This window comes from Mustela lutreola, chromosome 10, assembly GCF_030435805.1.
Source record: "Mustela lutreola isolate mMusLut2 chromosome 10, mMusLut2.pri, whole genome shotgun sequence".
Lineage (NCBI taxonomy): Eukaryota > Metazoa > Chordata > Mammalia > Carnivora > Mustelidae > Mustela > Mustela lutreola.
Genome location: NC_081299.1, coordinates 61,619,520 through 62,196,235, shown reverse-complemented (window position 1 = coordinate 62,196,235; position 576,716 = coordinate 61,619,520). Strand labels below are relative to the sequence as shown.

General features: G+C 37.7%; 6 protein-coding genes across 10 annotated transcripts; 4 read left to right on the top strand and 2 right to left on the bottom strand.

The window, feature by feature from the left end:
• Positions 1-44,584: 44,584 nt before the first annotated feature.
• TYW3 (tRNA-yW synthesizing protein 3 homolog) lies at positions 44,585-62,404 on the bottom strand. Its single transcript, XM_059135979.1, has 6 exons — positions 62,118-62,404; positions 59,322-59,402; positions 57,287-57,385; positions 56,775-56,846; positions 54,358-54,491; positions 44,585-45,631 (listed from the first exon to the last, which is right to left on the bottom strand). Exons 1-6 carry the CDS (start codon positions 62,289-62,291, stop codon positions 45,412-45,414), a joined length of 780 nt encoding a protein of 259 aa, XP_058991962.1. The 5' UTR covers positions 62,292-62,404; the 3' UTR covers positions 44,585-45,411.
• Positions 62,405-62,438: 34 nt separating this feature from the next.
• CRYZ (crystallin zeta) lies at positions 62,439-91,024 on the top strand. 2 transcript variants are annotated; one of them, XM_059135977.1, is made up of 9 exons: positions 62,440-62,553; positions 70,991-71,107; positions 72,660-72,812; positions 76,432-76,595; positions 81,121-81,172; positions 84,897-85,046; positions 89,299-89,400; positions 89,498-89,593; positions 90,019-91,024. In XM_059135977.1, the coding sequence occupies exons 2-9, from the start codon at positions 70,997-70,999 to the stop codon at positions 90,181-90,183; spliced, it is 993 nt and encodes a 330-aa protein (XP_058991960.1). In that variant the 5' UTR covers positions 62,440-62,553; positions 70,991-70,996; the 3' UTR covers positions 90,184-91,024. The 2 variants fall into 2 exon arrangements, with proteins under 2 accessions (XP_058991961.1, XP_058991960.1); XM_059135978.1 differs by lacking the exon at positions 72,660-72,812 and having other exon boundaries at positions 62,439-62,553.
• On the top strand, positions 66,057-68,790 carry LOC131809204 (protein FAM98A-like). Its single transcript, XM_059135976.1, is given in 1 exon segment — positions 66,057-68,790. A coding segment is annotated over 1 exon segment (1,554 nt). The 5' UTR covers positions 66,057-66,066; the 3' UTR covers positions 67,621-68,790.
• Positions 91,025-102,117: 11,093 nt separating the features above from the next.
• On the top strand, positions 102,118-215,263 carry ERICH3 (glutamate rich 3). The gene is made up of 18 exons (XM_059138523.1): positions 102,118-102,344; positions 106,150-106,360; positions 113,053-113,110; positions 120,561-120,927; positions 142,701-142,794; positions 145,241-145,366; positions 148,950-149,021; positions 150,860-150,988; positions 155,673-155,831; positions 160,141-160,359; positions 170,218-170,398; positions 177,609-177,795; positions 181,610-181,908; positions 186,975-187,211; positions 196,896-197,342; positions 206,290-206,412; positions 209,889-212,211; positions 212,891-215,263. The coding sequence occupies exons 1-17, from the start codon at positions 102,118-102,120 to the stop codon at positions 212,174-212,176; spliced, it is 5,424 nt and encodes a 1,807-aa protein (XP_058994506.1). The 3' UTR covers positions 212,177-212,211; positions 212,891-215,263.
• A 17,650-nt stretch (positions 215,264-232,913) lies between these two features.
• TNNI3K (TNNI3 interacting kinase) lies at positions 232,914-552,695 on the bottom strand. Of its 4 annotated transcripts, XM_059135896.1 has the most exons (25): positions 552,522-552,691; positions 551,824-551,932; positions 536,016-536,101; positions 534,564-534,661; positions 514,126-514,236; positions 434,741-434,839; positions 428,837-428,975; positions 422,770-422,914; positions 422,579-422,683; positions 419,012-419,106; positions 418,273-418,422; positions 399,064-399,150; positions 398,425-398,481; positions 397,356-397,448; positions 397,216-397,273; positions 396,899-397,093; positions 396,045-396,149; positions 327,640-327,692; positions 327,258-327,310; positions 322,951-323,083; positions 310,837-310,946; positions 284,820-284,879; positions 281,791-281,960; positions 236,717-236,796; positions 232,914-233,456 (listed from the first exon to the last, which is right to left on the bottom strand). In XM_059135896.1, exons 1-25 carry the CDS (start codon positions 552,559-552,561, stop codon positions 233,380-233,382), a joined length of 2,508 nt encoding a protein of 835 aa, XP_058991879.1. In that variant the 5' UTR covers positions 552,562-552,691; the 3' UTR covers positions 232,914-233,379. The 4 variants fall into 4 exon arrangements, with proteins under 4 accessions (XP_058991879.1, XP_058991880.1, XP_058991882.1 ...); XM_059135897.1 differs by lacking the exon at positions 284,820-284,879 and having other exon boundaries at positions 552,522-552,692; XM_059135898.1 differs by lacking the exons at positions 232,914-233,456; positions 236,717-236,796 and adding an exon at positions 249,101-249,245 and having other exon boundaries at positions 552,522-552,695.
• Positions 292,180-306,256, top strand: LRRC53 (leucine rich repeat containing 53). Its single transcript, XM_059135902.1, is given in 4 exon segments — positions 292,180-292,282; positions 294,620-295,435; positions 300,278-300,793; positions 303,463-306,256. Coding segments are annotated over 4 exon segments (3,771 nt in total). The 3' UTR covers positions 305,799-306,256.
• Positions 552,696-576,716: the final 24,021 nt, after the last annotated feature.

The window sequence follows — 576,716 nt, the reverse complement described above, 5'->3', positions numbered from 1 at the left end:
CCATTCTTTTTGGTGCTAAAATTTCCTATAAACTGTATTTATGTGATGATGTTCAGTGGAGTTGGATGAGATTCAGAGAGGCAACTGTTGGAAGAGAAAGAGGAATTTCTTTTAGTAGGAGCTAAAGAAGGCTGGTGGCCTCTGTTTACTTCAAAGTCATCCCGACAATCTTACCTCTACCATGTCTGGACCAAAAAGACATTCTCCTCTTCTTCCAAATTTTCAGTGTGTTCTCTCATGACTTTTCTTCCCTGACATTTTTATTATCATTTGATTTAATAAATATAGAGATGCTTCCAATAGAATGGAGAAGGTAGTATAGTTCTTTTTTTTTCCCCCAGAGATGACCTACTTATTAGCCCAAGCAATATTCTCCCTTAAAAGTTTGCTTCTAGATAGAAGAAATACTAGACTGTTGCTGTAACTTCATAGAAGATAGCAGTCTCGGATAGAGCTAGATTAATTTTTTAAATGAATCCTAATTATGTATTGTTAAAAAGTGCCTTAGGCCAAATTGAAATTGTATCCATATCCCCATATTTTATAGTATGCAAAAATAAAGCATAAAAATAATATGAGAATATAAAACATGCATATGCTTTGGCCCACCAATTCTCATTCCAAACAGAAACAAGACTGGGATACCACCAACAACTGCTCTTTATCTTTCTTCCAGGGCCCACAGCTCATATCTCTGTCTCCTTTGTAGTTAGGTAGATTCAGGTGACTGAACTCTGCATAATGCAATGTGGAAATAAGTGATGTTCACCACCTTAAGATCTGAGTTATAAAGAAACTTTCCATACAACCCTATAAACACTCTCTTTCTTGTATATGGCCACTGAAATGTTACATTTACTATACCATTTAGTCTATTTTCACAAATACACACTACCAACACCTTATAACATTGAGAAGGAGCACATAGGGATTAGAAAGCAGAAACAAAATAGCTAATTTTTGCTGATGTGGTAGTCTGTATGGAACATTCAAGAAAACTGACAAAATGTTTCAAACCATAGCAGAGCTCAGTTATATTGCTGAAAATGAGATCAATTTTCAAAATCCATTTATGTAATATCCATGCTCAAGCATCAAACTATAAAATGAAATAAAAAAGCTACTGATTATGATATCAAGAACCTATATTGCAGTCAAGATTAAATCTAATCAAAGATGTAAAAGAAGGATTTATAGGGAGAAGCATTAGACAAGATGATCCAAATAATTACAGAAATATGGTATATGTGTTAGGGTGCTCCAAAGAAGTGGTACAAATAAGATATCTATAGATACAGACAGATATAAAATATGTGTTATATATTATATATTATATATTATGTGTATGTATTTTCTTACGTTTCTGTGGATTAGAATTAACAGGCCTCACTAGGCTAAAATCAAATTGTCAGCAGGGCTGTATTCATGTCTAGAGGCTCTAAAGGAGTAATTTCCTTGCCTGTTCCAGCTCTTGGAGACTGCCGGCATTCCTGGCTCGTGGCCTCCTTCCTTCATCTTCAAAGTCAGTTATGTTCCACGTGCCTTCTCAACCTCCCATACTCGTATCTTTCTCTTACTCTCGTTGCAGCTGGGAAAGGTTCTCCCCTTTTAAGGACTAGGCATTAGACTGGGCCCATCTAGATAATCCTGTATAATCCCTCCATATCAAGGGCTTTAATTTCATCGTATCTGCCAAGTTCCTTTACCATATTAAGTAACATATTCACAGGTTCCAGGGATTAAGATGTGAACATCTTTGGGGAGGTATTTTTCTGCCTACCACACTGTGATTCAAATTTTATATCAGACAGTGTGATATTGGTATAGGTTTATAAGGATATCTAGGGGGGAAATCATGTGTATTTAGAAGCTTAGGCCTTTAGCTTTTCATAGAAACGTTAGCCCTTCTGTTAGAAGACTTGCAAATAATAGGGTGAAGGATAAATTTTTGATACTTGGCACAGGGACAAAGCATAAACAGATTCCCACAGTAGATTTTATCCACAAGTGAGTTTTTAAAATAATATGAAAGGAGAAGCTAAATCTTTTAGAAGAAAATAGTAGAGAATAATTAGAAAATACTTTTTGGCATTTTAAAACATTTCTTTAACAGGATACTAAAAGCAAAACATAAAGAAAAAATTGATAAGTTTGAGCACTGTAAATATGAAAGAAAATTTCATGAAAAAGACATCACAAATAAAGCAGAAAGATTGACAAGGACATATTTTGCAAACTTTATCTTAAAAACCAGGAAGAAGAAAAGGACATACAAGCCAAAAGGAAATGGGTAAAGGATATAAACAGACAACTCACAGAAGGAGTATAAAGAGTAGATTAAAAAATATTCTCAATATCATTAGTAATCAGGGAAATTAAAATTACAACCTCAATGAGATAAAGTTTCACAACCATTGAATTGATAAAAATTAATTAATGGGGGGCGCCTGGGTGGCTCAGTGGGTTAAGCCTTTGCCTTCAGCTCGGGTCATGACCTCAAGGTCCTGGGATCGAGCCCCAGGTTGGGCTCTCTGCTCAGTGGAGAGCCTGCTTCCTCCTCTCTCTCTGCTTGCCTCTCTGCCTACTTGTGATCTCTCTCTCTGTCAAATAAATAAATAAAATATTTTTTAAAAAATTAATTAATGGGATGACACCAAGGGTTAGTGATGATGTAAAGAAACAGTAATTCTTATTTATTGCTAATGGCAGTGTAAACTGTTGACATTTTAGAGTACAATTTGAGGGGCACCTGGGTGGCTCAGAGGGCTAAGCCTCTGCCTTCAGCTCAGGTTATGGTCTCAGGGTCCTGGGATTGAGTCCTGCATGGGGCTACCTGCTCAGCGGGGAACCTGCTTTCCGCCCCCTCTTCCCCCCCCCCACTCTTTGCCTGCCTCTCTGTCTGCCTCTCTGCATACTTGTGATCTCTGTTTGTCAAATAAATAAATAAAATCTTTTTTTTTTTTTAGAGTACAATTTGACAATACCAGATAAGGACAAAGATGGTCATTCTATAGAATCTAGCAATTTGACTTCAAGATTTCCCCTCAAGGCTACAAGTACAAAAAAGTTCATTTCAGTGTTGTCTGTAATAGCAAAAAATAAACAAGCAAAACTCGCCATCAGGAGTCACATTTTTCTGTGAACTCTCATACATATATGTATTTTAATAAAAATACTCAATTAGAAAAAAAGCAACATTCCATCCTATTAAATGGGACCAACCAACAGTTACTGAGGACTTGAACTGGTCCCTTAGAAGTGGAATGGGTTAGGTACACATGAAGGAATGCTATTTTACTGTTACATGAATGAACCAAATTTACATGTATCAATATGAATAAATCTTAAAAACGTGTTAATTGGAAAGTTGCAAAAGGATAAATACAGCATGATGAAAATCACATGTATTAAAACAGTTAAATGAAACAATAGTGTGTACTTTTCGGGAACACATGCTTATGTAGTAAAAGTACCAACATATGCGCAAAAGCGATGCAAGGCAATTTCAGGTAAGTTTTTACTTCTGAGGAAGGGTGCAGATGAAGAGGTGAAGATATATCCATATAATGTTGTATGTCTATAAAAGAGAGAGAGATCAAACACACTGAAAAATGTTAACGTCTGCTTAATCTTGGTGGCAGAAAACAGGTCTGTTATATTGCGTTCTATCCTTTCCTGCATATTTTGTATTTCATAGGAAATGTTTGATAGTTTTTTTATGAAGGAAAAAAAAAATGCAGAGGTGGCCAAGAGTTAAAAGAAAGGCCAAGCAGTGATGAAAGCAATTCCTCGAACTGAAAAATCATTCCCCATTTTTTTCAACAGGCATTTATTATAGATTTGCTATGTGACTTATTTTTGTGCTAGGAATTTGAATGACATATCTTACTTTTTAAAGCCATGCCAGTGGTAATTATACCAATGTTACTTAATAGTGGAACACTGTGCCTATGACTTTAACCAGCTGAAGTCAAACCCAGTAGGGATGCTTCGTTTTGCATAATACAGACCAGTCCAAGTCTTTAGTAACTGCTAGATTGTTCCGGGGTAATTGGAAGGCTGCTGAATCTTTTAAGGACATACTGCTGTTCATTCACTCAGCTTCTTCCTCATCATTCAGTGAAAACTAAACCATCTGTTGTAACGAATATAAGGCTTCCTGCTCTCAGTTCTATCTTCTGATTCCCCCACTAAATGGTGGCTGTCACTTTCAATTTAGAAAAACATCATTATACTTTCCAATTCCTCCCTTAGAATTTTCCCATGAGGATCTCAAAGCACTCCATGCATTCGAGGGAAGAACTGCAATTTGTACAGGGAATCCAGTAGTGGCATTAGCTCCATTTTATAGACTGGACAAATGGAGATTCCAGAGAGTGTCAGAAATCTGTACCCATCTTTTTGAAAGTTAGTGCCAGTCAAGAAGCAAAGTATGAGCTGCTGTTCTTAGACCTGAAATGTCTGACACCAAGCAGTACTCTGGAAAAATTGCAGAAAACTTTTCACAGTATTAGAATCTAACCTGACGGACTGTGTCAGCTGTAGTCGACAGGTTTTTAGCACTTCCCCACTTGCAGGCTGTGGGTGGTCTCCAAGCTTCAGACCCTGGTGGAGCTGGCTGGTGAATTGGACGTGACTGAAGAAGGAGAGAGGTACTCGGGGAAGAGAGGGCTGTGGAGGGTGAGCTGGAGGTAGGGAGCATTTCCCCTGTTGAGACTTAATGTCAGAGTGGAAAATCTGGACCTTAGAGGAGAAGGCATAAAACAAACTATTAATTAAGGTGCTGGTACTTACTGTTGTAATAGCAAAGTCAGAAGATCTCTTTTGGGCATTGGAAATGGAAAATTTCTCCTTAATAACCACAAAGCAAGGAGTTTCGAAGTGAGTTAACCAATTCTCCTGATATTTTTGTTTCCCTTTCTTTCCCCGGGTTCTTCTCTTCCTTTCTTTCCTCTTTTTCTTTACAAAAGCTTCTCTACTCTCCATTAAAGATGGTCCATGAGCTATTGTCAAGATACAGCGCAGTAGTCCCGCCTTCTCAGTTTCTAAACCATGAGATGCTGTCACCCATTGTTCTCTCAGACCAAGTAACACCATTCATTCCCCTCAATTAAGAAATTTAGCTTTCCCTTTTGCACTCTCTGTGAAAACAGCAAATCAACCTCTTTGCCATTTGGGGCATGGATCTTGAGCCCTGTGTCCAATACACTCTCTTTAAGAAAATGTAACCTTCGTATGCTTGGATATTAGCTTAACAAACAGATGAACGAGACTGTATTAAAGAACAAGACAATCAGAGGCTTGACTGTGCAAGCACAAACTTCTGATTTGTTAACGAAACAAAATTTTCCTTCTAAACCACCAAATGCCACTCTAATTCTTATTTGAAGAATATATTCATGTGGCTTGTACTCTAAATATGGCCACTCACAAGAAACCGTCTGAGGTTGTGGCTTGCCCTTTTTATTGACAGATTCAGATCTCCACTCTATCAGGCCTATATCTTAAGTCTCTTTGTTAGGGACCAGCAATAAATTACCTGAGGTCAAGTTCTGTTTATACAGTGGACTGTTCTGAGAGAATTACCTTCTTGACTTAATAGCTTCCTTTCGGGTGACATTTCTCCCTGAAAGAAGACAAATTGTCTAAGGTCAGCCTGCAGATCAGCTCCGAGTGTAGGAGGAAATTGTAGTGGATCAGCCAAATTGCACCAGCTCTACCCACCAGCATCAGGCCGCACGCCGCAAGTCAGAGGCCCGTCCTGAGGGACCACAGTCCCTGCAGCCGGGGCTGCGCTCTCAAGGGCAGATTTCCAAACTGTTCTCTCCAGGCTGCTGGTGGATTTTATCTCTCCCCCAACCCCACCCCAGTCAGCAATAAAATGGTTCAGAGCTTAGTTGCTTTGAAAGCACTTTATTTCCCTCCAACTAGGGAGTCTGAATGGGAAATGAGGGTGAGTCCCAGACTCAACTTGAGCTTGAATCTGTTCAGTTTCATCTACTGGAGTAGCGGAATAAACTCCAAATCGTCCTTTTCACTAAAGGGGAAACTTTAGAAGTTAGAAGTGGACGCAAAGCAATTAATAGGTTTCAGGGCACTAAAACCAGTAATTCATTCTCAAAGGTGGTTGCCTTCTACCTGAAACAGTTCAAAAAGACAATTTCTTTCTTATTTACCTACAAAAGACCTGGTGGCATTTCAAGTAAGTGGGTACTTTACTCCTCCTTTAAAAGAAAAACAGAGAAAGGGAGAAAAATAGAAATACAAGTCTCTTTTTAATTAAGCATTTTGTCCTTTGAAGTTATTCTGATTTTTTTCACATTGATGATGTAATTTATGTAAATAATCATCTATCTATGAAAGGAGTGTGTCTGTCAAAAGCTGAAATAAAAAACATCCGTCATTTTGAAGTGATTAACATTCTCCAGATGTTTAAATCATCAGATTTCAGGAGTTTCTCTTTGTTGTGATAATGATATAGTATCCAGAACAAGAATGTTTACTTTTTTGTATGGGTCAAACGCAGATTTTTCACAATCCTATTAAGGCATGCAGTTCATTGTAATTGTATGTGCAGATGAAAGCATATTCAGTTATTATTATTCCCCTTAATTGTAAACTGCTGCTGGTAATTTTACTGTAAAGCTCAAACAAAAGGAGTGTACTTGAAAGGACCACCACTGCCCACTTATGTAATCAATTTATATATGTCAAGTTTGTACTGGGATGGTTATCCCCTTCTGTTAGCAGACATGTGACATGCTACCACCCTGCAGCTCGGGCAGGCACGCATGCTGCTGGCTCCCTTTGCAGGCTGCTTGGAAACACAGTGTATGTCGGTGATAATGTTAGATGACAGTTCCAAACTATTTCCCTTAGGCCTGTTTGACCCTTGAGTTCAGGGTAAAACGGGAATGGTTCCGCTTACCTTCAAGGCCTGAGCATCCTCACTATTGGCAGATTGAACTTGGAGGCTTGGAGAAGCTCCCTGGAGGGCCAATTACCCCTGTTAGGGGACCTATTGAAACATTAATGACATGTAGGCACTCCATTCATAAAGTTGGGCTCAACTCATGTCTAGCCTTACCCCCCACACACACACACCCTTGCCGGCTTCAGATCTGAAATGCTTGTAACGATTTATTAAAACCTCTTGACTAGAGCACAAACTGACTACATGCTTATTATGTGCTACCTAAATGCATTCAAGGCTGACGGCGGGCGGGGTGTGGGGGTTGGTTAGATCCCCATGTGCCCAGCTCAGTCTCGTAGAATTGCATTAATTAGGAATAATAAATACCAAATAATCTCTCAAGAACTATGCATTCGTAATAATGTCTCTGACCTTTTTTGTCGATCAAGCCCTCGAAACATATGTTCAGGAATTTAATGTGATATTATTCTACCAATGACCACACAATTCCAATCTTTCGAACATCAGAGAAATCTCTTGGTATCAACAGAGGGATGAAATGTCTTCCTTTACTATTCTTACAAGAAATCAAAGCATTACAAGGGGTAGATGATGATGAGTCAGACATAGAATACCGTTTTTCTTACTGGACTGAAGTCTTCATAATTGGCTAATAATTAATAGTTACCATCTGCTATTCCTTGTGCCCACCTTCAGATCATTCTTCATTTGTATTTGAACACACATTCCTTTTAATCATTCCGTGGCCATTTAAGTACTTTGATAAGCCTCGGGTCCCTAAACTGTTTCCAAATCATCCCCATCTGACATAGACACTTGAATTAGAACTTTATTAAAGAGGAAGTATGTATAATAAGCGACAAGGAGTTGTAGCATAGGTCTGGGAAATCGGGTAACTTGGGCTCTCTTCCTTGTTATATTTACGCATCAAAGCAAATGCCTGAGCCAGTCCATTAACTTTTCTTGCCCTTACCTTTTCGGGAAAATTTTAATGGCCTCTTTTGTCACATAAAACTGAATGTTTCAGCCCTTCTCCTTTTGTGTCCTTCATCTTTCCTCCATCCAGAAGAATGTTGGGTCTGGGATTATCTTGGGACCTGAACATCATTCTTTCTCTAAATTAGAGCTAAAGATTTGCTTCCAGAATTTTATACATTTTGATTCAGTTTCCCTTTTTGATTTCCATTTTTGATTCAGATAGTCAAGGGTCCATATTTTTCTGAGTAAAAGAAGAAATGTGCAGAGAAATCTCAGGATACCAGTATCATTTTCTATTCATCACATTAAGTCAATGTCACTCTTGACTTAATATTGATAAAGCACATTTTATCTCTTCGTATCAAATTAAAATGAGAGGGAGATGACTACCTAGGTCATTTATGACTTTGCTCCCCCTCACAAGAAGAACAGCTAACAACTGTTCAAAAACAAGACACCCATTCTGTCAGTTGTCTTTTAATTTTGTTAACTGTTTCCTTTGCTGTGCAAAAGCTTTTGATCTTGATGAAATCCCAATAGTTCATTTTTGCCCTTGCTTCCCTTGCCTTTGGCGTTGTTCCTAGGAAGATGTTGCTGCGGCTGAGGTCGAAGAGGTTGCTGCCTGTGTTCTCCTCAAGGATTTTGATGGATTCCTTTATCACATTGAGGTCCTTCATCCATTTTGAGTCTATTTTTGTGTGTGGTGTAAGGAAATGGTCCAATTTCATTTTTCTGCATGTGGCTGTCCAATTTTCCCAGCACCACTTATTGAAGAGGCTGTCTTTTTTCCATTGGACATTCTTTCCTGCTTTGTCGAAGATTAGTTGACTGTAGAGTTGAGGGTCTATTTCTGGGCTCTCTATTCTGTTCCATTGATCTATGTGTCTGTTTTTGTGCCAGTACCATACTGTCTTGATGATGACAGCTTTGTAATAGAGGTTGAAGTCCGGAATTGACAGAATGGGAGAAGATATTTGCAAACGACATATCAGATAAAGGACTAGCATCCAGAATCTATAAAGAACTTAGCAAACTCAACACCCAAAGAACAAATAATCCAATCAAGAAATGGGCAGAGGACATGAACAGACATTTCTGCAAAGAAGACATCCAGATGGCCAACAGACACATGAAAAAGTGCTCCACATCACTCGGCATCAGGGAAATACAAATCAAAACCACAATGAGATATCACCTCACACCAGTCAGAATGGCTAAAATCAACAAGTCAGGAAATGACAGATGCTGGCGAGGATGCGGAGAAAGGGGAACCCTCCTACACTGTTGGTGGGAATGCAAGCTGGTGCAGCCACTCTGGAAAACAGCATGGAGGTTCCTCAAAATGTTGAAAATAGAACTGCCCTATGACCCAGCAATTGCACTATTGGGTATTTACCCTAAAGATACAAACGTAGTGATCCAAAGGGGCACGTGCACCCGAATGTTTATAGCAGAAATGTCCACAATAGCCAAACTATGGAAAGAACCTAGATGTCCATCAACAGATGAATGGATAAAGAAGATGTGGTATATATACACAATGGAATACTATGCAGCCATCAAAAGAAATGAAATCTTGCCATGTGCAACAACATGAATGGAACTAGAGCGTGTCATGCTTAGCAAAATAAGTCAAACAGAGAAAGACAACTATCATATGATCTCCCTGATAAGAGGAAGTGGTGATGCAACATGGGGGCTTAAGTGGGTAGGAGAAGAATAAATGAAACAAGATGGGATTGGGAGGGAGACAAACCATAAGTGACTCTTAATCTCACAAAACAAACTGAGGGTTGCCGGGGGGAGGGGGTTTGGGAGAAGGGGGTGGGATTATGGACATTGGGGAGGGTATGTGCTTTGGTGAGTGCTGTGAAGTGTGTAAACCTGGTGATTCACAGACCTGTACCCCTGGGGATAAAAATATATGTTTATAAAAAATAAAAAATTAAAAAAAAAAGATTAAAAAAAAAACAAAAAAACAAGACACCGCCGAGAGAATTCTAGAACATAGGGATGAGGCTGAAGAGCTCCCTTGCTTCAGAGACCAAGAGTGCATTAAAAGGGTAAGTAGAAGCAGCTAATGTTGACCACATTACCCTTCCTTAAGGCTAGTGCAGCAACATATGGACAGGTCTCCCCTGAGCCTCTCATTCCTTCAGTGGGAAAGAAGAATGCAGAGAGGACAACCAGGACCATGGCCCCCACCCCAGCATTATGGGTCACTTTCTAAGAGCCCCTGCTCTGATCTCCAACCATGGGGATTACAAGGGAAACTTCCTTGTCAACCACTGGGAATCTGACTGTCACAGAGAAGAGAGGAAGAGCTTACAATAACCAGCACACAGAGCTTGACAGATTGAGTTCATACCTGCAAAGCCCAAGTAGTAATCCCAACCAGTATACTGTTCAGTTCATCTGCAGAACAAATTTGGGGATGCATTCTGACCAGGAAATCCAGTAGGATGCAGATATGCCTGATTTGGGTCCTCAAATAAGGAGTTCTGCCAACTTAAGAGGCCAATTTGCCCACACCAAGGCAAGAAGCAGAATCATAGCCCCACCCTTTGTGGAAAGTGTCTTCCAGCTCTTACTGACCGGAAGGGCTGGCAACAACTCCCAGAAGCAGTGTGGCTCAGTGACACTTGAGCCATGAGGTGTGTGGGCAGAACTGATGGTTTGCAGAGCAGTTAGTGGCCTTGTTCAGTTAGGGAACTTGAGGTGTAGATTAACTTGAATGAAGACAACAAAGAGCTTACTGGCTTTAGAGCTGCTTCTTCCATTGCATTCAGATAGGAAATCTAAATCATAGACATGCTTATTGTTGAATACGGCCTTCAGCCTGTCCAGGGAACCTAACCAGAGCACATGAAAAGCTGCATAGACCAGTTAACAGCTCTTTGTATAGTAGCACTTAAACAGAAAGCATAGCCTGTGGCTTCCCCCAACTGTGGAGCAAAATTGGTCTCACCTGACCAGGGAATTCAGTACACACTGTGGCCAGATTTGGGTCCCCAAACAATGAGCTGTGCAGGTTCTGAGTCCCATCCTGCTGTCCTAGTTGGCATGGAAGCTAATTCATAGCTACATCAGCTACTGAATATAATATCCAGTCCTAACAACAGAGTAAAACTGACCACAGAATCCAGGCAACTGCAGAACCCATCCTACAGCCTCACTTTGGTAGGGAAGAAAGTCAGCAGTCCTATCCAACTATTCTCAGCCAGTGACACCACCATATGTGTCCCTGTCCTCAGAGCTTGACCAGTTACCACACTCCAAAGAAATAATATCAGGCTCCACTTGCCCAGCAGATATATCTAGAAATCCAAACTGAGCTGACTGAAGACCTGTGTCTGCCATAGCAAATCTGTAATTCTAAAAGAGGAACCCAATTACTCAATTGTGCAGGTACCAATGTAAGGAATCAAGGATCATGAAAAATCAGGTAAATGTGATACCACCAAAGGAAAATAATAAAGTTCCAATAACTGTCCCTAAATAAATGGAGATCTATGAACTGTCTGACAAAGAATTCAGAATAACCATTTTAAGGAAGTTTAGTGAACTACAAGAAAACAGTTATACAACTAAAAAAATTAGGAAAATCATGTGTGAACAAAGTGAGAAGTTTGACAAGGGAATTATAAACATCAGAAAAAAAAAAAACAAAAAACTAGAAACCAAAATCTGAGAGTTGAAAATAAAATAAGTGAACTGAAGAATTCAATAAATAGTTTCAAGAGTAGACTTAACAATGCAGAAGAAATTATCAGTGACCTGAAGATTAGATATTGGATATTACCCAGTCAGAGGAACAAAAAGAAAAAAATAATGACAGAGTGGAGAGAGCCTATGGGAAGCATGACACACAATGAAAAGAAACAATATTCACATTATGAAGATTCCAGAAGCAAAAGAAAAATAGAAAGTGACAGAAAGTATATTTTAATAGATAATGGCTGAAAACTTCTTGAACCTAGGAGAAAAATGGACATCCAGGTCCATGAGTTTCAGAGGATCCCAAATAGGTTGAATCCAAATAAGGCTATAGTAAGACACATTATAATTAAACTGTCAAAGTCAAAAACAAAGAATTTAAGAGTAGCAAGAAAAAAGAGAAGTTATGTACAAGGGAACCACTACAAGGTAAGTGCGGATTTCTGAACAGAAACTTTTCAGGTCAGGAGAACATGGAATGGTACTTTCAAAATTTTGAAAGAAAATAACCAAGAATTCTATATCCAATGAAGATGTCCTTTAGAAAAGAAGGAGAGATAAAGACTTTCTCCCCAAAAAACAAAAGCTGAATGAGCTCATTACTGCCAGACCTGCCTTACAAGAAATGTTAGAGTTTTTTGAGAAGTTAAAGAGCACTAATATGATAAAAGCATAAAAAGCATAAATCTAACTGATAATGATAAGTATATATTAGATTCTGTAATATGGTAATGTGGTACATAATTCACTTACAGCTCTAGTTTGAAAAATTTTTTAAAAAGCTAGTGAAAATAACTATAACTACAATAATCTGTTATTAATTATACAATATTAAAACATATAAATTGAAATAGAAAAACTTAAAATGTGAGGAGGAAGAGAGGTAAAAGTGTAAAGTTTACAAATTTTATTGAAGTTAAATTGTTACCAGTTTAAAACAAGGTATTATAAGTTTAAGATATTTTACATAAGTGGGGTGCCTGGGTGGCTCAGTTGGTTGGACGACTGCCTTCGGCTCAGGTCATGATCCTGGAGTCCCGGGATCGAGTCCCACATTGGACTCCCAGCTCCATGGGGAGTCTGCTTCTCCCTCTGACCTTCTCCTCGCTCATGTTCTCTCTCACTGTCTCTCTCTCAAAATAAATAAATAAAATCTTTAAAAAAAAAAAGATATTTTACATAAGCTTCAATGTTAACCATAAGAGACAATCCTGTAGAGACAATCCTGTAGTAATTACGCAAGAGAATGTAATAAAGAAATGAAAGCATACTGATACCAAAAGACATCAAAATCCAAAAATGACAGCAGGATAACAAACAAGAAGCAATAGATTGACAAAACAACCAGAAAACAGTTAAAAAATGGTTAATAGTAAATCTTTCCCTATCAAACAATAATTCCTAATCAATAATTACTTTAAACATAAACATTAAATTCTCCATAGAGAAGAATGGTTGAATAGATAAAAAAAATACAATCCAACAATATGCTGCCTATAATAGACTCTTAGCCTTAAAATCACACATAGATTCTGAGTGAAGGGATGGAAATGTATCCCCTCCCACAAAAAGGAGAAGTAGCTATACTTAATTGTCCAACAATGGAAGAATACACATTCTTCTCAAATGCACATAGAACATTTTCTAGGATAGAACAGATTAGGTCACAAAACCAGTTTTAGCATTCAAAAAGATTGAAATCACACCAAATATTTTCTCTGAACACAATGGGATTAAACTCGATAACAATAACAAAAGAGTAAAACTGGAAAGTTCACAAATACATGGAGATTAAACAACACTCTTCTGAGCTGATCTAATGGATCAAAAAATAAATTAGAGGGGAAACAAAAAAGGTTCTTGAGTTGAATGACAAAATAGACTTTAAGCTAAAAATAGTAAAAAGAGAAAAAGAAGATCATTATATAATGAAAAGAGATATATACATCAAGGAGTTATAATAATTGTAAATATTTTTGCACCCAACATTGGAGTACCTAAATATAAAGAGCAGAAAATAACAGAAGTAAAAGGAGGAATAAATAGTAATACAATAATATTAAGGACTACAATACCCCACTCTCAACGATGGATAGATCATCCAGACAGAGAATCAGAAGAAAATAGTGGATTTGAATAATGCTATAGACCAGATGTATTTAACAGAAGACTCCGTCCAACAATGGCAGAATACACGTTCTTCTCAAATGCACACAGAACATTTTCTAGGATAGAACAGATTAGGTCACAAAACCAGTCTTAGCATTCAAAAAGATTGAAATCACACCAAATATTTTCTTGAACACAATGGGATTAAACTAAATATCAATAACAAAAGAGCAAAACTGGAAAGTTCACAAATACATGGAGATTAAACAACACTCTTCTGGACTGATCTAATGGATCAAAAAATAAATTAGAGGGGAAACAAAAAAGGTTCTTGAGTTGAATGAAAATGGAAACATAGTATACTAGAACCTGTGGGAAAACGGCAAAAGAGGAAGTTCGTAGCAATAAACACCTACCTTAAAAGGCAAAAAAGGATTCCAAATAAACAATCTAACTCTATACCTAAAGGAACTAGGAAGAGAAGAGCAAATTGAGCCCAAGGTTTGTGAAGAAAAAGAAATAATAAGATTAGAACAGATGTAAATGAAATAAAGAACAAAAAATGTAGAAGTATTAACCAAAGTAAGAGTTGGTTCCTTGAAAAGATAAACAAAATTGACAAACTTTTAGCTAGACTAATCAGGAAAAAAAAGAAAGGACCAACAAAATTATAAATGAAAAAAGAGACGTTACAACTGATAATACAGAAATTCATAAGATCATAAGCTGCTATGAACAAGGATATGCTAACAAAGTGGACAACACAGAAGAAATGGACAAGTTCTTAGAAACATACAACTTATCAATACTGAATAAGGAAGAAATAGGAAATATGAACAGTAATAACTTTACTAGTAAAGATGTTAAACCAGTAATCAAAAATCTCTCAATGAAGAAAAGCTCAGAACCAGATGGCTTCACTGGTGAATTTTACCAAGCATTTAAAAAAGAATTAATACCAATCCTTCTCAAACCCCTCCAAAAAATTAAAAAGGAGGGAACACTCCCAAATTCATTTTACAAGGCCAGCAAATTAAAGTAAGAATGTTGCTTAGAAACTTGAGATTAAATCCAGGTAAGGCAAATGACTTACCTGACAGCTTGTATTTGTTCATTAATTTGTTTAGCAGCTACAATTGCTGGGTATTGTGTTCTTTGACTGTAGTAGAGTAAGAATAAGAAAAGATGCCCTGTCCAAAAGAAAGGAGTGGAGCCAATACTAGAAACTTGGGAGCAGGAAAAAAATTTCTGCTTCTACTTTTGACACTTTCTGTCTCACACCTAGGCTTACTGTTTTGAAGTATAAAAAAGATTTTCTGTCATGGCATGGTTCTATTTTGACAATTAATGCCATGGCACAGATTCCATGGTATCGTCATACTCCCCCAGGTGTGACAGAGGATAGCCACAGAGAAGAAAGAACGCACAATTTATTTTTTCAAAGTATTATGTTACCACATTATGATATTATTTTTGCTTGGGATCCACAACTACTATTTTGCTGACATTAAAAACCATACCATGCCATTGTTATAACAGATTTATTTTAATAAACCAAATATTCTTCCCCCCAGTTTTAGACTCATTGAGAATTTTGTAACAGTTTTCAGAGTAGCTCTGAAAAGGTAAATGACAACAAGCTTTTTATCTTGAGCAGTTTCTCACCAACAAGCTAGAATCATGGACAGGTGATGCCAAGGAGCTTCAAAGTTCACAAACATAAGAAGTTAGAAAAACAATGGGGAAAGTATCAAGATGTTCTCAGGACTGGTTAATACTCCTAGATCCCTAGGAAATACCATAGCAAGAGACAGAGACCAGCTTGTTCATTATTATATTGATATCATGTTAATCTCTACAAACACCAGGTTTACAAAAATCAAGTCAAAAACCCAAATACTCAGGCAATGCTAAAATTTGCTCTTGGGGAATGATTACCATTTTATTGTGTTGAAACACACTTTCTTCTGCTGGGTAGTTTCCTTTGAGGGGAAAATATTTTTTTTCTTAGGTTTCAACCTGTCAGACTTCTCTATTTCAGACAGCCTGGCTCTTGACTAAAAGAAAGACTGAAGGACTGAAGACCACCAATGGACCACCGCTCGACAAACCAGTCTCCACACCCTGAAGGAGGATAGCCTTCCACGCAGAACCTTCTGGGTTGTTTTCAACTCACTACTGGTTATTTCCATGTGGAAATTTATAGACTTACAATGGCCAAGGGGAAGAATATGCATAGTTTTAGAGTATTTGATGCATATTGAAAATTATTTTCCAGAAAAGTTGAACCAAATTACCTTACTCTTACCAAACGTTAGTGCCCATTTTCCACAAGCTCACAGATGATTATTATAAATCACTTTATCATTTAGCAAAGAGTCAAAACAAAATATTGTTTCAATTTTCATTTCAATTTTAAGTAGGTTATATATTTTATAATATATATTATATATATAAATATAATATATTATATATATATATAAATATATATAATATATATTATATATATAAATATTATATTTTATAAGTCATTTGTGTTTCTTCGTTTGGAACTTTTCCTTTCTTTGCCTATTTTCTGTGATAATATCCTTTTCTACTATTTTCATTATTCTTAGGAAACAAAACCTTCTCAGTTGTGATATGTCTTTCAGTATTTTTACGTTGCCAAATGTATTTATTTTATTTAGAGTCAAGTTTAGAAAAGCACTTACCACCTGATGATCATCTATTTATATACATTCATCTATTTATATATATTTTAAAAGTTATTTAGTCTGGAATTATTTAAGTATACAGTGTAAAGTAGGGCTATAGCTTTTTCTCAGAAAATCACACTGTGAAGATCCAATGTTAGTCATAGAAGACAACAAAACTGCAATGAACTCTGCTTACTTTGGACTCTGAGGCTTTCCCTCAAACCAGTATATGCCTTGTTTATAGGCCTTGTTTTTTGGAGCAGGGGGAGGAGGAGCAATTGTCAAGCTCCAGAAATAGAGTTTTGGGGGGCTCCATCAGGTACAGTGAAGCTTTCCACATGATGGCCCTTGCAGTTTTCCTGTTTGTCATCTCCATCTTGAAGAAATAAAAATCTGTGCTTTGTATAGTGCAGAAGAACAAGTAGAATTGCAATAGTTTAAATTTTTAAAGAATACATCTATTCAATAAAAAGTCTGTAGTCTTAAGAGGCAAAGTCATCTTGTGTATCTGAAGTATGTTGAAAATCAGTGATTTGTTTTCCAATAATTTCCCTCCAAATGAGGCTTAGAGGAGTCCTATTTCTGAAACATCTTTGAACAACAATAATTAATATTAACCCGTTTCGAGCCTAGAAGGCACATTATTTTCTTTCTTAAGTTTAGTTTTTATATTTATCAAATATTATTTATAGAATATAAGTTTATTCATAGAATAAAGGGTCAAACACTGACAATAACAAAAGTGGTAGTCTTTTTGCCAAACATTTCTGGTTCTCTCCACTTCTGAATGCATGATAGGATTGCATGTTTTGGTTCGCTTATAAGTTGGGTGGAGCCAATGAGTTGTAAGCAGAAATAGGGCATGTCACTTCCAGAATGGAGCATTTAATTATGGAAGTGAGATTCTCCAGAGCTTTATTCACTGTGATACAGTGCTTGGCAACATTTAACACAGTAGCTGCTCCATTAGCCTGGGTCTATGAGAATACAACAGAGTCTGCTGCTGTCAGCAGTGGACATTTAATGTAAGCAGGAAATAAACATTTGTGTTTATATTCACTGAGATTTTGAGATTTTTGTTTTTGCAACATAATGTCATCTATCCTAATTGATAAAATTATATTAATGCATTATTTTTTATTTTGTGTTATTTATCTGAACTATTCAACCGTGTTTATTTACTTTCATTTTATTATTTTATGTTGATTTATATTACTTATTTATTAGTTTATCTTTACAATTATTATGATAGCAAGCACCTAGTTCTTTTTTTTTTTAAGATTTTATTTATTTATTTGACAGAGAGAAATCACAAGTAGATGGAGAGGCAGGCAGAGAGAGAGAGAGGGAAGCAGGCTCCCCGCTGAGCAGAGAGCCCAATGCGGGACTCGATCCCAGGACTCTGAGATCATGACCTGAGCCGAAGGCAGCGGCTTAACCCACTGAGCCACCCAGGCGCCCCAACAAGCACCTAGTTCTTATTATGTGCCAGGAACTATTCTAGTGCTTTACATATATTTCTTCACTTTGTCTTTTAAGTTATTCATGGAGATAAGTATTATTATTAGCCCCATTTTATACATGATGAAGCTGAGGAACAAGGAGGTTGAGTAACTTGTTCAAGTAAGTGGTAGGACTGAATTGTGAACCCAAGCAGTTGTTCACAGAGACCAGCATCTTAACCACTGAGGCAGGTCTGTAAACCTTCCTTAGTTTTCTATCGGTACAGTAAATTGAAAGTAACTTGAAAGTTACCTAAACTTAGTGGCTTGAAACCACACCTGTCTATTACCTCACAGCTTCTGTGGATCAGGTATCATGCTGATTCTCTGCTGCATTCTCTGCCTTAAGATCTCAGGAGGCTACAACAAGGGTGTTGGGTGGAGGCTTGACTAGGAAAGAATTCACTTCTAGGCTTTCCAGTTTGTTGGCCAAATTTCTTTGTGACTATATGACAGGAGAATCTGGCTTTTTGCTGACTTGGGCTGGTGTAAGCCTCTCTGGTCCAAGAGGCTACCTGCAATTCTTAGTCATGTCAACCTTTCCATAGGCAATTCACAACATGGAAGTTGATTTTTGCAAAGTCAGCAGGAGAGTCTCTCTAGCGCATGCTAGCAAGATGAAAATACATATATGTATATGTATATCTAATGTGACATTGAATTATCAAGTTAGCATAGGACTGCCATCTCATTACCTTTACCATATTACTTAACTTACTTATGGAAGTGTCAGCCCATCATCCTTGCCATATGGTGTATTCTAATCCTGGGAGTAACATCCCATTGCCTTTGCTGTATTTTCTTTGTTAGAAGTAGGCCAACATCCCACTCAAAACTGGGGATTATATGGTGTGAAACACTGGATGGTGGTCAACCTAGGATCTGCCCACTATAACTGGCAAGACAATGTAGAAGTGGAAGGACAAATAGAAAATATCCATGGTATTTTCCAAATAATATACTATATGTACTCTATAAAAAGGGAAAAGACATTTGAAAAATAAAAACAGGCCTTGGATATTAAGCATATGATTTAAGTTTTTAAAAATTAAATCACATTAATTTCTAATTAAATTTTAAATTTAATTTTTTTATATTTTTTAAATTAAAATGATTACAGAAAATTTTTTTTAAAGCCTCCATCAGGGAACCTGGGTGTCTCAGTGGGTTAAGCCTCTGCCTTCAGTTCAGGTCATGATCTCAGGGTCCTGGAATCGAGCCCCACGTCAGGCTCTCTGAGAGCTCAGCAGAGATCCTGCTTCCCCCACCTCTCTGGACCTCTCTGGCTGCTTTCTCTGCCTACTTGTGATCTCTGTCAAATAAATAAATAAATAAATCTTAAAAAATAATAATAATAAAGCCTCCATCATATTTTCTAATATGCAAGGGCCTTTTTTAAAAGAAATATTCCTTCTCCTTTTTATAGAATTCTATTCATCTATTATGGATGTATTATCTCCTTTTATCTCAAAGAATTTAGTAATTATTATATTTTTTAATATTTCTCCTTCCTTTATAGCTTTGGTTTTTCTAAGTTTCTTTCATTTGTTTTTTGGGGTCTCGACTTACCATATTAGGTACTTGCCTCCAAGATCTAGTGATAGTTAACTACTGACTTGTATTTAAGAGTGTGGAATTAAACAGTTGAGTGGCAGCTCTGTGATTGTGGGTAGGGTTTGCCTACTGGATTCTTCTCTGTAAGATGATCTCACTGGTGCTTTTATGCTCCTTCCACTGTTAGCATTTTGGGATTCATTTTCTTGCACTGGTCAGTTCCAGAAAAGATTCTTTCAATCTTTCAATCCCTCCCTTGTGTGGAGGGCATATGTTTAGCTATACACATTTGGGGCACTGAGAGTTGGGGGAAGCCTAGGGACCTCAGATTAAGTGAGTAAATGTACACTATATCCCAAAACTGTCCCTGGTATCTCCCTTTTCAGAGAATAAACCTCTAGTCTCTTCAGCTGAATGGAATGCAGGAGGGAATCTGACAAACTATCCGCCTTCACTGAAATCCCCCAACCCTAGTCCCGCCTTCATCTCCACTTCCAGAGGTAGGGGTCCTACGAGTCCCTGAGAATCTTCAGGTTTCCTGGGCACAAATCGTGTTGCCTCTCAGCTTTTCCCACAGACAGCTTAAGGGGCTGTTTTCTCAAATCCGCAAGGTCGGTTACCACTCGTCTGCATGTTTTCTAGCTTCTGAAGTTGGGGCTGCTGCCTTCTTTCCCACTCTCTGTCTTTGTACTTTGTCTATTTAAAAACAAACAGCTCAGTAGGTTACAGGGAAGAATTGAATGCAAATGTGCATATTCAAGTCACCATTTTTAACCTGAAGTGATGGCTTTCAACTTACATTATTAATTTCATACAGTATCAAATTTTATATTCTACCATATTTCTGACAGTTTCATTTTTTTCCCTAGGAATAACAAGATGTTACACTGGGATATCATCATTTCCTCCACCCATTTCCTCCCCATCTCACCCTCTGTCTGAACCAAACTTCTAACATGCTCAAAGAATCATCTTTCTCCGACCCACCCCCATACTAAGGAACATACTCTCCCCTTTCTGACCAACAAAGGATTATTGGGATCTATAGCTTGTGTATCAGGTATCTTGCTACATTGAAGACAGCTGGTCCTTTAAAGGAAGGTTTAGATATGCATGCAGTGTGGAGAAATGGCAAAAGCAAAAAACCCTCTTGTTTAGGACCAGAAGAGCTAACTGAGTACTGGGTCTTCTCTGAGCCTAATTTTCATTCATGAAAGAGAATAATCTTTTTTATTTCACAAGGTTCCTCTGAAGTTTCGAAGGATAACACGTGCAAAGTGTGTAGCAAAGGTAGATTACCAGTTCAGGATGGTAGAATAAAACTGTACCACAGAAATGTGTCCCTTATGGGGGAAAAAAAAATCCACCACAACAACCAAATAACAAAATGGTCAGTAAACTTCAAAATCTGGAGACTGTGGATAAAAACTCATTCTGAAAAACCTTGGCTCTCAAACAACCACTCTCCCAACCTGTCTGAAGACCGGGTCAGTAACTGAACTGCAATGAGCCAAAGCCTGAGCGTGTTTCTCACACAAGAATGGCAAATCCTCCCTCGACCCACCCTGCCAAGTAAGCTTTAGGAAAGGCATTTGACCTGGCCTCAGAGAAGAGCTAATGGTCAAATATAACTAGAGAGACAGAGGATAGATAAGTCAGGGCCAAGATGGTGGATGGTAGCAGTGGTAGCCTGAGAGATGACTCAAGTTTGGATGTAATTTGAAGGTAGAGCCTACAAGATAGGATGTATGAGTGAAACAGTACAGTCAAGGATAAGCCCAAGTTCTTCTGGTGTGAAGAACTGAAAATAAGGAGTTTCAAATAGCAGAGTTAGGGAGGAATAAGGGAGAGTTGTTAGACATTCAAGTAAGCAATTGGATATGGAAGTGGCCTGGACTAGAGATATAAATTTGAGGAGCATCAGAATATATATGTGTGGATTTGTGTATATGTGAATGTGTGTGTGTGTGTGTGTCATGAGAATAAATGAACCTGTCATGAACTCAAAGAATTAGGGCAAAAAGAGAGGTACTCAGTACCTAAAGAAAGAAAGTGATAATTGAAACATTATCATGAAATCAATAGATAATTATAAAGGACAGAATAATAATTGCTGGAAATTAAATTGCTAACATAACAATTATTTAAGATGATAATAATATAGATAAAAAAGAGATTAAAGCAATTAATAGGGGCTAATTAATAGGTATGCAAGACAGAGAAAGACAATCCAACATATGAATAATCAAACTTCCTAACAGTAAAGAGACAAATAGAACAACTGAGCAATATAGAAAGTATAAACATGTTTTCAGAATAAACTAACATTTGAGTTGAACTAGTAAAGATTTTATGTTTTGTTTGCTAGTTTGAGTAGTATACATAATTAGCATTCCTAGTGGAGAGTTTTCATTTATTTAAAATGTTTTCATTTATTTAAAACTTTTATGTCATTTATTTATTGATTTTTATGTTAATATTCTACAGGGTCAAATTTGTTATAGGTAATACAGAAAAATCTTGTATATTTTCTGTTTTGTTTTGTTTTGTTTTGGCTGTTTGAGAGTTCTCTGTATCCCAATCTAAAATCTATTTGCAGATGTTTGTGTCATAAGTATGTGAAGCTAATGGGCTCTTGCATTTCTCTTTCTACCAGTTAACTATTGCGTTTACTCAGATTTAGTTTTGTCTTCAGACTGATCAGGATTACTGCACAGTTACAGCAATCACCTCACTTAAGTGAGGTGCCCTGAAAGCCAAGGTAGGGAGATCTCTGGTTTGGATATAAAAGGTTGTAAGAAACCATTGCTCTCTACCTAATTACCTAATTACCAAAAGTAAGTTGGGTAACATTTAGAAACCTCTGTAGAGATGAGAACACAAAGAAACCTCGATTAGCCATATTCCAGAAAATGATATGCCTTCATAGAAGAGAAGAGACACATGGCTGTTCTCATGCCTTTTGCAAAGCAGGGGGAGGAAGAATTTACCAGAGATAAGGATAAGGAGAAAACTATCAAGCTTTTAAGGAACTTTTAGTGGCTACAAATAGGCAGATAGCACAGGTTGGAATTACATGGAATCACAGCTGCAGACAAATTGGCATCCAGCCACCTCCTCTTCTCTGAGGTATTCAGGCAGTGCTTGGGGTAGAATACCCAAGTCTGAGGGTAGAGCAAGAGAGCTGGGAGAGTGAAAGGCAGACAGCCAGCAGAGAACAAGGAATGCGACAGGAGCACTGAAGAGACCCACTCAAGGCATTCTGAAATTTCAGTTACTGATACTGATGAATGAGGCAGGAGAGCTAAGAGAAGGATTTTCAAGGTATTCTGGACCTTCACAAGGTATAAGCAGCTACCCTTTACGTTGGCAGTAAGGCAGGAGGGAGGAGAGAGATTGTAGGTGCATCTATCCTGAAGCAGCACCAGAGAGCAAAGAGAACTTCCAAACAATTCCAAAATCTGACATTCTTACTGTAAACAGAGAGAGAGATCCCGTAGTTCAGAAAGCTGAAGACGTTGTCATAAGGCATAAAGAGATCTCAGGAGTCCTATCAATGCTCAGAGCCTGTCTCTGGAAAAATCTCAATCCCATCCTTAAAACATTTAAGGCCAGTTGTGAATTGAATCAAACTGATGCTGCATAAGAGACCAGATCCACCTCAAACACAACTCAGAATCACTGAGCACCCCATCCCCACTCAAGCATTTTGGCAGAAAAAGCAGTGTGTGTGCTCTTTTCTAGAGGCAAATATTGTTTACTTTATTCTCTATTATTCTTTTAGTAAAAAACTTATGGAATAAAATAGAATTTTACAAGATACAGGAGCAAGAAAACATGCTTAAGAGAGGAAGCAGTCAGTAGAAGCAGACTCAGAGATAAGCCAACCATTGGAATTATCACACCAGAACTTGGCATAACAATTACACGAATACTAAAGGATCTCATGGAAAATGTAAAAAAACATGCATGAAGAGATGAGAAATGTAAGCACAGACATACAAATTATAAAATGGAGCCATAACTAGGATAGAGGAGCAAATCTAGTGGTGGTTGGCACTTGTTTATGCCCAAACAATCCCCATGCAGAGAGGGCTGTAAGTTAGAAAGAAGGAGAAAAGAGAGGGAGAAGGAAGAATAGTGATGTTTGGTGTGCTATGATGCCCAACAGAAGCAGCAGTGAGGGTCAGTGAATGCGCTAACAGTAGAACAGTAGAACATAAGAACAGTAGAACAGCAATCATCCCAAGATCACCACTCAGTTTATGCTTAAAAATACAGCATATTTTGGGGACTCCCAAGAGCATGTACTGGGGACTTTGCAGGGCTCTGAGGTCTTGCAGAACACATGGAGACAAAAATCAATGATACCCAGAAGGCTACTGTTAATATTATGCCAGCTATAAAATAGGTTGATGAGGCCTGTTTGAACTCAGGTTTTGATAAATTATAACAAATCAATTTCTTTTCTTCCAGAACGTTCGTGACAGGGAAGGAGGCTTATTTCCTTCCGTGTGTAAAGTTGCTTAGTTGATATAACATATTTACTTAAGGGTTCAAAGAATATTCCTCTTGTTTTAGTATAAGTCCTACTGCTCTAAACCACAGGGGTTCTACTAACATTTCCATTTGTTCTTGGGAGAAATCAACACTTTCTCTCCTTTTGTTTGGCATTCTTTTTTTTTTTTTTTTTTTTTTTTTTCCCAGAACACAGCTTTTTGTTTGAGGCTATGTCTTTTCTATTTTCATTTTATAAAAGTTACTAGGAAGTATTTTAGTTACCTGACATTTATCTAGACAATGTCTTATTCTCAGCTCACCTGTTTTTATTTCTGATGAAACTTGCTTCTACTACATAGACCTTTTCTACCTTAACTAATTACTTATTAGCATTGCATTTCAACTCCACTAGGTTGATTACCATCAATAGTTTTAACTTTACCAGCCTTCAGTTCAGGTTTTGGTGTTTTGATTGAACAAGTAAGCAACCCTGTCAAAAATGGATTAATAATGGATAATTGGTTAATCCAAAAATGGATTAACTATATCCTTAAGACTCAGCTACATTCTTAGCAGAAGCTCAGTTGAAAGCCACTTTTTAAAAAGGTAATACAGGTGACAGTACTAAATTGAGTCTAAAAATAATACAGATAATGAGTTCCTTCTACTTATGTGCAACAGAATCTCCTGGAAATATTTAAGCTATGTACCACTTGTGATTTTTTTTTTTAAGATTTTACTTATTTATTTATTTATTTATTTACTTACTTACTTACTTATTTATTTTAGAGAGAGTGTGTACAGGAGCAGGGAATGGTAGAGAAAAAAATCTCAAGCAGACTCCACATTGAGTGCAGAGCCTGGTGTGGGGCCTGATCCCATTGAAGTCATGAACTGAGCCAAAATCAAGAGTCAAGACACTCACCAGACTGAGCCAACCAGATGTCTAACCTCTTGTGATTTTTAACCCTATATTTGCAACAACATTTGCATCTATTAGATAAAATGTAACCATGGTAGTTACTGAATTCTTAGTTGCCTGTATCCAGAGTTTTGGTTTAAAAAAAAATCGAAAGTTTATATAAAGTCAGATAAGGGTACTACTCAATATTTGTGAAAGTGTATGTGCTTTTTGAGTACTGATGGCTAAAAGTGAGAAAAAAAAAAAGTGAGAAGCATCTAGGGCAACCAAACTGTATTAGTCTTGTTTATCATACATAGCAAATGCCAGATAAAAATCTGAACTCGCAAATTAAACCTATTAACAGTTGCTTAATATTTAATTTTCTAAAGCATTTGCTGCTAGGTACTTTCAAATTGTAGACCCTGAAAAGTATTAAAATACTTGCCACTTTTAATGCTAAAAGCAACGTACATGTACTTTTGCCACCCTAAAGTGAGCCATGGGTATTACAAACATGTTCTGTGTATACCTCACAGGCAAGTGTCTTTTACTTCCTTTTTTATCTCTCTCCCACAAGAACTTCTAAACAGATACATTTGTTGCTAACAATTTTATCTACATCTCTACCAAATTTGTCTGGAAAACTTGCGTTCAGCAGTTGTTGTAAAGCTGCTGCCTCCACTAATCACCACTATGAGTGTACCTGAGAAGACAGTTCACAAAAAAGGAATGCAATGGGCCTGAGAGGACAGAGTTCAGGGTCTCCTGCCCCAGTGTTCTCGCATCCTGATTTTCCTTGCATCCTGAGTTTTCTTCTTCCATTTCCTCAGAGGTGGAAGCATGAAGAGTAAGAGTTTGCGGCTTCAAGTTCACTTATATATGTGCATTGTTCCAACCCACCCATTTGTGACCTGGGCAGGGCTGAATTTCTAATTTCTGTGACCCTAGGTAAGAAAAGGTTCAAATGACCCACATAAAGTGAACAAATGAAGGGTTTAAAAAACAACAATCACACACACACACACAAAAACTTGTTCTTCTAAAGAGAAAAGTTTCAGATTTTTAAAAATAAAATGGATTAACAAACACATATCTTCTTTTCCTTACACTGACCCAAGTATAATTATGGATTTTGTTTTTGACATTTTACTTTTTCCCTTTTATTTCCCTTTTTCTCTGACTCTTTAAGTGATTATATTCAGAATTGATCATTTTAAGAGTTCAAAAGAGGGAGCACCTGGGCAGCTCAGTTGGTTGAGGCTCTGCCTTCAGCTCAGGTCATCGACCCAGGGTCCTGGGATAGAGCCCCGCATGGAGCCCCACATTGGGCTCCTTGCTCAGTGGGGAGCCTGCTTCTCCCCTGAGTGCCCTTCCCCCTGCTTGTGCTTTTTCTCTGTCTCTCTCTCTTGCTTGCTCTCTCTGTGTCAAATAGATAAATAAAAATCTTTAAAAAAAAGGAGTTCAAAAGTGATTTGTTGAAAATTAAAAACTTTTGGGCTTCAAAGACACTATCAAGAAAATGAAAAGTCAACCCCACAGACTAGAAGAAAATATTTGCAAATCATATATCCAATAAGAGATTTGTATCCAGAATACATACACAACTCTGATGGGTCAATAAATATAAAACAGCCTAATTAAAAAATGGGCAAAGAATTTGAATAGACATTTTCCTGAAAATGATACGCAAAACACTAATAAGCACATGAAAAGACTACAGGTATCATCATTTGTTTTTAGAGAAATACAAATGAAAACCAAAGTGAGACCAGTAGAAAACCACAGTAAGACCCACTAGAATGGCTATAATGAAAAAGACAGACAGTAACAAGTGTTGGCAGGAATGTGGGGAAATTGGAACTCATACATTGCTGGTGGGCATGTAAACTGATATAGCCATTTTGCAAAACAGTTTGGCAGTTTCTTAAGTTAATCATAATTTACCATATGATTCAGTAATTCTACCCCTACTTACAAAAATTGAAAACCTATATCCATACACAAACTGGTACACAAATGTTTGTAGCAGCATCAATAACAACATCTAAAATGTCAAAACAACTCAACTATCATTCATGAGATGAATGGATAGACAAAATGTAGTGTATCTATATAATAGAATAGTAGTTATCAAAGAAGAGATAACATGCTACAACATGGATGAACCCCTAAATCTCAAACATCTCAGTGAAAAAGCCTGACACAAAAGAGCATGTGTTCTATCTATATGAAATGCCCCCGGAAGTCAAACATTTAGAGACAAGAAGTCGCTTATTGGTTGTGTAGGGCCCAGAATGAAATTGAGGGTGATCTTAAAGAGGCACAACATTTTCTTTTAGGATGGTGACATCATTCTAAAGTCAGATTCTATAAATTCACAAAAATCCATTGACTTGTACATTAAAACGAACGAGTTTTGTGGTTAATAAATTACATCTCGGTAAAGCTGATGAGAAAAAATCATGAACTCCAACCCAGATCTGGAGGGAAATTACCACTTACTAGATGGTATTCTTAATTTTGGTGGGCTTCACTTCATTGTGAAGTGGGCTTCCCTTCATTGTTTATTGACCCAGACTTGGTCAGTGTATTTAGAAAAATGCAAGTTTGGTATTTATTTTACAGAAGTTAGCTGGGCATTTGGTTTGGGGAACCAGGAGCAGAACTGGGGTGATAGGACACATGCTCTTACATAGACCCATTATTTGGGGATGATTGACAGGATCCAGGAAGGTGCCCAAGATGATCAGCTAATTCCAACTTAGAAACTCCAGTTTCTTCCAGGGATTCTCTAATGAGTTCCAAGGAGAAAGGCACTGAACTCAACTCCTGACAAAAATATTTCCTGACTGTCGACAACAAGATGAGATTGTCTTAAATTAGAAGATGTTTTAAGTAATTTTAAACCTGACAAAATAGGCCTCCGATTTCAAGAGGTTTTCATAGCATCTTCCTATAGACCTTAAATTAGGTGAAAAACTTGTGAAGTGCCTTCCAGAACAAAGGCAAAGAAGAAAGATCTTGTTTCTGTGTCATTCCCCAGAGAACAAAGACTACACTTGTGCTAAATAAAGCTAAATGCCTTCGTGTCAGCTTGTATCCCTACACCTGTTTTTTTTTTTCTGGTAGGATAAATAAAGAATGGAAAGTTTGCTCTCACAACCTTCGAGTCTCCATCCAAACTTATTTACCAAGTGTATAGGTCCAAGTTCCAACATGTTTGTTACCTTGAGTGAAAAAGTTTTCCTGAAAATGTAAAGTAGGCACATTAAGAAGTCGAATGTACGTTAGTTACCTGCTCTCATCCTCCATGCCCCCCCTCTTTTTTTAAAAGGATATATTCTGCATGATGGAGGCTAAAAGGTGGCAGCTGTGCCAAAGTAGTGGACCCTAAATCGCTGAGCAAAAATGAGAGAGGAGAGGCTCTGATTGCTCACAGTACAGGAGTGAATATGTGCTCTCAACCACAAATCAAGCAAACTGAAAAAAAAAAAAAAAAAAAAAGGCCCAATCAAGGCAGTAATGGCCTCCACTTCACAATCAGACAAGTGCTTCTTACTTGAAAAATCCTACCATTTATAGCTGATTGCTAACCCTGGCCTCATTTCTAATCTAAAGGGCGAGTAATAATTTGGAAAAGGAATTATAACAACTTCCCAACAATTTAGCAAATTGTTATTATTTCAGGGGGAGGGGAGGCGGGCAGAAAGGAGTTGCTTTTTGTAACTTGTTTCTCTTATGGGCTACCATTTCCATGACATCAAATCCCATTGCTTCCATACTAGAATAGCAACTAATATATATTGGAGATAGGTTTTTTTTTTTAAATGGTGATATTTTATGCCATATTACATATTTTAATATGGTCAAAGTTATGGCTTTCCAAAAAAAAAAAAAAAAGAAGTGGAGGTGTCACTTCTGTACACATTTACCTACAATATTCCCAAATATCTTTCAGTGAATGTCCTTGAGTATTACTGTTTTAGAAGGGCTTTTGACTTTTTGGAGAATTTGACTTCATAAAAAAGTAATGCTCCCCTGGATTTTTCCTTCAGTATTACAGTGTTGGTGGACTTGGTTTAGGTAAGGTTTCTGTTACTAGAAAAATAATAATATAGAGGGTCATCTTCTACATCTTATTTTTGTATTTCTACATTAGAAAATATATGGTATTATATATATTATATATTAGCATATATATAGTTTGGTGATTAATGTAATAGTTTTCCATGGAGCAACACACACACACATATGTGTGTGTCTATAATATTCTTTTCACAAGGCAGCTGAGCATACATATCATACATATCTAATATAATATTGTATGAAAGAGGTGAGGACCATGTGGCTTTGCAAAAGAAAATTCGTTGAAAAGAGTGTAGGACAGAGGGTATATTGAATCACAGAGGTAGAAAAGATAATGGAGACCATCCTATTCAGCCTCTTAATTACTATTCAAATGAGGAAACTCAGGCTGGGTAAGGGCAGTAACTTCCTGAAGGTCACACAGCTACTAAATGACAGATTAAATTAAAACCTGGATATCCTTACTCCCAGCATCACACCTTTTGCATTAATTATATCCATTCTTCCAAATGGCTTTAAATTATGTGGGGCTTTTTTAGGAACAGGACACGTTAGCCTCATCTAGTATAGACATCAGTGGTTTTTGTTAGAGAATGTGCTTTTGTGAGCCATACCGCTGTTTCTGCATGTTTCACCACTTTCTATGAACCTTGTAATGAAACTTCTTTGTAATTTAGAACTCTCTTGTCTTTAGCTATGGGATGATTAAATGCCACCTATTAAAAATATATTTCATTCTCTTTTATTTTCCAAATTAAGACCAGTTGCCCAAAATAGAATAACCAATGAGTAGCAGAATGAAAACACAGTATTTGTTCTTTCATTTCTCTCTTCAGGTAAGGAACCAACAGAATTCTGTGGGCAGACTGTAGGTCTCTGCATTTATAGCTACACAAGAGGCAACTGATATGTCTGGAAAATCAGGTGGTAATTCTGAATCTAAGTTAGAAAAACTGTAACTCCCTGTCATTTGAATCAATGTAAGCATAATGAACATTTTTTATTATTTATGCATTTTCAGCAGAAACAATAACTTTCTGTTGGTATTTTTCATATGTCTAGCAAATATTAGGGATAGAAAATATATCTCAAAGGAAATATTTTGATTTTAAATTGAAAATGTTGAACACTATATACTACGCTTTCTGAAGCACAACAGATTTTAAGCAGATCTAAAAATTGGATTTGAAAAAACAAATATAACTATCTTTATTTATGTGTGTAACTAGAGTAAGAAGGCTGAATTTTTCAGATACCCAGAAATGATTTATAGCTTGCAATTACCCACTCCATTCAATATAAACAGGAACATAATTCATATTACATAATCTATAGCACATTCTAAAATATATAATGCTACTCTGAAAGAAAAACTTCCTATGTCATCTCTCATGTCCACCACCATGACCTGAAAGTAATTTAAAAAAAAAAAAAGATATAAAGAATTGACATTATTAAGTCCTAGAGACAAAAAGCAAAGTATTTTTAGAAAGGAGCTTGGAATTTAAAAACTTTTAAAAGTGGGAAATCAGATGTCTTAATGGGAGGTATTCATTTTGTTATGGGAAGGAAAAGCCCTGTTCTACTGAATACATTTGCTCTACTTCACAGATGTTTGAAAATTAGCGAAAGATAAGTAAAACATTCACTGTGTGGCTGAGGAGGATCAGAATGTAAAAGCTTAAAGAAAAGGACCAGCAAACCCAAAAGTTGACAAAATTTACAGTAGTGACCACAGGCAAAATCATGAAATGAAGCACTGCACCTTCAAAGTAGCCTGGATATTTTAGAAGAATTAACAAAAATGAACTTTCGATAAAGAAACTCAAAGCATACCTCTGTTTTATAGTTTCAAAGTTAAAGTAACAGAATCTATTCACAGTCCAACTAGGAGAAAAACTCAGGGATCTGCGCCCAGAAAAATGTTTTTCAAGGATAGCACTCTTCTAGGAAGTGTCATATTCCTAACCTTTTGTTTTATTGAAACTAATATTTTAGAATATTAACACAATCTAAAATGACCCATAGTGTAAAAAAATAGATTCTTTAGGGTAAATCATAAACACAAAATATTGTTATAAACACAGTAATATTAACACACACATTTTGTCAGTCTATAATACAATTAGCAACAATTGTGTTGCTTTAGTCAAAAGCAACAAAAGACACAAAGTGTGTGATAAAGGGGAGCTCTTTCCTCTTGCTCATAAAACAAAAGAATATCTTGTCCTCAGATCCACTCAAGCAGTTTTAGATTTTTGTCATTTAGAAAAGACGTTTTCTCTCATTAAGAAATATATGTTTATAGCTACGAATTAGAGCAGATGTACCTACAAGGAGAAAAAAAGGCAAGATATTTTAATAAAAATTCTGGTAGCTTCATCTAGGACAATGTGTGGAACAATTTCAAGGCAGGCATCTTGAATAATAAAGTTACCCATATATAGGAAATCCTAGCTTTTATGGGCTAAATGGAAAAGTACTCAAATTGTTTTATCTGTGTAAATCATTACACACATTATAAGGAGACTCTAAAATGTCTAAGCATTTAAGAGCACTTGTTTCATTAAACCTGCACAAATGAATTTTGTGGTAGCCACTTAACAGTTCATTTTTATATCTTGAAGAGCAAATTTTGGAGGGAAAAATGTAACATTAGGAATACAGTTCCCACAAGTCATCTAAGAAACACGTAAGTAGTACGTAGCAACACGTATGTAGTAAAGATATCTCTTTCCTGAGAAAAACGCAACCGAAAGAGGGTTGTGTTAAGAATTGATAATGAATAAACTCTCCTATGATTTTTGGGTGTTTGTGGCAAAGTAATTAAACTAGTAAATAGCAGTCAGTGTGGTTTAGAGAAGCAAGCAGGGATTAAACAAAAACCAACAAAAGCCCTGCATTTATTGTAATAAATTCAAAACAAGATGTTATATGAAATATAGGCATGTGGTTAAGCTTTTTAGAAACTATTGACTGTAAATGATAGATACTTCTGTTAAAAATGGGTTTTGTCTGCCCTGCATTATTTATCAATGGCAATTAGAAAAAAGTGAAAGTAAGAGCTAATAAAATACAGATTTATGATATAGGGTAAAAAATAAGAATTGTTTAACCTAACATCCAAGCATAATGTAATTAATTTCAGAAAAAAATTAATAGTACATACATAAGCATATTAAAAATACACAAAACCATTTTCAAATATATGTTTTGAATTCAGCTCTGAGCTTAATTGGAAAGCTTTCTTGGAGGAAAAAAACATGAAGCTTCTTCCTATGTGCTTATTGCTGCCATAGTAATTATCTACAAAGAATATGTGATGATGATAAACTTCATTACTCAATAACATTAGTAAACATTAAAATATTTAAAGAATATTGTACTGCATTATGGTTTATTCTATTTAAATCTCACAATTACAGCAGCCTTTTCTTCTTGTATTTCCCTATGGGATGAATTGCTAGGATTTGATAATCTGCTGCTAACGCAAACTGATATTACAGTCATATGACCTAATTAAACATCAGGATTCATATTTAAAATATATAATTACCAGAGTGTCATTTTTAAAAATGTAATTACTAGTTTCTACTTTAATAGCAAAAATTGATGTGCATATAAACAGACTATGGAAAGTTTCCTGGAAAATGTTTTCCTTCTCTGATTGTAAAGAAACAATGAAAAATATCAGTGTTGAAACCCATCATTAATATTGTTTTCATGGAATGAATTCCCTTGTCTTTCATCATTGTGAAAATTTCAGCTTTCAGAAGTATATTACGTGTCATTTCTTATTGTCGCTTGGAATCCATTCATCTTTCTTTATAGGAACATATTTTCATTTCTGGCATTTAAGAAATCCATGCACAACACTAGTGTGATAGGTAAATGAAGAAACAAACTTCTATTATTTTAAAACAAAACAGACTCAAAGATTTGGGGCTTTGGGGAGGAATTTTTCATTCCTGAATTGCACAAAATCATTTATAATTACCTCTTAGTGATTTCAATATCACAAATCCCTTCTGATTAGCCCTCTTTAAAAAAGAGACGAACTCGCTTTAGAATTGTTTGGCCCTGTTGGAAGCCCTGTCTTAGAGAACGACAGATTATGTAATTAAGTTGAATCGTGTATTTTCCATAGAAACAAGGCATGATACTGGAACTGATGCAAGCTATATGCTCATTTCTATATTTAGGTTGTTCAACATCAACAGGGCAGCAGTCCACTGACTGACCAACCAAGAGTTAAGGCATCATATGTAGCTTTTCAGTTTTAAAAATATGGAAAGACAGAAAAAAAAAAGTGACTATAGAAATGCCTGATGAAACATAACCCTTTTAAAGAACTATTCTTCATTCCTTGAGTGAAGGAGTCCCCTCAGACAGTATTTTCCCACTTAGAGGATTGATTTGCTTAGAGTGCAGTATAGAGAAGTCTGGGGAAATAGTTAAGTTTAGCATCCAAAAAAGAGATCCAGGCAAAAAAGCAAAAACGTAAGTTCACAGAGGAACACGTGCCAAGTACCTCCAGAACTTTGTAAGTGAAAATGCAAATGCAATATTTAAGAAAAATGCTCCTTTGTTTTTTTCAAAAACAAAGCGTCAACTAGAGATTACAAGGTTAAACCAGACGTTGCTGAGACTACATTTAACACACAACAGTAGGAAGGAAACAAATTGCTGAAGATTTCTCAGCATTTGATTATCTTTATCTTTGAATTAAGAACATTATTTCTTATCAGACTTTATCTTTAGATTCTCTTATTTCTACTTTTTACCACCAAACCACAACTGTAGTCCTAAATACCCAGTTGTGCTGTATTTTGAAACCCTCTGCATTACACTCTAACTGAAAGTATACTATTTATTTACATTTTACCAATGCAATCACAATGAAAATTCAGTGTCACAAAATCCCCTCAAAACCAAAGGGATCAAAAAAACTTGTTAGTGGTTGTACAAGATCTAGAATATGTTGTCTAAAATAAGTCATCAGGAATCAATGAACCTCCATCTTACAATGATTCTTTTAAACCAATAGTAATGGATTATTTATAGGCTGGACGATTGTATATTGAAATTTTGTAACTAAATTGCTGTCTAAGTGTTGAATTTAGATTTAGGATAAAGAATAGACAGGACCGCATGAGGAAAAGTAATATTAAAAAAACTAAAGAAAAAAATTTTGACATGGAAATCTATAATCCAATTGTAATTACTTGCTCTTTCTCAAGGATAACTGTAGATTTAATACAAATATACAGAGAGACACAGCAATTTTCTTTGAGGCCTCTATAGAGTCATCTATAAATAGATAGATTCATCTTTTGAATTTGTACAAAATGGTGTTTTTATCAGTTCTTTCACATATATTTTACTTATGTATGTGTGAAGAATATTTTAAATCATGAAGATGATCTTACAATTCTAACCATGTAGATTTTAGACTCAAGCAGACTAAAAATTTGAAGCAAAACCTGTTCCCAATATTTCTTTCATGTTATACCATAGACATCATTTTAATGACATACTGGAACAGCAAAGATGAAAACTTCTGAGAATATGGCTTTTTTATTAAAATGCCAAATATCATTTGGCATTATGTGATTTCATTTTCATAAAAATAACTGGAAGAGTCATTTTTTCTTAAGTTATTTTTTTCTTAAAAATAAAAACATCAAAATATTCTGGAATTGGTTTTATAAAGAGAAAACAAACCCAAACCCACACTCACCATTTCAGTTTTGAACCAGGCTCCTGCTGCTCAGCCAAATTCACTGTGCGTAGTGTTCTGCCACCTGGTGGCTACTTGTGAAAACTCTAGACAATGTGTTTGGGCTTTGTTTCTTTTTCTTTCTTTACCCTCCTTTTTTGGAACTAATGAATTAAACTTCAATTTGACAATATGCCTGTTGCTGTGGGAAACACTGGCTAGTTCATGGGACTTAATAATTCTCTTTTGCCTCATTTCAAAGAATCAGTACACATTAGCCACAAGATTAACCGGACGTTTAAGTTATTGGCAATTGTTAAGTGAAACGAAATTAGCCATAATTTCTTGATTTCTGCACAGTGCTTTTTTACCCAAGGAATTAAAAATAGTTGATTTAAGTCTTACCATACGCTGGAAAATACATAGAGGCAGATAGTAAGTCATGAAAAACTGAGGAACAAAGGGATTCATTAAATGAATGTAATGAGACAGCATTTCTGTGTATTAATGTGAACGTTCCTGCTGCTACATTGCAGGGAAATAAACTTAGTAGACAGGTTGAGATGTCATTTCTGTCAATACATCTCATGGATGATGTAAACTACAAGATCCAGCTTTTGAATAATGATCACTTACTGACTGATTATTATACACTGATGAATCATTTCATAATTATGTGTGTGTGTGTGTGTGTGTGTTTTAACTTGCTGTCATGAGAACACCTAGTGTTCAGAACGTACTTTCTAAATGTCAAGGAACTGGGGGGTTTTAGCTGATTCTATGATTCTGTAACAGCACACAATGAACCTAGAACATTTTCCTGGTGAAAAATAATAAGGAAATGCTTGAACCTGATGAGAACATGTGAAAAGAGCACAGAAGCCAACTTGAAGTGACTTCACTGTTCACATCTGGGACTATAAAGAATGACAGCAACAGATTATAATCCACGAATAAAACAAGAATATTTGAATCCATCTCTTTCTCTCTCTCCTCTCTCACACACACACACACTCACACAGTGAAGGGGAAACTTTCTCTTGAAGAAGAATGCCAACTAGTAAACATAGAAGGAGTAAAGGAATGGTAAATTACCCTTTTGCAATCCTCATGGTCATGACTGATTCAAACAAGAATTATGCTAAAACTATGGGTGAAAGTTTGATGAAGAACAGGTCGTTAACATACTTTTAAAGTATAGGTCCTACAAATTTCTTATTAAATATAAAAGGAAAAAATATTACCTTAAGAAGGGAGAAATCTGGGGCACCTGGGTGGCTCAGTGGGTTAAAGCCTCTACCTTCAGTTCAGGTCCTGATCTCAGGGTCCTGGGATCGAGCCCCGCATCAGGCTGTCTGCTCAGCAGGGAGCCTGCTTCCCTTCCTCTCTCTGCCTTTCTCTGCATCTACTTGTGATCTCTGTCTGTCAAATAAATAAGGGAGAAATCTGGCAGACACCACATTTTTTTTTAAATGTATTTATTTGACAGAGATCGGAAGCAGGCTCCCCGCTGAGCAGAGAGCCCGATGTGGGACTCGATCCCAGGACCCTGAGATCATGACCTGAGCTGAAGGTAGAGGTTTTAACCCACTGAGCCACCCAGGCGCCCCAACATCACATTAACCAAATGATCAAAGTTAACGTCACCAGTAAGAGAACCTGAAGTCACATGTCTCCTAAAATTATACATTGATAAGAACTCCTCATTATGTAGTTTTCTTGACAAAAATGCATTACCTGAATCTAATTGTGAATAAGTATGAGAAAAATATAAACTGATAGCTATTTCTAAAAACCCTCTTCATGTATTTCTCAAACATGTCAGTGTTACGAAGGACAAGGACTTGCTAAGTGATTATTGATGATTAAAGAAGTCTGAAGAAATATAGAAACTCAATACAATTTGAGTTAAATTGGATCCTGGGTCAGAAAAACAAATTACTAAAAATCATATCATTGAGACAACTGATGAAATTTGAATAAGACTTATAGATTATATAATTAGGTTATATAAATTTCAGATTTCCTGATTTTTATATTTGTGTTGAGATTATATGAGACTGTCCTTGTTCTAAGGAAATATGCATTGAAGTATTTAAGGATAATGAACCATCATACCTTCAACTTACTCTTAAATGGTTCAGAAAAAGATGTTTATATTTATGGTATGTCTCCATATACCCATATGCACAAAAAGAGAGGAAGCCAGAGGGAGATGGAGTAGTCAATTCTGGGTAAAGAATATTCAGAAATTCTTTATACTAACATAACTTTTCTCCATTTTTGAAATTATGTCACAATAAAAAGCTTTCAAAAGGCTTTCTACAAACAGGACTTTAGTCACAAGATGTATTGGAATCTTGGAATGCTGGGTTTGGAAATTCGAGTATCTCATCAGATACAAGGCATATTATGCACAAAGTGTCCTCTAAGCTTATTTTTTTACCTCGGCCCCTTGATTTTGTCAATCATATAAATATTTTTCCAAGAAATGAATATTAGGGATGCCTGGCTGTCTCCATTGGTTAAGCGTCTGCCCTGGGCTAAGGTCATGGGATTGAGGTAGGGCATTGGTGTCAACATTGGCACTGAACTCTCTGCTTAGCAGGGAGCCTGCTTCTCCCTCTGCCTGTAGCTACCCCTGCTTGTGCTCTTTCTCTCTCTGACAAATAAAGTCTTTAAAATAATAATAATAATAATAAGATTTGATAATGAATTTGTCATTTGTCTATAAAGTGATAAATTAGATAATGCTCTGAACTCTCCCACCTACAGTGTGTTTATAAATTGAAATCATTTAGAAAGTGCTTGTTAGAGGGATGTCTGGGTGGCTCAGTGGTTTAAGCCTCTGCCTTTGGCCCAGGCCATGATCCGAGGGTCCCCAGATGGAGCCCCAAGTTGGGCTTCCTGGTCAGCGGAGAGACTGCTTCTCCCTATCCCTCCGCCCCTGGTTGTGTGCTCTCTCTCTTGCTCACTCTCTCATATAAATAAAATCTTTTTAAAAAGTGCTTGTTAGAAACCGACCCTGGGCAAGGCATCGGAGTTACAAAAATGATAGAAACACACCTCTCTCCCTCAAGTCGTCAAACTTTAATAGGGTGATATTGGTGGATGTATATGTGGGCAGCTAACAAGTATGAAGCTACTCCTTGATATGTATGGTTCTAGAGATGCAGACAATGTGCTGTGTAAGTATAAGAGTGGGAATGTGCCCTGGGAAAGCAGAGATGGAAGATGTTAATTCTGAATGGGCCATCAGGAAAGCTTCTGAGAAGAGGCCACATTTGAACTGGGCTTGGACTGACGAGTAGAATCTGAAGAGCAAGGAACATCCTAGGCCTCTGTGTGTTGGTGTCCACTGCGCAGTCTTTTTTTTTTTTTTTTAAGAAGTTATTTTTATTTGACAGAGAGATAGAGAGATAGAGAGTAGGCAGAGCGGCAGGCAGAGGGAGAGGGAGAAGCAGAGTCCCTGCCAAACAGGGAACCTGATATAGGACTCAATACCAGGATCCTGCGATCATGACGTGAGTGGAAGGCTGCTGCTTAACCAGCTGGCCACCCAGGTGTCCCTCTACAGTCTTTCATATGTTATGAGATAGAAAGCTCTGCCAGGGTAGGGGCTTTGTCTTGTTTCTATGTCACCTTACATATTTGTTAAGTAACTATTGTGCAATTGCTGTATACACGTGTGAATGGCAAGTAAACAATTTGGTTGTTGAGAAAGATTTCATTTCCCTCTTATATTCCCTCACTTATATTTGGAAAAGGAGTTTCTTCTTCATCATTCTTGGTATAGCTAAAGACAGGTCATTCCTACGATATACAGATGTATGAAAAGATTGGGTTAATAAATTTGACAGAAATATCTGGAAAAGGGAGTATGGAAAGGGAAATACATTTCTGGAACTTGTAAATAATCTGCCACTGACTTGAAAATGAACCAAACAGAACTTCTAGAAACAAAATGCCGTCTTTGAAGTGTAAAATTCACCAGGCGAGCTAGACAGATTGAACAGAGTTGAAATGAGAATGAGTTTGCCGGCAGATAATCTGAGTCAATGACACAGAATCAAGTTTGTAAACATGAGGAGAGGGAGGGGTGTGGTGGGTGGAAAGATATGGAGACCAGATAGTTAAAGTCGGCCCAGTGTATGATAATAGTTTCAAAAGGAGAGACCAGAGATGAGGAGAGGAGTACACTATGGACTTTAGTTAATAATACTGCATCAATATTGGCAGATCACTTGGAACAAAAGCACAGCACTGATGTAAGATGTTACAAACGGGAAACTGAGCTGGGGGACAGAGGGGAAGGGAAGTGTATGAGAACTCTCTGTACTCTGTTTTTTATTTTCTAAGGATTTATTTCTTTGAGAAAAAGAGAAAGAGTGTGCAAGGACAAGGGAGGGAAGGGACAGAGGGAGAGAACATCCAAGCAGAATCCAAAGTGAGCTCAAAGACCGACGAGGGGCTTGATCTCAAGACCCTGAGAGCATCACCTGAGCCAAAACCGAGAGCTGGTCCCTTAACCAACTGAACCACCCAGGCACCCCTGTACTTTCTCCTTGGTTTTTCTGTAAACCTAAAACTGCTCCAAAGAAATAAAAGGTAACAAAATAAATTACTTAAAGATAATAATGAAAATGAGTAAATAGGTATACATGCAATGGGTTAAAATCAAAGCTTTAACTGAACCATTTTAAAGGCAAAAAGAAAAAGGGCTGAGAGATAAATTCTCAACAAGAACCAAATGCATAAAAACCCAGTACATTAAAGATCTGAGTTTAAGAACATAAGCATTTGTGGGTATTATAATTCTTTTGCACTAAGAGAAACCTGCTTGTTGGGAACAGCATGATAGAGTAGGGAAAAGAGAGGCTAGAGGGTCAGAGCCCATGTTTAAAGGCCAAAAATCCTAACCAAACAGATATCCCTTATTACATACCCTATAGGGCAGTGTTAGCTTTACTCCCAGCCCAACCAGATTCAAGTGGGTCAGCTATTTGGGAGTGGACCAGGACTGAATACTCATCAGTGACATTTTGAAAGGCAAGGCAAAGTGCTCAGTGGCTAAACTCAGAGCCACTGAAAATGGAGCCTTTTCCAGAGCCACCGGATTTCAAAGACAAAGGTGGCAAGGAGAACCATGTTCTGAAAACAAAGGCTTTCCCCATTTTGACAGGAGGTGTGGAAACTCATGGGTGAGCTCTTGAAGAACCTTGAGAACTGGCTGCAGTTCTGTGTGTGGTCCCTGACCCACCTCAGGGGTGTTGTGTGAAAGCCAGCACCTCGGCCAGGCCTGTCCCACAATCTGTAGGCCGGCTAAACACCCTGACACTCATTCCCCCTTCAACTCCAGAAAGACCAAGCCTCCGGTCCAGGGTTAGACTCATGGGTGTCCAAACTGAGCAACTGCAAGGCGCTCCATGCTTGGAAGTACCCTGCACCTGAACTAATGCTCTGTTGTTGCCATTTTGTCATTGAATATTTCTCAGCAAGGTCTCCTCTCCCCATCTTCATTTTTGCACTGTCCTCTGCAAATTATGTAGCCAGTCTTGCTTTGATCTCTTGTTTATTGTGTAATATCATAACTAACATCATTATGTAGGTTAATTCTCCCTGAAGTTCTAACCAGGAGTTACCAATGCTGGTGGCCTCAGGGCCAATCACGGAAGAGGGAAGGATTGCAGCCGGTGTGTCAGGGAGCCAGTAGGGGCGCTGCAACTGCGGGGAGCAGAAAGCCTTGTGGCCACCAGCCCTTGCCTCTGCTAAATGTTGTCCAGGCCCAGGAGAGTCAGATCTTCCAATTTTTAAAGAAAAACTAGAGACATACCTAAAAAAAAAAAAAAAAAAAAAAAACCACCACCACCAACAACAACAAAAAAAACTTCATCATATTTTAAAATACTGGTTTAGTTTGGAAAAAATATATTCTGTGTAGGCCAAAACACATCTGTTTGGCCCTACCTGCAACCACAAGTTTATGAGTGCTGGCTTAGAATGTTAAGAACAAAAGCATGTTTTTAAATTTCCCTTCCTATTTCTCAGTAAACTTAAAAATCTTTTTTTTGTTTGTTTAAATTAGAACAAAAAGTTAGTTAACTTGTAGACGATAGGGAAAAATGAATCCAGGCCTTAGGAATAAATGCCTGCCCCCATGAAGAGAAAGGACTCCTTTCGTTTTGGTTGGATGAGTAACAATGAGGACAACCTGCATGGTAATTCTCAATAGCTTACTTTGCATATTAAATTATCACTAGTTGCCCTGCTGCAGTTATTAATATTCTTGATTGGGCATGTGACTTGAATATAGGATAATATACCATGCTAAGGAGTGAGTGGGGTTCAATGTCCTTTTGGGCTTATGACCAACAGCTGGACTCACTCCTCTACTGCCCTAAGAGGTCCAGGATAGTTCTGCTACCTTAGGTGAAGGGATTATGAGGCAGCCCCTCTCTTCCTGATTCTAGGCATATATTCAGTTAATAAAGTTTTGGGGTACGTGAGTCCCTATGGGCTCAGTTTTAAATGAGTGAAAATGATTATGAAAACCAATGGATTATGAGTTCCTTAGAGATACTTTTCGACAAGATGCACAGTCATTCTACCACAGGCTCTCACTTCGCATTCTCCCCTGCTCCCCGCTCCCCCTTTTCTTACAGTTCTTATTTTAGGGCTTTATTTTGTAACTATTTCTCTTCTCTTTTCATCTACCTACTGGCAGGTATTTCCACATTTTATTCATTAAATTAGAAGAGACGGTCCAGACATTCTGAGACTAAAAGACTTTTTTTCCTGCCCAAATTCCCCTTTGGCAGGACTGCTATATATGTTAGTAGATAAGAATGTGCACCGCACACCTTTAAGGCATTCCATTCCATTCCTACTGTCATCTGTGGGAATATCCCCGCCTGGAGGTGAACAGAGTTCGAGGGGCACAGCTGTACATTCCTCCTGGCTTTAGACCTAAGGATAAGGACAGTGACTTAATATATTCAAACTTCCTGCTTACCCTCCTATAATGTGTATACCCAGAATCTGTCACATAGGTCCATTGCAACATCTGATCATGTTACTTTTTTCCATTAAAAAAAAATTATTAATTTTTCTCCCATGCTTTCAGGATTAAATTTGTTAACCACTGGATTCTAAGTGCTGATTTATCATGATCAAGTGCTGATTTATCATGATCACTTTACATAGGTTTAAAGAAACAGATCCCTGGACTGCAGATTGAAGATTCTGGCTTGAAAGATCTCAAGTCTTGGAGTCAGCATTCTAAAAAGCAACCCTTCCACGCCACTGCAAGCCTGGGCATTTCTGATGCATAGTCATATTTAGGCAACACTAATTTGTATCCATGGTGGACCCCAAGGCCTTCCACAACTGGGCTTCAACCAATCAGACTCGTTTCATACCATATATTGCATTTCAGCTTTTCTGGAATATTTACCCTCACTGAATGTACCATGCTCTTTGGTGCCTCAATTGAATTACACATTCTTTCTGTCTGTTAAGAGTTTTCTTGAACTTTTTTCAGTCAAGTGAACTTGTTTCTTGACTTAAAGACCTAAACGAAATGGCATCTTCCTGAAAGGATTTCTAGTACTACCTCATCTATAATCAATTATTCCTTTCTTTAGGCTTTTACAACAGTACGTCGAGTAGAAGTGAACCTTGGGGCGCCTGGGTGGCTCATTTGGTTAAGCGTCTGACCCTTGATTTTGGCTCGAGCCCTGTCCTGCATCGGGCTCAGCCCAGAGTCTTAAGATCCTTTCCCTCTCTCTCTGCCTCTGCCCCTCTTCCTGCTCACTCTCTTTTTTAAATAAAATACTTGAAAAAAAAGAAGTGATCTTTAAAAATTGCTGCTCATATACTCCTCCAAAGTTTTAAAACTGTGTACTTAATGTAAGTTTATTTGCATCATGTTTACATCGTTAAGTTGCAAACACTACCAATGATATAATGTCTAACATAATAAAACATCAACTCTTTATAATAAATGTATGTCACCACTTAAAAAAAATAGATCTGAAGTAATCTCAATACCTGTTTTATGTTAGGTTCTTACAGAAGACACCATTTGAATGCAAGGGATTTATTAAGCAGGCGCTCCCAGGAGAAATGGGTAAGGAAATAGGAAAAACATGATGGGAGTCAGGTGAAGTCCCAGCCTCAGCCTGACACTGTTGGGAGCTTAAATGGCAATTCCATGTCCAAGTTTATCCCATATCTGGGCAACAGAGTTGCCTTCTGAAGCTCTGCACTTGTCATTATTGGCTAGGAGACAGTGGGTGTGTATGTGACAGCAGGGTGGGAGGTGGATAGGAAACAGACTTCCAGATTTTTTTCTTTGAGTGCAGAGGCTCCAGAAGTCTGAAGCAGGAGCAGCAAAGCCTAGGATCCGGGAGAAGAGGCACAGCACTAAATAAAGGGAACGTGGCTACTGGGATAGGTTCCAGAGGTAGCAACAATATCCTGACAATGTGATGTTACTGATAATTTAGAACGTATGTTAGACTTCGGATTCTGGAGGATAGAGTAGATAGGATTTTCCCATTCCTCCCACTAAGTATAACTAAAAACTCTGGATATTATACATAAAGCAAACATAAGAAGACTGAAAGGTGAAGAGGGGAAGGTAGACTGGCTAGGCATCTTGGGATCTGAAGAACAACAGAGTGGTAAGTTCTCTGGTGTTCCTTCTTCCCTCACATAACCCGGACTGGGAACTTGAAAAGCCAGAACCCAGAAATGCCAGTGGGCTCAGACCGCCTCTGCCCACCCCCACAAAAAGGGTCCTAATACAAGCCTGTTCTCTTTAGCCAAGGAACCAGGAAACCGTGTAACAAGAGACCTTACAAAGGAAGAGCTGTACTGGAGAAGCCCCACAGTTAGCTGGAGCTTAGCCAACAGGCAGGTCGGGGCAGGAGCTGGGAGTTAACTGCCTCGGAGGTCAGAGCTGCTGGAATGGGTGAGATGCCTGGGATGAAGAGAGAAATGCAAAAAAGCCAAAGACAGAAATATGGGAATACCTACCCATTATTGACATTTGTTTTACAATTAGAGAACAATTTAACAGCTTTAAAAAAAAAAAAAAAAAAAAAAAAAAAACCCACAAGCTTACTGTCCCTCTCTGGAAAGTCTCAGATCATTTCTGTATTTTTCCAAAGTTAGGAAGATGATTCTAAGGTATAATGAATGTTGAAAATGGTTAAAAGGTTTCAGAGAAAAAGATTTGAGAATTCACCATAATCAGGGCAGAAGCAAGCATTCGGGATGCCTGCGGGCACAAGGTGATTAACAGCACCAAATGCTGCAAGTGGCAAGGGCACTAAAGATTCAAAGGAGCTTCTTTCTGGAACAATGAAGGAGAAGACTGTGCTGGAAGACTTCCGTGGGCATGTTAAAAGAAATTAGAAAAGTAAAAATATTACAATCTTATTATAAAGACCTAAAAGAGAGCGGTTCAGAGAGATGATAGAAAAAGGGAGGGAAGAAACAGCTCAGCATCACGGACATCATCCCTGAGGAATTTAGAAGATAACAGATGTTTTTGAAGTCCATCTATTTTAAAAATGAGAGTGCAAAATGATACGTTAGAAGGCAAGCATCTGGGGTGCAAATCTGAGTAGAATTTACATAAAGACTTAGACAAAATATAAAATATTAGGAAATGCCAAAATCACAACTCAGTGTTGACTATGTTGTATAATTTTTTTCTTGACATTCTGATAATTTTATCCTAGCATGTACTAGTTCTAGGACTAATAATTTCTCTTTAAGTATAACTTTTATGATTTGATACTTTCTGAAAATACAGTATGAAAGCATCATTTTCTAATGAAAATAAATGAGAAATAAATAGTAACACATATGCAAAAGTCTATTAATAACTTTCTCATTTTTATTTAACGTGATGCTGTCAGCACTCCTGTCATGTAAATACAGCAGGTGTCAGAACTATTATACAGAAGAGGAACTGAAAGCCTTGGAAATTCAATGATTTGTTCAAGGACCCTCCAACTTCCATGCAGCAGTCATAACATAGACCCAAGTCTTTTGATTCCTTGAAACTTTCCAAACCAGTATACAAGGATTCTGTAAAGATTCCTAGGTCTTAAGTTATCACTTCTGACCAAGTTTAGTGAGAGACCAGGCCCACCTGTGTGGCAGAGACCATGCCCATGGCAAGCTCTGGTCTGTGAGAAATAATGTGAAGAGGGTTCAGGTATTTTGTCCTGTCCAACAGCAGTTGTTTTCTCCACAAAGTCAAAATAAAGGGAAGGATTTGTCACTGGACTCCACAGTGACAAGAAAAAGCTCATCCCCCTTTAAAGGCTGGAGATTTCAAAGTGAAAAAGGAAGTCAAATATTGTGATGACTTTTACTCAAATATTTCCAATGTTAAGGTTCTCTTGAAAGAGTATTGTAATTCTGTTTTGCAGAAGTAGAAACTGAAACTTAAAAAAGAGAGGCATTAAAAAGTCAATTTCATTTTTGCAATGAATCTCTATGTGACTAAAACAGATGGTATTTAATGAGCAAATATTATACACAGCTATTTTAAAAAACTAAGGATTTCTCTAAAATATAGAGAAAGAATAAGTCTTGCTTCTCTGAATGGCTCATACACTCAAGAAACTAAAATACTCTTGTAAAGAGCAGCTTTGTAATATCTATTAGAAATATTATTCTACCAAGACCAAATCTTAGTAATCTTCAGGGAAGATAGTAATACTGATTCCTGGGTCATCATCATTTTCACAATCTTCATCATTTTCTTCAGTAATACATTTGTCATGTGCTGCTTCTGGGTTTCTTTTCTTCTTCCGAGTATATGATGAATTATTTTTGTCTTTGATTTTCTTTTTGGGATATGAGTTAGTAACAGTTTCTTTTTCCAAAGCATGTTGTAGGCAATTATAAAACCTGTAAAGAAATAAGCATTACTGTTATATTTGTGTTCTCAAACAGAATAACTAAAATACATCTATAATTTTTAAATTCTATATATTTGATAATGTCCCATGTCAACATTAAAATATAAATGAATCAGAGAAATAATATGCTTCTTACTTTTACATGATCATTTAATTAGGAAGTGTGTTTTCAGTTCTTCAAGAACACACCTGAAAATTGGGTTGGAAACACCTCTTAACAACCTGTTTTCTACCCCAACTTCTATTCCACATGAACAAGCCAAACAAAAAAGGTAAGAACACAAGAGTAATTATTTTTCTTTATAAAAAATGATAAATGTAATAAAATCTCACTTTAGAGAATTTGGCAAATATATGAGGTTAAAAATACACTACCTCTACAGAATTACCTAGAAATAACCTCTCAGTATTTTTATTCTTTCCAGTTTATTAATGTATTCTGAATTAATGTATTTATATATGTACCCATATACCTACTGCTTTTTACAGAATTATTATAGTTTTACATTGTTTTATCAAATTTAATATTTATTAAAAACATTTTCTGTATCACTAAGTAAACAACAAAATAACACTTTTTAATAGTAGTATAACATTATGTCATCTAGGTTGGCCTTAATTTGTTTTCAAACTTGCCCTAATACAAACAACAGTGTGACAAACATTTTTAAAAATAGTATGATGGGGCGCCTGGGTGCTCAGTCATTAAGCTTCTGCCTTCGGCTCAGGTCATGATCCTAGGGTCCTAGGATCGAGCCCCGTATCGGGCTCCCTGCTCAGCGGGAAGCCTGCTTCTCCCTCTCCCACTCCCCCTGCTTGCATTCCCTCTCTTGCTGTGTCTCTATCAAATAAATAAATAAAATCTTTTTAAAAAAAAAGTAAAAATAGTATGATATAAGTTTCTAGCTACTTATTTAGGACAGACCGCTAGAAATATAACTGCCTGGCTAAAGGGAGAATATTGTAAAGCTCTTGATAAATACCACCTGTTTTCCAGAAAAGATGTTCAAAAACATATGCTTCTAACAGCAGTACTTGAAAGATCACTTCATTCATATGTTGAATATTACCATAAAAAAAACATTGATAAGAGACAATGATATCTTATAAAATAATAATTATCATTTTTGTTTGCGAGTGAAATTGTTTTTCATGTTTATTAGTTATTTTGATTTTTTTTAATGTGAATTACTCTTTTCCTTTCCTCATATTTCTACCTTGGTTTTAATTGTGTGCTACAGTAAACTGTTAGTTCCCCCCAAATTGGTCTTCACATCTTTTCTCCTCCCATGTTAACACCTAATCCAATCCTCCACCTGACACAGAGGTTTTCTGCCATGTGGGAGGGCAGAGAGGCGGCATGGTGTATTGCACGTGATTCACATGCTTGCCACTAGGAAAGTTAAAGGGAGGCTAATTCCCTTACTGAGTCTCGATCTCCTCATTTAGAAAAGCAGACATTATCCTGTACCGAGCTGGGTTGTCAGAAAGTTACAAGTGACCTATGTAAGTACTTAGCACAGTGCCTGGCACAAAGTAAGTTCTTGATCTGAACTTTTTTATAGAATATAAACTCTATGAGACCAAGGACCCCATCTATCATGTTTTCTGTTTCATTCTTAGCATATAGTACAATGCTAAGACATCCGGTAAAAATAAGTGAATAAACCACCACTGAACAAAAAGGTGAATATGGATGTGTTACCCTAGGTCCCCAAGCAGAGTAATCTGGAAGCTGAGAACCCCCTTGTTTACTGTGGGGATCTCATGCTTTTAAGTTCTATTATAATGTAAAGTATAACAGGGAATTTTTGACAACTATGGAATAGATTGCTATTTGGATCAATTTTCTTTTTTCTTTTTTTTTTTTTTTTAAGATTTTATTTATTTATTTGACAGACAGTGATCACAAGTAGGCAGAGAGGCAGGCAGAGAGAGAGGAGGAAGCAGGCTCCCTGCTGAGCAGAGAGCCCGATGTGGGACTCGATCCCAAGACCCTGAGATCATGACCCGAGCCGAAGGCAGCGGCTTAACCCACTGAGCCACCCAGGCGCCCCTGGATCAATTTTCTTATTTAATTGAATGAATAGGTTATAAGTTCTAGTTGTAAAGGCTCTAAAATTGCCCTAAAAAAACAAGATAGTCACCTGTTTCCAAATAGTCCAGCCAATTTTAATATGTACCTAATATGATTACACCATATCCTATCCATATTTCAAGAACTTACATACTCACCAGTTATGTATACCTGATATCCAGCACCATATCTGGCAAATAGTAGACACCCAATAGATATTTCTTTGGTGAATAACTCAATCTCAAAGAGGAGGTATAGTACAGGAAAAACAGTATAGCAAGAGGTACAGCAAAAGACTTTGGAAAATACTACTATTATATAATTTTTTAGACCCTGTTCCATGGTAACAACCTTTTAGTTTAATGTACCCCTTTATCCTTACCCAACTGAAACCTGGTTCCCCGATAAAGACACCATCTGCTTTGCATTCTTCTCGAGTGGGTATACTTATTTTTTCTGCATCTCACCTAACAGAGTTGGGACGAGGTGAGAATGCAGCTGGCTCACCAACACTTCACCAGACTAAACTCCTTCATCTGCCCCTCATGTCATCTACCGATATTTTGTTCAGTATCTTACATTCATGAAAATTTCTACACCCAGGATAATCTTTCCCTCCCGGTCTTACCAGCATCCCGGGTGACTTTAATGACTGATTTTCTTTTCATCTTCCATACTGCCTATTTAGAATAGTTTAACACAATGACCCAGTAGAATGACTCATTTTATCTAAAACGTAAGTCCAGGGGCACCTGGGTGGCTCAGCTGGTTAAGTGTCTGCCTTCAGCTCAGTTCATGATCCTCAAGGTCCCAGGATCGAGCCCCACATGGGCTCCTCACTCAGCAGGGAGCCTGCTTCTCCCTCTCCCTCTGCCTACTGCTCTGCCTACTTGTGATCTCTCTCTCTCTGTCCAATAAATAAACAAAATCTTAAAAAAAAATAAAAAGTAAATAAAACGTAAGTCCAAAACTTCATCATGCCACCAAATGATGTGAATCATTTCAGATCATTGTTCCATTGATAAGAATGATTCACATGATAGGTGAATCACCCCTATCTGATCATAAGAGGCTATCCACGATATGCAACTCCATTTTCTACCATTCTCTACCCAACCCTGAACTTTAGACTCAGGTCACCGAGTCTTTTTTCTGGATTATACTTTATTCCTAGAAAATTAAAGATAAGATTAAATTGCTCTTTTATGATCATAGAGAATTAATAGCTTGTGTAAAATATCCTGTCAATCACATAAAAAAGTAATTAAAGAGGAATAGGTGCCTTACTTTAACCTTCCATTAAAGAACCTAAGAATTTAAAGCTACATCCTTGCGGTACCAAAAACAACTGTAAAATGGAAAATGATTCTGTTGTCTGAAAGCCAAGAACAAATACTCCAAATACGTTTTCCTTTTGTTTTTTAAAGGGAATTTTTAAAAAGTTCTTTGGGAAACTTTCTCAGTAAGTCAGAAATTTGTTTTGCAATTACATGCTCTCTCCTCATACGATGCCCCTTTACAGAGCACTCTGAAGCCCAATTCTCAAAGTGCAATTTTCTCCACTCTCATAGACAATAAAAAGAACTCAGAAGATAAAACGAAATGTATGCACAGGCAACTATCTTCCCCACCCCCAAAGAAAATCAAATTGTCTTCAATTTCTCTACTTCTGCAGTCAGATTATCATGCCACGGGGCAACCTGTACTTAGCGCTCTCCATGACAGAACTTTTCAGAGCAGCTCTAGGAAAATGAATTCTTTTTTTCAGGTCAGTTAGAGAACCACTTGCAATAAAGAGCTGATATTTCTCTGACTTCTGAAATAGGAATATAAAATTAATGAAATCTAGCCACAATTTCATACCCTTTAAGGGTTCCATTATTCACACATAACAAAAAAAGCTATTTTCACAGATATGTATTTAGATTTTAACTCGATTAAACCCTAGCATTTTTATTAAAAAACAGGTATGTGACGGAGCCTGCGTCAGGTGCTAGAGAAGGAGGGAAAGGACCCAGCTGTGCCCTCAAGCAGCTCAGGGTTTAATGCGAGCTGCAGAACTGTACAGACACATTCAGCATGCCATGAAGCAGACAAGAGGAAGGGGGAGTACAGCGGGGGTACCTCGCTTCAAGTGAGATCATGAAATGCTCCTTGAGAAATAACCCAATGCCGGGGCTGAATTATAAGGATGGACAGAAGCTGGCTAGGTACAGGAGAGGAAAAAAATGAGGAACAGAATATCCAAGGGAGAAACTATACAAAAATAAAGTTATGTGTTTTCACTTTATATTATTTGCTTCTTTGATCTTAAGTAATAGGGAAATGTGTGACTTATTATTTACCTGTCTTAGTTCTGTTTTTAAAAATAAGACAGCAACAACAAGGAGTCTAAGACATCTGTTACCCTTGCCGCCTCCTCCTTTCTACTCCCATTTCTAGTCTGTCACCATGTTTGGTTTACATCCTGCACTATCACTCCCATTCATCTTGCTATTCAAGCTCCTATTACTTCTCACCTGAACTGTGTGCCAAGAGCCTACACCGCTCACTCTTATCTCCAGACCATCTTACACGTCTTCCAGAATAATCATTTAAGGCTCTGAAGCCTCATAAGTAGCACTATGGATGGAAAAAGTTAACAAATTAAGCAAACACTTATTAAATACTATTCTCATGCCAGGCCCTCAGAGAATGGTAAATAAGAAACTGTCATTATCTTTGGGGAACTCAATTTAATGGATTAACTTTTAAGTTCTTTATTGCTTATTATTGACTCAATAAACATGTGCTGGTTTTCCACTATGAGCTGGACACTACCTTAGGTTTTGGGATAAGAAATATTTAAAGCCTGTATGAGTATGGTTGGTGGCAGGGAGAACTCAGTCCTATTTTCAATGTGACCGCACTGTAGTGGAAGAAAAGGACACACATGCAATTAATTAATGTAATTCAATATGGTTCATATGTCTATTTTGTATTGAGAAATAAACTGTAACGATATTGGTAAATAATAAAAAAATCTGAACCAAGGAAATGGCTATGGGGTTGAGACTAGGACAAGAAAGCTAATGAGGGAAGGCTGATGGGAGTATTCTAGTTAGATATGTTTCAACGGTTATTGGCTATACAGGCTCAGGACTTGGGAGAGATTTGGAGGACCTATCAATTATATGGGGAAGCAGCTGAAGGAATGGGCTAGGAACGACAGGCAGCACAAGCAGGAAGGAAAGCAGAGAGCGACAGAACAGAATTTCATAGACCTGCCAATAGCTGTATGAAAAAATGCTCCATGTCATTGACTATTAGGGACATGCAAATCAAAACCACAAATACATCACTTCACACCTGTCAGGATGGCATCTATCAAAAAAGCCCACAAAAGACAACAAGTATTGGCAAGGACCTTGAGAAAAGGGAACCCTTGTGTATGGCTGGTGGGAATATAAAATAGTGCAATTCCTGTGGAAAACGGCACAGCAGTCCTTTATACTACCAGGTGATGCAGCTATTCTACTGCTGGGCAAACACCCAAAAGAACTGAAAGCAGGGCTCAGACATTTGTACACATGTGTTCCTCACAGTGTTATTTACAAAAGCTTAAAGACGGAAAAATCCCAATTGTTCACTGATGAGTGAATGGATAAATAAAATGTGACCTACAAATACAGTGGAATATTATTTAGCCTTAAAAAGGAATGAAATTGTGATACATGCTACAACATGGATACACTCTGAAGAGCGTATACTTAGGTGAAATAAGTGAGACACAAAAGGACAAGTATACTATTCCACTTACGTGAGGGACCTAGAATAGTCAAATTCAAAGTAATAGAAAATAGAATGGTTACCAGGAACTGGGAGTCTGGGGAAGGGGGACTTGTTGTTTAACAGGTTCTGAGTTTGAGTTTAGGATGATGAAAAGGTTCTGGAGGTGGACAGTGGTGGCTGCTTAACAGTGTGAATGTACATGATGCCACTGAAATGTGCGGTTAAAACTGGTAAGTTTTATGGCATATATATTTTACCATAAAATAGAAAAGTTTAAAAAAAAGCACAACTGACCTTTTTTCCAATTTGTTTTATCAACAGTACTATATGCCAGTGTAGTCAGCCATTTTACTCTTTATTTACCATTTTCTTACTATATAGCTCATGAAGAGAAGAACATGGCTAATTTCCTTCTACTCATACATAGTCAAATAGTGGTTTCATTGGACCCAAGTCAGTCCTGATCTCTTATTAACAGATCCAAACAGAACCTTTCTCTTATAGTTGTAAAGAAATCTCCAAACTTCCTATTTTTTAGTTAGAAATCATTATATATAAAATTCTCTTATTCCTCCCATTAAGAAGTGGGTTTGGGAATTGTTTCACACAAATAAGACCTTTTTTCTTAAATTAAAAACGTTTACCTCTTAACTTTGATTTTTACATTTCTAGACTATTTCTTATTGCTGACATATTACTGATTAGGACTTGACATTTAAAAATTCTACTATAGTTACTTGAATTGTGAAATTTTGGTCCTATGACAAACCAATTTCATACTCAAAGTCTGATTGCAGAACTTATCACCTCCAGTATTTTTTTTTTTTTCACTTTTCCACATTGGAAGGGTAACTTTTTCTCCGCATTTGGTTGAATGTACAGCTGTTCCCAGAGAAGCTCTCTAATTTGTTCCCCCTTTCTGAATTCACGTGTAATCTTCTAATCAGTATCTTAAGACATTTTCTGCCCTTCTTTTAATTTTTCATTGATTTTATATGATGAGCATGGCTCTCTTGATAGCAGCATGCATACTATAATCTCAAAACATATTTTTGAGTCGATGGATTTAAAGTGTAATTTGATTTTACAGCTGGTGAACGTGGCTCAATTAACTTCACCAGGGTGTGTAGTTACTTGCTCTTGGGCTATATTTATAATCTTGTTGAAATTCAAGTAAGGAAACAGAGAAACTGATTTGTTACTTCCTACATTTTAGCAAAGAGCCTCACCGGAATACAATCTAAGAACATAGTAAACTTATGGAATGGTACCAATAAATACCTAGATGTAGTTCAAATTCAGTAGTCTGGGGAAGTGGCTGGGTGCTCCTTAGTACTTACTTGAAACGATCACTTCATTTAGAATGTTTGCTCAAAGCACCTGGTAGCCAGGTAACCCCTCAGGTTTTTTCAACCAGGGTTCTACTAGAAAATTAAGCTCCAATGCCCCAAGACATCCATTGTCTATAATGAGTTAACTTCTCTCCAATGTATCTACAATAGAAGATGTACACCCTTGTTACAAGAACTGAGAAACAGTCGCTTGAATAAGTTTGTGACTTCTGTGGTTCAAATGAGGAGTCCTGGTTAAGAAAGCCTGGAGGGTTTGTAATGATGTGATCATAGGTTTGTTTTCTCTAGGTGTCACTGAAGAAGGAAAAGAGTGACCCTATCCTGAGAACCCATGACATGACAGGGATAGGGCCAGTCATTATATAGATGCTATTTATACTAAAACTGTTCTTTAAGATGGGAATTTCTCCTAAGTTAGATGGAAGACAAATGAAGTTAAGGATGTTGAGTAAGTTGTGGTGGAACCCGGATTCAAATTCAGTTCTGCCTCTGGAGCCAAATTCAACACTGCTACCATTGGCACGTGTAGTCTTAGCTACTTCAAAAAAAAAAAAAAAAATTGTAGGTATTAAAAGAATTTTAAGCAGGCAAGTAAAATAATAGGATTCCTTTGCACTTTACAGACAGGATTCTGATGGTGATACCAAGAATGACTTGGCAGAGAGACACACCAGAAACATTCTACTATGAGACCAGCTAACAAGGCTATTGCAGCGGCCTTAAATAAAGAAAGTGACAGTAGAGATGATCTAAGAATAATTTACGGGGTGACTGACTGGTTGTGAGGTAGCCAAGGAAGTGGGGATGGAGGGAAGGACATTACAAACGCTAAGTTGGCCATCACTCCTTGACAAACTCAGAAGCGTACATCTTGCTGATGCCAGATCACCGGCATTCCCTTCATATAAGAAAGATAGCATCACAGTCACCTCTTCGTGTCAAAACACTATTTTTATGAAAAAGTTGACAAGAAAGTAATGTAAGAGTTTTATTTACCAGGAGGTAAAATTTAAGAAGAAAAGGTATAAGGATGTGAATTGATAGTCATGATCCTTCCACCTGGGACAATTATGGCAGTTCTAGATCTAATCCATAAGAACCAGCCACATACGTAAAAGATTTATTAAGCTAAAATTAACCAGGTTGGTTTCCTCAAAAGGAGATTCTAGATAATTGCCAGCAGATCACATTCAGGGGGCAGTGTGTACCTCTTCCCTGGCTGCCTTCAACTTCATCAGTCATGGTCCCCATTGCTGTTGGGCGCTCTCACCTGAGGGGTGATGCTTCTCTCCCTTTATGCCTGTTCCTACCAGTCACGTCCCACTACCCTGATGGAGCTTCCCCTTTACACTCCATTTAGTAACCTTTACTGTCTGGGCTACTCTCATCTGTTACTTTGATCGCTTTTTTATGATCTGTGCTAAGATTACAAATAGAAAAGTTAAATGTGTGTATCAGTATTTTCAAGGATGAACTTAGATATATGAGTACCATAGAAACATCCAATTAATATACCTTTCAATTCTCTTCTTGTTTTCCTCCATTTTTTGATTTGCTATCTGTAACAGGAAGTCGATATATTCCTCAGTCACCATCAGTTTTCCCTTATGGCTTAATGGAACTTCTAAGCCATGTGTGCTCCGGATAGCCTGCAGGAACAGACAATTTAGATATGATGACTTATGCACTAGAGACACTGAAGATAACTTAAGAAAAGTCCCATTTAGGGCTGTGTTTAAACATGTTTGGTTCCATTACAGTCTTTAAGTTTAACTTTAATATACTTTAGCTAAACATAACTCAATCAAAGGAGATTAAACAGATTTTCCCATCACATAAAGTTATTTCTTAAGAAAGTCATTCTATACATTGTCTTTTAGGAAAGCAGAAAATAGCCAAAAATCCAATCACTCTGACAATTTCACTCTCACTAATGCTTAGGAAGCTTTAATAAACTATTTAAAGAAAAGAAAAAAAAATGGAATCTCAACAGAAGCTTCAAGGAAAAGTCAAAATGGACTGAATGTGAAATAGCCTCTTAGTGCTGCTTGAGCAGAATGTGGTTATGAGAGAGGAAAATAAACCATGCCTGGTAACTATCTCCCAAAGGGGCTGCCTTCTCCATGCTTTAGGGTTGCCAATCTTAGTAACCTCTTGATGAAACAGCCAATGTGTTCTGAGTAAATCCAAATGGTGGAAATGGTTTAAGAACAGCAACAAAAACTAGTACTAGTACAAGAAATAAAAACTCTTTCGTTGAACTTTTACTGAGCATCTACAGTGTTTTGGCCTCATGAAAGGGGTGAAGAAACAGAATAAATATAACCTCTGCCTTTAAGAGCTCACACTTTAAAACAGGAAATAAATAGTGAACAAAGAGTGACAAGGCAACATAGGTGTTATGCCAGGAGAGACACACACACATATGTACGAACGTGTCCATAAGTGTATACAGACACACACATGCAGTGCTAAGGAAACATAGAAGAGAACAACTAATTGAGACTGAGGCCTCCGCTTTATGAGAAAGGTAGCATTTGAGTTGGGGTTTTAAGGATAAGTGCCATTTTACCAGGTATAAAAATGGGGACAGGGGACATTCCAGCCAGAGAAACAGCTCATCTATAGTCACGGAGACATGAAAGAGTACGATACATTTGGGAAAGAGCTGAGAGTTTTCTGTCTGGCTGGAGCAGAAGTATGCTAGCAGAGGATGAGCATAAATAAGGTAAGTGGAAAATAGTTTGGGTAGGGCCTCGAATACAAGGGGAAATATATGGAGACCCTGACTTTTTTAAAAGGGGGATTCTGACAGTATTGGCTGGGGGGACGAAAGGAGAAGATGGACAGCAAGAGAACGAGTCAGGAGACCACTGTAAAGACTGGGGGAGGATCATGATGGCTTAAGTAGGGGCAGTGACAGAGGGCTTGGAAGGGTGGGGTTGGGCATAAGAAATCAGAGGCAGATGTGACAGGACTTGTAAGTAACTAAACACAGAAGACAAAGGAATGGAAAGTGAATGAACGGTTCTGTTCTTGCTTGGGCAGCCAGATGGAGTGTACAGGAAGGAGACAGGGACACAAACCAGTACTGTGGGCTTTGACTTTCTAGTTAGGCATGTTTCTTATTTTTTTTTTTCCCTAGGTGTCTTCTTTTGTAAGCCATCTCTATTGGGAAATGGCAAATTTGTTAAAAATAGAGAACAGGAAAGTCTAGGAAGCTAGAATGGAAGAAAACCTGAAATAGTTCAAAAGCCAAGAATCCATACCATTACAAATAATAAATACTATCGGAGTCAGAACAGGGCAAAATCACTAGGAGCTGATTTGGCCATGAAAGGACTCAGAGAGGGTGGAGGCTTAGCAAGGGCTTTAAAGATCATCTAGTCCACGGTTGGCAGATAGTAAATATTTCTGACTTTGGGACCATACAGTATCTGTTATACTCACTTTTGCCATTATAGCACAAAAGCAACCTGGGTCAGGATTTTATCAAGTGAGAGTAGTGGGATCTGACCTCCTGTGGATTGATCTTGACCAAGAAAATTGAGACCCTGAGGAATTAAGGGGCTTGCCCGAGTTCATGCAATACAGCTATGGTAAGCCAGCGGAGGACTTTAGACACTTGCCTATGATTCTCTCCACTACGTCATGGTACTGATTACATGGAGCTTGGACTATTTAGGATGAGGAGGGCACAGAGAATCAGCCTGAAAGGAAGTAGAGGACGACACTATAAGATAAGAGCTCAAATGCAAATCTAAGAACTTGACTTTGCTCTATAGGAAAGAGTAAAGTACTGAAAATTTCTCAGCAAGGGAATGGCAAGATTTGGGTAGGGAGAGACTAAAGCCCGGGAGTCCAAAGAGATTTTTCAATAATCTGAATCGCTTCAGGCCCAAAGAACTGCTTTTTGCCAAAAGTTTTCTTACCAACATAGTCTTGCCTCTCTTCCCCACGGTTATGCCAGAGTTCCTGAAACCAGAATCTATTGCCACTGAATGCTGTTAAAAAAAATAAACTGTTAAATTCTGATAATCTGGCTAATTAGATAAACTGGTTAGCTCTACAAATTGCAGAAATATATATAAGCTCAAACCTATAATTAAATTTTAAAACTAGTTAATTAAACTGACATCATATATTTTTTTATAAATTTAAAACTTAGAATTAAATCTACCCTTGGGGTACCTGGGTGGCTCAGTCATTAAGCATCTGACTTTGGCTCGGGTCATGGTCCCCTAGTCCTGGGGTCGAGCCCCATATCAGACTCCCTGCTCTGAGGGAAGCCTGTTTCTCCCTCTCCCACTTTCCCTGCTTGTGTTCCCTCTCTTGTGTCTCTCTCTGTCAAGTAAATGAATAAAATCTTAAAAAAAAAAAAAAAAAAAAAAGAATTAAATCTACTCCCATACCTATAAATTTAAGTATAATCTAAAAACGTTACCAAAATCTGTGCATCCTGCAACTCTCGACACTGCACATGGAGAATGAGTGGTTCAAATTTCAAAATGGCATCACCAGTTGCTTTCCTCAGAGCTGGCATCTAAATAAATGAGAAATGTTAGGCATCAGACACCAATACATGATCCTTCTCTATGGTGACCTTTCACCATATGCAACTTCAGTTTTTTCCAGAAACATTCTGAATCATCCAGTATCCTTTTTCTGCAATAACTTTTCACTCTGTTTTCTTGGTCCTCTTTTTCCAACCACCTGCCTATTCTTTTAAAAGACCTGGTTTCTAATTCTCCCATAAACCCCTCGTGTCATTCTTTCCAGCCATACCTTGGAAAGTAAACTATTACTCTATTTAATTCCAAAACAGATTTCCATTAAGGAATACGGTATATGATATATGGAATATGGTATATGGTATAAATTTTCATCAAGGAATATGGCTGGACCAGTCCATAGAGCATGTGACTCTCGATTCTGAGGTCACAAGTTTAAGCCCATGTTGTACCCAACATGCACAGAGCCTACTTTAAAAAAAAATAAAGGAATATGATATGAAAGTTTGGGTTTTCTTTTTATGATATGAAAGTTTTATTCAGGGTGTCTGAGTGGCTCAGTCAGTAAAGCCTCTGCCTTTGGCTCATGATCCTGGGGTGCTGGGATCTAGTCCCACATCGGGCTCCTTGCTCAGCAAGGAGTCTGCTTCTTCCTCTGCCCATCCCTGCCCTTTGTGCCCTTGCGCATGCGCGTGCGCGCTCTCTCTCTCTCTCTCTCTCTCTCACAAAAATCAATAAAACATCTTAAAAAAAAAAAAATCTTAAAAAAAAAAGTTCTGGGGTGCCTGGATGCCTCAGTGGGTCATGCCTCTGCCCTCGGCTCAGGTCATGATCCCAGAGTCCTAGGATCGAGCCCTGCATTGGGCTCTCTGCTCAGCAGGGAGCCTGCTTCCTCCTCTTTCTGCCTGCCTCTCTGCCTATTTGTGATCTCTGTCTGTCGAGTAAATAAACAAAACCTTAAAAAAAAAAGTCCTATTTAAATGCTTTGTTATTAGATTGAAGTTGAGATGCATATATGTCTTGAGCTAGAATTTATACAAAGTGGTTATTATTTCTGTCCACCTAGTATCCTTGGGCAGTATCCTCCCTTCTTCACACCATTTGATTCCGATGGGACTGTCAATCATGACCCTATCATGACTCATGACTCCTGCTATCATAATCTCAGAAATGCCAAATGCCTAGGTCTGATGAAGGACAGCATTCCATTCTGGCAAAAATAACTGATCTCAAGAGGAGAACATCTAATCCAAGCAGGAAGACTCAGACTCGCCTGGAAATAATACCTGGATATTAGCAAGAAGAAGTCCGTTTCTGCTGGGGCTACTGGCAGCTATTTTTCTACCACAAAGACTGTCTACAGCAGAAGAGAATACGGGTCAATATGCAGAAAACCAGTACCCAAATAAGGAGATGAAGAATGAATGAGTACCTTAAGACAACACTTGAGTACCTGAATAGCTAATGTAAAGTGCCCAATGAATACAAACTCACATGAACTCATTTTAATTTCTGAAGCTAAATAACCCAGGATAGATAGGAAGCTTTACAAGAAGCAACCCAGATAAATAATGTATAACTGATTTATGTCTGTTTACTGGTAATATATAGATAGTACTATCCTTTTCTCTGAGCTACCTTCTCCTTGTATAATTTATTCCAGGTTACAGAGTTATCAAATGGTAGAAGTGTAATTTTTGATTTACTCTGTGTCAATATCCATGAACTCTCTATGTCCAAGGGGATGTCTTCTGTTGAGCAATAAGTAATGCTTATTGCTTATATACATATTTATACTTTTATCTCCCAAATCAAAAAAGTCACTGTAATGAATTCTCCTAGGCTTTCTAATCTTCAGTCATTATAATTAAGCACATAAATCTACCTTGAATGTGCTATTCTTTTCATATGTATTTAATGTGAGTTTGAATTAAAAATTTACTTCTAAGTTTATATATATAAACTTACCACATCATCTTTTACACAAGGTTTGTGTGTAACCAGTAGCCAGCAACAGTTTTGCTTTTGAACCTCAAAACCATTTATACCCTAAAATAAAAAAAAAACATAATTTAATTTAGTCATATAATATTTACACAAATAGTAAGTACAATGCATAGCCTAATTGTAAGCTTTCTTAGATTAATAATCCCAAGCAGTAATTTTAAGTATTACTGAGAATAATTCACTAGGTTTTGGGTAAAGTTAATCCGAAACAAAAATGAAACCAAATTATTTGGTATAGAAAGAAAATAAATTGTTTATTAAGATATAAAACTTAATATTTTCTGATATATGGTCATGATTTTGTCAGAAGAAAAGGGATTATTTTAAGGGGTTATATGCTAGCAGCCTGAGTTGTACTCTAGTTGTTTTATTTGGCTTACAAAAAAAAAAAAATTTTTTTTTTTTTTTTTTGAGAGAAAGAGGACAGAGAGCACGAGTAGGAGGTGGGGTAGAAGGGGCAGAGGGAGAGAGGGAGAGAGAATCTTAAGTAGGCTTCCCAACTCTGAGATCATGGCCTAAGTTGAAATAAAGAGTCAGATACTCAACCTACTGAGCCACCAGGTGCCCCTTGGCTTGCACAAAATTTTAAAAAGCAAACAAAAAAACAACTTGGAATTCCCTTTCTAAAAAAGCACTGTACCAATCCCACACAGGACCTGTTACTTTTTAGTGACAGGTGGACTGTTCACACCCTTATAATAAGTTTAGTTTCTAAAGGCATACATCTGTAACATTGGGATTAGACTATATATATAGAATCAAAGGGCAGAGCTAGGACTTCAAGGTCAAAGCTTCGAGAAGCAATGCCTTAACATTAGGGTTTTTTGTTTTGTTTTGTTTTTTATTAACTGAAAAAATATTTATTAGATTCTTTGGTTATAAACATATTCTACCCTCAGAGAGACTGGAAAGAAGATGCAGGGAACCATACTTAGTTTAAATCACTGTACTTCTACAAAGTAATTGTTTTTACAGTGAGTTCACAGAAGACTTGGCTGTCTAGCTTTGTAAAGAGGAAGAGCTGTGCCTGTTCTAAGTAACTGGTTTGCTTTCATTGAATAACCTCAATAACATTTATCTGATCTTATGCTGGCTGCTCTAAATGTTAGAAACAAATGTGTGACTCACCTCTAGCAAATTTACAGAATCTAGGGGCATATATAGGAACTAAAACTATCTCTAGTTTCATCTTACCTATAGTCCCTTCATCCAGATTTTCCCACTTTTAATTTTTCTTCTTATATTGCTTTTCTGTAAGTCGATGCAAATCCTTCCCAAAAATAAGGCTAAATGAAAATAATGAAAATAAATAATATACATAAAATGAAAAGAGGTTCAGAAGAAGTCCTAAGGCAGTTCAGAAGAAGCGGTCATTACTTACAAATGGGTATGTATGCTTGTGTTCAGATGGGAGAGGGGAGTTATGGAAGCCACATCTCAAATATACAGACATGGGGGGAAACATTTCAGGAAAAATAAATATGAACAAAGGCAAGGGTGGTAAATATAAGAAGAAAAAAAGACCAACTCAATTCTAGTGAAAAGATAAACATGAAGAGAAGTAGCAGAAAATATCAGAGCAGCAGAAGGGTTGGAAGGTATACTAGAATAGGGGTTTGGATTTTGTGTTGGAAAAACGTGTAATAAAAGATTTCAGCATGGATGAGTGACATGTACAGAACTGTCTTTAGGAAGGTGGATCTGTTAACAGTGTGTAACATGGTTTAGGGTAGAGAGAATGGTAGATCAGTGACCTATCAGAAAACGCTGCAGAAATCCAGGTAAAACAGGGCAGTAGATGAGAGAGTAAGCCCAACTAGAGTGCCAAAGCACAGGAGGCAATGGTGGCAATATGAAAATATTCTACCCCGCTAACCTGGGGGACCAGCAAATTACCAGTCAACGAGGGATCTAAAAAATGAGTTTGTGAGTGTGCTGTCTTTCATGCTTTGAATTCAATCCGAATATTAATATCGACATGCAGCTAACTTTTATAGCTCACTTAATATGAGCCAGGCATGATGCTAAATGTTTCAAATTATCCCATTTCAACTACATAAAATCCCTAAGAAGCCGATACTCTATTATCCTCAGTTCATAGAACAGGGAGGGGTTGAGTTTAGATAACCTTCCTAAAATCGCAAAGCCAGTAAGTCCCATAATTAGCTTAGAATCTAAGCAGTATCACTCCAAAGCCTGAGGGCTTGACCACTATCTCAAACTAACCCACACTGCGCTATTTTATTTAGCATAATGTAAAAATTACCAGAGCTGTAATAACGGAGCGGGCCACTAGGAGGCAGTAAACACCTTAACTCCGGAGACGTTCTATCTAGCAGTTAATTCGGTAGCGCGATCGAAGAGAAAAGCCTCCCAGCCTCGCCCTGCTGGGAAGTCCTTAAATTCTCCCACTATTCAGAATCAAATTCTCTAATCCTTGCAACTCCAGAGCATTCTCAGGCCAGCAGTTTCGCCATCACGGGGGGCCTGGCAGAAATACGTAGTGTCATCAGCTCCGTCCCAGAATTACTGAATCAGAATCTGTGTTATAAAAGAGCACCCGCTGATTAAGAGACCCGTTAACGTTGTAGAAGCACTGGCCTAATTCAACCTCGAAGTTTCATAAAGAAGCCGAAACCCCCTATCAAAAGGACAAGCACAGGCTGGACTGGGGTGCACGGGGGCCGGGGTGGGGGGCGGCCCAGGGCTCCTGGGGTAGCACTCCGCAGGGCTGGCGGGGAAACAAAAGGGCCTCACCCCGTCTAGGAGGAGGATGCGCCCCGCGCAGGAACTGGTGGTGAAGTACTGTTCTCGCCCATTCAGGAGCTGCACAAGTTCTACCACATCCTCGTCCACACTGCCCTTCCGGCTGAGGTCCGCTCTGCTCAGACACTGGGCCTTCCATCTCCTGAACTCTGCGGAACGATCCATGCGAGGAAGGCTTTAGAGTCTTCACTTTGACATCAGCCCTCGCCTTTCCCTGGGGGAAGCCATTTTGAGGCGAGTGGTGGCCGGAAAGGCCCAAACTTCCTCCCCGTTCCCAGTTCGGGAGCGCGTCGTGCCCTCCCCTGAGGGCGGGGAGACGGGCGCCGGCGAGGCGGAGCCGGCAAGGGTAGAAGACGCCCAGGTCCGTCCCCTTTTTCGTGGAATCTGAGCTAGGCTTCGCAGGTTTTGCGTCCCCGCTCTAGAACCGGGTAAGTGGTTTTTTAAAAAGTCCGCTTTAGTTGTTGAGGCAGCGGGTGTCCCCGCCGCTCGGCCACGGAGGAGCCGAGTTTGAGTGCGGTTGCGCTCTCGTCCCGCGGTCTGTCCTGGAGGATCGGAAAAAGGAGCTCGTGGCCCAAGACCTTTCCCTCTGGGGGATGCGAATTCCTCATGCGTAAATAACGCAGGGACTTTCGCTTGCCGGCCGCGAGCCCCCATTCTGGTCTTCAGGGGGGGTCTGCGTTTGGGCTGCACCCCGCAGGGCGCCGTGGGTCCCGCTCCCGCCGCCAGGCCTGGGCTTGGGCATTCGGGCTGCAGCCGGCGGCGGTGTGCAGCCAGCCCCGCGGCGGGAACGGGCTGGTGCTCAGTGCACCCAGCCCCGCGGCGGGAACCGGCTGGTGCTCCGCGCCTCTCCCGAGCTCCGCCCGCCCGGTCGGAAGTCGCCTCTTGCCATCAGAGCTGCTGTGTTCCTTTTGGAAAGAAATGCCTAGTTTCCTGGACCCCCTCTCCCCACCCAACCCCGGTGACCCTGACCCAGAATGATTTTCAAAGGAAAAAAAAATTACAAAATAACCACGTAAACACATCGTTAAATGTTCACTTCGTTCCGAGACGAGGCTTTTCTCAGTGACCAGGGAATGCGTTAATGATTGAACTCTTGAAAGGCCGAAGTTTGGACTGCTCTCGGAAAAGTTGTGCGATTCCCACTGAAGCCGTCTGTGTCTGGTCCGCAGCAGCAACTCCCACCGAGCTCTTCCCCAACCCTGGAGAGCGGCCGGCCTAGTTCCATCCAATCCTTACATCCAAGAACCTGGAGAGGTCTTGAATTACCTATTCAACTCCTTCTCCACCACCCCCTCTTACCAGAACTGGGCACTGAGATCCAGACCAAGAAAGCAACCTGACAAGGTCACACAGCCAGGCAGCCACATTTCTTAGGTTACTTTTAATTTTTTTTATTTTTTATTTTTTTACATTTCTAGCTTAAGACTATAAAAAAAAGAGAAGGCTTACATGAAGCATTCTTGATCAACAGCAGCACATTTCCTAACGATGATTCTCCTTCCAAGTTCTAATTTTTTTTTTTAGGTTGTACCAGAAATTCTTTTCATCTTACGCCCTTCTCTCATTAAGTGCCCTTGCTCTGGCTTTGTGACTTGATTTCTTCATTCTGGATTAAAATACAGTTCTAACATTTTCCCCATCCCTTTAGTTTTTATTAAACCAAACAGACTGAAACAGAGCATAGAAAAAGATCACTGAGGAGGAATTTTAAATTCTGTATTTCCTAGATTTCCGAAGTATGCTTGGCAACTTTTTAAAGGTTTTATTTATTTATTTGACAGAGAGATCACAAGAAGGCAGAAAGCTAGGCAGAGGGGGGTGGGGGAAGCAGGCTCCATGCTGAGCAGAGAGCCTGCTTGTGGGGGCTCCATTCCAGGACCCTGAGATCACCACCTGAGCCCAAGGCAGAGGCTTAACCCACTGAGCCTCCCAGGTGCCCTGCTTGGCAACTTTTAATGGGTCAAAAGTACAACCAAAAATTAAGCCAGGTCCTCTAATTTAAAATTTACACTTGATGAATAGAAAAATCTATTTGAAAACACTAGCAAGGTGGCAGACCTGCTGACATGGAAATGATTTAGTCTAACAGAGCCTGGTACGTGCTGGCATGCTGTGGAGGGCTCACGCAACTGTTGCAGTTAATCTCGGCCAGGATGGCAAGCAAGGGAGTACTGGCCCCTTTTTACAGATAAGGAATTTTTACTAGTTTTCTGTCACGGCCGGCGCGACACATTGACCAGGGAAACGTAAGGGTAAGAGGATGGCGAAAAGAAATTAAGAGACAAAAAGATGGGGGCAGGAGGGACACTGAGGAGGATGTCCAACAGGGCCAATTTTATTCCACATCTTACAATCATTTATAAGGCAGATCACAACAGAAGGAGTAATACATCGTACCTAGTTAGATGACTGCAAGTTTCTATAACAAGTTTACATTAACTACAAGCAAACCTCGTGATGCCAGGTAGTCTGGGCTAGTGCCATTAGCAAGACAATCAACCTGGGAGTGGATTATGGGAGGGTCAGGAACAACAAGGACCAACTAAGAATTCTTGACCCTGACCACATTGTTCCCTTCTGTAGGGAGAAGGTGTGGGAAGTCACGTAGGGGAGTGCACTACACACAGCACCGACCCTTTCTCAGTGTTACTCAACTTTCCCGTCCTTAACCTTCTCAAGGTGTCCCGACTTTGAAGGAGACACCAGTCAGGGCCTGGTTTGGTCCTCGACCCCAACCGTGTCGTGGCCTCCACAGTTTTCCTAATAGAATGAGGTCCTGTGTATCACTACTGGATCACCCTAACTTACAGCCTTTTGGAAACTTTCACACTCTGAGCAGATGCCTTAATCATAAAATATGTAATCCTACCTGCGGGTTAGTTGAATTTCATATTGCTAGCTCAGCCTGTCTCACTATCATCATTATAAGGTATATTTTTAAGAAGCTAAGTATCTTCTATGCCAACATTTCAAAGGGTAAGATGAAAAGGATTGTATAGTAAGGAAAAAAAATCAATCAACATTTAACATACTAGAGTTCTAGCTCTGCCTCTGTGTGACCCTGGTGAGTCTCTTAACCTCTTAGAATGTTTTCTCATCCATAAAATGAATGATTTTAATTCAGGTTTCTGCGTACAATTAAGTGGTTGCTTTCCTCCCTATTGTGAAAATAATTATACCAGTGGGCATAAAATACTTGGTTTTTAGAAGATCAGTTATTAGGGGTTTAAGGATTATAATTACTATTAGCATATTGTATTATTTTATTCTTTTTATTATTCCCTTTGACATATCCCCTTATGTATTATATATTATGAAGCAGGTGATGGTTCTGTGAATAGTTGAAGGGGTTTTTCAAAGGCAATTTGTGCAGTTTGAAGCCTGATCCATCATAGTGGCAAAGGCTCAGTAGGAAATAAGATGGACAGAAGCAAAGGAGAAGACAACGCTGTCAAGGTTATGCCTGGTCTCCTTACATGCTTGATAGGATAAGATGGTAGTACTAGGTGAGGCAGCAGAGTCTTCTAAATCCAGTATTAAGGATGAGTATCCTTTTTCCTTTGTTCTTTTTTCCCAACTTAGTAGATACCAAAATGTAGGGGAGGAAATGTATATGTTAGATAATTTTGATAGATTCTATTTCAGAGTAATTTTGCTTTTATTACTGTTACAGTTCTTTGAGGATAATAATGATGTCTGTTCGGTGAAAAGCTAGAGGCAGGTGCTTGAAAGAAATAAATATGTAGGAAATAGGTAAAAGTGGAAAAGTCGCTGCAGATCTTACATGGTGTATGTAGCTGTGTGAGAGACTGAGCACAGTTAACAGGAGCTAGGAGGAGGGTTGGGGCATTTTCTCTTTGCCCTTTGTGTTCTCTGGGGTTAGCACAGTGCCTCGCTTACAGTTAATGTTCAAAAACTACATGCTGGATACCACAGTAGCATGGAGTGTGACCTCATGGAGACTGACATCTTGGAGTCGTTGGAAGATCTAGGTTACAAGGGTCCATTGTTGGAAGATGGCGCTCTATCTCAGGCAGTCTCTGCTGGAGCCAGTTCCCCCGAGTTTACCAAACTCTGTGCTTGGCTGGTGTCTGAATTAAGAGTATTCTGTAAATTAGAGGAAAATGTGCAAGCAACTAACAGCCCAAGTGAAGCTGAAGAATTCCAGCTTGAGGTGAGTGGGCTACTAGGGGAGATGAACTGTCCATATCTATCACTGACATCTGGGGATGTGACCAAGCGCCTTCTCGTTCAGAAGAACTGCCTCCTTTTGCTCACATACCTCATCTCAGAACTAGAAGCTGCCAGAATGCTCTGTGTGAATACTCCTCCAAAAAAAGCTCAAGAAGGAGGCGGTAGTGAGGTCTTTCAAGAGTTGAAAGGCATATGTATTGCTCTAGGAATGTCCAAACCTCCAGCCAATATAACTATGTTCCAATTCTTCAGCGGGATTGAAAAAAAATTAAAGGAGACATTAGCAAAAGTTCCACCTAACCATGTGGGAAAGCCTTTATTGAAGAAGCCAATGGGACCAGCCCACTGGGAAAAGATAGAAGCAATTAACCAAGCCATAGCCAATGAATATGAAGTTCGGAGAAAGCTGCTAATAAAACGTTTGGATGTCACTGTCCAGTCTTTTGGCTGGTCTGACAGAGCTAAGAGTCAGACAGAAAAATTAGCAAAGGTTTATCAGCCAAAACGTTCAGTTTTGTCTCCTAAAAGTACTATTTCTGTTGCCCACCTTTTGGCTGCAAGACAAGACTTGTCGAAGATTTTAAGGACAAGCAGTGGCTCTATAAGAGAAAAAACTGCCTGTGCCATCAATAAGGTGTTGATGGGCAGGGTGCCTGACAGAGGAGGTAGACCCAATGAAATTGAACCTCCACCTCCAGAGATGCCACCATGGCAGAAAAGGCAAGATGGGCCCCAGCAGCAAGCAGGAGGCCGAGGAGGAGGGAGAGGTGGTTATGAACATTCCTCATACGGAGGATGAGGAGGTCATGAACAAGGAGGAGGGAGAGGTGGACGTGGTGGCTACGACCATGGTAGCCGAGGGGGAGGAAGAGGAAATAAACATCAAGGAGGCTGGACAGATGGAGGGAGTGGAGGAGGAGGTGGCTACCAAGATGGTGGTTATCGGGATTCGGGTTTCCAGCCAGGTGGCTATCATGGTGGTAGCCACAGTGGTAGCTATCAAGGCGGCGGTTATGGTGGCTTCCAAACATCAACATATACAGGAAGTGGATACCAGGGTGGTGGATATCAGCAGGACAATAGATACCAAGATGGTGGGCACCATAATGATCGAGGCAGTGGTCGTGGAGGGAGAGGGGGTCGCGGAGGCCGAGGTGGACGTGGAGGCCAGGGAGGAGGTTGGGGGGGGAGGGGGAGCCAGAATTATCACCAGGGGGGACAATTTGAACAGCACTTCCAGCATGGAGGTTATCAGTATAATCATTCTGGATTTGGACAGGGAAGACATTATACTAGTTGAGGCTACAAAACCTTATACTTTTGCTAGAGCTCACGTAATAGAAACATAGTTTCAGAATCCTGAGTCCAGCATCAATTTTGAATTAATGTGAGACCACAGGTGGCAGGCAGATTCCTGCTTGGGATAAGTATTTGTAGGTCTTCATTCGGTTCAGTTGGGTTTGTTTGTGGGCTTGTTGTTTTTTTTTTTTTTTTTTTTTTTTTAAGGACTTACATAATGAAGTTTGTTTGAGAAACACGTACAACATCTCCTTTATATAAAGAATTTTTTAAAAGGTAATTAAAATTGCCTTTAACTGACCAGTAGACTAATTCCACAGTCAGAACATGCATACTTTTTTGGGAAGAAATTACTTGAATAAGTAGTTTTCAAAAAGCGGTTTTTTGGAAATGAGGATTCTCCTAGATTTTTTTAGATTTTCAACTAGGAAACCTTCCTCATATTAACAGTCCATTTGTATGTGTTTTCCTGAAAGTATTCTAACACCTATTTTCCAAGCACAGTTCTGCCCTGATTGGCTTTTTATTCAGAGAGGTTATGCCACATTTGCTTCATGATAGACTCTTAAGTCAGTTCCTATTAAATGAGCTCTTCTGCAGATAGCACATTCAGTAGCCTTATCCTTTTGATGGAATACTGTACCATATGCTCAATTCTGAAAACCTTGAACATGGCCAAAATCCGTAAAGATTATAAAGCAAAAACTAAGTTGTGAACCTATAGTACATGTAGGCATTTATATAGTATAGCAATTCAGACTGACATGCATCCATTCAAAACAAGTTCCTCCTTAAACTTTATTTTTACTTGAAATCTGTTAGAAGAAACAGCAAACTGAAATTTGTTTTATGCACGAGTTAATACCACTGGCTCAGCAAACACAAGTTAGTTTGCCTTGGGCAGGAGACTTTTTTTGTAATGGAAGAAATGCACTACCAAGTAAGAGGACAGATTTTTGCTTAGTGCAGGAGGCCCTTTATTATTGCTGCAGAAAACAAAAGCCTGGCTGAGTTGATGTTTTACATTCTCCTTTACTGAAATCGACATGAAGCTTCTTGCTGGGTTTTTGTATACATAAACATTGTCAAGCTGTGAAAGAAAATGGCTGGAGGTGTGCTTTGTGTGAAAGGTGAGCAATAAAGTATCTGTATGTTCAAAAAAAAAAAAAAACTACATGCTGAATGAGTAATAGCCAGTGTTTGCTATTAATATTTTGTTTAAATGATTCTCCAGACTGAATTGTTTGAGGTGAAATTCTTGTTTATAATCTGAGTCCCGTAAATATTGTTATGTAAAATCAGAGGTGATTATGGAATTATAGAATGAAGAATATTTTAATGAGTAAGAAAGGAGAAAAGAGATGGGAAAGGAATCATGATGTCTACATTTGCAGGGTTCAGTGCTTGATGCTTGCCGTGTCTCTACCACAGTAACCCTGAGTGGGAGCCCAGTTTTGAGAGGAAGAAGCTCAACAAAGTTGATTGCCTTGCCCAAGGCCATCTGGCTAGGAAATGATAGAGCTGGAATTGATACTGAAAGCTGTCAGATTCCAAAACCTGTACTCTTTCCAAACACTGTGTTGACGGCAAAAAGGGAAAAGAAAGCTGTGTTATCTCCAGAATGGAAAACTATGAGCTGAGCAGCCTTGTTTCTTATTTTTGTTGCTGCTGGGTTTTTTTTTTTGTTGTTGTTGTTGGTTTGTTTTATTGTCTTTATATTTTCACTTTCTTGTCTAAGAAATACCTGGCCTGAGTGAAGAGCTAGATAGAAATTCAGTAGTGAGACTGCTGGTGGGTATGGAGTGACCCGCCTTTTCCAGGTCCTCACCCCGCACAGGTGTCACCCTTAGGGACAGCTCAGCTACTCTACAATGACCTTAGGTTTATGTCTTCTGCCTGTTTCTGCCCCCTTCTGCCCCCTTGTATTTGAGGTTTGCCCTTTAGGACATGTCACTGCTAAACCACCCTCTAACAACAGACAATTTACTTTCTCCTCTGTGCTGGTACTGTGTGGCATCACTTAAAGAGTCTTAAAATGATACGCTTTTTGGTTAATTATATCAGGAACTTTCCACCAATAACACGATCAAACTGCTTTTGATCGCCTCCCTGTACTTGGAGTGACATTTTATAGTTACCACATAACTGTTCTGAGTAGTCCTGTGTTGAACTTCAATATAGTCAAAGTCTGAGTTCTTTCATCTCAAGTCCTACTTTCTGCAACTCTTTTTGATCTTTCGCCTACTCATGGTTGACGAATATAATTATTCCAGAAGTTAGCAACGATGTTCTGGGTGGTGGCAGAGTCTAACTAACTATTTGATGTGGTTAATATCAAGAAATTGTGATAAACCACAAGCAAAATTATGGAGATACAGTCAAAAACCTTTTTGTTTCATTGCCATAGGTATGGAAGATTTCCATAATTAGCTATTTTCCTATTCAAATGTTGTTTACCTTTTCTTTTAACTCTGAGTTTTCATTTTAATGATAACAGTGGTAGAAAAAAAGTAACAGTGATAGGACAGAAAGGTTAACTGTAAATGACCCTTGTGATTTATAAAAGATTACATAAAGCAGTCTTTTTAGTTTTTCATGTTTTCCTCCTTTGTTAAATTGAATGAACTAAATAAAGCTAAGTATTTCACCATTGATAAATCTCAAAAACTTAATGTTGAGAAGAAAAAGCAAGTTGCAGAATTAAGTACAGTATGACCCAATCTAAGTAAAGTTTGGGACCGTGCAATACAATAACACATGTTGTTCCATGAAGTAGTGATAGGAAGTCATGCCTGGGACTGATGAGCACTGAGTTTATGGTAATAATCAGCACTTAAAAGGCTGGGCCAGGAATGGGTTTGGGGATGGGTACAGAAGGCTTTAGCTATGTCTATAATGTTCTAGGTTTTTAGAATGTTGAGATTTATTAAAGCAGGGGGCAGGTAAGTGTGTTCATCATATGCTTTATGATTCTCTCTGTATTTGAAATATTTCACAATCTAACAGAAGGTCTATTTATCCAATGTTAGTAAAACTTAACAAATTTCTAAGATGTAACAGCACAAGCTTGCCCAAAAAGAAACCCAAGATACTGTTTCATGCTATGTCTAGCCAGATGTTTTTGTTTGCATGTTTGATTCCCTTGTGGAAGGCACTGAATCCCTACAGGAAGTAATATCAAGTATTTTGCTTTGTAGCTGAAGGATTTGTAAGATGAAAGGTCCTTAAACATGAAATGAGATCTGTGTAAGCTCATGATTTAAATTGTTGTTTGAAAAATTGTTTGATCTGCCCCCTCCAGGGGGAAAAACATAGTGATACAGCCTAGATACCATATGACAGTAGATTATTTTTTTTTTCTTGGTGTCTAGATCACCATGGCGACTGGACAGAAGTTGATGAGAGCAATTCGAGTTTTTGAATTTGGTGGACCAGAAGTGCTGAAACTCCAGTCGGATATTGCAGTACCAATTCCAAAAGACCATCAGGTGGAAATAATTCCATAAAAATAGGCAATAATTACACTGAGTGCGAGTCTCCAGAACATCAGGCTCATGTTGAAAAAAAGCAGATTCACAATAATTCATGAACACAGTGGATTAGGACAGTTTATACTGATGCTATAAAGAGAGCATAATTATAACTGTTAGTGAGTTACATCCATGAAAAGGGAAAATAACTTGCTCAGAACATTTTTGAGGTTGAGGATCATCTATGAAGTGCAATAATTGAATTTTTCTGCATGGAGTCATAAGTAGTTTTGAACAAGTTATTCTATTACAAACTTTCATGATTTCTATTTTGTGCACAGTAGGAAAATCATTTTCTTCTGCATACATGCCTCCTATATATGATTTAAGAGAATTTAAATGAAGAGTTTAATCATTTCCGGTGACTTTAACAATATACTTTCTCATTAAAAATTATGTATTTTTATTACTGCACCTTCCATGACTTCCAAGTCTCATTTCCTTAATGAACCTTGAAGCATCTGAGAGTTTTTACAGTTTGGCCATAACCTAACTTTAGAGATTCATATCTCATTGCTCCTTTTCAATAGACTGTGCTGTTACAAGCAGCATTGTCTGGTTTCCCCAAGAGCCGATTTTATTCCTTCTGTCTTTGCACATACTATTACTTCTATCTGAAACATCCTTTTCTCCCATTCTGAAAGAATATCTACTCTTCTTTTAGGGCCTAGCTCGGATACCATTTTCTTTGTAAGGCCTTCTCTTACTCTTATAGCAAAAGATATCATTACATATTAAATAAGGTAAAATTAGCTTCTGTGGTAGATGTAACCTCAAAATCTCAATGGCTCAACATTAGAAAATTATTTCTCATTCACTAAATTCCAAAATTCTAAAATATCAGTGGGTAACTCTCAAAGAGTGATTTGTGGACCCAGCCTTCTTCCATCACAGGGCTCTCCCACCTTCAACACCTCTGTCTTCTGGGGTCACTTCTATGAAAGGGTGAAGGCACAGTGTGGATTGCCTAGAACATCTTTATGAGCCAGAAAGTGGCTCTGGTCACTTTTGTTCACATTCTGTAAGGACCCAGGAGGAGGAGGAATTGGGTTTGATGAGCACATAAAGGTTTGTGCCACACATCCTCTCAAATATTTCCACTACTATTTTCCCATTTTTTTTTTAAATTTTTATTTATTTATTTGACAGAGATCACAAGTAGGCAGAGGCAGGCAGACAGAGAGAGGAGGAAGCAGGCTCCCCACCAAGCAGAGAGCCCGATGCGGGGTTCAATCCCAGGACCCTGGGATCATGACCTGAGCCAAAGGCAGAGGCTTTAACCCACTGAGCTACCCAGGTGCCCCCCAAAATGTTTTTAATATAACACATTAATAAGCCTTTCTGTTTTATCTTTTTTATGTATATGTTGGTTTGCAAAACTAACAGGAGCCCATTGAAGGTGAGGTTTTCCTATCCATTTTTATAATTTCCATAATCAGTAGAGTCGTATCATTAACGCTGAATGAATACCTGAATGTTCTGCGTGAACGAAAATACATTGTCATTGCAGGTTCTAATCAAAGTCCACGCATGTGGTATAAACCCAGTGGAAACATACATTCGTTCTGGTACTTACAGTAGAAAACCGCTCTTACCCTATACTCCTGGTTCCGATGTGGCTGGCATAGTAGAAGCCGTTGGAGATAATGTATCCACTTTCAAGGTATTACATTTTAAATTATTTCCATTTTGGCTTAATATTTTTCTTAAAATATTTTAACATAGCTTTTAAAATGTGTCGTTAGTCTTTAAAAGGCCCTGTTATAGATTAAGGAGAGCATTTGCGGTGATGAGCACCGGGTGTTGTATGGAAGTGTTGAATCACTGTATTGTACACCTGAAACTCGTATTACACTATCTGTTAACTAACTGGAATTTAAATAAAAACTTCAAAAAAAATGAAAGGCCCATTACACAATTTCTGCCACTTGGGGGACTCCTCTATTCAAAAAAGAGATTGGCTTTTATCTAGAGGTCTTCCTAGTTTCCATTGTTGGGGATAAGCGCTGGGTAAATTCTCTATCTTCACATTCTCACAGAATTCAGCTGTGATCCTTTTGATGTAGGAGAAACATGTAAGGACCGAAAATAGGCAAGGAAATGATACTATTTCCTCTCAATAATACACAAGCCAACATAATGTTTAATTCTTTCTATAAATTTAGTTTCATAAGATAAAGGAAAGGCCAATTCTTTTGAATAATAAGTAAAAGATGAAAAGAATGCCAGGTCAACTATACATTTTTGGAGCTCTGACTCAGATCAAGGTGACTGAGTCAATGAAAATATTATGATCGGGGCTTTTGTTATTTATATGCCAAAAGAAATCTAAATCATAGATAGCATATTCATGTTCCAGCATCTTTCCTCATAATTCCTTGACCTGCTCCACTTTGGCAGCACACTTACCAAAATTGGACCGAGACAGAGAAGATTAACGTGGCCTCTGCACAGGAAGGCATTCCGATTCCTGTGGCTGTGCTCCCCTCAGCCCGTGGCAGTCTGGCTTCTGCCCTCATTGCTCCACTGAAACGCTTCTTGCTAATGTCGCTAATGGCCTCTCTATTGCTAGAGTTAATGGGCCCTTTTATGTCATTATCTCTCTTGACTTCTTGGTGACATTTGACACTGTCAGCCACTTAACTTTTTCTTAAAAAAATTTTTTTTCCTTTCAGCTTCTATGACATCATTCTCTCCTGTCCTTTCCCCCAGTTCCACCTAGGCATTGTTTTTCAAGCTGCTTTTTCTCGGGATGCTCCTCAAATTTCAGAACTGCCCAGTATTCTCAATCTCGTTTTACACCTCTGCTTTTGGTATTCTGTGCCTTCTTCAGGATGATCCCATGGTTTCCATGATCACATGTGATGTCTTTAGGTTAGAATTTTCCACTAAGCTGTGAACCTGTCCCGTCTAATAAGGTAGCCACTAGCCACATGTGAATTAAAATTCATATTAACTTGAAGTAAAATAAAGGAGTCAGTTGCTCAGTCACACCAGTGACATTTCAGATGTGTATAGCCCCTGTTTGTAATGGCTGCCCTACTGGACAGTGCTGATACAGAACGTTTACATCTTCACAGAAAGTTGTGTGGGAGCTGTGGGAGACGGGACCCACGCCACCAGCCCTTGGTAACCTCATACACAGTGTGTCTGAAACAGAGCTTACCTTTTGTCATATCAGATCAGCTCTGCTCTTATGCGAGTATGTTGGTGACATGGTGGTTTCACTCCCCGTCACTCAGCTTTCCCTCGCGAAGATGGTTTTCTCTTGTGTCCTTCTGTGCCCACTGCCTGGAGTTCAGGTTATGCTGCCTAGTCTCTTACCTGGATATCTGTGACAGATACCTAACTGACCACCTGCTCTCCTTCCTCCACGAATCTATCGCTGCTCCATAAGGGATGTGTTCTGAAATGTAATCGATTGTTGTACGGTTTAATTCTTAGGTCAGTTCCTTACAGATTTCAGAGTATTGCTGAGAGTGCTTATGTTGTGACAGAAGACTCTTTTCTGCTCTTTCCTACTGTCTTCCTATTCCCATCTCCATTCCTTCTCACCCTATACTTTATTTTTTAGTAAAGCTGTTCTTTCCTGCATACCCCATGCTCTTCCTTCTCTGTCTTTGCTCATTTTTGGTTTTTCTGCCTGGCAGAATTAAACTGAAACTTATTAACATAGGTGCAGGGGCTTTTACCCTCCAGCTTTAGTTCCTTTTCATTGTATCTCTGAAACTGTTACCTTCCATGCATTAGACTACTTACTCACTGGGTACAAGTGCTAGCGGTTCCTCAGCATTTATTCCTGCCACTGTTTCTTTGTTTACTTTGTATCCTTCACTTGTAATAACTTTTTTCCATTTCATTTTTCAAAATCTTAGTCCAGTTCCTCAAGACCTATCTTAAATCTTAGCTTCTCAATGAACCTATTTTTGATTCTTTAACTTAGAAGTAATTCCTTTCTTTTCCTGGGACTTAATCTTTGATAGTTTATCATGTTTTCTTGCATTGTAGTTATTCCTATCCTTTCCTTTTCTCTCTTCCTAGAGTTTAAGATGCTTTTGATGGGGGAAGTTATTTTGTTATTAGTATCTATCACAGAACTCAAAGTCCTGCTTTCCATAGTGAATTCTTAGAATGTGTTTGAATTATATTGCAATCTGGGCAACATCTTTTGAAGCTGTAAAAACAGGAATAATCTTAACATAGTCATATTTGACCATTTGCAAGTGGCACTGTAAGCAGTGACACGTGTCTTTGACTGCTGGATGCCTTTTGAATCTTTTCTGTTTCTATCCCACTGCGTAGGGCTATTACTTTTTTAGAGATTTTTTTTTTTTTTTTTTTTTTTTTTTTTTTTTTTTACAGGACAAATTTAAGTACCGTGAAAGTTATTGCCTTAATGTTTTGCTTATTCCAAGGAATATTTACATTTTTTTCAAGAAAGGGGAGTCCGGACAGATGTTTATAGTAGCCAGTCTGATTTCCCTAGCATGCAGGTCATTTTGGTCAGGCTCCAAGGCCTCCCTTGTGCCTTACCTCACCCTCAGTTATGCATCTGCTTTCCAATAGCAAGGACCCAGCAGAGTTGACTGAGAGTTTACTGTGTTTCTGATGCTGTAACAAGTGAAGAAGCCTGTCCCGGCTCATCTTGCTGTCAGGATCCAGGCAGAGTTTCCTGCTCTTGGTGTATGCATAAAAAAGGAGGAAGGAATGCAAGAAACCTGGGGGATGGATTTAGAACAGGTATTTGGTGTGTGGAAGAAACCTTGTATCTTATTTATTTCTTCTTCCTAGTATTTCGGGAAAAAAAAAATAGTTATGCTAACTGCCGTTTACTAACTGCTTAATCTGAGCAAATTATTGAACTTCTTTGTCCCTAGATTTCTTCATTTGTGTAGTGGAATTAATCTAAAGTGGTGATAAGAAAAGTACTTACCTCATAGGCTCTTGAGATGATCAAATTAGACAATACTCATTAGACTCCTAATACAGTGTCTTGCACAGTAAGGTCTCATGGTAAGGTTGTCTTCTCATTATACCATTCTGGAGGTTTTCTTTCCTTTCCTTTTTTATTTTCTCCTATTTTCCTTAAGTTTTCTTCCTGGTTTCTATTAATAAAACAGTTAAGAATGTTCAGTATGCTACAGATATTTTTACGAGACCCTAAGATGGAGACAATACATAAATACTTATTCATTGTTACAAAAGTTGCATTAGAAGAGATTATACCCATTTGACATCATTTTTAGTCCCTACTGCATTTATCAATTTCTTGCTTTCCCCAGAAAGGTGACAGGGTTTTCACTACTAGCACCATCTCGGGGGGCTATGCCGAGTATGCTCTCGCAGACGATCACACCGTTTACACACTACCAGGAAAACTGGACTTGAAGCAAGGAGCTGCCATTGGTATTCCCTATTTTACTGCTTATCGAGCCCTGCTCCACAGGTAATGACACACACGGTCGGTCATACACCCAGTATTGCCTGCCTTCCTACCATGCGTCCATGTCTCTCATATTTGGTTACTATTTAGTTACCATTAAGCATTTATGGACTGGAAATTGTGCTAATTTGGGAGATTATTCTAATCACTGGGGATACAAAGAAGAGCAAAACGCTGTCATTGTCTTTAAGATGCTGACAGTCTAGTTAGAGAGACAGACATGAGAGTAATAATATTGATGTATAATGTGGAAAGTACGGTGGTATAGATGTGCATAGGGATTTATGGGATCATAAGGGATGTAACAGTGGTGATGAGATAGGGCTTCCTGCCAAGATGTGAGGCTTGGATTATTTTAAAGTCATGGTTCAGAAATCTTGTTATCCAGCCCTAGAAACTAATTGCTGCAATTTAAAAATACCATGTAGGGCCCTTCCCTAGACCCACTGGTCAGTTCCCACGGCTGGGATCTGAGAATTTATATATATATATATTTTTAAAGATTTGATCTTTAAGTAATCTCTATACCCAACATGGGGTGTGAACTCACAACCCAAAGATCAAGAGTCACATACTCCACCAACTGAGCTAGCCAGGCACCCTTCTGAAAATCTGTACTTTTATCAGGGAGTTTTCTTGGGAAAGAATACCTGTTGGTGGGGGTGGGGGGTAGGCAGAGAAAATTCTGGACAATAGGAAAAGCCTGCTGTTGGGGGGGAATATCATGATATTTAAGGAGAGCTATAGCAGTTTGATTTTGTTGGATAGAATATTTCAAGGCAAAGAGTCATGTTGCATTAGGTTGGAATATAGTAATCTTTTAATAAATATTAGCTGTCACATGAAATAGGTAGGTTTCAGATTGTAAAAAGCAAGATGATAGAGCTCACACACTGTTCTGTAAGGGATTGGGATCATGAAATGTTTTATTCAGGGGAATGATACTGTTATAGGAGTGTTTTATTAAGATTACCTATGAGCTATGTGAAGGATGGATTCGATGACAGGAATGGAGAAAGAGATGGGAGGGTCTTATACGAGTGTCCTTTAGGCAAAATACTTAAGGGCCAGAGGAAGGGCCATGGTAGAAAAGGTGTAAGGGAAAGGACAGCTATTAGAGGGTAAGATCAGTTGTGTTTGGTGACTGTTTGCTGTGGAGAATGAGAGAGAAGATGAACTTACAGATACTCTGGCTCTTTAGGTTGGATAATGTTGAACTATGACAAAGAAAAGAAGGAAAAAGTTTCAGAGGGAAGCTTGGTCCAGTTTTGGAGTTGAAACCAAGATAGGTATTGTGATGGAGAAGATCAGAAACCTGTTGGGTGAAATTATCTGATGCCTAGAGACTAAAGATGTCAACATGGGGCTGTCAGCCGGTGGGTGGGAGTTGACAAGATGAAAGTGACTGAAATCCTTCAGGGAGTGAAGAACAGTGGAGTGAGAGTAGAAAGTTAGAGAACATCAGCATGTAGGAGTATAGTCAGAGGTAGGGGAAAGAGACCTAAGAGACCAAAGGGAGTGTTTACCAAGGCCAAGGTTGTCTAGAGGTCATGGTGTCTATAATAAACACCTGTTAAGTTCATGTTTTTTGAAGACAGGAAGACTTGGGTTACAGTACTGTCTTCTACTAACAGCCATATGACTGTGGTCCGGTTACTTTCCTGTCTCAGCCGTAGTTTACTGGTTTGAAAAACGTGAATATTAATAACACCTCCTTCCTAGGGCTGTGGTGAGAATTCAGTGAGGTCATACCTGTTAAGCTCAGTACAGATCCCAGTGCAGAGTAAATATTCCTTCAGTGTTGATAGTGTTAGGGGCAATAGTTGATGTCACTACCAAGAAGGAAAGCTAGCTGTCAAATCCAAGAGTGAGGTGTGTTTGGAAAAAAGAGCAGTTGGGCTTAGCATTTCAGAGGTGATTGGTGACTTGAGTCAGGTCACTTTCAGTAGAGTGGTGAGACAGAAGTTTGAGTGGGCTGAGGAAGAAGGTGGAATTGGGTTCCTCAAATGGAGGTAGTTAGGGAGGAGGAAGTAGAAGAGTACTTGGGAATTTGTGGGGACAAAAGGTTAGACGGGAGTTGAATATGTCTGTAGCTGAGGAAAGATCTAGCAGAGGGAGCAATGGAAGGTTTGGAAGAGAGGGTGGAGTGGCAGGTAGTAGGATGGAAAGATGTAGAATACGTGGAGAGATTGGCTTTAGACATCAAAAGGACAGCTCTTCTGCTAAACCTAGACGCGGTAAAGATGGTAAACTATGGAAACGTTTGTGGGTAGGAAGAGGTGGAGTGTTGAAGGAACTCATAAGAGATTGCCTCACTTTTCATCATGAAATAGGAGACAAAGTGTTCTTTTGACAATCAGGATGGAAGTGGCACCAAAATGCATGATCACATGATTTTATTATTTTTTTTTAATATAGTACATCACCATTTGGATAGATTATTAAGGAAGTTAGATTTTCATTAATCCAGGGCTGGAGTATCAGTGGCATAATGCAATAGCGTGAAGGAGGTGAGAGCACGGGAGATGAAGAGAGAGGAGTTGGGTTGAACTGCCATGAGGTCCTGGCTGGCTAGTACAGGAAACAAGACCAGGAGGAGCTAGTGGGCATAAATTGAGCAATCAGGAGACAGCAATCTCTGGGAAGTTGAAGGAAAGATGTTGAAAGACTACGGGCTTACAGAATTAGGAGATTACTATCGTAGCACTGATTGTTAGAGTCTGATACATTTCTTCAGTAGAGTGGTTGAGGGCGGTTACCAGGTTCCACCTTGGGAGAGAATTCAGGAATTGTGATTTAAGGTTTTCTTCCCAGAGAATGTTGAAATTTGTTAGATTAGGGCTGACTTTGGGGTGGAAGAGAGAACCCACATGCCAGGTGCTAATCTTCAGTGACTGGGAGGAAGCCTGGAGCAGCAGCATGGAAGGCCAGGCCAAAGCTCGTGCCCCTGCTGTGAGCCCCTGAGGGAGATGACTATATTTGTCAGGATTCTCCAGAGGAGCAGAACAACAGAACGTGTCCGTACAGATTACATACTTATATACAGAGAGTGAGAGAGAGATTGATTTGTGGAGGCTTGGTGAATTTAAAGTCTGATAGGGTAAACTGGCAGGCTGGAGACTCCGGAAAGAGCTGCAGTTCAAGTTCAAAGGCAATCTACCAGCAGAAGCTCTTCTGCTCCAGAAGTCAGTTTTTGTTATCTTAAGGCCTTCAACTGATTGGATGAGGCCCTACAGAGACATTCAGAATCATGCTTAACCAAATTCTGGCCCCAGGCCCAGCCAAGTTGACACACAAAATTAACCATCACAGTGACTCTGTGCAAGGGTAGAAGGATCCTAGCTGTGAGATCTGGGAGAGGGTTAGCTTGCTTTTTCACCATCCTCCCCAGGTCCTGTGGTAGGAGGATGTACCCTTAGTGTACAATTAGATGTACCAATACTACAGTATGGTATTGGTAATCCTACTCCCTCACATTTATATTTTACTTTTTAAAATGTCAAAGATAATAGTTATCTTAGTTTATCATTTCAGACTCACTGCCCTCGGTCCCCTTATTTCTAAACAAGAGAACTGTAAGAAGTTTCATTTACTGCTCATAATTGCTGTTTGTCAGCTGTTGGTACACAGCCTTGAGCACGACCCGGGGTCATTGTGTTGTTAGTCCCAGACTGAACAGAATGTCTGTCCACTGTGGCCACCCCCTATTTTTCTAGGAAGTAAGAGATTCTCCCTGAGAATCAGATCTGGATCACAGAACAGCTGCTGGATTGGGACATTAGCACTTGTCCATCCAGAGTAATAAAGCATCCCCTAACTGTCTTGCTGCGTGTGCCTTATTTTTCAGTATAATGAACCGGAAGTGGAAAGAGTATGTCATTTCACTGAAAGATCTAGACATTTTTTGGTGTGACAGGATTGATCATATTTCTTACGGTCGTACCACTGCGGATTCAGCATTGCTCTCTGAAACCTGGGCTTAGAAGCTGTGCAACCTGATGTTCAAAGGCATGGAGAAGAAAAAATGGTTTCTTAAATCACCTAACTTCTGTGTTTCCTTGGGCATTACCCTGGGTCACAGTATCAAGACTGTGGTTATCATAATCCTCTTTTTTTTTTATTTTCCCATAATCCTCTTTTGAGACACTTTCTGTGGGAATGAATAAGAGATTCCAGGTCCTCTAGGTTTAGCTCTTTCACTTCACGTGCCTCCAAAGACTGTAGCCTCCCAGAGGGAAGGTAGCACCCCATGTGCTACCAGCATCCAGCACTGTTCATAGAACATAATAGGTTCCTATTAAATGTTTGTTGAATGAACAAATGAATTTCATGTTTTCCTTTGTCTGTGTCTGAAGGACCCTCATTTGATACTGTGAAGATTGGAGAATATTTTGGGCTGTAGAACAAAATGAGTTTCTTGTTTGGGGAAGTGTTAGTTGAACTGAGGGTGGAATTTCCTTAAGAATGACAAACACCTGCGCTTCATTATCTTCAAAGTGAGGTGATGAACCCTTGTCTTGTTTCGCAGTGCCCGTGTGAAAGCTGGAGAAAGTGTTCTGGTTCATGGGGCTAGTGGAGGAGTAAGTATTTGTTTATTTTTAAGTTTATGTTTAAAGGAGCTTATTTGTGTAGGTTTTACATTATATTTCTTTTCAGCCATTTTTAAAAGCCAAGTTAATAAATATAGTCAGTATTTGTAGTCAATAAAGAGACTCCTCTCTGTAGTAAAGCTTCTTAAAATGCTGTCTTCTGAAGGTGATTCCTTGTCATTAGTTTAGCATTTCTCTGTTAAAACCTTCAACAGATCACCCCATTAAAAATGTCTGTGTTAGGTTTTCCACCGGTGTCAGGTGCAGACCAAAATAAACTAGCTTTGTTTTTGCCTTCAAGTAGCATATGTTATAAGAGTATTTATTTAGAATTTTAAATAGTTGTTTAAAGTTAATATTAATTCCATATTCCCTTAGATAAGGAAACTAAGGCTCATTAAAGCTTTACCTATGTTGCCCCAGACAGCACGACAAAGCCACACGGTGAATTCTCAGACCCGTCTATCTCCCTTCCACTGTTCACCTGCTGTGCTTTGATGACATTCATGGAATGCACGGTGTACAGCTGTGTCCTTAACACTACAACCCATGGCTTAAAATGCTAATGTGGGTGGGGGAGGGAACTGAGAACTTTAAAATAAGCTCTTCAGTGAAATAACCCAACACAGGGCTGTCAGAAGCTTCTTCAAGAAACCAGCTGTCAATCTGCCTCTGAGGAGCTTAGAGGAAAAGTTAGAGCTCTGAGGTTGGAATTTAACAAGAAATCCACATGACCTCTATCCTGCATGTAGAGGCTTTAGAAATTTTGGAGATGAGATTTCACATTTTTTTTTTAAATACAGGGCCTGGGGCTGGATGGCTCACCTTGAGGAAGCTGGTTAACCCTTTCAGAGCATTGTGTATTCCTCAGAGTAGTCAAAAGGAGTAGCTTGTTAAATGACACATTGTTCCAGGAGTAATGAATGGCATCCTGAAAATGTGAAATTATCTCTAAAGGTGGCCAGGTAGTACTGAGCGTTCAGCCTATTGTGTTTCTGTTACTTTAAATAGATGAAGCACAAGGTTCCACACTTAGCCTCCTGTCTACCTCAGATCCGTTCTGAAGGATTTCACAGATCAGAGTGTTTACTAAAAAGACTAAGATTGTCTTTTGGGGCCTTGAGAAAATATGACAGATATACCTTGTCAAAAATTCCCATTGCTTAGCTTCACCAAAGAGGCTATTTTGGGGTTAAATTAAATTTAACCCAAAATAACTAAAGGATCTGTCATACTTGCATTTATTTAAATTGCTTTGGCTTTCAGAGAAGTAACCTGGTGCTCTCTATAAAAGGGAGAGGTTTCATAGGAAGAGGAGAGAAGAATTTAAAGAAAATCTTTTTATTCCCTTTACCCTCGTGTAAAAAGCCCAGTCACTTCACCATGGTTTTAAAAAAAAATTTTTTTTTTTTTTAAGGCAAAATCCACACTGTTCTCTGAGCTGCCTGAGTTTGTTAAATCCTTGGCTAGCAGGGATAGGCTGGCGGCCTGGTGTGAGAAGCGCTTCTGATCCTCCCTGCCCTACCAGAGGGAAATAGTACTGGGTTTTGTCTTGCTTCCGTTTGTACTTTCTGTCCTCATTTAATTCAAATTCCTCTGGGATTATGTTGTGTATTTAAAATGGTGTGGAATTGATGAACACAGCTGTTATCCAGATAGGGAGTGCCCTATTTTAGTGTCAGCAAAGTAAATAGAAGAAAAATAGTTGACACATAATGGTACATAATCTGTTGAAGTACTGTTGCTGGTATAATTGTTGACAAGAAGAGCATAAACAGTACCTTCAGAACAGCTCTTAAATGCCTCTTTAGAGTAGAGCAGAAGGAGTTATATTTACATTAACTCTTTAGTTCAGATACAGTTTTATTAGAGGCCTGTGGTTTTTTTTTTTTTTTTAATTTAAAGTAGCAAAAATCAATAGTGCTAAATCCGTACTATATTGTATTTCATGGAATTGAATGTCTCTCTGACTCATGAGACCGTGAGTCCCAGGGTTTGTTTGTTTGTTTTGGTTAAATCAAACAGATCCCTGCCAAAACCCAACTGAGTTCAGACTCGACACTCCCATATGCCGCACAATCTTTACAGTCTATTTCAGGCCTGGGAGTCTGTGATTCTGTTATAGTTTTAATCAGTTTCTATCATCATTTTTCATCTTAATTCTTTTCTGTCATTCCCAATCCGTAATGGTTTCACCTTCCTCTGAATCACTGGTTATCACTGAGGGTGGTTTGGCATCATCCCATCTCCCCCTTGAACATTTGGGGCAGCGTCTGGGGATATTTTCGGTTGTCACTGGGTAGAGGGGCTGTGGTGTCTAGTGGATAGAAACCAGACATGCTGCTAAACATCCTTCAAAGCCTAGGCTAGCCCCTGCAACACAGAATTGTCCCGCCCCAAATGTCAGTAGTGCTAAATTTGAGAAGCCCTGCTGTAAACGTATGTGACACTTATCTGTACCATTCACGTGGCCTGTAACCAAACATAGGTTTCCTAGTCCTGCAAATTAAAAAAAAGCTGCTTTTGTTTATATTCCTTATATGGTTTTATTTCTCCTTTATCCTAAGCACATTTATATTGTGATCTAGTGATTTCATGCAGTCCGTGGCTTTAAATACCATCTATAAGTGATGAATCTCAAATTTAAATTTCCAACTCTGGATGCTCCCAAGTCCACATGCATATTCAGCTAATTATTGCATATCCTCAGTTAAGTGAGCAAATGCGGCTCAGCATTTGCAAAGGGAATGCATGCTCCACTGGCCACATCTTGCACTGCCTCCCATGTGCCCTACCCTCAAGCCACGTTGACCCTCTTTCTGTCCAGGATATTCCCATGTCACCAGGTGATCCAGGACCATTCTGCCTACAACATTCTCCACCAGGCTTTCCACATCTTCACACGGCTTGTCCCTCACTTGACTTAGGTCTCATCTCTTCAGAGTTGCCTTTCTTGGTGACCTCACTAATCCCTCTGCCTATCTCCAATACGCTAGTTTTTTTTATAGCACTTTTTCATAGCTAAATTTATTTTATTCATTAATTTGTGTGTTTATTATTTTCCTCCTTTCTCAGAATATAAGTTTCTTGCATGAAGTATCATGTCTAGCATATAGTAAACAATAAATGGTCATCATATGGATGAATGAATGAATTTGCTCATATACCTATCTCTTCTACTTAAATGATGTCACATTTGTCATTTAGCATTTTATATGTATTGTTTAAGTATGAAGTCAGGGATCAAGTTTTGAATGACTTTAAACCCCTTACCTTTTGCACAAAGTAGGTGCTGAGTAAGCATTTTATACAGTGGTTAAAAACTCAAGCTCTGCAGACTGAATTGGTCCAGCTCTGTGATTTGGCCCTGTTCCCATCTCTGTGACCTGGTCAGGTTACTTACATTTTATGAGCTCCAGTTTTCTCATCTGTGGAATATGGACAATAATAATATCTACCTCCCAGGCTTATTGTGAGGATAAAATAAAGCAACGGATAAGGATAAAATAAAGCATTCTGTGGTACCTGACACATTATAAATACTCAATAAAAGTTAGTTATTGTTGTTCTTCTTTCTTCAGACCTTGTCATAGACTCGGAATTCTTTAAGGATAGGGTAGGACCTAGAAGAACCTTAAGTTTATTACATATATTTAATAAATATTTGTAGGGATGCCAAGAATCCAAAACTAGGTGTTTATATTTTGTTTTTCAGGTTGGACTAGCAGCATGCCAAATTGCCAGAGCTTACGGCTTAAAGGTTTTGGGCACAGCTGGTACTGAGGAAGGACAAAACATTGTTTTGCAAAATGGAGCCCATGAAGTGTTCAATCACAGAGAACCTAATTATATTGAAAAAATTAAGGTAAAATAACTCTACAGTTTTATAAAAATAGATTTTATTTCTTGAGAGACTGACTTTTTTGTGTGAGCTCTTTTCTAAACAGCCACTCTCTTAAAGTTGTTTGCTCTTTTTTTAATGCCTATGTGTGTTTCACAGCTTTAGTAAATTAAAAAGCAGAGGTGTCTAATTTTCAGACCTTTACTCTCATCTGTCTTGTTTATGTTTATCAAATAAAACCTACCCTTTCCAGAGTCTTACAGCTATCAAAATTGGTACTCTTAAGTGCAGTCACATTTTAAGTAAAGTCACAGCTTTGTATTTAGAGCCCTGAGGTGTTCTTTTCTTTTTTTAGATTTTTTTATTTTGTTTTGTTTTAATCATTTAAATTCAGTTACCATATAGCATATTATTGGTTTCAGAGGTACAAGTCTGTGATTCATCAGTATTTTATAATGCCCCGTGCTCAGTACACACGTGCCCTCCTTAATGTCCGTCACCCAGTTACCCCATTCTCCACCCCTCACCCTCCAACAACCCTCAGTTTGTTTCCTATGATTAGGAAGGGATCTCTTCTGTTTTGTCTCCCTCTCTGGTTTCGTCTTGTTTCATTTTTTTTTTCCTTTCTTCCGCTATGATCCTATGTTTTGTTTCTTAAATTCTACATATGAGTGAGATCATATGATCATTGCCTTTCTCTGACTGACTTTTTTCACTGAGCATGATGTTCTCTAGCTCCATCTACATTGTTGCAAATAGCAAGATTGCATTTTTGATGGCTGAGTAATATTCCATTGTAGATATATACCACCTCTTCTTTATCCACTCATCTGTTTAGAGATAGAGTGTGTGTGGCAGAGGGAGGCAGAAGGAAGGAGCAGAGGGAGAGGGACAGAGATACTCAAGCAGACTCCATGCTGAGCATGGAGCTGGGGATGCAACTCTATCTCATAACTCTGAGATCATGACCTGAGTTGAAACCCAAGAGTCAGACTGCACCACCCAGGTGCCCCCCCCTTTTTTTATATTTGTAGGTACTGTGAAATGATCAGTACAATAAGTTCATTAACATCCAACACCATACATTGTTACAAAAGTTTTTTTCTTCTAAGAACTTTCAAGATCTACTCTTTGCAACTTTTAGATCTGTGATACAGTCTTATTAACTAACTATGGTCACCAGGCTATACTTTACATCCCCATGACTTTTTTTTTTTTTTAACTGGAAGTTTCTACCTTTTTGACCATATTCACCATTTCACCCACTTCCAATCCCCTGCCTCTGGCAACCATGAGATTTTCCCAACCTAATTTCTTTTGGTATAATTTTTCATTGGAAGGTGAGGTACCTAGAGATTACAAACGGGCTTTGTGTAGCCTAGGGAAAAAAGTTGATTTTTTAATTGGATGCCAAGGAGGAATGAATAACCATTTCCCTCATCCAGAGCAGGGAGTTAGGCTTTAGTTAGTTGCTGCATATAGTCCATTGTTATAGCAGAACTCAAGCAGATTCTGAAGTTCTCTGTTTGCACTCTAGTAGCAATTTACTAAACACTGATTACTTTGCTAAACCTCAAATTACTTGTTGAGACTTAAAATTTTCCAGGTACTGATTACTGTGTAACCTCAGCCATTACAAATGGAGGAAGATACAAGGGAGAGTATATTTATTAGCACTAAATCATCTTGCCAAAAAACTGAGTAAAGCTACTCCTTTGTGTATGTCTAGGAAACCTAGAATTAATTGAATATTCACTCCTGATACCATCATCCAAGAGTATTTACAAAAATGAAAAATGGCCCATTATTTTAAGAATATATTTTTGTTTTGCAGACATATAACTTTAAGACCCTGAAGTCTTATGGCTTCTTTCTCGTCTACTATGTCCTTCTGCTTAAGTCTCTCTCATTCTCTGGATCATTCCCTTACCCTTTTTCCACACCCTTCACCCCCTCTACCACCAACACTTCTTGAAAAAGCAGTGAGTACTTACTCTTTTTACTTCCTTACCTCCCATCACCTTCTACTGCATTTTGCTTGTCAGAGGTCACTGGTGAGCTCTTAATTATCCATCTGCTGCTTTTGACCTGGCCTCATTCTGTGTGATTTTTTTGGCAGCAGCTGACCCTGACCACATCTCCTGGAAGTTGGTTCTCTTCTTACTTCCCTGACTTCATTTGCAGTCCTCTTCCTCCTCATAATACTTAAATGTTGCTGTTCCTTAGCTTTTACCATTGGTCTCGTGTCTTCCGTGGTGCGAGACCTTCCTCTGATGAGTCTCACCTATACCCATGGCTTCTGTTTGTGCCCACATCCTGCTGATTTCCAGCACTGTTTCTGGCCTGCATTCCCTTCCTTCATGCCATCAGCCTGCTAGATGTGGCCACTGGTCTCTTCATCTGAGACAGACCCACATTTCTTTTTTTTTTTTTTTTTAAAGATTTTATTTATTTGACAGAGAGAGAGATCACAAGTAGGCAGAGAGAGAGAGAGGGAAGGAAGCAGGCTCCGTGCCGAGCAGAGAGCCTGATGCAGGACTCGATCCCAGAACCCTGAGATCATGACCTGAGCTGAAGGCAGAGGCTTAACCCACTGAGCCACCCAGGTGCCCCTATTCCTATCTTTTAATCGCTATTCTCCTTCCTACCTGTCAGGTCGATCACCTCCGTCTATCAGTTTCCACACTGACATGCCTTTCAAATATGTCTCCCTCTTCGTTCTCGTCTCTGCTATGACTTAGTTTAGTCCTCATCTTCTTCTCCAGCTTGTCTGTTATTTGTAAGTGACCTAGTAGTCCCTTCTGTCTTCACAGTTTCCTAAATTATTTGGTTCTCCTTTAAAAAAAAAAAAAAAAAAAAAAATCTCCAGAAATACCTAAAATGGAAGCTCCATGAGGGTAGGAATTTTTGTCTTTCTTGTTCCCTGCTGCACCTTCAGTGTCTAAAACAGTGTCTGGCACAAAAATTAATTAATGAACACCTGCCCTCCCCCAAAGTCTACACCCTTTAACATGGCATTTGATGCATGTTCCCAGCCCATAGCAGTTGATAGTCGCCTCTCTACCTCTTCCTCTCCCCCTACCCGCCTTCCGAAACACATGCCCCAGCTCCCCTGGGATACTTTCTAATCCTGACTTGGACTCTTAGGCCATAGCTTTTCTGTTTTCTCTTTATTCTGCCTCAGGCGTATTATCTGCTGGCTCCTCTTCCTTCCTTTTTCCTTAAGGAACTCCTGTTCATTCCTCAGGGCCTAGGACCTCATCTCTGTGGAACTTCCTCTGATCGTTACAGGTGATCAGACTTACAGCTTTGTTTTTCTCTATAACCTATAGTTTATTTCCATTGTCGCAGCACTTAGCTCTTCCCATCACAGCCTTGACTGCAGTATGTTTCCATCTTTCTCCCTAGCTTTGTTTTGAGTTCTCTGTGTCCATCTTTGAATCCCCAGTACTTACTTAACAATTCCTGGCACTGGTATTCTTTTTTTTTTTTTTTTTTTTTTTTTGGTTAAATAAAATGAGTATAAGGTATATATGTATAACTTATTTAAGAGAAGAGCCAGTTTTGGATGTTGCAAACCAACATCTCTGAAAACCCAAAAGAAAAGGAGTAGTATGGCAGGCTGATTATAAATCACTTGGAACAAAACTAAATGCACACAAAGAAAATACTGCAACACCAGATAGCCAATGATTTCCTTCTTTTGTCTTTTGTTTTTTAACAAAAGTGGAAGCCTTTTTGGGATTTGATACTTGTTGTTTGCTTCTCTGTGAAAATACCTTTTGAGAGGCACCTGGGTGGCTCAGTGGGTTAAGCCTTTGCCTTCAGCTCAGGTCATGATCTCAGGGTCCTGGGATCGAGTTCCGCATCCCGGGCTCACTGCTCAGCAGGGGGCCTGCTTCCCTCTCTGTCTCTTTCTCTGCCTACTTGTGATCTCTCTCTGTCAAATAAATAAATAAAATCTTTAAAAAAAAAATACGTTTTGAAAACAGAAGATTTTCAACTGAGGAAAAGTATTTTATAGTCAAGTTGAGTCAAAGCACTTGAAATTTATTTAGTATAGATCTTTATCACTTTAGATGTTGTGACTGGTCCCTTGGAATTACATCAACACTATATAATTAGATCATTTAAAAATTAGTGTTATTAGTCTTAAAAATGTAGCATTTTATGTCTTTTGAAACATATTTCTATAATATATGGGACTGTGATAACTGTTCTACAGTTTTTTTTACTTGTTCTCTTACCTTACTCTGCATTCTTATTTATTACATAGAAATCTGTTGGTGAAAAAGGAATTGATGTGATCATTGAAATGTTAGCTAATGTAAATCTTAGCAATGATTTGAATCTTCTGTCATATGGAGGACGAGTAATAGTAAGTATTTTTTTTTTTTACCACTTTGAGGCTTTACCATAATTCAGTACTATTTTTCAGTGATCTTTAACTATAGACAAGTTGTTTTTCTTACTAGGTTGTTGGCAGCAGAGGTCCTATTGAAATAAACCCACGGGACACCATGGCAAAGGAATCTAGTATAATTGGAGTTGCTCTGTATTCATCAACCAAGGTAGGAAAAGAAGTGACTCTGATTTTGATAACTTAAACATTGATACAGTTTGCTTACTCAAGCAGACTGTAAGTTCCAGTAGATGTTGAACTTAATTATCTGACTGGGTGGGTATGTTAAGGATTAGTCACTACAAGATAACTGGGGTGGGGGTGGGGGGAGATGTAATTTATTTTCCAAGGCAAGACACTTTTGAGAGAGAAAGGAGATACTATTAGTAATTACTTCAGGACAATAGGGTTTTTGTAAACTGACCCTGCCTCAGGCAAATTGTACTTATATTTAGTCTGTAGAAAACTTTGTCTGTAGTTCTGGACAAATGACAAAAGCCACATATTCGTAAGGAACTGTTTATGTTCTGACTCTTAGAATCTGAAAATTTTTAATCCTTCTGAAAATTAATTCATCTGTTCTTCTACATGTAGGAGGAGTTCAGGCAATTTGCAGCGGCCCTTCAAGCTGGAATGGAAATTGGTTGGTTGAAACCTGTAATAGGTTCTCAGTATTCGCTGGAGAAGGTGGCCCAGGCTCACAAAAATATCATCCATAACAGTGGAACTAGTGGGAAAATGATTCTTCTCTTAGAATGACTAATTCTTTCATGTCTTCCTAATGTAGTTAGAGGGTTCCTGCCCCAGTTTTACTCACACTACCTTTGCTCTAATCAGCATTTGTTGGATTTCAGTGAGTTTCTCATGTTAAAAAACAAGATTTATCTTTAGAGATGTGGTCATTGGAGTACAATTTATTTTACAGCTCACAATATTCTTTACGCCTGCCACCTGCCTTGAATCAAGAAGTCATTATAGTAGGAAGTAGAATGTCAGTAGTCATTTGGCATTGGGGACATTACAGAAATGCCTGGTACTTGATCATTAATTCCACACGTTTGACAAAAGCAAGTTAATTCAAAATGAGGCCGTGAGGTTTCCAAGCCTGCTTGTTCTTATGAAGGTTCTTTAGTATCTGGTTAGCTCAGAACTGTATCATACTCTGAAGATTTTCTGGACTAAATAAGACCCCTTTTCTAAACGTCTCTCATCTGGATCTGCAAGTCTCTTGCAAGGGCAAGATAATGTCTAGAGAAATTTGTTTTTTAACAAATAGTCTTTCCAGCATTTCCCCAAATATCAGTACATCCACTGTGTTGGTGGCTGATTGCTCATTGTCCATATATTCTGGGAAGAGAACAGCCTTACTTTTGGTGTAGTAAGATAGGTAGGTACATAGTCTCCTGACAGATACTTCTTGATTGATGTGATTTTCAAACTAGATTTAGAATTATCTGTGTAATGGGAGTCATATGTTTTTATTTAAATTAGTAAACAAGTTGGACACATGAAGAATGATCTGCTTTTGTCTTCATTACATGGTGACCTGCAGTAAATTCTGTAGAAAAAATAAAACCTGTGTTTATCTATTTGGTCTTGATATAGTACTTGCCTTACATCTCTTTTACATAATTCCTAACGGTTAATTTCTAACAGTGTTCTGTGCTGGAAGTCCTTATCAAAACTAAAAAAGGAATAATTTCTTAGAAATCTTGACATCAATGTCATGTGCAAAGAAATGAAGTTTTGATTGTTAATTTTGTTCTTGCTTTTCTCCATATGCTCGTAGCCTCCTGTATGCATACAAACACACATGCACATACACACATATATGTAGAAAGAGATTTATGGAATTTTCTCATAGTTATGGAGGCTGATAAGCCTGAATCTATAGGGTGGGCTGGCAGGATTTCTATATTGCAGGATTCTTTCTTGGGGAAACCTCAGTTTTAATTCTGAATGCTTTCAGCCCATTGAGTGAAGCCCACCTGCGTTACTGAGGATAATCTACCTAAAATCACCCGGTGACTCTTTGTAAACACCCAGAGGAAACATGGCAATATTATGTTGATACATAAAACCAATCATCACAAGAAGGTGACACAGAGACACAGATGAAGGGCATTTAGTGCAGGCTGGGATTTCTAATTACATGTTTAATATTTTTGATGTATTTGTTAGCTGCCTCCATCCAGAGTAGCTTTGGCCCTGGGAGTACAAAATACATGCAAGCTTCTGAAGACAGAAAACGGGGGTGGGGGGTGGGGGTTGGCGCGTGGTAACATTTTATAATGTCCTTAGCTTAGCTTTCCTGAGTTAAGGGGCTATGTGTGCCAAGGGGCTTCCATAATTCACAGTGTAAAGAGCATTTTTTCTGTGCAGGATAACATTCAAGAATAACCAAACCTGTTGGGTCACTTTGACCTGGCTCTGCCTGACTCCTCACCTACATCTCGCAGATGGGAAAACACGTCAGCTCAAACCTTCATTATTTTTCCCACACTGCCATTTTTAGCATGGTGATTTAAAAAAAAAAAAAAAAAAATACATCATTTGAAAATTGTCATAGGATGATTTTACTAATCCATAGGAAAATATGAGCTATTAAGGAATAGCTCATATTTGGGGAATTTCCCACATCTAAGAAAAGAGCCCAGAAATGTTAGGAATTATAAAAAAGGATCTGGATTCACTGTGGTCTAGAGTCAGGCTGCCGGGTATTGGTGGGACAGCCCATGTATTCTCTTTAAGAGTGAGTCTAAATCTCAAACCCACTGTGGGATACAAATGCTTGTCAAACATGGTTGGCAGTCCCTGGTTATCCTTTCCCGGCTTCATGCAAAAATACCCACAAAGATTGTGACAGTACTACAAGCTAAAGAGAAAATCCTGTGCCAAAATTCAGTGGGGATTTGTATTAACTCCAGTGCCCATCATTTGATTCATTGATCAGACTAGCTGGAGAGAAGTTAAGAAGAAGCCCCAACTCAGTCACTAACTCAGGGCACAGAAGCTACACCATCTAGAAAATCAAATCCCTGTTGCTGGCAGAGGTAGCCAGAATTGAATACTGCCCACCCGGGCAGTATTCCTCAGCCCCTTTCTTTCACTTGCGTGATGGAAACTACAGATTTCAATTTGGGTACAACTGCAGGTTCAGGAGTGAGGGGCACTTTGTACCCCTGGATATACAGTCACCACAAAGAAGTCTTACACATGGATGGAAGGTGGAGGATCCCTAGATTGTAGCAAATGCTGAGAGTGCGTAACACTTGTTCAAAGAATGTTTGGCTGTGGCAGTTAGCTAAGCGATTAAGAATTGGAGCAGAAGATGCTCCTGCCTTTGTCCAGCAGGCACTGGAATTAACACAGGTACTTAGGAGGCACCTCATTCCAGATATGGATCTGAAAGGAACCGAACTCCCCTGTGAACAGGGAGGAGGCCCACGGATCTGTGGAAACAGGGTTGTTAAAAGCATGGGTTATGGAGGCAGAAGACCTGGCTCTCCTACTGATCAGCCACAGAGTCCTGGGCAAATTACCTCATCATCCAGAATTTCCGTTTCCTCACACATAACATGGGAGTGATATCTGTTACAGCATTTGTAGGAAGTAAGCAAGTTAAAGTCTGTGAAGTACTTAGTGCTCTGGTGTGTACAAAGAAGTGTCTAAATAATTACTTTCATTTTTATCAGCCATGAAGAAGGAATAAATTGAGTTAAAGAGAAGGGATGAAAAGGGAGCATCCTGAAACGTGGGGAAAAAAATAAAAGGAAATTTCAAAAGCAAATTCCCATAGGAGGACAAATCAGCATAACTGACACTACTGAAAACTTTATAGGTCATATGGGTAAATTTGATCATTCAAAAAAAAAAAAAAAAGAAGGAAAAGAGAAAAAATTAAGGTATGGCAAACAAAAGAAAGAAAAAGGAAAATACAATTTTTGAATTATATGTGGGCTACCCCCAAAGAACACAGAAAAATGAAAGAAGCAATAATTAAAATTTTCCTGAACTAACGCAAAGAGCTAAGTTTATTTACTGACAGTTTTTATTAGATCTATGCAAAATTAATGAAAACTACTGGTAATATGACATAGCCCTTAAAATTTTTAAAAGTCACACATACAGATATTGAAAGGGAGCATACAGAAGAATCACTTAACGTTACATTATTCAAGACCTGGAGAAGGCAAGAGAACAAATGGAAAGACTACTAATAAGTTCAGAAAGGTAGCCAATTGCATAATAAATATATAAAGATTAATATAAACCTGTTAATCAGAAAATATAATGGAAAAATGGTCTGTTCACAATAGAAGTACTACTATTACCAATTTAAAAAGCAGTGAAATATAAGTGACCAAATTTACAAAAAACATACAAGACCCTTAAAAAGAGAACTGTAAAATTCCTGAGGAATATAACATAATACTCAAAGATTTTTTTGGTCCCATTCATGTATAGATTTTTCCCTCATACTCCAAAAATTCAAAGTAATTCATACCAAAATTTCAATAAGACTTTTTAGAAACTTGAAAAAATGTTTCTAAAGCTTTTCTTTGAAGAGGTGGGGATAAGCAAGTAGTCAGACAATTCAGAAAGGGGAGGGAAAAAAAAGTTTGGAACGAGTCTCAACAGATACGAAATTTTTTCCCCTAAGTTAGAGTTAGTAAAATACTGGTCCAAGATCAGTGGAACAAAAGAGAGTCTAAAAATGTTTCTCACTTTTGGGGGTGACAAATACAGCTTTTTTTTTTTTTCTTTTAAGGTTTTTTTTTTTTTTTTTTTTTTTTTTTAATTTATTTGACAGAGATCACAAGTAGGAAGAGAGGCAGACAGAAAGAGAGAGGGGGAAGCAGGCTCCCTGCTGAGCAGAGAGTCCAATACAGGACTCAATTCCAGGACCCTGAGATCATGACCTGGGCCGAAGGCAGTGGCCTAACCCACCAAAGCCACCTAGGCACCCATAAATACAGCTTTTAAGTGGGGAAAAAAGTTACTTACTAAGAGACCTGGCTACCCATTTGGGAAAAAATAATAAGCTAGAATCTTACTTCACATGTAGTATCAATAGACTTTGAGATGGTTCAAAATTTTAAATATAAATAAAATTATATAAAACAAAAACATGGTAGAACATTTTTTTATAATCTTTTGAGAGGTGAACAGCCCCTTACATCATTAATCAGAAGCCCAAACTATCAAAGAAAGAGGAAAATAGAATAAAATTTAAAAAAAGATCTGTAGTAACAGATAAGGATTACTAATCTAAAGAAAAAAGAAAAAATTCTTCAAATTAATTAGCAAATGATGAACACCCCACAGGAGACATGGAAATGAGTGGAAAATCATTGCAAGAATAGATGTATACAGCCAGCAAACTTAGGGAAAGTGGTGTTCACCCTCATTAGTAACTCAAGAAATGGACACTTATGGACTATTGATGGAAGTATACAGTTGCCTCTCTTCTGGGGAGCAGATAGAAGGTGTATTAATTTTAAAATGTGGATCTCCTTTGACCCATTAATTCCACTACAGGCATTTGTCCTAATGAGATGGACGTGTCTGTAGAGGCATATGTCAAGATGGCTTTCACTGCAGCCTAGCTAATCATAGTAAAATATTGGAAATGACCCAGATTTTCATCAATTAAGTGATTAAAAGCTGATGTATTTGTACAGCACAATATGATGTAGCTATTAGAATATCATGTAGATATATAGCTACTAACATGGGAAGATGTTCAGGGCACAGTATTAAAAATATTAAGTTTAAAAAGCAGATACAAAATATGTATGATTACAGTTCTATTTCATTGTGCATGAATATGGATTTACCTATGCATTTCAAGAGATGCCTGTTAAATACTTTTCAGAAGGGCTTGATTTAGTAGTAGAATTACAAAGATTTCCCCCTGACACTTTTTTTCAACATTTAAAATATTTTTCAGCAGAAGTTATTTCTAGGAAATCAGCAAAATTTTATTTTAAAGAAATGCTTCCTTAGGGCACCTGGGTGGCTCAATGAGTTAAAGCCTCTGCCTTCAGCTCAGGTCATGATCCCAGGGTCCTGGGATCAAGCCCCACATATGGCTCTCTGCTCAGCAGGGAGCCTGCTTCCTCTTCTCTCTCTGCCTGTCTCTCCGCCTCTTTAAAAAAAAAAGTGCTTCCTTAAATAGTAAATATTAGGAACTAAAGAACTTAATATCACAAATCAAAATAAATGACTTACTAAGTTTCAGAGCACATATATATGTGTGTGTGAGTGTGTGTGTGTGTGTGTGTGTAGAATCTTCTGCAATTGTATGCCTGCATATTCAGAATTCATTTTTATCTGGGTTGATAATTTATGGTTTATTCTTATGACATGCTCTGTAACACAGTGTATGTGTTAAATTTATACTAAATGTATCATAACTATTTACTTTATTCTTGTTTTTGAAATAATAAATTGTCCTCAGAAAATGCTTCATTTTGTTTTAAAAAGATATTCAGATGATGAGAACTGTCTGATCTTGGGAGAACTCTGGGTGTACATTTCTAGCAATGAACTCCCAGATTTAACTTATGGTTAATAAAAAAACCAAGATGAACTTGGGCTTATCAATTTGTCTTGGATGTTTATTTTGATTGCAGCATCACATTTGAAATCCAACTGTAAGCATCACTTGTAATCAAAGCACTGTTAGTAGGTGTGACAAACGCATTTTAACAAAACTGCACCCATGTATTATTTGGTGAAATATTATTTTGCTTAAGAATTAACACTGTAATTCTGTTTCACAGCTTATTCATGTAATTTGGGTTTTTACATGTCTTGCAGTTTCTTTTATCCTAAAGTAGGTTTGAGTTTATTAGCTGGTTTCACATAGTCTTGTTTATAGACCTATCACTATAACTTCTAAGTGCTTCTCAGATTATGTTCCTTTTTTATGTCTATCAAACTACATTTCCACATAAATGAAAACTCTTAAGTTGCTAGAATTCTTTGCCTCCATCTTCAGCCTGCTGGTTAACTAAATGAGGAGCACTGTTTTCCAGTTTTGTTCCATTCAGTGGTAGGCAATTTATCTGGAATTCTTATTTCACAATGAAGAAAACACTAAGCTATTTATACTTACAAATTTATTTGTATCCTTTTTGTCTTCATCTATTTCATTGGAAGTGATGACCATCCTGCTTATTAAGCATTAACTTCTCTATCTTTCCTCTGGATCGCTTTGCTTTGGCCTCTTCATGAACTTCCCTCTAATAATTATTCCCCGAATCCCGCAGCTTCATCATCTCCCTACACATAAAAACACCTTAAATCGTTTTCTAGCCTGACTTCTAGAACAACATTCTCCTGATACCCCTGCTCCCTTCTCAGTTTCCTATGTAAACATGTCTTCTTCCACTCGCCTTTTAAATGTTGACATGCTTTACTTTGGGACTTTTTTTCTCTGTACATTATTCTTGACTGAAATGAGAGCTCAGGCATCACTATCTCCTTTGTACACTCAAGCCTGTATCTCCAACCTGTTCTAAGGCCCACATACAGACCATCCACTAGACAGTGCTTGGATGTTCCACAAACTTCTCAGAATCAGTATGCCCAGAATTGAATTCTTCCCTAGCTCAGTGAAAGACAACAGCTTGCACCTGGCTACCCAAGTCCAGGAAGCATTTTTGATTCTTCCCTCTCCCTTATCCCTGTTAACTGCATCCTGTCGGCCATTGGCCATTGACTTGAGTGGCGTCTAGTCTTTGTACCTACAGAACCTGACTCGGTGTCAGCGCTTGGGCCTCAGCCCTCATTGCTTCCTGCCTGGCTCTCCTTCATGGCTCTCTCACTGGCTGCCCGCCCTTTCTTCTTGCCCTACTTTGAATCCAACTGGCCACAGAGTACCAGAGTGATCTTTGTGAAATGTCTGATTAAAACCCCTTAATGTGTGGGATTACGTGGAGGACAGAATTGGTTGTAGCTATTCCAGCTGATAGAGGAACTAGCTGGAGGCGAGTGGGGTGAGCCTTTCCCACCAGGTCGGGGGCATATCTGCCAAGAGCAGGGAGCTCACAGCTAAGCCTCTAGGGCCTTGCCAGTCTCAAAGACATGAAGGCAGTATTTAGAATTTCAGGCCGCACTAAATGTGATAACCTCACAGAGAAAAATCTTCCTTGACCACCCTTAATCAGAGTTTAGTCCCCTTCCTCTCTGCCCCTAGAATAAATCTGAACATTTGCCACCCTGCCTAGGGTATTAAATTCTTTGTAAAAGAAGATGGGTATACACACACACACAAACACACACATACACACACACACACACACACACACACACCACGCAAACAGAGAAACAAAAAAGGCACAACTTACACTATAGCAATTTACTGTTTATTTGCCTGCTTTCCTGACTGGAGTGGTGTGTGTTCCTTGAGTGAAGGGACTCGGTCTTTCATTTCCTAAACCCGTCTCTATGCCTCACTGATGGAGGGAACTTAGCAAACATTTATTGAATAAGTTAATAAATATATATTATGCACTGATTTGTAGAATGTACCTTAACTTCTGCATGAAAATGTAGTTAGAATACATTTTTAAAAATTTTTTAAAAGATTTTATTTATTTGACAGAGATCACAAGTAGGCAGAGAGGCAGGCAGAGAGAGAGAGGGGAAAGCAGGTTCCCCGCCAAGCAGGTTCCCCGCCATGTGGGGCTGGATCATGACCTGAGCCGAAAGCAGAGGCTTAACCCACTGAGCCACCCAGGTGCCCCTAGAATACATTTTTAAAGTAAAAATTCCAAACACTGTGGTTTTACCAAGGAATGGGGGATTTGCAACCTAGCTCTGTGCCTGTTTTTGCTAGAAGCCTGTCAGAGGCTGCCCGGGGGACCAGGGTGTGCAGAAGAAAAGCATCAGCCACAGAACCAGGAAAGAGCCATAGTCTAGGTAGCTCTGGGTCCCCCCGAAATTCTTGAGGAAGAGTGTTCAGGGAGATGGATACCTTAGGCCAGACATCGGACTCACTGAAATAGTAGAATTTGTGTTATTACTATTACTGTGACCTCATTTGCTTTACTCCAGGCCCCCGGAATGGTGAGGACGGGGGAAATTTAAATTAACACGCCTTTCTAACGTGATCAAGAGAGTTAAGAAATCAGCTTCGGAGCAGAGGTGGTTTAAAGTCCTTTTTTAAAAATATGGATCCTACCTGCTCTTTGACTGCATTCAGCCCTTCCACTTATTTGACCCCTCGTTGCTCTTCAGTCCATTAGCCTGAACCGGCCTGAACCAGCCCTCTCACGTTGCACCAGGCGGCCCCTGGAATATGATCAACTAGTGGGAACCACCATCGTTGTACAGAATCACTCAGCAAAACCTAACCCGACATCAAACCTGGAATCAACCTCCAGTTCCCAACCTTACGGGATCATTTCACTTCATCTGCCCAAGCTCTAGCCAGCCAAATACAGCATGTGCTGCCCAGCCTTCTCCTCTCATTTGCCCTTCAAACCCAGAACTTTCTGCGTGTACTCCTTCATGCCATTTATACCCCATTTATTATCCTTTCTCCAAATACACTCAGAGATTAAGCATATGATTAATTACAAGGTGATCTTCATATAGCCCCATGTGAAGTATTTGGAAGATGAGCAAGGCACTTTTTCCTCTGGACGGTAGGTAGCATGTGGGAGCAGCTGTGAATCAGGAGTCACTCAAACCACGAATTAAAGCAAATGGCTATAAACCACATGTGGGAAGAAATGTGAAATGGCTGAAGCTTAGAATGGTAAGCAGTTGCTAACCCGGAAGAGTGAATATTTTCATCTTGTGATTGAATGTCTTTGCTTAAGTAGAATTTACGCTTCTTGAGGTGAGGAATTAAAACCCAACACAGTGCTATAGAGGACAGGCAGTCAAGTGTTTGAGGAGTGAAGGATTATAATGGTGGGTTAGGTTTTCCTGCCTGTAAACTCTGCTATATCAAGTTCTATTTATAGCGCCACTTATATTTAGATGAATATATATTTTTAAACTTTTTCATTTTTTCCATAAAGACAACTTTTTTTTTTCTTTACATAGCTATTTTTGATATGCCCTATCTGGAATAAGAGAAAACAAGGACTCGGAAAGCAGAGTATCCCTTTCATTACCATTTCTTTTTATTTTGCATAACCTTTTTAAACTAGATTCAGATAACTGCCTGTCTCTACTATCAAAGGAGTGGAGTGCTGTACCTTACAACAGGCAAAAAAGGCTTTTAGAAAATAAAATATTTTAAATTGATCCATTATAATTTTTCAATTTACTTGAGTACATTGGAAAGTGGGAAAAAAGACAGGAGGAGAGGAAAATGGTACTTCAAATAACCCGACCGGAAGAGCCTTAGTTAGGTTTAGTGTACTATTTATATATTTTCTCCAGACGGGTACAAAGGAGGTTCAAGTGCTCTGTGTGCATGCTTTTCCATACCACACACACACACACACAATTATATTTAATTCATATTATTTATAATATATAACATTTATATATTATCTATGTAATATATAAATAATTCACATTATTTATATTTATATATATATTACGTATATATATGTAAGTATTTAACTGTCAGTAATCCTGGCTAGTGTTTATATATATATACACATATATATATATATATATATATATATGTATACATACACACACATATTACTTAAATTTTTTATATATATATATATATATATATATATATACACACACACACATATTACTTAAATTTTTTCTCCAGACAGTTGTACAAAGGAGGTCAAGTGCTCTGTGTGCCTGCTTTCCCATACCTTGAAATATATGTATGTGTGTGTATATTTAACTCCCAATATTCCTGACAAGTGTTTATCTAAACTCTTTGAAGCATATAAAGTCCCAGTTATGCAATATAACCTGGGGCACTGCAAACAAGGTGGAAGCCCATCTTCCAGAAATAATACTTGTTTATCAAGCATTATTAAAAAACAATGCTGTATCCCAAGTATTATAAACACATACACACAATGTATATTATGTATATATATTTAATTTGAAGTTTAAACTGTATCACAGAAAAACCACAGAGATATGTAAATATATTGATAAATTAACTGTAAATTGCAGATTTAGCATTTGGATCAGGTATGAAAAAATTGGCTTTATATACTGTCAGAGCTCAGCTCTGGGTACCTGCCATCTTGCTTCAAAGATAATCTCACTTTGGATGGTTAAGAGGAAAAAAACATGGAATTTTAAAGAAAATAAAAGTAAAACGAATCAAAACAATTTGTTTTTTTTTATTATTTTATTTGAATGGAGCAAGCATCTGAACTTCTAAACCTTAATTAATTTTAGCTTGAAAGCCTTTAATAGCCTAATTCTTAAACTTATATTCTAAATATAGAAAGTACATAACACAGGTAAGTATTAATTTTTAAATGTCAATTCAACTTAGTAGGCAAAAAGCAATTGATGTGCTTCAGTAATAACTTCCACTTGTTTTTAACTTGTTTTATTAAAGCTTGCAATTCTATTTAATTGGCATGTAATTTAATTGCCACATAAGTTATTTAATTATATGCTATAAATGGAAAATATTGTTTATAGGCAATCACATCTCTTTTGTTAGAATCTGGAATACTAGATCTCCCTCAATCTTGTGTTTATATTATTCCTTCATGCTAATTATTTGCATTGCATGATTGAGTTATATCACATATTAAATTGATTTTGCTATTGTTTATAATGGGATGTGTATGTGTGTGTTTGTATTTTTTATTCTATTTCAGTAATTCAGAGAACCAAAATTTAACCTACTTTATTAATGAAAACAAAGGCCCAGAAGTTTCCTTCTTTATGGAAAGTACAATGTCAAGCTATCCATCCCACTCAGCACACCCTACCCTCTACTCTTGCCCAGTTCTAACACATTACTTTGAAGGTTTACCCTAGGTGTTACTTCTCTTTGGAAGACTGTTCTGACCCCATTAATAGGTTAGATGGTTTTTCTCTGAGTTCCTTTAGCAGAATAACTAATACAGAGTTAGACAGACCTAGACCTGGTCTAGTGTGACAACCTTGGGCTTTCATAAGCTTCCAGTTTCATGGTTCTAAATCAGAGATAATAGTTACCTTACTAGTTGCTCTAAAAAATATAATAGATGCATCTTCCTATGCCTTTGCATAATGTTGGCACATAAAAAGCCTACAAGAAACTTAGCTCTCTTCCATTAAGTACTTGGTAAATATTTGTTGAATGAACGGGTGGATTATAGTTATCTGGTTTTTTCCCCCAGCTTTATTGAAATATAGCCGACAATAATTATCAGCTAACTTACTGACTTCCACTGTTCTGTTTATCCAGGGACCCAAGGTTGGTCTTTTTTCTCATGCAAGGTAGAGAACAGCACCTGCCACATAGTACATGGTTGGTAAATTGATTGAAAGCCTCCAGCTTGCCCATCTGACTAAAAACCCAATAAATACTTTCAATAAACATCATTCATTTAATATATTTGTTAAGCACCTACTCAGAACCAGGCACCATTCCGCTCCCTGGCTATCCATCAGTGACAGCCTGTGGTTTCATAGCATTTGGATGTTAGTGGAGAGAGGCAGTGATAAACAGGTTAAGTACATGGGCTGTTGAGTGATGATAAGAGCTATACAGACAACTAATGCAGAGTAAAGGGCAAGAGAATGTCGAGTGCAGGTGCTATTTTATATAGTGTGGTCACGGAAACCTTCGTAGAAAGGAGGGACCTAAAGGAAATGAGGGAGTCAGTGGTGCAGATAGATATCTGGACACAGAGCTTTCCGGACAGAGGGAGTCGTAGATGCAAAAGCCTTGAGGAAGAAACCACCATCCTTGGTGTGTTTCCGGAAGACCGAGGTGTTCTGATGGGTTGGGATGAGGGAGTACGAGGGTAACAGAGGTTAACTCCAGAAGGTAACAGGGAGCCTTGCAGACCAGTGGAAATGTTTAGATTAAATCTGAGTTAAATGGGGAAAAAAGAATCCATTAGCATTTGGATACCGAAGGAAAAGCGCTCTGCTACCCAAAGCAGAGAGTGGTTTATACAGGGAGTAAGTGCACGGCCTTGTCTGACAGTGGATACCACGTATTCCTTAGATTTATTCTGACAGCAGGGGAAATCCTGGCCTCTTCTGCATTTTATTTAATTTCAATTTATAATTATAGCCGTTCATCTAAAAATTTCAAACCTTCCTTTGAAAGCACATTATGGTGATCCAGATTTCCCAAGGCCCTGGGTGTGTTTTTTATGGGAGTATTTAAGCACTGTTGATACAAATTGGTGTCTCTGGGCCCTTGTTTCCAAATTGCATTCATTAAATGTTTTCAGGTGCGATCAATATTTTTTGAAAGTCTCCAAATTTAGTTTGTAAAATTGCATGCTTGGATGGTGGAGCAATTATCCTCTCATATGTTGAGAAATATTTTAACTCTTTCCTAAGACCACATACAAAGAGAAAGAAGACATCTACATTGAAAGACGGGGCTTTCTCTCTTTGTTCAAGGAAAAGAAATATTCCTTTTATTTTGAGCCATATAAACATAAAACAATCCTTCTGTTTTTTCAGGGTCCACATTTAAATGTGCTCTCATACTGGCTGATGATACCCTTTCATAAAACACTTTGTATGACACCCACCCACATTCCCTGCCCAGTTCAGGTTCTCTTCCATATTCACAGCTTCCTACTTGACCAAACTTTAACGAGTCTTCCTCCCTCCCTCCACTCTGGAGCTAGGCTGATTTTTCTAGTGGAAAACTCTGATCCTGTCACTGTCCTGCTTACATCTTCCAGTGGGTCCCTGCAGCCTGGATCACGGAACCCACACTTCTAAGCTTCCAAAGCCCTTGTGGGTTGGGGCCCTGTGTGGTCTCCAGCCACAGCTCTCTCCACGCTCTGTCTTCTCTAGGTGCCTGAAATAACTTCTGGTCAGTAAACACACACTCTCAGCCTCAGAGCCTTGCACACATGCTGTTCCCTTCCTTTCCCGTGTGCGCCACTTTCCCCGCTGCATCATGCCCACTTCCTACCTTGCTGCTCATAAAAAACTGCTCATCCTTCAAGACTTCAGCATCCCCGCCTCTGGGAGGCTGTCCTTGATCCACGAGGATGGGTTGGCTCCGTGCCCCAACCCCACCAGCATCTTAGATGAGTACCCAGCCTAACTCTAGGTGCTGACATCTCCATAGATGGGTGTGAAGATAAAGAGATTTCTTTCCCAGGAGGCGGTTAGACTGGTAAATGGAAGAATCAGACCTTCCCTTGACAGTAGCCCCGGGACCTGTGGCGGAGCCTGGGGCAACACCAGGTACTCTCTCGAAAGATGGGTTTGTTGGAATAAAAGCTATCTGGAGGACCCTTATCTGAATTCGGTTTTTTGCTGCTGTTGACGAAATGCAGTTTGTTTCTCGCCAGAAGGTGTCACACTAACTCTACGTTTTCAGCACCGTTTTTGGCTTTCCAGCTTTGCTCTAACATATTAATTGGGTTGTTATGGGAAGGAGATGATAATTTAGGCACTGTTTACAGAATAAAACTGATTTAACCTTCAGTTTTTCTGTGAACATTTTTTTTTTCTAAACCCGGCGTTCCAACTGAAATTGCCAAAGTAAAAAGGAAGACTTCAAATTTAAAAAATGATTAGAGTGAAATAAAAATTCAAGATAGCGCATCAAGTGAAGAACACAGGAAAAATGCGAAGCACAAAATCAACACCTCAGAATGGTAATGGCCCAGTAATAGCTACAGCTACACAACTGTTTCTTTCCATCCCAAGTAAAACGCAAAGGGTGTTTGGTATTTGAGCAGAAGTGCTGAAAGGAAAAACAAGGCCCAGAATGAAATGTGCCTTGTTTGTAGGCTTTCTTTAACTTGGAAGAACTCAAGATCCTGAGTAACGAACTCTTAATCATGCATCCATGAACATTATGCGTGCAACAATTTTACATATGGAACCGGAGGAGACAGAGAATCAAACAGGAAAGGAAACGTGAGGAGATGATAAATACTCCTGGAAGGTATGAAGACATGAGTGAAGGGAGGGTTTTTTTTTTTTAAGAAAAATAAGATAGAAAGTGTCCCGGACCCCATCACCGAATACTTGTAGCTCAGAACAATAAAAGAGGCAGAGAGTCCTTGGAGTCAGAAGGTCCGGGTTATGGACTCGAAAATGTACTAGCTGTGTGACCGAGGGCCACATAGATCTGACCTCTCAGGCCATCTGTGTTTCCAAACGTAAAATAAAGCTTATCTCCAGTGTTGGGAGCATCCAATAAGATAACCCACGAGAACACGATTCGTGTTCTTTAAAATGCTACATTAACATAAAGCAGTCTTACAGGAGAAAAGTGAAGGTACGTGTATTGAGCATGTTTCCCTGTGACAGGTGAGTGCTGGGCACTTCACTTACACATGCCTTCCATTTCTTCCAGCGGGGCGAGACTCTCTCCCAGTCAATGACCTGCAGCCACAGCCCCCACCTGCCTGGTCCCCTTTCTTTCTTGGCCCTGTCACCGTGGTCCAATAAATATACAGTGACCATGGATATTGTTACCTGTCCCGAATCATTGAAGGATCTTCACAGGGGGTGCGCTTTTTTAGAACTAGTGACTTGTGGCAGTGCTGAGTTAGAATTAGTGCTTCTAAGAAATCTCTGCCTGTTTGCCAACAAATGCCTGGTGGGATGCTTTCTTTTGAAATCAAAAGACATAAAAGAATTTGCCGAAAGATCAAGAAAACATATGCCTTTTAGATCTTATCGGGTGACTAGATGAGACTGTTTTTCCTGAAAAGGTTTCTTCTATTACAGGGTAAAACCAATTTTGGAAGATAACACTTTGATACAGCAGGAATAACCTTGCCTTAGACATGCTCTTAATAAATGTTTACCAAATAAATTAAGATTAGTCCCTATAACCTGACAATATTAGCAATCTATAGTTCTAAGGTTATTTGTTTCAATACATGAACAGAATTGTAACCTGTTTAGTACTTTGTGATTTTCATTCCAGAAATAATTGGATTTGGACAGGCAAAATGGGTTTTCTTGCATGTACATATTTTTGGATGCATTGGAGTCAAGAGGGTTATTATTCTAATGAACATCGTGTGGCCTGGGTAAAGAAGAAGTAGCAAAAATAAAATAAAATAAAACAAAATAAAATAGTGAAAGAATAAGGAAATTCCAAGATTTTACTCAGCTTAAGGTGTAGAAAGTGAATCCTATAGCAGTATGTGTCCTCAATTTGATCCTTTCATTTGTCCTTAGCCTTTATATAGGTTATATTTGAGGTGTTTGCTGCTAAAAGAAACTGAATAATGCAAGAAATTAAACTTTCATCCTAAAAAATTTGTAGAAGTTTGGAACAGTATCACACAAACACTGTTGGACTATTAGCAATCTATGCAATGGCTTATAACTCCCATAGATTTTCCTGTGCAATTCTGCAAATTTCATTATTTCCGTGACTGTTGAACTGAAACTATTGCCAGTTATAAAAAGGCAGGGCAAATATTATGTCAATTACTGATTAGTAGCTCTACTCCTTGACAAGTTTACCAGTGTTGCTATTTGATGTTTTCTGCAGAGTGGAATTAATGTTCTTCCAGGAGGCAATGGTAATGAACTAAATTTCACATGCACAGAGGAGACTGGACAGCAGGGCTGTCTTGCACTTTGGTCTTTATCTGTAATCAGGTGCTTTATCTCCAAGAATCCTGTCTGTCAAGTTCCCCCAAATAAGCTGGACTTATTAACACAGGTTGTTACTTCTCGTTCTGATAATGAGCTGCACTACTGGTGGTTGCTCAAAAAACCACAGAAAAGCAGAGCAGAGGACCTGTCATTAGATACCGGACTACATAGGCAGTGGGAATCGGATATGGCTTTTAACTCCGTGCCATTGATGGTAATTTTTGGTTGCTTGCCTGATTTGCCTGGGGCAACTAAAAACATCACCTTCGCTTTATTCAGGCTAATTGTCAGCCTGTACAGTGGGGCCAAATTTGAGAAATGATTGACAGCAGGGTATATGTCCTCAGGTAGAGAGATGACCTTCCAGTTCATAGTCATTACCACTCAGTCACTCAGGGCTGGCCTGCCCCCAAAGACATTAGTGGAGGCCGGCCATCTGATGAGACTAGAAAGCTCTGGGAGGAGCAGCAACCCTTCCCCAAGCAGGTGTTCACCATTCTCGTTGCATCATTGACCATCCCTGTGCGGGAAAAGCTGCATGGCGTAGGGCCTATCGGTGACCTTGTCTGACACCCATTTGTGTGCGGGGAGGGCGTTGGTTCGGGCTGGACGCCATCTGGCCTGATTTGGCCAGCCGTTTCATCATGTCCTTCTCCCCGTTGATGGATTTCTCTGCCTAGCACAGTGTGTCAAGCATTAGCTAAGTAAGTAGAAAACAGTGTGTAAACTCTGATGTTGCTTCTCACATTTCTCCTCTAAGAGAATCGTGAAGGCTGCCTGTCTATGACTTGTCTGTAATTTTAGGAAACACACATGATGATAAAATACGCTGCTATATATTACATCCTATATATCACAAACTATAGATTATAATCCATCACCTTTGCAATCCAACCACATCTCAAACTCTGCTCTTTGTCCATGTGTTCTTTTTAAGCACATTTCCCACACAGTGAAACAATCGTTCTGTGTCTGTCACTTTCTTCGGGGCTTCTTGTGCTCTGTTGTTTAACCAAACTCATATCAGAACTAAAATCTCTATGAACAAGCTGTCAACAAGAGTTTCCCCCCAGTTTGAGGGGAAAAAAATCAGAGGCATGAAAGCATTCATGAGGGTCTTCTTGTGGTCTTTCCATCTCTGTCTTTGATGAACTTCTAAGATCTCTGCTCATCTCTAAGAATGCCTCTCTTTCTTTAAAAGTGATTTTCCTCTTTGGCTTTGAGAAGTTTTGTTTACCCTTTGGGAAAAATCTTCTCCCTCCTACAGGTGCTGGAGTTGCCTGAGGATCCAGTGGCCTTCCCAGTTCTGTGACAATGCCCAGAAAGGGATACCCAGGAACTCTGGCAGGACAGGGGGCAGCCTCTTCTCCTTCAGACCCTGCTGAGCAACCTCATGTGGGGGCAGAAACCTTCATCCAGTCTCCCTTAGATGTTCCCACCAGCATAGTTGTCTCTACTTTCTTTATCTTCAGTTGCCCAGTAGATAGCTGCTGGCTCACGTGGGGACATAAATGTATGCACGGGTTTCCCACTGCCTTCCTGTGAAGGATCAGCCTTCCTGCAGTCAGAAACAGTGGGCAGATTTCTAACCACAGATAATTTTGATATGACAATTCTAGAAAGCATTTCTAGAAGGCAACGAGAAGCTGAGCCTGTGAGCTGCTGCCTTGTGAGACTGGACTATTGGACTATTAGACTCGCCATGCAGTCTCATCTGCATGGGCCTGTCACTCCCTAGTGTCTTACATTTTTCTTTCTCCTTTTAAGTTTTTGACTCCTGATTTAAAACCATAAGGTTGAATGAAGCATTCTAGATTGAACATCTCTCTCACAGTGGAGTTGGCAGAACTCATTAATACACAGAGCAGTGTTAGGTTTTTAATTTTTATTCTCACTCCCTTTTTATTTATTTTGATTTTTTTAAGATTTTATTTATTTATTTGAGAGAGAGAGAGAGAGAGAGAGCGAGCGAGCATGAGAAGGAGGAGAGGCAGAGGAAGAAGCAGACTCCCCGCTAAGCAGGTAGCCCGATGTGGGGCTCCGTCTCAGAACCCTGGGATCATCACCTGAGCTGAAGGCAGATGCTTAACCGACTGAGCCCCCCAGGTACCCTTCAAACTCCTTTTAAAATTGGATCATGAAGGAATAAAAAATAAAATAGGTTCTTTACTGTACCATATACTCTGAAGGGCTATTTGCTTAGCTACACAAGACCTGATAAGAGCTTTGAAATTTTCACATGTAAAGGTTGGATCAAGCACCTTATAAAAGGCCTCAGCCTCCTTTAGAGGGAAGGTAAAGAGGTTTCCTTCTTCCAGGGCTGGTGGAGGATCATATCAAATTGTCACAGTCTCTATCCTAGAAGAAGCCTTGTAATCCATTTAGCTCAGTATAACTCTTTATGAAGATCTCTAAAACATTTGATTCCCCTTTTGATCATTTATCAGGATAAGGAACTGTCTACCATCAGACATTACCCATTCTATTTTTGGACACATTCTCCAAATATGGGTGGGTGATATGGATGTAAAGTATGCCCTTTCTCATAGGGTTGTTGCCATAGGGTCTCTAATTGTTGCTTGTTTCTGGAAAGTTCTTTCTTTTACTGAGCCAAAAATCATCTTACAATTTCTCCTAATTATCTACCATGAAACTTCTCAGTCTCTTCTCTCTTCTGCCTCAAACCCTTTAAACATTTGACGGCGCTGATACTCTTCATATTTGTATTATGCTTAATTTAGTTATTTCAATGGTTTCTTCTATAAAATGTCTTCCAGTGTATTCCCTGTTTTAAGAAAGTTATACTTGAAATTGCAATTTTATTTTATTTTTTTACCTTCTGCAAATATGTTATTTCTCTTTTTTTAATGTTTCAAGTTTTTATTTAAATTCTAGTTAGTTAACATCTAGTGTCATACTATTAATTTCAGGAGTAGAATTTAGGGATTCGTCACTTACATGCACCATACAACACCTGATGCTCATCACAAGTGCTCTCCTTACTACCCTGTCACCCATTTAGCCCAACCCCCATGCCCATCGCCCCTCCAGCGACCCTCAGTTTGTTCTCTCTAGTTAAAAGTCTCTCTTATGGTTTGCCTCCCTTTCTTGTTCTTTTCTTTCCCCTGTGTTCATCTGTTTTGTTTCTTAAGTTACACATATGAGTGAAATCATGTGGTATGTATTTCTGTGACTGACTTCTTTCACTCAGCATAATACTTTCTACCTCCAACCACGTCGTTGCAAATGGCAAGATTTTATTCTTCTTGATGGTCAAGTAAAATTCTATTGTGTGTGTGTGTGTGTGTGTGTGTGTGTGTGTGTGTATACACCACCTTCTCTATCCATTCATCGGTTGAGGGACACTTGGGCTCTTTTCATAATTTGGGTATTGTTGATAATGCTGCTGTAAACATCAGGGTGCATGTGCCCCTTTGAATCAGTAGTTTTGTATCTTTTGGATAAATTCCTAGTAGTGCAATTGCTGGCTTGTAGGGTAGCTTTATTTTCAGCTTTTTGAGGAACCTCTGGAAAACCTACTATTTTCCCGAGTGGCTCCACTAGTGTGCCTTCCCACCAGAAGTGGAAGAGTGTTCCCCTTTTTCCACAACCTTACCAACACCCGTTGTTTCCTGATAATTACATTTTTAAAAAAGATTTTATTTATTTATTTGACAGAGAGACACAGTGAGAGAGGAACACAAGCAAGGGGAATGGGAGAGGGAGAAGCAGGCTCCCTGCTGAGCTGGGAGCCCGATGTGGAGCTCCATCCCAGGACCCTGGGGTCATAACCTGAGCCAAAGGCTGCTGCTTAACGACTGAGCCACCCAGGTGCCCCAATAATTGCATTTTTAAATGTAACTCTTTTATTTTGAAACGTTCATTATAATGTCCCGGAGTAAGTGAAACAGACTTTTTCTATCTTAGTTTCAACAGAGGTGCCATAGGCAGAGACTAAAACAGTAGGTGTCAGTAGGGCTCTCAAGTTACACAACTGCAGGGAGCACCATTCACATCATGGTCTACATGAGCAGCATGGCCTGCAGTCTTGCATGATCCTGTGCAACTCTGCATGACAGTTCTTCACGCTTCCCAGAGAGAAGTGTTGGACACATACATATGTGTTAGCCCGTCACTTACTACCAGGGTGTGGGAAGGAAAAGTCATTGCAAGAAGGAAGAAGCCGGTGCTGAGGATTTCACTGATAAGTGTGTTGATTTCTCCCTGTTCCCACACCCACCTGTCATGGGTAAGAGGGAATGCTTTCCCCTTACCTTAAACCAGAGGAGAAAGGCTTCTAGAGGACACCTTAGAGAGCTTTGACCTCACTTCTGAATTTGGAAAAATGCAGTGAACAATATCTAAACTTGAGTTACGACTCATGGAAACTCAGTGTTCCAGATGTGATCCTATCAAAGCAAAATATAGAAGAACTTGCACATCAGAGAATGTAAACCAGTATCACATTGATCTTTTTAGTTTGGAGATCACATTGATCTCGAAATTGCCTTATATTGAATTTCCAAGCAACCATCCAGGTATTTTTTCATCCAGACTGTAATTCAGTTAGATATCTTGATATTTTAGATGTGCAAATGATTTTTTGAGGTTAAATCAGAACCAGCTTGCTCAGAGGCAGACCATTCAATGTGGATTTAGAATACCTTGGTTTATATTTTTGTCTTCTGGGTTGGTGAACCCATTAATCTCTTTGAGCCTTGATTTTCTCATCTGTGCTGTGAGAATACTGGTATCTCCTCACCTTCCCCACCCTCAAAATTATGAGAATTTAGTGAAGTGATGTGAATGTGTTGTTAGTGCTTCGGAAGGACTCCAGAAATGGTTCCCTTCTGCTTTCATGATGACACTCTCAATTTGTATCATTCCCAGACACCCTGCAGGGGACAGTATAACACAGAGGCTGAGAGCCATTGCTAAGGAGGCGTCACCACTTAACCAGCAGGTAACTCTAGGCAAATTACTTCAATCCTTTGCTTAAGAAATTTTCCCTGTAAAAAGGGGGAAATAATAGTACTTGAGTATAAGATGAGACATGACTTTTAAATTATTTTAGCACAGAGCCTGGTACATGGCATGTATCCAGTAACTTTTAAAATTGTCATTACTGCTGTAACTCTAAGGGCTTCTTATTTTCTTTGATGTGTCCTCCAGAAATCTGAACAAAATTCTCTTTGAAACACCATTGACCACTGTGCTTGCTCTGTGGACAACTGAATGCCTTTAATTTAGACTGAAAATGACTGGTTCATGTCCAGAAGTGGGGGGGTTAGAGAGAGGAATGCCCACAGAATGGTTTTTGCTGGTGTCTCATTAATTTTGACCCACATTTTTTACTAAAATCTCTTTCCAACCCTCAGTGATGTATCCTCCCCAAAATTGAAGGGTGCTGTGTCCCCCAAAGTGACAAGGTTGCTTTGATTCAGTTACTTTTATTTCATTCATTAGTTCTTCCTTTTATTGAACTCATGAAAAAGTCATCTGTGTTTCTGCTGTGCTGCTTCCCAGAACCTCTCTGCACTGTAGCAGATAATCTGGGTTATTAGGAGCTAAGTTGCAAAGAGGGAGAAGAAGGTTAATTTAGGCTTGTCCTGGCCAAAATTTGAGATTTGAGGTATAGTGGTATTAACAACATTTATATAACAAAGAGTTCCTTGTACACTTTTTTTTAACTTTGTACTTGTAAAAATATTTATTGAAAAAGAGTCACAAATCTATATAAAATGCAGTTTATTAATGTCATAGATTAAAAACATATTTTATTTGAAATTATTGTCCCAGATTATCCAAAGTTTTGAGTTTATGACTTAACACCATAACATTTTTTAGATCTTTCTTTTTTATTTTTTCTCATTGATTCATAAGCATCAATAGTGTCCTTATAAATCATCATAAGTGGACCAAAGCATACTTTCGATTATATCAATGTACAAATGTATCAGAATGAAATGATTGATTATAAATTCTGATAAAAAAGAAAAAAAGGAAAACTTACTTTTAATTAACTTTGGTCATTCTTCCCGCTGTAAATATATTATTTCTTCTAGACCTGTGCAAACCCCGAGAATAGCTTGTGAACCCATATTATTACCTTAATAAACCCTTAGGAGCTGGGAATCCCAGATGGGAATTGCCAGGTATGGCTTTAGCCAGGATCATTCAAACCAAATCATTTAGTAGGAAAGGATGTTGTGTGTATTGAAGAAAATGATGATTTATACTCTAAATGATTTATTACTTGTTTCTTTAAGAAGTTTATCTTAATTACTAATATACTAGTAAGTTTTCACTTATGAGAAATGAAATAACTACTTTTAGGGGAGGAAGCAAGAGCTCTGGATCAGAAAGATGTGGTTCCACTTACAAGTTGGTTGATGTTCATTGAGCTAGTAAACCTCTTTGAGGTTTGGTTTCACCATATATAAAAAGATCAGGGGCGCCTGGGTGGCTCAGTGGGTTAAGCCGCTGCCTTCGGCTCAGGTCATGATCTCAGAGTCCTGGGATCGAGTCCCGCAGAGACTGCGGGAGAGTCCCGCAGAGAGCCTGCTTCCCTCTTTCTCTCTCTGCCTGCCTCTCCATCTACTTGTGATTTCTCTCTGTCATATAAATAAATAAAATCTTTAAAAAAAAAAAAAAAGATCAATAACACCTAACTTCTAAGATTGGTTTGAGGATGAGAGAGGACGTATGTGTAGAGAAGATAGTGACTGGCTTGCTGTAGGTAGTTCTTCAAGTGTAGTTTATTATGAAGGCGAACAAGTTACCATATTCTCAGTGCTTACTGTATACCAGGCCTCCCTCATTTTCTGATAAGAAAACAGGGGTAAGCACTTATCAGTAGCTTTCCCAAAGTCACATAACTATTATATAGCTTATTAATTGCTCTAGGCAAGTTCTGGTGTGATAGCCAACAACCCGCAGATCTCGGTGGCTTTAAATAGCAAAGGTTTGTTGCTCTTCTGTGTTCCTGTCCATCTGGGGTTTGGGGGGACTGGAGGGGCTCTGCTCCATGCTCTTTTCAGTTGGGAGGACAGGCTGAGGAAATGGTCTCCATCTGGAAGGTTGCTGGTTGCTGGGCCCAGGGGAAGAAAGAGAGAGAATCCAGCACAAGCTCTTAAAATATTCTTCCCAGGAGGGACACATCATTTTCCACTCACATTTCATGAGCTGGGTCAGGTCCTATGGTCCTGCCTAACTTCAAGATGATGAAGACATGCCAGCCTGTCCTATATCCTGAAGTGGACAATAACCAGACATTGGTGAATAGGAACAACTTCCGCAGGGACAGAATTCAAATCAAACCCAGATTTCCTACTTCAATATGAACAAAATAGGGGAGCTGGAACCTCTTACCTCTTCTTAAACCTGTTCTTTATAACATGGCCATACTGGTGCATCTAAAGAAAATGCTCACAATTTATAATGTCACATAGGTATGATGACTCAAGTCCGAGAGCAAGGACATGATGCCAATCAAAATGAAGGAGATTTATGGGTTTCCTACTTTTTGTGATTATGGATAACTGGAACTGTTATCCATTTAAGTACCCATTTAAGACTTGGCCTCTTTCTTTGTCATTTATTTGCCTTTTAAGTCAGTAAAGCTGCATTTTCTCCTCGTCTTTCTGTCCCTGCTGGCTAACGCTTCTCTACATCATGACGGACCTGGTGTTAACAACTTGGCCTCCTTTCCCCCAACCCTTTGGCTTACTGCTGAGGAAATAGCCTCAGTTGCTGTGTGTGACTACAAGGCACAAAAAAGGGACAAGACCATACCTTTTGTGCTTCTGTTTCCAGTGTGGTGGAACTTGGGCTCCAAAGAGCATTCACCCTCCTCCCCCCATCTGAGCCCGACTGACCATTTAGCTCAGGGATAAAACCTCCCTGTGGAGATAGCCCTGCACACGTGCAGACAGACATCCCTGCAATCACAATCTCTCCTCCTCAACCAAAATGTGGAATCTGAAGTGGCCTTTATTGAATGAGAGAAAAATATATTTATGTATTTTTTTTTAAGGGACACTTGAAAGAAGGGAGGAATCCCATAATTCTAATCTTGAGTCAACTATGGGGGCTGTGTTACTAAACTGTATATATCCCAAAGAATCGCCAAGTTTTTCCTTCCAAATGTATTTATATAGCTCAGGAGCTGTATTTTCACTGCATTGGGTTTTCCCGCAGTTGACTCGTGAATACTCTTTGTCTTCAGCTCCCACTCCAGGATGGTTTTCCTGTTTGCCTGTTCTTTGATGCTTCACCATACTTCCCTTTCCTTCGTAACAATAGGAGAAGTCTCATTAATTCAGAATTTGTGATCTCTCCAACAATGATGGAACTTTTTTTGTTTTTTACTTCTGTGCTCTTAGGGAGAAATGTTGGCTTGAGCAATCATTGGTGAAGGCATACTCAACTATCTTTAAGGGTGCTTCTTTACATGAAACGAATATATTAATTACCAAAAAAAAATCTTTATCTAGTCAATATTTATTCAGGATCCTATCAGGTAGCACTTTCTTAATCTGGGTTACTGTATGAATTTGTAAGTAATAAAGCTGTGTTTTTATTTTAAAAGAGTTACTATAATTAGATTGTTTGTTCTATGAGTTTGACTATCACCTGCTGCCCATGGAAAGAATCCCAGTCTTCTGCTCAAAGCCATGAATATACTTCTTACCTGAGTTTAAGAAGTGTGGTTTTGTTTATATGACCCAATGCAAGGAGTCTAGCTGTAGAAAAGAGGGAAAGATCATTCATCAGTAGTTTGTGATGCCGGCATTCTGGAAGACCTCTGGAAGAAGCTCTCCTGCTTCTGCAGAAAAGCCAAGTCCATTGTCATTTAAACCAAATGAAGCTGTAAAGGTTTTTAGAGATGGGTGCTCTTAAGGGCTCCAGAATGTGGAATGTTCCATTTGCTCTGTCGGAAAACAGATGTGCAGTAATAAATGAAATTCCTGCTCTTCAGTTTCTTTTCTCTAGTCACATTACCGAGCTACTGTTCTTAGACAAAGTTGGGAGGAGAACAGTTGGTACTACTGAGAACAATTTTCCTTTGGGATCAGTGACCTTACCGTTATTACCCTCCCCATCGTGTGGTCATGCTTCCTTGCCTCTGGGACGTGGGAAGGAATTGAGCAAAGTGTTTAAGAGTGTGGGTTCTGAAGTCACAGAGAATGGGATTTAAATCTCAGCTGGGACACTTGCCAGCTGGTATGTAACTTCTCTGAGCCTCAGCTTTCTCATCTGGAAAACAGGGATTAAAATAACACCTGCCTTATAGTTGTAGGATTCAAGGATTGCAGCACTGAGCGTAGAGCCTGATAATGGTAAAGTCAATGGATATTCTCTGATCCTAGGACAAGTGGAGCTGAAGTCGAGTTCTGTGTCCTCCAAGTATGCTCTCTGTTCTCTTGGCGAACAGCGATGGCAGCCATCTGTAGCTGCTTAAAACACCGGATCCAGTAAGCAAACCTTGTCTTCCATTGCATCAGGCCACCGTGATGGCTCTTCATGCCTGCGGTTTCAAGTGCATTTTTGGCTAATGGCGGACATGGATACAGAGAGCTCCCTAACATCTAACACATTCATTCATGCATGGATTAGGCTAAAGCCAGGGAAATCATTACTTAGGACTCCTATTATGTCATCTTCTTCATGTATTTTTCTCCAACTGGAGTGCCCAGGAAAATATGGCTTACACTTCTTATATCACTTATTTAACAAATGTGTATTAAATATTCTGAAATTCATGGCAATTTGGTACTAAGGGAGAGAGCAGGAACTTAGTTTGGGGGTGGAGGAGAATAAGACACACGTGCAGACAATACTGTGTATAAGAATATGTGGCATGGTCCCCACAGACAATATACATCAGAAGGGGAGGTGACCCCCACAGCTGTGGCTTGACACTCTTGAACCCTCTTCAAACCCCATTTCCTTGACAGAGCCATTAACTTCCTACCTTTTCTCCTTTTTATCCTCTTCCTTTTTTCTATTCCAAATCACAGCCTCCATTAATGTTTGGGCTACAGAAAGGAGAAAGGGTCTGCAGATACTGAGTCCACGGTTGGCTTGAGAAGCGTAAGTAGGGTGGTATTAGCTTGGGGAAGACATGCCTCTTCCCCCCAGGCTCCATCCACCTGGCAAACTCCTGCACAGCTTTTAAGGCTTATGGTTAGAACTGTCTCCTCCTTGAATTTTTCTCTGACTTCCCTAGAGAAACTTTTTTGGGGTAGGGATGGAGAATGTATTTATCAGTAATATAATTACTTGAAAACAATAAAAATAATGAATATGTTTTCTTTTTCTTGCAGATTTCTTGCAGATTTTGCAGGTTATGCCTCCCCCATAGCCTTTATGTTTCTCTCTTTTCCTTCTCTTCTCCCCTATCAAGGCCAATCTTTTCCCTTTCCTGGGACAGAATACCTGGGAGAGGGTGGTGAGGAAGGATCAGGGTGTCAAGACTAGAGAGAATAAGAATGTGATTTGTGAGAAGTGATATTCACCATCCCAAAGAGTGGGAACATGGCTGGAAGTGGTGGGACGAAGATAGGACAGGAGCGTTAGTCAGAAGGCCCCGTTACCGTACCTGCTGCATACTTCCATCATAGGACTTAGCACTTGTCATTCTTTGCCCACACGTCTGTCGAGTTGATAGCCTTCAAGCTTGAGGGCAGACAGGTGTTCTGGCCATCTTTGAGACCTCGGGTGTAGCAAATACCACTGGTTTCCCATCGTCCCTGTGTAAGTTCATTGACTGCAATTCAGCTGATCTGTCTGCAGACTGAGTCCAACTCACAAATAGGGATGGAAGGATCTGGAGACATCTTGCCTGTCTGGGTTACTCAGAACTCTGAATTAGGGATATCCCTTTAAGTCGTCACTCTATTTGTCGTACATGCCCTCTCAGCCTTTCCTATCCCTAACGCCATGCTTCACTAAGTGTCTCACAGGAATTAAACTATTTAGGGAAGCTCATTAGGGAAGGTGGGAAAACAATTCAGGTTTGAAGTTAAAGCTTTATATAGGTGCTTTTCATTCTCCAGCTTCTCTGTGCTGTAGCTTTGAGGGACCTAAGCTAATGTTGGAGGATGTGAAGTATCAGGGTGCTCTCTTATAAACCTAACCATCTGCACAATTTGACCTGATGAAATGCTTACCTTACTTACTGTGGTTTTCTATGGGTAGATAAAAGAGAGGCATCAGATCATCATGCATGTTTATTACATCTGAGAGGAAGTCTGGATGACTTCACCTTTATTTGTGGGAGAAAAATAAACCCATGGGAAGATGTGCTCCTCCCAACCATTTGTCTGTTCCTTCATTTGCTTATTGAGCACCTACTCTGCGAGAGGCACTGTGATAGGTGCTCGAGATAAAATGGTGAAAGATATCGTATCTGTTCTTAGAGTCCGTAAAGGTCAATTACCTTTCTGATGGCAGTAACAACGTAAACTTTTGCTGTAATGGGCCAGAGAGTAAATATTTTCCTTGTTGTGGGCCATGAGTTCATGTTGTAATGACTCAGTTCTGCCTCTGGAGCACCAAAGGGGTCGTCGTAGATGATTCATGAACAAATGAATGTGGCTGTGTTCCAGTAAGACTTTATTTAAGGCTATGGAAATGTGAATTTCATGTAATCTTCATGTATCATAGAACATTATTATTCTTTAGATTTTTTCAAACCATTTACAAATAAAGCAACTCTTCTCACCTTGTGGACTGTACAGAAACAGGCAGGGGCTGGGTTTAGCCCTTGAGTCATAGACTCCCACCTCTGACCTAGGAGATGATCACTGGTAGTTTAGATCTGTGATTTCTAAGTCAAGCTCCTCTTCAACCGAAGTGGAGTTCTGTTTGTCTCCTGACCCCAAACCCCAGCTCCAGAGGTCTTTCTACAAAACAAAAATCTTTTTATAAATGTATGGTACAACTGGGGACATCTGGGGACTTGTTTTCCTGCGAGAAAATGAAAATGACTCCAGTGACTATTTGGTCTCTGAAACAGTTTAGATCAGTTTAGATTTTTTTTTTTCCCCTTTTTTTTCCCTTTCCCTATCTCCATACTAGAAATTAACATAAAAATTCTTTCTGGCTAAATTCCCAATACATTTTCACAGTGAGCGTTTTCTGAAGTGAAAATTAGTAGCTTCCTTGCAGTTTTCATCAGGGATGTGAAATTGTGCAGCTCACAGGGGTGGAGAACTCAAACTCCATTTATGAATTAATACATGCTGCCGAGAGTACCTTGCTATCTGCCGAGTGCCAGGGATTCTTTTCTACAAAATCCTGAGTATCTACATAGTGTATTTTAATTTCTTTTCTCATTCCACCAGTGAGCGAATACCATTTTCTATTTGCACAAATGAATTAATATGTAACAACTAGTACCTGTATAAGATTATCTTATTTACACCATCCTTAGGGGTTGGCAGCACTTGGGCAAATTATAATGTATTTCTCTAGTACCCCCTCCCTCCTGGCCAATTTTTATCCAGGTGAAATGTAGCAACAGGGAGCATGAAGGACACCATCCAACGGGAGCCACAGGCAGTGGGAGTAGACATCTGTGGGGGCAGATCTGGCTCAAGTCCCAGTTGTGGCTGCACAGTGATTTGGGATCTATAGAAATTCCTTGTTGAAGCATAAGATGACTTTCACATCTCTTGTCTTTTTTCTTGGACAACCTCTCCTTTTCTCTTTCTCTAACCTTGGTTCCCCAAAACAGCCTTGAGTCCTCAGACTCAGGATCGTGGCTATTGAACTCTATGTTCCCCCTGCTGGGATGGCTCTGATCTTTCAGGTCAGAAAGTTCTGATAGTGGAGGAAATTTGACTCCTGTGGCAACTCACAGGAATCATGGGGGAAGGAATGTTGTCATTGTTAAACAAAACAAAACAAAACAAAACAACCACTTGTGGGCTTTGGAATCAGACAGATTTGGATTTGAATCCTGTTTTTTTCCACTTAGGAGCTAAAGTAGAGTTCAAGCAAAATAATTAGCTCCTCTGCGTCTTAGTTTAAATAGCTGTGAAGTGGAGGAGAAAACCTTCCTCACAGAGTAGAGAGGAGGATTAAATGAGATAATGAACAGTTAGTAAGTTCCCATTAAATGCTGAGAAATGCATTGAGTAAGCGGTCTATAAAAATACTACCACTCTGACTAGATATTTAAGAAATCTGTTTCCTTCATTTATGCACCAAATGTTTATTGAATTGCTGTTTGCTTCTGAGAAGACCGAGAAATAAAATCCATGTACCACACAAAACAGAGGAGCTCACATTCAAGTAGAAAAGGTAACCATCTGCCAGTAAGTGCAGTCATGCAGAGTATGGGTGTAAAACAGAGGTATGTAGAGTGGGGCCCCCGATGTGGGAGACCTCAGCACACCTGGAGACATGCAAGAAAGAGGTGGGCAAGCTAAGGTTGAAAGATGCATAGAAGTTTGTCAAGTGGTCAAGGGAAGAAGTATGTTCCATTCACAGATAGTGCGAGATCTGGTTTTGCTAGTTTAGGATTGAAGAGGGGGAGAAAATGGTCACAGTGGGCCTGAGGAGAGATGCAGGGGTCCAGGGATGAGGGACCTTGAATATCATGTGAAGGAAACTGACTCTGACATACCCAGTGGTTCTTTATGATGTGTGGGAGAGCAGAATGCTGTTAGTGAACTGATGTCCAGTGCCCCTGTAAGTGTGATTGAGCTAGAGTAGAGATCCATGGAGGGCTCAGTCACCACAGATGTGTCCAACCTGTCCCTGAACCTGAGGCCAGAGATCAAGTCCTCAAAAAACAACGTGACAAAGCAAAATAGGACTCGGGATAGTGTCATCTAAGTTCAGTGCTTTAGGCTTCGTCCACACCAAGGCCCTGTCATGTAAATCTAAGCTTTTTCACGGAAGGCCTGCCTTCTCTGTGCTGGATTCGAATGCAGGTTCTATTTTAGCATCCTTCCCTGAGAAACTGCACCATCCCACCTTCTGGACTTCAGAACTATGGGCACTGCCTGCTGGGAGTGGGGACCTCAGTGGGAACAAGGATGGAGATTTTTCCAAAGAGGAAATGAAGTTATTGCCATGCTTTCGAGATCTGAATCAAAATCAAAACCCAAAACAGATTGAGAAAGACCTCTTTCTTTCCCTTGAACTTGGAATCCAGGGACTGTTTTACAACTGGAAACCCATGCATCACAGTGGCAGCTCTGGACTTTGATTATGATTACCTAACCCAGCCCTTGCTTCCCCAGGGCCTAGCAGGAAGCACACCAGCCTAAATAGGTGTGCGTGAGTGAGTGAGTGTATGTGTGTGTGTGTGTGTGTGTGTGTGTGTGTGTGTGTGTGTGTGTTTCAGATTACAGGTGCCTGGGGAACGCGCGCCCAGGGCAACAGATCAGGGGCCTGAGTTTCCTCCCACATTAGGGCCCAGAAAAAGGGGCTGGAAGCTGAGCTTCACTTCCAGCTTCCCCCAGGCTCGGTTCCAGCAGCGCTTGGGGCTCTCCAGAACCTCCGCGCTCGCCTTCCCTCCTCCCTTAGCAACCGCGAGGCTGTGGATACCGCCAGCGGGTGGGGGCCCGGGAGGCTACGGGGCAGCTCTGGGGCGGCGGCGGCCCAGCTCAGGTGCCCGGAGCTCGGGCGGCCGCAGTGCGGAGTCACCGGGCGAGCGCAAGGGTCGCTGCGCCAGCGCGCACGGGGCCCCGCGCACCCAACCTCCGCACCTGCCGCGGGGTCCAAAAGGGATCCTGCAAAAATGAGCCATTCTCACCCGGCTGGGTAAGTGACAACTGGAGCTTTTCCACCCCGCGGCAGGTGGCGGCTTCAGCCAGCGGCCCCTCCTCCTCCCTCCTGCAGCGGAGAAAGGGGCTAGAGGGGAAGCGAGAGGGAGGGCTGGGGAAGAAGAAACAAATAATAGGAATTCTGGGTTGCACTGAAGATGGCAGAAATCCCAGGCTTCCCATCTCCTCCCTTCCTTTCCTCGCTTCTTTCACCGACGTTCGCCTCTTTGAAATTTTCACTCTGGAAGGATTAAAAAATGGATGTGAAAAACGCATACATTAAGCAGGGACGTTAGCTGGGATCAAAAAGACCCTGTGGTGTGGGACATGTGCGTTTGAATGCAAAAGTAGAGGTCACCAAAATATGCATTCGTTTGGAGATTTGGGACTGAGAGAGAAATTTTCACTGTGGCCTCTTGCAGAGAAATGAGGTGTGAGTTGATTTAATGTCGAGGGAGGTTTTACTGTGAAGGGGGCCCCTTATTTCAGTGTCATGGGGGAATCTTTGAAAGTATTTTGACTAGGGAGGGTGGTGTGATACTGGAGAGGACGGAGAGAAGGAAGGAATTGTGCCCTCCTATGTTTACACATGATCTCCTGTTGCTTTGGGCAGGGTGACTCCTCAGAAGATGTATTTGGCAATTATTCAATCTATTCTAGAAAGTTAACACAGTCATTATTGGATGTTGTTTAAAAAAAAAAGTCTCTGTCCTTTTGTTGGAAGGGAGAATATCCAATTTCCTCCCGAATTAAACAATGTAATGCATATTAGATGGTTTTTTATTATGATACATCTAGTAAGCAGATAATATCCTAGTTGATCTTGCAACTAATTTGAAAATGTTTTCCTTTTTAATTGGATTTATTGCACATTTTCAAGAGCAGCAAATTAGTAGAGGACAACATATTTAAGATCATTTGGGGTTTGTGATGTCTAAAATGCCACATTAGTCGTTGTGTTTAGGATTGATAGTCGAACTTAAAGATTTTTATTTTTTAATGAATTCTGAGTGTAATGACATAAACAGAATGTTTGAAAAACTGGAGGTATACAAGGTGCCATGTTGGAAGTCAATTTCAGAACTCTTTTTGGAAAGCAGTGTAGCTACGACTAAACAAGCTTCTTCTCATTTTATCTCAAATTGAATTTAGTTTAGGTCCTTTGCCACTTTGAGGCTGAACTCCTGTGCAATTTTAGTTAGCCGGGGGTCATGTGGGATGTAAATGGCACTATTTTTCTGCAGCTGCTGTTTGCAGTATGTCCACATACGGGAAAATGAATGTGTCAGTCATGGTTGTCTTCCTATGTTTTTCAAATTTTTGGCTAAGTTAGAATCTTATTAGACCATTTAATCATCCATTTTAAAATGTGGAAAAACCTGTAGCTGCTTATTAAATTGTGCATGATTAAGATTTCAGAAACTGAAGTGAAATTTTTCTGAAGCTCCATTAGTTCCAACACATTGGAAAAAAGGAAAATTTATGATCTAGGGAAAGAGTATGCTTCATGGTACTCTTCAAGAAAGATACTAAGATGGCAACACTAATTTTGCACTAAAATTGTAAACTCCTGGAGAGTAGGCACCATGTCTTATTAATCTTTGTGTCTCCTTCACCTAGGACAATGTTCTGCATAAAGTAAAGCTCAGTTAATATTGAATGAATGGTGTGTTCTGACACTGTCTCTGGTCTAGAGGTGGATGTATTCACAAAGGAAAAGCGTATTAGAGCTGAACATTTGTACCATAAGCTGAACAAGTGTTTACCAAGTGCCATGTCATAGAATAATATTTTACATGAAATACCTCATTTAATTTCCCCACCCATTTCATGAGGCAGATTCTAGTCACCCTCATTCTCACAGGGAAGGAAACTGAGGTCTGAAAATTTTGAAAGGTCTCACAGGTTGGCAGGTGTCAGGGCTGGAAAGCAAAACCAGGCCATCCAGTTTCATTGCCTGTGCACTGAACAGTTACACAACTTTGTATCTCACGGCCAGTAGCTGAGATGTGTTGGAGCCCTAGATGCATAGAAATTCCTATCCAGATCAGACCAACATCTGACAAGTGATTCCTGTACATAACTATCTGGCATTTTGATATATAATTAGAAAATTATTTTGTAATAGTGGGTATATGTGTATTTTTTTGGTTTTAGTTCATCAAAAGTAAATGAAAACAATAAACACAAGAATAACAAACTCTAAATGCCTTAAAATTCATCCACGAACAAAATTATTCAAATTGCTGAAGTTTTTCGTCAATATAAGTAGTGATTCTTTTTCTTGACTATGCCACCATTTGGAAATAATAAAAGTTTCAGTAGCAAATAAAAGGTTTCATTAAAGCTGAGAAAGCTTTTCCATCATTGCTGAAGCAGTTTGTACTTATTACATTTTAAGGATAAATGGTAATGAAGTGCAGTGGTACAATAAAACAGAAATTTCAAATCCCTAAAATTCCACCAATCAGTAAGTGACGCCCTAATGCTTTCTCTTGGTGCTTCCTTTGAGTGCCACTGCTTACTTAATTACAGCTTGAAACACTTGATGTAAAAATTGCAAAGGGTCTGTGCTGACTTGGTTCAGAAACAGTTTGGAGTAAACAAAAGTGGTCTTAAAAACTTCTGCCAAAGATTATAATAGAGACTTTGAATCTGAGCTGCATTGTAATTTGGGGGAAGTCAACTATAAAACACCGCTCCTGGCACTGCCATCTCTAATGCAGTCGTTTCAGAGTGGAAAATTTCAGCTCATAGTCCCTCTAGTTTGCTAAATCTCACCCTGGGTTGCTATTGGTGTGTGTGCGCTTGTGTTTGTGGGTTGCGCACTAGTCCTGGAGGTAGAATGGGGATTTTATACCCCTCAGTCATGCATGAGGATAAAATGATACGGCTCTTCTAACTCCTTCAAAGGATCGTCACTGAATCCATGTGAAGTTGATTCCCTGTGTGAAAGATAAGCTTGGCTCTAAGTAGAGATAGTCACACTCGTCTGTAAATTTGCTTTGAGGAATTGGAAGAATGGGGAGCATTATGGTTTATGACAAGATAAAAATGCAGAAGATGTATGCTTGGAAAGATTGCTCCAAGGTTGGACACACTTTTTTTTTGTTTGTTTAGACTTATTAATGTATATCTTTTAAATGTAAACAAGTGTTTCTGTACTGACGGAGTACAGATCTGCTTCCACTTATGACGGGGTTATGATCCAATAAACCCCTTGTAATATAAGTCCAAAACGCACTTAATTCACCAAAACTGCTGAACATCATAGCTTAGCCTTGCCTACTTTCAATGTACTCAGAACACTTACGTTAGCCTATAGATTGGGGCAAAATCATCTCACACGAAGCCTATTGTATAATAAAGTGGTAAATATCTCATGCAATCTATTGAATGCTCTACTGAAGGTGAAAAACAGAATGGCTATCCGGGTACATACGGAATGGTTTAAGGGTATCAGTTGTGTATCCTTGTGACTCTATGGCTGACTGGGAGCTGCCACCGCCCAGCACCACCAGAGTGCATCATACCACATATCACTGGCCTAGCAAAAGATCAGAATTCAGAATGGTTTCTCCTGGGTGCTTATTGCTTTTGTACAATTGTAGTCAAAAAATTATAAGCCAAACCATTGTAAGTTGGGGACCATTGTATACGGAAGTATGGTATAGAAAGAATTAACACCTCCCTAGTACTCGCTGGTAACTCAGTCCTTCTTCATCAAAGGCAGGGTGAAAACTGCTGGGAATGAAATTGTCAATTTTTAGATAGTGGATATATATATCCAAAAGTGACAAAAAATTATAAGCCCACCATGTCATTTACAAATGGAATGTCCATTGCAGTTTGTCTCTGCCTTTTTTTGTTTGGTTGGTTCAACAGGGTACTTTTAAAAATTGTGATATAATTAACATATAACATTAGTTTCAGGTGTATGATATAATAATTCAATATTTGTATGTCCCACAAAATGACCAACACAAATACTTACATGATCTCACTTCTATGGGAAATCTAAAACAGCAACAACAAATGAACTAATAGATACAGAGACAGGGGAGGGGTGGAGGGAAGGTGGGGGCGATGTGAGTGACGGGAGTCAAAAGGTACAATCTTCCAGTCGATAAATCATTACAGCTAATAATACTCTTTTTTTTAAAATTTGAAAGTTACTAAAAGAGTAGATCTTAAACATTCTTATACACACACACAATTTGTACCTATGTGTGGTGATGAATGCTGACTAGATTTAAAATTGTGGCGTCTCTGCCTTCTTACCAAAGTGTACTGCTTTGTATGGCTGTAGCAACTTTCTAGTCTCTTCGTTGCTCACCACTCGCTCCTACTACCAAAATTATCTCTGTCACACAGGAAATCAGACTTGAAGTCATTAAATATTTAAATTCAAATTGGGTAGTTTCTACTCACCCTCTTGTCACATATTAACCATTTAACATCAGAAATAAATTCTTTCTGATTAAAAGAGATGAATTGAGTGTGTTCATTTGTCTTGACCTCTCTGATCATCTATTAGAGTCTGCTCTTTTTGTTATAGTTGGGATGTCTTCTCTTACCCCTTTGCTTAACAAACCTGTGCACATACATAGATGGAATTGGAGAGGGATTTGTTTATACATCACTCGGTTCTTTGAATTCCTTCAGAGTTATAGACCAAAAATCACATAGTGATTTATCGTCAAAAAGTGTTTTCAGGGGTGCCTGGGTGGCTCCGTGGGTTAAAGCCTCTGCCTTCAGCTCAGGTCATGATCCCAGGGTCCTGGGATGAGCTCTCTGCTCAGCAGGGAGCCTGCTTCCTCCTCTCTCTCTGCCTGCCTCTCTGCCTACTTGTGATCTCTGTCTGTCAAATAAATAAATAGAATCTTAAAAAAAAAAAAAAAGTGTTTTCAGGGATCTTTCAATGAGATCCTTCAATTGTATTGAAAGCAAAGTGTTGGAGTTTACTTGCGATAGTATGTGTTGCCCAGTCAGGAAGGCACTTGTGTTAACATTTGTGCAATTTAGGTTGCCCCTTTTATTTTCCAGGTATCCTCCTAAATTCAGTGCACCCTGATAAGACACCGGGTGGTGAGAGGTGTGCCCTTCTTTTGTAAAAATGGAAAGATGATTATAAAAGGGAAGGGGGTTATGGATCATTATGATGTGGAAGAGCATTTTCAGTCAGATAAGTTTTAGGCTAGCACCGAAGAAACTAGAGGGTCTAGAAATTAATTCCCCTAAAACTACCCTTGCCCGGGTTCCATTAGGAAAGTCTTTAGGTATCCAAGCAATGTGCATATCCCAGTATGTACACTTCTTGTATAGAGAACAGGGTACTACTGTCAGATGCAATCTTCTGTAGCATACCACATTCTTTCTCGCAATCTCTGCTGAAGAAAGGTATCTCTAACTGCGAAAAGTGGAGACTTCCCCAACTTACTTTGATTATTAGTAACTACAAAAAGTTTTTCAGGGATGGGCACCTGGGTGGCTCAGTGGTTAGGCCGCTGCCTTCGGCTCAGGTCATGATCTCAGGGTCCTGGGATCGAGTCCCGCATAGGGCTCTCTGCTCAGCAGGGAGCCTGCTTCCTCCTCTCTCTCTCTCTGCCTGCCTCTCTGCCTACTTGTGATTTCTCTCTGTCAAATAAATAAATAAATAAATCTTTAAAAAAAAAAAAAAAAAAGTTTTTCAGGGAGATGAGAAAATAAAACTTCTGTGACCCAATTTTCAAACCTAAAATCAGCCTCAAATAATCTGGGCCTAGGTGTTTATATATTTTCAAGACTCTAAGTTTCCAGAGACATCATTTTCAATGAAAATTTCAGATTCTGGAAGATAGTACTGAAATAATCTTTTTAACTTTAATTAATAATTTTGGCACAAACCGAGAGAAGTAGTATGCAGATTGAATTATTGGATCTTTCCTGCCAATGACTTATTCAGTTCCCCCCACAAATAGTTGAAAATAGTGTAGGCTTTGGAATGATTCCATAAATGTTCATGGGTTTAAAGTAAACTATTAAATTAGGTGGCGGTAAAATTTGTAAAAGAGGAAAAAATATCTAGGATTCAAAATTCATAAAGATCTGCAAGCATCTTTGTCACCTTTCCCTAAACTTGAAGTCCCAAATGATACATTATAAATATGAATTATATTTTTTGAAAGGATAAGGGAAGAGGACCATCAGCTGAGTCACAGTCAAAATAAAACCCTTGGCACCACAAACACAAATAAATACAGTGAACTGATAGACTTTTATGCTTTCAGATAAACTACTTAAGGTAAATGTATTTATATATACATTTATATATAGTTACCTTATTAAATTAATTTTTGGTTTGAGTGATCAATTGCTGGTCCTGGTTGCACTGAATAAGACTTGGGCAACGCCCTCTAAGGTGACTTATTTGAGTGTATAGACACTGCATTTTGATTTTTCTTTAGTTCCTTGCTTTGACCTACCTCCATGGTTCTGAAACTTATGCATACAAAGAATTACTGAGTGGTGCGGCATACACAAAACCATGAGTATCATACTTTTTGGATTAAGCTCATAATTTTTAAGAATATTTTTGACAATATAATACATTTGCATCTTGTGCTAACTACAACCCAAACGTTAGGTAGGATTCCACTATACCTCTGGTTTCTAACCACTCAGAAGCCATTTTTTTTTTTTTTTTTTTTTTTTTTTTTTTTTTTTAACTAGCTAGAAGCTCTACACAACTGTCTTCTTCCAGGAATTCCAATTAGGGAACGCATCCTTCATTGAAAACAGCATTGCTGCAGGTTGTTATATTAGCAAATATATTTGGATTAAAGTAATTCACCTGAGAGCTTGCATTTCTGGATTAATGTCTTTTCCAGAGAAAAAAGAAAAAGATGTTACAAGTTCAGTAGATGCAGCTTGTAAAATCATGCCTTACTGAGATTCTGTCAATATTAGGATTAGAGTTTTCTTGAGAGTCTTTGTCAAAGCATTGCTTTTATAGTGAGCCACAAGACACATGCTTTAAAAGTGAAGAACATTTTAAAGTGTAGATGTACGGGTCAGAGTTCCTTAATGACTTCTCATTTCTTGAGGGTCTCTTCTGACCCTTACTCTTCTTGTCTACTGGTTTCTTTCATATGGTTAACTCTTTTTTTGGTCTACGGGCAGATGACTGAGAGGTATAATTTCTTTTCCTGCTCTGGGGGATCTCTTTGGAGAGCTTCATTATCCTCTCCACATCTGTCCAAACTACCTACATGGAGGTGGTGGGATAGAGAAGGTATCTGTCCCCCTTTTGGATGGATCATCAATGACCCTTTTCTGTTTGCCAACACAGATAATTTGAAATCAAAGTGTGGGTTTCTGTGTACTCAAGAAATACATTCCTATTAGATTTCTATCTAAATCCATGTTATATCGTTCAGTTGGTCATCTTTTTCACTGTGCTTGTGTTTTGGGCTGAATTGTAACCACACCCAAATTCACATTTGCTGTGCTAACTCCCAGTGCCTCAGATGTGACTGTATTTTAAGATATGATCCTTAAGATGTAATTATGGTTAAATGAGGTCAATGGGTCATTCATCTAATATGACTGGTAATTATGGTTAAATGAGGTCAATGGGTCATTCATCTGATATGACTGGTGTCATTATAAGAAGGGGATGTTAGGACATAGACATACACACAGAAAGAAGACCATGTGAAGATAGAGAGGAAAAATGGCCATCTGCAAGCTCAAGGGACAGGCGTAGAATAGATTTTCCCTCATTGCTTTCAGAAGACACCAATCCTGTTGAGACCTTGATCTTGGACATCTACTCTCCAGAACTGTGGACAATAAACTGTTGTTTAAGCCCCAGTCTGTGATACTTCATTATGGCATCCCTCCAGCACTAATACAACCTGTTTGTCACTGCTGATGCTCTTTATTATGTGGTCCTGCAAAAGCTAAAGATGGCCTTTATGAGAAATGTAGCCCTTGGAAATGATTTAACAAAATGAGGCTCATGAAGAGTGGAGATTGGAAGCCAAAAGTTGAAAAGGGAGATAAAACTCAAAGCAAACAGAAAATATGATTAAAGCGCTAGTGAGAAGAAGTAATTAAGATAATAAGTCAATGATCTCTACTGGTTAAGTATTGAACTTTTCTTCTTAGTCTGATTCGTAATCAAATTACTCCCCACCTCTCAGCGTCTTACACTAGTTGGGCTAGAAAATTGTACATTTTAAGCTGGTGATCCATTTTTCTGTGACTGTTATTATTTTCTTATAATAGTAATAAACATTTATAAATTAATGAAAATTCTTAGGGCAAAATATTGAAACAAAGGAAAAACAGCAGGGAACTAAACAGACAATATAAATTGCACATAGTAGTTATGAAACAGCATTAAAAACTAAGGATTTTAAATTGAATTGAATCATAGTGTTTTATGGTAGCAGTTAATCTGACATTCTCTATATGCCATGGATTGTAATATTTTATATTTGTGAATATTATGTGGCTTTCATATTAAGAAGTTGTCTTTCTTCATAGCTTGCTTCAAGATGTTTACAATAATCTTGTTTCTGTTGTTTAGATTCAAATAAAAATAATCTGCTGTAAATTAGAATAACAAACTTGGAGGAGATCTCAGTGAGTCTCCGGGTACTAGGGATACAAGTTGTTTTTATTTTCTTCCTTATACTTATCTGTGTTTTGAAAAATTTCTACTTTGAGCAAAATAGAAAAGAAAAAAGAAAAACTGCTTGACATCCTCCCATTGATAATCATAGTAGGGTTTTTTGGTCATTTTATTTTTTCTCCATTTTCCTATGCCTATCTTACTTTTAAAGCTATACTGACAAAGCTATATTGTTTGAAAGGCTGTTTCTAAGACAGTACTATTTTTAAAGTTACACCAACAAGTAAGGAAGGGAATTCCCTCGGAGCATTCCAGTCGTCTTTATGTTTCCCTCATAACTACAAAGGTCTTGAGGGTAGAGACCATACCTCTCTACATATTTTGGTCTTCCATGTACTTCAGGACTATACCCTGCACTTGGCTCAGTAATTGCTGACATAAGCAATCCCCTTGAAATCAGTAGCTTGGAATCTCTCAAACTACCAGCAAATGGCTCTTTCACCATAATTTGTAGGGATTTATATGAGGTTATCAGTGTTAAATTTTTCTTTCCTACGAATTTTGTTTTCCTCTCAGTCAAACTTGACACTTAAGAGTTTGTCCAGACAGGAATCTTCCAGAATAGGAAATGGACTTAGGGAGTGAATGAGGCTGACCTGAGGCTGCATTCCATGTAGAGGGATATTGAAGTTCCAGTTCTTGGTGAAGAGATTAGCCCACAGAAGAAGAAAAGGGAAAGTCTGAAGTTTCAGGATGGAATGCAAGAGCATGGGGAAGGAACCAGATCCCCAAGTCCTATTTCAGGCAGCAGAGGAGGTCAAGAAGCAAGTTGGGAGACAAGGTCCAAGGAAAGGTAGAAAATGTTGGGGGAGTGTGGGTGGAAGGTTAGAGCATTTCAAAGGGAGCCACAAACAAGGACTTGAAGTCTCAGAAAGATTGGAACTGTCTGAAAGTCATCTTATTTTTGTGTATGTGTGTGTCCTTCTAAGTGAAAAGGAATGATATTCCACAGAGAAAATCAATGTTTCATTAAAAAAATATGAGATGAACATGCTACAGTAGGAAGAAGAATATTGTTGGGGTCAGATAGACATAGGTTTGAATCTCAGTTGTGCCTTATGGGGACGTAGGAAAGTTAATTTCCCTGTGCCTCACTTTCCTTTTTCAAAAATTGGGCTAATAAATACCTTCCTTGCAGGAATATTGGCACATATTAGAGACTCAGTGAGTGACAGCTATTGTGTGTCTATTTTGATCTTCATGCAAAACATAAGTTGCTTAAGTCTTTTTTGTTTTTTTCTTGTTTAATTTTTCCAGCTTTATGGAGATGTAATTGACATTATATAAGTTTAAGATGCACAGTATGAAGGTTTCATATATGTATGTTTTATGAAATGTTAGTTAACACATCATTAAATCTTTAGCATCTAATTCTTAAAGTACATCAGCTCTATGGTAACTTCCAAAATCCACTGAGCATTTAATATATGATAAGCAATTTGCTAGTTTTTAGTATTGACTCATTTAATGCTCTCAGTGATTTTCAAAAACAGCACTCTTATTATTTCCATTTTCAGAGGAAAATAGAAAGCACGGGGAAGTTAAGTACCTTGCCCCTCATTGCCAGTCTACTCAGTAGCTGATATGGTTAGATAGTTAAGAGTCAAACTGAGGAAACTGGACTCGAGAGGTGAAACTCTCAGCTTCCATACTCTGCCTCCTCAAGGATACTGGTGGTAGAATAATTTAGTCATGCTGTTTCCCTGCTTAAGACCCTCCATGGCTACTAGAAAACTGGCCACTCCCAGGCCTGTTGGGCATACCATCTTACAGGCCACTCCTTTGATTTTTAAACAACTGTTCCTTTTATTAAACCAAACTGTCCTCCTGTACTTTCCCTCATTATTTGGGATGCTCCTGCCTTCTTAGCATCTTTCACAGGTCAACCATTCACTTATCTGTCCACCATATGCTTTCTCTTCTTTAGGCTGAGCTCCTCAGGACTGTTGACGGGACCTTGTAGAACACACAGTTCAGTTTAGTGGTTCAAGCAGAACAGTTGCTGATTTGAATGGTGGATCTGCCTTTAACTAGTTATGAGCTGCTCATCTAAGCACTCTATTATTTCAGTTTATTCTTCCGTGAAGAGGGTGGATAATAGTACTTTTCAGGGTCGTTTTGAGAATTAAAGTACATAGCTCATGTTAGTAGAGTGTTTACTGTGTGCACTACAAAAATGTTAGTGATCTATAAATACTAGTGATGAAAATTATTGGTTCCTAGAACTTTCCCTCCTGTCACCTTTTCTCCAAACAGCATCTTTATCTCCCTTGGTTTGCATGTTATTTTTCCATTAATGCATATTTCTTTAAGTGTCCACAATTTATTTTTTTTCTCTCCAAAGAACTGAAATTCTTAAGCCTCCAGAGAAGAGCTTCTTTTGGGAACTGTCCACCTTGGGGAGTCCCAGGCCTACTGACTTCCCATGCACTAGTTTCTTATTGCCTCATCTGTGAACACTGCAAAACTATCTCGCCAGTAGTCAGCACAGTTGGAGACTAGTTTTGTTTTTACTAGTCACTTCAAACCATCATATTAAGGCTATAAATAAAATAATATTATGGTTCTCATCTGTCTGCTTCATTGGAATAAGCTGAATGAAATTGTAAATCAATATTTAGCATAATTGCTGAGATCTGGCAGGTTTGGATACAAATAAAAAGAATGAAGAATGTAATATAATATCATTTATATAATATTAGTTCAATCACCCTCTATAAAGTGGCAGGCAGCAGAGACTCATGGTCTAATTTTCGTTGGCAAAGAGTTTTCTTATAAAGGTTGGGAAAATAATTGACCCTTATGTCAATTACTCTTCTGTATTGGTCTTTCTTCAAGTTTCCTCAAAAGGTTTTTCTTTTTTTCCTGCCTCCCTAGGAAATTTCCTTTCAATGCAATTTTGTAGCATATTGCAAAGCATTTATTTGACAAAAACAAAACAACAAAACTAACATTGTCAGCATGATCATCCACACTGAGGATTCTGAATTTTTTTTAAAAAGCCAAAATATGTAAAACATGCTTTTGAACTTCTTGGCATAAACTACTTTCAGTTATTATCCTGAAGCAGAAGAGAGGTTACGATCCTTACACATTGATTTTTTTTTTTTTTAAGGTTGTATGTCAAGGAATTGGACCAATGTATTTTGTTTCCATGAACTGATTTATAATCTCATTCATTCGGCAAGTATTGAAGTGTTTACTGTTGATATGGCATCACCGTACAACTTGTGAGAGGGATGGATACATGGAGGGATCTTACATGAGTCTAAAGGGAGTGATCAAACATGATGAAAGAAATTCTGGTGCAACACAAGGACCCAAGGACAGGGACAGCTACAATTCTATGGGAATTCCTGTGACATCCTGGCATCTTCTTTTTGAGTCTTTGGACGTGAGTTTACTGATGAGCTGTGCCTCCTTTTATAACCTCAGTGTCCTGAATGTAAAATAGTAGAGTTGACTAGACCTCATGTGGTCATTTCTATAATCCCGTGGCTCCAGGTAAATACATTTCCAGACCAGTAAACTTAGATCATCCACTTCAGGAAGCAGTCACAGCATTTGACTTCATGGTGATAATTGCAAAAAGAAAATTGAATTCACCAGGGTCATGCATCTTGTAAGGGGTAGAATTAAGAATTTGACTGCAAGCTTTCTAGCCCTAGGTCTCATCCTTTTTTTTTTTTTTTTTTTTTTAATCTCATAAAATTTATTTTGGGCTGAAGTATTTGATATAGATTTATTTGCCTTTAATAGCTACAGGAAAATCATTGCACCTATTAAGAGTTAAGGTGTCTGGTGTTAAATTTTCTCACTCTTAAATGACAGAGATGTAGTTTTCAGTGATGGGAGGCTACACAGTTTATTTTTTTCTTTATTTGTCTGGTTATTTGTGCTGCTTTCAGTTATTTTGTTTGGAGAAGTTGTTCCCGTTTAGATTTTATTAACTTCTTTGCTAAGAATCTTTCTGAGATGCAAAAATCTTAGTTTTAGTTGGTTGGCTTGAGTGTGATGCATTTCCTCATAGAGCTGCAATTCTGTAGATTCTTACAAATCTTTTTGATGGACAGTGAGAAAGTCAAATGGGTCAAGAGTTAGAGCTCTATTGCTTGTGAATTGTAGCAAAATGGCAATCAAACCACAATATCCTATGATTTGTTTAACTTGCTTTCCCAGTACAAAGACTTGATAAGTGAGTTGCAGAAACATTTTATCTGGTTGTCATTGCTAGAAGCCTGTCTTGGCAGTGGAGTTTAGATGTAGGCCCTCCTAGAACATTATCAAACTCCACAAATTGCAGATTTAGTGACCTCTGAAATGCAAAGCACCTCTCGATTAGGCTCTTGTCTCTAGCAATAAAACTGTGCTCATTCACCTAAGTCTTATTTGATTTTCTTGAGCATAAAATGATGTAATCAGTTTTTCCAGATTTGTAGGTGAGTTGAACCTTTCCTTTTGTGGCAATATAAAGAGATATCTTGCATAAAATTTCTTGATTGAAATGCTGCTGAAAATGTCAATGTGTTTGCTAGAGTCCTCATGTTCTTTTTGTTGGGGATAGGAAATGATTGAAGGAGTATATGAGCCCCTTTGGTCAAATATTGCATATAGAAGATGAATTTCTGGATAAAACTGTGTAAGGCATACTTCTGTATGTTGACTCATGTAATCAATCATTTTATTTAATAGCTCCTGTGATATATCTTGCTACTTATTTTTGAAATTAGTGGTGTGCTGGTAAACTGGCTTTTCAGAAAGAAAAAAGCCTAGATTTATAGTGTTTGTTAATTTCTGTGGTGTAAATACTCCCACGATGGCCAATTTCATGCTAACAATGGCTTGCAAAACTTTTGAAAATCTTAACGGTTATCTCATTAGAGCCAGTATGAGTCAGCCCAATACTCCACAGTTATTACTTTTAAAATATAGTTTTGCATGCTTTCTAATTGTTTTATGTGGAAAATCCTTCTCTCTAACCTCATTTTGAGGCTTTTAATGGTAGGGATCCTGCCATATTCTTTCCTCTTCCCCAGATTTATTTATATATGTGCAGTAATTAAGCATACACAGTGACCTATTACATCAATATTAAGAAGATTCTTTCACATTTTAACATTACTAAAATCATCTGTGCTTACATCAATGGCATACTATAATGTAATTGGCAAAATTTTCTTCTTTCTTAGTGTTTCATATAATCATTATTTGAATTTCATGAAATTTGTTAAGTGCCGATTAATTGATGTTTGACACAAGTGCAATTACATCCTATGGGCTAAACTGTCTTTTCACATATTACATTTACCTAAAGAAGTTATCTTTCTATTGTTATCCTTATGAGAAAAATCTATTGTTTGAATATATTGGCTCCTTAGTGTCCCTCCTGTTCTTTTGTCTTAGTGCTCATATTTGGCACATCAAAATTTAGGATCCAATTTATTTTGTACATCCTGGTATGGTGCCAAGAACTGTCTTCCTCCATCTGGGAAGTGTCCCTTTTGAAAGTGAGGATCACTGGCATCACTGGACGTGGTCATCGGACAGTGTATATATTATTGCCATAACATTCAGCATCTAGTGTTTCTGCTGCCTGGCATCTGGCATATAGGAAAAACCTTGTGATAGGCAGAATAATGAATGCCCCTCAAAGAAGTCCATCCCTGTCTTAGTCTTCACAACATGTGAAATTTACATGGCAAGGGAAAATTAAGTTTGCACATGGAATTAAGGTTGCTAATCAGCTGACCCTAAAATAAAATGGGGGGAGCCTCTAGAATGTGGAAAATATCCTTCTTTAGAGGCTCCAGAAGGAATGTAGTCCTGATGACCCCTTGACTCTAGTCTAGTGAGACCCATTTTGAACTTTGGACCTCCAGAAGTAGAAGGCAATAAATTCGTGTTAAGCTACTAAGTTGTGGTACTTTCGTACAGTAGCAGTAATAAACTAGTACAAGCTTCATTAATTCAGATAGGCAAAAATCACAATTTGATCTAAATAAAACTGGTTGTGTCAAAATTATTCTTTATATTCTCTCTTAACAAGCTTGCTAGGGAAATTTGCATCATAAAGCAGGTTGCAGAAATATATATTAGAGAATAAGATAATTTAAAGATTTCAGAATATTGTTTTTATGCTAATGATATGGCAAATTACAAATGAAGTTATGTATTAATTTCATTTGTAAGTATTTTCATTTAAAATTTTTCTATTTCTGTACCAGGGAATTTATGGAATTACATTTTTCTGTGACGATTTCATGATTCTTATTTTTCTGTCATCATACTTAACATCCTGGTCCCCACCTTAGCAGGCCCTGGTGAGTGGTATTCCACTGTGACTTGGCAAATATTATAAGGAGCAAGTTTTAGGTTATATAATCTTTAGCAAGTGACTTAAACTAAGCTTTGTGTTCCTAATCCACAAAAGACAAAAGAGACAATTGTGCTTTCTGTTCTGGACCATAGGCTTGTATCCTCCTCAGATTCATATGCTGAAACCATAATCTCCAGTGCAATGGTATTTGGAGCTGGGGCTTTTGGGAGGTAGGTCATGAGGATGGAGCCCTCATGATGGGATTAGTGCCCGTGTAAGAAGAGGCGAGAAAGAGCTTGCCTTTCCGTCTGCTCCGTGCCACGTGAGAATACAAAGACCAGATGGCTGTTCACCATCCAGGAAGAGGGCCTCACCAGGAGTCTGACCGTGCTGGCACATTGACCTCAGACTTCCAGCCCTCAGAACTGGCAAATAAATATCTGTTGGTTAAGTCACCCAGTTCATTTTGTGACAGAGTCTGAACAGACTCAGAAAATGGTTCCAAGAAGTGGAATGCTGCTATAACAAAAATACCTAAAAATGTGGAAGCAGGTTTGGAATTGATAATGGAGTAGTGACTGGAAAAGTTTTGAGGTGCAAAAAGTTTTTTCCAGCTTTATTGAGCTATAATTGACATATAATATGGTGTAAGTCTAAGGTGTACAATGTGATGATTTGATAGATGTTGATATTGCAAAATGTTTACCACAATAAGTTTCTTTAACACATTCATCATCTTGCATAATTACTTTTTTAAAAAATATATAATTTCTAAGCAACTTTCAGGTATATGATACAACATTGTTAACTGTATTCACCATGATGTACATTAGATCCCCAGAACTTACGCATCTTGTAACTGGAAATTTGTACCCTCTTACCAATATCTCTTCATTCCTCCTACATGCAATCCCTGGCAACCATCATTCAGTATTTCTATTAGTTCATTTTAAAAATATCCACATACAAGTGAGATGGCACAGTATTTTTCTTTCTCTGAATTACCTGACTTAGAATAATGCCCTAAAATATATTCATGTTATTGCAAATGGCAGGATTTCCTTTCTTTAATGTGGAATAATAATCCTGTGTGTGTGTGTGTGTGTGTGTGTGTGTGTATTCACCATATTTTCCGTATCTTTTATACATTGATGGACACTTAGATTGTTTCCATGGGTTGGCTATTATGAATAATGCTGTAGTGAACTTGGGGGTGCAGATATCTTTTCAAGATCATGATTTCATTTCTTTTGGAAGTATTTCCAGAAATGGGATTGCTGGATCTTATGGGAATTCTATTTTTAATTTTTTGAGAAACGTCTATACGATTTTCCATAGTGTACCAATTTACAGTCCCACCAATAATGTACAAAGGTTCCCTCATCTCTCCCTTCTCACCAACACTTAAGATCTCTTATCTTTTGGAGAATAGCCATCTTAACAGATGTGAAGTGATTATCTCATTATGGTTTTGATATCCATTTCCTTGATGATAAACTGAGTATCACTTCACATACTTGTTGGCTATTTGTATGTTTCTTCTTCTTTTTTTTTTTTTTTTTTGAAAAAATGTCTTTTCAGGTCTTCTCCTCATTTTTAACTGGATTGTTGTTATAGTTATTATGCTTACTTTTGAGTTGTATGAGGTCCTTATATATTTTGGATATTAACTCCGTATCAGACATATGGTTTGCAAGTATTTTCTTATGAAGGAATTTTCCTGTAATTCTGGTGAGAGCTCTCAAAAAATAAAAGGGAGCTGGAGAAAAAGCTTCCTTCATCTTAGAGAACACATAGATAATCGTGTACAGAATGTTAGCAGAAATATGGATGGTAAAGGTCATTCCAATGAGGTCCGAGTTAAAAATGAGAAACATGTTATTGGAAACTGGAGAAAAAGCGATCCTAGTTATAAAGTGGCGAAGAACTTGGCCGCATCTTGTTCATGTTCTAGTGTCTTGTGGAAGGTAAAACAACCAAGGTATAGTAAGTCACTTGCTCCCAGTTACGGAACCAGTAATGATGAGGCCAGGATTGAACTGGAGCTGGAGTCTTGACCACTACATCTGTCTCTCCCCTCAAAGGTAGACAGTATGGGGAGAGGCAGTGCTGGGAGAGGGCTTAGGTTCCAGATCGCTGAGGCCAGAAGAAATTCTTCTATCACTGTGGTATATAAAGAAGTGTTACCTTCGTCAGGCTTTTCTATGACTGGCTCAGGTTAAATGATAATCTTGTTTTAGAGATTTTCCATTTCAGGAAGATGGGAGTGCTGTACTAGCTTTCATTCCATGGGCCTAAAAGAAATCACATGATTCTGTGTATGTGGAGGGGCTTTGTAATCTGCTAATGGGATGGGAGTTTATACTTCTTGCCCAACTTAGGGCACAGAAACTGACATGGAGACACTTAAATATGCATTATCTATTTGTGAATGAAACAATCTATGACACAGGAGGAAATAAAGTATGCCCACGTGCGTGCACACACACACACACACACACACACACACACTGTATGTATATGTATACTTCCCCCTTGTATACTAGACTGGGAACTCTGGGTGCAGTGTCTGTGCCATCTCTGAATCACTGGTATCTTATGGAATGCCCTGAAAATAGTCAGTGCTCAATAAATGCTTGTGATTAATAATATTATAGTGCTTGTCTTTTCAGATGGGTTTTTTTTTTTTTTTTTCCTCTTTGGGGGCAGATGGAGGGATTGATAGGAACCACCGACTTTATTACTTCAGAGCTCCACTTCTATATTCTACACAGTGGGAGGCAGGGGTTCCAGGGTTAAGTGTTGAAGGACTGCAGCTGGGAAGGCAGCACTCCCAGTGACTCAGCAGCCTGCTCCTCTAATCCCTCCACCGCAGGAATGTGGGGTGTTTATCAGAATGGAGGAAACAGGACCCGTCATAGAGACAGGGTCGCTCTGTTTCCTGGGGGACCATCTTCCCTGGTGCATTGAGCCAGATAGTGGGTTGTTCTTCACCCGGTGACCAGAGAATGGGTAAATAGGCTTATCCATCAGATAAAGAAGCCAATGAGTTAGGCCTGTCTTGGCATTTAGCTGTGGGACTTAGTGTGAACAGCATGGCCTTTGAATGATATAGTCACAGTGGCCTGGTAATTGCTGTGATCAGCGCAGTTGTTGATCTTGTGGACCACAGCAGTGAGGATCATGGGACAGGGTAGCACGACCAGAAGTCCAGCTTTGACCAGAGATGCAGAGAGTGACTTACAAAGGGAGTGGAGTGCTGCAGGTGCAACACAATCACCTCGGGTGAGGTGACCTCATCTGGCCCAGGGCTCTGCTGAGGGCAAGAGAGAAAAGAAAAGGGTGTGTGTGTTGGGGGAACAGTGGCAGTGACTAGAGAGGACAAAGGCAGAAACATCAGAAAAGCTCTACTAATCGAAATTTGTGGCCGGGTCAGTAAAGCTCTTGTAATTGAGCAAGAGCAAAGGGAGGCCACAAACCCATACCAAGCACATGGGAAGAGAAGCAGAGCCGACAGACCACGGTTGTGGCTGAGACACAGGATTCCTACCATCTCCCTGTGGAGGCTTCATGGTCTGAACAAGGCTGACATTTGCATGGATACAATAGAAATGTTTGCTTTGACTGCTAATGTAGTCTCATCAGTCTCCTGGGACGGACTACCATAGACTGGGTGGCTTAAACAACAGAAATTTATTTCTTGCAGTTCTAGAGGCTGGGACGTCCAAGATCTATGTGCCCACAGATTCAGTGTCTTGTGAGAGCTGCATCCTGGTTCAAATTGGGTTGTTTTCTTGCTGTCTCCTCATATGGTGAAAGGGTCAAGGGCGCTCTCTGGGGTCTTTGTAAGGGCACCAATCTCATTCATGAGGGCTCCACACTCTAATCCTATTACTTTGGAAGCCCACCACCTCCTAATACCATCACACGGGGGTTTAGGATTTTAACATACGAATTTTAGGGGGAAGCAAACATTCAGTCCTTAACAACTGTTTTACTAACTCTGTATATAATTCACTTTAGTACAATTTCTTGTTAACAAACAGTTTGTCACTCTGAAGTTTCAGTTAAAAAAAAAAAAAAATTAGGCACTGCTGAAAAAGAAATCAGTGACCCTGGATGAACCCAGCTAGTTATTTTTCAAATTTTCTGCCAAGGCCAGATATATGATAGTCATGGAAAGAGTTGTTTTACAAATAGCATCCCAACCAGGGACTTTCAATCTTTAAAGGTGAGAAAGCTGATGTGTTCAAAGGTTTCAATTCCACTGGACCTTTCGGGAAGACTGGAGGAATGTCATGGACACATACTCATTTAGTATGAGCCTGAGGGGGCAGAATTAGGATGAGGTGTCGCCAAAGCTGGCTAAGCATTATTCTTAGGACCTAAATATTGAAAAAGTTACAAATTCTGAATTGAAAAAAGGGGATTCTTTTCAGCCAGTAGGGAAGTTAAAGTTCATGTTATTCTAACTTTTTGACCCTATTTCATTTAATCAGGGTTTTAGCACTCACAGCTATCCCAAAACTATTGATTTTTTTTTTTTTTAACTAGAGCCTGAAATACAGACAAAAGACTATATATGATATCTGTCTAATAATTTATCTTAAGAATCTGTGAACTGTGGAATCATGATTGTTAGGACCGAGAGACACCTGCTCACCTTTCTGATAAGAGTTGCTGAAAAGATATTCTGAGATTCAGAAAGGGTAAGGGATACAGTGTTGACCTTTTGGAGACAGGAAACCTTTGATGAACTATAGGACACCAAGACAGTTCATTTAAAAGATGGTTTCAAAGCATTATCTGGGGCTGGTTTCGTATGTGCATTACAGAAGCCCTCAGGTTGTCTTTTTACATAAACCCTGTGAAATAATGGCTTCTCATGTGGCATCTTGGCTTCTGGGCTTTGTAACTGCTTTCAGTGTCTTTTGTGGACAAAATTAAACTTTCCTTACCATTTGACAGCATATAACTTTCCTAAGATGGGCGTTAAGGAGAAAAGAGGCAGGAAAAGGTCACCAATACCATCTCTATGTAATTAAGGCAGCTAAATAAAATTGTCACTAATGACATTTACTTGACTGTATCATATGCGTTCCTGCTGTGGCCTCCAAATAAGTTAAGGATTAAGTGCTCGTCACATGTACAGACTGTGAATCTGCTGCAGGTAATAAAGTATACATTTTTTTAAAGACAGCCTTATTTTAGGGATATGTTTAGGCTTGTGAATTCTCCCTCTTTGCCTCTTTCTACCTGTCTCTCTCTGTCTTCAACTCTCTCTCTATATATACATGTATGTACCTACACTCACATTTATGTGTATGGATGAACACACGTGCCTACCTGGATATACACATGTAAATGTAGGTGCATATGCTTTTGTAAGGTAATAATAATCAGTGGAGGGTAAGCTAAAACTTTGAAAAAATAGCTCCAGGGCCACCTGGGTGGCTCAGAAGGTTACATGTCAGCCTTCTGCTCAGGTCATGATCCCAGGCTCCTGGGATCGAGCCCCGCATCGGGCTCTCTGCTCAGTGGGAAGCCTGCTTCTCCCTCTCTCACTCCTTGTGCTTGTGTTCCCTCTCTTGCTGTCTATCTCTCTCTCTGTATCAAATAAATAAGTAAAATCTTAAAAAAAAAAATAGCTTTAAACTTTGATTGTAGACTCAGAGTGACCACCTTCCAAGATATAAGATGTAATCAAGGAACAAATTTGTTTTCCTTTAACTCTTAAAATAAAAGACCCTAAAAAATCAAAAGTAATCTATGAATTTTGTGGGGGAGGGGAGGAGTTCTGGATGTGGAATTCTTGAAATTGTGTGAGATATAGAGACATAGCTATAGATATAAATATGGAAGTTAAGACTTCTAGGCTGCTGAACTTAAACTTAGAAGTTTATACCAGTAGGAATGAGACCTAAACAAAATTGTGTTTTCCCCTATTGAACACATCATTATTTGGGTACATAATAAATACTTCCAAAGGGATACTAAGAATAACACAAGATCCTGCCCTTCCAATCTTGATATGATATGTAGTATACCTCAAGGTTTTAGGGAGAGGGGGTGGAAGGTAACACAGAACATCCAGTTTGCACTGGGGAATATTTGCTGGGAGAAGACATGATTGTGAATCTCTGATCCTACCCACTAGCTAACAGGTCAGAGAGAGAGAGAAGTCTTGGCAGTAATGTTGGCATTGTGTCCTGAAGATATGGAAGAATATGTTGAGGAAGTACCTTTAAGTTTGCTGCTGGAATTTAGGGTAGGGGCTGAAGAGTCCTTGGAAGGAACTCCAGATTTCCCATCATGCTTCCTCTGAGAAGCCTTTTTTTTTTTTTTTTTAGAATTTTTTTTTAATTTTTTCAATTTATTTATTTTCAGAAAAACAGTATTCATTATTTTTTCACCACACCCAGTGCTCCATGCAATCTGAGAAGACTTTCTTGACAGCTGGAGTTGGTCGTCTCCTTCTCTGTGTCCCCATGAGTTTTGCATATTTCTATTGTTGGATTTTTCACACCCAATATAATTGTTCATGTCTGATTTCCATACTTGTCTGTAAAATAAACAATGTCAGGACTGTCTCTCAGTTCTTATCATAAAACCTGGAAAACTGTAAGTCCTCACTACCTGTTTATTGAACACATACATGAATGACTAGCTGTCTGGAGTGAATGATTATGCACAGTTTGGGGATGAGAAAGTCAAGAATCGCTAGGCTATCAGGCAACACTTCAAAAACCTTAATGGTTTCATTTTTCTCTTCCAGATTGCTGGCAGCATATAATAGTCTTACTGATAAACACCTGACTGGATATTTCAACAACACAAGGATAAGGCGGCATCTCCTAAGATCAGGCCTGGTAAGATTTGGCTTACTTCCTACCTGCCCTCTTGTTTCATTAAATGCAGTAGTTCTCTCTCCCTTTTCTGGTTTCTTCTTTGAGCTAATTAGGGACAACATTCCCCTCACTCCTTCATTTTAGAAAAATTACTTCTTTCCAGAACTCTGATTTATCTTTTTGAAGCTGTGTTTCAAAAGATAGGAAGAGCGGTCGCAATGACCGCTAAGGCTACTTATAAATTATTGAGGAAAAACCCTAAGAGCTTCCAATAGCATATTTTACTTGTTTGTTTATTCATTCATTTATTCAACACATATTTATTGAACATATCGTATGAGCCAGAAACTGTTAGGGATTAAGCATAGAGAATACTTTACTGTCTTCAGGAAAAAAAAATGTTATTTTTAATAATCACAGAATATCGTGTGGAAGACATGAAGAGTTCAAATTTTCCCCTTGAATTTTAAAAACCTGTTTCCTTTCCTGGATGGTTTATTGGTAACTTTCGTGTCCTTCCTTAGCTCCAAAACTATCATTTCCACAAGATTTCCATTTCTCTAAATGTTCTTAATGTGAAAACCTTTAAAAAATACAATAGTTGTCCATTGAAAGAAGTGGGTGTGGATATAGAAAGTGTGAGTAAGGATTTTAGCTGTTTACCTTTTTAAAACACAGTGAATTTCCTTAACCCTTGTTGCCATGGTGTTGAAAGGATATGCATTGTGTTTCTAATTGTTGTTATGTGCTTGGCACTCTGGCTGGGTAGGTCTCCAGAGAGCTTGCTTTTTGTCTCTCCGGGCTTTGTTATCCGACAGACCTGGCTGAAACCTGGCTCTGCCATTTACAAGTCAGAGACTCTGGAACAATTCATGCAGCTCACTTTCTTCACTCCAGCTTCCTCAGTTGTTAAAAGAAGACAATGCTACCCAGCCCTCAGGATTGCTGTGGCAGTAAGAGATGTGTCATAAGCAACTATTGTGGTCACTATTAACATTAATTCTTTGGATAACAATCTGCGAGGTTTATGTATAAATGGGAAGGATGTACTCATCAACACATTAACGCGCATTTTTTGAACATTGATTATGCGCATGACAGCTCACATAAGGAAGATTTCTCGAATACTGTGGTTCAAATACAGTTCCTGACTCAGCAGTGTCCAGCATCATTTGGGAACCTGTTAGAAAATGCAAATTTTAGAGCCCCACCCCAGACTTATTGAGTCAGAAGCTGTGGGCCGAGGCCCACCAATCTGTTTTTCAACTTGTTTTCTGATTCGGATGCAGGCTTAAGTTTAAGAACTTCTGCCCTTGTAGCGGCTTCCAGTCTAGTTGGGGAAATCAGATCTCTCAGAGGGGAGAGGACGAGGACCCCTGTTAAATGGAGAGGGGGCCACAGTACAAGATGTTCTCAACATTTTTTCTCTGTTGGAAACAAATAGCATGATATCCCATGGACAGACAACACATTTCAAAGACTAACTGAGTTATTTGTGATTGGAAACACTTTTTAGAACCATACCCCTTTCTTCCACTGGGGTTGGGGGGGGAGCTATATAAAAAAAGATCATCAGTATCCAATCACTTGTAACACAAATCTCCTTGGTCTCTGAGCTCCAATACATTGAACCAACAGTGTTATAAAGCTAGTTATCCAAAATTAAGAAGTATGTGGCCTTGGATTAGACCTGAAGGAGCAGAGCATAATTAAATGGAAAGGGAGAAGATGAACAATTCAGAAAGGATAGCACCTTCTGTTTACAGAAGATACAGAAACATAATACCAAATAGGCCCTTAGGAAGGAGTAAGAGAAAAGAAAAACAAGTAAATAAAAAGCAGAAACTATGACTTCTGACATTTTCAATGATGCCAGTTGAAATCAGTCTGGAATATTTTACATCTGCAGCCCTGAATAATCTGAAAAAAATCTGAATCATGACAAATTAAATTACATTCTGGGTTGGACAGTGGAAGGAGAGAAAGCTGTGTGAAAATAATGAAACCAATTATTTTTAAAACAAACTGATGAGCACCTCTGTAGCTTACATGTTTTGCCCTTCAGAGTCATTTCCTGTAAGATCATCAGTCCTGTGATCACTGCTCCTATTCATTGTTTCAAGGTGCCACCACACCTCCTCTTCCCAATGTGTTAAAAAAAAAAAAAAGAAAGAAATGAAAGGAACACCTGGGTTCCATCAAGAAGACATTGTAACTCTAATGAAAACCTTGTTTTAAACGTCAAGTGCACCACCTGTGTGTGTTTTCTCAATGATGGGTATATGAGACTGATTTTTTTCTTTATGAAATATTCATTAAAAGTGAACATTTATCAACTATAGTGGTATACTCTCTTATGCTTAGAAGACACTGCCACTCGCTCTGTCACTCTCTCGCTCCCTTTTTGGTAACGAACAGTGTATTTTCTGCTTTGTATTTCCATGTCTGTTTTATTTATTCATGTCAGATCACAAGAAGTGGAAGGATACTTTCTGAAAAAGAATACAAACTAAATATCATGAAGAAGGATCACCAAAAATATATCCGGGAGTGCCTAGCTCAGGCTATTTTCCATAAGGTTCTTGATATGGAGGTAAAGTAATCACATTTTCTTTATAATAGATACTTTCTAATATGACAATTAATAACACTCCTGTACCCAGAAGCAGAGGAATTCCTCCTGTATTTCATGGAAAAGGAATGGAACAAGGTTCCCTGAGAAATACTCTTCTCTCTAGGTAGCAAAGTGCCAAGAGACTAAGCTTTTCTCCGTTTCAGTTAGGGAAAAATACGGACATCAGTATATATTTTGTGGTATTTAATTTAACAAGTGTAGATTTTTAATCCATAATGGCTACTCAAAAACATACCGGCCCTCACCATCTGTACCTCAATTTCCATTTGCTAAAAAAAAAAAAAGTGACATCTGTTTAAATATCAGTAATTCCACTGCCATGAATTATTTCAGATTTGTTATTCTTTTAAGGCTCTGAAGCTGAGCCGTATGCTAAATTTCAGGGAAGAAGCATTGAAACATCTGCTGTCCCTCCTACTTTAGGCCACGTTGGTCAGCGTAGATTCATAAACTAAGCATCAACAACTTTTTTTCAAGTCTGACATGGCATTTTTAGTAGGATATCTAGCTAACTTGATAAATTATTTTAGCCTTGCTCCATGGAACTTATAGTTTCAAGCATCAACACCATTTTAATCTCCATGAAAAAGCATGTCACTTCTTGGCTTGGCCATGCAGCAGTAAATCAGAAAAGTTGGTTGGTGAAAGAATTGACCTGTGAGTGCAGTAAACATTTATGAACAACTGTAGAATCACCAGTAAACCAATACTAAGTGTAGTGCCACTTAAAATATTTATTATTATGCTACCATTATACTGAGCAAGTGTTGCATTCAGATAAGATATGATCTGTTAATTTAGGAATTCATTTTATGTTTTATATCATGTGCATGAATTATGTGGGATCATTGTTTATGGTCCCCAAATTCACTTGCTTATAAGAGTATTAGTTGGAATTCTGCAACTAGTGTTAAAAGAATAGTACAGTAAATTAATCTATACCTAGTTTCAAATTTAACCAATAGATACCAAGTTTGGTATTAGCTTTGATCTTTGAAGTTTAGTTTTCCAAATTTTCATGTAATTGACACATCATAACTGTTAAGTATGTTATTATTTCAGAGTCTTCATACATTCTTAAAGTTTGGAATAGATATCTTAGATAAGTGTTAATATGTAATATATAATTTTATAAAATGTAATATATAATTGTGATATACAATACATTAATATACTTAACAAATGGAATATGTGTCTCTAAATTGTCACATCTCACATTTAATTTATGCCGATGCTGTTTACTAATGCTGTTATATATTAATATTCATGTATTCATGCATACAAGAAACGTCAGTCATTAACTGTAGGCTGACCATGTGCCAGTATGAAGTTATGTGATGTAGCCATGAGATGTAAAAACAAAAAAAATCCAAAGCCAAAAAAACCACAAAAAAACCAAATAAAAAACTATTGTGAAAAGCGATCACACGCTAGGAGAGAGGAAAAACCAACCGGGCTCAAGGAAGATGGGGATGATGACTTGCCTCTGTGAGAGTCAGAGGAGGCTGAACAGAGGTCCTGCTATTTGAACTGGACCCGGAAGGCTAAATGAGGCACCACAGGAAAGCCTGAGAAAGGCACTGGAGAGACTGAGGACCGCAGGCCTGAGGTAAGAGAAGAGAGGACAGCGTGGCTGGGCAAGAAAGCTCACTGAGGCCAGACCACACAGTGGGCTGGTTGAAGAGCCGCAGGAAGCGACACTCTTCAGTAGGCCGGGCCCGGTTTCTGGAGGGCCTTGAGTCCCCAGCGAGGTTTGGAGTGTAGGTGATGAGGCGATGAGATGTTTTTTTCAGCAGGGGCATGAAGTAAATGAGCAGAGCCGTGTTAGAAAGATGATGTTGCTAAAAATGCGGGAGATGGATTAATGAGCTGGAAAAGATTGGAGGTGGGAGGTCAATTAGGAAGCTGTTGCCGAAGGGTGAGGGCTAACAGCAGTGGGGGAGACGCTGGGGAGAGGCAGCTCTCCCAGATGAGAGGAGACGTGAACCGGAAGAAAGATTGACACTGACTGAACGAGGAGGGCTGGGGAGGAGCCAGAGCACCGCTGGGGGGCGCTAGCGCGGCAGGTGGCGCGCGCGCTCGATGGAGCTCAGGGACCGCCGCGCGGGTGGAGGGGAGGCTGGGAGCTCAGCGAACGCGGCAGGGCTAGGAGGGAGCTCTCTCGCCTGGTGGAAAACCAGACCCCACAGAGAGCCGGCCGGCTCTCACAAGCTGCCGAAGGGTGAAACCCAGAAGGGCTGGGGAAAAGAAGGAATTTGGTGTGACCGAGAAACAAAGACGTTGGTGGCCTTGGTGCGGACGGGTGAGGTTGAGAGAGAGGGCTGCAGATTTGGAAATAAATGGACAATGGAAAATGGCTGGTAGCGAGCGTAATGAGGTGTGGTGATCCGAGGGTGAGAGAAGAAAGTTGAGGGAGAGAGGGAAGGGAAGTGTCTGGAGAGGAGGGCTGATGATACTCGCTAGGGAAAGATCGAGCCCGCAGCGTCCCACGGCGGCACGAGGGGATCAAGGACGCAGAAAAAACACTTCAAATGCCCTCAAATGTGTCTGAATGATTTCAAATAGTATTGTAAGCAGCTTACTTTTACATGAGGTTTATTTTTAAATTATATAATTAATATATTGCAGAAAATTAGGAAAACTCAAGAATGGACACAAAGGAAAATAACTTCAGAGAATCCTTCCTCTCAGAGAGCACTGCTGTTGACATACATTTCCTTTTAGTCTCTGTTCACATTTATGCATTCATAAAAACATGCTCAAAATGTGGGGCCAGAGTCTTATGAAAAGTAAGTAAATAAGAGCAAAGAAACAGGAAATTAGCGTCCAACAGACTGAGCCCCAGATGACAGTTTTACCACTGACCAGATGTGTGACCTGGAGCAAGTTCCTGGTCCTCTGCCTCCGTTTCTGCACTCATGCAATGAGACCGCTTAGCAATTAGCACTGTTCAAGAAGAGATGACGCCCACATGATGCCCCTTCCTGGCACGGCAGCCCCACAGTTTGAACTTGATCAATTAAATTGTATTTCTGTGCAATTCCGTATTTTACATTTTTCCCTCATGACATGTATTTTCCATTTTTTCTTTACAAAATCTTCATGAATCTTATTTTAATGATTATATTCTATCCTGGTATATGGATGTGCACAAGTGTTAACCATCTTCTTTAAGATTTATACTGCTTCTGAATTTTTACTTTGAAGGAAAAATTCCTTTCAGGTAGCATCTTTGTGTATAACACAGATATGTTTTCTTTTAATTTCGATTTCCTCCTAGGTTTGGAAGTGAAATGTGTCGGTTAAAGGGTAGGGACACTTTTCATTGCATTATATTAGGAATCGGCTTTCCAAAGAGTTGTACCAATTTATATTCCCACTTGCATACTTACACAGGTGATTCTTCTCCATCTCAGTGACAAGGTGGGGGAGGGGGTAAGTGGGGAATACAGTCAGCTGGTGAGATTATTTTCCTCTAAAAAAAAAAAAACTTTGCTGTAATTGACATGATTCTCTCCTCTCTTCTTTCCCTTGTGCTTAGCGTTATCATCAGCTTGAAATAAAAAGAAAACTGGAGACCTTAGCTAGGAAGGAGCGAATTCAGAGATTTAAGGTAAGGTGCTACATAATTCTTTTACTTCATAATATTATTTTATGATTTTAAAAGTCAGTGACACCAGTATTGATGCTTTTTGAGGCACTTTACTTTTGAGTACTCTTGGCTGAAGTCAGGTGATAGTTTCACCAAGACTCTATCTTGGCCCCCAAAATAGGGACAAAGCTCATGGCAAAATAGGGGCTTCTTCTGCAACTTTGTGAAGTACAAAGCTTTCAAAGCAAACACGGAAACATCCTTTTCAAGTTTGAAATTTTGTTTTTGTCTTTTCTTGACTGATATGTAACAGAGACCGAAGGATTTTTGTTTTGTGTTTGAAAAAACTGAAAATAGATGGTGATGTTGCCAATGTGATGGAAAATGGTATTCTCAGAATTATCCTGTGGCACATTTTCATGCACAGGTGACCCTTGAATACAGTAGGAAAGAGATACCTTGGCAAACAAAAGCCTAAGATTTAGACGTTCTGTACAAGGCATTTAAAATCTCCTTATTTGTTTTTATTTTTATTTTTATATTTGATAACCCTTCTTTGCAGTCAACTTATGAAGCATATACATTTGAATCGGGTTGAGAGGTTCAATTAAGCATGTCTGAAAGATTTCATTTGAGGTTGGCAGTTTTATTCAATTTCCTGAGCCATTTGAATGGTCAGGTAATTCTTCATTTTCTGTGTCGTGTCACAAATGTGGGGCCCAAGATACATTTCACAAACTAAGGAATATTTGTAAACCTTCTGGAGAATACGTTGCCACATATAAGGTGGTAATTTTTCCCTCTTGCCTAATGGACTCAAATCTGCCTATTCCGTCATGATTAAAAGAGGCTCTTGTTACAAAAGTATTGTTAAATAACAGCAGGTAGGTCATTTTTTCAAGATCAGAAAAGTTGGGGACGCCTGGCTGGCTCAGTGGGTTAAGCCTCTGCCCTCAGCTCAGGTCATGATCTCAGAGTCCTGGGATTGAGTCCTGCATCAGGCTCTCTACTCGACAGTGAGCCTGCTTCCCCTCTCTCTCTGCCTGCCTCTCTGCCTACTTGTGATCTCTGTCAAATAAATAAATAAAAATTAAAAAAAAAAAAAAAAGATCAGAAAAGTTGGTGTGTAGAGATTTCTGGTTAATTCAACTTTGCCAATATTATCCTACATCAAGGATTGAGTTATACATTCTCTAACTTACTGCTGGAATGTTGATGAAGAAAAATGGTCCCTGGAAATAGTGACAAACGCTGCCGGAAGATGTGTGGGATTCACTTTCACCCCGGTTGGCGGACACGCTAACTAAGCACGTGAACATGTTAAAACACTGGCAGAAATTCATGAGAGACACTCCAGTTCCTCCCTATATGATTTTTATTCATAACAATTTTCACTTTGTAGCTGCATTTGGTGAAAGACCTGTGGTTTAAGTTCCTCATATAATATGCAACCCTTTTGCTTAGGGCATGATTTCATTATTTTTTTAAGGTAGAAAAGTAATAGTTTCTGGTAGTCTTTACTGACCAAAGTTGTGAGGAACCCGGTGCTTCTTGTAGTGATCTGCTTAGAGCGGATTCATAAATATTGTTGCTAAAATCCACTGTATCCATAGCTGTTTCTTTGGGTACAGCTGTTTCTTACAATATAGCAGACTGAAATTCCTGCCTCTCATTATCACACCCAATGTACCACTACAGCTATGGAAACTTTTTCTGTCATGATAGGCCTCAGGAGGAACACTTTTAAAAGTAATGAGAAAGGACTTCTTTAGTAATACAGTATCTCTTAACTGTCAGTCAATAACATAACCTTCATTGCTAATTATGCATCAATTTGTTCAATCACTTTCTTATTCTAGGGAGAATCCACAAGATGGTCTATAGAAAATAACATGCCAGTCCTGTCTCCCCATCCCCCAGCTGGCCCGAAAACTAACCGTGGCCATAGTGTCCTGGTTGATGAAGGACATTCCAGTCCAGGAACACTGGTGAGTCATATTAAATACTCTATCATGTACCATTCTGACTAAATAATATATAATTTCTAATTACTCTCAGAAGGAATTCTGAGAGTGCTTTTCTTTATAATTCTATGAATCCTACTGAATGCCAATGTGGTGTTCTATCTGTTCAACTGTCTTTATTGAATGCCTCACTTTTAATCAGTATCACCCTTGTCAAATCCATTTTGCTTGTTAGAGCTAGAGTAGTTTCTTTAAAGTGCAGATTACTTGTTACTTACATACCCACATGCCTTCACTGGCTCTGTGACATTTTTTAGAAAAACCTAGACTTTTTCACCTGACATTTTAGACCCTAAGCCATACGACCTCAATTTAGCCAACCCAATATTTCCCCTCATGATTACCCTTTAGCACTCTACAATGCAGCAAGATTGAACCACTAGTCATCCACATATGTCCTGTGTTTTCTGACCTCTGGACTTTGTCCTCGCTGTTCCCTCCACTCTCACCTTACCTGTCAAACTTATTTTATGCACACAAACTCAATCATACCATATAGCCTGTCGGGCCAGATACTTATATTTGTGTTTCTTTTATCAAAAGCATGGGCAAATACTCTAACGTAAACATAGTTAAATGTGCAGAGATTCTATTTAAAGAAATTGCCCAAACCAACGTTTCATCCCAGTTTGATTCATTTATAATATAGAGATGGGATTAATTTGAAGGAAGATGAGGTAGCTTGAAACAATATATAGGTACAGGAAAAGATTTGCAAAATATTTGCTGGAGGTTGATGGTTTAAGTTGTAAATGAATTGCTTGATCACATCTTTATTCTTGCTTTGTGTGGCCTAATATATTTCCTTGTTAACATGAACTCTTTTTGGATTGCACAATATTTAGGGAGAAATTGCAAAGCTTTCACAGATTGTTGAAGTAGGTTCATCTCGTATAGTGTTAAGCTTTGACATTTCTCAAAGGTAAATATGTTTTGACATTTCCCGATGAACAGCTCAAGTTATGAAAAGCAACCATTTTCCCTTTGTTGTTACCATATTTCCAAGCTTCATTTAAATGTAGACGTACACAAATAATGATTTTTTTTTTGGATGGCAAATTCACTAGGCTCTCAAAAGCTTAAACTGGTTGAAACAAAAGAAACAATCAAGTGCTGTTTTCTATCTTCCCACCTGTTTCAGAGAGGAAAAACCCTTGAAAGGCTTCCTTTTCAATTTTCCAGCTGAACACCCTCAATAAGTAGTTTATGATACATCCAGGAGATCTTAATGTGGCAGGAGTGAGAAAGTAATTTTAAAATTACAGGAAACACTGACACCAGCACTTCAGAAGCCTTTCTGTCTGGTAAACCACGATTCTACACTTGGTCACCCCCTAGGGTGCTTCTGCACCGTAAAGGATACCTATTGTGATCTTGGAACTGTGGTTCCCATTTTACAGAAATTCAAATCTTCATTTTCTTTCTCTCAGCCTGGATACATATCCTTTAAATTTGACTCCTGACGAGCAAGTGCCTTGGAGATGGAGATAATAATCCTCTTGGGATATTGTAGTTGATTTTTCTTTTAACTTTCTTGAAAAAAGAAGGAAAACATCCAGTGAATAGTTATTGCACTTGGTCACTAATTGAACCTAAACCTTCAGAGTAGCAGATAGGCTTTTAGCTGCACCATGCCCATTAAAACTGTGGAAAGCCATTCAACTCATTCTGCACAAGGCTTGGAAAATTCACCCCCAGAGATCGTCTAGTAAGAATTAGAAATGCTCAGCTAAGCTGGGTAATCACCAGGTAGTCAATTTCAATTCACATTCTGGTACAGTTTTGAAAATGTTAAGCTACAGTGCCATATTTATTCCAAGAAAATATATTGCAAACAGTTTAAAATATAGCAAATTTAAGGTGGCTTCTGATGTGAACTACAACAGTTTGTAGCTCACAGCTGTTAGTTGAATGATGCAAATTTGTTTTTAGATAGAAATATAATCAGTTAAACATTTGACTGCCATATTCATCTAACTGAATGATATTTGTATGCAAATGTGGGAAATAAAATTTAGAGCACAGAAGCCAATAGATCATGTTCTAGTTTATAGTAACCTGCTTTCTTAAATTCCTATATTAGATTTTCAGCATGCTTGTGTTCAGTTGAAGTACTTGACAAGAGAGAGTCTTAGGCATTATTTGTTTCACAGAGTTCAAAAGAATTCTTTTGGGTGATCTGATTCTCTTGTTCGGAAACCTCTAGTTGGATTTATCTTTGTGGGTTTTAAGACATTTTGCCTTTTGGCTCATGTATTCTTCTGTCCTGTTTCTTTAAATCAAATGTTGCCTTAGTCAATCCACTTGGCTTTCTGTATTGGTCACGAAATAGGTTTGCATGCAGAGACCCAAAATAACAATGACTTAAACATAAGGTTGCCCTCCCCTCCTTCCCAACACGCTTAGATGAATCTCAGCTGGTGTGCTCATCTCTACTCTATGAAGTCATCAAAAGCTCAAACTCCTAATTTGTCATTAATCTGCCAAACTTAGTGTGTTGCCTTCATTTACATAAGCCAAGATGGCAGATTGCTGTGTGGATAGTTCAGCCACAGGGAAGTGGGTAAAGGACAAGTGATGGCACACTTCTTGTAAAGGCATGATCTGGAGGTTTCCTATATCACTTCTGCTCACATCTTATTGACTGAAACTGAGGCATATATCTGTACAGAGTTGCAAGAGATGCTAGGAAATGTAGTCTTTATTTATGATAGCCATGTTCCCTGATAAAAAAATTCTGTTACTAGTGAGGAAAGAAGAACAGATATTGGGGAATATTATTTCTGCTACCCTTCCCATGTCTGTCTCACAACTGGCTTTCTACCTACCTAGATACTTAAATTTATCATTTTTCTTCTCTGCTCAGCCATTTTCTTCCCTTGCTTATACATTTGGATAAGATGCTTTTGTGAAAACTTGAATTTTTCCTAGCCTCGTTGGTTTATTCCAAATAACATTTAATTCTAAGTTCTGTTAGGTTTTAGATATTCTGTTATTGTTGTTATTGTCTCGTTGGCAGTGTTTGTGTAGTTTATTTGGCACTAATTGTCATGTGTTGCCAATAGATGTTAAAATTTACTTTTCAATTTTCTCATACTGCATATAGTTGGAATCCAATGAATGTTGACTTAACAAAATCAGACATTTGGCAACATATGACATGCTTGTCAAGACGGCACTCAGATCAATTTTTGGTGGTAGGAGCTGCCCTCTCATCATTTTTTTTGGATTACACAATGCATTTCCAGAGTTGAATATTTGTTGTTTACTGCTCTTGACTCAGTGCATTAAGCATTGTTCATGAGTCATTTATACACCATCCTTCTAACCCAAATATACATGAATTATTCTTAACAGGTTTCCAACTTTTTTATCGTAATAGAGCAACAGGGCCCAGAGACTTGTTTTTTGGTTTTTGTTTTTTTCTTTTCTAAACATTGCTGATCTTTTTACTAAACTTACAGTGTTCTGTCAGTGCCACAAACAGCATTTCTAATGCTCCATACTGGTCCTTTTGGTATTCTCTGCAGTACATTCTTGATTGGAAAATGCATCAGTCAGGGTCTCAGCAGGAAACAGATGGCTCACACAAATAGGGTAATTAGGAAGAGTTTAATAAAGGAACTACTTACAAAGATGTCAGCAGGGTTAAGGAAAACCCACTGGGGATGTTAAGTATGTTGGGGTCAGCACCCTGGGAAGCATAGCACCTAGGCCAGAGAGGGAGAGGGAAGGACTGGGTCCCAGCACCAGCAGGCAGTCCTTATAAGCTAGGAGAGGACGGCCTGACAGGAGCTCTGGATTCGGTAGAGAGACCCAGCTGGCCCATCACAGCCTTGGTGGGAATGGTTCAGGAGAGTTAAGACCTCAACTACTTGCCTCTTGTCTTCTGATCTCCTGCTAGTGCCTTTACTGGCCAAGTCCAACCAACATCAGAGAGTAGTAGGTGTAGCCCATGAAGAAATTACTCCCAGATGGCAGAGCAGGGCAGAGAAGGCCGAGAAGAAGAGCAAATGGAAACTATCCAGCCTGGAAAACATCTCCATTTTCACACAGTGTTTTCCAATTGCCAGTTACTGGTTCTCGTTTTTACTTTCCTGGCATTTCAAGGGAGAAGTTGAAAAAGTGGTAATGCATTATAGTTAAGCATCACCTCTCTTCTTTTTGAATCATATTGTCTGCTTTTACTTCACAATTTTGAAGATGTAAAGAACTTACAGTAGTTTATGTTGAAAACATTTAAACGGAAATGAGTCCATTCCAATCATACTCCTTTAAATCTCGAAAATAGGAACATTATTCAAGGTAACATTTGATTGAGCAAACCCATTTTATGCACTGAATAAATTAGGTATTGTCAGCAAGTTTACAAAATGTATTAAATACGGGAACCTAACAGAGAACATTTCCTTTGTCTAGAATACTCTATAATTGTGGCATTTAGTTATGTAGAGGACTTCCACGCCATATGTTTTAACAAATACTTTGGGTCATAAGGCTATGTATAATGGAAGGACATAATTAAAGTTTAATCTGTTCAGTAAAAAGGCATCATTAATTACTCTAGGCAATTTGTTGGGTTATTAATTGGTTCTGGAAACATGTCAAGATACTAATTTAAATGGAATTTTTTCCCCTAATTGTCTAGACAGCCCCTCGACCATACACTGCCCCAGGAAATATGCAGCCTCCAATTCGATTAAAGCCTCTTCCCAGTAATCCTGTGGTGGGAACTGTTCCAAAGATAACTTCGGGATCCAGATCGAAAACCTCATTGCTGGAAAATGAAGCTCCATTTCCCATTGGGGTAAATGTTACTTCTTCAAGAAATATATTTTTATTCTTCATGGGAATATTAGATTATCACAAGTTTTAAGATGCAAGATTCAATTAATCTACTCAGTGAAATTTATATTATGCACTTATTAAGCATTTACTAGGTACTTATGTTTAATTATATTTTACTTTAACCGGAAGGCCTATAATTTGTGTTATTAAGGAAAATGAGTAAGGAATAGATTTATATTATTATAAATAATAAATAAATTTATATTATTATAAATCTATTCCTTACTCATTTTCCTTAATAACACAAATAACCTTATAATAATATAAGGTTATCTTTCATTAATTTGAACAGTTGTATGAAAAACAAAGAGAAACTTCTTATATGACTTCTATCAGAACAGACCCAGTGTTGACTGATTCTAAATTTTACATGCATGGAACCTAGAAAATGAAACTTTCCAAGAATAGGTTTGCATTTGCATGCTGACTTACTTTACCGTCAGTGTATGAAATTGCTTCAAGTTTGACTCTGGAGAAGGTTGGATATAGAAGAAAAAGTATGTCCCTCTTTAAAATATGGTGAATTTATCATACATAGGAGCTTATCTTTGCTTCCTTTTCAAGGTTATGTCTCTGGTAATTTTAACTTATTTTAAGAGCGCACCAGAGGGAAACATGGTAAACATAAAATACAAGTTACTCAAACAGGGACGAATAATTAAGATTCAGTAATTAGGGAGGGTATCGTTTGTATTTCTAACATGAAGAAGAAACATTTGCCAGCTTAAGAAGAAACCTGTGTCGTGAGAACAATTACTACTGTGTTCAAATGGGTGAATTTAGTTCCATTTCTTATTAGGAAACCTAAGACATATCAGATTAAGATTTTTTTTTAATTAAGATATTTTTATCTAGAACTGACAGATAACCTGGATACTAAGAAATTAATCCAGACAAATAAATGATCATGTTTTATTATAAAAGTATAATATAACTACAAATAATAACTAATATTTTATCCACTTAATATGCTTTTCAGGTTATGAAGCACTTTTCACAAACCTTATTTTAGTTAATTAAACAGTATTTCCTAGAAAGAAGGAAAAATTAAATCAACAGTGGTAGCGCTTTGTCTAAGGAGTAGTTCTTAAGTCTAGGCAGAAGCTTTTGGGGCATAAGTCAGTTAGGCTGACACTCTAGGATCTGGGGTCCACAGTGAAAGCCTGGAAATTTCCTATTTCAGCTAGTGTCCAGGAACAGATATGTCCTGAGACATTGCCTCAAGTTAACAAGAAAAACACAGAACAAGCTCATCTGTCTCCCCATAGTAAACCAAAATCAGCAGCCAAATCATAATCAAAGGCCCTTAATTCACCAGATATCAAATAATCAAAGCTGTAGAAGCAGTCCATTATCCTACTATAGATAGACCTCTGTAAGAAGCCAAATCACAATGAGAGGGTTGCCTAGTGAGCATGGAATCAGAATGAGGGTATATAGGGGAATGGAATTAGGTTAAAATGGGTTGATGTACCTATCTCATCTTAGGAATGGGCTTGCCAAAGGTACCAGAAAACTCAAAGGTCTTTGGCTAACTCCCTGTGTCTTTCAGGGATAACTTTGCCATTAGGACTAGAAATATTTAAAATCCAATGGGTGGGATTTTCTCTCCCCTAGATAGTGCTTGGATGGGTACATTCCACATTTGTCAAGGTGATTTTATTATTTTTTCTAAGCTCCTATACTTTGATAGATTCTTTTTCCTATTAGATATGTAAAAAGTACTAATCAAGTAATATTCAAGTTCTGCTAGCTAGGGAGAGATTTTTTTTTTTCTTCAGCTGATTTTCTAGTTCTGCTCTGAGCCATTGGATGAATTTATTTGTTAAATCTTCATAGGGCCTTTTATTTTCCTGTTTATAAGTTTTGGGGTATGAGTAATTGAGGGATAGGCACTTAATGGTGACGTTCTTAGGCTGACAAGATTGAGTTTAATTCCATGTTAATTTAAACTAGCTAAACATACACTTTTCATTCAGTAAATATTTATTGGGCACTTACTATGGGCTAGGTCCTGCTCTAGGCATTAGTGCTACAGAAGTCTCTTAACTTACTGGAGCTTATGCTGCAATGCTGTATAACTACGCTGTCAGAAGACATGTTATTTTTCCATGGTGTTGATGATGAAGATGATTTAATGTAAATCAGACAAATTTCTAAAGAAGTAGTAGTCTTTATGAGTGCTGAGTATGTAGTGAGTACCCACCAAATTCTTATTGTTTTCTTAAAACGTAAAAGTTATGAATGTGAGAATTGTTGAAAGGGACAACAGACATAAGCAAGTTTCTAAGTATCAGGAGTAAAGGTCTTCAAAAAGCAATCTGGTCAAAAACAGAGTGAGTTAAGATGCAATTGAGTGAAAATTGTGACTTAATTCATAATAATCATCCTTATGATAAGAGTTTCTCATACACTATTGGTAAGTATAGAAATTAGTATGACTATTTGCTAAGGCAGTGTGGGAATATGCACCAATATTTTAAATGCTCAAGAATTTTTACATATAGGAATTTATTTTAGGAATATATAGATATGTGAAGAAGAATAGATTCAAGAATGCTCAGTATTATAGTATTTGTAATAGTGAATAACTGAAGATACCTAACAATTTAATAGGATGTTGTTTAGAAACATTATAATTTATTAAAGTATGTTAAACAAAAAATATAAGGTAAACTTATTTTTACTCGCATGGAAAGATGTCCAAGACACTGTGGGGTAAAAAAGCAAGGTAAGGAATGGCATGGTAATTAAAAAAAAAATTTATTAAGCCATTTCCAAATAAGGCATACAACTGACTGATAACTACTTAGAAATAATAATTTTTAAAAATCTCCAAGTCCCCAAAGTTCTGGATTCATTGATTTTATTCTTCTTATTTTCACTTAATTTATATTTGTTGTTATAATATCAATGCACATCATCACAGAAAAATTGGAAAGTGTAAGAAGAGAAAAATGAGAACATAAATAGCTCCTGCAATATCACCTATTTTAACAATTCTAAATTCATTGTTGAATATCTGTTTAAATCCCTCTGTTCACGTAAGTGTTGTTTTGATCAAAATATAGCTTATATGTGCCCTTATTTATCTTGCTTTTACTTATTAGCATTGAGCAATATTTGAAGAATGACTCCCATTTCTTAAAATAACTTTTCATTCTATTTAAGCATCTCAAAGAATAAATTGGCTGAAAAGAAACGTACCAAATAAATTGGTATAAAATGGGTAAAAGTGATTAAAGATGACTTCAAGTTTGGAAAGCTACCTCAGATGCACAAAAATGACCAATTTATGAAAATACCAAGATTCAAATATATTTGAAAAATGTGATATGATGATTGATTACACCTTTGGTGCTTTTTAATTTTTGATTAATACAGAGATACATTTTTTTTCAAATAATACAAAGATATGTAAGATGGAAAATGGTATCTCCCAATAATCCAAATCCCAAAGGCAACCCTTAGTTCAAAGTCTTCCAGTCATCCCTGATTTTATCAAAATCCACATACAAATTCATTTAAAAGAATTGTGTGATCACATTACATAGACCTTTTTATGTCAGGATGAATAGATTCATAGTATTCTTTTTGAAGCCTGGTGAGAATCTATTACAAAGACATAAAAAAAAATTTAGTTAAATATTCTCCTTTCAATCATTCAACTGAATTTGGTGTGTGTGTGTGTGTGTGTGTATCCTTTTACACATTTACATCAACATATTGTACAGTTATTTTGGTAGGGTTTATTCCTACAAGTTGAGTATGTAGGAAAAAATAAGCTGAATAGAGTCTTTGGGTCAGAGTCTGCATTTGGTTCCTTGCCATTATATTATCAAGGAATATTATAACCCCTGGATGGGTGAAATCAATGTAAGAAAAGAACTAACACCCCCTTGTTAAGTGAACTATCCAACCCTGCCTCAAAGTACAATTCTTCCACCTCCTTGATTTTAAATTGTTAAAGATTTAATGGATTTAATGTATTATTGAAGAAAAAGCCCAAAGTACTATAACAATGTCATCACTGTGTATCTGACATAAAAATATACTTCAATAAGGTTAGGAAGTCATGAAAATTTAACTTGCTGTGGATACTACAAAATGGCAATTTTCAATTAAAAAAATGAAGTGTTTTGAGTTTGTCTATTATTATCAGTTGTATTTACATGCAATGTAAATCATACAGTCTTGTCTTTAATTTTGGGTTGCATTGGTCACTACTACTGTTTCACTGGTTGTTATGTCATGAAATGTGATTACAGGGCAAGAAGGCAGTGATGAAGTTCAAGAACTCCATGGACAATTCACAGGGAGTGTATCGCTATCAACTTCCAAACATTAACAATTACATGATGCCTATTCCTCCTCCACCTCCTCCCCCCAGTGGAAGAATCATGAGGGAAAATAGACTTGAATCATGGAGAAGGAGAAGATTCCGTCCAACCACTGCTCCAAATGGCTTAGATCCTCTCTTTACCAGGGTGAATATGTAATCAAGTTTTCTTTTATTAATTGAGCATAGATTACCTTGCGCTATTAAATTTCTAGATGTGCCATACAAATGAATCTAGTGAAATCAAATGCAAAATGTCTTTATATAAATATAATAATTTTATAAGTGTAATTGTAAGCCTGGATGAATCTGAAATCAAATATTTGAGTAGCTCAGTTCAGTAATTAATTTAGCACTATTAATAAAAAATCCACTAAAGCATGACAACAAATGAGTAAGAAGTATCATCCTCTCACAGAGTGGGGCAGTGACTATTTGGAGCAATAATAAAATCTACCATAGCTACTAACTTCTGAACTCTACATGCTGGTGTTGGTTTCCCTTCACTAAGCCAGGAAACGTGTGCTTTGGAAGGATGCTGCCATGTTGCCTCTACGTAGCAAACACAGTGATTTCCTCACTATATTCACATGCTGGCAGCATTAGATTTTCTGATATTAAAAGTCTATTACTGGGATAAACTCTACCCAGTCATACTTTAAAAAAAAACAAAACAGTTTAAATATCTCCTAAACCATAAGAACCTAATAAATCTATATGTGTGGGGCCCCTGGATGGCTCAGTAGGTTAAGTGTTTGCCTTCACCTCAGGTCATGATCTCAGGGTCCTGGGATTGAGTCTTGTGTTGGGCTCCCTGCTCAGCGGGGAGCCTGCTTCTGCCGCTGCTCTTGCTCTCTCTCAAATAAATAAATAAAATCTTAAAAAAAAAAATTAGTACTCAAGCAAACAGCCATGTACACATCATTATTTCCTAATGAAGTAGAGCTCTGCTGCATAGCCTGAGCCCCCATTTCCTGCCCCATCACATCTCCTGCTTTCTCCACAGAACAACCATTCTACTGACTTCTGTGTTAACTGAGTCCTGTTTTTCTTTGAAACTCTATCATTTATAGGCATGAAACTTCAGACATAAGCTCAAATCTAACATTGTAATAAATAATATTTACAGGAGAAATAAGGTGAACGGAACCTTTGGGTCAGAGTCTGAATTTGGTTCCTTGACAGTTTTAAGAGCCTCTTCTGGAGAAGTCAGAGAGGGCAAGTCATGAGGGTTTCCTAGGAAAATGGGGGCTCACCAGGGTCAGGGCATCTAGTCAAGTCTTGATGAGGACCAGTGTGGCCATGGGACACCTGGCAGAAATATGGTCAGGGGAATGGGTTTCCATAGCTGGTCACAGAGAGAACAGTGACTTCTCCAGCCTGTGGTCCGGATGAGTGCCGCAGACAGGCACAAGAGCCAGCTTCCACCGAGCACCCCCGAAGTTAGCAACACAGCATGGTGTCAGCTGGCATCCTGGCTTCGAAAGACCTTAACGTGTCTGTCTTTCTGAATCACAAGGTTTTAGCCTGATTTGGCCTTTTGTTTTGTTTCCAAACTTCTATTCTGTTTATGGAATGAGAGAACAACTACACTAATGCTCTAATATTCTTATCTTTTTCTCTCCCATTTTCTACTTCTTAGTCCTTTTGTTCTACTTGCTGGAGATTTCTTCAGTTTTATCTTCCACACATTCTACTGAGTTTTTTCTTCTGGTGCCTTTTTTAAATTCTAAAAACTTCTTTTGTGTTCACCGAATGTTACTTTTCAAAAGTATCTGGCTCTGTAGGATTTTGATTCTTGGGTATTTGTAGAGACTTCTTTGTGGGCTAATATATGTTCAGTGTTTGTAAAGAAAATGAGCCTCTCAGTGTTGGGAGTAGAGTTCTACAAATGCCCAATAGATAAGAAATGTTAATTATGTCATTCCTGTTTTCACATGCTTAGCATTCTTATTTATCTGCTTTCTCAGTTCCTGAGTTCTAGAGATAATTCATTCTCTGTAATCATAGATCTGTCCATTTCTCCTTGTAATTATGTCAAATTCTTCTTTGTAAATATTGAGACTACCTGGCTGTATGATCTTAGCTTTAGGATTCCTCTATCTTACTGATGAGGTGATTCTTTATGATTAAAAAAATGATCCTCTTTATCATATTCCTTTGGCCTTAAAATCTCCATTGTGTCACGGTACTAATTTTCTTTAGATTAGCATTTAATATACAGTCTTTAAAAACATATATATTATATATATATATATTCTTTTACTTTCAGCCTTTTAATGTCTTTGAATTTAAGCTTCAGCCTTTAAATGTATTTAGGTAGCATGTAATTTACACATTAAATTCACTCATTTTATGACTATCATCCTCAAAACATCCTCCAAATACTCTTAAAAGAGGGAAAAGACAAAGAGATATGGCTTGCTGGTGACCCAGCCCCTGTTCCCCTAGGAATGTGCAGAACATAGTCTCTGTCTTCTGTGTTGTGTGTCTCTAGGGGATGGTCCTTGGAACCAAATGACAAGATGTAGTACATCCCACAGTCCAACAAGTCACCAGTGTGCCCTGTTGCTTTGTTTCCTCTTGTTCCAGGACTGGCAGAGCTTTTATACTTCTTTACAGAATCCATGCGACTTCTTAGATTTTGCTCTGAGGTTTTCCTCCACATATCCAGATTTTGTCCTCACACAGTATTGTTGTTTACCTGTTCTATACAGCAGCCTGTTAAAATGGGGATGGTCCTATAAATAGTATTTATGAATATAAAAAGATAGGCTTTCAAATAAGAAACTACTTAACCATTATGGTAATTAATTTAAAAAACAAAATAAAGTTGGTTTCTATTTTTTATTTGTTTTGTGTAATCAAGCTTCTTCAGGGAAGAACAAGGCTGGGCTTCTCCTATATCTAGTCAAGGCCCCGCCCTACCCCTCAGACCCCCTCAAGAGCTCTATGGAATCGCTGGTGTCTGATTGGTAGGGTCTCCTGCCCCTCAAATTTGACATGGTGAAGCCCACTTCTCCATTCAGGTACCTTGTATCTCATAAAGCAAGACCTTTTCCTCAATAAAAATTTCAAAATCTAGGCTCAAAACCTAGGCTTCCTCTATCTGCATCCCACATCAGTTAATTGCTGAATCTTCCAGATAGAGTATCCAATAAAAATATAATGCAAGTCACATATGCAACTTTAATTTTCTACTAACTACACTAAAAAATGTAAAAAGAAACATGAGAAAGTAATTTTATTAACATACTTTGTTTCATCAAGTATAGTCAACATACTGTCATTTCAACATGTAATCAGTGTGAGTTTTAATGAGTATCGAACAATATTTTTTTCATACTACGTCTCTGAAGTTCAGTAAACATTTTATATTTATGGCACATCTCATTCAAATGAGCCCCCTTTCCAATGCCCCCCAGCCAACAGGGTAAGCGGCTGCTGTCTCAGACTGCACAGCTCTAGCATGGGGACATGGGCTCATGTATCGGACAGTCCTTTTCCTTTCTCAGTGCTATATCCCCAGGTCAGGGGCTTGCTACCTCAATCTTTACAGGGCTGTTGCAGTCATCTATGGGCTTAACGTTCTGCCTTTAAATCGACAAATAGCTCAATTTAGCTTTTATTGATTATGACAAGCACTGTGCTAGGTGCTGAGGTTACCAAGATGAGTAAAGCCAAATCCTTAGTCTCAGAAAGATTGCAGTTTAGCCCGGGAGCCAGAAATATCTACAGCTAACCATGACACATTGAAATGAGTACACTCATGGTGGTATAAATAAAGCACAATGAGAACGCAGAGAAAGGAAATGCTAGCTTTGAGGAGATTGAAGAGCGCTTTGGAGAGAAGATGACATTTGAAATGGGCTTTGAAAGATGAGTGGGAAGTTAGCAGATGGAATCGGGGAGCAGAGGGTCAAAGGAAGAAAAGGTAAACAAGAGCAAGCAAAGTCCATCTCAGTATTGACAGATTCTACGTAACGAAGTTAAACGAAGCTTGAGGGAAGAGCTCCCAACACGCTCCCTGCTGCTTAAGACCTTCACCGGCTCCTTTCCTAAAGAAAGCAGGTATATATTTGCCTGGTTCTTTTAAAATGCAGGTTTTATTATTATTCAGGTATGTTGAGACCTATAGATCAAGAGATGATTACCACTGAAAAAGCAGTTTGTCACTTACAATTCCCGGGAGGGACATGCCCTGTATATTGGTCAGGGTTCTATCCAGAATGTTTGACCACATGTGGGCATTGTGGCCCAGCTACCACGAAAGATAAAATTAGCCATCGCACATGTCACACGGGGCCACTCCAGGACCAGAGTTGGTCAGGAGACGGGAGAAGTGGGAGGGAAACGTGGGCAAGAGCTTTCGTTGTGGTTTCTGAGAGAAGGAACAGGAAAGACAGGGGAAGCAGGTTCAGGATTGGATAGTATGATAATTTTGGCAGGTGTTAGAGTGTGAAGGCTCTCCCTGAGGTGTCTGCTGCTTGATCCAGGGTGCTTAGGGCAAGGGAACATTGGCCCAGAGTTTAAAAGCCAGATAGCAGAGGTAGGGGCACGGTGGATAAGCTCCCGATGGGTTAGTTTGTCCATGAAAGGCACTCTCCCAGGCAAGTCATTTACCATCTCTAGGAATTAGTCTGGGAGGCGTAGTTTCCCTCGGGGTCAGTAAGGCCCCAGATGTCAAAACTTCAGAGTACAAAGACATGGTTAGATATGGGCATTCAAGAGCTTTCAGATTTTGAGTCCTTTCCAGCTTTCCACTCCCATCCAAGGCAAACTCAACTACTCCCTGGACCCTCAGCTGGTTGGTCCACCACTTCCACACCTCTGATCTGTCAGTTTTTTTTATTTCTACTTTCGGCAGGCTATTCACTCATTTTTAAATCGTCTATATATTTTTTCCTATTCAATTACCTTTGTTGGCTTTTAATACAATAAAAAGTTTATATGCCGTGTTGACAGCAATGGTTCTACCTTCTATTCAGTGAAGTTTCAGCATGTGCTGGGAGTTTTGCTCCATGCGTTGCATACGTTTCCTCCTTTAATACACACGATAAACTCCAGAAAGAGATAAAATAATGTCTCCATATTAAAGATGAGGAAACTGAGGCAAGTAAGGTTAACTAAAAATAGGCTGGCCAAGGTCACATAACTAGTTAGTGACAGACTAAATACACACGCATTTGTAATCCTAGAGCCTGCATTTGTAATCCTCAAACCCCAATTATATGGAATTTATCTATAAAAAACTTGTTTCTCTCAAATCCCTGGAGATATTAATCACAATCAGTCAGGTGTTTCCTCAATGCCAGATGCTCTCTCTCTGTGAATTGCCTGTGGGCACCCGAGATAGAAGGATGTGTTCGAATCCACTTTTCCCAGCCTCTGTCAGAGGCTTTATGTTCTGTAGTGATTTCTGTATGTTGTAATAGGATCCCTTCTCTTCCTTTCTTCAGAAGGATTTTCTTACTTATGCCCTTTACTCTGTTCTTCTTAGTATCAATACTCATGTACTTCTATTATTTGTTACTTCTACTCCCAGATTATGAAGCTTGTTGAGGGCAGACATTTGATTTTACTTATATTTAATCAAGTGTTTATTAGTACTGTGTTCACAAACAGATATTATTTTATTATCCATACAAAAAATTAAACTCTTAATTACACTATTTATGTAAATATTTGGAAATAAATTGTGCCTTCCAGACATAGATCCTTTTTCTTCAACAACCAATAGAGCCTACAAATGTTAGTTTTGCTAGAGAGATTGCACATTTCTTTTGTTTGACTATACTTTAAAACATTTTAAAAAAAATTTCCATTTTAGTCAATCTTGGTATTTTTTACTTGGTTTTCCTCACTAGTAGACTGAGATTTGAGAATGAAAAAGGAAAGCATCAGCATGATTTTAATATAAAGTAATTCAACATATCTCATACAGGTTTGATTTATTTCAGGCACTTTCCTTTCAATAATGTTTTTGCTTAAAATTAACATTGCAGTTCAGTAACTACATTACTAGAAAGGACTTGAAAAATGGTTTAAATGTCAATTCAGCAGTTAAAATATCTTAGCAGCTGGCATTGCAGAATTAAACAATAGAAGGGAGAAAGAACCAAAGATGCTTCTGCAGGTCTGCAGCCCTTGGAGTTTAAGGGCAGACCTCGTAAGCTTTTCAGATCTTAACAAAAGCAAAATGCAGCTGGATAATTTCTACCTCTTAGCTGACTTACTGAATTTATTCTTCTTCGGGAGATGAGGAAGGGAAGGCTCCTGGGTCCACTCATCATCCTCCAAACCTGGAGTTCCAGTACCTCCGGGAGGATGGAGGCATTTGGGGACATGCCGGAATAAGCATGAGACACGGGTTACAGAGTGGTCAGAAAAATGGGCAAGAGGAGAGTGAAAAGAGGAAGCATAGGAAAAGCAAAGGAAGGAGGAGGAGTGAACAAGGAAAAACCAGCATGAAAGAGAAGAGAAAGAGAGGAACCAAGTGACTAGAGTGAGCAGTTTCTGTTACAACCAGCTGCTTCCCGAAGCCTCAGGATACGAACGCTGGAGCGCTCTTCCTCTGGCTTATTTTGGAATTTGCTCCCCCTGCGGCCTGAATCAGAGTCAGCACGGGGTCTGCCTGCTGTTCCTTATACAGGCTTTTCATCAATCTTTGTCAGAGGTGTTGTTTAACAGGGCACTGTGAATCAGTTTTCATGTTGTGGTACCTATAGAGTTCCTATAAATGCGGAAAGCTTCTGATGTAGGGCGGGGTCAACTTACTGCAGCTTCTATCTCAGCAAAGGACAGACTGTGGAATCCCTAATTGTTCCACGTCTGTGTCCAGTCGGATCAATTTTACTAGGCCCGTGCTAGGTGTCAGCACTGGCGAGACACCGGGGGCATAAAGATCAGTGAGACACAGCTCTCATCTACGGAGAGGGAGAGGAATACAAGGCAACGGTTTCAAGGCCATGTGACTTAGAGAGTTCTATGGGTTGGGAGATTAAAAACACCTGGGGAGTGTTTGGGGCACTCCAATTAGTGCAGCTGCTGGACCTTTAAATGTATCAAAAGAAATTGCAAATAGTTGACAGATAGGAGGTGTTGAAAATATAAGACATTTTTTGTTAATTAAGGAAGGTTGAACCTTATCCCATGGATATTGGGGATTGTTGGAAGACCTTAAACAGGAGAGTCACATGATCTATTTAGTGATATAGTTCACTCTGGGGAGATATGAGGCTAGAAGTGGGGAGACGAGCTAGTAGAGTGACTATACATCCCAGCTTTCCTAAAACAGTTCAAATTCGTGGGCTTTTGTTTTTTTCTCCTAGCATAATTATTAATAATGTCTTTTTCACTATATCTCCCTGTTTGGATGATTAAATTCCATGGCCGCCCTATTAACTAGAGATTTATTGCAGAGGTCTAGGTAAGACTCCGTGGCTCCCGGAGTTCATCAGGGCTTGGCTAAGTGGATGAAGAGGAATTACCGCCTAGCGCTATCAGTAAGAATAAGCCCTTTGACACCCTTTTGGTCTCTTTAATCCACCTCTCCTCCCCAACTCAGGCCTTAGCACAGATTAAAAAAAAAAAAAGTCCTAGTGACAATTTAGTATATTAATCGAATGGTAGGTATTGCAAATAACGTAATCGCTGGCCGGTTAACCACCCAATGAGCTTGCTATTTATTTGTCAGCTCAGATTGTGCTTGCCTGAGATATCTGAAAAGAAATGAGAAGGAAATTCGTAAGGAAGTGGTGCAGAAAGGAAGGAAGATAAACCTTAGTCGTGCGTGGGCATGAGCCTCTGCTCCGGTTCCTGAAATGGAATTTTCATGGGAGGTTTTGATATTTTGCTTGAGGATGGCAGAAAGGGCCGTGAAAGCTTGCTAAAGTTTCATCAGTCTGGGTCCTTTATAACCTTGGAATATGGTAAGTATAGAGGCAATTTAGTCTACTGAAAGAAACAATTGTTCATTTCCTAGTGCATGTATTTAATCATGAGCTGTCACTCAGGCCTCCTGTTAGAATCCAGAAAAGGTTACATAGTGGCAATAATTGGGGAATATTTTTAAAAAGAAGGAAGTAACTAGACCCAAGAGAAAAGAGATGTTGCTGTCAGGTACATGCTTTAGAAGAAAAAAAAATGATTAAGAGTAAATGAAAAGGTGAAGGGCTGTCATTTCCTTTATTTTCCTTTTAACCATTTCAGCTTCTCCTTTCTCATTTTGTACATCAGAGGCAGGCCTTGCCTCCACCCTCATCTCACTCTGGCCTTGCATTTAGATAGAGCTTATCTCCCAGAAGTTCACAGGGCTACCTCCGCATTCATGCCACTTTGGAAAGTATTGCTTAACAAAAAGGAGGTGCTCTTATTTAATCCGTCCTATCATTAAATGTTCTGTGGGAGCCGGATTTGCCATAGGCCGGTGAGGGTGGACTGGGCCCCAGAAATGCGTGTTACGGTTGCATAGCCGCCCAAGCAAGAGCAAACTCGACGTGGCTTTGCAACTTGGAGCAGGCCTGCCATCATCCCTTCGCTTTCAACTGTGACTCAGGGAGATGTCTCTGCAAAGAATTATCCAGTTTGCTGATTTACCTTTATAGCTACTGATGTCCTTGAATTATTTTTGTTGATTTCCTCTCTATTTGGGAGCTCTGTTTGCCATAGGCAAGACAGTTTACTTAAATTTTAAAGGTTGGACGTCCTTCCCCATTTACACTTTATAGACTGTCATTTGCAGAATTTCATTTAATCAGATTTACTTCCTCTGGCTTTTGCTTCAGAGAAATGGAATCGAATGAGAAAAAAAAAAAATCCTCCGAAGTGGAAGAGGATGGGTTTGAAGATGGAAATATTTTAGTAGTTCCTTCAGAAATTTCTGTTGCAGCTTTGTTATTTGGAAAAAAATGCATGTTTCCGAGGCATCCATAATTCAGTGAAATCAAACGCAAATAATTGCTTTGAATTCACTGAAAGTTGGTCTCTTCACATTTTTCATTTAGTTGAAAATTGATTTTTAGAAAAGTGAAGTAGATTAAATGTATTGCCCGGCCTCTGTATAATTGTCGAGCTGACAGTATTCTTACTAGGCTCTCTTGAAAGTCTCTCAACCAGCATCCTTTTCTTCCTTTTCCTGCTTCTTTCTTCATCTTCCTCTTGGAGGTTAAACACTGTGCTCATGCACTCTTGTGAAAATACTTCAGAATATAAATGAGGATACCAGGCAGAAGACATTTCTTTTCGTCTCTGGCGTATCAATTTATTGTTTATTTTATAAATAAATGTGTGGACACCATAGAATGGGGTTTTGTTGTTGCTGTTGTTGTTGGGTTTACTGCTCGATATGAGAAATAATATTAATAATGCTGATTTTTCACTGAATGAATGCTTCCTGTAAAGATGAATAGTCCCAGGCATATAACACAGGTCTCTAATCCTCAGAGTGACCCTAGAAGGAATCGAACCTGTGTCATCCCTGTCTCACATAGAGGAAGTTTGGGGAAGGATACATTGTTATTGCTGAAGTGTGAAGATAAAGCACTCAATTGCAAAAACAGTTGCTAAATCACAAAATCAATTCAAATTAGAACAAAATTATGTCACCAATATTTAATTAATTTGATTTGAATTTTTATCTGAGAAAAAGCTGAAAGAACCAAGAGCAGTTTCCTCTTAGTGTCACTGGTATTTTTGTTGTATGTAAAGTACACGCACAGACACAGACACACACACAGACACACACACACACACACAAACACAAGTAGAATAAAAAGTGACAAATTTTGTCCAGATTGCTGGCATTTATACTAAAAATACAAAGCCAAAATGCATATAAATTGTTAGATTTCTTTGGTAACTGGGTTGACTTGTACACTGGGAAAATTGACATTTTATCAAGGTTTTATTGCTAGAGAAGAGCCTTTTCTACTCCTCCTATTATTACCATATCATTTCTCTCTGATTAGAAAGTAATTAATAAGCGCCCTTCTTTTGTTGATTCTAGGATTCAAGAAAGATTCATAAAACACCACCACATAGTAATGCAGCTATTACAATGATCTATTTGGGGAAAACTGTGCACCTGTCTCATGATCAACCAGACTTCCGGGATGAAATAAAAGTTTATCAACAGCATTGTGGTGGGGAAAACCTTTGTGTCTACAAAGGCAAACTACTAGAAAAAGGTACACATAAAATATGAATTTTTTAAGTTGCTTTAAGTTGATGCTATAGATAAACTATTGTTGATCTCCTACCAAAATGACTTCAATCACTCTATGAAATTATGCATATCCAGGGACTTATAAACCAGCTGCCTCAAAGTAAATCTAGATTTACTGCTCCATGATTGAAACTGAAGCAGCAATTACTCTTGCAGATTGTGGAAGAAGGAATTTGGAGTGATTTAACCTGGTAACAGATTAATTTTGGGATAGAGATATATGATCATTAAAATGTTGCACGAATAAACTGTCCCCCAAATTACAAGTTAACTATTTGGCCTGCCATAGTGAATTATATCATACATTATTCTACAGGAAAAATACCAGATTGGCAATTTGTTCTTTAGAAAAATGTTGAGATAAAATCACAAATCCAATAAACTTCAGGGTGAATCACACCTAAATAACTTGGTGCAGAATTTGACTAGATGGATTTTAGTACATTTCTGCCTTCGTTTGATCATAAATCCATGTTTCTTAGCAGAAGATAATTTTTATATCCAATATAGGGCTTCACTTATTGTACTGAAGTGGGTTTCATCAGTATTTAGTTGTGCGGAATAGCGGTGGAAAGGACAAGTTGTTACAGGATTATATTTGTTATTTCCTTGCTTAAGAAACTCTGTTTAGAATGTAATTACATTTTTACTAAGTAAAAGAAATATTTATATTTGGGCAATCTTGATACAAGTTTAAGGAGTCTTAGGAGTTGGGGGCAAGAATGCAAATTGTTACTTTTGGCTTTTCTGATTTCTTTCATCCTCAAAAACAGTGACTGTTAATTCTAAAAATTTCAAGTTCTTAAAAAGAAACTGGACAGATTTAGGGATTAAATATTTAAAATTTTCCAATATAAGAAAGAGGAAACATTTGAATGTTAGTTTTAACTTTATGAAGATTTATAATACTTATTTATAAAAAATAATGCTTAATAATGCCAGACACTATTTTTCCCCATTTTATGTACGTGGCTGAAATGTAATTTACCCTGCCATTTTGCCATAGCATTTGAGAGTTCATTTCTGCTGTATCGTAAATGAGGAAAATGAGAGAATTCCAGGGGTACGATGGCTTCCTAAGTTCAGATGCAAAGCTTGGGGTCTGGTCAAGAGCAGGTCCTAGATGGCTGAGTAGGTGCAGGACTCTTGCTCAATTAGCTATTCTTAGTGGCAAAGGGTTTCTTACATTTTCCTAATATGAGAGTTATGAAACCCCTAATGATAGTGCCATAGACACACTTAATTTTTGAAAGTGTAACTTTCAGGAATTAATTTAGAAGAATTGCTGAAATTAGCTATAGTCTACAATCAGAATGAACATAATGAAACTTTTCCTGGGTCTGGGATCATGCTTTCTTCAAGACAATGCATATATGTCTATCTGCCTGCTGGAGAACATGGTCCATACAAATGAAACAAGAACAAGGCTTAGCTAGCTGAATGGTTTTCAGAGAGACCACATGTACTCTGCGGTAAAGTGCAAAACTAAAGAAAGAGCAAGGCAGAGTGTTCCTTGACTGTGTTGTTTTGCATACCTGTTGATCCTGGGACTGACTTCTGTTGTGTCACTGGACAGACTTCAGATAACAGGATGGAATGGGGAGTTAAATAATTGAATCCTCTTCACATAATAATTTTGTCTCAGCTTGCCCTTTCATTGCCAGGAAAGTAATTGTTGAAAATTGAAAAGTTGGGTGGCTCAGAGTTGACTTGTGGTTCAGCAATCTTAGCAATTTAGCTGGTCTGAAAAGAATCTGCCCGTTTTACAAATCAAAGCTGTGCACGATTCAGTGAAATGTGAATAGGTTTTTAGAAGATTTCTGTTTAAAAAAAAAAAGGCGTTTAACGTTCTGCTTGGAGCAGTAAACTAATTAAAAGTATGGCATTTGTTAATTTGTCTTGCTTTTGGATGAGAAATAACAATAAAATTAATTATTTAGGAATGTGGCAAGTGCATCTTTTATTCCCTTAGTAATTCACTGATGTCCTACAGTCTGATTGTAGCCATCAAGCCACATATTGGTGGTTTATTATGTACACCTAGGAAGTCACTGAGTATTTCTGCTACTTGTAGAGAGTATAGTTCTCTGTGGGCATTTTTACTTACCATGTTCATTCTTTCAAACGAGGCAAACCTTGGCCTCCTGGGTTCATGCGGATACAAAGAGCAACATGAATTTTCTTTTCCCTGACCTTCGTAAAATCCCTTCCTTTTCTGCCCCATTTTCCTGTATTTTCATAACCTGATCCTTTGCATGGATTTGCGCATTCCTCATTACTCCCTCACAAACCAACTGCTTCACTCTTTTCCCCACCCACCGAGTGTTATCTTGTCTTTTGGAGCGCTATTTCTTTGTCTGCAGTAGGACAAAGGATTTTAAATTCAAGATAGGATTTTAAATTCAAATTTTATCCATCTCTTAAGATTCACATTGAGGCTATGAAACTTTCTCAGCTGACTTCTGCTGTGGTTCATCCCTCTCTCCATGGCTGGGGCACTCAGTCTCCCCTGAAACCCTAAGCATTTCATTACCCTGTGACTTACAGTAACTGTTTTTTGTTGATCTTTTGCTTGTTATATATATTGAGTTTTTAGTTTTTATAAAAATAGCTTTAGTATTTAGTATTTAGTAGTATAGTTTTTATTTTTTATTATTTTTTAATTTTTTTTAGATTTTATTTATTTATTTGACAGAGAGAGAGATCACAAATAGGCAAAGAGGCAGGCAGAGGGAGAGGGGGAAGCAGGCTCCCCGCTGAGCAGAGAGCCCAATGAGGGGCTAGATCCCAGGACTCTGGGATCATGACCTGAGCCAAAGGCAGAGGCTTTAGCCCACTGAGCCACCCAGGTGCCCCTAGTTTTTAGTTTTTAAAAATAGCTCATTGACTTATAACTTATATTCCACAGTTCACCCATTGTGAGTGTACAATGCACTGATCTTTAAGCATCTTAGAGGGTTGTGTAGCCACTAGCACAAACCAGTTTTAGAATCTCTCTCACTTCAGAAAGTTCCCTTGTGCCCCCTGGCAGAAGAACCCTTTTTTTTTTTTTTTTTTTTTGTAGCTAGCCTCAGGCAGCCACTGCTCTGCTTCCAGTCTCTACAGATATATCTTTTCTGGACATTTTGCATAAATGAAATCATACAATAGACAGCATTCGTGTCTTGCTTCCTTCCTGTAGCCTGATGTTTCAGAGAGCCGTCTAGTCCCAGCATTCATCAATGGTTGCTCTCTTCGTACAGCACCGAATATATTCTACTCGCTACATGCACGTTTGGGCTGTTTCTAATTTGGGACCATTGTAAGTCATGCTGTGATAAATATACAGATACAAGGTTTTGTGTAGACATCTGGTCATTTCTCTTGAGCAGATGCCTGTGAGTGGATTCGATAGCTTTTTTCTCCCCCTGAATATGGGCCACACTTTTCTGCTTCTTACATACATGTCTTTTGATTTTGTTGTTGTTGTTGAAAACTCAATGTTTTCGATCATGTATTATAGCAACTGTGGAGTCTAGATTCTGACGTTTCCCTCTGGTAGGTTAGTAGGTTATTGTTCTCCACTTTTGGTTGTTGTCTGTTTAGTAACTTCTCTGAAATCCTTGAAATCCATGCCCTCCCCACTCCTTGGTAGACAGCCAGTAAAATATCTCTGCTCAGGTTTTATCTCTTTTTATTTTTTAGGCAGGCCTCTTCAGGTCGTCTCTGTGTTTTCATAGGTTATCGATCATCCAGTGATTTGTCAGACAGAGGTCGTGTTCAAACACTTTGACCCAGTACCAAGTCAGAAGACTTTGAATGAAGGACAGCCGCCACCTTGTATCCTGGATCTGTGTGTGGGGGTTTTCATTTCCTGGGGCTAATGTAATAAATCCCAAGAACAGGGGGCTTCAAACAACAGTAATTTAATTCTCTCAAGGCTCTGGAGGCCAGGCATCTAAAATCAGGTATCATTAGCAGGGCCATCCTCTATCTAATCGCTCTAGGGGAGAATCTTCCCTTGCCTCATCCAACTTCTGGTGATTCCCAGCAACCCCTGGCATTCCCTGGCTTGCAGCCCATTGTTCCCACCTCTGTGTCCTCTGTCCTCACATGTCATTCTTCCCTGTGTGTCTCTGTGTGTCCTGTCCTCTTCCTGTAAGGACATCAGTCACTGAATTTGTTTGACAAAATGATTTCATCTTGATTCTTCACTAGTTGTATCTGCAAAGACCCTATTTCCGGATAAGGTCACATTCTGAGGTTCTGGGTGGTCATGGATTTTTAGAGAGCAATATTTAACCCAATGCAACAGGTTCAGGAGTTCATCCAAAGTTCAGACAGTTTTCAAGTCCGCTTTAACTTTTATTTTTCACCAGGCTTTCTTGTGTTTTCTTTGTTTGTGGGTGCAAGCTCCTGGTAGGCGAGCGATGTGTGAATAAGTTGGGCCTACTCCAATCCATGCCACTTCCCATCAGCTGGGGAATGTGTGGAGAGCTTATCTGTGTGTCTGTAATTGCCTTATGGCCTGTATCTCCCTGTTAAGTTTCTGGCTAGTCCACTGGCCTGCTGCTTGCCCTAATTACAAGGACAGTCTCAGCTAGCAGGATCTCTGACCTTCCACATTAGCTTGCCTCCAAGATTGTTCCTTGTTACTGGTAGTGCCCCTGGCCAAGGCTTTTTTGTTTTCTGCTCCAGATGAAGTCAGCCCCCACTGACAGGGAAGCTGCTGGTTATTTATGGCCTGCCCTTCCCTTTTAGAACCTCTGCTTGCTGGTGAAATGCTGGCCGGGGAGGGGGATGGGAGTAGCCCCAGGCAAGAATGTCTCAGATTCCCTCTGTTCTTATGAAAAGTTCAGGAATTTTTGATGAATAACTGCTGTTCAGTTTGTTTTAAGTCTTTGGTCCATTTTTAGAGACAAAATTTAAGGGGAGAGGATGTGGGGACCTCACTCCAGAAATCTGTCATATTATTTTTGTCTCTCCTACTAAATTATAACTTCTTGAGTCAGGACACCATATTTGATCTTTTTTTCAGTATTTTAGTTCCTCTTTAGTGCCTAAAACAGTGCAAGCGACTGCCAGTCAAAAATGAATAATCGCATTTTATAAATAACGTAGAATGTCTTCGAACACTGTACAGTATATAATCCGTAGGGCTGCTCATTGAAGTGGATAGACTGGATTGCTGCCTCCACCCAACTCCTCCACCCACTCCCATGGCCATCCTCATTTTATAGATGAGAATTCTGAAATGCAACAGTTCAATGACTTACCAAAGGACACTCAACTTACAAGTGAAGAACTAGGACACGGACTCAAATCTTCTGACTTCTGGTCTATATATGCTTTTCATTAATCCATGCAAACACCATTAAGTCAGGGTTGGAAAGTGTCACTTAATTTTAAAATGTAAAATTAAAAAAGAAATAACAAGGGAAGAAAAGCAGAGGGTGTCAATTCTTGTTCAGTAAGTTTGAAAAAAGAAAGAAACGAAATAATAGGGGAGGTACTCTCTAGCCACACGACTACGTGATGAAAGTGAGAAGTCTACCTCCTGGGCCCGTCCTCAGCATTTCCTTAGCTGCACACCCTTCCTGGGCTGGGACCTCAGGTACTTTGCAGGTGTGATGCTGCAGCAGAATAGATCATAGGAGATGAATGTCCCTTTCAAGTTTCTGGAAACAAAGCAGTCAAACTTGCTTTCTAGTCAACACTTAGGAGCCCATATATCATTAAAACAAGTGGATTTTTGTAGGTATTGTATCTTAGTTTCCCCAGATGCTAACTTTTCAAAATTCTCTTCCCTTGCGTGTTTAATTGTATATCATAACACTAACATATAAATGATGGAATTAGCTTTCCAGTAATTCTATTCTTCAGTACAAGTTGCAACTGATTTAGACAGTTTTGGGGGGCAGAGTGTGGTATGAACATAGCATTTGTAGATAACTGTGAAACAGGTTAAAATAATAATTCATTAATTAGTTCTTAGGGGGTTTTCTATGCCATTGTCCTGTGACCTGGGGGAACAAAGATGAGTCAGACTAGTTCCAGCTCTCATGGATTTCATAAACACGCAGGACAGTAGACATCTACATCCGGCTTATCACATTGGGGTCCCTGGACCAGAAGATCAAGCATCACTTGGCAACTTAATAGAAATGCAAATTCTTGGGCTCTAGTGAATCAGAAACTCTGGGGGGAAGCCCAGCAGACTGTGTTACAATAAGCCTCTCAGGGTATTCTGATGCACACTAAAGTTTGAGAAGCCCTGGTATAGCCATATTTTTCAACAATTATAATAACAGCAACAAGAAAGGTATACAGAGCAGAGAGATGAAGTGATCAACCCCATCACTAGTGCAAGTGGAAAAGTCCAGGGAGAACTGTTTTGTAGGAAGAGACATTAGAAGAGTCATGAAAAGGTTGTTTCTGAGTTGCTCTGTAGCATAGGGTTTTCTTAGACCTAGAATTTGGGATCTCTAGGGTGAGATCTTTCCAAAGTGCATTAAAAAGACTTGGGATGATAAAAGTTATTAACTACAAGCAGTGGTTCTTAACTTATTGATAGGACTTTTGGGTGGGTGGGGGAATGAGGAGACCCAAATCCAGGCAGAACTGAGAATGGATTTGAGATGAAATAATTCTACCTCATCCATATATGTATTAGGCTGGTTCAAGTCATAGTTAAATACACACATTTATTTAAATGCATTACTGAGCTCACAGTAGCTTTTTGCCTTATACATTATCAGTAGCTAAATAGCAAGATGGAATCTAGAGAGATATTTGGACTCCAACACTGACTGTCCTCTTACCGTATGATCTTGGATAAATTATTGAGTTCCCTTGAACTTCAATTTCTATATATAGAAAGTAGTGATAATAATATTCTCACATCATGTGTTTGTTGAGAAATAATACACCCAAAATAATCAGGCATAACATCTGGCCATAATAAGAGCTCATATAATGTTATTATTTTATTAAAAATCAGAGTTTTATAATGCCTTGGGGTATTTATTGTAAATAAAAGTAACAGCATGTGTTTTTATAACTTAAAATTGTCCTCAAATTAAAAAGGTGATCTAGAGCATAATATTGTACTTATCTAATAGAAAAATGTCATTTTGAACATATTAGTCCGATGTTAGTTGCTTTCACTGATGTATTTACTTTTTTAATTCCAGAGACCTTTCAGTTTATTTCCAAAAGGCACCATGGTTTCCCCTTCAGTCTCACCTTTTTCCTGAATGGGATGCAGGTGAACAGGTTAAGCTCCTGCTGTGAATATAAGCATCGAAAAGGTTCCAGACTTGGAGGCAAACGAGGCTACTTTGGGTTTGTGTGCGTGGAGAGATCATCTCCTTGCTACAAGTATGGAAACAAATGTCCTTTGGTAGAGGGCAAGTTTTGCTATGTTTTTTTCTTTTTATGCTTCTACTGATGCATTTCTCAGCACAGTTTGTTAACAAAGATATCAGTGTAGATGAGCCTAAAATATCTAAGTTAAAAGTTGCTTATTATAACCGGGTGTGTTGTGTTTGAAATTATTAGATAGAAGTTAGATTTCCAGATATATTCTATAAAGGGGATAAAAGCTGTTGGTGTTCCAAATTCTGTTTCTCTCGCTTTCCCTTTCCTCATACTGCTTTAAGTTCTGTTTCTGAAGTGAAGGAGAGAGGGCATTTTATTCTCATTCTTCTTACGAACTGGTTTGGGAGTCCAAAGCACGTGCCAAGCATCTGTCTTACATGGTTGGGTAATGACAGGTCATGTTTGCATCGTGGTGTGCCCAGTTCTTGTTCTCATGCCCCTAGTTTTAATCTCAGGCATAACGAAATGCATGGTAAAGTTGACTGTTGCTTGTCAACTTTCATACTGGACATTCTGTTTGAAATGAGGACACCTGCTTGTAGGAGTGTTTTCTTTCTTTCTTTCTTTTTTTTTCTAAAAGTACTCATGGAGAATTGAGTTTTCTGGCCAAGCCAGAAAACAGGAGTGAAACAACCAAAGTTCCTGCCCATAAGGAGCCCATTCTACTGGGGGAAATGCAAATAACAAGTAAAGGAGTTAACAAGATGGGTGTGTTGAGATCAACTACAAGTTCTCTGCTAATTGTTTCTATATTTTCTGTCAAACAAGAATTTGTCAGCCGAGGTTAAGGCTTAAGGAAGAAGGCACTGGAGGTTTAAGTGGGTAGAAAACATGAGAAAGAGTCATCCAGCCAGTGGGACAGCGAATAGTAGGAGTGCCCAGGTGTACAGAGGGCCCACCTGAGGCTGTTTTCCTGTTCCAACTCAAATATGCTTTCTCCATACTATGGGCAAGTCATTTAACAAATTTGTGTTTGACTCCCAGGAAAGCTAATGAGCTATATACAGTCATCCATGCACAAACACATTGTACTCTTTGAGAGTTGCTGTATAAATCCAAGCTGTAAGAATTTGGTTATAAACACTTTTTATGAAGGTTTTATCGTCAGTACTAAAATCTGATTGATGACATCTACTTTCCTATTTAACACTTATTAGTCTAGGTACAATTTTTTATTTGATTTCATTTCATTCCCTCTGGCTTCTTTGACCTTTTCAAATAATAAAAACAAAGTGGTGGTGATTTTAAAGAATAAGGATTGTTAAGTCTGTTATCTTTTAAAAAATATTTTATTTACATAATACAAATATAAATATTTATAAAATATAATTCACTTATAATATTACATAACTTCTTTGGGGCGGTGACATCCACCATAATACTTCTAATTATTTTAAGGGGTGTACATGAATGCCTCTAATTTGTTAAAAATGAAATTAATTTTGATTCGTTTAAAAAATAGTGGTTCCGGAACTTTGGTTATGAGGAGGGAATTCTTTAAAACAACAGTAGGGAGTTCTAGTTCTCAAAATGATTAGGCATTACCTGTTTAAGGTCTTCAGAAAACAAGGCAAGCTCAGCAGTGGTCATGTCCAAGTGGGGAGGTTCCATGCTTGTACCCCTCCCTCAGTCATGAAACTGAAAAGACGAGGTAGTTGTTTTCAGCTGCTAGAGTGAGGCACAGGAGGAAGAATTGCCTAGCCAAGTGGAATGCAGGCTGCACTGAGCTTCGGTAATCAGAATCAACACCTCCAATTACACTCAGAAGTCAAATAGGTAGTCAGTGACGAGGAAAGCCCAGATGTTGTTCACTTTGTTCGTCCAATTCCCCTGAGCAGATGGGCAATAAAAAGTCTGTGCATGCGGGAGGGAGGCATCAAAGCCTCCATGTAGTCACAATATAAACTAAAAGTAACAGCAGATCAGATGCTCCAAATCCATAGATTTGGTGTTGCCATTGATAAGGGAAGAACAGCTTGAACAGAAGGCAATGCTAGTCATCATATTGTGAAGATTCATGACACCTTGATTCCACAGAAAGCAGTGTGCTAAGTACATCATCATTACAGGCAAGAAACATTTATCATGCTTAATATGGGGGAGGTAAGTGTATTCTTATTATCTCATTTTTTACAGCCTGATAGTTACTTTGAGTGCAAATCCTTTTAGCTTTATTTTATGGGGAGATATTGAAAAGATAAGTGATATAACTAAGTTCTCATAAGCTGGGAGAATTGATTCCTATGCTGCTTCTAGACTGGGGATGGCTGAAATTCAGTGACATCTTTAGCTCAAGAAGTTACCATTGGATCTGATTCACGTGGAGGTGGTTTTCATATTTTACATATTATTTCTGTTCTTCCTGGATGGACACATCTTGACTACATTTGGATTCGTTTTCACCTGTGCACTCTATTGATTCCGTTTTCCAGTAAGTCCTGTAGGGAAGGAGACCCAGTTGGTTCTAGAGGAGGAGGCTGGGGGAGGTTGACAATCACCAGGCAGCTTTCTCAGGTCCCAGATCACCTCTAGGCCTTGGTGCAAACTTCTCCAGATTGTGCTCGTTTCTGGTGGAGTGTGAACACTTTCCCTGGTGGGAAGCCCTGCAGTGTAACATCTGTCTTGTGGGGCCGTCCTTCTGGAAGGGCTACACCTGTAATCTAACAATATCTTTGTACCTCATTGTGAGGGGATGGAATCTAGCAATCCTGACCCAGGGACTAGCGCCATCCCTAACCTGCTCAGTGAGCTTGGGCAAGTCATGGAGGCCTGCCAGCCTCAGTTTCCTGATTTGTCAATTGTGGTGATAGTTCTTAATGTATCATCCTGGGTTGGGTAATGAATCCTGTAAGATAATGGATATACAGTACCCAGCAAAGACCTTGGCACAGAGGGAATGCTCAATAACCTTACTATGACCATAATCATATTTTCATTAACATCTGTAGTGTTATCATCATTGGAGTTTTTATTTCAATATTAACTTGAGAGATAAGGAAAAAAGCTACTGAAGGATTTATTCATGTTACTTTGTTATAACTGATCTTTAAAGTATTTTTTAAGGTCTTAATGCATTCAGATCACCTGGTTGTTTCACCAGATTTGACTTAGAATGACTTCATGACCTCTACAAATTGTTGCCATCTCCAAAGAATAAAAGCTTATTGCCAGGAAAAGTCACCAAAAGATTGTTGTACAGGCTTCAAAAGGCCATTCTAAAAACAGTGATGACAGTTCTATTAAAATAAGCATGCAAGCTCTACGAGGTGTTTACTTAAAGGACACAACAACATTGGAGTGTATATGTTTCTTAAAAAATCAATCATATTTATTTAGAGTCCACCTTGTATATAAGTCTTTTGTTGTTGTGTTGTTGGAATAACAAATTATCTAAGACTGAATGGCACCTTTCTTCTGATTATTTTTATCTCAGCTTCCCTGTTTATATACCTGAATGTTCTTTTATCACATAATTCTCATTTAAGAACTTGAATGATATGCTTATTGGACTCTGTAATAAGGCTAAACACACGCTTTAAAGGCACAAGTTTTAGTTTGAGACAACTGTTCTTAATTGTTAAGTTGTTTTCTTTTTTATTACTGTGGGTAAAGTTGTTAATAGTTGTGTTCATTTATAAAAATTTGGTATGAATGAGAAAATAGCTTATTCTAATGAACTATGTGTATTATAATAAAATATGTCTTATAATATTCTTACTGGAATAAGAAAGAAGTGATTTAAAAAGCTTAGAGGTTCCATTGTGTTATATATAAAAGTTAATAAGTACCTTATGTGTATCTATTTTTTTCATAGGTGCATCATTGCAATGGGCCTTGACAAAAATCCAACTTCACCAAAACCCAGGAAAGAGAAGAGTGTTGAGAAAAGAGAAGAACTGAAGAAGGGTGAGGGGAAACTGAGGAAGGGCAGAGGGCACATGATACCAAGAAGGAGTGAGATGGAGGGGAACAAAGCCACTTCAGTCATTTTTTCAGCTCAAGAAGAAAAAACAGGGATTGTGGAAGTGAGGACAGCTGTGGAAGAAATGGAACTTAAAGAAAAACCAGGACAAGGAGCTTGGGAGGATGCCCAGGAAAATATATTTAAATACGGTAATGGATTCTACAGAGTTCTTTTTGTTGTTGTTATTGTTGTTTTGCTTCAGTCTTTAAAACGCCCTTGTGGAAATGTGCAACAAAACCCACCATTACAGTGTTCAGGCAGCTCTGTTACACGGAGGTATCCCTGACCACATTTCCTCTCTGCTTTGCATGGAGTCTGTGTCACCCACCTCAGAGGAGGGCAGGCCTCCTTCGGGAGAGGGGAAGGTGTTCGCAGGGGCAGGGGGGAATTTCTGTCTGCATGAGCCAGAAGCTCTATTCACTTCTGCACAGAGAGACTTGGTTGACCAAAGAGAATTTTACTTTTTTTTTTTCTTTAGAATTTGAATGTACTTGCTTTGGTGAAATTGATGCTTGGGATTCGGTAGGCACAATATGCTTATATAGTAATAGGAATATGCCATAAGTAAAAACACTTGACATAGGCTCGGGGTCCTAGAGCAGATCTGTCTGCCTTCCTTGTTATTCTCTCTTGTTCTCCTCTTCTTCCTCCCCTCCCTCCCTCCCTCCATTCCTTCTTCTCTCTCTTTCTCTCTCTCCCCCTCTCTCTCTCTCTCTCTCTCACACACACACACACACACACACACACACACACTCTCATATGTAGAGTAGTGATAATAACAATAATGAAAGTGCCAGGCACTGAGCACTGGGCCAGAGTTTTCCACACGCTTTTTTTTGTCCTGTTTTGTCTTCTTTTGTTAGAGAGAGAGGGTGTGTGGGGGGTTGTGGGCAGGAGAGGGTAGAGGGAGAGAGAGAGAATCCTAAGCAGGCTCTACGCCCAGTACAGAGCCCCACACTGGGCTCAGTCCTACGACCCTGAGATCATGAATTGAATCGCAATCAAGAGTCTGATGCTTAACTCACTGAGCCACCTAGGATCCCCCCCACACACACTACTTAATTTTATCCTTACCTTTCATTGTGGTAGATATTATCCCTCCATTTTGTGGGCTAGGAAACTGAAGCTCAGACAGAGAAACAGAAAGCAGCAGAACTACAATTTATACTGTAGGAGAGGAAAGCTTTTTCTTGGACCCATTTAGGTTCTTTGGCTGGGTCCTTGTGAATGAGACTGACAAAAGAGATTGAAACAGGAGAAACAGACAGAACTGTCTTAGCATGTGCTTCAGACATACACCCAGGAGCACTCAGTGCTGAGGAACTCAAGGGGGTGGTTAGACCTTGGGCTTATGTAATAGCATCTTAGCAAAAGAACAATAAGCTTTTAGAAGTGACAAGACAAAGATACAGCACTGAGTTTCTGGGACAGCAAATTATGGGAAAGCAATATATGGCAAAATTAATGCTAGATAAAGGCTGTTTTCAGTGAGGTTTTTGATGCTGATTCCTCGGGGGCTTTTTTCTGGACTGATAAGGGTGTAGAGTTGTCTTCTTTGATTAACTTCTGTCCTTCCTGGATAAAAGGGAGAAAGGAGACACCTTCACAAGTTTATGTCCTGCTTTTAGGCAAATAGGCAGAGGGCAGAGAGCTCTTCTTGAACCTGCTACTTCTCAGTTGCCTTCAGCTCAATATAACCCTGATGCCAAAGTGGCATATTGTGGGCCCACATACTCTGCCACACTCCAATACACAGGCTTGTCTAATTCCCACACCCAGACTTCCCACACTGTACTACCTCCTATTCTGCACAAGTTGTCCTCAATGTTACCTGGTTGTGGTAACCAGAGTCAGAAAGGGAGAGCCACTGGTGTGTCCTGCTTACAGCAAGGAGACAGCGCTGGGATTAGAGGAGCATTAGCCGTGGGCTGGGATGACCTGTGGAAGAACCGGCATTGGGAAAGGGGCAGATCCTAGGTTCCTCCTCCTCATCTCATCTTCCTGGTGCCCAAGGGTTTCAGAAACTCGAGAGAAGACTTACAAAGCTATTATAGCACTGGACTTTGTTTATTACTGAAAGAATGTGATCATCTTAAAAAAGATTTCCCTTGTAACACTTTGACCCAGTTTATCTCTCTCTGTGATCTGTTCTAGTCTTTATTATCTTAGACTGAGGATTTAAAACTATCTATGGCAATAGCAGTAGCACAGAGATGAACAAATCAGACATGTTTTTATGTGTTTTAACTTCCAAGATGTGTAGGTTTATTAAAGCCATGCTCAGGAGAGGATTAATATTCTTCTTCTTCTTTTTTTTTTTTCCTTAAACCAACATGGCCAGTGTTAGGAGTATGAACTTTATGGCTATGCTATAGCTTTCCCCAAGATCTTTCTTCTGGGTTGGCTAGTTAATGGATTTTAAAAAGAAAAGAAGGAAGAGGAGGAGGAGAAACAGAGGCAACCAGGCTTCAGCTCTCTACAGGCATCCACTGATGGGAAAGGGCAGCCAGAAACTTGAGTGGAGGTCAGTGAGAAAGGGTTGCAGCTGGATTGATGTTGACCTTACGTCAACTCCCTTCCTTATTAGTGGGGATGGTAAACAACAAGCTAATTAAATTCCTTGGAAGAAGGAAGATGAGATAGGAGAAACAGAAGAAATTATGAAAAGGGATCCAGAAAGCATGCCGCCAGCTCACCCGTATGGAGAAGATACCACAAAGGAGGCGGCTCTGAGCTCTCGTGCTGATCACATGCTCTTGGTGAATGGAGGGGTGATAGGTGCGATGACTGCGGTGGGTAGAGCAAACAAGGGCAGCCTGGAATTTCGTACTTTGAGAGAAAGCACAGAAGCTCCTGCAAAAGAGGATGTGCGGACTGTTCTTCTGGTTCACTACATGTTACTTCAATTTTATGCTCGGCTTCAATAATATAAGTGTAATTGTGTCTTAATTGTGGACACTTGTACTTCTCCAGTTTTAATCAGGGGCCTCCATTACATTTTTAAAAAGATTTAATTTATTTGAGAGAGAGGGAGAGCACCTAAGTTGGGGGGAGAAGGAGAAGCAGGCTCTCCACCGAGCAGGGAGCCTGACATGGGGCTCGACCCCAGGACCCCGAGATCATGACCTGAGCCAAAGGCAGATGCTTCTCTGATGAAGACACCAGTGCAGCCTTGTTACAGGGCTTCTTGCTTTAATAGTCACCACTGCTTTGTGAGGCAGGCACTACCATGTCACGAATGAAGAAACGGAACCTTGAAGATGTGCAGATTGTGTAAGGTCACACACTTAGCAAGTGTTTTCACGTGGACTTGGGCACATGTCGGCCTGCCTCTAAAACCCTCATACGTCACCACTATGTGACACTGTTGATGGAATTATAGCAGGTCACTCATGTTTTTTTGGCCCCTGCTTATCCTGTGACCAGCAGCAAGTATCTGTAAAGTGACAGATGCATGTGTTTCTCTGTAGTGACTGGGTGTGCGGGTGCACACGTGTGTTCTGTGGCTAACCTAAACTCCTCCTTTCGTGAAGTCTTCCATGATCTCCAAATGATTTTCTGCCTTTTTTTTTTTATTCCATCCCAACCATTTGACACTATTTCACATAATTAGTCAGGAGTCCTGTGTGAAAACCCATAGCAAGAACACTCAGTGTCCAGAGGACCGTGTATAAAAACGACTATGAGTCCCATATCTCTTCTGTACTTGCATCTCATTCCTCCACAAAAATTGGGGATTCCTTGGTGGCAGGGGTTGTGTTATTGTCGTGTCTCTTACCTTGCAATTTTACCTTTTCTACATTAAAGGGTCTCATGAAAGGTTTATTGATCGACAGTGACTGGGTTAAGTGAGAACTATCCTATCATTTGGCCTGAAATAGTTGGAGAAAAATACTGGTTTTTATTAGTATTTCCTGTTTGTTTCATATGATATAAACCACACTTTTCATCTTCTTATTTATAATTTTGTTTTGCTGATAATATTTCACCTTTCACATTCCCCATATTGAATCTCTTTCATGAAAACCTCCTTGTGACGAATTCTCTTTGTTTGCCTTTCTTGGTTACAGTTTCTGATTTCACTTTCCCCTTACATCTCCCTCATACAACCCCTGCATTAGCAGAGCTTTCTTCACATGCACAGGGCATGCATTTCTAAATTAAGTTTCTTTCATTGGGGCAGGGTAGATAGCTCTAAGTAATTAACTGAGAGGTCCCCACCACTGGCAAGGAAGCCAGAATATCTATTAACTAAAATACACAAAACTTTGTGTATTTATTGGGAAAGCTTTATTTTCCCAATAAATTTTATTTTAGAGATAATTGTTTATTTGCTTAATTGGTTCTGCATGAAATCTTTGCGCTCTCTATCCTTGGCATGTTGTCATTTCAAGATTCTTTGTTTGGGGTGGAGGAAAAAGGGGAACAATTAAATATGAAAGGTGAAAAATTATAACCACAAGGGACAGCTGGAGTTTATCTGATGTGACAATTTCCTTTTTCTGGTATGGATTTGTTGCACTTCTGTTGGGAATGAAGCAAATTAGTGGCTGTGACAGGAATGTTCTATTTTATGAGAATTTTTTATTCTTGGAATGTAATTATTTCCTTGACTATAGGGATGAATAATGCATATGATTTGGGTTCTGGTCTAGGTATAGAATCCCTCATAATCCTTTTTTTTTTTCATGTCCATTTGGTTCTCAAAGAATGTGCTATTCACAGTATTACTTCTCAGAGCCTTTGGACTTGATTAATTGAATTTTTCCACTTCACTATTCATTAACTTGATATCCAAATATTTTGACCATTCTTCATATGAAATATGACCTCACTGGGTCTCCAAATTAACTTTCATTATTATAATCCTGTTCTCTTCATTTTTAATTTATTTCTAATTTATTGTTTTCTATCAAGTTCTTCTCTTTTCCATTTTGGTTATTGTAGATGATGATGTCCATTTGTAAATGAACTTTCATTAGGTTTTAGACTCGGTATTTGGAACTTTACTGCCTTTGTGCTCTTGTGTATGTAACTGGTTTTAATCTTTGATCACTTGCTGTTGGTTTTCCATGTTCAGTAATTGTGTGAAAAAGAAGCAAAGAAAGGCCCAGAGAAGAGAGGGTAGTGGAGTCAAAGTTCTCATTAAAGTAAAATGGGTTAAGTATCAGAGATTCTATTTTCCTTCTTACAGTGTGATTTTTCTCCCCCTCAGAATATGAAGAAGATTTTGAAGTAGATGAGGAGAAACAAGATGAGAAAGCTAATGAAGAAGGACAGGCTGATGACCAAATGACTGGGACGTCAAAGTCACCCTCAGATGATGAAAAAGACCAATTAGATCCGGAAAAGGAGAGTGAAACCTCGTCACAAAAGGCAGCAGATGCTGACGACAATTTAAAAGATGAAGGTGATGGGTGCTCTGACAGTGAGTTGGAGGAGGATAAACAAGGCAAGTTGTTACCCAGGTCATGGGACATGAGCTGTTCACCAAGTGCGCTCACTACTTTCCTTTACCTTTAATGGGATGATCCTTTTTTAAGGGAGCATTTAGAGCCTAGATCCCTAACCAGTGGATGGTGATCAGTCTTCCATAAATACCTAATTTATGGGGTCACTCCTTAATCCCTTCTTTCCTTAGTTTGCTGGGATTTTTCACCAGTCCTCAGTAAAGCTTGTAGTGACATGCCTTCTGTTTACTTAGAAAGTTACTCCTTTTTTTTTTCTAAATCCCAAAGTATCCCCTCTTACATACATATATAGACACACACATACACACACCCATGTGCATGCATGTGTGTGCACACCATTTTATACCCTTGGAAAAATGCAAAGTATCTTCCATTCAGTTAAAGGGAAAGTTTGAGATTCTTGCCCAAGTTCACTTTTTGTCTTCACTTACTTTGTACACAGGGTGCTGGCATCTTAGTTTCATGGAAGGATTATCTCTCTTGGTAAAGGCAACTCTCTCCCAGTCTGCAAGCCAAAAGTGACTTTGAATATTCATGGAGAAAATAGAGAAAAGTTATCAGGTAGAGAAAGTTGCCCTTATCATCTGAGGCATATTTCAAGCATTTTAAGACTTTTTAAAAGAACTTAGTTTCCTGAAATAATGTTCAATCAAAGAAGGAAGCAATTTCCTGCTGTCCCATAAAAGGGTTTGACCAAAGTTATGTGATTCTTAGTTAATCTGAGATCTCTCCTGGTACATTGGGAGTATTTACTAGTTATAGATATGTATGTCTTTGTAGTTTGCTTTGGGCTGGAGAATGAGGTCACATTATGAGGACTTTTTTTTTTTTTTTTTTAAGATTTAATTATTTATTTGACAGGGGGTAGAGGAGGGCAGAGGGGGAGGGAGAGGGAGAAACAGACTCCCCTCAGAGCAGGAATGCGGAGCTCCATCCCAGAACCCTGGGATCATGACCTGAGCCAAAGGTAGATGCCCAACTGAATGAGCCACCCAGGCGCCCCATAACAACTTTTTAAATTACTGTCCATTTCCCCCATTCTTTCTTCCTCTCAACATTTTTTATTGTATAAAATTCAGAATTTTGAATTAGAGTAGTATACTGGGATAATATAAAATAAGAGTAAATTCAGTAACCAAGTAATCATAAAAGCAAATATTTTAGTTATGCTCTCTTCAAGAAATAGTTTAAGCAAACCTATTCTAAAATTTCATGCACACACATAAAGGCAATAAAATACAGAAACTGTTTAGAGTAAAAGAGAAGATAATTTTACTGGGAACCATAGGTAGGACCATCACTAAGCTTGAACTAAAAATTTAATCCTGAGTTTCCTGACAGTCAAAGCAAAGAGTAAAGCACCATGGAATTTAGAATGATGTTCGCTATTACTAAACTCAAAAACAAAATTTGCTGTCACTTTTATTATAGTTGAAAGACCCACTTAAATTAATGGCCAGGCATTGAAACATTTTTTATAAAGTCTAAACTAGGCCATTTCTCTAATTTCTCTTAAAACTTGCATTTTATATTTCCAGGCATGCTTAATATATAAGGTTTTTCTCAATTTGAATGTGAATATTGGATTTAAGTTGATATTCCTATATGGCATAGAGAAAGTGAAAGAATTCTATGGAAAAGTGATATCACATGAATCAAATTTTGAATAAATTATATGAGTGACTTAAACCTGGAAAAGAACTAAACGTGTTTGCTTATAAATATAACTGGTTCAAAACACAGGGACTCAGTTTTTCATTTCTTCAGTAATGGTGGGGAATTAACAAGTGTTGATTTCATGAAGATTCAGCACATTATTTTAATATTTGGTCATCTGGGATTATTTTTGTGAAACATAATCATCTTATTTTCATAGGTTCAGATGGATTTTTTCTAAAGCAGAATAAATTTTTATGTTCAAACAGAGAGGGATGTAGGCAGTACTTGGATCTTCCTTGGAGGGAAAGCTTTAATCACTTAGACCTGTGATTATTGAATAACTGACAGAATAGGTAAGCTTTAACACTGAATACTGCTTACATATAAATAATTGGAATCCTATGTTTGGAAAGGGATCCAGAAGGTATTGTTTATTAAGACTCTGTACTAAGTACTGTGTTAAATATTTTATATGAATTATAAAACAAACAGTCTTGAAAAGCAGGTACTTTTTTATCTCCATTTTACAAATACATAAACTTGGATATGGTGGGATTCCAAGGAACGCATACAACCAGAAAGCAGTGGAACCAAGACATAAAAACATTACCCAACATCAGAGCCTGGATTTTGGAGAAACAATATAATAATGTTCCAAATGAGAAAATATCTCTTTATCTGAAAGTAAAACAAATCCCCCCACCCCCAAAGGATTCTCCTTCCTCAAGACTACATTTTAGAGGCACTTGAGCTCTTCTTCTCTAGAGTCTTTTTTATTTTTATTTATTTTTTTATTTTTGAAGAAAGGACATATAAATGGACATTTTCTACTTTTACTCCAATTGACCTTTCTCCTCCCTGGATGGACTTCCCTGTCCACTCCCAGGCATTGAGCTCAGTTCCAGCTGAGGCCCCTCCTCCGTGACCCTGTCCTACCTTGCTAGCTTTCACTGAGCTCCTTAGTTTATAACACTATCATTCAGTAATTCATTATTCTCTTATTCATTGTCTCTTATTGTTTCATATGGTAAATTTTACCCATCAAATTAATTACACAAGTTAATAACACAAAATTGTTACACTCTTAAAGCCAGCACTGTATGTTGTCTTTGTTACTCTTCACAGAGGTGATTTCCTCAAAGACATTTTGTAAATATTATGCAATTGCTTGATTGTTTTAACACCAAGAACACTAAGATGCTTTTATCCGCCATGAATAAAAGCACCTTAGAATTTTATTGGAAAAGATTGTATATAGTTAGCTGCATTATTGGGTAGAGAATATATAATATTTTTGAAGAGGTACGTAGTGAAATCTACTAGAACATATAAAATCTAGCCCGCAAATGGGAAATTTAAGAGCCAGAAATTAAATTTGCCAACTATTTTATTTTGTTGCTTCAATAATGATATTATTAAGAGCTCTTTTGCATTTTTGGTATTTACATTAAAACTTTGCCATTATTTTGAAATAAAATCTCATTCTTATTACTCTTTCTTTCCTCTACCTCCCAGCTCTTTTATTTCCCATCCTTTGATTTTGATAACCTGGCCTCGTGTTATTCAGAAACATTCCTTTTAGCATGCAGAGTATCTGAATTAGAGATTTCATCCAGCAAACAAAGTAGCATGTATTAAAAATGATAATGACACAGTGGGTTCCTTGGAACACTCTATTAAAAAGCCAGACAGCATTTCATCTTCAGAAGAGTAAGAGGCATATTGTGACCACTGAGTCTGAGACACCAGTTCATCCTTTTTACTGACATGATTAAGAATCTTGCTGTTAGTATTTGGACGTGTTTCATTTGAACCTGCCTGCACCTGTTCCCAGAGGGCAAACAATTGCCCAGGCTGTCACTCTGGTGACAAGTCGGCCCCATTTAAAGTGCCGGCTCACAATGGCGTGGGCCCGCCTTGATGAACGCTCTGCGCTGAGTAGCCATGAGTGATGAGCCCCAGGGAACGAGAGCCACGAAGAGAGCACCCTGGTTTAGGCATGACGTGTAAGACTTTCCATCGTTTAAAAAGAATGACAGCTTCCTTTTCTCTGCATTTGTGTTGGCAACCCCAGGCACTAAGTCACTAGTTGAAAATATATTGTCATCGATGAATGTTATAAGGTTGAGGGGAAAAGCGTCATGTCGCTGAGAATATACTTTTATGCTTTCACGGACAGTTTGGATGATAATGCTTCTGAGTAAGAGGTAAAGAATCAATAGCTTCTTTTTTTTTTTTTTTAAAGATTGTATTTATTTATTTGACAGAGATCACAAGTAGGCAGAGAGGCAGGCAGAGACAGAGAGGGGGGAGGCAGGCTCCTCGCTGAGCAGAGCGCCCAATGAGGGGCTCGATCCCAGGACCCTGAGATCATGACCTGGGCCGAAGGCAGAGGCTTTAACCCACTGAGCCACCCAGGTGCCCCAAGAATCAATAGCTTCTTATGAGAAAGATTTCAGAGAGAGAGAGAAAGAGAAAGAGAGAATCTCTTCCCAGAATTGCAAAGAATAGAATATAAGAATTAAGCAAATGGTTTTTGAAGTAATAAAGATAATATTTCCCTTTTCCATTTTCCCTATAGTCAGCATATATTTATATTGAAGAAACTTACAGACTTTTAAAATTCCAGAGTCACAAAAATATTCTATTTACTTATTGACTTCAGGAATCTCGCTCTTCATTTCCTGGCCTAACTAATGATGAGAAGCACATGAGGGGAGACTGCTCCTTCCATGTTGAAATCATAGGTGCTATGAAAACACATTCGGTGGATGTCAGTGTAACTTGACTTTTCCTTGAACAGAGAGGACTAGGGGAAGCCTGTAGATGGCCTTCTGGTTAGCATCTATATGTCTGATTTTGGGGTTTTTTGCATGATTGTCAAATTTTAATTTTTCTGAAAAGTCAGAATTCCTCAATCTATTCACATTTTGATTACTGAAGTAGGAAGCCATGACTTTTAAATACAGAATCATTTTTGTCCACATAAAACACTTTCCTCTGAGGTTCTTCTCTACAGTTTTGAATCTGCCTTGTATACAACAAAGGTATTTTTGGGCTACCCAATAAAATCTTAATCTTAGTGGATAAATGTAAAAAGACTTAGACAGCACAGTGTGACACAGGATTTGATTATATTCTCAGGATTTTAAGTATTCATTTTAATGTTTAAAAAAGTGCAGATAAAGGTAGTCATGGGGGAAGTTTTAAGCTTTTTCAATTTTTTCATCTCCTCCTGCTAGAACTGCATTTACCTGTAGATATTTATTCTTACAAAGTAATGTGTACATTTGTCTCATTGATGAATTGAGTCATGAATTATTGGTGTGAGGACATATGATCTCCCTTAAGACAAATAACTAGTTACCGTTTATAGTTAGAATTTAATGATTTCTACTTTTATTTTTATTAAACATACATTCACTCTATAATATTTATGAGTATGGAGCACTTGTCTAATTAGGCATTATTGTACATGAAAATATTGACTAAACCACAGTATCTGATATAATATAAAAACAGATTTTTATGAGCTCCTGTGTATAATCAAGATAGGACTATTTATATGAGTAATAGTAGGATGTGTAAATTTGTGTGTCACAGCCAATTTGAAGACCATAGGAGCAGCATGTACGCAGATTTTGTTGTGAACCCTCAGACCAAAGAATGGGAGAGAGATGCAGTCTATATTAGTTTGGATGGGTATAAGATCCATTGGGTTGTGGTGAAAGCTAGTTGTTTTTGACTGAATTTACATATTTGTACTGAGTTTGTGCACTTAAAGTGTCCATGGGGCCTCAAGCTAGTGAACCCAAAACAAAGTAGTTAAAATCAGGGTACTAATGAAGAAAACGGTGAATTTAAACTATAGTAAAACCATGCTCTATGCTAGGAGATGAGAAATGATTCAAAACAAAGATCAGGGCTTACAGTTTGTTCAAAACAGATAATAAAGCTGCTGATAGCAGTGAGGAGTGTAACAGCAGCTCCCGAGAGAGCTGTCCATGGTCACTGTGAGGAGAATGAACAAACACCTGAGGGAACACGTACAGTTGATCTATTGTGCTTGTGCAAAAGGAGGCAGTGTCTGGCTAGAGTGTGTAATCTCTGTGGAAGCAGGGTCCTGGCCTGCTTTTTTCTCTACTGTGTCCTTAAAACCTAGCACGTTGCCTGACACATAAGAGGACTATTTTCCATTTGTCATCCTGGAGTGGAAGTTAGTTAAGAGAAGCGATAGTAGGTCTGTGACAGTGGGTGCTCTCTGTTTGAAGGCCTTTTGGCAAGTAGAGTAGTCTTGGTTTTACTATAGTGAGTCATTACAAAAAATATGTTTTACAAAACTTGCTACTTTATAGCTAATGGGCATTGGGTATTATTTAACTTCTCTGGGCCTTACATTCTTTTAAAATTAAATTAATTTAATTAATTTATTTGAGAGAGAGAGAACGAGTGTGAGCAGAGGGGAAAGGGACAGGTGGAGAGAAAGAGGCAGAGAATCTCAGGTTGACTCTGCGATGGGTGAGGAGCTTTAAGTGGGACTCGATCTCATCACCCTGAGATGATGACCTGAGACGAAACCAAGATTTGAATGCTTACCAACTGAGCCATCCAGGTGCTCCCCTTACTTTCTAGATCTAGAAAAAGAAGATAGCTATCCCATGGGATTAAATGAGATATGTATGGAGTGCTTACCTCCATGTCTGGTTTGCAGTAAGTGCATACATAATCATGATCATGTTTTTATTTATTTAGTTTTCCTCAGCAAATGGTTACTGCAATTACTTTTCTTCATAAAATGCATAGGGTGAAATCACAAGAAAGAAATGCATTAGACTATACTTAACGTGTATGACTCCATAGAGGGGGAAAGACTGGAATTCATTAAAAAATCATTATTTTATTTTGTGTAATTTCTGCAGACTTACAGAGACTTACAGAGAGAATTAGCCCCATTTTACAGTCAAGAAAACAGAGGCTTAGGGGGGTTTATGGAAGAGCCAAAGTCAAAGCTAGTCAGCAGCCACGTCATGATTGAAGCACGTAGTTTCATCTTACAGAGGAACATATTATTTTCTCTCAGTCTCATGTTGTGTGAAATAGTAGTCCTGCAAAAAAAAGGAACAGTTATCAGTGACACGAAGAGAGAAGACAGTGAAGGGTTTGGAGACTGACTGACTGCAGGGTGGAAAGTCAGAAATGCCTCACAGGGCATGGACTCAAGGTGCCGCACCAACCAGTGCACATGATTTCTTTACCATAAAGATCAAGAACAGATGCTTTTAGCTTCAGTACCTAAAGGGAGCCATGCAGAGACAAACAGAATTGGGTGGGAGCCAGCTTTGCTTACTAACATACCTCCAAGTTAATTTTTTCCCTCGTACTGACAAAAAACATGAAGTATGTGCCCTCAGAGTTCTTTCATGTAAAATGTTCTTTTAGACAAAAATTTCTATATCAAAACTTCCTTCATTTCTAAGACAATAAATAAAATTAGTGATGAAAATCTCATTCCGGGGCCCTGAAACATTTTGAGCTTTTATTTGTAGGCAAAGTCTTGCCCAGTGTCTGCATGAAAATGAGAGAAAGAAATGAGAGGGAAACTAAATTGTACAGCAAGGTTAGAGAGAAATTGGAAAACTGAAATGAGTTTATATGAGAGGTCAGGTACCCTTGCCTCTTGAAGGCCGTTCATTCTCCTGATCTTTCTTCTCCAAGGGACTGACTCAAAATGAACCAGAGTGTGTTTCAGCCTTTTGAAATAAAGTAACACAATTAATAGGAGCTATGAAAGAAAGGTAGAGGAATGCTCATTTTTCTTATTATGTGAACAACTCTCAGAGACAAAAGTGAGTCATGAAATCAATATTAAAGAGGATAGATTTGAATATTTGTGGGAATACAGAGCAAGTATAATATTGCCTTCTAGCTAATTGTGCAATTAATGAGAGCTATTGATTGAACAACTAGCAAATATGAGTTGTTTTTCTTTAAAAAAAAAAAGAGTGAGATGCTTAAGAGAGGGTGAGATCATCATCCCTCAAGTTTCTGAAGTGGTACAAATGAGATAGAGAACAACCGTCCCTGATCTGCTGTGTTCCCTACTGAGAGGCAGATTTTATAAAATGGAGATAAAGAATGAGTGGTTAAGGTATGCGTTCCTTTGACAAACAGTGGTCATCTGGTGCCTGTCAAAGCGGTTGGGAGATAAGAACAAATGGAATCGTACTGAAGGGGTTCTGTTGCTTAAAGGCTTTTTAGAGTTTGTTTCTTTACTGCCGTGTAGCATCTCTCAAATCTTTGTGGAAACTCTGATAAGTGTCTGTGACTATACTTAAAATTCTGAGCCGTGTCATGGAGAGTCATTTGGGCTGGAGGGTGTGAAGGGAAAGGATAAGAGGAAAGACAGGTATTTCTTCCCTTAAAGTCTGTATCAGCTGCTACAGCCATCTGTGTAGCTGCCAAACAGAAATAAAGAACAGAAAAGAGTAAGGAGCACACAGAGCAGAGAAAACAACAAAGCTAAGCAGCATTTAAGTGTAGGCTATTTCATTTGAAAATATAGTCTATAAAAAACTACTGTAAACACAGATCTGTTGGTGAAAAACTCAGAAGCAAGTTTGTATTTCTCTGGCCCCAGCATACGCCGTGACTTTCAGGCTGCACGTCTTCCTTCCAGAGATTCAGTGTGTGTGTGGCTTTCTTGGAGATTTTTGAAAGGGCTTGTGGGTAGTAAGTACGAAACCATTTCCAGTTTAGTCGATCTAGTCGATGTATCGGTAGCACCCCATCAGCACACGGCCTCCATCTTCTAGAAGCCCTCTGACTGATTCCATGTCCCATCTCCCAGCTCTGGCAACCCTCTTCCTCCTTCAGAGGACAGCCCTGGGCTTCGGAGCTGCTTCACTTGCCCAGACAAAGAGTCTAAGGAGTTTACCTTCCCTTGGGGGTGGGGGGCGGTAGGAGGTAGTAGCCACCTCTGACTGGAGCAGAGTATGAAAGCCCGACTCCTTCCTCGAGAGAGGAACAATTCTAATATAATTTAGACCTCAGAGGTCCCTGTGGGATCAGCTGAGGTTGAGATGTTGCTTGAAAGAGCTCCCTTGATTGACCTCTTGCCTTCCCTGCCCTGCTTCACCTACATCTGCAAGAGTTTCTCCTGGAGCGTATCCTTAATATATCACATGAACCCTGACCTCGGCGTCTGCTTTGGAGAAACCTGGAATAAGACAACATGTCCTCCTCCACACACACACACACACACGCACACACACACACACACCACACACATGCACATACACGCACACACAAGCATCCCTTCAGAATATCTTTCAAGTGTCTTGGTATTATCCAAATGCATTGATCTTTCTAGTACACATTGCTAGCTGGATAAGGTTGGTATTACAGTAGATAAAAATTTAAGTTTTTTTGCACAGAGAATACTGTGGCTAGTCAACATGATAATGAATAAGCACTCTTACTGAACAAGTAAGAGTATTCCGTTTCTTCTACAATGAAATAGATACAAAGACTTTCCAATAAAATGTCTTTCAAAAATACATACATACATACATACAGTTGGTTTTTAGCTAAATGTGATTTCCTATTGAAAACCTCTAGACGGCTGCCTAAATGGTTCAGTCAGTTTAGCGACTGCCTTTGACTCAGGTCATGATCTCGGGGTCTGGGATGAAGCCCCACTTTGACTCCCTGCTCAGTGGGGAGTCTGCTTCTCCCTCTCCCTCTGTTCCTTCCTCTGGCTCATGCTCGCTCACTCTCATTCTCTCTCAAATAAATAAATAAATAATATTTTTTTAAGAAAGAAAAACTTCTGGAGACTCAGATTGCATAGGTTTTTCTTTATCTTGACAGCTATGTGCAATATACGTGAAAACGGTAAATCTATGAACCTATATTTTTAAAAATTTAGTATAATTGTTATTAACCTAATTCCCACAATTAATCCAGTTGTTTTATGGAAGAACAATGATGTCATTTTAATTTTTTAGATATAAAGACTGCTTCATCCTCCTCCTCCAGAAGTCACCCATGTTCTAGTTGCAGTGATGAGTCTGCTCTGAGAGATGGAGGAGCCCACACTGGAAACAGTCCGAACAGAACGGCCAGGAGTTCATCTTCCCAGGAGCTGAGTGAAAGTGATGAGCCAGGAAAATCCCAACTTCCAATTGAGGATTATTTAGAAGTGGAAATCGAAGACCAAGAAATTATAACAGCGGATGTAGAGACCAAGCCTCTGCCCATAGAGGAACACTTGGAGAATGTTCTTGAAGAAGAAACAGAGAAAGGAATGCCAGTGATTGCCGAGGGCTTATCTGAGAAGTCCAGGGAACATCTTTCCACAGAAGAAAAAGAAAAGAATAAGATTGAGCTTTGGGAAGGAAGCACTGCTAAGGTGGAGGACAAAAAGGCAGGTGCCAGTAGGGTGGAAAAAGATGGTAAGTATGGCCATTGAGTTGACCTGCCATTGTTCCATGCATGGAAGCTATTTGGTCCTTGCATTTCTGCCAAAGCTTGGGAAATACGATTGTGATAATGCCAGAGGCATTCAATTTTTTTCTTATTCCTCTCTTCATCACATAATCATACATGTAGTTTCAGCTTGCTGTGTCCCTTCTATTGCATTTTAAAAGTTGATAAATCTTATATAGCTTGTTTCCTATTTTCTGTAAATTCCTTCTTGTGTTAATTCTATCTCAAGAATCAAATAAAACACATTATATGTCTGAAGGCAAGGGTATGTGTGGCTTTTTAGAGGTTACTTAACACTAGAAATACTATTTCTTCTTAGCTATATATATATGTACTTTCTACACACACACACACACACACACACACACACACACAGAGCTAACATTGGTAGGTGCTCACAATGTGCCAGTTCTAAACACTTCTTACATTAACTCATCTACCCCCTACAACTGCCCAGTATCCCCTGAGTTAGGTTCTCTTATCATCATGTCTTTTTCTCACAGGTGACAAAATTATGGCTCAGAGAGGTTAAGTAAATTGTGAAGATTATATAGCTCCTAAGAAGCATTCTTAGGACTTGAATTCAAGCAGAGTGGCTCTGGTTTTTAAAGATTTTTCTATTGTATCTGTGCAATAGGAATTTAAACTTAGATAAAAATATGACAGTCTCATAGAAAACTCCAAACTTTACTTTGAGTTCTTCTCTGAAACTGAGTGACTTCCTGACCCAGTGGTCCCTGGGTGAGTATGCAGGACAGTTCCTTTTGAATGGGAAGAGTGAAGAGTGTCCCACCATAATCAGGTCCCAGGACTTTCAAGATATGGAAGATCTGATGCCTTCCTTGATTTTAGGGTACAGTTAAAGGACCAAGTTGTGTCCTGTGGACAGCTGGACCATACCTGCCAGATGTTTGGTTCTGTCACTCCTCTCCTTCCCCTGTTCTCTCTCATCTGTCTTCCCTGCCAAAATGGTGGGCATTCTTCTCAATTCCAAGCGAAAATCTGTTTTCACATTTTAATATTACTAAAATCATCTGTTTTAAAGCTTATGAATATTTTAATGTCTCTAATTTTTTTTTTTTTTAGGACCTTAAAAGCTGATATTAAACCACTTGGGCCTACATCTAGGAATTGAGGATGTTGAATAGTTATCTTTCAATTATCAGTAGTATTCACCTTCTACCATGTACAGGGCACCATGGTCAATAAGAAATGTGTAAGAGAGGGTGCCTCCCATCACATGTTAAGGGGGAGGCGTGGCACACCAATAATTGGACAAAGGTCAGTAATCATTCATAAAGCCAGAGACGGTACAAATGCTATGGCGTTTCAAAAGAAAGGGAAAGTCCCATTTGGTTAAGTACACCTTGAATGTTTTTGTGAAGGATTTTTTTGAGGAAGGCTTTAAACATTAGATACGATTTTTAAGATCGAACGGAGGAAGATGAAAGCATTCCAGATAGTGGGGTGTAGCAAATTCAAATAACTCTAGAATATACAGCTTGACAAACTTCAATCCACAGGCCCCATCTGGTCTACTGCCTTTTTTTCTCCTTCTGCATTAAGAACGTTTTAAAAATGTTCTGTTTTTAAAGTCTTTCGGTGGTTTGAAAAAAATCAAAAGAATAATATGTGGTGACACAAAAAAATTAAATTCAAATTTCAGTGTCAGAAAATAAAGTTTTATTGGAACAGAGCTATGCTCACTGGCTTACATATTAATAATGGCTGCTCTTGCATTGCAAGGACAGAATTAAGTAGTTGCAGCAGAAACCTCCTGATAGCTCACAAAGCCCTAAGAATACATTCTCTGGTCCTTTATAGAAGAAGTTTGCCAACTTCTCCCCTGGGATTAAAGACCTCTGAGATTTTCAAAGAGGTTTTTCCATACATAAGTAAAGATCCTCATTAAAATATATTTGAAAACTACTTACAAAATAATTCAAGTCTTTGATCATGGATTTCATTGTTCAGTTCTAGAATGTATAATGTACCATCAAGGAAATTTGTACAACTGGGCAAGCTGCTGCCCTCAAAAGGTAGAGATGTTGAAGTTCAGTAGGAACAGTGACATTGTTATTTCTTTAACTTCCACTTCAGAAAACTAGATTGTGTACCTGGCCTTGTGTACCTAGACATCTTTTTGTAAAGCAAGACACATGTAGTGTAGGTTGTATTTAGGTGATGGATGGAATAAACAGAAACATTGGACTAGGATCGTGTCACTTGGAAGAAAGTGAGGAGGGTTTTTTCTGTATGTGTGAAATGAAAAGTGTGTAGGTTTATCATTTTTCTTACATATTATGGGAAGTCTGTGTTCTTGACTTGATAACATCTATAATTCTAAAGCATTTTGTTATCTTTTTATTAAGGCAGGTTTGACACTAGATGGCAAGGTTTGTGACTTTTTATCTTTCTTAAGCTTTAATAAATGTAGCAGGTCTCTTTGTCAGTGTTTATTTTTCATTAACTGCTTATGACATAACATGAAATAACAGTCAGAATATAGAGAAGAGTAGATTTTTTAAAAATTACCCATAGGTTTAGCGCTCACACAAAAATCACCTTCAATATGTGGTCAGTTTTTTTGATTTCTAAACTTAGGGCTTACAAAGTCATGTTGTCATAATTTTTATAAAATGTTGTATTCTGCTTTTTATCCTCATTGTTATACCATAAGCATTTTTTGTTATTATGTAATCTTCAATATCTGTGTGTCATCCCATTCTGTGGTTTTCGTATAAGGGAACCATGCCCCTATTATTGATATTTATATTTTTCCCTATTTTCACTATTATTAATAGAACTCTAATATCTTATGACCTAAGGTAATTTAAAATCTATAATTATTTTCTTAGGTTAGGTTCCTAAGAGTATCATTTCTAGATCACATATTAAGGCTCTTGATAGGATTGGTTGAAAAGTTTAAACAATACAGAACAGAGAGAATGAAAAGAAAGCTGGTCCTCCTTGTCCCACCTCTACTCTTTTCCATGCAACAGTGTCATATCTGCAGAAAATATTTTTTTTAGACCTGATTCCAGAAAAATTTTTCTCTCTACATATATAAAAACATATTCATATATTACATATATATACATACATTCTTTTTATAGATAGATGGAAACATGATACATTTTGTTTTACCACTTGCTTTTTTTTTCACTTAATACCATGTCTTCAGTACCTTTTCATGTTAGCACATATAACTATATTTTATTCTTATTCACTATATATAGTATTCTACTTATTGCATTAGTATTTTATAACTTTGCAACTTTTCTTAAAAATATGTTGCCTTCTGTGCAAGAACCGATAGATTTGTTCTATGGCCCATCTTCCACAAAAGAACAAAATTTCTGGGTTATGGAGGCCTAGAGGCAGAGGGGAAGAAAGTACAGTGGAAAATGAAACATTAATGGATTCTTAAAAAATGGAAAATATTCAGAATGATGCAGAAAGATTAATGCTATCAAAAACCAAGGAGGCATAGATTATAACTCTTGAGTGCTGATGTTTTTAAGTATATTTAAGGAAATGAAACAGTAAATGTGTAAATATTTAAAATAATAGATAAAGAGAGGTCAGAAATAGTCTCAGAGTCCCTTATATGAATAAATATTTCTAAGAAAATTTCAGATAAAGTAAACTAGGTCTTGACTTGCCTGATGCCAAGCAAAGAGGTTATGACTAGTTCCTCTTTCTTAATGGAGTTTTCTGTTAGATGGATCAGGTGAGAGGGACGGAACTAGAGTTAATGCTTGAGAGGAAGGTCATGTAGCTGACCATGCTGCATTCATCAGAAGGCATGGTAAAGAGTGAAATGTGTATTATTTTATTTAGATCTCTGATTAGAACCTTAGGTCAAAATGGGGACCGAGATAATGTATAGAAGATTATCTCTCATATTTGTTTGGTGCTGAATTATGAACTGTGATTATGTTAGGAACAGGTGTGTGGGCTACAAAATTACAATCAGTTAATGATGTTTTATAGTGTCCCAACGAATACAACTTTATCTGAATTGTTTTCACTTAAGATCATAGCCGTGGATAAAGTAGTTAAGTTCTATAGTCAGTACCTTTGTACCTTTCAGATTGATAACATAAGGTGATATTTTTCTTTCTATTTTATATGTCTCACTTAATTGGGCTTTGTCCAGTCCACCAACAAATCAGGTGAATTGATATAAAAGATGTGTTGCATCCAGTGAAGTGGGTAAAGTAAAAGATTGTAATTGCCAGCTACAATGGGACAATGTCCTTGGGAGGCAATTCAGGATGATAGGGCGTAGTGTTATTTTAATGTGTTTATTTTTCTCTGTTATCTTCAGTTTAAGCTGTCTTAATGCACTGTGACATGATCTTTGCTCTGTGTTCTACTAGTGGAACAATTTAGGTAGATTAATTTGGGAAGTAATATAATTTATACATTACAAATATAAATAAAATATTAAGAGTAGAATATTATAAAGTATACTGTAAAATGTATATGGCAGCAGGCATTTTATGCTTTTATACGTGAATGAGAGGATGTCAGCATGCTTGGCCAGCTTTCTAAACCTAAGTAATGTAAAGCCATATGCAGTCTGATCGTCATGCAGGCAAGTTAGATGGCCCTGAGGAGAGAATAAGGCCATCATGTGTTGTGAGCTGAGGTCTAAAGTACTGGGGTATTCTGGACTAAGTGTAGAAGAAAAACCAATCAGGGTAAGAGGACAGAGTAATGGTTCTAGGAAGGGGTGGATTTTAGGGGCGGCCTTTCTGATGAGGGGACATTTGAGCCAGCAGGAATTACAGGGCAGAGGTACCCTGCCAGCTGGAGAAAGCCCGCAGGAAGCAGAAGGAAGAGCAAACTCGAGGACTCTAAACCCTAAACAGGGAGCATCCTTGCTGAGTGAAGCTTCCGGAAGAAGGGAGGCTGGTGTGACAGATGCAAACAAACAGATGAACCAGAAAGTGGTGGAAGATGAGGCAGAGAAAGAAACGTGTATGCCATCGGGAGGATTGCATTCTAAGATGGAACGGTTTGAACATGCAAATGACGTGATCTGAAAGTTGCAGAAAGATGATTCTCTACTATTCTGTACTGCATGGAGGATAGATATTAGCTCTCTGCAGCTGTTATCTCTGAACAGCTGTGGACTTGAGTTTGTAATTAGTCCTGGGTTTGTGTGGGTGGTGTTGCTGAGCCGGAGGTAAGAGCAGGCACATCTTCACTGCGTAGGTAGAGGGTGTTAGTCACAAAGTCTGTCATGGTGACTTGCTAGGAAGGTAATTGATTGGCTACACAAAGAATGATCGAATCACACGCAGGGTATTCAAGGTCACGGGGAACTTGGGATAAACTTGGATAGATCTTACTCTTCCTTTATAGCTTCTTACATCCTTAAAATTCAGATGAAAAGTTTCCTCTTTAAAACTTTCTTCTGTTAGTGAGTTGCTCAGCGTTATTAGTGTGTTTTGAGATGGGATCCAGTTTGTTTTGTTTGAAAACAAGTGGAGAAGCAGGAATGATTATAGAAAGCTTGCCTACTAATATTGAAAATGACATCCTTGCCACCAGTTTTCAATTACAAAATTATAGAAAGAATTGGTGGAAATGGTGACATTGTTGGCAATGTGCAGGGTCATACAGCCTTCCCTCATTACAGGTGAAATCATTTGTTGATACCTCCTTTTTCTGAAGAACATATAAAAACATATATCAAAAGCTTCTAAAAATATGCTCTTTGAGCCAGCAATTCCAATTCCAGGAATTTGCCCTAAGGGAATAGTCAGAAAAGAATACAAAAATGATTGTAAGTGGTATTTAAAATAGCTTTATAATCACACATACACCCACACACAAATGGAAATAACTCAATATTCAACATCAGACAACTGGTTAACCACATTTTAGTAAAAACCTATTAGAACTTTTATGTAGTTACTGAGGAATCTTTTTTTATTTAATGATACGTGGAAATAGTCACAATATATTGCCAAATTTAAAAAATGCTATCTATACAAGAGGAGAGTAAAAAAGATACATAGAGATCCAACCAAATGTTAACTAGTAGTTCTGAGTGGTGAAACTAAGATAACTTTTGTTTTCTTTTTTATACCTTATAATCTTATAAAGCTTTAAATAAGGATATGTACTATTTCCCTATTTTGAGAAAGTACTATATATATTATTTTAAAATATGTTTGTTTTCATAATAAAAAAGCTAATATCAGATAATAATATTTTGGTATTTTAAAAAACATCTTAAAATATTCTATATTATTTGAGTGGAAAAGCGCTTTTCTAAGAATTCTCAGAGCAAGCCTCTTCCACTTTGCTTTGAAGGCTGTGAGAACAGACAGTTTCCTTTGCTTTTAATGGTCATCTTTACAGAGAGGGAAGGCGAGGAGCCTCAGGGGGTCAAGGGCTAAGTAGTTAAGAACACAAAGTGATGTATTACAGTGCTGGCGCCGGGCTCAGCGGGCACAGTCCTCATTTCCTCCAGGTGGAAACCCTGAAGGTTAGACCCTGGCTAAGTTCTTGCTTTTAAGTTTTAGTTTCAGAACATCTGAGGGAAAAAAATGACCAAGGGAGGACTTTTCTGGTCTCACACCTCATAAGTCCTTGATGCTCAGGCCAGGGTCCCATTCTTGCTGAATCTGAAGCAGGCAACACCTAACTCTATATCTACTTCCAAAAGCCTTCTCATCTACTTCCAAAGCCTAACCCTCCAGGGGCAAGCCAGGAGACGTGGCCAGGTGGTGAGGACAGTCCTGAGACAGAGGGACTACATGCTTCACTGTCCATTCTGAGTGAGTTATAATTTCCAAATTATGCTAGTATCGTTTGGCTTCTTAGAATAGTCTTTGGTTCAATAGCTGCTAATTGTTTATTTTAATTATTATTATGATGATGATGATTATGATAAACCATTTTTCATTAAAATTTATTAAGGTATAATTGATGTATATTATTTTAGGTGTATAACATAAGGATTTTATATTCATATGATAAACCATACTTATTTATAGTCTATGGCTACCGGGGGGAAAAATCCAGGTACCTCGTAGGCTCTGATGAAACAAAACTTCAAATCATTGTTGTGAAATCAGTCTTGCTCCCATTCCACTGTCCTACCATTTTTGGAATTACTATTGCTCAATTAGCCAAGCAGATTTATTATACACAAGGACCTAAAACATTGCATGTTTAAACTCATTGGTTAATACTGTTAATATTATTATAGTGGGCAAGATGATATTTAATTATATGTGCAATGTTCACAAGTTCCTAAAATAAAGGTTTGTTTGATAACAAACCCTACTATAATCAAATTGTCATGAGTTGATGTCATCTCTAAACTTTATTATTATAAAAATCTTTTTTATTTGGTTATCAGATGAATGAGGAAAGTTGATGTTAAACAATTATTTAAAACAGAATTTGGACTATATGATATACCTCTTTTCATTTCCATGTTTATTCTCTTACTATTAATAAAGTTAAGTCATTCCATTTTTGTCCCCAAAAGCCACATGAGGCAGACATTTTACTATTTGCTTCTAAACACAGATGAATCAATAAGTAACCAATTACCCTTTAGCAATTCACCTTAACGTGCGCAAGAGACCACATTTTAGTTCTGTTTTTCTCAAAGTACAGTTTTTGGGATCAATTGAACCCAAATATGTGAGAGGAAAGAGAGAAAAAAAGAAAGAAGGGAAGGAAGGAAAGAGGGAGGGCAGGAAGGAAGGCAGACGGGGGGGGGGGGGGGGGCGGTGCGGGGGGGGGGGGAGGAAGGAAGGCAGATGGGGGGTGAGGAAGGAGGGGGGGAGGAAGGGAGACGTGGGGTGGGGGAGGAAGGAAGGCAGACGGCGGGGAGGAAGGAGAATGTATTTTGGAGACTTGTTCTTATCTGGGAGGGCAGATTTGGTCTAGTGTTATTCGCATGAGCTTTAATTCACCAGAAGGTGGCACAATCATAGGAGTTTGGGATTTAGGCACAGGGATCATTGGATAATAGGTAAGGGATGTAGACAGGGACATGTCAGAAATTAAAGACAAATTTAATTGATATTACAGTGTTGCCTAGAATCATGACAGATTGGTTGGTAATACTTATAATCAACATGCTCATCATCATCATAGCTATTATTTATTAAGTGCTTAAGTACCTCCTTATAAGTAAAGATAAGGCTGTACTACATATATTTCTTTATTTAATCCTTCCAATAACCATTGAGTAGGTATCTTTTTTTGACAGATGGGTAAACTGAGGCTTAAGCTTAGGTCAAAGAACTTCCTGAAGATGACATGGTTGGTATGGAGTATGGGTCTTGAACTTAGGTCATTGTGTTTCTGAAGTTTCACGGCTGGTTATCAGCTGCAGAGAACAGGAATTTCTACAACAGCTTTTACTGTTGAATATATAGGAACCATACACTAGCTTTTCTCGCTGTGTCCACCTGGAGTGAGTATTGAGGTCAAATCACTAAAATCTACTAATGTATGAAATGCTCATAGTATACTCATCTCTGATACTCTTAGAAATTTCAAAAAGCCATGATGACTGGTGTTATAAAAACCATGACATATGTTTCTAGAAAGGAAAATGCAACTAAACCTTGTTTTCCATCATTTCATTGCATGTGCATTTGGCTGATCTGTCACTGCTTCTGGCTGTTGTCTCTTTTCAGTATTTCTTTGCATGGATTTCTTTACTTCATGATCTGCCATTGTGTTTTCCTTTTTGAAATCATGGCTTGGAAGCGATTTAATCTTCATAGATTTAAAAAAAGAAAAGGTCACATTTTAATGTGAATACTTTAAAATTAACCCCACTTGCTGAAAGGATGTGAAAGAGTTCAGCAATGTTCCCATGACCTGTTTTTATGCCTTTTGATATTTCCTGTGATCTCCAATCAGTTGGACAGACTGTCGCTGAGGCTGTGGAAACTGGCAGCCACCAGCACTATGACACCGAGTCTGGTGTTAGCAGCACAGACGAGGAGAAGCACTCGAGGAAGCTGGAGAATGACACAGGTGCAGGTGAGGGCACATCATTACCTAGGAAAGACCTTTAGAAAGCCTCTGCGAATGACAGCCCCATTTTCATTTTTCACCACCCCCCCAACCCTTGCTTCCTCCTTCTTCCACCTTTATTTTCTTTCCACTAATGAATTTGATGGCAGGAGGTGGCTGAGAGGCCTTAAGGGGAGCTTTAAAGCTGACATCAGATATGAATGTTCTTGTTCTTTTTTGAATACATTAGTGCCTAGATTGGAGGGGAAAAAGGACTTTAAAGTATAAAAGAAATGTTGGTCAGATCAGTCTTATTTTCGTAGTCAGCCTCCCTGTTAGGTGACCAGGTAGGAGGATTTGCCCAACTGGTGAACTGGAGACAGAGAGGGCCAAGGTACATTTCACAGTGGTTTATTTGAACTCCTTATTTTTTTAAATTAGGGGAAATCAGCATATGACCTGGCTCTTGGTGATGAGTATTCCAGCTGCAAGATTGCCAATTAGAGTGATTCAACAGACCATGACTCATATCCATCGGGTCAAACACCCTGTGTCCTTGAAATCAGGTTTCCCCGTATTTAGTAGAGGACTTTTAAAAACCGCACTGACTTGAATATATGTATGTGTATATGGGGGGGGGGGTAGTGTTATTCATTTTATTTATCATATGGTCACAGTACCTCTAATTTTTAAAGACAGTCATTAAGCACTATGAGGTGTTTGAGATTTTACTCTATTTTTAAGCAAACATGTTTGCCAGCCACAGTTTCATGGTGTGAGCAGAAGATGCAAGACTCTTGTGTCAGAGAAAAAGGACTTTATTACTCACAAGAAATAGTAGCCAGAATATTTGCACTCACACTGGTTCCCTGAGCTCCAGTTACCCCTGGGGAATGTGGAGAGGGCCAGGTGGCACTTGAACATGAAGTAGATGAGTTACAGGAGGAGGACCCTAACTGCTTAGGGAATCCAAATCTTGTATGATGAGCATTCCACTAGAGGAGTTCTGGTATACCTCCCAAACAGTCTGCAATGCAGGCACAGTAGTTGTTATTGATCAAATCTTATTCAAACAAGAAAATATAATTTATCATAAGCAGGAAAGGAAGTATGGAAGGAAGACTTGATAGGGCTTTTTGTGTGCCAGAAACCCTGCAAAGCATTTTATGGTTAACCATTATAAGGATTCTGTGAGTCAAGCATTTCTGCTCCCATTTTTTGGATAGAAGAATGAAGGCTTAGAGAAGTGTTTGTTGAACTTGTTTCCCAAGTGGATATGGATAGTAAGTGGCAGAGCTGGCATTCTTGTCCAGTTCTGTCTGACCCCTAAGTACACATTCATTTCACAAAATCAAATTGTCTCCATTTCTGAATATCGCTTGCTGTCTTATATATATATATATATATATATATATATATATATATATATATATATATTTTTTTTTTTTTTCTAAAAGCCCATGAGGTTACTGTCAAAAACCATGTCATGTTTCATACCCATACTACTTAGAAGGATTTCACTTACTCTTTCTCTCTTACTTCAGGAATGTCATGTCTGACTTCCCTATGATGTGCATGTTCATATAATAGCTCAGCTGGATGCCATTAGCCCTTTCTCTCCTAGAATTTAGGCATAGTATATTGTTATATGGTGGCAGACAGTTTTATTCCCATTTTCCTTAATGTTTTTTTATCCATAAATTTAAAGACTAGCTTACAAAACAGAGGACTTTATTTAAATGTTTTTCATAACTGACTTTTTAATATACTTTCATGTGAGAATTTGAATAGCAACAGATATACTATTAAAGAGACTTGATACACATTGTTTTAATTTAATTTGTTTTAAATCTAATAATCGTAATGAGATACAATGGATGGCTGAAGTGAAATATGAAAAATGAAATAAAATTCTTTCAAATGAGTTGGCTACATGTTCTCTGAATGAACATTTGGCTCAATATTTCCCTCTAGCAACTCACAGCTACAATTTAGTAAGTAACTGCTGTGATGTGCTGAGGACCACCTATTAAAGTCAACACTATCCTATTGGTAGACCTGAAATTTCTGTTACTACTTTGAAAGAAGTCTCCAAAAGTTACCTTCCAAATATACTTTTTGAGGAAAATGTAGTATCAGCTATTGCCACCTTACTTCAAAATGGTTTATTGTTGCTACCTGGCAAAAGGCGAAGAGAATGCAACAAAGAGCAGTTGTGTTTTGTGTTAGGAGGGGAAATGGAATGATCAGATAGTCCTGGATGGAGTATCAGAACAGGGACGAAGAGATGATAAGAGCAGGGCTTTAGGTTTCTGGTAGATCCTTGGTAACTGGGTGGGGTGTGGGGGTTAGATGGCTGGCCAAAAAGACAAGCAGTAAAAAATACAAGGAAGATGCATTTGCTTACTTTATAATTTAGAGGTTGGCACATGGGTATGATAACTTCTAGCATCTGGTCTAGTGTCTTCTATAAGTGAGAAAGAGTAGAGTGATAGCAAAATTATTAAGATGACCATTTTAGAATTTCCTATCTCCCTAAGTATTATTCTGCAGTCAGAAAATGTAAATGCTTTGGGTATTTGGCATGACATCCTTTTATTAATTTTGCATGGGTCATTTCAACAGAAATGCATGTATTTTTTAAATAACAAGAAACGCATTTGAAGCCTTTAAGAAACATATTGAACTTAGATTTATTGAAGTATGATGGCTAGTACAGCCAGATTTGCCAGGGAATTATAGATGAGAACTTATGAAATACTTCAAGAAGGTTATTTATGTTGAAATTTGTCCCAGACTACAAAGTCCTGCCTTGTTCTGTGATCCTGTTTTGCCAAAGGCAAAACAGTTTCTGAACGTAGGCAGGGAGGTATCCTGACCTATAATACAAATTGGTGTCTTTAGTAAAAGCCTTACCTTGAGCTAGAAAGTTATTTGATGACTAAATCTAGATATAGTAGCTTTAAAACGTGAGAATAATATAGGGGATAATAATCAGCTCACACTGTATTGTGATTGTGCTGCCGAATGCCCACATGAATACAAGAAACACAAGCCAAGGACACACATATTATGATGCTCTAGGGCAAAGTGATTTCTAAGAAGATGAAATACTGGTTTTTTATTCCATAATTTTTCTGCAAGTCCTAATATTTCAAATAAAAGTAGGCGGTATGTGTGTTATATGAAAGATTGAGAGAGAAGGGGGGGAGGAGACCACTCTAAGATATGGAGATCTTATTTGTTTTCAACATTTCTGATGTTCAGTTTTCCTTAAATATCAATGTGTCCATTAAACCGATAGCACTTATTTTCATCATGAAGAGCCATTATTAAATCATGGTGCATGTTACAGTCGATGGCATCATAGGATCGAGGAAATGGTTAATATGTAAGATCAATAGCTTCTAGATATTATCTATATCACATATATGGTTATATAGAATATCTCCTCCCTGGGCACTCTGGTTAAAGTAACCATGTTTTCTAACCCTATTTCATAGCACCACACAGGAATTTCATGTTGGAGAAAAGGGCAACACTCAGCTCACACACAGAATCCAACCAAGGTGTATCAGACGTGTATACACTGGAGACGAAAGAGGCAGCGAAGGAAGGTGAACTTCCCCAGCACCGGGATGCTGACACAACGGAAGAGAAAGGGGAGGCAGCAGCGTGGGAAAAAGCAAGGGTTGATGAGGTTCCCTTGGGGGAGGGGAAGCCAACAGCAGAGCAGCCGGCATTAATAGAACAATTTGCAGAGGAAAGAGAGCTCCCTCAGAGCAGAGCGAGTGGGGCTGAGGCAGAAGCTGAAGGGGAAGAGGAGTTAAGCCCTAGAGGGATAGAAGCCACCAGAGCCTCTGGAGGTGTGAATGAAGATGAGGCTCTTGAAGAGGCAGCCTTGTTGCCAACAGTGCTGGAGACTGAGAAGGCAGCTGCTGAGGGGGAGTGGGGCTCCCAGAAAACAGTGCTTGCAAGTGACGCAGCTCTGGACTCAGAGCGTATGCAGGAGGCCGAAACCCTGAGGGAGGCAGAGGAGAGAGAGGCTGAGAGAGCGGAGGCCGTGAGCTCAGCAGGGTCTGGAAAGCCTGAGGTGGTGACTAGGGAAGAGCAAGCATCTGCAGACCTAGAGGACCTGGGAGCCGAGGGAGATGCTGCCTCTGAGAGAGAAGGTGGTTCAGTAGAGGCAATGCTTGGGGGAGAAGAACCAGCCGAAGAGAGGAAGGCAGCCATGGGACCAGGGACAGTCTTGAGCTCCTCAACTTCGGAGAAGGCTGAGGCAGCCCGGATGGGGCTTTCGGAGACCACCCTGAAAGATGCGGAAAGGGAGGAGGTTGGGACGGAGGCAGAATCTAATAAAGAAGATGACAGGAAAGAAATGCTACCCGGGGCATTAAGTGTAGCAGAAGAAAGGAAGAAAGCTGAGAGGCCAGAATCCTCTCTGGAGGAAACTGAATCTGAGAGGGAAGAGGTGACAGGGGCAAATGCAGGGCAGGGTGAGCAAAAGTTTAAAGGGGAACGGCAGGAAACCTCGAAGGAAGTGAGATCTGAGGAAGAGACACAAGTCTCCCAGAATGAAATGGAGTGTGATGCGGAGGGTGAAGCCCCCATCACGGGGTTGGAGTTGACTGAAGACGTAGGGCTGCAAGGAGGAGATTCACTAAGAGAGAGGGTGGAGACCATGTTTGAGGGGTCACCTGGATATGAGGGGTCACTGGAAAACACAAGTGCTCTGAGCAAAGAGGAAGGAGGGGAAAGACTGAGAGAACCCCAGGACCCAGAGCACAAAGGCAGAGCTGAGCTGCTCCCCAGGGAGAACGGGGCTCCCTCGGGGCAGGACCAAGGGCCAGGCCCTGAGGGGAAGGCTGTGTTAGAAGCTCCTGAAACTGAACAAGCAGGAAAGGAGCAAGCGCTGGAGGCAGAGATCACAGCCACGGGTGAGGCCCAGGAGCAGGCAGCCAAGGATCAAGATGGCCTCAAGGGACTGGAAGCTGGGGATGAAGAAGGGTCTTTGCAAAGGCAGCAAGGAGCAGGGGTCACAGCGATGACCCAAGATGTTTCTGAGGAAGATTCCATGATGGCACAAAAGCTGAGTGAAGAAGCTATGGGTGAGGAGGCAGATAAAGAGTGCGCTCCAGAGACAGGAGTGAGGAGGCACGGGGACACAGAGGGGGATGGGAGCTGGCAAGTTGGAGCCGTGGTGGCTGAGGAAGTTCTCCACCAAGAAGACGACACTGCAGGAACGGCTGCAGAGCAGAGGGAGGTGTTGGCAGATTTGAAGACAGCTGAGGGGAAAACAGAGGCAAATAAAGCCTCCTCCCCGTCAGATGTTGCTGGCAAGGAAACTTGGCACGAAGTGGAGGGGTTACTAGGGAAACCAGCAGCTGCTGAGAAGGTGGTGGCAGAGGAAAGAGCTCCGAGTAGGGAGGAGGTGCCGGGGACTTGGGTACCAGAGGCTGAGGAGGGGGCTCCACAAGAACCTTCAGACCCGGGAGGGAAGGCCCCACAGCTAGGGCAGGATCCAGAGGGCCGGGGAGTCGAAACCATGCAGCGGGCAGAGCCCGTGGGAGAGGAGGCTGGCCCGGGGAGCTGTGAAGATGGGCAGGAGTTGGGTGCAGCTCAAGAATTCAGCCCAGGAGTGTCCCGAGGGAGAGAGTCTGAGCCTAGGAGAGACAGTCTACAGGGCTTGCAAACGCTCCCTGTAAAACCTGATTACACGGAAAGCCAAGGGAGCCAAGAGCTTACAGTGCAGAGAGAAAAAGAGAACGTGCAAACGCAGATGCCTCCTTGAACAACATGAAGGCCTAAGAGACTTTGGGGCAGAAGGTGAGTTTAAGCCCGCTCTGTTTGCAGGATTTAACAGATTCCCCACCTGAGAATCCCTCCCCTTTGGTCAAGCTCAAACCTTCATCTGTCCCTGCATATACCTGTACCCAGCAGTGTCAATTCTCAAGGCTATACTGCTTAGCCCCCAGCCCCTGAGGACAGGAGCTGGAGAAGACCAATGTGATGGCGCCAACGTGCACACAGGCACCCACTTCTACCCCTTTTGTACCCCCGAGTCATGTTCTCTGCTCTGCAAGCACAGTTCTCTGAGGAGGTGAAACCCATGTCTCCTTTCCAGGGTCCTGGAGATGAATTAAAGAGAATGGGCCACAGGGACGCACCACAGACGAGAAGAATCAAACTCTATTCCTAAGTTCATTTCCCTTTGAGTGTTTAAAAGGATGGCTGTGATTACTTGCCTTTAAATGGGCCGTATGCCTTCATTTCTGCAGTTTTTGTGAAGTTTAATACACATAGAGCATAAATTATAAAATATGAAAAATATATACACATTATAAAAATATATGTAAAACATTGCAGATTGTAACTAAAGGCTAAAATTATTTTTAGCATTTCCTGTATTCCTGCTATTTCCCTGATGCCGTCTTATTCTCAGTGCCTAGTTTCTACTATCCTGAGAGATTTTACACATCGTTCTGTCCTTTTTATTATTTTTCAGGATGTTTGAAAGATGTCTTCTGGAAGACTTAAGACTGGAGAAAGATTCACCCAAGCATCTCACTTTGACTTTGGATTTTTACCTCTTTTTTTTTTTTAAATCATTTTGCTTGTCTAAGCCGGTTCCCAGTCCAGCAGTGTTGGTCAGTAACACAGAAAACACCTTAAAATTAACTGGATCCTTCTGTAGGACCCTCCTTAGGGGCCGCAGTTTCTAATGGAAGACTGTGAGGCTGTTATGTATTCAACATAGCTAATGTGTCTCTATTCAAATCCAATTGATAGCTTTCAAATGTTTGACTTTTACCAAAGATCACCTGAAAGGCCCAGTCCTCACATCTGGGGTTTGTTTAAACTCCTTTTTATTTATAATCAAATATTAGTTCCGGTTTCATACATTAGAGTTTTATTTAAAGTCTGTGGCTTGGGGCTTTAATGACTTGGTTTGTGAAAATGAGCTCTAAAGGTCCTTCGTGTACACTCAGTACTAAAAATTGCTCCAGCCCTGTAAATCCTTCCAGAAAGGGATTCTATGGCATGTTGATTTACTACACTTATTTATTCATCTATCTTATTTATGCTAGAAGAGTAAAGCGGCAATCTAATTTCAAAATGCCCTTTGTGTTTTTTTGTTTGTTTGTGTTTCTGTAGTTTTGCTTTCTGAGGTAGACTTAACTGCTGGTAGCATTTTGTCCCTGGGGGCCTTATTTATAGGTCCATTCAAATGTAAATCGGAGTAGTAAATAATTAAGCTGACTGAAATGAGTAACAATAATTATAGCAGGTAAATATGGCACATCAGTACATACACCAACATTCTAGACTCTGGATTCTTTGGGTGATGTCATTTGATGGAAAAGAAACTTGGATTAGATTAGTGTGCTGCTCACCTGCCCGAGTTCTGTTATTTCAAACCTGTGAACTAACCTTGCGGGGCATTGTAAATCAACAGTCAGAATCACTTTCTAAATTACCCCTTGATATTACTAGAAATAGTTGTGCATCCGTGTGCCTACTGGGGATTATGATTTCCTTGAAGACGCCTTTGTTCCTATACCAGTACCCTAAAAGGCACATATGTTTGGCCATATTTTCTCCCATGAGGAGATGAACAAAATCTCCTAAAGCAGCAATTCTCCAGCTGGACTACTCATTAGACTTGTGCGGAGCACTTCCGTGAATGATTCAACCCCTGGCCCCCTTCCCTGGAGATGTGGGTTTAATTACTTTTAGATGGGTGTAGGCATCAAGTGTTTTTTTTTTGTTTTGTTTTGTTTTTTGTTTTTTGTTTTTTTAAATTCAGTTGATTCTACTCTACTACTGTTCTATTCTCCTACTACTATTATGTAGCTAAAATTGAGGGCTGGTGCCTTAAATCATACAATCTAGGCAGAATGCCCTATACTCTATGTCCCTAGGGAGCAGGCATGTTGTCTTTTTAGGTATGTTTCATTTTAATAAAGGAGCCCTTGATCCAAGATATAACCTGTGGTTCTCAAAAATGTGGTCCCTTGATGAAGATATCAGCATCACCTGGAACTGTTCCAAGAATACTAATTCCCACCCTGCTCTCACACCTATTAAATTGGAAACGCTGTGGCTGGGGCCTTGCAGTGGGTGTTTAATAAGCCCTCCAGGTAATTCTGATGGACTCTAAAGTCTGGAACTGCTATTGTGGACTCTGGGTTGTACTGAGGATTAATCTCAGGAGGAAAATGGACTGCAGAAGCATTGTGAACTTTCTCTGCCTCTTTCGTTTTCTGTGCCTCTGTTTTTCTCCTTTTCTCTAGGAAAGGGTACTCACTATAAAAGTGATGGATTCAACTTGAAGCTTATTTTTATTAGGACCATAATGATGTGTTTATGACATCTTCCAGCCCCACCCCCCACCAAGAATGAGTGCCTCTCACAGCGCACCACAGATCGCCATGGTCTGTTTTAGGATTAATGGGTGGGTTTCATCTACAGTATATCCGATTTCATTTATTACTGAGCTGCGTTACTGAGGAACTCTCCAGTATTTGTTTCCTAATCTCAACCTCAATGCTATAGAGCACTTTGAATACATAGCACCTTATAAGAAAGATTGTAAACTTGTTAATTCTATTGAAGAATGACTTTTGTACAATGTGCTAAATGGAAATTGCATTGAATTATTTTTATATTTAACACATTCGATCAAAACATTCTGTAACATAATCCTACAATCTGCATGTGGGTTTAAGTGTGAAATTCAGTGTTGTGATATTTCGATTAAATGAATTTCTTTCTCTGCAAATACTATGTTGATAAAACTATTTGTATGTTCAGCTGAACTGATTTTCCCCTCAGTTTCATTATTAAAAGCATAAAGAAACCATACATTTACAAATAAGACATGTGAATGATTCTTTAAAAATAAGACGACTTTGAGATTATCTTCTTTGTCCTTTCCTTATGAATTTAAACTCTATAAAGCAGAGAAAATTTGTCTCACAGGTTGTTTATATCGACTGTCTGAAAACACGTCTGCATTCATACATGTCTTTCCCATACATGGGGTAATGCCAGAGAGGAAAGTTACTACCATTTCCTAAACAAGTAAATACAAGCTCAATAAAGTTAAGTGGTTTGTCTAAAATCATGTTCAGTCTCAGGTCTTCAGACCCCAAACTCCGATGTTCTTCATCTCACACATTATCTTCTAGGAAGAGGTATCGTAAATACATAGCAAGATACTATATGTGCACTTCTAAATGTTTTCATTTGCGGGTCGGAGGAAGGAAAAGACTTGCAAAGAAAGGAAGGGAGGGTGAGTTTAAGGGGGACTTCAAGAGATTCCAGCTATATATTCCCTGTTCTCTTGTACCTCTTTCACCTGGCCACAGGTGTAAGGAAGGAAACTTCTTTTGAAAGATGCATTTAGGGGTGCCTGGGTGGCTCAGTTGGTTAAGCGTCTGCCTTCGGCTCAGGTCATGATACTGGGGTACTGGGACCAAGCCCGCATTTGGCTCCCTGCTCAGTGGGGAGCCTGCATCTCCCTTTCCCTCTGCTGCTCCCCCTGCTTATGCTCTTGCTTTCTCTCTCTCTGTCAAATAAATAAATAAAATCTTTTTTTTTTTTTTTTAAAGAAAGGTGCATTGGGGTGGTTTAGAAGGGGAAATAACAGATCTCATTAATATATACTGTATCAGAAAGAAGGGAGTTATATTTACAGCTAATCAAAGAATAAGGTAAATTATTTAAAATAAATAAATAAATAGATAAATAAATAAACAAATTTCAAATAGCCTAATTCTGCCTACCTTTACTTTGGTTGTCCAGTTTTCTCTTGAATTATTTAAAGATGTTATTTAGTTGAGAGGGAGAGAGAGGAAATAAGCAGGGAGAGGGAAAGAATTACTCTCCACCAAACAAGGAGACTGATAAGGGGTTTGATCCCAGGACCCTGGGATCATGACCCGAGCCAAAGGAAGATATTTAACCAATTGAGCTGCCCAAGTGCCCCTGTAAAAATCTTTTTAAGTTGAGCCTTTTCTGTGGCTTTATAAATTCTTGTGTTATAAATTTAAAGTTGAGTTCCATCATACTTCTAAATCAGTAATTTTGCCACAAATATTGCCCTTGGAAAATGATTGCTTGGGAAAAGAAAAGAAAGTCTTAGAGATTCATCTAATAAGTGAAATATTCCACCAGCTTCAAGGACAGCCCAGGAAAGGCCACTTCTGACCTTGGGCAATATTTCCTTCTAGTCCTCTATACGTACCTGATTGTGTCATTTAAAAAAAATCTCCCTGTCAACATGGTCAGCAACAAGAGGTACAAAGGAACAGGGAATAAATATACCTAGAATTCCTTCAAAGTCACTCTCAAGCTCACTGTTCTTTTTTTGTTCTTTGTTTTTTCCTTCCTCCTAATACCATGCCCTATGATAGGAAAACTATGACAGGTAATATAAATTCTGTCAGATAAAATGCACATTCCTTTTGAGAATACACATTCCTTTTGAAATTCCAGAAGTTTTATCTTGTTTCATAATCTGTGCAACCCTTACAATACTTTGTGATGATGTGATGCCTCCATTTTTCATAGGGAAAATAGAGTACACAGAAGATTCCTGGGACAGAGAGTCTTGTGCCAAAGTCTATTTAAGAACAAGCTCTCTACCTCCTTTGTCAGATCCTTCCTGGTCTTTATTAAATATCTACTTATAACTAAGGTTGTGTTAAGGAAAAAAGTGTAGGAGAAATCTCATACTTGTTCAGAAGCTTGGTACTAAGGTGACGTAGAGATCTTCAAGCTGGTGTGGGTGTATCCCTGAGGGGAAATGAAGCTTTTCAAGGGATTCACTAGCAAGGCTACTTTGCAGGTGTTCAACCATCATATGCATTTATGTCATGAAATGGACCTGAAACTAGTTGCACTCAAGGTCTCCCTTTTGCCAGTCTCTCTTTCTCTCTTAATAATAGGTGTCAACTCTTCATTTACCGACTTACTGTGTTTCCTCCGAGATGTCACACATGATGAACAATGTGAAATATGGTGTAGGTATGGAGCACAGGAATGACCTCGATGACTAGTTAACCAATCCTTCTGCAAGACAAGTGGTTTTCAATTCTTTGTTTTCAAGAAAACTAAAGGAGGTCTTAATTGAGTTGTCAGCTGATAAGATAGTAAAATAATTTCTGGTATTTTATCAGTCTGTGCCTTTTGGTAAATCACAAGGAGGTCAGAGATGACAACTGCAGTACAGTACTTCAAACTTCAACACTTCACACCACTTCTATTCCCATCGATTTATTTATGTGACACGCATAAATACTACCTTTGTACGTCATTACAAATAAAGCAAGATGGAATAGAACTGATGTTCAACACTCTCATTTAGCAGTAAATAATATTTGTTCATACATATACAAACTAATTAAAAATAGAAGTCACCCTCTTAAGAGATGCATTTCTGCTCTTGCTTTTTACAGATAACGGTTATCAAAACTTATAATACATGTATGTCGTTTTGGCCAGATGCATATTACTCCTTGTTGTAATGATAGCTTCGTCCCGCTGAGCAGGGAGCCTGATGCTAGGCTTGATCCCAGGACCCTGGGGGCATGACCTGAGCAGACGCTTAACCAGCTGAGACACCCAGGTGCCCCAAATTTTACTTTATATAACAATTTAGTTACAGACAAGTATGAAAAGGCAATAAAAAAAAAAAAAACTTTCAAACATACAAATACACTACAGTCAGATAAAAATCTGGGGCAAAGTGGAATGGAAATTAAAAAAATAACATGAGATTTCCTAATGCTAAAGAAGAACTGTCATGTACTTTTGAAAATGGCTATCTTAGGTCAAGCTCCTTAAGAAACCTAGAACAGAGATCTATATACAAAAAGTTTACTGGGACCTGTGGCCTTGGGAATATTACTATGGGAGAGTGAGGGAAACTAAATGGGTAGGGAGAGAAGATGGGCCTTGATGTCCTTACCCCTAAGTCTGTAGCCCATCACTTGGGGAGCTTGGGAGCAGCTCTTAGGGCAGAGGGGCCAGGTCTCTGACTTCCCACGGTGGGCCAGTCCCTGATGTTGGCTGTTTCCCCAGGAGAGAGCCTACCTAACCTTTGACTAGGTTGCTCTCTTCAGTCAAAAGCACCTCCCCTAAAGAGACTCAGACAAGAGCCCGCAGCAGAGCCCACCCCAGACGGCTGGGGAATCAATGCATTGACTCCGAAGGGGGTAATATGTTGGCACCCCACAGGATCCAGTACATGGATAAAGCTAATATGAAGTTGTGATAACATTTTGATTTCTTTGGACAGAGTTAGGAAAGAGACGGAACTGTTTTATCTTAAAACATTCCATTCTATAACATGCTACAAATTAATCTGTAACTACTATTTAAACTTACATGAAAATTTGTAGATGTCAATGAAAAAAATGTGTATGGGGATTCTGACAGCTTTTTAATGCTTACTCGGTGTTATGTGAGCAAAAATATTTGAAAAGCACTGGTGTAATGGACCAGGTGAATAGCCCGTGGCTGCTGTTTCTCAAGCTGCAAGGCATGGCAGCTGTCATAAATGAGTTGCTAGAATGTTGATTAATGTATAAAGTTTGTTCTGGCTACATACTACTAAAGTGGTCGTCTGTCGGAAAAATAAATGAGTGGGTCATGCAGCTTGGGGTTGCTACAAGGAAAAAATAGAGTCCTAACACAGCATCTGGCTGTTTCCAGGGAAGGAAGAGAGCCCTTGGAGTGTGTCCAAGAACACAGGCAGTCAACAGGGGTACTCGAAGAGCAACTCCATGCTAGAGGGCAGGGGTCAGCAAAGTCTTTCTATAAAGGAGCAGATACCACACATTTTAGGTTTTATGGGACATAGAGTCACAACTAGTCAATCCTGCCACTTGAGGGCAAAAGCAGCCAAAAACAATATTTAAATGAGTGGGTTGTGTTCCAATAAAACTTAATTTACAGAAGAAAGGTGAAGTACCAGCTTTGGCCTGGGGTCTGTATTTTGTAACCTGTGCCAAAAAGCAATCAGGTAAGTAGTTCTGTAATTCTGTTGACTAATCCTCATTTCCTATATGCCACAGAAATGTTAGTTTTCAAAAATACTCCTTAATCTTAAAAGTTTGGAAAGGACTGGTGTGAGGAACAAATTGCCCTTTAATCCCTTCGGTGGAATGAATGATTACAATCTCTGTCTCTCTCTTTTTTCATAATTTTATTTATTTGAGAGACAGAGTGAAAGAGAGAGCACACGCAGGTGGAGGGGAAGAGGGAGAAGACTCCCCGCTCGCAGGGAGCTACGTGGGACTTGATCCCAGGTCCCTGTGATCACGACGCAAGCCAAAGGCAGACGCTAAATCAATGAGCCAGCAAGGCGCGCTCTTTTTAAGACTATTATTAAATCTTAGCCAGGCTTTCAGGCCATCCATCGCCTCCTTCACTGTCTTCTCTGGTACATCTGTTAGGGTGCAAACATGAGATGCTGTGAAGAAGGAAAAAGGAGCTGGAGAGTTCTGACAGTCACACTTCATGTAACACGGGCTGACTGGTTCTGCAATAGAATGTCAGCTCCAGGAGAGATGAAACGTGCTCTGTTCTGGCACCCGTTCAATTCGCTGTGCCAAGAACATGGTCTGGCACACGGCACATGCTCAATTAATACCTGGTCGATGAATGACTACATGAATGAAAACAGGTGAAAATAATGTTGTTATAGGGGGTCCTGAAAATTTTTAAGTCCGCATTCAGTTGATGTTGATAAGATACAGGAAGTATCTGAATTTGTTGACTGAAGAGAAAATGACATTTCCATAAAACTTTGGAGGTAATAGGGACACTGGAGATTGAAGACTCTACCATTTCCTTTGTAGATACCAGGCTGAGAAAGCAGTGGCCCAGGAGGTCTGAGGATCGGGCTCCACGTGGGTTAGGGGACGAGACAGGATTAGAAATCTTGCTTTTGGTCTACAGCCTATTTCGCTTGACAGTGCTGCTGCTTGTCAGATTTTCTTTTTAGAGAAGCAAAAATCCTAATTTCTAATCAAATTCATTCTCTCACACTTGGTGGGTTGTTTTTGTTTCGTTCTTAGGATCGCTAACTTAGTTCTTGCTTTTGCAGTTTTCAGATGCAGTGCAGGTGAAATATTTTGGTTGTTTGGATTATAGATGTCTCTAAGGTTTGCCATTACCTGTTTGTAACCCCTACTGACAATGCAAGTGTTTATAGTTAGAGACAGCAGAAATCCCACATACTAGTTTTCTTAATACACACACACCACCCCCCCAACACACACACAGGTCGTGAATTAATTTAAAGAAAGTCTCTGATTATGAACACTCTCCCCACTGAACTAGTCATAATGTTAGTGGCTGCCCACTTAGCACAGAATTCCACAGTAGAATTCAGCAAATTACCACCTTTCTAAGCATATACAAATTGGCTTAACAAACTCAAATCTAAATCTCTGGTTTTCCATTTTAGCTGCACATAAGAATTCTCCTGAGGAAATTCTTTAAATCTCTGAGGGTGAGAGTTAGGCATCAGGACTTTAAAAAATACCTCCACAGGTGATTAATACATGTAGTCAAGGTTTTTCACCAGAGACTTCAAGTCTGAATAACTCCTGATTTGAAAAAGTAGTCTGTCAATATGATTTCAGAAACCTAATTTAACAGGTTTAATACAGCTTTGCACATTTTGCTTTTATACTATTTTACTAATTTTATTCTTTTGCTCATTAAGCCTCATAATGCTGTGAGGAAGGTACTATTAGCCCCATTTTATAGATGTTGAGACTGAGACACAAAAGGTGAAGTGAAGTGACATATTCAAGTCACAGAGCTAGGAAGTGTCCCAGTTAGGATTGAACCCAGAAGGAAATGGTTCTATCTGCAGTAGGAATTCTCAACGTTTATCTTGCATTAGAATCTCCTGAAGGGCTGATTAAATTAGAATTTGCTAGAGTTTCCCATTCAGTTTGCAGGGCACATGATAGTTTGCATTTCTAACAAGTCCCCATACGATGCTGATGTTGCTGGCCTGGGGACCAGACTCTTGAGAATGTGCAGTTCAAACTGTGTTCTAGAAAGCCTGCCAGGCAGGGGATAACAGATGTGCACAGAAGTGTGAGGACCCCTGTTCTCAAAGGTTCTTAGCTTGGGCTGCACATTAGGGTCTACTGGGAAGCTTCAAAAAGTCCGGATGCCAGGCTGCACCCCCCGACCATTAGCACCACCAGGGAGTGGACCCAAGACCAGTGCTTTCTAAAGCTTCCCATGCAGCTAGGGTAGAGAATCACTGCTTCAGAGTCTTAGCTGCAACATCATAACCTGCCCTCCGCGTGGAGATGAGGGCTTCCAAAACACAGTACCGCCACAGTTACAATAATAATGCTGGTTGTGGTGAGCCGCCCAGGTGATGTACAGAAGAATGGAGTCTCTCTATTGTACACTGGAAATTAATAAAATATTCTTGGTTAACTAGAATTAAAATAAAAAAAAAAAACAAGAATGATTCTGGGATCATTTCTCTGTCATCTGGGAGGAAATTCTACTCTCTTAGGCTCCAAGATGCTTATAAATGTCCTCCCCTTCATCATGGAAGCCCCTTCCAGAGGAGAATGTTTCTCCTTCAATCATTAGATGCTGCTGTTTTCAGGTCATAACCTGCCTTTGCAAACTATAAGACCTGTGAACCTGAGTCTGGGAGCATTTGTGACTGGGTTAGCTTCTGGTCAGCCATTACATGTTAAGTGGCATCTTGCAACTGAGAGAGGGGAACTCATGGCCATTTCTAGCTTATGTATCTCCTGAGATTCCGTGTGAGATGGTTGTGCACCCCGAGCCACCTAAACCAACGGATCCCCAGTACTCTGAGCACCTCTAATCAGTATGATATAGAGCTCCACACTTGTCCAGTCCACACCTGAAAGAACAAGTGCTTCAACTGATCCTAACGGATTGGGCAAGGGACAGATCACCCTGCCTCCCAAAAGTTATTACGTCCGGGGAAATCAGGGTACAATATAAACAAGAATGGTTTGAAGAAAACCAATGAAGAGAAAAAGAAATCAGGTAAGGGTAGCCTGAGGGAAAGAGATAGAAAGAGACAGAGGGAATCTGGATTATACCTTGCTGGTATGTAATAATTTGGACTCACGGGACATTATCACACAGACCTTGCATTGTTCTCATGAAGTAGAACCTAGTAGCAAACAGAAGAAAATAGGGCAGGTCTTTTAATTCCTATTTTATGGAGGAGCCAAAAGCTCTGAAATTTTTCAACTTTTCTGTTCCTAAGTGTGGCATTCTGTGTTGTCTCTTCAGAGCTGCCTGCCAATTCTTTTATTTATCTGTCTAATCTTCTTCTTAATGCATCACTGAGTTTGTGCTTTCTACAATTTTGTCCTTAAAGTTGTATTTAGTCTTTAATCCAAATTTACCTGTTCATTTTCAATGATCGCATGTTGTTAGCTAAGTTTTCCCTAATTCATGTCATTTTGTTTTAAAAATTTAAGTATTTTATGTGTAGTTATTTTCTATTATGAAATAGAGTCTTCTAATAGTGAGCATCCCTGGCAGTCTGGATCTACAGATTGTTATTTCTGTTGACTTTCATTCATACTGGTCTGTTTCTCATTTGTTGGTGAATATTGAGTTAATCTTAATTTGTGAATAATTCTCTCGGGATCCAGTTCAATGTGCCAGTCTTCAATAAATTTTCCCCTCGAGTGGACTCCAGCCTTAATCTCCAATTTCAGTTCTAATATTCCATCGCTCTCAGGGCAAACTTGCTCTTCCCTTGTGCTTACCCAGATCACTGATGGTTTTAGCTCACTTTTTAATTGTTTTTTTTTTTTTTAAAGATTTTATTTATTTACAGAGCCGGAGAGAGCATGAGAGAGCAGCAGGAGAGGGAGAAACGGGCTCCCCACTGAGTAGGGAGCCCAATGTGGGGCTCGATCCCAGGACCCTGAGTAGAAGGCAGGTGCTTAAAGGGCTGAGCCACCAAGGTACCCCTAGTCTACTTTTATAAAAAGAGTTTCCTTAGTCCTTGCAGGTTTAGCAGTAAAGTAAAAAAATAAGTTTTTTTTTTTTTTTTTTAAGATTTTATTTATTTATTTATTTGACACAGAATGGGAATACAAACAGGGGCAGTGGGAGAGGGAGAAGCAGGGACCCAGTGCGGGGACCTTGGGATCATGACCTGAGCTGAAGGCAGATGCTTAACGACTGGGCCACCCAGGTGCCCCTAAGTTGTTTTTTTTTTTTTTTTTTTAAAGATTTTATTTATTCCTTTGACAGAGAGGAGAAAGTAGCAGGCAGAAGCGGGGGGAGAAGCAGGCTGTCTGCTGAGCAGGGTGCCCGATGTGGGGCTCAATTCCAGGATCCCAGGATCATGACCTAAGCTGAAGGCAGACACTTTAACCAACTGAGCCACCCAAGTGCCCCCCAAATTAAGTTTTATGCAGGATCGACTTGTATTGTAGCAGGAAAACTGTAGGCATTGAGTCTTCAAAGTAATTACATCATTTAATTATAAAGTAAGAGTAAAGGTGCCTAATAAACAATATTTTTTCAAATATTCATAGGCACAAGTTCCCCCAAATAAGGTTTGGATTGACTATGAAGGCACCAGCAGTTGAGACTAAACTTTTCAACAGCTAAAACTTCTTAAACGATGGTTTAACACAACCATCTTAAAATGGTTAGGAAGAGATTTTAAAATGGCAGTGCATTTGTTATTGGTATTTAACAGTGCAGTGCTCTGTTTAGTGGCACTTAAAATAGTAAGGATCTTGTTGGTGGTATTTCTTCCCATATTTCAACTCCAAGGAAGAGTCCATATGTGGGTCATGGAAACAACTAGGTTGTATGAAACTTTAGAAAAGCAAGGATTTACATAGTTACATATTCTATCTTCTGAACACCTCCTTTGTCAATTGTTGTCACTCTCTTCTAGTTTGTCCCCTGAGGCTGGTGGAATAGGGGCTCCAGCCTCTTTCTATTTAGAAGTGAGTACCAGGCCCCTAAAAAGAGGGGGGAAGGTCAATGTCCATTTCTGGGTTTTGAATCAGTCCTACAGTTAAGTATAAGATGTTCCACTGGAGGAAGCTAGGTGAAGATTATACAGGACCTCCCTGTACTCAATTTTTTTTTTTTTAAGATTTTATTTATTTATTTGACAGACAGAGATCACAAATAGGCAGAGAGACAGGCAGAGAGAGAGAGAGAGATGAGGAGAAGCAGGCTCCCTGCTGAGCAGAGAGCCCGATGCGGGACTCGATCCCAGGCCCCCGGGATCATGACCTGAGCCGAAGGCAGAGGCTTAACACACTGAGCTACCCAGGGGCCCCCTTGTACTCAATTTTTGCAAATTCCTGTGAACTGACCATTATCTAAAATAAAAAGTTAAAGATATAGCAGACTGGAAACTCGAGGAAGGCCTGGAGGCAAAGGGGTGTAAAGGAAGAGATTGTGCCTGTCTCCCACCAGCCTTAACAGAGTGGGAAAAGAGGACTCTTTGTGGCCACTCATGGTTTATCCTAGTTCTCCAAACGTATCGTGGGCTGGAGCCCTAACTCGGGATAGCAGACATCATTTGCTGGCTATGAGATCCTTGAGTGACCTTGCAGGGTGACAAGCCCCTGCATGAGGGTATAGAAAACCAGTCCTCTTCTTGGAGACCCAAGTAATGGCTCCCTTCAGATGTTATGTTGATAGTTATTAATGCTATGTTTACAAATAAACACTACAAATTCGCACCACGGGAAAAATGAACTCTGTGGAGTCTACCAAAATAGAGGAAACATGCCTTTTACGGCAGATTGTTTAAAGTTATAAGGGGGTAAGGGAGGGCCTGTTTTTAACCAGGTTAAGAACATAAACAACATTTGTGAGCATTTATAAACACTCCTGTTTGTTGTGGTTCTGATGGATTGCAGTGTGTGCTTATGGTAAGAGGGAGGAATCATTTTCGATACAGTAGTAAGACATTTGATAGGAAAATTGCAAATAAGGAGGTGTCTCTCTGTGATTCTTGAGCTGTATTAATATTTTAAAGCAATTAACAGCTTAATGGATAGGGTGGGAAAAAGGAACAAACTGATTTAGCTTTAGCAAGCAGCTTGAACATTCTCCACCACTATTTTACGTTTTGCAGAATTTCCATTTGTATTAATAACTTATTACTTCTATTAAACATGCATTTCCCCTAAAGCCTAATGTTTCTTCAGTGGAGACCAATTAACTAGGACAGTCTTTCCTTAGCTAGCCAATTATTTTAATTATTAGAATTTTTAAAAAATGTGCTTGCTTTGCATACATTTGACCGGTTGAACTTGCCCCCCAAATGCATTGACTTTGTATTCTAGAAAGTGGAAGGTTTTTGGTGAATATGTGGAAGCCAAAAAAACTTTTAGAGATCTGGGGCTCTGCAGAGCAGTAGACTAACAATCTTTTTTTTTTTTTTTTTTTAAAGATTTTATTTATTTACTTGACAGACAGAGGTTACAAGTAGGCAAAGAGGCAGTCAGAGAGAGGAGGAAGCAGGCTCCCCACTGAGCAGAGAGCCCAATGTGGGGCTTGATCCCAGGACCCTGGGATCATGACCCGAGCCAAAGGCAGAGCTTTAACCCACTGAGCCACCTAGGTGCCCCTAGACTAACAATCTTATGTCCATATGCTATTGCTTTTCGTCCTCTTCTCTACCTTTAATTTGGTGACTTTCCAATCCAGCCCAACCCTTGTTAATGAATTAATTCAGTTTCCTTGTTCTCTTGGTGAAGAAGCCTGGCTTGAAGCATGGGCAGGCAATTCCTGAAACCAGGGCGGACCTAGACTGTAGTAGGTGGGGCTCTATGATGACAAAACTTGAGGGTTTGTTCCCTTATCCTTTTGGGACTGGTACTAAAAGATACATGAAGATCATATTTAACCAGTGTTGAAGAGTTAAAAACCAAAGCAATACAAAGGCATTTCGGTCATTAGACCTCCCTGGGGTGAGGCCAGCTTACACAATAAGAATGAGAAGTACCACAGAGACGGACTTTGTCTGGAAGTTAGTGTCTCTTGGTAACGCCCGGAAGCCAGTCATTTTTATGCAAATGATAGACCTTCCTGAAAGGCGTGTAAAAAGTCGCTTCTGGGTTGCAGAAAGACACTGAACACAAGGGAGTAAAATAAAGACCAGAGATGATGAGATGGCTAAACGGAAACACACTAATAAAGTAGGAAAATGAGTAAGCGGATCTGTGGAATGAGAGAAAGAACAAGAATGGAAAAGGAAGAGGGAAAAGATCAGCTTACAGAAATCTAGGGCAACGGGCCGAAGGTACTAGAACTACTTGTGCCGCGGGTCGGTACTTACACAGGGCCTGATCACACAGCTCAGTACAACGGCTCACATGCAGCTGACTGAACCAGAGTGAAAATGGTGTTAGGTTAATTACAAAAAGAGGCCATGAGCCTGACATGGTTCTAATACTCAGCACCATACGTAAGTAAACCAAAACCCAAGCCTATCCACGGTCTCAAGGTTCAGAAATCAAAACCCAAGAACAATCAATCACAAACAGCCAACTAAGCTTTTCCAAATAAGGTAGCAGCTTAAAGCGGTAGCCAACCCAATAATTTCCTTGCTTTGCTTCAGTGTCTTTTCTATAAAAGTCTTGCTCCCATTTCCTGTCAGTGGAGGGTTCCTAACCACCTCTGGTTTGGTGCTGCCCTATTGGAATAGATTTTCCCTCAAAATAACTCTCGACATTTTTAATATGCCTCACTTTATCTTTTAACAGTAGGGACAACAGGATACTCAAATGGCGCTGAAAGAAACAAGGCTAAAAGGGTGATCTTAGCCTGGCAGTGTCCTGAACTCCTCGGTCATTGGTGAATTCAATCTTATACTAATTGAATTATTCTACAACTACCTATTCCTTCTTTCTACAAACCACTCCTTACTAAGGAGGAACTAGTGATCAAAATTCAAATCATTTGCATATTATCTGTCATAGTTTGGTTTTACCGGAAAGCAGACCCTGGGCGAAAGCTCATAAGCCGCTTCCTTCTAGAGTAAATCAATCCCTGGAAGCAGAAATGAGGCAAGAAGCAGGAATGAGGAGGAAAGGAGGGAGAGCCTGCCCTACAGTCTGGTATTGAGCTGGATACTGCTGGGTGCCAAGGGCCACTCACCAAGTTGTCTTCTGAAGCACTAAGAAGGATTGTGCCTCAGGACAAGGGATTGTGGTGGAGAAAGGAGAAGAATGTATTTCCTGGCTCTGACCTCCCATTGGTCAAAGGTTTCCTCCACAGGTGCACAAGTGTGGGTTAATAGCCAGGTTGAGTTGCAAAGGCCTAGAGACAGAAGGCATCGCTCCCCAGGCAATGAGGGAGGTTCACAGCAGTGATCTGGGAGTTGTGGGGCAGTCGGGAGCCTCCTGCCCCCACAGGAGGTATGGGGTGGTCAGGTTTCCCACAGGAACTTGGTTGTTACGATGGTGGGTGGCTCGCTGGTAAATGGGGTAAATGGCATAGGTAGGCCAAGAAGATCTGAAATGTCAATGGAGAGGTGTGTGTCTAAGACTTGGTCCTCAGAGACACTCGTAATTGTTTATGTTTAATTTAACTGCATTGCAAATCTGGTTATAATTTTATCCACATTGTGCCTTTTGTGTTATTCTTGCTTTCTTTTTTGTTACCTTTCTTCTTTGTTGCCTTTTTAACCTGACCTTAGGGCTGTCTTATAAACACTTCAATTTTCCCAGCCAAGATCCTTTCATTAGTATCCAGGAAATAAATGATTAGCCCTTGGTGCTTGCTTCATTCCTCTCTCAGTCATGTTACATCAAGCATGGCCGATTGTTATGGAACATTTATCATGTGCCTAGTATGGGGATATGTGCTCTCCATGCTCTGTTTTTCTTAATCTTCTCTGTGAGGTAAGAATCACTATATCCACTTTACACATGGGGAATTGGAGGATCAGAGAGACGAACTAACTGGCCCATGAGAGGTCCCATAATGAGGGGTCAAAAACCAGAACAGAACAAAAAACAGAACCCAAGTCTGATTCGAAAGCTCACACCCCGAACCACTCTGCTGGCACCTCTCAAAGTGTGGTCCCAGGACCGGCAGCGGCAGCAGCAACTCCTGGGAGTTTTGCCAGAAATGCACATTCTTGGGCCCCACTCCAAACCTTCTGAGTCTAAAAACCCTCCAACTGAGGCCCAGAAATCTGTATTTTAATAAATCCTCTAGTAATCCCGACATGGGCTGTCACTCAAGAACTGCTTGATGCTATTCTGCTTCCTACCGTCTCCTACTTGGTGTAGGATAAACACACGTCAGCTAGTGTCCCATTCATTTTTATTCTGATTATTTCAAATTATCCTCAATCTTGACATTGATTTTTTTTTTCCCTTAGACTAATTTGAATTTCTGGAAAGGAAAAAAAAAAAAAAAAAGAAAGAAAGAAAAGCCCTGAAAGAAGAACCCGATATTCTTCACTGTGGATTAATTTTTGAAGTGGTGTTAAGCAGACCATCAATTATTATGAGTAGAAAACTGAAGGGCAAACCTGCATTCAAATTATTTTTATTGCATTTCATGGTCTTGCTGGACTCTTACCATTTACTGATCAGTTGAGATAAAAGAAGAGATGGAGGTTAGTGAAATTAGTGAACTGCAAAACCTTTTTTTAAAGATGGCAAAGATACCTTTTTTCTGCATATGAGCCCATTGCTTAAAAGACAGTTATTTGAGATAATATTCTTTTTATCTCACTAATTAAACATAAAGCTCGACTGAGAGCGCTTTGGAGACGTGTCCTCATCAGCGGGTCTTGGCACCCATGGCAGTGTTTTAATTCAAGAAGCCTAATTTAATTAGCACCCTGCCACTGGGTCAGCTGCTGGGCTGCCTGGGATCTCTGGCCTGAGGAGAAATGTGCAACCCCTGCTCTTTTTATTTCTAGTAAGCCTCATAAAAGGTAGGATGTCCAAGGAGGGAGAGGAACTTTGCTTCTCCATCATGTTTCGCATACACTGCTAATTGAGCTGACAGTCTCCGACCACAGTCTGTTACTATGCCAGCTGAGTCTTCAGCTGATCCTAGGGAAGGGACTGCCGGTGTCCAATGGCTCCTCTTTGCCCTCGTGGCTCTTGAAAGATGGAAGGGAACTGATCAGAAGGAGCTCTTTGGTCTGCCTGCTTGAGTAACTGCACGTACCACAAAACTAGGAAGGAAGGAGGCATTCAGATCCTACTGGTAATGGTTCCACCATCTCTCCTTGCTTTCCCTACCCAGTGTGCTAATGAGGAGAGGAAAATGTGAGACTCCTTGGCTTCCCTAATTGCTGTGCTTTGCCCTCCTAACTTTTTTGTTCCTGCTTATCACGGTGAGAGTCTAGCTTCTGCCAATCATTTCTGGTTCATTCTGCCTAGAAAATAACAATGTGTATTTTTTGAGCCTTGAGATTATTCTAGCCCCTTCTTTTCCATAATTAAAACAGAGAAAATGATGATGATTATATTTTTGGTTTTACTTTGCAATAATGAGCCGCAGCAATCAGGAAAGGTTTGTTTTTCTAGTCCCTGAAACTTCTCCTGGGCTAATTCCCAAATTTTCCTCGGGACTGCAGAACAGCAGATTCGTTGGCTCTTACCATGATTCTGGATTGTGAACACTGGCTATTTTTAATCCTTTTCCTCCACACAATAGAGGCAGTCCTGTGTGGTGAACAGATCATAAGTACTAGTGCCAGGCAAACCTAGTTTTGAAACCTGGTTCCATTCTAAACTAGCTTGGATTCATTATCTACTTGAGCAAGCAAGAAAAAAATTTTCCCTTTCCGGAGTTGTTTGGAGAACTAAGCGACAATAATTGCATTTTAAATCCTCTGAAACTCTTCCTGCCACATAATAGGTGCTCAATATGTGGGTTTTCTTGCTATTTCTACTTAACATCTCCCTTGTTGGGGGATGCTTCTTGGCTCTTGTATTTGATTTAAAGGATTTGATTTCTCTTCTGATTTGATTTCAGGTATAAAAAGACATCCCGAAATGAGCCAGTCCTAAGGTTGCTGGATCGTGGCTCACACTGCCTCAGAAGTGTAAGCTCAGAAGCTCACTGTTCACAAAAGCGGGGTTTTAGGGACAATGATGCCAATTTTCACATTAGAGAAAAAAATCTCCACTCTTTGCATGCCCTCCTCTCCTCATATAGATCTTTGGTTGCATGGTGATAGAACAGTAACAATACACAACAACAACATGTACAGTATCTGCTATTGTGGGCCAAGAACTATACAATGAACTTTATATTATTTGTAATTCTTATAGTACCTCTTCAAGAGAAATGTTATTATTACCATCTTACAGATAATAAACTGGAGCTCAGATAGGTTGACTTGCCTATGGTCACAAAATTACTGTAGAAAGTCTGAGTAACTCCAAAGCTGGTGGTTATTGTTTGAGGGAGACAAGGAAGGAAGGAAGAAAGGAGAAGGGAGGAAAGAAGAAGGAAAGGAAATTAAGACAAGGAACAATAGAGGGAGAGGAAGGAATCAGGTCCTTCATTTCAGATGGATTCTCTAGCACTAGCCTTTTTTCCTACCTCCAGCACCCATTTTTTCCCTCTGTCCCAGCAAAATGTCAGCTTTGGAAATAATTTAACCCAAATGATCACTCTGTTGGAATAACTCTCTCCTGGTGCTGCTGTAATTTGGCTTACAATTATAGCTAATTGAACATCTTCGAAGCGAGCTCAGTGCCGCATGCACATAGAAAAAAATTAATGTGCTAAGCATGAGAAAACATGATCACAGAAGTTCATTTTTATCAGCAGAAAAAGAAAGCAATTAGTGAGACATTTTTCAGCGAGGAGAAAAGACACATAGACACACACACACAACCTCATGATCTCAAGACAATCTCCAAGATGATCCTTGGGTCCCATTAAAGGTGCAATAATGAAGTGGGTTTGTGAGCTACAGGCTGGCATCTGTGAAAAGGTTCCCCTTCTCAGGAATCAAGACACATTAGTCTCATTATTTGCAGATCCTTGACAAGACAAGAGGCTGAGGGAAGCAGTAACCTAAAGAGATACATTGTAGAGAGAGGAGGTGGTTAATTAAAGGAAACAAAGAAAGGGAGCTTCACACATTTGTTCTAGAAAATCCCCTTCTAAAAGAGGTATTTCAGAAACAAACTGTCCTTTCTCTGGATAGGACCTCCATTCCATGGGAATGGGGGAGGACACCTGGTTTACCCCCAGCACTGTCCTGGCTATATATACGATCAGCATTACACCTACTGTCAATCTTTTAGTTAAAACTGGTTATTTACTTATTTACTTATTTTAAATTTCTTTTAACTGTCTACAGTATTTCAACTCAGCTCATGAGAGGATTAAGGTCTGAATAACTCCAGCTAGGTGCTCGTTCATTGCCTAAAGTAGCCAGAATGGAGGACTAGAGAAAGAACCATAGAATGGGTGGTCTTCAGGCAGCCCCTTACCAGAAGGCTTTATGCCTGGATGGCCACTTGAGGCTCCTTGTTCCTGCTTATCAGAAAGACCCTTGGCAACTTGCTAGGCAGGAAAGAGCACCTATGATTCCAGAATAATTTGGTGGGGAAATGAAGAGGCTGGAGGCTAAAAAGGAGTAACTCTAAGGGGAAGTATCATGGTTTTAACTTCTACTGGACTGGCACTTGGCTTTCCCCAAGCCAAGGACTTTCAACTTTGCAACCACACATCATAAGATAACTCTCAGAAGGGTTTTAGAGGTGAGGTTGCTGTTCTGATAGAAACTGCCCTCAAGAGACATAATCTCTAAGCGGTAGGAGGAGAGGGGAGGATGGAGGAGCTCACCACAGACATGAAAGGGGCCATCAGCACTTTTCCCATTTAGTTCCATATGTATATGAGCCCACGATACTCAGGAGAAGAAAGCAGATTTGCCTAAATACAGTCAAAACCAGGCTGTATATTCCTTCTGTTGCTGTTCAAGCCCCCAGTTGTCCTCTGATGGCTTCGAGCAGTGGTTCTCAACCTGGGGCAGTTTTGTGCCCCCCCCCCGGGGGGGACATCTAGAAGTGTCTGGTGGCTTTTTCAGGGAGCTGTTACTGGCGTCTGGGAGTAGAGGCCAGGAAGCTCTTAAACATCTCACTGTGCACTTGATCCTGATATCAAGAGTCATGGACTTTACGGATGGAGCCAGCCAGGTGCCCCCCGATGTCTCATTTTTTGCAGGCCACTGGTACCTCAGATATCCTTCCCATGCACTGTGCTAGACTCTGGTATGGACAACAGGTTTGTATTTGTAGAGTAGTGTCATACCTATACCAAGAGCATCCACAATACCTTGGAAGGTATGCCTTGGGCAACAAGATGCCCAAATAAAGCACAGAGCACTTGCTATGATACAGAAAGGAGGCTAAATAACTAAGTGCAGTATTTTGCAAGCATCTTGATCTGAAGGTCATTATCGATATGTCTTAAAGGAGGTATACTCAGAAGATGTCTTGTTGGAATGAGATACACTTCTGAATCCATTTTGTGTGCCAACAATCTTTAATCACAGAGCGAGACACTAGTGGTAACATAATAACATAAGAAAATGAACAATATTCTAAAAAAATCAAACCCACAGTTCCCAAACTCAAGTCTAGATAATTTAGTCTAGGAAAACATAACAATTGTTAAGTGCCCACCACAGACTTGGGCCCCATCTCTAAGTAACGATATAAATTTTTTCTTTCAGTTACAAAATTCAAACCAATTCTTTAGATACATTCTGTCTCGGTTCTTTTGCATTTCAGTGCTTAGCCACAAATCCAAAGCCCAACTTGTGGTAGGGAATTAAATAGGACCAGAATAAACAAGCCAATTTAAGGAAACCTTAGAGGGTAAAAATATTATAATTGGAAGCAAGCCTGCCACGATTGGAGCTGTTGCTGTCAGTTTGGGGGAAAACTCTCCTTAGGTATCCGTGGAATGCTGTCAGCCGCTGTCCTCAAAGCTGCCACTATTCGGGCAAGAATGAAAATGCATCGGACTCATGGGATCAGACACGTAGCCTGCAACAGAATAGAAGTTCAGCTGTTACTTACCGGGTTGTGTCCCGTCTTGCCATTTTTTTCCTAACCAGCCTCACCCAGTGCACCACACAGCTGCCAGGCAGCTTCTCCTGGCTCCTGGGCTCAGGGTCTGGGCAGGAGTTGGTGGCAAGCAGTTGTAAAACAAAGGCAAAATTTAAAACGCAAACAGAGAGCTGAGACCAGGGGAACCCAAATGAGGGGTGTGTGATGTTGGACCCAAGCTGGCCACGTCTGGAGTCAAGAAGGGGTCAGTCCCAGAAGGTGGTGTATTGCTACGGCTGGAAGCCTGGGCTTCTGCGTCAGGCAAATCTGGCTTTGAACCCTGGGTCCATGACTTACGGGTTCTGTGGTTTTTGTCCACTTAACCTTTGTAGGCCTCGGTGTCTTCATTTGTAAATAGGACATTAATTCACAAGGTTGGTAGCATAGAAGAGACCATCCCTACAGTACGTGACACCGTGAGTGTTGGGCAAATGGCAGTGATTAAAAGAAGGGAGAGCTAAGTACAGGGCAGAAGGAAAGAGCCACTCTCTACAGCAGGTTGCCTTTGGCTAGGTTTGATTTTTGTTTTTCCTTCCTGAGTGCCTGGTTTTTAAGTGGACCTCAAAGTTTAGGCCCAAATACCAGTGGTATTTGATGCTCATTGAAGTGCGGGCCCCTGCTGTGTCCAGAGAATGCAACCTGTGGCTCAGGACCAGGCCGCTGCCCGGAGAGGACACAGGACTTGTGCGGGGAAGCCGTTCCTTTTCCACGGCAAGTAAGGAAGCCGCTCGTTCTTTGCTTCTGTCAAAACAGGCACATTTGTCAACAGCTAATGCTGCTTCTGCTCCCCTTTGATAGCTGAGTTTTCAGAACCGACTCAGCCATCTACATTTTTGTCAAGGCATCTAGCAATATGCAGTTGGATAGGTTTATTTATTTTCATAGGAAGGCGCTCTGGCTAATCTGTTAGGCAGCACACACACTCTCCTGAACGGACATGCGGGGGGCTGCAGCTGACGTGTCCTCCTCTAGCTCCCCTCCAGTGAGGGGGCTGGCCCGGGTCAGAGAGGAGGAGGGGTGTATGTGTGTGTGTGTGTGTGTGTGTGGTGGGGGAGCTGAGAAGAGAGGAGGCAGGGTCGGGATACACATCACTGAATCCTGATTTTGGGTGGACTTACATAAAATCTCCATCCTAAAGCAAAATATTTCCTCTTGTCCAGCCTGAAACTGCACCTTCATTCCAGGCACAGATAGACGTTTTGATAAACTCGTGATCCTTTTATCATGAGCTTTCTCCTGTGCCACAAGCGGTGTTACCTGCGTGTGAGGCTATGCCACGCCCCTTCCCCTTGCAGGGGAAATCTCACTGGGGGTGCTTGTTCCTCAGTGTGGGGCGGCTCTTTCCGGGATGGGTGGCGGAGTCAGCGGGGCGTGGGTGCTGACTTTTTTATGGATGCATCATTGCCAGAGTTGGATGACAGGTACTTGGGGGGCTGTTCCGCTGAAGAGGGACCCGAGTGAAATTTGACCGCAGGCTCTAGGAAAAGACTGAACCACGTCTGCACGTTTTGTTGCTTGAGGGTGAAAAGCCTCAAGTACAGAGAGAATTGCTCAGTGTGTAATCTTAACTTCATTTTCTATCCCTGCTCTTTGGGGGCAGAGAGAAAGAAACAGTTCCTGAAGTAGCTGTTTTACTGCAACTAGCTTATGCAATGAAAATGGGGAGGAATTAAAGGTACTTTTTGTACAGCAGGATGTTCCTAGGGGGAGACAGTAAATCTGTCTCCTTTGTCTGTTGGAGCTCTTGCTCCATCCAAATACCCTAATGTTTTCTTCCACCCCAGTACACACATGCGGGGGAAAACCCGGCTTCTGCATTTCTGCATCTCTTCTGTCTTCTCCATCTTGAGGAATTTTGCTCAAAGTCTTACTCCTTTAAGAAACAGATCGTTAATGAAATGCTTCATCTTGAAATGTTTCCTCCACCATGAAAGGGAAGACTTCTGGTCAAAGCACGCATTTCAAAGGGTGCCCTATATTTTGTGGTTGTGTGGTCACATCTGTGGAGGTTTGAAAAAACGATATTATCTCTATGAAAAATGTGATGATGTGACACTTAGAGCACATTTTCCCCTGTTACTAGACTGGCCAATTATGTTGTAAAGCTGATGATAAAAAGCACTCGGCTACATTCTGGACACGTCCTGGGAGTCAGAGCACAAAGTTTCCTCTCTTTAATGTTCCCAAGTAGTTTGTCTGCATCCATCCAGAACAATTTTTTTTTCCTTTATTTCATAAAGGCTTTCTTATGCCTTAGGTAATAATACTCAGCAAACAAGGTGCATTGGTGAGGATCCCAAAGCTGAGGGCTTCCTGGGTCTATGGCCATCTAAATCAGAGAACCGGGAACACATCATCCAATTTATTCTTCCTCAAACCCAGTTCTTGTAAAAAATCTGATCTCTTTAACTGACGTACATTTTTTTCAGTCCTCCATATTGTCAAGGAAAGTTCCCATGAATAAATGAGCCCATTGTGCTAAAATTCTAATTAAATATAGAGCCTCTCAGGCTTAGAGGTTGGAAAAAGGACATTACAGGCCTCGCACATTAATATGGCAGCTGGTGATGAGGGCGATTACCCATCCTCTGGCTTCCAGGGGCCTGCAGAGAGCTGCGTTAACTATTTCAGAGAGTTAATTCCTTCTAAAGTATTAATTCCTTCTAAAGTAATCCTGTGCAAAATGGATACCATCAATGATAACTTCACCTCCTCTCTAGATTTGGAGGAGATGGCTGGGTTTACCTTTTACCCTTGGGTACTTTCTAAAGGGGAAGAGCTCCCAGCATATGATGGAATTGTGGAGACTCCTGTCTTGTTTTTCTCCTCCAGACATACCAGCCATGTGGGGCTTAGAGGCAGGGAGCTCAGTAAGGTGGCAACTAGGTTTTGGAATATCACAAGACGCCGGCGACTGTTTTCATGAGGAGAGTTTTATCTTCTTCCACGTGGACTCACACTGATATACATACACAAATACACACTTAATGCACACACATCACTAAACTCAAAGATGAATGCAGAGTTATATAAGACAAGATCAAAGTTTGTACTTTTACAATATAGTATCTGTAAATCATCTGTCATTTCTCGTTATTATATAAAACAAAATCTTTTCTTGTTATCAAAATCTTTATCTTGTTATCACCTTCTCAGGGACAGGTCCCTTAATCGATCTGAATCATCTATAGACTTACCATATTTGTCAACAGGGGAGAACTGGAGACCTCTCTTCATCTCCTCCAAAGACAGGCCTTGAGAGGAACACTGTCCAGCACTAGAAAATTCCAAGAGACATATGTTTTCATACTATGAAAACCAGGATGATGGTTTGCTAATAACATTTTTATAAAACACAATTTATTCACTCAGCGTAGATCCCAGAAAACTGACAAAATGATACAAAGGTTTTTTTTTTTGTTGTTGTTTTTAAGATTTTATTTATTTATTTGACAGGGAGAGATCACAAGTAGGCAGAGAGGCAGGCAGAGACAGAGAGGGAAGCAGGCTCCCTGCTGAGCAGAGAGCCCAATGCGGGGCTTGATTCCAGGACCCTGAGATTATGACCTGAGCCGAAGGCAGCGGCTTAACTCACTGAGCCACCCAGGCACCCCCAAAGGTTTGTTTTGTTTTGTCTTAAAGATTTAATTTATTTGACAGAGAGAGAGAGATCACAAGTAGGCAGAGGCAAGGAGAGAGAGAGGAGGAAGCAGGCTCCCTGCTGAGCACAGAGCCTGATGCAGGGCTTGATCCCAGGACCCTGAGATCATGACCTGAGCCTAAGGCAGAGGCTTAACTCAGTGAGCCACCCAGGTGCCCCTCCAAAGGTGTTTTGTTTTGTTTTGTTTCTCCAAAAGTGTTTTTAATGCTACAAGTGACTAGTTGGGAGAGAGTTCAGAGTTATTTAGAGTAAGTCAGATCTGGGTGTGAGTCTTGCCTCTCCCAGGGAGGCTACAAAGGGCATGCCACCTATTCTCAGCCTCAGTGTATTTATCTGTAAAATGGGAAATATACATAAATAATTTCAGTTTGTTTTGATGATTAAATTTAATACAAAGGAGTGTTGATTCTAAAACCTGAATTAATATCATTATAAGCCTTACTCAAAAGGAACCAATCACCAGAACATTATTATCTTAGTAATAATCAATATCAAGAAACCAATGGCAAGAGATAGTGTTATTGTTATATTGCTGTTGTTACAATGGTAACTATAAGAGATAGTGATGATAATATTTATTTCATGATTCCTTGTAGTAAGCATTTACCTCTCTCATCTCACTTGATTCTTATCACTACCAAATAATTTCTGCCATTTTACAGGTGAGAAAACTGAGGCTGGAGCCATTAAGTAACTTGTCACTCAGGTTTGGTAATTGGCTCAGCTAAGGGTGGAACCCAAGGCTTTTAGATTCCAAAGCCTGCATGCTTATCTACTATTCAAATAGGAATTTCTTCCTGGTTCCTGGCCCTAATTAGTGCTTCTCTCTCCAACTTCTACTCTTTTATCATACTGGTTAATGGGGTTGCTTCCTTTTTAGCTCTTCAGACTCAAAAATCACGAGAACTAAAGAAATAATAAGTTTAAAATACTTTGAAAAGTGCTAGAATTTAAGAAACAATACATGTTACCTACTTTTATTATTTAGAAAGGTCCAACTGGAAGGCAACATTTCCTCAGTCTTCTTGGAAATCCCATCCAGGATTTCATACCCTCTAGTACTTCTATTTATGCCACAGTGCTTATCAGAAGCTGCCTTGGTGTAGCACCATCTGTATTTGTATGCTAGTGAACCCCACTAAACAGAATATTCCTGGAGGTCAGAGGTCCTGCCTGACATCGTTGGATCTCCCACAGTGCTTAGCTGGTACTTTGTAAATAATTAAAATAATTAAAGTGTATAAAATAAAGTTATTACAAAATGTTTGTTTGAAGAAGTTAGATTTTTCTAAACTCTAATATAAATGCACTCTGTTTAATTTACTTTGCCTTAAAACGACGACATGTTTGACCTCACTTTCTTAAGAGATAAAGTGAAGTTCTTTTTTAGGGGAAAACAATGATTAAAAAGAAGAAAAAGTATTGACTTAAAGTGGGACATGGTATTAGCTGAATCAACATTAAGTGGCAAACCACACTCAGTTCTGGGCAATCAAATGTCATATGAGATATTTTTCAAAAATAAAACAGACCTGCTGATACCCTAAAATTTACCTACTAAAGCCTCTTTAGCAATCTAGCTCTTTTTAAGAAATGTACTGTCCATAGTAGTCTTGGCAACAACAAGATAATGGGGAATAAATATTTTATCATCAAAAAGGCTATCTGGTTTCCTAGGAATAAAAACCCATCCCCAAGCTGTCTTATTTATTCAGTTGCTGAATGCAATTCATGCCAGGGGACTTAACCTTCCTGACCAAGAAATACCACATGGGCTGGCTCTGGACACTGTTCTAGGATGACAGACAGATGGAGGCCAGGCACGCCCAGGTCAAACAAAGCAGGAGAAACCAGACCCTGATCAATGGAACTAATTGTCCTCAACCCATGTGCACCCAGACTTCAGCAGGAGTTTCACAGAAGCCCAGAGTATAAGGGACACACTAGTAGGACCTGTGTTTGCTGAAGTTGTGGTCAGTGAAAATCGACGTGTCCAGTGATGTTGCTGCCCCAGGAAAGTAAGTGTGAACTAATGGCAGGTAAGAAAAACACTCAGTTTTGCAGTGTTTCAATATTACTAGTCAACTAGGTAGCCTTCTTTATGCTAAAAGGGTGCTGTATGTCATATATAGGCATATATATGAATGATATAGAATATTATATGGGTAATTTCATGCATATGTTTAATGGGAATGTAGTGATGTTTTCTCCTTTAAAGAGAATAACAGAATCTTTATGTTAGTTTTGCACACAGCCCCATTATATCTACATTTCTTATTTAAGTACTTAAAAAAGGTTTCAGTCGTTTTAGGCTAAATAGTTCAAATTAGCTCTGTGATGTATATGTAAAGATAAACACAATCATCAGCCATTGTCTCTTACAAAGGCCCACCAGAGGATGAATAATTTATCTAAAATGAAGAGCAGAACTAAAATTCAAAAAATATTTCCTGCTTTTCAATCCAAGCTTTGTGTGTATAGACTACCTAGTAGATGGTTAACTAAATAGGCCCATTCATACTCAACCCCAAAATGTGTGATCTGCATTTTTGTATGTGCATGCCAGTAAGACCATGGTTTGTCGGCACAAGCTAGCATGTTTATAGTTAGTCACGTGGTCTGAGAATGGACTTACACACCATGAGCAAAGACAAGAACATTCTAAACTAGGAGGCTATGTTGCCTGAAAGGAATGCAGAGATAATGACATTCATGACCAACACATTAAGCAAAAAGTATTATCCAAACCCAAGTCAATCAATATATATATAAGATTACAGAAGAGCTATGAAAAGTGAGGAAAGTGCTAGATGATAGAATATATCCAAATATAGCTTCAATTCTTCAGAGCAGGAGGAAGGCAGAGTCTATAAACTAAACTAGTGGATTAACGTACATTCTAGGCTAAAATCCAGAAAAAAAATTAAAACAGAGTTTTTCTGTACACTTAAAAAAAAAAGCACTGATTACTAGAAGCTACCATGGGCTTAGTAAGAAGAAAGAAAAAAAAAAGACACGGTGTTAGATTTGCTTTATCTTTTTGTTGAGGATAAATTTAAAGGGGAACCCATACGTAAGAACATACATCTGGATTCCCGCAGATACTGGACAGAGTTTCTCCTGATTGCTTGGAGGTAAGAAGGGGAGATGGGTGCCAAAGGACAAGTGGTTAGATTGACTTGTCCCTGGTTGAATAAGTGAAGAACTGACACAGACTTCAGGTAGGTGGCATTCTCCATCTTCAGGGTAAAGGCTGAGCCCAAGACAATGGGAAGAGTTAAAAGACAATATCACATTTCCTAAAGCTAGAACTTCACCCAAACAGATTGAGTTCTTCTAGAAGGGGACACTGTCCCATCTCTGGAAGTTTTTGAGATATGGCTGAGGTACCTCATGGTTGTGGGGGCTACAGAGGGATCCGAATGATGTGACATTCCGGGTCCCTCCATTTCTTACGTTCCAGGGTTCTTTGGAAGGTAGTCATGAACCATGCAGACTTTGTGAAACTGGTTTTCATATGTTGGAAAGGCAGATGAGATTGCATTTCCCACTTAGGCAGAAGATTTTTATCTTCCTTATCTGAAGTGTCTGCCATTTGGCCAGGACCGAACGGCCAATTTCCATACACGTGCTGCGGCATACCTAGCTACTCATTACTGCTCCTACTCAAGGTGGTGTTTGCAGCGTTTTGTCTATAGACATTTCATTTCAAATAGTCACTGAACCCTGATATTTGCCGGAAGGAACCAGCTCTTTTCGTGGTCTAGTTCAAAGGAAGAACCACACTGCCATCTAAGATGAAGCAAATGGAAAGTGTGGAGAAATCGCTTTCACATAAACCCATCATTAAGGATTTGAATGACAGGTTGTATAAGGCTGGTGCTAAAAACCCCTGAGCTGCTTCACAGAAGTTTTTATAGAAGATAAATCTGTAGACTCTTAGTGTTGCAGTGCCTGAGAGGTGGAGAAAAACTCCAAATCACTCTGTCATCTCTTACTCCAGGAAGGTATATTGTGAAGCAAAGCCTGTGAGGAAATAAGAAAAAGACGGTCTAAAGAGATCCAGGGAACTCAGGTGCCTTCTCTTCAGAGTGGGAGTGGGCAGGACCACAGCGAGTTCAAATGGCCCCATTCAGAGCCTCAAATGCAGCCAGGACTGTGGCTTCCAAACTATAGTCTGCCAAATGCTTTTGGTATTGGAGCAATGGATCATGGTTTTGGCTGTGGGATTTCATGAATTCTCAGAATATCTGCTAGTGCCATGACTGCCTCTGACTGAATTACATTCCAAAGGAGACATCAGGTGGGCACCCAGTCCAAAAGAAACCATCTTTATGACATTCTTCCAAGTGTGGTTTTTGCAGAGCTGGGGACTTTGATTTGGTGAATTATAGCAAGTGAATAGAGTCCACATGGCTTGAAAGCAAATTGAAACAACTAAGTAAGAACAAAGAGACATGGAACAGTAAGTTCTACCATGATGACAGAATATGATTTCCTAGGTTTGTAGAGGGCTTTGTGGTTGGCACATACTTTTATACTGATTAGCTTAGAGCATTTTTATCACCCCCCCATGAGGTATCTGGGAAGGCATTAACTTTACCTCCATCCTATACCAGGCTCCAAGTTTCAACAACCTGCAGTAACTCACAGAGCTAGCAAGAGGTGGAACCACAACTTGAACAAAAGGTCTTCAGACTTCCAGCCCATGCCCTTTCTTGTAAAGCATGCTACATTTAATAGCAGCCCATGTCAAGCTGTTGGTCTGTTACCATTTGGGGAGCTCCCCGAATTCATCATGGGTTAGAGTTTTGGATTCTTGGCATACAAAGATGAACATGACATCTTTATTCCTCATAGAGAAATACCTTTCATCATCATAGGAAACCTATGATGCAAGAAAGCATCAGCTTTCTCGTGTCCTGCTTAGGTAGATCTTTTATTTATTTTTTTTTTTAAGATTTTATTTATTTATTTGACAGAGAGAGGTCACAAGTAGGCAGAGAGGCAGGCAGAGAGAGAGGAGGAAGCAGGCTCCCTGCTGAGCAGAGAGCCCAATGCGGGGCTCGATCCCAGGACCCTGAGATCATGACCTGAGCCGAAGGCAGCGGCTTAACCCACTGAGCCACCCAGGCACCCCTAGTTAGATCTTTTAAAACATTTTTTACTTTCCCCTCTCCAACAATGGCTTACCTGTCCCTGTGCCAAAATTTGAGACACACACAATAAACTTGCTAAAGGAGATGCTTAAGCCTCCCCACAACTGTCTGATCTTGTGCAAGGTTTTCTAAGCCGCATGCATGGATTCATCTTCCTAAACACTGCCCTGGCTATGTCGAACAGGAAACCATTAGGTTACTAGTGTGATTAAAGACTTCAGGCACAATTTTCTTCCATTCAAGTTGGTCCAATTAGTTTTTATGCAGCTAAAGATGCCCTCAGGCTACTGGTAACCTAGAAGATTTAGTCATTTGGACTTTGCAAAGCCAACACCATTTAAGACCTCACAGCTTTGCAAATATGCTTTGTGGTTTGTTAGGACTTTTTTTTTTGCCATCTGTCATAATCATGTTACTTATGAAAGAATATTAGTGAGGGGATTGATGGCATATGCACCTTTATCCCCTTCCTCAAGAGGAATGTACCCAAGTTAAAAGTCATTTCTTTCACTCAAAATGAAACACGTACAGGTAACATCTAACAAGAATTTCAGTTCTTTGATGCTAATCTAAGGGACTAATAGAAAGAAAAGGTAGAGAAACAGCCTGCTGCAATCCCTAATAAAGGTGTTTACACAAGGAAAATAAATGCTTTGCCATAGAAAAGGCTGCTAGAGTCATCTGGCTGTTCCTTTTGGCATTTAGCTGAAAACAAATAGATCTATTTAAAACAGATCTGTCACAATGGATAAATGCCTTTCTATGCCTTGCAATGTCTATGCAGCCCACCTTTTCACTGGTCGAAAGAGAAAGACGACATTTCTATTAGAAATGGGATCACCTTTGGCCTAACTTTGGAATAGTCCAGTCAGACTCTTATGAATAAGCATTTGTTAATTTATCAGCTAAGTTCAAAATATTTATTTATTCATGATTTCATCCTGGCTGTTTTCAGAATGTTATTTTGTCTTTGTCAATATTTCCTACTTGATAACGTCCTAAATTAAAACAAATTTATTGCTCCCATTACCGTGAATGGGCAATGGCCAAAGTATTTAATGGGGCCAGAGGTCAGTGCAAAATATCTCTTTCAGGAAAATCAAACCCATCAGCTTTCTTTCAGTGGCAAATGTCCCCAGGCTATAAAAGGCCTGAAAGACTTGGCAATGGGTCATGGCTCTGTTTGAGCCATTAGGCAAATATCCAAGGTCTCAGCTCCCCCATTTTTAAGGGAAAAAGCAATTAGGGAAAGAATTATGAATAAGGGAAAATGCAGCAAAAATTGAAACTGTGTGCTAGTTCCTTGATGGCTCATAAATTTTTAATGTGCTCAACAGTACCTAACAATACCACGGCCTCTCAACTTACCTATATTTTTAGCAGGTATAAATGAAGAACTGTGTAATCCAGTAGGAGGGGCACTTCGCATGCCTTGACTGCTACAACTAAGGACCACCCTTTAAATACAGTAAAAACTCACTTACCCTTCACCTTCTGTACTTACTCTTACCCAAAAAGAGGGAAAGTACTTGAAATTTTAGAACTAGAAGATCATGATGGTCATAAAGCTCACCTCTCGCTCTTCCATTTTCCCGCCTCCCATTTTACCAAGAAGGAAGTCGAAGCTTTGTGAAGTGAAATGACTTACCCAAATTCATATATCAGGGCTATTGTGAAGTCAAGAGATAACCTGAAATTCTGTACTTCTAGTCTTCTTTGATAATTTTTATTCCTATTTTTCAGGAGAAATGGGAAACAAAAATTTGTTGCCTACCTGCTAAGTGTCAAGGACTCTGCTAGATGCCTTGCAAATCTTACTACATTTGCTCCATCTTACAACCTGTTTTACATGTGTGGGAAAGGAGTCTAAGTCTGGTTCAGGATCATACAGCTGTAATTCCAACACAGGCCAGGCAGCACATAAACAACCTGCTTTTCTTAACTCAGTTAGCTCTAGAAAAGATTCCAATTTGATTTTATATTATTTTAAAGATTTTATTTATTTATTTGACAGAGATGACAAGAAGGCAGAGAGGCAGGCAGAGAGAAAGAGATGGAAGCAGGTTCCCCGCTGAGCAGAGAGCCCGATGCAGGGCTCCATCCCAGGACTCTGGGATCATGACCTGAGCCAAAGGCAGAGGCTTTAACCCACTGAGCCACCCAGGTGCCCCAAGATTCCAATTTTATACCTATAACTTTGTCTCTCTCCTTCTCTCCGTGGTTAATTATCAAGCCCAATGCCAGGTGCTGTGCTGAGTGCTAAGAATGCAGATATGAGTGTGATGGACATGGACTCCACCCTTTGGGGTAAACAGAAATATAGACATGTACAGGTAAACTTCAGTGCCCGGGGACACAGTACATCCTGCACAGGGTACCCTCCCTTCACAGAGGAAATGCAGGACAAGAAGGGTTCTCGAGGGGAGGGGACTTCTGGGATAGGTATAGGTTGGGGCATGTGCAAAGACCTAGGAAATCAAATGGCTAAAGTGAATATATAAAATTTTAACTTTCATTTTGAAACAATCTCAAAATGAAGGAAGGTTGCAACAGTGGTACTTTAAAAAAAAAATCCTGAACCTTTTGAGAGTAAGTTGCCAATCTGATGCCTATCATTTTCCAAACACCTTAGTATGCTTCTAAAATAAAGACATTCTTCTATATAGCCTAACCTAATCTTCTGATTTTATCTACTCTCAGATGCCATTCAAGACTTGTGCATTGTCTCAATAATGTTCCTTCCAGCAAAAGGATCAGATTCAGAGTCACACACTGCATTTAGTTGTTCTGTTTCTTTGATTTCTTTCAACTGGAGACAGTTTCTCAGTCTTTGAGTTTCATGACCCTGAATATTTTTGAACAAGCCAGTTATTTTGTAGAATATCCTTGAATTTGGTTTGTCTGAGGCTTACTAATGATTAAATTAAAATTATGTATTTTTGGCGGGAAGCATCACAAAAATGATGCTGTGTTCTCTTCATTGTAACCTGTCACATTGTCATTTGACCCATTATTGTGTTCTTAATTTTCATTACTTGGTTAAGGTGGTGTCTGAGAGGACCCACTATTACAAAATGACTCTTTTCGTAATTAATAAGTATTTTGTGGGGAGTTACTTTGAGACTATATAAATATTCCATATCTCAACCAAATAAGTGAAATATCTTCACTTATTTATATCAGTATGGATTTAAAGTTACTGTTTTATTCAATGGATTATGATGTTACTGTCATTATTTTGCTGCTTAAATTATCTTATAGTTGGCAAGCAGGAGCCTTTTTAAGCTGTCCTTTGATATAGACTCATCTTTGAGTATCTCTTTACTTTCTGGCACCAGACGTTCCGGGCTTACTTTGTGCATTCCTTGTCCCAGCCTTGAAATCTGTCGTTTTCCCCAAGTACCCTTTTCCCTTTTTGTGGAGAACAGTATTTAGAAATCAAGATCTGGGTGCTTGGTGTGTTCCTTGTTGAAGTGTTGCTGCTCCCAGGCCCTCTCACTGAGCAGGTAGAGGTGAAGAACATGCATGTATATACATCCTTGGGTAAATACATTGAGACCTCTCCCACCACCCTCAAATCATACATTCATACCTTTATCTCCAATCCAATCTAACATTACAGTGTCCATTCAGACAGTGAGAAATCTGGTCCCCATTATCATTAATATATTTACTTGTTTGATCATTGCTCCCAAATGTACAAATCTCTGGGTGCTGTCACACCCCCACCCCTCAACACATATCTGGACATTTTCCTTTACCCCACATGGGTTCCACTGTTGCCTCCATGTGGCTGCTTCCCTTCCCCTCTTGGGTTCTGACACCCCACTCTGGGCTATTTCCCCTGGGTCTGCCCCAAGCTGGTGATTCCTCTCTTACCTTGGGCTCCAGTACTCAGTACAGAGCTGTGCCCCGTGTGATGCCCTCCTTACACTCTTACCCTCTTCACCACCCTCATGCTCCAACTTCCCCACACCAGGCACCTTCTTGTAACTGACGCTCTTCTCAATCTGCACAGAACCACTGTGGCCATCACCTCCCTGCGCGAACATTCTTCCCATTGTGTATGGGATCTGACACTTCACGTGGGGTCACTGCTTCACTGACACGCCTCATGGACGTTCTCCTTCCTAGGCTCAGACTCTGACCTCCCATATCAGGTTTCTCCCCCTATGGATGCCTTCCTCACAATACCTGGGCTCTATTATCTTGGCTGGGTAGACCAAAACCCTCATGGAAAACCTTCCTTCCTCCCGCTCTAGCTCTGACACCTCAGGCCAGTCAGCTGTCACCCACCACTCTCATCACCCACATAGACATTCTCTGTACCCTACTTGGATTCAGACATCCTGTTCCACATCTCGTGAAGACATCAACCTTGCTCAGCCCTATCTATCCTGTCCTATCTAATGGCTTTTGTAAGAAAGGGAAAGGGAAGAGGAGTAACCAGGATGAACTTTTAAAAATATTCATCAGATTATGTCATGTTCCTGTTCAAAATCCCTCAGAAACTACCCAACACATGCAGAACAACATTCTCATGCCCTGTTCTGGCTGATGAAGCCTTTGTGGTTTGGCGTCAACTCTCGGTGGACTTCACTCTGTAACACTCCCGTCTGCCTCCTGTGCTGTAGTTACAACAGAGAACTTCGATTTCTCCTCTTTTTCCTGTCTGATGAACTCTGCACTTGCTTTTTCCCCCTGCTGCATGCTGCTCCCCAGGCCCTTCCTTGTTTTCATCATTCTAACCAGCCCATCTAAACTAGCCTTCCAGTCTCTCTGACTCTGTATCTTATTAACCTGTTCTAACTGCCTGCATAGTACTTACCACCATCTCATTTTCTTGAGTATTTGTTCATTGTTTGTCACCTGTGTCGCCAGATGTAGTACTCTGCCTTGATCTATTTGGGTAGTCACCTTTAGAATTTTCTATACCTGCTTATGGTTTCCTGTGTCTGTCCTTAAAGGTGGGGATGCATAGCTAATTCTCCGTCCTGCCCACCTTAATGAGACTCCACCAGGGAGGAACAAGAGTTGGTAGATAAATCCTCCATCATCCTTGCTCTTTGTTGGGAGAATTCTGAGCCATGGCCTACACCCTCAGAGGACACAACATGAAATGGAGCCTTAGTTGCTCATGGCAGTGACTTACTCATTAACGTACGCCCTTATTTACTTCTCTTTCCTTCACTGTGCTTGAGATCACATCTCAGGTGGGGGGGGCAGGGGGGCGGGATTCACGCAAATCCTTGTCTCATGGTCTTTTTTTTTTGGAGGAGCCCAAATTAAGATGGCCTGCCTCTTCCAGCTGGAGGGCAAGTTTCATGACCACAGGGACTGGTTTGTCTCATGTACTACTGTGTCTCGATCCCCAGTGCCTTAAACTAATTGTCATGAACTAGGTATCCAATAAATATGTACTAAATGAATGAATGGTGATTCCTCCCCTGCAACTATACTCGTGCTTATTTTTATCAGCTCCTGCCATTTCTTCAACCACTGCCCAAGAATGAGCTGCATCCCCCTGTTACATGCATTGGAACAGTGACCTCTGCAGAAGGCTCCTTACTCCTCTTTCCTGTCCAACCTATTCCACCCTCCATGTCTTTGCCAGAGAAATCTGCGAGTGATTCTTTGTTAGGGTATCCTCATACATTCAGTGGTTTTCGGTAGTCTTACAGATACGCAAATGAAACGAAACACCATGGAGAGTCTCTCTTCAAACTTCTGGCTTCTGGGATAGAGGTGAGGGCCATATGGAAAAGAGGCAGGAACCACAGTGGCCTCAGTGTTGCTCGAGGCACTGGCTCTCGCCATCAGCAGAACCTGCCTCACAGTGCATATTCATCTGACCAGCAAGTGGACTGGGGATGCTGCTTTATGAATCTTTGTGTCCTCTGGGATTGACCAGGATAAGTAAACGGGCCGACTTCTTGAAGGTAGCCTTATTATTTTTCCATTGGAGAGATACGTTTCCAATGTATTCAGTTTCAGAGCTACGTGACTTGAAAAAAATTTGGATTTTTTAAGTTGCTAGAACAAGGGTCAGATACATTTTCCTGTAAAGGGGAAGATAGTAAATATTTTAGAATTTGCAGGTCATAGGGTCTCTGTTGCAACTGTTCAACTCTGCTATTGCAGAACAAAAGCAGATATAGACAATATGTAAACAAATGAGTGTGGCTATGTTCAGGAAAACTTTACAAAAACAGGCAGAGAGTTAGATTTGGTCCGTGGGGCATAGTTTATCAATGCATCCGTTGGAGCAACACATCAACCCTTTATGTGATGCTTCTCTAAGCCGTCTTCCACCTTTGGGCCAAAGAGTGCGATCCCAATGAGGCAGGATCTCCACTCATCTTTCATTTTAGTAGTTCCTCTTAGGAGAGGAATAATCAAGATGGAAATAAATGTGCTAATGGCAAAACAGAAAAGAAATAGAGTATACATTCATTCCGTGTTTACCATATATCAGATTTGTACAAATCACATTCATTTAACGCTCACTGCAGCCTTATGAAGGAGGTGATATTCTTATTTTCATCCTGTAGGTAAGACGCGTGAGACTTGGAGAGCTCAACTAACTTGCCTCAGGTCACACAGTTTATAAGCAGTCGAACTTGAATTTGAACTCGGGCCCGTCAGAGCCCAAGCTTTTAACCACTATTTTATAATAATGGCCCCTGGGTGGCTACATAAGTAGAAATTACAAAACCAATTTTATTGACGGAAGATAAAAGTGGCAAGTAGAGAGGTGCCTACAGAGCAGTACACATTCGTTTCCCCTTTTGGATTGAGAAAAGTTCAAAGGCCATCTCTGTTGATTGAACATCTCCAGGCTCTGTTGTATGGATTCAGATCCCTGCAAGAAATTCCATGTTCCTTTGTTCTTTATGACAGGCCAGCCTGAATGGAAAGATTTGAAAACTCCCTTAACTCTTTGAACATGTAGAACATTGATCTTCACAAACCATTTGAAACACCCTAAGGAGGTTACAAAATTACAAGCAATTTTTTTTTTTTTTTTTTGGTTTTTGTTTTAAGTGAATGTATACTAAAGCTCTGGGACCTTTGCCTCATCATACAACACCAAAGCCTTCCCTGCCTCCTCTGTGTATTCTTTGCTGTCAGACCCTGAATAACAAAATGGTATTATGTTGCTAGGGTGCCTTGTTCTTATTGAAAAGCTCTTCTCCTGCCAGTAACGTGGGGGCTCTTACCCTACTCTGGTGTGATGTGCTGTGAAGCTTCTTTGAATCCTGGGGCAACCCAGGGTTTGACATTTCCTGCTGAGCCCACCCCTGCTCCTGCCTTCTGTTTTGGCAGGAACACCACTGTGGCTTCTGTAAGAAGTGTCCTGTGACTGGCTGCATAGCTAGACCTCCAGGGTTAGTTTTATGTTGGTATTTATGAAGCCTTGATACGGGGCACTCCAGAGCACCCGCTTTCGGAATGAGAGCCGTGTTCTGCTCGTTACCACTGTGGCCCTGGCATCTGGGGCCTGGTGCAGAGTATGCTCTCCACAATATTTAATAAATGAATCTAATGGACCTGAACTCCTGGTCATGTCCCTGGCCTCCTGTCTCAGCCCCGGTGCTCCAGGCAGGCTGTCTGAGTGGTCAGGAGCGTAAGGTTTCTAGTTCTGGCACCACCACTGCCAAGCTGTGGCTTGTGACCAAGTTATGTAACCCTCCCCCATGCCTTGCTTTCACTCCTGCTCCCCAGCGCTTGGGTAGCTGCCCTCCCTAGTATGGGCTCCATTAAATTGATCATCGTTGCTTTTCCCCCACTTATCAGTCTTCCCCAGTGCCCAACCCACAGCCTAAGCTAAGTAATAATTACTTAGTAATTAAGTAAAATAAGTAATAAGCTACGTAATAATTATTACGTAATTGAATGAGAGGAAAGTAAGTTTAAAAGAAGGAAGGAATTGACTACCACTCCTCTCAGTGCCATAAAGTACACCGGGTAGGGTGTTCCTTTTAAAAAGCGGCGTGATCACGTGACTTCTCTGCTCAGACGCCTGTGGAGGCAGGTGTCTCAGTCTCAGGAAACGCCCACGTCTTCCCAATGGCCTGTGCCTCCTTCATGATCTGGCCGCCTGCCCTTCTCTACTTTGTCTCCTATTACTCTTCCCTAGGGTTGTTTTGCTCCTTTTGGTCTCCTGGCTGCTCTTGGAATTCACAGATACGATCTCACCTCGGGGAATTTGCACTTACTGTTCCCACAAGCTGGAAGGCTCTTCTCTAGAGGCCTATGGTTTTCAAATTCACTCTGTTCACATCTTTGCTCACATGTTATCTTCTGGCTGAGGTCTTCCCTGATCTTTCTGTTGAAAATTGCAAATCAGGAGGTACCTGGGTGGCTCAGTCGGTTAAAGCCTCTGCCTTCGGCTCAGGTCACGATTTCAGGGTCCTGGGATAGAGCCCCACATCAGGCTCTCTGCTCAGCAGGGAGCCTGCTTCCCCTCTTCTCTCTCTCTCTGCCTGCCTCTCTGCCTGCTTGTGATCTGTCTCTGTCAAATAAAGAAATAAAATCTTAAAAAAAAATAAAAAAAGAAAATTGCAAATCACATCTCTTTCTGTGCTCCCTGTCCGTCACCCCTGCTTTACTATATTTCATAATTTTCTCTAAAAAAAAAAAAAAAAGTCACCCTCCTTCCTCACTAGAATAAAAGCTCCATGAAGGAAGGGATTGTTTTGTCTGTTTTATTTGATGCTGTATTGCAGAACCTAGAAGTGTAGGTTCTGAATAAATATTTGCTAAATGAATGAATGAGTTAAAGAATGTCTACAGCCCTCAGAAGTGAGAAAAATAGAAAATCGCTTACGAAGTTTCTTTCTGGAGACATTTATGTGGCTTTTTGCTGATGTATTTTCTGGTACAATTTTTAAATAGGAGAGGGTTTGGGGAGTCCCTGCAGTCAGTCACCAGCTGGCCCTACTTCAGGTCTGGCCACAGCCAATGGCACTAGGCAGCAGCCCTGGGGTCCACATAGTACCAGGTGCAGGGAGCCTGCAACATACCTCGCCCTCCTGGAAGGGCCAAACCTGTTTACTCTAGGCAGGCCCACAGAGGCACCCCTCTGCAGATTTCCAAAACCAGAATGGGGCACAGATCGGGCTACTAAAATACCTAATAGGCTCCTCTGAATACTTCCAAATACTATCTGGTATCAATTATCACACTGTGTGCTTTCAAGATTTTTCGCAGAGAAGAATTCACTGGAGATTTTGTGGGCACTGCAGAAAAAAAAAAAAAAAAACTCAACTGTGTTTGTGGCTGGCCATAATACGGCTGTGGCCAAATGCCAAAGTTTGCAAAAGCACTTCTCTAGTGAAAGCAGGAGCTCCACATTTACCTGTGCTTTACCTGGGGCTTGGGAGAATTGTCTCCTTCTCTTAGATACACAACCCAGGGAACAGCAAAACACAAACATCACACTCACAATTCTGTGATACGTGACTTTTAACAAAGCCAGATGTTTCACAGAAGGATCAATTAGGATAATGTTTCTAAAAGCACTTTTAAAAAATCATTAAGTGTTAGAACACCTATTTCATCTATGTTTAAAATCTCATTTAACCTTTGTGGCAATCACGAGGGACAGATATTATTATTAACGCCGTCATTACTTTTTGTGAAGACACTAAAGAGCAGAAAGCTCAGCTCCTTCGCCTGAGGTGAGTAACGGGGCCAGTAACAGGGAGGAGAAGACTCGGGACACACATGCAATGCTTCACAGTGTTGACACAGGACAGGAAGTCCTGCGATCTGCTGGAGTGAAGTGAATGTGTGGGCTTCTTGCCTCTCATTAGTAATTTGGATTTTTCAATTCCGAGTGGACATTTGGGCTCGGTGTTAAAATTTTGTCGTGAGCCTGTTGATGATTTGAATCATGCAAAACTGAGTTTTAGGTATTCACAGTCTCATCCTTAATTCTCTCTATAGGCAAATAGACAACGTTTCCACTAAAGTCAGGGGCTAAGGTAAAAAGACAGCAGATTTTGAACCTGAAAAAAACACCAATTTTAATCCACATTTGATTCCATAATAAATATTCCAACCAGAAAATGAATGTTATCCTGGGGTTTCTTCCTTGGGTACTATGTGTGCGCAAACACACGCACGCACACGCACACACACTTTAAAGACTTAGCAAACAACTGCTTTACATTTTTGGAATATGTGGGGCAAAGTCGGATCCCCTCTTTTTCATGCTGTTTTTAAAAGATATATCTTCAGGAGTAAGTCTTCTATACCGTGTTGGGAGAATGAATCATGCAATGCCCACTACAAATATCCCCCAGGCACCACTCTGGAGGTGTACCCCCTCCGTCTACCTCCTAACGGAAGACGCCCCACTGAAAGGAAACCGAGTCCGAGTCCGAGTCTGGGGAATGGTAATCTGAGCTGCCCCACGTTCCCATAGGAACGCTAGGCACACATTTCTTTTATTTACGGGCATGGTGCAGAGGCTGCCTCCTTTGGATTCCGGCTCTTAGCAAGTGCAAGCAGCAGCTCCAAGCACAGAACTGCCCTAAATGCCTTTCTTTGAAGCCCCGGAGTCCACAGTCTACTATTTGTGCCTGGCCCTGATTCATTCACCTGCTATGTTCAGCTTCCAATAGAGCCTGAACCAGATTAAAAAAAAAAAAAAAAATCCCTGGCCAGTGAATCTCAGCATGAGAGAGTAGGAAAAGTGAGAAGGGTGGGAACTAAGGCAGATAGTCATTACTTCCTACGGTCTGTCTTTGGAGGGATATCGATATATCTCCTTCATCTGGATTTTTTGCTCTACCTGGATCCCAGCTACCTGTTTAGACAATTAACAACAGTTAGATGCAGACCCACAAACACTCTCGGCTTCCGAGTGGTGATGATTCATAGCGCAAATGGCATTAAAGAGACCAGCACAGGTTTTAGAGAAATTTCTACTTATTTTCAGGATCAAAACACTTAATATTTACGTAGAAATAACTAGAAATATCCATATACAATTTATTCATTCATATTTGCCTTTTTGATTCTGTGCCCCTCTTATCATAAAGTTTAGAATGTTTTGCTGAAAATGGTCTGTTCAACTGCTCTGTGAGGGCAGGGATTGGGTCCACCTTGTTGATCACCATATCTCCCATGCCTGGAGGACAGGGGGTCTTTACCAGTTATTTGCTAGGCAAAAGAAGGAAGAAAGGAAAGAAATTAAAAAAGCTTTACAAAAAATAGAGGCATTTAATGTAGAATATGTGCATGTGTTTGTGTGTCTGTGTGTGTACATGCATGTATATGATTAGGTAGGAATTTCTTGTGCTGTAATATCTATTTCATATAATACCTAACATTTACTGAGCAATAACTATGTACCAGATGTTTTAGGTTTATGGACATTGTTTCACTTAATTTTCATAATAATCATGAAGTGAGTACTATTATTTTCCTTGTTTTATAGATAAGGAAGCAAATAGGAAGAGGTTAGTTAGTTTGGCCAACATTATGCATAGGAAATGGCTTTGCCAGAATGTGGACCCAGCCGGTGGGACTGCATGAATGTGCCCCTTATCACCATTGTAACAGGCTCCATATATGTCACAGTTCCACCTCTGCAAACCCCCCTGGTGACAGGGAGAGGACATTCTCTAAAAATGTCCTGGGGCTAAAGCTGGTTGTAGAGCTCTGGCCCAAAGGAGAAATACTGTCCGTTCTGGGTACTCAGAGCACAGAGAATTGGATCTGTGTTCTCAGAGATAGGATGCCAACCCTGCCCTAGGGAACATGGCTCTATTCAAGCTCCTTTTTACTTCTGCTCCCATGTCCCACTATTCCCAACTGAGTGAATTGAAGCCTCAAGCAAGTACCCCAAGATGAATCAATGTCACATGGAACTTCTAGGTCTAAGTTTAGTGAGGGGCTGCCCTGCTTTCTGTTAGTCTGACTTCAAGTTCCCTCACAGCTGCTTAAACATGTTACATTTCAAAGAGGTCTCCTCTCTGTGTCACCCCATAGGGGACCAAGACTCCCTACCTCTTACTATGTTCCAGGGCTCCCTTCTATCTTCCTTCTCTCTTTTGCTATCAGTGTATTTAAAATGAGGCACAACAATAACATTGTTCCTTTTTAAAGTTGTAAGACATAACTTTTGATGTCAGAAGACAGAGGTGAGAGAGAAGGCTGATGGAGATAAGCAGAGACTGAGGAAGAAAGAGCCCGAGGCATAGGAAGTGATCAGTACAAGGGACGATGGGGCAAGACCTGGGAGAAAGGGAAAGGCTAGACACAGAAAAGAAGCACCATTACTCTACCCGCAGATAAACAGAAGAAGATTCATGAAGCTTTTAAAGAAGTTTATAGGGGTCAAGGAGGAAACTTGGTGGCAGTCATGGAGGTGGTCTCAAATTTTTAAGAAAAGCAGGAGGCAAGGTCACATGAATTCTGTGTGCATTTAAATGACATGCATTTACATTTTCATACTAAAGACCCACTCTGAACCTAGTTCAGTCAATTTTGGGGGGGGAAAAAACTCATTCATAATCCAGGCATAGATGAGAAATATAATTCAGAATGGTGAACATCATAAATGTTAAACTTTGGTTTTTTATTTATTTTATTTTATTTTTTTTAAACCTTTGGTTTATTTCAGCCATAATGTATTCTCATTGTGGATACCTGTCCTCACTTTGAGAAAATTCATGTATAAAACAGAAGTTTCTTTTAAAGATACATTCGGTGGAACTGTTTTGTAAAACTATTTACTTAATAAAGAGATTCTTAGAAGTTTTCTATTACTCTAGCTTCCCTGTAATTTAGTTTACAAAAATCAATCTAAGGACTTTTAAAAGTTGCACTTTTAAGGTAAGGTAATTTGTTTTAAATTGAAGACTAAATGCTTTCTCAGGATGCATATTTGTAAATGGTGTTTTAAAAATGCATCCTTTACTCATGGAAAAGAAATTACATAAAAGCAAAATGTGAAACCAAAAAACCCAATACCATAATTTTGAACTTAAAAAACAGATATTATTTTGAATACCATTTACGTTGGTAAGTAACTGACAGTAAGTTTCCCAGATGGGCTTCTGATAAAACACAGAAACCAAAAACTTAGTCATGATTAGTAGAATTCACTAAGACCCTGGTGCAGAGCTAAACAGGAGAAGTTGATGTGCGAGTAGGAGAATCAGAGGTCCTCTAGGGATAAGAACAACATCTTAGAAAAGACCAAGAGTCTACAACTGTCCTTAGGTTATACTGGTCCTGTAGGTAAAGAGGAAGAAGGAAAATGCCGTGGAAATATCATACACAGAAACAATAAATAAAGGGAATAAAAAGCAGGATGCTATGTGGAAGCAGGAGATACGTAAATAAGAAGGCAGAATTCCCTTCTATCCTTTCAATTCCTATTGAAGGGCTGGATAATTCCTCTAGCCACCCTGACCAAAGCGTAGAGGGTCACCTCTAATGGCCCCTTTGTCCTCAATCAGCAAACCTTCTGTGTCCCCTCCACCAGGCCAGTATTTCCCAGGATCTACTGCCCACTCTGTTTCTCCTTACTCTCACTCTTGGGCTGTCACCTGCCCTCTAGCACCCTACACATAGCTGTCAGATTCATTGTTGCTGAGCAAGAACTCTGACTAGGTCACCACTTGCTTGAAAACTTTGAATGGCTTCCTACTATATGCTGAGCACAGTCAAAGATGATTACATTAAGTATCGCTTAGAGCAGTGGTTCTCAAAGTGTGGTATCTGAATCATCAGCCTCAGCATCCTCTGGGAACTGGTTGGAAATGCAAATTTTTAACCCTGCATCACACCTCTGGGAGGAGGCCCAGCGGTCTATGCTTTAAGAAGCCTTCCAGGTGATTCTGATGCATAGTAAATTTGAGAAACATTGGCTTAGTGATTAAGACCATGAACTCTGGCTTCAGATGGCTTAGTCTCAAATCCCCTTTTGGCTAACTAGTTATATTCCTTACCCAAGTTGCTACCTAGGTCTCAAATTCCTCATTTTAAAAACAGAGGTCTGAGATTGCTACTATGAGTTATATACAGATCATATATAATGTATAACATGGTGCCTACACATATGGAGCCCTTGACAAATATTACCATTACTAAGTACTGTTATTAAAGGCTACCTCTGCACTGATCCTGAACTACTTCCCATAGTCTGGCTCAGTTGATCCACTCACCGTTCCCGGCAAGTCTTATGCCACTAGCACATATGTGGGCTCAACTGTTTGACATATGAATCAGTGATGAGTGAATGCCAGAAAGTTCTTGATAATAATTAAGTGCCTTAGGGAAGGAGCTTAATTTGAAATTGAATGCAGTGAAAATTCTAACGAATGTTAATGAGGCATTGATTTACTATCTGACCTGATCATGATAAACCTGTCACTTTTATTCCCATCTGTAAAATGGGTTTAATGTTATTAACCTCCTTCAAAAGAATTATCCCTACAGATAAATTGCACATGGAAAGTTCTCACAGGTGTTGAAGGTGATTCCTCTAATAGATAATAATGAATGGTATTTGTCAAAAGGGGGACAAACCGTAAATAATCTCCATCAACAGATCGAGAGACTGGGGACAATGATGTTTCTGTTTTATTTGGAATTTTTATCAGTGTTTCCTCAATTTTGCTCATGGGAAATGCATTATAAAAACTTCTTTTAGGCTTCTGTCACATTTGGGTAGAGGATGCTAGAGAAAATATTGTCTGCCATGTGGTTAGCAATTACTGAGATCATTTGTGTGAATTGTCAATAAGGACATGCCTCTATCTAGAATGTAAACACTGGAAAATACCAAAAATAAGCTGCCTGAAGCTATCATAGTAAGGGTTGGGGAAAATGTGGATGTAGGAAAGCACATCCATTACTACTTCTGCAGAAATGTTACCATGTTACCATGGTTAAACTGTAGCTTTCTCCACAACTCCTCATTTCTCTTTCAGTCCTAGCCAGATCTTAACTAAAGTCAATATTATAACTGATCTCCTCTGCCACTAGACAGCTCCTTCCCCTCTCCAGGACACAACAAAGTTGTGGAAATGGCCCTCCTTTAAGACAAGTTTGACGATGCTATCTACTGCAGAGATGCCATGGCCCAGGTCCTAGCAGCAGACATGGTCTGCTTCTCCAGGCTCAGGGCCTGTTGAGTTCGGCCTTATATGGATAGGCCCCAACCCAATGAATTTGTTGGTCACAGTACCCTCACACAAGCCCCACAGTAGATGGCCTCACTGTCTCAAGTACAGGCATTTACCGCATTGTACTGACTAGACTCCTGATCTTCAATCAGGAGCCATTTCTTATTTTTGCCTTTGTTTTCAGCATTAGCAAAACGTCTGGAAATTTGGAACCCTCTCCCTATTCTAGTAAGTAGTGCTCGAACAGATGAATGAATGAGTGGATAGCAGCATTCATTGACTAGTCTTCAACATTCGCTAATTTTTTTCCTGGTTCATGGGAAATTTCAGAACAAAAAGAAATGGCCAGGTTTTTAAAAATCTTGAAATACCTAAGTTATGATCAATAAAATTATAGATATAAGTGATTTACTCTTCAGATTCACATTCTCAGCACAATTTCCGCTGGAAGATCCCTGGAGGATGACTTTATCAGGAAGTGGATGATCTCTCTTCACCCACCTCCCTAGTGAGGCTCTTAAGTACTATTCTCTATTCACATTCTCCACAAAAGGCAAATTTCTCCTTCTTGACTGAGTCAGATATCAGCATTTTTTGGGAATAAAGGAGGTAAACTGGCTCTTCAGGGCATTAGGCCAGCATGGGTACTACAGATCTTTCAACAACTGAAGATCTCCAGTCCAAAATAGGAGCCAACTGAGGAGGACTAGGTTTCTGAAGATGAAAACCTCAGACTTACCTTAGATTCCATCACACTTATTGTTGGACCTAGCTTGAATGTCCTTGTCAGATCCCTCTTTTAATTATTTCCATCAGTGATCAGTCTCCAGGCCTCACCTGTTGTCTCTGTCTGAGTCAAACCTTGATCTCCTTAGTTTGACTAAATCGGATGTCAGTCACCTGCCCGACCTCAGTTGTGTTTGACCTCAATTACCTGCAATTTCTTCATGACTCCTGCCTTAATTAGGTCTTCACTGTGCCTCCTGTAGAACTGGTTGCCAACAGCAACCATCAAACAGACCCCCCAGTGAGACCTCAGAGAGCACATCGTCTCCCAGTGTCCTTGTGACATGTATGGGTAGTACAAAATATTAGAATTTAACTATAACTTTGGTTAGTTACATATTTTTTTTCTTTCTGAGAAGGCACCCCAGAAAATGTCTTTTATATCTCAAATTAGATATGGTGTGGTTTTCCTGTACAACAACAAAAGATGAAGGGAAATAACAAGTGGACTGCTCTTTCTCACCCAGGGCATCAGCCTAACATCAAGTCTCTGGCTGGTTTTGTTCCTAGGCTCAGTAAGCCTCTTTTATCCCGTGTGTTCATTTCCTAGGGCTGCTGTAACAACATTCTGAAACTGGATACCTTAAAACAACAGAAACTTACTCTCTTACACTTCTGGAGGCTGGAAGTCCAAAATCAAAGTTGGTTCCCTCTGAAAGCTCTGAGGGAGAACCTTTTCCCTGACTGTCTCTAATTTTTGGTGATGTGATGTCATTCTCCATGTTCCTGCCTTGTAGATGCTATCACCTCTGTCACCATTGTCTTCACATAGCATTCTCTCTCTCCTCTTCTTAGAAGAACACAACTCGTAATGGAACAAGGGTCCACCCTGCTCCAGTATGACCTCAACTGATTGCATCTGTAAGAAGCCCATTTCCAAATAAGGTCATGGTTTGAGGTACTGGGGGGTTAGGACATTGACCTGTCTTTCTGGGGCACACAATTCAATCCATGGCATCCCCTCACATTTGAAGCCATAGCCTTGACCTTGTTTTCATCATGCATTCCAAACAATTTCCTATGCTGTCCTGGAAAGAACACACATGGGCTTTCTGGTTAGTCAGACTGGGGTCAACCCCAACCTCCCTACTTACTATTTCAGGGCCTAATTTCTGTTTTGACCAGTTATGCCATCTTCAAAGTAAAAATATCTACCTTGCAGGTAGCTAGGAATATTAAATTAGATAATATAAATATGGTACATAGTTAATTCTCAATAAACTTGATGAGAATTTCCTCCTGTAATGAATGGTTATTAAATAGCAGAGAGGGGGAAAAAAGCACTTTCTATTAGAATAAACCTTTACATCAATGTTTCTTTTGGACTTAATAATGAGCATTTCAGTACAAGTACACATACAGTTGTACCAATTGGTGAAAGGATCATAAAGCCCTTTCAGCTTGTCAGTTTGTGAACCTCTAAAAAATGTAGAGTTGCGGGTAAATGTTTTAAAAACAATTACTCCTGACATTTTGGTAAGAATGCATTTATTAGACCATGTCTCATACTTGATTGTGAAAATAAACAAGGGCCTAAATGATCTGGCTTTAAATGCTCTATAAAATCTCTATTTCAGTACTCTGTTCTATGATTCATCAAGTAAGCTTCCATTTTGGTGTGCCCGGGGTAAATCTGGCTATGTGAAGTCTTTCAATTAAAAAAAAAATGTGGTTATGGTTTACTGCTTGACAGTCTTTTTAAGGGAGGAAAGGCAGGCACTGAATCACCAAGATAACTTTATTTAAACTTAATTAGTTGTTGAAGGATTATTTACTCCCTTTAGTCTATAAAAAAACAAAGGTCTGTCAGCACCAGATGCATCTGATTTTTGCAGATGTGGCTGTGGCTTCTGAAATCTTTAAAGATTCATCTTAAATATGCTTTCAGGTCTCCCTTTTGTGAAACTTTGACAGGATAATAGAATTAGATTTGCTGAATTTCACTAAACTGTAAAGTAACGTGTCATCAGCTTCACTAACTTCTCAAAAAATATTTCTCTCTGGTAATGCTCATCAATCTAGCTTTTCAACCCCTAAACATGAAAGTCTGAAACAAAAAGGATGACTCCATCAGTTTCACAAGTGACAAGATGTTAAACATTTAACACTCCCACATTGTAGCACCAGCTGCTTCCGGATAATGTAGACTTGCTTAGGTCTGGTTTAGAGAGAAAGAGAGGGGAAGAAAAAGAAAGAAGGGAGGACAGAAAAGGAATAACTCATAGTGAGAGCAAATTCTCTGCAGATGTGGAAGATTCTGAGGAGGGATGTGTCTGTGGAACGAATCCTCCCTCCAGAGCTAACGTTGCCAGGGAGTCACCACCAGATCCCCAACTCCTAGCAGTGCCCTTGTATCTCTGTCTGTCCAAGGACTCACTCTGATCAGAGCACTAAGCACACTGGATTAAAACAATTTGTTCATTGGGGCACCTGGGTGGCTCAGTGGGTTAAGCCTCTGCCTTTGGCTCAGGTCATGATCTCAGGGTCCTGGGATCGAGCCCCACATCGGGCTCTCTGCTCAGTGGGGAGCTTGCTTCCCTGCCCCCCTCTACTGCCTACTTGTGATCTCTCTCTCTCTGTCAAATATATAAATAAAATTTTAAAAAACCTAAAAAACCAAAAACCAATTTGTTCATTAAGGGAAGGGATGGAGTCTCAGTCACATACATTTCCAGATTCCACTGTAAGTGCTCAGTAAATGTCTGCCGAGTGAATGACCTGGAAAAGCACGTGCAGCCCTGGGGCTCATGCCAATTCTTTGTCCACAACCAATTTCTCCTTTCAGCCACTTCTGCTGTGATCCCCGGCCCCCCGAACAGCACTGACTGAGCAACTTGGGTGCTCCGTTGACCTAACGACAAAATCCTTTGACAAAGCCTCTGTTAACCATCCCACACTAGCATCAACTTTATAGAGTCAGGAGTGTTTTCTAAGTGTCTTGTCATGAGGGATGCTTAGGAGATGGCAAAAATCATCTGTGGTTTTCTGTGGTAAGCCTTTTTCCTGGGCAAAGGCAGAAAAAGCCAACTCTGCGTAGTTGCATGGTCTGCCCAGTCATATGCTTGTTGAGAGGGAAGTTTTCCAAGTGGAGTGAGGCACGCCATAGCAGAGTTCCCATTTTGAAAAACATGGTACGAAGCTCCCTACAGGGAAGACAGAACAGTATAAATAGCACCCTGTCAGTGGTAGGTATCGGTTCTGTCATCAATGAACTTCTGATGAGGAACTACCATGTGCTCGATGCTATTCTAGGCACTCAGGATGAAGGCAGATGGGAGTGGTGTGGGAGTGGAGATGCATATAAAGAGGAATAAGGCATATGGCTGAGATGCTGGGCAGTTAACCCAGTAGGTCTCAGTTTTATCATTCACCTTTCCATCTAGAGATTAGCAAACTACAGGCTGTGAAACCTTTGGGTAATTTCTTTCTCTTTTTCTTTTTCCTTCCTTCCTTCCTTCTTCCCTTCCCTTCCACCTAGAACCTTACATCTTTATTTCTCTTTCCCCTTTAAAGAGACAGCCTCACAAACACAATCATGTGGATGGTGTCATCAGTGTGAGATTAGCTGAGTGTCAAGAACAACCCCTGCAATGCTGCCTGGTTGGCACAGTTCCAGAGGCTGTTCTTGGGTTCAAGGTGAACCTCTACTGTGTCTATGTCACTCCTGTCTCATCTGTATCACTACATTTTCTCTACCCACCCGAGTCTTTTTGCTGACCCATTCTAAACACAACTGCAGAAATCATGCTTGTTCATTCGCTTGAAATTTAGACTCGTGCCCCACTGTGATTTCAACAAAGATGACTGGTTGCTGTATTCAGTCCCATTAAGAGCCTCACATGCTCGCTGTCTGCATGGAGAGTCTGAGGTCTTAGTGCCTGTTCACTGAGAGAAGGAATGGGGCCTCACTTGTCTCCATACTCTTATTTCTATTTCTGCCCATTTTAAATCTTTATTCCCCTCTTCTGCTATGTCACATCCCACTCTCTGCTCTTCCCCAAACGTATCACTCCGGTTCCCACCTCTCTACCTTGGTCCCGATGCTTTCTTTCCCTAAGACACCTTTCCTTCCCTTCTCTGTTCGGCGAATTCTCCCAGATTCAAGTTAGGCAGCATTGTCTTCAGGAAGCTTCCTTTGACCCTCCCCAGATGCCAGAGCATCCTACTCTTGGCTCAGTACTTATCTTCCCATTTGCTCCTCTGACCGCCTCACTAGACTACATTCTATCAGAGCCAAGGAGAGATGTTATCCATCTTTATATTCCCAATTCCCAATATTGACTCAGGATCTGGCACATAGTAGATGCTTAATATATGCTAGATGAATACATCTCCAGTGGAACAACCTAAAGAAAGAGCAATAAATCAGCAGTAGCAACAGAATAAATGAAGGGTCTGGACGAGTGGGGAACATGATGCCTACATCGGGCTTTTCTCATCTATATGTAAAATATTGGTAATCTTTAAAGAAAAAGACAAAAAGGGAGGAAAGAACAACAGGCAATGTATTCAATTCGCCAATAGTATTTATATAAGACTAGCTACCGAAATACTGGGGGCTTTCTGGATAGGGCCAGACACAGTTCCATGTACCACTAGGAACCCAACACATTTTTGTGAGATAGTTGGTTAATTCCATGAACTTTCCAAATCTAGGCATATTCAATTAAACTTTGTATACTGTTCAAGTTCCTATATGTTTGCCTAAGATAAAGAGGAATTTATTTAAATAAATGTAACACACAGATCTTTGTACTTGAGGACAAATTATAGGGCAAGTTGCTAGCCTAATTCAATGGGCAGTAACTGAAAAAAAAAAAAAATACAAGAACCTTGATAGTATTCCTCCTTCCATTTAGACATAAGAAAAAAGGAAGGGAATTTAATGTCCTTTGTGCTAAAGAATTCAGTAAGTAAAAATTTGGAGGTGAATAATGTGGTTTAAATTTTCTAAGTAGTCTTTAAACTCAGAACTGTCCACATTTTAAAAAAGAAAGAAAAATAGGGGCACCTGCGTGGCTCAGTCCTTAAGCTACTGCCTTTGGCTCAGGTCATGATCCTAGGGTCCTGGGATCCAGCCACATCTGGGCTCCCTGCTTAGTGGGGAGTCTGCCTCTTTCTCTCCCACTGCCCCGCTTGTGTTCTCTCTCTCACTATATCTCTCTCTCTGCCAAATAAATAAATAAAATCTTAAAAAAAAAAGAAAGAAAAATAGCCAAAGAACATACATGTGGCAGAAAACTTAAAAATATGAACTTCAGATCACTTAATATCAGAAAGTAGTTCACAGGTACATTCCATAGTCAAATACTCTATGCCTTAACATATGTCTTCAGTTAAAAACAACAACGACATCTTCATATGGTGTTTTGTCATCAATTTTATTTAGTTTATGATTCTATTTTTCTTTTCTGGGCTGATTTGGTAAAATAGCATTGAAGAAAAGAGTGTAAGCCTCATTGTTCCTTGAACAATAAAGGATTATTTTTTAATAGAACGGAAAATGTTTATTTGGGTAAAAACAGTATATTTAGATTTGTTGTTTCGCAAGCATTTTAAATCTTTTCCATTTTCATGTAGTACTCTAGCATTTATCAGGCACATTCATAATTAACTATGGTTTTCTTTTCAAGGCTTGCAAAAAAAAAATTAAAATCCTTGAAAGTAATTTCCCCTGATTTCTGTCATTTTCATGTAAATAGCTGCTGGATAGAAAATATCCAGAAACCCTGACTTTAATCCAAATGGCAACCTGATTAGGGAATGGCCAACATTATTGAATTTGACAAACAAGCAGTGGAGATAGGTGAGGAAAAGCTATGAGAAATTTATGGGTAAAGCTGGTATTTAATGAGAAAAAGGAATGTCCTACTATCTCAAAGAGAATAAGTGATAAAAAGGAGAGCAGTGTGTCTGAATTAGGATTCTGAGTTCCAGGCAGACACAGACTTTCTCAGCCTCAGAAAGGTATTTATCTATCTCTGGGTAGGACTCTAAAATAGTGGAAATTATGTCTAGTTTAAAACAAAAACAACACAAACTTCCCAGGGATAATATTAACTGTTTTATATGTATTTTCTCCAGTCCTTGCAAAAACCAGACAAAGTAATATCATGACACCTACAGCAAACTTGGGCCCAAGTTCACACTGTTCTTAGGAGGCGGAACTGGGATTTGAACACAGGTAGGTACCTTTGGCGCCTAAAGTACATGGGCTTTCCAGTGTAGCACACCAGCTTCCTCTTGTGTTATTAAGTCATCCCCTTCCTCCTGAGCAGCTCTTCTCTAGGACACCTGTCCTGGGTCAGGTTCTAACCCTTAACTCACGGTCAGTATTCCCAGAAGGCTTTTGATTTCTTGCTAAAAAGGTAGGGAACAGAAAAACATGCTAGCACACACTGACCCCCTACATCTGCTTTATTTTTTATTTATTTTTAAAGTTTTTTTTAATTGTAATTCCAGTATAATTAACATACAGTGTTATATTAGCTTCAGATGTACAATATAGTGATTCAACACGTCCACACAACAACACCCCGTGCTCATCACAACAAATGCACTCCTTAATCCCCATCACCCATTTAATCCGTCTCCCTGCCCACCTCCTTTTGGTAACCATCAGTTTGTTTTTTATGATTAAGAGTCTGTTTCTTGGTTTAGATCTCTCTCTTTTTTCCCTTTGCTCATTTGTTTCTTAAATTCCATGCATGAGTGCAATCATATGGTATTTTTCTTTCTCTGACTTATTTTGCTTATATGCTCTAGCTCCATCCATGTTATTGCAAATGACAATTATGGATGAATAATATATGTATGTATATGTGTATACACACACACACCCACACACATATATATATACATACACACACACACACGTGTATATATATATATATATATATAAAACACACACACACACACATATATATATATATATATATACACACACACGTGTGTGTGTGTGTGTGTATCTCCATTCACCTATCAGTGGATACTTGGACTGCTTCTATATCTTGGTTATTGTAAATAATGCTACAATAAACTTAGGGTGAAGGTATCCTTTTGAATTAGTGTTTTTGTATTCCTTGGGTTCCGTCTCCTAAGACCAGTGTGAGCTTGGGCTTCTTTGGATCCATATTTAAAGAACTCTTGGCATGCGCTTGCCTTGAAATATTCATAATGGACAATATGGGGACCTTACAATCAGAGCACTACATGATATCTATAACTAAATTCAGATATTGATTTACTTAACATTTCTTTCAACATATTTGTTTAGCATAATGTATTATGCCAGTTGGTATTACAGGTATAACATTATTTCATACGGATGGTTCTGCCTCTCAAGGAACTTACACAGGACAGGCATGATACTAAGTAGAAAGTGGTAAGAATTAAGGTAAGAAACTTTGGTTAAAAGAGAGGAAAATCTTTTCATCAAGCATAAAGTTGGGATTAGGAAAGCCTGGAAGGAGAGACGACACAACCTTGGAGGAGTTAGATTCACAAATAGAGTGATAAGGGGGATAGCATTCCCAATAAACCAGAGCTAGAAGGGTTCTCAGAGACTGGTAAGTCCTGTGCTTCTTAAATTTTAATGCACATTCACAAGTCATGTCACAATGCAGGTTGTGATTCAGTAGATCCCCGTGGGGCCTGGGAGCTGAACTTCTAACAGGCCCCTGCTGCTGGTATGTGGGCTAACACCCTGAGTAGCAAGGATCAAGTTCACATGCCTTAGAATAGAGGAGAACCCTAAAACCCAGGTAAGGAAGGGACTTGTCCATGCCACACAGCTGATTAGTATTGAGGGTAGCTCTCCGTCTCACACTGCCGCAGCTCAGCAAGTAGTCAAGAGATCCTGGGCTTTGGAGTTGGACTGATCTAGGCTCAGTGTTGGCCCTGCTGTTTACTGGTTGCAAAGCCTGGGGAGGCTCTCTATCCTTCCTGTGCTCTAGTTGTCCCATTTGCAGAAACTGATAAATAATCCCTACCTTGTAGAAGAGCTGTGATAAGTCAGTGATACGAGTGGTGAAGAAAAAATGCACAGCAGTGTCTGGAACATAGTAAATAACCCAAACACATCAAATGCCTTCTCTTTCCCTTTTTTGACCAAGTTAATGTTGCCGTCAATGAACATGGCCTGATCTCAGTTATTATCTCCCCAAGGGCCTAGGTTGTGTTAGCAGCCAGTTTTAAGTAAGGGGGTGGAGTGGGGTACTTGACACTGGCTAGCAAATTGGTGCCTGATGGAGGCCAAGAATATTCAAAATATTCTTCCTTCCTTCCTCCTTTTTTTTTTTTTTTCTGTCTCTTTGGAAGAGGATTCGGAAAGATAAACATACCCGCTAGTGAATTTTTCGTACTTCTTTGCAATTGAGGTCTTTAAAACATCTGCTCATTAATAGAAGGTGCTCAGCTAATATCACGAATATTAATGACAGAGATTTTTCATTCCACTTTGATTAACACAGGAATTTTCTTTTGTCTGGATCCACGATTTTTTCAGTTTGTTTTAACGGCTTACCTACACACCAAGTGAAACTCAATCTCATAGTTGCCAAGGAGATAAATAAGAAACAATAACTCCTGAAACGTCTTCTTTAACAAAACAAAAAAACAAAACAAAACAAAACAAAACAAAAAAACAAAAACGAAACAAAACCAAACCAAACACCCTTTCTTTTCCACATACCAGGAAAGGAAAAGGAAGCATGTTGCCATTTTTGCATTATGTGAGGGTTAGAATTAGTCCGCATGGGAGGTGCAGAACATGAAAAGAAGAGAAAAAAACCTCTATGAGGAGTTAAACCCGTTAAGCGGTGCAGAGCCTTTGTGAGAGCTGCTTCAGAAATCTATTTAGAAATCATTGCTCTTGTATCTGAATCATTACAGAGGCACCGGCATCACCCACTTCTTATTACTGCAAACATAGCAACAGTTGCCATGCTGGCAAGAGATTCACCGCGCAAACACAGGAGTCGGGAGGGAGCCGGGAGGGGCGGGGGCTGGAGTCGGGGCTGCGGAACCGCGCTCAGTGCCGCCCGTACAGATTTAATTAGGCCGGGGGTTCACTCTGGTCTCCGTGCTAGGTCCTGTCAGACACTTCAGTAGCGCAGAAGGAGTCTCAAAAGCAGCACTTTTGGACCAAGTCTTGCTTTTGGTCATACACAAATGTCACCGCCCAAGGCAGGATCCGTGGCCTTTGATGTACCAAGAGTGGGCCTGGGCCCTCGGTTCTGGTTTTGGTTATGAATGGAGAAAGGCCCAGGCTTTCTTTTCATTTCCAGGAATTAAAAAAATAATAATAATAAAATAAAAAAAAAACTCATAAAACTCTGATCGTTAGAAAGTAAAGCTATTTGCAGTGCCACTATGTCATTTCATCTAATTGAAAACGGAGAAATCTGTCTGCGTTTATTTAGCACTTTGCCTCTGGCGAATCTTTGCAGGTTCTCTTCCCTTGGCCGGGAATTAGTTAATTAGGATTACAAAACACTTGAAGAGGGAAATGCACTCCCGGCTCACCTTTTGGGTGACAGGGGAGCCTGTTTTTCGATTGCTAACAAGCCCGGCTGAAGGACAGAAAAGAACATGAAAATCAGCATTAGAGGAGCCACACGGAGAGCCCGAGAGCCTCCGCTCATCCTCTCTCCAGTGCCTCTTGCCACCTAAATATGTCACTGGCTCACTCTTCTCATGTAAATCTGTTATGCCTGACAATACATTCAGGTTCTTAAAACTTATAAAAAGGTGCCAATTTTACACACCTAGGGCTCTTCTCGTATTTTCACTTTTATTAATTTCCCATTTTTCATCACTTCGTCTTCTGAACGGAGTATTCTGTTGGATGATGATGATGATGATGATGATGATTTTACATTTTTCATGGAAAATGTCTGTTTCCAACTGAGGGTGCTTTTGAAAGGCAAGGAATTGAAGGAAAGAGATGACATTTTTTTCACACGCTCCAAACTCTGCAGCTGAATCCAGTCTGTGTTCAGTGTGAAATCTCGAAGCTTCTCTCTCAGTACAGCAGTCAGAAGGGCTGGAGGCCCCACGTGTGGTTTGTCAACTGGTTGCTAGGCGGAGCTAGAGAGCAAGGCAGCTAGAAAAGAACCTCTCTAAGACTGACTGCTCTGCGGTTCGCAGGGGGCTAAAGGGAAGTTGTTACACAGAGCTCTATCCCAATTCAGCGCAGACTATTTCCACTTCTGATGATTTGTAGGATATCAGCAGCATGAAATGCAGGGGCCGCTAGCAATCAATTTATAGTTTTCTTTCTACTTTTTGTGTGTACGTGTGCATATGGGAATTGTTGGCTTATTTCACTGAGTTGCTTTCTGGGTGTGGCACCTGGGTTGTGGTGGAGAGGTATATAAATAGAAACAGATAGCTATGCTAGTTGTTCAGCCCTTTGTGGAAGAAGTTTTAACTCCCCGCAAGACCTCTCTCCACTCTCTTTAATCTCTTCTCCTTATTAGATGACATTTGGGGACATAATGAGGTGTGCCAAGTACTTTCACACCCTCATATCAGTGTGATCAACTGTGTATTTTTCTCTCTTAACTCCATACCCTATGGCATTAAGAAATTTTCTGCTTTTGTTAATTAGAAAGATTTATGGGCACCTCAAAAAAAAAAAAATTGGAGCTTAAAAAGAAAGAGATAAAAGGCAACTGACAGGCATTATGGCACTTGCTTAGATTCTAGCTGCCCTCCTTTGACTTTTATATTTTTTCAGTGAAGACCCTTAAAAAAGCTTGATAAATGACCTTCAGCGAGTGAATGTCACTAAAATTACACATCCCAGAGGTGATAACTATCCTGAAAAAGAGAGTTTTCTTGTCCCTAGATTAGGCAAGCAACGTTTTACTCTTCTCATTATACAAAAAAGGTGAGCGAGGCCCATAGAACTTGCCGAGCGAGTTCGTAAGGCAACACTTCCTATAAGCTCAGAAGACATTGCTGAAGTGAGAGTTACATACTACTGTGATGCTCTGATACACACTGAGGTATTCTGTAAATCCCTTAAATGTCATATTTTAATCAACAATCTTTAGTGAGTAGGGAGGCAGTTCAGGAACCAAAGATGCTATCTTTCTATTGTCTCCTTACATTTATAAATCTTAAAATTCTTTCCATGTGGCATCAGCTGGAAGGTTGTATTTATGAGTGAGAAAGGGCTGTGTTTATTTTCATTTCCAGGGTTAAAAAATTCTTAAAATCCTCATCATTAGGTTATTTTTTGCTCCAAAATGTCAGCTACAAATTACTTAAAATATAGTGAATGCAACAGGCTACTGTCCTAGAGAATATATTTAATGAAGAAATGGGGGGGGGGGAAGGAGGCCTAGTTTTACAATGTATTTAATTCAATAAAGGAATCATACTAAAGTAGAGTTATCCTTAAAACTGGTCCCATGTTGTCTAGAAGGGAAGAGTTTATCTTTTTATATGTACTGATTGGTTTTTGTGGCTTTTAAAGTGTGGCCAGGGAGTCAAGCTGGTTCCCAGAGACATGATTAAAGAAGACAGAGAGGGCAGGGTTAGGCCATGGCAAGCTGGTGCATGTGTAGCAGATATGGAGTTCGCTGTGTTCAGGCTACCTCTCTATCAGTGCAGGCAGCTGGTTATAAAGGTCTGTCACAAGCAGGCATAAACTGAAGTAAACTGGCCAGGATCAGAGGTAGTCAGAGTGAGAAGGGACAATTTCCCTGCAGTCAAAGGTTGTATTGGCTGCAGACTGAGAGGGCTCTAGGTGCCAGTGGAGCTGGCAGAACTTCATAGGTAGGCAGCTCTCTGCAGATTCTCAAAGCCCAAACCAGAGGATACAAGTTCCTGCCTCCTACAGATGGTTCAAACATTCTGGTCAGGCTGAGCCTCCAGAGACATCGTGGTGTAAGGGAAACTACCAGCAGGCCCAGGTTCAACTATCAACTACCATTTTCCCACTATGTAGCTTCATACAGATTATTTAAATCATTGGAGTCTCAGTTTGTTTTGCCTGAAAAATGGAAACCACGAGTCCTACTTCACAAGATTGTGGTGAAGACTGAACAGCATTAATGTTTGTGAGGGCCTGTCATGACCATTCATTCATTCCACAAATAGGTATTTAGCACCTACCATATGCCGGACGCTGTTATAAGTATTGGAGAGAAAGCATGAAAAAGAAGAAAAGAAGTTCATGCTCTCATGATATTTACAGTTAGTGCAGACATCAATGAAGAAGTAAATGATTGGCTAAAATTATGATTCCAGGTCGATGTAAGTGCTGTGAAGATACTGATTCCTGTTGGCCTAAAGCCTGACTTTTGTTGAACCACACAGTGGGAAACACAGCCTGGGTTCAAGCAAGGTGGGAGGTCAGATAAGAAACACTGCTGTCAAGCTAAAATCTGCAAAGGACAATCCCAGAGTGAACCAGGAAAAATAAAATCTACTCTACATAAAAAGATGAAGAGGGTTAGTGTCTGTTTTGTCCTTGGCTCCAGGTAAAATGAAAATAATGAAAAAAGGTGAAAAAATGAAATTTTTACACTCAGAAGTCGCATCCACAGTCCACAAAGATCCACGTTTTAAAATAGAAAATACCACTGCATGTATTTTATGAAAAACTCCAAGTGGAAGTTCTGAAGGGGTCCTGTGGGGTTAGTGTACCTATATGATTAGTGAGAGCACACACAAAGCTTCTGTGAAGTAACCTACACCAAATAAAGCACCAAAAAAATTTGCAGAGATAAAGTTCCAAGGACCTGACCTCACAAAAAGAACACAAATCTTTAAATATGTGATGATTCAGAAGCAAGAATCAGCAGAAACAATGAACTACATAATTAGATATATAAAGACTACAAAGATTAGAAATTACAGACCTTCAGATACAGAATATAAAATAAATGTGTTTGAAGAAAGAAAATAAGAGTATGTGGAAGAAACATGAGGCTTTCAGACTGTTGCACACACATTTTCTAGATATGGAACAGAAATTAGAAATAAGTTGAAATAGAAATGTAATGAACAGAACAACATATTAGATCCAGTTACCAAGAGAATATGTGAACTAGAAGACAGATTTGAAGAAATTACCAGAAGGCATCATAGAAAAAGTAAATGGTGGGAAATATATATATGAAGAGATTGAGAAATGTGGAAAGTAGAGTGAGAAGATCTAAAATACTTTTAGAGTTCCACAAGGGAAAAATAAAGAAGATGGGCTGCAGAAATATTAGAAGAGGTAGTGGTGAGGGATTATCTAAAATATATAAAAGGTGCCAATTCTCAGATGCTAGACACCCAAGAAATTCAAAGCAAGATATATTAAATCCATTAAAACTATATACCACATAGTTAAATGTAGGCTACCAAAGACAAAGAGAAGTGCTAACAGCAGTTATAAAGGGTAGACTGGAAATAAAATAAATAATTAGATCCATAGGTGAAAGTTTAAGAGCAACAAGGAAAGTCAGAAACATGTCAAATGCACCTTGAAGGTATATGTGAAAAGTTAAACACCTCAAATCCCATATTCACTAAAGTATCTTTTAAGAAGGAGGGAGAATTAAAAAAAAAAAAAAAAATTAAAAAAAAAAAAAGGGGCACCTGGGTGGCTCAGTGGGTTAAAGCCTCTGCCTTCGGCTCAGGTCATGATCCCAGGGTCCTGGGATCGAGCCCCGCATCGGGCTCTCTGCTCAGCAGGGAGCCTGCTTCCTCCTCTCTCTGACTCCCTCTCTGCCTACTTGTGATCTCTGTCTGTCAAATAAATTTAAAAAATAAAAATAAAAATTAAAAAAAAAAATAAAAAAAAATAAAAGAAGGAGGGAGAATAAGGGTGTTTTTTCACATGTTTACTTCTAACAGTCATGTGAAAGGAATTTTTAAAGATGTATTTGAGGAAAAGGAAAATTATCTAGGAGGAAGGTGTGAAATATAAGTGCAATTAATAATGAAGCTGTTACTAAGAGGAAGTCTAAATGAACCATAGCTAGATAAAACAATAAAATAGTATCTAAGATGTAGAATTAAAAAAATCATGATGAAATTAAAATAATGACAGAAATATCATATAATTCAGGAGAGAATGATTTGCAACTAAAATGCTCTAAAACCTTTTGTTTGGGAGATCTTCTGTTTTATTAACAAATGTATTAAATAAAGAATTTGTTAAGTTAAATATGTTAAGGTTTCTAGGCACTCACCAAGAATAGAAAAACAGAGTGCATATTCAGGCTGAAATTAACACCTCAGGAAACAACAGGTGTTGATGAGGATGTGGAGGAAGGGGAACCCTCTTTCACTGTTGGTGGGAATGCAGACTAGTACAGGCACTCTGGAAGACTGTATGGAGGTTCCTCAAAAAGTTAAATATAAAGCTACCCTACAACTGAGCAACTGTACTACTAGGTATTTATCCAAAGGATAAAAACAGTGATTCAAAGGGGGCACATGCACTCCAATGTTTATAGCAGCAATGTCCACAATAGCCAAACTATGGAAAAAATACAGATGTCCATTAACAGATGAATGGATAAAGAAGATGTGTTACACACACACACTCACATACTTGGCCATCAAAAAGCGTGTAATCTTGCCATTTGCAATGATGGGAATGGAGCTAGAGGTATTATGCTAAGTGAAATAAGTCAGTCATGGATAGACATATATCACATGATTTCACTCATAGGTGGAATTTAAGAAACAAAACAGATGAACATAAGGGAAAGAGAATGAAAAATAAGATGAAAACAGAAGGAGACAAACCATAAAAGACCCTTAACTCTAGGAAACAAATTAAGGGTTGCTGGAGGGGAGTAGGTCAGGGGACGGGGGTAACTGGGTGATGGGCATTAAGGAGGGCACTTGATGGAATGAGCACTGGGTGTTCTATGCACCTGATGAATCACTAAATTACCTCTGAAACTAATATACTATCTGTTAATTAAATTGAATTTAAATAAAAAATACAAGTTTTTAAAAATGGAAAAAAAAAAGAAAAAGAGTGCATATTCAAAGAATCCAAAAAAAAAAAAAAAAAACCAAATACAAAAAAAGGGTGAGAAGAAAGAAAAACTACAGAGAATAAAATAATATGGTGCCAATGAATTCAAATTATTTCAGCAATCAATGAAGGTAACAATCAATACAACAAAAGGTATATAAGAAACTTACAGAGAAGACTGTGAAATCTAACTTAAAGATATTTGCTGGCAATGGCCAGAAATCCTTGTACCGACGGATGAGAGATTACTGCAAACTTTGCTGTGAAAGAGAGGAGACGTCACAAAGGTCAAAGCTCAGAGACGAATACCCTTCACTCTTGTTTGGTCATGCTTTTATTAGTCCTTCAGGATATCACTGCTTCTCAGGCACTTAAGTGTGACAGGCGGTCTTACTAAAACTGGGAAGCTCTGTTTATGGGAAAGATACGATATGCTAATCTGCCTGTTCTAAGAGTTCTGCTAAACATAACCTAAGGGACAATGCATCCATCTCTTAGATCACGGGGCAGGACGGCTGTTGGGGCTAAGAAAGTTTCAAAACTCCCCACCACATTCCAAGGGCAGAGTGGTCATGAAGGCTTTGGCCTTTCAAAGACCCACCCCATTATCTGAAACTTTCTTTTGTCCACTGCGGTTTCTGTGTTACATTTTAGCAACAGGTATTATGGCTGAGTTCATACTCTACATTAGCCCCAAGGGATATTAAAAAACATTTAATAAATGCAAAAATCCACTAAGCTCATGGGAGGGGAAACCCAATACCATAAAGATGTCAGATCTTCCCATATTGATCTATAGGTTTAAAATATCTATACTCTGGGGCGCCAGGCTGGCTCAGTCAGAAGAATATGAGACTCTTGATCTCAGGGTCATAAGTTTGAGACCCGCACGGAGTATGGAGATTACTAAAAAAATAAATAAATAAACTTGAAAAAATCTATAATCAAAATTTTCTTTTTTGTGTGTGTAGAAAATGCAAGCTGATTATAAAATCTATATGAGTGAAGCCAAGAAAGATCAAGAATAGCCAAGATGACACAAACCCTACCAGATATCAAGACTTTAAAAATGCTACTGTAATTAAAATTCTGTATTCCTGACATGGGGATAAACAAATATTCCAATGAACAGAGTATAAAAACTGAAAACAGATCTATCTAAATGTAGATCCTTGATGAATAAAAGAACTACTATTATACATCAATTGGGGGAAGGGATGCCTTTGAAGATATTTATTTATTTATTTGCAAAGAAGGAAAAGAAAGTTTGCAATCATTATTTCATGTTTGTTCATCCTGTTCTCTTTATACCTGGACCACATTTCCATCATCTGCCTCTTCTTCGTTGATGCCTCGCCTAACTGCTCAACAGAAGGCAATCTCTTTATGTCTCTCTTTCTCTCTCTTTTTTAATAACACACTGGGAATGAATGTTATCAGTCACTTCTGTCCTCACACAGTTCAGGTACCTCCATTCTTCTTTAAAAAGAAATAGGTAGACATCTAAAGCTCTAAAGGTGAAAGAGTGGTGTGGAAAGAAGTCTGAATTATCTGGTGGTTCATTATTTTGGATAAGAACATATCTGAACTTGATAGGAATGCAGGGGTCAAAAACTCTGAGTGCTGGCGTTTTACTCACTTAAAATGCAGAAATACAAAGCATGACATTTGTAGCCCAACTAATGAATCCTCTAATTTATTATAAATAAATATATTTAGTATTTACCGCATACAGTTAAGTTATAAATGAGATATTGTAGACACCTGAATAAAAACAAAAGAGAAGACAATTTCTGTCCCTGAAGTAGTTATGAGCTAAAAATAAATAGTTATAAGACAAAATAATGTAAGCACATAAAGTTCCACAAAATGCCATGGCCTTTGGTAAGGCACAGGTGGGGACCAGGTAGCCCCAGAAAAGGCTCCCTTATGATATGATTGAGCTGACTGAGCTATTACTGAAGGCTTATTAATATTTTGGCAAGACTGGATAAGGTGACAATGTTAAAAAAATATAGGATACAGGAACAGGGTAACCGTATGTTAAACATAGGAATGTATGGGATACAGTAGAAATTCTAATCTGTCTATAGCGTGCATTACCAGGGATGCTACTGCTATTTTGTGCAGGATAATTCTTTATTTTGTGGGATTGTCCAAAACACTATAGAAAGTTCAGTACTCATTCAAGAAGAGAAGAGAAGAAATGACAGCTTCTCTCTGCTTAGGATGACTGGGACATATAATGCTCAGTGGGAGGTATGACTGGAAAATGTACCATTGACCATTTGGGGTTGCAGGAGGACATGATTTCACTTAATTTCAGAGGTAATGGAGTATTACTGGTGGTTTTATTTTATTTTTTACTTATTTTTTATTTTTTTTTAAATTCTGTTTATTTATTTGACAGACAGAGATCACAAGTAGGCAGAGAGGCAGGCAGAGAGGGGAAAGCAGGCTCCCCGCTGAGCAGGCTTCCCGCTGAGCAGCCCCATGTGGGGCTCCATCCCAGGACCTGGGGTTCAGGAACCAAGCCGAAGGCAGAGGTTTAACCCACTAAGCCACCCAGGCGCCCCTACTGGTGGTTTTAAAGTAGGGTGCAGACATAATTGCAGTTCTACAGAAGGAAGGTTAGTTGCTGGCAGTGGATGATGGTTAAGTGAATTAAGGTCATAATGGGAGAGAAGTTAAAACAAAAGCAAAGCAGTCATGTGGGACAAACGGACTGGGGGTTAACTGTGCGTGTGTGTGTGTGTGCGTGCGTGTGTGTGTGTAACGTGTGTTTGTGTGTGTGAGTGAGAGGCTGGAGCCACGGATTTGTATGAAATCATAAGAAAACTCATTTAGAGGAGAGAAGCAAGGTAGGAAGAGCTTAAAGTGGTCATAACGTCCTTGTTGAGACTGCTGATTGTGGTGGGCTGGGAAGAGATCGAAACAGCCAGCGGAAGACAAGGGAAGAAGAGAGGGTGTTTACGGAGCCTGAGGGAAGTTGCAGTAGGAGAGGTGGTAGATTAAAAAGGGAAGTACTGGCCTTTGGTGATGAGGAGACAGGATTGCTCCTACTTGATAAACATTCTCCTCCAAGCTGGCAAATGGCCACAAACGCCTCCCTGCTCCCCTTTCTTTTCACACCCCCTAGGAACATCAGTTTCAGGTCGCTGTCATCACCCACAAATCCTGCATTCCGGAAAAACTGAATGTAAATTAAAATGTTATAACTTACATTCAACTTTTTTAAGTTGAACTGCATTGCAAGTGTGCTAGGCAAACTTCCTATTTAAAGGAACCCTTGATGGACCCTTTCGTAATGTGAGAAATTAATTCCAAATGTATCTGTTTTACAGTTGCAGTCCCTGGATCTCTGGTTCTCCTCTCCTGGATGGCTAACTAGATCAGAGCAGTCTATTCTCAGAGCCCAGCCCCACACAAACACTAATTGGTTTTCCCATCTGAAAGGTTGTGTATCACTCTGTCATTTCTAAATTTGCATGATGTAATCCATGTAAGAGATGGGAGAGATTTCATACCCACTGGGAGGGGCAAGTGCCACATGCTTACTTTTCCAAATATATCTAGAGACATAAAATATTTTAAAAGAGGCAGCCCTTCAGGAGCACCTTCCTCCATCTCAGATTGCAACAGTTTGTGGTTTTAGTGGGAACTGGTAGGTCCCTATGACCTGCCAAGAAAGTAATCTGACAGATTTCCCACCTTCACCTGTGTTTTATAAAGGAAAACAATAATCATTAAAAAACAAATATGCAAATAAACAACAACCAAAACCCCCATCAAATCATGTGTTACAAAACTATAGGCTGTGAACTTCATAACCCAAAACTGAAAAATAAATGTACCATTTTTAAGAAGTTGTGGAGGGCTGAGAGGCCCAGAATTGGGAGAGTGCATTAGTCGGGACCACAGGCCAAATCCTCTACCTGTATTTGAAAAGCATGATACCAGGCTAAAAATTACACCTTGTGTGATTTTAACAAGTTAGAATGCTCCTCAGATCAGCAGTTACTAGCACATTGCAAAGACTTCAGGGAGAGACCCCACAGGTAATTAACCTTCAAAATGGTGTCCTTTGGTCACAACTGCTGTGTCACCTCTGCCCTCACTTTCCTCTTCCGTGTATCCTACTGGTTGCATCTCCTCCCCCCAAAGTGAGGGGGGGTTAGCACGGCAGGGTTCCCTTCTCGCCTGCTTCTCATACTTGAGGGAATGTTGCAATCATCTCTGAAACCTCATTTTTAAAGTTTTTTGTTTGTTTGTTTGTTTCTTTTTTTTTTTTTTTTCTTCATCTGGGAAGCTTTAAAAGCTTCTGATGTCTGGGTGCCCCCTCCCACATAGGTTTGGGTGTAATTGGCCCTGGGCATTGGTATTTGTAAGAGTTCCCCAGATGATTCTCATGTGCGGCCAAAGTTTCAAGCCACTGTCTTCCAGGCTGTTGAACTTGTGGCCCTGCTGGAGGCACTCCATCGGTTCCTGTATCCTCAGGCTCTTTGACCTTATGAACCTATCGATCTCTGGTCTCACTTGCTCTGTCTTTCAGAATAAAAGCTAAAAAAGCAGGCGGAGGAGAAGTCGCTGAATTCCTTCCCTGACTGGCTTCCAGAAGAAGCTGGAAGAAGTCCAGCAAATACAAGTATTGGCAAAATATATCAAGCTTCTGAAAAGTGCCACCTCTTGGTGGCAGAGAAATTCAGAAAGCATAGAAGAGTCTTGGGTGAGAACTCCAGCTCTGCGTCCACAAACTTAGTAAAGTTACTTCTCCTTCCTGAGGCTCAGTTTCCTCATCTATAAAAATTGGAATACCCACTTCCTGAGCCTTACTTAGATGACTACTCAAAGGGTCTGAAATAGCACCCAGCATGTAGTAGGCACTCAATAATGATAGGTATATACATGGAAAGCATACCAAAATTAGTTAAAGCTCTTTCATGCATTATGTTCCAAATTAATAATAATTATGATTTTTTGAGCCCATTCATTTCAAATCTTTATCTATGAAACAAATGTTTATTACATATCGACTTTATGCCAACCATACTGCTAGATACTAGGGATGTGGTTATGAATAAAACACACACGATTCCTATCTTAGTACATCTTACAGCTTAGCTAAATGCTTTATCTATTTCTGGAGTTGATTTCAAGCAGTCCAGAGACTGAACTTGCTAGAGGGATGGTACAACCAATAAACAAAACTTCTATGCACCCTAACAGCAAATACTCAGGATGTCCTACATTATTAAGAGAAATCTGAACCAATTAGAGAGATGAAGATTTAGCAGAGTTCTCCAACAGCTGTGAAGGGCCAGAAAACTATAAGAAACCTTAGGAGACTATCAAAAGCAACACCTCAAAGGCCTCATGGGTTTTTCCCACCCCATTTGGGCAGTTTTATGAGCAACGGTTTATTTCTCTGGGTTCTTGAAGGGCCTATTGGGAGTGCAGCTGTGTCTCCCATGCTGTGCAGCTGTCTATGTGTTTTAAGGTGTATGACTTACCTACATTACTGCAACTTGTAGTTTTTGCTTGGGTCTCCTGGCATGTTTTAATCAATCACTCACTCCCGTGACAATACTGCCTCTCTCAACAGCAATCCTGAAGCTGGTATTACTATCTCTATCTTATGTATAAAACTTTAAGTACTGGCGCAAGGTCGTTGGGCTGGTAAATGGTAAAGCTGAGATTGAACCTCAGGTCTATATGGTTCCACAGCTCACGCTCTTAACTTCTGCTTCAAAGTAGACAAACTGCAAGTGACTGTGCTTTGGAAATATCAAAATCTGTCTGTTCAGAGGATGAATTTTAAAACCACAAGTAAAGAATGAGAAGAACAGATGGAACCAGGAGACGATGCTGTGACTGAACTTAATCTAATCTTGGCCTATGAGCCTCTTAGGAAATTATGTAAGAGACTGGAATCTGATAAAGAATTGTGTCCACTTTGCCTGGTTATCAATCAAACCCACTGATACTTAATTTTATGACATTCGGTAGATTAAAGGCTTCATGATTTAGATTCCCATCTCTTCAGAGCAGCAGCTGCAACTCTTTTGTTAGACTAAGAATGTAATAACTATAGCTAAGAGACCAACATCAGCAATTTGTGTATGGTGTAAGATCCTTGCTCACTCCAGATCATCTTTCACCACTTTCAGGATACAAATTCTTACTGCGATGATGGAATGTGTGAGTGAGTGTAGAGGCATTTATGTGTGTGTAAGAGTACACATGGATAGCAGCTTGCGAATGCTCTGGAGCTCATGTGAAAGCACAGAGATTTTAAGCCAGATTTTCCAGATGTCCATGGTTTGCAGTATATACTTTCTATAGTATCCATCCAGCTCACAAGTGACTGCCTTTTCCATTCCCCATCCAGAATAGGGGTACCTGGCTGCCATGTTTATATTAATGAAATATGACCCCACTGCCATGGCAGCCACACTTGCTAAGACCAGGGGTGGCCATTTGATCCCCCAAAGGGCCAATCGCATTCTCTCTCAGAGCACACTGTTTTTACTACTAATTCATTATTCATAGATATTCACATGTCTATGGCCTTTGCCAAGTGACTTTGTAGTTCCTTCCACTAGAGGTTGAGTAAATATATTTTCTCTCCTTATTGGATATTAGACTCAGCTATATGACGTGCCCATGGAATGCCATCGGGTACAACTTGAACACAGGAATTAAATGGACATGTGAAGTTGGGCCTGTCCTCTTGAGTTCCTAGCCTTTGTCCATGAGAAGAACATATCTCAAGTAGCTGCTGCGCCAAAGACAGGGAAAGACATGTGGGATAGACTTTGGATAAAACCTGTGCTCAGTCAAGCCACCTACAACCAGCTCAGAGATACATGAGCAAGAAAAAAATACTTATGAATGTATGTTCTTGGATTCTGGTATGGGTTTTATACAGAATTATTATGGCATTACATAATTGATATATCTGGCATGGATTTTATAGAGAATTATTATGGCATTACATAATTGATATATCTCTCCTTGAAACTTTACAGTTAAGCTGAGAGACAAAGAGACTGTCTGTTGGGAACTGGGGCATGTAAATAGTAGAGTTCACTATGGAAGAATGTTTTTTTTCTTTTCTTTTTTCTGACTTGCTCCTTTGCTTGTTTTTTTTTTCCTCTTTTTCACTCTTTTTTTTTTTTTTTTGAGGTAAAGTTCACATAACATGCAATTAATCATATTAAAGTGAACAATTCAGTGGCCTTTAGTACATTCACAGTGTTTTACAGCCACCTCTCTCTAGTTCCAAAATAGTTTTATGATCCCAAAATAAAACCCTGTACACATTAAGCTATTAGTCCTAATTTCTCTCTCTCCGTAGCTTCTGGCAACTACCAGTCTGCTTTATTTTTATTTTTCAATCAAAACAAATTTTTTTTACTGGATTTACATTTACCTTTCATGGACTGAGTCGTGTCTTCCTCCCACTAAATCCGTATGTTGAAGCACTAAACCCTATGTGACTGTATCGGAGATGGGCCTTTAAGGAGACCATTAAGATTAGATGAGGTCAGGCTGAAGCCCTGATCCCACAGGACGGATGCCTTTATCAAAAGGTGAAGAGATTGCAGAACTCTCTTTGCCATGTGAGAACACAGTGAGAAAGGGGCCATCTGTAAGCCAGGAAGATGGGCATCGGTATGTCCCCACCGGAGCCTGACCATGCCAGCATCCTGATCTCAGATTATCAGCCTCCAGAGTGAGAAAATAAATTTCTGTTCTTTAAACCTCCAGTTGTTATGGCAGCCTGAACTGACTTACACACTTATTCTGGGTATTCATATAAAGAGGAGCATATAACATATAATCTCTGTGCATGGCTTCTTCCAACTGAAGGCTTATTTTCTAGGTTCATCCATGTTGAAGCATGTATCAGTATGTCATTCCTTTTTATGACTGAAGAATGTTTTATTATGTGCATACCACACTTTGTTTATCTGCTTATCTGTTAATGGATATTTGGGTTGTTTCCACCTTTTGGCAATTGTGAATAGGGCTACTACAAATATTTGAGTACAAGTATTTGTTTGAGTACCTGTTTACCGTTCTTTGGGGTATGTACCTAGGAGTGGAATTGCTGGGTCATAGGGTCAGCCTCGGTATGCTGAACTCTTGTGGTGTTCAGATCCTCAAAGCTATGTCTTGGTTCTTACACAAGGAATCCTTCCTTGGATGCCATAAGATAACCCCAAATGCTTTCAGTAAATTCCTTTAGTTGCTGTAGTTAGACAGTTCCGTATTAAGCTAGAGGTAACTACTGTTACTTGAAACTTAGACATCTTAAATAAATAAATAATATACTTTCTATTTTTTAGTACTATAACATTAATAGAATATTATATGAAAAATGGGCTAAAAACTCTTACTTCAAAGTTTGCCATAAAGATGGTAAATCCCTCATTAACACTAACCAAATCGGGTGAAGATCTTGGTGGGTTCTGGTTAACTGGACCATGAGACTGTTGTTTAGATTGCCACTCACCTTTGGAACCAGGCAGCACAGGACCTCGCATTCAGAGCATATTCCAATTCAAAACGACTTCTTAAAGCTGCCACGTGGCTCTGGCCAGGCCCACCCCGGCTCACCAGGCAGTCAGAAGAAGCAGAAGGTGAGAGAGACCCGCTACTGTTACTTGATGCAGGAGACATCATCTGAGTGAAGAAGGGGTAGTTTCAATCCTTTCATAAATCCGACAGGCTTAAGGCACAGAATAGAATATGGATTTCTTTTAACTTTCTATTCTAGGATTTCTCATATTTCAATTTGTATTCATCTCAGTTTGCTTCCGGCTTTTCCTATTGGCCTCTGATGACAACACATGGCTAGCTTAATTTACTTTTTTGACCTAGTTCTAGCCTGAGAGCTGGCCCATTCAACTTACACCATCTTTCAGAATACATGGTATGCTCAAATCAGATTCATAACACGGATATTTAGAAGGTGATTATTTAATGGTTGAAAGATGACATTTTTCACTATGGTGATGAGATTCATGGCAGAGTTCCTTTAAACTATAGCTTAAAATTATCCCCTTTATATGAAATTATTTCCTTTACGTAAAATGAATTTACACATGTTTCCAAGAATACATCCATTTTATAAAATGAAGGATGCTTTAATGTCTGGCAAGCATGAGGACTAAAGAGAGTTGTTGGGGGAGAATTTTTAAAAATAGTTACAAATAGTTAAGTGTAGCTAGAAAATAGAAGAGAATGAAGAAAATGAGACAGAAAAGAAAAAAAAAATAGGAGAGTAGTTTTCTTGAATTTCTGACGACCTTGCTGTTTACCTAACCTAACTGAACACACTAGTGCTTTGACATTATAATTTCATAAAACATGTCGGCAGTAGATTTTGGTTTAAAAATAAAATATATGTAAATGCTAGGCTCTTCACAGTAGCCAAGATATTACTAAGTGAAGCTCTGAGAATCATGTGTTGTCAGTGTTGAAATGAACCTTCAAACTCTTCAATGATTGAATCTCTTCTGTGCCTCCTTTTCAAGTTAGCTATGCAAGCTGATGGGGAGTCTCGAGTGATGAGGACCTCACTGCCTCCAGATCTGCTCATTTATCTTAGGACAGCTCTGACAATTAGACACTTCTTTCTTTTAAAAAAACCAAACCGTAGTTGTGCTTCATTTCCATCTGTTGGCCCATAGAGAACAGGCCAATCCCTTTGCCATATGATCATTTTTCAAATGTTTAAAAAATAGCTCTCAGGCTCATCCTAATTTTCTCTTCTCTGGGACAAGCATCTCTGGTTCCTTTAATTGGTTCTCACACCCATGATTTTCAATCCATTCATCATTCTGATCTGTCTTCCCTAAAATTTGTGTTCCAGTTATGATCATCCCTTTAAAAGGACATCACTGGGTACTATTTTGTTTGGCCATCTCAGAAGAGAGAAGAATGATACCCATCCTTTATTCTGTAGCAAAACAGCTACTTCACATTCTAACTCCCTAAGAGCTTATAATCCACAGACATGTATGATCCTCCTAAAACATATCTCCACCATTTGACATTCTTTCTATTGTTTCTTTGACTCTGGTATGTGATGTTACCATTTATTCTTGTTCGACATGCCCTATCATTTCATCTTCCAAGACACGGAATTCCACAAATCAAGCCCTTGAAAGTTGATTCTGGGCTATTATTTGGTGCAGCCCAGTCTGGCAAGTTCTCTTTGTCTATAAAATTATTTATCTTCTGTACTGGTGGAGATTGTGCTAAGAGGCTTGGTCAGTATAAGAAGCCATACTAGTTTAGGAGATCCTACCATTGTCTCTGTTTCTGGAATCCACTTTCCTCATCAAATTGGCTATATCCCCAGGCTTGGAGCAGCTTTTCCCTGTGAAACACAAAGGTTCCAAGTGCGAGGACACTTGGAACTTAAGCCTTAAGTGTCTCTCAACATGCAAGGCCTCTGGCAGATGCCCTTGTTGGTAGGGGCTGCTAAAGCCCCACCCTATATACTACTACTTTTCTCTGCTTTGCATGTTTCAGGACTGAAGAGAAGGGAATGGACGTTTGATGTCCAAAGACTGAAGCTGCCTCCTACAAAAAAAGACTTCCTTTTTAGAAGTTCCGTTTCAGAGTTAGGAAACAGCCATTTGCTGCAGACTGTCGCTGAAGACCTGGAACCCGTTCCCAATAAATTGGGTTCTAGTGACTATAAGTGGAGATTTTGTTGCTATTGTTGTTGTTGTTTTAGGGGAAAAAAATGGATGGTTCCATTTTGGGATTGATGCTGTTGATGCTATTTCCCCTGTTTTGCTCCTTCCCATCATATGCATGTGTGTTTTTAAGCCTATATATATGTGATGTCCACTCCTGTCTCTTGCAGCACTCATTTGCATTGGGAATATATTATTATTTTTGAATTAGTGCTCATGTGTTAGCTTCCTTGCTTATTTTCAAGTACTATCTCCTGACCAGGTGTATAGAAAATTAAAGCAATTACAGAGAAAATTAAAGCAAACAGCTCCTTGATATTAAGGGAAGAAAATTCCATTAGGCTGATTACCAACATATATCACTTCATGCAACACATGTGTGGTATAAAAGCAATGCATCCCAATTAATTTATGCACTAATTTTAGTGATAATTTCCCTTTCTTATTGAGCATAGACAATGGCTTAATATTTTAACTTACATTTCACTGTAGATAGGAACTTTTGTATAGTAAAAAGTTGATTTACATAATTACCTTCTAACATATTTGCTGTATTTTCGAACTTTTACAAATTAATTTTTTCAAGCTGGGCTTGCCTGTGCCCATTTGCCTGACTGATCATGTGCTGTAAGGCCCCAATTCATGCTGAATTTGCCTTTGTCCCTATAGATTCCGTCAGTCCATCTTAGAAGCTTAATGAACAGGGTAAATATATGAATGAAGTTATGGACCTTCATACCTACTTTCTATGAGTACCACTTGCCTATTCCCCTATCCCCTTGGATATTCAAGATTTTTTTTTAAGACATATTTCAGAAGCTAAAGTTCTTACCTCAATGTTGCAAAGACACTCTTCTAACTTGGTAACAACTTCAGAAAATTCGGGTCTTCCCTGTAAATAAAGAAAAGACTTTTTTCCCCCAAAGAATAAAAGGGAGGCAACTCTTTGGATTTTAAAATTGGGTATTTGCATTTGTAAAGAATGAGATTAACAATAAAGTATATTTTTATTTAAAATACACTTGTATTGAAGTGTTAATTGAATGTTCATTTGCTGTTCAGGGAGGGATGTTGAGTCTTCTTCTGATAAGACTTTTAAGTCAGAATTTGCAACTACATTCAGATAATGAAATAGTGGAAAAGCTTTAATTAGCTTTGCATGCTTTTAAATGGCAGGTTTTTCTCTTCAAAATGAAAGAATAAAAGTGAATACTAAAAACTGTTAACTATCTCAGCGCCTTGTAATATACTGCACAATGTGTCTGTAGGAAAGGAACTGCTAAAGCAAATTTTGTAATTAGCTTCATATTGAAAATGTCATCTCAGATTCAAAACTAAGATCAATAGAAACCTTATGATTATGCCCTATTTTAGGGGTTAAGATAAGCTTTTTATATTCAAAGCTTCCATTAAAGACATTGTTCATTATGAACTTCTGTGTCTGATGAGTTTAGTTAAACAAACATTTATTGTATTCTGATTACATTCCAAACTTCGTTCTAATTGCTCAGGATATAAAGATGATTATGGATCTATGGAAAAAGTACTGGGGATTTTAGAAAATGTTGTTCTTTTGGAAGAGATTATATACCTCCTTTTGTCAGATCCTAGGGACTATATAACCTATCATTTCTCCTTTATGAAACTTTTACTGCCAGGAGGTGGATAGCCCAATTTAACATTCAGGCGCGGTAACCACCTAATTTAGATTCTTAGTAGAACAATTTCTCCCTTAATATCTAGCCCTCCCCTGAGGACACTGCTTTCCCAGAGCCCTCTCAAGTGAAAGCTGTTTTTTTTCTTGAGTATTCCTGGTGCCCCTAAGTCGGTGGGGGTGGTGATGGGGTGAGTGGAGCTCTGGGTCTTCCTTATTGTTTCCAAATGGCCTCTCTTCTAAAAACCACCAGTTTATGAAGCTATTACACCAGCCACTGTCCATCATTCTTTGAAGGCTTTAGTGTTTGGCTCCCTGTCATGCTAACATTACTTAGTGCTTTTATTATCCATGCAACTAATCATTAGAATGGCCTGACCTCTAGGTTCCTTTGTCTCCTCTTCTGCCTTGACCTTACACTCCACCTTCTTCTAGTCACTCAGCTTCTGTGTCCTATCCTAGACCAGTTACTAACAAGGTCTGCAACCCTTCCAAGTTTTTATCCTGTCAGTTTCCATCAGATCACTATCTAGGCTCTACTTTCTCTCTAGATTACTCATTTTCAATTTTTTTCATTTTTTAAAAGATTTTATTTATTTATTTGAAAGAGAGAGAGATTGAGAGAGAGAGAACATGAGCAGGGGGAACAGGGAGAAGCAGGTTCCGATGTGGGGCTCAATCCCGGGACCCCGAGATCATGACTGAGTGGAAGGCAGATGCTTAACTGACTGAGCCACCGAGGTGCCTTTCTAGCTTACTTCTTCTGGAACTCTGACTCCAACAATCTTTAACCACACAAACCATCTTGCCACTTAAAAAAAAACTGAACTTTATGGACGCCTGGGTGGCTCAGTGGGTTAAGCCGCTGCCTTTGGCTCAGGTCATGATCTCAGGATTCTGGGATAGAGTCCCGCATCGGGCTCTCTGCTCAGCAGGGAGCCTGCTTCCTTCTCTCTCTCTCTGCCTGCCTCTCTGCCTACTTGTGATCTCTGCCTGTCAAATAAATAAATAAAATCTTTAAAAAAAAAAACAACCCAACTTTATATTGTGAACGTTTTAAAATATACCCTAAAGGATTAGAGAACAATTTAATAAACCTCCATGTATCTATCACTCTGCCTTAAAAACCGTGTTTATGCTAATATTGTTCTATGTAGGTACATATGCCTGCATATATCTATTTACCTACCTATCATCTAATCTATCTCCCTTATTTTTTTGTTCATCTTACCATCTTTTCTTTCTTCTTTTTGTTTCAAGTTCTTATTTAAATTCTACTTAGGTAACATATAGTGTAATGTTGGTTTCAGGAGTAGAATTTAGTGACTTATCACCCAGTGCTCATCACAAGTGTCCTCCTTAACGCCCATTACCGTTTAGCCCACCCCCCTACCCACCTCCCTCCATCAACCCTCGTTTTGTCCTCTATAGTTAAGTCTCTTATGGTTTGCCTGTTCATCTTACTATCTCTTCACTGTCATTTACTCACCTTGTTTCCTCCCTTACTTAGCTTACATTTTATTAGCAATCATAATCACTCTCTTCCATACAGCTTCAGTTACCTTGCCTTATCATGCATTTTGTACACTACTGGAAAAAAATAAAAATTCCCAGGATGCCTGGATGGCTCAGTTGGTTAAGCAATTGCCTTCAGCTCAGGTCATGATCCCGAAGTCCGGGGATTGAGTGCCGTATCGGGCTCCGGGCGCCGGGTGGGGGGGGGGGGGGTCTGTGTCTCCCTCTAATCTTCTCCCCTCTCATGCTGCCTCTCACACACACTCTCTCTCTCTCTCTCAAATAAGTAAAATCTTAAAAAAAAAAAATTCCCAATCTTGATTAAATCCATCCTGACCAGTCTTCACTTCAAAACCATGTCCCCCTAACCTGAGGTGGTCCCTCAGTACTGCCTAGAGAGCCTATTACACATTTTTGGTTCACTTACTCTCTTGCACTCCAGATACTTATTTTGGACCTTCTCATCCCTCAAACTTCTGATTCCCACTACTACACCGACCACCCACCAGTGTTTAAATCCACAGAATTTGCCTCCACTCACATTTCTATGGAATGTTCATCTTCCTTGGCACTGCATTAAATGCAAATAATCATTCCTTCGTGCCTGAAACATCTTTAATTGGATTTGAGGTCACTACTTCTCACTAATTTTCTCCTCTCTCATTTGTTCCTCCTCAGTCTCCTCTATTAGTTTCACTTTTTCCTTTTCATCTTTAAATTCTGTAATGTACCAGGACTCAAGCTTTCGGTTTCTTCTCATCTCTCTTTAGAGTTAATTTTTTGAGGGTTTAATTCTGTCTCACGGCTTTAAAAAACAACTCCCAAATATCTATATCTAGCCCAGTACACTCTCTTAAACTCTAAACTCACATATGCCATTTTTCATATTCATAGTCTTCCCTGTTTCAGTAAATGGCAACTGCATCCTTTCACTTATAGAGGCCAAAAAAACGAAGACTCCTCTCTGACTTCTCTCTTTGTCATACTCTTGCTCTTCATCCACCAGCAAATCATATCCATTCTGTCTGCAGAAGGCATCCAGAATCTGAATGGACAGGTAGCATTTTATAGTGGATCAATCTTTCCCCAGACAACTGTAAGCTCCGGACAAAATGCAAAAGACGGCTACCTAAAGGCAGTAGAGAGGGAACAAAAGCCAGTAGCTTCGGGAGGGGAGTCACTTGGAAGACAGGAAGGGCATGGAGTCAGTTTCACGTTTATTTATTTATTTATAGCAAAATTTACCCTAAGGGCAGGTCCCAACCACATCTTAGGGAACAATTAAAATTCTTATGAAAGCCTACAGGTTTGCTTAAAGAACCAGATGACAAAATTCAGGGCAATCAGAATATATTAGCTATGGTTTTTAACAAAATATCACAGATTTAATCATTTAAAGCAACACCCACTTATTATCTCACAGCTTCCGTGGGTCAGGAAGTGAGTGTAAATTAACTGGGTCCTTTGCTCAGGGTCTCACCAGACTAAAATCAAAGTGTCAGCTAGCACTGTGATTGTCCTCTGAGGCTCAAGGCCTCTTCTTAGCTCTCTGGTTTTTGGAAGAATTCATTTCCTTGTGGTTGTCTGACTCAAGTTCCTGTTTTCTTGCCAATAGTTGTTTAGAGATGACTCTCAGCTTCTGGAAAGTGCTCACAGTTTCTTGCCACATGGTTCCTATAAGTAGTTCACAACATGGCCATTTGCTTTCATCCTGGGCAGCAAGGACATGTTTCTCTTCTTCCTCTGTGACCAACTGGAGAAATATTCTCTGCTTTTAAAGAGCCCATCTGATTAGATCAGGCCTACCCAGGGAAATTTTCCTTTTGCCATATGAGGAAACATAATTATAGGAGTAATCATATTTAATAATATTTGTCGGTTCTTCCCGTATTCAAGGGGAGAGGATTATCCTTGGCATGTATACCAGGGGTCAGGGATGTTGGGACCATCGTAGAATCCTGCTTACCATGCATAGGCACTAGAAAATGAGGGGAGACCCTGGAAGAATAGAGTCTAAGAAAGGGAGCCCCAGAATCTGCATACAAACTCTGTTTAAATCTTTGGCTGGTCTCTGGAGCACATATGCAGGGAATGGACTCCAAGCAGCTCAGGTAAATTTAAAGAAGTGAATTGAGATTAGATTTTTGCCCGATGCGGGGCGTTGTTCTTACTATTTTCTCAGATTAGAATTATCTAACTCTTACTCTCTACCTATAGAAATCCTCTGCCCTCAAGGCTCAATTCACAAGATACACCCTTCTTAACGTGTTCAAGTGGTTCCACAAAATAAGTTTGCAGCTCTCTTTAGATTTATTTAATTCTTCCTTGGGCTATAACTAGGCCACTATGTAGAAAGTGCTTTGAGAGTAAGCAATGGTTTATTTACTTCTGTATACCTAGCATGTTCCATTGTACAGGACAGCTTGTTTGAGCTCAAATTTGTTATATTAAATTGCATCATGATAATAAAAAAGTTGTCCATAATCTACCTCTCTTTTTCATCTAAACCACCATCTTCTCCTTTTTGAATTATTATAATTGCCTTATAATTACTTTTGCCGCTTCTGTTCTTTCTCTATCAAAAGTATTCCCAACATGGTAGCCAACCTACATGCTCAATGCTTTTCCTTTAAGCTCAATGCTTTTCCTCTAAGTTCAGCAATAAGACAAGAATGCCCCCTCTTGCCACTTTTATTCAACATAGTATTAGAAACCCTAGCCAGGGTCAATTAGGCAAGAAAAAGAAATAAAACATCCGAATTAGAAAGAAAGGAGTAAAACTATTTGCAGATATTGTGATATTATATATAGGAAACCCTTTAGACTTCACCAAAAAACTGTTGAAATTAATAAATCCAGTGAAGTTATGGATACAAAACCAAATACACAAAAATCTGTTACATTTCTATACACTAATAATGACTGTCAGGAAAATAAATTAGGAAAATAATACTATTTATAATTACATCAAAAAGAATTAAATACCCAAGAATAAATCTGACTAAGGAGGCAAAAGATCTGTACACTGAAAGCCGTAAGACACTGATGAAAGAAATTGAAAAAAACAAAAACAGGTAAATGGAAAAATTTCTATGCTCATGGATTGGAAGAGTTCGTATTATTAAAATGTCCATACTACCTAAAGCAATCTACAGATTCATGCAATCCCTACCAAAATTCTAAAGACATATTCCATAAAAATAGAACAGAGAATCCTAATATTTGTATGAAACCACAAAAGACTTTGAATAGCCAAAGCAATCTTGAAAAATGCCAAAACTCCAGTTTTATGCTCCCTGATTTCAAACTATAGTAACCAACACAGTAGCCAAGATACTCATTTTTTTTTTTTTATTTATTTAAAATATTTTATTTATTTATTTTACAGAGAGAGAGAGAGTGAGAGAGTGCATAAGCAGGGGGAGTGGCAGAGGAAGAGGAAGAAGCAGACCTGCTGCTGAGCAGGGAGCCTGATGATGCAGGGCTCCAAACCAGGACCTTGGGATCATGACCTGAGCCGAAGACAGATGTTGAACTCACTGAGCCACCCAGGTGCCCCTAAAATAATCATTTAAAAATGCACTACAGATTAAGTAATACCACTCATAAAAGCCCCCTAGGAGGCTCATCTGATTTGGATACAAAGCAACACCTTTCCATTCCATCCTGTAAGGCTTGCGCATAGCCTGCCCTCCCTACTGCCTGATGCTCCCCTCTGTGGTCAGGCTAACCACCGCAGGCCAAGCACACCCCGCTCTCAGGGACTTTTGCATTTGCCTTTTTCTCCACCTGGACTGATCAGTGCCTTCACCTTCTCCAGATCTTTGCTTAAATGATCTTTCCTTGTTCACCATGTTTTAGAACCCCCAAGCCAGTGCTGTCTGCTCCCTTTCTTACTTCATTTATTCCGTAGCACTTATTTCCACATGACTTAACAGATATTTCCATACTGATTTTTGTTGCCCATGAGGGCAGGGATTTATCGTTGTCACTACTCTATCCCCAGTGCCTGTAGCAGTGTTCGGCCTACAGAAAGCATTCAGTACAGAGGGTTGAACGAAGGACAGGATTCATGATTTTATGTTTTATTTACATTTTAATTAATTCTCAAACTATGTTATTATATAGGTAGAGCGTTTTTATTACAATGTGCTTCAGGTTTTCTTTCCCCCCTAGATCAATCATGTAATACATTATAAATACATAGCCTTTTTGTAATATTATATCCAAATGATGTTAACATTTCATTGGAGGGCTGAAAAAGCATAAAAATCATGGTAAAATCTAACATTTCTTAAAGAGAGCATTCCATTGAATTTTTACAACATACTCTATAATATAGGCATGTTATTTCCATTTTAAAAATGAAAAGGCAAAAAATAAGAAAAAATGAATAATTTACCTAAGATACCTTAGTCAGTAAATAGCAGAGCTGAATTCAAAGCGAGGTAGGGCTTATGATCTTGGTGCTCCTCCAGACTCCCTCTCGAAGTATGGCATCTAAATCTGTAAAGAATACTTTGCTGGTGTTTATGTAAGATGCAGTGCCTGAGATTAACTTCTGCAAACTAGAAAGAACGCTGGAGAGAGAGTCAAAAGATGTGAAGTCAAATACCAAATAGCTATGTGACTTTAGGTGGTTTATGAGCCATTCTGAACTTCAGCCTTTCAGCCTCCAGTTGCATTGCAGAATTAAAAGAACTAAATAAGATCATGTATGTGCAAAAGCTCAATAAGCTGTACAGTATTTTGCAGAGTAATTTAGTTTTTAAATAAACTATTCTAAGGGGTGTGCCCTGCATATGAGCTCTCTAAATTTATGGTCAAATGCTTTAGAAGTTTGGTTTAAATTATATACGAATTAAGAATTCTAGCTATTCACCTGGCATCTTGTGAGAACCCAAGGTGGCTCATTACATAGAAGAAATCACCCAAATGCCTCATGAGCTGAACATACTGAAATCATGGTAATAAATGCCAACATCACGATGTGCCTTGTTCTCTCCTTTCAGGTGGATGGCTCATGCTCTTTGCCATCGTACTGAGGCTGGTGGCAGCTTGTCCTGCGTCATGCGTGGTTTGCACCAGAGATGTAACCCTCTGTCAACAGCTAAACTATATAGTAGGTAATAAAACCAATAGCTCTAAAAAGCAGTGTTAAGTGTATCTGGCGAATTTGCTGCCGAGGCTTGCCTTGTGTTGAGTGCTCTCTCGGCTCAGCCTGATAGAGGTAAACTTTCAAAGGGCAAGCCTTTCTCAGTGAGGAGAGACTGGTCACATTATCTTCCTGTTTCTGGTGGTCTCAACCAAAACTATGGCAAGACGTTAAGTTACCTTCAGAGGTAGCTGCGATATTTTGCTATTACAGAAGAATACTACCATTTCATGCGGCCACACACATTTTTTAATAATAGAAAAAAAATAAATCACTTTAATTATATTTTTGTCCATCCTTCGTGCAGTTTGGAGCCCTATCATTTGCTGGGAAAAATATCAATGAATCAGAAACCTGAACTGCAATTGTTCAGCATTAGTAAGATTAAGTGATGTACTAGCAAAACAGATTATTATCAAAGTGCATCTAATTTTGAAAGTCTAGTCTTTTTTTATTGGTGGTAAATGAGCTGTAGAAATGCTAACAAGATACACTGCCTGTATTCATTACATATTGCTTGCTTAAGTCAACAATTTAATAAGACACCTTATTAACAAATTTGAGGAGAATGTGATTTACATCCTGATATCCAAGAGAAGATAAACAAGTTATAAGCTCTGCCAATGGAAAATTTTCAGAAACAAGTCTGAGTTAAGATGGAGTGAAAGAAGACAATTTCATTTCTAAAATCCTATGACTCAATGAAAATTAAGAGAGAGAAGTTATCGTCATCCCTGACAGGAGAGAGACCGTTTCAAGGGTAGTTGGTTGTACACTGTTTCCAATTAGTATTGAAAACACTTAAACAGTAAACTCCTATCCTCTCAAATAGATTTCCTGACTTCACTACATTTTTTTTTTTTCCCCTGATCAGAGATAGCTGAAGTCTGTAAGAAACATTGCAGCACCTCTATATCTTCCTTCTCATTTACGGAATGCCACATTCACGAAGTTAAATTTCATAAACACAGAGTAGTAAATGGATGACTTGTGAGTGGAGCTCGGGTTTATTCCTAGACAAGAAGTAATTGACAGAATCAATAGCCTCTTCCCTCAGAGTCGACAAATCCCTAGAGAACTGGGGATCCATAAAAATAAAACTCCCTTAACCCATATCAAAAACAATACTGAGAGAAACAAAATGCTAAACTGGCCAGAATTAATAGAGTTCAAATAATCAGCAATAAATACTATACAGAAAAAGACCACAGTTTGAGCTTGTTTGTGCTATAGAGATGGGAGCAATTCTTCCAAAAGAAGACACCATGAAAATCCCTTTTTCACATTTTTGAAATCTCTTTGTTTCAGCAGTACAGTCTGAATTTCATAAGGGAATTGTGATTTGCTTCCCCCCTGGTTGATTGTTCTAATATCACCTGTAGACCTCCCAGGGACAATGGACTCTTCCATCTTTATGGCACTGTCATTTGCAGTCAAAACAATTTTAGCATGATAAAGATGTGTTACAATAACTCCTGATTATAATACATCTTTATTGAGTTAAAACGCTTTGATTTCTAATGACAGAGCAGTGATAGCTCTGAGGTGATTATGGTGAAGGGATTTAACAGTTGGAAGCCCTGAGTACCACCTGTCATCACATGATGTACTTCATTGGAGGGAACAGATATTAGAGTGGAGGCCAAGATGGCCCAGACTATAATGAGAACTCCACTGACAGATCCTCAGTTCGTCTGGAGAGAATAGAGATCCTCACTGAGTTGCCAACTTTTAGCCTGGAGCTAAAAAGCAGAAACCAACACTCCTTCTCACTCCTCCCACCCAACTTCTACCTTTAGGTTTGAGAGAAAAGATGACTGAGTTCACAGCATAAATATACACTGCTCGTGGAAAACTGGCCATGAAACTTAGACACATGCGTGGCTCATGGATAAATCTGTCTTGGGCTGGCAGGCCTGGAGTGGGTCAGTACACAGCCTCACAGAGAGGAAGCCTAAAATGCCACTTTCAAAAACAAAACCAAAAATAAAACCAAATTCAAAACCAAAAACAAAAATTGATGGTGATAATTCCAAACAGTGAATTAACTTTGACATCGAAAGGAACAGATGGGTTTATGTTTCTCAAATAAACATGTCATAGAAACAAAGAACATAAAAATCCATCATTCTGATAAAGAGCCAGCTTCCCCTTAAACCGAGAAATCAGGGAATTTTTTTCATTTTGTTTGTTTTTCTTACCCAGGTGGTAAGATTGTTCAGAGGGCACTGAGTATCTTTGCTCTCCACTGCACTCCCCTCCCGCTTGTGTGTATCTTGCTGCTAGTTTGTGCTTTTCTTCCCCACAGCAGCCCCTGCGACCACGAAGGTTTTAATCATCACTGATGGATACCTCTCCGCCATAGAGAGCACAAATCTCTCCCTCTTGTTTAATCTTGCCTTGCTCTCCTTGAGCAGAAATGGCATCGCGGACGTTCGGGAAGATGCCTTGCATGGCCTCTCAGGGTTGCGGACACTGTTGCTGGAGCACAACCAAATATCCAGCTCTTCGCTTACTGATCTCACCTTCAGCGAGCTTCACGGTCTGCAGGTGCTCGTGCTTAGCAATAATGCTCTGCATACCCTTCGGGGGTCCTGGTTCCGGAACACCAAGGGCCTGACTCGGCTCCACCTGGATGGGAATCAGATCACTAACCTGACAGGCACTTCCTTCGGAGGCGTGAAGCTGCACCGTCTTAGGCATCTGGATTTATCTAACAATTTTATTTCCTACATTGGGAAAGATGCTTTCCAGCCCTTTCCTCAACTACAGGAAGTGGACCTTTCTCGAAATAGGTTGGCCCACATGCCAGATGTTTTCACTCCACTGAAGCAGCTAATCCTTCTGAGTTTAGATAAGAACCAGTGGAGCTGCTCTTGTGATCTCTACCCCCTTGCCCGGTTTTTAAGAAACTATGTTAAGTCTTCGGCTCGCATGCTCCGGAATGCCCAGGACCTAAGTTGTCAGCCATCTGCCGCGGCTGTGGCCACCGCAAAGAGTGTGCTAAAGCTGTCTGAGACCAACTGTGACTCCAAGGTCTCCAACTTCACTCTGGTTTTAAAGAACAGAAGTCCCCTCCTCCCGGGGCAGGATGTGGCTCTGCTGACTGTCCTTGGCTTTGCAGGTATGCCGGGGAGAAGTGTGCCCAGCTCATTTCCATGCTCTTAAAATACACTAAATGATGCCTTTCCCAGGCGATTTGGGGAAATTTTCCAGGGCTTGTGGAAGGGAGAGGTTGTCAGTAGATGTGGGAGGATGTTGATTGACCTGGAACAGGTTGTAAGAATTTCCTGTTGCAGAGAAGCTGTGTAACAGAGGAAAGGGTCTTGGACCAGAATTCAAGAACTCTAGTCTTAGTATAATAACCACTGTAATTCCGAGTCAGTCACCTTACCATTCAGATTCAGTTTTCTTGTCTGTAATGCAGGAATAGTATCTACATTTTATCAATTTCCATTTGTCACGAAACACTGGGACATTCATTAAAACACTAGAAATAGGGATTAAAAAGTGATGAGACATTGTCTCTTTCTTCAAGGTGCTCTCGTCCGTGTGCCCCTCTGTGGTATAGTAAGAATCAGTGGGCTTAACCAGGTGCACGAGGAGTTGGTAGTATGGAAATCACATGCATCCTGCTCTAGAGTGCTTGTACAGCACAAACATTTAGTGTATGAGCTCTGCAGTTAGATCACCCAGGTTTGAATCCTGACTGCCCTCTTACTTGCTCTGCGACCTTGGGGAAGTTATTTAACCTCTCTGTGCCTTGCTTTCCGCCTATTTGGGGGTTTTGAATTCTTGTGAGATTTCTGTTTATCAACTCATTCATAAACTTGGCCCATACCTCCCCGGACTGACTAAAGAGAAGATAATTTTCAACTCTTTAATTTTTCTAAGGTAGTTTAAACATCTCTTAACTATACATCAACTATTGTTACCTCTCACTGGGTGAATGATATAAAGTGATACTTAATATCATTAGTCAAAGACCAAATATACATGAGATTTCTTGAGTTATCTACCTGGATGTGTGTTTCCCCCCTATGCTTGCAGTGTGTGGTGAAATCCTTTGCACTTGTGGGTAACCATGGTGATGAGGTGTGTGTGGGGGGTGGGGGGAGTGCCCCAAAGCGAGAACACCAGAGGTTTGCAAATGACATCCAGGACTGAACTGATGTATTTTGAATATGTGCTATAAATAATTGTTCCATAGCAGGTTTCCAGCAAAACTTGAACATCAGATTTTTAACTCCTGACAGTTACACTTTTAATCAGAATAGATGGGCACCAGTGTCCGGTCTAAACAATGGAACTACCATCAGCGGTAATCTGATTCACTTGGAAGTGAATTTAAATCCTCCCAGAAAGATAAATTATTTCAAAAACTATGTAACCATGTCAGTAATTATGTGTGTTAAGAAATAATTTACCATAAAAGACAAAAGCAACAGGGCAGGGAATTTTACTTTAAATGTACTAGAATAGTAGAACTCAAGTGCTAGTTCTACAGAATAATTAATAGATATTCCAATAAAAACATACACAGATGCACATGTAAAACAACATGTTGTGAGGTTCAAAGAGATTTGGGTAATGGTGGATTAAACAAAGTGATGTAGGTTTCTTTACTGCAGCATTTTTCTAATTTCTAATGAGCATTATGATCATTAAGAGGAAGATACAATGTGGAATGTTTCTTAAATTTACTTAATCATTAACTCTTTTTTCACAGAGGATTTCATTAAATTCGTGTTTTGTAGGGCATCATTTTGGAAATATTACAATGGACTAATTTTCAATATCTTCTAGGTATTTTCTGTATCTATTTTCAGAAAAAATTTACTACCAAATTACATTACTATAGAAATGGATATAAATTCTGGAAGATTCAAAGGTTTTGTCAAAATAATAGGAAGCTTATTATGCATGGACAAATTCTGATGAGTTATAAGTATGATTATACACAAGTTATAATGTGTAAAATTATCATTAGGTATCTCTCTGAGTGATTGTTAAAATATTTTTAGGAAATATTTGTCTTAAAAAAATTCCTACTATACAATTTATTCTATTAAGATTCTAGTCCCTCTGAAGTAAAAATGTAATTAATAACCTATAACTGTCGATTGTGGGGAAAAGACTTAGAACTATAATTTGACCCTTGAATCCCTTTCTTTCTTAGGCTGTAGAAAAATCATCAAAATTCCAGAGAATATAAAAAATCAAATTCAGTGAATTGAAAACTAATAAGTGGTTGTTTGGCATCATACTCTAATATCTTAAAACCTCCCATTCTGTGAATTGGTTGATGAAAGGAGAAAGATTTCATGAAGCTGTAACATTTCCAGCAAGGACTTATCATTAAATTTTGCTTTTTGTTGTTGTTGTTTTTCCAACTCAGAAAGATTGTTAGAACACTTTTTAAAAATAGCAACAATGCCCATGGCAATGAAAATTCAACTATCTTCTTAATAGCATGTTCAGCCTGCCTACAAGCTTCATTTGCTGCTTTTTGCTCTCTGCACTGATAGAAAGTGACCATACCTGAGCAATGCGATGCACACACCCTTCTAGCATCAACAGCAGGACAGTGAGTAGATCCTTGCCATTTAGATGCAATTAGAGGGAAAACTTCACCCTATAATCAGATTATGCCTACTCTCATTTCAATGGCTGATGCATGTGTTTAAGAAAATTTAGATCTTTCTTTTCTTTATTATTTGGCTTAGTAACTGCATCAGCCATATCAAGTGATAGTATGGACTTTCTCTCCTCCCACACACAACAGCTGAGTCTTCTAGGACCTAATAGGGAATATCAAAATGAAACAACAGCAGTAGGAATCATAACCATAAACCACAATGATGATTCACTGAACCTATGATCAAAGTTTACTATGTGTTACATGTCACATATATTATCTCATTTAATTACTGAGTGGTATTAATCATTCTCATTTAATAGGGGAGAAAAAATAAGGCTCAGAGAGGTTAGAAAACTTGCTCAAGGAAGGTGTCAGAACAAAGCTTTGAATCCTGAGTTTTCTTACTCCCTGTAAGACATATGAAGTGTTTCTAAAATTTTATTATTTTTGTATGTTTTTAATATTTTAAAGCCAAAAGTCTTTTTTGGAATTACCCTAGCTCTAGGCAATAAAGGGTCTGATCTAAGTTTTGCTATTGCTTTTAAAAAAATTGTTGTGTCTTTAATAGAGATTAAGTTATGTCAAAATGTGATAGTACTAAGAATATACTATCACAAAAAAATTAAAGTGGGGCTTATAAGACCTCAAGATCTGGTAAACTACCTAAAGCTTGATGGTTTTTACCAGAGGCTGCTATTCACTTTGGTTAATCTTCATCTTTAACAGAAAAATGAAGAAATCATGGCCTGATACTTTCTCTTTTCTTTCAAGTTCAAAAAATATCATGTTTTCATTAAATTGTCTGCAGTAGAGGGAACCAGGCATGGTGCAATCAATCAAAAAGTCTAAAATGTTGACCTCATCTCTTTCACTGTCCTCATTTCCAGAGTCAGGAAACTGAGTTCTCCAGGGGAACTGACTTGCCTAAGGTCACACAGCAATTTGTGGTCAGAGCTGGACTTAGAAAACAGAGCTCCTAACTTAGTTGATACTGACACCATGTCTACCCCATCACCATTTTGGAGATTTGTAAAGTTAGACCACTCAGTGCATTTCATTAAGAAAACTCATAAACAGAATCCCTTCTGTTTACTTAAGAATATTCAATAAACATTCCGGTAAGCCTGTGTGAGAGTTGAGGGTACTGGAGATAAGATGTCGAACAAGACTGTAAAGGTCCATTTTCTCTCAGCACTTAATTCTAGCAGGGGAAGACAGACAGTGAACGAGCAAGCAAGTAAGCAAACACAGTAATTTTATACTGTTATAAGGGCTAAGAAAAAAGGAAATGACTAGGACAGAGAGGGAAGTGGGGTATAACTCTAGAGACTTTGGTTTGAACATCTAGGCAGTTGAGCATGCCTTTTGTCAAGATGGGAAACGGTGAAGTAGAAACAGGTGAGACTCTGTGTGTGTTTGAGAAACACTACCCTTTGCAGGTTTATTCAGAGGATAAGTTATACATACGTAGAACATGAACGGACAGTTCCAGACAGTCTGAGATTAGATGTCAGTCATGATTTTGTGGGAGTTCATAGAAGGGAGTGATCTTTGCAAGATGGAAAAAACAGCAAAGGTATCGAGAAATTCAGAGGTACAGATTTAGTTTTTAAAGGATAAATAAATTTAGAAAAAAATTCAAATAAACAGAGATAAGGGAAAAAACTGCAAGAGTCACAAAACCTTGTGTATGTGAGGGGCATACACAAAACCTTAGAAATACCTTAAGACTAGTGAACTGAAGAGTTTGAAATACAGTGTTTAAATAATGAAAAATGAAAAATTAGGCAAAGGAGGGAGGTTACAGCCAGATTGCGCTGAGACTTGGATGCCCAGGGATTTGGCCTTTATGCTAATCAGAAGTCAATGACTTTTTCTGGGGTAGGGGGTGAATCTTAGGGATGAAAAAAATACAACAATAGGAGGGGGTTATGATATATGGGAATTTCAGGGTATGTACTAAATGTAGTCTACTATTTCCTAATAAGAAATAGGAAATTTGGTTTCCTACAGGCAGAAGATTTTAATGCAAGAATGATTTTATCTTGAATGAATCTCAGTCCATGAAAAAAAACTCCTTTTTTCCACCAAAGGCATTCCAGATGGTATTTTTCTTATAATTTTTAATAGGCTACAAAGAGAGCTCCAAATTAACAGACAGAACAATGTTGATTAAACAGCCTCTGTCTGCATTGGTAGACAGACTTCCCACCCATTCTGATGCCCTTTAAACCATTAACCTTGATATTTGCGGATTTCACATTTGGTGATTTATATGTTTCTTCCTTTGATGTTATCTTTTAATGGTCTCTCTATTTGTCACAGGAGCTGTTGGTCTCACTTGCCTAGGTTTAGTTGTATTTAACTGGAAACTCCAACAAGGCAGAGCAAATGAACACACATCAGAAAACCTTTGTTGCAGAGCCTTCGATGAATCCCTGTGTGCTCATGAGGCAAGAAATTACCACGCTAAGGGATACTGTAACTGCCACTTAACTCAGGAAAACGAGATAAAGGTCATGTCCATTGTGGGGTCCAGAAAGGAAATGCCACTTTTACAGGAAAACAGCCATGAAGCAGCACTGGCCTCTGAGTCCACAGCCCCTGATGGATCATTTAGAAACCTGAAAGGTAAAGACCATGGGGCAGACAGCACTTTCTTCTGCTTTGGTGGCAGATTGCTGCAGTCAGGATGTTCAGAGCCTCCTGGGAATATGGCAGCTTTTAATGAAGCAGGCTTACTTACAAGACATTGTCCAAAGAGAGTTAAAGAGCTAAGGAATCATGAGCCTGGGGAAGTCCAACCTCCAACTTTGCCACAGCATGTAACAAGAACAATAGGTGAGTTGCCTTGTTTCAGAGGATCCCACTGTTTAAATTCCTCCAAAAGACATAATTTCCTTAAAAGTAGAATGCTATAAAAATCATTGTGTCATACCAGTCTGTCCTTCTTCTAAAGATACTAGATCTGTATGTATCTGCATGTATGTTTGGGGTAAGGTGTAGATGAGGACTCCCCCACCCTCAGGAGCTGAGAGTAAGTATATCTTATGCCTGTTGGAAAGTGAGTTTGTGACCCAACATCTAACAAGTTTCTTTTTCTTCTCCTCCTCCTCCTCCTCCTCTTCTTCTTCTTTTTTTTTTTTTTTTAAAGAAAAGCAGGCTTTTAAATAGCAATATGCTGTTAAGATTTATGGGAGGCTGAGTATCGGCTTCTATTCCGACATCCTTCGAGCTCTAATGCCAATTCTGCAGTAAGCAACCTTCTCAGAGCATGACATGTTAGAAGAATGGGCCTTCTAATGCTAGTGATTCATTTCAGGAATGATGTCAAGACACACACTTTGCTTGCTGAGCTGTCAAGGATGATAACTTTCCAGTCCAGGGAAAGTCAGGACTTAATTCATCGTCCCATGTTGGGAGCCAAGTGAATCTGGCCATGACATCTACCCACTGTACATGGGCAATGTCAATATTTAGGTGGAGGCAATGAATTAAATGTCTTCCTTTTCCTTCCTGAATAGTAAGGTGATGCTTTCAGGCTCAGCAGTGAAAACTTTGACAGCTTTTCTGTAAAGAGGTTCCTGTCATTTATTTGAATTGGTTTACAATGAGCAGAGCTTTCTCTCAGAATATGAATGGTGGAGGTACAGCACCAAGAAATTCTCACTGTCAGGATATGGCCCTTAAGATGGATTTGGGGACAATTGGAAAAGAATGAAACTGTATGTTATTTCATGTGTGGCATAAGGCAGGCCATTGCATTCCCCCGACTCCAGTTCTTACTAGTTTCTAGGGTCTGATGATTTGACTCAAGAGAGGAGTAGCCAAAGTTTAAAAAAAAAAAAAAGTCTGTCATAGAAACCAGATCAGACTGGCTTTATTTTAGAAAGAAAGAAACACTTACCCTTTCAATAGAGCCACACTTCAGGCAGTTGTTTAGCTTTGTCCAATGCCTTAACTTTTCTGTGGGAAACCCTTTTACTGAAGGGAATGTTGTCTCTTAACCATTTAAAACCCAGTCCCTTGTTTCACACAGAGAACACAGTTGTTTGTCAAATCAATACATTTACTTTCGAGAAAAACTTGAAATTCTGCTACATGTCAGGCATTGTACTGGAGATGGAATGATTAGGTATTGGAGGAGAAAACAACCAAGGCCACGTTTGCTTTTGAAGAGAAGTCAGTAAGAGTCAATGTCACTCTTATTATGTCTCCAAACTTGGAAACACAGAATCACAGTATTTCAGGAGTAGGGAAGATTTAGAGATGATAGTTCTGAATATTTATCTTTGAGTCACAGAACTCTCTTGGAATCTGATAAAAGCTAAAATTCTTTCCCCAGAATAATTTTATATCCACATAAAATTCCCATCTAAGTCTTATCTCTTGATACCCATTGAGTAAGTAGCTTCCCCAAGGTCCCCCAGAAAATTGAAGGCAAATCTTAAGAGTCAGATGCTAGTGTGAAGACTAGCTCACGTCTTCCTTTCGATCTCTGAACAGTAATACTCCTTTCTTCCTTTGGATAAAACAAACAACTTCAGAAGACAAGAGAAAGTATACTGAGAAGATGTTATTTTAAACCTAACATGCATTGTACTTAAGAGGATAGGGTTTAGTGTCAGACAGACCTGGGTCAAGTTCTGCCGATATGGACATGTGGAAATGTGATGGGTAGAAGCATTTCACCTCTCTAAGCATCTTTCTTCATCTATGAAAGTGATAGGACAACAGGACTTGTCCAGTGGATCAGATCTCTTGAGAATATTAAATGAGATAATGAAGGTACTGTATTTAGCACAGTGCCTGGCTCTTAGTAGATGCTTAATTAATGGTAAATATTACTATTTTTTTTGTCATTATTATTATTTAATAGGTATCATTAATATCATATTAACATGTATCATTTAAAATTCACAGAGATTCCTGCAATACAGACCAGACCATATTCCAGAATACTCATTCATTTAAAAAAAATATTTAATTAATCCTATATTAAGTGATGGGAAATTAAACAGGTATGGCCTCTGCTTTGATGAAGCCAGTAGTAGTATCACAGGTATTTCTTTTTTGTGGTTGAAGGTATCTTGTGTTTGAAACCTAAACACTACTCAATACAGTATCATGTTCTTCCTAATATTTAGTTCTAACTGGGAAATTAATGCAGAAAACTATTGTGATGGCCATTTGAAAAGAGCTTAGATATTATTCATATTTAAAGCTAACCTAACCAACAACCAATGTAAAGATTTACAACTATGAATGTTTTTATTTCTAATTCTGAACTTTTAATTCAGCATTGCAACTATTAAAATGGGGCCGTAAAGGGTAGCTTTGTAAACTCCCCAAAGTCTTTTGTGGGCTTGGTTAAAAATTAGGAAGTATTCAAGAATTGCCATCATCAGAGGAATCATTTTTTGCACCTTTCATAAGGTTTCTAAGCATCTGTTCGGTTGGGGTAATAAAACTCTGCTCAGTGCTAAATTTCTGCATTTATTGTTCAGCAGATATCAACAATGACACATTCAGGAGGAGATATGCAACATCCGCTTCAGTGTTGGCAAGAGAAAGTCTTGAAAAGCATTTAACAAATGAATCATGGCAGCCTCCAGTAGAAAAAAAAGACAGTGGCTTACAACCTCACAGGCAGAGACATTTTATTACAGGTTCATCATCCCAGCCTTGTGAGCCCGAGGAACACTGTGTACAACAGATCTTACAAAAACATAGATCAAAATATGATGATCCTTATGGACCGTTAAAATGGAGCAGGCCTAGCTATTTTCAGCCAAACAGTTCTCTTATCTGTAAGTATGTGCCCTGTGATCAATTTCAAGATTACGTGAAAGAAAAGAAGCCAAATCGTCAAGAACATTCAAAGGCCAAGAAAGAGCAGATCCAAATTAACAGCGCAATAGAAAAATTCCTTATGAGGGAGGACAGCCCAGAGTTATCAAGGTTATCAACAAAAATCAAGAAAACATATTCCCCTAAGAGGGTTAGCTTCTGTGATCCTGATTTAGTAGAAAAAAATCATCTGGTGATGTCGTCTAAAACATCAACCCACTGGAAACAGCAGAAAACTCAAAGTAGCCCCCTGACCAAGTTGGATCTCAAAAAATGTGGCAATCCTCAGGAGGGAAACAAAGGAGGAAATCGGTCTGCTGATCCACAGATTCCGAAAAAGAAGAGAACCGGTCAATCTGACCTCAAAGGGAAAATTAAAAAACAAAATTCAAGGATAAAATTAAACTCACACCCATTCAGAAAAGTCAAAGTCCATCCAGAAAAATCATTGTCAGAACTCCCAAAGAAATGCAAACAGGTATTGTTACTGCCGCATAAATTACCTAAAGCTTCTCAGAAAGAAGCTGATATAAACCTTGTGTCCTCTGCAGATTTTCCCCAACAGCCAGTGAGTAACAACAACTGTGATAAACTCACTTCAAAGAGCATTCCTCTCAAACATGCTCCAAAGCAGACCCCGTATTACCAACAAGACACTAAAAAGACTCCTCCGCTCAGTGCTAATGACTTACCTGTAGTCACCCAGAGGTCCAGGGAAGGCAACTGTCACCCTAATGGCCTCATTCCTGATAGCAATGCATCAGCACTGCCTCTACCCACACCCATCATAGCTGAACACAGGCAGGCAAGCTCTCAATTTTCAAATGAGCAAGTGGAAGGTGCAACTCCCCTTGCATTGGAAGTACCCAAGTATTTACCAGCTACTTGGGAAAATACAGAAAGTGATGTTTTACCCCCCAGCATTTCCAGGGGGTCTACTGACCAAGGGGCAACAGAGCCCACTGAGCACAGGGAGCAGGACAAATCCAAGATCATTGGGCCAAATCAGTTTTCTTTGTCCCTGGGGAATCAAACACAATTTGTAGATGGCCACAAAATGGATACCAATAAAGAACATACCTTAAATCAAAATGAAACCTTGAAACATGTAGAGCAACACTCAAGTCACACACAACTTGGAAATGAGGAAAAAATGTTGATGCCCAAATGGAATATATCACATCAAATTGTGGAACGTTGTATCATGGATGAGGGAAATGATGTAGGAATAAAACCTCCCCAAAGAGAAACTGATGATTCCGCTCTCATTTCCTCTGAGACACAAGCCACAGGCGACCTAACTTCGATGAAGAAAAATTCTATTCCATACCAAAATAGAACAGAGATTCCCAAAGATATCAGTACTTCTCTTAGTACTCAAGCCATTTGGAATCCAACCAACAGTGACAAAAAAGAAACTGATAGCACAAAGGCATTGCCCAGAGATGATGGCACTGAAATACTAGGGATAAAAATATTAGGGAAAGAATAGAATAAAATGTTGGATGGAAACAAGGCAGATTCTAGTACATTAATTAGGACTGCACAGTTGACCTTAAAAGGTAGTAGAAAAGAAATGCAGCAAACTTGGGAAAATGGAAAAAGTGAAAAACATATGTTGTATGATTCAAGCTCTGCTGAGGCTACTATTACAGCTAAGGATTTGAGTATCACATGTTCCCCGGAAGCTGAAAATAGTCCTCGTAGTGAAATAGATCTCAGAATTAACTGTAATTTGCAAGATTTCGGAGAAGTTCAAAATATTCAACCAGATAAAGATGACAGAGCTCATAAAGGAGGTGCAGTGGCAGTGCAGACACATCTAGTGCTTTCCTCTTCATCAGAGTTAAAAGACATGAGTTTTGAGACGAGAAATAAGGTGCCTCTAATTCCTTGAAGAATAAATGAGACTGGAAGCTCTGCTCCAAAACCTACACTGTATCCGCCATCTGCTGATTGTGCTAATCCCTCACCTTTAGAGGCAGAACTTAACTAATCATCATTTTCTATTTTAGCTTTCTTCAAAAGGACACACAAACACCCCCTAGTCTTTGCAGGCATTCCAAATGCATTCTTTTGGAGGAAAAGTCCTCAGGAACTCTTGGTTGTCAATGAAGTAAAAGTACATGACTGCATAGAATGCAAAAATCAAAGATGGAGCCAGAAGATAGGTTTGACACATTTAACTGAATTTGCTTCTCTGAGAAATAGAAAAATGGGAAAGAAAAGTTTTGCCTAGTTCTGAGAAAGAAAGCAAACATCAAAAAAAAAAAAAAAAAAGAAAGCCTTAAGCAAATGAAAGATTAAAGAAGAAAAAAGCACTTGAACAGATTTACACTTGATGTTTATTTTATGGAAATTACTATACACATCTCAATTAGTGGTATTACAATATTGCTTTCTACATAGATGATTATATATTCATATTTGTGCCTGATCTGTTTTCCTAATTATGGTATGAAAATAAAAATTGAGCTTTGTTTGTTAACTGTAGTCTAGCTGATATGCATATTCCTATATTTCAACCATTTGCAACTGTTATGTTGACAATTATCCTAGATCTTAAGTAGAGTTTTTAAAACCTATTATTTCTCTAAGAGAAAAAAAAAAAATTAAGGATTTCCAGGGGATGTAAGCTAGTTCTGTAAAACTTGTAAAATCCTCTAAATCCACTAGGTGGCGATCTCGGCTTCAATCATTTTAGAAGAACAAATGGAGCTTCAAGATCAACACAATGGATCCTGAACAAAGGGAATTTTAACAAGCTTTATTGCCAATTGTTATTAACTTAAGATTTTGAAAACTAAATAACCTATTAGTATGTAAGTTTTCAAGGCTTGATCTCTTGAGTTTAGCATGTCACTATTGTTTGGTGTGAGTATTCTTCCTTGTGCACAGGAATTAAATGTCCTTATAAATATGAGATTTAAAAGCAATAGTAGAATAAGCTTCTCTCATTCAAAGCCACATTTATTGGAAAGATAGAGGTATATTCAAACAATTTTATTTTTGATATCCCAGTAAAACATTGAAAGCATACCTTCATGCTATAGAATATTACATTTTACCTTTCCTAGGGGGAAAAAGGTAGTACTTTCTCTTCTTCTATCTATATCTAATATATTTTTACATATTTTATATATTTATGTAGTCTCTAATATAGTTTTATATAACAGGATCTTTATATCTGCTTCCTGCAATATTTGTATAGCCTAAAAGACTATAGAACAATGTAAATTCTGCTTACATGCTCTGCCTATCTTCTGTTTTCTTTCCTATTCAGAATTGCCAGCAAATGATGTAACTTTCTTATTTTGAAACTCTCTAACCTTATTCCCTCTCTTCTTTCTGTTTTCTCCTTGGATTCAAAATTTCCTTGCTTTTAACTCCAACTCCTCTCCCCTCTATTTTTGTTCAGCTTCTCTGCCTGAGCTTAGCTCCTATGCCATCTGTCTGCCTCCCCTGATCCCACTTCATTCGGTTAAGCGCCTTTAAGGTGAGAAGAGCATCTACGCCAACTTCTTGCACAATCACTTCATTCTAATTGATAGTTTCCTTAGCTTTGTAGACCAGGTTAGTTTTTTTTTAATCTCTTGGTAGCTATCTTTCTTTTTTCCTTTTTTTATTATTATTTAAAAAAAATCCCAAAACCAAAAAACAAAAACCATCTTCACCTTAAAGCAGAGCACTTGGCTTTTTCTCCCACTGCCAACAATATCCCTGATACCTAAGAGCCTAAGGAGTACTGTGGTCACTGGCTAATTCTCAGAAGGCGGTGATGATGACAGCTCTCCTGGGCTCCTTCCTCTTTGCCATTTCCTAAATCCAGTCTTTCACCTCCTTAGGATGTTGTTTGCTTTGAAGTAGTTCTCACGTTTGCCCTTGCTCCTGAATCCCCATGGTAACCATTGTAGTCTTTGTCTTGTAATCAACTGGATTAATGCAACAACAGCTCAGCGCACGCTCAGACTTCAGTGTCTTTTGCTCCTGTTTCAGCCCGCTGGTTCTCTGCCTTTACTGGGCACAGATCCGGCTGAGGTGCTTGTTAAATGCAAAGTCCCAGGCTCCATCCTAGACATTTTGATGCAGGAGCTTTAGAATAGGGCCCCAGAATCTTCTTTTTAACAAATTTTTCCGGGTAAACTGGAGTATGTAATATGCAGCCCACACGTTAAGAAACAATGCTCAACTACCCCAATCATACTAGAAGATAATTCAGTGCCTGTCTCACTATAGGAACCACATGCAATTCTCTGAGTAAGTTATCAAATCTTTTCATGCCAAGTTCAGCTGAATTTTCAAAAAACAATTACTTTTATCATATTTCTGCAACTCTTTAGGGACAAAAATATAGTTGCCTGGGATTTCATATCTGCTTTTCTCACTGTCCTTTTCTGTCTTTGTAGGTCTTGACTAAGAAGACATATATAGGAGATAATAATATGGTTCAAGTTTAAGGAGTGAAGCAAAGACAAATATGAAAGAAAGAATGAGTAATGAAGTTGATAACCTAGAGAGCAAGGACCAGGAGAGCATGGTGTTAGTGTCTCATATCTAAAGATGAACTTATTTCAAATGATGGTATGGAGAGCTAACCCCTCAGTCGCTACAAGCTTCCCATACCTAATAAGCCTCTCCCTTGTGTCCTTTCTCCCAGTGAATTTGCACACCTTCTCTTTGCTTGGACTGTTTTTCTCTCTCACCAAACTCCTGTTTATGCTTGTGACCTCAGCTCAAGTGTCTCTTCTTCCAGGAAGCCTTTCCTGACCTATATTATCTCTTTGTCCTGTACTTGCCAATTCCTTTAGTATGCATTCTCATCTACTCTTGTTTTCCTCAGTCTGGCTTATAACTATAAAATCATTTGTTTATTCAATTTGTCTCCATTTGGCTACTAGACCTTACTGAGGCTCCCTGGAGCATAGGTCTCCACTGAATCCCCAGCACTTGTTCGTGGGGCTGTGTGGAGACTCCATAAGTCACTGTTGAAGGAAAGAACAAGAACTAGCCCACCATTTCCCTTTTCCTCACCACTGAGCCTGCTCACACAGTGAAGACGCTATTGAGATGGGCACGGCGATGATGTTTCAGGCATATCACATCCAGCAGCTCAACTTCATGATGCTGAGATGGAAACCACAGCCAAGCCAGGGCCCACCTGACCGGCAAGCCCAGACACAGCTGGCTAGTCAGAGACTTTGCTTCCTACTATGCCTTTCCCCCATCCTTCTCCAACTGCATTCTCAGAGCCCAGGCCCTGGACTGATTGGTTTTGCTGCTTACCAATGAAACTTTTCCACTAAACACTTGAGTTTTGGGTTCTTAGTATTTTTTTTTTTTTTTAACTTTAAGCATACCCTCCTTTAGCCCTGATCTGGTTCTCTTATTTCCTAATGTGTTATTTGTGACATCCATTCTACCTCCCCAAAAATACTTTTAGAAGTTGCTAATGACTTGCTTTTATCTTCAAATGAAAACTTCCATATATTCCCAATTTATAATCATAAACATGAAGAGTCCATTAATAAAAGCAAAAGGGATACCCTTGACAGTTTTTTAAAATTTTACTTTACATTTTTTGTTATACTTTATGTTATATACACTAAAGAGAAAAGGAAATTTCAGATTAGCTTTTTTGACATACTTATTCCTAGAAAATATGCCTGAGGTTCATATTGAATCAGCAAGGAAAGCTTTTCCCAAACTATTTTAAGCCATATAATTTTCAAGACAAATTATTTTTTGGACACTGCAATTCAGATGAGGATGTTGAAGGCTTTGATAAGCAATAGTGGTGCTCACTGATGTACTCAACAAATATTTTTGAACATCTACTAGGGATGGTTCTAGGTGCTGAGGTTGTAGCCACAAACAAAACAAAACAAAACAAAATCCCTGCTTTCTGGTAGTGAGAAAAGATTCAACACCAATAAATACACAATCTGCGAAGCAGAATGGTCAGGAGAAGAGATTACTTCTTTTGAGGTTACTCAATCCGCATGCCATAGTAATCTTTATTTTTCTTCTTAAGAGTCTCCATGTATGTTTGTGCAGTTGGGTAATGACTTGGTCTGGGTTTTACCTTTAGAAAAAAGAAGTGGGGAACTTGGCTTTCTCCTTCCAAAATCTAGACTGGGGCTTATTCTATTTCTCCCTTGGTGAGGTACTTCCTGAGTTAACAACAGCTAACTAATGTGAACTAATTCCCTCTACTCAGGGCAGAAGAATCAATGTGGGCTGACGTTAAAACCCAAGGATTTCAATAGACAACAAAACATGCTGGCAGGGAGGGTCTCAGACACCGTGCTAAACAGTATTATCAAGAGAGAAGTTGAGGAGTTTCCTCGTTTGTCAGACATTCTCAAAATGTCTGGTACAGATAAGAAGAATCCTGTCTTGTAAACAAGTGGTCTGAGATTTCATGCTGGGATAATAGGAGTGTAACCCTTAATATTTTTAGATCTATGATCATATTTAATTTTTTTCTCTGTTCACATATCCTCCTTTATTGATTCCGTCCATAGTCTCGAACCCTCCATCTGCGTTCCTAAATGCTTTATCACATTACTGCTTAAAGAATTAGGGAAGGACTAGGACTTGGTCTCTGGCCTCCCGCTTGAGCCAGTGCAACTAAAGACCACTTGTCACGGAGTCTCCGCTAAAGGTCTGCCTCATGGTGAAAAGCCAACACAAATCCGTCTTGTGCCAAACTTCTTTCTTCAGAAAATGACTAAGTATGGTTCAAGTGTAGTTAATAAAATTGCAGCTGAGATGAGGCTGTGACTCATCTGTCATACTCTGGTCTCTCTTTTGCTAATCAGTTGTGAGAAACATTTCAAAATCAGAGAGCAGCAGCAAAGAAAGATGAGATACTCAGACTTTTGAGGCAATTAGAGACTAAAGAGCAGAAGGCAAATCAGTCTTCCTGCCTTGACAGTCTTAAAATACACACTAAAAGTAGACTTTGGAGTTACACTATTTGTGACAGATTTTGACCATAACACATTTTCTAAGAGGAAATAAGAATTACTCACTTCAGGACATGCGTTCCACCCTCGCATGAGCAGAGATGATATGGGCTTGGGGATGGAATAGCCAATGGGAGGTCTGATGTGGTGGTAAGCCATGTCTGCTGCAGCAGCCGCTAGGAACCAAACGAACATGTCAGTTCTGAAACCCACATACTTGCCCCAAGAAGCATATGAACAGACAAACAAAAAGTCATCAAGAATCAATCTGTGCAACATTAGCAGGGACTCAAAGATAGCTCTATGCAGGTGTTTTTTTTTTTTTTTTTTTTTAATGCTTAAACAAAATGTTGGATAATTTGATACTATCAGTTTATCTTTATAATTGTCCATTCATTCAGTTGTTCACTCATTCAACAAATTGGGAGCGGAGGGAACACAAAGAGGATCAAAGAAGCATGCAAAAGAACATACAGAGAGCAAGCAGTTTGGGGTGTGTGTCTGAAGGGTATACACATAATGTTATAGGAAGTAAGGACTGAAAGGCAAACTGGACCAGACGATATACAATGTCATAAATCCAGGCTATAAGAGCTTATCCTGTACTTAGCAAGACGTGGGGTGCCGCTAAACTTTGCAATTCAGAAAGCACCCCTTTAACTTGGGCAAAATAGATGATTTTTTAAGTTTAAATACCATTACTGGTTATAAGAATGTTGGGATTTTAAGATTTAATATTTATAAAGTAGTTACTATTTGCTAAACTTTGTAAGATACCTCAAATCCATCATTTTAGCTAATATCACTCATTGACTCAACTCCCTAGTGTTACCTGTCTGCTTGGATTTCTGAATATTGCTCATCTGAAACTCCCCATTACGGTGTGGTGATGCTTGGGGCTTCGCTGTGGAATCCTGACTGTTGCATATTTTCCTGCTCTGCAACCAGTGATTTCTGTAACTCTCTTGGAAACCAAGTTCATAGGTACTTTCATTAAACATATTTTGTATCAGGCAGCATGGTAGATACATACATAAGCTTTTTCAAACCTCCTAACAATCATTCAAAGTAGGTATTTCTGTGTGTGTGCGTGTATGTAACTAGTTTTTAATTTGTGAAAAAATTAAATATAATTAGTAATTGGTATAACCTCTTGTTCCAGATTCCACGCTCTCTTCAACCACTTCACACTGAAAATACTTTGTAAACAACACCTGAAGCTCTTTTTATTCCTCCTAAAATTGCTCTGCACCGGTGGGAGGCTAAAGTCCCAGGATGTTGACTTCCTCTTTTCCAGGTTGTGATGTCATCAACATCTGTCTGTACCCTAACAACATTTGTGATATGACCTATAACTACTGCCTCTCTTACACTAAAGTTTGCTCCAATTCACTTCTGTTTATAGATTTACTAATTTAGTGAAATTATATGTAAGTTAATCAACATTTTGCTTTATGGATCAGTCGGAATTACTACCTAATTTTGACAAATGTAACATACCTGTTTTCTTTGGAATTTTAGAAACATAATTAGAATAAAATCTTATTCAGAAAGGACAGTTGTTAAAATATTTTGAGTATTCTTATATACTCTTTCTATCATTGAGCTCATGCCTAATCCAGTATATGATTATGTAATATTTTTCCCCTAAATATCAACATTTTTCCAAGTTATTAAACTTCAGGTTAATGTATTTTTAACGACTCTGTATTCTGTATGATTTACTTAATCATTCCTCAATTTCAGGATGTTCAAATTTGGGTATAAACACTTCAAAGTAATCATCTTCAGTATGACTTTCCCAGTTTCACAGACTGAAACTTTATTTATGATATTTTGATATTTATGATATTTTATGATATTTATGATATTTTGAAGGGTAAGATTAACCTGCCAAAGGGCATAGCTGAAGACTTTTGACACATACTGATACACTGTTTTTCTCAAGAGTTGTATTAATTTACACTCTCAATGGCCAATGTGTAAGAGACTTTTCATTACATCTACACCAGTATTAGGCTTTCTCATTTTGTAAAAGATTTTCTTAATATGAGAGGCAAGTGTATCAGCTCATTTCTTGTTGTTTAAATTTTGTTCTTTGATGAATAGTGAGGCTTAATATTTTCCTAAATATTTATTGGTTATTTGTATTTAAAATTTTAAGTTCATTTTCTTTGCCTGTCTGGTATTTTAATATTTCCTTCCTTACAACAGCAATTCTAATTGTACAATTGTTCCAAGTTGAGGGCAGAGTCAGGAATTCCATTTCTACTCTTGTTTTCAATGCCATTTGTAGAATATTTGCATTGTCACATTTGTCAAACTTTTCTAGCCACTATTAGCTACAGTTATATTTGCTGACACTAAGAAAATAAAGAAACAAAAGACAGGTCAAAACATATTTAGGGGGCGCCTGGGTGGCTCAGTGAGTTGAGCCTCTGCCTTTGGCTCAGGTCATGATCTCAGGGTCCTGGGATGGAGCCCTGCATCGGGCTCTCAGCTGGGTGGGGAGCCTGCTCCCCCACCCCCTCAGCCTGCCACTCTGCCTACTTGTGATCTCTCTCTCTGTCAAATAAATGAATAAGAATCTTTAAAAAAAAAAACCCACATATTTAGCAAATGAAATGTCACTTATAAAATGTGTCTTCTGTGTCACAAAAAACTAGGTGTGTTAGGTTTCTCCCATTGGCTACTCTTGACAATTTTTAATTCTTTTTGGCATGAGGTAAATAAATAAGCAAACAAATTAACTAATGCTTAATAATCACTGATCTTTAAACTCTACTTTTTCACCTTATGACCATTTGGATATTGTTGAGCTGGTACAGGTATAAGCACATAAGCCAGTGTAGTGAACACATTTAAACTAATTATACATATCCTAATGGGTGGGGAGGGACTATTCATAAAGTGAGTTAAACTCAGATGCAGGTGCCAAATGTCTCCTCTGAAACCCTTTTAGACTCTAATATCAAGTCTATAAAGATACCTGTTTGCTTCTTGGCACTGCGTCTGGAAAATCAGTTTAAGATGAACGATACTTAATTCTTCATTATTCAAAGCAGATTCTGCAAGGCCTTGGCATCTCCTCCTCCTTTTTGCTTTGTGCACTCTTGGCAGTGATACCACTCATTAGCACCTCCACCAGAAAGTGGGCAATGCAACATGAGGGGTCATGGAATTGAGATTTGTCACCTCTGAGATTACTTTGTCAGTCTTGCCTAAGTGGCCATGTTACACCAACAGCTGGGAAATTTTCTGGTATTCCAGATTCAGGAAAGAGACTGTCAGCCCATTCATCAAATTTTTTACCTTGATTGCTACATAAAATATGTTAAATGATTTATGTACATGTTGGTTTATACTTTTACAAGTGAAACTTTGCTATTAAAAGAGAATAAAGGTAAACTTAAAAATATCAATAACTATTTATTGAGCACCTACCATTTTCTCAGCACTGTGATGATTATCAATGACTGAGCAAAACTTGTAATCTAGCACTAGAGTAGGACTATCTAATAGATCTTTTTACAATGATGGAAATGTTCTGCAGTGTTCAACATGGTAGCATATGCCTATTAAACACTTAAAATGTGGCTATTAAGCACTAAAAAGGTGTGACTGAATAACTGAACTTTTACTTCAGTTTCAGTTCATATAAATTTAAATTTAAGTAGCCACGTGTGTCTCGTAGCTTCCATAGTGGACTGCACAATTTTAGAGCATAGCTTTTTCTCACTCTCATCCTGAATGAGGCTTAAATTAAATAAGATTTTGTGTCAGCCTCAAAAGTTTACATAACCATGGTCTTGATTTGTGGATTTAAGTTCTTTATTGCTTATCAATACTTTATCAAGAAAAAAAGGGATATGACTAGAGATCATCAACAGGCATTCTGTCCGGCATGTGATAACCTTCACTCACTTATTCTCATGAACAGATGTACTGAACATTCCATGTGGGCAATAATAAGCTAACAAAAGAAGTGTTAGGCTTTTCCATAAACTTTGGTAAATGAATGAATAATTTTTAAAGAGATGAATTACTGGACTTTTCACTTCTTTTTATGATTCAATCACAAATTCGGAAAGGTGATCCTTTTTTCCTGAAATGTTCTTGTACGTATCCTCTTTTCTTACATTATATTTAGTGTCCCTTAGGTCTTAGCTTAATGAACTGGCTCTGGGTGCCCTTCCTATGTACTCCCAATAGCACATGGTGCTATTGTAGTATTGTAGTATAATATGGTATTATATTATACTTAATTGCCTATTTATTTGCTTGCCTCTGTAAATCACAAGCTCCTTGAGCTCAGGAATTGTATCTTTTCACCATTGTATCTCCCATGCTTAGCACGATGACAGCTAATCAGTAGCCACCCAACTGATATGCACCAAACAAATCAATAAATGAGGCCGCTCAAAATACGATTTCACTGGAGATAAAAGAGGTCATGGTATAGATGACTCAGTAAACATTTATTGTACAAATAAATAAGGATTATGGATTAATGACAATTGCTATCTTGCTCATTATTATGTCTTTAGGACAGAGCACAATGCCTAGTCACTAAGAAACACCATAGAATGAATATGCTTAGTTTAATATTAAATTATGACACAATTAGGTAAATGATTGAGATCTGGTGGCAAATTTAGTTCATACTTTTATCTTTTTATCAGAACATTTGGGGAGGGAGCTTCTATAAATTGAAACAGTATCACCATTAATAATTGGCCTTGGGGCATCTGGGTAGCTCAGTCAGCTGGCATCTGCCTTGGGCTAGGGTCATGATCCTGGGGTCCTTGGGCTTGAGTCCCACATCCGGGTCCCTGCTTGGCAGAGAGACTGCTTCTCCCTCTACCACTTTCCGCCTGCTTGTGCTCTCGCTTTCTCCCATGAGCTCTCTTATGGCTCCTTCTCTCAAATAAAAATATAAAATAAAAAAAGAAAAGAAAGAAATTCCTTTAACAAGGAAATGTGATGTGGGGGCCTAATTTCCAGTCTGGTTTTGCTTTTAACTCTGTGAGCGATCCTAATTAAGCTAATTTGCCTCTGTGAGTATTAATTTTTGTACATGTAAGATGAAGCCTTGAGGACATCGTGTAATGGTGATAAGCATGGGGTTTGGGGACAAGGAGGCATGCACTTACGTCTTGACTGTCCCTCTTACTGGTGTGTGATGTTGAGCATATATCTTATCCTAATAGAACCTAAACCACAGGTTATTGTTAGAATTAAGGGAGATAGTGTACAGAGAGCATCTGGCACATTGTTGGTTCTCAATAAGCGTTAGCTGTTGTTGCTGTAGTTATTATCATCTACAGAGCTAAGGGTTTCACCGATCCCTTTTACTCTGAATCTAGAGAACTAGATATCTAAAACACTGTTTCTTTTCTGTTCTGTTTAGATCAGAAATCATAGTTCCTTTTGAGGTTTTCTGGGCGTCTGAATACCCAGTAAAAGGTTGCATTGAGTTACTGCAAATTACAAGGCTACAAACCATCTCATCTGTCACCAGCCCTGGCTCATAATGCAATATGGCCACTGTGGAGAGGAGGACCACGCAGCTCTTCGTGGCAAATTTAATTAGCTATATTGCTTATGGATAAATTGGTACTAGATTCTGAATTCCTAAATTAAACTATCACTCTTACGTTTTATAAAAATAAGTCCAGGCATCCATATAAAAAAACATTTTACTTGTAAGCTTTGATGAACATAAACTACAAGAATTTTTTTTTTTTCAGTTTTGATTGTGTGTATGTGTGTTTTAAAAAACACAATTGATTCTACCTTGTTGTTTTTATGGGTTGGGCTTTGGTGAAACAAAGCAAATACGGACCACTCTCCCAGCAAGCGCTAAGACACATTCTTTGTTAAACTGACACTTCTCAATGATGTATCACCAGAGCATATAGCATCTGAGAGAGACCACGAGATTGCAATCTTGAGATTGCACTAAGAATGGCTTAATTTTTTAAACCACATCCCATTCTCATTACAGACTGTCAGAAGAATAGATTAATTTGCACCAATGTCTATTCTCATTGCAATCTTTGTCAGGGTAATGAAGTATTGGAATGTTAATATCAGCTATGTTCATAGAAATATCACCATCCATTGGACTGATTTGATCTTTCCAGTGATCTCTGTAGTGATTGGCTGGCTCTACTCTTTTCAGTGATAAACTGATAAAGATTAGCACAGCAAACACAGGATTTCAGAACTTTGGCTCACTCCTATTTTCCTATTTTCCTAACACATGTGAAAACATAGTCCCCATCATCAAGTGCTTATGCCTTTTAAGGTTATTATATTTAGGATGCTTTAGGATTCTAATCATATATGGAGAAGAACAGCTAATATTTAAACAGGGCTAGCAAACACAAATTGCTACAAATATGGGATCCTGTGATATAACTGTGTCTCTAAATGTACTTAAATTCTTATTTTTTACAATCATATGTGAGACAAAAAAAAAAAATTGCAAGCCATATTTGGCCCCATATTACAGCTTGCAAACCTGAGTTAAAACCTCCATATAAAGTCTCACCGAAATCTGGCTAGAATGAATTGGCAGATGTTCTTAATTTGCTGTCACATCCGAGACTTCGATATAGCTTGGCATTAAAGGAATCCCAGGACACAGAGTTGAGTCTCCTTGTGAACCAGCTGGCATCACAGAGGAAAACAAAAGGAAAACAAGAGGCTTTTTCTTTGGCCTCAAACTATAATCTGAAAGTGATCCACAAAATTTCGTACCTGGTTATAAGGGAACGGGATTGGATGAGATACATATCGATGGATTAATTTATCCTAGATTTCTTCTTTACTTTGTCATGATATATCAGAGGAGACAGATCCGGGGGAGACGTAAAATCTGGGAAGCAGGTGTTGGTTTCTTTCTCTGAAATGAATCCAGGACAGCTCTTGTTTGCCAGGTCATACCAGCTCCTTTTTCATCTTGCCTGGTTCTTCTCTCTCTGCTTGGCTTCACACCTTGGCTCCTTCTCTCTCTAATCTTGTCACTTCTCTCACAAATCTGCTCTCTTCCTGGATCCATCATCTTCTGCTGGCTCAGCCAGAAGCCTGAAGTTAACCCTGACTCCTCCCTCTCCCTAGTGCTCTCACCTTGGCCCACCAGCAAGTCCCATTCAAATTTCCCACAACCAGCCTCTCTTTTCTCTTCTAAAGCCACTCCCCTAATTAAGGTCTTCTACATTCTTATCTGGAGTACCTGGTCTCTTTGCCCTGGGTTTCAAGCCTCTTCAATCCAGAATTAGCTTTGTAGCAAGAGAGAGCATTCAAAAATAATACTAGTGTTGTACTATTGCCCTGCTTAAACTCCTGCAGCGACTTTCACTGCGAACACACAGGCCCTTCACCACCTGGCTCTAGGTTTACATTTACAGCATGTGTCTTGTGATGGGTTTCCTTGTATTCTCTGATTCATCCTTACTGAATTATTTGTGCATCTCTCATGCCTCTGCACCTTGCGCATACTGCTTTCTGTTGCAACTTCTTCTCTACCTCCCCACTGTTTATCTATTTAATAGTTTTCATCTTTTTGCAGTTCAGTTATCACCTCCTCTTAGATTCCTTCTCTGATATCCTCTCCCCTTTTGCACAGTCTGGACAGGAGACTCCTCCAGGGAGCATCTTCAGCACTCTGCTTCTCTCTAGTTGGGACTTAACCTCTGCTCTTTACTATGACAGCCTGAGCAATGCCCTATTCCTCTCTGTTTTCCTCTTAACTCTAGCACAGTTCCCAGGCAGAGGAGCCCTCAACAATAGCCTAAAAATAATAATAGTAGCTAATATTTATTGAGTGCTTCCAGTTCCTAGTCACCATTCCAGTCTTTTGAGGTAGGCCTATTATTATGCCCATTTAAAAAATAAAGTGAAGTACAGCTAGGTTAAGTAGCTTGCATACAGTTACAAGGCTCACGTTCTTACACATTATGCCGATTCTCTTAGCCCATGTGGTGTTATCCTGAAAAACGCTTTCTTAAAAACTGAATTAATTGCCAACATTCAGTTTTCTTCTTTTCTTTTTCTTCCTTTCTCTTTCTTTCCTTCTTTGAGAGTGACAGAAGGAGAGAGAGTGTGTGAGCATGGAGGCACAAGGGAGAGAGAGAGAACCTTGAGCAGTCTCTATACCCAACTCAGAGCCCAACATGGGGCTCCATCTCCCAGAGCTCAGGACCCAAGCTGAAATCAAGAGTCAGATGCTTAATTGAATGAGCCACCCAGGCACCCCAAACCTTTAGATTTCTACACAAACACACACAGAAATTCGTTTATATGGTAATAGTGAGCAGTGATCCCTACACTTCTGCATGGCCCTGTTCGGCTGGAGCTGGGTAGCGGCTGTCCCCTGGAGTCAGAGCACGTGACTTCCTGTCCATCACACTGTCCGGGGTCCAGCATTTGCCCAATTCTCCTGACCCTTTGGGCATCTGGTGTCAGGTGATCCATAGAATGCCAGATATGATGGCTTTTTGGTTCTTTCTAAACCTGAGATTATAAGGTTAATTTGAACATGGCCTACACAAAAGAGACTCTAACTTCATGTTCTTCTCCAGGTATACTCATTCCTTGCACAAGAGTCAGTGCCAGTATTTGTGTTCCACTTTCGTATTTCTCTCAGGAGATAGGGTACTACTACTAAATCCAGAAGGAAGAGCCATGTGGAATGTTGCTACTACCGTAACTGATAATGTTGTCAAACATTGTAGTCATGGATTTGTTCCTCTTCGTAAGTGGCTAATATGTAGCTTATACTGAATCTGATGCTTCACACAATTTATTGTGGAACATATGCTAGATTGCCTAACCACTGCAATGATATAAGGAGTCTCATTTCTTGATGCACGGTCACTGTCCAACTTTAAAAAATTCAACATCTATCATAAATTCTCTTTCCGATAAAGTACGGTAAGTTCTAATATCTGGGATATTGGAATCCAGTTATTCTTAGGCAAGGCTTTTAACGGTTTTATTATATAATATTCTCTCTTTAAAGGGTAAATATTTCTGGGTGGTTCCTGACAGAAAGGATCTTTATCTCTCCAAAATATTCATGTGTAATTAGCAGAGGATAATGGAGTAGAGAAAATTCCAAAACTGTATGAGTAAAATATGATAAATAGTATAATAAATGATGACTTGGGGGCATGGAGGAGATTGGATTAACTCAATATTAGAGAATTAAGGAAGATGTTTTGGGAAGAAGTGATATTTAAGCTAAGATCTAAAAATTAATTAGGGTCATATGACAGTAAGTGAGAAAAATGTCTCAAAGGAAGTGGGGCAGAAGAAGGGAGAGAAGTCAAGTGGCATCAGTTACAGTGATAAAGACAGCAGCTTTGACTAGCATGGTGGCAGGTGAAATTTTTAGGAGTTAGATTTGAGGTATATATCTTATCACTTCTGTTTTTTGTTCATTGTTGTTCACTAGTCTTTGTGCAAGAAGTTAAGAAAAAAGATACAAAAAAATATACAGATTGAAAAGGAAGAAGGTCTTTATTTACAGATCACAAAATCATCTATGTGGAAAATCCCAAACAATGTAGAATAAAGGTACTTGAATGGATAAGTAAATTTAGCAAATATGTAGAGTTCTAGGTTGATATTTAAAAATTAATTATATCTCTCTTCTAACAAAGAACCATTGGACATTGAAATTTTAAAGGATAACATGTACAATAGTATCAAATACAAAATGCATAGAGATGTCTAAAAAAATGTGCAAGGTTTGTATGCTAAAAACTACAAACACACTGACGACAGAAATTAAAGAAGACCTAACTGAAGGGAGAGCTACACCATGGGGACTGATTAGAAGATTCAGTATGCTTACATTGCCAATTCTTCCTAAATTGATCTATATAAACTCAGTGTAATCCACCCCAAATTTCAGTGGGCTTTTTTTTTTTTTTTTGGTAGAAATAAACAAGCTGATTCTAAAATTTACATAGAAAAGCAAAAAGTCTAGAAGAGCCAAAGCGATTTCTATAAAGGAGAACATAGTTGGAAGGTTCATCTAACCTGATTTCAAGACTTAAATGTAACCTTACAATATAATATGCTATTAGAGTAAGGGTAGACATATATCAATAGAACAGAGTTCTAAGGTAAGGCATAGTTCTTAGAATACTCTTAGAGTTCTAAGGGTAGACATATATCAATAGAACAGAGTTCAAAAATAAATATATATATGGGCAATTAAATTTTGACAATACTACCAAAATAATTTAAAGGAGAAAGGAAAGTTTTTTCAACAAACTATGCTGGAAAATTAAACATCCATATTAAAAAACAAATACATTTTTTATGATAAATTTTTAAAAGATTTTTATTCATTTGAGGGGAGAGGGTAGCGCAAACACTGGGAGCCACAGAGAGAGAGGGAGAAGCAGGCTCCCCACTGACGCTGGGACTCTAGGATCATGACATGAGCCAAAGGCAGATGCTTAACTGACTGAGCCACCCAGGTGCCCAAAAAACAAATAAATTAGCAAAAGAATAACAAAAGTTCATACCTGTGCCATTAAAAAAAAGACAAATATATTTTATAAATATAAAGCCTAAACCTCTAAGAGTTCTTTAAGAAAACATAGGAGGAAATCTTTTGGCCTTATTGATGAAACCATATTTTAGAAAGGATACAAAAAATGTGATTTAAAACTTTGATAATGTAGACTTCATTGAAACTAAAAACTTCTTTCAAGACATTGCTAGGACTATGAAAAGGCAAGCCACAGACTAGAGAAAAACACTTTCAAAATGCATAGCAGATGAAAGACTTCTACCTAGAATCTAAGAACTCTTACAAGTGAATAATAAGGCAATGTGAACAAACACTTCACCAAGGGAGGAGGCACGAACACACATAAACATGTGAAAAGATCATCAACATCATTAGCTGTCAGAGAATTATAATACTACAGCAGCATACCATTAGATACCTACTTAAATGGCTAATATTTGATTTTAAACAGGTGACAAAAAAGTCCTGGCAAGGATGTGTAGCAACTGGAATTCTAATCCACTGCTGGTGGGAATCCATAATGGTACAAACGCCTTAGAAAAACTCTTTTCATAAGATCTGGTAATTATCTCTTACATATTTATTCAAGAGTAATAAAACCATCCACACAAAGACCTAAATGGCTTTACCTATCTTATTCATAGTAGTCCCAAAGTAAGAATAATCCAAATAATCATCAACTTGTAAATCCATAATTAAATTTAGACATATCCACACAATGGAATATTACTCAGGGACAAAAAAAAATGAATTACTAAAAATCAACAACATGATTTCATTTATAGGACATACTGGAAAAGGCAAACCTGTAAAGCCATAAATCAGATGAGTGATTGCTGGGGACAAATTTCCAGTCGCATGGTGAATACAAGAAAGTAAATAGAATGACAAGACATAAAATCAAATAAAATGAAGAGCAGATGCAAATAAAATTTACCTTAAACCTCAAGTATGTGTATATTTTTCATGTGATTAGACTGCATACCTCTGCAGTCTACATGTACACAGAGTCTAATGTATCTTATCACCCAAAATTAGGCTCACTCACAAAGCCCCATTTTTGGAAGGTATCCATTTATGTAATACAAAATTACCACGAAAAGCAATTTCCTTCTATAACGTGAGACAAGCAGAAAACAGTCCCGAGAGTTTATTTTTATGTGTTGCTACTTTCAGCTCACCCTTATATACACACTAAAAAGAAGCATCAGAATCTAATCTCAAAAAAAAATAGATATTACAGTGTCTACATTATTGGCACACGCTTTAAAACAAATTGAGGGGCGCCTGGGTGACTCAGTCAGTTGTGTCTGCTTTTGGCTCAGGTCACGGTCGGTCTCAGGGTCCTGGGATCGAACCCTGCCTCCGGCTCCTGGCTCAGTGGGGAGTCTGCTTATCCCTCTCCCCATTACTTGTGCTCTTTCTCTCTCACTATCTCTCTTTCTCAAATAAATAAATACAATTTTTTAAAACAAAACAAAACAAAACAACCAAATTGAAATTGTTTACTTACTTCTCACCTTGCCAACCCACCAAGAGTATTACTTTTTGGAAATAAGTGTTTCTTGAAGTCATGAAAATGCACAGAACTCTGGAAAACAGAGAAACTTGGCAGGATGTCTTACCTGGCTTGAGATGAGCGAATGGAATTTCACCGGTGAGGAGTTCCCATAGACACAGAGCATAGCTGAAGACGTCAGCTTTGATAGTGTAGCGTGTGCACTGAGTGAACACCTCAGGAGCCATCCAGCGGAGGTTCTGTGTGTCCAGAAACATCCACAAGTCATTTACCAAATGTTTAGTTATCCCATTGTAGAACACCGTTTTTCTTAGTAAGGATTTAAGTGTTCTCCCATTGTTCTCAAAAGATATAAACATAAAATAACATTGATTGCCCTATACTGTGCAATAAACTGGTGTGTTTATACATAAACAGTAGGTTTTCTATTGTTGCTCATTTTAGCGAAGAGCATTTTTTTAAATCATTGGAAGATCATGAGATTCATAATTCTTCCAAAAATATTGCAACAATATTAATCATCAAGTAACTCTGCATTTTATAAAATGATGATTACAGCAGCAGCATTTTCTGTTTACTTCTGAGCATCTTACCCCTAGAAACTATACAGGCTTCTGAAAAGCCAATCACGATTCATCCAAGAACTCTATGCCTCCCTGGGGGTGAATCACACATGTGGGAGGCACCTTCCCTCCTTTAGATCTTCAGGTTGTAATTTAGGAAGTCACTAAATTAAACCCTTAAACAGTGCCTTCATGACTGAGGAGAGAAAGGACCTTAGGGGGGCACCCAGAATACTCCTACAAAGCAGATATCTTACTGGCAGGATCACATCTGTCATATCACCTTTGTTGGTCCAGTTGTGTTATTTCTGAATGTGGTTTGCGCAATAAGTATTCCAGGACCAAAGTCTATAAACTGTTATAATTTTCTCTGTACCAAGTTTCATATTCATGTTTTGATGGCATTATTTACATTTTTTTTCACTTGCAGTTATATATTTTTTGGTTTTAAATATAAGTTTCCATTCCGGGATGGATGCAAATGCATAATTTTGGTTTATTTGTGGTTTAGGGGAAAGAGCACTAGGTTTTGAGTCAGGAGATGAAAATTCCAGTTCTAGCTCTACCACTGCCTGTTTGGGCAGCTCTGGACAAATCTCATAAGCTTCCTGGACCTCAGATTCCTCAAGGGCAAAACAAAGGAGGCAAGCCCTTTCAGGTCTAAAATTCCATGGAGTCATAACCTTATCAATGAAGTTCACCAAACACCTTCTTTGTATTTTCACTGAAGGAAACCAGTATCCTTTTATTGCTCTTCCCGAAATTCTATGCAGAGCTGGCTGCTGATAATTCTTTTGAAGTGTCTACCTTATTTTGAAATCAGGCATAATTACAGCATTCCAAGAATATCTCTATTCCGATTATGGTACTTATATGCAATTCTTTCACATGAGCTTTCACATTTCAAATAACCCCCACTTACGTAGCAGATTATGCATTGTGACACAACATTGCATAAGTGGAAGTAGGCATACAATGTGCCCATTTTTCCACAGGGGAGTGATAGAGTAATTAGCCAACTTACACAAGGCCACATAACTAGTAGGAAACAAAATAGTCTTCAAAATTAATCTAGAGTAGTGCTGTGCTTAAAGACTACACTGCTAGGATAAAAAAATTACTTCTTGTTGGTGACATTCAATTCAATTTTTTCCACAGAAATTTATTTAGCCAGTCTGGATGTATTTGAGAATCACAGTGGCTTTTAAAAGATACAGGGGAAACTTTTAAAAGATACAGGCACTTAAGATCAACCCCAGGCCAATGAAATCAGAATTTCTTGGGGAAACTTTTAAAAGATACAGGCACTTAAGATCAACCCTAGGCCAATGAAATCAGAATTTCTTGGGGTTAGATCCAAGTGGCATACTTTTTAAACAAGTTCTTGAAGTGATTCCAGTGTGCAGCTGGGGTTGAGAACTACTGATTTAGCTATCTCTATGTCCCAGGTCTGTGTGTCCTGTCAAAAGGAGGACTCATTCTTTTCTACCTCCCTTACCTCATATCTTACCATTCTCCTCTTGCTTACTCCACTCCAGTCAGTCTCTTCTTGAACACACAGAGAATTTTTCTGCAGGGCCTTTGCACTTACTCTGTATTCCTCTTCCCCCCACATGGGTGACTGCTGGTCAGGTCTCTCATCAAATGTTATCTTTCCTTCTTGCCCTATCTAAATGGCACCCTACTACTCTCCATTCATATCCTGTGCTTTGCTTTTTCTTCATAACACTTGTCTCTTCACAACATTGTCTCTTAACAATATATATTGTTAATTTGTTCAGTGTCTATCTCTTTTTAGTAGAATATTAGCTCCATAGGAATAAGAAAATTTATTTGTTTACTGTAATATCCCCAGTTCCTAGAAGAATATCTGGTCTCTAGTAAAGAGCCCACAGATATTTGTTGGATGAATGAGTGAAGTCTAATTGGGGAAACCAGCATGCATAATCCTGCTTACAATACGACACGGTCCGTGATGTGGTTCCTGCTTTCTGCTCTAATCCATCTTTTGCTCTCTCTTCCTCTCACAGTGCATGCCAACAATGCCAACCTATTTGAAGTTCCCCTAGGAAGTCTGATATTTCTTATTCTCCCCTGTGACTTTGCTCATACTGTTGTTCATTCTACCTGCCACTCCTTTCTGTTTTCCCTACAGCTAATTTATTCCCATTCATCCCACCTGAGCTCCCATGATGCTTTGTCACACCTTATTTACCACAAAATTTCCACACTGCTTTCAATCTTTCTGCTTATTACCATGTTTTCCCCATTAGAAAATGAGCTCCTTGAGATCAAGGACTAAACTTTTCTTCACATTTTGCATTTCTCATCTTTTGCACAATGCCTGATACAGGGCAGGCCCTCAATAAATGTTTGTAGACTGAATAAATAAGAGTTTAAGTTAGCAGTGCAAAATGCACAAAAGCACGGACAGAAGAGTACATGGGGAGGAGGCAGTGGGGAGGGGATGTTATGGAAGGGAAGTTACTTAAAATGGATATAATTTCCTGAGTCTTACGAGATGAGTAGACTGCTTTTAGGTGGGGTGGAGTAGAAAGCTATCCAGGTAGAGAATACCACACTAGGAGAGTCACGGGGCTGTGAAGGTGAATGGCATGTTTGCGGCATGACCAGGAGGGTTGTGTGCTGGGCTGTAGGAGATCTGAGAGAACTTACTGTGGGAGAAGGGGTCACAGAGTGGCTCTGAGCCAGACTGGGGAGGACAGGAGGCTGCTAGATAATGAATTTGGATTTGGCCTGTGGGTAGTAGAGATATATATATATGGATCTATATCTATATAATCTCCATATATATTTATTTATTTATGTGTGTGAGAGAGGGAGAGAAAGAGCATGCATGCACAGGGAGTGAGGGTGCCCAGAGGAAGAAGGAGAGAAGATATCCATTGAGTATGGAGCACGATGTGGGGCTCGATCCTGGGACCCTGAGATCACGGTCTCAGCCGAAATCAAGACGGATGCTTAACTGACTGAGCTATCCAGGTGCCCTGGGTAGTGGGTATCTTTGATGATTTATAAGAGGAAGTGAACTGACAGAACCCAATACTTGTCTGATGTTGCAAAGAATGAACTGGAAGAGAATACTGGAGTTAGAATCCTACTTCTAGTTCAGAGGAGAGATGAAGACCTGCACTGAGGTGGAAAATGAGAGGTTGGGTTGAACTGAAAACAAGCATGCAAACAGACAGGAAAAGTGAGTAAAGTCAGTGGAAGCAGGGAAGGAAGGAATGAAAATTACCTCAAACATGGGTAATTAAATAACAGAGGGGGTCTAGAATGAGAAGTTACTTTTTGGGGGTGGCGGGGAGCAAAGGAGAGAGCAGGTAAGGAATTTAATAGCAGGCATCTTGAGTACAATTATGCTTGCTTCAGATGTTATAACATATTTTACTTAAATATTAATGTTTGGTTATGTGACATATTGCCTTATGATGTTAAAGTCGAAAAAAGTTGTTAATAGATGCTGGTTAACTACAGATTCTATAGTTCGTTACTGATTAAACATTCACTCCACTGCTGAATAAAGAAGATCTAAAACTGAGAACCAATTAACTATGCCTGCCATGTACTTTTTAAAGTTATATTTTAAACAAGTTGTGTATTACTTTGCCCATAGCCCTTCCCAAATATATATCTAATCTATTTTTCTGGTAGAGCCTTGAAAGAGTTCTTTTGAGGGCTTACTGAAAATAAAAACATAAAACATCATCCTGCCCCTGGGACCATGACAATGCTTCCAGTTAAAGCTGCTTTCCTCTCACTTCGTCTCATGCTGAGTTTACACATTTTAATTGTTTCATAATTATAGGGAACACAAGCAGCAGCAAACCCCGGGTTGTTTTGTCATGTTGTCTTCATCTAGAGACTGTAGAAATCTTGATTCTGAGGGAGAGAGAAAACAAATTCATGTCAAAGGAAATATCTTTAAAAACAAGGTTAAAATCACAGATAAAATTTTGAAACCCCAAGAGCCTCTACCTTATTTAAATGCTCACTTCCTTTTTTTTTTTTTAGTCTGGGATATCAAAGGGGAAAAACTGAAAATAAACAATATACTTTTGAGAATCAGGGTCACTTAAATTTGAATGACTTAGAGAAGCATAGCTGTCAGTGTGAAATCCATTTTCAGATTCATCAGATAATATTAGGCACCAACTAGGAAGGAAGAAAGAGACTGATGTCATTTGGGGTATTATTCATGGAAATCTCACCTCCAAAATCTGCCACCACAGCATGCCCGTCCTCACAGAGAAGAATATTGTGACTATAAAAAAACAAAACAAAACCAAACAAAAAACAACTTTCAGTAGACTTTATTATTTCTGAATCTGAATTTCTGAAATCTGAATTCTGAATTCTGAATTTATGAATCTTAAGGAAGAGAATGATATGTGTTTACCCAGATGATAAAGAAGCTCCAACAGATGACCAGCGATCTTAAGTTAGTGAGTCTGATTTTCCTAATTTTGCTAATTCAAAAGGAATATATACAAAATCATTTTATATCTAACTTGGAAAGCACACGCAGTATCCAACTTTGAGTATATCTTCTAAACTTGTCAAAAAGTCCCATTAGCTGAAGATCAGTTTTTCAAATCTTTGAGGTTCAGTTGCTAATACAATTGTAACAGACTCGGACAAAGGCATCTGTGAGCATATGAGATCAGAGCTAGAGAACCAGCTTGCTGGAACCCTAGGCATAAGGACAGTTCAAGTCAGAGCTCAATAAGAACACAGTAAAAGGACCCTTTGTGGAAAATGTCTTGGCCAATATCTTCTAGCTACAATTCCAGGAAGAAAGAGCGTTTTTAAACCTGATACTAGATATACCACCTTTTAAGGTTTTAGGAAAGAAAATGTATAAAGGTCATCAAAGTCTTTCCAAACCATAATTCAAACTAGATTAAGAATGTCCTTCTTTTTCAAAAAGTAAATCAAGAATCAAGACTGGGAAAGACCAAAAAAGATTGTTCCTCACACATGTTGGTGAAATGAGTTGTGGGGTATCTTACAGACGAGCATATCTTTGAGTGCTTCTTACTGAATGCCTTTCTTCATGCTCATTTCACATTTGGCTTGCAAATAAGTCACTTCAGAATTAGGAGATCCTTCACTGGATTTTTTTTTTCTTTCTTTTTTTTTTTTAGTGTCCATAGGCTATCCCATGTTTTATTGCCTCTATCCTTAGTTGTTTTGCTCCATGATCAATATAAAGAGGTTATGAACCTAATTTTCTAGGCCTGAGTAAGACAAATAAGACATTGAATCCTTTACACAAATGCTTTTTGGTGTTGACTGGAGCTTTATAAGAAAGTTACTTTTGTACTTCCCTAGTATTATTAGTGAACTTTAGTTCTGTGATAGAGACTTAATCCTCTCTCAACTACCAAAAATCCAGAATGTGTTTAAAGTCACTTTGTTTGGAAAAACCCAGTGCAGAAGTAATCAAGGATGTCAAAACAAAACCCTGAAATGTTCTTTTTAACCACAAATTTATCAGTTGCTACATGTGATGACTGTCATGATAAAGAACTTGATAGCATCAGGAGCTCTCTGGAAGTTCAAGTACAACAAGAAAAATGCATCTAATGTTGTACCACTATTTGTTGAAGGATTTATGGGAGTTTCAATCCCACATCCATTGGCCTATCAAAAGATAATGGGTGTTTCATTTTAAAGATATCATTAAAATACATACCAAATAGGGAGTTCTAATTATCACACATTTATATGTATAGCTTCCTGTCTGTTACTTTGTTTTAATTCCAATTAGTTACCCAGAACAGTGGTTATTAAAAAAAAATGTTTTTAGGAGTATCATTTCAAGATGTAAAACAGATTTGTAAATGGAGCTGCTGCTCTAGTTCAATATAGGGAAAGCCTCCCAGAACAACTGGTTAAATTTTCACTTTTTCCATCATAGTAGTCATCCAGGCAATAGCTTAAAATCGCGGATCTGAGAACCCCCAGAAAAGTTACATCTGTATGGAATACTTATTTATTTGTTTGCTTAAATTTCTCCCAAAGTAAATATTTTATGTTAATAAGAGCTAGCTGGAATTGGGGTGGAGGGTTTAGCAAAATTTTGCCCTTTTATCAAAGAAATTTAAGTGAATTAGGTCCCTGGGATATCCAGGGCATCATGGTATGAGAAGCAGGATACCTCAGGATGCATGGATTATGCTCACTGCTGTACCTCTGGTGTTTTTAGCATACACATTACCTTGGAGCATTCAATAAACATCTGTTGAACAAATAAATCAAAAGAAATAGAAAATAGTCATGAATACTTTTCAAATACCATTCATCAATCTACTGATAAATATTTAGAATTCACAAAATCCTACGATGGGAAGAGACATTAGAACTTAGTATAACCCTCTCAGTTCCTAGAAGAGTCCAAAACTCAGAGAATTTGAGTGTATCAGTGGAGATTACACAGGTAACTAGTAACAGTGAAGACAAAGACTCTAGTTCATGAAGGTGACTCTCTCAGATCTTAGAATAGAGACTAGAAAACGGTAGGTGAGAAATGCATTTTATGAATCATTCTTGTTTTAGGTTATGAACCTTTCCTCCAAGATGATATTTAATTTCCTCATATTATCAAGATACTCTGAGAGATGCAACGTGAGGCAAGTTATGAATTTCATCTTCAAGGAACTTAAAATCAGCTGATAAAAATAAAAATGAATGTGGCTTATGTAAGAATTCAAAGAAAATAGTGTAGGTTAAAAAAAGAAATTATTTTTGAAGTGGGACTTGAGGGAAAGTCTGTAAGTCTATAAATATAAATTGGCTGAATGTTGGTCATGTATCAAGAAATTTTCTATATTCTGGGATACACAGTGGTAAACGAGACAGGCAAAGAGTTTGTGAGCAGACGTAGTGAGGAGAAAATGGGGCCGAAGATAATGGGAGAAAAGAAGTCTAAGTTGGAGGATGATCTTAGAAAGGTCTAGAGTTAGGGATACTTACAGTTTCTATCAGGAATTATAGGAAGATATACTTCCTAATTGGAGTACGTGCTGTAGAATAATGGAGGGAAATTTAGTAGAGGTGGTGTTGGATTCTTACAAGGAAAGATGAAAGTGGAAGGGAGTTCTAGGCCTGATACAAGGAGACAGAACTCCTGTGTTCTTAACACACAGTAGTAAATTACACAAAACAAAGGATGAAATGACAGTTTAGGAACATAAGGTGATCTGCGTTCATACCAGCAAATGGGACCAAATGTCAAAAAGGATACTATGAAAATAATACTGCAGAACTTTCGGAAGTGCTGGAACAAAATAAAATTTTCTATTTACTTCAAGATTGTCTTTTGGATTTGCCCATTCCTTCTCTAACCACTCAGTAACCATGGAAACTAACTTTAAGAACTACCTCTAAGATTCAGCCATTCATTTTATTAGTTACTGCTGAGTCATGGTTCCTATTACCCGGAGTGAAGTATATAGAGAGAGATAGGCAGGGGTGAAGCTGAGAGAATCTGTGCTGATCAGTGACAGCACTAACTAAGGCTTTGTGCTGGCCCTTGTGGGGGGTCAGAGAGTCATCAGCATCAGGGTTGAGGATACCTAGGGGAGGGGAGGAGCTTAGAGCTGAAGTCAGTTAAGACAATAGAAGTGGTACAATTATTATTAGTGGTAACTTCAAGAGTTTAATTACTGAGATTTGTCCTGAATGGCGAGTTTTGAGACGAGTGAGAATAGTGAAAGTTGTAGGGCAGTAACAGAGAGGGTAGCAGTAAAGAAAAAAGGGAGTAAGTATTGCGTGAGAGCCTTCTGTAGGAAAGCACTGGTGTTTTCATGATTCTTCCATTCCTCATGGAGCCACTATGTGGTTGGTATTAGCATATCTATTCTGCGGATGGATAACTGAGGATCACAGTGGTTACATAAGATGGCCAGTATCAGAGCTAGTAAGAAATGGAGGCAGCATTCAATTTTCAGGCTCCAGAGTTTACACTTTTTTAAGGGGAAGCTGACTCACACATCATCCAGATAGGCCTTGAGGAGCCAGGACTCTTCAGCTTGCTGTCTAGATAGAAATTACAGAAAGTCTGCTTGAGTGAAGAAAGATCTGACAGCTAGTGCTAAAAATTTCTGTGTTCAATGTATATGACTATAAGGTAATGAGAATGAAGTCAACAAGCTACATGGAAATAAATCGAATACACCTCTGATCCACCAAGACACAGCAGGCAAAGATTAACCTTCTTCCCTGGTAGAGTGTGGTTAATAGGTCATATGTTGATGAATGAAGCACAATCCCTGTGAACGGGACATCTGCAATCTGACCTGGGAATCCAGCTAGGCACACAAAGAGTGTCATCAGGATCAGAAGAGTGAAAGGAAATAAGATGATGAGAATTCTAAGATTTTTTTCTTCCCTAGGAGACCACCTGGGAGGTTCACTTTATCCATTTGCTTCTATATGAAATTCTGGGGGGAGACCGTTTTCTGTTACACATGACGCTTTACAGAGTATCTTCACGTACATAGCATTTGGTGAAAATATCCCTGTGAGTCAGACCCTTTTGATTTGAATTTGTTAGATAAATAAACCTCTCAGTAATTGATTGAACTAGCCCTTTAGCCCAAATCCTATTATCTGGGGGAAAAGGACTGAGAAATAAGGAGCTGTAGATGAGAAGAGAGAGTTACAGTGGAAGGAAGGAGGACAATGGTGAACAGATGTTTTAATATACACAAGTGTACACATCTGTAACACACACACACACACACTTGATGCTAAAACTCTGAAAACATCTTTAAGGGTGCCATGATGCTGAGGAATGATCTCCATATGGCAGGAGGTTTGGTAACCATACAAGGAAGTTCACCCTCTTACACTGTTGGTGGGAAAGCAAATTGGTGCAGCCACTTGAGAAAACAGTGTGGAGGTTCCTCAAAAAAATAAAAAATAGAGCTACCCTATGACCCAGCAATTGTACTACTGGGTATTTACTCCAAAGATATGGATGCATTGAAAAGAAGGGCCATATGCACCCCAGTGTTCATACAGCAATGTCCACAATAGCCAAACTGTGGAAAGAGCCAAGATGCCCTTCAATAGACAAATGGATAAAGAAGATGTGGTCCATATACACAATGGAATATTACTCAGCTATCAGAAAGGATAATTACCCAACTTTTGCATCAGCTTGGATGGGACTAGAGGAGGTTATGCTAAGTGAAATAAGTCAAACAGAGAAAGTCAATTATCATATGGTTTCCCTTATTTGTGGAACATAAGGAACAGCCTGGAGGACAACAGAGAAGGGAAAAATGAAGGGGGAGAAATCGGACTGGGAGACGAACCATGAGAGACTACAGACTCTGGGAAACAAACGGAGAGTTTTAGAAGGAAGGGGGTTGGGGGGAATGGGTGAGCCTGGTGATGGGTATTAAGGAGGGAATGTATTGCATGGAGCACGGGGCCTTAGATGCAAATGATGAATCATGGAACACTACATCACAAACTAATGATGTGCTGTATGGTGACTAACATAACATAATTAAAAAAAAATACAAGGAAGTTCGAGAGATAAACATCAATAAGTTCTTCATACTTACAGTAATTTTTGGCATTTCTAGATCTAACATTTTGATTTCATCTAAACAAGTGTGATTCTAATAGTCTGTGCTGTTTGTGGACTTGAAATTTTGTTGTGTGAAGTGAGGCTCAAGCTCTGAAGCAAGCAGCTTAGCCGATGAGTGTGCCAAGTCAACCATGCAGCGCCAGTAGCTCAAAGGGTTTTATTGCAGTCTTTGGTGATCATGCCTTACAGGAGAAACGGTATGCTGGAATGGAAGTCACCAATGTGGATTTCTGCACAGGTTTACCCTTCTTGCTTAGAAGGCCTCATTCTGTGATAGAAACCTCAGTGTCTGCTTTCAAAGAGATGACAATCTGATTGGGAATGAAATGCAAACCGAAAGGAAGAAACATTATCATACAATAGGTAGACTGTAAAGTGGCTTTTATGGTCAGAGACCTAGAAAAGAATATAGTGACTGTGAGAATTAATTCTGGAAAATATCATTAAGGTAAAAGAGAAGGTCTTAAGAAATAGGATGAAGAGAAGGGAGTATGTAGGAAAAGGACGCAGAGTCAGAATACCTGGTTTTTGCTGTTACTAGTCCCGTGAATTTGGACAAAAAATAATTTCAACTTTTTGAATCTTCCTTTCTCGTCTTTAAAACTTGTGAGAGGAATGAAGAACCAGAGATCACACATACATGGAGGGGCACTTGGGTGGCTTAGTCAATTAAATGTCTGCCTTCGGCTCAGGTCATGATCCCAGATCCTGGGATGGAGTCCCCCATTGGGCTCCCTGCTCAGTGAGGAGTCTGCTTCTCCCTCTCTGCCCCCCCACTCCTTCTTTCTCTAGTTCACTCTCTCTCAAATAAATAAAATGTTAAAAAAAGAGATCACACATGGAGCTTTGTAAATTCTGAAGTGCTAAATAGGTATTGGTTATTATTAAAATATGGAAGACCTAGCTTACAGAGTGTTTGTAACTTACAAGCAATGCCCTTTGTAAATGATAAAGCCATGTACTGGGTAGGAATCAAGTGATGAGTCTTGGAAACAATATGACTTTCCGAATCAAAACCCACAGGAGAAGCTGACTTCACTATGGAGTGTTTCAACTCACTCTTAGCCCTAGAGAGTCTCTTCTTCTTCCATTCCCATTGTCTAATTCTATAAAACTGTTGCTACTTTGATTGAATGACTGCATTTCACCCAAAGGAATCTTTGTTCCCCTGACTGCATTGAAAGCGCAGTATTTGGAGTTGGCTTTCGCTTTGTCTCTTATCATGAAGCAAATGATTTGGGTCAATTGTTTATGTAACAGAACTGACTATTTGTCTCTTTGAAATGTCTGTCCCTTACAGATGACTCCACAATAAAGTTCTTTTAACCTTAACAATGTATGCACTTAGCAGAATACAAAATATAACTGAAGGCAAGATTTACTTTATCCAATGCGAATACAATCCCTGCTCTGACCTTCAGTTCTTTCTTCCATAGTAACACAGTTCTCTTTCAGAAAAGAATAAGCTGTTTTCAGTGTGGTGTGTGTGTATGTATTTATATCTTTTAAGTATTTTCTCTAGTTTTTGTTTATACAAAAGTGAATGGAAGTTAAATTCTGCTGGTTCTGACTTTTTTTTTTTTTTACTCCAACCTCAGAACTGAGTTAATTTAATGAAGTCATTATGTAAGCATCATGAGTCTTTTCATTTTAATTGCCTATATTGAAAATTTACCTAAAGTGCTTAAATGATTCATAATCAGTTGGTTATGCACTATAGTCCAATACTAATTGTCACTATTAATCAGACTGGCCTGATTATTAGACCATTTTCCAATTCTGACTTACCTCCAGAGCCAGACTGGAGTTCATGATGGCCTTAGAAGGATCAAGGTGACTTGCTACTCTCACTCTGGTTCCATTAGGTGTTTTTTTCTAAGCCACTTAAAAAAATCCACATAAATATTAATTCATTTTTTTTTTCTGAATTATAGAGCCATGTAATTGACTATGTCCGTTGCTACTAACAAACACTAGTTTAAGGGCACCGTGGCCAACCTCTCAGTGTCCTTATTTGAAGAGATGACAGCCTCAGAAGTGTAAACCTAATAATGCAACAGCAATGCTCTCCAGACTTGCTATAAGCCACTGTTTTCTGATAAATGCCTGAAGGTGATTAACTTACATGATTAAAGACACATGGCTATCGGCATGCCTGGAAGCATTCCAAGGGTTAAATCAGTGGAAGCAATTAGGCTTCATTTTGAATCTCATCACACTGTGAAAGTCATTCGTTTACAAACACATCTGCCTGACAAGCAATCATTCAGACCTGATGCTGAGGAGTCCCAGATCTGCCTGTTGCCAGTTTTGCTGGTGGTACTCCTTGATGGCCCAGAACTCTCTGCTCCAGACCTCCCTCTGGGGAGTTACCACATTCTTGACTTTCAGCAGAGGCAGCTACACTGTTCTAGCCTATTAAGTTCCCCTTAAAAACCCTTCCTAAACCTTTGCCACTAACAAAATGTGGCTCTGTACCTCTCCATATGGAACCCCCGTACTCTGAGCTGCTTCCAGTTTGTTTCAAGTATAATGTAAGGTGATTCTTAGATCCTTGAAATGCAGTGCAACTCACCTCTACTAACTTTGGAGCTCTGTGCCTTTTCCTAAAAAAAAATATTTCCAAGTCATGTAGATCATCTCCGTGCAGTCACAGAAGCATACTTGCCTCCCTTCCTTCCACCCTTCCTGCCCCCTGCCTCCTTCCCTCCCTTTCTTTCTTTCTGACATTTTTCTTCTTCTTCTTTTTTTAAAATTTTATTTATTTATTTGACAGAGGTTACACGTAGGCAGAGAAGCAGGCAGAGAGAGAGGAGGAAGCAGGCTCCTTTCCGAGCAGAGAACCCGATGCGGAACTCGATCCCAGGACCCTGAGATCATGACCTGAGCTGAAGGCAGCGGCTTAACCCGCTGAGCCACCCAGGTGCCCCCTGATATTTTTCTTCCACTGATTTTACATTTTTATCCCTGCTTCTTCCATCATAGGGAACAAAAAAATCAAAAACTCAATATTTTCATGAGGGGTGACTGCTGGGGATCCTGGATTGGAGCCCTAGACAATGGAGACAACACATTTAGGTTCAGAGACCTTGTTGGTCTTTCCTTATTATATATGTTACGTGGTGACTGGACCCTCAGCAACCACTCTAAGGTCCCTCACAATTCGGGCAGCACACAGAAACCGGTTAACAACTGTATGGTAACATTGGGAATCATGTACTTTGCTTCATAGCCTAATAAAGCCTCCACCTAATATTCTGGGCATCTGTGTACCTTTGGGCCCAACATAAACTGATCCACGACTCCCAGCATATCCAGAAGATTTTGTTGTTGTTGTTTTTTTCTGCCAGAAACGTGAGGCCACTGGAACTCTATCTTTTGGATTTTATTTCATCAGGGCACTCCTCCTTGACAAAGGCCAGAGAATCCCAAGCCTAGGTTTCCCTATTAATCCCTGTGAAGCTAGTTCTTCACTGACAGTGAAAACTGTAATTTTATTTTTAATGCTGCCAGGAAGCAACCCTAATTGAGCTTTATCATACTGATTTAAGATAGTTTGTATCTACCATTGGTTCTTATGAAAAGGCACATTGGGAAAAAACCCACATTGACAGCAAAATAGACCCCCAAACTAATTCAGGAATAGCAATATACGGATCTTGAACATAATACAGGTAAGAGAGAAGAAATTTACCAAAGCCCCATATCATTAACTTCTAAACACTGAAAGCCTAATTTCAGTGAACTCTTGGAAACCATGGAAACAGAACACTTCAGTGAATGCAAAGGATTGTAGAACCTTGACTTTTTCTAAAACAAACTTCAGTCTGTCAGTAGAAGTATATTTGAAGGCTTACCTCTAAAGTTATTGGATTTGTCCCATTGCCAGTGGGATTGAAGAGGTGGATTATAAGATTTGTATTGTTGTTAAACCCATTTATTGAGAGTAAGGTGAAAAAACCTCCATACTCTTCACTTACTATTTGCTCAACACCATGAAATGCAAGTGGAAGAGTGATAATGACTGAATAAATCGAACGACACACACTCATGCTATTGATTGTGAGATTTCTACGAGTTAGTATCCTAGAATCAACAAGCTAGCACAACTGCTGTTTCTAGGCATGGCTACAGTTTCGCTTATGTCCATTTAACAGGGTTTAATCTTATGAGGATGAGGCATCTTAGGTATGCAAACTGCAAAATCTGAATGCTATAAAGGAAGAATTTGAAGAGCTTGTTTTTTGTTTTTGTTTTTGTTTTTGTTTGCCAAGATTACCTGGTTCAGCCCCTGACTAATAACTGTTCTTTGTGCTGCCTCACTTACTTCCTTTTCCCTGCTCTCTGAGGATCTAAGCATGTCTCTAGCCTCTGTTAAGTGTTTATATGGATGCTAAGGGCACCACCGACTCCCACTGAAAAGCGTGCTAGGACTCTTCACACCGATGCTTAAGAAATCAGATCCAAAACTGTATTTCTGTGACCACATGCCTTCTGAGCACAAACACTCAGACACACAAGGTCTGTTTTAACCCTGTATCTCTGCAGGATGAAATTAAATCCTGGACACTAATGGGGATAAAGAAACAAGGCTGGAGAGAAGAGAGAATAAGAACACAAATATATAAAGACACGTACAAGAAGAATCTTTTGAGTTAGGTGTGGCAGCAAAACCCTTGATCTTTTGTGTGCCAATTTCCTGTTTCAAGAACACGAAGCAGGTGCACGTGTGTTGAGCAGAGGAGGGATGTGCTTAAGAAGGGCAGAGAGAAGAGCTGGGCTTTATCAACAAAGAAGGTTTATGAATGAAGTAGAGCAGCTCCGGACCTGGGTAACTTGGCGAGAGCAGGCCAGGCGGCTCTATCTCTGACCAGCAGAGGCTGTGCTCCTGCTGAGCTCGACCTCTAAAGGAGTGTCTCCTAATCTGAGCCACCAATGAATGTTTAAAAAGGATGGCTTCAGGGGAATTTGTTCACACCCTTTTGGGAGGCAGGGATTTGTAAGTAACTCAGGAAAGAAACCGTTTACCTACTGAACTAATCAGAAGCAATGGCTTTTACTATACTATCTCTATCTCTTCTTAGCACGGGAAGACTAAATGCCCATATCTGTGCAAAAGGCCAGGTTAAAAATGTACTTAGTCCCACATGCCTTCCATCAGGAACACTATGAAAATTCAAAAGAAACGAACAGGTCTATTTTTTAAAAACTCACTGAACCATTCAGCTTCTCTTCAGTTGTTGAGAAGAGGAACTGTAGGTTTTTTTTTTTTTTTTTAGGCACTAGATAGTCTATTCCTGTGGGATAGAAATATTAGTCATAGAAATATAAGTTACCAACCATGACAGTTTAGGGTTATTTTAGTTCTAACCCTTTGTCATTGCTGTGTGACTGTCCCCACAATACCATCAGCTCCTACCTCCCCTTCTGCTTCCCTTTGTTCATGCTGTCTTCTCCAACTCTGAATTCACTTCCAATTTCCTCTAAATAAATATCCCCATTTTTCAATACTCTGTCCAGTGATTTCTTCTTAGATGAGCTTTTCCAGTGCTTGTCTCCAATAAGATTGTAAGTTCCACAAGGGTGAGACCCAGGAACCAGAGAAATAATTGGTGATCAATAAACTCTTATTGAATTAAAATTTCTTCTGACACTGAAGGAATAAAGGGCAAGAACAACTGGGAACAATGGGGGGGATTTTATGGAGGGATTATATTCAGCTGTAACTTTTCCTAGATTCCATAGAATGAATTCTGTAGTTACTCAGGCCAAACTATTGCTTCATATTTCCTATAAAGGTCCAAATTTGTAACTCTGAATAATTCTCTGAGACTTAATATATTAATTTTCCCATTTTAGTCTTACTCCAGGCAAATTCTTATCTGTCAGCTACCTATATAATCAGCATTTACTCAACAAATATTTGGGTGATATTTATTTGGCATCCACCACACTGCTAGATATTACGCAGGACATAAAAAGCTTTAGAACAAACCTACCTTTCCAGGAAAGATAAGGAAATGAGCTGAATCAACTCTTTTCACTCTACTCCTCTAATCACTGACTGCCATGCAGAAGTCAGAAGCTCTATTCATCCCATTTACCCCTTCCCCCATGCTTTTCCTGACCACCTAAATCCTAGCCCTTTTTCAAGAACAATTTGAAATCTGGCCTCCTTTTTGAAATCTTACCCAAATATAAAAGCCTGCACCAATAAATCCGAGACTGAATACCAGTAATACAATTTTCAGTTCCACACATTTGGTACTTAGTATACACTATTTTTTTTTTTCTTTTTCTGCATATCTCCTATTTCCCCAGATATTGCAAAACTATTCTTAAACCAGTTTTTTAATCCTTTGCTCTCTAGGACGTGGCAAATTATAGCAGCTTAAGGAACGTCATAGTTGTGAATAATTAATATAGCTACTGACAGAACACCCTGCTTTTTTCATGGTAATCCTCTGCGCAACATTCTATTGTTCTCCTTCCCTTCATAGTCAACATTCTTGAAGGTTTTTCTTACACTTACTTCTTCTACTACTTTACTGACCAGCCCCTATTCAATTCACTAGTCTCACCTTTTTTCCTTCCACTCTTTTTTCCAACACGAACATCTGTGCTGCTCAATGCCATGGACTCTTTAATCCCTGAGCCATCTAGCCCCGAGTCTTCCTTTTTCCTGACCAAACTTGCTTCTCCTCTTGTAGTGCAGGATATCACCATGAATCAAGTTACCCAAACAAGAACCAGAGAATCATCCTTGATTCCTCCTTATCCTTTAACCCCTTCAGTCACCATGTTCTACTTGTTCAGCTTTTCTAGCATGTTCTACATCGTCCCAGTCATGCTTTCTATGCACTGAGCTCTTCTTCCCTTTTGACAAGTCAGTAATCTAAAAAAATGTTTGTTAGTAACCCATTTGTAGAAAGTATTACCTACAGGAGATCTTTCAATGCTAGGCATGGTGTTAGGTATTAGATAATAATAATAATTAACACATATATCACTATGTACAAGACATGGTTTTAAGCAATGTATGTTAGTCAATTATGGTTAACAATGTCACACAACCCCATGAGGTAGATATAATTATTATATAATTTTGAATATAAATGGAATAGGAGAAAGGTTAAGTAATTTCCCTAAGGTAACATATCTAGGTACTTTGATTTCCTCATCTCATTTGGTCTCTGCTATAGCCTTATATGGTGATATTAATGTTTCACCTTACACCTGAGGAATTGAGGCTGAGAAACTTAAAATAACTTTCCCAAGGCCACCCATTTGGTGAAAGTGTCAGAATTATGATCAGAATCCACATGTAGTTGGCTTCAAAATTCATTGACTGTCCTCCACACATGCTTTGACAGTCACCATACAGAGCAGTTTAAGAAAAATTAAATTGGAAAGTATAGACCAAATTTCTCATCTGTTGCCTTAATTTGGGAACATTTGTTTTGAATATTGTTTTTTAATGGAAGCAAGGAAGACAAGTATTAAAATAGTGAAGTCTGTAAGTTAAAAAAGAAAAGTAAGTGCAACAAAGCACAAAAAATAGTGACTAAGAAGAAAAGGCAGAACACAGAGAGGGACGAGAACAGGACCAAATAAAGGAGACAGAAAGGGTGGGAGAGTGGGGTTGGTGGTGGAGGGGACCTATGGGATCTGAAGGAGGAGCTAAGCTGAAGCATGAATTGCCTCCATGATGTTTAGAAATCTAATGAGAATGTGTTAATAGAAAATGTGATATGTGACTAAATAGTTCAACAACATGCATATTTCATGATGTTAGCTTTATGTGACTGGGTTACTCAGGAGTCTACCAGCTGAAACAAAGCCAGAAAAGATACTAGGTGATTTTATACTTGCTTACCAACAGCTACCCAGAATTTGCATGCAACATGGAAATGACAGATGATTAGTATTCTAAAGAAGTCTGTAAGTGATCTAACAAGTTGTGGATACTTTGTATTCTGCACTTACCCAGTACTGCAGAACATTTTGTTCCTAAAGAATTTAGTACTTTTTTTTTTTTTTTTTGGTTTTGACTTCTTTGTGGGGAGGGCGTTTGGTTTTGATTTGTGTGTAGTTTTTCTGTTTAACTCTATAACGATGGAAACAACAGTTGTAAATGCTACCCACACACAGGTTTCTTTGAGTTAAAGAAACAAATGCAAACGTGTCTGGTCTCTAGAAGATGCTGAAAGTTGGTTAACGAGTGTGGGTGGAATTTGGAAAGAATAAGGGAACTTAGGTTCAAATATCAGTTCTGCCATTAAGCCTAGTGAGTGACTTTGGTGGAAGGTATTAATTTACCGAACTTCAAATTTCTCTTATTCAGGATTTTGAGTTTTTAAAATAAAGATTAAATAAATAATGCTTGTGAAAAAATTCATATTTTATGTTCCTGACACATAGTGTTTTCTCAATAAAGAAATAAAGAAAGAAAAGGAAGTGCCAGCATCAGAGAATTAATTAGTTGATTTCTTAAAAGAAAGATTGAGGATGACAGTTCAAACAAATGATATATTCCTCATAATAATAAATGATAATACATATATATCTTCACTTTGTTTTACCTTTTTTCCTTTTTTCAATTTTTTGTTTATTTATTTGACACAGAGAGAGAGACACAGAGAGAGAGGAACACAAACAGGGGTAGTGGGAGAGGAAGAAGCAGGCTTCCCATCACCAAGCAGGGAGCCGGATGCAGAGCTTGATCCCAGGACCCCAGGATCATGACCTGAGCCAAAGGCAGATGCTTAATGACTGAGCCACCCAGGCGCCCCACATCTTCACTTTATGACATGTAAATGGGGATGTGTGACCAATTTTAAATATTGAGCAAAAGAACAAATAACCTTACGTAGAAATCACCTTAAGGCATTAGGTCTGCTAGAAGACACACTTACCCTTTATGTTTCCAAAGATCATAAATAATTACATATCTCAAAATGGTTAATTTGGCCCTCAAGCTTAAAAGCCCTTTCTTAGGCGGAATCGGTTCTTAGAAGAAGCCATTACACTGAAAAAATTTAAAAGACAAAGAAATTCAGTGCTCTTGTTTCTTCCCTGACTTGCATGTTACTCTCAGTTTTTCAGATTCTGCCCAACTGGGAAAACTTCTAGAAGGTTGCTACATGGAGAGTTTTGTGATCAGGAGGATGTAAGAATACTGGCAGTGGTCATCTACACAGTGGGCCTGACAAGATCCAGCAAATGCCCACTGCTATGACATGGCTTGTGTCCTTACTCATGCCAGCTTGTCAGGTTATGTCATTCCTCTTGTTCTTAATAATCAGACTAAGTATCTTATGGTTTTGGATGCAATTGTAAATGGGATTGACTCCTTAATATCTCTTTCTTCTGTCTTGCTGTTGGTGTAGAGAAATGCAACTGATTTCTGTGCATTGATTTTATATCCTGACACTTTACTGAATTCCTGTATAAGTTCTAGCAGTTTTGGAGTGGAGTCTTTTGGGTTTTCCACATATAGTATCATATCATCTGCGAAGAGTGATAATTTGACTTCTTCTTTGCCGATTTGGATGCCTTTAATTTCCTTTTGTTGTCTGATTGCTGAGGCTAGGACCTCTAGTACGATGTTGAATAGCAGTGGTGATAATGGACATCCCTGCCATGTTCCTGACCTTAGCGGAAAAGCTTTCAGTTTTTCTCCATTGAGAATGATATTTGCGGTGGGTTTTTCATAGATGGCTTTGATGATATTGAGGTATGTGCCCTCTATCCCTACACTTTGAAGAGTTTTGATCAGGAAGGGTTGTTGTACTTTGTCAAATGCTTTTTCAGCATCTATTGAGAGTATCATATGGTTCTTGTTCTTTCTTTTATTGATGTGTTGTATCACATTGACTGATTTGCGGATGTTGAACCAACCTTGCAGCCCTGGAATAAATCCCACTTGGTCGTGGTGAATAATCCTTTTAATGTACTGTTGAATCCTATTGGCTAGTATTTTGTTGAGTATTTTCGCATCTGTGTTCATCAAGGATATTGGTCTATAGCTCTCTTTTTTGGTGGGATCCTTGTCTGGTTTTGGGATCAAGGTGATGCTGGCCTCATAAAATGAGTTTGGAAGTTTTCCTTCCATTTCTATTTTTTGGAACAGTTTCAGGAGAATAGGAATTAGTTCTTCTTTAAATGTTTGGTAGAATTCCCCCGGGAAGCCGTCTGGCCCTGGGCTTTTGTTTGTTTGGAGATTTTTAATGACTGTTTCAATCTCCTTACTGGTTATGGGTCTGTTCAGGCTTTCTATTTCTTCCTGGCTCAGTTGTGGTAGTTTATATGTTTCTAGGAATGCATCCATTTCTTCCAGATTGTCAAATTTATTGCCGTAGAGTTGCTCATAGTATGTTCTTATAATAGTTTGTATTTCTTTGGTATTAGTTGTGATCTCTCCTCTTTCATTCATGATTTTATTTATTTGGGTCCTTTCTCTTTTCTTTTTGATAAGTCGGGCCAGGGGTTTATCAATTTTATTAATTCTTTCAAAGAACCAGCTCCTAGTTTCGTTGATTTGTTCTATTGTTTTTTTGGTTTCTATTTCATTGATTTCTGCTCTGATCTTTATGATTTCTCTTCACCTCACACCAGTCAGAATGGCTAAAATCAACAAGTCAGGAAATGACAGATGCTGGCGAGGATGCGGAGAAAGGGGAACCCTCCTACACTGTTGGTGGGAATGCAAGCTGGTGCAGCCACTCTGGAAAACAGCATGGAGGTTCCTCAAAATGTTGAAAATAGAACTGCCCTATGACCCAGCAATTGCACTATTGGGTATTTACCCTAAAGATACAAATGTAGTGATCCAAAGGGGCACATGCACCCGAATGTTTATAGCAGCAATGTCCACAATAGCCAAACTATGGAAAGAACCTAGATGTCCATCAACAGATGAATGGATCAAGAAGATGTGGTATATATACACAATGGAATACTATGCAGCCATCAAAAGAAATGAAATCTTGCCATTTGCGACAACATGGATGGAACTAGAGCGTATCATGCTTAGCGAAATAAGTCAAGCAGAGAAAGACAACTATCATATGATCTCCCTGATATGAGGAAGTGGTGATACAACATGGAGGCTTAAGTGGGTAGAAGAAGAATAAATGAAACAAGATGGGATTGGGAGGGAGACAAACCATAAGTGACTCTTAATCTCACAAAACAAACTGAGGGTTGCCGGGGGGAGGGGGTTTGGGAGAAGGGGGTGGGATTATGGACATTGGGGAGGGTATGTGATTTGGTGAGTGCTGTGAAGTGTGTAAACCTGGTGATTCACAGACCTGTACCCCTGGGGATAAAAATATATGTTTATAAAAAATAAAAAATTAAAAAAAAATAGTAAAAAAAAAAAATCAGACTAAGTTACGTCTCCTAGTGAAGTCTCTACCAATTTCCTCATTTTACAACCATCGTACTTTCTGGTTTAAACTCTTACAAGCTATATAGTATAGTAGAAAGAACAGGAGATTCAGAGAAACAATAGACTCCATAGAGCCCAGACTGTGCCTAGTGTCTTTTTGAAACACTCGAATGATTTATTTCTTAATCTGTTGCCTTAAATTCTCTTATCTTTAAGAATTGTCTTGTCGGGGGATGCCTGGGTGGCTCAGTTGGTTGAGCGGCTGCCTTAGGCTCAGGTCATGATCCCAGTGTCCTGGGATCGAGTCTCGCATCGGGCTCCTTGCTTCTCCCTCTGCCTCTCGTCTGCCACTCTGTCTGCCTGTGCTTGCGCTCTGTATCTCTCTCTCTCCCTCTCTAACAAATAAATAAAAATCTTAAAAAAAAAAAAAAGAATTGTCTTGTCAGGTTATGGTAGATATTAAACAGTAAGTCTGTAAGACCTCAGTGATTTGCAAACACTATTAAATGTAACTCTTTGTCACTTGTGTGTACTTTTGTATCCTCCACTCAGCTATAAGCACCTTAAATGCATGAACCATCCTGTTCATGTCTTTGAAGCTTCAGGAATTAGAAGTTGGTGGATTTTTCTTTTTCTTTTCTTTTCTTTTCTTTTTTTTAACACACTGGATATTCAATAGATATTATCCATGCTGGCAGCGTTGTAGAGGTTGTCAAATATCAGGAAGAACATTTAAATGTCATAGGAACTCTAAAGAAAATCCCAGTAATTTCTCCCTACCTAGAAGTTAATGGGTATCTGATGATGACTATGGATGGAGGTAAAATATGCAAAAGATAAGAAAAGAGCAAAACTAATTAAAATTCTGGACAGGACAAGGAAGAACAAGCCATTTTCCCCCATTAAAGTGGCATGAAATTCAAAGTCGAACCATTACTTTCAAAGATTGATAAAAGTCACATTGCCAACTTGAAAGAGGTAGCATGTGATAATACTTCCTCTGACACTTATTACAGCTATTGCTACAACTGGCATCTGTGGAACGTTACATCTTAATGCTGACATTGCCTTGTTACAGCTTGAGTGGAGGTACTGCAGTTTGACTACAGCTGCTTTATGACATGATAAAGAATTCTGAAAGTTGTGATGCTATTTTCAGTGTCCTTTCCTGATAAAGTAATAGTGTGGGAGATATATGTTGGTATTTGATAATTTTGAAAGCTTTGAGAAAGCTACGACAGCTTGGCAAAACATAGCTGGCCAGAAAACTTCTTTGAAATATTTCTCAAGCCCTGTACCGATCCTCAAAAGCAAAGTGAAAGTCAAGAAAGACAGTGCGTGGAAGCAAATTTCAGCACCTGCCGCTGGCAGTCTTGCTAGAATTCTTTCTTGTTCTTTTCTCCTTTTGTTTGAGCAATTGGATGCATAGAATGGATCATGTGAAATCTGAAATGCTTATTTTCAAACAGCAGTTTTTAATGTATAAATTTAAACATAGAAAACATCTAGCAAATGTTTACTTGCAGTTTTCTTTCTCCAAATGTATTAGGATTTCTTCCACATAATTTCTGGCTTATACTTACAGAGATTTCTACCTCTGGTAGTTAGTTACACAGGCATGAAAATTTATGCAAATGTATTTATTCAATCATTTCATACATATGTGGTAAAGGACCAAAATGAACATCTCAACACCAAATACTAGTGAGATGTGGAGCAATGGGAAGTCTCCTTCATTGCTGGTGAGAACGCAAAAATGGGACAGCCACTTTGGAAAACAGTTTGGCAGTTTCATACAAAAGGAAACATGACTCTTACCAAAAGATCCGGTAATCATGCTCCTTAGTATTTACCCAAAGGAGTTGAAAATTATGTCCACAGAAAAATCTGCACATGGATATTTATAGAAGCTTTATTCACAATTACTCAAACTTGGAAGCAACCAAGATACTCTTCAGTAGTTGTATGGATAAATAAACTTTGGTGCATCCAGACAATGGGATAATCTCAGTGCCAAAAGGAAATGAGCTATCAAGCTATAAAATGACATGGAGGGAACTTACTGCATATTACTAAGTGAAATAAGCCAGTCTGAAAAGGCTGCATATTGTGTAAGTCAACTAGATGACATTCTGGAAAAGGCAAAACTATGGAACCAGTAAAAAGCTCAGTGGTTTCCAGGATTAGTGGGAGAAGAAAGGAGGAATGGATAGAGCTTAGAAGATTTTGAGGGCAGTAAAACCACTCTGCACAATGCTGTAATGATAGACACGTGTCATGATAAATTTGTTCAACTCCATAGAATGTATAACACCAAGAGTAAACCATAATGTAGACTATGGACTCCGGATGATATGATGTGTACTATAGGTTTATTAACTTTGTAAATATGCCACTCTGGGAGGGGGATGTTGACAATATATACGGGGGCGCTATGCATGTGTTGGGAAAGAAAATTATATGGAAAATCTCTGTACCTTCCTCTCAAATGTTCTTTGACCCTAACATTGTTCTTTAAAAAAAAAAAAAAAAGTCTATCAATTTTTTAAATGCATATCTCTCCTAAAATTTTTGTCTTTTGTCTTTCTTCCTGACTCATATGCCTCTTGATTTCATTCTCTCTTTGGATATTTATTATTTTTTCTTTTGATGTATGGCCATTTATGTTATGTTATATCCTTCTAAAATACTGTAAAGTCTTTGAGTACAATACATAGTCTTACTTATCTCTATACTTAGCGTTGTGCCTGACATATAGCAGTCATTCCAGAAATGTGTATTTAATGAATAAATTAAATAATACTTAGCTTTTGCCATCCATTTATATTTGTTATACTACTTTGATAATATTCTATACAGCATATCAAAATATATAACACTTATTATATCAACATTTTCTAGCTGATAGCAGAAAACTAGGGAGAAATTTTGCCTGAGAAATAATTGACTGTGTCATTTAATACACACCCTGAATATCTAAATTGGAGACACAAGTTGTTGGAGACTCTTGAGCTTCCTTTTGAAATAGCAACAAAATTCCACAAAAACCACAAAACACACATACATATGTTCACGCACACATTACAAATACATATACTTACAGATTTACAGGAGCACTGTGGTATATATATAACATCCGATAGCACAAATCAGTGATTTGGTAATCTGTGTGTGTGTATCTGTGTGTGATTTGCTAATCTTTTGGAGAAAACAACCTTAATTGCAGCATGGATAACATAGTGGTTTGAATGGTGGCCTCAAAAAGATATGTCCATCTTCTAATCTTCACGGAGGATTGGGGAGAAAGTGTTCCAAAAGGCGACATAGTTCTAAGAATGTGTTGGCTGGTGGGAAGTCCTTGAAACAAAGTTACCCGTTAAACAAGTTCATTCCTTGTAGGAATGGGCTTTCATTAATACCCTGATTGTTCAGAGTCATGGCTGGGAGACACCTATGGGAAATGTATCCCTGTCTTGAACATGGGGGTAGATCAAGAAGAGAAGCAACTGGGGCACTCAGTTATGTTCCTCAAAACAGAAACGATCAGGGTGGGAGGCATATTTTCATAACTACCACAGCGTCTAATACTGTATCTGATATCACAAAGGAAAGATGGCCCTCCATCTTTTATGCATCTCCTAAGAACTAGAATTATGTATCTCCCAAGGACTAAAATAATATCTTGTATAGCCACAATGCCATTTTTTATGGCCCTGAAATTTCACACTGATGCAGTTACATTACCTGATATAACCTGAGATATATTTTAAACATTCAAGTGGAGATAACCAGTAAGCAGTTAGCTATAAGCTTCTGAGGTTCAGTGGAGAGTAAAAAAGTTAGAGACAACCAAGCCAAGCTTTTATTAATATCTAAAAGTAATGAGTGGAAATTATCAAGATAGCCAAAGGTTCACATTACACATACATCATGGGGTCTTACACAAAGATACACTCTAGAAGAAATGAATGGAAAATAAAAAGATAGAAACGAAGAAATTATTTTATAATAGAACTCCAGAGAACATTACTACCAGCAAAGTACGTAGGTTTCTTTCAAGCGAGAGTGGTGATATTGCAAAATTATATTGCAAGAGTGAAAATTATTCTTGAAAGACAAGATCTTTAATAAGAATAAGAAAAATGTATTAATAAAATTCCATGTATCTAATTCTAGATCATATTATAAAATATTAAGGAGTGGGAAATAAAAGCATATTAAAGTCCTTGCTTTCATTCAAGGGAATCCAAAGTTCTGATATGATTCTTGGACTTACATAAGTTATCTTTCCGCAACCACCCCTACTAATTTAAGGTCTCTGTCTCCTGGGAAAACCTACTCCAATAATTTTTAGGATGCTCAGAACTCCTATTTCACATACAGTCTCACAGATACTTCTTTTCAGTTGCTTTATGGCAGTTCAACAGTCTCTGTTTCAGTTCTACTGTCTCATCAGCACAGGCCTTACAAGACCCACCACGGTCTCTTTTGGTGGTACCCACCATGACATCCAAGGTGATTATCATAAGAGGTCGCTGCACATCCATGAACTGAAGAAAAGACTCCACTTTCCGAATTCCTCTGGTCTTGAAATTCCAGTGCTGTGCTTTGCTTCATGTCAAAGCAGGAAAAATACCCTCTCAGTCCTCAATTATGTGCCATATTTGAACATTTGAGAACCAGACATGCTGCTGTGTGAAGAGCAACTGTGATTCCAATGCACAGATGTTTCGGCCAAAGATTTCAGAGCTGAGACTCCTAGGAGGAGTCTGGGACCAGGCTGAGCCTGGGCTATGCTCAAAGTTTCCCCATTTCCACATGGACGATTTTTTTGTGTTCCTCTGTCTATAGAACTCCTTATACCAACCACCTAAAGCATAGTTTCTCTTGAAAAGAAAACTGGAGATGGCTATACATCAGTAGTCATAGCTTGGTCAAAGCTAGGGATCCTGTTTCCCTCATAATAAGCAGAGAAAAAAGGTCCAATGAGGTTTATACAAATGTAAAGATGGCCATAATCCAGAACCAAGAACAGAATGTATATTGCTCAAATCACAGAAGAAAAAATAAAAATAAAGAATATTTAGTCTATATACAAAAGACACAAGGAAATGGCAAAAAAAAAAATCAGTAAAGTAGAAAGACTATAGAAACTAGAAAGCAGTAAAGTCTAATATAAGTATGATAATAAATGTGACTATAGTTAAGACCAGTATTAAATGAGAGATTTTTACAGGAAGGGTTTTTTTTTTTTAATTTCTTAAAAGATTTTATTTATTTAAGAAGAGAGAGAAAGCGTGGAAAAGGAAAAGGGCCAAGGGAGAGGGAGAAGCAGACTCCCACTGAGCCAGGAGCCTGACATAGAGCCCTTTCCCAGGACCCTGGGATCACAACCTGAGCTGAAAGCAGACACTTAGACTGAGCCACCCAGGCACTCCCAGTCTGTAACTTCAAGCTCATCCTAGAAGCTCACCAAGACAGGTCATGTGGCTTGAGGGTGGCCAAGATGGGCTCTCCAAGTTCGATGGGAGCCCTAGCAGGAAAGGATGGTGGGGTTGTGAGGGCTCAGAAATGCAAGCTGATTTCCCACCCCACTGCCTTGCTTTTCCTTCATCTCCTTGGGTGAATGTTGGAGCAGCCATTGCTTCTCCCTCCACCTGGACAGCAAGCAAGCTGAGTGGGTGTTCTGGTGGGGCCTCATGGTGCCGGGGAGGAGATGGAGATGGGAGGTTTTTTCTTACTGTATAAATGGATATTTGTACGATTAAATTACACACACACACACACACACACACACACACACCAAAAAACAAAAAATCCTAACAAGCAAAAAGAGTGAAAGAGGGAGAGGAAAAATTAAAAAAAAAAAAAGACTGTATTAAGCAATAGACACTCATGAATATACATACAGAGGACAAGACAATGAACATTAACAAACCATTTGAATAAATGGTTTGTCAGAGAGTGAAAAGGGAAGTGTAGAAAATATAGCCGAGTAAGGAAAACAGGAGAATCTGCAAGGGTAAGAGTTGCTACTTGTTCTAAGATGGTCAGGAACGGCCTCACTGATGAAGTGATACCTGAGAATGGAAGGAGTAAGGAGGCCAGCCACATGGACAGATGGGGGAAGAACGTTCCTGGCAAATGGAACAGCAAGTGCAAAGGTCTGAAGTTGAGCAAGGCGGCCATTGTGACTGGACCAGAGTAAACCAGGAGACTAATAGGAATGCATGTCAGAGAGTTAGCAGGGATCAGCTGAAGTAGGGCCTTTTAAGTGATTGTGTTTTGACTTCTTTTGCAAATGAGCTACAGAACCATTGGAACATTTTGAGAATAGGAGTAACATGATCAGCTTTTTTAAAAATATGACTTCTGCTGCTTTGTTGAAAACAGAATGAAGGGTTAAAGGGAGCAAGAATGGAAAGAAAAAGATGAATTAGAGATGTATTGTGATGGTCAGGTGAGAGAGAAGAGTCATTGGGATCAGGGTGGCAGTGTTGCACATAGTGAGAAACAGTCCAATCCCGAACATATATTCTGGAGACAGCTGACTGAATTTTCTGACTAGTTAGATGTCTCTTGAAGCTGTTGATTTGCTTCTTTGTCTTCCTTGCAAGGCTAAGAATTCCATAATAACAGAACAAATGTATTATTCAGCTTAGATCCTTTGCACTAACATAGCATTTGTCCTATAAGAAGCAATCAATATTTTTAAACTAAATTTAATTTCTATATACAGATATTTAAAAATGGGCACTGTGGAATAGTAATAGACACAGAACAATGTAAAATGCCTCAATGTCATTCAGAATTTATTCGCCCATTATTGGACATAGGTTCAGGAGCAGAATAACAATCTAAAGTACAACTGGAAGAAAGGTTAAGATTAATATGCTAGATCAAGTGGGCATATATTTCTTTCACTGCTATAATTTTTCATACAAAAATCCATGCATATTTTATTCTTTAAAATGAATCTGCTACTAGATTCTTATAATGTTAAAATATAAATTTTAGAAAAAAGGCACAAGTACACTTGGAACTATATAGTCAAAGTTGTTATAAAATAACCAACATAGATTATTATGTATGGTTAGAACACTTTTAAACAAAAACTTCAAGGAACTTTTAATAAGTGGTTAACTTAGATGCTGTAAGTGGGATAGTAATAAAATAAGAGCTCAATTCTAAAACCGTTACTCTCAATACACTCAATGATCCATTAATTCAAAAATTTTATAGTAGATTTTATGAACCTAAAACTTGCATAAAACTCCTACACTACTACCACACAGCAAATAACCATTGAAAAGCATGTGCCCACTGTTATGAAATCCAACACACAATATGTAACTTACAGTATTCTAAATGCAAAATAAATATACCAGCCTTATAAATATAAATGTATGTATAAATATAGATATAAATATATTTTACCAAAATAAATATACCAAAATAAATATACCAGCCTTAAGTCCCGTACCATCATGCAGCTGAAAGAACTAATTGCAACTGATTTCAGTGAAATCTGTATATTGTTCTAACTTTATATTTCCTATTCTCTTCATAATTAAAGCATCTTGAGCAATCTTTGGAAATAAAACTAAAATGTACAATAATTTGGATACACACTAAAACACCAAGTGTAATACAGTATCTTGCTATATACATATTTTTTTTTGGCACTTCCTTGCATTCAAATTAGACAGATCTCTCAACATTCTTCATACTGAACTTAAAGAGCCTGCAATTTACTTCTGTGAAAGTTCAATTTTTTTTTTTTAGGTACAGTAAAAGTAATGATACATGTATTAAATGCATTGATATATGCATTAGAGAAATTTCATCAGAGGGGATCAGTTAATTTCTTGAACACTGACACATAAGACATTATAAAACTCTTGAAATTTAGCAAGAATATGTGGCATTCCTGTGACCACTCCTTTATAATTGATTACCACTATTTTAGAAACTATAACTTTCTTAATATAGCTTGGAATTGTTTATGAAGAGGTATGATATGTATTTTACGTAGTGAAACGTGTTGTGTTTCCATATTGGGAAAAAGCTAAAAAGTTAAATTGTGATTTAACTTGTGATTGTTTTATATTAAGATCTAGGATTTTCCACTGTGCCCCATACAATTATGAATGTAACCAACCTATCTACTTACTACTTTTATACTTTTCAGAAGAGGCTGTCTTATTTTTTGCTCCTACAATGCCTGACATACGGTAAACATTCAATAAATGCTTAAATAAATGGTTACTATATTAATGAAAGAATAGATCAGTGAATGGCTTAGCCAATCAATCAATAAAGGCGGCATCATTAATCTGACATCCTTTAATTGGAGGGCTATTAGTGACTATTTCCACAACTAAGGGAGAGTATTCATAGCTCAGACTAAAAGGATAGAAAAGGGGTCAAGGATAGTGGGTAGATTTGGAAGGTATCTCCGAGTTACAATAGAAAGACTTGGTATAATTGGATTAGGAAGGAGAGACTAGGAATTACATAGGATGACTCTAAAATGTGAATCTGGGAAAATGGTGGTGCCACTTCTGAGAAAGACACATTGGATGAGAATGATGCTATGATTGCAAATTTGGTGCTGGATATTTTGAGTTGGAGGCTCCTTTAGTATCCAAGTGAGAACGCCAAATAGATATTTGAATATTTAGATCTAGAGTACAGGGGAGAGGTCTGTGTCAAAGATAAAGATTTGAGATTATAATTAAAGTCATGGGATCACCTAGAAAAAAACTATTGCAATGAGATAATCAAGGTAGAACCCCAGACTGATGAGTATGGTATAGGGAATCAAAGAAGAAATAGATAGCTCGGGATCCCCAGCTTTTGCCAGAAGCTTATCTGTGATACTTGCTGAAGGCACCAGCCCTCCTTGACTCATCTACCTATCTTATCATTGAACCTAATGACTTGCCATCAATTAATAGGTATATGTTCAAGAGGTATGTGGACATTATTAGGAAACAATTTTCTAATTTACCTAATTTCTTCAGCCTGGAATACCTGTTCTTCATATCTCTGTGTGCCCAGATTCTGTCTGTCCATCCTTTAAGGGCAGATTCAAATATTCCTTCTCTAATTCTTCTTCTCCCATGTCCACTCCTCCTCTCCTTTATCTGTATCTCTTATGTTTTTCTCTTCCTCCTTTTAACTATTTCTTTTTCATCTACTCTATCTTCTTGAGAACAGAATTATTTTTTATTTACCTTTCTATCCCTTCACTGAAAGATACACAGTAGGCAATCTAGAAAGGTTTAGTGAATACATGCATTGGCAGAATGGCAGGGAGCAGTCACAATTCTTTAAAGCCATCATTTCTAGACAGGATGGTGTGTGTGTGTATAGATGGGGTGAGGGGAGATTCCTTATTCAGTGCACATCACATAGTTTGTTACCTATTTGACCTACTCATTATACTCCTTTTTGCTGCATTTGTACGAAGTGAATTTCTAATTGTGGGTTGTCTCAGGTTGATACCTACAAGAGCCAAGAAGTTTTACCTACAGTTATTATCCTCTGTTTTAGATAAAAAGATTTTATCTCAGGGTATCCACACTCAGTTGCATCCCAAATGGTTTATAATGATGATAATTAGCATTTAAATAGAACCTTACCTATTCAGGGACCTTACAGCCATGCTTATTATTTAATGGAACGGTCACACTATTATCCTTCATTGAGAAATCTTCAAATATAAAAGCCTACAGAATATAGATATCATAAAAGCCTAGGAGCTGAGAGAGTTAGTGATGATATGCATTTTGTTAGCAACTTCAATTTTATGGTATAAAATTGAAATGTGGAAGGCCATTAGTACTTTTTCAGCCCTGAAACCTAGCATGCAATGTATGCTCTAAGGTATAACTACATAAAGACAAAAAAATTCCTTCCACAATAACCAACCATTTGTCAAGGAGAGAAACCTTTACTTTTCAACAATCTCTTAATCACCATAGGACATGAGTGAGCACTGAAAGAAATCAGCCTGTTTGAAAGTCTTGGTGAGATCATTCAATGTAAGTCTCAGGCTGTGATAACTCATAAGACACTACTGATTTTCAGAGCACCGTAAGAGTATAGTCAGGCCTTCAAAGAATAAATCTCAATTTAAGATCCCTATTGGCTTCTGACAGTTATCTCATCATCTTTGGCTATTATACTACCATTTCTTGGAAGGAATGCTAGGCTTTTTTTCCCCCCCTTTCTTGCCTTAGATGTCAAGTTTATTTCTGGTCTTTCATGGTTTAATTTTACAACTTGTAAGCTCTTAAGAGAAATATAGGAGAAGGTCTGAAACCAGGATCATGAAAGAACTGTAGTAGAACTTGAGGTAAATTGCAAATGCAGATTAAAAATACAAATTTCTCATTCGGTTAGAAACTAAATGTGTTTTCCTATTTCTTAGGAGACACAACTTTTATATTCTCAGGAAATATTGGAGATCCAAAAATTAAGGGAATCTGTAGTAGTGGAAAGAATACTAGATTAAGAGTCAGAGTTAGAGTTCTAATATGCTTTTACCATCAACTAGCTGTATGATTTTGGGGAAATTAATAAAATCTCTGGGAAGCTTAAGTTCTACATTTAAAAAATAAGAAATTGGAGTTAATAGTTACTTTAATTTTATATTTAAGGTAAGTTTCTATAAATGGAAATATACAATTGAAAAATAGAAACAGACTTTATTGATGTGATTAGTAGCCTAGATTATCTAGCCATATTTTATCAGAATTAATCATGTAGAATCCCATTAGCATCTTCATCAAACAAGAATTATTTTAAAACAAAATTGTTCTTTCATTTAAGCTTTAAATTATTCCTATACCACTAATGAAGTAGCAGAAAGAGAAATCAAGGAATCAATTCTATCTACAATTTATACCAAAACCCATAAAATACCTAGGAATAAGCCTAACTTCACCAAAGAGGTAAAATATCTGTACTCCGAAAACTGTAAAACACTGATGAAAGAAAATGAAGAGGACACAAAGAAATGGAAAAATACCCCATGCTCATGGGTTGGAAGAACACATTCTATTAAAATGTCTATACTATCCAAGGCAATATACACATTTAATGCACTCCCTATCAAAATACCACCAGCACTTTTCACAGAGCTAGAACAAACAATACTAAAATTTGTATGGAACCATAAAAGACTCCAAATAGCCAAAGCAATATGGAAAAAGAAGAGCAGAGCTGGAGACATCACAATACCAGACATCCAAATTATAATACAAAGCTGTAGTGATCAAAATAGTATGGTACTGGCACAAAAACAGAATAGGAAACCCAGAAATGAACCAACAACTATATGGCTAACCAATCTTCAGCAAAGCAGGAAAGAATATCCAATGGAGAAAAGACAGTGTCTTCAACAAACAGTGTTCAGAAAACTGAACAGGCACATGTAGGAGAATGAAACTGGACCACTTTCTTACACTGTACACAAAAATAAATTCCAAATGGATGAAAGACCTAAATGTCAGACAGGAAACCATCAAAATTCTAGAGGAGAATACAGACAGCAACCTCTCTAATTGGAATTAAAAAAATACACACACACAGACACAGAGACACAGACACACGTGTAAGTATATATTTAAGATTTTATTTGTTTATTTGAGAAATAGAGAAAGTGGAGGGGGAAGGGAAAAATGGAGAGGGAGAGAGGAAATTCCAAGGAGACTCTGTCCTGAGGGTGGAGCCCAATGTAGGGCTTGATCTCAGGACCCTGAGATCATGACCTGAGCCAAAATCAAGATTCAAATGCCTGACTAACTGAGCTACCCAGGCACCTTGGACTAACTGGAATTTAAATAAAAAGCTGGAACAAACAAAAAATAAACAAAGTCAATAAAAATAAATTTTTCTTACTCTACCTTTTTGCATAGGCATCTTTAGCCCAAGTCAGGGGTTGAAATATTTCCATAAAACCTGTGTTTCCTAGTTTATCTAGGAATCACTGACTCACTTGGAATGTTGGTACAACTTCATCTACTGGCTTTCAGAATACACTAACTTATCTATGTGCCAATAACAAAAGAATAATAAGAATTACTTGCAAAATCTATATAAATGTAAGCAGGAATATGGAATAAAATAGTTACGTATTATAAAAAGTGTTATGCATATAATATATATGCATATATAAATATATGCATATATAATACAAAGTGTTATGCATAGAACCTCAAATAAAACCAAAACAATAAAGAACTCTTCCTCATACTTAAAAATAATGACCAAAAATTGCAACACGTATCAGAGCAAAGAGCATTGAATTTTGAATAAGGAGTCTTATGGGTGTCTCCTGGTCATAATGGTGAGGAGCTTGAGCTCTGTCCTTAGCCAGACTTGGGTTTGAACACTGGCTTCTGGACTAGTTACACGATCTTGTGTAAGCAACATAACATCTCTTAGCCTCGACTTCCTCGTATGCAAATTTGTGATGTGTCTTTCCTGACTGTCTTATAAGCCATTGAGAAGATCAAATGAATAATGGATGGAAAAATATTTAAAAATTGCAGGGTGTTAAGCCAATGTAATTTTCTTTACATTGGAGTAGTAGCTAATTCTGGTACTGAGAAGACAGTTTGTTCTTTTGGCTATTTGGAGGCATTAGGTGTCATCTTTCTTGAAGTCTTCTGCATTTATATATAATGAAGAGAGTTTTTTTTTTTTAATTAAATTAAGGGGTATGTGTGATGAATTGAAACAAGTTTTCTACAAAAAGTACAATACCACAAAATGTCTTCTACAGACTTGGGGTATGAAGCTGTCAGGTTGAATGTCAAACTATACCTTAGTCTGAATGACTTCAAAAATATAACACCATGTTGCATTTGGATTTGAATCACTGACTTTCGATTTGTTTATCATGACACATTAAAAAAGAAAGATTTAACCCTCTAGGCCTATGACTTGTGGCTAACTTGAGTTAACTTGATTAATAGGGAATTCAAAATTAGGGTGTCTATCTTTCCTGACCTTGATTTGTGAGAGGATAAAATTTGTCACATGGAGGTAGACTGCCCAGAGAGAATAACTGAGAAAATAAGAATGCAAGCCTGACAAAAACAACAAAGAGAGAATTAAAGCAAAACTAATATTTGGTATATACCTGCTACACATTTGGCAGTATGGAAGGTATTTTAGAAACATATCTTCATTTGTTTTTTATAGGGACAATATGAAGATGGTGATATTAATTTCAGTTTTTATGCAGTAAGAAAGTGAGGATGAAAAAGATGGAAAACTTAGTCTATGTGGCAGAGGTAAAGGAGTTTCAGTGATCACTCTCATCCTTTCTAAAGCCAGTACTGCATAAGAAAGGTGAGCCACACTTTAAAATAGTCATCAGTTTAGCACTGAAAACCCCACTCATATATTTGTAAAACTTTTTGGTAGGAAGTAAGGTTGAATGGTTGTTATGAGGTGTAAGATTCTTATTTCTAGCTATATGTGGTGAGTTTGAGAGAAAAACATCTTGTTGTTCAAGTGGTAGAGGAGGATTTTCTAGGAACCTGGAGATCTCCCAGAGAAGAATGGTTATTGCGTTGCCAGTTGGGTTGGTGATGGTGGTACAAGCACTGGCTGAAGCAGAGTGTAAAATAGTTGACATTTATGAGGGTGATCTATGAGGATAAGTGACATGACGAAACTAGAGAGAAAAACATGAGCATATACCTGCAGGGCCTAAAAAAGAAATAGTCTACTTTTTGTCTTATTTGGGCATTGTAAGTGATGTCTCCTTACATCAGCATATAGCAGATCTAGAGAAGCACAAGCCCTAACATCTTCTGTGGCTGGGAGCTAAAAATAGGTTTATCTTGTACCTTCTGTACAATTTATAGTAAGGGAAGGAAGAGAGATTAGAGACTGGATAGCTGTCTGGTATCAGAAGGTATCATCTCGACTTAGATTGTAATATTCTCTATACTTAAAGAACAATTTTGAAAAAATTTTAAATCGTTATTTTTATTATTTTTAAATTTTGGGCATGGCACTTTTCTTCTCCTTAACATCTTACATGTGTCTCTGTCTCTTATATCACAAGGTTTGGGCTCATAGATAATGGGTTTCTTCTTTTCCAGAAATTAAAACAAAAAGAACTAGGAAAAGGCCAAAAAAGATAGGAACAATATTCTGATAATCATTTGCCTTGCTGAATTCTTCCAAATCACCAATATGGCTGTGATTCCATCTTTTCTATGACACTAAAAGAAAATAACTTGTGATAATTCAAGTATTTCAGAATGAAGAATTTGTGTAAGTCTTGAGGAAGAAACATAACTATCCAAGCCTAAACTCTACTCCAATATGTATTTTTAGAAAAACAACACAATAAAACTTGCAATTATGCCAAAGCAAAAAGACAAATCTTTAATCATAAGGCCTAAAAAAATGGTTCCCTGAACAAAATTTTAGTAGGAATTAATACTAATTTAATGTCCTATTGATATCTGCCATCACATTTCCTTTTCACATTAGGTATCAGAATCACATTTCCATGTATCTTATTATATATTAGAACTCTCTGCTAGAAGGCAAAGCAGCATAGTTGCAGTAAAAGATATTATACAATTACATCTTTCAAGGAGTTCCCAGTTAATGCAAATATGAAGCCCCCTGGAAGACTTTCTAGTGTATATTAACCACATCATCAATAGTTGAATTATTTTTCATGCAGTATCGACTTTCAATGGGGAGGGAATGGCAAAATTGTGAGCAAACTAATCTTCACTGATTCTTTTTTTTTTTTTTTTTTTTTAAGATTTTACTTATTTATTTGACAGACAGATATCACAAGCAGGCAGAGGCAGGCAGGAGAGAGAGGAGGAAGCAGGCTCCCTGCTGAGCAGAGAGCCCAATGTGGGGCTCGATCCCAGGACTCTGGGATCATGATCTGAGCCGAAGGCAGAGGCTTAGCCCACTGAGCCACCCAGGCACCCCATAATCTTCAATGATTTTTCCATTAACTTTGGCTTTTTCTGTACCATTATGCCTTCAAATGTACATGCTAATCCTCTGTGTTCATTAGCTTAAGAAGAGCTCAGATCAACAACTGATTTATTGTAGATAGTTTTGACAGAAATATATTTTAACTTATACTAAAGACTTTGACAAGTGGAGTGATGGAAGAGGAGGAGAAAGAAAGCAGCAAGGAACAAATCTTTTAGTAGTTAACTTGATGTGGGCTATTCATGGAGGTTCTTTGTGCTAATAGGGGAGAAACAGAAACATTCTCTATGACAGCGGTAAATGGCATAGGCCATTCACACTAGACTATAATTTTTATTTATCTTAGTAAATGGAAAACCTTAATATGAATTGTGGCAGGCAGAATCACAGCCCAAGATGTCCCCATTCTATGAATATGTTAATTATATGTGACAAAAAGGACTTTGTAGATGTAATTAAGGTTACAGACCATAGAATTGCCTGAGCCCTAAATCACAGAACTTTCTTAGTTCTGGAGGCAGAAGAGATGTGGCAGAATAAATCAGAGAGATCCCAAGCATGAAAAGGATTCAGTGTGACAACTTGCTGGCTCTGAGATGTAACGGCAAACATGCTAGGACTTGAGAGGCATCTCTAGGGCCCAAGAGAAGCTCCCAACTGATAGCCAGCAAGTAAACAGGAACTTCAGCCCTTCCAACCACAAAACGGAATCAGCTGACATCATAAATGACTTTGGAAATGGGTTCTTCTCAGAGCCTTCCAGTAAGAGCCTGGCTGACCAATGCCCATTTGGGGGTGAAGGTGGTATTTGCCAAGAAAATCAGCCAAGCCAACCCAATTTTTAACTTTAGAACAGGCAATAAGTTTATATCGTTTTAAGTTGTTAAATTTGTAGTAATGTATACAGCAGCAACCAGTTATCAAAAACTAATACACAAATAGAACTAAATATGAAAGTGTTCATGTAAGTAAAAGGTCAACGTTCAGATGTAAAAATTTCAGATTAGTACTCTGCTGATGTTTTTAAAATCATGGGGAATAACACTACCTCAGTTGACTTATTCTAATAAACTCAAAGATGTTTCCATGGAACCCAATAGTTGATCATAAGAAATCATGTATCTTACTTTCCACTCCTAGAAAATATCTTTTTTAACCCTCATTCTTTTGTCTAACTAGCCTCTTAAATTTTTCCTCTTGGTGTGCCAGTTAGATCTGCCTAGGATCCTAGGCAGTTTTATCTTCTATACCATGAAGTTGTATAAACATCATTTCATAAACAGTTTGTAGAAATGTCTATAGTTCTATGTCTATTGACTTTCAATATTTTGGTTTATTTTTTTTATTATCTCTAGCTTAGATCATTGCCTGTTTCTCTGTGAGTAGTGTTATTTACCACATTCCAATTCTAAAGATATACAGAGGATCCCAGTCATTTGCTTACAATCTTTCAGTGATTCCTCATAGTTCCAATACTCATTTGGTTAGCCTAAATAATCCTGTATATTTTGGTTCTTGCTTAATTCTTCAGCCTCATATACTTTAAAGACCTGTATCTCTTCACCTTTCATCAATCACACTGAGATCCTTATGTTCTTCACAGCTATTTGCAGCTATTTGTGTACACTCCAGCTTCTCCGAGTGCCTTGTCTTTATTCATCAGCGGGATAACCCAACTCGTAATTCAGGGCTCAACTTAGGCACCTTCTCTTTCTACAAACCTTCTCTGCCCACATGTAGTCAGGGCTAGATCTCTCATCTTTGCATTTTTATGGAATCCAGTGCTTAACACTATCATTATACTTAGTGTTATTGTATTGGCATTTTCAGCTTACTCGATCTCTCTTTCTTAAACTATAAGCTCCTTAATAATACCGAATGGACCTTTTTCACTTTTTCACAATGACTATCACATACAAGGCATTAAATATGTAATGAGTGATGGAATGAATAAATGAACTAATTAATCATTCAATAAATCAAATCAGTTAACAGAACTCTCGTTCTTTAGGGTTTGAAAAAACCAGAGTCAGAACCAGGAATTCAGTTAGTAGGGGAAGAGTAGTTATAAATACAGATAAGAATTAGAATTAATAACACTGGAGATTCAGATAGGGGATAAAACACAGGGAACTGAACTTAGCTAGAATGAATCCAAAGTCTGGGGGATCACCATCAGTTAGTGGTTCTCAGTGTTATGATTCCCAAGCCAGAAGCATCAGTCTCACCTAGGAACTTGTTAGAAACACAAAGTTTTAGATGGGGAACTTAGATTTTAGCAAGCAGTGTCAATTATCTAAGAGATCAAGTTGCTGGGAAGAAGGTACAAAGCTAAGAGACACTGGATATGAAAAGTTAAGCTACGAATCCAGACGGAATTGAACAGGCATAGAGAGACAGAGCAGTAGTCATAGGGAAACAAAAGGAAATAAGACCGCTCTACTGAACCGGTATTTCCTAAGGTGGTAAGTCAATAGGCTAGTGGATGATGGGAGGGGTAGATTTTGATATATCCTTAGGAATGATAAAAGAAATGGGAGCAAGAATTCTTATTTAATAAAGTCTTTCCAGGTGATTCTGATATGCATTACCTCTTGTTCCTAAGTGAGATGTATTATTTTATTATAATCCTTATCGAAATATTCTGACTTAGAACCAGAGCTGAGGTTTAAGCATAGGTTGGAAGTAGTCGATCTAACTCAAATAGTAGGAAATTAGTGTGGGGAGCAGGTTTTTCACTGACATACATTTCTAAGCAGAAAAGACATAAAGAAGATTGAGAAGTTTTAGTTCCTTACTCAAACAATGGTAATGAGAACAAAATGTAGGCAAAATGAAGCACAGGAAGTAGAACTTTAAAAGCAAACACTCAGCTTACTCTTCATTATCCATGGTAATGTGATTAGCATGGACTTCAGCTAAGTCTTCAAACTATGTTCCTCATTAACTATGTAGAAAAATTCTTTTTTTTTTTTTTTAAAGATTTTATTTATTCATTTGACAGAGAGAGATCACAGTAGACAGAGAGGCAGGCAGAGAGAGAGAGGGAAGCAGGCTCCCCGCTGAGCAGAGAGCCCGATGCGGGACTCTATCCCAGGACCCTGAGATCATGACCTGAGCCGAAGGCAGCGGCTTAATCCACTGAGCCACCCAGGCGCCCAACTATGTAGAAAAATTCTTAACAAGGAACACAGTTTCCATGTGGTTGTGTACATGATGCCAAAGATTCATATAAGAATGAAAACCTAGTAGATCATTTGGGAATCTCCCCAAATCTAAATATTTGGCATTGTATAAACAAAGCCATTGATTTATTTTCGCTTTTCATATAGATGTTTTGGTAGCTATAGCCAGTAATATGTTCTTTCTTCCTTGTGGCAACTTGATGTTGTTTTGAATCTACTGATCAAATGTTTATTGAATCCTACTATATGTTCAGCCATGCTTAATTGAGTTAACAATGTGGTATCCAAATTTGATGGTAATACAGAAGAGAAGAAAAATAAATGCTACTTCTGAACTAAGAAAATTCAGAACAAAATATAATCCTATTTTCTACATGGAATTGACCCTGAAACTTGATGTTGATAAGTTAAAATCAGTAAAGAGGATGTGCCTTGAGAGTTCCAGTTTTGGTAATGGCAATTGAACCTCATTCTGCAAGAAACTAAAGAAAATGTTAAAAAAATTATTTTAAAGCACAAAACAGCTAAAAAAGAGTGCAGAATTAAGGAACATATCAGGAGAAGAAAACCTACAAGATGAGCCCAAAACTGGGGAATTAATTTCCCTCTTTGAGAATCTTTCTGTGCCATTTCTAAATAAACAAGCAACAGAAGTGCATATGTTTGACCACCAAAAGACATGTAAGGAATGTTCAGAGGAAGACATTCTTACTATGAAAATAACTCAAATATCCATCAGTAGTAAAATGGAAAAGTAAATGTATTTGCTGAATGGAATACTATAGAGTGTTTTAAATGGATGGATTCACAAAAAGAATGTAAGCATAAAAAGCCAGATATAAAAGTGTCTATGAATCTACATATATAATATTTAAAAAAACAGGGAAGACTAATTCATGGTATTCTACATCAGGAATGGGGAATGATTAGAGGCCTAACCTAATGGTTAGGAACAGGAATGGTTAGAAGTCTTATTTTGCATCTTACCTGCAATTGGTCAAGACTCTAGTGTATCTCTAGAATAAGGAAAAAAAAACCGAGTCTTCCATAAGGTACAGAACAGAAACCAATTTTTCAGTGGGTTTTGGGTCCAAATTCTGAATGAATAATTCCTTACCATTCCTTACTTTGTCATAGTTCTCTGTACATTAATTTTCCTCAAGGACTTCTAAAGGAAGAGCAGTATATTCACCATCAACGCAGGCTTTAGGCCTCCTGGGTTGTCTACTGAAATATCATCTTATTACTGCACCACTCCATCATTTCCAAGAGTCACATAATTACTGTCAAGAGTTGATATAAGCAGTCAGGTCATTTGACTGAATGCTACTTTCATTTATCTACACTTGGATAACTTTATGATGGAACAAAAGTTAGCTATTGAAAAACAAAGAAAAAAATTTTAAAAATATGAAGGATGAGACTACTCATATTATTCCAACTAGAGTTTTTCATTTGATGTTCCACATATACAGCTCTAAACTTTGTATCATTTCTATGAATATCATTTAGGATGGCAATAATAAGCATAGATCTGAAATTGCCTTTTTCCCCTCTTAAAATAATGAGCTCCCCTCCGGATGCAAATACTATGGGTGATCCAAAGCCCAGATGTATTGGCAGACCCTTGCTTGAAGAATTTAATATTGAAAAATAAAGTAAGCAGAGTTTTGAAATAATTATATAGCAATTTTATTGTTTGAATTTATATGGCAAAGACATATCTGATCATATTTGACATCTTATTTCTTTTGTTATTTCCTTCTGTGTTAAGCTGTTATTATCTCTCTTAACCTCCTAATGGGAGAATTATATTTGAGCAATTGCCTCTCCAGCAACATTTATGAAAATGAGGATAGTACTCTGAAAATACTTCCCTTTGTAGCTCATTAAAGGCTCTTTTCTAACTTGTTCACATGGACTATGGATTATTTAGCTTCCCCATAACTGAGCAGTAGAATTTACCAAACAATGGCAAGCTATTTATATATTTTCCTTTTTGTTACAAAATGCAGACAGGTACATGCCTTTTCATTGATAGTGTTATTAAAGATTCAATACCACTTGTGAATAACAAAGGGCTGAATTATATAGTTAAGTACCAAAATTGATAAATAAAGTTTTTAAAAAATCTTTCTTCCCACTGTGAATGCATTAAAAAGACCTTTTCTTTAGCTCATCACAAAGAAATGTATAAAGTATTAAAATTGCTGTGACCTGGAGAATCACCCAAATTTGACATTCAGTGTGTAATATGTATGTATACATATGGATTTGAATGAGTTATAGAAAGAAATATACCCATGTTTTTATAAAATCTATTATCTATATTGAAGAAAAAAACTTACAGAGGCTATGCTCACTCATTCCCCTTGCCAGTACATAATAGCTACCTAAAAACTGCCTTTTAGAATAAGGCTCATTGTTAATTTTGAAAAGTAAGAAAATGAACCTTGAATTTAAGACTCTAAAACTTATTTAATATTCTTGACATTCTACTTCTAGGTGCTACAAAGGTTAGGTCTTTGGATTGTAAGAATCATACAAAATATTTCTGATGTCTTCTTTTTCCTTATAAACCAAGATGTAGAAATTGTTCATTTCTCTGCTCCCAAAGACATCACTGCAATAATCTGAATTTCTTCCCATTCCTTTCTCTCTCACCTAAAGTCATTGGTGGACTCTTTCTTTTTCTTCCTTTTTAATTGTATCACCGCTTACTAAATAGCTCTTGAGAATCAAACGCTATCAAACAGTGCTCTGAAATGTTGCATAGAATTTTTCTCTAAACTTTAAACTGGGCCTACCCCCCTCATCCTATTGGTGTTTATGGCTGTGGTATGAGTTTCCTCTATCAGCTCATGAGAAACTCCCTCATGAGTTTCCTCTATCAGCTCAACAGCAGTAATTATTTCGGTATTTTAGTCATTGCTGTTTTTATTTTTTATTTTTTCACTCTGGCTGAAAATTCTTACTCCATTAAGTCCTCGTTCAAGTATCATTGTGCTTGTGATCTCTTTAACATTCTTTGTACAGTTGGTTACATTTTCCTCTGTACTTTCGTAGTACTTGGTTTATCACTCGGCAATTTTGTTTTCCCATTAGGTTTGGAGCTCCTGGAGGGTGGAAGCTATGTCTTAGTTAAATTTGAATCCCCTAGTACGAAAAAAATCATATGCAGAAGACTCTCAGTTCTTGCTGAATAAATGAATAAGCCAATAATAAGTTGTAAGAACAAGGTGAGGATACATATCTTTCATTGTATAATCTTTACAGCAGTGCTATCCTATCCATGTGCCGTGGTTCTCCGGATGGCAATGGTTATTTCACAGTTGGCAAACTGTTACTTTTGCTGGTTCAGCGTATACTCATACTTCTTTATTTTCTATGGGGAGTCCCCCTCCTCACTTATTTCACGAGGTTCGTGTAGATTTAAGATTCTAGGAGTGGTTTATGAATTATCTAGCCAATCAGAACATCACATTCTATCTTAGTGATAAGCTTAGGAATTTTAATACACAATTCCAGGACGGTGTTGGTAATGTGAAAGGAGAAGACCTCATCACACTGCAACAGTGACCACCAGGTGGAGAATAAAAACCAAGTGAATAATAAAATTAAAAAGAGAAAAAGCCTAGAGATGGAGAAAAACCAAGCTTTGATGGTATCATTTGGAATCTTAGACCTAGCTGTGTTTTAAAACACATCTGCTGAACTTTTCAGTTATGTAAGTGAAGATCTTTTTCTGTTTTTCTTGGGCCAGTTTGAGTGGTTTCCCTGCCACTTGCAACTTTAAAAGTCCTGTCTAGTATAGTTTTTAACAATCTAAATTTGCACTAAGCTTTGTCTAGAGATAAAATATATATGTACTACACACACATGTATATATGTGTGTGTGTATATGCACATATATACTATTTATACATATGTTGTTATTTTTCAAATATATGCAATACTACTATAATAAATAAAATACAGAAAAAAAAGTTGTGCATAAAGTGTTATTGACTTTAGACCAGCTTGGTTATGCATTCTCTCCCTTGATAGACTCTAAACATCTAATAGCATCCCTTGAGGTCTGCAAAACCTTTCAAACCAAACAAATTATCATATTTAGAATCTTTGTGTTCACTCATTTACAACATCTGCTCCAGTCCTGAATTTATACCCCATGTTTGGTAAATATATATCGATTGATTTCAAACACAAGAGAAATTTTCTCCATTAGTTTAATGATATCACCTTGAATTTCATGATATTGGTGATTTGCAACCATTTTAACCAAAGAAGGACAACTTCATATGGTTCAACCTAATAATGAAATAAATTCACAAATCAATCAATATACTTTTACTGTTTTTACTGTGTACAATACTATTCCAACAGAAGTAGAAATAGCAATTTTATGAGTATTTGTTACCTGACTCACCTTACTTTTTTGTTCAAAATGACTTCTGTGTTTAGACACAGTCTAAGAGATAGAGATTGTCTGGGAAATTAATTTCTATTTCTAGGTGTGAAATAGCCATTTCAGATACTTGAAAACCAGCAGCTCTCTCTCTACCGTTTAAACTCACTTTCTTTTCTTCCTCCTTTTTGATAGATAAACTGTGGCTGTGTAAGGTTTTGTTTTTGTTTTTTGTTTTCAATAATATGTGATTTTTTTTTCTTAAGCTTTCAAATGCTTTTCTTGCTTACCTTTTCCCAGAAACCTTTATCACCCTATCTGTATCCCCTTCTAATTCATTATTCCTTTTTCTCCTCACTGTTTTAATTACCTGAGATATCATCTGGAATGAAAATGAAGCTTGCCCTGCGATTCTGAGAATAAAGGAAATATAAACCCAGTGCCCACTCCCTTTCACCTTCACCTCAACCCCTCCCCAGCACATTGTTTTCTGCTAATTGTCACAATAACAGCCATGCTGATTATTTATTTGCCACCTTTGTGAGGACTACATGTTTTGTTTCTTCACAGTGCCCAGGGTGCTTGTGGAACAAAGGAACACAGCTATAAGAGGTTTGTGTTTGAGCAGAAAATGTTCCCAAAATTCTAGATGCAAAATATAGTTTGTTTTGTATTCCTGAAGACCCTTATGTTCTGCCTGAATCTTAATTATGCTTCCCAACATTTGCAAAATTAAAGCCTCAAATTAAACATCTCATTAATGTCATTCCTTTGTAATTTATCCATTTGTTTCAAAAATGATAAAAGGGGAAAATTATGCATTTCAGGATGTACTTGGACTTAATACCAACTCACATTTATTTGAATGTCTCAGAAAACAGAAACTGCAAAGCCTGTTGTGGAAAGAGTGTGGAATAGAGGAAGTCAACCAAGTGAGTAAACATGAAATGGAGGATTATCCTTATTTGTGGAGAATCCATTCCAGCAAGAAATTGAATCAGGGGCTTCTGCATCTAAAACAGTGGGGCTAGTCATAGAACCAGAGGGAAATGACTTTTTAGATGAGAACTAGACTAGACTAAGGGCTATGAGACAGCACGGTCTAGTGGCCTGAGAAGTACAGAGGATTCAGAGATTGGGGTTAAATCCCACTTCTTTTAGTTGTCAGGTTTAAGAAACTTATTGTAATTCAGCAGACTCATACCGAGTCCTGACTGCTGCCAGGCCCTGAGCCAAGTGCAAGGACTTTGTTCATACAATTTGATGCTTCTGACCTGCAACATCAATTTTTTCCTCTTACCAGATTATTCCATCAGCATGCACACATGCTCTAGTAAGACCCATCTTTAAAAGCATTCCCTGGCCCACAGACCCCTCTAGTTACAATCCAGTTTCCCCCTTTCCTTCTTCAAACCCTCTTGGAAAATTTATCTTCACTCACCTGCCTCTCATATGCCCCCTAAGGTTTTAGAAAAGCAGCACAGTGAAGTAGTAAAGACTCAGTCTTGGAGTCAGCCTCGGTTCAGTCTAGGTTCAAATCCCAGCACTGTCAGTAACTCTGAGGCTAGTTATTTAATGTCTCTGTGCTTCAATTTCCTTAATGGTAAAATGGAATAAAAACTGCATCTAACTCATAGTTGAACTAATGGTTTCCTGAGCTTTAGATTTTCATTTGCAACAGATTTCTTTTTTCTATTTAAATTCTGTTAGCCAACATATAATACATCTCTAGTTTTTGGTGTAGTGTTCAGTGGTTCATCAGCTGCGTTTAAGACCAAGTGCTCATCACAACACGTGCAACTGACTTCTTAATGTCTTTTCTTAAATAAGCTGCTCATATTTAAAATGGCCACAAAAGATCTCTTGATTTCTGTTTCCCAAAAGCTGTTTTCCAAAAAACATCTCAAAAAAAAAAAATGGCATCTGTGTCTATTGAGGTTTTCTTTTTCCATCATCTCTCAAAGGTATCCAGCCACAACCTAGCAGACTGTACCTATAAAAAATATCAAAGCTACTGACTTCTCTCCATCTCACTGTAGGCATTCTAGCCTGGTTCACTTTCATTCCTCTCTTGGAACCCATCACAGACTCTTGACTGCTCTCTCTGCTTCTACTCCTGCCCCATATTAGCTCATTCTCTCCATTACATTTAGAATAGTCTATGTTAAAAGCATTTATTTACTAAGACATAGTCTTCATAAAGACAGGATCTGTTTTGGTAACCGTAGTATCTCCAGTGCCAAAGAACTGACACATAGTATATGCTCTGTAAATATTTGTTGAATGAATAAATAAATAAATCAGATCATGTTTCTCTCCTGCTTGAACCCCTCAGTGGCTTACTATCACATTCAAAATAGAATTTGAACTCCCAAGTGGTCCGTGTGCCATATATGGACTGGTTCTTGTTCAACTGAGATTTTATCTTCTGTCACTCTAGTATACAGTATGCGTCAGTCACCCTGATCTTCTTCCTGTGTGTGTGTGTGTATGTGTGTGTGTGTGTGTATGATATATATGCATGTCATGTATACTTCATTCCAATTCAGGGATTTTTCACCTGGTCATCACAACTACACATTTTATAGCACATTTTTTAATTATCCAAAATTATTTTGCTTATTTGTCTTAGCTCCCCTCACGCACATCTAATCTGTATGCTTCACAAGAGCAGGAGGAACCTTTGCCATGTTGTTTAGTCTTGTATCGTCAGCACTGACCATCGTACCTGGTACACAGTAGGTATACAGTAAGTGTTGGTTGAATAAAGGAATGTCAATGTATAATGTTCTCACTATAAGATGCACTTCGATGGAACTCAAAAAACATATCACCTCGACAGTCACCTGGATCAGGAAGATTTCTGACAAACAGGGACAGTACCCACTACTATACCTTTAAAAGTAGAGAATATAAATGTGTTTCTAGATACAGAATCAGAGCAGCATATCTCAAAATGTATCTCAAGGAATATTTCCCTTGGAATGTTAATAAGTAAGTTGTAAATTGGCAAAGAAGGTGGTGGAATATGTCATTGAAATTGAACAATCATTACAGAACTTCTAATGTATTTTCTCTATCTTTAAAAGTAGGAGGTACTAGAATTCTGAAACATATCCTTTTAGGTAAACACTGAATTAAAGAATCCAGCGGTTATAGGGCTCATTGCAAAGCCCTCCTCATTCTTCTTAAACTTGTTCTATTTAGTTTTGAAATAATCATGGACATCCTCTATTTTTGCTCTGCTCATGCTCTCCACTGTCCATTACTTTTCAAAGGTCTCTGCTGGTATCGTTGTTCTCTCCCTAGACATCCTGGACTTTTTGAGGTGCCTGACATTTCTGACATGTTACTTCTAAAATTCCACCCTTTCCCCCTTATCCTTGTGACTATTCTTTTCTCCTTTCTCTAAAAGCTTCTCATCCTGTATCAGCAGTTCCTCCCACTGCTGCTTCTGTTGGGACTCTATATATAAAGTCAATTAATCCCAGAGCCATTGCTGTCACTTCTTTGAAATAAACAATTAGTGCTTCATAACTTCCAAAGATTCCAAGGCACTACTAGTCATTCAAAAAAAAGGTTTTGAGCATTTATTATTTATTAGGATTTATGCTTAGTGTAATAGTACTAAGGTAAGCAGAATGGTCATAAGCGCTGCCCTCACTAAACCTATAGTCTATCTGAGGTGACAAAATGAAAAAGGCAATTCTGATTAAACAGAAGTAAGTGTTAGGAAGGAAGAAAGTGCTTTTACAGAACAGAAAGGAAATACCTAGCCTCATCTAAGAGGACAGGTGGATTAGAGAACGTGTCCAAAGGAAAGTAACATTCAGGGATTTTCCAAATTCCCTATTCCATACTCCTCACAATTTCCCATAAAGTAAACATGATTACTTCACTAGTGTTTCAAACACACATGGTTGAAGTCAGTTTCGATATTTGCATCTTGTTGCATGTATCACCATCTACCCTGACTGAAATCTTGGTATTTTTCAATCCTTTTTTCTTCTTTACTTTTGATTTGGACTAGATACCAGATCCAGTCAATTTCACCTCTACCATAGTCTATCATCCTTACATTCTGTTACTTTCTCATTGCTACTGTCTCAGTTCAGACCCTTATTACGTCTGATCTGAACTCTTTTAACTTTCTCCCAACCTATGCCAAATGCTCCTGTACTGAGTCACTCTCTATAACATTGCCAGAGGTGTTTTTTGTTTGTATGTTTGTTTGTTGTTATTGTTTTTTACATTTATCTAATGATGTTCTGAGTCTGCAGTCCATCCCCTTGCCTGTTAGCTAACAGTGAAATACAGCATATACTCTCCAACCAACAATGTACACACTGAGTTATGGGTGCTTTGAGGAAGGTTAAAGTTTTATTAACTGCCTGCTGCAGGTAGCATGCAGATATGATAGACAGTAAATAAGAATTCCTAGCAAGAAGGATAGCTCTTGCACTTCCCTAGATTTCTAGTGGTTATCCCAATTGAAATACTGGAGACAGACAGACATCCCTGAGAGATGTGTCCCAGGGCAATGTGGAAGTATAGAATGGGATTCTGTGCTTATGATATGATGGTAGATTTTCCAAGGGTCAAAATAAAATCATAAAATACCCTTAAATATGAGAACCATCTCCCTCATTCTTTTTTTTTTTCCCAGAAAGTCAGAACTAAGCTGTGATTTAAAAAAAATTACAAAAGTAGAATAGTGTCAATTTTTAATTATCTATGTATAAGTGATTTTCTGTGATCCAATATTTCCTTTTTACCTAACCAGATCTCAGGTTGCTAAGTTAAGGCAAGGACTTATATCTCAGAAGAGAAAAGAGGGGAGGAGAGGAGAGGGAGATTACTTGAGAGGCTCTGACTGTTAGAAGGTATGTTTTTAATATTGACCTTTGGGCTTCCTCTTTCTTTGCAGTGCCAATCTTTCTGCATGTTTTCTTCTTCCTCCTCTTCTTCTTCTCTCTTTTTCTTTTTCTCTCTCAGGATAATTAGTGAATTAAAGAAAGCACATTATCATCAGGATGAAGAACTTTTGTTGAGAGGGAGAATGGGAAGGCAGAGAAATAATTACTAAGCATTTTTCCTTTGAATTACTCTTTGCAACCCTTATTTGCAGCAAAGATTGGAGAGTTGGAACTTTGATAACATATATGTAAGTATGTTTCAAATGGTCCTAGAGCCATTTTAGGTGAAGAGACAAAAAACTAACATTTATTGAATGTCTACTATATGCCAGACACTGCTATGAGGTAGATATCATTCCTATTTTATAAATGAAGAAAATAATTATTTAGAAATAATTTGTCAACCATTACAGCATTATGAAGTAGCAGGGCTTGGATTAAGCCTTAATATTTCTGACTTGAAACCACAAGTCTTGGGGTGCCTAGGTGGCTCAGTGGGTTAAGCCTCTGCCTTTGGCTCAGGTCATGATCTCAAGGTCCTGGGATCGAGCCCTGCATTGGGCTCTCTGCTCTGCAGGGAGCCTGCTTCCCCCTCTCTCTCTGCCTGCCTCTCTGCCTACTTGTGATCTCTGTCTGTCAAATAAATAAATAAAATATTTTAAAAAAAAAAAAGAGAGAGAGAGAGAGCGAGAGAGAGAGAGCACACAGTCTTTTTGCCATTCCTGGGATGTATTCTCTTTGATACTACCATGACTCTTAAAACTGATATAGCAATTCTTAGTTGCTGTATTGTTGGCCAAAGCCTAGAGAAACTTCTTTTATAAGAAATGATACTGAAAACTAGTGTAGACAAGCCAAGCCAAACTTTTGGGAGAAAAGCTTCAGTTCTAGAAGTCTCAATGGTTTTCTTTTTTGTAACAAATTCCAGTTCTGAGAGTTCACCTCCCAAGTGAAAACTTCTTATGTATAAAGTTTTGTAAACTTTCTGATTATACAAGCATTTGATCAATTTATGACTATAACAGCACTTTGTTCATCAAATGCTCAAAACAAAATTTTAAATTTAGTTAATTTATTTGCTTTTTTTTTTTGTTTCTTTCAGCTAGAGTATACTCTCCATAGTTCTCACTCCTGTAAGAACAAACAAACAAACAAACAAACATAATTTTCCTTAAGATATTCTGAAAAATATGAAGCAAAATAGAAACAAATATAAGGTATTTGTAATCTTCAATTGTGGAGATATCTAAACAAAGGAGGTAAAAGATTATTGAGCAAGAGAATCCACCTTCCTTCAGTGCTTGTTTGTTTTTGCAGCAAAAACTATTTGTTAAATGTGTCTGCTAGATTAAAAGAATACATATAGATGACATATACTGGGTAGTTTTTCTATAGAAAATTTACCATTTATCAATAAAAAAGTGGCTCTCTGAAATGGCTAAAACTGCCTTGCCCTAACAATAAGTACAAAGGCTTAGTATTCAGCTAAATTTAGAAAAATAAGTCACTGCTCAAATGAAAACCAGCTGATCTATGCCTTTCTGAATCATTTACAGTCATCAAGAAAAAAAATAAAAAACTCTATCACAAATACCTTCACTGTGTTGTTTATTGTCAAAGGCTGTACATTTCTCATTTCCTTCTGCCAACTAAATTTGGATTGTCCGATCCAATTTTCGGAATTTGGGCTAAACTGGCCTTTGACCAAAGTTCAAAGGGAACATTTTCCACAGACCGGTTATTTGACCAGTTATATACGTCTCATCTGTTGAGACGTATATAGAGATGCTCTACAATTCTCATTTTGAAGAGGGAATCTAATTTTGTATTTCTGGCACATGAGTTGTGTTGTTTATGCTATCTCACTTCTGTGATCTTGATTATAAATTAATTAATTCATTGTATCTTTTCTGAGTCACAGCATCAATGTTCATTAGATTCCATAGATTTCCTCCTGTGAACGACATCTAGAAGATAGCTGCATCCTCATGATCCACAGTTTCATGCTGCATATCTAACAGCACACTGCTTTTAATCAACTTGGTGATATTACGGTAGCTTTTTTTGTTTCAGATGTTGTGCTCGCTAGTTTGCAATTTTTGATGTCTAATGTCTCCAACCCACCAGTTTTCTGATGATATACAAACAACCTGGGCCTTTTCTTTGCCATTCGAGGTACACACTTTCACATCTGGCTGAGGAGTAGATCCCAGCACTGAATACTGTACGCATTAAGACCATTACCAGCAAGAGTGAATAGAGCGTAAGTGTAGAGTCTCAAAGATTCTTTCTCATCTCCTTTCCTGTAAATGTCTAGGGTCCTTTGACTAAATGCTAACATTTGTGGACAGCTAACTTGTGGACATATACTTTTGTGGAATCAACATACAAAGTATTTCTGTCACCCCAACAGGATTCTTAACTCCCTTTGCAATTCATTCCTCTCTTAGCCCAGCCCTAGGAAACCACTGGTCTGAATTTTGATGCTAGAGATTACTTTGCATTTTCTAAAATTGTATATAAATAAGATCTTATGGTATATATGATTTTATGTGTGTTTTCTTTCACATGGCATAAGCTGAACAGAGATAGAAAATGTTGACCATATTTGAAAACATGGTTGTGATAATTCCATTCAATTAAGAGTGAAAAGTAGCTGGAATGAAAATGAAATGAAAATGAAAGGATGGCTTAGATATTTGTATTAAAGAAACCAAAGGAACTTTGAAAAAAATATATATAAATAGAAGGCATAATACATTTGTGCTGCTGAAACCACAAAGTATATTAAAAACAAAACAAAAACAAAAACATAAATCCTTGCCAGAGAGGACCCCAACTTCTGGGTCAGCTAAAAATTAAAAATTTTCCATTAAGGCATCAAATAATCACTGTATTTAAGAAGCTTATCATCAACATAAAGCAAAATTGTGAAATGATTAATTTAGACATAAAAATATAACAAGTTCAGGGAATGTCACCACTGGTTTTTCAGGTTCACATGAATCTGATTTTAGTTCCCACATACTCTTTTCAGAGGATATTTAAATAATTTGACTGTGACAAGCCAAACTGTTTTGAGACCTCATTGAAAGTCAAATGAAAGCATTAATCAAATGCAAAAATATTCTAGTCAGGCACAGAAATGCTGCAGGTTAGAAAATAAAAATGTTGCCTGTGAGAAGGAAAATCAATCAATTCAGAAAAAGCAGGTATTGGTTCAAATCTACATAGTCAGTAGTGACTAGAAATCATTAGAATTTCAGGGGATTATATTTTTTTCCAAAGAAGCATCAGATAGTCTTGGGCTATTTCTACATTGCAAAATCAGTTTGTTTGGCTAACTTTTCACCTGAGTAAATTAGAAAATCAGAGCAGTCAAACAACTGATCATATCTTTTTTTCTCACTGTCTTCACTGGGTTTTTGGACAGGCTTTAGTGACTAGCATACAAAGAATTACAGCACAAAACAGCTAGGTAAGCGATTTGTAGAACAGCAGTCTTGAGCAAAAAAAAAAAAAGAAAAAAAGTAGCTTTCATATTACTAAATGCCACTGAATTTTTCAATATTAAGTGAAAACTACCTTTTAAATTCTGCTATGAATTCTATAATATATGCCTTCCTTCGTAAGGCAATCTAACAAATACTGCTTTGTTATTTAATTAGAGCTGCTCCTGGTCTGTGGGACTAAATGACTAAACATCCCTATGTTTTAGAGAACTATGGATCTAGTTAATGGGTAATAACCCTAGTCTGTCACTTACCATCTGTATCACAATTGCTTAATCTCTTTAAGCCTTTTTGTCTTTATCTGCTTAAAAAAGATAGCATGGAGAGTTATGAGTATTTATTAAGCTAATGCTTATGAAGCACTGAGCTCAATACCTGGCACAAAGAAATATTAATAATGCTTTTATATTCCTTCAAATGCTATTAATTAATTCATACATTTGACAAATATTAATTGAATTTTTATTAGGACCCAGTCACTGTGCTAAGTATAAGGGAATATAAGTGTACAAAACCAAGAGCCTCTGTCCTAGTTAAGCTTAAGGTGTAGCATGGAATACATGCAAATACATGACTAATTTTCATAGAGTGCTATCTATCTACCCTGAGATAAGCAAGAGCTGGGTAGTCTGTGGGACTATTTAAGAGGGCTTTCTGGAGGAAGGATTATAAATTAGCCAGGAGAAAATTGATGCTAGAGGAAGGGAGAGAAGGAACAATGATGGGAAGACAAGAAAGAAGGTAGGGCAGGGGTAAATGTTCCCATCAGAGTGAACAGCATATGTTAAGGTCTGTATTAAATTTACCTTTTCAGATAGAGACTTCAGATGCAATTCAATTGAGAAAGACACATACACACACACACAAAGTAAACTTTGTTTTCTGTTTACTGCTTACAGTGCTAGGAAACAAGCTTGGCAAATAACTGCTCTTTAGCTTCATATTTAGGAAGCAGCAAAGAAGAAACTTTGTCAAACCCAGAAGAGGTTAATAAAAGTTCAATGCTAAAATATCTGCCCTTAAGGCCAACTATATTTCAATAGAGGGAGACCCAGCACATCTTTCTCCTTCTTTGTTTGAGATGGGGAAAAAAAATTAAAGAAAGAGAAAGAATTAGAAGCATGTAATCAATCCTTTCCTTTACAAATCCAGAGCAATTCAGGAGACTGCCAGCGGCTAAATCTTTCAGAAACCGCAGACAGGAAAAGCCTATTAAAATGTGCCCCATTCCCAAAGAAAGGGTCACTCAAGATCCTCAGACCCTTAACTCTGAATAGACTTAATGAAAGCCAACTGCTATTTTAAGAATTTAGAAGGGGATTTCCCTCCCCAAAGAAAAGAAGCCAGACATCATCAATGCTCTAACACTATTTCATCTATGAACCAGGCATTGCTTTTCACTAACTTTCTGCAGATTGTTAAAGCCAGTAAATGAGGGTTTAGTGACTGAGAATACAGTTCATCACACACAAGGCTTAAAATATAACTGATACAAAGACCATCCCTCCAAGATTAAAGAGTTCTAATCATTCTGTGGGACTTGCATGCTCTTTTCTTCTTGCTGTGTCAAGGTAATATTAAGCCTTTTGGAAAAGGAGTATGTTGTACTCCACACCATTTAGGAACTGTGACAATGTTCAACTTGAGTTGGAAGAAGATAATCCAGACTACCCTACAGAGCGTACAGATCCAGCACCTGGATATAAAATGATTCTTACTCTAAGATTTCTGGCAACTCAGTTTCATGTGATTAATAAAAATGATACATGGATTTCTCTTGTAGAATCTTTCTCTAGTGTTCTCCATGTAACATTGTCCTGACACCCCTATTAATTGCAAGGATATCTCAGTGAACAGGTAGATGTTAGACATCACTATCTCCACTTGCAAATGAGAAACCTGAGGCAGAAAGAAGTCAAGTGACATAGCAACAGTGTCACAGAAAGAATGGGGATAGAAATGAGAAAAATGATTTTCTCCTGTGAATTAAGAAAACAAAAAAGATGTGATGGGATGAATTCTTCCTTTTCTCTATTGAAGGAAGGGCAGGAGCAACCATTTTACTGGTAATTTTGAAAATATCCTCCCCTAGTCTTTAGAGTGAAAAGGATAATTGCTGAATTGAGTCATTGGCTGAGCCCATTGGGCATTAAGAAGAAAAGATACCTCACTATATGGATGCCTGCAAGTACTCTACAGATCCAGGGCTCTCCTACTGGACTTTTTTGCCTGGCATGATCCCTGGGATGTGCCTCTGATGAGGGTTCCCCTTCTCTGCCATTATATTCACCAACAAATGATTGTTGTGTGGTTGAATGGCTGGCTTTTAAATTGTATAGGTAAGATTTGTGAATGAGCTATAGGAAGAAGAATTGCCAAGAAGGGTCTTGGATAATTAAATAACCCAATACTCAGCTGTGTTTTTATCCATATTGTTTCTGATCCACATCTACTAATGGAAATGTCATAGGGAATCCCTGTTGCAAGACAGACCCATGAAGGGATACAGAGTTCTCAATGAAGGCAGAGATGTAGGATTAGAATTCCCTGGTCCCTCTTTATATATAGTGAGAGATCCATAGTCAAACAATCCACTTATCTCCTAGATCTTCATGACAAGAAGAAATTAGCCATCTGAGATATTATAAGCAAAGTCTGTAGTAATACAATCAAACGGAGGGACAGGCCTTTAGGAACATTCAAGTCAATAAATAAACTTCAGCATTAAGAATATTAAGTAGTCACTGGGTATTTATCCTAAAGATACAGATGTAGTGAAAAGAAGGGCCATCTGTACCCCAATGTTTGTAGCAGCAATGGCCATGGTCGCCAAACTGTGGAAAGAACCAAGATGCCCTTTAACGGACAAATGGATAAGGAAGATGTTGTCTATATACACTAGGGAGTATTATGCCTCCATCAGAAAGGATGAATACCCAACTTTTGTATCAACATGGACGGGACTGGAAGAGATTATGCTGAGTGAAATAAGTCAAGCAGAGAGAGTCAGTTGTCATATGGTTTTACTTATTTGTGGAGCATAACAAATAGCATGGAGGACAAGGGGAGATAGAGAGGAGAAGGGAGTTGGGGGAAATTGGAAGGGGAGGTGAACCATGAGAGACTATGGACTCTGAAAAACAATCTGAGGGTTTTGAAGGGGCAGGGGGTGGGACGTTGGGGGAACCAGGTGGTGGGCATTAGAGAGGGCATGGATTGCATGGAGCACTGGCTGTGGAGCAAAAACAATGAATACTGTTACGCTGAAAAAAATAAATATATTAAAAAAGAATATTAAGTAGTCTATTGTTGAGCAAGATGGCAGAGGAGAAGAAGACTTAAAGTTCATCTGGTCCTAGGAGTTCAGCTGGATAGTTATCAAGCCATTCTGAACACCTGCAAACTCAACAGGAGACTGACGAGAAGAATAGCAGCAACTCTAGGAACAGAAAATTGACCACTTTCTGGAAGGTAGGAAGTGATGTGTGAAGTGAATCTGAGACAGTATTTGGGAAGATGGACCTCAGGAGGAGGGGCCGGCTACCAGTAGAGTGGTAGAACAGGGAGCACAAAATCAGAACTTTTAGAAGTCTGTCCAACTGAGGGTCATCACTCCAGAGGCTAAGCGGAGTAGGGGTGAGGGGAACCCTCACAGAGACAGTGTGCTCTCAGGACCTGTGGGGTCACAGAAAGACCAGGGGTGCCTGAGTGTGGCAGAGCTCCCAGGTATTGGAACAGGGAAACTGGCTGCAGAGATGGAGCCAAGGAATGGGTTCTCAGCCCGGGATTACCTTAAACCAAGATCCGTGGCACAGCTGGGCCACTGCTCTTTGAGCAAGGACCCCACAAGTGGCAGGTCTGGAGAGAAACCCCTCCTTTCTCCTCTGGGAGGAGCGGCATTGGAACACGTTGCAGCAATCTGCTGGGTTTGGAGACTCCAAACAGGGACATGCACCAGAGATAGAAATGCTTGGTCACAGGCCAGGTGAGCATGGAGTGCAGATGGAGACCAGGGAGACAGGAGGGATTGACTGCTTTTCTCTGAGGGCACACTGAGAAGGGGCACCCCAAGCTCTCAGCTACTATGGGGGCTAGAGATTGATAGGCCACAATTTTTGTTCCTGTCCCAGAAAGCTATATGGAAATAGTTCAGGGAACAAAAGCTACAGAGAGAAAAACTGAGGAGATTACTTAGCCCAGCCCCTGGCAAGAATGGTGCAATTCCGCTTCAGGCAAAGACATTTGAGAATCACTGCAACAGGCCCCTCCCTCAGAAGATCATTAAGAACATCCAGCTAAGACCAAGTTCACTAATCAGTGAGAATTGCGGAAATCTAGAGCACCACAGGGGAATGCAACACATTGAATTCACAGCTTTTTCCCCATGATTATTCTTTCAAAGTTAAAATTTTTAATTTTTATTTTTTTCTTATTCTATTTTATTTATTTTCCTCTTTCTTATTTTAACCTTTTTAAACTGTTTTATATTATCAATACATTTTTTTAAAAAACCTTCTTAAATTTTTATTGTTGTAGCCATGTTCTATCCTTTCATTGTATTTAACCTTGCTTTTTGTATACATATAAGCTTTTCTTTCTTTAAAATTTTGGGCTACAGTTTCTTCTAACAGATCAAAATATACCTTAAATCTAGTGCATGAATTTATTTTAGTCTCAACCTGATCACATCTTTCCTCCATTTTTTTTCTTTTTTTAACCAATTTCTTATCCTATCAATTCCTTTTTAAGAATCATTTAAAATTTTCATTTTTATAGTCATATTGCATCCCTTCATCATGTTTACCCTTATTTTTGTATATACATAAGTTTTTCTTTCTTGAAAATTTTGGAGGGCAGTTTCTTCTAATAGACCAAAACACACCCAAAATCAAGTGTGGGGCTCTGTTCTATTCACCAGTCTAATGTGTGTGTGTGTGTGTGTGTAATAAAAATATAGATAAATAAATAAATATAAAATATAAATCGATATTATAAATTATATATATATTTTCTCCTTTCTCCAGCCCCAGTTTTGGTTCTCTTCCAATTTGGTTAGAGTGTATTTTTCTGGGTTCATTGCTATCCTTTTAGTATTTTGTTCTCTCTTCATCTATTCTTATCTGGATAAAATGATAAGGCAGAAAAACTAACCTCAAAACAAAAGAACAAAAGGAAGTACCAATGGCTAGGGACCCAATCAATACAGACATTAGTAAGATGTCAGAACTAGTTCAGAACGACGATTATCAAGGTGCTAGCTGGGATTAAAAAAAAGCATGGGAGATACTAGAGAATCCCTTTTTGGAGAAATAAAATCCCTTTCTGGAGAAATGAAAGAGCTAAAATCAAACCAAGTTGAAATTAAAAAAGCTATTAATGAGATGCAATAAAAAATGGAGGCTCTTACTGCTAGGATAAATGAGGCAGAAGAGAGAATTAGTGATATAGAAGACCAAATGATGGAGAGTAGAGAAACTGAGAAAAAGAGAGATAAATAACTACTGGATCATGAGGGTAGAATTTGAGAGATAAACGATACCATAAGATGAAACAATATTAGAATAATTGGGATCCCAGAAGAAGAAGAGAGAGAGAGGGCCACAGGTATATTGGAACAAATATCAGAGAATTTCCCTAATTTGGCCAAGGGAACAAGCATCAAAATCTAGGAGGCACAGAGAACTCCCCTCAAAATCAATAAAAATAGGTCAACACCTCATCATCTAAGATTATAAATTACAAGTCTCAGTGACATAGAGAAAGTCCTGAAAGCAGCACGGCACAAGAGATCTGTAACATACAATGGTAGAAATATTAGATTGGCAGCAGACCTATCCACAGAGACCTGTCAGGCCAGAAAGAACTGGCATGACATATAGAGCACTAAAAAAGAAAAATATGCAGCCAAGAATACTACATTCACCTAGGCTGTCATTGAATATAGGAGAGATAAAAAGCTTCTAGATCAAACAAAAAAGAGATCTGCAAACAAAAAGAATTTGCAAACACCCTACAGGAAATATTCAAAGGGGTCCTCTAAGCATAGGGAGAGCCTAAAAGTAATAGACCAGAAAGCAACAGAGATAATATACAGTAACAATCACCTTACAGGCAATACATTGGAACTAAATTCATATCTTTCAATAGTTACCCTGAATGTAAATGGCTACATGCCTCAATCAAAAGACACAGGGTATCAGCATGGATAAAAAATAAGACCCATCTATGGGGTCTAAGACATCTATGCTGTCTGCAAGAAACTCATTTTGACCCAAAGACACCTCCAGATTTAAAGTGAGGGGCTGGAAAACAATTTACCTTACTAATGAACATCAAAAGAAAGCTGGGGTGGCAATCCTTATATCAGATAAATTAGATTTTAAGCCAAAGACTGTAATAAGAGATGAGGAAAGAAGCTATATCATAACAAAGGGTCTGTCCAACAAGAAGATCTAACAGTTTTAAATATCTATGCTCCTAACATGGGAACAGCCAATTATATAAATGAATTAATAACAACAACAACAACAAACCACATCAACAATAATACAATAGTAATAAGGGACTTTAACAACCCCCTCACTGAAATGGACAGATCATCTAAGCAAAAGATCAACAAGGAAATAAAGGCTTTAATGACAGAGATGACCACATCAAGGGTGTGGCTTTTATATTCAGAATATATATTCAGAACATTCCATCCCAAAGCAACAGAATACACATTCTTCTCTAGTGCACATGGAACATTCTCCAGAATAGATCACAACGTGAGTCCCAAATCAAGACCAAAAGATTGGGATCATTTCCTGCATATTCTCAGACCACAATGCTTTGAAACTAGGACTCAACCACAAGAGGAAAGTTGGAAAGAACGGAAGTACATGGAGGCTAAAGAGCATCCTACTAAAGAATGAATGGATCAATCAGGAAATTAAAGAATAATTTTAAAATATTCATGGAAACAAAGGAAAATGAAAACACAACTGTTCAAAATCTTTGGGACACAGCAAAGGTGGTCCTAAGAGGAAAGTATATAGCAATACAAGCCTTTCTCAAGAAACAAGAAAGGTCTCAAGTATACAACCTAACCTTATACCTAAAGAAGCTGAATAAAGGACAGCAAATAAAACCTAAACCCAAAAGGAGAAGAGAAATAATAAAGATCAGAGTAGAAATCAATGAAGTAGAAACCAAAGAACAGAAGAACAGATCAATAAAAATAGGAGCTAGTTCTTTGAAAGAATTAATAAGATTGATAAACCCCTGGCCAGACTTACCAAAAAGAAAAGAGAAAGAACCCAAGTAAATAAAATCATGAATGAAAGAGGAGAGATCAGAACCAACACCAAAGAAATATAATTATAAAAACCTATTAAGAGCAACTATATGCCAGCAAATTAGACAATCTGGAAGAAATGGATGCATTCATGGAGACATATAAACTACCAAAACTGAACAAGGAAGAAATAGAAAACCTGACCCATAACGAATAAGGAAATTGAAGCAGTAATCAGAAATCTCCCAACAAACAAGAGCCCGGGGCCAGATGGCTTTTCAGGGGAATTCTACCAAACTCTTAAAGAAGAATTAATACCCGTTCTTCTGAAACTTTTCTGAAAAATAGAAGTGGAAGGAAAACATATGAACTCATTTTATGAAGCCAGCATCACCTTGATCCCCAAACCAGGCAAGGATCCCATCAAAAAAGAGAATTACAGACAAATATCCCTGATGAACTCAGATGTGAAAATTCTCACCAAAATACTAGCCAATAGGATCAGTACATTAAAAGGATTATTCACCACGACCAAGTGGGATTTATTCCAGGGCTGCAAGTTTGGTTCAACAGCCGCAAATCAATCAATGTGATACAATACATTAATAAAAGAAAGAACAAGAACCATATGATACTCTCAATAGATGCTGAAAAAGCATTTGACAAAGTGTGGCATCCCTTCCTGATCAAAACTCTTGAAAGTGTAGGGATAGAGGGCACATACCTCAATATTATCAAAGCCATCTATGAAAAACCCAGTGCAAATATCATTCTCAATGCAGAAAAACTGAGAGCTTTTCCTCTAAGGTCAGGAACACAGCAGGGATGTCTGTCATCACTACTGCTATTCAACACAGTACTAGAAGTCCTAGCCTCAGCAATCAGACAATAAAAATAAATTAAGGCATCCAAATCAGCAAAGAAGTCAAACTATCACTCTTTGCAGACGATATGATGTTATATGTGGAAAACCCAAAAGACTCCACTCCAAAACTGCTAGAACTTGTATGGGAATTCAGTAAAGTGTCAGGATATAAAATCAATGCACAGAAATCAGTTGCATTTCTTTATACCAACAACAAGACAGAAGAAAGAAAAATTAAGGAGTTAATCCCACTTACAATTGCACCCAAAAACGTAACATGCCTAGGAATAAACCTAACCAAAGAGGCTAAGAATCTGTACTCAGAAAACCATAAAGTACTCATGAAGGAAATTGAGGAAGATGCAAAGAATGGAAAAAGGTACCATTCTCCTGGATTGGAAGAACAAATATTGTGAAAATGTCTATGGTACCTAGAGCAATCTACACATTTAATGCAATCCCGGTCAAAATACCATGAACTTTTTTCAAAGAAATAGAACAAATAATTCTAAAATTTATATGGAACCAGAAAAGACCCCAAATAGCCAGAGGAACGTTGAAAAAGAAAACCAAAGTTGGTGACATTACAATTCCAGACTTCAAGCTCTATTATAAAGTTGTAATCATCAAGACAGTATGGTACTGGCACAAAAACAGACACATAGATCGATGGAACAAAATAGAGAGCCCAGAAATGCACCCTCAACTTTATGGTCAACTAATCTTCAACAAAGCAGGAAAGAATGTCCAATGGAAAAAAGACAGTCTCTTCAAATGGTGTTGGGAAAATTGGACAGCCACATGTAGAAGAATGAAACTGGAGGACCATTTCCTTACACCACACACAAAAATAGACTCAAAATTGATGAAAGATCTCAATGTGAGACATGAACCCATCAAAATCCTTGAGGAGAACACAGTCAACCTCAGCAACTTCTTCCTAGAAACACTGCCAAAGGTAACGGAAGCAAGGACAAAAATGAACTACTGAGACTTCCATTAAGATCAAAAGATTTGCACAGCAAAGGAAACAGCCAAGGAAACCAAAAGACAACCAACAGAATGGGAGAAGATATTTGCAAATGACATATTAGATAAAGGACTAGTATCCAAAATTTATAGAGAACTTATCAAACTGAACACCCATAGAACAAATAATCCAATCAAGAAAAGGGCAGAAGACATCCAGATGGCCAACAGACGCATGTAAAAATGCTCAACATTACTCAGATTCAGGGAAATACAAATCAAAATCATAATGAGATACTGCCTCACACCAGTCAGAATGGCTAAAATTAACAAGTCAGGAAATGAGAGATGGTGACAAAGATGCAGAGAAAGGGGAAACCTCCTACACTGTTGGTGGGAATGCAGGCTGGTGCATCCACTCTGGAAAACAGTATGGAGTTTCCTCAAAAAGTTGAAAATAGAGCTACCCTATGACCCAGCAATCACACTACTGGGTATTTACCCTAAAGATACAAATGTAGTGATCCAATGGGGCTTGTGCACCCGAAAGTTTATAGCAGCAATGTCCACAATAGCCAAACTATGGAAAGAACCTAGATGTCCAACAACAGATGAATGGATAAAGAAGAAGAGGGGTGTGTATATATATATACATATATATATGTATATATATATATATATATATATATATATATATATATATACATACAATGGAATAGTATGCAGCCATCAAAACCCCAATGACCAAAAAAAAAAAAAAAAAAAACAAACCCAATGACGTGGATGGAACTAGAGGTTATTATGCTAAGTGAAATAAGTCAACGAGAGAAAGACAATTATCATACAATCTCTCTGACATGAGGAATGTGAGAGTTAGGTTGGGGGTCATGGGGGGAAGGGAGGGAAAAAATGAAACAAGATGGGACTGGGAAGGGAGACAAACCATGAGAGACTCTTAATCTCAGGTAACAAACTGAGGGCTGCTGGTAGGTGGTGGGGGGAGGGATAGGGTGGCTGGGTTATGGACATTGGGGAGGGTATGTGCTATGGTGAGTGCTGTGAATTATGTAAGCCTGATGATTCACAGACCTATACCCCTGAAACAAATAACACATTATATGTTAATAAAAAAAGAATATTAAGTAGTGAAAATATACTTTCAGGAAGATAAAGAAGAAAAACCACAATAATGGCTAAAGCATTTTCTCATTTGAACCCAATAAAATAGGTAACATTATTATCTTATATATTAGAAAACTGGTTTTTAAACAAATTGTCCATGGACACAGTTAAGATATGACAGAAGTGGTATGTGCAACTGCATGGTCTGGCTCCATAGCCTTGGCTCTCAGTTAGTTCGTCCACCAGCCTTCCACCAGCTTTCCAGCAGGCCACACGCACACAGATTCCCAGAGCCGTCCATGCTGCAGTCTCAGGAGAATACTGACCTTAGCTGAAAAGTTGCTTCCTCCCAAGAGTGATAGGAAGAATTTTGAAATAAAAAATGTTAAACAAGAGAAGAAAGTTCACAATTATCTGTATTTCTTTTCCTCGGTGAGATTCAAGGTATAGCTATTGGAAATTCAATCAATGACAAAAGAAATATCCACCTATTAAGACTGTTTCTCCCTTATTAGCTAGAAATTCTGGCTCTGGGTCCCTAGTTATGTTGCACTCAATTAAATTCCAGAATCTTAAGAATACAACAATGTAAATGAATCTCAGCAAGCAAGGGTTGAAAATGATGAACTGAGAAATGCACAGATAACCACAGGGCAGCATTAATATCATTATTGAAAGGTTAGCTGCTCAGGAAATCGACAAGGTGCCAAGAGGCCACTCACAGTGCCTCCCAAGAAATGAGAGCAGAGAAGAAACGAAGCTGACAGAGCAAAGCCTTTGTTGATATTTTCAAAAGCTGACTTTATATAGGCCGTATCCCTCAAGAATGGAACATGGCAGTATAAGGAACAAGTAACACTACAAAATTGCAGGCCAGTAAGGTCACCACCAGTCACAGGGAAGATTTTGAAAGGTTTTAGAGGATCAAGAAGGGGCATCACTACTACTCTTCTAAGTTCAGCTCTGGGGTGAGGAAAAGCACAGCTGTCTACCTGGCTTTGGGATTTCTCAGGGTATGGCTTGTTGTATTACAGAATAAATGACTTCATCATGAAATGCTCTGGAAGAAGAAATCCCAAGGCCAGGTTCAAGGGCGGAGTAGTAATATTTTTATGTCAATTCAAAAGTGACTTCTGGAATCACGGAATTCCTGTTTTCCGTCAACCCCGACTTCCTGTGCTCTTATACACACAGATACATTTATTTTGTACACACACACATAATCTTGTGTAGTGTTTCAAATAGCATACAGGGGTTTAGAACCCACATCTAAAATAAGAGATTCAGGGATTTATCTGACTGGGACCACTGAGGCAAAGTTCCTGATGGAAGCGAGAGATGGCAGGATTGACCAGGTTTGTGTGAACAATATGATAGTGTGAGCAGAATGAATGAGTTTTTCTCTGACTTAAATATACCTGTTTTAATTTAAAGAGAGTATGTGTCTCAGGGAATTTACTTAATGGGGTGTTAAGTAAGAGCACTATTTTTAGAATTCGTGGATGCAGCCAAAATTAAATGAGACGTTCTAATGCAGGCAGCTGAGAAAGGAGGAACATTTTAACTGGCCCTGGGAGGAAACTTCAGCTATTTCCATTGGAGTACAACGAGAGGACAGCTCAGGACTTGAGGACATTTTAGTAGTGCAACAGGGAAGAGGGAGGGACCTACTACTTTAATGCAGGATGAGGAACCTCAACCAAAATGAAATGTGATGGGAATGTTTGGGACATTGCCTCTGGGAACTGTGAGAATCAGGTGAGAGGCAGGGATGAAGCTACATTCAGAGAAGATGAGGACAAGCTGGATGGTGATTTTCTATTTAAATAATAGGTTGGAACTTGAGAGTTCCTGGAACTTCATCTGAAAATTTAGGGAGTTGAATACAGACAGACTGACTTAAAATGGAGACCAAGCATGTCAGAAATGGAAATGGAACAGGCCTGAACATCAACCAACACTTGAATGGAGCTCAGGCATACGATTACAGCAATTTGTAGAACTAAATTTTTGAGGAATGCCTTCTGCTGGGTATAGTACAACAAGGTTCTCTGACTGGAGTGATCATAGTTCTTCTGTGTTTTAATTTTCACTCTTAAAGAAAAAGGTGTGTATATGTGTGGTTTTTTTTAATATAATTTTTTTATTTTTTATAAACATATATTTTTATCCCCAGGGGTACAGGTCTGTGAATCACCAGGTTTACACACTTCACAGCACTCACCAAAGCACATACCCTCCCCAATGTCCATAATACCACCCCCTTCTCCCAAACCCCCTCCCCCGAGCAACCCTCAGTTTGTTTTGTGAGATTAAGAGTCACTTATGGTTTGTCTCCCTCCCAATCCCATCTTCAAACATGGAACTGTGACTTATGTTTTGAATTTATATAGTCTAGCTCATACTCTTATCTCATTACAAAACATGTTTTGCTCTTGAGCCATGTTTTGATTCAGGGACATATGTCCCCATACTCCCAAAGCTATTTTCATATCTTTTAATGTAATCAACAATAGTAAATGAAAATAATCATTTCAAAATTAATTCATGTATAGTATGCTTTATTAAAAAGCTTTCACTACATTTCACAATTAGTAGTATTAGTATATAAATTGTGAACGTGTATTTATAAAAGACATTTAGTATGTGATTAACATTGTATTACACAATTGATTCAAGCAAACGTAGATCAGACTTCTCAATTATTATCTTTACCTAAATCCTAGTAACTGTTATCACTAGGGTAAATAGGGTGAATGTAGCACCGATTATTAGCTAGCCATGAAAACTTGTTTCTTCTTCTGGGCACACAGCTAGACTGTATTACCCACTCCCTGCTGCAGTAAGAGGCATTGCTATATGAGGGAGCTCTAGCCAACAAGATGTGACTCAAAGTGATGTATGACACTCTCATGTCTGGCCTATGAAACATTTCATGCATATCTTACATATTCTCATCCCATTTATTCTCAGTTGAATGGAAATGACCCCCAAGGAGACCCTGCAAGCCCATGTTTAATTTGGGTCTTAAATAACTTCATGGATAAGGGCCACACCAATAACCTGTTCGCATAGTGAAGATACAAACTTCTATTGCTTTTGGACCATTATCCAATTTGGGGTCTATTATTGTAGCAAATAACCTACACTAACAAATATAGATTTCATCTTGGAAAACTGAATGGCTTACTTCCCCCTCCCCATTACTTAAAACAGTAATAAAGTTCACAGAGAATATTTTAAAAGATTAATTGGAAATCTGAAGTCACAGTACAGTTTTGGACAAAACCATTTCAGAACTACAAGCACGCCTTAAACCCAAGGGCTCTAAGTCCTAAGGCATTCATTGTAGGTAATGAATAAACTTCTCTTTTATGCATTCCAAATGGTAGAGCTATGTCTCTTCTTTGGGAGAATTAAGACAATTGTCCCTCAAATCATTTTCCATAGACTTAATTTTTCAGAAGTCCAGTTGAGAAAGGCTGGAAGCATCACAAAAACATGGAAAATGTAGGCTTAAATGTAAATTGATATATAATACACATATACAGTTTATATGTCTTTATCTTTCTTTTTTTATTTTTTAAAGATTTTATTGATTTATTTGACAGGTAGAGATTACAGTAGGCAGAATGGCAGAGAGAGAGAGAGGGGAAGCAGGCTCCCTGCCGAGCAGAGAGCCTGATGTGGGGCTCCATCCCAGGTCCCTGAGATCATGACCTGAGCTGAAGGCAGAGGCTTAACCTGAGCCACACAGGCGCCCCTGTCTTTATCATTCTATATGTGTATTGATTTATTACATGTAGTTAGGTATTCTTCCAGAGTTTATAGTCTTGAACATCCTTTAAACCTGTGGGCACTGCAATCGTCCAATATTGAAACTTATACTTTTGTTTTAGCTGTATACAAAATTTACTGATACTGTTTCTAGTATCAATCATGAATTATAAATTACATGTTCTAGAGAGCCTTATGTATACATAGCACAACTTCCATGGAAAATACTGGATTTGGGACCTATTCTAAGCTGGAGGTATTGTGGGCCTATGGATCTCAGTCTTTTGCATTCATTATTTAATGGATGAACGAATGAATGAATGATAAACAAATGAATGAATTTTGTATTTTGGGCAATGATTCTCAAACATTTATAATTCTGGGGTGCCTGGGTGTCTCAGTTCATTAAGCAACTGCCTTTGGCTCAGGTCGTGATCCTAGAGTCCCAGGATTGAGTCCCGCATTGGGTGTCCTGCTCAGTGGGGGGTTTGCTCCTCCCACGACCCTCCCCCATTTCATGCTCTCTCTCTCTCATTCTCTCTCAAATAAATAAATAAAATTAAAAAAATTATAATTCTACATGACTTAATTCCTCAATATTTCCACTACTCTCTGGCAGCAGAGAAGGAGGAGATTGTATGGCAAATAGAATAATTGGCATTAATACTTGAAGGTTGCTCTCACTGTTGCCTGCATATTGGAATCATGAGGAATGCTCTCTAAAAATATGATACCTGGGCCCTGCCCCTGTAAATTCTGAGGTAAGTAGCATTAGGATTTTTTTTTTTTTTAAGTTCTCCCATAGTTTCTAATGTGCAGCCAGGGTTGAGAAAACTGTGCTAGAATAGTATTTATTTTTCTTGTTTGGTCATAAGAATTAGCTGGCAGTCTTGTTTAAAAGTTTAAGTTCTTAGGCCTAATATAGGACATTCTCAATCTGTGCCTTTGAATCTGTGTTTTGTTTTGTTTTCTTTCTTTCTTTTTTTTTTTTAAGTGACGGTCCCCAGATGGTGCTTATGATTGGGAAATTTGGGAAAATACTTCATTAGACTCCAGTCTCTTCTAGAAAAAGTGCTATGGGCTATAATTCTCAGCTGTATCCCCAGGCATAGCACAGACTCTGGCTCATATCAAGCACTCAAGTATTTATGTTAATTTCTAAATTTATTTACTTTTAAAGTGGAAATGGAGGAGAAAATTTTGACAAAATTTTGGATGCCACATATGAGTGGCTTAATAATAGAGAATTACATAAGTAGCGTTATGAAGGATTTCATGAGTTTCAGTGGGTTCTTTCAAGACCTAAATAATTATTGCATTGTAATCAACTGGTTTGCACTTAGGTATTCAGAATTCTTTGCAATATGGTATTTGCCAGTAAATATTAAACTTTATCTGTATAGCCACTTACTGGAAAAGTCACAAATGAAAGGCACATCTAAGAGTGGACTCTAATTTATGAGAACTGAGGAACACAGCTGTACCTAAAAATTCAGTAATTAGAAATAAAACCTCATTAGCTTATTTGTATTTGCTTTTTTCAAATGTCAAACTTTTATATTTATAGTCAATTGAAAGATAAATGCATACATCAATTGAAAATTAAACATTTTTTGAATATTTTTTCTTTGATACTTTTTGAAATCTTCACTGACTGAATTAAATGTCACCTTCAAAATTAAAATTCTTCCACCCCTTACCAACTTTGTCATTTTATGGTATTTGTCATTTGTCATCAGTAAATTGGCTGTTTTTAACTTGTCATTAATTATCTTCCTTTATTTCACCCAAAAGAAGCTGACACTCAAAACCAACAGTAATTGTTCTTAGATGTAGATCTAGACCCCCATTAATTACTTAAAAAGTAATATAAAGTTATGGACATTGGGGAGGGTATGTGCTTTGGTGAGTGCTGTGAAGTGTGTAAACCTGGTGATTCACAGACCTGTACCCCTGGGGATAAAAATATATGTTTATAAAAAATAAAAAAGTAAAAGTAAAAAAAAAAAAAGTAATATAAAGTTATGTAAAAAGAAATATTGGAATGCATGAGAATGTTGTGGAGTGTTTTTCCATCCTGACATATAAGGGGACAAGTGAGGGATTAATAGGGATAACAACTGTCCTTTGTATAATGCTTCACAGTTTATAAAATGCTTTCATATAAGTATCTCATGGGAGAGCAATGGCCACTCTGTGATGGAAGTACCACTATTCCGTTGCATAGAGTGTTGTTCTACTATATACTTACCAAGGGAAAAGGCCATTCATTTGATCCATATATGTTTGCAGTGATGTTTGGTTTCAATGTCAAACAATTTGGAAAACACACTTTTCCAAGGTAACACAGAGAGCTGTTTGTATTCAGTAACAAGCTTTAAAGCCTTTAGCTATAAATCATGCTTTGCAAGCTCCAATGCTGCAAAATGAATATATAAATTGGGCCAAGTGTAAGTTGGAGAGTTGGTAGGTAGTGGGGTCTACAACAAATTGGAAAGTGCATTCCTGTATAAAGCTATATAGATTTTTAAAATATTTAGGGGCACCTGGCTGGCTCAGTGAATTAAGCAGCCGGCTCTTGATTTCAGTTCAGGACATGATCTCAGGGTCCTGGGATTGAGTTCCACATTCTCCACACTCAGCAGGGAGTCTGCTTGACATTCTCTTTCTCCCTCTGAACCCTCCATCCCCCCGCCCAAATAAATAAATAAGTCTTTGGAAAAAAATGTTTAAAAAATATTTAAACACTACAGAGCAAGGGAAATATATCTGTGTACCTCATATGCAGTTTCTATTTCATTCTAGCAGAACATGGGTTATAAAAGAAGAAATAAAGCAGGAACACAGGAACACAAGAAGATCGTATGAGAAATGATTTGCATCACAGGAATTGCGTTTAAGGACCGAAGCACAAAGAACAAAGTTGGTAAATGTCTGATGCTAATCCAATATCATCAGCCTCCTTTATCTCTGTGTTCTGACTTGGTTTTGTTGCTGTTGTTGTCGAGACAGCATGATATAATGTTAAGAACACTGTAAGTTAAGAATGTGACTTTGGACATAGTTTCCGTATTAGGAAAATGGAGATAACAAGAGCTATACTATAGAATTATTATGAGATTAAATAAGAGCACATAGGAAGGGCTTAGCAGACCTCCTTTCATGTTGTGAGTGGTAAATCAATGGTAGGTGTTATCGTTCTCATCATCATCATTGGAAAGAAGCCCTTACTTATTCAGCCCTTCAACTTTTCCTTAGTAAATATTTAAAGATCAAAATTTACTTTCAGACCTGTATGGTAAGAAGCTTGCCAAGAGAAAGGCAGAGAATTCTTTCCTCTCACTCATATAAATCAACAACCACAGCATCAAAGATAGAGTGTCCCCTCATCTGTAAGCTGATCAATAAGCTCAAACAGCCCCTTTGCTTTAAACCATAAAGAGTATTGGGCAAAGTAAGTCGGACTCTACCTAAAAGCAGCCATACTTGGACAAACTAGGCTATTGCTTTCTTGAAATGATATTCACAGAAATGTTCCAAGAATTTGGTTCAGTTAAAAATGCACTGATCAAACATCTCTGAGAGAAAGAGAGCAGGATCTCTGCTCCAGAAGCCCTGACAGGCCCAGATTAGTGGGAGAAAGAAAAATGTAAACAGGTCATTTCAATGCAAAAATGCAAACATGTCCAAGTTCCTCACTCTGATGTGCATCTTTCCCTTTCTGTCTTTCAGTGGGGCTCCATGAACATCGTAGATATGCAAGGGTTAATCTGCTGTGAGAACACCGAGGGAAGACACATACCTGTTCTTCAAAGTCTAGCTTTAGCTCTATATCCTCCAGGAAGCTTTCCACTCTACTTTGATCTTTGACTTATTTGAAATCCTTTGAAAATTGCTGCTTAATCATTTTGGTCCTTAGTCATTTTCTACCTTACATGGGAAAGAAATTGTTTCACAGTATATGGTCTATGTACCCAAACAGTATAATAAGTCCAGAAGGACTTACACTCTTTTGAGAAATATATAATGCTACATCCACATTAACCTGAAAAACTCAATGTTTTATTTTTGCCAGACTAAAGATTAGTTAAAAAAGAGTTCATAAATAATAAATGTAATAATTTCGGACCTATTATACTGCAGACACTTATGAAACCATATTTTGTAAAATCTGAATATGTTTTGGTACAATTTAAAGCATTTAGGTTAGATTAGAAACAGAAAAAAATGGCAAATATAAATAAATCTGTTATATAGTAAATGTTCTATTTCTACTTTTAATCAACATTTATATATTTGGCCCTGTTTTATAACCTGGTAACAGGTAACAACAGGTAACTGGTAACAACTTGCCCTTACAGGGCAACAGAACACACATTCATTTGCCCCATAATTGAGGAGTTACAGCTAAACAAAACCTTCAGTGATCACTCATTTGTTTTAGTACCACATGCAAAATGGTTGGGATGACAAAATAACACTTCCAAAACTCACAAATCACCAGTTTCTATTATGCTAATTTATCACCTAAATCTATTTCCTAAGTACTGTTACTGAAACTCAAAGAAAAAATGTTTATTAACATAAATGCTTTAAAAAGAGAGGTAAGAAAAAACCTTAATAACAGCAAAGAAATGACTTTTGTGTGAAAACTAATAAATAATTTTAAATGGATTGAATCCCATACATATTTACTTGCAATATCTAAGTTTCAACCACCCTCATATCTAATTTATTTTCTTTCTCCTATCTTTCATATCTGTCTCTCCCTTTCATTTCCACTGCCACTAGTGAAATTCTGCTTTTTATTACTTCTCATTTAGATTACTGCAACAACTGCTTCACTGGTTTCTTGACTTCCCCATCAAGTCAATCTTTTACAAAGATGCTGGATTAATCATCCCACACTACAATTCTGAATTTGTGATTCTTACCTCCTCCACTTCAGTGCCTACTTCTTTCTTACAGAACAAAGTCTAAATTACCTTAAGTCTACGATTCGCTGGTTTCTGTGCTCTTATGCCAACTTATCTTTTTGAATTTTTTCCCCCGTCTTTTGTTTCCTACATTACGAACACTACATACATTCATATACACTTCATCCACTAAAGTGAAACTATTCATTGTTGCTAGCTATGCCTTTAACTTCCTAATCTCTATCTTCTTAATGTCTTCCCCTTCCAGATTCTATCCATCCTTTCATGCCAAGCTCAAATGTCCCTTCTTCCATGAAGATGTTTCTAAACTCCTCAGAAGTAATTAATATTCTTCTTTCTAAAATTTTATAGGATTTTTAAACATCTCTGTTAGAAAACTTATTACTTTATACCTACCACATACTTAGGCAAGTATTTTTCTCTTCCATTAGAACTATGAAAGCTCCTTGGGAAGGGAGTCTCTGGTAGCTTCACTTTGTAAGCTCTAATATGCCAAGTAAAAAGGCTTTAAACATGGTAGATACCCAAATAGTTGTTGAACAAAAGGCTGAATGGAGTAATTGCTTTTTAGGAGATTCAGAATTGTGGACTTTATACATAAGATTATATATGGGTTCTATATGAATGTTATTGATAATTATGAAATGAAATTTACTTGACTTTCAGTAATCTTACTTATTTCATAAACTAGATCAGAGGTTGTCTGGCTATTCTCCATAACACATTTGGGATTCCAAGAGGTGGTGTAAGGATCTCTTTCCTTGGCATTAGAAAATGGTAAGTGAACAGATTTTTGTACCCTGCATTCTGCCTTCGATTAAAGCTGCTACATTTTGTGTATTGGCCTTCTTGTAAGATTTTGCTTAGAGAAAGCTTTCACTGTTTAAATTTTTTTGTTTGTTTGTTTTTAAATCCTTGGGGTTTCATCCCCTGGTACACTATAATTATTTGTTTCAAGTCTAACCTACATGAAAACATCTTCACATGAAAACTAGGTAAATGAGCTGCTGTGTTTTGGCTGAATTTACCATTAGAAAAATACCAAAACAGTAGTACAAAAATGGTGTTTCAGGTAATTTAAATCAGGACCTCCTGGGGCACCTGGGTGGCTCAGTGGGTTAAGCCTCTGCCTTCAACTTGCGTCATGATCTCAGGGTCCTGGGATCGAGCCCCGCATCGGGCTCTCTGCTCAGCGGGAAGCCTGCTTTCCCTCTCTCTGCCTACTTGTGATCTCTCTCTCTCTCTCTGTGTTAAATAAATAAAAAATCTTAAAAAAAAAAAAATCAGGACCTCCTGCAATACCTGACTTTGTATGAGACCTGACATGCTATAATAGTCATTGATCTAAATTCTGGATCTGACTTTATTGACTTGAGAACTAGCTAGCTGGTGAATCTTACAGCCATCACTCTCTTGAAAGATCCCCAAGAGGCAGTTATATAGCTTTCTATTTCTGTAAAAGACAATGACAAAACTTTATATAGCTTAGCCTTAAAGTAGTAGTCTATTGCCTAACCCACATAGTTGAAAACCCTGATTTGCAATATATCAAAGTGTAGTTACACTGTATCTTCAGTGAAGATACACTGAATTCTATCTTAGATTCCTAGTCAGTTACACAATTCTATGTTCATTATTTAGGGGGGGAAATACCTGTTTAAGTCACGGTGTATAATTGGCTGTGTCAGGTTGTGAAGATACTCCATACCTTTGGCAACATCTACTGCAATAATTAATTTAGACTGCAAATCAAGAATCCTAGAATTTAAAAAAAAGATTTAGTGAGGATGAAGTGGTCAAAGCCAATAACACGTCTTTCTGAAAAATACCAGTGGAGTGCATGATTTGTTATTCTGTATATCTTTCAGTCTTTTTTGCTTTATTGAAGATTATGCTAAAAATTTAAAAAAAAGTCTGGAAAAAATAACTTCTACCTCAGATCATGCTTAATTATAAATCAATTCAGATACCAAACCCTCATATTTAAAATATCCCTCTTGATTTTATAATATTTATAATGTTATACTTATTTTTTTTATAATAACATAGAATGGATTCTACTCTAATAACTGAGTGAAACCACACTCTAATTATTGCATGCATATATCTAGGATGTGAAATAAATTAGATCAGTGCAAGGCTATTCTTTTTTAAAACTTTAAAAAATAAATGCTGTGACCCTTGGTAATTATTTTATTCTCAGCTTACATATATCTGCTTTATTAGTATGTCATATTTAGCCTAATTATTATAAGCTTCAGTTGCTAATTTAAATTCCTTGAATTTGTTATCCCCAACTGAATTCCTGTTAAGAAAGCACAGAAGTATTTCTATTCACTAAAACATAATTATTGGGCATAAATTATTAGCCACCTTTAAAATGCCACATTGCCTAGCACTTAGAGATTTCAGAAAGTAAAGGCTTATCTAAGAGGAAAGCCTCTGAAGTACTGCAAGGATAATTCCAAAGACATGTAAAATGGTAAGTCAGAACAAGAGAACCATACCTCTTCTGTTCATGAAGGAGGGAGAACAGAGAACCCCCTGATATGTACTGAGTGACGATGGCAAACTGGCTGGGATCATTCAAGCAAGCACCCACAAACTGAATTACACAAGGATGATTGAGCCGGCAGAGAATGGACACCTCTCGGCAAAACATATCCACATCTGATTTGGAGCAGTAGGTGTTGGCTCGATAACTGGAAATGGCAGGAACAGGAAACCCTTAGCCAATAGATGGATCAAAACAAGGGGCTTGCGTGCATATGCGTCTAAAAGTTCACAACTCCTGTCTGATGCTAAATTTTCTTTGTTTGCTTACCGTTTTATTGCCACTATTTTATTCCTGCATCGTCCTTTATATACTTTCCCAAAAGAACCTAAAATTGTTTAAGAGAAATGAATAAACACATAATATCTTGAGCTAATGAAACTAAACAGACTAGTGTTTTCATAGGTTACCTGAGCCGATAATCTCATGGAACTCAATTTCAGAGAGCTGAAGATGAAAATGTGAAGGCAATCCAGCCCTTAGGAGGAGAACATCTGCTTTCTCTGCAAATAGGAATTGTTATTTTATTTTTTAAGACAAAAAACACACATAGATGTGTATACATGATACACATATATACTTTACCAAAAATGTCATTCCCTAGTAACATTTAATTTTCCAAATACAATTGACTACTTGGAGATAATAAAACCTTATCACCAATGATCTCTATCCCTTTGCATTAAAAACATGTTAGTTTCTGTCTCTGTTCCCTGACCTTTGTTATCAGGGCTAAGTGTTTATTCCTAATCTGATCAATAACTAGCTTGTCTGTGTGACACAGCAACCCTGGAGTACAGTTCATAGCACATCATGATAACAAGCGTTATCTGGTCAACCCTGCAACCTATCACAATGGGCTTAGCCAAATATCCATAAGCCAAATCTCAAAGGGATGCCAATTAGATGTCAAAAAATAAGTGCATGAATCATTCAGATGAAACATCTCACACCAAAAATAATTTTTAAAAGCTGAAAATTATAAAGCTAAATATGAATTTATAGTTGAATCATATATGTGTGTGTATAATATATATTAATTTTCCTGATTCAGTGGTATTAATTTCTGTGTGCTGCACACACTCAAAAATTCCCCAAAGCATTACTTATTTGGGATCTTTTGGAAAATAACTTATTTTTAAAAATTTATTTTCCTATCACAAACCTATTCCCAATTCTCCTTAGAGATATTAATATTTGTAATTTAGACTTCATTAAAAATACAAATGTGTAAAAAATTTGATCTTTCTTTAATAGTGGGGAAATTTTCACTACTATACCTTCATGACCCAAGATAGCATGTGCAAAAGAGTACAGCGGGTAAGGTTAATCATGGAAAGAATGGTTTGTTGATAATAGTGGTTATGCATGCAAAGTAGTCATCATTTATAATGCGTAAAACAAAACAGAAAGTTATCATACTTGAGGCAATAGTTATCCTTTGTAATAAAATATAACAACTGTCTTATATTAAAATACCTTTTGTCATGCTTTTAATCTTCCCCAGGGGGGATGGAAGAGACACATAGGAGCCATCTAGAAATCAAATTATATTATAGAGTTGAAAGTAGCTTTTTTTTCTACATAAACATAAAGCATTATCCAAAAGAAGCAGGTGACAAAAGAAATTTGCTTAGGAAACCAAGTGAGAATATAGTTTTAACCCAGGTCTTTTTCTGGATACTGAAACTGTATAGCAAGTGTTTATTTAGAGAGTACATAAAAAGATTAAAAATAATAAAAACAAAACAAGGTGTAGTAGACTCTGGCAGATTTAGTTTGTGTCTGGGTATGAGTATTTTCTGGCCTGCCTTAATAGATTACTGAAATGGAAAACGACTGCTCTCAGCTCACCCGGGCCTTCCTGGTCATGCATAGGCCTCATAAACATCTAGTCCAGGGAATGCTAAACCTGAAGGGACTGCAGATTCATGAGTTAGAAAACAGCTTAAGTGAAGGCTTCTTTATTTTCAGCCTCATCCAGACATAAGTTTTCTTAAAATAAAGCCAATCTGACATGTCCCCATCCCTAGCCTTAGAATAATAGTAATAGAAATAAAGGTTTACCTTTGGGCACTATATTGTAATAACAACAAACACTTATTAAGAAAGGGATACCTCCTCCAGGCTGAGAATATTCATTACAGGGCAATTCATCCTGCGGTCTCTTATAATGCTTCAGGAGTGTGACAATTGCATCGTGTCCTTCATGGAAAGACAAAAAGGACAAAGGATCTTAATTTTTGTTTGATTTATTCAGCTCATCATACAACTCAAAAGTGACTAGAGGTGGCTTGAAATATATGATATGTCTTGAGGGATAATGTATTGTAATATGAATTCAGTTCATTCATTCATTCATTCACCTACTCATTCATTTATTCAAAATAATTCACTGAGACTCTACTACATGTGTAGCACTGTGTTAAGCACTATATTGGATAGTAGGGGTACAAAGAACAAGGTGACTATGGTCCTATCCTTAAGAAGCTTAGTGTAGTTGAATATAAATGAGAATTTCTAAATGAGGAAATATGAGGTGCTAAGGGTACCATTAAAAGGGTAAAAAGCACATATGGTAACCAGGAGAGAGGGATGTATTTTCTTTGAACGATGCATTTGGTTGGCAACTGCAGCATAACATGGCACAAAGATAATTAACATAGGTTTTTGTGGCAGGAGATAGCTGTCTTCCTACAAATATTTGTACTCCCCATTCATGGGGTGATTTTGCCACTGAGAATGTCTGTTTACTCAGGGACAATTTTCCTATTGCCCTTGCAAGCAGATGTGGCCTTGAGACAAATTCTCACCAAGGCATAAGCAAAAGCAATGCCACTTCCAGTTCTGGGGTTTAAGAACAAGGTGAGCCTTCTCTGCTCTTCCTTTTTGCTGGCTGGATACAGAAGGTTTTAAGGCCCTAAGGGATGGGAAAAAGCTATGCACTGACCAGAAATGCCCTCATTGGACTTCTATACAACTAATAAATTTCTATCATATAACACCACCCAAATTAGGGCGTCTACTACAGTAGGTAACATATTGTGAAAAATTAAAAAATGCTAAATGCTCTTCTGACTAGACCCATGATTTTTAATAGAACTAAACATTTTTTTTTTAATATTTTATTTATTTATTTGACAGACAGAGCTCACAAGTAGGCAGAGAGGCAGGCAGAGAGAGAGGGAAGCAGGCTCCCTGCTGAGCAGAGAGCCCGATGCGGTGAGGGGCTTGATCTCAGGACCGTGGGATCATGACCTGAGCTGAAGGCAGAGGCATTAACCCATTGAGCCACCCAGGTGCCCCAGAACTAAACTTTTTGATACTATTTTATGTTTTAACTATAAAAATAATCTATTGAACCTAATTTATACAAGAGAAAAACAAAGTCAGACTTAAAGACCCTGCCAAGAGACTTGTGAAATGCAATAGAACTCATTGTAAAAATGGCAAATTTTAGCAATTGAAAAATCATATGTGCTTATCCATCCCAGAGGGTTCATAGTTAACACTTGTTCAGAATACACCTAATGTATAGAGTATATGCTGATAGTTATGCCTGTTTATCAAATCACCCCTTCAAAAAAAAGAATGAAAATTAATAGAGCATGCAAGATCATGAGATGGAGAATTAGATTAAAAACTAGATTAAGGGCCGCCTGGGTGGCTCAGTGGGTTAAGCCTCTGCCTTCGGCTCAGGTGGTGATCCCGGGGTCCTGGGATCGAGCCCCACATCAGGCTCTCTGCTCAGCAGTGAGCCTGCTTCCCTTCCTCTCTCTCTGCCTGCCTCTCTGCCTACTTGTGATCTCTTTCTGTCAAAAAAAAAAAAAAAAAAAAAAAAAAATCTAAAAAAAAAAACTAGATTAAAAGCTTTTCCAAATGTAATATCCCAATACCAGTTTCTTTTAAGAAAATCAACAATAACATTGTGATGAAAATTGCTAAAATTTGTAGAAAAACTTAAATCTACAGAGTTAACAACTAGTGCCCATTTTCTTATCCACAGATTTCAATTCATGACTGGTTGATCTGTAATTTTCTCAAATCACAGACACGGGTTATGGTGAAATAATGAGGAGCCTGTCCTATTAGGACCTTTTTCTTTGTACTTTCCTCTGCTCACAATCAGGGAAACCTCAAGACCCAAATGACATGAGCCAACAAGCACATTTCTAAAGAGCCTAATACAGGCTCAGTTGGTTAAGCATCTATCTTTGGCTCAGGTCATGATCTAGGAGTCCTGGAATGGGGCCCCAATGTTGGGCTCCCTGCTCAGTGGGGAGCCTGTTTCTCCTTCTCTTTCTGCCTGCTGCTCCCTGCTTATGCTCTCTGTCTAATAAATAATTAAAAAATTAAAATTAAAGAAGAGCCTATTAGGCAGAAGGAACAGATGATGTAAAGGTTCCAAGATGGGATGAAATATGACACCTTCAGAAATGGAAGGTGGCCAGTGCGGTTGGAATATCACAAGCAAGGATGAGAGTGGTTCCAGAGCTGGGTGGAGAAATAGATAAGCACATATCATGTGCAGAAGCGCTTCACAAACTTTGTAGTGTGTATAAGAATGACCAAGAACACGTATTATTTATTTTCTTTAAATGTTTTATTTAAATTCAAGTTAGTTAATATATAGTGTAGTATTAGTTTCAGAGGTAGAATTTAGTGATTCATCACTTAAATATATCCCAGTGTTCAACACAAGTGCACTCCTTAATGCCCATCACACATTTAGCCCATCCCCTCACTCTCTCCCCTCCAGCAACCCTCAGTTTGTTCCCTATAGTTAAGAGTGTTTTATAGTTTGCCTCCCTCTCTGTTTTTATCTTCTTTTATTTTTCCTTCCCCTCCCTTATGTTCATCTGTTTATTTTCTTAAATAAACACACGTGTGGCATCATATGGTATTTGTCTTTCTCTGACTGACTTATTTCACTTCACATCATCATTGCAAATGGAAAGATTTTGTTCTTTTTGATGGCTGAGTAATATTCCATTTTATATATATATACCACATCTTTATCCATTCTTCAGTTGATGGATATCTGGGCTCTTTCCATAATTTGGCTAGTATTGATATGATGCTATAAACATCAGTATGCATATGTCCCTTCAAATCACTATTTTTGTATCCTTTGTATAAAGACCCAGTAGTGCAATTGCTGGATCATAGGGAAACTCGATTTTTAACTTTCTGAGGAACCTCCATTCAGTTTTCCAGAGCGGTTGTACCAGTTTGCATTCCTACCAACAGTGGAAGAGGGTTCCCCTCTCTCTGCATCCTTACCAACATCTGTTGTTTCCCGAATTGTTAATTTCAGCCATTCTGACCGCTGCAAGGTGGTATCTCATAGTGGTTTTGATTTGTATTTCCCTTATGATAACTGATGTTGAACATTTTTTCATATGTTTGCTAGCCATTTATATGTCTTCCTTGGTGAAATGTCTGTTCACATCTTCCACCCATTTCTTGACTGGATTTTTTTATTTGGGGTTTGAGTTTGGTAAGTTCTTTATTGATTTTGGATATTAACTCTTTATCCAATATGCTGTTTACAAATATCTTCTCCCCTTCCACTGGCTGTCTTTTAGTTGTGTTGATTGTTTCCTTTGCTGTGCAGAAGATTTTTATCCTGATGAAGTCCCATAGTTCTCTTGTTTTTGTTTTTTGTTTCCCTTGACTTCTTTCCAGCAAGAAGTTGCTGCAGCAAGTTAAAAGATGTTGCTGCCATTGTTCTCCTCTAGGATTCCTGTCTCACACTTAGGTCATTCATCCATTCGGAATTTATTTTTGTGTATGGTATAAGAAGTGGTCCAATTTCTTTGTTATGCATGTGGCTATTCAGTTTTCTCAACACCATTTGTTGAAGACACTGTTTTTTGTTTTTTGTTTTTTTCATTGGATATTCTTTCCTGCTTTGCTTAAGATTGTTGACCATATAGTTGTGGAGTTGTGGGTCCATTTCTGGGTTTTCAATTCTATTCTATTGATCTATGAGTCTGTTTTTGTGCCATTACCACACTACTTGATGATTATAGCTTTGTAATACAGCTTGAAGTCTGGGATTGTAATGACTCCAGTTTGGTTTTCTTATTCAGTGATCCTTTGATTCTTTGGGGTCTTTTCTGGTTCCATATAGATTTTAGAATTCTTCGTTCTAGTTCTGTGAAAATGCTGGTGTTATTTTGATAGGGGATGCATTGAATCTGTACATTGTTTTGGGTAATATAGAGATGTTAACAAAACTTTGTTCTTCCAATTCATGAGCATGGAAAGTTTTTCCATTTCTTTGTGTCTTCCTCAATTTCTTTCATCAGTGTTTTATAGTTTTCAGAGTACAGAATTTTTACGTCTTTTGTTAGGTTTATTCCTATCTTTCAGTTTTTCATGTAGTTGAAAATGGGATCAATTCCTTTATTTCTCTTTCCTCTGCTTCATTATTGGTATATAGAAATGTAACAGATTTCTGTGCATTGATTTTATATCCTGTGACTTTGCTGAATTCTCGCAATTTTTTGGTGGTCTTTCAGATTTTCCACATAGAATATCATGTAATCTGCAAAGAGTGAAAGTTTGACTCCTTCCTTGCCAATCTGTATGCCTTTATTTCTTTTTATTGTCTGATTGCTGAGGCTAGGACTTCCAGTACTATGTTGAACAAAAGTGGTGAGAGTCGACATTCCTCTCTTCTTGAAAAGCTCTCAGATTTTCCACATTGAGGATGACCATAACTATGGGTCTTTTTTTGGTATGGCATTCATGATGTTGAGGTGTGTTCCTTCTATTCCTACTGTGTTGAGGGTTTTTTATCAAGAAAGGGTACTGTATTTTGTCAAATGCCTTTTCTGCATCTAAAGAGAGGAACATATATTTCTTACCCTTTTTTTTTTTTATTAATGTGGCATATTACATTGATTGATTTGTGGATGCTGAACCACCCCTACAGCCTAGGAATAAATCCCACTCCGTTATGGTAAATAATCTTTTCAATGTACTGTTGGATCCATTTAGTTAGTAATCTTGTTGAGAAATTTTGGATGTATGTTCTTCAGGCATATTGGCCTACAATTCTCCTTTTTTAGTGGAGTCCTTTCCTGGTTTTGGAATGAAGGTAATACTGGCCTCATAGAATGAGTTTAGAAGTTTTCCTTTCATTTCTATTTTTTTAGAACAGTTTCAGAAGAACAGGCATTAATTCTTCTTTAATTGTTTGTTAGAATTCCCCTGGAAAGCCATCCAGCCCTGAACTTTTGTTTGTTGGGAGATTTTTGATTGCTGATTCAATGTCTTTGCTGGTGGGTCTGTTCAGATTTTCTCTTTCTTCCTATTTCTGTTTTGGTAATTTACGTGTTTCTAAACATTTATCCATTTTTTCCCAGATTGTCTAATTTGTTGGCATATAATTGCTCAAAATATTCTCTTATAATTGTTTGTATTTCTTTGCTGTTGGTTGTGATCTCTCTTCTTTCATTAATGATTTTATTTATTTGGGTCTTTCTCTCTTTATCTCTCTCTCTGTGATAAGTCTGGCTAGGGGATTATCAATTTTGTTAATTCTTTCAAAGAACCAGCTTCTAGTTTCATTGATGGAGCACGTGTTAAACCACAGATTCCTGAGCACTACCCCCAGAGATTCTGACTGAAAGGTCTATAGTGGAACCTGAGAGTGGCTTTTCTAACAAAGCCCCAGGTGATGCTGATTAGGAATCCATACTTTGATACTATGGATGTGGCACTTTGGAGTTTAAGATAAGAAATTTGGATTTTAATGTAGGTGAGATGGAGAAACACTTTAATTAGTTGAAGGACACGATTTGTTTTACTCTTAAGAAAGATCCTTATTTACAGATTAGAGCTATGGTATGTCATTCTAAGGCTGTTGTAAAGATTAAGTGAGATAATGCATGTGCCTACAATTCTAACATGTAAATATGCCTTTCAGATATTTTCACTGCTTTCTTGCCTTACTATTTTGCCTGAAGAATTATAAATGAACTTGAAAAGTCTTTTATGGAACATCACATAAATTTTTCTAAATACTAATATATTCCATTTCTATTGTTGTTGTGGTTAATTATTGCAAACTTAGTGACTTAAACAATACTTTATTATAGTTCTAGAAGTCAGAAGTCCAAAATAGTTCTCAATGGGCTAAAGTCAAGGTGTTGGTACTCCTTTCTAGAGGCTCCAGAGGAACATCCACTTCCTTGTGTTTTTCCAGGCTCAAAACATTTCTTAGCTGTTGTCCCCTTTTATATTTTCAAAGCTATCAGTGGCTGGCTGAGTCCTTTTCACTCCATATCACTCTGACCTCTGCTTCTGCCTCCCTCTTCCACATTTAAAGACCCCTGCTATGATTTTGGGCCCACTGGAATAATCCAGGATAATCTTTCTCAAAAAGTCTTCTAATTAGCAGTCTTAATTCCCCTTTCCCATGTAAGGCAGCATACTCATAAGCTGCTGGGGACTGGACCTGGACATCTGTAGGGGGACATTACTCTGCCGACCGCCCCTAGTGTGATGAAAATTTCAGTGTCCTCTGTTTGCATGTTGGTGCTGCCTTCCATTGAGCACCTCCCTTTCTTCCTCATTGCTGATGGCTATTTTAGTCTCAGGATAAAAGTAACATCACCAACAAAAAGTTCTCTGAAATTAAAATACCCCTTCATCTGTCCTGCTGGTAGATTCATAGGTTCTGAGGTTTGTCTGCCCCCAGTTTAATAGGACCTATGGTGCTTTGAGTTGTTTTTCTACTAAATTTGGTCTTTAAGCGTTTGGGACCAGAAAACAAAACAAAACAACACAAAATTTCTTATTTCTGTTTCTCCTTTGGGAAAAATAAAATGACTTAAACCCCACACATTTACCCAAGCATAACAAAGCTTACTTAAATCACAAAGTCCACCTCCCTGCCTGTCTCAGCCTCTCTGTTGGGCTGACTGTGGCTGCCAGAGGAGAGGGCCTCCTGCTTTCCCTAGTGAAGCAGAAAGCCGCATCTTGAATCCTGACGGTCTGTGTAAGTCAGTGATCACACCCTTGATGTTACCTTTCATTTCAACAGCTCTCTTGGCTCCACTTGCTCTGAGTAGTTTTAATTTCCTGCCAGCACAGTGGCACAATTTGCTGGCATTTTCTTTGGGATGCTTTTCATCAAGAGCCTAATGAGTGCCTGGGTTCTGGCTGATGATAAGCACGAGGCTGCCAGGGAAATGCCAAGAGGCCCCTTGGCTCTGGAAGGCATCTCCGCCTGATTTCCCACCTCCTGCTAACTGTGGGCTGAGGCGCACATGTACGGGAAATTCTTCACTGCTATCATTGCTCTGACAAACTACCAAAGTGTATGCAAAGAAACCTGAAAACCACTAAGGCCCAGTTCCCTGATACTTGGTCACAAGGAGTTAAGCAGAAAAATGCCTTGGTGGAACTCACTCAATGGACTTGCTAAGGCTAACTTCTGATAATGGATATACCCAGATAACCAAGGCACACTAATGGAACACATCCAGAGATAATCAAACTTCCACTAATTAAATGAAATGTTTTCCCATATCTAAGAATTTACTATCTACATCCAAGTATTTCACCCAAAACAGGAGGTTGCTATGTTATTAGCCTAATGCAGTTATAATAATGCTTTGCGCTTCAGAGGATTACTGATTAGAGCCTATGGAGGTTTTGCCAGCTTGGAGTGTCTTTCATTTCCTGCATTCCACCCTTCAAGTCTGTCTGTATTACTCAAATTCCATGCTTTCCCTTTAGTTCATTATCTTCTTCTTTTCCTTTCCTTATACTTGGAGTGATTCCTCCCAACCACAAACCTCTTTGCTTTTAACTTTCTGCACATCTTTATTTTATAACCTAGATTTTTTTTTTAAGGCTACAATCCATCCAAAGGGCTGTTACATAGACAGTTTAGTATGTATATCATGGTCATATATACAACAGAGGATTCAAAATTATTCAAGAAGGAAAAGGACACATTTTACTATATCCCTGTAAGGATATCTCTCTGACCCCACAATTTTGTCTTAGGAACAATGAATGCTGTTTACTGCTATGAAGAATTATTTTAATAGCAGAAGAAAACTTGCTATGAAAATTATTTTAATTACTAGGTCTGAAGGTTAAAAGTAAATGACTCTAGTACTAAGATCATCTCCTTGACATTGTGAGTCTGAGGCCCTCTGGGTCTAAAGTAGAAAACATAGGGATTAGGTCTTGATTATATAAGCCAAGGAATTCCTATTGACCTCACATGTTCAAAATGCCTAGGTTATTAAAGTAGCAGTCTCAGGCCTTCTTTGTACATACTAAAGGAGGAAGCTTTCACAGCAATTATACAGCCAAGACTTGGCTCAATATTTTGCTATCTCCCCTTCTTATCATTCTAAAAACTCACTTTCCAAATGCACTGAAAAGTGGAATCACTTTGATGTTTGTTCTTCCTTCTGCCAAACTTGGCCCACACATTATCATTTAAATAAGAGACAAGAAAAATTCAAGACTTGCTATATCTTCTCATCATTTAAATCCAAAAGATAGTTTCATAAGAAAGGGTAAACAAAAATAAAGCTGGGGGCATCGCGTTACCTGATTTCAAGCTCTATTACAAAGCTGTGATCACCAAGACAGCATGGTACTGGCATAAAAACAGACACATAGACCAGTGGAACAGAGTAGAGAGCCCAGATATGGACCCTCAACTCTATGGTCAATTAATCTTCGACAAAACAGGAAAAAATATACAGTGAAAAAAAGTCAGTCTCTTCAATAAATGGTGCTGGGAAAACTGGACAGCTATAAGTAGAAGAATGAAACTCGACCATTCTCTTACACCGTACACAAAGATAAACTCAAATGGATAAAAGACCTCAACGTGAGACAGGAATCCATCAGAATCCTAGAGGAGAACATAGGCAGTAATCTCTTCGATATCAGCCACAGCAACTTCTTTCAAGATATGTCTCCAAAGGCAAAGGAAACAAAAGCGAAAATAAACTTTTGGGACTTCATCAAAATCAAAAGCTTCTGCACAGCAAGGAAACAGTCAAACAAACAAAGAGGCAACCCACGGAATGGGAGAAGATATTTGCAAATGACAGTACAGACAAAAGGTTGATATCCAGTATCTATAATGAACTCCTCGAACTCAACACACACGAAACAGGCAAACATCAAAAAATGGGCAGAAGATATGAACAGACACTTCTCCAATGAAGACATACAAATGGCTATCAGACACATGAAAAAATGTTCATCATCCCTAGCCCTCAGGGAGATTCAAATTAAAACCACATTGAGATATCACTTTACACCAGTTAGAATGGCCAAAATGAACAAAACAGGAAACAACATGTGTTGGAGAGAATGTGGAGAAAGGGGAACCCTCTTCCACTGTTGCTGGGAATGCAAGTTAGTGCAACCTCTTTGGAGAACAGTGTGGAGATTCCTCAAGAAATTAAAAATACAACTTCCCTATGACCCTGCCATTGCATTCCTGGGTATTTACCCCAAAGATACAGATGTCATGAAAAGAAGGGCCATCTGTACCCCAATGTTTATAGCAGCAATGGCCACGGTCACCAAACTGTGGAAAGAGCCAAGATGCCCTTCAACGGACAAATGGATAAGGAAGATGTGGTCCATATACACTATGGAGTATTATGCCTCCATCAGAAAGGACGAATACCCAACTTTTGTAGCAACATGGATGGGACTGGAAGAGATTATGCTGAGTGAAATAAGTCAAGCAGAGAAAGTCAACTATCATATGGTTTCATTTATTTGTGGAGCATAACAAATATCATGGAGGACAAGGGGTCTTAGAGAGGAGAAGGGAATTGAGGTAAATTGGAAGGGGAGGTGAACCATGAGAGACTATGGACTCTGAAAAAAATCTGAGGGGTTTGAAGTGGCGAGGGGGTGGGAGGTTGGGGTACCAGGTGGTGGGTATTATAGAGGGCACAGATTACATGGAGCACTGGGTGTGGTGGAAAAATAATGAATACTATTTTTCTGAAAATAAATAAATTTAATTAAAAAAAAAAGAAAGGGTACACACATCCCTCTTCCCCCATATTCTTGCCTGTTAATTACCAAATCACCAGAACCAAACAAGAATGCCACCAGTCCTTCTTCACCTTGAGAAAAGAACCCACAATTGTTAACGTTTTTGCCAAAAGAACTCTATATAAACCAAGTTATTTAGCATTCTTCTTTCCCTCTTTTCTCTCCTTCCCATTTGGCTTTTCTTTTCCCATTAGAGATCAGCTCAAGTAACATCTTCCCAGGGAAGCCCTTCATGATTTCTCAATTTTAAATAGTGTCCTTAAACTTTTTACCTTAAACTTTATACAGTGTTGTTTTTCCTTTTTGTTTTATTCGTGAGAGGTTTTTTTTTTTTTTTTTTTTTTTTTTCTGATGGTTTCTATTTGTTTTCTTGCTCATGACCCACCTCTTCTGCTAGAAATACAAACTTTCTAAGAACAGGGAAAATTTGTATGTCTAACTCACTGTTTTACTCAGTTCCTAGCACAGTGTCTACCACATATTAGGATTGTAATAATGTTTTTTGAATAAATGACTGAAACCAGGTATGAGAAATATAATGTTGAAATATAAATGCCCTTAATCTTATAATGAATGCTTTCTAAAATAAAAGAAAAAAATAATGATACAAGCGCTAAAATTTTATTTAGCCTAGTTCTAGGAAGGAAAAGGTAGAGGATGCTGTGAATGTGCTATTCATAATAGCACTGTTTTACAGGAAGCTAGAGGGGTCAGGAAAGAGTTCCTTAAGGAACTATCTTTTCAGCTAAATTTGAAAGATGAATATAAGTTGATTAAGCAAAAAGGGAACATAAGACTCAGAGGGAAATATTTCACAGTTGCAATGCATAGAAAGAGGAGTTTTATTTAGAACTTATTTTAAAATCATCTGCCTATTAAAATTTAAGTATTAGAACTGTGTAGTTAATAAGAAACCCATAGTATTTAAAGAAATATCTCCAGAGACAACAGAAGAGCAGTAAGTGGCATTCTTGGGAACATCTACCATATTATGATGAACTAGATGCCATTAGTGAGACAGGAAATTGAATGCTATGACTGGGATATTTGCTCATTCTCTAATTCACTTCAATAAACAAGTATTGAGCACCTATTAGGAATCAGTCTTTGAATTAGCTTTTTGGAAGACAAAAAATTAATAGCTCAAATGTTTGTTTTCAAAAAGTTTATATTCTGGTAAGGGGCAGAGTGTTTCAATATGCAATGGTAAATACAGAGATAGAGTTGCGTATATGGTATAATAAACATAAAGAAAGGACATGTATGCTAGCCTGGAACATCAGGGAAGACTTTCAGGAAGAGACTATCTGTAAACTGAGTTTTGAAAGCTAAGTAGAAATCAGAAAATGAGAGTGGAGTGGGTAAGGAAGAATGAGGGGTGTCGAGATAGAGAAGACTGTATGAGAAAAGGCTTGGAAACATGGAATACATTGATACACATGGAGAAAAAGGAGTATATTTGTATTACTATCATGTGAATAGATACTGTTTCACAGGGTAATTGTGCACAGATGATAAGTTAATATGTATGAAGTATTTAGAATATGCCTGGCACAGAGAGAACCCCCACTCAGTGTTAGCAATGTAGTGGATTTAATGATGATTGCAGAATATGGGGTCATTTACATGCCAGTGACTGGATATGAGGTTTAAGAGGTAGGAAGGGCACAGGGCATGGGCACAGGGAATGCCATGATAATATATTGGAACTTTTTCAATAAGTAATAGTGTGCCAGTGAAAGATGTTAAGCTGGGAAATGCTATGGCCCTATTTACACCTTGAATACTTCTTCAAAACTACAGTTAGAAAATGAAATCAAAGAAGCTGAAGAAAAAAAGGAAAAGAAAAAAATGAAGAGTAGTTATGAAGCTATTAAAATGGATCAGGATAAAGATAAGGTTATAAACTAAAACAGTGACAGTAAAAATAAAAAAAAGAAAGGATGGATTAAGTACCCATGAGGCAAAATGATGGGAACTTTTGGAAAGAGAGATAGAGGGAAAAAAAGTCACCAAGCATCTTATACCTCCATCAGAAAGGATGAATATCCAATTTTTGTAGCAACATAGATGGGACTGGAAGAGATTATGCTGAGTGAAATAAGTCAAGCAGAGAGAGTCAATTATCATATGGTTTCACTTATTTGTGGAGCATAACAAATAGAATGGAGGACATGGGGAGATGGAGAGGAGAAGGGAGTTGAGGGAAATTGGAAGGGGAGGTGAACCATGAGAGACTATGGACTCTGAAAAACAGTCTGAGGGTTCTGAAGAGGCGGGGGGTGGGGGTGGGAGGTTGGGGGAACAAGGTGGTGGGTATTAGGGAGGGCATGTACTGCATGGAGAACTGGGTGTGGCACAAAAAACAATGAATACTGTTACACTGAAAAGAAATACAAAATAAAAAAAAAAAAAGTCACCAAGCATCAATCCAGATCTCTGACTTCAGTGACTAAGTGGATGGTAATGCCATTAAATTGACAGAATGAATAAGAGATATGGTAGGAGAAACTGATTGATGAGAACAAAAAAGATATTAAGTTCAATTTTGGACTTGCTGAGTTTTACACACTCCTCAGATATCGAAGTAAAAAGATCTATCATGTCAGTTCGTGTGTTGGTTTGAAAACACAGTCACAATTTCTGACACTTGTCCATAACTGAGGGGGAAAACCCTGCTATTGTGAAGAGACTTGCAAATTTGTGTTGAATTTTAAAATATTGTTTTACATATTTGTATGGTACTATACAAATTAGAATAATGGTTTTAAATTGCTTTTTAAATATTTGATTAGTAACTTTCAAAATCTCCTTAACCTTGCTTCAATCCTGAGGTTTTAAAATATATGGTATTACTTGATTCATAAGAAATATAAATACAACAAAACAGCACTTTTTTTTTGGTTTGTTTTAAATATTTATATATTTATTTGAGAGAGGGACAGAGACTGGGGGAAGGGGCAAAGCAAGAGAATAGTCAAGCAGCTCCCATTGAGTGTGGAGCCCGACATACGGGCTCGCTCTCATGACCCATGAGATCAGGACCTGAGCCAAAACCAAGAGTCAGATGCTTAACCAACTGAGCCACCCAGCCTCATAACAACACATGGTTTTATATATTCCAGGTTTTTCCGGTGGTGTTTGGCAGGGATATAAACTCTTCATTAGAGAGTTTATAGGAGATTCCCATCATTCTAATATATCAATATGTCATATTTCTCATTCTACACTAAAACATGTAAATTAGGAAAGACTGAAATTTGGAATTTATGTGAAGCTTGCTTGAACCTTTTTGATGAAGTTAATAATAATGGATACCATTATTTTTACCGAGAATCTGTTATGTTCCAGACATTTATTTATTTGTTTATTTATTTAAATTTATTTATTTGAGAGAGAGAAATCCTGCTCCTCATTTTAATCCTGCTCCTCATTTTAAGTCTGAAGATTAAGGCTTAGGGAGGTTAAATGACTTGCCCAAAGTCATTATATGATTAGGATGGAATTTGAACTGAGATCTGATTCTCAGGTGAGGTGGTAAGAGCTTAAATTCTGCAATAAGACAGAACTCTGTTTGGTACCTGCTCTCCACTTAAGAGCTGTGCTGTTTGGGCAAGTGTGACTTGGCAGATTGAAGTCTCAAATTTTTAATCTGTAATAGAAAGGCAATAACATTTTAAAGAGTTATGTGGATAATTTAATTATACATACATTTATATGCATGTGTAATAGGCATTTAATGAATGTAAGTTTTTTCTACTATCCATTTTAATGTATGGGTTTTTTGTTTTTTTAGTTTCAAATCTTTGTTTAAATTCTAGTTAGTTAACATACAGTGCAATATTGATTTTAGGTGTAGAATTCAGTGTGTGTAGGTTTTAATATAGTTACTAAGTTTCAAAAATATTTTACTGTGTGTAGATGTGTTACCCCCCTACAAAAATGAAAGTTCTGACCATTCTAATGAGAGTTGGTACTATTCCATTTGCTTACTTTTTAGAGGAGAGAGTAACTAAACATGTAGAATGTAACCAGCACACACAAAATTGCACATAGATTTTGAAATACCATCTAAATCTTTCATTTATTCCTTCTTCTACCCCGACCGAATTCACTCTAGCACACTAACTGAGGTTCCCTAAACTAAGTAACTAGACTCTCAGTAGGTAAGGATTCAATATAAAGAAGTTTGGGAATTTATTATCCATTGATGGAGGTTTATCAAAAATTTAATGAGTTCGGCTCTTCTTCCTTCAACTCCTCCCCAACTCTTATCTTTTAGTTATTTTTTTACTGGTTGAAAACTATAGAAACTCACAACTGTAAGACTTTATTACTTTTAGAGAATACACTATAGTATGTTGACTATAAATAATTCACACCATACTACACTTGTCAAAAGGAATGAACAAAGTATATATCATGGTACAGGAACCTTGATTTTTATTGTTTTTGCTCACTTACTCACTAATTTTCCAACTGCAGCTCCCTGTCACTGTGAATTACAGTCGTTCTGATGTATACAAATATTGTATTCTGCGTAATTAGGTATTGGGATAGGAACCTCTGTAAATTACTTTAACTGGTGTCAGTACTGAAGCAAATAAGAAGTTTTAAGTTCTGTTTCTGATTCGGGTTATTTTCTGACCCTAAACAGCCTGACATAAAGAAGTGCTTTTCTTTGTCAAAGGCAGCCTTTTCAAATCTAACTGCCAGACACACTATTGAGCTATGTGTTCAATTCTAATTGGCTGAGATCTTTTCAATTCGGCAGTTTCATCTTTAATGCAATGGATGCGAGATTATGTGTAGGTCTTTTCAATGGGTTTTCCATACTGGTGATTAGGGCAGAGGATTTGAACATAAGCAGGCTGCTGGCTATTTCTTCTGGCCAATTTAAATTGATTCATACAAGTCCTTTGTACCCCAGGGAAAGGGCAGAACAAATCCAAGTGAGTGAGACAGCTATCGCTACTCTCAGATGGAATAGTAGAAAACAAGGCGGGGGGTGGGGGGTAGCCAAGTTGAGGAAGGGAAACACTCTAAATATTGTAAAATTAGAGTTCTGAGTAGTCTAGCAGGGAAATATTGAAACTTAACCAATAGGTTTCTGTGTAGAATCAAGGTCACCAGGAAAATTATTTCCAAGATTGATTTTGATATCTTTAGGTTAAAAGGGCTATGTAAATGGAAACTGTTCTTTATATTTAATCCTTCAGGGAGCCATAGTGAGTAAACTCTTTTCTGAGTTTCCAAAAGAAAGCTGGTAACTCTTACAAAACTCTAAAGCATCTCTGAACTGAATGTGCTATATCAGAACAGCAGAGGGTAAGCTAAAAACTTTGTAACAGGTGAAAAGTTTGCCTTAGAAGAATGGAGATGGGCGCTATTGAGAAAAATTCCCATTTTCCTTTAAGAGGGTAGAGAAAGAAAGAAAGAAAGAAAGAAAGAAAGAAAGAAAGAAAGAAAGAAAGAAAGAAAGAAAGGGTTGGTAGACTAGGATAAGCTATTTAAATTTGGCACTTCCAAAAGTACTTTTTTTTTTTTTTAAGATTTTATTTATTTATTTGACAGAGAGATCACAAGTAGGCAGAGAGGCAGGCAGAGAGAGAGGGAAGCAGGCTCCCCACTGACCAGAAAGCCTGATGCGGGGCTCAATCCCAGGACGCTGAGATCATGACCTGAGCCGAAGGCAAAGGCTTAACACACTGAGCCACCCAGGTGCCCCAGTACTCCTTTTTAAACAGACAGACCCTGACTGTAAGGCTCCCTTCTGGTTTATCACTCCAAGGAGAGAACAAGGTACAGATAACCATGATTGGACCATTTCTATAACATCTCTATCCTATAAAGAAGGAACTTCAAATGAAGTTTTAGTGTTTCCTCAACTCCATCTCTAAGTTGCTCAGGAAAATCCTTCGTATGCCACCTCAGTTAATTTGGGGAATCCCTCTCTGAGGGAGAAAGGAAAGCATTTCTTTATTTAAAGAAAACAGGGACAGTGCACTGTTGACAATATTTCAATATTTCAATCTCCCCTGAAACATGAAAACAATGCAACATTTTTCTAGCAAGAGAAAATAGCAACAGTTTCATTTTGTTGGTTTTGACATGTTCTGCTCTAGAACATATGCAAAGCATCCATCTGTCTCTTGAGTACTGACATTCAATTTGTTAAAATTCATAGTAATAATGGAATACAACACTGATGCCCAGCACATTAGTTGAACAAATAAGGGTGACAAGTATGGCAGATGTTGCAGAGACCAGTGGGTAAATCCTCTAAGCCAAAAGATTTTTGTTGTTGTCATTTGGTAGAAAATCTTGGGAAACTATACAATGATTCATTGTTTCTTAAAGTGTGGAATTCCATAAAAAGTAAAACTAAAGCCAGTTTTCAACCATCACTCTCAGTCAACTAAAAACAAACAAAGCCAACCCCTGTGAAGAGCTAGCTACAGCAGCTATATCTGAGCTGTCTTCCGGAAGACTAATGCTTGTAAACAGTCTTTCTCTGAAACTCAAGTTTCTTGAGAGACACTGTCTGAGATTCACATGAATAAATGCAATGTGATGGGTAAGTAGAACTTAGTAAGCCCTCCTGAGGCTTCAGAATATGTAACATTCTTCAACTGATATTCAAATGCAGAACTACCTGGAATTTATTTTATACAAATTGGAAGGTCCTTATACTAACAGAAATGCATCCAGATGTTCATCAAAAGTCATGCACTTGAATGTTAATAGCAAAAGTATTCTTAATAGTCCTCAACTGAAAATTATCCAAATGCCCCCAAGCAGTAGAATGAATAGTGATACAATAACAAAATAGTATGCTATACAATGGGAATGAACAATATACAACTACCTAAAATAATATGAGTGAATCTCACAAATTGTTGGCCAAAAGAAGCCAGACTCAAAAATGTATATACCATGACATTGCACTTGTACAAAGTACAGAGAGAGGCAAAGCTAATCTGTACTCCAAGAAGGCAGTGGGACCCTCTCCGGGGAATGACTGGAAGAGAATGTAAGTGTAGTTTTTGGGTGCTGGCCATATTCAGTTTCTTCATCTGGATGCTAGATGTTGGATGTGAGTTCAGTTTGTGACAAATCATCGAGCAATATAATATGCAAATGTGTGTGCATGCACATATGTATTTACACAATATTCAAAAAAGAACATATAACATAATAGGGCTACATCCAACTCATTCCTTACTTTACCATGTCTGTTCACATGTCTCTATTAAAGTAAGTCCTATAATCATTTTCTCACTGGCAGTCTTCAGATCTATATTATTCTTTCTCTCTATGTGCTTACAATTTGCCTGTTTTAGCTATCGAATTCCATCTCTCTTAATTGATAAAATTTCGTGTCTCACTATGGAGTATTATGCCTCCATCAGAAAGGACGAATACCCAACTTTTGTAGCAATATGGATGGGACTGGAAGAGATTATGCTGAGTGAAATAAGTCAAGCAGAGAGAGTCAACTATCATATGGTTTCACTTATTTGTGGAGCATAACAAATATCATGGAGGACAAGGGGTCTTAGAGAGGAGAAGGGAGTTGGGAGAAATTGGAAGGGGAGATGAACTATGAGAGGCTATGGACTCCAAAAAACAATCTGAGGGGTTTGAAGTGGCGGGAGGGTGGAAGGTTGGGGTACCGGGTGGTGGGTATTATGGAGGGCACGGATTGCATGGAGCACTGGGTGTGGTGAAAAAATAATGAATACTGTTTTTCTGAAAATAAATTAATTTATTAAAAAAATTTTGATTAAAGTTAAAAAACCTGCAACTATACACAACAATGTAATATTGAGCTTTAAAAAAGCCTCAAAACTGTTTGCACCATGACACACTTTTAATAAAATTAAAAGCCATTAAAATGAAACAAAAAAAAAATTTCATGTCTCACTTCAGGCAGAAAATCTTTTATATCAAATAGGTAGCCTAAGAAATCTTCCACATTTTTTTAGTATGGACATCTAAGACTCTAGCATTTAAAAACAGAATACTTCTTTAGATAGTTTAAACATCCTAATAAGACAGCAACAGACAGGCAGCAAAGTTTGATATATTTTACAGTATTTACTTGTAACCCTCTGATTTCAATCACAATGTATACTTTTCCATTTCACTTGAAAATTTAAACTCCATAGGAGTTTATGCATATATGTAAAGCTTGATGATGAGGTATACTATATCTTAAAACAATGATGAAGTGCTATTTCCCCTTTGATTATTTCCAGTTTCCTCTCCTTAAAATGTAGACATCATTATTGATCATCTCTATTTCTGAACTACTACCATGACCACTGTTACCAGTACTTAAGTACCAATTATTAGTACTTACAATGTGCCAGCCAGTGCTGTAATCAATGTACATATATTATCTCATTTAATCTTTGTAATCTCTTAAGTAGGAGATGCTATTATTCTCATTCTTTCAGAAGAAACTGAAATTCAGCAAGGATAGATGACTTGTCCAAGATCAAAGAACACAGCTTGATTTAAACCCAGGTGTTCTCATATCAAAGTCCAAAGTTTCATTACTTTGAGCTCACGTAAGTTTACACACAGGCACTAATTATTGGTTCCCTGACTTTTTCTAGTTCAGGCATTGTTAGCAAGGTCAGATGTAACAAATATTCCCTTTCTTCATATTTATTTAATTTGAACCCACATGAAAATTCCCCCGTGTAAGAGACAGAGTCTAGCTCTATGTATACTAAGAAAGTAACTATTATTACATATCACAATTTTGTTTCTCTATTACCTAGGACTGTTGTAGCTCATTCTATTTTCAAAGTGCTGGTATCAAGAATGCCTTCAGCTCATTTGCAACCCTAGAGTTACCTTCCCTAGAAGTGGTCTATTGACTCTTTTTTTTTTTTAAAGGTAACCCCCCCCTTTTTTTTAAGATTTTATTTATTTATTTGACAGAGAGAAATCACAAGTAGATGGAGAGGTAGACAGAGAGAGAGAGAGGGAAGCAGACTCCCTGCCGAGCAGAGAGCCCGATGCGGGACTCGATCCCAGGACCCTGAGATCATGACCTGAGCCGAAGGCAGCGGCTTAACCCACTGAGCCACCCAGGCGCCCGGTCTATTGACTCTTTGATCAAGTTCCTAAAGACTCAAATATAATCTGCAGAGGAAATGGGAGTGTATAATAATTATTAATGCATTGACATAATCTATACATACAGTTCAATGCATCATTATGGAGAGGCAATGATGAAAAATATACCTTTTTCATAAGCCCACATCAAACATGTCTGTTCATCTTTTTCTCCACTAGACCTGCTGGGATCACAAGCTACCAGATTCATATCAGCTCCATTATCCAGTAAGAACTGAACCAGGCGAATGTGACCATGGTAGCAAGCAGAGTGCAATCCTACAATAGAATGAAAGTATGAAAGGAGAAAAGAGGAAAACTGAACCCAAATTTTCAAAAGACAGCTATTACCATATCATAGCATTGTTGCCAGAGATACGAAGCAAAGATAGATGTCTTTGATAAAGAATTAATTCTATATTGAGCAAACACAACATACTTTACGCAAAAGAAGTATCCTATTCTAGTTGATCTAGAGAGGTTGCCTTATGTTTAGCTCAATTTTTAGTATTTCTACATGCACTGAAATTACCAAGAACAAATGTTGGCATCTCTGTATAAGAACTAAGACCCAAAGCCAGTGTTTTTCTTGAGCAGCAAGAAAAACAGGCAGTGTGGTCAATTTGTTCCTGGTATGGGGCATAATAGATGCACCAACTGTAGATAATTTATTGCAATAAAGAAGCTGATCAAAAGTCAGTCTGCTTTTTATTGTTACCATGCACCATCAATTCTAAAAGATGTCAGTGATAAAATAATCAAACGTTCTTCCTCATTAGGGTTGACAATGTCATCTATTCTTCTATTCCCCACTATTCTTGAGCAATGATATGTATTGAAAACTAGTGATGTTTCACCAAAGTCTGACCTGTGTGCCCGTCCCTTCCTTGGTGGTTGATGCTTATGACATTTTGATCAAGTAGAAATTTAACCAGGTCAATGCTCTTGCCATAGGTACAAGCACTGCAAAAATAAAACAAAAGGAAAAGACTTCTGTTATGAGTTGAATTGTGTGCCCCACAAATTAATGTGTTCAAGCCCTCTTACAATTTCACAATGTGATTGTATTTAAAGGAGTATGATTTAAAGAAGTATTTCAATTAAAATGGAATCATTGGGATGGGCCCTATTCCAACATGACTGTTGTCCTTATAAAAAAGGGAAGATTAGTACACAGATGACACAAACAAAGGGACAATCATGTGAAGACAAAACAAAAATGTGGCTATTTATTAGCCTAGGAGAGAGGCCTCAGAAGAAATCAAATCTGCTGACATCAAGATCTTGGACTTCTAGTCTCCATAAACTGTGAGAAAATCAATTTCTGGGGTTCAAGCCATCCAGTCTGTTGTATTTTGTTATAGCAACCCTAAAAAATGGATACAGCTCTGATAAACCCAGGCAATTCCAGAATCTAGTGTGTTTATAAGAGTGCTAGAAAGACAAAGTAGGGAGAAGGAGGAAATGAGAGAGGAGAAGGAAGTGATAAAATATAAGCACATGTAGGGCGCCTGGGTGGCTCAGTGGGTTAAGCCGCTGCCTTCGGCTCAGGTCATGATCTCGGGGTCCTGGGATCGAGTCCCACATCGGGCTCTCTGCTCAGCAGGGAGCCTGCTTCCTCCTCTCTCTCTGCCTGCCTCTCTGCCTACTTGTGATCTCTCTCTGTCAAATAAATAAATAAAATCTTAAAAAAAAATTAAAAAAAAATATAAGCACATGTAGCAATATAATCCTGAGATTCCCAAATCTGGTCTTTCAAGATAAGAAGTTGTATAAAATTTCAAGTATCTGATTATTAAATATTTTCCATGATATTCTTTTTCATAAAAGGAGGAAAAGTATTGCAGGACTTTCATGCATTTTTAGCTACAAGACCTAGGCATTCTGCAGGACAATGGAATGGGGGAACTCAGAAGGGTCCTGAGAGACTTAGGTGACACCTGGACTTGTGATTGGCATCTGAAATGGCAGGGGGCAGTTTGTGGGACTGAGCCATTAGCCTATGGGGTCTAATACTAACTCCTGGTAGATGGTATCAGAATTGAATTGAATTGTAGGACACATGCTTACGGAAAGTTGGAGACACATACTTACAGAAAATTGGAGAATTTTTTGGTGTGGGAAAAACTCACACATGACCAGTGTCATGTATTTTGGAAGAGAAGTACTGAATTTTGTAGAACAATACAGATAAACAGTGTGTTTTTCCTTCCAAACTTGGTTTTAGAATAGGTAGTTCATTGGGTCTTAATATTTCCACTTCTTGGGGTGACCTTGGCAATCTTTTTTCTTTAATAAAATGTCATTATTTTCCTTAAAGAAATATATTATTCATCTAGCTAAACTGTTGTTTCATCTATGAAGTCTCATGAACCAAAGGCTGAATTCATTGCCATCTCTACTCTTTCTTTGTCATTTTAGACTTATGGCACTTATCATATTGTGTTATGATAATGGCTACGGCTCTGATTACCTTGATACCTTACAACAGAGTTGCTTTAAGGAGGGAACACTCTTAATGTTCCATTGTCGGAACTGCCTCATTGATTCTTTTCAAAGCAACCATTTACAGGAATTAATGAGTTCTGAATATATATATGTATATATATACATATTTATGCACACACATATATGTGTGTGTACATATATATGTGTACATGAATATATACATATGAAAATAACAGAAATGTATTCAGTGCTTTCTATTGAGTGCAAGGCATTGTAACTTTTACATAAAAATTTCAGAACCAGAGTGAACTCCTAATGTAAAAGGAGTTTCTTTTATAAATATGTGCTTAAGTGAATAGAATAAAATATTAATATGTTATTCCTAGTAGCCACAGGCTTATACAAAATAAAACGACTGGATATATACTTTCAACTCACTTCACTAAACTAGTCATATAGACTGTTCTGGAGGTGACAATCATCCTTTGATTATAGTTGGTTCCAATTTATGTGCACAGAGTAGCAAAATGATTTGAAAACTAGCCTGAGGTGTCAGCCTTAACAAGCATGACCTAATGGGGAAAAAGGACACCCGTAACCATTTATATCAGTTCTGCCAATTATCCCCTTGGGGAGAAATTCCACTGACCCATTTTGACTGAAAGCATGATCTAAAGAGTTCTTGCATCTGTTCTATTACAGAGCATGTAGAACACAGACAAAATATTTTGGTACTAGAACATGAAGATATATAAAAAGCACAGAATTTGGAATCAGGTGGGTATTTAATACGTGATTTCCTAGTCCTAGACTCTTTGGCAAGTTACTTAGCTTCTCTGTGCCCCAGTTTCTCATCTTCAAAAGAGGAATAATAAATCCTACTTCATTAAATGGTTATAAGGACTAAAGGAGATAATGGGTGCAAATCATCTGGCATATATTCACTACTGCATAAATAGTAGTTTTCTTCAACTCCCTTTTGGCTGGTTTTTTGTTTGTTTGTTTTGTTTTGTTTTTTATGTTTTTTTTTTTTTTTCCTGATAAAAATCTGAGCATCTAAGCCATATTGGGCAGACTGATGCCTTATCAGGAAACATAAGCTTAATACTACTTCAGTATGAAAAAAAAGTCTCCTCATTTCTATTAGTCACCAGTATAATACAAACACTATGTAAATAACATATTAGTCTCAAATACATTTTTTAGAAGTTGCAAACTAGCCAAGAAATTTATAATGTGTAGGTAAATGATCTTATAGTCAGGGTTTATTAAATTCAAAGTACTATGTTTTTATTTTTATAGCAAAATAGTAACTCATTGTTAAAAATGAAGGTTTCAAATTTTATAAGACATCTGCCTTACTTTTGGATATTTTAGGGAGCTATGGTTCTGAATTTTTAGCAGACTTTTCCTTCCTTCTCTAGAGCACACTTTAAAGGACTCTCATGCATTCCTAGAAAGGAGTTAATGCCTTCTTAGGTATCTCAGTGGCCACCCTGACTAGGCTTTTACAGGCTGACAGATGGATGTCTTAGATAGGTAGATACATTTGCACATAAGGTATAAGTGGTAAGGGAAAATGTGTCACATTTGATGCTGATGAATTCTGGTAATGAGATTCTTGTCGGAGGAGGATTATGGGCACTGCCCCTTTTGGCAGCTTTCTGCAGAGTGAAGTGGAATAGAAGCAATATGCTTACAGATGTTGATATGCCTGTTGCCTTGACAACATCAGACCCTGTCTTTGTGGCTGCTGCCAGGAATGCAGCATCTGGTTCCAGCTCCCATCTGTTGTACTGACTGCAGCATCTGCCTCTACCTTTTCTTCCGTGCATCTAGCCTGGACTCCTTGTCCTCTGCCCACCCTCTGCTCTTGCTCTCTGATTGCAACATCTGTCACTATCCATTCTCCCTTTTTGTACACAACTTCAGGTGCCTAAGGGTACCAGCTACCCTTAGTGGCTATTGAACTCAAACATCCTTTTACCTGTGGAAAGCTGTTTCACTGAAGATGTTTTCTTTAGTCAGGCTTTCAGTTCCTGATATTTGAATGATTTCCTTGGCAACGTCAAATTTGCCATTGTAGCATGCCCTAGAGTAAAATAAAATATCTTGATAATAGTAAGAAGGTACATGTGGTCCAGCTGAAGGACACATGGAATGGTTTATATTACTCACAGGTGCAAAGGGGTATCTCCATAGATATTAACAACATGTGGCTGAACTTCGCTATCACTCTGGAGCAGGAACTTCACTATATCATGGTGTCCAAAGCGAGAACAGAAATGGAGTGGGACATGGTCTTCATTGTCCTGGGCATTCACTGTCATCAACAAGAAAAGAAAAGGAGGTTATCTGGAGTCCTCAGTGTCTCAGGTTTCTCATGTGTTGTGTCAAGAACTTTTCTAAGTGCCTGAGAGACTCCTGGAAATTGCCAATTAATGATAATAATAAAGGAAATTAAGTGCATCCAATTTAAAAAGTTATAATTCTGTTCTATTGCCCATTGCCACATTAAACAGGCTTTCTTCTAGCTTCCATAAATTCTATGGAATGCATCTAATCAAATCTACCTTGCACAATGTAATAGTTCAGGAAACTAATAAGCATCCAAAAGATCCTCATGGCCTTATTTCCACAAGGATCTCCTTCTAAATTATTTTTTTTTCTTCTCCTGTAAGATGTAAAAAATTACAGTTCTTGGCTAAAGCACCATTCCCAGATATTTTGGTTCAACAGGTCAGGGCGGGGTCTAGCACTGTGTATGTTTACAACATTATTTAGGAGTGTACCCTTGACTGAGAATTATCATACTCCAGGATAAACAGCATGGCATAATGAAAATACAAGCTCTAGAGTGAGGCAGACCTCATTAATTATATTTCCTTAGACAGTTATTTAACATCCAGTTGTTCCCTCAGTAGTGGGCATCTGTCCTCTCCTTGGCTCAGCCAGCCTCATGACCCCTTTGGACATTTGGGGAATTCCCTATACCAAGACTACTGACTAGAGGCCAAGACCATGTTTAATCATAGGAGCTGAAAATATGCACTCCAAGCTTCCTTTGCAGTGAGAGCACAGGACTGGCAGAGAGTGGCCACATCTCCCTGTTTAGGCTTTATCCTAGCATAGTTTTTCATAGTGACCCCTTCACTTTCAACAGCACCCTGGTTTGGACACTTATCTATGAGATCCTCCAATCAACACATTATGTCAGACTCTGACATCAGAGCTGACGAGACACAGAAAAGCAGAACCTAATCTATCTTGGCAATGTAGCTCCATCCAGCTTCCAGTGGTAGTGATTCCACTCACAGACTCAGTGCCCTACATGGCTGGTGCCAGAAGAACAAGTGTAGGCATGTGAGCCTAGCAGTAGCAATGTGTTTTCAAAGGACTCCTTTGGGGCTGTGATTATGGACATTGATCCTCACTGTGCGAATTCCAAACCTGGCTTTCCATCCTGTCCTGGGGAAGATTCTGTGCTCTGACTGATATCCTTTAATATATTCCTTTTCTGCTTAAATTAGCAAGAGTTAGTTTCCAGTGCTTAAAGATTAAGAACACCTGATTGATATATACTCATTCCTCAACAAGTATAAAATGATCATTGTATGCCAAGTACTTGAAGTGTTGGAGATACTGATTAATTATTAATTACAATGGATATAATAACAGTACTGTTGCAGGGTTGCTGAAAAGATCAAACGAGATCGTGACCAGAAAGTACCTAGCATGGTGCCTGCCACATATTAGACATTTAATGAAAGTGTCTATTCTTCTTTTCTACTAATTTCCCTCCTAGAAACCTGCTAAATGTCAAGGAAAATATGCTATAAATATATAGAATCTATACCCTCAAATAACCTGCAATCTCATTGAATATTCAATAATTTTAGGCCAGAAGTAATAACTGAACACCAAGATGCTAAATTCTGGATCTGCTTTAGTGCTTAATTTTTAAAACTAAAATAATTGAAATATCTGCTCTATAGTTATTTATTGTATTTGATTGGTTTGTTAATATGTATAGAAAATAGAATTCAAAATAGAAAATAACAGTCTTTAACAAACCCACTTATTCTCATTCTTATATGTATCTATAATAAGAATTTTTCATAGAATCAAAAGAATTGAAGAAAAATAAGTAAGAGATATGTAGGAAAGAAAAAAAAAGGGAAGGTAATAGTTAATTTTGAAAAATGCACAAGTAGTTTATTATTACTGTTGTTACAACCATCACTTAACATTTAATGAACACAGGCCTTGTCACTGCTATATTTGTAGACAATGATTTTTATTTTATTGTCCTGCAAGATCTAAGCCAAAGGGAAATCTTTAACAAAGTCATTGAACTTTTCCTCCCAAGGCTGTTATTGAAAAATAAATCTTTGAATCTTTTTTATTAATGAGTGGCTAAGAAGGACATCCTTCCTTCAGAAGAATGTTCCTGGTTATTTTGATTATCTTTCTTTTTATGATACTTCTCCTTTGTTCACATTCTGTTGGAAGCTAGGGAAAGTCAATACTATGAGTGAATGCTTTAGAACAGTAGGGAGTCCAGGGCAACTGGAGGTCACGTAAGAGTTCTTGAGGTCCAGAGGGAACATTGTAAAGCAGAACGCAGCACAATCTTCCATTAATTCATAGCTTGCCTTTGGCTCTCCCTGGCCCCACCCAACATTATTTTTTTCTGCTCCAGTCAATAAACTTCAAAGTAGATTATCTACTTGGTGAATTACCTGCAGTGGCCTAGACATTCTTCTCATCAAAGAAGATATAAATACCAACTGAAGGGACAAGCCAGGTGAGATCAGGATCAGACATAGAGTTATATATACACATCTCTATTTCTGCTTCAGCCATTGTTTTCTACTTAGATTTGTCTTGGATTAATGTGTAGTGACCAAAAAAATGTATATATTATTATATCTTATCTGAGGGAAACTGAATGTATGAATGGTATTCTATTTGCTCTAATTTTGCATTTTACTGAGAGTTAAATAAAGAAGAATTTCAATCAAAGAAATAGATGTAAGTCATTCTTAGGAGAGTATTTAGTGCCTAGTCCTCTGCTTTGAAAAGCGTTTGTGTTCAGTAATGTTTTTTGAAAGAAAGATTAAGCGAATGGGTGAGTGGATGGATACTACTTGCTTATCTCTGCTTATTGATCTTAAAGATAAAGTAGGACGCCTGGGTGGTCGAATTGGTTAAGCAACTGCCTTCAGCTCACATCATGATCCTGGAGTCCTGGGATAGAGTCCCGCATCGGGCCCCTGCTCAGCGGGGAGTCTGCGTCTGTCTCTGATCCTCCCCCTTCTTTGCTTTCTTTCACTCTCAAATAAATAAATAAAATCTTTAAAAAAAAATGATTAAGTAAAAATTCCCACAGTAACCCAGCAATGTTATGTACTTCCCATTAGCTTTCTAAAACAACTTCCAAGTGTGTCTTAAATACATTTTCAATAACAAATCTGTGTAGTAGCTCTGACAAGATAGAGTTTTAGAAATAAAATACTTCCTCTTCCTGGCTAAGTCTTAGAAATTTTTGTGACTTTATATAATATCCAGTTCTATGTAAAAGGAACTGTAGTTCTTACTAGTCAGATGACAAAAAATTAATAAATCCTGAATTTAAAATTTTCCATTTTTAACTTTATTAAAATGATAAGTTATGAAGGCTCGATCACTACTTTCTTGTTATGGGGTCCAGCAATATTTTGACCTTTTCAATCTCATCCAATAAGCATTACATTTCTCCTTTTTCATTTTTCTATGTGGTACAAAGAAGACTAGAGACTTGAAACATATGTGACTGAATAGGTCAGCCTCCCAAACATGCTTAACTGAAATGGTTGCTTTCAGAATTACATTTTGGCTAATTTTGTAGGCTAAATTTATTTTCATTTGTGACATTCTGTTACCATGGAGACATACTGTAAATACCAGATTTTGAATTGTGTCCCTTTTGGGGTCATTAATTCACTCTTCCTCCTATGTCCATTTACCACAGGCAAGGGTCAGATCTAAAATAAATCATCTGGAGGCTTAGCTACACTTTGGAATAAATGAACTGGCTAATAATAAATCTAGTATGGTGTCCAGTAGCATAACAGATCTGGTTTATTCTTTGCGATTGGTTGAAGTACAAAAGGAACTTAAATATCAAGTGTGTATTAGAAGGAAATAAAAATACATAAAATTCTGAGTCATGCTGTCTCTTGATATTTTAAATGATTGAGTAGAAAGCATGTAGAGCTTATGTGAATCAGAAAGAAAGGGTTGAAAATTACATCATATGATGCTGGCATGTAGGGGGAAGTCAGGTGCAGTATACATTTCAATGCCTTTGTAGAAGAGAACTTTGATTCTGAAGACATGCTGATCAATGATACTCATTTTGACACCACTGAGCTTTGGAGTTGCACAGAGGAATAAAAAGCTGAGGTTGGCATCGATAATAAAAGGAAAAAAAAGTGAGCTCTTTCTGGCCCTCTGGAAGAGCGAGGCAGTTTCAAAAACACAATTATGTGTTCAGTGGTTCATACAGGTGTACCTTTGCCTATTGTAAACCAACAAAATCAAAGAGACTGCTTAAACAAGGTCTAAGGAACAGTATTTCTTGTATCCTGTAAACACAGTTTATTTATGATAATGCTATAGACAAAAATACCTCAGTTATTGCATACTGGCTCATAGAAAATGACACCAGAAAGTAAAATAGCCCTTTTTCCGACATGGAAACTGCCTAAGCCTCTTCCCGTATGTATCTCTGGAAGGCTTTACCTTTTCCTTATGTGTAGGTGAAAACATTGATTAGTTTTATTAACTGAATATTGATCTCAATTTTGGACCAAGGCACTGGCATTTGAGAGCTTTGACAACCTTGTTCTTTTGTAAATGTGCATAGTTTCTGCTGCAAAGGCTAGCAGCTCTTACAGCTGTGTTTTTAATTAGGTCTCTTGGGGGTCAATGGAAGAATGTTGGATGTGCCTGAGAGAATTTAATGACAAGATGTAACTCTTAGTGAATTCGTGTCAGAAAATAAAGTTTGTAAGGAAGAGAAAAAGAAAGAGAAAGAAATAACTTTTTTTCAACATTGTACTTTTAATTGATTTTCCAAAATTCATCTTATAATTAAGAAAATTAAAAGTTGTGGGAAATTCTATTCTATTAACCATATCCTAAAATCTTTCTGTATATCCTAAAGCTTTTTTTTTCTCTTAGCCTGATCACACTGTTTCACTAAAAATAATTGTAATATCAAATATTGCGGAGGATACAGGGAGCAACTGGAACTCTCATACATTGCTGCGGGAGTAAAAATAGTACTAACACTTAAGAAAACTGCTTCTAATTTCCTATAAAGTAAAACATATGCATATAGCAAATATATATGTATATATATATATACACACACACACAGACACACACACACACACACATATACACACATACATATATATATTCACCCCAAGGGAGATTAGTATACATGTTAACATAAAAGAATTGAATGTTTCTGGCATCTACACATTCATAAAAGCCAAACACTAGAAACATTCAAGCATTCATTGGGAGGATGATGGATAATCAAATTGAGGAATATTCATACAACTTTAGCAATAAAAAAGACAAATTATTATTTGTGCAAAAACATGGATAAAAGCTACAATAATACTATCAGTCAAAAGAAGTCAATACTAAATTGTATTGAACTCCAAGAACAGAAAAAAAACTAACCTATGGCAATAGAAGCCAGAATATTGATTAACTTTTGTGGTTAAAGATATTTACTGAGAAGAGGGCACAAATGAATGTTACAGAGTTCAATTTTCCAAATGAAAATATTCAATATCTTGATCTGGGTGGTTTTCCATGGATAGTAAATATTCACTTAAGTCAACATTTACTTAAGATTTGAGAATTTTGCTATATGAAATTTTGCCTCAATTAAAAACAGGATTAGTGAAAAATAGCAAAATGAGAATGATTTATCTAATGGAACCACTTACTTTTATTGAAGCATCTAATATGTTAAGAGTTGAACTAAAATGTATATAAAATGATGATGACATATACATTTAGCTATTACATTAAAATAATAAATTATAATTTATGGAATAAATTAGTATATGCAATTAATCAGCTTCAAGAGTATTCTCTAATAAATAAGGAAAGTGCAAATAAAAAATACACATAAAGAAAAAAAAAAAAAAGCAAATGTCTTCTAAACATATAATCTTACCATCTGCTTTGCTGCCTTCTTCCATCAAGAGTTTTGTAATATTAAAGAATCCTTTTGCAGATGCTAGGTGGAGGGGCCTGTCTCCAACTTCACCACTTACATTTACATCAGCACCAAATTTCAAAAGAAGGCGAGTTACCTAAAGAATCCATTCATTTAAAATTAGTACCAAAGTCAAATGATAATGCAAAGCTTTCAAAAAATATGAAAGAAGACATATCATTAAAGCTTTGTCTTAGATTATTTTTACCAGAAAATCCCAACTCAATTGGCCTAAGCAACAAATAATTTATTATTCCATCACGTAACAAGAAGTCTAAAATCAGAGCAATTTCAGGGTTAGTTCTTCATTGTGCATAAATAATTTTCCCTAGAGTCACCCATAATCTTCCCTGAACCATCTTTTCCAAAGTCTTTTTCCGGCCAGAGCCAGCAGTGTTTACTTGCTTCTTGATTTTCACAACAACTCCATGCATAATGGGTTACATATGGTTATCTTGCTACTGGAGTTCTGGGTTCTTTTCTGGATTTGTGAGTAAAGGGGAGATAGATGCACTTGCTTGCAGCATCTTCCTCAATTAGCTGAGATCCACATTCAAAGGGAGAGAAAGATGAAGTATTAAACAACTTAGGAGTCTTCCAGGGATTGTTTCAGATAATTTACAAGATTTCTTTAAATTATTTATCTATTCACTTATAACCTTCCAGATAACTTCTCTAAATTTGACATTGTCTCCTGGCTATTTCAAAAGTCAATACGACAATACTGAGAGGTAAATAAGAATGAATTTGTGCCATCAAAATAACCCTTATGGGAGGAACCCTCAACTGACCTCATGACCACTGAGGTGTTAGCATAAAAGTGAATTCAAACTCTAAAACTATTTTGAATTTCTATGTGGTAGCAAATAAACATCTCAACTATATGGTACATATTTGGTGGAAATTCTAGGCAAAAATTAGCTGTGTGGGATGTGGGAAACTTCATCTTGAGTATGTTAGGTAGAGAACAAGGGTACTGAAGTTAGGCTTTATCACCTTTAAAAATTATTTGACCTTTCAAAATTTCAGTTTCTTCATTACTAAGATGGGAATCACAATAGCTCCACTTCATAGGGTTGTTACAAAGATTAAATAAGTTATCACATGTAAAACACTTAGAAAAGTGCCTGGCACTCAATAAAATGTTAGCAGAAGTGGTAGCACCAATGTGGAACATGCATATTTTATCCATTTATTTGTTAGCTAATGGGCAGGCCAATACTTAATTCAGAAAAAATTGGAACAGTAAAAGTTAGTCTCAAGAGCTGTGCATTCCTAAGCAGATATTTCCACTTACAAAGACTCCATAAATTCTGGTTATGTGACTTTATAATGGACAGCTTTAAACTATCTTTGAAATCGATTGTCTATTAAGCACTATTATTATATAGCTAGGAAATATTGCTCTTGGTACAAAACATCTACTCTTCCACTTAAAAACAAGTAAATAAACAAATGGCAAGGAACATGGAACATTAGGCACATTTATATATTGAATGTACCATTCTCCTGTCAGCATATTTTAGCAAATGACAATAACATCCATAAATTACTTATGTGCTGTCTTTGCACACCGAAAGTGAGTCCCTTATCATAAAAAGGCCATCCACATTTTAGCATAATTTTATAAGACTGTGACTATATATTCAGGGAAAGTAAACAAATTTAGCTCTCCACCCAACATGCACAGAAGCTCTTTATGTTTCAGTGGGTGAGGAGGTTAATCACCAAAGAGGATGACTCTACAAATAACATGCATTGTGTACATCCAGTCTGTGCCTAAAGTCAGAAAAGTATGGAATTTTTTCATCATCTGAGCTTTTCGACCCTGTACTTTCTGAAGCATTTTCAGTGCCCAGCTCTCCAGTACACTCCAGTGCACTCTGAGCAGCACATCAAATGAAATGAGAAATCTTTCCTAGCTATAGGTCACGCTTCACGGATCTGAGAGTGTCCAAGCATATGCTAGCTAGCAAAGAAATAAAGGCACAATGACTAGAAGAGCACAGCGACACAAATAAGTTTGATTTTTTAACTTGGAATCCTCAGGCAGTACAATGGCATGACCTCTACAAAGGCAAAAAGGTATAATTTTACTCCATACTTGAGTAAGACTAGAGATCTAGAGATATAAAGTGAGGAAGAGTGAAAAAAGGATTTCAAAAGAACAGTTAAGTTTTAATTATCAAATTACATGTTCATTTCTGTTTAGTTCTATTTGGTTTCTTAAGGCTAGCTAAATGGCGATGTTTGAAAGTCGCATACAAAAATTTTGTCTTTCAATATGTTAAGGTTAAAAATCAATGGACTCAATCATGGGCCTATGTTATGTATGCTTTTTTTTCCTGAACATAATGTAGTTTTTAAATCATTAGGCATCTACCTCTTTGGAAAAGTTTGGCCATTCCATAAGATGTTAAACATGGTGTTACCATATAAGACATCAATTCTACCCCTAGAAGTACCCAAGAGAAATGCAAACAGATGTGTGTATCAAAACTTGTACATGAGGTAGGGAGGAATGGGTGAAATAGATAAAGGGGATTAAGAGTACACTTATTTTGATAAGCATTGAGAAATGTATAGAATTGTTGAATCATTATATCATACATCTGAAAGGAACATAACAGTATATGTTAATTATACTTGAATTAAAACAAACAAACAAACAAACAAACAAACCTGAATGTTCAAGGCAGCATTGTTCAAAATAGCCAAAAAGTGGGAAAAAAAAATCCACATCCATCAATTGATGAATGAAAAAATAAATGTGGCATATTCATACAACAAAGTAGTACTCTCCACTAAAAAGCAAGGAGGTACTGATACATGTTATAAAGTTAATGAGACTTAAAAACACTATGCTAAGTGAAAGAAGTCAGTCACAAAGGACCATATGTTGCATGACTCTATGTATAGGAGGTCTCCAGAATAGGTAAATCTATAGAAATGGAAAGTATATTAGTATTTTCTTCAGGCAGAAGAGAGAGGTGGGGAAGAAGTTGGAAGAGCTAATATGCACAAGGTTGCTTCTGTGGGTAATAACTTTGTTCAATTAATTGTTGTGATGATTGTACACTTTGAATATATTAAAAATCACTGAGTTGTACAATTTAAATTGATGAAGTATATCTCAAGAAAGTTGTTACAAATTTATAAAATCAATGGACTGTGGAGTTAGAGCACCTGGCTTTGAATTTAAGCAAATTTCCTGGACTTTTTTATTTGTTTCACTGATGGAAGAAGCAGCAGCAGCAGCTCTTAAGTACAAAAAATAACTTTGGACTTTGGGATCAGACAGGTGTGAATATATATTTAAGCTCTTCTAACCAGCTGTGTGACTCTGGCATGCCACCTGACCTAAGTGAGCTCATGTATCTCATCGACAGAAAGATGCAAATAACAACTAATTTTAGGATTTTGGAAAAATTACCAAAAAGAATAATCCACATAAAAGGCTTATCCCTGGGTATAAGATTACTCATACTGTAACTTATTAAGTTCATCAGGATGTCGTGAAGGTCAAGTAAAACTACTCATTGAACGAAGACACACTTTCCAGTTAAAACATTCTCTCTATATAGTATTACTTTATTACAACATGCTTGATATTGGATAATTAATTACTTTATAAATAATTATGTATTTAAATCAAATTATATTTAAAGCCATATAGTGATTTATAAAAATAATTGTCTAGGTTAGTCCATGTATTAGTTTCCCATTGTTGTAAACTGCCACAAAATTATTGGATTCAAGTAGCACAGGTTATTCTCTTAAAGCTCTGGAGGTTAGAAATCTAAAATCAAGGTATTGGCAGGCTTCAGTCTCTTTGGAGGCTTTCATTTCCTCACTTTTTCAGCTTCTATAGGTTGCATACATCCTTTTTTTCTTTCTTTTTTAATGATGAAAACAACTGTTTAGATTTAGCCAGCTGGACTCAGTTTAGATGATCCCAATTTTGTTGGCAACACCAAAAGCATCATAGTCAGGGGCCAGTTGAACATATGACTTCTTCTTTCCACCAGGTCTGATCAAGGTGTTGACCTTGGTCATGTCAATGTCATAGAGCTTCATCACAGCCTGTTTGATCTGGTGCTTGTTGGCCTTGATATCCACAATGAACAAAAGCGTGTTGTTGTCTCCTATTTTCTTCATGGCTGACTCAGTAGTCAGGGGGAACTTGATGATGGCATAGTGATCAGGCTCCTTTCTCCTGGGGGTGCTTTTTTGAGGGTATTTGGGCTTCCTTCCGAGATGCAGTCTTGGGTTGTCAGAATGTTGGTGGGAATGCAAGTTGGTGCAGCCTCTTTGGAGAACAGTGTGGAGATTCCTCAAGAAATTAAAAATAGAACTTTCCTATGACCCTGCCATTGCACTCCTGGGTATTTACCCCAAAGATACAGATGTAGTGAAAAGAAGGGCCATCTGTACCCCAATGTTTATAGCAGCAATGGCCATGGTCGCCAAACTGTGGAAAGAACCAAGATGCCCTTCAACGGATGAATGGATAATGAAGATGTGGTCCATATACACTAGGGAGTATTATGCCTCCATCAGAAAGGATGAATACCCAACTTTTGTATCAACATGGACGGGACTGGAAGAGATTATGCTGAGTGAAATAAGTCAGGCAGAGAGAGTCAGTTATCATATGTTTTCACTTATTTGTGGAGCATAACCAAAAGCATGGAGGACATGGGGAGTTAGAGAGAAGGGGGTTGGGGTAAATTGGAAGGGGAGGTGAATCATGAGAGACTATGGACTCTGAAAAACAATCTGAGGGGTTTGAAGTGGCGGGGGGGTGGGAGGTCAGGGTACCAGGTGGTGGGCATTATAGAGGGCACGGATTGCATAGAGCACTGGGTGTAGTGAAAAAATAATGATACTGTTATGCTGAAAATAAATAAATGAAAAAAAAAAAGAATGTAGGTGATGTGTAGATCTTTTTTATGTGATTGTGGACACCTTTCAGCACCACTCTTTTGGCCTTCAAAGCCTTTGCTTTGGCTTTGGCTTTGGGAGGGGCAGGGGCTTCCTTCTTAGCTTTAGAAACCATCTTCATAAAAGGGATTTTAATTGCTTACATTCTTTAGGTCGTGACCCTTCTTGTATCACTTTAACTTCTCACTTCTATTGTCACATCTGTTTCCTGCTCCCTAGTAAAAGGATCCTTGTGATTATATCAGGTCCACCCAGATGATTCTAGGATAATCTCTCCAACTCAAGATTCTTAATTTGATCACACCTGCAAAGTCCCTTTTAGGATATACATAAGTTCTGAAAATGAAAACCTGAACATATTTGCAGTATACCACATCCCAAGACAGTAGAAAAGAAGAAACTCAGTTTCTAAAACACACTTTTTTTTTTTTTTAACCTGCTGGGACAGTGTTCATGATTTGTTTTATTGTTACTGTCACTAGCATCATTATAGTAACAGTTATTGAGCATTTGCCAAACACTTTAAATTAATATCTCATCATATCAGCAATCCTATGAGCTAGATACTATTAATATTTTCTCTATTATGCAGATGAAGAAACTGATGATCAGGGAAATGACATAACATACACATGGTCACAAAGCTAGGAATTTTTCGAATTCAGGCTGACTGATTCCTGGGATTGTATACTTACATCACTGCCTCCCTTGGGTACTAAGACAGTCAGTAAAAATGAGTAACTTGGAAGATGCAGTATTTCTAAGGATCTATAAGTTCCTTAAGGGTGGAGGTGATGAGAATATGGCAAAAATAATTCAAAAGATATCTTAAATATTCTTTCTTTGAGGCTAGAACAGATAGCTCAACAAAAACCTGGAAGGTCCCACAGCCTTTGGGAATACTACTGTCAGACTTACCTGTTCATGTCCATAGTATGCTGCAATGTGCAATGGAGTGAAAAAAACTGCATCTTGAACATTGACATTAGCTCCCTGTTGCAGCAGGACATCAGCAGCCTGGATAAGAAAGAGCTCTGGGTTAATACCTGGCTGAGGAAATGATGTAAACAAAGACTCAAAGGAGCAGGAAATGTAATTGAGTAATTGAGTATATGAAAGAGAATAAAGGGAAATTCATTTTAAAAGAATACTGTCAGATTGAGAAGGCATTTGAAACCTTGATTTGAGACCTTGATTTGGGGCATCTGCCTATCAAAATTCATTTTACAACCATCATGCACAATGCTTGTTCAGAAGTCACCATCCTGAAGCAGTTTTCTTTCATCTCCCTTCTCTGAAACCTCTGACGACTTGTTTTTGTCTAGAAAATGAAGACTGGACCCCTTAGTGTGGGTTTCAAATGCCTTCTCAATCTGACAGTATACTTTTAAAATGAATTTCGCATTACTCTCTTTCATACACTCAATTACTTAATTACATTTCCTGCTCCTTTGAGTCTTTGTTTACATCATTTCCTCAGCCAGGTATTATCTTTTGCCCGAACTACAGATATTTAAACCCAAGCTAAATACCTTCTTCTCCAAGATTTCTTTGATTTTCCTCCCTTCCCTGTCAGTGGACTTGCTGAAATTATCTTTCTTCTACAGAAATTTTATGTAACTTTCTTTCATGCGATATATAACAACTGAATAATTATATGCATTCCTTTTCATCCATACTAAAGAACAAATCCTTTAAGGACAGAGTACATCAGGTTCATCTTTATAATCCTGACCTGGCCTGTTGCTATGCAAATAGCAATCATTCAATAAGCATTTGTTGAATGAATGAGTGGATGAGTGAATGAATGAATGAATGTATGAATGAATGAAATAATGAATAAATGAGCAACTGAAAAACACAAGGAGCTATTGGTCAATTATCTTCTTTGAAAATTATACATTGTAACAAATTGGCTAACGCTTCAAATTTCTTCTCCTCCCAAAGACCTATTTCTAAGTCTCACTTCTGGAAAATTGGTTGGAATCATTTCCTTCAGACGTGCTCCTTTTATTGTGGATTTTAATGCATTATCTATTCTTCATGTAGTCAAATAATTCATTTGGGAAAATTTTCAAAAGTCTGTTAAGCTTAGGAGACAACACAGGAAGATAGGATCTAAAAGCTCAAGGACTTAGGTTCCAACATCTCTTCTATTACAATAAACAAATTGCCTCAGTAAAGTTTCCTATCCTGTTTGAATCATAGCCCTTCAGAACTGGAGAGGGACCATGGGCAGATATTACATTTCAAACCCCTATTTTTTAAAGATGAAGAAACAGAAATGAGAAAAAAGAAGAAATTGAAAATGAGAGGAAGTAGGACATTTCTCAAGGTCATGGAGCAAGTCAGTGTCAGCACAGAATCTTTAGTCTCTTGCCTCAAGCTTTGTTTCTGAGTGCTCTATGGTTTTAAATAGTTTATTCATTCAATCATCCGTTTATTCATGTATCAACACACAGTTTATTGAGCATGTATGAGCTAAAACTGTTGTTTTGCATTCTTATTCTCAGAAGTTATTCAATCAGCATTACAACTGATTGTCATACAAAGTTAAGGAATTCTTTTTTTTTTTTTAAAGTACAAAGAAGTTTATTGAAACATTATAATAGTAAACAAAAATGTAATGTTCTTTGTGGAAATAATATTATGTTCTCAAAACTATCACTTTTTTATTAACCTGGAAAGGGGTCTATGAAATACCTTTAAGTTAAATAAGCACATGCATTCATATATATATATACACACACACACACATATATAATACTTATGTATATACATTAATAATTTTAAATAATGGAAGGAAACATACTAAAACATTAATAGTAAATAGCTATATAAGGTGAGATTATAAAGGATCTTCACATTTTTTTATTTCATAACTTTTACCATGACTTGTAGTACCAGGAAAATATCTTCCATTTTGAAACAAAAATTAATAAGAAATACCAAATTTTAATATTTTGGAGAGTGATTTCACCCATATTTTTATTCCTAACTGTCTTTCAAATGAAATCACTGTTCTAAATAAATATTTATACCATTCATGATCAACATTAAAATAGGGGACTTTTTAGAGCTTGTGAATAAAGTTGTGATTTAAAGCTCAACACACTTGATGTTGAAGGCTTTGAGAAAAAACTTCTACTAACAAAGCAAGATCTACAGTTGCAAGATATTTGAAATTCTTACCAAAGAAACTCCACATACAATAGGAAAAATAATCAAAGTTATGTTTTTGATGGATTTGATGATTAATAGTGAACAAAAATCAGAAGATAAAATACAATCAGTGACAATGCGTTAGAGGTAATAGAATGACTGAGTTTAATGTTACAGGCTTTTCAACTAGTTTCAACTAGACGTAGCTACTCCTTTGTTCATTTATATTGTCTAGCTACCCAAGAAGGTCATTTACAAGATCGAAGGATCATGAATTTTCATTAGATTGATCAAAAGCAGCTGGAAACGGTCTTTCAGTGAAAGATACACATTTTTTTTTCTTAATTATTTTAAATTGTTTTTTAAAATTCTTTTCTCCGAGATCTTCTTTAAATTCAAGTTGGTTAACATATAATATTAATTTCAGGAGTAGAATCTAGCGATTTAAAAAGATAAGGAATTCTTGTTAGGACATCTGAAATTTCTGGTGGTTTCAAAAATATAAACAGGTTTGGGGAACCTCAGTGGCTCAGTTGGTTATGTCGGCTCTTGATTTCAGCTCATGTCATGATCTCAGGATTGTGAAATCAAGCCCCAGGTTGGGCTCTGTACTCAGTAGGGAGACTGTTTGCGATTCTCTCTCTCCTCCCTCTGCCACTGCCCCTTTGTGTGCACACACACATGGTTTCTCTCTCCCTTTCTCTAAAATAAATAAATCTTAAAAAAATCTATATTTATATCTATATCATCTATATCTCTATATATTTATATCATCTCTAGCTCTATCTCTCTGTCTCTATATCTATGTATACAGATGTATAGGCTTCTGTATACACCCAGAACAGTATTTTTGCTGTTTTTGAGTATTGCTAACAAGTGATCCATAGAATACATAATGTGTATAGTGAGTTGATTTTCTAATAAAAAAATTAAAAACACCATTAACATTTATTGAGGGCACATTGAGTGTCACACCCTGCACTCAGTGCATAAATGGTAACTGGAATGTCCTGTTTCACCCCAAAACAGAGAAAGATAAGTACTTACTTTTCCATTTTAAAAGTGAAGAAACTGAGCCTCAAGGAGCCTAGATAAATTATTTGAGTTCCTATAGCTAGTAAAGGCAGAATTGGAATTCAAATCTAGGTCCCTTTGACTTCAAACATTTTCCATTAGGCCCTTTGTGTGACCTTAATCTCATTAACACTAATCTTTAAGTAAATGAACTAACTAAGAGGAAACTTTCAGTAGAAGCTCTATGGATCCAGCTTGGAATGAATATCAGAGCCATTTATATAAAACATTTGGTATCTTAGACTTTACATGCCTGGGAGTTCAATCTTAGGAACCTTTATAGAAGGTCACAAATGATCAAGTAAATGAAGCTTTTCACAATTTCCCTTATTTTAAATATAGCATAAAGTAGACAGCATGCATTTTTATTGTAATAGGGACTCTGAAATGTTAACATATAGTGCCAATTTCTCAGGCTTGATTCCAGAACTTACTTTGATTCTAAAAGATAACGGCTCTTAGGCTTCAATAAATGGTCCAAAGCAAACTTTTTTCCTCCTAAATCTGCACTTACCCAATCACTCAGAAGGTCAATCTTTTGGCTGAGCATTAATTATGAAGTGCTGGCCTTCTGAGAAACTGTCAAAAATGTAAGTCTTAATGAAACCACAGAGTCATTATTGAACAGTAGGTTTTATTTAGTTTGTTTTAAAACTCAAGGAAATATTTAACCATTGAGAGCAATGTACATTGGAATTATTTGAATAATATCATATGTTACTTATATGAGTAGAATGCATTTATTGATCTTTATTTCTTTTGGAGTCATCATGGAGAGAGTATATCTAAGCAATCTATGGGAATATAATGTATTGTGATGTACAAATATGACTGTCATGTATCTAAGACAAATACACTTGTATTAACATGTAAGCTGGAACATACATCTATCATTTAATCCATGCTTCCCTTCTCCAAAACTTAAAAAAGTTGGTAAAGCAATCTCGCATTCTTTCTACTATATGAAGCTTCATAAAGTCACGGTCTGAATTATTTGCCACTTTGCAAAGTATATGATAGGCATCCAAATAATTGTTGAATTGGACTGTATTTCTAGCAAAAATTATACACACATACACACACACCATTAGTTATAAGGGAATTAAACTAATAATCAGGACACAATTATATGATAGAAATTTTAAATAATTCAACATTTATTGATCATTTATTTATTTTTAAAATTCAATTAGCCAACAAATAGTACATCATTAGTTTAAGATGTAGTGTTCAACTATCCATTGGTTGAGCATACTAAATTAACCTTTTGCAAACCGCAGTGCCTGCTCCATGCCAGGAACTGTGATTAGAGTTTTACATGTACACATTATCTCATTAAGAATTTTGTAAGTCACAAAATCTGTTGTCTTAAGATTTTTTGATAGAATACATAGTTTTGACCTTTTTCCCTTGAAAATATTAACAAAACTACTAGTGAAATTGTAGAGTAGAAAAAAAGTTATCACAGAAAGGATATCTTTATAATCTCTAGACTCTTTTTTTTTTTAAAGATTTTATTTATTTATTTGACAGAGATCACAAGTAGGCAGAGAGGCAGGCAGAGAGAGAGAGAGAGAGAAGCAGGCTCCCTGCTGAGCAGAGAGCCCAATATGGGGCTCTATCCCAGGGCCCTGGGATTATGACCTGAGCCGAAGGCAGAGGCTTTAACCCACTGAGCCACCCAGGCGTCCCAATCTTTAGATTCTTTAAGGAAATAAACTGTATTATATTTAGATTTGTATAACTGACATATATGTCACTATTATTATTATTATGATCAAAGGAACGGTGTTCAAATATAGTCTGGTAACTAGGTACCTTTTACTGACCAAAAGATAAGCACCAAAAAGTGCTTCCCATTAAGTAGTTGTTTCATAAGCATAGAAAATGAATCAGAGTTCCTTATTTTGATAGTAGGAATTACTATATATATTACACTTTACAGATATTTTTTATTTACCAGTTGACTCTTCAAAAGATCCAACTGGGGTATCTCCAATTTTCAGGTGTATTTAAACATATATTTATATATTCTGCTCTTTCTTCCTAGAAAGCCTCCTTTCTCTTTCTCTGCATGCCATAACCAGTCTCAAGGTCAAGCTTATGTTCTTCATGAGAAGTTCCTACAAATACTTCCCCATATTGAACATTTCTGGATGCTTATACTATTTGTCCTCACAACTTAATCTTCCTTTTAATAGTCACTGTGGGTAAACCACTATTATATAAAATTCTTAACTTCTTTTTTTCATGTTCTAAACTTGTGCCAGTGAAGTGTAGTAAGTTTGGGACTTCAGCAAAAATAATTTTTCACTGGAATTTAATCATAATTAAAATGGTCAAATCTTTGGGGATAAAAATATATGTTTATAAAAAATAAAAAATTTTAAAAAATGGTTAAATCTTATTATTTAAAATTCCAGAGATTCTACAAGTAATGTCTATAAGAGCAAAGGCCTTTATTGTTCTTGCTTGCTGAATACTTCTATAATATGACTTTAACTTATTTGACTTGGTACCATTTAGCACCCTCTCTATTCTTTATATTATGAAAGTCATCAATAGCACTGAAGAAAATAAAGGCCATATCAAGAGGAACCAAATGTCCCATGGGAGAGAAGTAGAATAAAATAAATTTTGAGGGATAAAATGTCAATCGATATCAGTTGAAATTGCCAACATTAGGTACAGTGTCTTCTACCTAGTAGATGTTCAATAAATACCTATACTTTTAAATTAAGATTTTCTTTCCTTTAAGTGATGTATCATTTTAATGACTTTCTTGTTGTCTTCTTCAAATGTATGCTTATACTACTGTTTTCCTCAGGATTTATAGTTTATTTAAAGCCAGAATTTTCTCTTCTGTATACATTTATTTAACTTTTACTACTAAGATTTACAGAGAGCAAAACCATGAGACTACACTAGGATAATACACATTGCCTTTTTTTGGGAAAATCTGTAGTAGTAAAACTTTAGACAAAAATGATTTTTAAAAATTTTTAAATTTTGAATTTTTTTAAATTTAAATTTTAGAATTATGTTATCAGTTAACGCACAGTGCTATATTGGTTTCAGGTGTACCGTATAGTGATTGCACAATCCTATACGTTACTCAGTACACATCAAAAGTACACTCCTAAATCCCCATCACCTATTTAACCCATTCACCCACCCACCTTTCCTTTGGTAACCATTAGTTTGTTCTCTTTAGTTAAGAGTCCGTTTCTTGGTTTCTCTGTCTCTCCGTCTCTCAATCTTTCCCTTGGTTCATTTGTTTTGTTTATTAAATTCCATGTATGAGAGAAATCATATGGTATTTGTCTTTCTCTGACTGGTTATTTTGTTTAGGATTATACTCTCTAGTTCCATCCATGTCTTGCACCAGTTTGCTTTCTGACAAACTGCGCAGTTTGCCGGAATGCAAACTGGTGCGGTCACTGTGGAAAACAGTATTAAGTTTCCATAAAAAGTTAAAAATAGAAATACCCTATGATCCAGTAATTGCTCTACTGGATATTTACCCCCAAAATACAAAAACACTAATTCAAAAGGATACATGCACCCTTATGTTTATAGCAGCATTCTTTACAATAGAGGAAAATGTTTTCTAAAGTTTATGCCCCATGAATTCAAAATGATCCCAAGACATTAATATGCAAATTGATTTAGATTTGATATTTTCCAATTATTTCCATTTCTAACTTTCAAAAACTGGTTCTCAATTGTGTCCCCTTGAACCATTCCCTCTCTCCTAAACGTTATAGACAATACTCTTAAAAGCAGTCTACCTTTTGTTCACATTTCCTCACCTCCTATTCATTCCTCACCCACTACAACCTGGCTTCAGACCTCACCGCCTTAGCATAATTTCTGTGGAAAATGACATGAAAGGCCTCCTAATTGCCCATTCCAACAGATACTTTTTAGTTTTTTCCTTATTTTAATATTTATTTTGTTATTTATCTGCTCCTTAACATCCTATTCTTCCTTAGGTTGATTGACATTGCAGTTTTTGAGTTTGCTCCTTACCTTTTCTGCCAACTTGTTATTATTCCTCCTCAGAGGTGACTCTCTCTGTTCAACTCTTAAGAGTTTCTTAAATGTTGCTTTTTCCTCACTGACAAGTGTTTCCTTGTGCTTCTTTTCGATCTCCTTTTTCTGCTATAATTCTTTTGTATTAAGTTAATACATGCAAAACAATTAGCACAATACTTGGTATGTAATGAAAAGTATTCAATAAGTGGCAGCTATTAGTTATTTTACTGTATACATTCTCTGGTTGATTCCATCTACTATGACTGTTGCTGCTGCTGCTACTACTACTACTACTACACACACACACACACACATTCACCCGTCTCCAGTTGCATGTGCTTTTTCCAGACTTCCTCTAACAGAAAATCTACCTTCTTTGGCAACTGTTCATCCTGTTACATATTTCTACTCTATTTCCCATTGCTTTTTTCCCTGAGGTGATAGAGTCCTCTACATCGATCTGTCACTTATAGTTTGTTATTAATGTGAATGAAGCATTAGAAGGCAAAGGGAACTAATATTTCTTCAATGTGTACTTTGAGGATATCTATCAGCAAAATAGAATATCTCTTTCAGGTAATGCTTATAGCAATCTCATGGAATTTTATCAATATCCCCAAATTAAAAATAATAATAATGGAATTCAGAATTATATAGCTTTTAAGGAAAGTTTTTTTTTAATTAATTTTTTATTTTTTATAAACATATATTTTTATCCCCAGGGGTACAGGTCTGTGAATCACCAGGTTTACACACTTCACAGCACTCACCAAAGCACATACCCTCCCCAATGTCCATAATCCCACCCCCTTCTCCCAAACCCCCTCCCCCCAGGAACCCTCAGTTTGTTTTGTGAGATTAAGAGTCACTTATGGTTTGTCTCCCTCCCAATCCCATCTTGTTTCATTGATTCTTCTCCTACCCACTTAAGCCCCCATGTTGCATCACCACTTCTTCATATCAGGGAGATCATATGATAGTTGTCTTTCTCTGCTTGACTTATTTCGCTAAGCATGATATGCTCTAGTTCCATCCATGTTGTCGCAAATGGCAAGATTTCATTTCTTTTGATGGCTGCATAGTATTTCATTGTGTATATATACTACATCTTCTTGATCCATTCATCTGTTGATGGACATCTAGGTTCTTTCCATAGTTTGGCTATTGTGGACATTGCTGCTATAAACATTCGGGTGCACGTGCCCCTTTGGATCACTACGTTTGTATCTTTAGGGTAAATACCCAATAGTGCAATTGCTGGGTCATAGGGCAGTTCTATTTTCAACATTTTGAGGAACCTCCATGCTGTTTTCCAGATTGGCTGCACCAGCTTGCATTCCCACCAACAGTGTAGGAGGGTTCCCCTTTCTCCGCATCCTCGCCAGCATCTGTCATTTCCTGACTTGTTGATTTTAGCCATTCTGACTGGTGTGAGGTGATATCTCATTGTGGTTTTGATTTGTATTTCCCTGATGCCCAGTGATATGGAGCACTTTTTCATGTGTCTGTTGGCCATCTGGATGTCGTCTTTGCAGAAATGTCTGTTCATGTCCTCTGCCCATTTCTTGATTGAATTATATAGCTTTTAAGGAAAGTTTAAATTCACCAAAGTTTAAATTCAGATCTATGGAGGTCCAAAGCACCATACCATTCCATGCTGTTTTACTTCTTATGTGTGTTATTATTTATGGCCAGTTAGCAATTCCTTGCCATCTTATCAGTTCTGCAGAAGATATAGTTCTTTGTAGATGTTACTCTTCAAAGATTTTCAGAGATGTTCGTATAGCCAGTATATCAGTAAGAACAATCCTGCTTATATAGCAGTGTACACAACAGCTAAACTATGGAAAGAACCCAGATGAATGGATAAAGAAGATGTGAGATATATACGTGTGTGTGTGTATGTGTGTGTAATGGAATACTACTTAGCCATTAAAAATGAAATCTGAAAAATAAAGATGTGAGATATACATATATATGTGTATATTCCATACATATACATATACATATATATGTATACATGTATATATATTGAATACCACTTAGCCATCAAAAATTGAAATCCTGCCATTTGCAATGACGTGGATGGAACTAGAGGGTATTATGTTAAGCAAAATAAGTCTATCAGAGAAAGACAATTATCATGTGATCTCACTGATATGTGAAATTTAAGAAATAAAGCAGAGGTCATAGGGGAAGAGAGGAAAAAAATAAAACAAGATGAAACCAGAGCAGGAGACAAACCATAGGAGACTCTTAATAATAGGAAACAAACTGAGGGTTGCTGGAGGGGAAGAGGGTTGCAGTAACTAGGTGATGGACATTAATAACAGCATGTGATGTAATGAGCATAGGGTATTATATGACTGATGAATCACAGACCTATACCTCTGAAAACAATAGTACATTATGTGTCAATTTAAAAAAGAAAGATTTTTCCAAAATGAAAAAAAAAAAAAGAAAAGAATTATCCTGGCTATGTAACTGTTTGCAGTTGACTGAAAAACAAATAAAGCAAAATTTATTTTAAGTAGGAGTTGTTTATTAGAGATCTTAAAGAGTCTTATGTACTACGGAAGGAAGTTTGGAATTTTTCTTAAAATTTTTCCTTTTAGGAACTCACCAAGAGATTTCAAGTCGTAGTAAAGTATATTCTGATTTGGATCTTAAAATGACTCTTCTAGTAATAGTATAGCAAATGGATTGAAGAGGGAGCAAGATTGGCAGCAGGGTGATCAGTTAGCAAGGGCCCACAGTAAGTTAAAAAGAAAGAGCTAAGGATCACATGAGCGGAGGTAGTAGTAGTGGCTTGGAAATGAAGAATGGTTTTCAGAGACAATTAAGATGGTAGAATCATATCACGGCATATAAGACGACTGGTGAGAGATGATGAGAAATTGTTAACAAGTGATGACTTTAAAAGAGGAGGAAGTGGTGATACAACATGGAGGCTTAAGTGGGTAGAAGAAGAATAAATGAAACAAGATGGGATTGGGAGGGAGACAAACCATAAGTGACTCTTAATCTCACAAAACAAACTGAGGGTTGCCGGGGGGAGGGGGTTTGGGAGAAGGGGGTGGGATTATGGACATTGGGGAGGGTATGTGATTTGGTGAGTGCTGTGAAGTGTGTAAACCTGGTGATTCACAGACCTGTACCCCTGGGGATAAAAATATATGTTTATAAAAAATAAAAAATTAAAAAAAAATAAATTAAAAAAAAAAAAAAAAAAAAAAGGAAACCTCTTAGGGGAGATGAGCATGAAGATAAAACTTTTGTCTACTTCATGAATTTAGGAAGTGAGAACACTACCTACAGTTCTGCCTCCCAGATTAATTGCTTGTAATAGCCAGTTTCTTCCAGTTCTTCTTTGCAGTTCACTTTGTTCTTATCCAACACCACAAGCTGTTTCGATTGATTGAGGCCAATCCTTGAATCAAGATGTGAACATAATTCTCAAATTTTCAAACAACTACCAAAAACTATGTTAATTAAAGATGCCAATAAGTGCTTGCCCATTTGTATTGAAGCTTGTATTACTTAGAAAACATTTCAGATAGTAGCATTTGCTTTAGATTGAATAAGAACTTCTTTTGACTTTATGCTCTATTCTCTGTAAAATTTTCTACTTTTAAATATATACACTCCTTGACATCCACTACAAATGTTAGGTGAGAACTCTCTACCATGTAGTCACAGAGTTTTTCACTTACAACATTCACTGAATATTTTTGTAATGACTTTACCTGGCATACCTCTAATTAAATATTTGAGTACAAAAACTTATTGGAAAATAGTTTCTTCAGGCTGTCACAGAAATGAGGTTCTCTTATGTGATCTTTCTCTTATTATCTCAGGTTAAAATTAAATTTGGTCTGAAAATTACTTAGAAAATGATTCCACAAGATAATATTATCAAAGAAATTAAAGGGATGCTCCATATTCTTAAGTTGTAGAAATAGAGCTGAAGGATATATTAACTTATATACATATATATATAAAAAGAATTCATCAATTATATAAATGTATCACTTCTCAGGAAATTATGAGAACATAAGTAGAAAAGCTGTTGAATGAAGAAGAGTAATGAGAAGCAGTGAGGTCAAGGCTGGAGATACAAGTGGTGTGTATCATTCTATTAAAGTAATAATTGAAGCCAGGAGATAACATCACTTCCGTAAGGTAAGAGGAGATATTTATGGGATATTTACTGCTAAAAAGGGATAAGAAAAGGAGCCAGCAAAGGAAAAAGTCATCTAAAAAAGAAAAAGATAACAAAGGAATGCTTATTAAGGAAGTCCCTGGAAGAGATAGTTTTAAGAAAAGAGGGACATTTTCTAACCCTTCCATCTAATAATCATCTTGCTGTGCTATTTTCTTCTTTATATATATGTGTGTGTGTGTGTGTGTGTGTGTGTGTGTGTGTGTGTGTGTGTGTATATATATAGCAGCATTTCTTTATGTGATGGTCTTATTTTAAAATCCCTGGCTGAGAAAACAGGCTTTCAACATTTACTATGTTATGAATATATCATGTTCTTTGCATTTCAAAACCCATAATTTTTAAACAAAATTTTTTTAAAAAATATTTTATTTATTTATTTATTTGAGAAGGAGACAGTGAGACAGAGGATGAGAGGGGAGAAGGTCCGAGGGAGAAGCAGACTCCTTGTGGAGCTGGGAGCCTGATGTGGGACTTGAACCTGGCACTCCAGGATCATGACCTGAGCCGAAGGCAGTTGCTTGACCAACTGAACCACCTAGGCGCCCCCATAACTTTTTTTTTCTTATGAGATTTACTTATAGAGCTGCCAAAGGCCCAACATTTTTCACTATTTTCTGATTGTGGAGACTTGAACATTGTAGTACTAGTTAGGCTTCCTCTCACTGATGTTCCTCTCCACACTGCAGACACCCTGGACGTTAGGACCACGAAGGGTAAGTAGCACCTGACAACCAGTTTTCTCATGACTTTTGTTCTCCAGCCCAAGTCACCTGAACCTCCATCTTTGGCTGCTCTACCAAAGCATTTTGAAAGCAAATGATTTGCCTCTAGTTGAAAAATAAACTTAAAAAAAAAAAAAGATTTATTTATACGAGAGAGAGACAGAGAAATAGAGGGGGGGATGGGGGGAGAGGCAGAGAGAGAGAGAGGGAGACAGAAACGAAGCAGATTCCATGCAGAGCCAGTGGTAGGGCTCAACCTCAGGACCTTGAGATCATAACCTTGAGATCACAACCCTGAGATTATGACTTGAGCTGAAACCAAGAGTTTTGATGTTTAACCAATTGTGCCACCAAGGTGCCTCTTAAAAATCAAGTTCTAAATTATATTTTGAAGATAGATAGAACTGATAGAACATAAGAAGGAACACATAAAGATTTGGCTCTTAGATAAGGATAAATAATAAGAATCCTCCTAAAAAATTATGTATCAATGATTAATTTCCCACAGCTGGAGTTTAAAAACAAAGAGGACAACATCAACAATTAAGTCTCAGGCTAAAGGGTTAGTCCTATTACAGGCACAATATATGAAATATTTAGTGCTTCCCTTTGTGAGCTTCCTCATTAATTAATCCAGAAAACTCACTATTAGATGAACTGTAAGATACTACCTTAATTCATATTAGAACAGCAGATGTGGGTAATTAATTGCAACCTACAAGCCCTTTATTTAACAATATAGTTGAAAATGCTGGTTTGCAATAACTTAGAATAAATGACACAATGAAATTGGTAAACACATAGTTGTAAAAATGGTTTAACTGATTATGAAACACTAAGCGTTGACAGGTATAGAAATCAATTATAGACAATTTCCTTCTGGAGAAGGAGTTTATGAAAACAAAGAATACACATCATCTAGTCAAAGACCTATTATCAGGACAAAAACAGTAGGCATAATGATGGTAAATGCATAAACCATTCCCCTGGTTATATTAAACTAACATATATACAGGGAGGTTAAAAATAGAAGGCTACTGTGGAAATAAAAGAGGCAGTGTATCCAGTCTGCCCTAATAGTTTTGGCTTCAGTAAAAGACAGGGCCAAGAGATAACCGTGGATGGAACTCAAGCCCAGACTTTTCTAAATCCCATCACATGGCTAGCTAATGGCAGAACCTGCACACAAAGAAACCCAGACAGGCTGGTTGCAGAGCCTGCAGGCCTAACCACACTATACTACACTACACTATACTGCCATGATCAGAAACCATTACTCTAGGGTCCCCATTTTTCAGATATTTCAAACAGTATTTATAAATATTTGTATTTATGAACTCAGAATTCAGCATAAGTAACATGATAGAATTGGGTTGGGTGGCACCCTGTGTAGTAGGGGCTTGGCCCTAACAATTCTCTCTCTCTCCCTATGTGACCTCTGAGGTCCCTCTGGAACCTTAGACATCCAGAGAATGTATACTGGAAATTATTGTTCCACAAACAAGAGCTGCTAGCTGCTGGAAAATAAAATTGTCCACACATCTACTTGTTAGATCTTCTGCTCCTGGGAGAAAATTGGGCCAAAGAACATGAGTTTGGCCAAATTTCCTGGGTTAACAGAGTCCATATCTTTCATACAGAATATATAACCCTCTATGAATCCATTTCTGTATTTCTTTGTTACTGTCTTGGAGAAAATATAAGTAGTATTGGCTATACATGAGGTTAAGTAGTTCCCTTGAGTTTGGGCTTGACCTAGTGGCTCACTTCTCATGAAAAGAATATAGCAAAGCTTATGGAATGTCACTTCCAAGATTACATTACAAAAAGACTGATTTTATCTTATTTGCCTACTCTAGATTTCTCCATCACTTTCTTTAACGGGAGCCAGATGTCTTACTGTGAGCTTTCCTATGCATAGGATCACATGGGAAGGCACTGATGTCTCTGGCTAACACCCAGAAAGGATCTAAGTTGGTCAACATCTATGTGAATGAGTATGGAAGTGGATTAGCTCCCTTTTGATCCTTGAGATAATTAGAGCCCCACCTGACACCTTGTGAAAGACCCTAAATCAGGCAATCCAGCTAAGGTGCCCTGAAATTCCTGAACTACAGAAACTGCAAAATAATAAATGTTTGTTGTTTTAAGCCACAAAGTTTTGGGATAGTTTTTTGCATAGCAATAGTTAGCTAATATACTATTGTGCCTCTCAGTTCATCACTGAAAACATCCTGGTCAGAACTAACTTCTACATTACTGTCTATTTGTAAATATTAAAAGAGGAGTGACAGTTCATATCAATAAATATTTTTATACATCTAGGTATTCTAAGCACTCTGCTGGGTTCTGACGCTCAAAGATAAATTAATTGCTCAAAAGCAATATACAAGTTTGTGGAAGAAACAAAATGAAGTAATTATGATATAGGGTAATTATGAATTTAATCGAGATAAAGCATGGGTATCACAACAAAAGAAAGAAGGTACAAGTTACAAACTCAGGGGAAGATAGAGAAAGTTACAGAGGAGAAATGTAGACTTGGGACTTGAAGTAGGGATTTGCTAAAGAATAAAAAGAAGATCAATCAATTCATTCATTTATTTCACAAACATATTTGATCATTCAACGGTACCTAGCATAGAACATGTAGTTGCCAAATTCTACTATTAAAATCTATATCAAAATTTACTTGCTTCATGAAATCTCTTTATACCTCTAGGCTCATTGAACTAATTATCAAGACATGTGATTAAATATCCTGATAACTTTAGAGTCATATTGAGGCTCATAAAAAGAATTCATTACAGATAATCTTCCCCAGATTACTGATACTAGAAATATGCATTTTAAAAGAAGCTACTTTAAGATTTCATCTTGCATCCAATATACAGTAACTGATACTAGTCTGGAGAAGCCAAGGCAGCTAGAATTCATAAGACAGAGTACCTAAGACAAGAGAGCTACACAGGAAACCTGTAAGTTTTTGTTCATACCATCTTCTCATAAATCCCCCTCATATGTAACCCATTATCCAAATAATTTTACTCTCCAAATATTTTGAAACTCTTCTTGTTTCCATACTTACTAATACCACTCAGAACCAGGAAATCATTATAGATTATTGCCTCATAATACATCTCCCTGCATAAATTCTTCTCATTTAGTTTATGTTTAACTTTTCAACCAAAGTTATTTTCTCAGAATGAAAATCTGATCACATTACCACTTCTTAAGAGCTTGTCATTACTCTTAGGAGACAGAACTCCTTAACTCAGTTTATCCTCCAACCTAGGAAATTTTGAATAAAAATGAATTATACTTAATTACATCAAGCCAAAGGCATAGACCAGGACTTTCCTTAGGCATCAGGAATATGTTGTCACACTGCAAATAACTCCCATTGTTACCTGGCCCCTAACCTTTTCTTTTCCCACCACATCCTCTAGATCTCTCTCAGTTCCAGGCACACACTCTTTTACTGTCTCCTCCCCATATTTTATACAGTCAGAAAGCTTTTACACATGCAATTTCCTCTCCTGAAAATTCTGTCTCAACCCCTCATTTGTGAACTAGAGATAGTGATTTTACATATTTTGGAGGGTTATTTTAAGGATTCATAGTTAGTATGTAAACTATTGTTATTACTATCACTGCTACTATTAATACTTTTTCCTCTCTTTACTTTTTTTAATATAGAGAAAAATTTTACTAGGTAGCAGAAAAATAAATGCATTCTACAAAACAGAAAATAATTACCATCCAAAAAGGAATAGAATGGGAAGTGATATCTCAGAAGAACACCATTTAACAATAATAATCAATAAGATCTGGTTTAGTAGTCACTAACTCCTTTAGTGCTTTTTTGTCTGGGAAATTCTTGATCTCTCCTTTGGTTCTGAATGGTGCCCTTCCTGGATAGAGCCTTCTTGGCTGCAGGTTTTTTCCCTTTTTTTTTTTCTTTAATTTAAATTCAATTAATTAACATATAGTGTATTACTAGTTTCAGAGGTAGAGTTTAGTGATTCATTGAGTTGCATATGGCACCCAGTGCTCATTCCATCAAGTACCCCACTTAATGCCCATCACCCAGTTACTCCATCCCATCCCCCACACCCCTCCCCCAACCCTCAGTTGGTTTCCTATAGTTAAGAGTCTCTTCTGGTTTGTCTTCCTGTTTTCAACTGATTTTATTTTTCCTTTCTTTCCCCTATGATCTCTGTTTTGTTTCTTAATTTCCACATTTGTCTGGAGAACAATATGAAGGTTCCTCAAAAAGTGAAAAATTGAGCTAACCTGATGAGCCAGTAACTGTACCACTAGGCATTTACCCAAAGGATACAAACATATCAAAGGGATATGTATCAAAAGTATACAAACATATCAAATAGATATGTTTGATACAAACATATCAAACATATCAAAAGGGGCACCTGCACCCCAGTGTCTACAGAAGCAACATCCACAATAGACAAACCCTGGAGAGAGCCCAGATGTCCATAGACAAATGAATTTACAAAGCAGATGTGATATATACAGACAACAGAATATTACTCAACCATCAAAAAAAAAAAAATCTTAACCACTTGTAATCAGAGTTTTCTTCCCATTCAGCATATTGAATAGATCATTACACTCCCTTCTGGCTTGCCAGTGTCATTGGAGAGATCTGTTCCTTCCATCTTCGTGTTCATTGCATCAAGCCTGTTTCTCATCTAAGTTATTGTATTTTTATTTATGATTAATTTTTTTTAACTCTTTCATTTTTGTGGTAAGGGCCTTCCTCAAGGCCTCTATTATTTTCTTAATGCCAGTGAGTAGCCTTAGGATTGTTGCTTTCAATTCTCCACCAGGCATGTTACTTCTATTTGTCTCACTTAGGTATCTGGTCATGACTTGATCTTGTTCTTTCATTTGGGATGAATTCTTCCATCTCGGCATTTTGTCTAAGTCTCTGCCTTCTTCTGGGTGCAAGAAAAGACTGTTTGCTTCCCACTTTGGAGAGAAATGGCTTTATGAAGAAGAGGGTATTTACTTCCCCGTGTCTGGCACTCGAACGGGTGATTTTGGTATGTGTTGCACGCACTCTGCTGCTGTGGTCCGGCTGCTCTAGTCTTCAGGTCGGTCATCTGCAGAGGCTCCCCTGGCCTGCTGCGGACAGTGTTTGGTCTATGGCTGGAATGGGGCCAGTTTTGACTAGGTGTACTCTGCTCTGCTTGTGAAATGGGACCCGATGCTACTTGCACTAGTACTGTAGCCCTACAGAACTCTCTAGTCAGTGGCTGAGGTATGTGCTGGGATCTTGCTGCTCTTCTGGGCAAGGGGCCTTCCACACTGGGACTGAGGCAAGCTTGACTGAGAAGGGTAGAACCACCAAATCACAAGGATGTGGGGCTTGGCCTGGACAGGTTAGGGAACCTGTGCCCTCCCTGTGTTCTTATCACCTGCCTCAGGTGGCCCTGCATTGATGCTGACAGATAGGGAGGAAAATGGCACCAGCTACTTCCTTTGTCACCAGAGAGCAGTCTCTGAGCCTGCTGCCTTTCAGGAAAGCTCTCTGAGAAGAACAAATCATCTCCCCCAGGTATGTCCCAGACCTTTTCCTGATTGCTGTTTCCAGGCCATCCGGCCCTGGTTTGTGGGCCTGCCTCCTCACCAGGAGTGGCGTGGTGTCCTATGGCTTCTATGCCAGCCAAACATGTCAACTTTTTAAACTCCAGGCTTTTAGGGGTGTGATGTGGACAGGGGCCTGTGCTGGTCTTCACCCAAAAGACCAGGGTCTCACTGTGCTGGGACTAAGGTGAGCTTGACCCAGAAAGACAGTCTCACCAGAATGCAGGGAAGCTGGATTGAGTGGAAGCAAATGAGGCAACATCTGCTGGCGCAGTACTGCCTCCTGCTGGTTTATCTGTGTTTCTGCTGAGAGGCGGAGAGAAATGGTGCAGGTGGGCTCCTGTGTGCCCAGAGAGGTGTCTCCAGGAATATTGCCTCTGGAACTCCTCCAAGAAGGGCAGATCATGTCCCTGCGGTGTGCAACAGGCAGTCTTCAGATGGCTATTTCCACGCTGTCTGTCACTGGGGTGTTTGCCTGCCTTTTCTGCTGGAGCAGGGCAGAGCCCTCAGGGCTCTAGGCCAACCAAAGGCACCAACATTTTCAACTCCAGGCTTGAAGCCCCACTGGCTAAAAGAACTCACAAAACTCAGTCCCCTCTCTTTTCCCCAGCAAATAGTTTTGGGGAAATGTTTTCCTTGTGGGTTCCCCTGTGTGGTCCTCTGTCTCTTGCTCTCTCTTGCTTCTCTCTCTCTCTCTCTCTCTTGCTTTTCTGACTGCAGCTCCCTCTCCTCCACAGCAGTTCTGATCCCTTGCTCCCCCAAACCACGTGTTTGCCCTTCTTAGCCGCTTTGATGAGGTTTCTTCTACCCCTTCAGTTGTGGAGTTTGTTCTGTTAGTCTTCAGACTGATTTCTGGGGTATTTAGGATGATTTAATAATTATCTCCTTGTGCTCCATGGACAAGACCAACCTACAGTCCTCTTACTCAGCCGTCCTAGCTCTCCTCTCTTCATCTCATTAACATCTACTTGGGTCCTTGACTTCTAAGCCAAATTATCAGTTCCTCAGAGATTCTCTCCCAACTTCCATGACTTTGGAGATATCCATTCAACAAATATTAATTGTGGGTCTACCTTGTTCCAGGTAGGCCCTGTACTAGGAACTGAGGATAATGGAGAGAAAACAAAAAATCCGTCTTTTTTTTGAGCTGGTGTTTTAGTACAGAAAACAGTACAGTGAAGTAAATAAACAATAGGCTGTTATATAATGATAAGTGCTGGAAAAAAATAAAGGAGGGAAGAGATTAGAATATCGGAGATTTGAGGTTTCAGTTCACAATAGGATGATCTGGGAAGAACTTACAGATAAAATTACATTTGAACCAGGATCTTAGGATAAGAAAATAAGATAGTTACTAAGAGCAATGTAGAGAGAAGAGCAGTGTAAAGCTCCCCAAACAGGAGAATTCCTGTTATGTTCAAGGCATTCAAGGTTGATAAAGAATGAATAAGAATAGAGTGGGGATTATAGTTAGGTAGAAAATGAGTATTTTTTCCTCTGAATTACATAGGAGGCCTTTTGGGTAGATCAGAGTGGGTAGATCAGATATGACTGGGTAGATCAGATCTGATTGGGTGTATCATAATCTGATACACATTTTAAAAGATTCACTCGGGCTGCCTTGTCAGAACAGGTTGAGGGGAAAACAGTAGAAGGGAGACCAAATTATCCTGTTTTAGGCATGACAGCATTGGTATCCTCCTAGCTCTTATCACAGTGGCAATTTTATGTGTATTTGTCTGATTATTTGATTTCCTGTCTTTTCACTAGATGTAAATTCTGTGAGGCTAGGAACTGTATATAATTCTGCTCACAATTAAATTACCAGTGTCAAACACAGATCTTGAATTCTATTAGTTCCTCAATAAATATTTGTTGAATAGTTGAGTGAAAGAATAAATGTAAATTATTATGTTCCAATTTGTATTTAACAGATTGCAAGCTCCCAGGTGATATGTAAAGCTATATTTTATAATTTTTTCAATTTCTATGACAACTAGCCTATAAATGGTCAATAAATATTTACCAACTTGATTTGCTTTTCCCGAGTCAACTTTTATGCCTTCTACGCTATAAATGTTCTTGAAGAAAAACTTGTAGACTAACAAAAGAAAACTTCCAAAAGTCAAGATAAACTTTAAAAAGTCTAAACAAGGAACATGAACTCTTAAGGTCTGCATATTGCCAGAAACTATGAAACTCACACAGGGGAAAACCAATGATGGATTTTTTTTTTCTTGTCTTTTGGGAAATAAGACTTGATAATAGAAGTTTATTTATAATCATTGTTGCAAAATTGCCTCTAGGAAAGCAATAATAATGGGGCAAGTTATCTTGTTTCCTTATAAATCCAATTTAAAATAAGAAAAAAAAACTAAACTAAAACTCGGTCATATTTGTCAAAAATACACTGAGAGAACCAAAGCTACAGTATTTACCACAAGTCTCAGTCCAGTTTACTAACACTGTACTATATAAATGTGGGCATTAATTGGTGGACTGAAATATGCAATAATAATACATTTTTTTGTGCTTGGCAATACTTGATAAGTTTTAAATACACAATAAATACATTATTCATTCTCTAGTGGTTCTCTGCTGGGCTGAAAGTATATAATGTTTTAAAATACGAAGCTCAGAAATAGTATTTAAACAAGGCCAATAATGGAGTCTTCACTATCTCTTGATTACTTTTTCTTCTCTAAAGAAACCTTTACTTGCAAAATTGCTGTTATGAGCGCTCTTTCACTATGTGTCAAATTCCTATTACTAAGTCAAAACAGAACCTAATTTCTTTCCATGAACAATTTGTATGCAAATCATGGGGTATATGCAGCATTCATACAACAGAGAAATTCCAATGACTTTGCCTCTTTCCAGAAATATCCTTCAATATGCTTGTTTTTTGGTCACAATTAGTGCAGGTTTAGTAGAAGGCATTTTATAATTCTTTCAAGATTCAACAAGCAATGAGGTAGAGACCTAAAGCACAAATTTCAAATTGTTTTCATTTCCTTTAACTATTTCTCAAGTATAAACTGTGAACAATACAAATAATTTTCCAAAGCTCTAGCAACATATAACCTATAGTTTCAGAGGCTGTGGAGTGTCATTATTATTATTATTTAATTAAACACTTTCCTCCCCACCCTCAATTCTAATCAAATTAGGGAAAACAGAAAATATTTCATATATGTATGTGTGTGTGTGTGTGTGTATATATATATATATATATATATATATATATATATATATATATATAATTTTTCCCTCTCAGTTCTTCATTTAGTTGTGAATTTGATAATTTCCTGTGAAGAATATTTTCAGTAATAGTTCTGAAATTGTATGAGAACTAGGGCAAACAATGATTTGCAACCTATGCAGTCAAAGAGGATTCCATACTTAGAATGGCCCCATGCTTGTTTTAAGGGTCTGCTGTTGCTGTATTTTTTTTTTAACAAGAGCCTCCATATTTTGTTGTTGAGACCTGAAAATTGTATAATCAGTTAAGATGGCTAATACAAGTAAATTAAAACTTTAAGCAAACTGATAATATAAAAATTTCTGAACAAAGAAGCAAGCAATAGGTGGAAACAAGAATCTTTAGGTCCAAAGATAGTAGCTGAAGCAAATGATACAGCAACAAATAAGATAGAAACAGGTGACTAAAAAAATAAAAAAAGAAAAGAAAAAAAAAGGTGCCATTTTCATTTTGGTAAATATTTTTAACAAAATTTTCTTGTTACTGAGTAAAAAAAAAAGTGTTTTCAGTGCTATAGAAACTAAGCTCTAATCAGAATTGATCAAAAAACATTTATATTAAAAAGTTTTGAAAAACAAATTTTTCTTGCTTTTATAGTTCTTCTGAAATACATCCTTAGCACTATAGCCTTTCACCAAGGACAGATGAAAAACAGATAATGGAAAGTGTAATTTCCAAAAAATTATCTCATTGATGAGGAATCTTGGGCATAACCTTAAGAACAAAGCCAAATGTAGAAGTGGAAATACTAAAGGATATAAATGGAAATACTAAAGAATATACAAACGATGGAGTTTCTCCTGTTAGTTTCTCTGAGGAAGTTTTCCATAGGTCCTTTCTCTTTAGCTATACAGAAAATTGATTAAGAGCTCAGTTTTTGAAGTCAGCCAGTTTGGGTAAGAATTTAGACTCTGATACTTAATAGCTGTGTGATTTGGTGCAAATTAGCTCATCTCTTTGAGCCCCAGTTTCTTCAATAAAGCTATGTGATGATTAAATTAAATGGCATAATAATAAAATAAGTAAAAGACCTGACTAAAGTAAATCCTCCATAAATATTCATTTCCTTGGCTTTTAGGTTAGAGCATCAACTCTGTCAACAGGGTAAAGAGAGCAGCTTCTACCAGATAGAACAGGCAGTGAGATGCAGGGGATCCAAATCATGCCTGGTGCTACATTTGCAAGTCTAGCTCCAATGAGCAACTCATTCATTGGGGCTGAATTTGTGACAAAGTTCAGTAGTTAGGAGTTCTTAGTGCACTAATACAGTCCAGCAGGCTGATTATTATCCCTTGGGCAATCAGTTAACCTCAATGAGGCTTTAGAAGCCAGGGCTAAGGCTCAGAAAGAAGTTTGACAAGGTGGAGATAGGAAAGGAGGAGCCTAAACTGAGAGCTAGACCTGACCTGAAAATTGGTGTAAGGAAATTGTAACTCCAGGGCAATTTCAGATTGAGTCAGCCAGTCATTCCTTTACAAGTACCTAATGTCTACTCTGTCTTAGGAGATAAACACAGCTGCCTTGTCCTGGATTTAATGAATTTATTGACTAAGGTAAGAGACAAATAAGTGTGACATCAACATAGAGAAGTATGCTAGAGATAAACCCAGTGTTATGTGGCAAAGATGAGGCACTGAATTGGAGGAGTGACTTTTCCAAAGAGATAATGCCTATATTGAATATTGCTTAGAAGGCTGTATCAGATCTATCTAGGAGAAAGGTAAATGAAGTTCTAATCATATAAAGGCTATAGAAATATTAGGTTCTAGGGTCTAGGAGGAGAAAGATTCTCAGTTTCATAGGAAGAGGCCAGGTGAAATGTGCCTGAGGCTGTTTGAATACTATCTGCTTAGATTCAGATTAGTTAGTCCTAAAGCAGCAGAACTGAGTCTTCTCTGGAGTGGTCCAATGGGATGAGCTAGGAAGGCAAAGGCTAAGAAACTGAAGCAAGGAGAATAGGCACAATAATAGAGGAGATAGTAACAAAGCTGGGAAATATACAAATAATCCCCAACTCTAATTTTCTTTAAGATTCCCATTTCTCCTATCTGAAATTTTAAATCAGTGACTAATAAAATGGCTAGATAACATAGTTTCTTTTCCTTCCTTCCTTTCTTTTTAAAAATTTTATTTATTTGAGAGAAAGAGAGAGAGAGAGAGAGCGAGCAAGCACGAGCTGGGGGCAGGGAGAGGTAGAAGCACCCTGCTGAGCAGGGAGCCCAATGTGGGGCTCCATCCCAGGACCCCAGTATCATGACTTGAGCTGAAGGCAGACACTTAACGGCATGAGCCAATGAGAAACCCCCCCTTTTCCCCCCAATTGCCCCATAATACCATTGGTAAGGCTTAGCTTGGACACATTGCCAATTAGAAAACAATCTGGAATAATCAGAAATCAATCTCTTATTCTAATCTGTCCTCTTTACATAATTTAAATTCCTTACATTTATTTGGATTGAAAATGTAAGACCTCATCACCATCTTTCCATAAACCTGCAAGTCCATGAACAAATTCTGTGATAGCTTTATATATTACATAAATGTGTCTCCCTCAACCCAAACCAAAAAATGCCATATGCTGTAGGACATGTATATCTTAGGATAGAGGATCCCTGAGAAGCTTGATGAGGAATCTTGGGCATAACCTTAAGAACAAAGCCAAATGTAGAAGTGGAAATACTAAAGGATATAAGTGGAAATACTCTGACTTCTGATCTCTTAGGCAGGTGACTATTTACAATAAGTGAAATTGATGGTGATTTATCCTATTTTTAATAATCTATAAAAGAGAGTTTCTACAAGTTTTCTGTATTTACATCTCCTTCCTGAATTTCTTTTTAAGGCCATACGCTTCATAAATTAAAAAAATAATAAATGAATGAATAAAAATATGTAAATTTCAATACAAGACATATAATAATCATGTATCTTCAGAAAATCTGTTCCTCTTTTAAAAGAGCTAAGAGACAGTTCATACAATCTCAACACATACAGTATGAAATGGAAATCACAGAGGTTATCAAAGGTTGTTAAATTTTATAAAGTTAGAAAGGCAAAGATTCATAGTTTATCTTTCAATTACTCATGAGTAGGCCAGAATGTGGTAAAGCTTGTAAACGTCACAACACATACCTACATAAAATATATTGTATTTGTCACTTAGCAAAGACTTTATGTAAGAAGCAGGGAATTTTCTGTGCACAAAATTTCAGTATTCAGAGGAGACACTTGAACAAAGAGACCAAAATTTCATTTTCAGATCCACAGCAAGACTCACTTCCATTTACATGATAAAATATCCTAAGAACAAAGAAACCTCAAATTTGGTCCAGATAACAGAAATTTCCTAATTACATTAAAAACAATTTATTGTCCTTGATACCTTCATAAAATGTACCCTGGGAGTTTATTATGGAAAGGAAGCGCTTGCATTTACTTTTGTCATGTGTTAGGTATTACTTTCTTCTGGGTTAATATATTTTAACTATTTTCATAGAAAAACTAGGGGGTGTAACATATCTAATCCTAGAGTTCACTGGAACCAAGGGGACTTATAATTGGACTAATGACTTTTTTTTCTTTCTTTCTTTCTTTCTTTCTTTTTTTTCTTTTTCCTATGAGGGAAACTAATTAAGTAATAATTTTAAAAAAGAAAAAAAAAAAGAAAGAAAGAAGTCTTCATTGTCTGTGATAGATTTTTTTCCCTGATAGCTAGAAGCCTACAACTTCTGAATTAATTTATCTGGTTATGAGAACTGAAAACTTCTTAGAATAATTCAGTTTAACTCTTAAATTGCTCCACATTTGTGAAAGAAGAACAATGATTAAAAGTTATGTTTCCAAATATCAAACAGCTCTAAGTTTACTGTATAACATAGTTCAAAGACCATGAATCTTGCACCTTATTAATTATGGGGAAAAGAAAGGAATTTATCCAATAATAAGCTAATCTACACTTGAAATCTCCATCCACAAAGGATACAATGTTTAGCAGGGGACCAAGTGATTTAGACTCATCTAAAGTTTAGCCCTATTTTTTAAGTAACAATAGAAATTACAGTAAGGTGGTAGAGACTCTCCATCCACTTGACTACCTTTTATCCTCTCAGCTAGAAGGAGGTGCTCCATCATTGAAGCTAAGTGAATAAGAAGGATCATGTCACAAAATTCAAATAGGAGGCATGGCAGATATGTGTGGGCTAGAAAGGAGAGTTGATTTTTCACGATGCCACATGTAGTCAGCTATCTCTTTAGAAGCTACTCAGTAGGAGATACAGACCTTGTCCTCCTGCCTCCCTACTCCCCCTCAAAGAAACACAAAAAACAAACAAAAACCAAACACAAACCTCACAAAATCCAAGGAGCTATCCATGAAGGAAAGTAGCCCCAGGAGGATCCAAAAGTTCAATTAAGAAACTGTAGCAACATAATGAAACAAAAAATGGAGAATAATCACATACATAGGATTGCTGGGGGAGACTGGCATAGCTGAGATGTCTAGAGATGGTTAGGAGAAAAGAAAGTCAAAAGCTAATATTATCAGCCATACAGAGAATGACACCATGGTCTCCAGTGTTCTGCACCGCAGAGGACCCCAGTAACCTTTGCTTTGATTATCTCAAAAGTCACAGAAGCTGAGGGCAGCCCCAGACTCTCATGGCTTTCACAGTGGAGAACACATAATGTTTGCTGGTGTAGATTTCATTGGTGGGCTGCACAAAGGACACTAGCAATTTTGGCCACCAAGGTAACCAACAAGCACTGCCACTGAAAACACCTGGAGAAGGAAATGTTGCTATGCACCACTCCCACCCCAGAAAGAACTGCTGTTGTACCACCTTGGCACTAGGGCTGTCCCTTCCCCCAACTGTGGACATGCCTGGGACTCTACAGCAACAGCTGCCCTACACATACCTGCAATCTAGACCTGTGGCAGCACCATAAGCATCTGAACCTCAACCTCCAGAGCCAGAGCCACAGTGAGCATGTCTGTACCTCAAACCTCAGGGCCACAGTTGCTTGGCATATGCCCGTTCTCTAAGCTCAAGTCCTGTAGGCACTCTGCAAGCACCCTCATCTAGGATGGCAGAGCCACCAAGAAGGTCCATGACACAGATCCTGGAGTCCCTATAGTTTCAAGTGTGCCTGAACCCTTGACTTCAGTTTTACCACCACTCCATGGAATCCAGGTTCTAGACCCTAGCTCTGTGGCTGTCTTTCAGGTATCTATGCATCAGATACGGGTGCAACTGCAACTATTAGTACAGTGATGAGCCAGACCTGATATCAAAAGGGAGCCCTTGGCCACAAATTCTCCCAGAGAAAAAGAGATCAAGAAAATCCCAGCAGTCTTTTCACCAAAGAACCCAATAGCCACTATGGATACCCACAAACTTGGCTGCTAAAACTCCTACAATCTTCACCAGTGCTGACCACAGTTGACAGAGCTACGAGGAGAATGTCCAGATAAGCACTCCTCAGAGCTAGAACTGGCACATGACACTCAGCTGGCACCCTCATGCTCACCTGTGGATGAAGGTCTTTTTCCACTTAAAGCAGTTAAAAATTCTAGAAGTGACTGTCCCACTAAGTATGCACACATCAATACAAGGCTATAAGAAAAACAAAACAAAACAAAATCAAGGAAACTTGACACTGTCAAAGGAATACAGTGATTTTCCAGTAACTGACTACAAAGATATAGAGATCTATGAATTGATAAAGAATTAAAAGAACTGTTTTAAGGACCTCAGCAAGTTACAAGAGAATTCAACAAAATCGGGAAAACTATACATGAACAAAATGAGAACTTTCAAAAAAAGAGAGAATTTATACAGAAGAACCAAACAGACATTCTGGAGCTAGAGAAAACCATGAATGAAATGAAAAATGCAATAAATAGCATCCACAGCAGATTTTACCAAGGAGAAAAATCTGTGAACATAAAAAAAAAAAAAAAAAAAAAAAAAAGAGAGAGAGAGAGAGAGAGATTATTTGAAAAGACCAAATTAGAGGAACAAAAAGATGAATAAATGAAACAGACTGAAGAAAGACTATGAGATTTATGAAACATCATCAGAGAAAAATGCACATACTATGGGAATCCCAGAAGGAAGAGAGAGAGAAAGAGAAAGAGAGAGAGAGAGGACAGAAAGATTATTTAAAGGAAGTAATGCTGAAAACTTCCCAAATCTGGGGAGAGATACTGATATCTAGGTATGGGAAGTTCAGTGGCCCTCAAACAGTTGCAACACAAAGAGGACTTTACAAAAAGACACTACAATAAAACTGTCAAAACTCAAACACAAAGCAGCAAGAGAAAAGAAACTCATCTCATCTCATACAAGAGAACCCCCATCAGACTATCAGTGAATTTTTCAGCAGAAACCACAGACTAGGACAAAATGGGAGGATATATTCAAAGTGCTGAAAGCAAAGCAAAGCAAAGCAAAGCAAAATAAAACAAAACAACAAAAATAAAAACAAAAACAAAAACTGTCAACCAAGAATACTTTACTCAGCATGCCTGTCTTTCAGAAATGAAAGAGAGATATTTTTCCTGCTTTTCCTGAGAAACAAAAGCTGAAGGAGCTCATCATCAAGACTTGCAGGAAAGTAATTGCTGAAAGGAGTTCTTCAAGTGGAAACAAAAGGACAATAATTAGCAATATGAAAACATATGAAAGAAAAAAACCTCACTAGTAACAGTAAGTATATAGACAAATTCAGAACACTCTATTACTGCAATGGTCGTGTGTTATTCAATCTCAACTTTAGTATAAAGATTAAAAAATAAAAGTATTAGGGGAGGAGTCAAGATGGCGGAGAAGTAGCAGGCTGAGACTACTTCAGCTAGCCGGAAATCAGCTAGATAGCTTATCTAAAGATTGCAAACACCTGAAAATCCATCGGCAGATCGAAGAGAAGAAGAACAGCAATTCTGGAAACAGAAAAACAACCACTTTCTGAAAGGTAGGACCGGCGGAGAAGTGAATCCAAAGCGACGGGAAGATAGACCCCGGGGGGAGGGGCCGGCTCCCGGCAAGCGGCGGAGCAACCGCGCACAAAATCAGGACTTTTAAAAGTCTGTTCCGCTGAGGGACATCGCTCCAGAGGCTAAACCGGGGCGAAGCCCACGCGGGGTCAGCGTGGCCTCAGGTCCCGCAGGGTCACAGAAGGATCGGGGGTGTTTGAGTGTCGCAGAGCTTGTGGGTATTGGAACGGGAAAGCCGGCTACAGAGACAGAGCTGACAGTAAGCTCACAGCTCGGTGTTACCTTGAACCGGTCGCAGGCTCGGTGAGCTCGGAGCCCGGCCGGAGGTCAGGCAGACGGGAGTAACTGGGCGCTGTTCTCTGAGGGCGCATGAGGAGTGGGGCCCTGGGCTCTTGGCTCCTCCGGGCCGGAGACCAGGAGGCCACCATTTGTATTCCCGTCCTCCAGAACTCTACGGAAAGCGCTCAGGGAACAAAAGCTCCTGAAAGCAAACCCGAGCGGATTACTCACCCCGGCCCCTGTTAAGGGCGGTGCAATTCCGCCTGGGGCAAAGACACTTGAGAATCACTACACCAGGCCCCTCCCCCAGAAGATCAACAAGAAATCCAGCTGAGACTAAGTTCACCTACCAAGGAGTGCGGTTTCAATACCAAGGAGAGCAGCAGAATTCCAGAGGAGGAGAAAGCAAAGCACGGAACTCATGGCTTTTTCCCTGTGATTTTTTTTACTCTTGCAGTTAATTTAATTTTTTTCTTTTTCATTTTTTTTTTTTTTTCTCGCCTTCTGGTAAAATTTTTTTTGAACTTTTACCTTTTTCTTTTTTAACGTTTTTTAACTAGTTTATCTAATATATATATTTTTTCTTTTTTATATTTTTCTTATTTGTTTTCTTTTTTTAAATTCTTTTCTTTTCTTTTTTTTTTCTTTTTTCTTTTCTTTTTCTTTCTTCCTTTTTGAACCTCTTTTTATCCCCTTTCTCCCCCCCTCACGATTTGGGATCTCTTCTAATTTGGTTAAAGCATATTTTCCTGGGGTTGTTGCCACCCTTTTAGTATTTTCCTTGCTACTTCATATACTCTTATCTGGACAAAATGACAAGACGGAAAAATTCAACACAAAAAAAAGAACAAGAGGCAGTAAGTACCGAAGGCTAGGGACCTAATCAATACAGACATTGGTAATATGTCAGATCTAGAGTTCAGAATGACAATTCTCAAGGTTCTAGCCGGGCTCGAAAAAGGCATGGTAGATATTAGAGAAACCCTCTCGAGAGATATAAAAGCCCTTTCTGGAGAAATAAAAGAACTAAAATCTAACCAAGTTGAAATCAAAAATGCTATTAATGAGGTGCAATCAAAAATGGGCTCTCACTGCTAGGATAAATGAGGCAGAAGAAAGAATTAGTGATATAGAAGACCAAATGACAGAGAATAAAGAAGCTGAGCAAAAGAGGGACAAACAGCTACTGGACCACGAGGGGAGAATTCGAGAGATAAGTGACACCATAAGACGAAACAACATTAGAATAATTGGGATTCCAGAAGAAGAAGAAAGAGAGAGGGGAGCAGAAGTTATACTGGAGAGAATTATTGGGGAGAATTTCCCCAATATGGCAAAGGGAACGAGCATCAAAATTCAGGAGGTTCAGAGAACGCCCCTAAAATACAAAAAGAATAGGCCCACACCCCGTCACCTAATAGTAAAATTGACAAGTCTCAGTGACAAAGAGAAAATCCTGAAAGCAGCCCAGGAAAAGAAGTCTGTAACATACAATGGTAAAAATATTAGATTGGCAGCTGACTTATCCACAGAGACCTGGCAGGCCAGAAAGAGCTGGCATGATATTTTCAGAGCACTAAATGAGAAAAACATGCAGCCAAGAATACTATATCTAGCTAGGCTATCATTGAAAATAGAAGGAGAGATTAAAAGCTTCCAGGACAAACAAAAACTGAAAGAATTTGCAAACACCAAACCAGCTCTACAGGAAATATTGAAAGGGGTCCTCTAAGCAAAGAGAGAGATTACAAGTGGTAGATCAGAAAGGAACAGAGACCATATACAGTAACAGTCACCTTACAGGCAATACAATGGCACTAAATTCATATCTCTCAATAGTTACCCTGAATGTTAATTGGCTAAATGCCCCTGTCAAAAGACACAGGGTATCAGAATGGATAAAAAAACAAAACCCATCTATATGTTGCCTCCAAGAAACTCATTTTAAGCCCGAAGACACCTCCAGATTTAAAGTGAGGGGGTGGGAAAGAATTTACCATGCTAATGGACATCAGAAGAAAGCAGGAGTGGCAATCCTTATATCAGATCAATTAGATTTTAAGCCAAAGACTATAATAAGAGATGATGAAGGACACTATATCATACTCAAAGGGTCTGTCCAACAAGAAGATTTAACAATTTTAAATATCTATGCCCCAACGTGGGAACAGCCAACTATATAAACCAATTAATAACAAAATCAAAGAAACACATCAACAATAATACAATAATAGTAGGGGAATTTAACACTCCACTCACTGAAATGGACAGATCATCCAAGCAAAAGATCAGCAAGGAAATAAAGGCCTTAAACGACACACTGGACCAGATGGACATCACAGATATATTCATAACATTTCTTCCCAAAGCAACAGAATACACATTCTTCTCTAGTGCACATGGAACATTTTCCAGAATAGATCACATCCTCGGTCCTAAATCAGGACTCAACCGGTATCAAAAGATTGGGATCATTCCCTGCATATTTTCAGACCACAATGCTCTAAAGCTAGAACTCAACTACAAAAGGAAGTTTGGAAAGAACCCAAATACATGGAGACTAAACAGCATCCTTCTAAAGAATGAATGGGTCAACCGGGAAATTAAAGAATTGAAAAAATTCATGGAAACAAATGATAATGAAAATACAACGGTTCAAAATCTGTGGTACACAACAAAGGCAATCCTGAGAGGAAAATATATAGCGATACAAGCCTTTCTCAAGAAACAAGAAAGATCTCAGGTACACAACCTAACCCTACACCTAAAGGAGCTGGAGAAAGAACAAGAAAGAAACCCTAAGCCCAGCAGGAGAAGAGAAATCATAAAGATCAGAGCAGAAATCAATGAAATAGAAACCAAAAAAAAAAAAAAAAAAAAACCAAAAGAACAAATCAACGAAACTAGGAGCTGGATCTTTGAAAGAATTAGTAAAATTGATAAACTCCTGGCCCGACTTATCAAAAAGAAAAGAGAAAGGACCCAAATAAATAAAATCATGAATGAAAGAGGAGAGATCACAACTAACACCAAAGAAATACAAACTATTATAAGAACATACTATGAGCAACTCTACGCCAATAAATTTGACAATCTGGAAGAAATGGAAGCATTCCTAGAAACATATAAACTACCACAACTGAACCAGGAAGAAATAGAAAGCCTGAACAGACCCATAACCAGTAAGGAGATTGAAACAGTCATTAAAAATCTCCAAACAAACAAAAGCCCAGGGCCAGGCGGCTTCCCGGGGGAATTCTACCAAACATTTAAAGAAGAACTAATTCCTATTCTCCTAAAACTGTTCCAAAAAATAGAAATGGAAGGAAAACTTCCAAACTCATTTTATGAGGCCAGCATCACCTTGATCCCAAAACCAGACAAGGATCCCACCAAAAAAGAGAGCTATAGACCAATATCCTTGATGAACACAGATGCGAAAATACTCAACAAAATACTAGCCAATAGGATTCAACAGTACATTAAAAAGATTATTCACCACGACCAAGTGGGATTTATTCCAGGGCTGCAAGGTTGGTTCAACATCCGCAAATCAGTCAATGTGATACAACACATCAATAAAAGAAAGAACAAGAACCATATGATACTCTCAATAGATGCTGAAAAAGCATTTGACAAAGTACAGCATCCCTTCCTGATCAAAACTCTTCAAAGTGTAGGGATAGAGGGCACATACCTCAATATCATCAAAGCCATCTATGAAAAACCCACCGCAAATATCATTCTCAATGGAGAAAAACTGAAAGCTTTTCCGCTAAGGTCAGGAACACGGCAGGGATGTCCATTATCACCACTGCTATTCAACATAGTACTAGAGGTCCTAGCCTCAGCAATCAGACAACAAAAGGAAATTAAAGGCATCCAAATCGGCAAAGAAGAAGTCAAATTATCACTCTTCGCAGATGATATGATACTATATGTGGAAAACCCAAAAGACTCCACTCCAAAACTGCTAGAACTTATACAGGAATTCAGTAAAGTGTCAGGATATAAAATCAATGCACAGAAATCAGTTGCATTTCTCTACAACAACAGCAAGACAGAAGAAAGAGAAATTAAGGAGTCAATCCCATTTACAATTGCACCCAAAACCATAAGATACCTAGGAATAAACCTAACCAAAGAAGCACAGAATCTATACTCAGAAAACTATAAAGTATTCATGAAAGAAATTGAGGAAGACACAAAGAAATGGAAAAATGTTCCATGCTCCTGGATTGGAAGAATAAATATTGTGAAAATGTCTATGCTACCTAGAGCAATCTACACATTTAATGCAATTCCTATCAAAGTACCATCCATCTTTTTCAAAGAAATGGAACAAATAATTCTAAAATTTATATGGAACCAGAAAAGACCTCGAATAGCCAAAGGAATATTGAAAAAGAAAGCCAACGTTGGTGGCATCACAATTCCGGACTTCAAGCTCTATTACAAAGCTGTCATCATCAAGACAGCATGGTACTGGCACAAAAACAGACCCATAGATCAATGGAACAGAATAGAGAGCCCAGAAATAGACCCTCAACTCTATGGTCAACTAATCTTCGACAAAGCAGGAAAGAATGTCCAATGGAAAAAAGACAGCCTCTTCAATAAATGGTGCTGGGAAAATTGGACAGCCACATGCAGAAAAATGAAATTGGACCATTTCCTTACACCACACACAAAAATAGACTTAAAATGGATGAAGGACCTCAATGTGAGAAAGGAATCCATCAAGATCCTTGAGGAGAACACAGGCAGCAACCTCTTCGACCTCTGCTGCAGCAACATCTTCCTAGGAACAACGCCAAGGCAAGGGAAGCAAGGGCAAAAATGAACTATTGGGATTTTATCAAGATCAAAAGCTTTTGCACAGCAAAGGAAACAGTTAACAAAATCAAAAGACAACTGACAGAATGGGAGAAGATATTTGCAAACGACATATCAGATAAAGGACTAGTGTCCAGAATCTATAAAGAACTTAGCAAACTCAACACCCAAAGAACAAATAATCCAATCAAGAAATGGGCAGAGGACATGAACAGACATTTCTGCAAAGAAGACATCCAGATGGCCAATAGACACATGAAAAAGTGCTCCATATCACTTGGCATCAGGGAAATACAAATCAAAACCACAATGCGATATCACCTCACACCAGTCAGAATGGCTAAAATCAACAAGTCAGGAAATGACAGATGCTGGCGAGGATGCGGAGAAAGGGGAACCCTCCTACACTGTTGGTGGGAATGCAAGCTGGTGCAGCCAATCTGGAAAACAGCATGGAGGTTCCTCAAAATGTTGAAAATAGAACTGCCCTATGACCCAGCAATTGCACTATTGGGTATTTACCCTAAAGATACAAACGTAGTGATCCAAAGGGGCACATGCACCCGAATATTTATAGCAGCAATGTCCACAATAGCCAAACTATGGAAAGAACCTAGATGTCCATCAACAGATGAATGGATCAAGAAGATGTGGTATATATACACAATGGAATACTATGCAGCCATCAAAAGAAATGAAATCTTGCCATTTGCGACAACATGGATGGAACTAGAGCATATCATGCTTAGCGAAATAAGTCAAGCAGAGAAAGACAACTATGATATGATCTCCCTGATATGAGGAAGTGGTGAAGCAACATGGGGGCTTAAGTGGGTAGGAGAAGAATCAATGAAACAAGATGGGATTGGGAGGGAGACAAACCATAAGTGACTCTTAATCTCACAAAACAAACTGAGGGTTGCTGGGGGGAGGGGGTTTGGGAGAAGGGGGTGGGATTATGGACATTGGGGAGGGTATGTGCTTTGGTGAGTGCTGTGAAGTGTGTAAACCTGGTGATTCACAGACCTGTACCCCTGGGGATAAAAGTATATGTTTATAAAAAATAAAAAATTATAAAAAAATAAAATAAAAGTATTAAAAATAACTATAATTACAAATATTTGTTAATGGATACTCAATATAAAAAAAAGTAAATTGTGCCATCCCAGAAACAAAATGTGAGGGGGAGGAGAGTAAAACAGGTGTTTTTGTGTGCAACCAGAGCTGTTAATACTTTAAATAGACAGTAAAAACTGTAAGATGTTTCCTGTAGTAGTGGATACACATAAGATAAAGAGAAAGGAATTAAAGCATACCACTATAGAAAATAATTAAATATCAAAGGATTACAACAACAGAGGAAGAAAAAAAGCAAGGAACTATAAAGTAGCCAGAAAACAATGAATAAAATGGCAATAATAAGTCCCTATGTGTCAATAATTATGTTTAATGTAAATGGATTAAATTCTGTACTCAGAAAACATTGAGTGGCTGAATGATTAAAAGAAACAAGACTCTGTGTCAGGAAACTAGAAAAACAAGAGCAAAATAAATCCAAAGACAAAATCGAAGAACTAAGTAAATGAGAAATATTTCATATTCAGATTAAAAATCAAGATATCATTTTTCCTTACTTTTTATACAGATTTAATGCAATCCCCATAAAAATCCAAGCAAATTATATTTTGTATATTGACAGACTGATTTTAAAGTTTATATAAAGAGACAAAAGATCCCGAAGAGCCAACACAATATTGAAGAAGAACAAAGTTGTAATATTGATGCTACTAAACTTCAAGCCTTTCTATAAAGCTACAGTAATAAAGATAGTGTGTTAATAACAAAAAAAAGATCAACAGGACATAAAAGGGAGACCAGAAATAGACAGACATAAATAAAGTCAACTGATATTTGACAAAGGGGCAAAGGCAATAGTATGAAGAAAAATGTCTTCAACACATGGTGCTGGAACAAATGGACATCCACATGCAAATGAAAATCTAGATATAAACCTTACATCCTTCACAAAATTAACTCAGAATGGACCTATGACCTAAAAGTAATGAGAAAACTATAAAACTCTCAGAAGACAACCAAGGAACAAACCTAGATGAACTTGAATATAGTGGTTCCTTTTTAGATACAACACCAAATACATGATTTATGAAAGAGATAATTGATGAGCTGAACTTCATTAAAATGAAAAACTTCTGTTCTATTGAAAGCAATATCAAGAGAATTAGAAAACAATCTAGAGACTAGGAGAAAGTATCTGCAAAAGACAGATCTGATAAAGGACTTTTATCCAAAATACAGAAAAACTCTTAAAACCCAACAATAAAAAAATGAACAACTGATTTAAAAATGGGCTATTAGAGACTCTTAACAATAGGAAAGAAACTGAGGGCTGCTGGAGGGGAGATGAGTGGGGGGACGGAATAACTAGGTGATGGTCATTTAGAAGGGCATGTGTTGTCATGAGTACTGGGTGTTATATACAACTGATGAATAATTGAACTCTACATCTGAAACTAATGATGTACTATATGCTGGTTAATTGAGTATAAATTAAAAATTTTTTTAATTAAAAAATTAAAAAATGGGCTAAAGACCATAATAAACAACTCACCAAAGAAGATATAGAGATGTAAAAAAAAAAAAAAAAAGAAAAAATGCTTCAAATCATATATCAAGAAAATGCAAATTAAAATAACAATGAGATATAAATATACATCTATTAGAATGGCCAAAATCCCCCACTAAATGCCAGTAAGAATGTGGAACAACAGGATCTCTTATGCATTGTTGGTGGGAATACAAAATGGCACAGCCATATTGGAAGAGAGTTTGATAGTTTCTTATAAAACTAAAATACTCTTTTTTTTTTAAACTAAACATACTCTTGCTTTATGATCCAGCAATCATACTTCTCACTTATTTATCCAAAGAAGTGAAAACTTATGTTCACGTGAAAACTGGCACACAGATGTTTATAGTAGCTTTATTCATAATTGCCCAAACTTAGAAGCCACCAAGATGTCCTTCAGTAGGTAAATAATAAACTATGTTACATACAGAAAATGTCATATCATTCACAGTTATAAAAATGATCTATCCTGACACTTTACTGAATTCCTGTATAAGTTCTAGCAGTTTTGGAGTGGAGTCTTTTGGGTTTTCCACATATAGTATCATATCATCTGCGAAGAGTGATAATTTGACTTCTTCTTTGCCGATTTGGATGCCTTTAATTTCCTTTTGTTGTCTGATTGCTGAGGCTAGGACCTCTAGTACTATGTTGAATAGCAGTGGTGATAATGGACATCCCTGCCGTGTTCCTGACCTTAGCGGAAAAGCTTTCAGTTTTTCTCCATTGAGAATGATATTTGCGGTGGGTTTTTCATAGATGGCTTTGATGATATTGAGGTATGTGCCCTCTATCCCTACACTTTGAAGAGTTTTGATCAGGAAGGGATGCTGTACTTTGTCAAATGCTTTTTCAGCATCTATTGAGAGTATCATATGGTTCTTGTTCTTTCTTTTATTGATGTGTTGTATCACATTGACTGATTTGCGGATGTTGAACCAACCTTGCAGCCCTGGAATAAATCCCACTTGGTCGTGGTGAATAATCTTTTTAATGTACTGTTGAATCCTATTGGCTAGTATTTTGTTGAGTATTTTCGCATCTGTGTTCATCAAGGATATTGGTCTATAGCTCTCTTTTTTGGTGGGATCCTTGTCTGGTTTTGGGATCAAGGTGATGCTGGCCTCATAAAATGAGTTTGGAAGTTTTCCTTCCATTTCTATTTTTTGGAACAGTTTTAGGAGAATAGGAATTAGTTCTTCTTTAAATGTTTGGTAGAATTCCCCCGGGAAGCCGCCTGGCCCTGGGCTTTTGTTTGTTTGGAGATTTTTAATGACTGTTTCAATCTCCTTACTGGTTATGGGTCTGTTCAGGCTTTCTATTTCTTCCTGGTTCAGTTGTGGTAGTTTATATGTTTCTAGGAATGCATCCATTTCTTCCAGATTGTCAAATTTATTGCCGTAGAGTTGCTCATAGTATGTTCTTATAATAGTTTGTATTTCTTTGGTGTTAGTTGTGATCTCTCCTCTTTCATTCATGATTTTATTTATTTGGGTCCTTTCTCTTTTCTTTTTGATAAGTCGGGCCAGGGGTTTATCAATTTTATTAATTCTTTCAAAGATCCAGCTCCTAGTTTCGTTGATTTGTTCTATTGTTTTTTTGGTTTCTATTTCATTGATTTCTGCTCTGATCTTTATGATTTCTCTTCTCCTTCTTTTTATGGACATTGGGGAGGGTATGTGCTTTGGTGAGTGCTGTGAAGTGTGTAAACCTGGTGATTCACAGACCTGTACCCCTGGGGATAAAAATATATGTTTATAAAAAATAAAAAATTATACTAAAAAATGATCTATCAAGCTATGAAGACAAGGAGGAACCTTAAACTCATATTGCTAAGTGAAAGAAGCCATCCTGAAAAATATATACTGTATAATTCCACATATATGACATTTTGGAAAGGCAAAGCTATACAGAAAACAAAAGATTGAAGATTTTCAGGGGGTGGGAAGTAGGAAAGCGATAAATATGCAGACCACAGAAGATTTTTAATTCAGTGAAGATACTTTATGTGATGTAAAGATGGATATATATCATTAAACATTTGTCCAAACCCATAGAATTTTTAATACCACAAGAAATTCTGACGGTAAACTACAGACTTTGGATGATTATCATGTGTCAATGTAGGTGCATCCTTTGTAAAAAGTGTACCAATCTGTTTAGTTATGTTGAAAATGTGGGAGGATATGCATCTTTAGGGACAGAGGATGTATAGGAAGTCTCTGTACCTTTCTCTCAACTTTGTTGTAAAACTAAAAGTGCTCTAAACAAATTAACTCTTAAGTAAAAAAAAAAAAAAAATAGCAACACCCAAGTTTCTGATTTACACATAGGCTGAAAGTGAAGAGATGGAGAAAGGCATTCCATGTAAATAGAAATCAAAGGCAAGAAGAGTAGCAATACTTATATTAGACAAAATAGACTTCATGTCAAACCTGTAACAAGAAAATAAAAGGAGATCATTATATAATGATAAAGGTATTAATTCGCTGAGAGGATAAAATAATTATAAATGCATATGAACCCAATATTGGAGCATCTAAATATATGAAACAAAAGTTAACAGCTCTTAGGGGAGAAATAGACAGATATTTAATAATAATGAAGGACTTTAATATGCCACTTTTAACAATGTGTGGATCATCCAGACCAAAAATCAATAAGGAAATATTGTCCTTGAAATACATTTTAGACCAAATGGGCCTGACATTCACAGAACACTCCACCCAACAGCAGCACAATATATTCTTCTCAAGCACACATGGAACATTTTCCCCCAAAATTCATATGTTAAGTCACAATATAAATCTTAACAATTTTAAGAAGACTGAAATCATATATCTGTTCTGCCCACATGGTAAGAAAATAGAAAGTAGTAACAGAATTAAAACCCCCCAAAATTCCTATAACTAAAAAAATATGGAAATAAAACAACATATTTCTGAACAATTAAAGAGTCAAAGAAGAGGGGCGCCTGGGTGGCTCAGTTGGTTAAGCCGCTGCCTTCGGCTCAGGTCATGATCTCAGAGTCCTGGGATCGAGCCCCGCATTGGGCTCTCTGCTCAGCAGGGAGCCTGCTTCCTCCTCTCTCACTGCCTGCCTCTCTGCCTACTTGTGAACTTGTGATCTCTATCTGTCAAATAAATAAATAAATCTTTAAAAAAAAAAAAAGAGTCAAAGAAGAAATCAAAAGGGAAACATCTCGAAAACAATGAAAATGGAATTATATCATACCGCAACTTATGGAATGCAGCAAAGCAGTCGTAAGTGGACAGTTATTACAAAATGCCTATTAAAAAAGAAAGATATTAAGTAAAATCCTAAGTTTATACCTCAAGAAACTAGAAAGAGAACAATAAATAAAGCCCACAGTTGGCAAAAGGTAGACAATAAGACATGTCAGAGTAGAAATAAATGAAATAGAGACTAGAAAAACATCTGAGAACATTTATGAGACTAAGGGTGGTTTCTCAAAAGACAGTCTCTTCAAAAAATGGTGCTGGGAAAATTGGACAGCTATGTGTAAAAGAATAAAACTTGGCCATTCTCTTACACCATACGCAAGATAAACTCAAAATGGATAAAAGACCTCAATGTGAGGCAGGTATCTATCAAAATCCTAGAGAAGAACATAGGCAGCAACCTCTTCAACATCGGCCACAGCAACTTCTTTCAAGACATGTCTCCAAAGGCAAAGGAAACAAAAGTGAAAATGAACGTTTGGGACTTCATTAAGATGAAAAGCTTCTTCACAGTAAAAGAAACAGTCAACAAAACAAAGAGATTACCCACAGAATGGGAGAAGATATTCACAAATGGCACTGTAGACAAAGGGATGATATCCAAGATCTATAAAGAACTCCTCAAATTCAACACTCAAAAAACAGAAAATCATACTGTTATGCTGAAAATAAATAAATTAATTAAAAAAAACAACAACAACAGAAAATCACGTCAAAAAATAAGCAGAGATCATAACAGACACTTCTCCAAATAAGACATACAAATGGCTAACAGACACATGAAAAAATGTTCATCATCATTAGCCAACAGGGAGATTCAAATCAAAACCACATTGAGATACTACCTTACACCAGTTAGACTGGCCAAAATTAACAAGATAGGAAACAACAAGTATTGGACAGGATGTGGAGAAAGAGGAACCACACTGTTGGTGGGAATGCAAGTTGGTGTAGCCACTTTGGAAAACAGTGTGGAGTTTCCTTAAAAAATTAAAAATAGAGTTGCACTATGACCCTAGATTTGCACTACTGGGTATTTACCCCAAAGACACAGACATAGTGAGAAGAAGGACCACCTGTAACCCAATGTTTATAGCAGCAATGGCCACAATCACCAAACTGTGGAAAGAGCTGAGATGTCCTTCAACAGATGAATGGATAAAGAAGATATGGTCCATACATACAATGTAACATTACACTTCCATCAGAAAGAATGAATACCCAACTTTTGTATCAACATGGATGGGACTGGAAGAGATTATGCTGAGTGAAATAAGTCAAGCAGAGAGAGTCAATTATCATATGGTTTCACTTACTTGTGGAGCATAAGGAATAGCATGGAGGACATTAGGAGAAGGAAAGGAAAAGTGAATTCGGGGAAATAAGGGGAGGGGGAGACAAAGTGTAAATGACTGTGGACTCTGAGAAACAAAATGAGGGTTTTGGAGGGGAGGTGGGTTGGGGGATAGGTGAAACTGGTGGTGAGTATTAAGGAAAGCACATATTGCATGGAACACGGTGTGGTGCATAAACAATGAATCTTAGAACACTGAAAAAAAAAGATAAATTTAAAAAAATATATAAAGCTGGCAAATCTTTAGCTGGGCTAATTATGAAAAAAAAAGGTAGAGGATACAAATAAATAAAGTCAGCAGTGAAAGAGGAAACATTATAACTGATGCCATAGAAATACAAAGTATTAGGAGAACAATTACATACCAACAAAATGGATAGATAAATAAATAGATAAATTAGATAGATATATTAGATAGATAGATAAATTCATAAGAATAAGCAACCAACTAAGACTGAACATTGAAGAAAAAGAAACCAGAACAGACCAATAATGGGAAAGGAAATGGAAATGTAATCAGTAATTAAAGCCTCCCAATAAATGAAAGTCCAGGATTGGGTACCTTCACTAGTAAGTTCTACTGAACATCCAAAGAATTAATACCAATCCTCCTCAAACCCTTCCAAAAAACAAAAGAGGGAAGACTGCCAAACTAATTTTATGAGGCCAGAATTACCATCATACCCAAACCAGATAAGAACATTAACATAAAAGAAAATTAGAGTCCAATATCCCTGATGAATATACATGGAAAAGTCCTCAGAAAATCACTAGCAAACCTAATTCAATAGCATGTTAACATAATCATATATCATGATCAAGTGGGATTTTTAAAATTTTATTTATATATATATATATTTATTTTTTATAAACATATATTTTTATCCCCAGGTCTGTGAATTGCCAGGTTTATACATTTCACAGCACTCACCCTCCCTAATGTCCTCCCTAATGTCCATAACCCCACCCCTCTTCTCCCAACCCACTCCCCCCAGCAACCCTCAGTTTGTTTTGTGAGATTAAGAGCCACTTATGGTTTGTCTCCCTCCCTATCCCATCTTGTTTCATTTATTCTTCTCCTTCCCCCTTAACCTCCCTATGTTGCACTCCACTTCCTCATATCAGGGAGATCATATGATAGTTGTCTTTCTCTAATTGACTTATTTCGCTAAGCATGATACCCTCTAGTTCCATCCACGTCATCGCAAATGGCAAGATTTCATTTCTTTGGATGGCCGCATAGTATTCCATTGTGTACATATACCACCTCTTCTTTATCCATTCATTTGTTGATGGACATCTAGGTTCTTTCCATAGTTTGGCTATTGTGGACATTGCTGCTATAAACATTCGGGTGCACGTGCCCCTTCAGATCACCATGTTTGTATCTTTAGGGTAAATACCCAGTAGTGCTATTGCTGGGTCATAGGGTAGTTCTATTTTCAACATTTTGAGGAACCTCCATGCTGTTTTCCAGAGTGGTTGCACCAGCTTGCATTTCCACCAGCAGTGTAGGAGGGTTCCCCTTTCTCCTCATCCTCGCCAGCATCTGTTATTTCCTGACTTGTTAATTTTAGCCATTCTGACTGGTGTGAGGTGGTACCTCATTGTGGTTTTGATTTGTATTTCCCTGATGCCGAGTGATGTGGAGCACTTTTTTCAAGTGTCTGTTGGCTATCTGGATGTCTTCTTTGCAGAAATGTCTGTTCATGTCTTCTGCCCATTTCTTGATTGGATTATTTGTTCTTTGGGTATTGAGTTTGCTAAGTTCTTTATAGATTTTGGACACTAGTCCTTTATCTGATATGTCATTTGCAAATATCTTCTCTCATTCTGTCAGTTGTCTTTTGGTTTTGTTAACTGTTTCCTTTGCTGTGCAAAAGCTTTTGATCTTGATAAAATCCCAATAGTTCATTTTTGCCCTTGCTTCCCTTGCCTTTGGTGATGTTCCTAGGAAGAAGTTGCTGTGACTGAGGTTGAAGAGATTGTTGCCTGTGTTCTCCTCAAGGATTTTGATGGATTCCTTTATCACATTGAGGTCCTTCATCCATTTTGAGTCTATTTTTGTGTGTGGTGTAAGGAAGTGGTCCAATTTCATTTTTCTGCATGTGGCTGTCCAATTTTCCCAGCACCATTTATTGAAGAGGCTGTCCTTTTTCCATTGGACATTCTTTCCTGCTTTGTCAAAGATTAGTTGACCATAGAGTTGAGGGTCTATTTCTGGGCTCTCTATTCTGTTCCATTGGTTTTTGTGCCAGTACCATGCTGTCTTGATGATGACAGCTTTGTAATAGAGCTTGAAGTCCAGAATTGTGATGCCACCAACGTTGGCTTTCTTTTTCAATATTCCTTTGGCTATTAGAGGTCTTTTCTGGTTCCATATAAATTTTAGGATTATTTGTTCCATTTCTTTGAAAAAAATGGTTGGGATTTTGATAGGGGTTGCATTAAAGGTGTAGATTTCTTTAGGTAGCATATACATTTTCACAATATTTGTCCTTCCAATCCATGAGCATGGAAAATTTTTCCATTTCTTTGTATCTTCCTCAATTTCTTTCATGAGTACTTTATAGTTTTCTGAGTATAGATTCTTGGCCTCTTTGGTTAGGTTTATTACTAGGTATCTTATAGTTTTAGGTGCAATTGTAAATGGGATTGACTCCTTAATTTCTCCTTCTTCTGTCTTGTTGTTGGTGTAGAGAAATGCAACTGATTTCTGTGCATTGATTTTATATCCTGACACTTTACTGAATTCTGGCCCAGAGGAGCCGAGAGCTCTGGGCTGCACTCCTCAGTACGTCCTCAGAAAATAGCACCCAATTACTCCCGTCTCCCTGGCCTCCGGCCATGCTCCAAGCTCACCGAGCCTGCGATGGTTTTAAGGTAACCCTGAGCTGAGAGCTCACTCTTCAGCTCTGTCTCTGTAGCCGGCTTCCCCGTTCTAATACCTGCAAGCTCTGTGACACTCAGATACCCCTGATTCTTCTATGACCCTGTGGGACCTGAGGCCACGCTGACCCTGCATGGACTTCACCCCGGGCTAGCCTCTGGAGCAATGTCCCTCAGTGGAACAGACTTTTAAAAGTCCTGATTTTGTGCTCTGTTGCTCCGCCGCTTGCAGGGAGCCAGCCCCTCCCCCACAGTCTAGCTTCCCGTCACCTTGGATTCACTTCTCCGCCAGTCCTACCTTTCAGAAAGTGGGTGATTTTCTGTTTCTAGAATTGCTGTTCTTCTCTTTGATCTCCCGTTGGATTTGTAGGTGTTCGCAATCTTTAGATAAGCTATCTAGCTGACCTCCTGCTACCTGAAGTAGTCTCAGCCTGCTACTTCTCCGCCCTCTTGACTCTACCTCCCTCAGGTGGGATTTATGACATAGATGCAAGAATGTTCAACATACACAAATCCATGAATTCAATACACCACTTTAACAAAATAAAGGACAAAAACTATATGATCATATCAGTATATGCCAAAAAAGCATTTGATAAAATCAGTGTCCCTTCCTTATAAAATCTCTCAATATTTAGATAGCGAGGGAATATACCTGAACATAATGAAGGCTATATATGACAAGTTTACACCTAACATCATACTCAATGATGAAAAGCAAAAAGTTTTTTCTGTATGATCAGGAACAAGACAATGATGCCTTCTATGACCACTTCTATTCAAGATAATAGTAGAAGACCCACCAGAGAAATTCAACAAGAAAATAATGGGCTTCCAAATCAGCGAGAAAGAAGTAAAATTTGTCTCCACTTGTAGATTACATGATCTTATCTAGAAAACCCTAAAATTCCATCAAAATCTGTTAGGAAAAAAAAATGTAATAGAGATGCTCAATACAAAATCAACATACATAATTTGGTTGTATAAAAGTCTGAAGATACAGGGACAGCTGGGTGGCTCAGTCGGATAAGTGTCTGCCTTCAGCTCAGATCATGATCCCAGGGTCCTGAGACTGGGTTCTCCATCAGGCTCCCTGCTCCATGGGGAGTATGCTTCTCCCTCTCCCTGCTTGTGCACTCTCTCTCTCTGACAAATAAATAAATAAAATCTTTAAAAAAATTTTTAAAAATCTGAAGATACAAATAAAGGCAAATATAGCCCCTAATAATGGTTTGGAAGAATTAAAATTCTTACAATGTTTATATTATTCAATTAAGTATATAAGTTCAATGTAATTCCTATCAAAATTCCAATAGGAACAGAAATAAAAAAGAAAAAAAAAACTTATATGGAAACCACAAAACAGTCCAGATAGTACTCACTTTCGCAGCACATAAACTAAAATTGGAATGATATAGAGAAGATTAGCTTGCCTCTCAGACCACAGCATGGGAAAAGATATTTGCAAATGACATTACAGCTGAAGAGCTGATATCCAAGATCTACAAAGAACTTCTCAAACTCAACACTCAAAAAACAAATAACCTAGTCATACAATGGGTAGAAGACACGAACAGACACTTCTCTAAAGAAGACATACAAATGGCTAACATACATGAGAAAATGCTCAACATCACTAGCCATCAGGGAAATGCAAATCAAAATCACAATGAGATAACATCTTACTCCAGTAAGAATGGCAAAAATTAACAAAACAAGAAACAACAAATATTCATGAGGATGTGGAGATAGGGGTCTCCTCTTACACTGTTGGTGGGAATGCAAGCTGGTACAGCCACTCTAGAAAACAGTATGGAGAGATTCCTCAAGATGTTAAGTAAGAGTAGAGCTACCTTATGACCCAGCAATTGTACTACTAGGTATTTACCCCAAAGATACAGATGTAGTGAAAAGAAGGGGCACATGCACCCCAATGTTCTTAGCAGCAATGTCCACAACAGCCAAACTGTGGAAGGAGCTGAGATGCCCTTCAATGGATGAATGGATAAAGAAGATGTGGTATATATATATATACAAAGGAATATTATTCAGCCATCAGAAATGATGAATAGCTATCATCTGCATGGGCATGGATGGAACAGGAGGGGATTATGCTGAGTGAAGTAAGACAAGCAGAGAAAGATAAGTAACATTTGGTTTCATTCATATGTAGAACATAAGCAATAACATGGAGAACCATGGGGAAGAGAGGGAAATCCAAAGGGGTAGAAATCAGAGAGGGAGACAAACCATGAGAGGCTATGGACCCTGGGAAACAAACTGAGGGTTTTTGGGGGGGGGGGTTGGAGGAGGAGAACATGGTGTTGGGTATCAAGGAGGGCACATGCTGTGATGAGCACTGGGTGTTATTTGAAACTAATGAATCACTGAACACTACATCAAAAACTAATGATGTACTATATATTGGCTAACTGAACATAATAATAAAAAAAAGATTAGTATGCTGCTGTGCAATAATGATGTACAAATTTATGAAGCCGTTCAGATTTTTAATTACTGAATCACTATATTGTACACCTGAAACTAATACAACACTATATGTTAACTATACTGGAATTAAAAAAAAAAAAAATCCAGAAGTTAAAGCAATCTTCAGCAAGAACAAAGTTGGAGCCATCACACTTACTGATTTCAAATTATATTACAAAGTGATAAAAATCAAACCATATGGTACTAGTTTAAAAACAGATATTTAGAACACTGGAACAGAATAAAGAGCCCAGAAATAAACCCATGCATATGTATTCAACTAATCTTTGACAACGTTGTCAAAAATATACAATGTGGAAAGGCTAGTCTCTTCAATAAATGATGTTAAAACTAACAATTCAATAAAAAACTTGATATCCACATGCAAAAAAAGAAACTGGATGCTTATTTTATACCTCACACAAAAGTCAACCGAAAATGTATTCAAGACTTAAATGTAAGACCTGAAAACCATAAAATTCCTAAATGAAAACATAGGGGAAAACCACCTTGACAATGCTCTTGGTAACGATTTTTTCCCTTTTTTCTTTGGATGTGACACCAAAAGCACAGAAAACAAAACAAAAATAAATGAAGGGGATTGTATGAAACTAAGGGATTAATATCTAAAATACATAAAGAACTCATACAACTAAATAGCAAAATATCTAAATGTGTTAATATAAACATAGACAAAGGACCTGAATAGACATTTTTAAAAAGAAGACACACAACTAGGGGTGCCTGTGTGGCTCAGTGGGTTAAGCCTCTGTCTTTAGCCCAGGTCATGATCTCAGGGTCCTGGGATCAAGCCCTGCATCAGCTTGATCAATAGGGAGCCTGCTTCCACCTCTCTCTCTGCCAGCCACTCTGCCTACTTGTGATCTCTCTCTCTGTCAAATAAATAAACAAAATATTTAAAAAATTTAAAGACACACAAATAGCCAACATATGAATAAAAGATGCTCAACATCACTAATAATAAGAAAAAAACTCAGATCAAAATTACAGTGAGATATTACTTCATACCTGTTAGTATGGTTATTAGCAAAAATCAAAAAAGTAAGTGTTGGCAAGGATATAGAGAAAAGAGAACCCTTGCATGCTGTTCGTGGGAAATATAAACTGGAACAGCAATTACAGAAAACAGTATGGAGTTTCCTCATAAAATTAAAAATGTAACTATCATAGGATCCAGCAATCTCACTGATGGGTATACAGCTAAAGGAAATAGAGTTGCTCTCTCAAACTGGTATCTGCACTCCCAGTTCACTGCAGCATTATTCACAGTAACCAAGAAATGGAAGCAACTTAAGTGCTCAACAGATATATGAAATGTGATCTACATATGTAATGAAACATTATCCAGCCTTTTAAGAAAAGGAAATCCTGCTGTTTGTGACAATATAGATGGGCTTAGAAGACACTACATTAGGTGAATTAAGTCAGACACAGAAATACAAATACTGCATGATCTCACTTTTACATGGACTTAAAAAAAAAATCAAACTCAATGTAACAGGGAGTGGAGTGGTGGTTACAGGGGTTGAGGGTTTGAAGAAACAGGAAGATGTCATTCAGAGGATTAAAAACTCTTGGCTAGAGGATGAATAAGTTTTGGAGACCTAATGTTACAACATGATGACTATAGTTAATAATAATGTATTATACACTAGAAATTTGCTAAAAGAGTAGATCTCAAGTGTTTTCCCCACAAAGAAAGAAACTATTGGAGGAGATGAATATGTTAATTAGCTTGGCTATGGTAATCATTTAACAATGTATATTTAAAACATCATGTTGTGCTACTTAAATACATACCATTTTTATTTGTCAATAATACCTTAAGAAAGCTGAAAAAAATCTGCACAGCAGGACCTGCACTGGGAGCTCATTTAGCCTCTCTGAAATTGACTGCTTATAATGTAGCAAAACAGAGACTTGGTGATATATTGCTCAAACATCTGAAGCTAGTAGGTATTTTTTCAGAAGTTCACTTCTGATTTAAACCCCATGCATTCCAAAAATCATTTTTCATCCCTAAACTGATAAGTTTAGTTGTCTTATTATTTTATGTATATGATTTATATATCTATATAAATTAATGAAATATAAGTAGAAAAAAGTAGTAAACAATTTATCAGTAGTCTATATTCAGAATACTTTGCATATGCTATAAATTCTTACTTTAATCAAAAGAAACTAAAATAATAAGTTGTGTCTGACCCATTACAAGGAAGAAGGACATTTCTGAAGATCAACCTGGAGACTTGCATTTAAAGAAAAGCTTTGGCCTCATATTTAAAGTGTGATGAATAAGTGTGTATTTATATGTCAAATTAAAATAAAATGTTTTATTTTACATACACCTATGGTATGTATTTTTTTTAAATATTTTATTTATTTATTTATTTGACAGACAAGAGATCACAAGTAGGCAGAGAGGCAGGAATAGAAAGAGAAGGGGAGGAAGCAGGCTAACCCACTGAGCCACCCAGGTACCCTATGGTGTGTATTTTTAACATTAGTTCTCTTTTACTAATTTTTTTTTAATTAACTAATTAAATTTGAATCCTGATCACTTAAGATACGAGGGCTTTCTAAGGTCTGCACAATGCATTACCTGAGCTGCCAGGAATACTGCTGGGCTAACAACATAGCCCTCAACTATCTGCCTCTCTAGAATTTTCCTTGGTGAATGAGAGCTGCCCTGCCACTAGAATCTAATGACTGATTATTTTGCCAGTATAAAAACTCAACCTTCTCATTCCAACTTGGAAAACTCTCAAAGGTCATCCCAGTTTCAGAGCTCTCTGTGGGGCTGAGTGAGCTTTTATTTAGACTGCAACACAACACTGTCTGATTTTTGCCTAGCTCAGTCTTGCTTCCTCCCCTTCTTTATTGGTGTTGATTCTGAAAGCATACTCCAATGAACATCCTGATGCCTAATGTCAATGTGAGTAGGCTTCCTATGAGTCCTGCAATAGGCTTCTACAGTGCTTTCCCTTTAATTTGCAATCAGCCTAAGAGTCAATGTCAAAGTTGAAGAACTGACTTAGCAACAATGCAGAGATACAGTCTTCTCTTTTCCACTTCCCAATCCTCTTTCCATGCCTTCTTCTCCTATGAAGACCCACACAAATGGATATTTGATATCCTATTTCAGTATAATTTTTATTATATCTCATATAATATACCATATCATTATAATTAATAACTATATATTATGTTAATAGTCACTGCTGCAATAAATGGATGCACAAATTTATGTTTCAAACCCAGTAGAAGTTCTTTACTTGTTCATTTACTAATAATCACTAGGTAAACAGGATGGCATGGAACCTTCTTCCACACAGTTGTTTAGAAGTTTCTGGTATTTTCACCTAATGTTTTATTGAAGAGCTGGCTCCATTCCAGTCAACAAGAAAGAAGAAAAGTGTGTGAAGGAGGAGCTATGGAGGTTTTTGGAGACCATACTTGAAAATTCTGTGCTCCACTTCCAATGAGTATTCAGTTCTGAAGCCAAATGAAACTGCAAGCAAAACTGGGAAATTCAGTTTTCCTGAACATCCAGGGAGGAGAACAGAATATAGATTTTGGTGAGTATCTCTGCCATGCTAGGGTCATCCAAAAGCTTCATCTCCTAGGACACAAATGTGTCAATTTCCTGCACACAAGTCTTTTTCAAGGACTTATAACTGATCTATGAATTTGAATCCCCTTATATTAGACCTTCTCTGTATATGAGCATTAAATGTGACTGGTGCTATTGATTTTTATGTTCTAATAATTTAAATACAAAGAAGTGCACATATTTAAAGTTTACAACTTGATGAATTTAGGCATATGTAAATACATGGTATCATCACCACAATCAAGGTAATAGACATATCCAGCACTTCTCAGACTTTCCTGAATATGACACCAAAAGCCAGGCAACACAAGCAAAAAGAGACAGTGAGACTGTAACAAACTAAAAAGCTTTTGCATGGCAAAGGATACAATCAACAGAATGAAAAGGCAACCTACAGAATGGGAGAAAATATTTGCAAACAATATATATGATAAGGGATTAATTTCCTTTTTTTTTTTTTTTAAAGATTTTATTTATTTATTTAACAGAGAGAGAGATAGCTGGAGAAGGAACACAAGCAGGGGGAGTGGGAGAAGGAGAGAGAAGCAGGCTCCAGGTTGAGTAGGGAGACCAGGATGAGGCTCAATCCCAGGACCCTGGAATCATGAACTGAGCCAAAGGCAGATGCTTAATGGCTGAGCCACCCAGGTGCCCCATAATTTCCAAAAATAAATAAAGAACTCCTATAACTTAATAGCAAAGAAAACAAGTAATCCATTAAAAAATGGGCAAAGGACTTGAACAGACGTTTCTCCAACATATGTACTGGCTATACATATAGTCAATATGAATCTGAAAATATGCACAATATCATTAATTATTAGGGAAATGAAAATTAAAATCATAATGAGATGTTACCTCACACCTGCTAGAATAGCTAGTATTAAAAAAGTGTTGGTGAGGTTGTGAAAAAATTAGAACCCCTAAACAGTGTTGGCAGAAATATAAAATGGTACAGCAGTTACGCAAAACACTATGGACATTCCTCAAGACATTAAGAATGGAAATACCAAATGATCCTGGAATACCACTTCTGGATGTTTCAAAATAACTGAAATCAGGTTCTCTCTTTCTCTCTCTCTCTCTTTTTTTTAAATTGTCGTGAGTGCACTTTATTTTTTTTTTTTTTCATTTTTTTATTTTTATTTTTATTTTTTTTTATTTTTTATAAACATATATTTTTATCCCCAGGGGTACAGGTCTGTGAATCACCAGGTTTACACACTTCACAGCACTCACCAAATCACATGCCCTCCCCAATGTCCATAATCCCAACCCCTTCTCCCCAACCCCCTCCCCCCGGCAACCCTCAGTTTGTTTTGTGAGATTAAGAGTCACTTATGGTTTGTCTCCCTCCCAATCCCATCTTGTTTCATTTATTCTTCTTCTACCCACTTAAGCCTCCATGTTGCATCACCACTTCCTCATATCAGGGAGATCATATGATAGTTGTCTTTCTCTGCTTGACTTATTTCGCTAAGCATGATACGCTCTAGTTCCATCCATGTTGTTGCAAATGGCAAGATTTCATTTCTTTTGATGGCTGCATAGTGCACTTTATTTTTACTGTGTTGTTAGTCACCATACAGTACATCATTAGTTTTTGATGTAGTGTTCCATGACTCATTGTTTGTGTATAACACCCAGTTCTCCATGCAATCCTCCTTAATACCCCATCACCAGGTTTACCTATCCACCCACCTCCCTCCCTTCTAAAACTCTCAGTTTTTTTTGCTAGAGTCCATAGCCTTCCACTTCAATTACTCCTCCTTCATTTTTCCCTTCCTTTTCCTAATATCCTTCATGCTATTCCTTATACTCCACAAATAAGTGAAACCATAAAATAATTGACTTTCTCTGTATGACTTATCTCAAACAGGTATTAGCACTCCCATGTTCATTGCAGCATTATTTACAATAGTCAATATAAAAGCAACCTGTGTCCATTAAGAAATGAATAGATAAAATGTGGTAATGAATACAGTAGAATATTATTTAGCCTTAAAAATATTTTGCCATTTGGAACAACATTCATGAATATGGAGGACATCATGCTAAGTGATATAAGCATTGCAGAAGGACAAATAACTGCATGATTCCACCCATATATCTAAAATAGTCAAACTTTTATAAGCAGAGAAGATAATAGTAGTTGCTGGAGGCTGTTCATGGGGAAAGTAGGGAGTTGTTTAAAGAGTATAAAGTTTCAGTTATGCTATAAATTCTGGAAACCTGCTGTACAACATATTGCCTATAGTTAACAATACAGTATTTTATGCTTCAAAAAATTTTAAGAGGATAGATCTCATGTTAAAGATTCTTACCAAACACAAGACAAAACAATGCGAATGTGTATGAATTTTATAGGTAGTCATATCTTTACCAGAATTCCTGTATACATTTCCAAAGAAATGTACAATCACACATTACCAGCATATTTATGATGAATAAAGGACACAGAACCTGCATATATCAATACCAGTAATGATACTAGTCTTGTCAGCTACATTTATTTCTCACAACAACATAAAAAGTAAATCCAATTATTATGATGTTAGAGATTTAGGGTTAGAAATAATCACCCCACCCCATGCAAGGCCAACTAAGTAATAAACATTAAAATTGAGATTCAAACCTAAATTTTCTTGCCTCCAGAGCATATGTACACTTTTAATCAATAGGTATACTGCCTCATGACTGGTGTCTGCTAGAAACTAGAATAGGAGTTACGAATAATCATTCTCAATTTGACTCAAGCCTCTTAGTAGAAGTATGGTATTTACTAAACCTAGAACACCAAAGCTTTGAGTTTAAGATTTCAGTGCTCTATGTTCTTCTCTAAGAGCTCTTGCAGCTTTGACTTTGCCCTCTGGCAAATTTATGTGCTTCAGTCTTCACCTCTAAAACTGAAATGATAATTCTATAATTCCACTCAAGGAGTTTCTACTAGGAACAGCAACAAACACTGGCAGAGGGTCAGTCTGAGTTATAGGTAAAGAAAACCCTTAAAAAGCTGATATGTGATAGATATTTAAATACACTATGAAATATGATTTTGTGAGTGTGTTAGGTCTTTTTAAAGTCAATTTTTCACACAAAAAAATCAAATCTTTTGGCCCACATTCTAGATTTAATTCATCTCTAGCCAAGTCTTTTCAGAAATGTTTCTCTTTCTTACCATGTCCCTAGATGTCCAATGTGTTGCTTAGGTTTCTGTTTCTGGCACATTGTGACAGATTCCATTTAATCCTGTCCAAAGAATTGATAAGGCAAAGAAGATAGTTCTATAGGTAAGAATGAATTCAAAATGGAAACAGAATTGCAAGTTATAAAATTAGTTAGAAATTCAGAAAACTTTTAGGCTGTGAAGAAAAAGAATTAGATTTTTTAATGGAATTCATTTATTTGAGAGAGAATGAGAGTGTGCACAAGAGTGCATGAGCCTGGGGTACCAGTAGAGGGAGAGAGGGCGAAACAGATTCCCCACTGAGCACAAAGCCCAACACTGGCTCCAACCAGGAACCTGAGATCATGACCTGAGACAAAGGCAGACGCCTAACTGACTGAGCCACTCAGGTGTCACAGATTTTTCTTTATGTCATTTGGTACATCTTCAACTTAGTATATTTATATGTCAATATCAGCAAATAATTCAATTTAATACAATATGAAAAATATTGGCTTTCTACTCCATAGATGACATACAAGTCTCACCATAAAAATGTCATAGCTTCCCTCTCCAGCATCTTTCCAAATCCCTTTATTTTAAGCTTCAGAGTTTAGGCAGAGCTTGTATTTCCCCACATATACCATGACATTTCTTTCTTTCTTTCTTTCTTTCTTTCTTTCTTTCTTTCTTTCTTTTTTTAATTAACATATAATGTATTATTTGCTTTGGGGGTACAGGTCTGTGAATCATCAGTCTTACACAATTCCCAGCACTCACCATCGCACATACCCTGCCCAGTGTCCATAACCCAGCCACCCTATCCCTCCCTCCACCCCCCAGCCATCCTCAGTTTATTTCCTGAGATTAAGAGTCTCTTGTGGTTTGTCTCCCTCCCAGGTCCCATCGTGTTTGTTATACTCTTTCTCCTACCCTGAATATTCCCATATCCAACAGAGTGACTTAATCTACTCATCTATTACATGAGGATAATAATGCCATCTATCTTATGGGGTTATTCTGAGACTATAAAAAGATAATCTATGTAAAGTGCTTAGAAAATGACTGACATATTGAAAACACTTAATAAAAGTTGTTTTCATGAATAAGGGCCTTAATCTGTGTTATATTTTACTTTCCAATAGTTCAGCCAATGACATACTGCTGGTACAGAAATCTACTGTATCAAAAAAAAATCTTTTGAAATTGCTGAAGTCTACTTATTTGATATATCACTGTAAAACATTGGGCTCACACAAGGAACATGGTAAAATAGCAAGATAAATAGGATTATACACATATACACTGATAAATTATCTAAACATAAAATGCACCTCAATGTTCTGTCATGAGGTACAAAAGCCAGCAAGCATCCAAACACATAAGGTCAACACAAGTCAGCACATCTCAGGTTAGAGGCTGCTACATTTACGGTGACAAATAATTTGACATATTTCACAAAATTAATAATTTAAGAGGCTCTTTATTTCTGTTTTGCCTCTCTAAAGAACAGGGCCACACTCTGTCTCTTTCCACATCTGATATCTTTCAGAAAGAATAATACTGAGTCTTAATTTAAAATGAGTGATGTAGTACAGTTTTAGACCATATATCTTTTCAAAGCTGTCAGTTTCCTTTCACCACTTTTCCTATATTCCAAAAACAAGTTTAAATTAAACATAGATCGACAATAAATCTGCCACTTGCTGTCTTATTTATGGCACTTTTAGAAGAGACACTGATGTTCTCTTATAAGCCAAGATGGACAGATCCCTTCAGAATTAAAATTAAAACACCTAAAATATTTCATAGAATTTTATTGGCCATGAGATGTCTACTTTTTTGCTGATCTTAGTATTATTCTTTCATGTGTCCCCTATATAAGGTCAGTACAGTATAAAGGAGAAGAGCCCCAGTTTTCTTGGCCCAAACTTGGTAAATATAAAACTACAATATGATTTGAGAACTTAAAAGGAGAGAAAGCTACAGTGGAGGTTGCTTTATCCAAATACCTAGGGCATGATTTATTCTAGATATATGGCACCTCTAAAAATTTAGATGATTTTAAAAAATGGAGTGATAAATTAGAATATATAGCATGATAAATATTATAATAATCAAATTGCCATTGTGCATTTATATTTAAATGCAACATACACACACATGACCATTTATTACTGAAAATGTTTACCTTCAAAATTGTATAAATGACCAAGAGCTTTCATAACCCACTACAATCATTCATTACTATTTGTATTACCTGACCATATTGTGGTGTCTGAGTCTTTGTGACACCAATATGAAATTATCTGTTTTTTTTTGTGTGTGTCCCTTTTCTACTATTTGAATAGGTACATTTATTGTGATTATCTATGCCTACTTCACCACTGCATGCTGGGTGTGTGGGAGGCAAACAACTTGTTCCTTTATTTATTATTTTTTTGTGAAGATTTTATTTATTTGACAGAGAGAGATCACAAGTAGGCAGAGAGGCAAGCAGAGAGAGAGAGAGAGAAAGAGAGACAGAGAGGGAGGAGGAAGCAGGCTCCCTGCCTAGCAGAGAGCCCAATACGGGACTCGATCGCAGGTCCCTGAGATCATGACTTGAGCTGAAGGCAGAGGATTAACCCACTGAGCCACCCAGGCAGCCCAATTTGTTCCTTTATTTTACATGAATCCAACTGAGATAAATCACAGTAGAAGCACCAAACTCAAGAATTCTCATCTACACTTGAACTGATTTATTTGATGAGATCCTGGAGTTGGAGATTGATGTAGGAATAGAATGTGGCTTATTTTGAATATGGCATTGAAGTAAATAAATGAACAAAAAAAAGACCCATAGTTGTAATACCGCAGAAATGGACAGTCTGATTTAAAAATTTTTAAAGGATGTAAAAGGCCAAAAATGTCAATGAAAACTTAAATAGTACTTTCAAAAAAAAATCAGCACATTTATACCTCTGAATATCAAAATTTATTATAAAGTTTCAGCAATGAAAGCAGAGTGCTTTTCATATACAACAAACAAACAGAACAGCAGGATAGAATAAAGTGTCTAGGAATAGACCTTCCATATTCAGGCCCTTAATTTTTGGCATGAAACAAGACAGAATAAACAAAAGTTCAAAATATGTTGGTAGATTTAAATCTAAATATACAATACAAATTAATTAATTATTAATTAATTTTTAAAATGATGAATTTCTGGGTAGGATAAAATAAAATTCAATTATATGCTATTTATGAGACATCACTACAGTAAAACATTTATAAAGGCTTATAGTAAAAGGATAGAAAAAGATATACCCAATAAATTCTAAGCAAGAAAGGTTGATACTGATATATTTTTATGAGAAAAATTGACTTGATGGGTAAATTAAAGCATTGCTGGGGATAAAGAAGGTTAATTTGCTGTAATTAAAGGATTGATTTCCTCTGGAAACTATAATCATGTTATACTTTTGCATATTTAGTATCAAAATATATTAGGAAAAATGTACAGAATTAAAACAAGAAACAGATCTATAGTCATGGTAGATTTTCAACACCTAGTTGATAACATAAGCCAAAAGAACCCCCATAGAGGTATATAAAAGATATGAAGGACCAAACACTTGATCTAATTGGCACATACACCATACATTAACAAACAATAGCTGAATGCATATTCACTTCAAGAACACATAGAACTTTCACAAAATTGATCATATACTGGTCCATATAACAACACTCCGTACATTTCAAATACTGGGAAACAATGACAACATTTTCTGAGCACACTGTGAATTAACTTTAAAATCAATAAGAAAGGGTAAATAAAAAATACTAAATTTATAAAATTGGAAGCCTACTTCTAAATAACTTGTGGGGGAGCAGTCAAGATGGCAGAGAAGTAGCAGGCTGAAACAACATCAGGTAGCAGAAGATCAGCTAGATAGCTTATCAAACCATTCCGAACACAAACAAATCCAACAGGAGATCGAAGAGAAGAGCAACAATTCTAGAAACAGAAAATTGACCACTTTCTGAAAGGTAGGACCAGCGGCGAAGTGAATCCAAAGCTCCAGAAAGATAGACCATAGGGGTAGGGCCCAGCTCCTGGCAAGCGGTGGAGCAATGGAGCACAAAATCAGGACTTTTAAAAGTCTGCACCACTGAGGGACGGACATTGGTCCAGAGACTAAACTGGGGTGAAGCCCACGCGGGGACAACGTGGCCCCAGGTTCTGCAGGGTCACAGAAGGATGGGAGTATCTGAATGTCACAGAGCTCGCAGGTATCAAAGCGGGAAAGCTGGCTACAGAAACAGAGCCAAGGAGTGAGCTCTCAACTCGGGATTACCTTGAATTGTAATCAGTGACACAGGCCACTGCTCTGTGAATGGGGTCCCCACAAGACCGGAGAGACCCCCCCCCCCGGAAGAGCTCAGGGATTTGCAGGGTTCAGAGACTCCAGACAGAGCTGTGTGCCAGAGACAGAGATGCTTGGTCACAGGTTGGGTGAGCTCAGAGTGCAGCTGGAGGCCAGGGAGATGGGACTGATTGAGCGCTTTTCTTTAAGGGTGCACTGAGAAGTGGGGCCCCGAGCCCTTGGCTCCTCCAGGCCAGAGATTGGGAGGCCGCCATTTTCATTCCTGTGCTCCAGAACTTGACAGAAAGCGTTAAGGGAACAAAAGCTCCTGAAAGCGAAACCCAGCCGATTACTTAGCCTGGCCCCAGTAAGTGTGGTGCAATTCTGCCTGGGGCAAAGACACTTGAGAATCACTACAACAGGCCACTCCCCAAGAATATCAACAAGAAATCCAGCCAAGACCAAGTTCACTTACCAAGAAGAACAGTGGAATTCCAGAGGAGAAAGCAAAGCATGGACTTCATGGCTTTGCCCCAGGTCTTTAGTCTTGCAAAGTTAATTAATTTTTTTAATTGTACTTTTTTCTCTTCTGCTAAATTGTTTTTTAACTTTTACCCTTTCCTCTTTTAATGTTTTTTTAACTAGTTTATCTTAACAATACCTTTCATTAAAAAAAAAAAAATCTTTTTCGAAACTGCATTGTTATAGTCACATTTTATCCTTCATTGTATCTAACTTTATTTTTTGTATACACATAGGGTTTTTTCTTCTAAAAAATTTGGGTACAACTTTTTCTAATAGATCAAAATACACTCTAAATCTAGCACCGGGCTCATTCTAGTCTCCAGCCCATGCAAATTCTCTCTGCTATCTCTTTCTTTATTCTCCCAACCAACTTACTTTATCAACTTCTTTTTTAGAAATTAAAAAAAATTTTTTTTTCATCTTTATACTCATATCCCATCCCTTCATTGTGTTTACCCTTATATATGTTTTTCATTCTTTAAAAATTTGGGAGGTAGTTTTTTCTAAAAGATCAAACACTCCCAAAATTAAGTGGGTGACCCTGTTCTAGTCACCTGTCTATATATATATATATATATATATATATATATATATATATATATATATCCTTTTTAAGATTTTTTCTTTATTTGTTTTATTTTATTAATTTTTTTTCCTGAACTTCTTTTTACCCACTTTCTCCCCCCCCCCCCATGATTTGGGTTCTCTTCTGATTTGGTTAAAGCACATTTTACTGGGATCTTTGCTACCCTTTTAGTATTTTATGTGCTCCTTCATATATTCTAATCTGGACAAAATGACAAGGTGGAAAAACTCACCACAAAAAAAAGAACAAGAGGCAATACCAAAGGCTAGGGACCAAATCAATATGAACATTGGTAATATGTCAGATCTAGAGTTCAGAATAACGATTCTCAAGGTTCTAGCCGAGCTTGAAAAAGGTATGGAAGATATTAGAGGAAACCCTGTCCAAAGAAATAAAAGCCCTTTCTGGAGAAATAAAAGAACTAAAATCTAACCAAGTTGAAATCAAAAAAGCTATTAATGAGGTGCAATTAAAAAATGGAGGCTGTTACTGCTAGGATAAATGAGGCAGAAGAAAGAATTGGTGATATAGAAGACCAAATGACAGAGAATAAAGAAGCTGAGCAAAAGAGAGACAACTACTGGACCACAAGGGGAGAATTTGAGAGATAAGTTATACCATAAGACAAAACAACATTAGAATAATTGTGATTCCAGAAGAAGAAAAAAGAGAGAGGGGAGCAGAAGGTATATTGGAGAGAATTTCCCTAATATGGCAAAGGGAAAAAGCATCAAAATCCAGGAGGTGCAGAGAACACCCCTCAAAATCAATAAGAATAGGTCCACACCCCATCATCTAATAGTAAAATTTACAAGTCTTAGTGACAAAGAGAAAAATCCTGAAAGCAGCCTGGGACAAGAAGTCTGTAACATACAATGGTGAAAATATTAGATTGGCAGAGGACTTATCCACAGAGACCTGGCAGGCCAGAAAAAACTGGCATGATATATTCAGAGCATTAAATAAGAAAAACATGCAGCCAAGAATACGGTATCCAGCTAGGCTATCACTGAAAATAGAAGAAGAGATTAAAAGCTTCCAGGACAAACAAAAACTGAAAGAATTTGCAAACACCAAACCAGCTCTACAGGAAATATTGAAAGGGGTCCTCTAAGCAAAGAGAGAGACTACAAGTGGTAGGTCAGAAAGGAACAGAGACCATATACAGTAACAGTCACCTTACAGGCAATACAATGGCACTAAATTCATATCTCTCAATAGTTACCCTGAATATAAATGGCTGAATGCCCCAGCCAAAAGACACAGGGTATCAGAATGGATATAAAAACAAAACCCATCAATATGCTGCCTATAAGAAACTCATTTTAGACCTGAGACACCTCCAGATTTAAAGTGAGGTGGTGGAAAACAATTTACCATGCTAATGGACATCAGAAGAAAGCTGGGGTGGCAAATCTTATATCAGATCAATAAGATTTTAAGCCAAAGACTATAATAAGAGATGATGAAGGACACTATATCATACTCAAAGGGTCTGTCCAACAAGAGGATCTAACAATTTTAAATATCTATGTCCATAACATGGGAGCAGCCAAATATATAAACCAATTAATAGCAAAATCAAAGAAACACATTGACAATAATACAGTAATAGTAGGGTACTTTAACACTCCCCTCACTGAAAAGGACAGATCATCCAAACAAAAGATCAACAAAGAAATAAAGGTCTTAAATGACACACTGGACCAGATAGACATCACAGATAAATTCAGAACATTCCATCCCAAAGCAACATAATACACATTTTTCTCTAGTGCACATGGAACTTTCCCCAGAATAGTTAACATTCTGGGTCACAAATCAGGTCTCAACTGGTATCTAAAGATTGGGATCATTCCCTGCATATTTTCAGAGCACAATGTTCTGAAGCTATAATTCAATTATGAGTGGAAAGTTGTAAAGAAGTCAAATACATGGAGGTTAAAGAGCATCCTACTAAAGAATGAATGTGTCAACCAGGAATTTAAAGAAGAATTGAAAAAATTCATGGAAACCAATGAAAGAAAACACAACAGTTCAAAGTCTGTGGGACACAGCAAAGGCAGTCCTGAGAGGAAAGTACGTAGCCATATAAGACTTTCTCAATAAACAAGAAAGGTCTCAAGTACACAGCCTAACCCTACACCAAACGGAGCTAGAAAAAGAACAGCAAAAGAAAGCCTAATCCCAGCAGGTGAAGAGAAATAATAAAGATCAGAGCAGAAATCAATGAAATAGAAACCAAGAGAAGAGTAGAACAAATCAACAAAACTAGGAGCTGGTTCTTTGAAAGAATTAATAAGATTGATAAACCCCTGGCCAGACTTACCAAAAAGAAAAAAGAAAGGGCCCAAGTAAATAAAATCATGAATGAAAGAGGAGAGATCACAACCAACACCAAAGAAATACTAACATTTATAAGAACATACTATGAGCAACTCTACGCCAACAAATTTGACAATCCAGAAGAAATGAATGCATTCCTAGAGACATATAAACTATAACAACTGAACCAGGAAGAAATAGAAAACCTGAACAGACCCATAACCAGTAAGAAGATTGAAACAGTCATCAAAAATCTCCAAACAAACAAAAGCCCAGGGCCAGATGGCTTCCCAGGGAAATTCTACCGAACACTTAAAGAAGAATTCATTCCTATTCTTCTGAAACTGTTCCAAAAAATAGAAATGGAAGGAAAATTTCCAAACTCATTTGATGAGGCCAGCATCACCTTGATCCCCAAATCAGGCAAGGATCCCATCAAAAAAGAGAACTACAGACCAGTATCCTTGATGAACACAGATGTGAAAATTCTCACCAAAATACTAGCCAATAGGATCCAACAGTACATAAAATGGATTATTCACCATGACCAAGTGGATTTATTCCAGGGCTGCAAGGTTGGTTCAACATCTGCAAATCAATCAATGTGATACAACACATTACTAAAAGAAAGAACAAGAACCATATGATATTCTCAATAGATGCTGAAAAAGCATTTGACAAAGTACAGCATCCCTTCCTGATTAAAACTCTTCAAAGTGTAGGGATAGTAGGCACATACCTCAATATTATCAAAGCCGTCTATGAAAAACCCACTGAAAATATCATTCTCAATGGAGGAAAACTGAGAGCTTTTCCTCTAAGGTCAGGAACACAGCAGGGATATCCGTCATCACCACTGCTATTCAACACAGTACTAGAAGTCCTAGCCTTAGCAATCAGACAGCAAAAAGAAATTAAAGACATCCAAATCAGCAAAGAAGAAGTCAAACTCTCACTCTTTGCAGATGATATGATGCTATATGTGGAAAATCCAAAAGACTCCACTCCAAATCTACTAGAACATGTACAGGAATTCAGTAAAGTGTCAGGATATAAAATCAATGCACAGAAATCAGTTGCATTTCTCTACAACAACAACAAGACAGAAGAAAGAGAAATTAAGGAGTCAATCCCATTTACAATTGCACTCAAAACTGTAAGATACCTAGGAATAAACCTAACCAAAGAGGCAAAGAATCTATACTCAGAAAACTATAAAGTACTCGTGAAAGAATTTGAGGAAGATACAAAGAAATGGAAAAATGTTCCATGCTCCTGGATTGGAAGAATAAATATTGTGAAAATATCTATGCTACCCAAAGCAATCTACACCTTTAATGTAATCCCTATCAAAATCCCAACCATTTTTTCAAAGAAACGGAACAAATAATCCTAAAATTTATATGGAACCAGAAAAGACCTCAAATAGCCAAAGGAATATTGAAAAAGAATGCCAAAGTTGGTGGTATCACAATTCCGGACTTCAAGCTCTATTACAAAGCTGTCATCATCAAGACAGTATGGTACTGGCACAAAAACAGACACATAAATCAATGAAACAGAATAGAGAGCCTGGAAATAGACCCTCAACTCTACAGTCAACTAATCTTCGACAAAGCAGGAAAGAATGTCCAATGGGAAAAAGACAGCCTCTTCAACAAATGGTATTGGGAAAATTGGACAGCCACATGCAGAAAAATAAAACTGGACCATTTTCTTACACCACATAGGAAAATAGACGCAAAATGGATGAAAGACCTCAATGTGAGACAGGAATTCCTCAAAATGCTTGAGGAGAATACAGGCAGCAACCTCTTCAACCTCAGCTTCAGCAACTTCTTCCCAGAAACATCACCAAAGGCAAAGGAAGTGAGGGAAAAAATGAAATATTGGAACTTCACCAAGATCAAAAGCTTTTGCACGGCATAGGAAAGTCAACAAAACTGAAAGACAACTGACAGAATGGGAGAAGATATTTGCAAACGCCATATCAGATAAAGGCCTAGTATTCAAAATCTATAAATAACTTATCGAATTCAACACCCAAAGCACAAATAATCCAATCAAGAAATGGGTAGAGGACATGAACAGATATTCTGCAAAGAAGACATCCAGATGGCCAACAGACACATGAAAAAATGCTCCACATCACTCAGCACCAGGGAAATACAAATCAAAACCACAATGAGATACCATCTCACTCCAGTCAGAATGGCTCAAATTAACAAGTCAGGAAATAAAAGATGCTGGCGAGGATGAGGAGAAAGGGGAACCCTCCTACACTGCTGGTGGGAATGCAAGCTGGTGCAACCATTCTGGAAAACAGCATGGAGGTTCCTCAAAAAGTTGAAAATAGAGCTACCTTATGACCTAGCAAGTGCACTACTGGGTATTTACCCTAAAGATACAAACGTAGTGATCTGAAGGGGTACATGCACCCAAATATTTATAGCAGCAATGTCCACAATAGCCGCAGTATGGAGAGAACCTAGATGTCCATCAACAGATGAATGGATAAAGAAGAAGTGATATATATATAATGGAATACTATGCAGCCATCAAAAGAAATGAAATCTTGCCATTTGCAATGACATGGATGGAACGAGAGGGTATTATGTTTAGTGAAATAAGTCATTTGGACAAAGACAGCTATCATATGATCCCCCTGATATGAGGAAGTGGAGATGCAACGTGGGGGGTTTGAGGGGTAGGAAAAGAATAAATGGAACAAGATGGGATTGGGAAGGAGACAAACCATAAGAGATTCTTAATGTCACAAAACAAACTGAGGGGGGTGGGGGGTGTAGGGTGAGGGTGGTGGGGTTATGGACATTGGGGAGGGTATGTGCTATGGTGACTGTTGTGAAGTGTGTAAACCTGGTGATTCACAGAACTGTACCCCTGGAGCTAATAATACATTATATGTTAAGAAAAAAAGATAATTTAAAAAAAGGTGGATACATGGCTTAGCTCATTAATTTTTAGCCTTTTTTTCCAAATCAATTGCAAACATGATGATGATAGCTTTGAATTGCAATTTGCATTAATTTCCTAATTATGTGTATATATTTCAAAGTTCTATTTTGGCTATATTGTTCAAGCTTCTATATGTAATGTTTTGTTAATATTCAGTTCAAACTACTTTCTTATTTCTACTCTGAATCCTTTATTGACCCACAAGTTATTTATTTATTTGTTTATTTATTTAATTTTAAATTTTTTATTATTAGCTCAGGGGTTGATATGATATGATGTGATATGATAGTTGTCTTTCTCCGATTGACTTATTTCACTAAGCATAATTAAGCCATGTATTCACCTTAAGAAACTAGGAAAAAAAAAAAGTAACTCAAATTTGAGGATAAGAAAAGATAGGTAAGAGCAGTTAGAACCTATCTCTCTTATTCCAATTAAAGAGGGAGGAATGCTTTATGAGGTCAGCAATGCCCTGGTAAAAAAACAAGACAAAGACACCACAAAATTATGGACCAATCTCCCTGATGAACATAGGTACAAAAATCCTCAACAAAAAAGCAAATTCAACAATCCATTAAAGGGGTCAAATACCATATTTAAGCAGGATTTATTCCAGGATGCAAAAATGGTTCAACATCTGAAAATCAATCAATGTGATATATCACATTAACAAAAAGAAGGATAAAAATCATATGCTCATTTCAAAAGATGCAGAAAAATCATCTAAAAAATTCTACATCTATTGATGATAAAAACCCTCAAGAAAGTCAGAATAGAGAAACCATACATCAATGTAATATAGAGCATATATGACAAACCCACACCTAACATCACACTCTATGGTGAAAAGCTGCGAACTTTTCCTCTGAGACCAGAAACAAGACAGGAATGTCTACTTTTGCCACTTTTTTCCAAAATAGTATTAGACATCCTACCCAGAGCAATCAGGCAAGAAAAAGCTATAAAAGGCATCCAAACTGGAAAGGAAGAAATAAAACTCACTATTTGCAGATAACATGATACTATATTTAGAAACCAGTAAGGACTCCATCAAAAAACTGTTAAAACTTAAAAACAAATTTAGTAAAGTAAGAAGACACAAACTTAACATGGAGAAATTAGCCGCTTTCCTAAACACTAGTAACAACCTGCCAGAAAAAGAAATTGGGAGTACCGGGTGGGTCAGTCAGTTGTCCAAATCCTGATTTTGACTCAGGTAATGATTTCAGGGCCGTGAGATTGAGTTCCCCCACTGAGCTCTTCACGAGTTTGAAGCCTGCTTAAGATTCTCTCTTTCTCTTTCTTCCCCAACCCTGCACATGCATGTTTTTTTCTCTCTCTCCATTAATTAATTCTTTAAAAAGAAAGAGAGAAAGAAAGAAAGAAATTAAGAAAATAATTCTGGGTATCTGGTGGTCTAGTCGGTTAAGCATCTCCTTGGCTCAGGTCATGATCCCAGGTCCTGGGATTGAGCCCAATGTTGGGTTCCTTGCTCAATGGGAGCCTGCTTCTCCCTCTCCCCGCAGTTTGTGCTCCCTCTCACTGTCTCTCTCTCAAATAAATAAATAAAATCTTAAGAAAAGAAAATAAAACCATCCCATTTACAACTGGATCAAAAAGAATTAAATACTTGGGAATAAATTTAACTGAGGAGGTAAAGGACTTGTATTCTGAAAATTATAAGACACTGATGAAAGAAACTGAACACAATACAAATAAACAAAAAGATATTCCATGTTCACAGATAAGAATTAACATTACTAAAATGTCCATACTACCCAAAATGATCTACGTATTTAATGAAATAGTTATCAAAATACCAACAACATTTTTCACAGAACTAAAACAAAGAACTCTAAAATTTGTATGGAACCATAAAACACCCCAAACAGCAAAGCAATCTTGAAAGTAGAACAAAGCTGAAGATACCATACTCTCTGACTGCAAAACATACTACAAAGTTGGAGTAACGAAAACAATATGATAGTGGCACAAAAACAGACATATAGATCTCTGGAATAAGATAGAGAACTCAGAAAAAAGCCTACAAATATATGGTCAATTAATCTCTCCAACAAATGGTATTGGAAAAGCTGGACAGCTACATGCAAAAGAATAAAACAGGACCACTATCTTATACCATATATAAAAACAAATTCAAAATGGATTAGACTTAAATGTAAGATGTAAAACCATAAGACTCCTAAAAGAAAACATACGCAATACGTTCTGTGCCATTGGTCTTAGCAATATTTCTTTGGACCAGTCTTCTCAGGGAGGTGAAATAAAAGCTAAAATAAATAATGGAATTACATCAAACTAAAAACTTATTAAAGCACAGTACAGGAAATCATCAACAAAATGAAAAGGCAAAATGAAATGAAATGAAAATGAAAAGGCAAATTATTGAATGGGAGATGTATGCAAATCATACATCCAATAAGGGGTTAATATCCAAAATGTATAATTGTAAGTTCTTTATACATTCTTATTCCTGTGATCTATATGTCTGTTTTTGTATCAGTATCATACCAATAGGATATTGTGTGTCAATTATGTGTCAATAAAAACAAAATATAAATTGAAAAGGTAAGAGCAAAAATCAATGAAAAATAAAACAAACAAAAAATCAACAAAATTAAAGGTTGGTTCTTTGGAAAGTCTTATAAAATTACTAAACTTCTGATAACAGTAACAAGTAAAATGAGACCAAAATAAGCAGTATCAGGAATGAAAAAGAACATACCAATATTGATGCGATGGAAAATTAAAAATATTAAGAGGATATTGTGAGCAACTTTGTGTGCTAAGTGAATACTTAGACTGTCTAAGACTTTTCCTATAGCCAGTAATTAAGATAATTCTGTGATAATTTTCCTTAAATATTCAACTGAATAGATCAACTGAATAAAGACTTAGAAGCAGATTCACAATTAAATAGATATTTTATATATGAAAGGGTTGGTATTATAGACCAGTAAGGAAAAAATAAGCTTTTCAACAACAGTTGCCAAAATAATTGAATATAGAAAAAAATTAAGTAGGATCCATACCTCACACCATAATCTGGAATCAATTTTAGATGGTTAAAATACTTAATATTAAAGACGAACCACCAAACTTTAGAAAAGATAATATAGGAAAATATTTTCACAAAACCCCAGAGATTCTTAAGCAATATATGAAAGCAAGAACTATAAATTAGAAGATATTTGTAGAATATATAATAATAGGGGCGCCTGGGTGGCTCAGTGGGTTAAAGCCTCTCCCTTCGGCTCAGGCCCTGATCCCAGGGTCCTGGGATCAAGCCCCACATCGGGCTCTTTGCTCAGCAGGGAGCCCACTTCCCTCTCTCTCTGCCTGCTTTTCTACCTATTTATCTCTGTCTGTCAAATAAATAAATAAAATCTTAAAAAAAAGAATATATAATAATAAAGGAGAAAGGAGAAATAATTTAGTAACGGTGATTAAGATGATGACTATAGTCATACCACCTAAGATAGAATATCACTTACTCACTTACTAGCTTTGTGATCTACAAATAACCCTTGTCAAGTTATTTAACCTTGCTGTATCTCAATCTCCTAATTTATAAAACAAAATTAATAATGATATTTATCCCTTAGCTGAAACAAGAAAATTTATGCAATATGCTCAGAACATTACCTGGCTCATGATATGCTTTTTATAAGTGTATAATTATTATTTTAAAATTACTGTTTATGGGCCACCTGGATGGCTCAGATGGTTACGTGTCCAACTCTTGATTTCAGCTCAGGGCATGATCTCAGTGTTCTGAAAATTCAAACTCAAACTCTGCACTGCAGATGAGATTCTCTCTCTTCTTCTCTCTTTGCCCCTCTCTACTTCTCTCTCTCTCTCTCCTTCCCTCTTTCTAAAAAAAATTAATTTCTGTGAATCAATTAAAACAGACTAACCTTTCAATTGAAAAATACACAAAGGCACCTCACGAAAAAAGGTAATTGAGAGCCGCATACATGTGAGAAATGTTCCATATTGTAAGTAAGCTGATAAATACAAATCAAAACCAAAATGTGATACTATTCTATATCTACCAGCTGGAGGGAAAAAAACACATTTAGTATAATAATGTTGGTGAGGATATAAAGCAAGAAAACAATCATACAAGCCAATTATACACTGGGTGGGACTGTCAACTAGATCAACCCCTTCAACATTCATATACTCTACAACCTAGCTATTCTAAACTTAGATCTATATTCTAGAGAATATCTTGTGATAATATGCTAGGAAATACATATAAAATTATCATACAACATTGTCTATAATATCGAAATATTTAAAATCACTCAAATGTTAATTAAGAATAAACTGGATAAATAAATTGTGGAAGAATGAGTGAATCACAGCTACACAAATTAACATGGATATTACATATTTAATGTCGAATAAAAAAGTCACAACAAATGTGTATTTCCATATATAATATTCAAGAACATAAAAATGTTAAGAACAAAACAATATAATTCATGATATTAAAAAGATACACATAAATATATATACCAAGGAAAGCAAGAGAATAGTTATCATAAATCTAGAGAGAGAGTCACAAAAAGTCACATGAAGCTCTTATGAGGAAGCCTATATATATACATATAAAATTAAGTAAGTATACTATATATATAGTGCATATATATATATATCCTTTTATATGCATGATACTTTTCTCAATAAAAATAGTTTAATAAAAGAATGTGTTGCACAATTGGAAAGCTGTCCCAAGTATATTTTAAATAAGAAAAACGCTTCAGAAGCATTTAGTGTGATTATATTTTTGAAGAAAAAAAGTACACATGAGAAAGTCTGGAAGAATATCCATCAAAATGTGAACAGTAGTAACTTTACCTTTGGGTAGCAATGAGATTGAAGTGTTAGTCATTAATTGTGTAGCCAATTTTGTAAAGTTATATTTTTAAGAAAATGTATTCAGCCTACTAATAATTTAAGCTCAAAAAAAAAGAATCTTAAATGTAAAATGAAGCTTAAATAACATCATTGTTTCATAAGTCTGCATGCGCTTCTTTCCTATAACTGTATAAACTTGTGCAATGTCATGTTTAATGACTATTTAGTATCCCATTATATCCATGGATCAGCTTGATTTAATCAATATTTATTTCCAGGCATTTAGATTTTTTTCTCATTTATTTTACATGAGCATTCTTGCAATCCAATTTCCTATTATTTCCATAAAATAAATTTCTAGAAGGTGGTTTGCTAGGTCATAACCTACAAAAAAATTTAATGCCTAAAACACAGAGTTTTCGTCATTATTTTGACAGCAGTACATTAAAGGTAAACTTATTTATTTACTTATTTACTTATTTTAGAGAGAGTGAGTATGTGCACATGTGTACTGGGGAAGGAGTACAGACAGAGGGACAGACTCCCCACAGAGCATGGGGCCCATCATGGTGCTGATCCCATGACCCTGAGACCATGACCTAAGCAGAGATCAAGAGCTAGTTGTTCAACCAACTGAGCCACCCAGGCACCCCATCAAAGGTAAATTTATTATTTACATATTGGTACTGGTACTGGGTTTGTTCAATTTGTAATTGAACAAATTATCTAATATCTAAACTCTCATTTGAATTTAAATTAAAAAAAACAATAAAGATGTTCATGTTAGGAAAACAAATAAACTCTCATTTAAAAGATTTGGTGACCCATGATCCCAGGGTCCTGGGATCAAGTCCCAAATAGGGCTCCTTGCTCGGTAGGGAGGAATGGCAAAGTATCTCAAACAAAGAATGCATCCCATACATCTCTGTAACTCCATGCTAGTACCTTAATATGAGGGAGTGCCTAAAGAGTGTTTAATTAACTGAAAATTACTAAATTTGCCTGATTCACAGGAGATTCTCACTTTCCTGGGGATACCCAGAAAAGCTAGAAGCAACTACTTAATAGAAACAATAAGACATCACTAAAATAAATCTAAGGCTTTCACTATAATATATTATAATTCCACAACTTATTTTCAATGATTTATATTATCACAATTGTTAATGGGAGTACCAACATCTAAACCAGGTCACGTTCATTATTGGAACAACACATTTCCACTCTTCTTGCATCAGCAATGTGAAAGTTGTATATTCAGTTTGGCAACCAATTAGGCTAAAAGATATAAAATCAAGTTGGAGAGGGATTAGACATATAGTAATTCTCTAAGTATAAGTTTACTGGGGAAAATAGCAGATATAAATAATCTGAAGATCTTTATTTATCTTGACAGTTCATAAATGGCTCACAAGCTATCAGTGCTGAGGCTGCGTAATAGCATAGGACTGTGAGTCAGTAACTGATTTTATGCCAGAGAGCACAATTCACATGTGAGATTGGAGACAATACTACTGATTAGAATGGAGATTAGGAAAATTCAGCCCAGTCATAGAGAGAGACATGCAGATCTAAAAGACTAATGATTCTCCCTTATGGGTATGTTGGACTTCTTTTTTGTGGAGTAGAATAAATTTAAACTCTGTTACTCTCTTTTGATGGGGTCAAACCTTATTAGATCGAGTTGAAATTCCTCCTTTATATTTTAAATGGGAGGGCCCTTATTGTGATGAGCACAGGGTGATGTATGGAAGTGCTGAATCACTGAGTTGTACACTTGAAACTACTATTATACTGTATGTTAATTAACTGCAATATAAATAAAAACTTAAAAAATAAAAAAGTTAGAAAAAATCCACAAATACTTGGCAGATGCTGGGAGAAGAAAATAAAAGTTCTAGCTTAAATGAAGCTCTATTCGACTATTTAAAAATTTTGTTTTAACTTAAAATAATAAAGATAATATTAACATATAAAAATAAATAAATAAATGAAAACTTAAAAAGATGTATTGAATGGGCAGAGAGATAATTTTAAAAACAAAACAATCATTATTTTTGTTTACATAGGCTGTGTACTTACTTCATTTTATAGATTTTATAAGAGAAATTTGTATGAAGCTATTCATGAAAATTGCTTGTGATTTTGTAAGCTACTTTCCTTATTAAAGGTATCCTTATAATCTCTTGTGCATTTACTGAGAGGAGAAATCATGTTCCTCATTCTGTGTGATTTGTAAAAGAACACTTGAATAATCATTAATTTAGTCATTCAACAAACAATTATTAGAAACCTACTATATGCAAAAGCACAACACTGGAATCTGTGAGAGACATAAAGATTTTCACACGCAGTTCTTACGCTCAAGAAAAATATATAATGGCATAATAAAATAACCATGCTTATAAAACAAACAGTGTCAAATGCTATGAGAAAGGTATAGATAAAGTACTATTGGTGATTAGAAACGTGAAAACACATCGAGCTAGAGGAATCTAGCAATTTCATGAAGGCGGCATTTCAGCTGAACTTTGAGGATGGGTGGGAGAGGCAAACTATAAAGAGACTATAGTGTGATAAAAAGCATAGGGAATATAAATGCATAATAGTTCCTTTAATTTAGAGTGTGTGTTGTAAATGAAAAGCATGAACACCCATGGCTGAAAAGGTAGGAGAACTGGATCACCACTTAACCTCCTGCTGGGTGTGTTTCGGAGTCAGCAAGTTTCTTGGTCAGGGGAGTGACCAAAGCCATGTGTTAGACAATCTGGCAAAATCTCAGGAGAATTTAGGATAAAGTAGACTGTAAAAGATTGGAAGACAGGCCTTATAAGTCAGAATGCTATTGCAGGAAGTCCGGTAGGATAATGATGGTATGAATACAGAGTAAGATAATGACAGTATGAATCACAGAATGAAGGGACCTATTGACCACTACCAGTAATATCTTTGATTGCTCTGGACAAAAGATTTGCATCCATTGCCCTTTGTCTTATTTAGTTTGGATCCCTCCCCCCGTCCCAATTTCCTGGATAGCTTAATGTATGGTTTTCAGGAGAGAAATATGAAAATGATTCTTTAACTCTTGCCAGGATCTTTCTCAGATGTGGAAATCTGCAGTAATTATGAGACAGCTCACCCCAGAACTGAGGGAGCTAGTAGCCTGCTTCAGGGCACAGAAAAAAGTAAAAGGCAGAAAGATTAAAGAGAACTTTAAGTAGTTACACTTGAATTGCATCTTAAAGCAACTCCAGAAAACTTTGTGTGACTTCCTTAATAGTTCCATGCTTTATAATGGCTATATTAGTCTGATACTCAGTTGTGAAAGAACAAGTGAAAAGAGGCAGAGGTGTCAATTACCTTTGAGGGATACCTCAGAAGAGAGATGCTGTGACAGAGGGCAGCTGTTGAGAGCCACTCATGGGGGCTCTAGCCTCTCACTCCCACTACTCATACCTCAGAAATTTTCTAAAGGTTCTTTGGAGATCCATCAAAAGCAGCCATTCGGGAGAATAGCTTACACAATGTTTAGAAAAGATAAAATACTTAAAGAGCTCTACTCCCTAAATGCTGTCCCGGAATGGATCATACCTGAGAAAAAGTAGTTGGTACTCACCTCTACTTTATTACTATATTAAAGAACAGGTAGAAAGTATTGGTTTTCCCATGTATTCCTAATTGAGGGAACAAGAGTAGCAATTTCCTGCCATCCTGGGTCGTAGGGGCTTAGAGTTTCTGAAACTCTGGGGATATGACTTAAGCAAGCGATAGAAAGCTTGATTCATAACTCAGCCATCAAATTCCTGGTAGGGAATATGGCATTAAAAAAGGTTAAGTGCACATGCATTGAAATCTATAGCTGTTTCTTATCAGCTGTCACAGATACCTAGCACAGAGATTATTTCTGCCTAGTTGATACATTGCATAGCATGATTTATATATAAATATCTATCTTATATTTATCTATCTATTCTTTTTTTAAAAGAATGTAGGGAGTACCTTGGATATTGGAATCAAAATCAGTGCACAGAAGGGTTGCCATAGAGAGGCAAATTCACACAAAATGCTGAATGTTTACAAAGATAATTCTCTTTCAGGTTGATTTGATTAGCAATAATCTTTGAATCCAATTTCTCAGGTAATGCTTCTTTCATCATTTGCCATGGTAGCAAGCTGATGAATACTTCATTTACATTTTTATTAGCCTATAAAGCTTTTCCTGCTTATGCTCTTTTACCTCACCCCAAAAGCAGTACTTAATGTTTAATAATAGTTAATTGAACCCATGGCAAAGATTTGAGTACAAAAAAAGTGACACTCAAGGTAATGTCCTCTTGTTATCAATCTTACAATTGATACACACTTAAAGTACTGCTTCTGAAACCATAAAATTACTGATTATGATATATAATCTATGATCTTAGTCTCTAGACCAAAAGCCTAGGCAGTAAGAGAGTGTATTCTTGCCTTTAATAAACAGTATTCTGTAATACTGAGCATGTTCAGTAATTAGGACATACAGCTTCTTAGTTTTGACCTCTGAGAAAACGACTCTTGAATGCCACAGGAGATGTGGTGTTTCTAAATCAGGTCTCAGTTCTCCAAGACTATGTGTATAATAAAGGTTTAGTTTCAGATTTAACCATTTGATATGAAGGTATATTAAACTTTGGCATCACAGTCTGCAAATGACTATTCAGACCAAGTTTAGAGTTCATGCCAAAGAATGTTAATTAGAGGGATGCCTGGGTGGCTCAGTCTGTTAAGCATCTGCCTTCAGCTCAGGTCATGATCCCAGGTCCTGGGATCTGGCCTCATGTCAGTTCCCTGCTCAGCGGGGATTCTGCTTCTCCTTCTGCCTAACCCCCCCCCCCCCACCCCACTCAAGCTCTCTCTCAATCTCTCTTTCTCTCTGTCTGAAATCATTAAATAAGATCTTTAAAAAAGGAAGGTAATTAGAATGCCTATCAATCATTCATGGCATTCACTAGAGTGATATATAAACAATTATTTATAATAACGTGCATTAACTGGTATATTTGGCCCTTGCTGTGCTTTCTGTGCCTGAATTGTAGTGGCCTGTGATGTTCATATAGGATTTGTTTCTCTGCCTGCAAAATTTTGGGAGACATCAGAGTTAAGGCAATGGTGTTGCACACTGTGAAATGACTCAGGGTTCATTCAGAATGGAGTTCATAAGGGACTTGTCTATTCATTAGATTGGAGGCAGATCCAATACTTTTTAGTTATAAAATTCCTGAGCACATTATCTCTTTAAGAAAGAGAGAGAGAGACAGACAGACCACATTTTATAATTTTGAGCATTCACTTGTTTGTGCCTTTGGGGAGAAAACTAAAGCCATTTTAAAAGAAATAACTTAGAAAGAGTCAGAAGCTTCATGGTAAACAAAACTCTCTCCCAAAACATTCAGATGATTTAGTTAAGAATGAACTGGAACAACATCAATTGCATTTCCTTGAAATCAGAAATAAATTCCAAAATAACTGGGAAGCATTTCTGAAGTAGTGTTTGGATAAGTGTTTACAATCTGAAAAAAGGATAAGGTAGGATAGCATAAATTCAGCTATAAAAATAGTACTCTCACCTGCACAAAGTGTATATGAAACTGTGACTTTCTGTGAGAAATAAAACACTCCACAGCCCCTATACATTATATATTGTGTCATCCCAGACATGCTTTTCTGCTTGCTATTCAAACAGTTGTCTACAGCTGCAGATAATTGATTTGTCTCCTGATAACTTTAGAAACTACTGTATGAAACACCAAAGTGTAGCAGCTTTTACAAGTTATTTGACTAAGCATAAAGTGTTTTACACTTTGGGTGTGTGTGTGTGTGTGTGTACGTGTGTGTGTGGTGGCCCACATACATGCATTATACATCCATGGGTACTGGTGCCCATATACTAAGAACCATATAAAATTATTCTTGAATTAATTAATGTTGCTTAAATTGTATATGTAACAATGTCTGGGCTTTAGATAGTAAGATACTCAGCTTATGCTTTGTTTTCTGAATATATTTTCTGTGTCATATGGCTGTAAGCCCGTTTTAGCAACACATACAAGAGTCAAGAGGGAATAATTGTTCTTTTATTTACAAGACTACAGATTTGAGTAGATTTGAGTCCTACTCATCTCATTTATTTATTGTCTGAATGGTCCTGTGGGAGTCATTTAATTTCTTTAATCCTTAGTTTCTTCATTGATAAACTAAGTGTAATGGTAGCCATCTAACAGTAGAGCCAAATAACAAATGCACATGAATAATCAAGCACTACCAAATGTTAGCTAATATTTTTCATTTTCATGGTTGAGGGAGCATATGACGTATGTGTCTCCTGGATGCAAAGGGGAGAAAAGGGTTTAATGCATTTTTGTAGTTTGCTAACAGGATCTTGGGACTTGTATAAAGCAGCATATGCACATGTATTTTTTTGATGGATAAATCAGGGAGAAGTAGTAAGACCCAGGACAAGCACCATTTGCTTCCTTTTCAAAGCACAGTAAGCCTAAGTCTGAGTCTCAAATTGCAATCACCGTGTCTAGGAATCCACAGCACATGTTTTCTTCTATTATTGAAGGAGGCAGCTGCCTAGTCAATGTAAATTTTATTGTAAAATTATTTAATAGAATTCACAATTATGGGAGGACAAACACACTTGAGAGATAATGGAGGTTCTGAATTTTATATGTGTAGACAAAGAGGGCTGTCAGACTTAGCATCAGTTATTGTTGCACAGAGACAGGCTGGCGATAAAAGAAAGTGACTACTAATGAAAGGGAACTCCCACTGATGCACTGCCACCATCTCTGCTAACGAAGAGTGAAAAATAGGAGTGAAATAAGCAGCTAAATAAAAACTGTATGTATTTTATACCATTGTATTCATTGTCCTTTCTATACCATTTGATATCCAGGATCCTTTATCTACTGAAATTCTCTCCACTCCTAATTCTGTGATAGCAAAATCTCCTTGTTTTCCTCGCACCACTATAACCAATGCTTCTTTGTCCTTCAGTGGCTGTTCAGTAATTCTGCAAGTCTCTATGGATAGGGGCTCATGCTTCGCTATCTATTAGACCCAATTTATAACTTTCAGCTATCCTGGTTTCAAATACCACCTCTTCACATATAATTTTCAAAAACTTATACTAAACCTCAATTTCTCTGTTTAATGCTAGTTGTGTATTTTGTTATGTTGTGTATTAATTGTGTGTTGTTATGTTGTGTATTAATCATAAATGATTAATGAATATTTCCACTTGAAAATTTGGATGTTGTCAGTAGATCAACATGTTGGAGCAAATTGATTTCTCCTCCAAATTGATTCCTTTACCCAATCTTCTATCTCTGTCTGTTTAATCATTATATCATCACTCTGCAATCCGTACTAAACACTTTGTTCAAAGAAATCCTCTTCAATATGTTATTTATCAAATCTCCAGTCATTATCTTGTTCAAAAAGTCTCAATGGCTTGTCATTTCCTGTTGGAAAAAAAATCCTATTGTCTGTAAGTGTCTTTAAAGAGGAGGAATTTCTGTCTTCTATTTATCTCTTTATCTACCACACCATCTAGGCATGTGTGTTATAAAACATACACAATAATTGTTTATTGAATTGAATTAAACTCCTTGGACTTCTATTTTTAGTTTCCTTTGTCTGGTCCATTCCTAATAACCAAATTTACTTGTAGGGACTCTTCACAATCTGTTCACCTAACGTTATTTTTACTCTCCTCTAAATGTGTTCAACTCATTCTCCTGACCATTTTTGGACATGAGTCCTCTTTTCTCTGTCTAGTTCTCACTACTCTTTAAAGTTCGGCCCAACTTCAAAACCTCTCTCATAAATCCTTCCCCAGCTCTTTCAGTCCATGTTGATCTCTATTCCCAGTGAATTCTTAACACTTTTCATTTTGTGTTGCCATTTCTTGCTATTTAATTATCACATTTCTAATTGTTTCTAATTACCATACTCACTCTGATCTTTGACTCTTTCCCCTTCTGTCCTTCCTATCTTACTTTTGAATTGTTTATGATTTTTCCTGTGTATTAATTTTGTGTGTCCAGCTACACTATAATGCCTTAGAGGGAAAAAGTATGTCATATTTTCTTATATCATTCCTATATTCTAGCATTATGCTATAGAAAAAGTAGAGGTTCAAAAATATTTATTAAATGAATAAATGAATATTGGGGAAAGAAAATATATTAAAAGTGAATATGTATTGCAATTAATAGCTTTGGAAAAATAATTCAAAGATAAAAATTCTGCATTTGAATATGATGCTTGTAGGTTTTTTGAGTATCATTTTCTTTTATTATCTGATTTGTACCTTAATTAGTTCATTAGATAAGAAGGGAATAAAGGTTAATGTATATACACCTGCTTTATGCAGCAGCAGTGATTGACAATAAAAGTCACTAAATGTTAACAACAGCTAAAAAGGAAGTTGGAGAATCCACGAAGAAAGGCAAGACAAGAGTAGCAGCCTATCTGGAATAATTTTGGTAAAATTTGCCCTAAGGCTGGTAGAATTATATTTCCTTCCACACCATGATTTACAAAGCAAGAAAATAGCTATCTGAATAGGAGATGAAGAGACCAAGCTCTTAACCACCTTGCTTTTGAAACTTGTAATTCTATCCCTCACAAATGTAATCAACTCAGCAGTAGACAAAAGGATTCTGCCATAACACCCCCACTTCCTCAACCACGCCAGCATTAAGAGATTGAATATATCTCCCTGGAACTTAATGTCTACCTCAACAATTCTTCCACCCACACTTTTTAATGTTTACCTTCCATTACTTTATCACTGGCCTCAGTTGTTCTCTTTTTTGGAAAACACTGGTATTTAGGCGATTCTAAAGAAATTTCCCCTTTTATAAGTAACACAGATTCACTTATATTTACAGTGAATCGCACCAAAAAGGTCTATTTGGGGGGAGAAATAAGACCTAGTAAGAGGTGGAAATGTCAGCATGAAGGAAATTATTTTGCTCTCAATGAGATATGTTAATATTTATTGAATGTAAGAGTGCTTTACAGTGATGCTGTTAAGGAAGATGGATCACACCCATTTTATAGGTTTTATGTATGATTTTATATGTAGCTCTGCTTGCTCACAGTTGGCATATATATATATATATATGTGTGTGTTAGGGAAGAAAGTACAATTTAACTTGTAACGTGACTAAAAGGGAGAAATAGATAACTATTTAATAATAAAGATATTGTTGTTATCACAAATGACATACAGTGTGAAAATCATGGGATTTTGAGTAAACTGACCAGGATTCCAGACATGGCTCTTTTCCTCAATGGCTTTACAATATGTAAAGACAATGGCTATAGAAGAGCCATGGTTTTATATCTACAAAATGGCAGTGACATTAAAAGCTATTTCATGAGGATTTGTGAGTAGATTAAATAAATAATACAAAGTGCTTTGTATGTACAAAATTAATATTTTAGTAATTAAATCTAAGATAAGATCCAGAGTCTTTCCCATGGTCTTTATTTTTTTATTTTTTTTTTAATTTTTTATTTTTTATAAACATATATTTTTATCCCCAGGGGTACAGGTCTGTGAATCACTAGGTTTACACACTTCACAGCACTCACCAAATCACATACCCTCCCCAATGTCCATAATCCCACCCCCTTCTCCCAAACCCCCTCCCCCCAGCAACCCTCAGTTTGTTTTGTGAGATTAAGAGTCACTTATGGTTTGTCTCCCTCCCAATCCCATCTTGTTTCATTTATTCTTCTTCTACCCACTTAAGCCTCCATGTTGTATCACCACTTCCTCATATCAGGGAGATCATATGATAGTTGTCTTTCTCTGCTTGACTTATTTCGCTAAGCATGATACGCTCTAGTTCCATCCATGTTGTTGCAAATGGCAAGATTTCATTTCTTTTGATGGCTGCATAGTATTCCATTGTGTATATATACCACATCTTCTTGATCCATTCATCTGTTGATGGACATCTAGGTTCTTTCCAATGGCAGTGACATTAAAAGCTATTTCATGAGGATTTGTGAGTAGATTAAATAAATAATACAAAGTGCTTTGTATGTACAAAATTAATATTTTAGTAATTAAATCTAAGATAAGATCCAGAGTCTTTCCCATGGTCTTTAAAAACACTTTGTGATCTTGTTTGTAAGCATCCACCTGACCTCATCTCCATCACTTCTAGCTCATACCACACTAATAACTTTGGCTTACTTGTGTCCCTGAAACACAACTAATTCTTTTCTGTCACAGGGTCTTTGCATGTATTATCACATATATTTTATATATAGTTTCACTATGTAGTTTATTTTAAATGGTGTCCACTTCTTCACTCTTTATTTTACCTTGTTTTATTTTTCTAGTACATATTACTAGCTGATATTATATGTTTTCTTTTCTTTATTGTCTATCTCATTCTCCACAGCTAAATTCCAAGAAAATGGAGTTTTGTCTAATTTTTTACTACTCTCACCTCAAAACTAGAACAACACATTGTGGCACAACAGATGCTTAATAAATCAAATAATACATAAGTGAATGAATGATATTTCATTATTAAACCACGAGACAATCTGAAAAGTGTTTTATATAGATTCTCTAATTTAATCATTAAATAAGCCTATTATAATTTCTATTTCATAAATGAAAAAAAGCGATGACAGTAACTTGTTTGAGGTAAACACAGCAAGTGATTGCCTGACTCCAAAATCTATGCTCTTAATCACTTCTATAAAGCCTGTGTGTATCCAGCTATCTTTATATTAATTGATGTTTGATTAAATTGTTACAAAACAGCCTGAACTGACTATGAAAAGAACATTTATATAGCTTAACTTGGTCCTCAAAATAAATGTATGTGTTCAGTAGCTGAAAAATAAATCAACTTCTAGAATCTGAAAAGCACCTTTTGAAAATAGTTAAGATCAAGAATCAAAAGAGTCAGGTCTGTTTTCACAGGTGACCAAGGTGAGACTTACCTCCAGATGACCCGCTATTGTAGCAATATGAAGGGCAGTGAGGCCACCATACCCAACCTGCTGTATATCAGCTCCACTGTGAAGTAGAGAAGTGATCAATTCTGCACTGTCCTGTAAAGAAACACATCTTTAGTACTACTTTTCTACTAATAGCAGGTTTGGACACTCTGCAACAGGATATATCGATTCGCTGACTGTCAGCCAGTTTAGGTGCTCAAAGAAAACCTAAGTGTGATTTCTGGCATAAGAGCGCATGAGACAGCAAAGAGCAGCTCTCAAATGGTTGAAATGTATGAACAAATGACAAGGCTATTCAGTTTCAATCAATCCTCTACCACTTGACCATGAAAGATAGAAAGGACATTACCTATGGTGAGGCTCTTGCAAACTCAACTCAATCGTATGTGTAGGTCGCTCCAATAAATGTGCTTTCTCTGGCAGCTGCATGACTGGACTGACTGCAGTGGACTATTTCCTGGTAATTCAGTAATTGCTTCTTCTCTACATATGTGTCATGGCTCCTATACATAATTAATGACACATAGTGTCATAAACCTATGCATAATTAATCAGTAGTGTCTTTCCTAACTTGACTCATTTTGACAGTGAAGATGTTTGAGGGAGAATTTAGGCCTTTGAGTTAGAATAATTTATGCAATCGCCAAAGAGATGCTTACTTTCCTCATACTATTATTTGCATTGTATTTCTGTCTTTGGAGAGATAGGGAACTTTTCACAATATTAATCGCAATTTACATTCACTGAATTTTTATTATGTAATTAACCTTTCATATGCATTAACTTATTTAAACTTGGTACATGGTAGGGCCTTCAAAATGGTTAATAAAAAACAAAATAAAAAGTAAATATTTCTCTAAGTTAGCCTACAAAAAATTACTATTATATACTTTATTTTATAAGTCAGAGTGATATGGATGGTCATATTCATAAAACCCCAAAATTGGAAGGGAATACAAAAAAAGATCTACATGTTTAACCCTTTCTCTAAGTAAAGTAAGAATTCAAATAACAACTTCTTTAATACTTTAATAGGTCTCAAACACACTCTGTGGCAAGAAAGTCAAGTCCTCATGAGATAGGCCATTGTACTTATCCATAAACATGTTATTTCAAATACTGTTGGTTAGGAAAATCCACTCATTTAAAAAAAAAAAAGTTGATTTCTTAAACCTGTTACATGTAACTGAAAAAAGAAGTTATAAAAAAGTGAAAAAACTTTGGTAAAGAATTCTAAATAGCAAAATTAATGTTATAGTTTCCAAATTTTCTACTCTGCATACCTGTATTTTAAATTTACCTCTGTATTTAAATTTTACCTCTGCATACTCTGCATTCCATTGGCCCCTTCTGTTCAGATATAGACTTACATTTTCTCCATTCTTTTTTTTTCCCACTAAAGCTAAGCTAATTTTATCTCTGTCCTTGCCTTCATTTTCTCAGCTTCCATAAAAAGTTATTAATAATCACTCCTGACAGCTGTGATTCATTTCTTTAGTAATCTCTAACTATGTATACCCAAATCTTACATAAATCCCAACTGAGTTCACTATGCTCCTTGCACATTGAATTTTGCTCTTTCTCATACCATCTCTTCTCCCTTTGTGCTTGCCTTATATTATTGAGAGAAATTGCCATGCTAGTATCTTCTACCTAAGACAGAAGGACTCACCACTGTCCTAAAATCACCTATTCAGTTTCAGAAGGTAACCTTGTTTACCAAATCCAATGTCAGTCCTTCTTCTCTCTATACTCAGATGATCTCTTTCTTCTTGCCTCCTCTCTTTGTCTGCCTTCAAAAAGTGAACTTAGCCTCAAGACACTTTCTCATTCCAAATGCCACCTTTGGAAATCTGTACACAATCAGATAACTTCACTTTTAGTCCAAATTCCTCTAAGTCCAAATCCCAAATTCCATACATCCTGCCTATCGATAACATCTCAAATTAAAAATTAAAAATTGCTCTTGCAAATACCATTCATAATTTTCCCAGTGTTATTTGTCATCTCCTAGTTCTTATACACATTAATGACATTTTCTTACTCTAAATATCACTGAGTCCTTTGACTCAATCAGTTTCAGAATTCTGTTGGTTCTAACTCACTAGTATTTCCTATACTTTCTTATTTCTGACATCACCCTCCATTTTATAGTCTTTTCACTAGTGTCTTTGATTAAGCCTTTTCCTACTGCAGTCCAGCCTCCATTCTGCTACTAAATAATTATTTTATACACAGTTTTGATGACATTATTCTCTTTTTCAATAAACCTTTCATACACTTAACAAACACTTCTTGAATATATATGACATGTGAAACTGTTCTGAGCAGGGAAACATGGCACTGAATAAGACAGTTAAATTTCTGCCTTCATGGAACTTATATTTTTACTGTGTATATGTAAGAGGAAAGAGAAAAAATAAAAAATAAACAAGACAGTGTGTGGGTAGCTCAGTCAGTTGAGCATCCAAGTCTTTATTTTGGCTCAGATTATGATCTCAGGGTCCTGGGACTGAGCTCCTCATCAGGCTCCACATTCAGTGGGGAGTCTGCTTGGGATTCTCTCTCTCCCCTCTCTCTCCTGTCCCTGTTCCTCTGCCCCTCCCCCCCTCCAGGCACATGCTTTCTCTCCAAAATAAATAAAAATAAATAAATAAGCATATAAAAATATTATATACAGTATTATAAAGTACCAATGACCGTGAAGGAAAACTAGCAAATAATAACATGGCTACTTTAAATTAAGCAGTCAGGGAAAGCTTTACTTCTCTGATAAGGTACACTTTGAGATAAATGGTAAATAACAAAAAAAAAAAAAAAAAAAGAAATCCAAGCCACAATTTCAAGGATAGCCACTGAAGATTAAGGAGCAGCTAAATGTGAAACACATAATTTCCTAAGATGGAAATAAACTTGGTATGTTTGAAAGCCACTGTATTGTATAAAGTTAAAAATAAAGAAAGGAAAAGTAGTGTTCAAGAGGAGGTCTAAGACATCTGATCTTATAGGGTCTTGTAGGTCAGGGTATTTGGTGTTTGAATTTTTCCCAAGTACTATAGCTGGCAGGAGAATGACATAATGAGTTAGGGAAGAATCAGGAAGATGTGGTTTTTGAGGTAGAAATAAAATATTTTATTTTTCACATGTGAAGTTTGAGATCCTTATGGTTAAGACTGTGGGTACTAGAATTAGCTCCCTAAGTTAGAACCCCAGCTCTGCTAATGACTATGTTAACTGGAGCAAGTTGCATAACTCCTTTATACTAAGTTCCTTGGTTATAAATAAAGGGGAAAGTAACTGTATGTCCTGATGTGATACACATACAAACTATGCATTCACAACTGATGTGATAATACATTCAAAGTACTTGAAATACATTCAGAATACTTGGAAGGTACCTGGCAAAGTAATGCTCAATAAACTCATTGTCATTGGACAAAGAAGACTGGGGTTCAGTTCGGTCCTTAGTGAAAACTTCCAAATAAGAAAGTGAGTTGATTCCATCATCTAACTCCTGTTTTTCCTTTGTCTTTACCTTCTCCCTACAACTTCATGTCCTCAGCTTCATTAGTTACTCCCTGAATTAGTCAAAGTATTAAAACATAGGAAAACTCTGAAGCATTACTGGAAATAGGAAATGTCTATCAGTACTGCTTCATCCAGGAAAAAAAAAAATAGTAATTCACAGGAATTAACTCCAACATCATGAATAACTATTATTTTTAAATGGTGAGGACTAAAGACAGTTAAGGGCTAAAGCCTCTGAGGTAAATAAAAAGATATCACCTTAAAACATTTTCCCCTGCAGATGGGTAGGCATTTAAATTCAGGAAAATGGAGAAAGTCTTTGTAAGCACAAAATCACTTTTTAAAATAGAAGAAAAACATGATAAACTTAATCAAATAAAACTATTAAAAGTACAATAAGATAAATGACAAATTGGAGAACTATTCACAATATATAACACTTACAAGTGGTTTGTATATTTAATATATGAAGAACTTGTAAAATCCACAGAGAGATGGATACTCTTTATCAACAAATATCTATTAATGAATGTCTACCTTATAATGAGCTCTGTACTAGGCTATGTTAAAATAATTACACAGAAAGCAATGAATATATGAAATACTTATCAGACAGATTGTAGTAATGCACATCCATCCTTTTCTCAACTATCTTTATATTTTTTCTTACTTGGCCAAAATTTGTGGAATGTAAGAGGAAGTATGTCATGATTTCTTCAGAATAGTCAAATGGTGAGGTCAGTCTGAAGTACTATTCTTTCATATCTTGTTTAGATTTCTCAAGTTGACCTTCGATTGACCTAAAATTTTTTTTACTAGGTAGTATAAAGATAGAACTTTTACCTTCCCAAGCTATGCTAAAGAGAACGTAACAAAACAAGCATTGCTTCTTAAAAATTGTTTACTATGGGCTAAATGCCATATAAAATGTTTTACTGACATCATCTATTCCAGATTCACAACTTACCTATGAGAAAAATACTATTGCCCTTACCATGGCTGATAGTAGTCAGACTCAAAGAATTTAAAGTACTTGTAGAAACTCAAGGAGATTGGAAGTGTTGGAGCTAGACATAAATTCTGGTCTGTTCAACTCCGAAGATCATGCTTCACAGTGGAAGATCCATTGTGCTTTAGTTGATCTTTCCTTAGTTCCAATATCAAAGAGAGGATGTACTTTTGCAGTATTTTGTTGCATTTAAATGATGAGCCCCAAATATTTTTCCCTTGATCCACTGAAGTATTGAGTTCTAATGGAATAATTTTAAAAGTCAGCAATATGGTGCAGACATTCACATAAAATAACATAGATAAATTTTAAATATGACAAAGCTGAACTTACTAATTGTTTGGACTCTATAATATATATCAAGTATCTAAGGGCAAATTTTTTAAAAGAACAACCCTGAAGAATTGGATAGGGAATAGCCTTCTGGAGAACTGACAGGTTTTCCCTTATGCAGTATCTAGCCAAATTTACACCATGAGTATTCAATGGAACATACAGCAGCATTCTAAAGTGTGGGATGAATAAGTCTCTGTTATGCATTAATGTGTATAATATTAATTAATTAGTTACTTTTAAATATATTTTTTACAAATTCAACATCATTTTATTATAAAAACTTAACAATTTGGATATAGAAGAAATACATTTAAACATATAAAGTCCATGCATAACAAATTTATAGCTAACATCATACTCAATTTTGAAATTTTGAAAAATTTTCCTATAATACCAGCAATAAGAGAAGGATGCCACCTTCACCACTCTTATTCAATGTAGTACTGGAAGTTCTAGCTGGAATAGGCAAGATAAAGAAATAAAAACATCTAAATTAGAAAGGAAGAAGTAAAATGTTTTATTTTTCAGAAGAGATTTTCTCTTTTATAATTAATTATTTTAATTAAAATATAATGCATTATTTGCCCCAGGGGTATAGGTCTATGAATCATCAGCACTTCACAGCACTCACCATAGCACATACCCTCCCCAATGTCCATGATGCAACGACCTTCTCCATAGCCCCCCCCAGCAACCCTCAGTTTGTTTTGTGAGATTGAGTCTCTTATGGTTTGTCTCCCTTCCAATCCCATCTTGTTTCATTTTTTGCCTTCCCTACCCCCCAAACCCCCCACTCTGCCTCTCAAATTTCTCATATCAGGGAGACCATATGATAATTGTCATTCTCTGATTGACTGATTTCACTCAGCATAATACCCTCTAGTTGCATATGCGTTGTTGCAAATGGCAAGATTTCATTTCTTTTGGTGGCTGCATTAAATATATATATATATATATATATATATATATATATATATATATATATGGAGATATATATATATATATCCATTCATCTGTTGATGGACATCTAGGTTCTTTTCATACTTTGGCTATTGTGGACATTGCTGCTATAAACATTTGGAGGCATGTGCCCCTTTGAACACTATGTTTGTATCTTTAGGGTAAATACCCAGTAGTGCACTTGCTGGATCATAAGGTAGCTCTATTTCAACTTTTTGAGGAACTTCCATGCTGTTTTCCAGAGTGGGTGCTCTAGCTTGCATTCCCACCAACAGTGTAGGAGGGTTCCCCTTTCTCTGCATCCTCATCAGCATCTGTTATTTCCTGACTTGTTAATTTGAGCCATCCTACTGATGTGAAGTGGTATTTCATTGTGGTTTTGATTTGTATTTCTCTGATGCTGAATGATGTGGAGCATTTTTTCATGTGTCTGTTGGCCATTTTTGCAGAATCTGTTCATGTGCTCTACCCATTTCTTGATTGGATTATTTGTGCTTTGGGTGTTGAGTTTGATAAGTTATTTAAAGCTTTTGGATACTATTCCCTTATCTGATATGGCGTTTGCAAATATCTTCTCCCATTCTGTCAGGTGTCTTTTGGTTTTGTTGACTGTTTCCTATGCCGTGCAAAAGCTTTTGATCTTGATGAAGTCCCAATAGTTCATTTTTGCCCTTGCTTCCCTTGCCTTTGGTGATGTTTCTGGGAAGAAGTTGCTGCAGCTGAGGTTGAAGAGGTTGCTGCCTGTATTCTCCTCAAGGATTTTGATAGATTCCTGTCTCACATTGAGGTCTTTCATTCATTTTCAGGTCTATTTTCATGTGTGGTGTAAGGAAATGGTCCAATTTTATTTTTCTGCATGTCGCTGTCCAATTTTTCCAACACCATTTATTGAAGAGGCTGTCTTTTTCCCATTGGACATTCTTTCCTGCTTTGTCGAAGATTAGTTGACCATAGAGTTGAGGGTCCATTTCTGGGCTCTCTATTCTGTTCCATTGATCTATGTGTCTGTTTTTGTGCCAGTATCATACTGTCTCGATGATGACAGCTTTGTAATAGAGCTTGAAGTCCGGAACTGTGATGTCTCCAACTTTAGCTTTCTTGTTCAATATTCCTTTGGCTATTCGAGGTCTTTTCTGGTTCCATATAAATTTTAGGATTATTTGTTCCATTTCTTTGAAAAAAATGGTTGGGATTTTGATTGGGATTGCATTAAAGGTGTATATTTCTTTAGGTAGCATATACATTTTCACAATATTTGTTCTTCCAATCCATGAGCATGGAACATTTTTCCATTTCTTTGTGTCTTCCTCAAATTCTTTCATGGGTACTTTATAGTTTTCTGAGTATAGATTCTTAGCCTCTTTGGTTAGGTTTATTCTTAGGTATCTTACAGTTTTGAGTGCAATTGTAAATGGGATTGACCCATTAATTTCTCTTTCTTCTGTCTTGTTGTTGGTGTAGAGAAATGCAACTGATTTCTGTGCATTGATTTTATATGCTGACACCCTACTGAATTCCTGTACAAGTTCTGTTAGATTTGGAGTGGAGTATTTTGTGTTCTTCTTTGCTGATTTGGATGTCTTTAATTTCTTTTTGTTGTCTGAGACTAGGACTTCTAGTACTGTGTTGAATAGCAGTGGTGATGACAGACATCCCTGCTGTGTTCCTGACCTTAGCAGAAAAGCTCTCAGTTTTTCTACATTGAGAATGATATTTGTGGTGGGTTTTTCATAGATGGCTTTGATAATATTGAGGTATGTGCCCTCTATCCCTACACTTTGAAGAGTTTTGAGGAGGAAGGGGTGCTGTACTTTGTCAAATGCTTTTTCAGCATCTATTTAGAGTATCATATGGTTCTTGTTCTTTCTTTTATCAATGTATTTTATCACATTGATTGATTTGCGGATATTGAACCAACCTCACAGACCTGGAATAAATCCCACTTGGTCATGGTGAGTAATCCATTTTATGTACTGTTGGATCCTATTGGCTAGTATTTTGGTGAGAATTTTCGCATTTGTGTTCATCAAGGATATTGGTCTGTAATTCTCTTTTTTGATGGGGTCTTTGTCTGGTTTTGGGATCAAGGTGATGCTGGCTTCATAAAATGAGTTTGGAAATTTTCCTTCCATTTCTATTTTTTGGAATAGTTTCAGGAGAATAGGAATTAATTCTTCTTTAAGTGTTTAGTAGAATTTCCCTGGAAAGCTGTCTGGCCCTGGGCTTTTGTTTGTTTGGAGATTTTTGATGACTGTTTCAATTTCCTTACTGGTTATGGGTCTGTTCAGGTTTTCTATTTCTTCCTGGTTCAGTTGTTGTAGTTTATATGTCTCTAGGAATGCATCCATTTCTTCTGGATTGTCAAATTTGGTGGCGTAGAGTTGCTCATAGTATGTTTTAATAATTGTTAGTATTTCTTTGGTGTTGGTTGTGATCCTTCCTCTTTCATTCATGATTTTATTTACTTGGGTCCTTTCTTTTTTCTTTTTGGTAAGTCTGGCCACAGGGGTTTATCAATCCTATTAATTCTTTCAAAGAACCAGCTCCTAGTTTTGTTGATTTGTTCTACTCTTCTCTTGGTTTCTATTTCATTGACTTCTGCTCTGATCTTTATTATTTCTCTTCTCCTGCTGGGGTTAGGCTTTCTTTGCTGTTCTTTTTCTAGCTCCGTTTGGTGTAGGGTTAGGCTGTGTACTTGAGACCTTTCTTGTTTCTTGAGAAAGTCTTGTATGGCTATATTTTTTCCTCTTAGGACTGCCTTTGCTGTGTCCCACAGATTTTGAACAGTTTTTGTTTTCATTTCATTTGTTTCCATGAATTTTTTTAAATTCTTCTTTAATTTCCTCTTGTGATTGAGTTCTAGCTTCAGAGCATTGTGGTCTGAAAATATGCAGGGAATGATCCCAGTCTTTCAGAACTGGTTAAGACCTGATCTGTGACCCAGAGTGTGATCTATTCTGGAGAAAGTTCCATGTGCACTAGAGAAGAATGTGCATTCTGTTGTTTTGGGATGGAATGTTCTGAATATATCTGTGATATCCATCTGGTCCAGTGTGTCATTTAAGAACTTTATTTCCTTGTGGATCTTTTGCTTCGATGATCTGTCCATTTCAGTCAGGGGGTGTTAAAATCACCTACTATTATTGTATTATGGTCATTGTGTTTTTTTGATTTTGCTATTAATTTGTTTATACAGTTGGCTGCTCCCATGTCAGGGGCATAGATATTTAAAATTTTTAAATCTTCTTGTTGAACAGTTTTAAAGATTTATTTATTTATGAGAGACAAGTTGTGGAGCAAAGGGCAGATGGAGAGGGAGAGAGTCTTAAGCAGACTCTGTGACCTGTGCAGAGCCAGAGGTGGGGCTTGATTTTATGACCTTGAGAGCATGACCTGAGACAAAACCAAGTGTCCAACCAAGAGTCCAAGAGTCCAATGTTTAACCACCTGTGCCACCCAGGAATTCTTGTATGCTATTTGTTTTTAAACAAAAGAGATCCATGTGTGGTTGAGTAAGGCTTGGACAAATCTGTCCAGCAAATCCTTGATTAAGTGGATTTGTGATACAATAGACCATTAAAGATTTATGTAAATGGGTAAAATCTTTAATGTTAGCAAGTCCGATTTTCTTCTATGCATAAAACTGTAACACAGCATCTAATATCCTGCCTGTTGTTAGCTCTGTGATTGTTACTACAGATAAAGCCAAGATGAGTACCCATTACTATCAGAGAGCTTAGATTCTCTACCACCAAATCTCATAAGTTAAATACACATACACACACACACACACACACAAACACTTGCTCAGGTTATTTGTTTGTTTGTTTGTTTTGCTAAATTTATTTCAGAGTAAAAAATAAACTGGGAATTTTTAATGTCTAAAATTTACATTCTTCTGATTATGGAAATATGTCCTCTGGAGGTTATAAAACATGGCACTAATTCATTTATAATCTTCTCAAATAGATGTGTTCTGACCAAAAGAATGTGGTAGAAATAAACTATGTTTCTCTAAGGCTAGGTCATAAAAAGCAACATATATTCCTTCTATTTTCTGGAAAACTTACTCTTGAAGCTATTAGCTACCATGTAAGAAGTCTGACTACCTTGAGGCAGCCAGGCTATAAGGAGTCCCAGGTTACGCAGAAAAGCTGCATATCATTTACAAACTTCCCAATTAAATGACCCAGCTACAGCCAGACTTACAGTCATTCCAGCCCAAGTACCAGATATGTGAAGCCTTCAGGGGATTCCAGTTCCCTGGTTGATGAAGTACCCCAGTCATTTATGTCTTCTCAGCTGAGGCCCTAAATACCATTGAGCAGAATCAAGCCATCCCTGCTGTGTCTTGTCAGAATTCTTGAGCTGAGAATCCATAAGAATAATAAAATAACTGTTGTATTAGAGGACTAAGTTTGGGGTGATTTGTTATGCTTCAACAGACAACTAGAACATGTCATTGCAGAAAATGTAGAAAATAGAGTAAAAGAATAAATAGCAATTTATAACCTGTAGTACCACCATATAATCACTATTATCATTTATGCACATTTCCTTCCATTCTTTTTCTCAGATATGGACCTTCATGAAACTAGATAGAGCACAGACTAGCACAGAAAAGTAAACTTGTGTTTGCATATAATGGCCACTTCCTACATTTGAGACATGTTCCCTAACTTCTTAAGTCATTTTTTTTTCCTATAATGGAGATCATAACAGTACTAATCTCTGAGTTGTTGTGAGGATTAAATCAAATAATGTAATGTATTTTGCATAATGCTTGACATAATTTTTGTTATTAATTATTATCTACACAATTGAGCTATACTACATATAGAGAAAAATAATTTCCCTTTTTCATTTGGTATAAAATACTGAGAATTTCCAATTGTTTGGCAGATGTAGAGATATGCTATTCAGACTTCCCTTCAAGAAGAGTGTGCTGGGAATGTGGTTAGCTGGCAGCATCCCTTAGCTAGCTCTTTCAAGGATCCACTGGAGCAGTAGAGGTGAGATCTTTCCAACGTGGTCCCCAGTCCTTGACTGGGAAAGCTGATGGTAAAAGAACCATCACTGGTAAAAGAACCAGCCGTTGCCACTCAAGCATTACTCCTTTAATAGACAATTTTTGCTCTGGAGTTCCTATTGGGCTGGTAAAGATTTAAGTAAGTCTGCACTGTGGTCTGACATCTTACCCAGACTATTCTACTACCTTCATTCCCTTTCACAGGTGTCACTTAAAAATAAATCTCCTGTACTCCAAAATCCCTTTCAGAGCCTGCTTTTTGGAACTCAACTGGCATAACACATCATTTAGCTTTTAAATAAAAGCTAAACTGGGACTTGAACTTAGACTTTCTGATTTTAAGTCATATGCTTTTCTCAATACAAAATGTCACCCTTCACCCCTAATATTCTACTCTCAATTTTTTGTCTTTCATGTGTAAGCCCTGACCATGTGTTCTTCACCTGTAAAAAGGGAATCTAATAACTGATGTATCCATTTATAGGGTTGTAACAGGATCAAATTGTATAATGTATGTATAATGTTTGTAAACTCAAGATTCTTACAAGTATAATTTCATATATTAATACTAATGCCATTCCCAAGATTGACCTATGAGAACATTCATCTTACATCTTAGTCCATTTTATCTCCAAATATGTTTAATCATGAAATACCTCATTACCTTCACCTGCAAGATGTTATACCTGGGCTAAATTATTTTCTATAATACCCTATCTGGTTCAAAGAGTCTAATAGTCCCTGAAATGTCACTTCAAGCTGTAAGGAAAACCAGACCTTGGTTTGGAATGACAATTGGGTTTCTCGGGGTGGAAACAGGCAAATGTAAGAATATATTTTAATAATGTGCTTACTTAAGGATCTTTACAATGCAAGTTACCCAGCCCAGTAATTATTATAGCCTATTAGTGCAAGTAAGGAAAAAGGTAAAAAAGCAGTTTTGTAGTCTTCGAAGAGTACTAAGGTTTCTTTTAGGGCAAGAGAGTATACTGAGCTTCAGTATAAAACATATTTAGTTCCAGGCATTAAAGTTTAATGGACTAGAGCTGCCTCATGCATCACAGACATCTCCAATGAAAGGATCCATTAATCAGTATAAAAATAACTGCTCATGAAAGTTCACACCTACATTCCTCTTGTTGAAACAATTCTGAATTTACCTCTGCAAAAGATATCACTTATTAAAGGTTGGTGTGACAGGAATACTTGACTTTGTTTGAAATTTGGAAAACAGGAAAGAAAAAAGAGAACACTGTTAGACTGAGTATCTGTACTCAAAGTAAGACCTCTAACTTTGCTTTTGAACTTTTTTTATCTCATCATCTCTGTTGACCCTTCTTCCATTTCCTGGTGTTCAATAATACAAAAAGAAAATATCAGAAATTCTATTTGTCTTTATTTATAAAAAAGAATTAAATTTTACTAATATTTCACACAAAAATTTATACTGGTGGTCTTAGTTAATGGATCAGTTAGTTAGGTGTCACATATAATACCCAAAGTATGATAAATAAATACTTATAATTCCAAATGGAGAGAAGTTGAGAGTTCCTTCTCACTTTTTTCTTTAGCATTTAGTAACTACAGATGCATTATTGCTCATGTGTGCTAAATTTAGTGGCTTTATAGATTTTAATATCTAATTTTAACTGAATTTATTTCTAAAAAATTGTCAGATTATTTTTAAAAGATTCCTGTGGGAAAAATCACAGAAGAAATGTATATCATTAATATAAGAAGAAGGGAAGGAAAATAGCAGAGCTGGCATGCTGGGCAATTTTCTTTCTAGTAATTTGAGATTTTTATAAGCCAAATTTCCAGGTAAAATTAATGAATAGTTAATCATATTTGAAAATAAGTTTGTAAAAATATTTTAATATTATCAAAGGGGATATATGAAATATTGATTTATACCAACAAATTTTAACACTCTCTGCCAGAGAGTGTATTTTTGCTTAGAAATATTTATTGATAATTTTTTCATAATTATGATTTTGAACAAATATCTGCATTTGGGGAGATAATTTTATGTAGCATATAATAAAAATCTTGGAATCCATTGATCTAAGTGTAGACTTCACTACTTTGATGTTTTTAGGATTACATATTCTCATCTCTTTAGATGTTATAATCCAGAAGATGTGATCCTTTTTGTTTGTTTTTGGTATAAAATGGCTGAAAATTAGGGGAACCTGAGTGTTCAGTCAGTTAAGCTTCTGACTCGGTTTTGGATCAGTTTATGATCTCAGGTTGTAAGATAAGCCATGTGTTGGGCTATGTGCTCAGCATAGAATCTGCTTGGGATTCTGTCTCTTCCTCTCCTTCCCCTTGTGCCCCCATGCTCATGGGCTGGCACGTGTGCGCGCTCTCTCTCTCTCTCAAATCAACCAATTAATAAATAAGTAAATAAGATCTTTTTTTTTTAAATGGCTGAACATTAATTGTTCAATAAATATTTGTTTGAAATGAAAGTTCAACAATGATAATTAACTTTTAACCAAGTACATGCTACATGCTAGGTACTTCACTAAGTACTGTGCATGGTTTGTCCTTTTTAAAACTATAAACCACTCAATAAAATATGCTATTCTATTTCCTCCATTTCAGACACTGAGGGAGAGAGTAATTTGTTTAAAGATGCATAGCTAGTAAGTCTCACTACTGAGATATGGAAATAAATAGTCTAGCTTCTAAGCTGACAGTCTTTATTAAGGTAAATTATATCAATCAATATCAAGTATTATTTGTGCTAATGCTTGGATACTCATTAATTTCTCAAGACTATTTATCAGGGATCTTTTATAGGTCCTTATACACTGAGTAATTAAAGAAAAAGACCTACTCCCAATGTTACAAGTTCACAAAACATATGAAGTACCCAAATAAATAACTGTAAGTGCTGTAATATAAAACAATGTGAATTTGTAATTGAAACCCCAAAGAGAGTACAATAAAATCTGCTTGGGAGTTCAAGAAGCCTTGAGGGAGCTCAATTTATCTTGGTTTCAAATATGTAATAATCTCTTAAGAAGTAAAGAAATCAAAATATATTTAAGCAGAAGAAATAATAAGAATAAAAACACTGGGGTAGGAAAAATGCTTGTCCTAAAGAATGAAGTAATCTAGAACAGTGCTTTACAAACTTTAGTATGTAAAACTGTCAGCTGGGATTAAGAACAAAAAACAAAAACTCATTCTCATTGGTTAGGGGTAGGATAGGGAATGAGGTTCTGCATTTCTAAAAATCTCTATTTGAGGCAGGAGAGTCTGGTCTTCTTACCACAATTTGAGTTGCAAGACTTGAACAATGATCCTTATCATTTAGTTTACATCAAAAAACTGCTTACATCAAAATTGCCTAGGTTGTTTGTTAAAATTTTAGGTTCCCAGCATATTCTATATGTACAAAATTTGATTGAAGTGAGATGTGGAGAGAAATATCCATTTTAAACATGTAGTTACCATATAATTCTTATGCATATTAAATTTGAAAACCATTAGAGTTGAAAGAGCAGTGGCCATAAGAAAGTCTGAAAAGTGATTCCAGCAAAGTTGTGAATTAAGGGGGTGCCTGGGTGGCTCAGTGGATTAAGCTGCTGCCTTCAGCTCAGGTCATGATTTCAGGGTCCTGGGATCGAGCCCCGCATCAGGCTCTCTGCTTGGCAGGGAGCCTGCTTCCTCCTCTCTCTCTGCCTGCCTCTCTTCCTACTTGTGATCTCTCTCTGTCAAATAAATAAATAAAATCTTAAAAAAAAAAGTTGTGAATTAAGGGATTTTGAATATCTTATTTAGGAGCCTGAATTTTATTATGCAGTTAAGGAATAACAACAGTAATTTTTAAATAGAACATTGACATTACAGATTTGTGCCTTATGCAGATCATTTTGGAAGTAATATAAAAATAGATGGGGGCAAGACTAAATAACATGTACAGATTTCCCCCACTGACAAGTAAAATACATAAGATGGAACAAAATACATGACACAACTGTTATAAGTCACTGAAGAATATGAACAAAAGACTGTGATCTTTGGAAGAAGGGAAAGACATAAGGTAAGCCTCCACAATATTCCATGGGTGCTCTCACTTTCTGCCTGAGATATTTCTCTGTCACAGAAGAGAAAGTGAAAGGGAAATCATAATGAGTTAACAATCGAGATTAAGTTTCTGGGATTATAAAATGACTGCAATTTGTTAACAGGGTAACTGAAGCAGAAGAAGCAGCTACACAAAGAGAGGACTATAGACATCTGCACAGAGATTCACTATGGATTTTTGAGTTGAACTGTGCAGAAACAGAGACACTCTTTAGTAGATAAGATCACTGATTTATGGCTGGAAAGTATATGGTAATTATGGAAGAGATGATGGAGTAATGGGAAATTTTGGAGTTCCAGAAACCATAATGGAGACTTTACTAAGTGACTTGGGCAATCAGGTAAGATATAAAAAATCCACACCTTTAGAGTAAGAACCATATTCAGGAGCAAGGACCACATCCTAGAGTAGGAGGTATGCTTTTAGGCTAAGTCTGAAACTCAAATAGACCAACGTCACAAAAAATCAAATCAAAATTGACTAGGTGAAATGTAACTGCCTTCCAAAAACAAAACAAAACAAAACTCAACATCTTTAAAGGAAGATAACATGATGATTTATTGTAACAAATAACACATAAAGTCTAACATCCAATAAAAAATTTAAAAATATGTGAAAAAACTGGAAAATGTAATATACAGTCAAGAGAAAAAACATTCAATAGAAATAAACAATGGGGTAATCCAGATATTAGAGACAACAGATAAGGGATTTAAAACAGTCATTAATGTAGATTCAAGAATTTAAAGGAAAATATGGAAAAGCAAAGGAACAGATGGGTAAACATAGAAAAGAAATTAAAATTATATTTAAACATCAAGGGAAATCCTAGACCTGAAAAATATGGTATCTGAAATGAATAACTCTTAATAGATTATCATCAGAGGGGAGAGCGCAGAGGAGTCATTTTGGAACTTGAATTCAAGTAATTAGAAATAATCAAAATTTAAAAACAGAAAGAAAAAATATAGAAGAAAATTAACAGATTATGGAAGATTACCAACATTCTAACATACATATTTGAAAAAATAATGATCAAAATTTCTGAAATTGATGAAAGCATAAACTTACAGATTTATGAAGTTCAATGGACTCTAAAAAGCACTTTATAGAGAAAATCATACATAGATTTATTATAACCAATGTGCTAAAAATTAAATATATTTTCTCTAAAGGATATGAAGTATTTATCACAAAAATTCTAACAATATATTGGAATTTATAACATATATAGATATAATGTATAAGACAACAATAGTATTAAGAGTGAAGATAAAGTGGAATCATACTATGGATGGTTATGTTTAAAGTGAAATAGTCTGATATTAATAGATAGTGCATGTGTTTATTGAAGATCTATAATGTAATCACTAATCAGTTAAGAAATAAGGCGTATAAGTTTTGCCATAAGAAAATGAAAAGGCAAGCCAAAGATGGGAAAATTTTGCAAAATGTATATCCAACAAAGGACCCTTATCTAAATACATAAAACACATCTTTTCTTATAATTCAGGAAAACAATAAAACAAATTTAAAAATGGGATAAAGATTTGAAAAGACACAACAGCAAAAAAAAAGTGATAAATAAGCAAATAAAAATCTATTCAACTTCAGTAGCCACCACAGAAATGCAAATTAAGCAATATAATTAATATATATCCAATAGAAAGGTTAAAATAAAAAATATTGACAAGTGTTGGCAAGACTGTATAACATAATCATTAGAAACAAACACATTGCTAATGGAAATGGAAGATGATAGAACCAACTCGGTAAAGGGCTTGGCATTTCTTATAAAATAAACATGCACTTATGATGTGATCCACCAATTACATTTCTACACATTTCCCAAGAGAAATAAAGACAAACACTCAAAAAAGATCTGCACATGAATATTAATAGCAGCTTTATAACAGTCAAAATATGGAAAAAACTCATCTGTCCATAACAAGTAAATTGTTGAACAAATGGTACTATATACATTGAAAGGAATATAGATCCACCATAAAATAAATGAATTACTGAACATACAACAATAGTATTATGCTAAGTGACAGAAACTATATATAAAAGAAAACATACTGAATGAACTGCATTTAGGTAAATTCTAGAAAGGGAAAAATTATACTGATTGAAAACATGTATGTTTTCCAGAGGTCAGGGGGATAAAGGAAGAAATCGACTACAGAGAGGGTATGAAGGAAATTTTTTATATGATAAAAAGTCCTATATCATGACTGTGATGACAGTACATGACTATATACATTTTTAAAAGTCATCAAATTGCCCACTTAAAATTGTGAATTTTATTGTACATAAATTATACCTCAATAAATCTAGCCCCTATTAAAAAAAAAACTAAACAAAAACAAATAAAAAACAAACAAAACAAGTAAGATGAGTGTTAACCAGCCACATGGAATTAAAAAACAGAACACCTGTTCCATTATTATTAAAGAAAGCAGAGTTGCCGGGCACCTGGGTGGCTCAGTGGGTTAAGCCTCTGCCTTCGGCTCAGGTCATGATCTCAGGGTCCCTGGGATGGAGTCCCGCATCGGGCTCTCTGCTCGGCAGGGAGCCTGCTTCCCTCTCTTTCTCTCTCTGCCTGCCTCTCTGTCTACTGTGATCTCTCTCTGTCAAATAAATAAATAAAATCTTAAAAAAAAAAAAAAAAAGAAAGCAGAGTTGCCCTACTGGTAAAAATTACCCAGCTCTGAGTTGGATCCAGCATGCCAGGGTATATGATTAAATGAGTTGCTGATGTGATCAATAAAAAGATGTGAAAATCAGATTATGCATTTTGTGAGTGGTAAGAAAAAATAAAGTTCACTTGAAATATTTATAAAAATCAAAATAAATATACATAAGTAACTAACTGTTCTGTGTGAACTAAAATATTAAAATCAAGGTAGGAAAGGAAAGGAAATAAAGGCAAGGAAATTTCTTTCAGATAAAAGAGATTCTGAGACAAGAAAACTAAAAATGAATGATTCTGGAATCAATTCTAAACAAGAAAAATATAAACAACTTTTTATAAATGACACTAATAAGATAACTAATCAAATTTGAATCTGGACTATAGATTATAATATTGCATCAATATTAAATTTTCTGATTTTGATCATTGTATTGTGATGATGTAAGTGGATTTTCTTTTTCTTAGGCAGGTTAGGGAATGGATAATTAGAACTAGATTTAATGCAGTGGTAGTATGAATGGTAGAATGAATGGTAAAATGAATGGTAGTATGAATGTGTTTTAAAGGAAATTGTAAATTTAATTTGTTTTTGCCTTTATTAAGGAATAAGTAGAATAATCATGCACTCTATTATAGCCTTTTCAAAATCTTTGCCTACCTTATGTCCTAAGACTCTAAATTTGTTTAAACTTGCTAAAAAATAACTAGTCCATATATCCTTCCATAAAATATATGAAAACAGAAGAAATAGAGCAAATGCAATTCTAAATATGGAAATTTAGTTTTGATAAACAGAAGTAGAAGAAATTATGTAAAGATTGTAGCACTAAATTATTCAAAATGCATTTCTATGGTTGTGTCATATTATTAGGAAAACAAACTAATATAGAAAGGAACTCCCCAGTCAGATTCAGAATTCATGGTTTCATATACTGCCTTAAGTTGCTTCTTATTCTTTGGAGCTTTTCTACTTTCATCTCCTGCTAGTCAGCAGAAAAGCAAGATCAGACTCTGCTTACCATATCCTGAACTCAGCCTCAGTTCAAGTTTCACAGGATGATTAGGAGGTATTAAAAACAAGTTAGCACATAACTGACACTTTCTCACAGGAAAAAAATGACTAGGCATTGGCTGGGCTCAAAAAAGGATGAATATTAGAGCATCTGCACTATGAATCACAGGAATATGTGAATCTGAATCATGGGAGAATATGGCTTCTTTCCCCTCACCACGATAAACTCTAAAGGATTGGGGAGGGAACCTAGTGAGAAGTGATCCTGATATGAGCAACAGCTGCCCCCCTCCCAACTCCTGCACAAACAAAACTGAAATAAAAATAAAACCCTGTCACAGATTCATATAAAATTAAGAAAGAACAAAATATGCAATATAATGAGAGTCTGAGAGTATGAGCCAACTGCACTTGATCCCAATCACTATTCTGACCTTTACTAGATATGTAACTTTAACCTTCGGTTTCCTTTTCTTTAAAAAAATGCTATTATGTGTATCACTAAGTTATATTAATAGTTAAAGAAATAATGTATATAAAACCCAGTATAATACTTAACTCATAATTATAGAGTAAGTAAAATTATATATTAAAGTGTTATGATTAGAGAAGAAACAGTTTATATTTATTTTATATATTCTATACATTTATATTTATGACAATTTCCAGGATCTATCCCAATACTGAATATCCCAGTTTTTCCAATCCACTTTTATATTTACCTTCTGATCAAGTACTGAGTTAGCTGTGAAACAGGGACTGATGCAAGGAAATAAACTGAAGAAAAGGTAGGAAAAATAAAGAAGGAAAGCAAAGGGAACTCTAGAGGTATTTTTTAAAAAGATTTTATATATTTATTTGAGAGACAGAGTGTTGCATGAGTGCGCACGTGAGGAGTGGTGGAGGGAGGGCAGAGGGAGAAGGAGAGAGAGAATCTTAAGCAGACCCCAAACCCAGTACAGAGCCCCATGTAGGGCTCGATCTCAAGATCCTGAGATCATGACCTGAGCCAAAATCAAGAGTTAGATGCTTAACTAAATGAGCCACCCAGGTGCCTCTAGAGATATTTTTAATTAAGGTAATGTGCAGAAAAATAAATGTAGCTTCAATGTGCTTCTTTCATTCTCAAAGACAACCTCATCCTCTATTGCACAGAGGCAACTTGGTCTCTTGGTGAGAAGCTCTGGCAAAGGGACCAGAAGGCCAGGTCCCAAATCCTGGCTAACCCATTAACTAACCATGTAATCTTGGAGATAATAATGGTATTCACTTATAGTTTCTTGTGAGACTTAAATGAGTTAAACATGGAAAATATTACAGAGTATGTACCTGGTATATAGATGATATCAGGTCAATATAGAGAAAGAGCTTCCCCTAGTAATATAATGCTCTAGTCACTCTGAATGTTTTTCATGATTACCAATTTGCCAACTCCCCATCACACACAGGAAGAAGAAGAAGAAGGAGGAGGAGGAGGAGGAGGAGGAGGAGGAGGAGGAGGAGGAGGAGGAGGAGGAGGAAGAGAAGAAGAAGGAGAAGAAGAAGAAGGAGGTGGAGGAGGAGGTAGGAGGAAGAAGAGAAGAAGAACAAGAAGGAGAAGAGGAAAAAGAAGAATAGGAGGAAGAGGGAGGAAGAGGAGGAGGAGAAGAAAAAGAGGAGGAGGGTGAAGGGGAGAAAGGGCAGCAGCAGTCTGAAGATACACATCATCTTAAGTTGTAATACAGTATTATGGGAACAAAAATACTGTACCTTGTAAACTGCCAAGTGCAAGGCTGTAAATCCATTTCTTGTTAGTCGAGATGGGCGAAGCCCTTTTAACATAAGGGTTCTAATATGTGACTTGTTGCCTTAAAGAGAAAAGTGAAAAAAAGGTTAAATTGTGGGAGTAGAGAAATTGACTTTCAAATCTCTCTTTGACTTAATGATAAATTCACACCGAGGTATGAATATGTCAGACTTGTGGCACCTGGGTGGCTCAGGTGTCTCAGGCAGTTAAGTGGTGAGTGTCTAACTCTTGGTTTTGGCTCAGGTCATAATCTCAGGATCTTGGGATCGCCATGCCTTGGGCTCTATGCTTAACACAGAGTCTGTTTATTTCCCTCCCCCCTGGACAAACATGCTGGGGCTCTTGCTCTTTCTCTCTCTCTCTCTCTCTCAAATAAATAAATAAATAAAAGAAATCTTTAAAAAAATGTCAGACTGCTGTTCTGAAGGCCATTTGTAAAGTTTTCTATTAACTGACAGCCATCCTTAGTACTGTACACTTCTATTACATGCATAGAACCTTGTATCAGTGGTATTTATTTAATTCATTCTGTTACACTTTTTCTGTAGTACTCTCATTATTGGTTGGTTTTGAAACATAAAAACATGAAAATTCATTTCAATAAACAGTGAAAAATCTTAGATAAAAATCTAGTTGCACTGGATTCCTCAGAACATTATTAGCAGTAGAGTTTCTTTAGATCAGAGAAATCTGGAAGAAGGAATCGAGGTTGGAAATGCATGTTTAAATTTGGGAGGAAGATCTGTTAAGTAGAGTCTGTTTAGTTCTTGGAGGAATGCTTATAAAATATGATTAGAGTTGATATTTCTGCATTGGTTTTTTTTATTTAAAACCCGAGTTTAGTGAATACTAGTTTGTATTAACAAAGTAAATCTTAATCATTCATTAATAAATTTATTAAGTATCTACTATATGCCAGTGCTTGGGATACATCAATGAACAAAACCAATAAAATACAAGTTCAATTAAACTCTAAATCTTCACATTGATCAATCTGCACTTTAAGATTTTATCTTTGGCATTTATCTTACCTTACACATATTTTACTGCAGATTGTAAAGGGATTGCATGATTGTATTTTAGGGAATGCTTTAAGTGCTTCTGAATTTAACCTAATCCCTGACTGGCACACCCAATACTGAATTCCTTTTTTTTTTTTTTTTTTTTTAGTTTTCAAGCAAATTAAGAGACTTGATTCAGGATAGAAACAAAATGAAACTTAAATTCAGAGCTAAATCCATTGGAACATCTGCCTGGTAGTTACTGCTTCAACTGAAGTTTATCAGAGTTTAGGGACAAAGCAAAAGAGAAAATTAAGCATGAATAGAATTCTCTTGTAGACTATTAAGCAGCTCAAATCATTGACCATAGCTACATATAACTAGTTTGTAAAATACTGAGTTTTAAGCACTCACCTCCACAAACGCAGCATAGATGTAGTAGAGACAGCCCATTCTCTGTGCGGTAATTTAAGTTGACTTTATTGAAGGCATCATCAGAGCTGAAAAAAAAGTTTTTCATATGACCAAAGATTTTACCTTTTAGTTTATTATTTTTCAGTTGAAAAATTATGAAAGGAAACCTGTTACTATAAATTCAGAAGTATATCTTTTCTAGGATTTTGTTGTACCTAGAAAAATAATTTTGAATATGCATCCATATAAAGAATACTTAAAGTAGAGAGAACATAATATGAAGAGACAAGTTTAAATTAAGGACCGTTTTGTAGTTTTGTGTTCTATGTATAATTTGAACTTTTCAAGGAATTTTATGAATTAAAATTTATGTATAATTAAAAAAATAAATAAAATTTATGTATAATAGAAATAGAAAACAGACATTTGAAAGTAAACTCATTCACATTCAAAATTTCACATCATATTTATGGAGAAAGTCAAGAAATTCCCTTGAAAAAGAAAAAAAAGTGGCATTTGATAAGAGATTGGAGAAAGGTATATAATCCCTGCTGTTTTACAAATTCTGCCTGAAGCAAAGTTTCCTTGTACTTTGATGGGGTCAGATTTCATAGATAAAAGAGGTCTAAACTCTGATCAGGTACTATGATAAAATCCCTGGGGAGAAGTAGTGTTAGTGATTCAATTAGTAAAATCCTTGCCTTTGTGTGAACAAAGACCCTTGCCCCTGGAGGGCCCTAGAGAGCCAAAGGTACCCTTGGAAAAGGAATATAAAGCTAAAATGCTTGACCTCTTGACCTCAATGGTACTCCCAGGGCATTTTTCAGTAGAAATAAGATCACATCCTTGGCCTCCCAGGTCAATTTCCAGTGGCTTCCTGCCTATTTAAATCTCCAGCAGCTTGAGTGAGATAGCATCCTCTTTGGTGAGTGAGACTTCCACATCATTTGTAAAGTACTTACACTTGAAAGGTACTATAAATTCAGGACATTATCTTCAAGGCACCCAGTTAAGCACTTCAAAAGCTATTGGTATATTTAAAATAAAAAAGAAGAGGTGCTATTTCCAGGGTGCTGCTAAAAAGAGAGAACCTCTAAATCTAGAGACATTGAAGGACCTGTCTTGGTGAAAACCTTAATTAGCAATGGCAATTCCAGTGGTTTGTTTTCATAGAATATTCTAGAACATCCTCATACTCATAAACTTCTTGGGTTGCATGTTCAACTTCCCAGCTGCAAAGTCCACAGACATGCTTATTCATATTGAGAAACATACCTCAACTTGCTTTGAAATGCTATATGTAGAAGTACAATACTCAGAGTCATCCTTACAAATGTTAATAATATAATAGATCAAGGAGACAAGAATTTAGGGGAAAATAGCTAAAAGTTTAACTCACTCCTATCTGCACTTCCCCCTCAGTTCAATGAATGATGCTAAAAAAATATTTCTGATGAAAATACTACTGTTTTAAATGTCTATCTAAAATGAACCTAATTGTCAATGGTATACCTATTTTATGGTATGTGCAGTAACTGCACAAAATAACATGGTTCTTGGAAATATGCAGCCTTTGCCTGAGTCAGGCTTCTAAACTCTTAAAGCCAATTGTATTACAGATGTCTTGCAGATATTAAACTTAATAGGTAGTACTAAACAAAGTGCACTCAGAAGCCCACTTACAAGTGCATTCACAGAGTTCTACTCGGTGATTATGATTTCAAATAGCATAGGTTTTCTGAAGAGCTGAACTCTGCTTTTAAACCTAGGTGGATGGGATTTTTCTCTTAAAGTCTGCAGGAAATCAGTGTCCATAAATAAAAAGGGAAAGGAAACTGTGACTAGACATTGAAGGTGTTGATTGACAATGATTTAGAAACCCTGAGCTGCATTGGTTTTTCTTTCCTGGTCCTTCCATTATCCAGCAATGAAAACACACAATAAGATCAAAAGACAGAAAACAAAGTATTGGGTGGGGAAGGAAAGGGAAGGCTTCTGTTAAATGTAAAGAAATATATAACCTTTAGCCTAAAAGAAGAACAGGGAAGGAAGTACCTTTTGAGTTAACTATAATGAACTTAATGGCAAAAGCTGAAAGAAAAGGCTTGGGAGCACCTCTGAAGTAATAAACCCTTGAGAAAATTTGTTTTTCAACATATTTCTAATATTATACAGCAATACCTGCCATGTTTTGATGTTTTAAAAGTGGAAATCATTTTAGCAGCGTAGGGAATCCTTAAAGCTTGGTCCTTGTATTGCAGTCCTATCCTGCTTCTGCCTTTTAAGTAGTTTTTTATTTTTCCTCCCCTCCAATTTGGACAAGTCATTAAACCACTTCAATCTGTAATTTCTTCAGTTATGAAATGATTAAAATAATGCATAGAGATTGTATTATTGTGAAGAATGCATGAGGTTAGGGCTTACTGTAGTTCCTAGCACATATGTTTTCAATAAATGGTTATTTTATTATTATTACTATTGTTAACAAGGTCACTGAGCATAAAACTTCCCTTGCATAGTTTAAATCTTGGGAGAATTTTAGCACAACTTTCCCACCAAGTTTTATCTTCTTCAATCTCTCACATCTGATAACCTGCAAAATTTCCTGATTTTGACAATTCTATAGATGTAAGTGTTTTATGCTCATGGTGACTCTCTTCTAGGCTCCTAGAAAATGTCTTCACATGCTTTCACATGCTTTTAAAAAGACTACCAAATTGGACGTTGTGACACCTAGCACCTGTCAGTGACTCAGAGCAACTACTAGAATCATAATTTTGTAATGTCAGTCCAGGGGCATCATGGGAAGGCTATTTTCAACACTGGAGATATTAAAATAACTAAAATGGAAAAAAGGGGAGAGCTTAAAAATCCAAGGGGAAGAAAAAAGTTGCACTAAGAGGTTTTATGAGAAGATAGATTCAATTGCTTTCTTATTCCATGATCTATCAATCATCATCAAATGATGCATTCGATCAGTCTGGCACAACACCTACTGAACACCAACTGGGTGCCCCACCTCTGTTCTTAATAATCACCTTACCATGTTCTCAACAGTCTACTTGATTTAAAACTACTCATATGTCCTGGATCCTTTAAGTGCATTAGTCCTGGATAAATGCATGCTAGATAGAATTCTACAATTGACTCCAGCATTAGTCCTGATTTCTAATGCCCCGATCAGCTTTGCAAAGAAAGTAAACATTGAATAAACAAAAATACAAGATACTAAGGTTTATTCCCTTATTTAAAATAAGAATAATCCTAAATGAATAAATATTGTTTGCATACGTAAAATTGAAAGCATGAATTATATTAGTGACTTCTTGTTCAACAATCAATTCTTACTCACTGAATCTTAAAGTAGACTTGACCATTCATATGTGACTTGGTATATAGTCTTAAAGAGCTCCTTGCTCAAAACTACTGTATGTTATTTTGTTCTTCTCTTGAATTATATCCTCCTTGAACTCATGCAACTTCTATTAATGCCAACAAAATGAATCAACAGAGAATAGGCTCCCACAATATTTGACAGTCAAGTGCAATTTTAATAGTACAATTTTTATCTTAACTTTAATAACTGGAATGTAATTTTTTTAATGAGTTATTTTGGGGCTATATTTGAATCCTAATTCTCACTTCCCATTAACTTCTAGTCAAATGTTTCTGTTTTGAAACATGTAATAAAAATATTCAAGGTTTTAATGCAATCATTCCTAGGAGAGATATTTCAAATTCTCTTCTTTTGCCTCTTCTAAAGGAACTGTGTCAAATTCACTGTCAATTGAACATCACTTATGTATTCTAATACCCTAAGCTCAATTTTTTTTTTAATTTTCCCTTACATTTTTCATCACCTGCCATGTCATACTGTAAAACTTAACATATCCTAATGAGTTCGTAGTGCTTGCTGAGGTATGGATGAAGTTCCTAATTAAAATGAAGTCACTATTATGAATATATTTCTAACAGTAAATTCTGTCCTTAATGGTAGTTTTGTATCCAAAGGTTACTTTCTTTCTTGTAGCATAATGAACTCTTTTCTTAGCCTTTAACTTTTATACAGAAGAGTATGCAGTTTCATGATCCAATTATACTTCTTTCTCATGACCTCATCGTTTCAAGAAAATATCTGACATGACCACAATTGGAAACTAATTAAAATGTAACATTTGAACAGTTGGCCAAAAATAACATACACAATCCAAAATATTCTGATAGGTAGATGCATTTTCTAAAATTAATTAATTTGCTGAAATTTAGGGAAAGAAGAAAAGGATTTGTTTTAGATCATCTAGTTTCCCAAATTGATAATTTAGGTTTCAAATGGCTGATGGTAATTTTTTTTTTTTTTGTTTTATTTAACTTCAAGTTAGTTAACATACAGTGTATTATTAATTAATTTCAGGAGTAGAATTTTGTGATTCCTCAGTTACATTACCTCAAGTTACATTACCTCAGTTACATTACCTCAAGTCCCATTACATCACATTACCCCTTCCCCCACCCGCCTCCCCTCCAGAAATCGTCAGTTTGTTCTCTGTAGTTAAGTCTCTTATTGCCTCCCTCTTTGTTTTTATCTTATTTTATTTTCCTTCCCTTCTCCAATGTTCATCTGTTTTGTTTCTTAAATTCCACATGAGTGAAATCATTTGGTATTTGTCTCTCTCTGACATTTCACTGAGCATAATACATTCTAATTCCATCCACATAATTGCAAATGGCAAGATTTCTTTTTTCTGCCTGAGTAACATAGCTATTCATCAGTCAATGGACACCTGCGCTCTTTCCATATTTTGGCTACTATGGATAGTATTGCTATAAACATTGGGGTGCACCTGCCCCTTTGAATCACTATTTTTGTATTCTTTGGATAAATGCCTAGTAGTGAAATTGCTGGGTTGTAGGGTAGCTCTATTTTTAACTTCTTGAGGAACCTCCATATTGTTTCCCAGAGTGGCTGCACAAGTTGCATTCCCACCAACAGTGCAGGAGGGTTTCCTTTCTCAACATCCTTACCCACATCTGTTGTTTCCTAAGTTGCTAATTTTAGCCATTCTGACTGGTGTGAGGTGGTATCCCACAGTGATTTTGATTTGTATTTCCTGATTATAAGTGTTGTCGAGCATTTTTTTTCATGCATCTGTTAGCCATTTATATGTATTCTTTGGAGAATGTTCATGTCTTCTGCCCTTTTCTTGACTGGATTTTTTATTTTGGGATATTCAGTTTGATAAGTTCTTTATAGATTTTGGGTACTAGTCCTTCATTTGATATGTCATTTCTAAATATCTTCTCCCATTCTGTTTGCTGCTTTTTTTTTTCTTTTTTCTTTTTGACCATTTCTCTTACTGTGTAAAAGCTTTTCCTCCTGATGAAGTCCCAATTATTTATTTTTGTTTTTGTTTCCCTTGCCTCCTGAGATGTGTCTAGTAAGAAGTTGCTACAGTCAAGATCAAAGAGGTTGCTGCCTGTGTTCTCCTTAAGCCTTTGATGGATTCCTGCCTTACATATAAATCTTTCATCCATTTTGAATTTATTTTTGTGTATGGTGTAAGAAAGTCATCCAGTTTCAATGTTCTGCCTATGGCTGTCCAGTTTTCCCAACACCATTTGTTGAAGATACTGTCTTTCTCTCACTGGATATTCTTTCCTGCTTTGTTGAAGATTAACTGACCAGAATTGAGAGTCAATTTCTGGGCTTTCTATTCTGTTCCATTGATCAATGTGTCTGTATCATACTGTCTTGATGATTACAGCTTTGTAATACAGCTTGAAGTCCAGAATTGTGATGCCACCAGCTTTGGTTTTATTCCTCAATGTTACTTAGGTTATTTGGGGTCTTTTTTCATTCCGTATAAATTTTAGAATTCCTTGTTCTAGCTCTATGAAAAATGTTGGTGTTATTTTGATAGAGATTGCACTTAATGTGTAGATTGCTTTGGGCATTATAGACATTTTAAGAATGTTTATTTTTCAAATCCATGAGAAGGAAGTGTTTTCCCATTTCTTTGTGTCTTCCTTAATTTCATAACAGTTCTATAGTTTTCAGTGCAAAGATCTTTTACCTCTTTGGTTAGGTTTATTCCTAGGTGTCTTGTGGTTTTTTAGTGCAATAGTAAATGGGATCAAGTCATTGATTTCTCTTTCTGTTGCTTCATTGTTGGTGTATAGAAATGCAAAGGACTTCTGTGTGTTGATTTTATATCCTGCAACTTTGCTGAATTTCTGTATCAGTTCTAGCAATTTTTTTTTTTTTTTTTTTTTTTTTTTTTTAGTTTACTTGCGTTTTCCAGAGTAACCTGCCATTTGTGAAGAGTGAAAGTTTGACTTCTACTTTGCTGATATGGAGGCATTTTATTTCTTTTTTGCTGTCTGATTGCTGAGGTGAGGACTTCCAGTACTATGTTGAACAACAGTGGTGAGAATGGATATCCCTGTTGTTTTCCTGACTTCAGGAGAAAAGCTCTCAATTTTTCTCCATTGGGAATAATATTAGCTATGGGCCTTTATGTATGGTCTTTAGGATGTTAAAGTATGTTCCCTCTATCCCTACTTTGTTGAGGGTTTTTATCAACAAAGATGTTATATTTTGTCAAGTGCTTTTTCTGCATCTATAGTTTTGTTGATCTGTTTTATTGTTCATTTGATTTCTATATCATTGATTTCTGCTCTAATCTTTATTGTTTCCCCTCTCCTGCTGAATATAGGCTTCCTTTGCTGTTCTTTTTCTAGCTCCCTTAGGTGTAAGATTAGGTTGCATATTTGAGACTTTTCTTGCTTCTTGAAGAATGCCTATATTGCTATATACATCCCTCTTAACACCACCTTTTCTGTATCCCAAAGATTTTGAACTGTTGTGTTTTCATTTTTGCTTGTTTCCATGTATCTTTTTAAATTTCTTCTTTAATTTCTTGGATGGCCCACTCATTTTTTTTTTAAGATTTTATTTATTTATTTGAGAAAAAGAGCACAGGAGAGAGAGCAAGAGAGCACAAGCAGGAGGAATGGCAGATAGAGAGGGAGAAGCATGATTCTCACTCAGCAGGGAGCCCCATTTCAGGGCTCCATTCCAGGTACCTGGTCACGACCTGAGCTGAAGGCAGACACTTAACCACCTGAGACACCCAGGCATCTGCCATTCATTCTTTAGTAGGGTGTTCTTTAACCTCCATGTATTTGTGGCCTTTCCAAATATTTTCTTGTGGTTGACTTTATTTCATAGCACTATGGTCTGAATCTTTTTATACCTAGATATACCTCAGTCTTTTTATACCTGGTTGAGTCCTGATTTGTGACCCAGTACATGATCTCTACTGGAGAATGTTCCATGTTCACTCAAAAAGAATGTATGTTCTGCTGCTTAAATGTTTTGAATACATCTATTAAGTCCATCTGGTGTAGTGTGCCATCCAAAGTCCTTTTTCTCTTGTTAATCTTCTGCTTAGATGATCTGTCCATTGCTATGAACAGGGGGTTAAAGGCCCCTACTACTATTGAATTGTTATCAATGCATTTCTTTAGGTTTTTTATTGATTTGTATATATTTGGTGCTCCCAAGTTAGGGGCAAAAGTATTTACAGTTTGTTAGATCTTTTTGTTGGATAGACCCTTTTATTATGATACAGTGTCCTTCTTTATCTCTTATTACAGTCTTTGGTTTAAAATCTAGTCTGATACAAGGATGGCTACTCCAACTTTCCTTTGAGGTTTATTAGCATAAGAGATGGTTTTCCATCCCCTCTCTATCGGGAGGTGTCTTTGGGTCTAAAATAAGTTTTTTGTAAACAGCATACTGATGGGTCTTGCTTTTTTATTCATTCTGATACCCTGTCTTTGTTGGAGCAGTTAGTCCAATTACATTCAGGGTAATTATGGAAAGATATGAATTTAGTGCCATTGTATTACCTGTAACATTGCTGTTCCAATAGATTGTCTCTGTTCCTTTCTAGTCTTTGTTACTTTTGGTCTCTCTCTCTGCTCAAAGTCCCCTTTAATATTTCTTAAGGGTTGGTATAGTGTTCACAAACTCCTTCAGTTTGTGTCTTAGAACCTTTTTATCTCTCTTTCTATTCTGGATGACATTTGCTGGATTAATTATTCTTGGCTGTATATTTTTCCCACTGTAGAGTTTGACTATATCATGCCAATCCTTTCTGGCCTGCCAGGTCTCTGTAGACAGTGCTGCTGCTAGTCTTTTCCCACTAGCTGTCCCTTGCAGAGATCTTCTTTGCTTGCAGTGGGGACTATTTGACCTTCATGTCGGTGTGTTTTGATTTGTTTGTTGAAAGAAGCCTGGAAAGAAAGAGGGAAAAAAAGAGCCTCATCCTAAAATAAGAGAAAATTAAAAAAAAAAAAGAAAAAGAAAAAAACAAACAGACAATCAAAAAAACTATAAGCCTGATTCCAAAGAAAAAAAAGAGGGGGGGGGGGAATAAAGAAAAACAAAAGAAAAGAATCCTAATCCAAAAAACAAGACAAAACAAAATAAAACAAAAAACACAAGAGAAAGAGAAAGGAAATGAAAAAACAAACTCACAAACAAAAAACTGTAAGTCTGATTCCAAAGGGGGGGAAAATAAATAAAAGGAAAAAAGAAAAGAGAAAAAGAACAAGAGAAACAAAAAATACAGCCTGGTTTTATTTCCATCAGAACTGAAGGGGACACTGTGAGGCACTGTATAATCAGTACACTTAGTGTTTGTGGTATGCTGCCTGGGTTGTTGTTCTCTGGGAGAGGCCTGCTATGTTGGCACAGTTAGTCCTGACCCACCCAGTAAAGAAAAAAAAGCACTTGCCAAGCACAGTGGGTGTGGTGTTTGACGAAAGCGCTCCCACCTCCCCTAGGGGCCGCTGTGTTGTTCCCTGCTGCCTGGCTGTATTGGTAGTGGGAGTAAAATGGCAACATACCACTCTGTCCTCCAGTTGGGGGCTCTCACACCCCCGCTGTTCCCGAAGCTCTCATGCAAAGGGGAGGGTCACAGCATGCCCGGTGCCCATCTGTCTTGCATTTGTCTCTGGTGCCCTTGGGATTCAAAACTCCAAATCTTAAAAGTAATGGCACCACTCCGGTCAGCTTCAACCTCTGGGTTAGAGACTTGCCGCTCTCTGACTAGTGCTCTTTGTCCCAGAAAAAGATTTTTTCACCTGTGCAGTGTGCTGATTCTATGCTTTGGCAACATGAAAAGCAGCAACCAGGTTATCTGGCCTCTGTGCACACTTGTTTGCTGCCAATGAAAGGCCATTTGCTGGTGCCTGCAGTGTCTTTTGTCCTTGGAGAGGATATAAACTTTCTTCAAAATGTACTCCAGGAAGGGGAACAGTTTCTCCCAGTGAGACCTCTGAGATCCCTACTGTACTTTGTTCAAGCTCCTGGGCCAGAGATGTTCTACTCTCCAGGAGCACATGCTACCGCAACTCTCCCGCAAAAGTCACAAACTTTCCAAAAGCTCAGAGTCTGAGCTATATTCAATGTTTGTAAAAAACTTGCACCACCCAGTTCCCCCAACTCACCAGGCTGTGGTCTGAGAGGTTTTCTTCTTGTGCAACCCCAACACCACACTCTCTCAACCCCTCTCTTCCTCTCTCCCTTTTCTCTCCTGTGGGAAGTATTCCCTCCCCTTTGCAGCCTGGCAGCTTTCCTCTCCACCAGTTCACTTCCATACATCTTGAACCTGCAATGTTGTCTTCCTCCAACCATAGAAATTCTGCTTCTAATCCTCAGATTGATTTCCTGGGTGTTCCAAATGATCTGACCTCAAGAGAGGAGGAAAGCTCCTCATGCCCCTACTTCTCCGTCATCTCCAGTACTTCTCAACTCATTCCCCACGTAAATTCTTATGTAGTTCTTTGTGGTGGTTTCTGATTCTTGTCCCACCAAACAACAGAAACAAAAAAATCATCGATAAGATTTGTTCGCAAGGTATATACCCAGGAAACACCCAGAAACATATTTGCCCAACATCACAGAGATCCAATCAGCAAACTAACAACATTAAATATATTTATTCATTCATCATACAATAAATAATTACTGAAATGTTTGCAGTTAGAGCAAGAATAGCTAAGGATAATAAAATTGAGACAATAATAATTTATTGTGAGGCTTAGATCTTGTAAGACTTTTATAAACATTAGCTACTATAATATTCTTAATAAAGCACTAATATTGAATATTATATTGATTATTTTAACAATTTTATTGTTTTGCCTTGCATTTGAGAAGGGAGATCAGAAGTTGAAAGGGAAGACAGAGGCAGTATGGGATGAGAGGGAAGAATATAGAGTAAGGATAAAAGGAGGAAAGATAGTGAGAGCTAGTGAGGTAGCAAAGCTAGAGGGAGAGAGAGACTGAAAGAAAAAAAAGAGATTGAGATCAAGCTGCTTCATAAGGATTTTATAAGCTATTACTGTACAATTCTTATTCATAACGAGTTTTACCTAGACAAGCAAGAAAAGAAATACAGAGGTAGGTAGTCTTGGGACAATGTGAATTGTCTTTCTGTTGCTGTGGTGGTTTGCTTTGTTTCATTGCTAATTAGCATGATGTACTAACCAAACATGCCAAATAATACTTTCACACTCTTTTAATATTATAAGATGACATGTTCCCTCTTAATTTTCTACTTCTCAACTTGATGCAGAATTTCACTATTTTAGATAAGGTCAGCCTGCCATATTTCTGGAGCTATTCATTTGGCATTAGCTAAATTTTATAATTGGTTATAACTTTGAAAAAGTAGAATTTTGGAAGATATTTCATTTGGAGGCTAGGTATGGTGGACTGTAGCTGGGCCCAGAGGAACTTTTCAGAGAGAAAATGAGCACGAAGGGCATGCATATTTCTTCTCTCTTCTCTCCTCCTTTGAACACTTTTAGCATGCAAATATTACAAATGCTTGCTCGTGGAACAGAGCATTCTTCTATTTTTGTTTATTTATCAAGCCTAATAAATTTCAAAGTGGGATATTACCATTATCAACCAAGGTATAATGATGCAATGTGAAAATAATATTTAAAATGAGAAAAATAGGATTATTTTGATTATTGCTGAAATACTATGGTATCGGAACAATATAATTTCTCTGCAACCTCCTCAGTGACCTCAAATTTCATATTACAGATTAAGCAGATGAAGAGTAGCTCTGACAATTAAATTAGAAGAGCACAGTTCTAAAATTTCTAATGACTTAAAAACATATTGAAACAAAATAATTTAATTGAAAAGCTTTTAAAGTTACATGTGGAGGGCCACCATGGAGTGTTTTTCAAACATTGACACCTGGGGTACATGTGTCACCAGGAGTAGGGGTGGGGAACTAAAATATAGTCTTCTACTCCCACCCCTAAGCATAGTTCTAATACACAGGATAAAGCAAAATTGTGGAATGGTATAGAGAAAATGAAAATATTTCATGGATAATTTTAATACATAATTTGTTACCCCCCCTCCCAGGTTGAGAACAAAGATCACAGAGATTACACATTTTGAAATTAAATACTAGTCGATACAATCCCAGTATAATCAAACATGTTGTTTATCCTAGTTCAAGCCAATTTAATTTGATTAACTTCATCTTCTTTAGGTATAAAATGGCAAGTGCAATGAATGCCTACCTCAAAGGTTGCTAACATAAACAATGATTATCTGTTTTTAACAAAAATTTTTGAGCATTTACCATGTGCCAGTCATTGTGCTAAAGCACTTTACATATATACAGTAAGGACGATATGAGCTAATGCATATTAAAATACCTAGTAGCTTGTGATCTCTCTCTCTATCAAATAAATAAATAAATAAATCTTTCAAAAAAAAAAATAAAATATCTAGTAGCATGCCTAGAACATGGCAAGCACTAAGTTGTTTTTTTTTTCAAGTGCTATACAAATAGGTATTACAAATAAACACAAATATAAATAAAGCTAAATAAGACAAAGAAGCTGCCACTAGAGAACACATATACTAGACAGACTTGGAAATGGATAAAGAAAACACCATGTAGTAAGTGCTATTTACATTGATAAACAAAAAGATTAGAGAAAGCACAGAAGAGGAAATACAGACAATGGTATTCCAATGTACCACTTCTGTCTTTCCTTCTTCTGTCTTCTCTTTTTCTTCATCTCCTCCTATCTTTCATCTATTATCTCAACAAATGTCCAAACTTATGGTGAATGCAACTTTATTGTGGATGATGAGAGAACATTCCATTTCCTTTCCCTTTCTTTACCCTAGCAAACTCTCATCCCAAAGCTGCTATAGATTGGCATAAGAAACATAATGGTTTAGTTCTTTTTATCTTTTTAAAATTTAGTACTATGTTCCTGTACACTGTATTGTATATGAAAGCTATACCAGGAGATCATGTATGTGAGTTAACAGAAGCCTTGGTGGACAATGATGTGGAAAATCTCTTTTAATGAATGAATGTATTATCTACCTGGAATGCCAAAGAGAACTTGTTAGCAAACAAAAACAATAAAAACTCCCCAAACCTCCCAAATCTGTGTTTATACCAGTGATCCTCCACTTGTGACTCTGGTGTTAAATGCCTCTTTTTGGACATCTTTACCATTCTCCTCTTATTTATATGTTTAGAGAAAGCCTGATGTCATGAGGCATAACACAGTTGTTCATCACAGAAGCACTCCTTACATTATGTAAGGCATGGATAAAGATGAGAAAGAAAAAGGCTCTACATTTATGTAATACCCAAAATGTCCCAGATACTTAAATGTAATCTCATATAATACTATGCTTCATCTTCCTAAATGCTTTAAAATTTTGGTGTGGGAATCAATGGGTTAGACAATTTATATTCTCAGCACTCCATTCTTTTCTTTCCTTGTCATCCATCATTTTATTTTAGAGAAAAGAAAAATCCTCAGAACTTTGCCCTCGGCATGACTGACTTTCTTTCCCAGTGATGCTATCTGTCTTAATGGAATCAGACAGAGTGCTCTGTTTATGTTTGTTTGTTTGTTTGCACCCTTGAATCTCTGTAGACCATACTAGTTGCCTGCTTTCTCTTCTCATGTTCCTTAACCCTTCACCAATATCACTTCAGGCAGAGTTTTCACAACAACTTGAATATCTTTCTAGAAGTAATTTTTTAGAAGTATCATTTTTAGCATGCAAAAATATTATCTGAGGAGTTTGTTAAAAATTCAGGTTTCTGGAAATCATCCCCAGAGATTCTGATTCATTTGATATGGAATGGAACCATGGAATCTAAAATTTTATCAAGCACTGTTGGTTACTCTACTGTAGGCAGCTCTTAGCCCTTGGAGAAACATGATTCTAAGCTGGGGATAATCTTCTCCTTAGCTTCATTATTATCACTTTTGGTTAATGGGACATTTCTGTCACTTCCTCAATGGCTTCAGCACCAGACTGCCAGTCCTCTTTTCCATAAAATGCCCTACTATTATTCTTAGGAAAATTGATATCTATTTTGACGAGCCTTCTAGTACTGTCGCCAAATCCCTTTTGATCACAATCTTTAAAAGTTAGATTTCAAATTTTGGCATCATATTGAATTATTCTAACATTTCACATTTTTACTTTTGAAAACATATTAAAACATTTAATATTTTCATATTAAAACATTTAATCCTAATTTTCTTACTTTCTAACTTTTAAAAAACTATTTGATTCTTCTACTAGATAATAAAGTTTTCAGTCTTTCTATCTACCCCTATTTATCCAATCATAATAATAGAAACTTCCAATTATTCCATGCCTACTGTGTGTTAGGCCCTCACCTCAGTACTATTTTGCAAATACCTGTGAGCTTATTATTAACCTCATTTACAGATGCAAAGGAGGCTCAACAAAATTAAGGAACATATCCAAGGTTACATAGTTTGTAAATAAAAGAAACTGGGTTTAAAACTATGTTTGCATCACTGTAAAACCATTACACTGAGTGACATAATTTTCCTACTCAATTTAGACAAAATGGTCGAGACATTTTTTCTTCTTGACTCCTCTAGACTTTCCATGGTACTAGTAGGAAGACCTCTCTCAGTAGTCAGCTGACTAGTAGAATGACCTCTCTCAGTAGTAAGCTGACCAAATTAGAGTTCCAGCACTTACTAGTCATACGATCTTGATAAGATATTATGTCTCTAGTCCTTAGTTTATCATCCATCAGAATTCATATTTATCACACAGAGTCATGGTGAGAATTACCAAATGTCTTGTATTTGGTGGGTCTGGAATGAAAACTTGAATATAGTTAGCACAATAAATTCTGAACTATATTCTTCCTGACACTGTTTCCTGCTTCTCACCCTAATACTAATTAGTAAAAGGAAGGTAACATTAATCATATAGTGGAAATGTAGGAAAAATCAGCTATAGCAGAAGCTGTTAAAAACAATGGTCTGTTGTTGAGGGAGTATGAGAGAAACCTATATCTCAAGCCTATTGTTAAACTTAATCCTTAAAAGGATGTCTATTTAAATAAGCCTTGACATACCTGCACAGTACTTCTTAAATTAAAAAAATAAATTAATAAATGAGTTTTTGAGTTCTTGAAGTTGAGGAAAATCTCTTTAGGTTTAACCACATTTCATTCAGCATATTTATCTGAGTCAATAAGAACTATAGGATTTATGATTAAATTCTACATTTGCATCTCTTCTCCAAAAAAATAAATATGTATGTATAAATCTATTATACCAGTGTCAGTCAAATCTCTACAGGAATTTGAAAAGTTTTCCCATAACTGATCATGTTCAAGTACTTGCAAAAGTCAGTCCAGGATATCTCATCATGAGTATCAATACTGATTTATCATTTTGGGCCAAATTAACACAGAGGATCAACTATTTCCTAAATTATAAATTAATTACCTGAAAAAGCCTTATTAATCCACAATTTCATATAAACGATATTATACATGGATAACTTTAATTGCCAGTTACGTGAACTTTGTATATTTACTATAGCTGAAATTTAGGTGAAAAATATGTCATTTGGTCAGTGCTTCACACTTGTTTTCCAAGTAAAATAGAGGGAGTTCTTTGTCACAAGTACATTAGATAAGTAACGCAGGTAAAAGTCAACATGGCTGATTGGCCTGCATGGAAGTTTCCTCAGTCAGGCAGCTAACTTACACTGACCCTCCAAAATGCATCTAGTTTTTCAATGCCAGATTCAATTTCTCCAGAAGGTTGCTTGTGTATAGAAGGGTCCTGCCCCTCTTTTTTGAACATTTTGTGTCTTCCAAGGTTGTGACACTATGCCAGATTATTTTTCTCTTGTTATCATGAACAAAACCCACTAAAAGCTTGAAGCCGGTATTACACAGTGTTATATGATTGTTCAGGGGCAGAATCATATTCAGTTCCATTAAGGGACAGCCTCTGAATGTCGAGAGAACAGAAGGTTTGTTAAAATTGGACTTATCCTAGTAGTTCAAAAAGAACAGCATGGCCAATATTCTACCATCATTTGGGAAGAGAAATCTTGCTTTTTGTTGCTGGCATGGCTTACAAGAAAGACCTAATTCCAGGAAAGATTATTCCAATCAGCAACAGCTTGTATTCAAAAGTCAGCCCTTATACGCCTCTCTTTTTAAACTTTAGCAATGGAAGCATGTAAGTCAATTTTTTAGGGAGATATTTGCATTTTAGGGCTATATGAATGGTCAAGAAGGGCCAACCTTATATTTTAAAGCCAAACATGCCTGATTACATCTGAGATTCTGTGGGTTGTGTTTTTAAATATACATGTATCTAAAACAAGGTAATTAATAAAGATACTTATACCAAGAAAAATTAACTCTGAGAACTTTACCTAAATATGTGCCTTAGTTCTGCAAGTTCTTTTTCTTTGATCCGCAGGTCATCTTCTAATCTTCCTATTATAATAACATAAGATTCACTGACTTTCTTCTTCCATTCATCTAGTAAAGAAAAACAAATGGGACTGATTCATAGCTGTGCTTTGCAAAAAGCAGACACAGATCATAACATACAAGTAATTAAAACTCAGTTTTTTATTCTAAATTCTACAATACTTAATTTAAATTACTGATTGTGAGCTTAAAATACAGATGTTTATATCTAAAATGCAATCATATTATAGTAATTAAGAACCCATTTGATACTGGATAATATATTTACATAAAAGAATATATTTGCTTTATTTCATTTGATTTTATTGCATTTTAATTATATCAATCTCTAGTTCCTAGACAAAAGTTTTTAGGTTTCAAATACTTGGTATTTAAGATATAATTCTAAAATCTCTATATTCAGCAGTATTCCTAGGAACATTTTACCTAAAAACTAATATATTTTTGTAAGAAATTTTGTGTTTTCTTTAAAAATCTTGCAGAGAAAAATAATTTGAGTTCAGACAATCTTCTCAACAGTTTCATATAACACATTGTCATTTCCTCCATGTAAAAATTAACAGATACTCCAATGATGTGTTATTATCTATAACTACTATTTGAAACATGTTATATTTAAGGATATAAAAATAATTACCAGTGCAAGTTTGGGTTGGTCTAGATTTATAATTTCCCATTTGTTAGAAGTTTCTTCTTTTTCCCAGTGCAGTTCCTCAGGTTACAAGATTCCAAGTTCAAGTGCAGTGACAGTCCAGTTGAAAAATACTTTGATAGTCTGGCTAAAAATAAGCTGACTGCCAAATGGAATGTCATGCAACAATGACAAAGAACAAAACAGTTTGTACTTTCAAGGGTGAAATCATAAAGGGAACTAATCAGTCTGTTTAAAACAGCTGTATCAAAAATAAATAGCAAATGTTTCAATAGGATTATTTACCTCCATCAACTGATTATCTATCCATGCAGAGCTTCATGAGACAATTAATAGGTAAATCTAGAAAGTCGTTCAGTTACATCTGAGGTTCACAAACAGCTATTAAAACTATATAGAGCTCCTCCCTAATCAGTTTCCCCTGAGTTAAAGTAATGCCAGTTGGAAAAGAGTGACTGGTGATGGAATTCCCCTCTCTCTATATAAATACTGGGAACCCATACCCTCTGACATGCTACTAATAGAAATAAGTGTAAGTATTGCCTATATTAGAAGTATAAAATTATAAGAAGAAATTCTCAACAAAGACCATGATTAAATTTTACCTGTGGTGATTATGTTGAACACCATAAGAATCATAGATAAAATAAAATCTAAGACACTGATTCTACAAACGACAATTCATAAAATAACAATGACGAGAGCAATATTGTGAATAATAAAATTGAATGCTTCTTGTGTGATAGATACTAGTCTGAGTGCTTTAAATACATTTTGTCATTTATACCTCATATGTTGCAAGATTCTGCAGGGTATATATATCATTCCTATATTATGGATGAGAAAATCCAGATTTGCTAATAGGCGGACGAGTCTGGATTCCATTCTGGGTCTATATATTTCTGAAGTTCAAGGTAGATATTATTATTGTTAAAGTCTCCCATAATTCTTCTTTCATTCACCTTCCATTTACTTCATTGGGTTCATTTCTCTTGGCCTGCATATTTCCACTGATATAAATGAACTCAGGGCATGATGTAGGAAAAATGGAAAACATAGAAAAGTTATCTGATTTTTAACTATGTATTTCTTTTGTATAATATAATTATACCTAGAGGATATAGATTTTGATCTTGCAATTCACCTCCAGAGGATATAGTTTTAGTGTAACAGGTATGAATGTCACATTTATTATAGTTTAATATTCAAATCGTTTGTCTTTTTGAAGTAAATGCTAAGGTAAATTTAGGATTCCCCACACCTTTTTCTCAGCAAAGGTAATCTATGCTCCAGAGAGTGGGCTTCCATACCTATCAGATATAGCTAGAGAAGTAGATAATCTGACTTCAAGGACATCTCTATCCACCCACAGATAAAATTTTCCTTATCTCTCTTCATCAGTATATGTGATCAAGGCTTTTGCTGTTTGTTATTCTGTGGGGGCTTCTGGTTACTTGTTCTATGCATTCTGCATTTTCCTTGTTTGAAGGCCAGTTGCACCTGCTTTCCCTTAGCACTTATGAGACACATATCTCCTCATGTCAGATTGTCTTTGCTGTCCCCAGACAGACAGCCTTTAGGCTCATTGGCCTAGGCACCTGACTTCCTCAAAGCTTGGTATTGAAGACCAAGTATTTAGTATAGTCCTGAACGTCATACTGGGTAGTCTTCTTTAAGAAACTTGTAGTGTAGCCTTGGGAAATAGTGCACAAGCTCGCCCTTCTTTCAGACTTCCCTAAAACAATCCATGGTTTCCATATTGTGAATCCAGAGGGTCAGATATGGGAAGCAGAACTGCAGACCTTAAGAACACCTAATCTATTTTTTCTGATCTTTTTTTTCTTTCTCTATCTCAAGTCTTACACCAGTATGTGTGTGCATGTGTATATGTTTACTGCCTATACCAATTGAAGGAAAACCTAGTTATTAGATTATTTTGCATTATTTTTCAATTTCCTATTTATAATACAAATTTGATGCATTAATTTTTAGGACTTTTCCTTTTGATTTTCAAAAATAGTTTTATTCTTTCAGAAAGGCTGGTTCTTACAAATGAAAGCTTTGATTTTCAAAAGCTACAATTTGTGCTATTAGTTTATAAATCCAATCAGCAACTCAACTGAATCTTGTTATACTCTGAAGCAATAAATTTTGTCCCCTCCCCCCAAAAAGGTAGGATAACAACATAAAAATTTGGGAAATGGTAACCCCAATACATAAAATATTTAATGTTATTAAACTATAACAATTCTCTACTTTCAGAGGAACAAAATCTACAAGCCACTTCTAAGAATATGAGTTTAGGTCATGGGTTAAGGGCAGTGGAGTAATCCTCCTGCATGCCTTCTGGAAGGTGAAGAAAAGGCTGGAATAAGCAAATGACCCAGGATAATATCTTTCACTTTTCTTTCCTAAGGGATGTAGGAGGGAATCCACATGGAATCAGGAAATATTCTCCTCACTACTGAATATATTTCTGTAAAAATTACTTCTTTCTATGTTGAGTTGGCCAAATGCTCTAGATTGAATCCTACTCTTCACCGTTCTGGACTGCCAAAAGTTCAAAAAGCATGTTATTTCATACATTATCAAAAACACAGGGACGCCTGGGTGGCTCAGTTGGTTAAGCAGCTGCCTTTGGCTCAGGTCATGATCCCAGCGTCCTGGGATCGAGTCCCACATCGGGCTCCTTGCTCCACAGGGAGCCTGCTTCTCCCTCTGACTCTGCCTTCCACTCTGTCTGCCTGTGCTCACTCTCGCTCTCTCTCTGACAAATAAATAAATAAAATCTTTAAAAAAAAAAAAAAAACACAACCTAATTACAAAAATGGTAAACTTCTCAAACTTTAGTGGGTGTAGATGCCACCTAAGGATCTATGCAAAAAAAAAAAAAAAAAAGAGAGAGATAGGGTTACATCCCTAGAAATTCTTATTCAGTAAGATCAGTACAAGGGCCAAGGAATCTGAATTTCAACATGAATGCTTAGTGATTCTAATCACTCAGGTAAATGCTACCCAAGGCATACTTTGAAGAGCACCATTTTAAGGTTGCTTAAAATGTCTTTGAATGTCTTTGAATTCAATGTAAGAGAAGAGAGAATAAAACACTGTAGTAAAGAAAAAAAAGAAGATTGTTTAGATTCTCAGAGTTTTATTCTATGGAAATCACTAGGGCAATAGATGATTTGGCTATATGGCATTCTGGAAAAGGCAAAACTATGAAGACATTGAAAAGATCAGTGGTTGTTGGAGGAACAGGGAAGGGAGAGGAATGAATAGGTGGAGAACAAGAATTCTTTAAGGTAGTGAAATTATTCTGTATGATAATGTAATGGTAAATACTTGGCATTATACATTTAGAAAAACTCATAGAACTATAAATCACAAATGTTAACTACGGACTTTAGTTAATAATAACATATCATTATTGGTTCATCAATGGTAACCAAAGTAACCACAATAATTTAAGATGCCAATAATAGAGGAGACTGAGGAGGGTGGTAATAAAGAGTATATGTGAACTTTCTGTACTTTCTGTTCAATTTTTCTGTAAATGTAAAACTTTTAGTAGAAAAGTCTAACAATTTTTAAAAATTAAGGAAAAATGTAAAATAAATAAGACCTAAAATAGTAATTTCTTAACAAGATCATTTGAGCTTGTCAAGGAATATTTATAACTTATAAGGAAAAGCCTTCTCAAAGGAATATATGACTCATAGTAAGCAATTTTTCTTTCATACTTTTTTTTCATTCAAAATGTCAGGGGAGATTTAGTAAATACCTTAGTTCTTCAACTATTCCTTTTTGACCAACCTCCATGTTCTACTGAATTGCCTAAATATAATGTTAATGTCTCCATCTTTTCAAATGATTTATCAGACCACTTCAGCACATACATAGATATGTTCTAATACTCTTTCAATAAGCCTATTTACATTCTTTCTGAATTCCTTTATTTTGGGTTCATATTATTTATTTATCCTATCTACACTTGTGCATCTGCTATTTATATTTCATACAAGTCTCTTTATAAATATTTAAAAGGATGATCTCAAGATGAAAAATATAAAAACTGACCTTGACACTTCTACCTTTATGATTCCAACAGATAAATTATAAAGGGACATGGATCCCATGAAATCAAACTGATGCCCTTGGAACAATTCTTAACAAATTTAGGAATATGAGTTCATTTACACTTAAAACCTAAATTGTTCTTTCACTGTATATGAGTTCTTATTAATATGTTCCCAAAGTTTAGGGAAGCTTAGATTGTTGATGTATTATATCTAGTTGATAAGCAATTAAGAGAATTATTGCTTTAAACATAGAATTACTAATTGGTATATATCTAGGCTTTTTCCTTGTGTTTAATAAACATAAAATTCCTCCTATTAAAACAAATTTTTAAAAAATATTTTATTCATTTATTTGACAGAAAGAGAGAAAGCAGGGGGAATGGTAGGCAGAGGGAAAGGGAGAAGCAGGTTCCCTGCAGAGCAGGAGGAGCCTGCTGTGAGGCTTGATCCCTGAACCCCAGACCATGACCTGAGCTGAAACGAGTCATTTAACCAACTGAGCCACTCAGGCACCCTAAACACAAACTTCTAAAGGAAATTTGGGTATTGTCTAAGATAAAATTATTCAATTAAAAATTATTTGATCAATTTCCTTTTAAGCATAAATTTCCACATTTAAAGAAGTATAATTTGTAAGATTCTTATTTTTTTTTAAAGATTTTATTTATTTATTTGACAGAGAGAAATCACAAGTAGACGGAGAGGCAGGCAGAGAGAGAGACAGGGAAGCAGGCTCCCTGCTGAGCAGAGAGCCCGATGCGGGACTCGATCCCAGGACCCTGAGATCATGACCTGAGCCGAAGGCAGCGGCTTAACCCACTGAGCCACCCAGGCGCCCCTGTAAGATTCTTATTAAACAAGTTTCCTTTCTTTTCCACTAGAATACCTGAAGGATGTTGGATGGAGCTATAAATTACCATTATGAATCTGAACATTACTGAGGTAATATTTCAATTAATTCTTTAAAATGAATAGGACTTGACAGTATATAAGAATGAAAATAAAGGTAAAAAATCAATTTTGCAGTAATTTAAACAGGTGTTCTCAGTATCCCAAGATGTGAGGGTATATTAAAGAAAGAAAAAAAGTATATTGCTATTTTTGTTTCCTATATACTATGACTATAAATGCAAAAATCTTAATTTTTCCTTTGCCTTCCTTTGTTGGGGTAAACATGAAGTAAAGTTTATTAAAGAATCTAAATCAACAGAAATGAGTCACATCTCTGTCACTGGCTAAAACTTTTTTTTCCAAATTGATGGGGCTTCTTTCAATTGTCCGTTCTGCTCTTTATTGGTGGATTGATTCATCTATTTGCTCAGTAAGCATGTATTATACCATGTAGTCCAAAGTACATGGTATAATGGGGGCCAGGGAGAGACACATACACAGGCAATTTCAATAAAACATTTGTCCTATGATAGATATATAATTGATTGTTAACGAGAAGGTACATATAATAAAGCCTAGATTCCACTTAGAAAAAACTATAATTAAAACCATCAGGATAATATAAACTTCATGACACAAGCCATTTCTACTTTCCTTTTATCCTTCTTTCTCCCTTCCCGAGTCAACTGGCCTGCTAAGAAAATAACACTATGTCATAATTAATAGTTCCATTAATAAATTATTGTCTTTAGGCATAACACTTCCATGCCTGGGATTTGTCATTTAAAAGTCAAACAAATAATCTCTGGCCATACCACTCTGAATGCACCTGATCTCTTCTGAAAATCAAACAAATAAACAAAGAATAAAAAGGGGAAGAGGGAAACAAATACAGTTCTAGTTACATTGAGTTTTCTTGTTACTTACCAATTATCCACTTGGGGCTATTCCTAAAAAATGAACAGAAAGCTAATTTAATGTAGGTTGAGCAAATTACTTACAGGTTCAAAAAGTGGATTTAAAAAACATGTGGTTGTTAGAAAGCCTGCAGAGTGATTCCATATGACCAGTTCTTTGCTTAGTCCCTCTAAGCAGAAACAATCTCAGTAAGTAGTCTGTCCAAGCACAGTTAATCATTATTTCTTATTATATCTCGTCCTGTATCTTTTTAGTGGAAGAATGGTGATAAGAGTTATCATGCTATACACTTGCATGCCATCCTCCTGCAGTTCTATATCATACAGTGCCAAAAATGGCATCAGTCTTTGGCATGTACTCAGAAGTTCATGATCCCCCTTCTGTTCACATAGCCCAGCTCAGCATCCCACCAATTAGAACTGACACTGACTCAACTTAACATTTTCTATCCATTTTATACCCTAGTTGTGGAACTAGACTGGGTCCCTTCACAGCTGAAATTTCATGTACATACAATCTTGAATGTCCTGAAGAAAAATTAAAAAGGATTGCTATGGTTAAGTTAGTGCGAAACTGTTGGGGATACAAAAGAGTCAATTTGGGGGCACTTGGGCTTCTCAGTCAGTTAAGGGTCTGCCTTCAGCTCAGGTCATGATCCCTGGAACCCTACCAAGGGCTCCCTGCTCAGCAGGGAGTCTGCTTCTCCTTCTGCTTCTGCCCCTAATTCTCACTCATATTCTGTTTCTCATTCTGCTCTCTCTCTCAAATAAATACATAAAATATATAAAAAATAAAATAAAAAGTCAATTTTTACTCACAGTTCTGTTAATGGATTAATCCATTTGGTGGGGTGAATCAATGGAAAGCACAGTTTATAGGGCCACACAGCTTTGATTTCTTGTTGTAGACATTATTCTCCCTGAAGATAATTATTAGGGGACTTGTTATAGCAAAGTAATATTAGAGTACATCCTAATGTCAGCACACTTTTGATAATAAACACAAGTTTCCAATTTTATATAGTCAATATATGTCATAATAAGTTTGTGTCTTATTTTACTGGTATCCAAATAATATACCCTTCCCACTTGATATTCAAATTTAATAATCTAAGTGTGTGTGTGTGTATATATATATACACACACACACTTAAAATATATAAAAATTAATGATTTCAATTAGAATTTATGAACAAATTACATGTTTTCTTTACAATTTTACTCCTTTTCTTAAAATGGATTATCAAGAGTAGACCATAATTGTTGCGAATTTCAAGATAATTTGTTTTCATGGAGAGTCATTTTCAGAAGTTAACATTGCATTTAACTGCATTTAAAGTAAGTGTGTATTGCAGTTTCCCTAGTCTGGTAATATGGAGAGTGACTGCCTCTACTGTTTTTGCCCATACCACTCATGAAAAATCATATTAAGAATTCAACTGAGATGTTAGCACCTCTGAGGAGCCTTTATAATTCCATAAACTATTTAGACCACCTTTTCCTTGATGTTCTCACTCTATCTAGTTCTCTGATTTGCCTCTTGACTCCATAATTATGGTCACTTGAGGTCTATGCCAATGTTAAAAAATGTGAACTAGACTTAGTTAAGTTTAAAAACCTTTAAAAACTGTCCTCAATGGAAGAGATTCATGTTTGGAATTACAACGTGGTAGAAACTGTTAGAAGCACCTCCTTCCTCCCCAAGGATTCCCCACTTTCCCCACAGTACAAACCCTACCATTTAAGATCAACACCTTTTGAGAGCTAAAATAATTGATGCAGACACTTCTAACTTGGGTGTCTCTGATGCCTAGGTTTATTAAGTCATGGCAGAATATACTGGAGTTAAATTCCAAATCTCGAGTCTAATTGTTAAAGTTGGCTTACTATATGATTACCATTTCCTAACTGCTGTCCAGAGTTGCCCAAGTTGAGGTGTGGATCTGATTAAACAAATAGTAACCTAAACTTGTTCCCTTTTTTACTATTCATATATGCAGCCAGAGAAGTGATGGAGTCTGTGGGGAAGGGTCACAAGGCATTTGGAATTTGTGAGGGTTTTAGGCATATCAGAATAAGAGATAAATGCATGCCATCAATTGAGGTTTAACAAATAAATTCTATCATCATCTCTCTGAAACTTTCATTTCCCATGATGCTGAAAACCAACTTATTTAGGTACATAGTAGTTAACTTGTTAGCTAATCACAATAGTTATCTACAGATCCTCTAAAGACCACACTATCTCTCTTTGAACTATTCCATAATTCTCATTTCTTCTACTGAGTCTGGACCTGCATTAATCTGCAAAACACCTAAAGATAATATATTGGGGCTACATCCTTTAAAGTTATTAGAGGCAGCTGTTATACCTGTTCCTTTCTGATGACCAAGTACCTTTTTATTTGGCCAGTATGTACAATTCCATATGTGTGTAAATAGTATATATACATAAGTATGCATACATTACATACATAGGTACACTATATATGTATATACATTATATCTATCACACATATATACATATCTACCTATCTATCTGGTCCAATAACAGCAGGAAAATAAAACAAACTGACTCTACAAAGTAGATTCTGATGCTGTCAAATGGATGGTGCAGAAAACCACATACTATACAACTTCAGAAAAGGAAAGGGTTACACTGGGCTGGCTGTAGAAGTTTTTTGGGCATGGCATGACTTGAAATAGGTCTTGCTGCTTGAGAAGCTTTAAAAATCTTGGAACAGAAATGACTATTTTAAGTTTGAACATATGATAAAATGAGAACTTGAACACAATTTAAATCATATCACTTTAAAGGATTCAGAGAAATTATTAAGATAATGTTCATTAAAATGTCTATTATTGCTTATACAATAAAACAAACAAAACTGATGAGATCAAAGTAACTTAAACTTCAATTTGGATTCTTTTTTTTTTTTTTTTGAGACAAATAATTGATGAGATTAAGTTAGGACAAGTCATAAATAGCAAATGGCAAACAAATCACATAAAGTGGCGGCAACAGGAGGAAACAGAAGGAGGAAAAATAGCAAGAGTTTCAAAAGGAATAAAAAAGCAAACCAACATTGCTTGGAAAAACTAAAAAACCCCCGTAATTATCAGAGGAGAGAAGCACTTGGGGACGTAGTAGTGTTCTATCAGTGAGAGGACTCATGGTATATTATGTCAAGAAACATACTAAGGAAAGTGAGTGGTTTAGACAGAAGCATCATGTTACAAAGAGGATCATAAAAGTTTTTAACATAAGTCTACTGAAATTACATTTGAAATGCAGTGTTCAATGCAGGACACCTACCTCATTATTATAGAAGAAAGATCATAGAAAAAAAGTTTTTCTCGGATATGCAGTAAGGGGTTATGAAATATATTTATCCTAGCTAAAGGGAATGACTGAACATATTTTCTAAGTGCTCCTTTAATCCATTAAATTTTCCTAGATATCATAATTAAAATAGGCAGCATATTATCATCCATTTAGATGGTGTTTTATTTGTTTGCTTTTGTTTTAATTTGACAAAGGCTTTCCAGGGGTCCCTGGGAGGCTCAGTCAGTTAGTGTCTGCCTTTGGCTTGTGTCATGATCCCAGGGTCCTGGGACTGAGCCCTGCCATGGAGTCATGTCAGGGCTCTTTGCTTAGTGGGGAGTCTGCTTCTTTCTCTCCCTCTGCCTGCTCTCCCCCTGCTTGTGCACCCTTTCTCTCTCTGTCAAATAAATAAATAAAAATCTTTAAAAAAAAAGAAAAAAGAAAAAGGCTTTCTAGTAAAGTTTTATCAATCCATTCCAGACTCACACGGACCAGTGGCCCCTAGTGTTTGTATATCTTGACTTTTGGCTTAATGCAGATCACAATGAGTTAACAGTAGAGCTAGGAACCAAACTAAAACACTGTCCAATTTTTATACTTTGCCCTGTGTTGAGCTTTATGCTTAACTAGAAAATTATGTTCTGTTTTTATTCACTGGAAAACTTTGAAGATGATTTCATTGCTTTAGCTAATGTCTGATTATGGGCTATAAAATATGCATTTATGTAAGTATTTTTGTTGTTACTGTTATTTTTTCTAGCAAGAGCCATGAAAGAAAAGGTTTATGCAGTGTAGCTAACTACATAAACACATTCTTTTGCTCTTTAAATCAGATTTATATAATAATGTTGTATGTGGTGTCATTTCTATATCAATAAAAAAGCCACCTGCATACTGAATTTTTAGTTCAGCACAGATGATGATAAAGTCTTGTAAAGACAAAAGGTAGCTATTCATGTCTAAACAAAAACATTTCCCAGAAATATGTGTTTAAAGAGAATATAAAATATAGGATTAAACACTAAAGTTTTGAAATCTATTTTTTGAAGTTCAGAGTAAATAAACTCCTGTGAAATATCCATATTATGTTAATATGCTTGTGAGCTTTCTCTTTTCCAGTTCTCTTATTTCAGTTCTACAGTGTTGTCTTTGTACACTACTTATGGTTAGGCAAAGTTATCACATGGACCACCACCCTCCCTTAATTTATAGTGTTTTACTAAGAAGTGATCTGTGGGAAGACATTGGATTTTTATTTTTTTATTTAAAAAAAATTTGTTTGCTTTCTTACTCCTTACTGTCAAAAAGTCAACTTTGTCATTTGGTAGCCAAATACTGGAATAATTACCCCCACTTCTCTCTCTCTCTCTCTCACACACACACATGCACACACACATACACACACACATACACACATAACTATACTACCTTCTCTACTCTCTGGGATAATTGACTCTCCTTAATTTATGAAAGGTACATGAACATTTTTATGAAGGACTATAAATTAACCTAAACTTTGGGTATTTCCCCAAGCAGCTCCTTCTTACACACACTACACTTCAGACCGGGCTTCTTTTAGAGCCTCTCCTATCAATATTCACTAATGCTATTTCCATTGTTTACTCTTTCTTCTTCTGTCCACCTCAAAAACAAACAAAAAACCCCATAAGCATGTCATTTTTTATTATTCCTTCAGATCCTGGTATAAATTTTACTTTCTTGAGAGGCCTGTCCTGATCATGTACCTTTTGTTAGTCCCTTATGCTGACTGCCCTTCAGGACACCTGGTAGTTTGTTTATTATAGCTCTAGTCACAAGTTACTACCATTACTTTTTTTTCCCCTGCCTTGTCATTTGCTAGACTAAAAAACCCTGAGAGCAATGAAAAATGCCCTACTATCTAGAAAAGGCCCTGACACATAATTAACATTCAATATATATTTGATAATTTGAAGTTAGAGAAGTGGTCTATATTATTTGTTATAAACAATAATCTTATCCCTGAAGAAATATATACCCATTTCCTATTTCAAGGCACATACACTGAACAAAACCTTTTGTCTGCATATGCATAAAGACATAATTTATGCATCATATAAATGATAATAGAAGACTGATATTTAGATGCTAAATATTAAAAATATTGATGAACTAAAATAATATAAGAGCAAACATAGTCATTTTAGGGAAAATCTTGAACCCAAAAATATAACTGGAATGTGGAATAAATTTTTGTCTTGTGTAAGTTGGAAAACCACACATATTTGCTCTTAGGTTCCAAAGAATCAGAAGGTCTCCCAAGGCACCCATGGATTGGAGATTCTTAGATGGGATCTTGGACATATTAAGCAGAACTTCCCCCAAAACTTCTTTATTCTTCAGATTATGGATCAACCAGAAGTAAATCTGTTATTCTTTACTCCAGACTAAAGGAATGGTATAATAGGTTCCTTTGGTATTAAGCAAAGCAAGAGAAGTGAAAAAGTAAGTAAAACAAGATCCCTGAGAAATTATGGCCATAAATGCACTCACTACAGATTTGTCCTCTGGATATGCAAAGCCTGGTAGGCTACAAACCTAAGGTGAATTTCTATAAAACTGTTCTCAACTGGTAATGCCTCTCCAGTCTCCTGACAGAAGCAAATGCCAATGTTCGAGGAAGGTCCTTTCATTTTAGGCCATAGAGAACTCGTGCAGATACTTTAACAAGGACAATGAGCAGCAAATAATCAAAGTTAATCAGACATACAAGAAAGCATAGCAACATGAGCTGAAAAATCAGGTTCAGAAGCAGATCCACACTAATTTCTGATAGTAGTACTATCAAATACAGTTTATAAAACAACTGTGCTTGTTTACCATAGTTAAAGGGAAAAAGAGCAAGAATGAGAGAGAAATAACAATGAAAAATGTATCTCTAGAGAACAGGAAGCTCTAAAAAGAGAAAAGAAGATTTCAATGAAAAAAATACTCTGAATTGAAAAATAAGAAAAAAAATCAGGAAGTTCTCATTTCATCTTTCCCAAAATATTTTTAAGAAACAATGATTAAATTATGTTTTTATGTCTAATTCACATCTGGAATTTCAACCTGAAAAGAAAAACAAAATATATGCACCCTCAAAAAATACTGATCAACTTAATAATAAATGGCAACAGTTTTATTGTGTTATACATTTGAAGTTTTAGAGACCTAGCAAATTAGTTTTAAAAAAAAATTCATAAAGTTTATCTCTCTTCTTTACCAATGCCAGCTATTATTGTTTTGTTTTTTGTTTCTTTTTCTTTCTTTCTTTCTTTTTTTTTTTTTTTAAGATTTTATTTGACAGAGAGGCAGGTAGCCAGAGAAGGAACACAAGCAGGGGGAGTGAGAGAGGTAGAAGCAGGCTTCCCATGGAGCAGGGAGCCCGATATGGGGCTCTATCCCAGACCCTGGGATCATGACCTGAGCCAAAGGCAGATGCTTAACAACTGAGCCACTCAATCGCTCCACTGGCTATTCCTGTTTACAACTCCTTATTTCAGATTCCGAATATTTCAGAGACTATTGGGAAGTAACTATATTTATTTTGTCTTAGTAATTTTCAAATACACATGGACTCAAAGCTCAACCCAAAATATGGTTAGCATTAGACACCTGTTATTTCTTGATTCCTTTCTGAAACAAACATTAGAAGTCCTTACTATGATGATGGTGTATTTTGTGTACTTCTTGGAATAAATAATGCACAGGAATCATTCAAATGCATATTCAGTGGGAAGCCATCTGGCTCCATGTGAATTTATGAATATTTTAGCTTGCTCAGCTAGTCAAAAGTAAAATCTGGCACTTGGGATTATCATGTAGATTTGTGACATATATTATAAAAATTTGCTTCTATAAATAAATGATTGACACATTTACTAAAGCATAGTTTCTTTCTTTCATCATGGATTGAGTCCACTTAAACTACGTATGATATTGCATGCTTGGAAGTTTGGAAGTCATCATAATTCAACTTGTATTAGAACATACAATGTTTTATTAAAATAGTTGCATATAAAAAGAATCTTGGCACTGAGTTAGACTTCATAGTTTACTGTAGTGAACACTATGAAGCGGCACCCAAATTTTTTTCCAATAAAGGGCTTATTACCCAGCTACTGGGAATGCTGTCAGTAGAGAGCTTTCAGCCATCAGCTCCATTCACAGACTGCCTCAGCCATGGAGATCTATCTTGCCCAAGATATTCCTTTCCAAGATGTCCATATCTAATGATGATTGATGTGCAGTATAAACTGTAGCTACTCAGGGCCAACTTCAGATACCACTAAAGTGTCATTCAAGAGCCAGAATCCCTCTTGGCATGCGCCTGTCAAGACTGTCATTGGACCTGTATCACAGTTTGACTTCTCCCTTATGTTCAATCCTACTCTGTTACCTCCTTGTACAATTATTAGTCCCAGACTCACTCGTTAAGATATATGCTGCACTCTAAAATTCCATCTCAGATTCTGCTTTCCAGGAAACTCAACCAGCTCTCATTATCTAAACCTACCTCTTACTAAATAGATAAATAAATAAATAAATAAATAGAATAAAAAATTCTTGGAAAAACTCTTGGTAAACTATCTTCCAGTCACTTTGCTTAAACACTTCTGGTATGAGGCATCTCATTTTTTCAGAAGGCAACTCACTGTATTATTGGGCAAAATTATTTCTAACATTGTATAAAATGTTTTCTTCTTTGTAACATCTGTAACAATATAAAATCAACTTCATAACTCTGCTGATTTAATCAGTAATAGATTAAATGATATTCTGATGTATGTTCACAATTTATAGAATTATATTTTTATATTTTTGAGAATTATACTTTGATAATTAGAAATATAGATTTGAGACTTGATAGCACATGGATGATATGAGAATGGATGACATCCCACAGGAGTGAATGTGGACAGAGAAATGTAAATACAAAGACCTGTGACTTTTCAGTGATATGAGGTAAAAATGATGATAAGGAATGAGTTAAGGAGATTTGAAAAGTGACAAATAAATTGGGAAAAAAACAGTAGTATGGGGTTTCTTAAAGCCAAAGATGAATGCATTTCAAAGAAGGAATGATCAATTGAGACAAATGTTGTTAAAGATGAATAAAGATGAGAAGTATGAGGTACTAGAGCGTATCATGCTTAGCGAAATAAGTCAAGCAGAGAAAGACAACTATCATATGATCTCCCTGATATGAGGAAGTGGTGATACAACATGGAGGCTTAAGTGGGTAGAAGAAGAATAAATGAAACAAGATGGGATTGGGAGGGAGACAAACCATAAGTGACTCTTAATCTCACAAAACAAACTGAGGGTTGCCGGGGGGAGGGGGTTTGGGAGAAGGGGGTGGGATTATGGACATTGGGGAGGGTATGTGATTTGGTGAGTGCTGTGAAGTGTGTAAACCTGGTGATTCACAGACCTGTACCCCTGGGGATAAAAATATATGTTTATAAAAAATAAAAAATTAAAGTCTAATTAAAAAAAAAAAAAAGAAGTACGAGGTACTAGATTTATCAAAATAGAAAACACTGGGAAACCTCGGAACAAGTTCAATGAAGTGGGAGTAGGGAGAGAAAGACTAAGCTGGGTTGAAGACTAAATGGGAGCAAAGACATTGGAGAATGGAAGTGCAGATAATTTAATCTAAAATTTATATTGTATAAGGGAGCAAAGAAATGAATAGCTGAAGGAAATGGAGTCAAGAAATAACCTTTTAAAAATTTATTTATTTATTTATTTATTTGTCAGAGAGAGAGAGAGAGAGAGAGCGCACGACAGAGAGCGAGAGCACAGGCAGGGGGAGTGACAGGCAGAGGTACAGGGAGAAGCAGGCTCTCTGCTGAACAAGAAGACCAAAGCAAGACTCAATTCCAGGGCCCTGGGATCGTGACCTGAGCTGAAGGCAGACACTTAACTGAGCCACCCAGGTATCCTGAGAAAGAAAATTTTAATTAGAGGAAAAAAACCAGTATATTTGTGTCCTGATGAAAATGATCCATTAGAGAAGGAAAGCTGTTGAAACTAGATCAAGAGTTAACAGATCATTACTGCAGTGGTATCCTATTCATAAGAATGTAAAGTTACAAAGAAAGCATCACATTTCAATGTGGATTTCTAAATGATGGTGTTTTTAAAAACAAAATGTATGCTCATTTGAGGTTAGACAACCTTAGAAATAATATATTCCCAGAACCCATTTCAAAAGTTGTACTTTCCCTGGAGTGAGAAGAATACTGCCACAAGGACAGAGACAGATTGCAGAAGCCTTATGGAGAAGCACGCTATCATCATGAGTAGGCAATAAAACTGCTTCAAGTTCAGTTGGTAAGAGTGAGCGATCTTAGTTTCTATACACAAAAACTCTCTTCATAGATCCTATTCATAGTGTTAAGTTCAACCTCCTTCCCAATCAATAGGAATCACTATTCAGTAATACTCAGCAGAGGCTATTACTCTGAAAAGGGTTGTAGTAATAAGTGGTCAGTCACTAGTAACAGGGATGATTTTTGGTTGTACTCGTTTCCTTTATGCCCAAATTTCAAAGTTAAAGAAAACATCTGTACAACAGAGATAAATATATATTTATATCTTTAAAGTTCTAATGAAAGTGGATCTTGGTTATGAAAGGTCCTCGGGTTCTCTGATGCTTCTTGATGTGGCCAGTTAGGTATATATCCACCTAGGGTTTGAAATACCCACCTAGAGTTTTCTCTGGAAAGAGTCGAACTGAACAACCCCTAGAATGAGGATTTAAGTTCCCAGAGATAATCTAGCTGATGTGTGTGTATACATAGTGGTACATGTATCACTCCATGTATACACTCCATGTATACATGGAGGAGAGAGAGTTGTCAGACATAATTTTAGATTCAGACATAATTTTAGATTCAATTCAGACATTATTTGTCAGACATAATTTTAGATTCAATAAAGTGACCAGTAAAAAAATTCTTGGTAATGAGGACACTAAAGGACTTCTAAGAACAAGAATAGTTATTGTTTAATTTGCTGTTTTCATTGGTCTAATATATATCCTTCATCAGTGATAGCAATCATCACTGCTATTATTTGGAGATACTTGTGTGCTTGTGTGAGAAGGGCTTTTTTTTTTTTTTTTCTGGAGTGGGATGAAGTAGTAGCTATGGGAAAAGATAGAAAGTCTGAGACTTACAATGACTCAAAGAGTGAAAAACAGGCAGTCAACTCACTGAATTGTGAGAAACTCACATGTAAGCCCACACGGAACTAAATCAACAGAAGTGGAAGCTTAAAGAAAAAAGTGACCATGAAAATATATGCTTTCTAGGAATTCACAGATATTTAGAAGAATTTTAGACCACTATGAGGCTAATAATGGAGGTTGAGTTAATGTTGCCTATATCTAAAGGGGGAAAAATTCCAGCTGCTATATGATTACATAGAGTAAATATGGAAAAGGGGTGTGTGTGTGTGTGTTTGTGCGCGCGCGCGTGCTGAAGAGCTTGCAGACTATTACCAAGCAAAATTCCACAGAAAAAGAAGTACAGAATGTTAAGGAGTAGGATGATTTGCCATCCTGAACAGCAATCTTTAGGAAAGCAAAATAGGATGTAAATACAGATTAAAACAATGCAGCAAGGTTGACATGACCATAATATTCCTTGTCCTTTCAATGCCCAGTAAACTCAATGCCAATCTTTTAAAATATTTTTCTTTTTCAGTCTCTCTGAAACTTCACCTTCATGCACAATTATAAAAATGAGATGATAGTTTCTGATTATTGCACATAAAAAAGGTGTTGTACTGCATTAGCCTAGGTAATAATAGTATATGGTAGTTTCCATAAGATCTGGGAAAAGTGAATGCATTTTGGCTATGTTTTCAATGTGTAGACTTCACTTAATGAAGAACTGGATGGAAAGGTAGAAGGAAAGTATGTGAGGAATCATGGATGACTTCCAGGTTTTTGCCTTGAGCAATTTGGTGGATGATTAGAACATTTATCTAGATAGAAAAGACCAGGAGTATTGACAGAGGAAGACAAAAGCACTTTAAACAGAGATGCGTACTGGACTGTTTTCAGTGAGGGAGAAGAGACACAGCAGGCAGGTATGTATACGAAACTAGAACTCAGTGTTGAATATATTATGGCCAGTCGAGACAACTTCAAAACTGCTATAAATGAAACATACAAAATAGACTGTATCTTGATGAAATTATATGACTAAAATAAGGTTTATTTTGTTGTTGCTTATTTCTTTATTTTTATGTTCGTGAAATTACAGCATGTTTGCAGTCTAGATATGGAGAGATACAGACCGCAGATACAGGAAACACAGATAATTTGGTAACTTGCTCCTTCTGTACTGAACTTATGGCAAATGTTTCTATTGTATTTAAACATTAGTAACAAGTAAAAAAGAATTTCTCCAAAACTCTTTACTTTCTTCCCCCTTCTCATAGGATAGCTTCCACAGACAGCTTTTGATTTGACTGGATAATAGTTAATTAGAAACTCTATTAACTTTAACCAATTATAATGAGTGATGATCTTTCTTATTAAATTTCATTAAAAATTGATCCCAGTGATATATAAGCAGTGAATTTTATAAGTTAATTTATGACCTTGTCAATGTGTCTGTACATTTAAAATCTGCACTTGGACCACTTGTTATAATTATTTCTTTGTGTAGTAAAAGTTTTCCAGTTCCAGATTTTATTAAAAGCATTTGAAACTTCTCCGAAGAACAGGATATTGGTGGATATAATTTACTTTCTCAAACCCCAAGGCTAAAAATAATAGGAAAGAAACCAATCATGTAAAACTTCATTGAGTAGTACAACATTTTTCAACCTGCAAATGAAATGAACACTTACTTGATTTCCAGAGTGGTGTTTTAAAAGATTTTTGCCCCAAGATGTAAATGCTTTAATTCTTTTCTGGGCAATATGATACTCTCCTACAATGAAGTAGTAAATGAAAACTAACTTGAACCATCTGAATGTTCTGCAGAGAGAAAAGAGTAGACATGGTGAAAAAAACAGATTTTAAAAATCATTCATATTACCACAAATTGTTGGTTGAAGCAAAGATTTTAAGAGCCTTTAAGGAGGTTGAAGATTCAACAAGCAAATCAGTAACACCATAAAACAGTGCCCAAATATAGACATTAGAGTTCAGATTGTTTTAGCAATACAATTAGGCACAATTGAAGGAATATAATTTGGGCACAGAGAGCTGGGAAATGACAGTAGCAGATGGATTGTACCAATCTGCAGCAATCAGAGATGAATCGCTAGGTTTGAATGGTTGAATTTTATATTTTGGAAGCCTACAAGATTCCTACAGCCAGAGGCTTCAAAAGAGACTATTTCGTCCAACCAGCCCAGAAGGAAACGTTAAGTCTGTTACCTTCAATCATTTACTTGCATGGACAATAATGCCCTTGGGATGAACATCTTTGGACACAAATGTCAATAATCAACCTGATTTACAGGTGGATGATAATAGTGACTAATTTACATGCATTTCCCCCCTTCACCTCTTGTTCTTAAAACATCAGTGTGGTTGAAAATTGGCAGCTTTTATTATCCTTTTACTCCAATTTTTGGGTGCATTTTTGGTATTGAGGTATAACTGACATAAATTATATTAGTTTCAGGTATACAACAAGATAATTTTATATTTGTATATATTGCAAAATATCACTGTGATAAGTCTAGTTAACAGGTCACCATACATAGATACAGAATTTTTGTGTGTGTAATGAAAACTTTTAAGATGTACTCTCTTATCAACTTTTTAAAAAAATTTCCTATCAACTTTCAAATATGAATATAGTATTATTAACTAGAGTTGCCATACTATCCATTACATCTACCATGACTTATTCATTTTATAACTGGAAGTTTGTACTTTTTGACTCCCTTCACCGATTTGGCCCATACCCTATCCTATTTCTTCCAACTATGAATTTGTTTCTGTTCTTGGTACCTATGAGGTTTTTTGTTTTTGTTTCTGTTTTTAAGATTCCACATATAAGTGAGATCACAGTTTTTGTCTTTCTCTGTCACTTAGCAACTCTCAAGGACTATCCATGTTGTCACAAAAGGCAAAATTCCTTTTTTTTTTTTTGCAGATGAATAATATTCCGTATGTATATGTATCACAATTTCTGTATTCATCCCTCAATGGACAATTAAATTGTTCCTGTATTTTGGTTATTGTAAATAATGTTGCAACAAACATGGGAATGCTTTATTTTTCTGAGGTAGTGTTTTTATTTTCTTTAGATAAATAACCAGAAGTAGAATTGCTGGAACATATTATAGGTCTATTTTTAACTTTTTGAGGAAACTTCATATTCTTTTCCATAGTGACTGCACCAGTTGACATTCCCACAAACAGTGCACAAGGGTCCTTTTTTCTACATCCTTGTCAACACTTGTTATTGTCTTTTTTATAACAGCCGTTCTAAAAGGTGTGAGGTGATACTGCATTGTGGTTTTGATTTGCATTTCATTGATTATTAGTGATTTTGAGCATCTTTTCATGAATCTGTTGACCATAGCATGTCTTTGGAAAATATCTATTTGGATCCTCTGCTCACTTTTAAATTGTTTTTCTGAGTTTGTAATGAGTTCTTTTTGTATTTTTGGATAGGGTACCTGGTTGGCTGAGTCAGTAGATCATAAGACTTTTGATCATATGGATTGTGAGTTCAAGCTCCACACTGGGTGTACAAATTACTTAAAAAAATTAAAAATCTTCAAAAACCTGAACGGATGTTTTACATATTTTGGATATAAGCACCTTATTAAATATATTTGCAAATATTTTCTCCCATTTAGTAGGCTGTCTTTTCACATTGTTGAGAGTGTTGTCTTTCTATTTTAATGTAGTCCCACTTATTTATCTATTTATTTATTTGTGTGTTTGTTTTTAATTTATTTTTATTTTCAGCATAACAGTATTCATTATTTTTGCACCACACCCAGTGCTCCATGCAATCTGTGCCCTCTATAATACCCACCACCTGGTACCCCGACCTCCCACCCTCCGCCTCTTCAAAACCCTAAGATTGTTTTTCAGAGTCCATAGTCTCTCATGGTTCACCTCTCCTTCCAATTTCCCCCAACTCCCTTCTCCTCTCCATCTCCCCATGTCCTCCATGCTATTTGTGATGCTCCACAAATAAGTGAAACCATATGATAATTGACTCTCTCTGCTTGACTTATTTCACCACTTATTTATTTTTTATTCTGTTGCTTTTGCATTCAAAAAATCATTACCAAGACCTATGTCAAGGAGTTTACTGCTTATGTTTTCTAGGATTTTTATGGTTTTAGGTCTTATGTTCACTTCTTTAATCCATTTTGAGTTAGTTTGAATGTAAAAAGCAATCTAGTGGTCCAGTTTTCCCATCACCATTTATTGAAGAGAATATTCTTTCACCATTGTATCTTTTTGGCTCCTTTGTCATAAATTAATTGACCATATATGCATGGATATATTTCTGGGCTCTCTATTCAATTGCATTGATCTATGTATTTGCTTTTATGCCAATACTATACTTACTCTTTTGATTACCACAGCTTTGTATACAGTTTGAAGTCAGGAAGCATGATCCCTCCAGCTTTGTTCTATATCCAGATTGCCATTAGCTATCTCGGGTCCTCTGTAGTTCTATACAAATTTTGGGACTGTTTTTCATGTATCTATAAAAGCTGCATATAAAATTTTTTGACAGGAATTGCACTGAATATGTAGATTGCCTTGGATAGTATGGGTTTTTAACAATGTTAATTCTTGTAATTCATAAGTATAGGATGGCTTTTCACTTATTTATGTGTTCAATTTTGGTCACTAATGTCTTATGGTTTTCAATATACAGAACTTTCAACTCCTTGGTTAAATTTATTCCTAGGTATTTTATTCTTTTTGATGCAATTGTAAATGGGATCATTTTCTTAATTCCCTGATAGTTTGTTATCAATGTATAGAAACACAGAAGATTTTTTTGTATATAATTTTGTATCCTGCAACTTTACAAATTCATTTATTAGTTCTAATATATATATATATATTTTTTTTTCTGGAGCTTTTGAGATTTTCTATATATAGTATTGTGTTTTCTATAAATGGTGGCAGTTTTACTTCTTCCATTCCAATTTGTATGTTTTTTATTTCTTTTCTTTTTTGCCTAATGCTCTTCCTAGGACTTCCAATACTATGTTAAATAAAAGTGGTAAGAGGGGACATTTTTGTTCCTGATCTTAGAGGAAAAGTTTTCAGCTGTTCACCATTGAGTATGATGTTAGTTTTGGTCATATATGGGCTCTATTATGTTGAAGTACATTCCCTCATTACCTTAGTCGCTATCCTTAAATCTTGAGATTTTATTAAGACACGATGTTGAATTTTGTCAAAAGCTTTCTCTATGTCTCCTGAGATAATCATATGATTTTTATCCTTCATCTTATTGTGTGATATCACAGTTATTTTTACTACTTTTTTCTTTTAAGCTCAGACTAGCTTTATAAATGATAAATCCCCTATCTTTACTATATATTTACCTTCCCAGTGAAATTTATTCTTTCATATGTGTTCTTGTTACTAATTAGTACCCTTTTCAGCTTAAGGAAGTCCCTTCACCATTTCTTGTAAGACCAGTTTAATGGTGATGAACTCCTTTAGTTTTTGTTCATCCAGAAAACTCTTTATTTCTCCTTCAATTCTGAGTGCTAATTGCTGGGTAGAGTATTCTTGGTTGGAGCTTTTTTTTTTTTTTCTTTTTCACACTTTAAATATATTGTGCCACTCCCTTTTGGCCTGTAAAGGTCTTATGGTCTTTTGGGAGTTCCTATGAAACAAATTATTTTTCTTTTGCTGGTTTTCAAATTCTCTCATCTTTAACTTTTGACATTTTAATTATAATATATCTTGTTGGGGTCTCTTTTGGTTCATCTTATTTGGAACACTCTGGGCTTCCCAGATCTGGATGTCTGTTTCTTTCTTCAGCTTAGAAAAATTTTCAACCATTATTTTTTCAAATAAGATTTCTGCCTCTTTCCCTTTTCTTTTCCTTCTGGGAGTCCTATGAAGTGAATGTTAGTTCATTTAGTACTGTTTTGTAAGTCCCTTAATTTATCTTCATTTTTTTTTTCTCTATTCTTTTTGTTATTGCTTTGTGTTCTCTTGCATTGTCTTTCAGTTAACTGATCCTTTATTCTGCTTCATCTAGTCTATTGCTGAACCCCTCTAGTGAATTTTTTTTTTTTTTATTCAGTTCAGGTATTTTATTCTTCAGCTCTGTGACTTCTGTTTGGTGCTTTCTTATACTTCTCATCTCTTTGTTGAACTTTTACTGTGTTTGCACATTCTTCCCTTTATTTCAGTGAGCAAACTATCTCTATGACTGTTATTTTGAACTCTTTATCTGGTAAATCACTCATCTCTGTTTCAATATTTTCCCCACTTATGTTCTGTATTGTTCTTTCATTTGAAACACATTTCTGTTTCTTCATTTTGCTTGACTGTGTTGGTTTCTATACAGCCAATGAAAAAAACACCTCTGTTTTAAAGAAGTGGCCTAATATAGGAGATGATGCATGTTGTTCAACTGTGCCCCAGCTCTTGGTTTTCTCTCAACCCTTTATGCTTGTCCAAGTAGCTATTATATTTTTAATAATACCTAGTACTTAAGGATGTGCTAAATCTGTCAGTGTTTCAAAGGGGAGAATCTCAATGCCAAGATCTGGGCTGATTAGAAGCCAGACCCATATACTATGCAAATATATAGTCCTACCGGACTGTAAGCATAAATCCCACTGGCAAAAAGAGCCAGGCAATCTGGAGGTGTCCCTTGGGCAGGAGAAACAAAACTGAGGATCCAGACAAGTGCATAAGCTCTCCTCTGTGAGATACTGGTGAGCTGGAGCAAGGGAGGCAAGGAGTGCCAAGATGGCATCTACAACAAGCATTCCTTGAGAGTAACTTGGTGGGCCACTAGATGAGTACCAAACTTGAAGCTTGCCCCTGAGGCTAAAGCAAAGAAGCAAAGTAACTGTCTATTCAGACTCTCTGCCCATTAAAAAAAAAATTTTTTTTAATTTTATTTATCCATTTGTCAGAGAGAGAGAGAGAGAGAGAGAGAGAGAACGAGCGAGCACAAGTTGGGGGAGGGGCAGTGGGAGAAGCAGGCTCCCTGCCCAGCAAGGGGCCAGATGTGGGACTCGATCCCAGAACCGTGGAATCATGACCTGAGCCAAAGGCAGCCGCTTAACCAACTGAGTCACCCAGGTGTCCCTCTCTGCCCATTTTTAACTGATTTTTTAAAAACGTTTTAATTTAAATTCATTAGCTAACCTACAGTATATTAATTTCAGTGTACAATTTAGCTATTAAACTCCTCCATACAATACCCTGTGCTCATTCCAATAAATGCACTCCTTAATCCCCATCACCTATTTAATCTATCCTCTCACCAACCTCCACACTGATAACCATCAGTTTGTTCTCTATAGTTAAAGAGTCCATTTCCTGGTTTGCCTCTTTTTTCCCCAATGCTTGTTTGATTTCTTAAATTTCACAGATGAGTGTAATCATATGGTATCTTTCTCGTTTTGCTTGGCATACTCTCTAGCTCCATCCACATCATTGCAAACTGCATGATGTCATTATTTTTATGGTTAATATTCCACTACACACACACACACACACATATGGATAAAGAAGATCATCAGTTGATGGATACTTGCGCTATTTCCATAGTTTGACTATTGTAGACAATGCTGCTATAAACACTAGGGTGCATGTATCCCTTTTCACTAGTATTTTTTTTATCCTTTGGGTATATTCCTAGTAGTGTAATTGCTGGATTGTAAGGTAGTTCTATTTTTATATTTTTGAGGAAATACCATATTGTTTCCAGATTTTTTTTTTCTTAAGATT

Coding starts and splice junctions, on each gene's coding strand:
- TYW3 (XM_059135979.1), bottom strand. CDS start 62,291: ATGGATCGTTCCGCAGAGTTCAGGAGATGGAAGGCCCAGTGTCTGAGC. Junction 59,403..62,117: donor GCATCCTCCTCCTAGACGGG/GTGAGGCCCTTT, acceptor TTTTTATTTTAG/GGTATAAATGGTTTTGAGGT. Junction 56,847..57,286: donor TGCAGGATGCACAGATTTTG/GTAACGTTTTTA, acceptor TTTTTTTAACAG/CATTCAGTGGCAATAGATTC.
- ERICH3 (XM_059138523.1), top strand. CDS start 102,118: ATGTCGAGTGCAGGTGCTATTTTATATAGTGTGGTCACGGAAACCTTC. Junction 142,795..145,240: donor ATCTCCTAAGATCAGGCCTG/GTAAGATTTGGC, acceptor TATTCATGTCAG/ATCACAAGAAGTGGAAGGAT. Junction 177,796..181,609: donor AGATCATCTCCTTGCTACAA/GTATGGAAACAA, acceptor TTTTTTTCATAG/GTGCATCATTGCAATGGGCC.
- TNNI3K (XM_059135896.1), bottom strand. CDS start 552,561: ATGGGAAATTATAAATCTAGACCAACCCAAACTTGCACTG. Junction 327,311..327,639: donor TGTGGTGGCAGATTTTGGAG/GTGAGATTTCCA, acceptor TCTCTCCCTCAG/AATCAAGATTTCTACAGTCT. Junction 233,457..236,716: donor CTCCCCTGTTGACAAATATG/GTAAGTCTATAG, acceptor ATTCTGTTGCAG/GCTACGTGTCTGATCCCATG.
- CRYZ (XM_059135977.1), top strand. CDS start 70,997: ATGGCGACTGGACAGAAGTTGATGAGAGCAATTCGAGTTTTTGAATTT. Junction 81,173..84,896: donor TTCATGGGGCTAGTGGAGGA/GTAAGTATTTGT, acceptor TTTGTTTTTCAG/GTTGGACTAGCAGCATGCCA. Junction 89,594..90,018: donor CTCTGTATTCATCAACCAAG/GTAGGAAAAGAA, acceptor TTCTACATGTAG/GAGGAGTTCAGGCAATTTGC.